General features: G+C 40.3%; 2 protein-coding genes, 1 long non-coding RNA gene and 1 pseudogene across 5 annotated transcripts; 2 read left to right on the top strand and 2 right to left on the bottom strand.

Annotated features, from left to right (window-relative positions):
• Nucleotides 1–20,912: 20,912 nt before the first annotated feature.
• Nucleotides 20,913–484,561, top strand: FRAS1 (Fraser extracellular matrix complex subunit 1). Of its 3 annotated transcripts, none has more exons than XM_061192399.1 (74): nucleotides 20,914–21,741; nucleotides 29,986–30,017; nucleotides 194,093–194,200; nucleotides 200,710–200,802; nucleotides 219,914–220,073; nucleotides 221,817–221,950; nucleotides 229,708–229,791; nucleotides 231,482–231,583; nucleotides 231,883–232,074; nucleotides 236,875–236,964; nucleotides 238,776–238,811; nucleotides 240,247–240,394; nucleotides 241,838–241,981; nucleotides 243,491–243,625; nucleotides 265,715–265,858; nucleotides 273,695–273,835; nucleotides 275,269–275,409; nucleotides 276,703–276,879; nucleotides 289,430–289,570; nucleotides 291,878–292,021; nucleotides 312,163–312,315; nucleotides 312,546–312,692; nucleotides 318,236–318,382; nucleotides 321,008–321,148; nucleotides 322,072–322,212; nucleotides 323,719–323,859; nucleotides 326,622–326,892; nucleotides 330,425–330,509; nucleotides 333,373–333,699; nucleotides 345,251–345,404; nucleotides 350,654–350,832; nucleotides 355,198–355,314; nucleotides 362,813–362,927; nucleotides 364,728–364,865; nucleotides 366,830–366,862; nucleotides 375,017–375,148; nucleotides 376,251–376,376; nucleotides 379,648–379,895; nucleotides 385,352–385,500; nucleotides 385,687–385,849; nucleotides 388,064–388,199; nucleotides 391,608–391,798; nucleotides 393,022–393,175; nucleotides 394,391–394,654; nucleotides 396,511–396,699; nucleotides 398,123–398,242; nucleotides 398,519–398,698; nucleotides 415,338–415,462; nucleotides 415,747–415,887; nucleotides 417,521–417,748; nucleotides 419,193–419,306; nucleotides 421,029–421,179; nucleotides 422,296–422,461; nucleotides 424,570–424,738; nucleotides 427,426–427,672; nucleotides 428,919–429,263; nucleotides 430,801–430,961; nucleotides 431,515–431,662; nucleotides 442,223–442,428; nucleotides 445,880–446,036; nucleotides 448,048–448,248; nucleotides 449,803–449,990; nucleotides 451,444–451,719; nucleotides 455,353–455,585; nucleotides 457,551–457,711; nucleotides 459,753–459,967; nucleotides 463,030–463,180; nucleotides 464,864–464,971; nucleotides 465,995–466,154; nucleotides 469,709–469,825; nucleotides 474,581–474,747; nucleotides 477,622–477,827; nucleotides 479,046–479,192; nucleotides 480,924–484,561. In XM_061192399.1, the coding sequence occupies exons 1-74, from the start codon at nucleotides 21,666–21,668 to the stop codon at nucleotides 481,515–481,517; spliced, it is 12,045 nt and encodes a 4,014-aa protein (XP_061048382.1). In that variant the 5' UTR covers nucleotides 20,914–21,665; the 3' UTR covers nucleotides 481,518–484,561. The 3 variants fall into 3 exon arrangements, with proteins under 3 accessions (XP_061048384.1, XP_061048382.1, XP_061048383.1); XM_061192400.1 differs by having other exon boundaries at nucleotides 422,296–422,455; XM_061192401.1 differs by lacking the exon at nucleotides 398,123–398,242 and having other exon boundaries at nucleotides 20,913–21,741.
• On the top strand, nucleotides 24,933–26,547 carry LOC133092267 (lupus La protein homolog). The gene has a single exon (XM_061191514.1). It carries the CDS (start codon nucleotides 25,040–25,042, stop codon nucleotides 26,255–26,257), a length of 1,218 nt encoding a protein of 405 aa, XP_061047497.1. The 5' UTR covers nucleotides 24,933–25,039; the 3' UTR covers nucleotides 26,258–26,547.
• Nucleotides 66,690–79,302, bottom strand: LOC133092268 (uncharacterized). Its single transcript, XR_009701035.1, has 3 exons — nucleotides 79,222–79,302; nucleotides 70,037–70,115; nucleotides 66,690–66,989 (listed from the first exon to the last, which is right to left on the bottom strand). It is a non-coding gene; the product is annotated as an uncharacterized LOC133092268 (long non-coding RNA).
• Nucleotides 258,673–259,889, bottom strand: LOC133092480 (LIM/homeobox protein Lhx2-like; annotated as a pseudogene).
• Nucleotides 484,562–487,587: the final 3,026 nt, after the last annotated feature.

Genomic DNA, 487,587 nt, shown 5'->3' on the forward strand with positions numbered 1-487,587 from the left:
AGTATAAATCCATCTGAATCTTGATCTTTTAGGACTATTTTTTAAAAATAATTTTATTTCTGGAGCTGAGAAATCTTACCTGAATGATTTTAAGTGTTCCCTTTTTCACTATTACTGCTTGGGACTAAAACTAAAGATTCTGCTGTTCGTTGGCTCAAATAAAATTATTATTTTTATTATGATTTTTATTGTTATTTAAGAAACTGTTTAAAAATAATTTTTAAATAATTCAAGTTATACATGAATACATACTTACTGTGCTCAGTTGTAGTAATACACAGAATAAAAGCTTAGAGTTCCCCCATAGTCCCTTTAATTTCCCCATGGTCATATGGAGCTATAAATCTAGCCAGCATATACCTGTAGGAGCTGCTACTCTGAGACTGTATCTTAGGGTGCTTGATCAAGGGGCAGAGACATAAGATTGAATAGTGGCAAGTTTATTGATTTGAGAGCATGCACCTGAGATATAGGATTTAATGCCCTGGCAAAGTCCCCAGGAGATGGTATGGACTTGCTATTGGGATGGCTTCTAGAAGCATAGAAAAAGTGATGGTTCATAAATTATATGAACTTGAAATGCCAGAATTTCTGTGTGAGACAATGGAGGAAGGGATCGAAAGGCTCAAGAAACTGGGCATGCTGAAGTGGGTATACTACATGAAGCCAGAATACCCACGAGAGCATCATGTTCCAGAGGTGCACCTAGAGGACATACCACCCACCAAGGCCATAGAGAAGGTGCTGGTGTGAGGGTACTACAAACATCACTAAAAATGATCAGCTTGTCCTTTGTATTTCAGAACTAATGGGAGGGGAGACTACTATAGAACTAGGCTAAGAACCCAAAACAATAGAGGGCAGGTGGCAGCACTTAACTGCTCAAAACCAGGTGGATGCAATTATTGTAATGAGCCACAGGGGTGGAATGATGGCCAAGGGGATCTGACCTGAAGAGAGTTTTGTAGATGGATAATCGAACAAGTGACCCTAGGGGCAAAATAGATGAAAGCCAAAATATGTACTACTCAGTGAGTACCATCATAACAAATCAAGGATAAATGATCAGAAGACTGAGAGCAATTGCCTCAATAAAAAGCCATGATACTTCGCTCGAATCCAGATCTGAACCAGTTTTTAGACCTGGAGCACACTGACTGAAGAGGAGGCTGGATCCACAGGAAGAAAGCCCCTGCAACACGATGGCAATTATCACAGTAATAATTCTCCCAGCCCTTCTCCAAAGGGATGTTGCCATTTACTCAAGTAACTGCACTCTTGGAAAAGAAGAGTTGTTGTGGGAATAGTAATAGTCCCTGCAAAGATGTCCAGGTCCTAATCCCTGGAACCTGTGACTGTTATGCTATATGTCAGGGAGAATTAAAGTTGCAGATGGAATTAAGGCTGCTAATCAGTTTACTTTAAATATGGAAGAGAGAGAAGAGAGAGTGTGTCAGGGTTATGCAACATGAGAAAGACTTGACCAGCTATTGCTGGCTTTAAAGATGAATGGGGGGCTTCCCTGGTGACGCAGTGGTTAAGAATCTGCTTGCCAAGGCAGGGGACACAGGTTGGAGCCCTGGTCCGGGAAGATCCCACATGCCGCGGAGCAACTAAGCCCATGCACCACAACTACTGAGCCTGCACTCTAGAGCCCGCATGCCACAACTACTGAGCCTGTGCTCTAGAGCCCACGTGCCACAACTCCTGAAGCCCACGCGCCTAGAGCCCATGTTCCACAGCAAGAGAAGCCACCGCAATGAGAAGCCCGTGCACCACAACGAAGAGTAGCCCCCGCTCATCACAACTAGAGAAAGCCTGCGCGCAGGAACAAAGACCCAACGCAGCCAAAACTAAAATAAGTAAATAAATAAGTTTATTAAAAAAAAAAAAGTGAATGGGGACCACATACCAGGGGAATATGGGCAGACTTTAGAAGCTGGAAAAGGCAAGTCAATGGATTCCAGAAGGAACACTAACCTTGATTTAGCCCAGTGAGACCCATTTTAGACTTTGACCCCCAGAACTATAAGATAGTAAATTTTTGTTATTTAAGTGTGTGGAATTTGCTACAGAAGCAATAAGAAATGTACAAGCAATAGAGTACATACACTAATACTCATCCATTTAATTTACAAGTCTGACCACTAAAGGAGCCAGATGAATCTTAGAGGATCCCATTAGGCTATGCAAACTCCCCCAAGTAGTAGCCCCATTTGTAGCTGCTGTGTAAAATGTAAATTTGGTAGCAGATTAACATGGCCTCAGGCACATGGAATGCGGCCCCTGAGTTGGCAAATGCATTCTTTTCTATTTTAATCAGACAAAAACACTCAACATGGAACAGGCAACAATATATATTTATAGTTTTTCCCAGGGCTATTTAAAATCTACTACCTTCTGTCATAAGATAGTCTATCATAATATAGTCTGAAGAGGTCTGGACCATGTGGATATCCCCCAAAATAACACACTGATCCACTACATCAAATATTATTCCAATAGTGTCAGGGGACCAAAAGTGGCTAGCATACTGGAAGCTTTGGCAAGACACCTATGAACCTAATGGTGGAAGATAAACCCTACAAAGATTCAAAGGTCTATCACACTGGAAAATTTTTCAGCAGTTCAGTAGTCATGAGTGTGCCAGGATTTCCTTTCAAAATGAGAGACAAATGATCCATCTTGCAACTTCTATCATGAAAAAGGAAATACAATGCCTGGTAGGCCTTTTTGGATTTAGAAGGGAGCATATTCTGCATCTGGGAATACCGCTCCAACCCATATACTGAGCAACACAGAAGGCTGCCATCATTGAATGGGGTGCAGAGCAAGAAAGGGTTCTGCAGCAGGTCCCTGCTGCAATGTGCCTGCTGCTTGGCTCAAATGACCCAGCAGATTATATTATATTAGATGTATGAATGAATGATGCTGTGTGGGCAAACTACTGCAGTAGAATCAGGCTTCTGTAGCTAGATTATGCCCTCATGGCAGATAATTATATGCTTTTTGAAAAACAACTCCTGCTGTGCTACTGGACTCTGGTAGAGATGGAGCATCTGACCCAGAGATAACAAGTGACTATGCACTTGGAACTGGGTTCTATCAGATCCACTAAACTGTAAACCAGGGAGGTTCAGTAGCAATCCATTTTAAGAGGAAAGTTAAAATGGGATCAAGCATGAGCAGGGCTAAGGACATAAGCAAGCCGCATGAGCAGGAAGCCCAGATCCTCTGGCCACCTACTACTGTTGCATCCCTCAGCTCATCCCTGTGGACATTGGGGAGATCGCTTATAACCAGACAGCAGAGATTTACAGATGGGGCAGCTCAGTATATGGGTACAAACTGAAAACGGGCTTCAGCTACACTGCAACTTCACTCAGGAGAGGCGTTGAAAGACAGTGAGGACAGAATTTCAGGCAGTGCCTGATTATTCAGTTTGTGTGAGAGGAGAAGTAGCTCAAGGTTAGAATATATATAAATTCATGGGCAGTGGCAACAAAAGGATGTGGATAGATGCATGGGAGTGTCACAAAACTGTGAAGGTCTTTGTGTCACATGTAAACACCCATCAGAGAACATCTATCATGGAAGAGGCATGGAAAAACCACATCGTCAAAATTACCTGGCTGTTTGATATTAGCTAGTCTTGGTCATTGGCCACGCCAGTGCTTGCACATAGAGACATGAATGGAGTAGTCATGGTGGGAGAGATGAAAGCTATGCATGGTTCCAGTGGCTTCCAGTTACCAAGAATGAGTTGGCTACTGCTGCCACTCAATGTCCAAAACTGCCAGCCAGAGAGACCAACACTGAGCCCCCAAAATGGCACTATTCTTCAAGGAGACCAGCCAGCCATTTGGTGGCAGGTTGACTCCATTGAGCTCTTTCTGTTCTAGAATTGCCAGAGATTTGTTCTAACAGGAAAAGCCAAGTGACCTGGGCATGGGCTTGCCTTTCATGCTCATAAGCTTCAACCAGCATGACTAGATGAGGGCTCATGAAGCATTTGATTCATCAGGATAGGGTCCCAATAGGATAACATGACATCAGACCAGGGGACCCACTTGTCAGAAAAGAAGGTTTGGAAGTAGGTCCCAGTCCATGAGATTTATCGATTGCATCAGAGATAGCACCACGCACAAACTCCAGCCCAGTAGTGTTGGCGTGGGGTACTGAAGGTGCAGTTTAAGCATCAGCTTGGAGGTGGTACTCTATGAGGATGGAGCACCGTCCTCTGTGGCCCCAATCAAAAGAAATCATGGGTCTAAAAATAAAAAAGTGGAATCAGGAGTGATCTACTTTACCATCATTCCCTGACCTGCTGGGGGACCAAAAATCCCAGCCATTTCAGCCCAGCCTGGGATACCTCTGAACAGCTGTATACGCTCCAGAGCTTTCCACGGGGTTGGGTGAGACTAGGTTGACACTGCACTGCAGTTCAACTTTGCCTAGTCCTGCTTCTTCCCCCTCTCTTATACAAGTACAGACCCTTAATAAATACGCTACTTGCCAAATCTGTATCAGCTTCTGCTTCCAGAGAACCCAGTCTTTGAGAGCCCCAATCCTACTTCCATCTCCAGCCTCAGGTACTAAGAAAATATAGTGAATATTTTTTTAGGTCTTTCTATATATGTAAACACATCGATATTTAAAATTTTTAAATTTTTCTTCACAGAAATGGGATCATAATGTACATGTGGTTTTCTATGACTAGATATCTTTTAAGCAGTTTTATTGAGGTATAATTTACATTTAGTAAAATTCACACTTTTTTTAAAAATGTATGTCTGTATTATTTTAAATTTTTATTTATTTATTTTTGGCTGTGTTGGGTCTTCGTTTCTGTGCGAGGGCTTTCTCTAGCTGCGGCAAGCGGGGGCCACTTTTCATCGCGGTGCGCGGGCCACTCACTATCGCGGCCTCTCTTGTTGCGGAGCACAGGCTCCAGTCGCGGAGGCTCAGTAGTTGTGGCTCACGGGCCTAGTTGCTCCACGGCATGTGGGATCCTCCCAGACCAGGGCTCGAACCCCTGTCCCCTGCATTGACAGGCAGATTCTCAACCACTGCACCACCAGGGAAGCCCCACACTTTTAAAGTATATCTCAATGAGTTTTGACAGATGATTAAGATATAGGATATTTACATCACCCAAACAAATTCCTTCATGCTCCTTTGCAGTCAGTCCCTTTATCCCAGTCCTAGTTCCCAGTCTGATGTCTGTCCCTATAGATTTGCTTTTCCATAGTATCATTTAAATGGAATCATACAGTACGTAGCATTTTATGTCTGGACTCTTTCTTTTAACAACACAGTGATTTTGAGATTTACTCACATTGTTGGATGTATCAATAATTTATTCTTTTTTATTGTTGAGTAGTATTCCATTTATGAGTCTACCACATTTGTGTACAGGTTTTGTGTAGACATGTTTTTATTCTCTTGGGAAACTAAGGAGTGGGATTGGTGGGTTATTCATTAAGAGTATATTTAATTTTAAAAGAAACTGAAACATTTCCAAAGGGGCAGAAACATTTTACATTCCCACAAGCAATACGTGTGAGGGGTCCAGTGAGCCTACATTCTCTTAAGCATTTGGTATTATCAGGCTTTAATTTTAGTCGTTCTAGTAAGTGTGTAGTGGTATTTCATTATGGTTTGTTTTGTATTTCCCTAATGAAAAATAATGTTGAGCATATTTTAATGTACTTATTTGACATCCTTATATCATTTTCAGTGAAGTGTTTATTCAAATCTTTTGCCCACTTTTTTACTGGAATGTCTATTTTTTACTATTGAGTTGTAAGATTTCTTTATATATTATGGATATCATTTATTAATCGGATATGTGTTTGCAAGCATTTTCTCCCAGTATGCCTTTTTATTTTCTTAAACAGTCTTTCCTAAAGCAGCAGTTTAAATTTGATGGTGTCAAATTTATCAATTAAAAAATGGTTTGTGTTTTTTGTGATCTATCTAAAAAATCCTTACCTAACCCAATGATACAAAAATTTCTCCCTATGGCTTCTCCTAGAAATTTTATAATAATAACTTTTAAGTTTATGTCTATAATTCATTTCAAGTTAATTTCTGCATAAAGTGTGAGATAGGATCTAGGCTCATTATTTTTGCCTATAGATGTCTAATTATTCTAGCATCATTTGCTAGAAAGACTATTCCTTCTCCTTCTTTGTAGAAAAACCCCGCAATGGACCATATATGTAAAAGGTCTATTTCTGAACTCTTTATACTGTTCCAGTGATTTATACACCTATCCTGATATAAATACTGTATTAGAGTTCTCCAGAGAAAAATAATCAACAAGATCTCTCTCTGTCTCTCTCTCTTGTCTCTCTGTCTTGGTCTCTGTCTCTCTGTCTCTCTTTCTCTCTATATATAATTTCCATATATATATATATATGAAAAGAGAGATATATAGATACAGATTTATTATAGGAATTGGCTCACACAGTTATGGGAGCCTACCATCTGCCATCTGTAAGCTGGAGAACCAGGAAATCTGGTGGTGTAATTCAGTCTTAGTCCAAAGGCCTGAGAACCAGGGGAGCCAATGGTATAAGTCCAAGTCCAAAGACCTGAGAACCAGAGCCAATGTCTGAGGGCTAGACAGGATGAAAGTCCTAGATCAAGCAAAGACAGCAAATTTGCTCTCCCTCTGCCTTTTTGTTCTATCCAGGACCTCAAGGGATTAGATTATGCCAACCTACATTAGTTAGGATTGACTCAGTCTACCAATTCATATGCCAATCTCTTCTGGAAACACTCTCACAGAAAAACCCAGAAATGATATCTTACCAGCTTTCTGGGCATCCCTTAGCCCAGTCAAGTTGACATATAAAACTAACCACCACAAATACCGTATTATCTTGATTACTGTAGCTTTATTATATTGAGATTTATTCACATTGTTGGATATATCAATAGTTCATTCTTTTTTAAATTGAAACCAAGTGGTAGTGTGATTCCTTAAAATACGTTCTTTTTCAAAAAATTTTTTTCTCTTCTAGCTCCTTTATATTTTCACATAAATTTTAAGAACTTCTGCTTTTGGCATAGATGGACTAACAAGGACCTGAATTACCCTCATGCCTGAAATAACTAGAAAACTGAATAAAATATATGAAACAACAGTTTTCAGACATTGGACATCAGGCAGTGCAGGATAGTGATAATTGAGATGAGAAGCAAAGGAGATGAGCTCTGTGATTGCCCATTTTACTGCCTAGAGAATGTTTCCAGGACACAGCACAAGGAGGAGGGGACCCAGCAGAGCCTAACAGTCTTCCTGAGTTGAGGAGAAAAAGTTGAGACTCTTAGGAGGACAAAGCAGCTAGAGTTCCTAGGGCAGAGTACAAAGGGGGAGAGAACTGGCAGGAGAGATCTGGAGAACTTCTGATCTGCTGTTTTAGTCCTTCCTCTGCTGGGTACTGATAATCTCATGTATATGAGGAAAGTACCTGAGGCTGGGGATAGAATTCTATCCCTCAGAAGCAGAGGGAACAATCCCTGGTGCTCACACAAGGCCAGAAATATATCATCTTCTCACTAGCCAAAGTGAAAGACCTTGCAATTCACAGGGCATTGGGCAGAGAATTCAGAAAGTTATTGGAACTAAATTAGACATTGGCTAAAGATTGTTTTGATCTCACCTCACAAAGTTTAAAAGCAAGCGTTGAAAGAATCAAATTGTTTCCAGGTAACTAAATTGTATTCAAACACAGGAATATCTAGCAACAAGGTAATAGTCACAATGTTTAGCATCAAATAATAAAAGAAAGTACCAGATGTGCTAAGCTGAATAACGGCCCCCAAAGATATCTACAGCCTAATCCTGGGAACCTGTGAATGTTACCTTATATGGCAGCAGGGCCTTTGCAGATGTGATTAAGTTAAGGATTTAGAGACAGGGTGATTATTTTGGATTATCCAGGTGGGCTTTAAATGTAATCCGAAATTTCCTTAAAGGAGAGAAGGCAGAGGGAGATTTGATTACAGAGACAGAAGGCAATGTGATGGCTGAGGCAAGATGCTACACAGCTGGCTTTGAAGATGGCTGAGGAGCCATGAGCCAAGGAATGCAAGGAATACAGCTCTAGATGCCAAAAAAGAAATGGAAACAGAGTCACCCTTTGAGCCTCCAGAGTGAGTGCGGCCCTGCAGACCTGATTTTGGCCCAGTGAAGTGGATTTCAGACTTCTGACCTCCAGAACTATAAGAGAAAAAGTATGTGTTACTGTAAGCCACCAGGAAGTGGTAACTTGTTACAGCAGCCATAGGAAACCAATACAGATTTTGGTCCCAGAAATGGAGTACTGCTGTAACAGATACCCGGAAATGTGGAAGTTGCCTTGGAGTTTAATGGATAGAGGCTGGAGGAATTTAGATAAGCATGATAGAAAAAGCATAGATTACTTTGAACAAACTATTGGTAGAAATATGGATGTTAAAGACTGCCATTGAGGGTTCAGAAGGAAGTGAGGATCATGGTAGAGAAAGCCTATACTGTCTTAAAGAATACCCACATTTTCATAAACCAACTATTGGTAAAAACATTAAATATTAAAGGCTCTCTTGGTGAAGGCTTAGAAGGGAATGAGGAACACGCTTTTGGGAACTGGAGGAAAGAAGATCTTTGTTTTATAGTGGCAGAAGTTTGGCTGAATTGTGTCCCACAGTTGTGTGGAAAACAATACGTGTAAGTAATGAACTTGGATATTAACTAAAAAGATTTCCAAGCAAAGTGTTGAAGGTGGAGCCTGGTTTCTTCTTGTTGATTATACTAAAATGAGAGAAGAAAGAGATAACTTAAAGGAAGAATTGTTAAGCAAAAAGAAACCAGGACCTGATGATTTAGAAAATTCTTAGCCTAACCAGATTGCAAAATAAAAAATACTAAAATTTGGAGATTCACTGCCAGAAAAGTATGCTCTAAAGAGAAAGCCAAGGGTGTGTCTGGACAGCTTTTGCTGGTACTTTGGAAGAATCAAACGATCAGTACATTCATTCATGAAGAGTGAATTTGCAGAGATTAAGCATATGACTCATGGATCTCCTCGGCCATCTCAGCAGAAGTCAGAAAAAGAGATGTAATTATCTCGGAAATATCTGTGGAGGAGCCTTTTGTTTAATGGCCTACATTCTCATGACATACATAGGAGACTGCCAAGGCTCTGAGAATGTTGTACCTGCAGAAAAACTGACAGCTTAGACGGACAAGAGACAGGATGAAATGAAAGAAGGCTGTTGGTCCCTGAGAACTCTACAGGCAAGAAACATGATAAAACTATGCATCTGCAAATATACCCTTCAAGAAAAAAGAAGGATAACTTTAAGGGTAAGGCCTTAGGTCCAGAGGTCAGAGCCATGAGCTACAGAGGATTATTCCCAAGCTTTTAAACCTAATGAAGTTTGACCAGTTGTACTTTGAAATTGCTTGGGACCAGTGACTCTTTTTCTCCTTCTATTTTCTCCCTTTTACAATGAGAATGTCTATAACTTATCCTATGCGTTTCCCACATCATATTGTGTGAGCATATATCTTAGTCCATTAGGGTTGCTATAGTAAAATTCCATAGATTGGGTGGCTTATAAACAACAGAAATTTATCACTCACAGTCCTGGAGGCTGGGAATTTCAAGATCAAGATGCCAGCAGATTTCATGTCAGGTGAGAGCCTGCTCGCTGGTTAATACACAGCAATTTCTGGCTGTGTTCCCACATGGTAGAAGGGAAGAAGGGAGCTTTCTGGGGCCTCTTTTATAAGGTTATTAATCTCACTCACAAGGGCTCTACCCTCATGACCTAACTACCTCCCCAAAGCCGCATCTCCTAATACCTTCATCTTGGGAGTTAGGATTAACATATGAATTTTGGAGGACACAAACATTCAAACCATAGCAGCATATGAGTAGTCTTCTAGTTTCACAGGTTCACAGATGGAGGGGAATTTTGCCCTAGGATGGATTATATCCAGAATCCTACCCATATTTGACTTAGATGATGAGATTTGGGGCTTTCGAGCTGATGGTATATAGATAAGATTTTGCACCTGCAATGGGTTGAGACTTTTGGAGAAGTTGGGATGTCATGGAGCAACATTTCCCCTGACTGAAGTAGCTAATTTTCCTTTGCCTAAGAATCTGAAATGGCCTCTGAGTTGGTTAGTTTGCAGCAGAATGCTAATCTCCTTTATGACTACCCCTACTACCACTCATTGCTGCTAGACCTATAGCCAGACTCAGAACTCTTCACATCCCAGAAGGTGAGATATAGTGACTCATGAGGAGCTACCATAAGCCCCAAAATAATCACAATATACACCAGAGAAATATTTATGGAAATGGATCCTAAGGTGCTAGATTAGGATGCCCAGAAATCCTCAAATTCTGATTATTTTCCTTCCCCTATGTACAGTCTCCCTGCTAAATGACACCAAGTTTATTTGGAAGTCTAGAAGGAAGATTTACCGTATACATTTTTGGAAGGTTAGCAAGGTCCTTCCTCAAGAGAACACCAGCCTTGCCTTCATTCAGGGGACTTTGAACCTGGGAATTGGTTGAGGAACCACAATTCTCTGTTGTAGTGGTTTAAGTCAGAGTTTTTAGACATTAAATCTAGAGCTCTTTCACTTACATACATCAAGAAAGACTTCAGTTCACTGTCTATCTATTTCAATCCTAAGGACACTGGGATCAATTAGCCAACACGAAGGTTCTAAGCAGGTCTAAATATCCTTACGACTACACTGGCTCTGCTTTCATTACAGGAACCATAGCTGCCTTGTCTTTGAGGATTAAGTGGTGTCACTTGCTCCCTGCCATCCTAGCGTCCCATCCTCCTCATTGAATTCATAGATGACAGCTTTTCTTATACTGGCTTGCAAAGAATAATCACCACAGAGCTCTTCAAGGATACCAGGGCTCACCTGATCAATGAACTTCTCTCTTTTTCTCTAAGTTGCAAGACTTGGCCATTTTATTAATTTTTCCAAAAAACTATATGCTTTTGGTTTCATTGATATGTACTTAGTCTTTGTTTTATATTTAATTAATTTATATTTTTGTGTTTATTAATACATTTCTTGAATTTCTCTGGACTTAATTCATCATTTTTTCTTGATTCTAGAGTTAAAATGTTAGCTTTTATTGTTTTCAATCTTTCTTAGCTTTAATAAATTATTTTAAGCTGTAACTCTTCTTTATTTCTTGCTTTGGATACCATATACCATATTAAACTGGATCACATAAGCTTTGATAAGTAATTTTCTTTGTAATTAATTTGTCTATAGTTTATAACTTTGGTTTTGATATCTTCTTTAAACCAAGAGTTACTTAAAGCAGTACTTCTAAATCTTTGAGTGTACATATTTAAAATAAAAGTTATTCTTTTCTTGTTAATGCCAACTTTTATCATGGTTGTTAGAGAATATATTTAGTTTTTTTTCTTGAATTTATTAAGGTTTTATTTATGGCCGAACTGTTCTCTGTGTTTGAAAAGCAAATACATCCTCTACTTTTTTGGGTCAAGAAGAAGACCTGATTCTGTTCTCCTCTCCCTACATCTACCGTCTTATCCCTCCTGCCTCTTGCTCCCAACAATAATTTCAAAATTCTGCTCTGGATCTCTATTTTAACATTCCAAAATTAAGATAGATCAGTCTTCATCACTGTATTTCCCTACTTTCTTTTCCCCCATCTTCTAATAAACTTTTATTTCAAGACATCTCTTTCTTTAACCCTAATTTCTAGGTATTATTAGCATTTTAGTTCTAAAGTATTATTTACTTTTCCTTGAATTATGGCTTTTCACTTTTTATAATCCTTATTCAACATATATTTTATACTTCAAAAATTGCATTATCATCATTAAATTTTAATACTTTTTTTACAGTTTTTAAAAACTAGGATTTCTTTTTTGCTCACCATTTTTTCTTGTACACTCAATCTTTTACTAACTTGAGATTATTTGTCCTGAATTAACTTTCTCTTTGCTTCTCTGTTGCCTAAGAAGGATATAAAGGGAGTATATTTTGAGATCATATAAAATTTATTCTCTTGCTTTTCCATGGGGATGATGTCTAGGCTGGTAAAGAATTCTTGATCTTCTTTTCTCTGGAAAGCCTAGAAATATTTTTCCATATCTTCCAGAGTTGCAGGTGAGAAATCCATTGTGATGTTCTTCCCTAAATTAATCTGTGTGTGTGTATGTGTGTGTGTATTAATGTCTGAAATTATGAGATTTTCTTTTTATCTTTGGGATTCATAGTTTTATCAGTTTTTGTCAAAATGCATATCATTTGAAAATTAATTTTGCTTGGCACATTTAATCTGAAAGGCAGAATCTTCTGTTCTCTTTTCAAACTTCTCCTGTGTATGTTCTCTTTTTACCTCTTGGAATGTGCATTGTTTTGGATCTGTCTTGCATGTCTTTTTACTCAAGACTTCCAACCTTTATATTTTGGGGCTTTGTTGTGATATAGTTCCTCTATTTGACCTTTCATACTTTTAACTTTGTTTCCAGAAGTATCCACTTTATTTTGGTGTTCCTCTAATGAATTTTATAATTCAAGTACTATGATTTAAAAAAATCTTCCTTCAAATAAAAACTTTTCACTTTCTGATCCTTCATTTACCAATCTTTTTGCATGCTGCTGACTTACATAATATTTTTTTCTTAAATTGTATTTTCTCTCTATATTAGTCTGCCTCATGGGGGATATCTGTCTTAGTTTTTTGTTGTTTGTTTGGTTGGGTTTTTTGGCCATGTTCTTCCTCCTTTAAGAAGCTGAGCCCCTTAAATAATCTGAGATCCTTCTTTGGTTTCCCATAACAGTAAATGTGTAAGTCAGCCTTTTGGGATCTCTCAGTCGGTAGTGGAGGGCAGGAGATGAGAGTTAAGAAAGAAACTTTTCTAGTGAGGCAGCAGTGAGTGGGAACTTACCATATTGTCAGCATTCTTCAGCTTAAGTGTGTGTGTATAGGGCGTGCTGGTGGCCCTTCTTCAGCCACGAAAAAGGGGGCAGTTCAGCCCAGTGGTACAATTCCTCCTAAGAATGGCTTGCAATGGTAGAACTAGAGGGTTTCCTTGATGGAGGCATCCAGTAGGCTCAAACCACTGGACTTAAAATCAATAAACGATTTCAGTTTCCACTAGAGTGATAGGCCTTCTCCTCGGATGCCTGGTCTTTGATCCTTCCAGCTTTGTAAATGATGCTCTACAGAAGCTGCCCTAACCAAGCCAAACAAACTGTCTCTGTAGAACACTAAATCCTACGTAAGCCACACTTTCTTCATTTCTCTCTCCAGTCCCAAGGCCCTGTCCACATTAACCATTTATGTCACTAATCAGTTGGGAAAGAGAGGTTCTGTGCTCAGGCTCTGATTTTCCCAGTAGGAGTAACTATTTTTTCTTTGCTTCTTTCCTTATGTTTTCTCTGTTTCCTCCATTGAGAACTCTTACTAGACAGATACTTGGTCTCCTGGAGATATATCATATTTTATTGCTCTAAATTTTGAAAATGTCCTCAGTTTCATCTTCCAGGCTACTGATTAAAGTCTTCAGCTTTGTATGTTTTATTATTCAGAACTTCTATTAAGTTTTTCTTATTTTGGAAATTATATGTTTATTTTCTAAAAACTCTTTTTTGTTCTTAATTGCTCTTTTTTTTAATAGACACCAGAGCTTGTTTTATAAAAATCCTGTCTTTTTAAATAACTCTGAGGGACTTCCCTGGTGGTCCAGTGGTTAAGAACCTGCCTTCCAATGCAGGGGACACAGGTTTCATCCCTGGTTAGGGAACTAAGATCCCACATGCCACAGGGCAACTAAGCCCGCGTGCCACAACTACTGAACCTGCACGCTCTGGAGCCCGCGAGCCACAACTAGCAAGAAGCCTGCTTGCTGCAACGAAGATCCCACATGCTGCAACTAAGACCCAACACAGCCAAAAATAAATAAATAAATATTTAAAAATAAATAAATAAATAACTCAGGATATAAATTTCATCTTTTCAAAAAATTTTTTGTGTTTCTTGCATGATGCTTTTTACTCTGGGATCAGTTATTTTGCTTGTTCATCTTTACATTTCTGTTTCAAGCTGTGGATCTTTTCTCAGAGACCCAGAACTAAAGAACTCTATTGGTAAATGAGCATAGGTAGGATTCCTTCCGATTACATGGGCACTGGGCAGGAAGGCTAGCTGGGGTCCTCTGGAACTGCTCAAGTTACAAGGGCATTACTCTGGGTGTAGTGCTTTATGCCATGAATAACACTAATAAATGTGACTATTCATCAGAGTGTTATTTTATTTTTAACTGAGATAGGTAGCCACCAACGGAATCCCCACATCTATATTGAAAATGAAAAACACTGAGGTTATTCTTGGTGATGTATGTAAAGTGGCATCATATAAACAACTTTCCAGTTCAATTCAAAGCTTTCAGTGTTTTAATATATTCAGACTATAAGAGGATTTATAAATATAGTTAGTGGATGAAGTATATTTATACATATAGTGAATGAAACAATTGCCCTCTTTCTTTTCAAATAAATTTTAGAAAATCAGAGTAGAAAACTTCTTTTGGTATTTTTTCTATGAGGGGAGAACACAGAAAAATCATGATGTTCTAGCCATGCTAGATCATATGGGTACATATATGTATAAACTTTGTTTTGTCCTTGCATATCTATGAAATTAATTGCATTTTTACAGCAGTTCTTTCCCTTTACTTATTTGAGTGGGCTTTCTTCCTTGTAACAAGTCTCTCTGACTACAACATCATATGTAAATTGACAGTTGCGTATCTTTGCATTATATTAAAAGCCTTGGCTTTGCTTCATTGTAAGTTAAATTTTCTATACCAATGCCATGTTTGAAGCATCATTGGTTCAGATTCATGCCGATATGTTTTGGTGGGAAGAAGCATAATGGTGGATGCTAAAGAAGGATGCTAAGGTTCATAAGAAAGAGCCAACTCAAGGAGATACCAACATTTCTCCCATATTGGAGGCACTTTCAAATTCTGCACACTTTTTGGTTCTAAACAAGATATGAAGGGACACAGGGTCATGGCTCTTCACTGTCTTGCTTTCCCACCTTCTTTTTGTCTTGTGCCCACAGGGGAAATATTTCTCAACTCTATAACCTCCTAAAAATGACAGCAGGTTCAGGACTGCCTGTCTGCCAGGGCACTCCCCTGAGAACCCACGGCCAGTTTCTCCCAGTCTTTTTGAAATCCACAATCATTTTAAGATTGAATCATTCCAGGGGCACTGAAGCCAGACTCGTTGCAGTTCAGCTGTTACTAGGTGCTTATAGAATAAGAGATAAAAGCGACAAAATTAAATGCTAATGGATTAGTATGAGCAAACATATCAGACTCCCAGTGATAGTAAAAGTTGCAGCTCCGATTATATCATCACTGGAAAACTTTAAAAAATAAAGACACTAAAAGGTACTAAGTTTTCCATGGATCAAGTTATGAGATCATTAACTTTGCTCCCTGCTTCTCATTCACTATTAGAGAAATATCATCAGTATCATGATCAACATCATCATCAGTTTTGATTTATCTGAATAGCCTACTGCAATGGACCTCTAGGAACATTTACATATCCAATTACAAGATGATTATTCATAGCCTTTAAACTGACTCCCACATAAAAATGCCTGACCTAGCTGAAAGTTCTTAATAATAATACTTTACACTTGTATAATGCTCTTAAAGTTTCAAAAGATTTCCATATCCATTTTCTTAATTTGAGCCTCCATACAACCAGTTTGATAAGTAGATCCCAGGTATTATTATCTCCCATTTACAGATGAGTACTTAGAAGTTCTATTAATGACTTATCTGACGTCAGTCAACCAGTTGGTCTTAGAACTTAGACTGCATCCTAGGTATTATTCCCTGGGCTCAGTGAGATAACACAGTCTCTCTTTCCTCGGTTTGTGGAGGCCAATATCTTTGGATTGCAGTGAAAATAATCTCAAAGTCATGACTTTACTTCTGAAAATGTGGACTATGTTGTTCTTTGTCATTTATGCTTTGAGGTCATTAGAAAGCCTTGGTGGTGGGGGGGATGGGGGAGTTCCAGACACATCAGGAGGCTTGAGTTTACTAACGTTGATTCCTAGTAGTGTTACCTCGGAAAGAATACCTTGAAAATAAGCCGGCTTCAGGAGCAAGCTTGGCACTCTGCTGACTTGTCCCTCATAGAGAATATATTTGGTCATTACTACCTCGTGGACTCTTTATTTTCTTTGTATGTGCTGTTGACTGAATATTTGTGTTCCATCCCCTACCTCTGCCCCAATTCATGTGTTGAAACCTACTCCCCAATGTAATGATATTTGGAGGTGGGGTCTTTGGGACGAGATTAGGTCATGAGAGTGGAACCATCACAAATGGGATTAGTGCCCTTATAAAGAGGCTCCAGAGAGCTTCCTTCTCTTTCTGCCATGTGAGGTTACAGCCAGAAGACAACCGTCCATGAACCAGGAAGCCCTCACCAGATATCAAATCTGTCTGCACCTTCATCTTGGACTTCCCAGCCTCCAGAACTGTGAAAAATAAATTTCTGTTGTTTATAAGCTCCCCAGTCTATGGCATTTTATTATAGCAACCTGAATGGACTAAGACAGTAGGTATGTGATTAAAAATATTTTTTAGAATAGTCATTGTGGTTATCTCCCCAGTATCCATTCCACTTTCTCTTACTAACAACTTTTCATTCAGGTAGCCAAATCTTCTTAGCATGAAGCCATGTACTTTGGGAGCCCTGGTTTGTGTCTGTTATTCTAGAATAATTATGAATATATTCTTTAGCACTCTCTAAAGTATCTTGGTTTGGGCAACAAATTAGTCATCCTAATTTGGGGAGATGTTAACTCAACTCCTGACTGTAGAGGTGGGGCATGTCTTACGACTCAGGTCTCAGCTAGTTCATGAAATCCTATACTCTGTTAAACATGTTGATTCAGGGATGAGCATGGGAGTGAATGTGAACCAATGAAACACAAGGAAATGTCTGCTGGGGAAAGAAAGTATATTCCTTGCTTCTTTAGATAGTTCTGGATCAAATATCTGTAGATTAAACTAAAAAGCATGTAGCTCGGAGAATTGCTGGCAGTTATTTTGTACCTAAAAGCAGGATCCAAGTGGAAGGTGAAGTTGATACAATGGAAGGCAGCATTCATCAGGACAGGCTAGGTTATGCTGCAGTAACAAACAACCCCCAAATCTTCATTGCTTGACAAAATAAAGTTTATTTCTCACACTAGGCATCCAGTGAGTGTTGTCAGGGCCTTTGTTCCAAAGAGTCATTCAGAGACTTGGGCTTACAGAGGCTCCACCATCTAATGATGCTGCCATCATAGGTTTCAGACTTCACTGAGGCAGGGAAGGGAGCATTGCTATAATTGCTTTAGCCTGAAAGTGACAGAGCTCACTGTCTAAAACAGTGCTGTCCAATAGAAACATAATATGAGCCACATGTATAATTATTTTGACTAAGTTTATTGTTATTGTTGTTGTTATTACCAAATTTGAAAGTAATGTTTGTTTCCTAAGATTTCTTTACTTGCTGTCTGTTTTGTTTTAAATTAGCATATAATTTACATACAGCAAATTTACCCTTTCAGTGTATAGTTCTGTAAGTTTTGACAAACACATACAGTCATGTACTTACCATTGCAAGCAAGTTTTAGAACAGTTTCATCTCTCCCCAGAATTACTCTATACCCTTTGTAGTCAAACTCTCCTTCTACCCTCAGCTCCTGGCAACCATTGCTCTGTTTTCTGACATTATGGTTTTGCTTCTCCAGGATGTCACGTAAATGCAATCAGAGTATATGAGCTTTTTGAGTGTGGATTCTTTCACTTAGCATAATGCAGTTGAGATTCCTCTATGCTGTGGTCTGTATCAGTAGTTTGTTCCTTTTTGTTGTTGAATAGTATTCTATTGTATGGATGTACCTCAGTTTGTTTATCCACTTCTCAGTTGAGGGACATTTGGATTGTTTCCAATTTTTGGTGGCTAATAAAGCCAATAAAAATATTCACGTACAGGTTTTTGTGTGAACACAGGTTTTCATTTCCCTTGGGTAAATACTTAGAGGAGCAGGATGGCTAGGTCATATGGTAACTTCCTGTTTAACTTTATAAGAAACTTCCAAACTGTTTTCCAAAGTGTCTACATAACTTTGCATTTAATACCAGAAATACGTATGAGAGTACCAGTTCTTCGACATCCTTGCCAGTGCTTGATATTATGTGCTTTTCTTTTCTCAACCATCCTCGTAGATTAGATCTCATTCTCATATCTCATCTTATAGATTAGTGGACATATGTAAACCTAATTTTCTAGAAGCTACATTTTAAAAAGTAAAAAGAAACAGGTAAAGTTAGTTTTAATAATATATTTTATTTAAAAGAATATATTCAAGCTATTATCATTTTAACATATAGTTAATATAAAAAATTAATGAGATATTTTACATTCTTTTTTGTGTGTACTAAGTCTTTGAAATCTGATATATATTTTATACTTTCAGCACATCTCAATTTGGACTAGCCACCTTTCAAGAGATCAATAGCCATACGTGGACGGTGGCTGCTGTATTGGACAGTGCAGGTCTAGACCTAGTTCATGGTCCCACCTAACTGTGAGTGGGCTGGGAAAATGTGATATTCCATGTATCCAGGAAATGATGGTGAGCACTAGTAATGTCTATCACAAAGGCAGAGCAGAGAAAAAGAAATAATTCAGGTCCTTTATGACATCATTAAAGTACTAAATTGGACCCAATCTGAAGGTCTTCTAAGGACAGTCTTAGTTTCTAGCTATGACAGACAGTAAATGCCATACATGTAGTTTAATCCAGTTTGAATTAGCTAATTCTGTTATTTGAAAATTTCTCCAATATAATTTTGCATCGTGCACTTAAATATGTGTTCCATATAGAAGAATGAGAAAATACAGGTTAGCTAAAAAGAGAAATTAAAACTCCCTTGAATTCTCAGAGATAGTATTTTGGTATATATTCTTTGAGATACGTGTGTATGAATATGTGTGTATAAATGCATGAATGTACATGTGTACAAGCAAAACCATTGGAACATTATATTATTTTCTTATGAGCTATGTTTTTCACCCAATAATATTTTAAAAACATCTTTCCATGTCAATAAATATACATTTAGGATATTTTTAATCTCTGTGTAGTATTGCAGTTTATGGAGGAATCATAATTCACTCAACACATTCTGTATTATAGGTTGTTCCGAGTATTTCACTGTTTAAATTGAGGCAGGGGCAGAAGTGGTGTATTTTAGAATACCTCCTTATCCGAAGCAAAAAGCAAAGCGTCTTTGGAAATCCTGTTTCCTTTTTCTCTCACATCTTCTTTTTATACCTGGCCTTCTCTCAGGGACTTACTATTTTGCTCAGTCCATTCTTTCAACAAACGTTTAATGAGCACCTACTATGTGCTTCAGCTACAAAGGTGACAATCTTTGTCTCTGAGACCGCCACAGCCCAGGAGAGACTTGCACAATCCCTGGGTCCTGTGAATACTCAAAGATCAGTGCTAGGTTGTCAGACGTTTCCTTTTGCTTGGGCTAATTGTAATAGTTACAGGATCTGCCGGTTACAATTTATCGAGTTATTCTGAAAAGTGAATCGTTCCAACTAGCGCTAGTGCGGAGCAGAACGTCCGCTGGATTATGGTGATGGGACTGGAAATAAATTGGGCCCCTGCTGTTTCACAGCTCGGAGTTCAATGCTTGGACAAACTCCCCTCTGACAGGCTAGCTAGCCCACCTGAGGTCAACTGAGAGACCCAGGACGTCTCTTCTCTGGGCCACTCATAATCCAAAAATAGCTGGTTCTATAAAAAAAAATTTGGTCCTATTTTTATTTGGTCCTATAAAAAATAGCTGCCGGCACTCAGTCCTGACCAGGAATCAAGACCTCCACTCTTCAAGGGCATGCCCCAGTGTGCGCTGCCCTGACATTTACTTCCCAGTCTTTGGCATTTGGGGGCGCAGCTGGAGCCACCACGCAGAGGCTGCGTAGTGTTCCACTGACAGCCTCTCTCAGGGAGAGGGAAAGGTGCATTCGTGGTGGGAGGCCTCGCCTAGGACACACACACCGAGGTCCTCCCAGGCTGCTGGTAAACCCACGATGCGACGACCTGATGGTCTCAGAGCGAGGAAGATGGATCAGATCTGCCTCACTCTCTTAGTGCAGCCAGAGTGGCGGGGTGTGTGTGTGTGTGGGGGGGGGGAGTAGCGCTGGAGTCCTTGAATGTGGGCATACCCCCTCCCAAGTGAGGGCTGTGGATCCGGTTCGCGGGTCCCTAGGCTGTGCAGGAGCCAGGACAACGCCATCTTCCCCTCCAACCCTCCCTGGTGTGACCACTTTTGATGCCGCCCCAGACAAAGGCAATCCGAACTCCAGCAGAAAGAATAAGGGGATCAGGTTGCTCTCTCGGCCTCTCCTCACTCCCCCCTCCTCGCTTCTCCCCTTTCCACGTGACTCTCTGGAATCTTTTGCAAAAGCTCCGAGTCTCTGGGTCCATTTTCACACCGAGCAAAGGAGAGAGGAAGGGTGGGTGGCGGGGGGGGAGGCGGAGGAAGGCGGAGCATGTGTCCTTTAAACGCGGGGTTCCAGAGGGGGGCCTTATTTTGTGCGTTTCCGGGCTCTCTGGTCGAGTGGCTCTAGTTCGGAAGTCCTTTCCAGGCTCTCTAGCATTTTCCTCGCTGCATTTGGAATCATGGCTACTCCTTCGCTCCCATAATCGCACCTCGACCCAGCAGACCGGCTCGGGGCGCACGGGGCGGAGGTGGCCGCTGGCGCCGAGCGAGCCACGCCCCGCAGCGCTCCTCGCCCGGGCCAGCGGCGGGGGCGGGAAAGTAGCGGCGGAGTTCCCTGCGCTGCCGCCCCCGGCTTTCCTCAGAAGCTTTCGCGGAGTCTGCGGCAGGGAGCCCAGCCCGAGGCGGCGGCGTGGGGCTGCAGAGCCGGCGAGTCCCACGAGCCGCCCGCAGCGCAGCACGAAGTTTCCCGCGAGCCGCCCCGGGTGGCTGAGGTCCGCCGAGCCGGGTGGCCCAGCCCAGAAGGAGGAGTGGGTGGGTCTTTTGGGGCTCCTGGCGACCCCCTCGGCCGACGCTGCGAGTGTCAAGCGAACTTTAGAAAGCTGCTGCCGAGGAACCTGCTCCGGGATCTCCACGGTTGGAGACCCGGGAGCGGGCGGGTCCGGCCTGCGGGAAATGCTGGGAGATCCATTCTGCTGGTGACGGGCAACTTTCCGGCGAGCCTTGGCCGCGGGTCACTGAGCCCTGCCTCCTCTTTTATTCTCCCGAGCTCAGCCGACGTTGGCGCCCTGCTCTGCTGGAGAGCTAGGCGCGCTCTCCGCCCGGCAGTGAGTGAATTGAATCCCTCCCCCTCCCCCCCGCCACGAGAGTGTCGCTCTCGCCCGTCCACCGCCTCATTTCCCCGGAGGTGACCGCCCGCCGCCCGCCGCCCGTCGCACCCCGCTCTCGGGGCGCCTAGCCCGGGGCGCCGACGGCTGCGTTTTGGCCGAGAACTGGTTCTTGGATGCTGAAGGCTGGGCTTGTCCAGCGTGGGTGCAGAGGCGGCAATGAGTGTCTTCAAAGTGTGGCTCGGGGTGGCCCTAGCATTGGCGGAATTTGCAGTATTGCCTCATCATTCTGAAGGTGAGAGAGCGGTGCCGTGTGTGTGTGTGTGTGTGTGTGTGTGTGTGTGTGTGAGATCGTGCTTTTTAAAAAGCTCAGCGGGTGTATGGCATTGTGGGTCAGATGGAAGTTTTTTGGGGATGGGTGGGTGGGTGGCCGTGGAACTAGAGGGGGCTTTTTGTGAGAAGATTCCAACTCCTGATTGTTTTGTATGCAGATCACAAGCCCCACTCCCTCCTCCCTCTCTGCCCTGAGTGCATTTGGGTGGGTGGGTGGGTGGCCGACCGAGGTGCCATCTCTGAAATTGGATTCTCTTTCTTCCCACTTCCCCGGTGCCCCCGAATGGAAAGCATCTACATGGAGCGTAGGTGAGGAGTGAACAATTGCAATTACCTGTGTAAAAATACTTATGCTCCTATGAAAAATAAAATCCGGCACCTTAAAACCCTCTTCTCGCCCTCCCTCCTTCCGCCAATGAGTCTACCCGTAAAGTCCAATTAAGATTTTATAAGGTGCTTAGAGCGTGTTCTGGAAGTAGACAATTCAATCGCACTACAAGAAATCTCCCCAGTACAGAGAGACTCGAGCCTGCCTCTTCCCCAGAAAAGAAGTGGTTAATAAGAGTTTAGCTCCGTTCTCTGACTTCGCCCCCTGCCTCCCAGTTTTCCTCCGAGGCTCCAACCTACGTGTAAAACCCTGGAGCTGGGGGTGAGAAAGAAGGAGACTGGGGGAGTTGTCGCCATGATAGCAAGAGCAATGTGAGCTCAGGCAAGTAAATGAATCGATAAGGAAATCAAGAGTTTGGGGGTCCTAGGATGGCGGGCCCGGGGACGCGAGGCGGCGTGAGCTCCCACCTGCTCCGAGTCTCGAGGAAAGTCGCCTAGCGGGTGCTTAGGGAGGGGGAAGGGAGCCGGCGGGCTGAGGAAGACGGCTTAATCTACCGCGCAGGGCTCTCGGCTTCCCCTCCCGGCTCCATTCATTATTCATCCAGCTGCGGGAAGAAGAGTTCACCTGGCCCGCGGCAAATCAGAGCCGCAGCCGCGGCCGTCGCGGGCGCGGGGCGGGGCGCCTTCTCCGCTCGGGTGCGGACCCGGGCGTGGGACTGGGGGCAGCGGCAGCCCCCGAGGAGGACACAGCCCTGCTCGGACCCACCTGCAGCCACCTGAGCAGCGGCCTTTTCCTAGCTAGCTTCCCGGGAGAAAGTGGCGGTGGCTTTGGAAACGCACGGCAGTGGGGACTTTCCCGTGGGTGGAGAGACCGCCAGCCCGCACCCTCCCGGGAATTATGTCAAGTGTGTATCATCCCCGGGAAGAGCAGGTCTGGGGCCTGTGCAGCCTTTTTCAAACAGGGCATAACCTGTAGAACCGTGTCTTTATTTTATGTGTGCGTGTGTATGCAAACTTAAAAGACAATAAAACGTATAGGGCTTAATTGTAGTAAAGCACATGGGAGAGTCAACCTAGGCCACCCAAATGTGAATTTGAGACAGAAAAATTACGTTTGCACTTGGTGGTGGCAGTTTCCTATTTAGGATCGTGTCCCAGCAACGCGGAAAACGTGCTGGCTGTCGCCGATAGCTCACCAGGGGGCAGTTGGAATGATGTAAGAGATTTGCTTTTCAGAAGCAAATCTCTTGAAATTACAAAAGCCATTATTACTAAGGGCCTGCAGGGTTCGCTCTCTGGAAGACTGGTTGACAAAAAGGGCAAAGTTTAAAAACGTCCACAGTCTTCTGATGGGGGAGGAGTGTAGGGCGCGAGGGGCGCTATTCCTCCAAAGATTCTTTGGAAACTTTGCTTCTTACTCTTTCATCCCACCTTCAGAACATTCTAGAATCATCCCACAACTTGGATTCATAGATATCTGAGAGTTTCCATCCAAGTCATAATGATGCTTACCTAATAATGAATGAATGAATGAATGAATGAATGAATATGGACATTTACTGAGCACTGTACTATTTGCCTGGCACTATGCTAAGCACTTCACATAATCTCATTAAATTAATTAAATGATAACAGTCCCACAGCCAAAAAATCAGCTGTCATCTGATGAGTCCTTTGATTTGGTTCTGTCAGGGTTTTCTTTTTCTCTTAAAAATAAGAGCATTGAGGTCAAGAATGGAGAGCTTAAGGATATTAGAGATTTCCTCAAGTTTTTATTATTAGCCTTGGCAATGATTTTTAAAAATGGAAAAGAAGCATTCACATGTGTGGGTCTCTTGACGCGACCTACTGTGTGATACTGTTGCTGTCCAGGCCATGGCAGAATTTGTTGTTTTCTTCTCAATGCTCAGAGAGCATGTCATATATGTTTCTGGTACACCAGTTAATAATTCTATAATTTTAGCTGATAAAGATACAATCTTCCTCACTTAACTGTGTGCTCATGGAGGGCTTAGGATGGCTCCTGGTTGTTATACTTCCAACTCAGCTCCTGGTACACAATAGGTGCTAAAAAAAATTTGGTCAGGTGAATGAGTATTGCCAAATCACATTTCAAATTAAGCTTAGACTGTTGCTGTGTGACCTTGAATGAACCACCTAACTTCTTTGGGCTGTGGTCTGTTATTCACCAAATGCAGAAGCTGGCTAGGTGATAGCTCTAAAATACTTCTGCTAATCATCCAGCATAGAAAAAAAAAAAATGATCAGTATTTGCTGCCTTATTTTTGGTCAGTTGCATCTTTCTAGTTCTGAATTTTATTTTAATTATTAAAAGAAAAATGAAGGTTTACAAGCAGGTTATTGGCAATGTTATTTTACATGTTCTTATATCACTAAGCTGACAAACTACGGTGATTTGAGAACTTAATAAAATCAACAAGTCACAGAGAAACTTCTAGCAAACATGGCTGCTTTCTGAATCAGATGTGTTTCTGGAGAAGTACATCTTGAGTTGTGTCGACCCGTGGAAATCCTGTGAAGTTACACTGGATAGAACATGTCGGCTGTGGATAAAGAGTCTTGAATTGGTTACGAGAACTGAGTTCTAGTCTATGTCCATCACTCCCCATGTGACTTTAGCCAAACTTACAATCTTCCAGTCTTTTTCCTTTAAATGCCGTTAGCAGAATATACTGAAAAGGATCATTTGATAGACAGAGTGTTTTATTTATGGGTGGATCAGCATATTTTGTTCCACTCTTGGTAGAAGAGTTCCTTCTGTGTAGGATTCAGTGCTTAAAACTCAATGTTAACCCCCATCTTCTTTAGGCGCGTTGGGCAAGCTGGCGGCGCTCGGGAGTGGAGACGTTGCTGTCGCTGTTAGTGACCCTGTGGCGCGTCTCTGTGGGACCGAAAACTTAAAGATAGCCAGAATGGCAGAAAATGGTGATAATGAAAAAATGGCTGCTCTGGAGGCCAAAATCTGTCATCAAATCGAGTATTATTTTGGTGACTTCAATTTGCCACGCGACAAATTTTTAAAGGAACAGATCAAACTGGATGAAGGCTGGGTACCTTTGGAGATAATGATAAAATTTAATAGGTTAAACCGTCTAACAACAGACTTTAATGTAATAGTAGAAGCATTGAGCAAATCAAAGGCGGAACTCATGGAAATAAGTGAAGATAAAACTAAAATTAGAAGATCTCCAAGCAAACCCCTCCCTGAAGTGACTGATGAGTATAAAAATGATGTAAAAAACAGATCTGTTTATATTAAAGGCTTCCCAATTGATGCAACCCTTGATGACATAAAAGAATGGTTGGAAGATAAAGGTCAGGTACTAAATATTCAGATGAGAAGAACATTGCACAAAGCATTTAAGGGATCAATATTTGCTGTATTTGATACCATTGAATCTGCTAAGAAGTTTGTCGAGACCCCTGGCCAGAAGTACAAAGACACAGACCTGCTAATACTTTTCAAGGAAGATTACTTTGCAAAAAAAAATGAAGAAAGAAAGCAAAATAAAATCGAAGCTAAATTACGAGCTAAACAAGAGCAAGAAGAAAAACAAAAGTTAGCAGAAAATGCTGAAATGAAATCTCTAGAAGAAAAGATTGGCTGCTTGCTGAAATTCTCGGGGGACTTAGATGATCAGACGTGTAGAGAAGATTTGCATATCCTTTTCTCAAATCATGGTGAAATAAAATGGATAGACTTTGTCAGAGGAGCCAAAGAGGGAATAATTCTGTTTAAAGAAAAAGCTAAGGAAGCACTGGATAAAGCAAAAGACGCAAATAATGGTAACCTACAATTAAGGAACAAAGAGGTCACCTGGGAAGTACTAGAAGGAGATGTGGAAAAAGAAGCATTGAAAAAAATAATAGAAGATCAACAAGAATCCCTAAACAAATGGAAGTCAAAAGGTCGCAGATTTAAAGGAAAAGGAAAGGGAAATAAAGCCGCCCAGATTGGGTCTGCTAAAGGAAAAGTACAGTTTCAGGGCAAGAAAACTAAATTTGATAGAGATGATGAACATGATGAAAATGGTGCATCTAGACCAGTAAAAAGAGCAAGAGAAGAAACAGACAAAGAAGAACCTGCATCAAAACAACAGAAAACAGAAAATGGTGCCGGAGACCAGTAATTTAGTAAACATTTTTTATTCATTTTAATTAGATTTTAAGCTGCTTTTGTCTTTGGAGGCTTTTAAAAAGAAAACCGAATTAGGTCCACTTCAATGTCCACCTGTAAGAAAGGAAAATTTTTTTGTTGTTTAACTTGTCTTTTTTTGTTGTTATTGTTATCAAAATGAGTATTTTTTTATGTATAGTTCTGTTTGTGTTCTTTCAGATTATTCAAATATCAAAAGAAACATTCTTCCACTAAATTGCCTTTGTAATATGAGACTGTATTAGTACAAAGTAATAAAATGTATACTGCATAAAAAAAAAAAACAAAAAAAAAAAACTCAATGTTAAGGAAGGAAGGACATTGGATGGGAAAAAATAGCCTATCTCTACATTCTTTCAGTCCACAAATCTTTATTGATAGCTTATATATCAGGTTATTAGGTTATGTCTGGTAAGGACATATAGACATCAAAAAAATAATAATAATACCTGCCCTCAAGGAGTTTGCATACCTGGAAATCATTAATATAGGTAAGGTAGCAGTAGGGACATGTAAACGTTGGTCCTTGGTGGGTTTCCCAATATTGAATAATTGCAACTCTGCATCTTTTGGCTTTTGCAACTACCAGCTAGTGGAAATAAAGGGTGTTGTATTGTCATAGGCTCTTATTTCCATCATATTGCATTTCTCTTCTCCTCTGGGGATGGGATTCTGGGTGTTACCCTCTGCAAATAAATCCTTTAGTGAGAGCACGGTCATCTGTATTCACTGTTGTGGACTTGAGTGGTAATATTGCTCAATTTTACTCAGATATGAGTAGTCATAAAATACTGTCCACCACTTGGCTCAGGAGAGGGGAGGGGACTACCACATGGCACAGTTGGAGTCGTGTGCCAAATCTTACACTAGTTCAAAAACAGTTGGCCCATTTTTGTTTTAACTACTCGATTGATCTGACTCCTGGTTGACAATAATCAGGACAGGAGCTGTCCTGTCAGTCCAGAAAAGGATTCTCTTTTAACTATTCCACAGTGTACAAGCCATATGCTGAATTATAGCACAAAATAAAGCTTGAACATTTAAATGCCAACTTGTGGCTGCTTGTTCCTAGTGAGTCATGTTTTTGTGAGACCATGCTTTCCAAATTTCTTCATATGTGCCACTATTTCTTTGAACAAATGGGTCTGGCATTTTGTGACTTAGATTTAACTTCTCTAATTTACTCACGTTATCAGGTAGGGTTTCCATAGTGAATAGTTTCAGGATGTGAGTACTGGTGCAAATTATATCTCAAATTTCCTCTGAAAACTTCAGATTTTGTACAGGTGTCTCATCATAGAGTACATTCTAATGTGCCAAAGGGCCTAAAAATGAATATGAGGTGACATTTTGCCTACGTGACCTGCAAGAAAGGCGCCAACCACAGGAGGAAGGTCTCAAGATCTCAGCTTCCTTCTTGGCACTATGTGATCCCTTCACCCTGCACAACTTTATGCACTTTCTCACAGGTGTCAGAACTTAAATTACCTGCCATCTCAGCTGTATTCCATACCCTGAAACTGGCAAAGTTCTTGGTCTCTTATTTTTCCTGTTTTCCCTTGAAGAAGGCCTGTTTCTCCTTCTAGGTCTGCATCATCAGTTAGAATTCCCCTTAAGCTGGAGTTTCAAGTTCAAATAAAGCCCACATCGAAACTTCAGGTAGAGTTGCAATCATTCCAGTGCTCCTTAAGAAAAAAAGTGATGAGTGGAGAGAGTAACTTTGTTTTCCAAAGTATATGAGTTGATCGATTAGTGAAAAGGCAGAACCAGAAGCTGCACCTAGCACCCAATGCCAACAAACCTCCCGACTTAGTCTGCTGGTGGGTGTGAAGCTTGTGCCAGTGTGGGAGAAATATGCTTGCTTTGGAGGATTGCATCTGGCATTGGGTGGTGATGAATGTTTGATGGGACTGGGCATCACAGTGGAATGCTTTCTTTTTTTCTACAGGGAAGCAATGAGGTTTTGGAAGCTGTGTTAATGGGGACTCGTTTCTGCAGCTGCCTTTTGGGTAGAGATGTTGTGTTTTAGGAAAGCCCTCAGAGGCCAAGGCTTATTTCTTTTAGAATTGTACATCCTAGAGCGACCCAAATTGAGTTATTTCCCTTTTCTAATGATAGAATTTATCAGCAGTTACACATAGTTTTGACTCGAGTTTCTAGCAGATGTTTGGCTTAACCAAGTGTTTGTGATGCCACACTCAATGCTGCTTTATTTTTTCATGTTACCGTGATTTTATAACATCTGTCTAAATTTCCAGAAATGGGTTTTGATATGAGTACTTGGATACATCTTAAGGTACTGATTCCTTTTGGAGCTTTGAAAGTTTACTGGCCTTTGGAGGGTAGTGCTATGGAGGAGGGTAATAAAATTACTTGAGGATGGTTTTATCTAAAGGTTAAATTTTGTTTGTTTATTCTAAAGGTTAAATTTTGTTAAATTGTACCTAAGTGATGATCTTTATGTTTAACTTTTAAACGTGAGAAGTAATTAAATAAGTCCATTTACATAATTTAGGAATTGCATTGTGTTGATATATATTTATGTACCTATATACGATTATTTTATATATATCCATATCCACATGTCATATTATTTTATATATATCTATATCCATATATGTGTTTATATATACATATATATCTGTATCTATATATATCTATATCTATATCTCCTTTCTTATGATATACCATAGACTGAAATACTGTCTTTGGAACAGAATTTCTTAAAAATAAGTCAGGAAGAATTTCCCCCCAAGATTTTATCTCAAGTTATTCTTATTTGAATTTCAAGGGCACAAAAAGTCATTTCAATAAATTTGCCCATGGAGATCTTTGATTCAAACCCCAAGTGTAAATAACCATCTCCTTTTCTTTGAATACTGTTCTTAATTCCATTATTAGTAGATAAGGTAGACCAGTCCTTTCCTGAGAAGTTAATAGTACTGAGACTTCACGAATGATCTGTTGGCGTCCAAGCACTGTAGTAAAATGTGTCCTTCCCTCTTTGGACATTAAGTGCGGCACATTGTCAAGGTGTGCTCTGTCTTGGTGTGTGTATGCTATTTCAGTCTGCTTTGCAGCCTGTTTCTGAGCTAGTATTGTTAGCACACTGCCTGCATGTTTATAGGTTAAATCAACACCTGCTGTGCTGTTCAAAAATTGGTTTAGAAAAAGCATAATTTTGTGGGCTGGAAAGCTCCATGAAGGAGATGGGATCAAGTTCAAGGAAATTGATTAGACCAAATGCATCTCCTGCAGGAAACAAAAATGAGTAAAGGCATTGGCATACGAAAGCATTACCGTGGGATCCTAAGTTGGCCTCTTGGGTTGGACTGGAGAATTTGTGTAAGCAAAGAGTGGCAGAGAAGCCTGGATAAGTAAATTGGGAGTGGATTAGGAAGGCTTTGCTGATTTGTCATATAGGAAAATACACCAGTGTATTTATATCATGTCGTTATACATACATTTATTTTAAAATTCAAATAATGAGTTTTAATAATTCTTTCCCTCGTGCATGTCCAAGAAATGTTGTTTTGGTGTACGGGATTATTTCCCCAGGGGCAGAATCCTCAAGCTTTTGGAAAAAGCACAGTTTGCTGATTATGATGCACGTAGATGCAGTTTTAGTGTACTTTGGCCAGGGCAGTGCCTATTGGTCTATTATGCATCCCTTTTAATTCTTGTTTTGTTTTTTCCCCACAGGTGCTTGTGTCTATCAGGGTTCCTTGTTGGCGGTAGGTCATTCTTCATATATTTGGTTCATTTTTTTTGAATGTAAAATGCTTGATTGAGGTTACTGAGTGAGTGAGGTGACCCTGTCATTGTAAAATGTATTTATTTTCCTTCTCAGTTTGAGGATTATCCCTCATCCTGGCACAGTCATGCTCAATTACTTAATACCTTTTCCAGAGTGAATTAGTTCCATTCAGATACTCAGGGGTTGGAAGAGAAGTTCAAACACCCAACACCAATTTGCATTCCATGGCTGTCTTGTGAGTTCTTTCAATCAGAGAGAAAATTAGATCCCATTCTTTTGTCAGATATGAACTAGGGCACAATTTGTTTATCTTCCAAACAATTTGTTTGCTTCTTCCTTTGAACCCCCCCTCCAAAAAAAAATACAATTATTGAGTACAATATGGACGATCCTGACTGTTGCTTTGAATTATACTTTTAAGTTTTGGTAACAAACAATTTAACATTTTATCTCTGATCCTTTGCCACGTAGAGGAGAATTGATTTTGAATTTAATGTCAGGATCACTTGGGGGAAAAGCTGATGCAAGATTCCTGCATTTCTTTTCATTAATAATGTACTATGGTGCATAACAGTGTGTTAAAAGCCTATTGAAAAGACCGTCTACACTCCATCAACTCTAATAAGTGGTGTGACAAGTCATTCTTCACCATTTTTTTATTTTAGGTTAATAAATCCTGTAATAAAAACAAAACTCAGATGGTTGGAACGGGTTTGCTCATTTACATCCCAACCCGCTATTGACATGTGTGATACCAATATGTCATCTTGGATTGTCCTTGTGGTGTTGAAATAGATGAGAAATATTTGAAATATCTGAGAGTCTAGATAATTGTAGATGTTCACAGTAATATTCTTGAATCTGAACTTTATGTAATATAGTTACTGCTCTGGAGATTTATGTGTTTTTTCCTTCCTTATATTTTTCTGTTAAAGAATGAGGTGAAAGCCATTTTCCACTCTCTTTCCCATTCCATGCCCTTAAAAGACTACTCTTCCTTCTGTTTATTCTTTAATACATTTTAGGAATCATTTTAAAATCAAAGTGCTATAAAGTACATCATCAGTTTTGGGGAGCTGTAGTAGATATTATAGACAAGTTAGTTGTCCTTTTTTTTTTTTAAGCAGGTGTTTCTTTTTTTTTTTTTTTTTAATTTATTTTTATGGCTGTGTTGGGTCTTCGTTTCTGTGCGAGGGCTTTCTCCAGTTGCGGCAAGTGGGGGCCACTCTTCATCGCGGTGCGCGGGCCTCTCACTGTCACAGCCTCTCTTGTTGCGGAGCACAGGCTCCAGTCGCGCAGGCTCAGTAGTTGTGGCTCACGGGCCTAGTTGCTCCACGGCATGTGGGATCCTCCCAGACCAGGGCTCGAACCCGTGTCCCCTGCATTGGCAGGCAGATTCTCAACCACTGCGCCACCAGGGAAGCCCTAGTTGTCCATTTTAATACAAAGAAAATTGCTTATTGTGTAGAGTCCTTTGTAGCTTTTCAATATATTTTCATAGCTATCGATCTACCTGATACATACAGCAGATCAGTGAAATAGGCAGGTCATGTATTATTTTATACTCTCCCCCTTTTTAATGAAGAACCAAGGATGAGAGAGAGAGAGGTTTGCTAAAGGTAATTGACCATTAAAGGGGTGGACCAGAACAAAACAACCTGTCTTCTTTCTGTTGTTCTCCTGAATCTGAAGAAAGTGGCTAGACTACCTTCTATGTTTGACATGGCAGCATGGTATTGTACATTTGAATACGAAAGCATCAAGTACTGGGAGAGGTCAGTTTGGTTCGATCAAGTTAAACGAGTGGGCGCTAGCACACTCCTGGCCCCTCTAGTTGCCTTCTTTGCTTACCAAGACTCTGCTATGTTTGTTCCTACACCTCCTCTAGCCTGATGTACTTGTGATTGTGGATATGCGACTCAGGCAGAAAGACAATACATTTACTACAATAATAAAGATTATTATTAAACAAATATTTATTGAGTGACAACTCTGGACCTGCTATTCTAGGCACTGGGAATGCACCCGTGAACAAACAGGCAAAATCCTTGCCTTCATGAAGCTCGAATTCTAATGAATAAAATATTTAGAATGTCAGATTAGTGCTAAGGAGGAAAACAGTATGGGGGTGGGGAGGTAGAAAAGGCTGAATAGGGGACAAGGGTGGCCTCTTGAAATAAGGGGATAGGGAAGGGCTCCCTGAGAAAGTAAGGTGACATTTGAAGAAAGACCTGAAGGGCACTATAAGAGCTTGCCCCTTGGATATCCAGGGGAAGAGAATTCCACAGGGAGGAAGAGCAAGTGTAAAGTCTGAAGTGGGAGCTTGCTTGGCCATTTGAAGAAGTACTTGGAGGTCATTGTGGCTGGAGCACGTGATCCAGGGGGAGGATGGCAGGAGGTGAGGTCAGAGAGGTTGGCAGTGACAGAGCAGCGTGTCCTTCTATGGACTTTAGCTTGTCCTTTCAATCAGGTGGGTGAGCCATTGGAGGAGCTAGAGCAGAAGAATGACAAAACCTGACTTATAGTTTAATTAAACTGCTGAAATGGGAATATGAAAAGAAATAGCATTTGTTTCTAGGGAAACTATGTTGAATACTTTAAAAAAAGACTCCATAGAGGTGAGTCACTGAAAATTTGCTGTCAAATTAAGTATGAGAGAAACAACTATAAAAGACTGGGGGAAAAGCACAAAAGTCCAGAGAGATTCTGCATTCAGATTTATTTGCAACCACTTGAAGTTCTCTTTCCATTTTAAGGAACTTCAGACTGGAAGTGGGGATGATGCATTGTGGCCATAGCTAATTGTATGAATAATTCATCTCTGCTCTCTCGCTACACGGCCTGGTCTTGAAGAAAAGCACTGCACCTGCATCAGTGAAATTAAATGAATGTGCATTTATGTATTTTGAATTAAAATACAAAGTTTAAGAACATTTATATACTGTTCTAGGCTTCTCTGATTAAACAGCTCCTTGGGTGAGAAGATTTCTATGGTAAGAGGCATCACAGCCAGGGGCTGGCTTTGAGGATAGTGGCATGGTGTCCCAGTCCCAAACCCTGTAAATTCTACCCACGTGCATTTTAGAGCTGGGAGTGACTTTGGAGATCATGTAGTCCAAACTCTCCATTTTATAGGTGGGGAGAGTGAGGCAGGGATTGAAGTTCTTGTGCTTCCTTCATCACTCAGGTGAGTAACCAGAAGTGGAAAGTGGGTCTGGTTGAAAATGGCAAAGCACCAGCTTTACCCAGAATTCTATGAAACATACCAAGCAAATGAGAACACAGATCTAGGCTCTGGCTGCTAGTTGCTAACTCTCAACCTGTCTTGTGAGGATTCCTTCCACTGATACCTTTTCCATCTCATCACTTGTTGCCTGGGAAGCTGCCAGATAGAGTGGTTCATTCAGGGCCCCTGTAGTCTGACAGACCTTTAAAAAATTTTCTTTTTAATTGAAGTATAGTTGATTTACGATGTGTTATATAGCACAACTATATAGCTAGGTGTATAGCAAAGTGATTCTGTTATACATATATATATATATTTATATATATATATATATATATTCTTTTTCAGATACTTTTCCATTATAGGTTAATACAAGATATTGAATATAGTTCCCTATGCAATACAGTAGTTTCCTGTTGTTTATCTATTTTATATATAGTAGTGTGTATCTGTTAATCCCAAACTTCTAGTTTATCCCTCCACCTTTGGTAACCATAAGTTTGTTTTATATGTCTGAGTCTATTTCTGCTTTGTAAATAAGTTCATTTGCATCATTTTTTTAGATTCCACATATAAGTGATACCATATGATACTTATCTTTCTCTGTCTGACTTACTTCGCTTAGTATGATAACCTCTAGGTCCATCCATGTTGCTGCAAATAGCATTATTTCATTCTTTTTTATGGCTGAGTAGTAGTCCATTGTGTATATGTACCACATCTTTTTTATCCATTCCTCTGTCGGTGGACATTTAGGTTGCATCCATGTCTCGGCTATTGTAAACAGTGCTGCCATGAACACTGGGGTGCATGTATCTTTTCATATTAGGGTTTTTGCCGACGGACCTTGTTCTGATTCTTCCTCATCTGCTACAAACCAGCTCTGTGACCAAGTTACATAACCTTCCCGAATCTCTATCGCCTCCTATGTGAAATGGGGATAAATAGAGCCTCTCCTGAAGGGTTTTTGTAGAGTAAAGGAGGTAATGTGGGGAAGACACCCAGACGCAGTGCCTGGTATGTGCTTTTCTGCAATAACAAAATTCCTCTTTACCAGCCAAGAAGAAGGACAAGAGGAAGGAACTGTTACTTGGCACCTGCTATGTATTTCATACTCTCAACAATCCCAGGAAGTAGGCGCTGTCTTTACAGATCAGGAACCTGAGGCTAAGAAACTCTAAGTCACTTGTTCAAAAATCACACAGCTAGTCAGTGCTAGAGGAAGAGGGCGTTGCAACCTGGGTCTGACTTTAAAGCCATTCCACCGAGCATGCTGTTTCTCACAGCCAAGCCAGTCTGCTTGTTGTCTCTGAGCACGGCTAGCTTATTTTACCATCAGCCCTATGTGCCCACCCCCTCCCTGCTGCACCTGTCACGCAGTTGTCTCTGCCAGTCTCTGTCCTGACCTCCTGCAAAAGCCAGCTGTCCCTGGCTCACCCCTTCCCGTTTAGCTGAGGCTCTCCCACACTAGCATGCACTAAATTCACCACATGAAGCAAGGAAGGTTTAGGGGTTATTCCATCTTAACGTATAGTACATGCTATATTATATATATGTACCCACACAAATCCCCAGCAATGTGCTGTGTTTCCCAACTTCTGACACCTCTGTGGACTCGTGGAGACACTCTGGGGTCATTGGGTTCTAAGCCCCATGTAGCCGTCTCTCAGTTATGTACTGACTTTGTCTGTCTCTCTTCTTTCTTTAACACTGTCTTCCCTCCTTTCTCTTCTTTCCATTCCTCAGGTCAGAAAATACCCAGGAAGGTCCCCTACCTTTAGAAACACTGCATAGTCTATTTTGGGGTGTGTTTCTTCCTCCACAATATCGCTGCACCCCTGGGCTCTCAGGACTTTCTCCAAAGTCAGCCACAGTGGAAGAGAGAGTGTGACTGGGTTAAATCAGGGATCCCTCAGAGGGAAGCTACCTACTTAATATGTTTAACTGTGACAGGGGCATTGAGTGTGAGGAGGAAAACAGATTTTTTATTTCAAAGTTTTCACCTATCTCGTGTTCTTCTCTATCTATATTGAGTAAAAAGAATTTCACTTTCCTTTGGCCTCGCCACAAGCAAACATCTCCTTTATAGGTTCTTCCTGGGGGTGGATGGTTGGACTCTCCAGTTTTTATATCTGTAAAATGGAGATGAATGATGTACTTCGCAGGGTTGTTGTGAAGGTTAAAGGAGATCAGCAGGAAGCACTTAGCTTGTGACCTTCCATAAAGGTTAGCTGCTATTACTGTCGCTGTAAAGCAGTTACACTTAGCAAAGGTGGACACAGCCTCTCTTCTTCCCCAGATCAAAAGTGTTGAGTGTTGGGATTTTCCTACTTGGAATACTTTTCCTCACAAATGCTGACAAAGTGCATCATGAGGCACTAACTTTTAGCACATGTGAAAGGGAGAAAAAGTTTTCAAGAAGAATTAAAATTGTGGAGTGTTTACTATATACAGTATAACACAGTGGAAAGATCCAGGCCCTGGAGTTTAAATCTGGTTCTGCTACATACCTGCTGTGTGGCCTGAGATATGATACTTTAAACAGCCAAGTCTCAATTTCGTTGTCTGTATAATAATATACCTCATAGGGTTGGTGTGAGGGTTACCTGAGAGCATGCTTGTGAGAGAACCCAGAGCTGTGCTTGGCAAGGAAGACACACTCACATCACCTAGGTGGCAACGACATGTCGGAGTGGAAATGACTGCGTGGTAGAAGCCAGGGTGTCTTGGTTCGGGTTTTGGCTCTGTAATTACTAGCTGTGTAGTACTGAGTAAGTCACTTGAATGAAATGAGGTCTCAGCTTCTAAATTCGTAAAATGAGAGAGTTAGATTAGATCCTCTCCAAGATTCCTTAGCCCAGGGCCATCCAATGGAACGCTCTGTGCTGATGGAAATGTTCCAGAGCTGCATCGTCCTGTATGGTGGCCACAAACCACATGTGGCTGTTGAGCACTTGAAGTGTGGCTAGTGACACTGAGGAACTGGATTTTAAATTGTGCTTAATGTTAATTAAAATTTATAGCCTCACGTGGGTCGAGGCTACTGTATCGGACTGTGCAGCTTTAGAACTTTAAAATTCTTAACTTACTCTAGTACTTAAGCTTGAATTTTAGTCTCATGGATGGTTCTCACCCTGGACAAAGGTTCACTGTTGTGTTGTTAGTAGTTTGAGGAAGGTCACAAAAAGTTTGTTAGAGCACCTGAGTTTGCTATTTGTTTGTTTATATAATATTGTTTTATACATATATGTATATAATTACTACAACACTACTCTTCCCATATTGCTCAATATGTTTTCTTGAATAAAAGAAAAGGGGTGGAGTTACAGCTGAGCCCTCACCTGCAATCGATCCTACATATTCTACTAAATTTTTTCCCAGCTTTATTGAGGTATAATTGATAAATAAAAATTGTATATATTTAAGATGTACAACTTGATGATTTGGTATGTGTATACGTTGTGAAATAATCACCATCAAGCTAATAAACATATCCATCAACTCAGTCACTCCTTTCTCACTTCCTACCTCCCTCCCTCCCTTCTTTCCTTCCATAGTGAGAACACTTAAGGTCTACCCTCTTAGCAACTTTCAAGTATATAATATAGTATTGTTAATTATAGTCGCATTGTTATACATTAGATCTCCAGAAATTGTTCATCTTGCATAAGTGAAACCTTGTACCCCTTGACTAAACTCTTCCCCTTTTCTCTTCCCCACACACCCTGCCAGCCATTCTTCTTTCTGCTCTATGAGGGTAACTATTTTAGATTCCACATGTAAGTGAGATCATGCCGTATTTGTCTTTCTGCATCTGGCTTATTTCACTTAGCATAATGTCCTTCAGGTGCACTTATGTTGCTGCAAATGGCAGGATTTCATTCTTTTTTAAGGCTGAGTAATATTCCATTATCTGTATCACATTTTCTTTATCCATTCTTCTGTTGATGAGTATTTGGGTTGTTTCCACATCTTGGTTATTGGGAACAATGCTGAGAGGAACATGGGAATGCAGATATCTCTTCAAGATCCTGATTTCATTTTTTTTTGGACTTATGCCCAGAAGTGGGATTTCTGGGTCATAAAGTAGTTCTATTTTTAATTTTTCTGAGGCACCTCCATGCTGTTTTCCATAATGGTTACACTAATTTACATTTTCACTAACGGTGTACAAGAGTTCCCTTTCTCCACATCCTTTCCAATACTTGTTACCTTTTGTCTTTTTGTAATAGCCAGCTTAACAGGTTTGAGGTAATATTTCATTATGGTTTTAATTTACTTCTATTAAAGATTTTACAAAATATTTTTGGTGTTTTGTCCAAGTCTGATATATTCGTGGGAGTGTTATCCACTGTATATTGTGGTGGGAAAAATTGAGAACTTCTGGTCTAATCTGTAAGCCTTGTTGATTAGGGTTAAGGAGGATTAAAGAAGGCAAGTAGAGCTCTTCAGTGCTAGCGTCCTTTTAAAAAATTGATGTGCTATAGCATTATTTTATTTGAAACTGTGACACAAAAGATGTAGCCTCAGACTTGTGTCTGTGGTCAAGAAATTTTATGGAGAAGAGAAATGAAGAGAGTTTGGAGGCTTTCCCTATTAAGTGCTCAAAGCCCCTCCAAACACTTAGTAAATCTTGGTCAGCGACTGCTATTAAACACCCTGAACTTCTCAGCAGTGGGGGGAATGCTTGGCATCTTGTGGAGATACTCAGAAGGGAAACAATAAAGTCAGCCATTCCTTAATTTCCCTTAAGAGTACTATTGGGTATTGGAGGATATCACTGTTCTTCATTATAGTTTAACAAGAATTCATCATTTTTTCAGCCTCTTCATTTATTTTTAAATACTGAGTAATATGCCTTTAAGTGGGAGAGACTACTCTTTATTAAAATATAATTATTCTGGGGTAAAAACTTTTTTTTACAGAAAATCAGCACATCATCACTCTGCTAGGTGCTGGAATAAAATTTGAGAAGTAATGAGCTTCCTTTAACTAGAGATATTCAAGTGGAGACTGGAAAGTCTGTATCATAAATGAGATAGTGGTGGCTTGGTCTAGATGACTTCCAAAGCCTTTCTAACTTGGGTTCTGACTCGCGTGAATTGAAGATTAGAGCTGTGTGTTTCTACCTTATGGAAGCCCTTGTGGTAGGGGTGGGGTGGTGGTGAGAAAATCTCCTGACCCCAGAGGTGTACAATGAAGGGTTTCTCCCCTGCGTTCCTTCAAATGGACTGATTTTGTACCCTTGGGTACCAGGCAGTGAGAATTGGGCTCTAGGTGCCTCAGATGATTCTTTTTTTCTTTACTGGGTTTTTATAAATCGTCCACCATAATCAGATGTGGTAGTTTCCTCTTTGGAAATTCATATCTTCTGAGCGTAGTTGTGTGAGAGGAATAGTACAAGAGATTTTGTGCTTCTATTGATGAATAATCCATATGCATTTTCATTCTTGTTCATATTTTTGTGGTAGGAGCAGATGTTTTAACAAACACATTTCTTATGCTTTGTTTTGAATTTAGAAGATGCAGCTGAACTTGGCAGCCATATTACCTTGTTCAAAAGATGGTAGCATGATCATATATTTCAATTTTCTGGTCAGACCATACATTCCCCACACCTTTTTTTTTTTTTTTTTTTTAAAGTTTGTGTCATTTTTGCTCCAATTGCCTTACAACCTAGTACCTCATTTTGGTTTTTTTTTCTTCATTTGTCTGTTTATAACTACAAAAATGTACATATACATGTTTATTTTTTACATTGTACATTTATATATGCATATATATATATATATCTCCTAGAAAAGAACTGTCACTCATTTATAACACCTTATGGTGTTATCTCATTTTAGTTACTTTTTAAAGCCCTCTGCTTACTAAGGGAAAAGATGATATATAAATATCAAATGACAATTGTGTGTTAAGCAAGCTTATGTTTTCTTGGAGTTTGAGTGGCAAATGTCTAAAGAAAATTTGGCTTTGAAAATCTCATATGGATGGCATTCTGCTTGTGTGACAAAAAGGAACACAAATATAAAATCTGCACAAAATAATTTTTAAAAATCTGAGCAGTTTTATGTAAAATTAGTACGTATCCTCTGGTATGCCAGCTAAATTCTTTTTAGCAATGATTTCTTAGTTTCCCTGAGTTTATAAACTAAATGGAAGGAAGAAGGAAAGGGAAAAGCTTTCACAGTAAGAAACAGTTTATTGTTAGTACCCAGGAGATGCTTGAGTTTGGGCCATGACCTGTGAGTTCTTTCCTGACAGCTCCCAAGATTGGTTATTTATTAAATTTATGTCATTCCTTTCTTCCAAAGGCAAATTGAATGGGCGTGGGATGGGCTGGGGAGAGGAGGGTATCGACATGGGAGAGCAGATTTCATAGTTCCTTGTACCTTACATTCTTGAAATGGTTTTGTAATCGTGAGTAGGAGAGAATTATTAACAGAGATACTTATTCTTTGGTGCTCTTACTGTACTTAGTTTCCCTCTAATCCAGAGGGAACTTGGTCTAAGAGTTGAGAGAACAGAAACAAAAGAAACTCTAACCTGAAATTAGTGCCTTAGAAGAACCTTCTCCCTCTCATATTTGCCGTTGGTATATGTAGTAATAGTGGTCCACCTGGATTGTACATATTTATTGATCAACTTCCATGTGCTAAAAGATATGAGTTACAGACCCTGGGGTGCCTACCCAACAGCCTCCTTTCTCCTTTTCTCTGCTGGCAAAGTCCTAATTTTTTCTTCCAATTCCCACCTCTTCCCCACATGACTTGTGTAACTCCTAGCTGCAAGCTAGTTAGGAAGTTTATATTTCCTTGCCAGGATTGGCTTAGGAGTGAGTATATGACCTAGTTGTGGCCAATGAGTTATGCAGGGAAGTTTTGGGTGCTTGAAAGAACCCTATAAAGAGCACTTCTTTCCCTCCAGTTCTGAAACAAAGAATAAATATAGAAGTAAAAATCACCTTTTAAGTTTTTTAATCAGTAAAGCTAACGTGGAGGATATAGCTTTAATTCTCTTAGCCAGATAGGCTTACTGATTCTGAACCCACACCATCCAGCCGACTAGGCATCACAGACAGAGATTTACAGAGGCAGCTTTCCCATGCAGAAGGGCTGCTCAGGTGAGAATTATTGCTTGAAGAAGCAAAGGAAAACTTATGCTCTTGGTTGAAAGGTTTGCTTCCTAGAAGAGGAAGGAAGACAAAACTGAGTTAAGCATGCCCAGTTACCCTTAAATTTGCTAGTTAGAGAAATTGTGCCACCTTCCCAGGGAAAAGAAAGCCCTGGAGGTATATGTAGATATCCCTTCACAAGAAGGAAACCTCAGGAGAAAGAAGAATTCTTTATTAATGAGAGATTTTATTTTATAATTATTATTTTAAATTTCTTTTTTTGGAGGGGGTTTGGGTTTTTAACTTTTATTTATTGATTGATTGATTAAAGTATAGTTGATTTACCATGTATTAGTTTCAAGTGTACAGCATAGTGATTTAATATTTGTATAGCTTATACTCCATTTAAAGTAATTACAAAATGATGGCTATATTTCCTTGTGCTGTACAATATATCCTTGTTGCTTATCTGTTTTATACATAGTAGTTTATATCTCTTAATCTCATATCCCTATCTTGCCCCTACCCCTTCCTCCCCAATGGGATCCACCAGTTTGTTTTCTATATCTATGAGACTGTTTCTGTTTTGTTATATACATTCTTTTGTTATATTTTTAAGATTCCACATATAAGTGATAACATACTGTATTTGTCTTTCTCTGTCTGACATTTCACTAAGCATAATACTCTCTAGGACCATCCATGTTGTTGCAAATGGCAGAATTCCATTCTTTTTATGGCTGAGTAATATTCCATTGTGTGCACATTTACCACATCTTTATCCATTCATCTGTTGATGAACATTTGGGTTGCTTCCATATCTTGGCTGTTGTAAAAATAATGCTGCTATGAACATTGGGGTGCATGTATCTTTTCGAATTAGTGTTTTCATTTTTTTAAAAAATGTATACCCAGGAGTGGAATTGCTGGATCATATGGTAGTTCTATTTTTAGTTTTTTTTAAGAAACTTCATACTGTTTTCCACAGTGGTCACACCAATTTATTGTACATTCCCACCAACAGTGTACAAGGGTTCCCTTTTCTCCACATCCTTGCCAACATTTATTTGTTGACTTTTTGATGATAGCCATCTGACAGGTGTGAGGTGATAGCTCATTGTGGTTTTTTTTTTTTTTTTTGTAGTAAGTTTTGAAATCAGGACATGTAAGTCCTACAACTTTGTTCTTTTCCAAGATTGTTTCAGGTGTTTGGGATCCTTTGCCCTTCCATATGATTTGAGAATCAACTTGTCATTTCTGAAAAAAAGGCAGTTAGAATTTTGACGGGGATTACATTAAATTTGTAGATCAATTTGGGAAACATTGCCCTCTTAACAATATTGTCTTCCAATCCATAGAAATAAGGGATGTTTTTCCATTTATTTATTTATTTATTTATTTATTTTCTCATTGTGGTTTTGATTTGTATTTCTCTAACAATTAGTGATGTTGAGCATCTTTTGTGCCCATTAGCCATCTGCGTATCTTCTTTGGAAAAATGTCTATTCAGGTCTTTAGCCCATTTTTAAATCCAGGTTTTTTTTTGATGTTGTGTTGTGTGAGCTGTGTATATGTTTTGGATATTAGCCCCTTATGGATGGGTCATATCATTTGCAAATATTTTCTCCCATATTAATGAGAGAGTTTAAAACTTAGTCTTTGAACATTGGCATGTGAAGATGTGATCCCTGGAGCTCCTGCAATGGTTTTGCAGCCATTGGACTACCTATCCAGCACACAGATGGAGGAAAATGATGGAAAGAGTTTGGTTTCCTGAGAGTTTGGTTGTTGATCTGATGGATTGAGCAGCACAGGAACTGATCTTCCTGGGGAATTGTTATATGAGTTAAGAAATTCCCTCATTGTTTAAGCCAATATAAGTAGGATTTCATGTTACTGTGGCTAAAAACACTCTAACCAATACCCTACAGTCAAATAATGAACTCAGTTGAAAGCACTTTGGGATAAGTGTCATTATCCCAGTGTAGTGTGCAGCAGCGTAGCTAAGGGTGTGAGCTCTAGATTCAGACTTCCTAAGTTTGAGTCTGAGCTCTTCACTGTTGTTCGACCGACCTTGGGCTACTTACTTCGTCTTTAAAATGGCGATTTTTAAAAAATTAATTTTTATTGGAGTATAGTTGATTTACAATGTTGTGTTAGTTTCAGGTGTACAGCAAAGTGAATCAGTTATACATATACATATATCCACTCCTCCTTAGATTCTTTTCCCATATAGGTCATTACAGGGTATTGAGTAGGGTTTCCTGTGCTATACAGTAGGTTCGTGTTAGTTATCTGTTTTATATATAGCAGTGTGTATATGTCAATCCCAATCTCCCAGTTTATCCCACTTCCCTTCCCCCTTGGTAACCATAAGTTTGTTTTCTACATCTGTGATAATAGTTGTGCATGTATTACAGAACTGTTGTAAAGATAAATGAGATAACACATGAAAGTACGTGGGGTTTCATGTGTAAGTATGCACTAGTAGGTAATAAGTATGTTCTAGCTGTTGAGAATACTGTTATTCATGGAGGAAGTCACTTCTGATCTTGACCTTAAAATATGGGTCAGTTTAGAATAGGAAGAGATGAGGGAAGGGCTCTTTAGATAGAGGATCAGTGTGAGTAAAAGCATAAGTGGCAAAGGCAGTCCAGTTTGATTAAAGTGTGAGAAGTGATGGGATAAAACACTGAGAAGGGATTTTTAAACTCCAGATCACATAGGGCCTGGAATAAGGCATGTGAATTACATTCTGTAGACCATGGGGACCCTTTGAAATGGAAATCATTTGCTCTTGAATTCTAACTCTGTCACTACAAATTGATTAGCGTATTGTTGGAAGTGAGAAATCATGGCACCTTCCTCTGCCATGTTCCTCCCTCTTCTCATTCTTCATCAGAGTCCAGATGTAGTCGCTCTGTAGAGCTTTGAAGAGGGTGTGAGTGGCTCCATGTAACCGATCATCACTGCTGGAAAACAAAAGATCAGTGTGCAGACATACTCCAACAGTGAGTTATTAGTTCAGCAAAAGCAGGTTCATCTTGGATCATGTCAAGTGAAACTCCCTATTAATAGGCATTAATCCACTCCTTTAATATTGATGTTCATAATGATTCCCCCTGAGGTCGTGATGGGATCTTTCTCCTTCCTCTTTAGTCGGCATTTCTTTTTTCTACTTTACAACTTGCAAAGATTAAATTATGTTCTGGGTAGCATTAAGATAAATAAAGTACATTTTATTGTATTAAATTTTTTTGAATGGAAACCTTATTTTATTTATCCTACCCCGGATTTTGAAGAGTATAATTTTTCTCCTGTGCTGGACAACAGAACGTATTGTCTTTTGTTTGCTTTTAGAATTTTATCAGAGTTATCATTCCTACATTTAAAATACGTTTTTAAAAGAAAGATCAACTGTGATAATATACTTTAAGGAATAGTAGGACCTCTGGAAAAATATGAACTGCTAGAAAAGATTCTTAATAGTTTGACTTTTAGGAGGAGAAGAGAGGGAGATTTTATGGCAATAAGATAACTCAAGTGCTTATGAAAAGGAGAGGAACTCATATTTCTTTAGTAGAATGAATTAAGCTGTTGAAGAAAAAACATCTTTTTACATTTCTTCCTCTGTTTCACTGATGATTTGGAGGAAAAACCTCAATGATAACAGGCAGGAGATAAATATAAAGCATAATAAAAGAAATTCTACGAGCGTCAAGGCATGTGTATTCCTGCGAGGTGTTTTTATGCAAACTTATTAAGGTCAAGGATACTTAATAAGCAAGGTTGTATCTTGAGAACTAAGAATTCTATTTTTTGCACTATAAATAAATTATTGAGTTAAGAAGAAAACAATTAAAGAGGATAAATATTAATGTTTTTTTAAAAACCAAACCACAAAACCCAGAATATTATACCAACTTTTGAGAATGATACCTTCCTTTTTTGGTTTTTCTAACTGAGAATGGTCATATTGTTTTATTTATTATATTAAAAGTAATATGTTTGTTCTAAAAGAACAAACATATAATATAAAAAGAAGGGAAAAGTATTAATTTCAGTAATTCTGTGAACAAAAATAATGATAGCTAAATATTAGGTGAATTTATTGCAGAACTCTTTTTTTCTTTTATAAGTGTGTGTGTGTTGTATGTGTGTGTGTGCTTAACAGAAACAGGCATAATATGCATATTTCTTGGTCACTTTTTAAAATTTAATACTGTGTAATGAATATCTTTTTATGTCAATATACATTAATCTATATCATAAATCCATCGTGTGTACAGTGTAAGTTATTGTAGCCATCCCTACTGACTGATATTCATATTCCAGTATATTAGTATTGTAAGCAACACTGTGATGAACATTCTTGTACACTTTTCAGTTATTTCCTGAGGGTAAATTCCTTAGAAATACAAATTTTGAGCCACACGATATACATTTTTTAAAAGCATATTTGTGGGGGCTTCCCTGGTGGCGCAGTGGCTGGGAGTCTGCCTGCTAATGCAGGGGACACGGGTTCGAGCCCTGGTCTGGGAGGACCCCACATGCCGCGGAGCAGCTGGGCCCGTGAGCCACAACTGCTGAGCCTGCGCGCCTGGAGCCTGTGCTCCGCAACAAGAGGGGCCGCGATAGTGAGGGGCCCGCGCACCGCGATGAAGAGTGGCCCCCGCTTGCCGCAACCAGAGAAAGCCCTCACAGAAACGAAGACCCAACACAGCCAAAAATAAATAAATAAATTAATTAATTAAATAAAAAAAAAAGAACGAGGCAAGGATATCGCCTCTTAACACATTTAAATAAAAAAAAAAAAAGCATATTTGTGTACATATATAATGCATATTACCAAATTGCCCTTCAGGGAAGTCATACAGTTTCACTTCTATTGGCTGGTATTAGTAGAGAATTCTGATGTAAGGATGAAACCAACACTTGATTTTTGAATGATTGATCTTTTTAACTGAAGCATAGTTGATTACAATATTGTGTTAGTTTCAGGTATACAGCAAAGTGATTCAGTTATATACATATATATTTATATTGATATATATTTCAGATTATTTTCCATTATAGATTATTACAAGAAATTTAATATTGTTTCCTATGTTACATAGTAAATCCGTGTTGCTTATCTATTTTATATATAGTAGTGTGTATTTGTTAATCCCATACTCCTAATTTATCCCTTTTTCCCCTCCCTTTCCACTTTGGTAACCATAAGTTTGTTTTCTATGTCTGTGAGTCTGTTTCTGTTTTGTAAATAAGTTTTATTTTTTTAGATTCTACATATAAATATATTATACATATTTATCTTTCTCTGACTTACTTCACTTAGTATGATAATCTCTAGGTCCATCCATGTTGCTGCAAATAGCAATATTTCATTCTTTTTTATGTCTGGGTTATATTCCACTTTATATATATATATATATATATATATATATATATATATATAGATTATATATCTATATCTATATCTATACACATCTTTAGCCATTCATCTTTCAATGGACGCTTGGATTGCTTCCATGTCTTGGCTATTGTAAATAGTGCTGCTTTGAACATTGGGGTACATGTATCATTTTGTTGTTGTTTTTTTTTTAAACATCTTTATTGAAGTATAATTGCTTTACAATGGTGTGTTAGTTTCTGCTTTATAACAAAGTGAATCAGTTATACATATACATATGTTCCCATATCTCTTCCCTCTTGCATCTCCCTCCCTCCCACCCTCCCTATCCCACCCCTCTAGGTGGTCACAAAGCACCGAGCTGATCTCCCTGTGCTATGCGGCTGCTTCCCACTAGCTATCTATTGTACATTTGGTAGTGTATATATGTCCATGACACTCTCTCACCCTGTCACATCTCACCCCTCCCCCTCCCCATATCCTCAAGTCCATTCTCTAGTAGGTCTGTGTCTTTATTCCCGTCTTGCCACTAGGTTCTTCATGACTTTTTTTTTTTTTTTTTTTTCCCTTAGATTCCATATATATGTGTTAGCATACTGTATTTGTTTTTCTCTTTCTGACTTACTTCACTCTGTATGGCAGACTCTAACTCCATCCACCTCATTACAAATACCTCCATTTCATTTCTTTTTATGGCTGAGTAATATTCCATTGTATATATGTGCCACATCTTCTTTATCCATTCATCCGATGATGGACACCTAGGTTGCTTCCATGTCCTGGCTATTGTAAACAGAGCTGCAATGAATATTTTGGTACACGACTCTTTCTGAATTATGGTTTTCTCAGGGTATATGCCCAGTAGTGGGATTGCTGGGTCATATGGTAGTTCTATTTTTAGTTTTTTAAGGAACCTCCATACTGTTCTCCATAGTGGCTGTATCAATTTACATTCCCACCAACAGTGCAAGAGTGTTCCCTTTTCTCCACACCCTCTCCAGCATTTATTGTTTCTAGATTTTTTGATGATGGCCATTCTGACCGGTGTGAGATGATACCTCATTGTAGTTTTGATTTGCATTTCTCTAATGATTAATGATGTTGAGCATTCTTTCATGTGTCTGTTGGCAATCTGTATATCTTCTTTGGAGAAATGTCTATTTAGGTCTTCTGCCCATTTTTGGATTGGGTTGTTTGTTTTTTTGTTATTGAGCTGCATGAGCTGCTTGTAAATCTTGCAGATTAATCCTTTGTCAGTTGCTTCATTTGCAAATATTTTCTCCCATTCTGAGGGTTGTCTTTTGGTCTTGTTTATGGTTTCCTTTGCTGTGCAAAAGCTTTTAAGTTTCATTAGGTCCCATTTGTTTATTTGTGTTTTTATTTCCATTTTTCTAGGAGCTGGGTCAAAAAGGATCTTGCTGTGATTTATGTCATAGAGTGTTCTGCCTATGTTTTCCTCTAAGAGTTTGATAGTGTCTGGCCTTACACTTAGGTCTTTAATCCATTTTGAGTTTATTTTTGTGTATGGTGTCAGGGAGTGTTCTAATTTCATACTTTTACATGTACCTGTCCAATTTTCCCAGCACCACTTATTGAAGAGGCTGTCTTTTCTCCACTGTATATGCTTGCCTCCTTTATCAAAGATAAGGTGACCATATGTGCGTGGGCTTATCTCTGGGCTTTCTATCCTGTTCCATTGATCTATATTTCTGTTTTGGTGCCAGTACCAAACTGTCTACATGTATCTTTTTGAATTAGAGTTTTTGTCTTTTCTAGATATATGCCCAGGAGTAGGATTGCTGGATCATATGGTAGCTCTAGTTTTAGTTTTTTTTTTTAAGGAACTATTTTCCATAATGACTGCACCAATTTATATTCCCACCAACAGTGTAGGAGGGTTCCCTTTTCTCCACACCCTCTCCAGCATTTATTATTTGTAGAGTTTTTGATGATAGTCTTGAATGATTGATTTTTAAAGGCTGATGGAAGACAATATTGACAAATTTGATAAAATTCAAAAAATATCTAATAATGTAAAACTAAAAAAACCCCAAATAGAGTACAGATTTTCAAAGAATTAGTGCTTTAAGGAATTACTTAGTACTTATAAAGAATTCATACAAATATTTAAGAATATCATCAAACTTTAGGAATTAAACTGGCTAAGAATAAGAATAGAGAGTTCACATAAGAGAAAATACAAGTAGCAAACAAATATATTAGGAAGAATCATTGTTAATAACCAGGTTAAAAACTAAACCAATAATGGGATATCACCTTACACCTATTAGATAAAAGTTTCTAATAGGTGTAAGGTGATATGATCAAATCCAGTTTTGATGAGACTTCTGGGAATTTGCCCTAAGGAATTAATTTAGAAGAAAGAAAAATTATACATAAAGAAGTGTTCTTTCCAGCTTTATTTATATTATAAACAAAGAAGTTATCTAAATGTCTGTATTAGAGGCATGGTTAAGTAAATCATCACAGATTAAGTTGACATGGGATATTACATGGCCATTAAAATAATAGATGAAGAGCATTTAGCCATGTGGACACATTTATGAGGTAATGTTCAGCGAAAGGCAGAGTGCTCAATTCAAACCCTGTGATTAAAACTATTTTTTAAAATGTGCCTTTCTGTAATTGGAGTCTGATAAAGGGGGGAAACTCATTTTATATCAAAAGTTGAGGGAGAAAGCTTATAGAGTAGAGGGTATGGAATCAGAGGAGGGAGAGGATAGGAGTTATGAGAATGAAGAGACAATGCATGGAGACAGTCAAGACAGGATAGATGGATGGAGTGGGGTCAGACCTTAAGTAGCAGGGACCACCTAGACAAGGTTCTTTTTCAAAGACAGAAGCAAAGTAGGAGGAGGCATGTGAAAATTACGTTATTTAGGACTCAGTGTAAGTGATGGAAACTCAATTCAAACTGGCATAAGCAAAGCCTGTAATTTATTGCTCCCTTAACCCAAGAGTTTAGTTTCAGGTGCATCTGCATTCCTGTGCTCACATGACACCTCTCTCGCCTCTGCATTGCTCTTTGTTAGCACCATCTCAGGCAGTCTCTTTGTGGTGGCAGCATTGGTTTACATAGTTCAAATAGCGCATATTCACAGAAAGCCCCTTTTTGGAGTGACATCGCCAGTCAAAATTCTAGGAAAATCTCTGCTTGGCCCGGCTTGAGTCAAGGATTATACCCCCAGGTATAATCATATTCTCACTGGGGAAGAAGAAACCTCATGATTTACCAACATCACCACGTAGAGGAAGGCAGTTTTAACAATGAAACATGCTGGCCAAAGGACAGAAACAGATGTTCTCTACAAGGATAAATAGACATTTAGAGGCTGTGTGGCTTGTTTACTAAGTCTTAAGTGAGAGCTACCATCTGCTTGATTGGCCTAATCAACAAGGCTAGAGAAAGTATCATTGGAACCAGGTCTCGTATCTTTTGACTCCCCCAGTTATGGTCAGCCCTAGACTAACATCCGTGTTTACTTGCCTTTATCTGAAGTTGGGAAAGAAAGTTGGTTGGACCCATTTCACTCTACAACACACCTTTAGTTGTTTGAGAAGAATACTCAGCAAACACATGGGCGGAGTTGATGAATTAGGGCCATGTTGATGTCCTTTTTCGTCATTTGGAGGGATCTGAAGTAAATGAGTGGTAGGTTAGATGTGAATGCATTTTGAAATGGAATGTTTTATTGTGTTCTTGAAATGCTTGTTTGGAAAATTTCTTGGGTACTTAGTTCTTTTTTCATTTATTTTTCTTTGATAAATGACTAGTACAAAGAGAAAACCATCTGTAAAGGAGATTGAAAATGTACTGACTAGAAAGTTGGGGCTCAATGCATATGGGGCCAAACATTTTTCCAGTCCTCTGGAATGAGTCAATGATTTGATGTACAGCCGCCATGGCAAATTCATTGTCCTACCGTGAGGAATAAGCAGACTGAGGTAAACCGTGGCACTTCAGGTGTTAAGAGCTTTAGACCGTTATCTGAAAGGGTTATCATTTCTAAGGTTTTTGGAGTTGTAATGTCCACAAGGAAAAAATTCCCTTCTTCGACTCCTAAAAGTGTGGAAGAAAGATAGCAGTTTTGTGATATTAGAAGTTAAGAAGTTTGATCATTTCCCTATCCTTAATTTAGCGGCTGTAAATTAAGCTTTCTTTTCCCAGTGTAAGGAAGCTTTATTTGGGATATTTAACTTACTTGCTTCTATTCATTAAGACCCTCAAAGACTGCTTTTAGGGAAAGGAATAAAAACTCAGCCATTTGTATTTAATCAAAGATAGAAGGTTAGTCACTCTATATGTGAGGTAAGTTGCATTTCATGCTGATGCTGATATTTTTCAGCATGAGTTTTGTATAGTTGAGGAAAGTCCTTAAGGCTCAAGGATTCTGGATGCCACTGATTGAAAGCAAAGAGAAATTGGCTGAGTTTTGGTAGTTTAGGCAAAGGAGCATATGTGGGGATTCGGCAGGAAAGAATAGGGTCTTGAGGTTGTCCCAGGTGGAAGGCCCATGTACTTTTCTGTTAGTGTGAGTTGAAAATATTTATGAGTATTTATGTAAGAGGACTGTATGGAAACATTGGAGGGTATGGTGGAGAGAAAGAACAAAGAAACAGTTAAAAGCATCTTTCTGAAAAGAACTTGGGGGGCCACTGGCATTGTATGTTTTTTAATAGCTTGAACCGTCCTTAGAAATCATGGCTTAATGCTTTGTTTCATTTCTTATTGTTGCTGTTGTATCTCCTTGTAAGGATTTTGTGTACAGATGTCAGAAGCAGCTTGAGTGTTAGTGTAGAGGTTGTTTTATGTCTCTGCTTTCTGGCATGGTCTCTAAATTCTGTATTTCTTCTTCCTCTTCTTTTTTTTTTGGTATATGCCCCAGCTTTTCTCATCAACATCCCTCTGTTCTAACATCTCCATTTTTACCCCAAACTGATGATGCAATAAAACTTAGAAATGAATTAGGAGCCAGACCTAAGAGCTTTCATTTTCAATATTTACAATCATCTCCTTATTGTATTTGATGATTTTTTTTTTTTTTTTTGGTGTGTAACCATTAAAACTATTCTGCCATTAGTCCTGTCTTGAAAACTTCCATCTTCTGGATCCCTGATTGGGCCCAAGCATTAACAGGTGTGCTACTGTGTACAACTTAACCACACAAATGGAATGACGTCTCACCAAAGGTTCACATGTTTGAAACACAGCTAAGAAAAAGGAACTAACAACAAAGGTCTGTGAAGAGCCAAAATAGATACCATGATGTGTATGCCTAGAAGGACTTGATTGACTTATTTCCCCAGGGCTGCAGAGACCATTCCTGTCCATACTACTACTGCGGGTTAGAGGAGGAGGCAGAATTGCAGTGTTCAGCAGTGTTGTGTAGAGAAAAGGCTGGTGCGCTCAGGCATCTAAGAGAAAGAGTAGAATGCATAGGTAAGCACTTTGGGCAAAGATTTTGATATTTCCATACGATACATACATATTTAAATCATTTTTATATCATAGACAAGATGTTAATAAAAAAACCAAATCTCTTCTAAGTGGAATAGGTTTTATCTTAATAAGATACATTCTATTGTCCAAAGTTTGTACATGTGAATAGCTGGTGAGGTATCTGCTTTGGGAAACACAGTGTGAAATAATATTTTCTATGCTCAATTCTGCTTTTGCCATGAATACCTGTGTAAACCGTACAAATCTGCTTTACAAGAAGATATATGTAAGCATTCCATGATATGCATCTTGGGATGTGTTCATTTTGGGCTCACTTTACCACCTGAAATTCTTTTATGGTTATGGGATATTTATTTTCAGTTCACTTCTAATCTTCCATTTGTGTGGCAAGACTGTGCTTTTTTTCCTATTAAATTCTTCATAACTACATTACCTTTTATTTATTTTTAAAATTTAAAAAAAATTTTTGTTTTCTTTTCTTTTCTAAATTAATTTTTATTGCAGTATAGATGCTTTACAATGTTGTATTAGTTTCTACTGTACAGCAAAGTGAATCAGCTATATGTATACATACATCCCCTCTTTTTTGGATTTCCTTCCCATTTAGGTCATCACAGAGCATTGAGTAGAGTTCTCTGAGCTATATAGTAGGTTCTCATTAGTTATCTATTTTATACATAGTATCAATAGTGTATATATGTCAATCCCAATCTCCCAGTTCATCCCCGCCCCCTGTAGAGAAAAATTTTTATTTTATATTGGAGTATAGTTGATTAAAAATGTTGTGTTAGTTTCAAGTGTTAGTTACATTACCTTTTAAATCTGTTCTCGGATGTCTTGCCGGATAGATCTGAACTGGGATGTGCAGGCAGGTGGTGTTGGGATATTTCCCCCTAAAATCTGTCCTCCTTCCCTGTACTGGAAAAACAAAACCTCCTTACCTGATGCTGAAAGCTTGTATATATTAAACGGGTGTTTAGCTACATTCCCTGATTTGTCTGGGGCCTGATATCCCCCTGAGAAAGAGCTTCAACCCCGAAAACAATTGGAATTCAGACATCAGATGTCATGTCTTAAAGACTATGAGGCTGGGATGATGTGGTGCCAAGGATAAGGAAGGCTGTAAAGAGGAACAGCAGGTTTCCTGAGAGGAGAGTCCCCCTGCATGAGGATGGCGTTTGCCATGGTGGAACCTTCCAGTAGAACTTTCTGCAGCAGTGAAAATGTTCTGTATTTGTGCTGGTGGCTACTTGCTGCATTGGGCTGTTGAGCATCTGCAAGGTGGCTAGTGTGAAAAAGGAGGAAGTGGATTATGAATCTTCTTTATTTTTAATGAAATCTAAATAGCCGCACGTGGCTAGTAGCAACCATATTGGACAGCACTCGTATAGTCTTTGTAGCAAAACTGATGATCAAAAAAGCAATGATTCTAGGTATAGTTTTGGGCAACACATAAGCTCACCCCACCCAGCCTGTCCGAGCAGTTTTGCACCTGGAAATGAGATTCTGGGGGGTAAAACGGAAAGACTCATAATACTTGGGATTCAGACCCTCTTAGAAACCCGGGAGATAAATTGGCAAGAACCTTATCCCAGCCCCGCTGTCATGGGATCCCCACCTACCTGCTCATGTCAGCTGGAGATATATGGGCGCTGCAGAGTCTGGTGGTAGATGGCAAGGAACTCGCGGCCTCGGCAGCTGCCTTAGGGCGTTGTAGGTCAAGGACAGGTGGACAGAAACTCTACTTACGTAAGAAGACTTCGTTCCTCTTCCCCGTTCCCGCCTTCCTCAGAGAACCCTGAGATTTTCAGGCATTTTCCTTTCTCATGACCATATCCTTTAGAAGAGGTGGGGCCCCTCCTCAGGCTTAGTGATGAATTTTCTTTGGCCCAAGTCAGTGCTCTTCTTCTTTTTCTTCATTTCTACTCATATCTCCTCAAAATAGTTTTGAAAACCATGTACCTCTTTACACATTTACAATTTTATATCTAAATTTTTTAATCATAAGATGCATGAGTCACAGTGGATGTAATTTTTTGCATATGGAAAACATTGACATTTTAGGACTGTTGCAGTTCTATCCTAAAATGTCAATATACCCAACAGAATCAAATGTAGCAATTTGATTCCAACCATCACCCATTAAAAAGTACAGAAACTCCTCTTTGTAAGGAAATGTACTTTGTTTCCTTCTCAGACTTTCATTTCTGATCCAATTTTCCCACAGAATTTATCCTTATGTAATTTATTTTTATGTTTGAAAGTCTTTTATTGATTGCCCTATTATACTTCTCTGCAACAAAATGTGTATATAAGTTTAAATTTAAAACACTTGTAATGTTTCCTGTGAACATAAGGCTTTTAAGTGTTAAATAGTTTCCTTTGGATTGGGTTATCACAGTTGAGCAAAACAACATAAATGCATTACAAGTTTTGATAAATACTTGCTAAATGTTAGGACGTACAGTTTTATTGGGAATGCATCTCTTAATGAGATGGATGGGGCTTTTTCCCCCTTCAGTTAGTTCATGCAGAATGCATATTATTTATTGCTATATGAGACACACAGTTCAGCATCAATTCTATTCCCATTTTTCACTTGTCTGGATGTAAACTCTGTGAAATCCTGTTCACATAATCAGTAAATAGGAAAGGAAGGAATTTGTTATAGCTTCTTTGAACTCCTAACCTTCTAAGTTATAGGCCAAAAATCAGTTGTGATCTATCATTAAAAATTATTTTTGATGATTGGCTGACAACTTGATTAGGTCCCTCTTCAATTTTATTAAAAGAGAAGGATTGCTAACTGTCTGATTTGCAGAAGGATTAGTTGCAAGTTATCAGAGTACTTTACTTTCTTAACACCTACATTGGTATTTCAAAATGCCCCAGCGTTTGGTGACCCTGATATTTTAACATATCAGAGCATTATACTGTATAAAAATAAAGGATAGATGAGAAGTATTCCTCTCTTTTATAGTGTGAAAAGATAGTGAAAGGCTTAACCTATTCTTAGAAAAGAAAGCCTATGGATATGGGGATTTGGACATTGCTTTAAATTATCTGTTCTTACTCTACCCTTGAGGAGACTTCAGGTAGCCACAGCGTTACAGTACTCTAATACCCTCAGTTTGAAGGCTGATAATCTAGGCATTTCCATGGTTCCCTTCCCCTGACTTTTGATCGGTCAAGGGATGGCATAAGATGCACTTCTGGACTCTGAGAGTTAAGGGGAAGTGTGTTGCAAGATTCTGGAAAATGTTTCCTCGTTCTCAAAAAGAGATCCAGGAAAGAGTCAGTCTCTTGTTCCTCTGGATGTGGTTGTCTCTGGTACTATGGAACAGCTGCAAAAATACTTTGGTCATCAGGGGACTAAGCTTAAGGACAGAGTGCCACCTTAGCAGGTCAGAACAGAAACAAAGAACAGAATTGGTGTCCCTAATGTTGCTGTTGACCCACTGAACTAACCAAGCCTAGAAACACCCTACCTTTGAACTTCTTAGTTAAGGAAAAATGATTCCTTATTGTTTAAGCCACTTGGTTTTGGCCACCACTGTATTATTATTATTATTATTTTGACATTTATTATGATATAATTCACATACCATAGGATTAACTCATTTAAAGTATACAATTCAATGGTTTCTATACCGTCACCACAATCAATTTTACAACATTTTCATCACTCCAAAAAAGAGAGCCCATACCCTTTAGCAGTCACCATCTCCCTCCCAATATTTTTCCTCACTTCCCACCCCAGCTCAACCCTAGCCAACTGCTGTTCTGCTTTCTGTCTGTAGAGATTTGCCTATTCTGGACATTTCATATAAATGAAATAATTCACTATGTGGTCTTTTATGACTGGCTTCTTTCACTTAGCATAATCTTTTCAAAGTTCATCCAGATTGTAGCATGTATCAATACTTCATTCCTTTTTATTGTTAAATAATATTCTGTTGTATGGATATACTGCTTTTTATTTATCCATTCATCAGTTGATGCCATTAGAGCTGCTTCCACTTTGGCTATTACGAATAATGCTGCTATAAACATTTGTGTACAAGTTTGTGTGTGAGCGTATGTTTTCAGTTCTCTTGCATATATACCTAGCAGTGGATTGCTGGTCAGATGGTTAGTCTATGTTTAATCATTTGAGGAACTGCCAAACTATTTACCAAAGTGACTGCACCATTTTACAGTCCTACTTGCAGTGTATGAGGGTTCCAATTTTTCCACATCCTTGACAACACTGGATATTTTCTGAGTTTCTGACTGTAGCCGCCCTAAGTGGGTATAATTTGGAATCTCATTGTGGTTTTGATTTGCATTTTCCTTATGGCTAATGATATTGAGCATTGTTTCATGTGTTTAACTGGCCATATGTATATCTTCTTTGGATATTGCATTATCTAAATCTTTTTTTTTTTTTTACTTAAGAAAATTTCAAACATACAAGAAGAAAGACTAGTGTAATAAACCCTCGTGTTCCCATCACTTATTATTAATAATTATCAGTTCATGACCGTCAGCTATCCTGTCAGTGTTCAAATTTCTCTGATTTTCTAGTGGGTTATAGTTTATATTTGGACTGTTTAAACATGATACAAATATAGTCTGCACATCTCTTTTAATCTTTAAGCATATCCACCTTTTTCTCCTTGCAATTTATTTGTTGAAGATACTTGTTTCATTTGTCCTGTAGGATTTCCTACATTACAAATTTTTCTGAATGCATTTCTGTGGTGTCATTTAACATGTTTTTTCTGTCCTTGGTATTTTCTGTAAATTTGTAGTTAGACCCTTTAGTCATTCAGGTTCTTTTTTGAAAAAATTTAACATAAATCACAAAACTACTTTGATCAAGAGGTACATGGTTATCTCTCTTTTTTTGTGATGTTAAGAGTGATAAGTAGGTTCAGGTGTTATCAGTCTGACCGTACATTATAAAGTTACCCATCAGCTTTTCACCTAATAGTGTTAGCAGCTATCAATGACCATAACTTGAATCTCTAATTTTATTAGATTTTAGCAAAATGCTGATATTCCAGTTCTATCATTCCTTCCTTATTTATGAGCTTGAATCCATCTGAAAGGTAAAACTTCCCTATATCATGTATCTGGTTAACCTAAGGCAGAGTTCAGAGAGGAAAAGCACGGTAAGTTCTTGGTTGTTGTTTTTTTTTTTTTTCTCTTTCATTTACTAGTTTTAAGAATAATGATTTGGTTCTTTGGCATTCACCAAAGGGGACCAGTGAGGTTTTCCCCTTTTTACTTTTTAAAACTGTATTATTATGGATTCATGGATATTTAACATGTTTGAGGTGTAGCAATTCATTGCTGTTAATATTCCTTCTGCTGCCCAGTTTGTCTCATCTTTGGGTAGTGAGTCCTTTACTTTTGCTGTTGAGTCCTTCAGACGAGACCCCAGTACACTGTGACAAATTCCTTGATTCTAGGATAAAAGATGTTCCATCCTCATATATTTCCTTCCCCACTCTAGAGTCAGTCAGTTTTCTAATGATCTCATGTTCCTTTTAGTGGGAAGTGGTATTCAAGGTCCAAAATCTAGATGCTGAAAGCTACTTATTATTACTGGATTGATCATTGTTTCCTGGTCCTTTCAGTGGACAGAGCTACAAAATACATATTTCCTTTTAAAGAGAAAATAAAGCATGAGTTTATATTTAATTCTATTTCAAATTTAAGAATATTTTTGTTTTTACTGTCTTTTGTTTTGAAAAGTTTATTTCACAATGACACTAATATAATTACAGATACTACATGTCTGTAATAATTTCATATGAGCAAAACTGATATTGAATTGATCAATATGATTACTGAAAATAGTTTAAGATATTTTTTTTTTTTTGGTCTTTAGAATGTACTCCACTAAGGATAGTCAAACTTCTGTGTTTTAAGGTCACTTGAAATGATTCTTCTCTGTATGATTAAGTGTGCTGTCAAACTTTTGGATTTGATAGGTAAGAAATGGTTACTCAGCATAGCTTTAATTGCATTTCTGTGCTCATATATTTAAAGGCCATTTACATTTCTTTTTTTTTTTTTTTTTTTTACATTTCTTTTATGCACTATGTCCACCCCTCCTGCCCATCAGGGTTGGTGTTTTAATTCTCTATTTTTAGAGAAGTTTCAACCACTTGTACTTGGTCTTTTTGTGACTTACACCTGAAGCCATCCTGAGAAATAAGTCAAAACCTCTAACTTACAGGCCTAAGGAACTAATAGTAGCAGTAAAAGTCAGATGGCCGCAGCCAGGCAGTGAGGACTGAGCTGGAGACGCAACTTTGACTATCTGGGAGACCTTTCCCCTTGATTCCCTGCCCAGCCTCCCCTTCCGGGAACTCTTAGATATGAGAAGGGGGAAGGAGACACACCTGGCCTGAGTCAGGTGAGAATTGTTGATCCAATAGGGCTTAGTAACAGTATGTTAAAACAAATCACAAATTGGTGGGGCCCACCCAAGAGGCCTTGCCTTTGAATCATGCTTCGACTACATGTGGATCCTTTATTTTGACTTCTAATTGCTCTCTTCTTGTGAATTCCAAGTTTTTAATTTGTTTCTTACTCTGAGATACAAACTCCAGGTCATTTGACTTCTCATTTTGTCTGCCTGGAGAACACATATTATGACATTATCCAGGTGTCTGGGCCTCTTATAGAAATGGGTAGGAGGAAATATAAATTGTATCTAGCTCTTCAAACTTCACTTTTTCAAAATCTGTTTGAAATCAGCCACATAGACAATGTGTAACAAATGTCAGTGAAGACCGTGGCATTGCAAACTTGTGACTCAGAACCAACCAACCCTAAAGCTGTGCTTCCTCACCCTTCACGTAATTGTGGGTGCACATAGGGTGGGCAGAGTTTATGTTGTGCAAGAACATAATACCCTAGCTAAACACAAACAGTGCATTTATTACCATGCAGAAGTCAAGAGCCTTAAGGTCCAAATTGGAAGGAAGCTAATTCAATTGGTGTGGAGAATATTTTAAAAGTACTGAACAGTTTCTAATGCTGAACTGTATGCTAATGTAGAAAGTTCTGAACACCTCTGGAATTTGAGAGCCAGTTGATTGTTCAAGACTACAGGAAGGTAAAAAGGTCTCAAAATTATACTAAGTTTGAAGCTATTTTTTCGATTGAAAAAAATTTCCCCTTATTTTCAGAACTTGACTTACAAACTACCATGGTAAATAGAGTACAAAATTGGGCTCTGAGGGCCAAAGAGGCCTTCCTGAACGCTGTTACTTTCTTACTTCATCTTTGAGTGCGGCTAATGCTGTTCCCGTGGCCCTCAAACCATTAACTCATCTAGACTCAGGATCATTGAAGTTATAAATCCATGCTATTCCTAAAGCGCAGCTGTGTGTTGCAAAAAAATGATTTTTCCATTGTCATTGAGAACAAATGCCATGGGAGATTCTTTTCTAGAAGTCGACAACTGAAGAAAGGCATTTTCCTCTAGTTGATATAAAGGCTGTCATTGCATAGAATGGCTTCTCTTATCCTTTTGCACATTAACTGAGTGTAATTTTCAAATGTAAAACTTCCAAAAGGAGCATAATTCTGGAAATGGCAAGATTATAATTATGTGAAGCATAAAGGATAAATTTGTAGTTTATAAATCATGGATATTAATATTCAGCAGGAGCCTAATTCACAGTAAAACTTGAAATAACTATGCTGTTAAAAATAATTGGGGTGTTAGAAGAAATTTTAGCAGTTAAAGATTATTTTTGTGGGGAGGGTTTTTGCCCATCTGGGGTTTAAATTTGCATTTAGGTGGGGCTGTTTACATTGCTCTTCAAAACAGTGGCAAGTATTTAAATTAATTTAGCCTTATTTTTCTCATTTCTACTACCTGTCCCTTACCCCTCTAATCTGTTACAAATGCTTGGTTATTTAACCTTTCATATGTTTCTGAATTTATCTTTCCTGCTTTTTATACTGCCACGATCCTGGTTCATGCTGCCATTAACTTTGAACTTGATTTCTACAGGGGTTCCCATATGTCTCCTACCCTCCAGTCTTGTGCCCCTCAAATCCATATCATACAGCAGGAAGAGGTATCTAGTTGATAGGTGAATCTCACGTCACTCTTCTGCTTAAAACTTCTTGGTGCCACACCAGTATCTATAGAGATGGAGTTTACTGTGCTCTGAAGGGCCCTGGTGGAATGAATGGGTCAAAATATATTTTACTCTTGAGTAATGCTGGACTTTTCCAGTGGGCTTTGATTGTGGCTGATTTTCAAAAGGGCATTGCTTTTTCAAACAGATTTATTTTTAAAAATCATAAAGCTTCAGTTTTGGGATCCGAAGCTTGGATGGCTCAGAGGGAAGCGCTTCCCGGGCTAGTATTTTGGGAGCTTTCGGTTCTTCTCATTGTCTCAGTGGTTGGGTGGTGAGAAGTGTAGAGTGAGAGTGGTAGAAAAAAGGGACTTCACGATGCACCTGAGTCAAATCCTGCTCTGCTTTCTTACAAAGTAATTTTACACATGTTATTTATTTAACCTGTGCGAACCTTTGGGTTCCTGTTCCGTGGGATGGATTATTGTGAGGATGAGCATATAGTGGGTGCTTCATCAATGGCGGTGGTGCTGTTTTTGGGGTCTTCCGTGGACCTGGAGGGAGGTGAGTTTGAAGGACCTTACAATCTTATTCCTTGCACTTTTGTCACACTCAGATGCATTCATAGATCATGGGTTAAAAGGTATATCCGAAGATTCAGAGTAGCTCCTACAGTTCCACACAAAGCTTGCAAAGGCTCTATCTTGTGTATATGACCCAGGTGGTCTGTGTCCACAAAGTGGAAGCTGCAAAGCCCAGAAGAGTTTATTGGGTGACGGTTTGAGAAAGGGAAAAACTCAATCGGCTTTAACCTTTGCTTTTTGTGATCCATGAAAGATCACAATGAGGCACATGTAATTTTCATTCAGTCACCCCTTATTTTGACTACTACACTGGTTCACCCCAAGAAAATTCCAAACCCAAGCCTGTGGTCATATTCCCGTCTTGATTCCCATCTTGATTCAGGAGCAGCCAAAAGGAGGAATCCACTCTCAAAAAAAGAATAATTAGGTATGCACTGAGAAGCATTCAAGATATGATAAAGTTATTCCAAAATGGAAAAATACCACAAGTACCAGCTTAAAACTCAAATGCCTGGGCAGAAGCCATGAAAAAATAAACATTACAGTAATGGAAGGGAGTTAACAGGGTTTCTAGAGGCTAAGATAGAAAGTGCTAAATATAAATCAAAGTGAATCTCTATTTTTTCAGCTGTTATGACTGGGACATGTTGCTTATATTGAAAAAGAAAAAGTGTTCATACCACTATGACAACTGATTATATTTAATATCTATTCCCATAAAAACCTTATTAAGATTTCAGAAGAGGAGATTAAGTTACCAGGATTAAAATTATTTTTACCTGAATAAGTTAAATAAAAAATAACAGGTATTTAAAATGTGAACTACCAGATCTGATATATCTGGTCAGATGCTCTCCAACTTTTTATTTTTATTTTTTAAAAAGAACCATCTGCTGTAAGTGGAGGTGCCTATTAACTTTTCCAGTAGAAAAAGAAATTAGCATCTGAAGACACAAAGCTAGTGAATTGTGAAAGAACACAGTTATGAAGACAAAATTAAAAAATCCTCTGACACCCCAAGGACCAATTTAAAAGTGTTCTATTTAGAGAAATTCTGTATGCAAAGCAGATATTTTCAGTGATTTCTGTTAAGGTTACTACAAGCTGCAGTCTCAGAAGTAGGTTTTAATAGATGCTGTATGATGTTGCAGGTCATGAGGGTGAGCTCTGCATCACAGCTCATCTGTTTATGGAGCCCACTTCCATGTCCTTACCCCATCCCCAGTCCTGACGGCTAGTCTGGGATGTCACAGCAGGCTACCTGGAAATCACCATGCAGTTAGAAACATAACATCAGTGCGAAAGGAATAGGCAAAAATTTATATGAATAACCGAGTGGATTTTTGTGACTGTAAAAGTGAAATTAGGAAAGCATGCAGTGCCACATCTTTAGATTACCCATATATTTGCAAACAACTTTGGGACACACAACATCTCTCATATTAGGGAAAAGACGAAAAGTGAGGCCTTTGGAGAATTCTCTCAAAATGAAAACGATGGCAAGTGCTCCAGTTTACATATTTGGGTTGTTTGAGGTAGCAGAGACTTCGTGAGGCGAACTGAGTTAAAGCCACATGAAACATTCTTTTCTCCCCCTATTTGCATTCAATATATGTTTGAATCTTTAGGTTAAAAAGTTTTAAAATTGGAATTTTTCTGACTTTTATCTATAATAGAATCTTAATAATAATGTGGAGTGTTCTCATATGAACTATGTGATAGGAACTCTCCTTTTTTGGTGGAAATTTTGCTGAGTTGAGATCTGACCTTGCATTAAGAAAAAATGTGTAATTAATTATTGCATAGTCATTGCTTAACCTACTAAAACAGATTGTTTTCAAGCCCATTAACGGAATCTATTTATATACTGTCAGTTGAGTACTTGATTCATATAAAGTACCACTTAGGAGAGTAAACTCTGGAGTCAGATGATCTAAGTTCATATTCTGGTTCTTTTATTTAGCAGCTGTTTGTCCTTGCGCAAGTTACAGAATCCCTATGCTTTGATTTCCTCATCAGTAAAATGGGATGATAATAGTACTTAATGCCTGGGGCAGTTGTGGGGAATCCAACAGGTTAATATATTTAATAAAGTGTTTGATATAGAATAAGCACTCAATAAATTATTATTTTGTAGCCTCCTTGGAGTTAATGTGGACCCCAAAGAAACAAAACTGAATTGAAAATATTCTATAATCCAGAATATTCACCAATTCTTTTTGAAGATATTTATTATTTAAATAAATGTTAATATATGTTTCTTATTCACCAATTAACATTAAATTAAAGGCTTAAGATCAAGCAATAAAAGATAGATGTTATTCTTAATTTTCTTCATATTTTCAAATTAAAAACTTTGTGACCAAATATTGCTTCCTGAAATCGTCCTGAGATATTTTTGGAAGAACACATTGAACAACACCTTTATGTAACATTTACCTTTATTTGAACAATTTGTTTTCCATTTGAAATTGGCAATAATTAATTTTCACAGTGAAAACACAGTTGCTAGTTTCTTTAATGACTATACATATCAAAGAGGTACCTGTATTGATTATTAGTAAATATTGCTTATAGTCTATATAGTTGATACAAGCCATGAATAATTTACTTATATGTCTATGTCAGTTAGCTTTTGGAAGCAAACATGGATGTGAATGGCTAGTGAAAATGAGGGGGGAGGAGCAAAGGCGTAAGTGCCAATTTATCTAAAAACATTTCATCAACACTTGTAATTCATCTTGGTTTAGTGTAAATTCCAGGGTCCGGAGTTAGAGAATGTTACTTATTGGTTGTTTGGGTTTAGGCAAGTGATAGCTTCTCCAAGTCCCAGTTTTTTCATTTTGAAAGTGGACATGATAGTATGTACCTACTTCACAGGGTTTTTATAAAGCCTGTGTACTACTACTAATAATTGTAACTGCAATTTACTATATACTTACATGCTAGACATTGTATTAAGTGCTTTACATGTGTCCATCACGGTTAATCTTCTCCAAAGCCCTACAAGGTAGCTACAGTCACCATTTCCATTTTATGGAAGAACAGGCGTGGGGAAGGTAAGGAACTTTTTCAAGGCTTCACTGAAAGTAGTAGAGCCAAGACTAAGACACCAAGGCCAGTCTGCTTTGCCTCTTATAAACCTTCAAGTGCCTGGGAAAATTTAGCAGCTACAATTCAGCATTTAAAACATTAGCTGCAGATAGATGCAAAACTATTATATATAGGATGGATAAACAACAAGGTCCTACTGGATAGCACAGGGAACTGTATTCAATATCCTGTGATAAACCATAATGGAAAAGAGTACAAAAAAGAATGTGTATATATGTGTGTATATATATATATGTATATATATATATATACATATATATATATATACCTGAATCAGTTTGCTGTACAGCAGAAATTAACACAACACTGTAAATCAACTATACTTCAATTAAAAAAATTAAAAAAAGAATGTATGCATTTCCATAGAGTGATTTAGTAATCTACTTATAATCAAGAGCACGAGGTTTATAAAATAACAGAATTGTAAGGGAACTACAGAGAGGCAGCTTAGATAATAAACTAGAATTACCCAGTTTGATTAAGGATAATACTTGCTGCCCCCTTGATGCCATTGTCCCCTTGAGGGGTAAAGCATCTGTGATGACTTGCCAGAATTTTCCAATTGTCATAAAATTTACTAAAATTAAGTTCTAGAGTTAGGAATTTTGCTTGGTTTAAAGCCACACATGCGCCAACTTAACCTGTGAAGCCAGAAAGAATGAAATTAGCACTCAGCCTGTGTTCAAGCAGGAGCGATGCTCTTCTTGTGAGTGGTCCCTTCATCAGGAGACATATTTAAAAATCACCATCATAAAAGCAATGGAATATGTATAAATAAAGAAATGCTTAAAACCTGTCTAATTGACCAGAAAGATCTTTATTTTGAATGTAAAAGTGTCAAAACTTTTTCAAAGGAGAAATTCTATCCTCAAATGGTTAGATTCTGCTTGGTTAGGTTTCATTCAAACAACGAAAGCCTCATTGTAGGAGGGTAAAAAAAATGACTATTTCCAGATGGTCTACTAAATTGATACTCTAAGAGTTTATTTTTTAATTTGCTTATTTGGAAGTTGGAGCATATTTTTCCCACAAAATAGTTTATAAAATCTGGTTGGATCTATTTAAGGCTTGGTGAAGTCTCACTATAGTATTATCTTGGTTTTGATCTTAAGAGTAGAGAGAGGACTGTTAGGGACTGAATTGTGTCCTCCTAAATTCATATGTTGAAGTTCTAACTCCCAGTACCTCAGAATGTGACTGTATTTGGACATAGGGCCTTTAAAGAGGTAATTAAGGTAAAATAAGGTCATTAGAGTGGACCCTAATCCAGAATGACTGGTGTCCTTATAAGAAGAGGAGATTAGGACACAGACACACACAGTAGGAAGACCGTGTGAGGATACTGGAAGAAGACAATCATCTAAAAGCCAAGGAGAGAGGCCTTAGAAGAAACCAACCCTGCTGACACTTGATCTCTGACTTCTAACCTCCAGAAATCTATTGTTTAAGCCACACAGCCTGTGATACTCTGAAGGCAGCCCTAGCAAACTGAGACAGATATCTTGTGGTATGGGAAGAGGAGACTCGGCTTTAGGCTAAAAGTGCAAAGATAAAAGAACTTAGTCTTTAGTCCTCTTTTACCTTTTGTTCTGTTTCTCTACTTTTCCCATTGTCTTCTTGCCACTCTGAGTTCCACTATAATCCTCTTCTTCAGTGTGCTGGGTCAGGATGCATCTGGATTCTCTCCAAAGCGCTTTTTGCACCTTATGCTCCAGATAAAGTTAGGAATCAAGATATATGTAATGTTGGGGCTTCCCTGGTGGCGCAGTGGTTGAGAATCTGCCTGCCAATGCAGGGGACACGGGTTTGAGCCCTGGTCTGGGAAGATCCCACATGCCGCGGAGCAGCTAGGCCTGTGAGCCACAACTACTGAGCCTGCGCGTCTGGAGCCTGTGCTCCGCAACAAGAGAGGCCGCGATAGTGAGAGGCCCACGCGCTGCGATGAAGAGTGGCCCCCGCTCGCCGCAACTAGAGAAAGCCCTCGCACAGAAACGAAGACCCAACACAGCCATAAATAAATAAATGAATGAATAAATAAATAAATAAATAAATAAATAAATAAATAAATAAATAAAAATTAAAAAAAAAAAAGATACATGTAATGTCAGTGGCTTTAACCACACATACTAAAATGTGAGTGCCCGATGGCCCCTTAATTTCCTAAATATGAGTTCCATGGGGGCATGGACTTTTTAGTGGCCAGCATGTTCCCAGAACCAAGAATAGCTTCTGACACGTGGCAATTACTTCAATTTATATTGTTGAGTGAAGGTCTTATTTTAAAAACTAGAGTTGAACTCAAATGAACTTCTTAATGTAGGAATTGTAGACTGTTTATAAGCAAGTAGAGTCAAACATTTCCAACATTCTGGAACGTGGTTCCCTTTTTGTGCTGGTGGTTTTAGTGGGGGGACAATAACAGTGGCCCCCTAACTGAGCGCTTACTCTTGGGATCAGACTGTTCTTTTTACATTTCCTCTCTTTCTAATTCTGTACCCATGGGTTTTAAAAAAAATCTCCTCATTGCTTTAGTTTATAAGGGCTCCCCTGGCATTGCAAGCCAGGTGTCAGCTTTCGGGACTGAGAAGAGGCATGGGGCAGTGAAGGAGGAGACAGGTGACCTTGGTGCATCGGGGTCATTTGTAAGTTGAGGCTGACCTCAGTAACTTATTTTTACTTCATCACATGTTTATGTGGTACTTGAAAGGGGATGGTGTGAAGCATGGAGTAAGGACAAGTAAATTTGGAATGTTCTATAACTGGCCCTTCCATACAGAAACAATGGCTGTGATGGGAGGTGTGTTCTTAGCGAATGACAGCAGGCTCTGAGCACTCCTCCTGTCCTGGACCCCTGTTCCAGCCCTCCCCTCCGCTTGTGAAATCCTTTGGACCAACCTTTTGAAAGATGGAGGTGAAGGGGCACATGAGGTAGGAAGTAAATAAAATTTGTTTATTAATTTATTTAATAAACACTTAGAAAGCACTTACTATGTTCCAGACACTGTTCCAAGTGGTTTATACATATTCATGCATTTAATCTTTATAATAACCCTATGAGAAAACTCTGGCCGGAGGGATTCTCCATCCAGGTCACAAGTGAGAACGTGGTAGAGTGGAGATTCAGCCCCAGGCTGTGTGGTTCCATAGTGTGAGCTCTTACATGAAAGAACCGATAGCAACCGGGTGCTTTGTGGAGCGGATTGAAGAAAGGGAACTCCAGGTTTGGGAGAAAGATGTTGGATATAAAGGAGGCACAATCTGAGTAGAAATGAGGGACATAGCTTATTATCATATTGAATTGACCTCTAATTCATCCCCTTTGGTAGCCCTCTTCCCTCCTCTACTGAGGTCGCGTTAACGCTATAGTCACCTCAAAGGGAGCTGGGTTTCTTGAGGAGCTAGAAAGGGAATATCCTTAAAAGGAGATAATTTCTGGAAGCTGGAGAGGAGAGAGGCAGCCCAGGAAAGAAACTCTGTACGTTCTTTAACAAATGGAAGTGGTGTTATCTATCCTTCTACTTTTAAGGTTGTTGTGAAGATACAACAATTATAGAGCACAGAACTTAAAATTGGAAAGACTGCAAGCTCAACAAATCCAGTAGTTTTCATTTATTTTCATGTAACTCAATTTTTTCCAATGAAGGTAAGAAAGTCAAACATAGTCACTCTGTTTCAAAAAAAGTGACCCACTTGGCTTGCTCCCTCTTCCCAGCCCTTTGTGTCTTTGAGGGCACTCCAAGGATTCTTCAGAGCATAGCTTCAAAGCATAGTTTGAAAACCGCTTCTCTGAATCAACCTCTGTTCTACATATGAGAAAATTTGTGCCAAGAGACATTCAGTGGCTTTCCAGCAGTTGTTCAATGACATTTCCATTCTCTGAGGGTTGTGTCCCCATTGGGAAAACCATCTCTCTGTGAAACGCTCTGAAAAGTTAAAAGTTCATATCAAAGTAAGCACTTTAATAATACCTATCATTTATTGAATACTTGCAATGCTCTTGGGCAAGGACAGCTTCACAAGTGTGTGACCCATGCAGTACCACAGGTCCCACGCTCAGAAGGGCTCTGCTCTTGGTTTTATGCTCTGCTGTTGCCATCTTGAAAATTTTAGTAGTTTTTGAACAAGGTGCCCTGTGTTTGCATTTTGCACTGGACCCCACAAATTATGTAGCTGATCCTGGCTCCTGGTGTTTATATACAGCCAGTCCCCTACATACGAATGAGTTCTGTTCCGAGAGCATGTTCATAAGTCCAATTTGTTCGTAAGTCCAGCAAAGTTAGCCTAGGTACCCAGCTAACACAATCGGCTATATAGTACTTTATTGTAATAGGTTTATAATACTTTTCACACAAATAATACATAAAAAACAAACTAAAAAAAAAAACATTTTTAACCTTACAGTGTACAGTACCTTGAGAAGTACAGTAGTACAGTACAACAGCTGGCATCCAGGGGCTGGCATTGAGTGAACAGGCAAGAAGAGTTACCGACTGGAGGAGGGAGAGGAGGTGGGAGATGGTAGAGCTGAAGGATCGTCAGCAATAGGAGACGGAGGGCAACCTGCAATTTCACTCATGCCTGACATTGATGGCACAGGTTCTGGTTCCTTGCTGGATTCAATTCTATCTACCCTCTTGAAAAAACCATCCAGTGATGTCTGGGTAGTAGCATGGTCGTATCTTTGACAGTTCACAATTTGAAGGTTTGTATGTAGGGGACTTACTCTATCTCATTTCATCTAATACTCCAGCCATCTTCAACGTGTGGGTATTAGTATCGCTATTGTACAATTAAGGACATTGAAGCTAAGAGAATTTCCTGAACATCACATGCATTGTGAAGGGGCAGAATGGGGAATGTAGTCAAGAATTGTCAGCTTCAAAGCCCACTGTCTTTCCACCTTAGGTTACTGCTAGTCTAAAGCAAGACTGTGCTGGAGAAGGGAAAAGAAGCTGGTGGTAAATCTTTGAGGGAATGTAAGAGCTGCTGTAGTGCTTAGCCTGGCTACCGGGACCATTTAATATGGATAAACATCCTTTAATTTTTAAACATGGTTAACTTGATATTTTTAAAAGCGTAGATTGTTGTAAGACTGATTTATGTAGGACCTTTACTCCATAGAGCTAGTGGCTGACCCAACAAGTGTGATTTTGTTTCATTACAAAAGGAGAAGCTGAGAAACGTTTGTAAAAGAAAATGTTTTAGTTTAGACTGTGAACTGCAGACAAGTTTAGGATTAGAACTCCCTTGTGCTTGTTTTGCTTCAACATTCAGTTCTTGTGTTTATTTTTTCCACCTACAGGCATAAGACAACGTAGTGGTTTTGAATTGTTTTGATGATAAAAGTTGTAGGAGTAAAAAATACATTACTCGGTGTATTCCTGTGCTCATGTCTGTAAGAACCTAAAACTTTATTCTCAGTCTCCTTTTCCCCCATAATTTCAAAGCAAGAGTACAATTTTTAACATTTTTCATCCAAAGTGTTAGTGAATTTCTTTATAGGTACCTGGCCTAGAAAGTTGGAATTTTCTATCTAAAGAAAATTTCTAACTGAGAATTTCTGGTCCTTATATTCTTGGACCACATTATGGCTTAAGTTGTAATAATAACGTATATTTGTATAGTGCTTTTAGTCTGTAATGTGTTTTCATGTTTGTTATAGGAAGAAGGATAAGACAGCTGAATGGAGGACAGAAAGAATGTTGATGTGATATTCTGGCAGAACATGAAGAACTCTAAATGAGGGTTCTAGAACAAGAGCAAAGCAGGCGTACGTAGAGGTAGGGCCCTGAACAAAATTCAGGAGTGCAGTTGTTCGCTCTGCTAGTGTTCATTGGTTTGTTTCACTCATTTAGCAAACAGTCATGGAATCTCTCAAAATACCACATAAAATCTACTCCCCTTTAATACCCAAATGAGATTGCAGTGGCTCTATCAAGACCTAAAATTGCATATTTATATCAGTACCATTTTTTTAATTTGAAAGGCACACTGCCAAAATGTTCTAATCAATTGAACTTCTTTAATCAAGGTTGAATATGGTGATTTTCAAAAGAAAAAAAAAACCCAAATTAGAACAATTTTCTTCTGTTTCCAAACTGTTGAACATACTTTCTTAGATACTTCCCAGAAAGGGAGCCATTTCCACAGGACCTCCAGAAGCACTTTTACAGAAGAAACGGAGCACGGGATGCATCCCCTCACTAATCTTCATCTAAGTCCTTGAAAACTCAATTAGTGAAGTTCATGCCTAGAATCTGTCAGACAGGTTGTAACCAGAGAGTGTTAATGGCTCAATTCTTTAGTTATCAAAATGTCACTTCATATTAAATGAATGAACTCTAAGTACCCATATGCTAATTGGATTTGTTCCGTACACGTTGGCTGTGATCATTATCACACTGAGTATGAACTTTACTGAACGACTCTACAAATTCCCCTTAATTCTCTGAGTTAGGATGGCACTGGGTACCACCTTCACAAAGGTATTTTAACTTCTAGCTAAACGGTATAGTTAAAGTAAAAGCTGAAAATTGGAGAAGAGGCCGAAAAAGTGGCAAAAAGGTAAAAAAAAACCAACTAATTTCTATTAGTAAGCTGTGTAAACCAGATAGATGAAGTAATGAGGACTATTATGAAGACTTTATTACCCTGAGATTGAAGTTACCACATTACTACAGATTTCTCTCAGTCAGACATATCTAAATTTATTGCCACATAATGTGTGCACTCACCCTGTCTAGGATCTGAGGGAAGGGGACGAAAGAGTAAAATAGTTTCATGCAAAGGAAAAACAAGCACAGAAGTTGAACACTGAGAAATTCTCCTGTTCTTTAAACCAAAGTGAAAATGTATCTAGATTTGCATCCCGTTCGTAGAATAACAAAACACTTCTGGAGATAGTGGTGTGTGCTGGGAGTCGGGGGAGGGGTGGCTTTATCTTCTACACCTGGAATATGCCAGTACCCACCTCTGCTTATTCTGGAGCACAAAGAGAGGCAGGGGAAGCCGCTTTCTTCTTCCTAATGAATGGCTTTTTCTGCTTCTCCCTTTAAGACATAGGAAGGCAAATAAGAGTATCTTGGGTTCAGGGACTTTGGACGTGGCTATAGGGGAGCTCTGAGGAAAGCCTGCTGAAACCAGCCTGAAAACCATGAAGGGACCAGTATTTAGACTTTTTGTATTATCTCCAGGAGCCACTAACTCTTGGATACAGAAATAGTATTGACGAAGACATTCACTGAACAATTTAAATTTAAATTGTTAAATAAAACATTTGGAATAGTCAGTTTTTTCAATATTTTAATATACCTGGAGTCTCAAAAACTGCAAGTTTTTCAGTACTCTCTTGCCTTCTGAGAGGCCACGATTGTCAGGTGACCTTCGGGGTCTTTGTGTGTAGATTACAGCCATTTCTCGTAGATCTTTTCCTCCTAGGATATGGGGATGGAGTGCAGATGGGGGTTGGGGACAGAATAGAGAGATGGGCCTGGTGAGGGATGTCCATTTATGAAGAGTGGTGTGTTACAGTTTCTCACCTTAGCTTTGCAGATCAGTTATGCTGATGGGAGGAGCTAAGCTCTGTGCCCGGCAGGCCAGATAGCAGCCCCTGCACCGTCCTGACCCCAGCATTTGATGGGATCAGCTGGAGTGGAACACCCACTTGTGGGAAGTAGCCTCCTCCATGCTCAGAGCTCATTTAGCTCAGTGCCCTCGGCTAGAACCTCCTGTATTGCTAGGGAACCGCGACAGTGTTTTTTTTCAGTATTTTACTCCAGTTGCGTCCAGGAGAGGTTGTGGCAACTTTGACATTAAACACAAGGTGAAAATCAGATGTTGAGGAATAAATTGGAACAGAAGGTGCTTGAGAGGCTGCTGCACTGCACATGAGCCAAGCTTGCACCAGACTCACCACAGTTGTCTTGGCCACTATAATCTTAACATGTTTGCTCTGTAATGTCAAAAATGATTTTAAGAATATTTAGTATAAATCTATCAAGGGCAAGAGATAGTGAGAAGTCTGGAAACAGTCTTAGCAAACATGTAGAGAAAAGGGAGATCTGGTGCCACCCACCAGATTTTTCTTCCTTTGAACAATTAGGGTATGGACACAATTAGTCTTATCTGTATACAGTGCAGACCACTATCTTTTTTTTTTTAATTCTTTTTTTGTTGAGGTATAGTTGATTTATAATATTATGTTAGTTTCAGGTGATTCAAAATTTTTATAGATTATACTCCATTTAAAGTTATTATAAAATATTGACTATATTCCCTGTGCTGTACGATATATACTTGTGCAGACCACTGTCTTTATTCATTTAAATAAGTAGATTTGGTCTTGCTAGCAAGATTAAATTATTCACCATATGCATTTTTTTGCTTGCTTTCATGCTGTTTGTTAATTCATTTCAGAAAAAGAGAAGATGAGATATAACTTTGTTCATTCATTCAGTCAGTTCAGCAGAAATTCATTGCATAGCTGGTATGCCTACTATGCTAGTGTTGGTGGTACAGATATGAAAGGCCAAATGCTTGTTTTTCAGGAACTTACAGTAGGATCAGGGGATCTTTTAACTAAAAATTTAAAAAGAAAGCAAATAATTAATACATACTTAATAATATGTTAAAGAAAATAAACCTCGTCTTGGAATCATACCTTTACCCTGTATTTCATGTCCTGCAACAATTTTCTGCTAAAGTTATAGAATGTTTCATATTGTTATGTTTTGTAATAAATTTGAACTAATCCTGAGGTTCAGACAAAGTGTTCATCCTAACCTTGCTTCATGTTGCCTTCCTCCATTGATTGTTCTTCTGATTTAAATTGATTGGATTTATTTGTTTTCTCAGCAGTGGGTTGATTTCCTTTCCAGTCTTTCTTTACTTTAGATCCAAATTCTTTAGAAAGCCTGCTGTTCCCCAGTCTCTCCTCCTGGCATCACGTAGCTCCGTGTGGATAGCTCTTGCCAGTCTGAAAGTGCATCTTGTTCTGAAGCCAACACTCAGGCTAGGGTTGGCATAATCTTTAGAGAGTAAATGTTTAATGGGAGTCACTGCCTTCCACATCTGCTCTGGACTGTTGGGTTTACCCGACACAGTATGTTTTTATAGGATTGTATAACATTCACTCATAATCCTCGTTTTGGAAGAGGGGAAAGAGAGTGGGGTCGTTGACAGGCATCATTAAGTTCTAGAAATGTGGTTATTCAAAGCACCCTAGATGTGCTTTTCTGTTTCCTCTCTCAATATAACGAAAGACTCGGTGACAGGAGAGATACTGACGTCCTAAACCAGGACCTCTTATTGCTCTTCTCAGAGGGTGTGGGGAGGAAATAAGGAGGGGTAAGGGGACAGGAGACTCCTTGGTGCTTATGAAGACCCATATGAATTCACTTTTTGTTTCATTTGACTAGAGATGGTGGGGGAGAGGATGTATGCTCCCCACTATTGTTTTCAAACATACTGATTTTAACATCCCAGGGAGAAAAAATGCAACTGTTGGAAATAGGCTAAAATATGAAACATGACCGAACTTGAAATCAGTACATAAACTGTGAAATGTAAGATGAGGTTCTGTTTTGTCACAATGCAAAAGTCATCAAGAGTTGATTAGGATAGAAATAGACAAACTGGAAAGCTAAGAGAGTAATGTGAGGGGAAGACAGGCCTACTGCTGCCACATTTACATCCCTAGATGGAGTGCTCTCAAGAGATGGTAAAGGATTCTGAATCAGGGAAAAAATGTATGTTTTAAAAGCACAATATTTGAAAAAATACAATAAAAAGCAATTTTTGGAATGTTTGACATCCCGTTTTTCTTTAACTATATTGAGAATTTCTTTGATAATCTCCTTTACTTTAATGAGTATATTGCCCTGCTTTCTATGTTTTTTCATAATAAATCTAAATTTTAGTTGAATTAAGCATTCTTCAAAGTAAGAAGGGAACACGTCTAATTGCATGTGGTTAGGCATGTTTTTGATGCTTGATTAAAAACTGTAATAACATCACCTTATAATAATGTGTAGAAAAACAATATAGAAAACTAACTGAACAAATGAAATGAATGAATAATCAACAAATACATAATAAGAATCTGGCTTTTACCATTGCTTTAAAGGAATCCTACAGTCATTTCATGTACATATTTATAAATTTAACTTACCCTCTGGGATCCATAAATCTGGAAATCATGAATCTATAATTTATTTTATTATCTTTTATACCTCAGCCATGTGTGAGCTTTTCCATTAGCTGACTCTCCTTCCTGATAGCTATTTTTTGAGGTCTCTGGCTTGTGAATGGGCTTTGAGAATATTAACATGCTATACAGATAATTAAGATTCAAATCATTACTATTTTGGCCTCCAGAAATAGCTTGTGAAGGTACTACAAGAGTCGTGATATGTAATTATCTTTGCCAAACAGATTCTGTACATGGCTGCTTGTTTCTTAGTTAATGCAGTTATGAAATGGCCAAACCAAAACCATCAAATGGCTGTACTGAATCAATATTTCTTTCTTTTAATACTTTTATTATATTTCTAATAGTTCCTCAAAAGTTATGTCAGTAAGTTCAGGTCAGACTTTTTAGAATAGTGGTTCCTAACCCTGACTTCGAGTTATAGTCAGTTAGGGTATTTATTAAAAACTCAGACATCTAACTCAGTTCTGAGGATTGTGATTCAGTGGGACAAAGGTGGAGAGCCAAATCTTTACTTTTAACAAGTTTCCCAGGTGATTTGATGACTGGTCGGTGGACCAAGGTATGGGAAACTCTAATTTTGAGATCATCACCATCAGGTAATGGAAACAAACAAAACGTCTGGACTGACGGCTGGTGTTGTAATTGGGTGGTTGAGATTATGCTCTCCAGAAGCAGCTAATATTACTACACTGAGGAGAGAGGAAGAGCCTCTCTTGTCTGTTTTCCCTGCTTGTCTACTGAAGCAAAACAGTTGTAAAATACATCTTTTTTTCCTGTTTGCTCCTTGTTCTTTTGCTTTAATCAGACTGATGGGGAGAATTTTTTAAAGTTATAAATGGATGTATCTCAGACTTAACTATTTGCTGCCTAGAACGTATTCGAACAGAGTACAAGTATATTGGAATTTCTTATATTCTGCTCGTTTTGGAGTTGACAGCATGTTTGGTTTCTTTAAAATGTACACTCATTTCTTATGACCAATATATATGCCAAATATCTTAAATCCGAACAAATAATTTTCCTTATAAATAATAAAACAACAACAATAACAAACCTTGTTTATGTGACTTCAAATGACAAAATAATTCTCTCCTCTGCAGCAGGGCAAGAATCAACTTTGCCTTCGTTAGCATATGGGACTGTTCCATACATGGATTTATCTCTAGGGTTTAATTAATTAATTAATTATTATTTTTAAAAATAGGTTTATTTATTTACTTATTTATTTATTTTTGCCGTGTTGGGTCTTCATTGCTGCTTGCGGGCTTTCTCTAGTTGTGGCGGGCAGGGGCTACTCTTTGTTGCGGTGCATGGGCCTCTCATTGCCGTGGCTTCTCTTTATTGCAGAGCACGGGCTCTAGGCGCACGGGCTTCAGTAGCTGTGACACGTGGGCTCAGTAGTTGTGGCTCACGGGCTTAGTTGCTCTGCGGCATGTGGGATCTTCCTGCACCAGGGCTCGAACCCGTGTCCCTTGCATTGGCAGGCGGATTCTCAACCACTGCGCCACCAGGGAAGCCCTCTAAGGTTTAATTTAGAGTTATCCAAGAAGTACTACATATTCTCAATACGGCTTATTTCTGAGATTATCAAAACATCTTTCATGTTTCTCTCATTCCCCTCAGTTCTCTGGATAGGAGTCTTGGTCCCATGGCAAGATGGTGTAATGCAGAGAAGCCCCCATTAGCCCTGATTTGTTCTCCATAGGGGTCCAGGTGGCAGGGGGAAAGGGGCGTGTGTGTAGAGCTGCAGCCTCAGCCAGTCGTGCTCTGGAGGAGGCAGTTTGGTACCATGTCTGACCTCAGGGATTATCTCAGTGCAGGATTGAGCATACTCTTGGGGGTTGCTGACTTTTGGGGTCTATTCCGGAATGATTTATGGCCTCTAAGTCTTTGAATCTTAGGACACTTAGACCCAGTTCCTAAGCTTTCTCTGATGTGATCTCAACTGAATTAAAATCTTGCTGCAAGTGGGGTCAGAACCTAGGTTTTGAACCTAGGTCTGGAGCTATGATACAGATGAGATGGATGGATGATGGTGTTCTGGTGTCGGCTTGATAACCTTTGCTATAATACTTTGTGGGAAATTGAAATGTGGCTTCCTAATCCCAAGACAAATCAAGGAAGACATCCAGGAAGATAGCCAGGGAACCTTGTACAGATAGTACAGCCCCTGGATGCTTTGGTACTTTATTCTTCTGGGCCACCAGGTTTCTTTGGGAATGCAATGAAAGTTCAGAAATCTCTTATCCAGTCTTGCCACCAATTTGGCCTTCTCTGGAATATTTATGATCTAGCAGCCTTGTCTGATCTTTCTGCTTAGAACAGTAACGACGTATACAAATTTTCATATAATTACCAGGGTAGGAAGAGGCCTGGTTAAGATCCTGCTCAATAGGGTAGGCTAAAGCAAAACAAATTCCTTTGAACAGTTTCGTCCAGTGCCTCTGATTATAGATGCTTACTCTTTGCTGAGGCTTAAATTTCTTAAAGCAAGCCCTCCACATCTTGGGAGCACTCTGGAGCCTCTGTAATGGAGTGGGAGCCCCAGTTAGAGTGAGAGGCTTCAGTGCAGTGCTGGCCTGCATTCCTTCCTTTGGTGAGTCTGCAGGGCCCTAGTCACCAAGTAATGTAATCAAGCACACTCTGCCTTATGTGCATCCTGGCACACCATGTGAAAGCACTTAGTACAGTGCAGGAATTAGCCAGCCTGGCCTGGGAGATTTATCCCCTTGCTGGATAGTAGGCAAGGGGTGTTTTATCAGACTCTGCCACCCTTCAGTTTCATTGTATAAACAAAGACTTCTTTGGTTATGCTTGAGCTCTGCTTCAGGTTGGACTGTGTATGTTTTGCAGTGAAATAGCTATGATGTGATCTGTCTAAAGCAGCACAGTAGACTTGGCTGGATCTTTTTGTCTCATCACACGTGAGGCAGATTTCATTCAGAATAGCCACCTATGGCAGTTGGAATATGAATAGCTCTTAAATGATGAGCCTCGGGTGCCAGAAGTTAAAGATGTTGATGTGACCTGGACATGTGTTGTCTATCTTAGATTCTAGAGCCTGGAATCTAGATCCCTAAAGGACAAGGACTGTATCTATTTAGGGCATCTGCCTCCGCAGCATAATAGGGAAATCCGAGCTACTCATTGTGTTGAAAATTCTTGGTTTTATTTATCTGTGCAGAGCTGGACCAGTCCACCTTCCCTTCCTCAAATTTCTTTCTATCTTTTGCTTTATTTTTGAACCTAGCACATTGTACGATTCCAGTATTGATTCAGATTTTTAACCATATCACATGTCTAATCATAGATCATGAAACAATGAATAAGTAAGAAGGTAAAGGGGGAAAGCATTGCTGACAGAGTGTACCTTCCACCAACTTCCTGCATGTGCATGGAGTCCTCTAGAATATATTTATTTTGTGTTAGTCAAAGCTTTTGTTCCAATTACAAGCAGATGAATAGAAGCTTGAAATTATTGCCTGAGGATAATTAAAAGCCACTCAGAATGAACCCCAATATTCATTAATTCCTTCATTCATAAAATACTTATTAAGCTCCTAGTGTATGTGCAGCGTTTTACTAGGCACTAGGATATGGTGAATCAGACAGATGCAATCCTGTATTCATGGAACCAAGTCTTGATGGAGATGTGATTAAACAATTATTAAAGAGAATGGGTAAAGGATGGGCTAGTGTCGCAGGCAAGGGGAACAATATACCTGAAAGCTGAGAGAGGGAGAGAGAGAGGGAGGCAGGAAGAGAGAGAGAGAGAGAAAGAGGGGAAGAGAGGGGAGAATAGCATATTGGAGGAACTAAAAGCATTTCAGAATGGCTTGAATGTGGAGTAGGGGGAGGGAAGTGGTGAGAGATAAGGTTAAAGAGAGAATCCTGGGCTTACTAATGAAGGGTTGGAAACCTTTTATGGGGTTTGGACTTTATCTTAAGGCAATAGGAATTATTGTGGGGTTTTGAGCTAGAGAGAGATATGATCAGTGTTGCATTTTTTCATGAAGATGTCTGTGCTCTGGCTGTGGCCTGGAGAACAGATTGGATGGGGCAAGAGCGAATGATGGTGGTGCTGACCACAGTGGTAGCGCTGGGGTGGAGAGGAGTAGGGATTTAAGAGACATTAAGGAAGTAAGGTCAGTAAGACTTGGTAATTAAAGAGGAATCAAGGATGACTTCTAGGTTTCTGGGCTCAGGCCAACTGGATGAATAGAGATACCATTCGCTGAGAGAGGGAACACAGGAGGAGCGGGTTTAGAGGAAGGACAATGAAGCAAATCTTGGGCAAACTCACTCTGAGCTACCCGTGAAAAAGCCAAGGGAAGACAGTGATTAGGCAATTGCATTTTAGGGTCCAGAGTTCAGGAGAGAGGTCATGGATGCAGACACTGAGTTGAGAATATTGTGGTAAACCCATGGAAAATAAAGAACCTGAGAAAGGATCCATGGCCCCCGGTATGTGAAGTTAAATTAGGGAATTAATACTTGCATACTAAAGGGAATTGGCGGTCCAGTGGTTAGGGCTTTGCACTCTCACTGCCGAAGGCCCAGATTCAATTCCTGGTCTGGGAGCTAAAATCACTTAAGCTGTGCAGCGTGGCCAAAAAAAACCCCTCAAAAAAACAGAAAAACCAAAAAATAAAAAAACTGGCATACACAAAATAGAAGTGACAGGGCAAGACGGCTCAGTGGCCACTTGAGGGAAGCAATAAATACTCCCAGAGTCTAGAAACGGAAATTTCGGTAATCAAGGATGTTTATAAGCCAGTGTGATCTTTCTAAAATTGATCTCCTCACTTCCCCTTGCCTAAAACCCTCAGTGGTCCCTCAGTGATTTCAGGATGAGGTCCAGATTTTTTTCCTTGGTTGCCAAGGCTCGTCTTGATCTGGTTTCTCCCCAGCTCTCAGCTCTTTACCTTCCATTCTTTTTTCTCACTCATTTTCCAGTTTGGCACCTACTTATTCACTCCCCCAAACGTGAAGCTGCTTCTCACTTCTGTGTCTGCCCGTGGGGCTCCCTTACTGGATTCCTGGCCTGCTCTTCCATACCTTATCTGCCTGGCAACTCCTATTGCTCTTTCAAACAAAGCTCTGCCCAGATGTTCTCTTTATGCAGCTTTCCCTCGCCCCTAAATATAGTATTAATCCCTCCTTGCTCTACTTCTCTCCCTTGTACCTACTTCTATTATTGCATGTAATGCTTTTTTTTTTTTGGCTTGTTTTTTGTTTTTGTTTATATTTCTGTCACCCATTCCAGACTTTTTAGCTCCTTATTGACAGTGACCAATTTTTTCCAATTATATATACCTCGTTTCTAGCATAGCGTCTGGCACATACAAGATGCTCAATAGGACTTCCCTGGTGACACAATGGTTAAGAATCCGCCTGCTAATGCAGGGGACACGGGTTAGAGCCGTGGTCCGGGAAGATCCCACATGCCGCGAAACAACTAAGCCCGTGCGCCACAACAACTGAGCCTGCGCTCTAGAGCCCACGCGCCACAACTACTGAAGCCTGCATGCCCTAGAGCCTGTGTGCCACAACTACTGAGACTGTGTGCTATAACTACTGAAGCCCACACTCCTAGAGCCCGTGCTCCGCAGCAAGAGAAACCACTGCAATGAGAAGCCCGTGCACCGCAATGAAGAGCAGCCCCTGCTCGCTGCAGCTAGAGAAAGCCCGCGCGCAGCAATGAAGACCCAACGCAGCCAAAAAAAAAAATTAAATTAAAAAATTAAATTAAATTTTTAAAAAAATCTTAAAAAAAAAAGCTCAATAAATTCTGAACTGGAATGATTACATTAAGCTTCAGGTATAATTAGATTACAGGGTAGGTTACAGGAATATAGGAACTATATATAGGAATATATCGACTAGATTTTATGCGTTTAATAGCTGTAGTAGCACTGATTACAAACTCAGTGCTGCATACTTACTGCTAGCAGTGGTGGTATTAATCAAGTCCAGCCAAATCAGAATCATTTTGGTTCACATCTTAGCTTTACTTCCCATCTTCTGTCTCAAAAAGTTGAAACTGTGAGAGTTTCAACCAACTCCAAAAGCCTATTCAACTGAACAGTCATTCATTAACCTCCTTCATTCCTAGACGATTACTGAGTGTCCACCCTGGCTCCAGGCACGGAGGATATGGGGACAGACTCGGCTCTACCCTCAGGCAGCTCATAGCTTCTGGGGAAAGTTTGCTGCAGGCTTTAGTGTTAATAGCCATGATTTCTGCTGCCATTAAGCTATCGTACCAAAGAAACCAAGTTGCTGGTTCTGATATTTTCTGACTTCTTTCAGGTGTTATTAACACTTGAAGTAAAAATTACATTTTTTTCCTTAAGATATGCAAGTTTTTGAAGATTTGCTGCATTCTCGTGTGCTTTCATTGTGCCTTGGGTGAAAGCGTTTTTCAGAGGAATAAATTCGTTCCAGTATTAACATTCTGAGACTGATATATAATCACATAGGATTTGCTATAGAGGTTTAAATTTATAGAAACCTTCTCCACTAGATCTGTTTGATTGAGCCAGGCAGAACCATGGCGGACTTTTCCTTTCAGCCCAGCTTTCCTTGAGGCTCCTCTACCCCATCCAGACTATTTTTCTTTCTTCCTCCCCCACCACTCCCACCCATACCTACAGAATTATTATACTATTTCTTTTGATACGAAGTGAGGAGAGTGTTTGCATCTTTATGATTATAGAGGAATTGTGTAGTCGGGAGAGAGGAATGACTATTGTGTTGAAAATGTCTCTGTGAAGTCTTCATAATAAAAGCAGCTTAGGCAGAAGCCAAACTGCTCACCATTCCTGACACCTCAATTTGTGCCTCTTGGAGAAGAAGATGATATGTTAGCACTAGGAAGGCGTGTTTACCTCTGAGCTGCTTTTCAGGGCTGAAATCTACCGCAGTGCAAAGAACATTGGAGCATTTGAGCATCGTGCCAGGAAACCCAGTGGTATTAAGTGACTAGTAGCATAGATTCAAGTGGGAGGAAAAAAAGTTAACTATTCATGACTTATTCAGGCATGTATCCTACAAGAATGGGAAGATGTGAAATTATTTTGCCAGTATTAACTAGAGTAAATCAAGGACTATGTAAAAACTTGGGTGTGGATTTAAGTAGTTGCTGGTAAGTAGGTACCTGGGACCATCTCCATGGGGATAGTTTGTTTTATTACGTGAACTCACTAACCAGGCCTATTAAAGTACTGTACTATTTCAGCGTGGTCTCAAACTTAGCCTATAAAATTCCTTTGCTCTCTCTTACTGTGTATGGTTCAGGTCTGTAAGGCCAGTGCCCTCGCAGTGCTGGCTTGTGTTTCTTGGTGGTTTCTCATCAGGTCTCCTACCAGTAAGTGTCCTTGTGCAGACCAGAGCCCCCCTGAAGAGGGTGTAGGAAGTCAGGAGAGACAGCCAGTTGCTATTGATTTTTACTTCAGGTTTGGCTGGGAAAACAACCCTATTCCTCTTTCGTTTGAGAATTAGTTCGGTGTTTATATAAGAAATGAGGTCTTTGTTTGGTGGTCCATTATGGGCCGCTTCTTAAAATAAGACAAAACAAAAACAAAAAAGTATCTCTGGCAACATAAGCAGTAGCAACAGCTGCTTTCTGAATTTGCGTGTTCAGAGCTTTCAGTCCAGCCGTGCTCTTAGTGGGCCCATAGCTAATGTTTGTGGAATGAATGCACTAACGACAATCTCAATTTAAGTACTGCAGAGTTGTAAGTACTTTTTTGGACTAAGGTAAGGAGACAACTAGAGGAAGAGTGTCTGGAGATAAGGGAGCGAGGAGCAATGATAGATTCCTTCAGGTAATTCAGGAGATAGAAAGTGATAGAGAGCAGACAAAGAGAGATTTTTGCCTGGGACAGAAGGAGGAATGTTTCTTCCATTGAGAAGCTAAAAAGAAGAAGGGATGGCAGTAGATTCAAATGCATTTGTAGAGGGGGGTGTGAAGAGAGTGGCTTGGTGTAATTGGGGTGGTTTCAGTGTGAGAAGGAAGGGTTTGTCAAGAGTGGTTGAAGTGGGGCACAGCCACTGAGTGGAATGGAAGGGATCCTGGCTTGGTCGGCTCACCCAGGGCAGATACTGGGGGTCTGCACGGAAGGAATGGTCCTGCCAGATGGTCCTGTGTTTACAAGTTTAGATTTGGAGCTGTTTGCTGGCCTTGTATCTCATCTTGTTCTCTCTAGCTCCTTGACTTCTGACTTCTCATCCCTAACTTACATTTATAAGTCAACCTAAACCCATCCAGTTAGATATATAATCAGCTTCTCTGCCTCTTTAACTTTATCTCCACTTCCTAACTATAGCCCTTGTCTTTCCATGGCTCAGCAATTTCACAAATGACTTTCTGGGTAAGAAATCCATGGCAGGACCCAGGCCTCAAAACCTTCTTCTCTTTCCCAACTTTAAGGCAGCCTTCACTGTTCCAGCTTGTGAGTTGGACTCAGACAAAGGGAGCAGACCAAGGACAAATTAAAGGATCAGTGACCTGCTCAAGGGTCCAGATGCGAGGTGAAGTGGAGTCTTTTGTAGGGGTATGTGAGGTTCGTATAATCATGTGCAGCAGCCCTGAGAGATCAGATTTGGGGTTTGATCCATAGTTAGTGGCTTGTGGGGAGTTATGTGAGAAGATACATGGATGAGGAAAATAAGGGGTCCACATTGGGGTTGCTAATAGACTGACAGCAGAGGAGGTGTCAGTTGACCAAGATCTTGGTGAGGCCCAAGATGGTGGGCAGAAGTGGAATTGAAATCTCACACCCATTGTGTGTTTTTGTGGACAACTCTTACATCTCATCTCAACTCTCTCACCTTTCTTAAAACCACAGGTATATATTGAGGATTCACAGTCAGGTTAGAGGGTTGGATTAGATGACCCAAAACGTTCTTTCAAGGCCCATGAGAACATTATGTTCTAAACAGAGAGAGTAAAATTAAGTGATTCATTTTATCAATGATGACAACAGAAACACAGTGTGTCTTTAGACCTTTAGCCCTATGTTGGCCTCTTTTCTTTCTTTCTTTCTTTCTTTCTTTCTTTCTTTCTTTCTTTCTTTCTTTCTTTCTTTCTTTCTTTCTTTCTTTCTTTCTTTCTTTCTTTCTTTCTCTCTCTCTCTCTCTCTCTCTCTCTCCCTCTCTCTCTCTCTCTCTCTCTCTCTCTCTCTCTCTCTCTCCCTCTCTCCCTTTCTTTTCTTTCTTTTCTTTCTTTCTTTCTTTCCTTTTCTTTTTTTAGCCTTGTTCGTCTTGCACATGCATTTTCAATACTTGACCTAGAAGATTCCTGAACTGTGCCTCTGGAGGACATGGAATTCTCTGATGTTCTGATGCCAGTATTTTTCTTTCTTTCTTTTTTAATGATGTATTTTATGATTCCTTTCCTCAAAATAGTTATTTCAAAGTCAAGATTCCATTATAAGTGTTCATGCAGTGAGGGCTGTTGGACAGGTTCCTATAGATCGTAACTAACGAGACTGTTTTTACCATAATGGGAGGCAGGTGTTGTGATACGTATTCTGAGCTCTTAAGATAATGCTGGACACGTTACGAGTAGCAGTCCTTTCTTTGGGTCTCAGAAATCTTTATTTCTCCTTCCTGAGCTGCTCATGGTGGAGACTTTGGCCCTAGAGGTTTTTTTCCTTCATCTGCTACCCATTTTCTCAAGTTTATTTTCCTGTTACTTGTCCCTCCTTTTCATGACAGTGCAATAACACTGTGCTTTCCAAGAGCTGTGCCTGTAACCACATAATTTTCACTTGTAGGATTGGTTTTGGTCTCTGGGAAGTGATTGATCCATTACTTAGCAATGAGAGAAGAAAAGCGGAAAGCCTGAGAAACTCACAAGAAAATTGCTGTTCTCTCTTCTTTTTCCTGTTAGAATCACTCCTTTCATGATAGATAACTCTAAAGGGATTTCTGGGAGATGTGTTCAATGCTGTGGTTTTACCTACTGATTTGAAGCCCCCCATGTGACCTAAATCAGTATGTGAGTTATCAATTATAGTATCATATTAATAAATGACATTTACCCTTTCCTAGATATGGTAATTGGTGCTTTTATATGCATTATTTCATTTATGTGGTAGATGCTGTTATTATCCCCATGTTACAGTGAGGAATCTGAAGTTTAAAAGTTAAACCACTTACTGACAGCCATTTAGCTTAGTGGTATGGGTGGGATTTGAGCCCTAATGTCTGAGTTCAGAGTCTAAGGAGAATGATCTTTTTTTAAAAAAAAAAAAAAATTTTATTTATTTATTTATGGTTGTGTTGGGTCTTCGTTTCTGTGCGAGGGCTTTCTCTAGTTGTGGCAAGTGGGGGCCACTCTTCATCGCGGTGCGCGGGCCTCTCACTATCGTGGCCTCTCTTGTTGCGGAGCACAGGCTCCAGACGCGCAGGCTCAGTAATTGTGGCTCACGGGCCTAGTTGCTCTGCGGCATGTGGGATCTTCCCAGACCAGGGCTCGAACCCGTGTCCCCTGCACCGGCAGGCGGACTCTCACTGCGCCACCAGGGAAGCCCTAATCCTAATTTTGACAGCCTCAAAGGACAGTTGCATGCTGGCTTTAATTGTATGGGTTTAATTGTATGAAATTGTTATGCCATGAGTGGTGTGATTGGGTTGACTGTATATTTGAGACATCCAGTAACAAACCATATTATAAAAGAAAAACAAAGCCAAAAAGCCCCACCCCACACTCACAAATAGAAACAAATTTTGATGCATGTTGCTGATGCCTTTCTCAAGTGGCACTTATTTCTAAAACTCTTGCTATTATACTCAGTCTTTCTCTTTCATTCTGTCTCTTTCCTTCTCTTTCTTCGTGACTTTTCCCTTTTTATTTTTCCTTTTTCCTGCTCTTGTGTTCCCTCTCCTTTCAAAAACTCCCAGTATATCTTCTTAGTAGGAGTTTCAGGTGTATGCATGAATTATTTACTGCTACTGCCCTGTGTTTTTGCAGTGGATTTGTGGAGAACTTTCTCATGGGGGCACCATCTGCAATTACTAATAATAGTTACAAACTGATCTGAGGAAGAAGCTTAGAAACACTTGGGCTGTTTCTTGCAAAATTCAGAATGCCGATGTAAGCATAAGAGGGATGGAGGAAAGGCATTCCAGGAGACACTCAGGTTCCTAGATGGGTATACCCACGTCAGGGAGCCCAGGTCATATGCAATCATGAGCACTGACTAATTCTGGAAGAGTTTTTTTATTTTGGGTATGTTAAGGGTAGGAGTTTTCATTTTGTTTTGTTTTTTCAATAATATCCATTCTAACTAGATCGTATCTCAAGGACAGTGCTGCTGCATATGGTTGGGCAGGTTGTGCACTGAACAACTCTAGGGGATGCTTTTTATATTTCTACAGAACTGTATATGGAAGTCCATTCTGAGGGTATACAGCCAATTCTCATTATTTGCAACAGTTATATTCTATAAAGTCACCACCAACACTGTATTAGCAATGACTGAACCATTGCTTCTAGGAGAAATGCAGGGTAGGGCTTCTGTGAGCCTCTGATCACAACATTTTCATCAACTGATCAATACACAAACTTGTTTTATATGTGTTTTTGTTTAGACACACCTTATTTAATATATATTGTTGATCTATTCACAATGAACTCATGATCAACAGTGCTGTAATTCATGCCTTAACAAAGCTTTTCTAACATGTGTATTTTCTCTGTGAGAATCATCACAACATTCTTGAACTTAGGAACACCAGACAGTACGTCAGCACTACACTTGGAGGCCATTTTAAACAGCAAAATCACCAACAGAAAGTGCAAAAATGTGACAAAGGTGGCACTAGACTGCAAAAAAGGACCCTTGTTTATAGTATGGGAGCTGAAACAAGAAGGCAGAGAGCCCCCTTATCTGACTTCAGCTGGGAATGTGCATGTCAGGTGAGTCAAATTTTTCAGTGCTCTGTTCATGTCCTCGAATGACCATGAGAGCATAGTAAATATAGATTTGGGGGTTACAAATAAATTTTAGCCAGTAGATGAATTTGCAAATATGGAATTGGTGAGTAATGAGGATCAACAACTATACGTTCTTTTAACTAAGAGCTGGAGGAACCTGAGGGGAGAGAGGTGTTGCACTGAGACTGATCTTATGGGAAGTAGATTCTATCATTTGGAGTTGGGAGCCACTCTAGATGGCACCCAACCTAATCTCATTAGCTCTTGGATGAGGAAGAGGCTCAAAGACCTTATGTGACCTGTGGAAGGCAATGCAGCTAATGACTGGGGAGTAAACTCTTAAGCTGGAGTAGTAGTTTATGGGGACAGAGACCTGATGCACCACAGTGATGCCCTGCCCCTCTGTGTGTGCCATGGTGAGATTCCCCACAGGGCTTCCTGGAGCTATTACACTGAAAGCGACGGGCTAGGGGGATGGTGTCACTAAATAGCTCTTCCGTATGTGGACTTCTGTCAGTCTGTTCAGGCCACTCTTACAGAACACCTTAGACTGGGTGACTTATAAACAACAGGAATTTATTTCTCACAGTTCCAGAGGCTGGAAATCCAAGATCAAGGCACCAACAGATTCAGTGTCTGGTAAGACTTGCTTCCTAGTTCAGAGATGAACATCTCACTGTCCTCACAGGGTTCAAGGGGCCAGGGCTGTCTCTTGGACCTTGTTTATGAGGGCACTAGTTCTGTCCCTGAGGGCTGTGTCTTCATGACCTCATCACCTCCCAAAGACCCCACTTCCACATACCGTCACATTGGGGATTAGCTTTCAATGTATGAATTTTGTGAGGAAACGAACATTCAGTCTGTTGCTGCTTCCCACCCCATTTGTTTAATTCTTTGTTCAAGAATTGTTTTTTGCATACATACTGTGTGCCGGCACTATGCTAGGTGCTAGGGTACTGGGGGTGAATGGGACCCCATGAGGAATTAACAGTCCAGCTGAAGGCCTTCCCAGGGGTGGGCACTAGCACATACACGGCTGGAGGCCACTGGCACTGTGCCATCTGGAAGAAACATTCCTTTCCCAGCAAGAAAAACTCTCCACGAGCTAGACATACTGTCACATCTCAAAATCCTGCCCTAAGAAGCCTCTCAGGTCACCTACCTGGCAGTGGTTTTTCTGAATCTAGATAGGGCTGGACTGTACTTAAATGGCTTTTATAGTCCTTTGGTTCATTTTCTTTTCTCAGATAAAGAAAAGATGTGAAGCCTATGATAGAGTCTAATGCCACCCCTTTACGTGGCCACAGTGAAATGTCCAAAGGCTCTCTGTAGGCCCTATTGGTTCCAGGGAATTTGAATCAGTAATTCTTACTTGTTAAATGCTAAGTAAAATAACTTTAATTATATACATATATCTGTATGCATATATATATAATATATATTATATAAATATATCTCTCTCTCCAAGCATAAAGAATAGAAGAGAGAATGTTTGTTTGTGATAACAGTATCCTCTCTTGGAGATGATTGGCAAGGGAAACTTGAAGCCCTGTCTGGGGAAACTGGATTGAGCCTGACTGGAAAGTGCCCCATATCTGGTATGTGTCCTTTTGGCATTGGCAGGTGTCTGCACTCACTCTCTGAAGGAGAGGTGAGCTTCATATCTGGATTTGGGGGCATGTGTGGCAGTGTGAATGGTGGTTAATACTAGCATGTGCTTTGGAGTTAGGTTGAACTGGGTTCTAATCCTGTCTTCATGTCAACTTGGGCACATTACTAAGGCTCTCTTTGCTTCCAGATTCTTATCTGTGAAATATGATAATAACATTATGCACTAGAGTTCATTATGTAGCATGCTTAGTGCAGTGATGCATAGAGAAGGCTGGGTAAATGGTATTTTTGTAGTAATAATTGTCCAGTAGGATCTGGTTGGTATTAGGGGCTGTGTACACTCAGAGTGTGCACTGGTTTAATCTAAGGCGAGACCTTCCGACCCTGGACTCTCCAACCAGGCACTTGCCTTCCTTCTGCAGGTGGTCTCAGGCTGAGGGCTGCATCTGCCTCCGGTCCCTGACCTGCAGAGAGCCTCACTTCCAGTTGTGTTGGTGCCAAACTGCTCGTCACTTAGCTCTCAGCTGCTGTCATTTCGAGTAGCGATCGTGTGCATTGCATCTAATAAACACCACCCTGGTCTATATTTTTTACTTTATACAAATGTGGAGCTTAGCTAAGAAAAGTAAGGATGGCCATAGAGAACACTTTAGCTCCAGGGCCAGGAACTGAATTGTTTTGTTTCTAGAGGGCTCCATGCCAATATCTGGTCAGGATGTGGTCAAGCGGTCGGGGAAAGTAGCTCAGGGATCAGCAGTATTATGGATAAGCCCAGACATTCACCCAAGATGTGTGTAGAGGAGTATATCTGCAGGGGTATGCAATTTCTTTTAACTCTTGCTCTTGCTGCCTGTGTTCATAATCAGATTGGTTTTTCAGCCTTGATAAAAAGATCACAACTATTGTATAATAATTCTCTGTCACTTACCACTGTGTATTCCTGGACAAGTGACTTAATCTCTCTGAGTCTCAGTTTCTCTTGCTAGAAAATGGGGGTATATTTTTAGTACCTATCTCCTGGGGTTGTTATGAGAATTAAATGAGATAAATATGTGCATGAGAAAATGAATGTGCATGAGATAAGGTGGGATCATGAACTTAGCTCAGCAGCTACCTTACAACAGAGTAAGCATTTGATAAATGTCAGCTGATACTAAGTTGCTATTGAACTGCAGTTAATAAATTTAAAAATGTTTGATCTTCCTTAGTCTTAAATAAGTAAACACTGAATACTGAGGATCTCTGTACTTTCTGGTCCCTGGGATTTATGATTTGTAAGCAACTACTGTGTGTCTGTGTGTGTGTGTGTGTGTGTGTGTGTCTATGTGCTTGCACGTGCATGTGCAGGTCTGTACATCTGTGTATTTAAATTAGAATGATCTAGCTCACTGAGAGTTCACAACCTGGGGCTCACAGACTTGCCTAGTTTGGGAAAGTCCTGCAGTGTTCTTTGGAGGTGAGTCGTCCTTCCTGCCAAAGTAACATGCTGCCTTCTGCAGGCAGTCACTGGAGAGGGGCTAGCACAGTGCCAGCCTCATACAGGTGGGGAGGCAGGCAGGTACTGGGCCCATGGGCTGAAGAGTAGGGATGACAGCAGGGATACAGTGGAATAAAGAAAGAATGTAAGGCATAGCCAAAAATGAACACTTAGCAGATGACTGATTGAGCAGGGCATATTTGATGGGATGTATGATAAAATCATTTTCTGAAAAATTTCTCCTATTTTATATTTGAGCTCTGCCCCCACCCCCAAGTTATGACTCTTTAGATATTTTAGGTATAAAAAAGCAGTTTGCAGGAGACCTGGGACAGCATTAATTGTTTTTTTATCTTGGTACTCCTTTTTACCTTCCAACTCCTAGTTCTACCAATTTATCCTTTTTTCTCTAGTAAGTCTTACTTGGATTCTGAAATACCCTCAATATAGTCAATATTGCACAGTGGGAAGAGTATGGGTTATAAAATATTCATAATGCATCAAGCAATGAGTGCTGCATTAGCATAAATAAAATAATTTCTTTTAGATTAAAAAAATATTATAGTTGATAACCCTGTATTGTAAAATAGAAATTTACTGAGAGTGGAACTGAAATGTTCTCACCAAAAAAAAAAAAAAAAAGGATAAACATGTGAGGTTATGGATGTATTAATTAACTAGATGGAAAGAATCCTTTCACAATGTATATGTATATCAAATCACCATGATGTACACTTCAAATATCTTACAATTTTATTTGTCAATTACAACTCTATTAAGCTGAGATTTATAAAAACATTTTAGGAGCAATATTATTAGTATTTATGTGATGAAATATAAAAAAGGAGGTTGAATTATATAAATAATGTATTGTTTTGCCTCTTGCTCTTTTGCTTACCTTATAGCTTACACAAGTTGTTACTTAAACCATATGTTATCTAGAGATATTTGTTATAACTGGTTGGAATTTTAGCCCCCTTTAATTCATTCAACTGGCAACTTTTTGATCAGAAAAAAAGTAACTGAGAAGAAATTTCCACTTCCTTCTTTATTTTATTTTTACTGTTTATTATGGAAAATTCCAAACAAATTCAAATGAATAATGTAATGAATATCTATGTATTATCACCACCCATCAATTCTTGGCCAATTTATTTAATCTGTACAGTCACCTCCTTCTTCCTATCTTGTATTATTTTAAAGTAAATCCAATGGTATCATTTCATCAATAAATATTTAATATGTGTGTGTAAATGATAGTGACTCTTCTAAAAAGATAACCAAAATAATGTTATCACATCTAACGAAATAATTAATTGTTCCTTAATAACTTCAGATATTCAGTCATGTTCAAATTTCTAACTGTCTCTGTTTTGTTGTTGGTTTGTTTATAAGGATCCATATTAGGTCCAGACATGTGATTGGTTACGTTCCATTTTATTTATTTCTTTAATAAAATTTTTTTGAAGTTATGCTTTTTTCATTTTAAATATCTAGTGCGAGATGCCCTCATTGTGAACTGGATTAGTCTCCTAGCTCTTTTAGGAACTCGTATGACCATGAGCAAATTACTTCAACTCTCTGAGCCTCAGTTCCCTAGTTTGTAAAATGTTAGTGTTGAGCTAGAAGACCTTTAAAGTCATCTACAGGTCTCAAATTTTGTAATGACATAAACTACTTGCAAGAAAAAAAAGATATTTGGACTTTCTCTTTTCTTCTGAAAGAGGAAATGGCTTTTAGAAAGGTGGCAAGTCAGAGCCACAGATAAAACATTCAGTGATTGCTGAGAGACTCTTTTTACTTTTTTAAAAAGAAATTCTGTTCTCATGGAAGCTGATAGTTGACTTATTACCTCTAGAGTACATAAACTATCCTTTTCACCTGTATTTAACTGAGCATGGTCCATGGCTGATTTGAAGTTGGTTATGAATAAAGAAAAACAACATTTATTTGGGATTTAATTTAAAAAACTTGTTAGGTGAGTGAGTTCTCTTTCGACAATGGTGGACTGTTATTTTGAACCAGTCTCCCACTGAAAACAACTGGAAAATATGTACAAAATATGAGAAACGTTTTGATTAAAAGCATTAGGAGAGCTATTAAGATAGTAAATTATAGGACCAAGATACAGGTGAGGAAATGTCCAAAAAACAGTGGTTGATAGGTTTAGAAACTGAGCACAGCTTTTAATACAATCATGGGGCTGATGGAGGACCAAAATGGGATTAGGGCCTACCTGGGAGCAAGGCCAGTAAATACCTCAGATTTTCATTGAAGGATTGAATCCTAGAAGCATGAATAAGCAGAAAATAGACCAGTCCCACAAAGACTGAAGCTGAGCTGTGAATCAGGTCAATCTCTGGCTGGATTAATATGGTTTTAGAATTATTGGTACTCTTAGACTGGCTGCCTGCCAAAAGTGAACTTATTCCTGTCTGGAGGAAGATAGCATCATCTAGAGCCTCCAATAATCTCCAGTACTTTTAAAAATACTACTTAAAAAAAAATATATATATATATACACACACACACACACACACATATTGTTCTCTACTCAAGCAGAAATAGCCAGGTACATGAGAAGACAAGATATAACTGAAAATTAAAAAAGGAAAAAAGATGATAGAAACAGGCCTACAAGGGTCTCAGATAATGGAATTATCATAGTCTTTACAACAATGATTCATATGTTCAAGGAATTAAAAGATGAGTGAGAATTGCAGTAGATAACTGGAAGCTAAGGAAAAGAACCAAAAAATATATATAATTAACAAAATAAAACAACTGATATTAAGAACACAGTGAACTAGAGAATGGACTTGAGGATATGGGGAGGGGGAAGGGTAAGCTGGGACAAAGTGAGAGAAAAAAAAAAAGAACACAGTGAATGGCTTTAACAGATTTGACACAGTTGAAGAGTGAAGTAGTAAACTAAAAGATAGAGCAGAAGAAAATATTTGGTCTGAAACACAGAGAGCAAGAGGAAAGTAAAATACAGTAAACAGTGTAAGAGACCAATAAGATCTGGTGAAAGGTACAGCATTTGTGTAATTGGTGTCCCTGAAGGAGAGGAGAGATGGAACGGGAAAGCAACATTTGAAGAGTAACTGAGAGGTATCAAACAAGTACTTTGAACCCTACACAGGATAAAGAGAAAGAGAAAACTTAGTATAAATACTGAGAACCAACACCAAGAGAAAATAATAAATTAGCCAGAGAATAAAGATACATTACTTTGAAAGGAGAAACAAGATACTAAGATGATTTTCCAGCAGAAACCATGAATGCCAGAAAACAATGAAAAGATATTTTCAAAGTCATGAAGAAAAACAACTGCCAATGTAGAATTCTATACCTAGCAAAAATGTCCTTCAAACTCAAAGGTGAAAAAAGACATCTTCAGACAAACAAAAACTGAGAGAATTTATTGTTAGTGGATCTACACTAAACAAAATACTAAAGAATGTTCTTTAAGCAGTAGAAAAATTATACCAGAGGGAAGCTCAGGGATACAGGAAGGAATGAAGAACAAGAAAAATGGTAAATATAGGAGTTAATCTAAATGATTGAAAAAAACATTCTAAGGTCCTTGCATGATCTAGAAAGTAGTAAAAATGCTAATTTAAACTAGATTTTAATAGGTCAGGGATGCATGTTATAATTTCTAGAGTATCAACTAAAAACAAAGTTAAGAAATGCATAACTAACAAGCAAATTAAGGGGGGAAATAGAATAATAAAAAATTCTTGATAAATCCAAAATAAGGCAAGAAGAGAAAAAGGAACAAATATAAAGCAAATAGTAATATGGAAGATTTAAGCATAAATATATATTTAATTCCATTAAATATAAAATATTAAAGCCTCTCATCAAAAGATAAAGATTATCAGATTGGAAAAACAAGTAAACAAAGCCTAAGTATATGGTGCTTACAAGAAACTCATCTTAAATATAAAGATTCAGAAACATTGAAAGTAAAAGTTTGGAAAATGAAATACCATGCAAACACTAAAGAAAAGATAGTCAGTATAGCTATGATATCTTAATGCAAGAAGAATTACTCAGCATTTCACAATGATAAACAGGTCAATCTACCAGGAATCTGTACTACTTTTAAATGTGTATATACCTAATAACATGGCTTCAAAATATGTAAAGGAAAAACTGACAGAATTACAAGGAGACACAGACAAACCCACAATGACAATGGGAGATTTTAATATACCTTTCCCAATAATTGATAGATAAGTGGCCAAAAAAATCAGAGGGTATATAATATTTGAACAAATTAATCAACCTGACCTAATTGATATACAGTATATACAACAGTACACACAACTGCAAAATATACATTTCTTTCGAGTGAACATTGTACATTTGCCAAAAATGAACATGTACCAGGCATAGAGTACATCTTAATTTCAAAAATTTAAAATCTAAAAAGTACGTTTCTGAACACTGAGAAATAAAGCTAGAAATTGCTAACAAAAACTACTTAGAAAATTCCCAAATATTTGGAAAATGTCAATATTTCTCTAATAGGTCAAAGAAGAGATCATAAGAGAAATTAAAAAACATTTTGAACAGGATGATAAAAATACTATAAAGTACAGCTAAAGCATTGAAAAAAGAGAAATTTAAAACCTTAAAAATATATATTAAAAACTTAAAAAGAAAGGCTGAAAAATCTCAAGAAGTTGGAGAAAAGACTAATAAATGAAACCTAAAGAAAGAGGAAGAAAAGAGTGAATATAGGAATAGGTATTAATGAAATAGAAGCAAACATACAATAAAGTGAATGAGCAATGTCAAAACTTGTTTTTCGAAAGATTAGAAAAATTGATAAACCTCTGATGAGACTGTATTCCTTGACTTTGGAGAATTATTATTTGGGCTAACAAATACATTCCAAATTCAACTTTTGGATTGACCATTACCTTTTTTCCCTTTTTCTTCTTATTTTTTAAAATTAACTTACGTATATAACATTAAAAAAGACCAGTACTTTTATAGCCCTCTGTACATTCTTTGCTTAATCAGCTTTAAAAAGAAATAACTTTTAACCTTTTTTTCATTATAAAGTGATATGTTCACTGAACAAAATATACGTATGCGAAAAGGAGATTTATTGGAAAAATTTCAAATCCCAGATAACAGTTGCTTTTGATATATATTCTTTGAAGCTCATTTCTTTGCTTGTAGATTCACATATATTTACAAAAATGTGATAATGTGTATTCTGTTTTATAATCTTTTTTTCCACTTAATACTGTGTGATGACTATTTTTCCATGTCATTAAATATCTTTCTATTGAATTATTTTAATGACCACATGACCTAATTTACTCAGGTGTACAGTTGCCAGTGTTAGGACACAGGTTGTTTGCACTATTTTTACTGTTATAAACAGGGCTATGATAAACATTCTTGTAACTAAATTTTTGTGCAAATCACTGATTATTTCCTTTGGATAAATACCTGAAAGTGAAATTGCTGAGAGGGAAAAAAGTCATTTTTAAGGCTTCCTGTATTTATTGTTCAATTACCTTCCAGAAAGATTGTGCCAAGTTATAATCTCATCAACATCAACAGTGTATAAGAGTATCCATTACCAATACTGCCTCCAAATTAGGCATAATCTTTTGAAATAAATTTCACCTAATTATCTTAACCTATTCTGCAAGTGCTGAGTCAGAGTTTCCGAAAGGATGGCAGTTGTGGACAGTGAAGTGAGAGAACTTTGCAATGGGCCTTACTCTGGGTGGACAGTTCACAGAAGGGACAGTGGTTGGAGTTAAGGGTGTTCAGGGGCCAGGAGCCATAGACAAAACAAAAGAGGTGAAAGCATAGCTGTTTTTTATTCTCTATGTTTATTTCCATTGTTAATATTATTATTATTTTATTTTATTTTATAATTATTTTTTATTATGTTCACACAGATATCTCAAAGTCACTTGCTTGGGGGAACCATCCCGAGGTGGGTGCAATGGGCTGAAGGGAGGATTAGAGAACCTTACTGAGCTGTTAGAAGCCTGGAAGTCACACCGTGGCTATGTGCAGGTCTGTTTTGGAAGTCATCAGCCTCAAGGAGCTCAACAACTTCAATTTATAAAGTACTTTAAAGTTTACAAAGATTTTTATATTTTTCTTGCTGAAAAAGCTATACAAGAACTGCATTAAAAGATATTTTTAAAATGCACTCAGTATCCAAACACTGTAGCACAACTATTTCTAATTGCTATGTTCATTTTTTTTAATCAAAGTAATAATGTGCATAGTCTTAAAATACAAATAGTAAAACAAGACTTGTAGTGAAAAACAGCACTCCCCTACACAAGTTCTCTCACCTTCCAGAAGCAGCTGCTTTTAGTGCTTTCAGCTGTTTCTTCAGGCATGTTCTTTCACATTGAAAAATATCATGGTTATACTGCTATTTCTTGATTTTTTTTAAGGTATAGATAATATCTATTGATTTCCAAAGAAGATTAGAATGTAGTTCTCTTATATACATACATATCCCATGCATCCTTCTTCTTCATATTCTGTAACACTTCATCCTTTCCCTTCCCATGCTCCCATTATTATTTTTGAAAACCTTTTTCATTATGGAAAATTACATTAAAAAAAGTAGTGAGAATAGGAGAGTGAACCCCAGTGTGCCCATCATCTAGCTTCAACAATTACTAAGATGTAGTTAATTTAATTTATCCATATCCGCTACCTTGCTGCCCCTTCACATTCCCTTGTAGTGAATATTTTGAAGCAATTCCTTCCCATCCTCCTCCTCCCCCTCCCCCTCTTCTCACTCCCCCTCTTCTCTTCCCCCTCCCCTCCTGTCCTCCTCTTCCTTCTCCTCCTCCTCCCCTTCCTCTCCCTCCCTCCTCCCTCTCTTCCCCGTCTCCTCCTCACCCTTCTTTCTCCCCCAACCCCTTCCCCTTCTCCCTTTCTCTCTGTCGTTTGATTTCAGATCTTTCTGCAAAAGGAGCCTGGAATTGAGCATGTCTAGCAATGGGGATCTGGTGGTCTCCCCATTGAGTATTCAGGCTCTCACTTATGTCTCCCCTTTCTGTCAGATGTTTCACTCAGCTGTGTTTGGGAGTCCCTGGTTCAGAGCATTTCTGGTTCAGCCTCTTCACAAGTTAAATCTTCATTCTTCCACCAGGGCTGCAGGGGTGGTCAGAGGTAGCTGATAGCTCTCATTTTCAGCCTTTTCAGAGTTCTGCAATGTGGGTTACCCCTTAAAGGCACTTAAAGCTGAGAAATCTGAAATGTCTGTCACTATTCGTCTGTCTGCTTTTTGTTTTTAAAAATTGTGATCTCCATCATCCACTGTTATTGCCTCCTCTTCCCTTTGACATGGATTTGTATACCTTTATCTCTTTTCTTTCATTTTAGTGGGTCTTGAGGAAAAGGTGGGGGTGAACACTTATTCTATCCACTGCATTTCACTGGAAGTCTTAGCACAATGATTTTTATTTCTGCAGGTTACCTTTCTAAAGTACTTGATACACAAGGGGGCAAAACAAGAAAGGAGCAGAAAGGAAGGAAGAGGAGGGAGAAAGGAAGGAAGAGGAGGGAGAAAGGACTGGGTGTGGTTACGCTGAGGGAGTACTCCTGATTCTCGTGCCATAGATTCCCACAGGAAGTAAAACCAGGACTGAGTCAGGGCTTGAGTTTTCTTCCTAGGGCCTCTGGTGATGTGTGGTCTAGGTGGACCTTCATCTGGAGAATAAGAACAGTGATATTTGCCAAGCAAGACATTGCTGATCTTTGGCTCGATACAGCAAACATTTATTACAAACCAATTCCTAAGGTCATTTTTCACCTTTTAACCAGAATTAAATTTCATGATCTGGCTCTGCCTGATCGAACAGGGATTCGATTTCTTTAGAAATGAATGGAGAGGAGAATGAAAGTATTTCCTTTTCCATTATGCTTTATTCTGTCCTTCAAATACGTTTCAGCTAATCACCAACTAAAATTTGGGCCCCACAAAATATTTCATTCATTCCTTCACTCACTCGTTTCTTTCAATTCCCAAAGCAGGGCAACATTTTAGTAAAAGATTGTGATTTAGGGCTTAAAGTGGTGCAGTCCTGTTTTCATTGTTAATCAAGTATTTCAGCACAGATTAATTGGCTACTATTGTGTGGCGTTGTTTTGGGTTCTTTAGACCAAAAGGTGAAGAAGGTATGATTTTTTTTGTCAGCTTGAAGAGTTTACAGCCTTGTAAAAATCTGACCTCCATTTTAAAAAAAGAAATGTATTGAGAGTTGACAAAGTAATTTGGCACATAGAGTGAATCAACAGTCAGGGAACCGAGTTCCTGGTAGGGAGGCCATATTCCACAATGGTAAATCCCAAAGGCTTGGAATCAGTTAGACTTGGCTTTCCTTCCAGCTTTGCTCTTATTTCTAGAGGGAAGTCATGGATCCTCTTTGAACCTCAATTTCCCCATCTGTAAAATGGACAGAACAATACCATTCATTACATGTTGGCTTAAATGTGGTAACACATGTAAAAGGCCTGATTCCTGGCTCTGAGGAAGGAGTCAATTAATGGCAAGTAGACGATTGTAAAGAGAGTGGAGAATGTCAAAGATCGCGAGCTCACACTCCAGTTCTGCCTCTTCCTAGCTATGCGATGTTTAATAAAATGTCGTCTCTTGACTTCATTTCCCTTGTGTTTGAAATTCGGATAAGAGTTGTTCTGAGGATGGTATTAGACAGGGTAGTGTGAGCCACTCTTGGCCATATGTTCGTGTTTTGGGTAAGTTTTATTATTAAGATGTTAGGGATACTAGGCACTAGATTGCACGGTGAGCCTGTGTCTGAGGAAAGCTGAGTATTGTTTGGAGGATTTGCCTGCTATGCTGTTTGGTAACCTGATCTTCGTGGTGCTTTCCTGTGTTGGGGCTTTCTGGAAAATTTAACTTAAATCTAATTGTTCATTGTGAGAATTTTCGTGACACGTTGTGTGGAGATAGTCCAATCTGGAGATGACCTTGGAAATAAAAATTAAAATCAGCTAATTTTTCTGGCATGGTATGTGATGAAGTTGTCATTACCTCACTCTGAATTCCAAGACCTTCTCTTCTATAAAACATGTGAACAGTTTCTAGAAATGAAGAGTTATTTGGGGTTTTTGGTTTGCTAGTTTAGAAGAGTAGAGAAATGACTCCCCCTCGCCGCACTGGTGAGTAAGCCACTAGTGGAGACTCATAGAATCATCAACTTTTAGAGCTGAAAAGCAGCTTAATGACCACCTGATTAAAAGTTTTAATTTTATTGATGAAGAAATTAAGCTCAAGAGGCTGTTACTTGTCTAAGACCACACAGCTATGAACTAGTGAAGCCTAGGAAAATAGCCAGGACTTTGTTTTTTCAGCTAGAACAACATTGTATAATAAAATAACTCAACATAAAATTATAATTGAACGCCTTAAATACTTTCTAGTCAGTCTCAACCTAGAATACAAAAGATGGAAACTCAAAAGCTTTCTAAACAAGTTTGTTGAAATCATGTAAGAATTTAAAAAAATTAATCAATTAATTGAGTCTTGGTAAGCCTTCTTGAGTTTCTAAATTAACACTCCAATTTTCATAGACTACATAGCTACTAATTATGTATTTGTGTTCTTAATTATTTATATCAAAATGTATCTAAGGCATCAAGTTCCCCTGTGTTAAGAATTCTGGTGATCAACACTGCTTATTTGGGGACCGCAGTCACTGATGCTCAATAACTTGACTGATACTCAGCCTCTTTTGATTTCATCTTTAAGGAGATCCATCCTTCTTTTCCTAGTAGCGTTTATTGTTGCAAATTATATTGACTGTGAACACACAGTGTTTCTGGTAGCACCTGTAGGAATACACGCACCGGTAAACTCCACGTGACTTGCGTTTCATCAAGTGAAAATGAGGCATTTTTGTGATTGGCAGCAGAAGGGGTCCAACCCTCCTTTGAGTACTCCTTTTTAGTTTGAAATATGGACTGGAAAAATAGTCTTCTTTTCAACTCTCAAAGAATGTAATTCACACACTTTCTTCGGGGAGAGTCATTTCAATGTTGTTGTTCCTTTCCATGTTGAATAAAGCTCCAAATTTGGAATTCTGTTGGCCTTTTGTATTTTGACTTCCCCCGAAATTCTTTGAGGAGGCAGTGTCTGGGAACAGCATGATCCTGGAAATGGTGGAGCTGGGGCAGTGCCCATGGAGTGAAAGGCCCACAGCGAGTGCCCTGTTTTGGTTAATTGACCTAAGGGCCTGAGCATCCTTGGCAGCAAATAAGGAGTTGGCTTTTGAATATCTAGCTTTGGGTTTTCATTACAGCTTCCTTCTCCTTCTTAAATTCTGTTTCTGAGGAGTTAGCTTTTCTCAGTCTTCTATATTAGATGGTATATTAAGTATTAAAAAATTATTATGAGGTCAATACATACCCATAGTTAAAAATTTAAACAGAACAAGAAGGTTATGTAGTGCACTGCAGACCCCCTCATGTCTCATTCTTTATAGGAATCACCATCTGTTGATTCTTGGGTCTCCTAGACATTTTCCATAGGAACACACCCATGTATGTAGAGATACATATTTTTCTTGAATGGGAGTGTAGTTATATATGTATATATATATATATTTTGTAGTATATATGTATGTACAGTTTTAGACATCTTTTTGCATCACTATGTACGGCGACTTCTTTCTTTTAAATGGCTAAGTAGTTCTGCATGTTAGGGATGTTCCATTTTTTATTGGTTTTCTCATATCCTTTCCTCTCTTCCTCAGACAACATACCTCAAGACCGGCACTTAGTCAATCTCACGCTTAAGGCTTGTGTCCTCTGGAGGAGGCTCAGTTTTCCAACCTCGAGAAAGCAAGCTGGTGGCAGCCTGGGAAGACATTAGCTGTCACCATCTGCACCTCTCTTTCACCGCTTGGTGTTTGAGGTAGTGGTGTGTGTTTTTGTGTTTGCCCAAGTCAGAGCTGCAGTGGTGGCTCCAAGGTTCAGTGGAGCATGGAAAAGTGAGTGGGAAGTTGGGTACATCAGCAGCAAATTCTTAGATTGGACATAATGAAGCAGAAAATCAAGGTACTGTGCTGTCAGAATTTTCAAGGTCAATAATGCAGCTCACTCTCTTTTCAAGTCAAGTTTAGCACAGGGGCCGATTCCAGCAGCTTCACGAGTTTTTCCCAGGCAGGAGGATAGTCTCAGAGCTTGTAAAGCCCATCTCGGGAAGAGCCTGCAGACTCCCAGAGGAACCTGAAATGTCAGTTTTAGCCTGCCTTCAAGCAAGAGTGCTCAGCTTTGGACAAGATAAGTAGTTTTCAAACTTCTTTTAGAAAGGGAACCTATTTTTCAAATGAAATCCCTTTTACAAGTCCCAATATATAAAAGAGGTAAAAGTGGAGCTGCCGGGTTTTTGTTGGGCTGGGGATCTGGTTGGTCTTCCCAACCCCAAGCCCCCCAACACTGCCGTCAATTCCCACAGCCTGGCATCTTCCCAGGACACAGACAGAAAAACAGTGGACTGGATAGCATCTCATTTCATCCAAGATGTTATGAGTTTATCTTTCTTTGCCTTTAAATAGTATTTAGACACCATGAAGGTGTCTACTTTTCGTTTAATTTCAAAGAGGAAACATCTTCTCTTTGTCCCCAAAGAGCCTGCTGGATCTTTGCTGGATCGAAGGGCAGCCTGTTGGTTGAAGATCGGATATATCATTTCAGTTAACTTTTAGCTACTAAAGAAAAAGTTAGAAATATGCAGACTGCAGAAACTAGCTTATAAGGGCAGCAAGTCTTTACACAAATTCCAAAGCCTGTGAGATTGATTGCTTTCAGTGTTTACTGCAGCCAAATGATTAACTCGGACCCTGAAACTGAGCCCGCTGGGGAAGTGATTTATGCTGGGAATGCAGAAAGGATGTTTGCGTATAACTAACAGATTTCTTGGTGAAGCCTTTTAAACACTGTTTATCTTGGGGAACCCCACGGCTTAGAGCATTTTTATTTCCTTTGTATTTTACAGTCCTCTGCCAGAGGCCAAGGCCAGCCTTGTAGTATGTACTGAGTTTGATTGCTTAGGGCTTTCTATGGGTTGCCACTGAGTCCGTGGGGGAAGAGCATGCTCCAAACCACCTGGAGTGTGTAGTGCTTTGAAACTGTCCACCGCTATGAACAAGGTAGTTGGTTTTAGGATTAATCAATTTTTCTAACCAAAGAAACACAATGCTCACAAACATTGAATCATACTATAATTATTTGGGATTTCAAAAATGAAATATATGTTGATCAAAGAGCCAACTTTTATGGAACTTTCTTTTTAACACTTTTCTCACAGCTTTAAGTTTCATTATGGATGAAAAGCTCCCATTTCCCCACACTGAAACAGCATGCTTCATTCAAAAATGTTTGTTGAGCACCTACTATGAGCCAGTCAGATTCTAGGTCTTTGGGATACAGCAGTGAACAGAACAGACAAAATTCCTGCCCTCAGAGGACTCTCACTTTTGTTCTTGTAGCTAATGGTTTAAAAAATATCTGGTGAAAAGTCGTCTGCCCCACCTTCTGCAAAAGGTGTTATTTGAGGAAGGCAATGTGCTTCAGGGTAGTGAAACCTGCTATTTTGGTAGGGGATTTCAATTTCTTTGCACTCAAGGTAGGGCTAATGGAAGATGAAGATCACGGGCTTGTCCTGAGTACAAACGATAAATAACGCACAGTTTCTCAAATAATTGTGTTATTACCTACCTGCATGGGAAGAGTAAGACATTTTCTTTTCTTTTTTTTTTTTTTAAAGAAATATGTGCTGTGCTAGTTTTTTTTTTTTTTTTTTTTAAGTTTTGGGTTTATTTATCTATTTATTTATGGCTGTGTTGGGTCTTCGTTTCTGTGCGAGAGCTTTCTCTAGTTGCGGCAAGCGGGGGCCACTCTTCATCGCGGTGTGTGGGCCGCTCACTGTCGTGGCCTCTCTTGTTGCGGAGCACAGGCTCCAGACGCGCAGGCTCAGTAATTGTGGCTCACGGGCCTAGTTGCTCCGCGGCATGTGGGATCTTCCCAGACCAGGGCTTGAACCCGTGTCCCCTGCATTGGCAGGCAGATTCTCAACCACTGCGCCACCAGGGAAGCCCAAGATATTTTCTTAAAAATACACATTCTTCTAGGTGTAATGCAGGCTTAAAAGTAAAAGCATTCAGCTGCAATTCTTTTCTAATAAGGAGCATCAAGAGATCTGAAGAATAGCTGAGAGAGAGAGGCTTTCCTTAGTTCCCTAGAGCTAGGGATTTCTAAAGCCTTCATGTTTCTTATCTTTCTATCAGAACCACCAGAGTGCTAAAGCCTAACAGCTGATGAGAACTTTCAGGAACTCTTACTCTTCGTTGGGAAGATATATTAATTTTTAAGGTAGTGCCTTTGCTTGCTTTTGCAATAATATCTTAGTCTGTGGATGGAAGGAATCAAGTGCTGTTCTGAAAAGGACTGCTTCGAAGTGACATCCAGAAGCTAAATCAGTATTTGCATTGTTCTATTTATTCTGTGTCACGTCACTCTTCAATTTACTGTACCATTATGCTATATTTTAGAGAAATGAATGTCGATGTCGCCACTAAGAAAGGTTGAAATCTGTTTATAAATTTGAATCGATGTCTTTCCTTGTGAATTGGTGTGTGTTTGGAGTGTGGCTCCTGGAGAGATAGGGTACTGCTCTAGGCTTCTCTCCACCAACCCACCCCCCCAGAAAAGATTGAGGCACAGGAAGGAGACTGAGGGGCTTAAGGTAACAGAACACTTGGGGGTCAGGTTGAGTTTCTCACCCGCATACCTTTGTTTAGGGCTCTGGGTTGCTTATTCCAGGTTCCCAGGGGGAGTAAAGGGTTTGTTATTTTAAATCGAGTACATGCTTTAATTCAGGCCTATTTATTGTTTAAAGTTGTATACAGGTATTTTCTCCCCAGTTAAGGGCAAGCATTCTGAATTCCAGAAAAGACCCTCCTCTTGCACTTTTTTTTGGTGTGTCTCTCATGTCACATAGACTAGTTCTTTGTGTGTAAGCCTTTTTATAAGTATTTGCCGATTGAGAGTGGTTCAGAGCCAACGTCTCACACATAGTGACTGAGAATTCATAGTGACTGAGAATTCACTCAGTTTTGGAGAATTCATTGATTCCTCCCGTGGATATTTGTCAGGGTCTTACTATGTGCTAAGGAAGCAGTGAGAATAAATCATTTGCTCCTTTGGCTGGATCTAAATCTTGTTCTCAGTGGTAATGCATTATATATGACATGACTATAAATTGATGAGACATTTCCCAGGGAAATGGGTCTCATTAGCTGTAGTCATGTTCCATCAGCCTCCTAGTCCTACTCACTTTACTGCGGAAATACAGCACAGAGCTCTCCTTCCAGCATAAGCTTGAACCTTCATTATTGCTCACCTGGATTGTTGCTATTAACAGCTCTCCCTGTTTCATTGGTGTCGTCTCCTCACTCTTACCATCTACTAGGTTCTTGCAGACTGATGCTGATCTTTCTAACCTGAAGACTGCTCATATCCCTAGAGGCTTTTGTCCATGGCATGCAAGACCTTCTGCTAGTCTTCCAGCCTTAATTCCAACTATATTCCCCACCCACCCCCATCCACGCTTTGTGTTCTGGGAATCTCCAGTGTCTATATCCACTAGACTGGAAGTTCTGTGAGGGTAGGGTCCGTGTCTGCTTGCAACTCTTTGAATTTCTGGGATCCAGAATGGTGCCCGGAATATAGTGGGGTTCCATAAGCTTTTGTGGAATTGAACTGAATTACATACACTCTCTGAAACTAACAAGATTTCAGCTTGTTAGCAAACCAAAGTACATTGCCTTCTGTATATTCCCTTAAATTCTTATTTGATGGATTCAGCATTGTTTGTCGAAGCAGTTTGTGAAAATAGATGGCTCTTTCCTCTCACTGCTCAGCAAAACTCAGAAGTAATTTTAGAACAGTTAGCCCTTGATGGGTGCTAATTATGTATATTTATCAGGTTGTCCTCCTCCTCATCTGATAGCAGGAGGTGGTATTAATTTCTAAAATAATAGAAAGGAGGAGTAAAGCAATGCAAGAGATTCTTTCACAGTGTTCTTCAAAGTATCTTTTGCCTTTTGGTTATCTTGAGAACAGAACATGCAATAATTTAATAGATTTCTCATTATTTCTTGAATCTGCTTTACATTTCATAGTTCTTCCCTTTTCATATTCTGTAAAGCAGTTTTCTTTACGACATTGATTCATGCATTTACCCAACAATGTTCAACCAGAGTTTATGGAACCCCTGTTATTTCAAGATCTTTCTTGTTTAACTAGACCAAACTCTTTACTCAAGAACTGTCTGCAAATTCTTTAGTTTTTTTGTTCAGTATAAATTCTTCTATCCTTACAAATTTGGATTGCACATTATTCACTATGATTTGCCTTGTTCACAGCTACTTTTAATTTATGGGATTTTTTTCTTATCCCTCTTTCATGAGGCTAAGAGACTGCTACATATGTGTGTAGCCAATATATGGCATGCCCTTTATATTGAGAGATGAGCCCACTTATCGTCGGGCTTGGTATCTTGAGTTGTGCTTCATGGAAACACATGGACAATAATGTCACCCACAATTTCTTGTGATCTCCTCATTCTCTTGGAACTAATGGTGTACACTTTAGAAGGAATTGTACTGTCTCTGTGTGAAGAAGAGGAAATTAAGCCTTAGTGGAGTTAAGTAACTTGCTCAAGATAACCCTGGTCTGTTTGCCTAAAGTATTTTTTATCATGGGATTTTATCAAAGTTCTTAAGGGGAAAAAGAACACTGTAAGGAAATCTCACGTACCCATCACTCAGCTTGGAAAACTAGCTACATTTGCCCGTTTTAAGAAATTCAGTTGCATGGGGAAGATCAGAAAGTATTAAACTTCTTCTTAGGCCCATTTTAATTACAATTATGTAATTATTTTCATAACCATTTAAAATCATTCTCTTTGTTATTATTTACAAAAGTAAGAAAATCCATTTTTAATCCCTGGAGGGAAAAAAAATGCAAAAATAAGCAAACTGGAAATCTTAGCAGATGGGTAATTAAAAGCAAACAAAGCAGAATTATCTTGAGAGTTGATAACAGTTCCATATGTAAGAATGTGTACTTTATTTGGGGGATTAGGTATACCCAGTCCTTGAATATGTAGCAGAAGATAATTGACTTTCCCTTAGGCCTTCTCCACTCTGGTCTAGTGTGCTTCCTTCTACCATCTTCCTGGTTCAGTGAGGAACAGAGGTAGTGGAGTAGCATGAGTGACCCTGTGTGACACTGTCTTTGATGGTTTCCATTATTTTTGGCTGAGGCCTCGGATTGTTTTTGATTATTTATACCACTTCTCCATTATATTCACACAGATAATAAAACATTGATTCAGGTAGCTGCGTTAAACTATAAAATCCTGAGGCCATGGCTTGTTCATCTTGTATCCCTAGCACCTAGGACAGGGCCTGGCTTCTGGTAAGTTCTGGGTGCGGGTTTGTCGACTGGAGCAGAACCACCTGAAGATGCTATGCCATTGGCTAAGAACCTACAAGTGGACTGCTTTACTTTTAAACTGGATTGATATAATCTGAGCTAAAACTTTTTGGGGTGTGTTTAATGTAAGAAAGAGATCGTTATTGTTATTTTGAAAACAAACTGAAATATGAAAAAATTAAACTGATCTAATTTTTCTTTGAGGATGTTGCCAAGAGTAAAATAAATAGTATGAATTGTGCTGAAATGGGAAGAAAAGAAAACAAAAGGCAAAGGTGGGAGAGATTATATTTAGACAGCAAAGTTATTTTCCAAAACTATTATTTTTGTCATGACCTTTTCCTCAAGTTTACTGGTGATACAGTCACTTGCTTTTTCTAATATAGAAACACTTGACCTTCTTGGAGCTTATTTGTAACCCACTGTGAAGAGCAAGCAGTGAAGAAGAAAGCTCAATTATGCATTTTAAACACCATGCATCGTGTGGTCAGGATGAAATGTTACTCTGCTTGTACGATGGTATCTTTTACATCTGAGCAAACATACCTGGCTTACTTTCTTCGACTTCCTCTTCTCTTTTTTCTCTGTTCAGGAAATCAATTTGGTTGAGTTTCTTGTGTAGGGCGAAACCCATGGACTCATACAGAGCTCGTGAGTGGGCCGTCAATGGGATCTCTGTTAGCTCATTTTTCATCAGGGAGATACATTTCTTTCCCAAAGCTGTGATCTAGGAGAGTTGCCAAGCAGCTAGAGTTAAAAAAAAAAAATACACACAAAACAGCAAACAACGTAATTCTTTCATGTGGTGCTTTCTGCCTCATTATGCCTTATTATGCGGTTGCTAGCTGATCAGTTCTAAAATAGAGTCCATGGTTCCTTCGCCTTCAGCTGTTTCTGGGCTCTTGGAATCTTAGTCAAAGCTTGATTCCAAATAATTGTTGACGACAGCATTCAAAGGGTAGAAGTGGAAGACTCTCTTTTTGTAAGTTGGGGCTAAATTAAAAAATGGTACAAGTTCATGAACAATTTCTCAGGTTTGCTTTTGTGAGCTTAGCAGGTGTAAAGCATTTACAAAGCTTTTATGTCCGTATCAGAACCTCTGTGTTGTTTGAACCCAAAGTCCTTATTTTTTCAATATCACTGTCTATCTCTTTGACAAGATCTACAGTGGTGGCTTAAAACTCACACGTATTTTCTTTTCTTTCTGGATCTTCAGCAGGGCTAGTCATGGAACAAGCCTGTTGACACAGTTTGCTTCCATCTGCTTTGTTTTGTAAATGCCTCTTTGGTAGCCAGAGCCAGCTCTCTTGACCAGAGAAAACAATGATGCCCACCCAGTCAGTGGGGGTTATTATTATTATTTTTATTGTGAACACTTGCATTTAGCCTATGTGTAAGATTTTCTAAAGAAGCAGTTGCTTTTCCATTACTTAAATGAAGCATTGTCCCCAGGTAGCTTCAGCACTCTGAAAAATGACCTCTGTTTTAAGGGTGATTGAATTGAATTGACTGATTCTAAATGTTACACCATTAGTGAAAACTATCTAACAATCACTTTTGGGATCTGGGACAAATGTGGTTTTAGCTCAACTGTTTTCTCATCAGGGTATGACTGTGGCCACTCTCTCCCACTGCATGCCCATGCTCCTCTTTTTCTGACCTCTAGGTCCCCACCACCCCTTCTAGATTGGCCTTTCCAGCTGTTCTCTCTGTTCTGACTGCTCTGTGGAAGTTTCTCCTTTAAACGTTTCTGAGTGAAGAGAATGATCACCAGCTATGGTGCTCAAGCAACATTCGATAAATTAAACTCTCATGCAGACATGGTAATCAATAAGCAAAATATTTCTATTTCGCCTTGAAAATACATCGCTTATTATGTTTTTGGGCTTGCTGCAATAAATAATATGCTCAAGACAAATGGCACTTGGGTTCTTTTAATCTCGGTTCTTTGTAGTGAAGCTAAATTTTTGTTTACGTTCTTGTACCTCACATGACCTCTTTTCCCAAAGTAGGCTCTTGGATTCTCTGGTCCATTTAGCTGTGCCATTACTGTTTGATCCTCTTGCTGGAGAATGGCTATTATGTTGATATGCTGTTAAAGTTATGATCGCTGTGTTTTGGCCGTGGGCATCCGGTAGTGATGAAGAGCAGCTTCAAACAGCGGTTGGAATCACTACACATTGTTTGGGATAGTTTAACTATAGCCCTTAAGCCAGACAGTAAGTAACAGGAGCTCTTTGACATTGAGGGCAGAGCTTCTCAATCACATATCATAGCAATTGTTCAGCAGTCAGTGTGTCACACACATTTGATGCTAGTGTGATGGGGCAAAACTTACCAGTACGTGGGTGTTCACAGACTCTCCAAATTCTTACTTTCTAAGAAAGAAGGACAAAACTCAATGGATGCATTTTTGAGAGAAAAACAATCAAGTTGGAATACAAACTGACTCCTTTTGGGCTCCATTGTAGGGAAGCTTGATGTAATGGGAGTATGAAGGATGGGCACAAAAAGTTCAGAAAGAAGTGACCTAGAAAAGCAGAAAAGGTATGATAGTGCAGATGAATGACAGAGTTTTTCTGCAGTGGGACAGTGAGTCCTGGGTTGTTTGAGAGTAAAGTAAGATAGGGCTTTCCGGTTGGTATGGACTCAATTCTGGAACTCCTTTATTTTTTAAATTTATTTTATTTTATTTTATTTTTTCTTTAAATTTTTTGACCATGTAGCGTGGCATATGGGATTTTAATTCCCTGACCCAGGATCAAACCTGCGCCCCCTGCATTGGAAACATGGAGTCTTAACCACTGGACCACCAGGGAAGTCCCTGGAACTCCTTTAAATGACAGTGAGAAATGCAAGAGGAAATGGAAACTCTTGTTTGGATTACAAGTTTTAATTGTGACATTGTTTCTGAACCGTATGGGTCGTGGTTTTTTAAGTTTGCAGTAATGATTAATATGACACATTTTGGGTACGATTTACCTTTTAAAATAATTTAGAACTAATTCATGATTATTCCTATATTATTGCTCTCATTCATAATCATTTTTTTCTTTTAAATTTTTGAATTTTATTTTATTTATATTTTTATACAGCAGGTTCTTATTAGTCATCAATTTTATACACATCAGTGGATACATGTCAATTCCAATCACCCAATTCATCACACCATCACCACCACCCCCTGCTGCTTTCCCCCCTTGGTGTACATACGTTTGTTCTCTACATCTGTGTCTCAATTTCTGCCCTGCAAACCGGTTCATCTGTACTATTTTTCTAGGTTCCACATATATGCGTTAATATACGATATTTGTTTTTCTCTTTCTGACTTACTTCACTCTGTATGACAGTCTCCAGATCCATACACGTCTCCACAAATGACCCAATTTCATTCCTTTTTATGGCTGAGTAATATTCCATTGTATATATATATACCATGTCTTCTTTATCCATTCACCTGTCGATGGGCATTTAGGTTGCTTCCATGACCTGCCTTGCTATTGTAAATAGTGCTGCAAAGAACATTGGGGTGCATGTGTCTTTTTGAATTATGGTTTTCTCTGGGTATATGCCCAGTAGTGGGATTGCTGGATCACATGGTAATTCTATTTTTAGTTTTCTAAGGAACCTCCATACTTTTCTCCATAGTGGCTGTATCAATTTACATTCCCACCAACAGTGCAAGAGTGTTCCCTTTTCGCCACACCCTCTCCAGCATTTGTTGTTTGTAGATTTTCTGATGATGCCCATTCTAACTGGTGTGAGGTGATACCTCATGGTAGTTTTGATTTGCATTTCTCTAATAATTAGTGATGTTGAGCAGCTTTTCATGTGCTTCTTGGCCATCTGTATGTCTTCTTTGGAGAAATGCCTATTTAGGTCTTCTGCCCATTTTTGGATTGGGTTGTTTGTTTTTTTAATATTGATCTGCATGAGCTGTTTATATATTTTGGAGATTAATCCTTTGTCCATTGATTCGTTTGCAAATACTTTCTCCCATTCTAAGGGTTGTCTTTTCGTCTTGTTTATGGTTTCCTTTGCTGAGCAAAAGCTTTTAAGTTTCATTAGGTCCCATTTGTTTATTTTTGTTTTTATTTCTGTTACTCTAGGAGGTGGATCAAAAAAGATCTTGCTGTGATTTATGACAAAGAGTGTTCTTCCTATCTTTTCCTCTAAGAGTTTTATAGTGTCCAGTCTTACATTTAGGTCTCTAATCCATTTTGAGTTTATTTTTGTGTATGGTGTTAGGGAGTGTTCTAATTTCATTTTTTTACATGTAGCTGTCCAGTTTTCCCAGCACCACTTATTGAAGAGACTGTCTTTTCTCCATTGTATATCCTTGCCTCCTTTGTCATAGATTAGTTGACCATAGGTGCGTGGGTTTATCTCTGGGCTTTCTATCTTGTTCCATTGATCTATGTTTCTGTTTTTGTGCCAGTACCATATTGTCTTGATTACTGTAGCTTTGTAGTATAGTCTGAAGTCAGGGATCTGATTCCTCTAGCTCCGTTTTTTTCCCTCAAGACTGCTTTGGCTATTCGGGGTCTTTTGTGTCTCCATACAAATTTTAAGATTTTTTTGTTCTAGTTCCACAAAAAATGCCATTGGTAATTTGATAGGGATTGCATTGAATCTGTAGATTGCTTTGGATAGTATAGTCATTTTCACAATATTGATTCTTCCAATCCAAGAACATGGTATATCTCTCCATCTGTTGGTATCATCTTTAATTTCTTTCATCAGTTTCTTATAGTTTTCTGCATACAGGTCTTTTGTCTCCCTGGGTAGGTTTATTCCTAGGTATTTTATTCTTTTTGTTGCAGTGGTAAATGGGAGCGTTTCCTTAATTTCTCTTTCAGATTTTTCATCATTAGTGTATAGGAACGCAAGAGATTTCTGTGCATTGATTTTGTATCCTGCAACTTTACCAAATTCATTGATTAGCTCTAGTAGTTTTCTGGTGGCATCTTTAGGACTCTCTATGTATAGTATCATGTCATCTGCAAACAGTGACAGTTTTACTTCTTCTTTTCCAATTTGTATTCCTTTTATTTCTTTTTCTTCTCTGATTGCCGTGGCTAGGGCTTCCAAAACTATGTTGAATAATAGTGGTGAGAGTGCACATCCTTGCCTTGTTCCTGGTCTTAGAGAAAATGCTTTCAGTTTTTCACCATTGAGAATGATGTTTGCTGTGGGTTTGTCATACATGGCCTTTATTATGTTGAGGTAGGTTCCCTCTATGCCCACTTTCTGGAGAGTTTTTATCATAAATGGGTGTTGAATTTTGTCAAAAGCTTTTTCTGCATCTATTGAGATGATCATATGGTTTTTAGTCTTCAGTTTGTTAATATTGTGTATCACATTGATTGATTTGCGTGTATTGAAGAATCCTTGCATCCCTGATATAAATCCCACTTGATCGTGGTGTATGATCCTTTTAATGTATTGTTGGATTCTGTTTGCTAGTATTCTGTTGAGGATTTTTGCATCTATATTCATCAGTGATATTGGTCTGTAATTTTCTTTTTTTGTAGTATCTTTGTCTGGTTTTGGTATCAGGGTGATGGTAGCCTCATAGAATGAGTTTGGGAGTGTTCCTTCCTCTGCCATTTTTTGGAAGAGTTTGAGAAGGATGGGTGTAAGCTCTTCTGTAAATGTTTGATAGAATTCACCTGTGAAGCCATCTGGTCCTGGACTTTTGTTTGTTGGAAGATTTTTAATCACAGTTTCAATTTCATTACTTGTGATTGGTCTGTTCACATTTTCTGTTTCTTCCTGGTTCAGTCTTGGAAGGTTATACCTTTCTAAGAATTTGTCCATTTCTTCCAGGTTGTCCATTTTATTGGCATAGAGTTGCTTGTAGTAGTCTCTTAGGATGTTTTGTATTTCTGCGGTGTCTGTTGTAACTTCTCCTTTTTCATTTCTAATTTTACTGATTTGAGTCCTCTCCCTCTTTTTCTTGATGAGTCTGGCTAATGGTTTATCAATTTTGTTTATCTTCTCAAAGAACCAGCTTTTAGTTTTATTGATCTTTGTTATTGTTTTCTTTGTTTCTATTTCATTTATTTCTGCTCTGATCTTTATGATTTCTTTCCTTCTGCTAACTTTGGGTTTTGTTTGTTCTTCTTTCTCTAGTTCCTTTAGGTGTAAGGTTAGATTGTTTACTTGAGATTTTTCTTGTTCCTTGAGGTAGGCTTGTATAGCTATAAACTTCCCCTTAGAACTGCTTTTGCTGCGTCCCATAGGTTTTGGATCGTCATGTTTTCATTGTCATTTGTCTCTGGGTATTTTTTGATTTCCTCTTTGATTTCTTCAGTGATCTCTTGGTTATTTAGTAACGTATTGTTTAGTCTCCATGTATTTGTGTTTTTTACATTTTTTCCCCTGTAATTCATTTCTAATCTCATAGCACTGTGGTCAGAAAAGATGCTTGATATAATTTCAATTGTCTTCAATTTACTGAGGCTTGATTTTTGACCCAAGATGTGATCTATCCTGGAGAATGTTCCATGTGCACTTGAGAAGAAAGTGTAATCTGCTGTTTTTGGATGGAATGTCCTATAAATATCAATTAAATCTATCTGGTCTATTGTGTCATTTAAAGCTTCTGTTTTCTTATTTATTTTCATTTTGGATAATCTGTCCATTGGTGTAAGTGAGGTGTTAAAGTCCCCCATTATTATTGTGTTACTATTGATTTACTGTTTTATAGCTGTTAGCAGTTGCCTTATGTATTGTGGTGCTCCTATGTTGGGTGCATATATATTTATAATTGTTATATCTTCTTCTTGGATTGATCCCTTGATCATTATGTAGTGTTCTTCCTTGTCTCTTGTAACATTCTTTATTTTAAAGTCTATTTTATCTGATATGAGTATTGCTACTCCAGCTTTCTTTTGATTTCCATTTGCATGGAATATCTTTTTCCATCCCCTCACTTTCAGTCTGTATGTGTCCCTAGGTCTGAAGTGGGTCTCTTGTAGACAGCATATATATAGGTCTTGTTTTTGTTTCCATTCAGTGAGCCTGTGTCTTTTGGTTGGAGCATTTAATCCATTCATGTTTAAGGTAATTATAGATATGTATGTTCCTATGACCATTTTCTTAATTGTTTTGGGTTTTTTTTTTAGGTCCTTTTCTTCTATTGTGTTTTCCACTTAGAGAAGTTCCTTTAGCGTTTGTTGTAGAGCTGGTTTGGTGGTGCTGAATTCTTTTAGCTTTTGCTTGTCTGTAAAGCTTTTGATTTCTCCATCGAATCTGAATGAGATCCTTGCCTGGTAGAGTAATCTTGCTTGTAGGTTCTTCTCTTTCATCACTTTAAGTATATCATGCCACTCCCTTCTGGCTTGTAGTGTTTCTGCTGAGAAAGCAGCTGTTAACCTTATGGGAGTTCCCTTGTATGTTATTTTTCATTTTTCCCTTGCTGCTTTCAATAATTTTTCTTTGTCTTTGATTTTTTCCAGTTTGATTACTATGTGTCTCGGCGTGTTTCTCCTTGGGTTTATCCTGTATGGGACTCTCTGTGCTTCCTGGACTTGGGTGGCTTTTTCCTTTCCCATGTTAGGGAACTTTTCGACTATAATCTCTTCAAATATTTTCTCGGGTCCTTTCTCTCTCTCTTCTCCTTCTGGGACCCCTGTAATGCAAATGTTGTTGCATTTAATGTTGTCCCAGAGGTCTCTTAGGCTGTCTTCATTTCTTTTCATTCTTTTTTCTTTACTCTGTTCCACAGCAGTGAATTCCACCATTCTGTCTTCCAGGTCACTTATCCGTTCTTCTGCCTCAGTTATTCTGCTATTGATTCCTTCTAGTGTAGTTTTCATTTCAGTTATTGTATTGTTCATCTCTGTTTGTTTGTTCTTTAATTCTTCTAGGTCTTTGTTAAACATTTCTTGCATCTTCTCGATCTTTGCCTCCATTCTTTTTCCGAGGTCCTGGATCAACTTCACTATCATTATTCTGAATTCTTTTTCTGGAAGGTTGGCTATCTCCACTTCATTTAGTTGTTTTTCTGGGGTTTATCTTGTTCCTTCATCTGGTATATAGCCCTCTGCCTTTTCATCTTGTCTATCTTTCTGTGAATGTAGTTTTTGTTCCACAGGCTGCAGGATTGTAGCTCTTCTTGCTTCTGCTGTCTGCCCTCTGGTGGATGAGGCTATCTAAGAGGCTTGTGCAAGTTTCCTGATGGGAGGGACTGGTGGTGGGTAGAGCTGGCTGTTGCTCTGGTGAGCAGAGCTCAGTAAAACTTTAATCCATTTGACTGCTGATGGGTGGGGCTGGGTACCCTCCCTTTTGGTTGTTTGGCCTGAGGCAACCCAACACTGGAGCCTACCTGGGCTCCTTGGTGGGGCTAATGGCAGACTCTGGGAGGGCTCACACCAAGGAGTACTTCCCAGAGCTTCTGCTGCCAGTGTCCTTGTCCCCACGGTGAGCCACAGCCACACCCTGCCTTTGCAGGAGACCCTCCAACACTAGCAGGTAGGTCTGGTTCAGTCTCCTATGGGGTCACTGCTCCTTCCCCTGGGTCCCGATGCACACACTACTTTGTGTGTGCCCTCCAAGAGTGGAGTCTCTGTTTCCCCCAGTCCTGTCAAAGTCCTGCGATCAAATCCCACTAGCCTTCAAAGTCTCATTCTCTAGGAACTCCTCCTCCTGTTGCTGGACCCCCAGGTTGGGAAGCCTGATGTGGGGCTCAGAACCTTCACTCCAGTGGGTCGACTTCTGTAGTATAAGTGTTCTCCAGTCTGTGAATCACCCACGCAGCAGTTATGAGGTTTGATTTTACTGTGATTGAGCCCCTCCTACCGTCTCATTGTGGCTTCTCCTTTGTCTTTGGATGTGGGGTATCTTTTTTGGTGAGTTCCAGTGTCTTTCTGTCAATGATTGTCCAGCAGCTAGTTGTGATTCTGGTGTTCTCGCAAGAGGGAATGAGAGCACGTCCTTCTACTCCGCCATCTTGGTTCAGGGCCCTCATTCATAATCATTTAAAGTGTTTTTCTCCCATGGGAGAGAAAGGATGCCCCAGGGATTGTACATAATCTCCAGCCTCTCTTATCTGCTCTACAACTCAGATTAGGTATCTATTACTATTAATCAGTGTGGCAATTAAATTTGTTTATAATGCTTTTGATTTGTGATTTTATAGTTTTTAATTTACTTATGGGTAAATTTTTAATACGGAGGAAGTCAAGGGTAAATGAAGAAAGCCTGAGTAATGTGCCTGTATCTCCACTGACCCATGAAAAAGAAACGTTTTAAGTGTTTCCCTTAGTAAGAATACAACAGTTTTGTGAGTCATAAGCTCAAGAATTGTAGGTCAAATACATCAAATACTCTCTACTGACATGTTTTATTTGTCTCTCATGGTGTTTAAAAAACTTAAGTCTATTGCTAAAATATTAAAATATGGAGATTTCATAAGAAAATCGGAATTTCTAAACTCTCTTAAACAGTTGGAAGGTTTGGGAATGTTGGCCCTGTATTCCCATGGCAACGGATGGATGTGTTTAGAAGTGTTTTTTGTTAGGTGGAGCTTGTGCACATCAGTTTGCTGTCACCTCAATGCTGTTTTCTTAGGCACTTCCTTTGTTTATGCAGACATTGGAGTAAATGCTATTCCTAACTTATCACTGAATCAAAAGTAAACAAAATGATGAAGTTTCAAAAGTTTGTAATAATCTTAGTATTATTAATAATGTTAAACACCTGTACATCCTTTGCACTGTAATGTAAAACATGAAGTAGGGTTTATTTTAATTAGAATATTTTACTTTATTTTTTATACAGCACCATTTCTGATATCGTTCCATGGCTAATTTTGTTACCCAGGTGCAAGCCCAAGCCATTTAAAGATCTAAAAAGATGTTTTATAAGTAAAGGAAAGAAATAGGATTATTTTCATTAAAAGAAATAATCATATTTTTTCTTTTTGATGAGAATTTGTCTTTTCCAGATCTCTAATCCATAGGTTATATTAGTAAATGAGCCTGTATACATAAGTGAAGTCTATTGTTGTATATTATTTTAGGTAGAGTGTAGGATCTGGATTACGATGGCCTGGGTTTGAATTCTGACTCTGCCACATACAAGCTGTGTGATCTAGATGAGCCAGAGCTTCTCTGTGCCTTGATCTTCCCACCTGTGATACAGGAATCATTATAGCACCTACCTTAGGGGATTGTTTTGATGATTAAATTGAGTAATCTAGACAGGGCAGTTGGCTCAGAATAAGAACTCAGTAAATATTACCTATTATTATTACTTCTAGATAAAGCATCTTCAGTGTTATTTTATTTTTCTGGATAAAAATAATCTTGGTGCATTATTAGGAGTATTCTGGGCGTGTCTACCTCATCTGTCTGAAGTGAGGTTGTAGAACTCTGCCCTAGGAGATACTCTTGTACTAAATATCAACTTAAAAAATTTCATCTAATACCATAGATCTTCATCTGTAAAATGAGGAGACTTCTCTTTGCCCTCTATCCTTTAGGATAAAACAAGATAGAAATTTTGTACTGATAATTCAGGCTCTTGGTAGGATGATGCTGAGAAGACTTTGTCTTCCATAAATGAATTTGATGATGAATTTAATCGTCCATTTTTCAATTCCCAATTCCATGCATTTTCCAAGCCTTGGTCAGGAAATATTTCTATGAGCATCAAGTTGTGGCTAAAAGATATGCAAACAACTAATACATCGATATGGAAATATGTTTGTCCTTAATGTGTCTCTTGTAATTTTAACATTTTTCTTGATGTTGACTTTGACGTCTTGCTAGAAGGGAAAGCATGTTTTACTCCTATGCCTAAAAGGAGTCCACAAGAAAAATGTTTTTCAATCAGCACACATGGGATACAGCACTAACATAGGATGATGTTCCGCATCAGCGGGAATTTATGATTATGTCCCTCTATTCTGTTGTTCGTTCCCCGGAAAAATTTGGTTTTAAGTGGGAAGAGATAGAAATGGTACCACAAGAACAGTTTTTTTGGATCCAGAATTGCTGTTGTTTTGCACAGCAGGAATTCTACATCACTGGGCACCCACTGTCCTTTCTGAGGAAACAGAAAGCAGTATCTCACTGTTGTAAATGAAGATTGAGAGTGATGGGTGACATTTGAGGAAAATGTCCTCTTAAATGATTGCAAAACCACAAATCTATCTCAGCTGTAGGGTTTTCAGTGTAGAGGATCTTGTAAGTAAATTTTGTCTGGCTGCCATTGTCGTCGTTACGTTTTTTCCATTTCTGTCACTGCCTGTTAGGTGACTGTTTTGCTCTTATCTGATAACTTTGGAAACCCAAGTTATTTCTCCTGAGGCTATCAGGCAGAAGAGTCTTTCAGGAGCTGGTTGATTCTGAAGTATGAAGCTGCTTTTTCCAAAGAGAAGGGAAGACATGGTTTTAGTTCCTTGCTGTGTCAGTGTAAACCATCCTGTAGTGGGGAAAAGCATAAAATGGAATTATGTAAGAAAAATAAGTTCCGAGAAGTATTTATTCCAGTCGTTTTTATAGCTAATTGCTAGGAAACAATTTGTGGGGTGATTTCTTCTCCTCTCTAACATTTTCTAGGATTGAGCATGTGGGCTAAGAGGCCCTGGTACTTGAAATGGTATTAAACAAGAAGCAACAGGCAGATGACACACAATTTCACTTACTGCTTGTCTCTAGAAAACACGCCCCAAACTCAGATGATAGAAAAGGTAGTAAAGATACCACTCTTAATGGAGACTCTTGGAACATTGCCCCACTCTTATAAAAAATATTTTATTCACATTTTCTCATTCTGTTTTTATTCATCTTTTTATGAGTAAATTTATGTGCATAGACCCTTATTTATATAGATGTGCACCTTCATGTAATTTATGTTTCTCAGTCCTTGATAATTTTATCTTATTCTCTCTATTGTAAGAAAAATTGATATAGTATCTCTCACTATTTAAAAAAATCTATTTTAATTAACTTTCAGGGTCAAAGATTTCATTTATTCCCGGGGTCAGTTAATTGAGTTACCTGATTATTCCAAGAGTGAATAATATTTATAATGGTTTTATTAGCAGAGATTATAACTTAGTGACTGGTTTCTTTCTAAGTTGTGGGCCCTTTCTAAAAGTTGTTTGGTACTCAGAATGCAAACCCTCCTTCCCTGCTACCCTCCACCCCTTGCCAAGGGAACAGTATTTTAAATTATGATGAAATGAGGGTTAGGTTTCCATTCTAACCCACAAATCTTTGTAACCCATACTGGAGCTGATCTATAGTGCTGTGGTTTCTTGTTGCTTCTTTGGAAAAATTAGTCCCAAGTCATAACGTGACATATGATTTCCTCCATAGCTCCAATATTGACAAAAGTAATATTTTGCCTTTCCTTTCGAACTGTTAGAGGACGTTTCGCTTTGTTTTTTCCTTCCCCTCCAACCTGGGCAGTGTGAGGAGTTCTAATTCATTTTCTTCCTTTTGGTGCAGAAACATGAAAAAAGTTGTGCATGGTTACATCTGACAAAGACGGCAGCAGGAAAAGGTTTTCGCTCTGCTTGTGCAACCTCCAGTGTCCCTCAGGTGGGGATTGCATTGGGCACCTGGCTGGAACAGAGCTGGGTTCCAAGAGGCTGGAGACAGGTGGAGGTTCCTGCATTGGGCACAGAAAGCCAGAGGGGCAAGAGGGGTAGTTCATGTCAGAGTTCCTGAGGACAAATATTAAGTCAGTGGCCTGTGATAGGATGTGGCGGAACAAATGGCTAGATTTTCAGCTGAAATGGATTTCAAGGGTGGGCAGGCAGGAACTCCTTTGTATGGGATGCTCAGCATTTTCCATTGGAGAGGGTGGGGTAGTATGTGCTGCTTGAAACACTATAAAAGGGCTATTTTTAAAGTGGTATGTTTATGACTCCAGAGCCACTCATAATGTTTTAGAGTAATAAAAATTCTAAATCAGTACAGATTAAAGAATATAACATAAGGAACAGAAACTGCATTTACGACCAATTAATACAACTAATCCTTCTAAAATTTCATGAAATGTTAAGATGTAGGAAGAGATTTAGAAAGATTTTGATTTTATTAAAATGCTAGTGGGAATTTAGTACTTATGTAAAACACTACAATTGTTCTAAAGGGAAAAAAACCGTACCTGAGATAATGCCTCATATAAATGTAAGTTATTACTATACAACGACTTTCCTACAGAAGGAAACTAAAGGCTATTTAAAAATCTCAGTTTTTATTAGGGAAAGTCGAGCATTTTCATGACCTTGTATTTAAACATGGGTGCAACATAGTTAATACCTTTTTCATTTTAAAAACTTTATAATATTTTCCTCATTCTTTTTTGTCCTCTTTTTTACATGTAGGTCTTTTAAAAAGTAACATCTTATTTTCCTGATTCATCAGCCTGAAACCAGTCTAAAGTTCTTTCTCAAAACTTCTGTCTTCTTGAACCTATTCCTAAAGTTTTCCTGAAGATCAGACTCTGCTTAAGATTCATTCAGTTATTCATTCGCTCAGGTCCAATACCAGGTGATGGGAATATACTAATAAGAAAAGTCAAGGTTTCTGCGCTTCTAACCTTCAGTCCTTTAAGTCAGAATACAAACTAAAAAGACAACTTCTGGAGTAATTCTCTTGATGCTCTAAAAATTGATGAATGTTAATCATGCTGGAATCCCCACCGCCCCCCCACAACTTTGTTTTTTTTTTTGAAGAATGGTTAATGTCCGGGTAAAAATCAGAGCTTTCTGAGTTAAAGGTATGATAAAGCTGACCAGTGACCTTTATTTCGACAAAATAGTTTATAAAATACTTTCATCAATGTCTTTGGCATATAGTAGGGACCCTTGCCTTTCTTTTTATAGTATTTTACAGTGTGTTTCCAACAACTTCATCTTATGAAAAGCTCCAGCAATCCTACGTGGGGCTTTCTTCAGTGTCCAGCTCTTACTGGATCCTAATAGTTATGTTGACTTGAGAAACTCCAAAGATCTTAGAAGTGAAGCAAAATGTTTTCATAGAAAGCACATCAAACTGCTAAATTAGAAGACCTGAGTTGTAATCCTAGCTTTATTGATGTCTACTTTTATTACCTTCCTGCTCGAGACTGTTTACTCATCTACAAAATGATGGCTGTGGTAGATGATCGTTAAGTAAGGGTTTATATTAGGTACTTATTGTTGTGTAACAGACTACCCCCCAAACATCAGTGTCTTAAATTAGCATTTATTATTTCTCAGGAGGCAGATATGGGTCATCTGGGCAGTCCTGCTAACATGGGCCAGGCTCGCTTGATCTTGATTGTGCTTGCTGGTGCATCTGCAGTCAGCTAGCAGGTTGGCCTAGGGGCTGGCTCTTCTGGAACGGCCTCTCCCATGGCTGGCTCTTAGTTGGGCAACAAGATGAGAACGTCATATAATTCTTATCATCCAGCAGGTTAGCCTGGGCTTATTCTCTTGGCCAAAGCATATGTCCCAAGAGTGAATCTTGGGACATACAAGGCCTCTTAAAGCCTGTTAATTCCACCACCTTCTGTTGGTTGAAGCAAATCTCAAGCCCAGCCCAGATTCAAGAGATGTGGAAATAGACTCCAAAGTCTTATTGAAAAGGCATGGAAACAGGGAGGAGTGAAAAATTAGTCTGCTTTGCAATTAATTGACTTACAAGCCCCTTTGTGCTCTAACTTTTTGTTAAACCAATAAGTGATTTAATTCGTTATTTAAATACCTACCACTGTGCTTAAGCACTGAAAGAAATACCGAAGAAGAATAACACTTGACTATATGGAAGGCACTTTGTATTTTACAAAATCATTTTCGCTTTCCAGAGAAACATAAAAGATATCCTTGAGGATCTGGCAATGGGGTTAAGCAAATAAGGCTCATATATTAAAGTAGAAAACATTTCAAGACCATCTATTTTTCTTTTGGATGGAAACTTGTGAGAGCTACAGGACAGAGGCAAATGTGGGCTGGAATTGTCTACTAAGTGTTGAAGGGTTAAGTGGCAGTGGTTACATGCAGACTAATCCGATTTTTTCCACTTTGATCACCCCTTATATTTATACACACAAAGAGAGCAAAAGATATTTTAATTAAGCAAGGGAAACAAAGAGTTTGGGGATGAATAATTAATCTCAAAACTTATTTCCTGCTAGTTTAAGGAAGAAGTTATATCTTGACTACAGAATTTTAGTAAATAAAAACTATTCTCAAAAGAATATTTAATTTTCTCAATACTCACCAAATATTTTTAAGTAGTAGTTTCTTTGAATAAAGTGAGTGGGATTAATTTCAACCACTGCCAGAGGTTGCTAGCTGTTCATTAAAATCCATTTCCCCTTCCTACATCTCCCAGCCTCTCATGCAGTTAGACATATCATTTGATTGAGTTCTAGCTCATGGAATTCGAGTAGAAGAACATGGGCCACTTCCTGGCTTGTTCCATAAAACCTCCAACAAGTGGTTTTCCGCACCTCCCCTCTTTTGGCGCTGAGTCGGCCACACCCAGAGTGACTTCGGAAGTCCTTTATTGATGATATAAGAGCTCTTGTCAATCTGTGTTCCTAAAGGACTGCCTGGAGCAGAATCCCTCTTTCAAACAGGAACGCCTGCCCTGGATTATTAGCTGAGCAAGACATGAAATTGTATTGTGTTTAGCACAATACATAGTGGACCTATTTGTCCACTGCAACTAATACAACAAATCATACATTTACTTGTAAAATCAAGATGGCTAAAGGCATAATTAAAGAGTTTTCTAGACCATCTTCTCTGTCTACAGATACAAAGAAGATCTCAGAAGTCTGAGCTCATTACCGAAGACAGAACTGAATAAGACTATTTCTGCTTCGGGGAGCGCACAGTCTCATAGGATAAACAAATATATAAAAGGATGATTATTATTCAATTTGGTAAACCTATTTTCTGGTATAAGCTAAATTATTTTATCATAGAGATCCCACTATTTAGTGATTCAAACAAGATAAAAAATTCTTTTTTTTTTGGTAATAGTTCAGAGTAAGGTGGACAGTCCAAGAAGGGTAGGTGTAACTCTAGAAAGTTATAATATCAGTACTGATAAGAGTTATTACTATTGATCATTATTAATAATGATCATTATTATTGCAGGTAGCATTAACTGGCACTTACTGTGTGTTAAGCTCTTTTCCAAATCCTTAGGTACAATCACTTCTTTAATGGTTACAAAACCCAAATGCGTTAGGTACTGTTTATTTTCCCATTTTACAGGTAAGAAAACCTAGGCACAAATTGCTTAAGTAATTTACCCAAGTTCACATAGCTAGGATGTGACTTAGATGGGCTTTGAACCATGTAGTCTGAGCCTAGGCTATTAACCACCATGCTATACTTCAATAAGCAAGTTGATGCAGTGGATAGTCATTGTAGATCAAACAGCCATTGATCTTGGTGACATTTGACTGATACCTTTAAACTATTTTCTTTTAGCACTCAAACTCAGCTTGTAATGGTGAACTTGGTGCTGTGGTTATGCTGCATTACGTGTTTCTTATGTGTTTTATGTTCTGAATGTATCATGATTCTTTGAGCCAATTCCAACTGTTGTGAGTTTCTGTTTATGCAGTCAATAAAGGTTGTACCAGTTCAAAAAAGTTAGTGATAACTATTTGCATATAGTCTTCCCAAGCTGACTCTTTATGGGTCTTGAACCTATTTAGAATGTATAATACTAACCTTCATCCACACTAAGTGCTTGATAACTCTCTTCTTGCTGAGCGAATATAGAATAATACTCTAAGTAGAGTTCATCTCGTGAACCCCCATCATAAGCATTCCATACAGGTCTTCTCCTTGTCTTCTGCATTTGCCCTGCAGCTCTCACTCAGATGGATGACAGTGTCTGCCACTCCTTAAACAAGGCTGAAAATGATTTTTCATAGCATCTTTGCTTTTTCCTCCTGTAATATTCACACGAGACGGTTTTGCAAATATAAACCTAATCTGAAACCTCAAATTCTCTTTTCTTTGAGTAGCCACAGTCAAAATGTGCAAAGTGCCATTTTTACTACTGTCGGTTACATTTTTTCATTTTATCAGAGTATTGGATTTTTTTTTCTGAGACTTATACCATATCGACTTTCAAGTGGGGATAATTTTAGTTTTCCTTAACATATTGTGACTGCTGTCCTATGTCCTATTTTCAATCCCCTATGATGATTTTCTCCTGTAGGGATAGGAGTGGATAGAAGTGGATCCTGAACATCCCATCTGTGGCATGCTGAATTTCTCTGGTGACTGAGCCAGCTCTTGATAAAGAGGCTAGACTGGTGCTAAAAGATTCTTGGAGATGCTTTCTCCCTGGAGCCATTGCATCTGGTTAATGCTGAACCTTGTTGGATTTTGTGAGGGTGCTTTGTGTGCAAGATGTCTGGCAAGACAGAATAAAAGAAGGAACCGGGCAGTGTCAATTTACTGAAGTTGGCAGCTCTTCACTGGGAACTTTAGATATAAATTATGATCCAGGTTGGGACTGCTGCATGTACTACAAGAAGGGTTTTGAAAGTCCAGTAGGCCTAACAAGGGGGTTGTAAACTGCAGGCTGCCCTTTTATTCCTTGAGTACAATTGGCTTGAGCCATTTAGGAATGAATTAAGTAATTTTTCGCAATTATCACGCATTCATCATCTTTGCCCAGACAAAGCTACTGAGGTCAGGAAGTGAATGGGGAGCTGGGAATTCCAATTTCCCCGACTGGGTCTACTTTTCACTAGCCACGTTACTTTGGGCAAATTGTTTTGCCTCTGTTCTTTCTCCCTACGGCAACGCTAATTTTGGCTCATGGAACTCACGGGCTGGTGCAGGGGGTGGCATTGTGAGTGTGCCATATTGGAGTTTGAATTTCTACTCTGACACTCACCCAGTGTAACCTTGGTCAAGTTGCTTAATCTCTAAGCTTTAGATGCCATCTCTCAAGTGGGGACAGTCATGTACACTTCGTGGGACTGTTACAAGGACTAAATAAGGCTATGCCCAGATATCACCAAGCACAATATCTAGCACATAGTAGGTGCCTATTAAATTCTAGTTATTATATTTCATTATTATGATTACTGTTATCAAGTTTTCAAACTGGGTGAGACGCCGGCAAAATAGCAATGGAGGTGCAAGGAATGTTCTTTTACAAAAGATCATGCCTATTGCTATGTAAAGGCACTATTTTCCAATGCAAGAGTAATTATTATATTCATATTAGAAAGTTTTTCTTCAGAGACTTATTTTCACAAATAAAAGAGAATAACTTCAGACATCTTCTGAAATGAAAATCAGCGTGTCATAGCGGAAAGCGCACGCGATTCAGGAGCTGCACAGATCTCGCCTTGAATTCTGGCACTACCGTGTCCTAATAGTGACCTTGGAAAAGTTAATCAGCTCCTCTAAGCCTCAGTTAACTTGTTCATAAAATGAAGATGAGATGATTATGTTCATATAAACAAGACTCATTTTGAGGATCAGAGCTATTACATAAAGTTGGTTAAGTCTTATGCATACTGGGTGATTAATTAATAGAACACAACAGGGCACTGCCATGTGCTTTCTTAAGGTGTGTTTAATGCCGTCTTGAGCTTCCAAGATCCCCCAATTGTGTTGTCTGTTATTCTGCTCTTAAAGCATCCCATTGTTTTCCTTAATGGCACTTAGTCACAATGTGCCTTCCGCCATTTATTCATATGTTTGTTTACTATCTATCTTTTCCTCCTGGGCTGAGGGCTAGGTCTGTCTGTTCACAATTGTGTAGCTAGCACACTGCCTGGCATGTAGTTAGTGCTCAATAAATCTTTGTTAAATGAGTGGATGAAAAGATAGCCAACAACCAACAGTGGTATTCCTCGTCTATAAGCACACATCATTTATTTGTCACTTTATTTCATATCGCCTTGTAACATCACTTGTTGTCTTATTAATTAGCTCTTGTAAAATTGCTAATTATTTTCTTTTACTCTCTGATAGGTTGTAAACCCTTTAAATGCTGGAGCCATAGACTAGATCTACATCTCCCATAGACAGTACAGGGCTTTGCACAGTAATTATTTGTTGAATAAATGAACCAGAAAAGGAGAAAAAACTCATTCTGGGGATGTCACCCAAGATTAAACTTTGGGGAAATGTCTTGAGGTTGGTTTGCATTCAGCTCTCTTTCTGTGTTGTTCCTGTCTATTGTATTGTAATAGTGATCATTGATGTCTAGAGAGATGAGAAGAAAAGGCGTGTCAACTCTCTGACACTGTCCTAACCATACTTATGTACTCATCTTGGTGAACTATTTCTTCACTGCCCTGGTGGCCCTGCTCCATGACCACACTGCATCATCGTTAGAAATGGCTCTGGTTTTGACTTCCTCTCTCAGGTCACTTCCCTCCCTCTCTCGTGTTGAACTGCCCTTTGTCTTCCTCTTGGCTTCCAGCATCCGTGTCCACTCTCTTTCTCTCAGTTCTCTTTTTCATTTTTAGCACCTGTCTTTACTTTCCTGTCTACCACCCTTAGTCACATTCAAGTTCAAAGTAAGCCAGCTAGCACTTTAGAACTTTTCCTGTGGGCCTTTACTTGCCTACCATCGGCTTGAACTTACTTGGCCGTCTTTCTGCTCTGATTTGAAAACGATGAAATCTAATCTCAGCTGAACCCTCACTGTTGGCAAACACGATTTTATTAATTAAAAAGAAAAACACCTATACAACTGCCGTTCCACATCTTCTCTGTTTTCCCAAGGCTCTTCTGCCTCACCCCTTCCAGGGAGGAGAAGTGATTTGCCCGAGACTACAGAGCTGGGAATTGCCAGAACCGGGACCTGAACCCCTGCACTCTGGCTCTTCAGAGTCACTTACTATTCCCTACCGCCTCTTTGTGTGTCCTGTATGTGCCTGTACAACCCATACAAAATATATGACGTGATGTTTTAACGATTTTCTCTTACATAAATATAAGATACAATGCTTAGAATTGGGCAACTTACTCTTTTTCACTCAACAACATATTTTGGAGTTGAGGTTATTCTTAACTCCTCCACCTTTATGCCACATTTTTGTTAGATTCCATGGGGACTCCCCTTGTGGTTGCTCTTACCGCCCTATCCACGCCCAGGATTGCCACTGCGCTCAAGCCATTTTGCCTAGCATATTGCTGTCACTCTCTTGACTAGAAAAAAAAAAAAAAAGCATACAGCTGTGAAACTACTGTCTCCTACTGGTATCTCTCTTCAGCACATCACCACAGCCTTTCCAGTTTTCCCAAGGTCTAACTTTGATCTTACTCCTTCCCGCCTCACATACTTCTATGCCTATTTCCTACCAAATTAAATACAGGCTCTTGGCCCTTAAAGACCTCTATAATGCAGCCTCATCCCAACTTTCTAGTTGTAGCTATACTAATCCTACAAAATTCTCTATGCTTTCCCATGGCCATTCCTTTTTCATGTCATTTCCTAAGTCAAGAGTAGCCTCTTTCTGTCTTTACCTGTTAAAACCTTTCTCATCTTACTCATGTTAAATGCTGGGGGAGCAGCATTTGAGATGTGCCTTGACTCATGAACGCCTCATTTAGGTGCTGTCCTGTTCTCTCCCTTCTACTCCCTCTCCCCTCCTCCTCATCCTCCCCTTGCATTTCATACCTCACTGTTTCCCCTATAGTATCTTCATTTGCATCCTTGCCTTTAGGTCTGTTCAAGACTGCACATTCCTTGCCCTTCTGTTTACAATTTTCATCTCCTGACTAAGTGCATTGATAGTAAAAGTCCTTTACTATCTATGTAGTTATTTGTTTTAATTGAGTAGAATCATCCAAGAAAAGTTAAGTTGTATTTAATGCCACCATTTAAAAAATTTTGCTTCCATTAATTTTATTAGCCTAAATAACTATTAGTCTGTTGAGATTCTTTTGTGAAGTTCTTGATTGAAAAGCTCTTTGGGACCCCTTTATATTTTAAAACTGTACTTTTCCTCAGAGTATCATTATTTTGGATTGAATTTAAAGGTGACCATATGATAAAAAATAATGCTTTGTGGCCTCTGTTTGGGTGGCAGTATTTTATCCATGACGTCCAACAAACAGAAGTGCATTGTGAGGTGTTAATTTAGAAGATGGGTGCAAATATCTGTCCACAACTGAGGAGTGCTAGAAATACTGCCTTTATGTTGTATACACTAGTCAATTTCTGATACTGAGTCTCCATGCTGTCAGAGGGACAGAATGATAATACCCTAAGTCCTTCTGATGTGCTCTGTTGTCTTCCTGGGGTTTTGTCACCACTGAGGTTTACACACAGCTAGTTCTTCCCAGGTTTTCCAGGGAGGTGGTTTGTCTCTGTCGTGAGTCAAAACTAGTTGCCAAGAGATATCTCTGACACCCTCCTCACTGCCCCCCAAAGCTCTTTGGGTTTAGGAGTCTTCGGCTGCTCCTGCTGTATCCTAAAAGCATGGGCATCTATCCCTGGGACAGACTGTGGCCCCCTCTGCCTAGGGCACCAGGAACACAAAGTCAGTTCTCTCTAGTGGAGTCTTGTTACCTCCAGGGCTGCTGTGGGGAAGTGGGGTCCAGTCTCTCTTTATTCCCAGGACCCCTCCCTTTCTGTCAGTTTCCTCCCTCTTGATATCTGCCATCCTTTACAATCTCCACAATCCCCACAATCCCATCCCCAAGAGCTATCGTGTCTTTGAACACGGGAAGCAACTTAGAATTGAAACTGAAAAGTGCTGTGGCTCTTGCAATTATGCCTTTAGTGGGGATATTTTGACTCTAGTTGCTTGCTTCATTACTACTCATTCTTACTTAACCCATGTCTTTGTATAAAGTGCAGAAAGTTGAGACTGTGTTTACTGATTAGTGATGAGAACCAGCAAATCCTAATGGAGGAAGCCATTAGATTTTTCAAGAGCGTTTTTATTTCTTATTGGGAAACTATGGGAAAAGTGCTCCTCACTTAAAACATTGCTTTGAAGAGCCATCATGGATAAAAATGACAGGCCGGTTGAAGCAATAAAAAACAGTTCTCTTGGCATTGCACTGTTATTGTCAACATGTTTAATAATTCTTACCACTGCTTATCATCACCTACTGTACATTAAGTACATTAAGCTTCATTGTACAGATGGCATAACTGGGCACTGCGTGACTCACTCTTGATTACCACATCCCTCGGTGTCTGCTGTGTCTCCCATGCTTCAGCTGAACACACAACTGCATCTGTGAGATCAGAATAGCAGCTTCTTTTATTTTTAGGACCAGTCTCTGATGCTTAGCCGCTGAACGAGCCTCCTGTGTCCCAGGAGCTCTCCGTAAATTGAATTTTGCTGCGCTCACTGCTTCCACTTGGAAATGTGTTGGCTCATGTTCTCGACTACAAGAAAGCATGGTCCATTTAGGTCACATAAAATACCTTATTGTTAATTTAGGGCCTGGCAAGCATATCTATGTTAATGCATCTCTTCCATATTTGGTATGTTTATGAGACCTGCTTAACAAAGACTTGAATATCATTTGAATATACAAGAGGATTATGTGTCTGAAGAGAAGATAATGAGGAGACAGCTTGATGGATAATAATGCTTCCTGTCAATGGCTGGCAGCAAAAGCACGGTCCCCAAGCATACCTCACACCCCAACCCCTCCCACCACAAGACCCTTTGCTTTCCTGTAACCAGGAGTGGTTTTCTGTTTGGGGGGTAACCGATACAGAAGGGAGGGAAAAGTTAGAGGAGGTGTGTTCATTCCTCTGTCTCAAAAATGCTGAGCATACCAGTTGTCTAACAATTAAGATAAGCCAAGTATTTGGCTGACTAGTACTGGTCGTCTTCAGGCATGAAAGCAGCCTGGAATATAATTTGTCTTGGGGATAGAATGACAGGATTATGAATCTTTAACCAGGCTCTCTTAAATTCAGTAAGATGGAAAGCTGAATTAGGTCAGAAGTCTCAGGCAAGAGAACGCAGTCTAAATCTTGAGCCATTTGCTTAAAGTGGGAATAACTGTGTAAGAATTGTTGGGATGGATGTTTTCATTTGGAAACAAAATATAAACCCTAAATGTAAATCACTGAATTTTCTCCTAGCCGCATACAAATAATGCATTACACTCATACTCAGGCTGCAGTGTTATTGAAGCAGAAAGGCATTACTGTATTCAATAATGTGCTGTGAAGATTTTCATTATTGAATCTAAGCAGGCTTGGTTCTAGGCAGAAAGATGAAGTAGGTGAAATCAGCCTTTGCTGCTTCCTGCAAAGGCAGCCCACTCTTCTCCGTTGGCCCCAACCCGACACTGCCCAGCAGGTTTTGGCCCCTTATCTCATTGCCTGGGGGCTGTTTTGGTGGAGGGGCAGATCTCCCTTTGGGCTCTTTTAGTACTTGCATTCTTGGCTCCCATCAATTAAGCTCCTACTGTGTGCCTGCCACTGGGTGAGGTGCTCTACACACGTTCTACCTTTAATGTTTGCACCCTGGGTGGTGAGCGCTTTCCTTTACATTGTTCTGCCGTTGGAGTCTGCCTTCCCCTGTTCTGACATCCCTCCCATGGACAAATTAACTACTCAGGTACCACATTTCCATAAATGAAAGCTCTTAGAACTTTCAAGGAGAAAACTAAGCCAACACATTTGTCTGTGATAATATTTAACAGTCATTAAACACTAACTGTGTGCCAGACCCTCTGCTAAACATTGTATCTCATTTAATCTTTACAACACCCTCTCGAGGTAGGAACAATCATCTCTGTTTTACAAATGAAGAAACTGAGGTTGGAGAGGCTAAGTAGTGTCTCCAAGGCCATTGGCTAGGATTTGAGCTTGGGGCTGCCTGCACTCTTACCTGCTCTGCTGTTCTAACAAAGACTTAATGAGAGAAAGAGAAAGAGCGAGGGGGAGCAAGTGAGTGAGTGAGAGAGAGAGAGAGATTTGTTCTCCTCTGTATCCTCTGCCCCAGTACATACCCTTTTCCTTCTTTGGTTCCTTTCAGCATTGTTTTATTGTAACATTGGATTTTTAGAGGCCACACCAGTCTTAGATGCCCATCACAAAGGAATTTTAGGTGAAATAGGGACCAAGAAGAAACGGCAGACTGGATACTGGACAAATCAAATTAGGGAGGCAAGTCCCTGTAGCTTAAACCTTAAGTGGTCCAGACTTGAAGCTTGAAAAGATGGAGGCGTTTCTGATATCAATCAGAAAACAATGCCATCCTTTTCATGCCACATGGCTTCTTGTTCAAATCTTACCAGACGGAATGAAGATTCTTTTCCTCAGAATTTGAGCAAGAAGATTAACTTTCGTCCCTCGGTTCATTTTTGTTAAGAAAAACATATTTTCTAATGGATTGACTTAATCTCCAGCGCTACCGAGACAGGTGCTGCTGCTGTGCCTCCTGTGGTTAGACCAGCGCTGCTAGAGAGACTGCAGGAGACGCTTGGGTCGGGTGGGGTTGCCAGCACCTGCTGCTGTGTGCCCTGCTGAGGAGGGACACCTTGGTCTGCTATGGGACCCACCCTTCGGTGTGTTGGTCTTGACTGGTGTCTGGCTGTGCTAGCCAGGGCTTCCACAGAAAACAAGCTACACATCTCAGTTAGGTAATTTGAGGAGAGATTAAGGGACTCTTTTTCAAAGATGAGAGCAGAGCGTGGTATAAGGAAGCCACAGGGCTGGGGCAGTGCCCCAGGGCTAGTTAGGGCAGAGAATCAATATTCATCCTCTGTCTGAGAGGGCCAGGGGACGGAGCTGTGACCTGTGGAGAGGGCTGCCGTACAGGAACTGTGCTCTTCAGATGAGGGGCTGCCCAGACATTGGTGCCCAGCAGGGAGGGAGGCAGGGGAATAAATAACCTCAGTCTCTACTAGTCCTCTAATCTTCTGCTGCGCCTAACTTCTGGCCAAATCCTACTGGCAGCCGGGGGACACAGGAGCCTGCTGATGTGGTTCAGACAGGCCACCTGCCTCAGCTAAGAGTGGGGCTAAATGGAAGACATCCGGCACACGGCTCTCAAGCCTGCCACATAATGACACCCCTGAGAGATGCTAGCTTAGTGTCTCTTGGTGGGTGTCACTTTGGGAATCAATAAGATTAAGACCTCAGCCACTCAGATATTAGTGAATTGAAAGTCAAATGCTTCATTGGCCCTCAGGGGAATTTTTATGTTGACTCCAACCATGTTAAGGGTAAAAACTCTAGTTTAGTTGTACCCTAGCTCAGAAAACCAAATTTTTCTTTTGCAGGTATCTTCCTATTATGTGTGAGATATCATTACTTTATCTATCAACATTTATGAAAATTGGTAATTTAAGAAAAAAGACTGAAAATAGGGAAATCTAGAGTATCATAAAATCTTGGACTGGGAGGAGTGTACCTGATTTATCTTCTACTCAGAGCAGGAATTCTTTCTAAAATGCCCTCTGTGGGAGGACATGAAACCCAGCCCATTCCCTTTGCCATCAGATGTAATTGTTAGAAAGAGCTTCCTTATACTGGGAAGAAATCAATTCACTGTTCCTTTCACCAGTTGTTCCAACCTTTCCCTTCAGAACTACATAGCTTAAATCTCATCATCCTTTAAATATGTGAAGAAAGCCATCATGTCTCCTGGACACCTTCTCATTTCCAGGCTGTACCAGTTTCTGCAACCTATCCTTGTATGATACGATTTAATTCAACAGACATTTGCTGAACCCCTGGCTATCTACAAGGCACTTGGTCCAGGATCTAGGAGGGTACACCTACTAAGTTCACACCGTAGTGGGGAAGAGGAATATAAACACTTACCAAACACAAGACAGAATGAAATGTGTTGAGTAGAAGTTTAACTCACATACTTCTAAGACCCACAATCCAAGGTGTGGGTTAATATGTTAAACAAGACAGGAACCAGGGAGGACCCCCTTCAGCATGTCAATGAGAAACCTTCTCCAAATTGAGGCCAGTCAGTTTACTCACATCAGGGTACTGTCATTGAACCTACTCTTAGTTCTGGTAACCTTATCTACCCATCAAGACATCACGGGGGACCTTTGTCATGCTTTGCTGAAAAAAAATTTGTTATGTCTGTTCCAACAATTGTCAATCGGGGGCTACACACCTCCATAGTGAGAGAAGATTAGAACCTCAAAGGGGAGGGAGAGACAAAAGAGTGATGTGAAATTTTTTAATATTCATCAAAAGAGGGGACATTGTTTAAAACAAAATTGAGAGACTGAAATAAATGTGCCCAAATGTTAAAAATCGCTTAAGCTAAACAGTGGTACGTGAGTATTTATATTATTCTACATATTTTTCAGTGTATTTAAAATACTTGAAAATTTATAGAAGGAAGAAATAAACATTGTCAGTGGTCCATGGTACAACCTTAAAAGCTGAGTATGGCCATGGCAGATCATGAGCCACTAGAGACAAGAGCCAACATGCGGTTGGGATACTAGTTTATACTTAGCATTCTCTTGCTGTACTTGTTTAGTTTCATTGTTAAAATTGTCCTTTTGTTGAAGCAAAACCAAATAGCCATCCATAGGTGAGGTCAGTTGGGAGCTTCTGGGTCCTGAATCGCCACTGTGAGCTGTGTGCTTGGGGAGTGGTTCCAGGAGATGAGCATCTTCTGACCATGCTTGAGATCATGCTTCAAGCACCTCTTAACTCCTGGTCCATTATCACCAAAGGCTAAGAAATTCAGCCTTCTCTCCATCCCTTACACCTTCTTCCTCTGGGGTGCCTCCCCCACCTTTTAACCTTTTCCCCCATGTAGATGAGTATTGGATTGAACATGGTGTTACTTCCTGTGTAAATGTTACCCAACGTCCTCGATCCTCAGTTTCTGCCTCAGTAAAATGGCAATAATGATACCTACCTTTTAGGATTAGTATTAATTTCCTGGGGTTGCCATAACCCATTTCCACAACTGGGTGGCTTAAAACAGCTGAAATTTATTCTCTCACAGTTCTAGAGATCAAAAGTCTGAAATCGAAGTATTGACAGGGCCAGGCTCCCTCTGAAGGCTCTCAGGGAGCCTTCCTTGCCTCTTCCAGTTTCTGGTGGCCCCAGGCATTCCTTGGCTTGTGGCAGCATAACTTTAATCTCTGCCTCTGTCTTCACATGGCTGTCTTCTCTCTGTGTGTCTGTGTGTCCTCACTTTTTCTATAAGGACACCAGTCATTGGATTTAGGGTCTACCCTAATCCAGTATGACCTCATCTTAATGTAACTGATTGTATCTGCAAAGACCCTATTTCCGAATGAGGTCACATTCTGAGGTCCCAGGTCCACACGAATTTTGGGAGGCCCCTATTCAACCCACTACAGGATTAATTGGCAGCTTAAAAGGATACTCTATGTGAAGCACCGACACAGGATGTGCTACACAATAGGCACTCCCTAAAAGGTGGGTCCCATCCCCTCACCACTGCTGATGCAAAACTGGGTGAGGGGCGTGGAGGTTGCAGCCTAAACCACACATTTCCCAGGGAATTGCCCAGGATTTGATCTTCAGGACATTTCCCAGCACCTCACTTTTCCCATCTACCAAATGGGGCCAATCGTTTATCTGTGAAGTGTATAGAAATGTAGAGAATGGTGACGTGTTTGTTTCTTTTTTTAAATTCTTGTCTGCCTTGCCAGTTCTGAACGTAGCAAAAGAAAACTTGAGAATGTAACTCAGAATGAGGACACGGAGTGGAATTGGGAAAATCCAGTTGTTCTCACTGAAAGTGTGTCATCACTTCAGGCCCCCTTTGGGGTCATTGGCATTCCTCTCATTCTTTCTGCCTGGGGGCCCTTTCTTGACATCTGGCTCTCCACAGAGACAGCACCTGTGGTGGTCTCTTTTTTTTAATATCAAGTGCCAGCAGGTAGTGAGGCGTGTTACACCTAGACGGCGTTCACAGTCTCCTCAGGCTTGGGATGAAAGAAAGTGGAATTTCCCTGAATGAGCGGAAAGTGTTCCATTAAAAATCTTACTTGCATAAAAGTGTTTATAATGTGGAGCTTTGAAAAGCGATTCTCTCCCTGCTCCAGAGGATATATTTAAAATGACATCTCCATAAACTTTGAACATGTTACATGTACAGAAATTCAGAGAAGGTAAATAAAGGAGAGAGTCCAGCTATTCATTTAGTCCAAATAACTTACCTCAGAGAATTTGCTTTCATCTGAAGGTGGAATAAAGCCTGATGCTGTTAAGAGACACCTTTTGTATGTCTCTAGGCATTTAAGGTGCCTAACTAGCAACCACTTGTGAGACAAATGGACGAACCGTCATCTCTGATGGCCCAGTAAATACTAGCTGCCCCAGGGAGGCACGGGGCTGAGGGCTAGGCGGCTGGTGCAAGGATGCTGCGGCAGTTGGGATCCATGTGGCTGAAAAGATTTGATTAACAAACAGTCCTGTATATATGAAGCTTGCCCTTTGACTCCTGGTGATACCACTATATTTATATTAGCTTATTTAGCCAACCAACATTGTGCTTACTAATGCGCTAAAGCACTCGGAATATGGAATAAAAGTCAGTTCCTATTCTTAAGGGGTTCCGAGTCTAGTAGAGGAGATACACAGGCAGACATCCATTCATGTACCAACTAACTGAGCATATACAGTGTCTCGGGCACTGAGTGTGCTGGTGGGTGTGTAGGACAAGATAGATATTTCCTTATGTTACGAAATCTTCAGTCTAGTGGGGAAGATGGACACTTAATAATTAAACAAATAACCACAGAATTGTAGTCATAAGAAATGCTGTAGAGTAAAAGCTCAGGATGCCGTGAGACTACATGACAGGTGCAACCAAATTGTTGGTTTTTTCCAGTTATATTACTATGTGGTAAGTGCTGCCATGGAGGTATATAGAGGGAGCACCCAGGGGTGGAACTGTACCCAGACTGGGGCAAGTTGAGGAAGGGCTCATAAGAGAGGCAGTATCTGGACCTTGCAAGATGAGTAAGAGGTAACCAGGCAGGGAAGAAGCACGGACTGCCACCCGGGTCTCCACCTTTCTTTCCCTGAGTGGATGGTGATGCTAGTCAGCAAAACAGAGGCAGGAGGAAAGTAGGTTTAGAGAGAGTGACCTTAAGTTTGATTTGGGTCCCTTGGAGTCGGAGTTACTTGCGGACATCTAAATTAAGATGCCCAGAAGGCAGAGAACTAGTGGGTCTGGAGCTCAGCGTGGAGGTGACTTGGGACTCACCAGCAGCAGTTGAAAGCTTAGGGACGGATGAGAGAGGGAGAATCAGTGGCTCAGCCTGGGAGGGGTGCACAGAAGGAGAGGAGGAGCTGGAAAAGGAGACTTAAGGCAGCTGGAGACATAGGAGGGAAACCAGGAGAGAGTAATGGCGTGGAAGTCACAGAGGTCAAGACAGGGGTCGACGGTGTTCAGAGTTGTAGAGGGGTCAAGCCAGATATGGACTTACATGGTCCCTGGATTTCCATAAGGAGACCATTGACTTCTTCATTAGGTGTCATTTCATGGGCTGATGAGAGCAGCAGATTGAATGATGAGTGTGGACGTGGACACAAACCTCAATTTCTGAAACTCACGTCTCTATTTTTCCCCAAGGGTAATTTTATTCCCAAGAGAGCAAAGCCTTAAGCCATAAGAACAAAGCTGTTATCATAATAGAATACTAACAGTCACCAGGGAAGGGACAGAGGGAAGTGTTAGTCTCTGCACAGGAGTTGTTTTGGCTTCCCCTGAAATCAAGACCACATTCAGGTAGGTGGTCCCTCTTCCAGCAAGATGGATCACCAATGTGCTCGCTGTGTCCAGAGGACGTACTACATTGTTTCTCTGTTGGTATTTGACTATGTTCTGCTTTTGGACCCTATACATAGTGGCCTTGCCTTACTCTACTGTTCAAATGATCTCTTTAGTTTTGGTGTTCTTCTAGCAATTGGGTTATAACAGTGCAGGCTTCTGTGAGCAGCCTCTAGTTCTGGGCATGAGGTATGGGAGGGCATTATTTAGTATTTGCTATCTTTTTGGTCTGTTTTTACTTTCCTGGTGGCTTTTTATATTATATTTATGCTTATGTTTATATTTATATTTATATATTATGGCCAGCCAGAGCATTATATGGTCAGTGCAGTATATATTTCAAATGCATCAATTAATTAAAAAGTAAAAACGAACCAACAGAAACATGAAAATTGTGAGAGCAAAAAGGTAGTGTGGGGAAAGCAAACTAGCATTTATTTACTGCATATTATGTTCTAGAATGGCTCTTGCTGGTCAAACTGTGTCCATTGATCAGCAATGTTAGCATCTACCGGGAGCTTGTTAAGAATACAGGCCCTTGGGCCCCACCCCAGACCTGCCTACTCAGAATCTGTATCCCAGGTGATTTGTGCTCACAGTAGAGTTTGAGAAGCTCGGCTCTAGGCACTTTTTAAACTATCACATTTAATCCTAATAGTAAACCTGTGAAATACATACAGTTATCCCCTGTGTCAGTCAGGGTTCACTGGAGAAAACAGAACCAATAGGAGATAAAATTAAGAGATAAATTACAATGAATTGACTTACATGAATGTGGGCACTGGCTAAACATGTCTGTATCCACAGCATAGGCAGCTGGGAAGGTAGGATCAAGGGCAGTGTGGAAGCCCTGGGCATCGGCTGAAGCTGTTGTCCACAGGCAGTTGGGAAGAGAAAATCCAGAGGAGGTGAGATCAGTTGTAGACCCAGCTGCTGTTTGGTGTCTTGTTGGCTGGGAAGAGCCCAGTCCCTTAAAAGGGCTCACCTGATTAGGTCAGGCCCACTGAGGATGATGTCCCTAGCTTAAAGTAACCGATTAAGGACTTCAGTTACATCTACAAAATCCCCTTGCAGCAGCACCTAGATTAGTGTTTGGTGAAATAACGGACAAAGTCTATGTGTGCTGCAAATGGCTTTGCCCTCCCTTCCATCCTCATAGTTTAGTCCAGTCGAGTTGACAGCAAAAACTATGACATCTTCATTTTTTAGCAAACACAGGTCAAGTAATTTATCTTGGATCATACAGTTGGTAAATGGTGCCCTGGCATTCAATCCCAGGACTGTCTACCGTGCTGGCTCTAGAGGAATGATCATTTTTCAAAATGTGTTAACCAGACCAGTACTTATAGAGTTAATACTGCCCGCCAATTGATTAACAATTATTTGCAGAGCTCTGGGTGCATCTTGTGTAGGCCTATGGTAGGTGTCTTGTCTGTGAGTGTCATTTAGCAGAGTGCAAGTAAAGTGAAATACAGTCAACTGATAGAAGTGGTTTATAGTACGTAGCTTTTTTATTGGGTTGAGCTTTATTAAAGTAAACTTGATTTATCAAGATTATTGTCTTGCAGAATCTAGACAGAATGTATTTGTGCCAGAGTTTATAGATGACAAGTTGGTTGCTAGCCTTTTTGAATAAACTTGCAGATGGTGTTTGAGTCTCTATGTTCCTGGGTTTTTTGCACTTCAGAGGTCTTTGTTTTTTAACCTCAGGATATTCATTTTAGAGGAGACTTATATATGAGTGTGTGTGTGTGTGTGTGTGTGTGTGTGTGTGTGTGTTTTAGTCCAATAAACCTATTTGCTTTTCTTGATTGTTGGAAAATGTGCTCCAGCAAGTTGAGACCAGGTGCCTTGCATTGCTGACTGGTTGATTGTCATATGGTCCTAATTTTAGAACATGCATTGGTTTGGTTAGCATTTAAAAATATCTACACTTAAAGCAGATCAGGACAAGCAAAATCGCTGAACGGTAGACTGCTAATAAATAAGTGTAATTTGCCCACTTCTTGAAAATCATCAGCCCTTGATTCAGACCCTTACCTGTTTTATGATTTCAATATCTTCATTTCCTTGTTCTATCCTGATGACCCACATTTCAAGTCAAGGCTTAATTTGGCATTTTCTATTCAAAATATTTTTGTGGTTCCCTTTGAGGCTGTCCTCTTTGCTGACCCTGTCCTATTAACCTGGTGATCCTAGTTGCTTTCTTGGGCCTCATGACTCCAAAAGGGCCTTAACCCCAAAGTTAAACGTTCTACATCTGCGCATGGGAAAAGGTGATCTGTATAAGACACATAATAACATACAATAAACTCAAAATGGATTAAAGACCTAAATGTAAGGCCAGACACTATAAAACTCTAGAGGAACCCATAGGCAGAACACTCTGTGATATAAATCACCGCAAGATCCTTTCTGACCCACCTCCTAGAGAAATGGAAATAAAAAGAAAAATAAACAAATGGGACCTAATGAAACTTAAAAGCTTTTGCACAGCAAAGGAAACCATAAACAAGACCAAAAGACAACCCTCAGAATGGGAGAAAATATTTGCAAATGAAGCAACTGACAAAGGATTAATCTCCAGAATTTACAAGCAGCTCATGCAGCTCAATATCAAAAAAACAAACAACCCAATCCAAAAATGGGCAGAAGACCTAAACAGACATTTCTCCAAAGAAGATATACAGATTGCCAACAAACACATGAAAGAATGCTCAACATCACTAATGATTTGAGAAACGCAAATCAAAACTACAATGAGATATCATCTCACACCAGTCAGAATGTCCAGCCTCAAAAAATCTAAAAACAATAAATGCTGCAAAGGGTGTGGAGAAAAGGGAACCCTCTTGCACCATTGGTGGGAATGTAAATTGATACAGCCACTATGGAGAACAGTATGGAGGTTCCTTAAAAAGCTAAAAATATAACTACCATACGACCCAGCAATCCCACTCCTGGGCATATAGCCTGAGAAAACCATAATTCAAAAAGAGTCATGTACCACAATGTTCATTGCAGCTCCATTTACAATAGCCAGGACATGGAAGCAACCTAAGTGTCCATTGACAGATGAATGGAGAAAGAAGATGTGGCACATGTATACAATGGAATATTACTCTGCCATAAAAAGAAACAAAATTGAGTTATTTGTAGTGAGGTGGATGGACCTAGAGTCTGTCACACAGAGTGAAGTAAATCAGAAGGAGAAAAACAAATACCATATGCTAACACATATGTATGGAATCTAAAATATGGTTCTGAAGAACCTAGGGGCAGGAAAGGAATAAAGACACAGATGTAGAGAATGGACTTGAGGACACGGGGAGGGGGAAGTGTAAGCTGGGACGAAGTGAGAGAGTGGCATGGACATATATACACTACCAAATGTAGAATAGATAGCTAGTGGGAAGCAGCCACATGGCACAAGGAGATCAACTCGGTGCTTTGTGACCACCTAGAGGGGTGGGATAGGGAGGGTGGGAGGGAGACGCAAGAGGGAGGAGATATGGGGATATATGTATATGTATAGCTGATTCACTGTTGTAAAGCAGAAAGTAACACACCATTGTAAAGCAATTATACTCCAATAAAGATGTTCAAAAAAAAGTTTTTTTTTTTTTTTTTAAGGGTCAGGGAGTTTTATTTTTATATTTTTAAATTTTTATTTATTTATTTATTTTGGCTGCGTTGGGTCTTCGTTGCTGTGCGCGGGCTTTCTCTAGTTGCGGAGCGGGGGCTCCTCTTCGTTGCGGTGCGCGGGCTTCTCATTGCGGTGGCTTCTCTTGTTGCGGAGCACAGGCTCTAGGCGCGCAGGCTTCAGTAGTTGCGGCTCGTGGGCTCCAGAGCGCAGGCTCAGCAGTTGTGGCGCACGGGCTTAGCTGCTCCGCGGCATGTGGGATCTTCCCGGACCAGGGCTCGAACCTGTGTCCCCTGTGTTCAGTGTGGATGGAAGGCCAACAAGCACCAGCTCAGACAGGCTGTGAGGAAGCTCTATGACTCTGACATGGCCGAGGTCAACGTCCTGATCAGGCATGTCAAGCAGCAGAGGATTCCAACTTGTGGTGGTCTCAGACAGGCTGTTCACATCTCCCAGACCCTGTCTGCTAGGCCTGTAGTCTTGGTGGTCTGCAGCCTGGCTCCCAGCGGCGGCCCAGAAAGTAACATTGGAAATTTGGGGTTTTCAAAATAAATAGGTCAGGAAATTAGTAACCTATTGTTCAACTTGGAGAAGATTCAGATATAAATTTAATTTTACCTTTCTTAAAAAATAGCTTTGATGAATGGCTGATTTTATAGAGTGGTGAGAAACAGCTGTTTGACAGACTGCTTGGGAAATTAAGATCTTGCTCATACTTTTTTTTTCCCTTCTAGAGTCGTGAAACCTTGATATGAGCCTGGGCCAGAGAATACTAAATGGTGATCAGTTATCAGGGATATCTATTATAAATGCCATCTGTTCAAGGCTTCACATATATTTAATAGCATTTTTACTGAGGTACTCTATTTATCTTAAAACCTGTCACTTGTGAACTATGTGGAAGTCTATATTAATTTGGAGCCAGCGTACTAAGTTTGAATCACGTGAGGCTTATTAGCATTTTCCAGGTCAGGACCTACTTGGGCTCTTGCCCTGTCTCTTTACATAGATGTCATTTGTAAAGACAAACAGTATTTTTTTCATCCCAAGCTTGTCAGCCTGACCAGAGCAGCAATATGCAAAGTGACTCATATTACTATACAAATGGTGTTGCAGTCCTATTCTTTGGTGATTTCCCTATAGACCATATCAAAATTGTGTTCCGATTAATTACTTTTCTAGCGCAACTAAATATAAAAATAACAAGAAGATCTTAGTTTGGTGGCCGTCCCCCATGGGTAAAAGCTCTCAGTATATCATGCCATCACTTTTCTGTTCTTCCCTTCTTTTCATCCTGTTACCCCACCATGTCTAACTATGTCTAAACTCCAGAATTTTTATTTGTATATTTTATGCCAACTTGTATTACAATAATACATGTACTTAGCTTCTCTCCAAATCCTTGAGCCTAAAATCTGGTCTGATTTACTTTAGTTTCTTCCAAAGCACTCAATAAATATTTTTGAGTGAATGAATGCACAAATGAAAATGTTGGTGCATATAAAGAGAAACTGTGGTCAACTCTTACATACAAAAGGTAGAAAGGAGAGCTGGAAGCGACACATGAGTCCAGCTTTCCTTTTTGGTGCTGGAGGTCCAAACAGAGGTGCAAAAGTACTTAGATATTCCTCACTGTGTTCCTCTGCTAGAAAAATGAATCCTTTAACCGAGCGTGATGCTTAAGAAGGGACATATGTGGACAGGTGAGAGGGGAGGGTGTCCCTGGTCTTGTAATCCTGGTCACCTGGGCAGCCAGAGGATGATGTCACCCTTACAACTGCCCTTCCCATTGGGAAGGATGATTCATAGACCTCCCTTATAGAGGTAAGGAGGGGTGACAGGCAGAAAACTAAGCTAGCTGATATTTGCTCTTTGGAGAAGAAATTACTCCACCAAACTTTGTCTCCATAGTTTGCAGCCCCAGATGTTCACCCACTGCCCAGGCATTTCTGGTGGAGAGCTCAAGGGACTGAACTCATGGAACTAAAGCTAAGGTTTAAAGACAGCATCAGCGTTCGATTTTATACCTGTTTCTATACATGGGATTCCACAGGGAGGTGCTTTGGGCTGTTCAATTAAACACGACCTTAAGAACCTGGTACTAAATTTTAGATTTGCCAAGTACATGGAGCATATAATTAATGAGAGCTATGCTGTTACCCTTAGCCTCCCAGGTAAGAGGGGAGTACCTTTCCCCTTTCCCTTCTATGGAAATGAATATTCTTTAGATGTAGTTAGTGCGCATTTACATAAGCTTGATTTCTTTCTCTATGGAGAAAAGGCAGGTGTATAAGTCAGAGTTCCACCAGAAAAACAGAACAAGTAGAATACACACTCACACACACACACTTATTTATTTATTTATTTACTTACTTACTTATGCAAGGAATTGTGCAAGGAATTGGCTTGTACGGATTGTGGGCTCTGGGTAGGCCCCTGGACTCTGCAGTCTACCATGGAATCTCTTCTTCCTCAGGGAAACCTTGGTTCTTCTCTTAAGGCCTTTCAACTGCTTGGATCAGGTGCACCCAGAGTATTGAGCATAACCTCCTTCACTTAAAGTCAACTGATTGTAGATGTTAATCATCTCTACAAAATATCTTCACCATGACACCTAGATTAGTGTTTGAATAAATAACTGAGGACTACAGCCCAGACAAGTTGCCACATAAAACTGACCATCACAGAAGGGTTTTACACATTGGACTTCTAGACTACATATCGACTCTGTGATGTGGAATTTTCTGCATTGTTCCAATGAAAGGTCACTGATACTATGGTCATGAGTTCCATCCCTGCGTGGACAGTTGGCATTACTCTGCCCCCTGCCCTCATCTATAAGTGGCCCTAAGAAGGCAGCAGCATGAATTGAAGGTCATAAAAGCACCATCACAGGTGGAAACAGCTCAAAGTGCATGCTCTACAGAAGTGGTTTTATTTCCAGCTGTTAACTAATTAGTTCTGTCCAGGTGAAGAGGCATTGTGGCATTTCCACGGAATTGTGGGTGAGGCACAGAGAGGGGTTAAGGGCTTGTCTAGGCTGAAGAAGACAGGAAGTCATTCGGGGCTTGCCTTGGGATATGCATCAGCTGCTTCCCGTTCTAGGGTATTTACCTGTAAGCTTTTCTACTCCTGATTTATCTGGCCATATGCATGATGCTAACACATCTTAGTAAAATGCACAATTGTGGACAATATCTTCATTTTCATTGATCTTAGGTTTGATCTTTCAAAACTGAGGGATAAGATATATGCTCCTCCCTTAATTATATTGGGAATTGGTGAGCAAGTCAGTGTATCCCACTTGGTTTCCTTCAGTCGGATTGGACAGCCTTCATCATTTCCTTTAGTATTCCTATGACCGGCTTTCACTCTCTTGATCACTTTTCTTGCACTTCTCTGAATCTTCTGCATTGCTCTTGCAGTACAGAGGTTAGAAATGTGCTCTCAGTTTTCCAGGTTCAGAACATGGTGTGAGGAGAAGGTAAGGATGTGGTTTTTTTTGAATAGAATGTTGGAACTTTATTTATTTTTTTAACATCTTTATTGGAGTATACTTGCTTTACAATGCTGTGTTAGTTTCTGCTTTATAACAAAGTGAATCAGCTATACATATACATATATCCCCATATCTCCTCCCCCTTCCTTCTCCCTCCCACCCTCCCTATCCCACCCCTCTATCCCATCCCTCTAGGTGGTCACAAAGCACCGAGCTGATCTCCCTGTGCTATGTGGCTGCTTCCCACTAGCTATCTGTTTTACATTTGGTAGTGTATATATGTCCATGCCACTCTCTCACTTCGTCCCAGCTTATCCTTCCCCCTCCCCGTGTCCTCAAGTCCATTCTCTACGTCTGCGTCTTTATTCCTGTCCTGCCCCTAGGTTCTTCAGAACCAGTTTTTTTTTTTTTTTAGATTCCATATATATGTCTTAGCATACGGTATTTGTTTTTCTCTTTCTGACTTACTTCACTCTGTGTGACAGACTCTAGGTCCATCCACCTCACTACAAATAATTCAATTTTGTTTCTTTTTGTGGCGAGTAATATTCCATTGTATATATGTGCCACATCTTCTTTATCCATTCATCTGTCGATGGACACTTAGGTTGCTTCCATGTCCTGGCTATTGTAAATAGAGCTGCAATGAACATTGTGGTACATGACTCTTTGAATTATGGTTTTCTCAGGCTATATGCCCAGGAGTGGGATTGCTGGGTCGTATGGTAGTTCTATTTTTAGTTTTTTAAGGAACCTCCATACTGTTCTCCATAGTGGTGTATCAGTTTACATTCCTACCAACAGTGCAAGAGGGTTCCCTCTTCTCCACACCCTCTCCAGCATTTTTCGTTTGTAGACTTTTTGATGATGGCCATTCTGACTGGTGTGAGGTGATACCTCATTGTAGTTTTGATTTGCATTTCTCAAATGATTAGTGATGTTGAGCGTTCTTTCATGTGTTTGTTGCCAATCTGTATATCTTCTTTGGAGAAATGTCTGTTTAGGTCTTCTGCCCATTTTTGGATTGGGTTATTTGTTTTTTTGATATTGAGCTGCATGAGCTACTTGTAAATTTTGGAGATTAATCCTTTGTCAGTTGCTTCATTTGCAAATATTTTCTCCCATTCTGAGGGTTGTCTTTTCGTCTTGTTTATGGTTTCCTTTGCTATGCAAAAGCTTTTAAGTTTCATTAGGTCCCATTTGTTTTTGTTTTTATTTCCATTTCTCTAGGAGGTGGGTCAAAAAGGATCTTGCTGTGATTGATGTCATAGAGTGTTCTGCCTATTATCACCCCAAGGCTGTTTTTGCTGGCTCTTTCTCCTCTAAAAGTTGGTGTGCTTCGGGTGCTGTCGCAGACCTGTTTCTTTAGCTTTGGGCTCTGCCTAGGTTCTGATTCAGCTCTGTGGCTTCAGCTATGTCACCTGCCAATGCATTCCTCCATCCCTGATCCCTCCCATGCAGACACAGATGGAACATCTCTGTTTTACTTCTCCATTTGCATGTCTAATGGATCTCCTGACTTCACAAGGTTCAAGAGAGAACCCTTGATTCCATAACCCTTTCCCAACCTATTTTTTCCAGTTTCCCTCCTTGTCATATAATTTTTGGATTAAGGCAAATATTTTAGTTTTTTATAATTCTACCCTCCACATCTAATCCATAATCATGTCCTGTGCTTCTACTCCGTAAAATAGATGCTAAGGCCTCTCTAGTCCATTACCTCAGTCCTACTCCAGAATATCCATCATCTTTTGCTAAACTGATGCACTAGCCTTCTAACCTGGTTTTTATCTCTCTACGGTTGCCCAGCTGCATTCTTTCCTGGCCACAGAAAACCCCACCTGACTGCAGTGTAGTCAGATCAGGCCCCTGTGTAATGCCTTCCAATGCCTCTCTGTTGGAAGTAGTCTAAATGCCAACCCTTTACCATGATCCACATCTCCCTGCCTCCTTCTCAGATCTCATCTCACATTGTTCACCTCTGAACTTATGCAGTTCAGCCACTGTGACTTCTTTTCCTCACATGTGCCAAGCTTGTTACTAACTCAAGTGTTTGCATTATCCATTCTTTCTCCTTGAAACACTCGCCCCAGAAACCTCACGTGACTGACTCCCTCTCCTCCTTCAAGATCTCAGTGTAAAATCACTTCTTCAGAGAGATCTTCCCTGTCCATGCTATTGGTCACCTCTCCCAGCTCCCTTCCCCTTCATCCCCACCCACCGCTGGTTATTCTTTATTTAGTTGTTTGGTTATTTATTGTTTATCATTATCGACTAGAACGTACTGTTGTCAAGGCAGGCTCTTTAACCCCTCCCTCTCTCCCTTCCCTCTTTCCTATTCACAGCACAAGGTGGTATCTGGCACAGAGTATTTACTTAATAAATATTATTTTAATGGTTGAATAAATACAATTTTTTGTGCTTTTGATCTGTAGCACTGTACTAGGTTGACAGCTTTAAGGGGTGCTATGGACGGAATGTCTCCCCAGATTCATATGTTGAAGCCCCAACCCCCAATGTGACCGTATTTTGCGATAGGGCCTTTACAGAAGTAATTAAGGTTAAATGAGGTCATCGTGGAAGTCCTGATCTGATTGGATTGATGCCCTTATAAGAGGAGGAGAGTGCCCTTCTTGCTCTCCGATCCCCCCGCCCGAGGTCCATGCCCATGCACCCAGGAAAGGAAATGTGAACACATTGTGAGAAGGCTGTCATCTTCAGGCCAGAAAGAGAGCTCTCCCCAGAAACCCAGTCAGGGGGAAAACTTGATTTTGGACTTTCCAGACTCCAGAACTGTGAGAAATAAATTTCTGTCATTTAAACCACTCAGTCTGTGGTATTTTGTTATGGCAGCCCTAGCAGACCAAAAATGAGGGCTGATCTGCAGTGACTGCCTGGTCATGTTTGTAGGTCTAAACACATGACATCTTCCACATATAATTTGGGTTGAATTTTCCTAAATGTACTGACAGTCCCCCTCATTATTTCTTATCTACCAATTGTCTGCCTTGTCACCTAGCTTCTGAAATCTTCTGCCAGGCTGGCATTTTATTACTAAGGGGAGTTAGTGTTGTCTGATGAATTAGAAGAATCATAAGAATGTTAAAATATGGTAAAGTAACATTTAAAGATGTTGAAAGGAAATTGTTCCCACTACCAGGTCCTGAGGATCTTTGCATTATTTTCATCTAGAGAAAGGCTCATTTATTCTTCTTATTTTAAAAAAAAATCTCAAGGCCAGTTCCTTATTTATAACAATCACGTCTTATTGATCATAGTATCTCTAGTATCTAGGGCAGTAAAGCATCTAGTCTAGAACATAATATCAACTCAGAAAGTTTATTGAATGAATAATGAAAGTTTTCTGGACCCTTGCTAATTTGTTCTTAGTCTTTGATGTAAAACCTTTTTAGAAGTCCTTAGAAAGATTAAATAATTATATACTTCAGAACAATCAGTACGTACTCTTATTATACCTTTTATTTTATCCTTTATCTTGGTGTTCAGAGTTAAAACCCTGAGCTAAATTTACAGATTTCCTTTTGTTCTTGAATTGATTTCTCAAACTTTATCTTAATGGTGTCTGTGGGCATATATTCTACAGTATTACTAGTGGTGATTGCATATTGTTTTCACTCCAAGATTTCATATATTCTCTGATCCTCAAAAGTGGTAGAGAAGAAGAAGGTAGATGAAGAATTTGGAATAATGATCTCTTTAACATATAAGAGAGTTGGGAGACTCCAACATCATTTTTTAGGGCTTGAAGGAGATTTTTTTCCCTGTAGAGTTTAAATGAAAATCATGGACTTCCATAAGTGTTATTTATAGACCTTTTGAAACCGAAGTCAAAAATGAGCAAAAATTTGTTGCAATGAAGGAGGGTATGAAAAACGAAGAGTGGGGTGGGGGACGATTGAGACAAAGCTGACCAGAAATGTGGGTGAGATTCTGGGGATAATGTGTACTAGGTAATTTAGATGAGGTTTTGCAAAACTTTGCAAAAGTTTCCCTCATCCTTTTGCTTCTACAGGCAACTCATTGTCTTTACCTCAATAACCATGCTTATTGCTTAACTGTGGTTATTTTGTCTCTCTTCCCACCCCACCCGTCCTGCAAAGTTAGTCTGAGCTCTCGAAGTCAAATTGCCTGGGTTCAAATCCTGCCTCTTCCACTTAATATTTGTGTGATCTTGGGCAAGTTACTGAATTTCTCTATATCTCAGTGAAGTGAAGAAGCATCTGTAAAATGGAGCAGATAGTTCAATGAGTCGTCATGGAGGTTTAATGTGCTCATACATGTAAAGGACTGGCAAACAAGAAGATGTCAATAATTAGTAGTTATTATATTATAATCATCATCATCATCATCATTGTCATCACCATCATCTTTGTTTCTCCCAGGGAGCCTAGCACATCAGTATTTTATTAACTGATTTAAGTTTTTAAAATAATACATGGCACTGTGAAAGAATTTTAAAGTGGAAAAGCTCAGAAGTTAGGCAATTTGTTGGACAGAAGATGTATCTTGTTTCAGATACATAGAGAAGATTGGACAAGGAAGAAGGACTGAGACAAAGGAAAAAGTTGAGAGTAGAGAGTGGACTGAATATTCACAGGTGAGCAGAGAATTCACACAACACTTTTAGAGCAGGACTGGGTAGCAGGTGCTTTTGAGGCTTTGCATCGCATCTCCTCCACCCATCTCTGCTTTCAGCTGCTTCTTTTGGGGGTTGGATGTGTCATAGGTCCATGCAAGCTCAGATTCGCACTACCAGTGCCTCACCTTAATTATCAGGCAGCCTCTTTTCACTTTCTATCTCAGGACCTTTTCAGACCACTGGCGTCAGCTTGGCCAGCAGGCAAGTGCAGCATATAAGTATCATGGAGTTTATGCCCCCTGAAAATTCTCAACCAATAGTCCCAGCCTCCTGCCCTGAAGATGAACATTCTGGGAAGCATTTTCTTAGCCTCTTAGAGGTCCCACTATCAGCCCCAATTGACCATGATCTTTGTAACACATCTTCATATTGGCTTTTCCTCTGTCTTTGTGTCACTCTTCCCTCCCACTCACTCATGCTTTGTGGGACATCTTCCAAATGAATTACCTTTTCCCTGAGTCCTTGACCTTGTGTTAGGCCTTGCTTTGGGAAGAAGCCAAACACATAAGAAAATGAAAGGAAGAGTGAAGGAAATTGATAGGCCAGTGTTCATTTGGGATGCTCTTTGCCACTTTTTCTGGTACCTAGCTTGCTGCTAAAATACCTTAAAATTATTTCAATATCTTAACTTCTTTCAACTGTATTGAAATTTTCTTGAGGACAAGGACAGTTTTCTTTAAATGTATTTGATGTACCCCACCTTCTGTCACTCAGTGGTAGGCATATTTGTTGATGGATTGGTTTTCTAGTTGAATCTCACAATTCCTCTTGGGACTGTTATTTCAGAGGAATCTAGTTTTACCAGTGGGGAATCGGTGGCAAATGATAAATGATTTCTGTTAGTTTGGGGATTTTAGGTTTTAAGAGAAGTGGCTCATGTGATCTTTCTAGCTGAAGAACAACTGTGGCTTCTGTGAGTGATTATCTCTCCAGAGATGATCACCTCTGTAGGTCCCCTTAGCTTGATGTCCTTTCATGGAATGGTGACATTTCTTGGCTTTCTGTTTTTGATCTGTTTGTATGAGAAAAAAATGAATTCTTTGGGGAGGATACTACTGTAGGGCTTTTGTCTACAGAGCACGAAAGCAATTTTTACAAATTAAGGACTGAGCAAATCAGTAAAATGGTCAAAATAAAGTAACTAATTAGTATTTTGAAATATCTAGTACTTGTAATATGCCAATTTATCTTTTTTGGCCTTAACTCATATTCCCTTATGAAGAGATCCATGAGGATATCTGTGCACTTGCATGATATGCAGACTTCCACCTCCTTTCTTGATTTGATTAAGAAAAGAAAGAGTCCATTAGGATCAATGATGGTGCCACATGTAATCAGGCCTGTGAAGCTGGAAAGACAGAAACTATTTCGATGATTTAATATTTGAAAAGTGCTTATAATTGTGCCTGGCACACGGTAAATACTCAGTAAATGTCACTTCTGATGATGATGTGCGAATAACAACCACAAAAACAGTCAGGGAAGGCCCCTAATGCCATCAAATCGCATTTTTCCCTTGAGATTTGGGATCATAGGGTAGAGGATACCTAAAGGATAGGCAAAGAGAGCTCTCTGTATGTCTTATTCTGTTGGGGCTGCTCTAATAGAATACCATAGACTGAGTGGCTTATAAACAACAGACATTTATTTATCAGAGTTCTAGAGGCTGGGAAGTCCAATATCAAGGTGCCAGCAGATTCAGTGTCTGGTGAGAGCCTGCTTCCTGGTTCATAGACAGCTGTGCTCTTGCTGTGTCCTCACATGGAAGAAGGAATGAGGGAGCTCTCTGGGGTCTCTTTTATAAAAGTTATAACTCCATTTAACCTCATGACCTAATCATCTCCCAGAGGCCCACCCCACATTTGGGGTTAGGTGTCAACGTGAATTTTGAGGAGATACAGACATTCAGTCTATAGCACTGCATTTGTTAAATATAATTTTTTAATAGAAATACAGGGAGCAAGAACCACTCCCCTCCCTCCCCCCCCCCCCCACCCCCAGCTCTCTGCCCGTTCAATGTGAAGAAATTGAAAGCTGGTCTTATCTTATGGCTGATGTAATGTGCATTTCACTTGGAATGATGAAGCAGTATTGTCGACAGTAGGTTTCTAGCCCTTTGTAGAACCTTATTTTTGCTGTGGTTGTTCCCACTCTAAATAGGTGTCAAGTTAACCAATAAGGAACAGAGCTCTTTTCTTGGACACAACATGTGCTCAACCACAAATAATTCACTAAAACCTTCTGGGAGACGTGAATCTGTGCCTCATATTAAATATACATATAATATGGAGCTAGTGACAAGGCCACACCCCTGTCATTTGTTATTGCTGACATATTTCTCCCAAAGCAGCACTGCTGATTATTATGAAAGCAAGGCAGGTTTGAGTGGAGAAAGAATAAGCTGCAGTTGAAAGAAAATAAGAGAATAACTTCTAACACATACTTGGAGGCTATCTTTCAACTTTCTTCCTGTGTTATTTTGAAGTTAAATAAAGGGATGCTGCAATACTGATGTGATCAATCTATTCAAGAAAGTAACACATCCAAGTTTGCTACATAGCCCTGGAATTACATTTTTTTTTTTTCAGACAAGTAGCTGCTAAAGAAGTCAGTGAGGCATCAGTTTGATGAAACCTCTTCTAGCAAATTGCCGTTTCTAATTATCCAGTGTATTTACCTCTATAGTCATTATCTTTCATCACTCAAAGTGTCTGTACTTCAAGGGGAGATGTCTCCTCTTATGAAAAAGTGATGGGGATGTTGTAACTTGCAGTTTTCAGCATGCCTTGAATTGATCTTTGTCTTGTTTATCCCCGAGTCTGGAAGGCCAAGTGAGAATCTTTTCCTTTTTTTCCCCAACTGTTCTGTTTTCAGCCATTTTTCTCTCAAACATAATGAGTTGTCAGTAACTATTTGAACTTTTGTTCATCTTTTTCCCATCTCAGATTTACTCTAATTGTATTTGCACAGAGCACATATTTCATTTTGGTTTTTATCTGGCTTTTGGTCTATGTGTCTGCCTCTCCGTCTTGAGGTCAGAGACCATGTCTTACCTTTTTTTGGTGTTAGTGGGAAGATTGGGCTTTTCACAAAGTACACACTCAAGAACTGTTACTTTGATGAAATGTTTATTGAGTGAATATTAAAATATCATAGTTATTAAGTTTTAATACTAAAAGTATAAAATTATTGACGAATTAGAAGAAAGTATTAGGAGTTAATTGGAATCATAGAATTTTTAGAAGTATATGGAATTTTAGAGGAACTTGAGACTTTGGTCCCACGTCTTTGTTTCACAGATGGAGAATGTTGACTTGCTTTGGATGAGAAGCCCATGGGCCATGCACTCCAGTCTTTTAAGTGCTTTGATTAGAGAGCTGGGGAATTAGCCTATGAAGGACCTGTTGTCAAATTAATTCTAAGAATGATATAAGGGCTCTGAGCTTTCACCCCACATTCACCGTTCTACATATGATGTGCATGAATTGTAGAGTTTAGACGCAACCAGTTGCTTCTGAAAATTTGTAATATTAAGAACAAAATCAAGTTAACTTTATAGCCGAATGCCTGCTCATTTTAACTGACTATAAAGCCAGGTGAGAAACAAAGGAGGTGTCGAAAATACAAAAAACACTGAGGACCTTCGTGAAAATTGTCAGAGCTCTCTTCTCTGGGGATTCATTGCGATTTGAGGGAGAAGAAAGATAATAAACATTTTTTGATAGCCTACCATGTGTCAGACCCTGTCACATTTATTAGATCCAACAATCCTTTAAATGAGTGGGTCTCAACCAGCAGTGACTCTGCTCCCCTCTCCCCAGGGGACATTTGGCAATGTCTGGAAATAATTTTGATTGTCATTACTGAGGTGTTGCTATTGTCATCTAGTAGGTAGAGGTCATGGTTGCTGCCAAACATTCTACCTTGCACAGGAGAGCCCTCACTGAAAACAGTTATCCAGGCCAAAATGTCAGCAGTGTCACAGTAGAGCAACCCTGTAAACTAAATAATATATTATCCTCATACTTACAGAAAATCGAGGGCTCAGTGTTACCCAGCTAGTAAGTGGATTGGGCCTTTGGGCCCAGATTTCTCAGAAGACCCCAAAACTTGTGCCTCCTCACTAACCCACTTTCTAAATGAAACAGCGACTCCCAAACATACATTTGCATGAGAATCCAAAGGGAACTTGTTGGAATTCAGGTCTCTAGATCTACCCCTAGAGATTCAATTGTATTTGGTCTGGTGTAGAACATGGAATTTCCTTTTTTTTTTTTTAACATCTTTATTGGAGTATTATTGCTTTAAAATGGTGTGTTACTTTCTGCTTTATAACAAAGGGAATCAGCGATACATATACATATATCCCCATATCTCCTCCCTCTTGCATCTCCCTCCCTATCCCACCCCTCTAGGTGGTCACAAAGCACTGAGCTGATCTCCCTGTGCTATGTGGCTGCTTCCCAGTAGCTATCTATTTTACATTTGGTAGTGTATATTTGTCCTTGCCACTCTCTCACTTCATCCCAGCTTACCCTTCCCCCTCCCCGTGTCCTCAAGTCCATTCTCTACATCTGCGTCTTTATTCCTGTCCTGCCCCTACGTTCTTCAGAACCAGTTTTTTTTTTTTTTTTTTTTTTTTAGATTCCATATATATGTGTTAGCATACGGTGTTTGTTTTTTCTTTCTAACTTACTTCACTCTGTATGACAGACTCTAGGCCCATCCACCTCACTAAAAATAATTCAATTTCATTTCTTATTATGGCTAATATTCCATTGTATATATGTGCCACATCTTCTTTATCCATTCATCTGTTGATGGACACTTAGGTTGCTTCCATGTCCTGGCTATTGTAAATAGTGTTGCAATGAACATTGTGGTGCATGACTCTTTTTGAATTATGGTTTTCTCAGGGTATATGTGCAGGAGTGGGATTGCTGGGTCGTATGGTAGTTCCATTTTTAGTTTTCTAAGGAACCTCCATACTGTTCTCCATAGTGGCTGTATCAATTTACATTCCCACCACCAGTGCAAGAGGGTTCCCTTTTCTCCACACCCTCTCCAGCATTTATTGTCTGTAGATTTTTTGAGGCTGGACATTCTGACTGGTGTGAGGTGATACCTCATTGTAGTTTTGATTTGCATTTCTCTAATGATTAGTGATGTTGAGCATCCTTTCATGTGTTTGTTGGCAATCTGTATATCTTCTTTGGAGAAATGTCTATTTAGGTCTTCTGCCCATTTTTGGATTGGGTTGTTTGTTTTTTTGATATCGAGCTGAATGAGCTACTTGTAAATTCTGGAGATTAATCCCTTGTCAGTTGCTTCATTTACAAATGTTTTCTCCCATTCTGAGAGTTGTCTTTTCATCTTGTTTATGGTTTCCTTTGCTGTGCAAAAGCTTTTAAGTTTCATTAGGTCCCATTTGTTTATTTTTGCTTTTATTTCCATTTCTCTAGGGGGTGGGTCAAAAAGGATCTTGCTGTGATTTATGTCATACAGTGTTCTGCCTATGTTTTTCTCTAAGAGTTTGATAGTGTCTGGCCTTACATTTAGGTCTTTAATCTATTTTGAGTTTATTTTTGTGTATGGTGTTAGGGAGTGTTCTAATTTCATTCTTTTACATGTAACTGTCCAGTTTTCTCAGCACCACTTATTGAAGAGGCTGTCTTTTCTCCATTGTATATTCTTGCCTCCTTTATCAAAAATAAGGTGACCATATGTGTGTGGGTTTATCTCTGGGCTTTCTCTTCTGTTCCATTGATCTATATTTCTGTTTTTGTGCCAGTACCATACTGTCTTGATTACTGTAGCTTTGTAGTATACTCTGAAGTCCGGGAGCCTGATTCCTCCAGCTCCTTTTTTCTTTCTCAAGGGTGCTTTGACTATTCGGGGTCTTTTGTATTTCCATACAAATTGTGAAATTTTTTGTTCTCGTTCTGTGAAAAATGCCATTGGTAGTTTGATAGGGATTGCATTGAATCTGTAGATTGCTTTGGGTAGTATAGTCATTTTCACAATGTTGATTCTTCCAGTCCAAGAACATGGTATATCTCTCCATCTGTTTGTATCATCTTTAATTTCATTCATCAGTGTCTTATAGATTTCTGCATACAGGTCTTTTGTCTCCTTAGGTAGGTTTATTCCTAGGTATTTTATTCTTTTTGTTGCAGTGGTATATGGGAGTGTTTCCTTAATTTCTCTTTCAGATTTTTCATCATTAGTGTATAGGAATGCAAGAGATTTCTGTGCATTAATTTTGTATCCTGCAACTTTACCAAATTCACTGATTAGCCCTAGTAGTTTTCTCGTAGCGTCTTTAGGATTTTCTATGTATAGTATCATGTCTTCTGCAAACAGTGACAGCTTTACTTCTTTTTTTCTGATTTGGATTCCTTTTATTTCTTTTTCTTCTCTGGTTGCTGTGGCTAAAACTTCCAAAACTATGTTGAATAATAGTGGTGAGAGTGGACAACCTTGTCTTGTTCCTGATCTTAGAGAAAATGGTTTCAGTTTGTCACCATTGAGAACGATGTTGGCTGTGGGTTTGTCATATATAGCCTTTATTATGTTGGGGCATAGTTCCCTCTATGCCTACTTTCTGGAGGGTTTTTATCATAAATGGATGTTGAATTTTGTCGAAAGCTTTTTCTGTATCTATTGAGATGATCATATGGTTTTTCTCCTTCAATTTGTTAATATGGTTAATCACATTGATTGATTTGCGTATATTGAAGAATCCTTGCACTCCTGGGATAAACCGCACTTGATCATGGTGTGTGATCCTTTTAATGTGCTGTTTGAGTCTGTTTGCTAGTATTTTGTTGAGGATATTTGCATCTGTGTTCATCAGTGATATTGGCCTGTAGTTTTCTTTCATTGTGACATCTTTGTCTGGTTTTGGTATCAGGGTGATGGTGGCCTCGTAGAATGAGTTTGGGAGTGTTCCTCCCTCTGCTGTATTTTGGAAGAGTTTGAGAAGGATAGGTGTTAGCTCTTCTCTAAATGTTTGATAGAATTCTCCTGTGAAGCCATCTGGTCCTGGGCTTTTGTTTGTTGGAAGATTTTTAATCACAGTCTCAATTTCAGTGCTTGTGATTGGTCTGTTTACATTTTCTATTTCTTCCTGGTTCAGTCTCAGAAGGTTGTGCTTTTGTAAGAATTTGTCCATTTCTTCCAGGTTGTCCATTTTATTGGCATGTAGTTGCTTGTAGTAATCTCTCATGATCCTTTGTATTTCTGCAATGTCAGTTGTTCCTTCTGCTTTTTCATTTGTAATTCTATTGATTTGAGTCTTCTCCCTTTTTTTTTTGATGAGTCTGGCTAATGGGTTATGAATTTTGTTTATCTTCTCAAAGAACCAGGCTTTAGTTTTATTGATCTTTGCTATTGTTTCCTTCATTTCTTTTTCATTTATTTCTGATCTGATCTTTATGATTTCTTTGCTTCTGCTAACTTTGGGTTTTTTTTGTTGTTCTTCTTCTTCTTTCTCTAATTGCTTTAGGTGTAAGGTTAGGTTGTTTATTTGAGATGTTTCCTGTTTCTTGAGGTAGGATTGTATTGCTATAAACTTCCCTCTTAGAACTGCTTCTAAGGTAATGTTCCTATTACCATTTTCTTAATTGTTTTGGGTTTGTTATTGTAGGTCTTTTCTGTCTCTTGTGTTTCTTGCCTAGAGAAGTTCCTTTAGCATTTGTTGTAAAGCTGGTTTGGTGATGCTGAATTCTCTTAGCTTTGGCTTGTCTGAAAAGGTTTTAATTTCACCGTCGAATCTGAATGAGATCTTTGCTGGGTAGAGTAATCTTGGTTGTAGGTTTTTCCCTTTCATCACTTTAAATATGTCATGCCACTCCCTTCTGGCTTGCAGAGTTTCTGCTGAAAGATCAGCTGTTAACCTTATGGGGATACCCTTGTATGTTATTTGTTGTTTTTCCCTTGCTGCTTTTAATATTTTTTCTTTGTATTTAATTTTTGGTAGTTTGATTAGTATGTGTCTTGGTGTGTTTCTCCTTGGATTTATCCTGTATGGAACTCTCTGTGCTTCCTGGACTTGATTTACTATTTCCTTTCCCATATTAGGGAAGTTTTCAACTATAGTCTCTTCAAATATTTTCTCAGTCCCTTTCTTTTTCTCTTCTTCCGAGACCCCTATAATTTGAATTTTGGTGTGTTTAATGTTGTCCCAGAGGTCTCTGAGACTGTCCTCAGTTCTTTTCATTCTTTTTTCCTTATTCTGCTCTGTGGCAGTTTTTTCCACTATTTTATCTTCCAGGTCACTTATCCATTCTTCTGCCTCAGTTATTCTGCTCTTGATTCCTTCTAGAGAATTTTAAATTTCATTCATTGTGTTGTTCATCATTGTTTATTTGCTCTTTAGTTCTTCTAGGTCCTTGTTAAACGTTTCTTGTATTTTCTCCATTCTATTTCCAAGATTTTGGATCATCTTTACTATCATTACTCTGAATTCTTTTTCAGGTAGACTGCCTATTTCCTCTTCATTTGTTAGGTCTGGTGGGTTTTTCCCTTGCTCCTTCATCTGCTGTTTGTTTCTCTGTCTTCTCATTGTGCTTAACTTACTGTGTTTGGGGTTTCCTTTTTGCAGGCTGTAGGTTCATAGTTCCCGTTGTTTTTGGTGTCTGCCCCCAGTGGCTAAGGTTGGTTCAGTGGGTTGTGTTGGCTTCATGGTGGAGGGGACTGGTGCCTGTGTTTTGGTGGATGAGGCTGAATCTTGTCTTTCTGGTGGGCAGGACCATGTCCAGTGGTGTGTTTTGGTGTGTCTGTGAACTTATTATGATTTTAGGCAGCCTGTCTGCTAATGGGTGGTGTTGTGTTCCTGTCTTGCTAGTTGTTTCGCATGGCATGTCCATCACTGAAGCTTACTGGTTGTTGAGTGGAGGTGGGTCTTAGCGTTGAGATGGAGATCTTTGGGAGAACTTTCACTATTTAATATTACGTGGAGTCGGGAGGTCTCTGGTAGACCAATGTCCTGAACTTGGCTCTCCCACCTCAGAGGCACAGGCCTTACACCTGGCCAGAGCACCAAGACCCTGTCAGCCACATGGCTCAGATTAAAAGGGAGAAAAAAGAAAAAAAGAAGGAAAAAATAAAATAAAATAAAATAAAATAAAACAGAATAGTTATTAAAATAAAAAATTTTTTTAATTATTAAAAATAAAAAAATTTAAAAGTAATTAAAAAAAGAAAGAAAGAAAGAAGAGAGCAACCAAACCAAAAAACAAATCCACCAATGATAACAAGCACTAAAAACTATAGTATAAAAACAAAAACGAAAACAAAAAAATGGAAAGACAGATCCCTAGGACAAATGGTAAATGCAAAGCTATACAGACAAAATCACACAAATACACATACACATACACACTCACAAAAAGAGAAAAGGGAAAATATATATATATCTATATATATATTAAAAGAAAGGAAGAGAGCAACCAAATCAATAAACAAATCTACCAATGATAATAAACTCTAAATACTAAACTAAGATAAACATAAAACCAGAAACAAATTAGATGCAGAAAGGAAACCCCAAGTCTACAGTTGCTCCCAAAGTCCACCGCCTCAATTTGGGGATGATTCGTTGTCTATTCAGGTATTCCACAGATGCAGGTACATCAAGTTGATTGTGGAGATTTACTCTGCTGCTCCTGAGGCTGCTGGGAGAGATTTCCCTTTCTCTTCTTTGTTCCCACAGCTCCTGGGGTTCAGCTTTGGATTTGGCCCTGCCTCTGCATGTAGGTCGCCTGAGGACATCTGTTCTTCGCTCAGACAGGACGGGGTTAAAGGAACAGCTGATTCGGGGGCTCTGGCTCACTCAGGCCGGGGGGAGGGAGGGGTACGGAATGTGGGGCGAGCCTGCGGAGGCAGAGGCCGGCGTGACGTTACAAGAGCCTGAGGCACACCGTGTGTTCTCCTGGGGAAGTTGTCCCTGGATCACGGGACCCTGGCAGTGGCGGGCTGCACAGGCTCCCGGGAGGGGAGGTGTGGCTAGTGACCTGTGCTCGCACACAGGCTTCTTGGTGGTGCAGCAGTGGCCTTAGCATTTCAAACCCATCTCTGGAGTCCGTGCTGATAGCTGCGGCTTGTGCCCTTCTGTGGAGCTCGTTTAGGCGGTGCTCTGAATCCCCTCTCCTTGTGCACCCCAAAACAATGGTCTCTTGCCTCTTCGGCAGGTCCAGTCTTTTTCCTGGACTCCCTCCCGGCTAGCTGTGGTGCACTAGCCCCCTTCAGGCCGTGTTCACGCAGCCAACCCCAGTCCTCTCCCTGGGATCTGACCTCCGAAGCCTGAGCCCCAGCTCCCAGCCCCTGTGTGCCCCGGCGGCTGAGCAGACAAGCCTCTCGGGCTGGTGAGTGCTGGTCGGCACCGCTCCTCTGTGCGGGAATCTCTCCGCTTTGCCCTCCGCACCCCTGTGGCTGCGCTCTCCTCTGTGGCTCCGAAGCTTCCCCCCTCTGCCACCCGCAGTCTCCACCAGGGAAGGGGCTTCCTAGTGTGTGGAATCTTTTCCTTCTTCACAGCTCCCTCCCACTGGTGCAGGTCCCATCCCTATTCTCTTGTCTCTGTTTTTTTCTTTTTTCTTTTGCCCTACCCAGGACGTGGGGAGTTTCTTGCCTTTTGGGAAGTCTGAAGTCTTCTGCCAGCGTCCAGTAGGTGTTCTGTAGGAGTTGTTCCACACACAGATGTATTTCTGATGTATTTGTGGGGAGGAAGGTGGTCTCCACGTCTTACTCCTCCGCCATCTTGAAGGTCTCTCTGGATTTTGCATATTTTAATAGTCAGTCCAGCTCCTCAGATGCACACTTTGAGCAACGCTGCTCCAGGCAAGGGTATCACTGCCTTGGCAATGGTGCTTTTACTGTCTCTGTGTCTGGAACCTAGTGATTTGGCTACTTTGCTTTGCTCTGGTTTTTCACCTCTTTAAGCTCACACCTTCCCCTCCTTTGACTGTGCCTGAGGTAGTGATAGGGGGGCTTTCTTAGCTGTGTGTATGAAAGTTCCCGAGGATACTGGGTGAACTGAGGGGTTGGAGGTAGATGTCATTTTATTTCACTGGGACATGTTATTTCTTCATTCTGGACTGCCATTCTTTTAGATTAATGAGGTTTGGTACTTTGGGTATTGGAAATAATACAGAATTGTTTTGTAACACTGATTTCAGGGAGGAATGACTAAAGCTTCCTTTAGGGTCAGCCAGACTGGTTTGATTAATTTAACAAACATGAGCCGAGTGCTTCCTCTCTGGCAGCTAGGAATTTTGCTGCACAATTGCTGGGCAATAATATGTGGTGAAACAGGGTCAGTGCTTCTGGACCTTAGGAATTGGGAGACCTCACAGTGGACCAGGGAGTGACTTAGAGGTGCCTAAGGGATAAGGGGGTTGGAAGTGTTTCCTACAAGATATAGTACAGTCGGTCCTCATTATTTGTGGATTCCGTATTTGTGAATTCACCTACTCACTAACATTTATTTATAACCCCCAAATCAATACTCATGGCACTTTTGTGGTTATTCAGGGCATGAGCAGAGTGGTGGAAAGTTAGAGCTGCTTGACGTACATGTTCCTGGCTGAAGTCAAAGAAGATGATGATCTCCCTTCTTGTTTCACTTCTCATGCTGTAAACAAGCATCCTTTTGGCAATCTGTTTAGTACCATGTTTTTTCAGATCTTTGTGCTTTTGGTGGTGATTTCACTTTGTTTAAAGTGGCCTCCCAGCATCGTGCTGAAGTGCAGTGTAGTTTCCTAAGCAGGAAGACAGTGATGTGCCCTACGGAGAAAATCCATGTGTTAGATAAGTTTCATTCAGGCATTTATTATATATAGTGCTGTTGACTGTGAGTTCAATGTTAATGAATAAACAATGTATATTAAATAAGGTGTCTTTAAACAGAAACATGTAAGGTAAGGTTATGTATTGATTGGTTGATGAAAATGTTGTGACCAGAGGTTGCAGGAACCCTGCCCTGTATTTACTCTTGGAGCAATGGCTTAGTATTTACTAATTCAGTGTTCTGGAGACTTTATAGAACATAACTACCATGAATAATGAGAATCCATTGCGTATGGGTATATGGATTACCTAAACATCTATACGATGGAGTACTATGCAGCCATGGTGTAGAGCTCTCAGGAAAAGACTTTCATTTTGCCTAAGACAAAATGAGTGACGTTTTTCCGAAGTAAATATGGCTAATCTCCATTCATACAGAAGTCACAGTAGATTAAGATAATTGTTCCCTAAAGAATAAAGTAAGTTAAAATAAAGCGCTCCCCTTTCCAGAGATAATTATCAGAGACATTTAGCACCATTTGATTGATTTTCAAGAACCAAGAGGAAGGGTATATATGTATACATATAGCTGATTCATTTCGTTGTACAGCAGAAACTAACACAGCATTGTAAAGCAAATATACTCCAAAAAAAAAAGAGAAACGAATGTGAGTATCTGAACTGATTTCTGGGATCACTATCATGTAGTTTCAAGGGATCAGGGAAAATTGAGTCTAACTGTTTTACAGAGGAGTTAATTGGGACTAAAGTCCAGGTCTCCTGACTTCCAGTCTAATGGGGGTAGTAGATGAAGCAAGGGATCCGCTGTCCCTCTTTCTGGCCTCCTGAGAATTTCCTGCCTCCTTTGTGAAAATGGCTCAACTCTCAGTCGCTGCCACCTGTGATGGTGACATTGCAGAGAACTAGGAGCCAAGGAACAGCTCTGACTTTGTTAAGGAGAGGAAGGGGGTGTGAAGAAATGGGCGCCAGTTGGAATAAAGTTGTTTTTAAAAATCATTCCAAATACATAGTTATCACTACAGAACTGCAGTATATACTCTGATGTTTTAAGCCTTCATTAAGAAATGAAAGGAGAGCTTCCCTGGTGGCGCAGTGGTTGAGAATCTGCCTGCCAATGCAGGGGACGCGGGTTCGAGCCCTGGTCTGGGAAGATCCCACATGCTGCGGAGCAACTAGGCCCGTGAGCCACAACTACTGAGCCTGCGGGTCTGGAGCCTGTGCTCCGCAACAAGAGAGGCCGCGATAGTGAGAGGCCCGCGCACTGTGATGAAGAGTGGCCCCCACTTGCCGCAACTAGAGAAAGCCCTCGCAAAAAAAAAAAAAAAAAAAGGAAAAAAAAAAGAAATGAAAGGAGTTTTCTCCGAACCCAACCATTAAGCCTTGAAATCCAATCCCTGCTCATCGAATGCAAAGTCTGGAAAGGAAATGGAATGCCATAAATTACCTCAATTAAAACCCTTTTCTTTTTCTTTTGTTCTGTTCTTTTGGAGACTAATCCAGGGAGGACAAGAATGCAGCAGAAATCAAACTTGCTGAAATGATTCTACTACTCCCAAACCTGAGCCAAATTATAACCTCTGTTTACCTTTTTAGACTGCTGTCTCAGATAAAATAAATAAAAGTTCATGAGGAGTTTAGGGCTAGAGATATAGGGAGGCTTTTAAAGTATATTTTTTCCATTTAGGTGGGAGATACATCTACGCATTTAAAAAGGAATGTGGAAATACTAAAGTAAAGATTCCTATGTTTTGAAAGGGGAGGAGGGAGCTGTAGCGATGTTACGCACTTGCTTCTGGAAGCTTCTGTAATCCTGGCAGCAGCCTATGAGGCACATATAGTTATTTTATTTTATTTGTCAAGAAGTTGTAGTTCAGGGAGCTAAAGTGATTAGCAGAGTTACAATGAGCAATTTGAAAAGAATTCAGGTCTCAAGACTCCAGACTGAGAGTCCAGGCAGTTATGATTTCTTCCAGACCGGTGCTCTGTCCACATTCAAGGGCCTGTGCAGGGCATGTGACTGCACGGGGCAAATGCAGCGTCAAACCTTCCCGAGTCAGGCTCTTAGATATATATGCCTTCACTGATGAAAATTTTTATTTGTATAACTGTCTGTTTGAAAAAATGCATTGCAGATTTATTTATATTAAACTTTTCTACATTTATAATTTATGATGAAAGTAACAACACGCTCACTGTAACAAGACTTCAAGGTAAACAAGGCTACAAGAATAGGTATTCTGTAGTTTCTCCCAGGTCCGTACAATGTAGAACCGTCGTTTGAAGGAAAAGCATTGCCTCATTTAGGTCCCATCAGACAGAGAAAAATGAATTGTTTGCATACCTATTATTCACACGCACATCATTGCCCCTAAAGCACTGCATAGACTTCGGTCTCTTCAGGAGTTAGAGCATTTCCCTGCAGTTTTGTTTATCCTCAAACCTAGTCTGGGGTACCTCACATCCGATCAGTGTCGCTCATGAATGAATGAGATTTTGATGTATGACAGTTCTCTCCACTGCACCTCAGGCATGTGTAACTCCACTCACCTGAACATTTCCACCCTCAGAATGGCTAAGGATCTAAGTATCGGAGTCCCTGAGGAAGAAGCTCCTTGGACTCGGGAAGACATCTTGTGGTGATGTTAGGTGTCCACACAGGAGGGAACTGCCGGGCTTGTGGCTGGCAGGCAGGCCCGCAAAACAAGCAGTAATCCATGCACTGGAATTTACCCGAGGCCGTACCCAGCTTCCCAGGTGGTTCATGGCTTGTGTCTCTGGATTTTGGTTTGGCAACCCCTTGGAACTGCCCTCAGCCTTCTATGAGTTCCTGGTTTGTCCCCCCTTCCTCCTATTTACTCTTCCTCTGGAACTGCAGGAGCAAGTCCATTCCTGCTCCAGCATTCCTAACCCTGACCCAGCTTGTTCCCCACCTCATCACGGCATTGATCACCACCACAGAGGGCTGGCAGTGGTCTCCTGGTGGTGCTAATACATCACCCCTGACTATCTTCAAGAATAGAGCCACAGAGACCAAACTGTGTAGCACAAAGTATTTTGGTTGGGTATTTTTTGTTTACCCCTCCAAACCTATGGTTCCCCTCTATTCTGCAACCCTGGAGGCCGCATGCAGTGATTGGCCCTTTCCCTTTCTGGCTTCCAGTTGGGTGTAAGCACCAGTGGACCCTGGCAGGAGATGGGAAGGCTGCAGGAGAGTGAGGTAGGGGTACTCATTCTCCCAGCCCCCCTTCCCCCTAACCCCCGTGAGTTGCTTGTGGTTAATTGGGTTTCTCTGCTTCCAAAGGCCACAGTTCTTCTGGGTTCTCCCCTATGTCCCTTCAGACCTGATGGTAGTAATGCCTCCCTGGCTCCCTGCTGTTGCCTGGGATTCCCTATACTTTGTCTACACCGTTATCCATGGTCTCTGTCTTACCCTTTCCTCCGTGCCCCTGTTGGACTGAGCCATCTGTTTTCTGCCAGGACTAGAGTCTCTGGCCTCCTTTTCTGAAGTCTCCCTTACTCTTGCCCATGAGTGGCTCCTCTTTCCCCCTTTATGTGTTAGTACTTGCATCACCATGCCTCTTTCCCAGGCCCCATGGTTTGAGCAACTATCTGTCATCAGTCGTTTCCACCTTAGTAGGAAATTGTCTCGGAATCAGAAGCCATTGGAGAAACCATGTGGTCTAATGGGTTTCTTATTCAAACATGAAGAAAATAGGGCCAGAGAAGATAGGTGTGTTGCCCAAGGTCCACTGGATACTACCTAGAGGGTGGTCTACTGTTCTTTGCTCTGTACAATATAGAGACTGGGGGTAAATGTCCCAAATAGGAGATGTCTTCAGAAATGAAGGTCAGAAGATGCCACCTTCTGAAATTGAAACAAGTAAGATCCAACATCAAATAGATGAAATCATCCCTCTGCAAGAAAAAAAAAAAAAATGTGTTCTAAGAGGAGATACTGCTTTTGAAAATGTATTGCTGACGAGAATGTTTCACTGTCTTCAGCTAGTAGACTTAGGGAGTTTCCCAAGAAATTAAGATAAGCTTTAATCTAGGGGATTTTATATGCACAAAGGAATGCATCATCAAAGAAAGGGGGTTATCTTCTGGAGAAGAGGGAAACATGTAAGACTTTATCTGTGTGTCTCCTTTACTGATTAATTACTTTAAATGTTATCCTAATTGACTGACCCAAGTGTTCTGATTCAATTCACAGGTATATCCCTCTAATGATAGTCTGTTAAATTCAGCAAGCACTGACCATCTACTATGAGCTTCTCACTGTACCAGGAATTGGACACATAAAGATGATCTAGCTATAGATCCTGCCTTCTAGTAGACTATACTGGGGAGAGAGACACAAAGACAGATCCTTTCAATGTGGACTCTCTCTGTCATGCTCTCTCATAGGCTCTTCTTTTTCTTTTTTCAAAATACTTAGCTGCTAGGCAACTCCTGGAAAACCATCTCTTGTGGTCTTTATTTTCACTCTCTTTTGGAGATATCAGCCGCTCTGTGACAAGCCAGACTGGGGTGGGTTGGGGAGCACCCAACCTCTTGACTAGTTTAAGAGAAAATGTCCAGGGCCAAGTGTGAGATTCAGCTTTGGGGTGAGACTGAGCCATAAGGAAGAAGATAAGTCACCACCCAGGGCTGACACATAGTATGTGCTTAGCAGATTAATTCATTCGGTAGTTATTTAATGCACGTGTACTAAGGGGCAGAGACAGGCACTGGAGTCAGGAGTCAGTAAAACCAACATCTTGAACGAGTGTTTCCCAGAGAGTGTGGTGGGTCTGAGAAGTAAGAGAGGCGGTAAACCAAGAGCTCAAACCTGGAGCAGAAACGAAAGCAGCGGGAGTTGAGGATGTTGAATGTGGTCTGTGGGTGGAGGGTAGAGTTAGGGATAAGGGAGCTGGAGAAGACTTGATAGAGGTACAAATCCAGCCTCTGGGTTTCCTTCCCCTGAGGTCTGTGCATATCTGTGGGCCTGAAGACAGAACCTTAAACTGTCAGCATCCCCCTGGGTGCTTATTTGTTACTATGAGGGTCATAGCAACAGGACTCATTGAAACTGACCTTTGAAAATAACTTCTCTTAATTAAAAGGAGTATCTGATTCTGGGTAAGCAGTCAAGGAGGCTAATTTCATTTATGTTCTTTACTGCTGGCCTGCCTCCCAACCGAGCTGACCAAAGGCCTGCATTTTCCAGAACGGCTCACGACTCTGCACCCTCTAGCTCCCTGTGCCATAGTTCCCGGTGTCTCTGACTGTGTCCTGCTTGGGGTTCACATAACAGAGTCACCTACGCTTTTTACCCTCTTGACTTGGCCTCTGCTGCGCTCACCTCCCTCATCTCCTGCTAGTCCTGGCCTCGCCCTTTATGTGATGGTGGTACACACCACACCCACGCCCCTTCACGCCTCTCTCTCCATGTGCCCCTCCTTCCCCTTCTTGGAACTGCCTCTTCTTCCTCCTTCCCTCCCCCCCCCCTCATCTAACTGCTTCCAAGGCTCAATCCAGGCATCACCGCCTCCCAGAAGGCTCCTCTGCTCCCCTGAAGCTGGGCTGAGGGCCCTGGTCTCTGGTTCTCATTCTAAGCCACACATACCTCTGTTGTAGCACTCATCACCTTTTATGTAAATAATCCACTGTGATAAGTTTTGTGTTTAAATTTACTGTTTATTCTTCCGCTGGGCTCCTTCAGGCCTGAGTCTAGGTCACTTTAGAACCTCAGCAACAAATACAGTGCCTGGCACACAGTAAGTAGACGCTCATCCTAGAAGAAGTTATTATGATTTGTTATCTTTTGGAGCTTTCCTGACTTCCATAGAGTCTGTCAGCTTTTTGCTTTGCCTTCCTCTGCCCCAAGCTCTTTATATCTCAGGGACACTTACATGTCCTGAAAAATTGGGACCATAGGGATGGCTCATGTGCCTCTGTCCTGTCCTTGACTATGAGGAAGATGCTGAAGTTGTGGGAAATAGGTTTGCCTGGTGTGGCAGCATCTGAGAAAGAGAGAGGGGAAGTGGATTGCCTACGTCCACATAATCATTGTAGAGCAAGGGGATTGTAGGTGTCAGAGCTCTTGGCAGAAATCAGCGGTTGTTAGGTTATAAAATCATAGGGTTATAAAATCATAGGATCTGTTAGGTGGCAGTGCCTCAGGAAAAGCAATAAGCAGCTTTCTTCCTGGGCATGCAATGTGGAGAGCCTATGGTCATCCCATGTCCACACGCTCTGAGGACCACGGCTTCCAATGTACACAGCATTTTCCTTTCACTGAGATGGAAGCATTCTTATCCTGATATGCGTATGGTGGTGGGCATTATGGACTCTCTGTAGAGTAAGATGGGACTTGCTGGCAAAGAAGGCAGCTGTGGCCATTGAGATGCTTATGTTCTAGTAAGAAGTTTCATCTTGAAAGTAATTGCCTGACAGAACTAATTAATATTTAGAGAAGCTGGAATTATTTCAGGAGGGAGTGGGTTATAGACTGGAAAGGGGCATGAAGGAAACTTCTGGGGTGCTGGAAAGGTTCTCTCTCTAGACCTGCGTGGTGATTACATGGCTGTCTCCAGATGAAGAAGGATCATGGAGCCATATACTGAAGGTTGGTGCACCTTACTGTGTGAATGCCATCCTTCAATAATTAAAAGAAGAAAAGAAGTCACTTGCAAAGGTGGATATACTATCATTGAAAAACCAGGGAGGCAGGAGGCTGATTCTGACTTAAATAAGGTGGCCTGTGACTGATATGCTGGCTTCAAACTTATATGATCGTTATGGTCACACAGGGGCCATGGAGAAGGTGCAGGGAAATTGCACGGAGGCATGTGTTTACTAAAGCCTTTTTCCCTTCTAGCTTCCCTCCAAGTGCCCTCCACTTAGACACTCAGCACCAGGGCCCAGGGGCTCACACAGTTGTTCCACAGTTGTTTCAAATTGTGTCTTGGACTGTCCAAGTAACAATTTGAAGTAAATTCATGACATTAAGCAATTGTTTTTGAAATTATTTTTTATTGTGGTAAAATACATGTAACATAAAATTTGTCATTTTAACCATTTTTAAGTTGTATAATTCAGTGGCATTAATTATATTCACAATGTGCAATTATCACCATTATTTATTTCCAAAACTTTTCATCACCCCAAACAGAACCTCTATAACCATTAAGCAGTCACTCCCCAGTCTCCCCTCCCCCAGTACCTGGTAACCTCTAATCTGCTGTCTCTATGAATTTTCCTTTTGTAGATATTTTATATAAGTGGAGTCATACACTGTTCGTCTTTTGTGTCTGACTAATTTGACTAAGCATAACGTCTTCAGAGTTCCTCCATGTTGTAGCATGTATCAGAACTTCATTTCTTTTTATGGCTAAATGATATCCCATTGTATGGATATACCATATTTTGTTTATCCATTCATCTGTTGATGGACACTTGGGTTGTTCCACATTTTGGCTGTTGTGAATAATTCTGCAGTGAATATTGGCTAAGTACGTAAAATTTGAAAATTGTCACCTTCTCAAATTCTTATCCATCCTTCAAGTCTTGACTAAATGTTACCTTCTCTGTGAAGAGCCTTCCTCTTGCTATCAGTGCCCTTGTGCTTATGTCCCTTCCTCTAGGCCTGAGGTTGTGCCTCTAACCTGGAGCTGTGGGCTATGCATGTGGGCTCTTTCTCCAAACCAAGAGCGAGCTTTTGTCAAAGGAGCTGGAGAAAGGGTGAGGCTGGTCATTCAAGGAAGGAAGTCTGAACAGGTCGTCTAAAGAAAGGAATTAGATGTCTGTCCTAAGGAAACTAGGGAATGAGAGTGCAAGGATGTTGAGATTGGGAACAAGATTGATTTTTTTCTTCCTTGAAAGTGGTGTGGGGCAAGCTGGTGATATTTATAAGACCAGGGATAGTCAACTCTCTGCAGCCATACTTATTTTCTCCTTATTTGCATGCTGTTCATTGCACCACATTTTACATGCTCCTGAGCTCAAAGGTGTGACGTCTTAACTTAGGATTGCTAGCTCTGAGCTCAGCACATAATAGGTACTTGAGTTAGTTGAAATATAGATCAAATATAGACTTGCACTGACAGAGCAAATAACAGTGGCTTATTGACTAAGGTTGGGTTCCCTGAGAAGTAGATTCTGGGGTGGAAATTGGTGTGCAGGTGTTGTGTTGGGGAGTGCTCTTGGGAAAAACACCTGTGAGTGTGAGGGAAGCCAAAATGAGCACAGGGAGAAGTTGCCCTGTGACACGGTCACCAACAGAGACCTCAGCTGATTGCACGGGGGGCTCTGGAGTTGGGACGGCTCTTCAGACTTGGTCATGCATCTAGGCAAGGAGGCCGGGGTTTGCACCTCCTTATGGACCAGTCACTGAATGCAGGCTACCCATGGCAAGGGAATATTATTACGGGAGGCAGCTCCCTTCAGCCAAAGGCAATTTTCAGTCTGCACTTCTGGCAGCTGAGAAATGAGTGCTTCCATCCTGAAAGGGGATATCTGAGTAGCCTACGGCGACTAGCATGTGGCTTCACAGTTTGGGGGACCCAGGCTTTTTCTAGTGTGTTGACCTATTGTCCCCCAAGTGTTGCATGGTCACGAAGACTTACCCACACATCTGTATCCCCAGGGAAAGGGCAGAAGGGGGACATGCTTCTCTTCCTTCCATCTTCTCTCCAAGTTCTTTCCACTTGGACATGACCCTTAGGTTATACATATTATTCCATTGACTTGTCATCGGCTTAGACATAGTTGCATGAACACACCCAGCTGCAAAAGAGCATGGGACAGTCTTTTTTCCTCCCAACTTTATTGAGGTTCAGTTGACAGATAAAATTGTACATATTTAAAGTGTAAAATGTGATGATTTGATGTACATATACATTGTGAAGTGATTACCACAGTCAACTTAATTAACATATTCATCACGTCACATAGTTACCAATTTCTTGTGTGTATGTGGTGGGAATGCTTAGGATGTCCTCTTTTAGCAAATTTCAAGTATACAGTACGGTACTGATAGCTACAGTCACCATGCTGTACATTAGATCCCGAGAACTTACTCATCTTATAACTGAAAGTTTGTACCCTTTGACCAGCATCTCCCCTTGAGACATTATTTCTTTTGTCTTACAGAGGTAAGGCACCATGAGGGAAACCAAAATGATGAAAGAGGTTATTTTGAATCTCTTTTTTTTCGTGTCTTATTTCCCAAGTTTTCTGGAGTAAGCACATAGAGCTTTTATAATCAGGATACATATTATCAAAGCATATAACAGATGTATGTATAATTGCTGGAAGAACATGAACTTTTAAAGGGTAAATTTTTAACTGTTTTCTTTATCAAATAAGAGAACCATAGAGAGGAAGAAGCCAGTACACAGTTGCCCCAAATGGCTTTAAATAACATTTTATTTAATTTATTAACTCAAGAAACACTTATTGAGCATTGTTCTTGGCCAGGGGAAAATTTCCTTTTACCACTTTTGTTCAGTTTTCATTAGTTATCACCTCTGTGACCTCCCAAGGTCGAAAGTGAATCATCCACAAAGTGGGGTGCTTTTTCAAGTTAGAAACACTCATGCCTGTAATTCTGGGAATCAAATCTGCACAGATAGCCTTCATAGGTGTTGGGTTCATTATTTATGGTTGTCACTGGATTTAGAATGGAGCTGGAACACTAGACAAAAAGTCTCTGCATCTTCAGGCAAGTAGCTGGCTATCTACTTTGGTGGGGGCAGCTGACTTCACTGCCGTGGCTCCCCCAATAGAATGGGTTAATGTAGCTGCAGAAGGTGGAAGCTAAAAAAGCAAAGGCTCTTTTCTTATTTATTGCTCCCTTTCCCAGCTTATGCACTGTGTTCTATGACTCGTGCGGGCAAAGGCACCTAACATTCTATTAGGAATAAATTTTACAGCTTAATTTTACAGCATCTTGATGGGTGAGGAATAATCTAAATTCTGTGTCTGTCTTGAAGTGATCCACAAGCCTGTCATAAATTGTTCTGCCACATGCACATTTAAAAAATAAATTTTTATTACAGAAATTTTCAAGTAAACACAAAAGTAGCGAGAATAATATAACAAACCCTATGTTACATTCATCTAGCTTCAAGAATTATGAATATTTTGCCAATCTTGTTTCATCTGCCTTCCTCATTTTTTATTTTTTGCTGGAGAATTTGAAAGCAAATCATTCATTGTGTCTGAATATCCCACAGACATCTTGATAAAAGCAGTACCCTACATGGATACCTCTCAGACTTCCTTGAGGGCCGCCTGTGAAAAGTGTTTTTGATTTTACAGCAGAAATTTTCCTCAAGCCAGTAAGTCGCTTGTGCTAAGACCAATTACTGCACTCCTTTATAACCATGAGAAGCAGCATGTGCTGTGTGCAAGTGGCTCGGGGAGCCCTTACCTGGCTTTTGCTTGCCACTTATTTTAATTTGTTTGCCCTCACACCACATTCCTAGCCAGTCACGTCTTAACAGCCTTGAATGAACTAGCTGAGGGACCATCGTCACAGAATTAGGGGACAAAGAGACAGCCTATTTTGCTGTCCTCTCAGCTGTTATGATCTAGGAACAAAGTCTGTGTTCCCTGAGATTAACAACCATGCCAGAGGTGTCCTTTTTTGCCCCTTTCTCTAAAGCACCCAATCACTAACCAGTTTGTAAACCTGCCTTTCTGGATATTGGGCATCAAGGTAGGTGGAAAAAGAACTGAGGTTGGAGTACACCTGATGGCTATCTCAGCCATGCTGTTTATTTATTTTATTAATAAATAGTCTTAGTTGTGACATGCTAACTCTTAGTTGTGGCATGTGGGATCTAATCCCCCGACCAGGGATCGAACCCGAGCCCCCTGCATTGGGAGGGGAGAGTCTTACCCACTGGACCACCAGGGAAGTCCCCTCAGTCATGCTGTTTAACGTCACCCTGGTCTATACATTTTTTTTTTTTTTAGTTGTGGTAAAATGCACATAATATTAAATTTTCCATCTTAACTATTTTTAAGTGTACAGCTGAGTAGTATTGAGTATATTCATCTTGTGCAACCAATCCACAAAACTCTTTTCATCTGAAACTCTGTACCAATTAAACAGTAATTCCCCATTCGTCATTCCCCCAGTTCTGGCAGCCACCATTCTACCTCTATGAAATCTGACTACTCTAGGTATTTCATATAAGTGGAATCACATACTATTTGTCTTTTGTGACTGACTTATTTCACTTGGCACAGTGTCTTCAGGTTCATACTTGTTGTTGCATGTGTCAGAATTGCCTTCCTTTTTTAAGGCTGAATAATACTCCATTGTATGTATACAACCACATTTTGTTTATCCGTTCATCTATTGATGGACACTTAGGTTGCTTCTACATTGGGGCTATTGTGAATAGTGCTGCTATAAACGTGAGTGTGTGTAAAATGTTCTTTTAAGGTGAAAAGTTCTTTTCCTATTCTGGAACTTGTTGTTTCCTTGTATCTTTGGTGTCCCCCATTGGTTGAGTATTCTCCTTCCCTGCAGTTATGGCAGGACCTATGATCCACAACACCATTTCTTTCAAATCCTGGGCAGTTTCTCTCCTTGACCTGGTATGCCCACCACTTGGCACAGTGCTTGGGACATAGTGTAGATATTTGTTAAAAGAATGAGTGAATGAATGAATGAATATAGTAAAATTAAATTGAGGAGAAAACACAAGGTTATTTTCCATATAAAATGTTTGGGACCGCAGGCCTGTCTAGATACGTCCCAGAATACTTCCCTTTCAAACATCTGGCCCATGTTCCATTTTAAATTAAGTCAATATGGATTAATATAGCTATTCTTATCTATTTTTAGTCATAACACAACCAATACCTCTTTTCCTGCCTTTCTTCCCCATGATTTTAACATAGTAGGGACTCTCTCTCTCTCTCTCTCTCTCTCTCTATATATATATATATATATACACACATATATATTCACTCTAAAGAGACAATCCATCAATGAATGAGGGAATGATTTAATGAATGAGCCAACTAAGAATATATTCTGTGGTGGGTGGTATATTTCTTGGAGACCTTCACTGTGATAGGAGAGAGAGAGGGAGGGAAGGAGGATTGGGACATCATTTATTCTCTCACTCCATAAATATCGACAGTTCTCAGTACTGGGGGTTCATCAGTAAACAAAGCAGGCATGGTCTAGCTGTCAGGGTTTTACCTTCTAGGGAGTGAAACAGATGTAAACAGAGTGATTTCCAGTTGTTTTTTGTGCCATGAAGAGAAACAGGAAGCCATGGTAGAGAATAATAGGGGCCTGCATTGGAGAGGGCAGTCAGGGAGGACACAGGCGAGGAGGTGAAACCTTAGGAGAGTGTGCAGGGAAAGGAAACACAGGCCACAGGAGAGCATTTTTAAGGAGCCCATGGAAGGCTGAGAGGACTAGGCTGGAGAGGGGAGCAGAGAGGGGTGAGGCCCGAGCAACTTTAGCGGCCTGGAAGCCATGGTAAGGAATTTGGATGTTTGTTTAAAGCAGTGAGAATCCATTGACATATTTAAACTTGAGAATGGTATGAGCTAATCTGCATTTTTTAATTTGCTGAGCAGTTTGTCTGGAAGAAGAGTAAGCTGCCTTGGGCTGCTAGAGCCACAGCCCAGTGAGAGATGTGGGTGGCCTTGACCAGAGGTGGCGGTGGAGCCAGGGGGATGTGGACAGACTGAAGATTCAGTTTGGAGATAAGAGATTGCCTTCCTCATCTCTCGAGTTTAGTCTGCTTCTCCCTACGTTTATTTTGTTGCCTGTGAAGGCAATTCCTCAAGGTCTACCTAATCTATCGCTGCTGCTGTCACTGCTGTTTTTATGAGTAATTTTACCTGGTACTGGGTAAGATTCTCAGCATTAGCTCACTGGACAGTAGCTATTGCAAGCTCCTATCCTCTCACGAACCTAAAATATCTCTTTCTCTCTCTCCCTTAAACACATATATCAAAACAAACATTGTTGTAAGTCTTTACGTTAATATTTCACTGAATGAAATATGATAATTCTGTCCATCAAGGTCACTTCCATTTGACTCTTAGGAAACTTTATTTTGGAGAATACACACAAGGAGAAGGGAACAGTCCTAGAAAGATCTATATTTAAAATACAGCACACTACACTGCCCTAAAACTTACTTTCTGTTCATAGAGGGTGGTAAGTTTTGAGTATATCTGGAAATATGCTTCCACGTGCTAGGATTTGTTGAACCTGTTCTGATTAGAGAAGCGTAGACTATCATTTTCCCTAATGTAGCACAGTTCATTACCTGAACAGAGCAGCACCAAACCAGGGCTGGGCAGTTTCAGGACGGATATGAAGGAGATAATGCGGGGAATGGCAGCCAAGAGCACGTTGTTTGCCCTATGATACCTGGTTGAAACCTGGGTTCTGACTTAACTCTCGGATCTTGTCCAAGGACAGATCGAAGAGAATTACTCCATAGAAATTTTGGACCCACCATTATTTTAACCCTGCTCTTGAAATTATGGAAAGTTAGCCTCAGAATCAATCAAACCAGTCTTCCTAGAGATCTTGAAACAAATGATGGTCCCGAACCGTGTCAAGCCCAGAGCAACCCACTTGCTACCCTCTTCCTGTGGGAAGGGCTGGGAAGCCAGGTGGCTCTTGGGATTGAAGAGAAGGTGATACATGTAGGTTGGTTGCCTCAACATATTCTGAACTCTGCTTTCTCTCTGTGTGATTTTCCAAATATAAAATGTGAAATTTCTTAGGAAATAGTCATTAAAATGAATTCTTTATCCTTTCAGTTCACAAAATAGAACTTGTGAATTACAAAAGACACATTCCTTTCTATCCCAGTGGAGGAAACATTGTCAATTTCAGGATTCATTATTCCCAGATATGGGATTTCAGCTCCAGATATAATTCAGGAGGTACTTGTCTGGTAATTGCATTCTTTTGCTGATTTTTCTCTTCCTCATCTTGAAGATGATTTCGGTTTTTTTCATGCTATAAACCAAATGCTATTTAATGTTCTTATTAAGGAAGAACAATTAACATATCTGTGAATTGTGGCCCTATTTATACATCTATTATCAGAGTGAATTATTTGTTTGTTTAAGAACGAAGTTCTACCTCATTTAAGACCATTTTTGTCTATTAGCAAATGAATTCTTTTTGAAATTTCATGAGTGTGTTTTACTTCACACCAAAGAGCCATTGTTTTAGAAAATCAGAACACTGAAACTTTTTTAAACAAGCAAAAAATGTGTTATCTGCTTATAAATAGTGGAAGTAGAACAACAAATAATATATTTCCTAATTGCTTTTTCTTTTAGACCTAGCAACAATTGATCATGGGTAATGTTGATATCAGCCAATTTCCAGGATGAATAATAGAAAGTACTAAACAAAAATGTACTTTTAACTGAACCAACCTTAGCCACTGGGGACAGATACCAAAAACAACGGGAACTACGAACCTGCAGCCTGTGAAAAGGAGACCCCAAACACAGTAAGATAAGCAAAATGAGAAGACAGAAAAACACACAGCAGATGAAGGAGCAGGGTCAAAACACACCAGACCTAACAAATGAAGAGGAAATAGGTAGTCTACCTGAAAAAGAATTCAGAATAATGATAGTAAGGATGATCCAAAGTCTTGGAAATAGAATAGACAAAATGCAAGAAACATTTAACAAGGACGTAGAAGAACTAAAGAGGAACCAAGAAACGATGACAAGCACAATAAATGAAATTAAAAATACTCTAGATGGGATCAATAGCAGAATAACTGAGGCAGAAGAACGGATAAGTGACCTGGAAGATAAAATGGTGGAAATAACTACTGCAGACCAGAATAAAGAAAAAAGAATGAAAAGAACTGAGGACAGTCTCAGAGACCTCTGGGACAACATTAAACGCACCAACATTCGAATTATAGGGGTCCCAGAAGAAGAAGAGAAAAAGAAAGGGACTGAGAAAATATTTGAAGAGATTATAGTTGAAAACTTCCCTAATATGGGAAAGGAAATAGTTAATCAAGTCCTGGAAGCACAGAGAGTCCCATACAGGATAAATCCAAGGAGAAACACACCAAGACACATATTAATCAAACTATCAAAAATTAAATATAAAGAAAACATATTAAAAGCAGCAAGGGAAAAACAACAGATAACACACAAGGGCATCCCCATAAGGTTAACAGCTGATCTTTCAGCAGAAACGCTGCAAGCCAGAAGGGAGTGGCAGGATATACTTAAAGTGATGAAGGAGAAAAACCTACAACCAAGATTACTCTACCCAGCAAGGATCTCATTCAGATTTGATGGAGAAATTAAAACCTTTACAGACAAGCAAAAGCTGAGAGAGTTCAGCACCACCAAACCAGCTTTACAACAAATGCTAAAGGAACTTCTCTAGGCAAGAAACACAAGAGAAGGAAAACACCTACAATAACAAACCCAAAACATTTAAGAAAATGGGAATAGGAACATACATATCGATAATTACCTTAAATGTAAATGGATTAAATGCTCCCACCAAAAGACACAGACTGGCTGAATGGATACAAAAACAAGACCCATATATATGCTGTCTACAAGAGACCCACTTCAGACCTAGAGACACATACAGACTGAAAGTGAGGGGATGGAAAAAGATATTCCATGCAAATGGAAATCAAAAGAAAGCTGGAGTAGCAATTCTCATATCAGACAAAATAGACTTTAAAATAAAGACAATTACAAGAGACAAAGACGGACACTATATAATGATCAAGGGATCGATCCAAGAGGAAGGTATAACAATTGTAAATATTTATGCACCCAACATAGGAGCACCTCAATACATAAGGCAAATACTAACAGCCATAAAAGGGGAAATCGACAGTAACACAATCATAGTAGGGGACTTTAACACCCCACTTTCACCAATGGACAGATCATCCAAAATGAAAATAAATAAGGAAACACAAGCTTTAAATGATACATTAAACAAGATGGACTTAATTGATATTTATAGGACATTCCACCCAAAAACAACAGAATACACATTTTTCTCAAGTGCTCATGGAACATTCTCCAGGATAGATCATATCTTGGGTCACAAATCAAGCCTTGGTAAATTTTAAAAAATTGAAATCGTATCAAGTATCTTTTCCGACCACAACGCTATGAGACTAGATATCAATTACAGGAAAAGATCTGTAAAAAATACAAACACATGGAGGCTACACAATACACTACTTAATAACGAAGTGATCACTGAAGAAATCAAAGGGGAAATCAAAAAATACCTAGAAACAAATGACAATGGAGACACGACGATCCAAAACCTATGGGATGCAGCAAAAGCAGTTCTAAGAGGGAAGTTTATAGCAATACAAGCCTACATCAAGAAACAGGAAACATCTCGAATAAACAACCTAACCTTGCACCTAAAGCAATTAGAGAAAGAAGAACAAAAAAACCCCAAAGCTAGCAGAAGGAAAGAAATCATAAAGATCAGATCAGAAATAAATGAAAAAGAAATGAAGGAAACAATAGCAAAAATCAATGAAACTAAAAGCTGGTTCTTTGAGAAGATAAACAAAATTGATAAACCATTAGCCAGACTCATCAAGAGAAAAAAGGGAGAAGACTCAAATTAATAGAATTAGAAATGAAAAAGGAGAAGTAACCACTGACACTGCAGAAATACAAACGATCATAAGAGATTACTACAAGCAACTCTATGCTAATAAAATGGACAACCTGGAAGAAATGGACAGATTCTTAGAAATGCACAACCTGCCGAGACTGAACCAGGAAGAAATTGAAAATATGAACAGACCAATCACAAGCACTGAAATTGAAACTGTGATTAAAAATCTTCCAACACACAAAAGCCCAGGACCAGATGGCTTCACAGGCGAATTCTATCAAACATTTAGAGAAGAGCTAACACCTATCCTTCTCAAACTCTTCCAAAATATTGCAGAGGGAGGAACACTCCCCAACTCATTCTACGAGGCCACCATCACCCTGATACCAAAACCAGGCAAAGATGTCACAAAGAAAGAAAACTACAGGCCAATATCACTGATGAACATAGATGCAAAAATCCTCAACAAAATACTAGCAAACAGAATCCAACAGCACATTAAAAGGATCATACACCATGATCAAGTGGGGTTTATTCCAGGAATGCAAGGATTCTTCAATATACGCAAATCAATCAACGTGATACATCATATTAACAAATTGAAGGAGAAAAACCATATGATCATCTCAATAGATGCAGAGAAAGCTTTCGACAAAATTCAACACCCATTTATGATAAAAGTCCTGCAGAAAGTAGGCATAGAGGGAACTTTCCTCAACATAATAAAGGCCGTATATGACAAACCCACAGCCAACATTGTCCTCAATGGTGAAAAACTGAAACCATTTCCACTAAGATCAGGAACAAGACAGGGTTGCCCACTCTCACCACTATTATTCAACATAGTTTTGGAAGTGTTAGCCACAGCAATCAGAGATGAAAAAGAAATAAAAGGAATCCAAATCGGAAAAGAAGAAGTAAAGCTGTCACTGTTTGCAGATGACATGATACTATACATAGAGAATCCAAAAGATGCTACCAGAAAACTACTAGAGCTAATCAATGAATTTGGTAAAGTAGCAGGATACAAAATTAATGCACAGAAATCTCTTGCATTCCTGTATACTAATGATGAAAAATCTGAAAGTGAAATTAAGAAAACACTCCCGTTTACCATTGCAACAAAAAGAATAAAATACCTAGGAATAAACCTACCTAAGGAGACAAAAGACCTGTATGCAGAAAATTATAGGACACTGATGAAAGAAATTAAAGATGATACAAATAGATGGAGAGATATACCATGTTCTTGGATTGGAAGAATCAACATTGTGAAAATGACTCTGCTACCCAAAGCAATCTACAGATTCAATGCAATCCCTATCAAACTACCACTGGCATTTTTCACAGAACTAGAACAAAAAATTTCACAATTTGTATGGAAACACAAAAGACCCCGAATAGCCAAAGCAATCTTGAGAACGAAAAATGGAGCCGGAGGAATCAGGCTCCCTGACTTCAGACTATATTACAAAGCTACAGTAATCAAAACAGTTTGGTACTGGCACAAAAACAGAAATATAGATCAATGGAACAGGATAGAAAGCCCAGAGATAAGCCCACGCACATATGGTCACCTTATCTTTGATAAAGGAGGCAAGCATATACAGTGGAGAAAAGACAGCCTCTTCAATAAGTGGTGCTGGGAAAATTGGACAGGTACATGTAAAAGTATGAAATTAGAACACTCCCTAACACCATACACAAAAATAAACTCAAAATGGATTAAAGACCTAAGTGTAAGGCCAGACACTATCAAACTCTTAGAGGAAAACATAGGCAGAACACTGTATGACATAAGTCACAGCAAGATCCTTTTTGACCCAGGTCCTAGAGAAATGGAAATAAAAACACAAATAAACAAATGGGACCTAATGAAACTTAAAAGCTTTTGCACAGCAAAGGAAACCATAAACAAGACCAAAAGACAACCCTCAGAATGGGAGAAAATATTTGCATATGAAGCAACGGACAAAGGATTAATCTCCAAGATTTACAAGCAGCTCATGCAGCTCAATAACAAAAAAACAAACAACCCAATCCAAAAATGGGCAGAAGACCTAAATAGACATTTCTCCAAAGAAGAGATACAGATTGCCAACAGACACATGAAAGAATGCTCAACATCTTTAATCATTAGAGAAATGCAAATCAAAACTACAATGAGGTATCATCTCACACCGGTCAGAATGGCCATCATCAAAAAATCTAGAAACAATAAATGCTGGAGAGGGTGTGGAGAAAAGGGAACACTCTTGCACTGTTGGTGGGAATGTAAATTGATACAGCCACTATGGAGAACAGTATGGAGGTTCCTTAAAAAACTAAAAACAGAACTACCATATGACCCAGCAATCCCACTACTGGGCATATACCCTGAGAAAACCATAATTCAGAAAGAGTCATGTACCAAAATATTCATTGCAGCTCTGTTTACAATAGCCAGGACATGGAAGCAACCTAGGTGTCCATCATCGGATGAATGGATAAAGAAGATGTGGCACATATATACAATGGAATATTACTCAGCCATAAAAAGAAATGAAATGGAGGTGTTTGTAATGAGGTGGATGGAGTTAGAGTCTGTCATACAGAGTGAAGTAAGTCAGAAAGAGAAAAACAAATACAGTATGCTAACACATATATATGGAATCTAAGGGAAAAAAAAAAAAAAGAGGTCATGAAGAACCTAGTGGCAAGATGGGAATAAAGACACAGACCTACTAGAGAATGGACTTGAGGATATGGGGAGGGGGAGGGGTGAGATGTGACAGGGTGAGAGAGTGTCATGGACATATATACACTACCAAATGTAAAATAGATAACTAGTGGGAAGCAGCCGCATAGCACAGGGAGATCAGCTCGGTGCTTTGTGACCACCTAGAGGGGTGGGATAGGGAGGGTGGGAGGGAGGGAGATGCAAGAGGGAAGAGATATGGCAACATATGTATATGTGTAACTGATTCACTTTGTTGTAAAGCAGAAGCTAGCACACCATTGTAAAGCAATTATACTTCAATAAAGATGTTTAAAAAAAAAAATGTACTTTTAAAAAACTTTTAAAAGAGCCACCTGCCAGGTCAAATTAATTAAGCATCTAAATAATGTGTTGAATTTAAAATATTTTTGTATGAAATATCTGTTTCATCCTTGAGGAACAATAAGAAACTTTGTAGAGAGGTTGAGCTTTCTCCAGAGTTTACGTGAGATGTCAGGATAAGTAATTGCCTTACTGCTACACATTTGTAACTTTAACATTTTGTTGGGCTTATTTTTGCTGCTGCTCCATAGATAATAAATTTCATAATGGGATCTTTCCATTGACAGAAGTTAGTTCCTTTTGTTTTCTCTGCAGAAAATGAGTTGCTTTGCTTTGTGATAGGCAGGTATCCAAGCACTGATACTTTCCTTTTCAGTCTGGAATCAGGTAATGATGGCCCATCATTCTCCCTGACGGCAGGGATGACAATCTTGCTTGTCCCATATCTTCTAGTACAGCTCAAGGACAGGAACAGTGGCTAGAATTTTATCAACAGGCTCGAGAGTCGAGGGACAGGAGTGATGTGAGTTGGAGTAGATGATTAACTCTTTGAAGATTCTTCTCATGTTATCAACTCCAAATTGACCAGAAGGTGCTATTTTACTATAGAACCCTGAACATCTTTCCTCACTTATACCTCTGGAATCATACAAACAGCCCATTTCGTTGATCCAGTCTTTCCTTCTCTCTCTCTCTCAAATTTTATGCAGTAGATCAAGTGTTGGCAAGCTATAACTTGCAGGACAAATCCAGTCTATGTCTGGGTTTTACATTTTTAAATGGTCGAAAAATCAGAAGAAAAGTATTTCACCAAAATGATATGTCAGTCCTCATAAGTAAAGTTTTATTGGAACACAGCCTGCTGATTCACTTACGTATGCTATTTCTCTGCTCTGTTGACAAAGTTGAATTGAGGAGTTAGGAGAGATACCAAATGGCCCACTAAGGTCTAAGTTGAGGTAAGTTCTCAAAAAATATGCTATTTACTGTATATATAGCTATGATCCTATTCTTAAGTGTAGTGGTGATTTTTCTGTGTTGTGGAAAAGGTATTTTTTCAGGAGCCAAATGGAGAACCTTTTTAAGCACATTTCTCATGTTTGGTGGAGTCTAATTGTACTAAGCAAAGTACAATTAGTACTAATTGTACTAAGCAATAAGATATCAGAGCCAGTTCCGACAGTAAATCATCTTAACCTGAAGGTATGAGATTAGTGCATCCATGGATTTTGCCTGCTCCCTCTTTTCCATCCATTTTATGTAGGAGCTCACCTCAACTTGTCAGTGTGCAAACTATTCAGAAATTTCAAGAATACTAGTGTTACCGAACCAAACTTGGATCTACTCACCCATCTTGCAGCAAAGCCAGTCTACTGGCACTGGTTGTGGTAAAGGAAAATACAGTGTTTATTTGCCGGGTGCCAAGCAAGAACAGGCAGCTTATGCTCAAAGGACCTGAACTCACCAATGGCTTTCAGGGAAGAGTTTTTAAAGGCAACATTTAGGGTGAGGGTTGCTGGGGGCATGACTTTCTTCTGATTGGTTGGTGGTGAGCTAACAGGGTGATGTTTGGGGAATCTTAATCATCAGCCTTCTGGTTCCAGCTAGTCTGGGGTCAGTGTGCTCGTTTCAGCATGTAGTCACCATCCTCCACGTGGATGGGGGTCTTAGTTCTTGCAGAACAACTCAAATATGTGTGTCAGATTGTTATGTATATCCCTTGAGGAGAAACTAGGACCCTGTTTTATCACTGAACTATTGTTTCTTGACTGCTTTTCTTCTGTTTCTGCATTCCCTCACTTTCCTAATTAGTAACTGTTAAGTCTGCTCTTTGGAGCTCAGGGAAGGATTAGGAGACCAAAGTCTGTTTTCTACAAACAAGAAACAGAGGACATGGAGGGGCTTTTATACTCGGGAGCATCCTGTTCAGTTTCAATCTCCACTTTTCTTTGATACTTCTCAATTCTGAGGGCAACACAGGCGGGACAAGAAAGAGAATAAAGTTTGGATAGAGAGGTTAATCACAAACTCAGCAGGGGAACTTGGTTTTAGGGGGACTCAGTTTCTTTAGTAGCATTTTTTTTTCTTTTAAAAGAAAATAACACATGTTTATTATAAAAAAGTTATATGTGACCAACTATCTTTTTTTTTCTAACTAAAAAAGTGGGACTATAGAATTTATTATAAAGATTAAAAATACCAAATTCCTTTGGTGGTCTCTGGTAGCATTTTAAGATATTTTTCCCCCTTCTCTGTAACAAATCCCTGTATGTACACAGAGTTAACGTGATAGTATGCAACTTCTGGGCTGATTAACTGATAGTTTAAGTGAAATTACCTGAGAGTATTTTTGCATAGGTATTAGAAACTTTAAAAAAATTTGCCTATGTTCTGTCTTTCTTATTCAGAGTAGCTCCACAGAATGCTATTTATTGCATTTGTAAGAGTTGTCTGTTAGCTCTCGCTAAATATTTTGCTGTGCCTTGGAAAGTACTCTCATTCCCCAAATGCTGTTTCTACAGAGATTCCATCCTTCCCAATTCATTCTTTGAAATGCATGGCTGACCATCTTCCCATGTTTAGAATGGGGTCCATGTTGAACCACCCGGTGTGCATTGAGCAACATGGTTCATGGACATGAGGTTCTACAGAGTCATGAGGTCCTGAGCCACCAAGAAGAAGGTGGCAACCCCTGATCTGCAGAATGGACACTTCCTCTTTCACACATTTGACATTCAGCTTTGGAACAAGATCACAGAACCCCTCCACTCTATATTAAATGTCAATCCCAGGGCCAAAAATGGATAAAGGCTGAAATTGTATATTTTGGATGAAACCCAGGAAACAAATTGTAATGTATGCTCTGTCTTTAATGGAATCATTCCCCCAGGGGTGCTGGAAATCTCAGGCTCATCCACAGTGCAACCAGACAGAATTTCCCAGGCTGTCTACAGGGCTGTCACTAGCCTCCCGTAAGCTCTGGAAGAATCTAGGAGAGCAGGGCAGCACCATGGAACCTTGCCCAGGTTCAATCTGGACCGTTACTGGGCCTAAGGCTCTGGTTGATTCTGCTCAGCTCTGGAAGAGTTCTTGGAGTTACCCAGCCAGAACCTGTGAGGACTCCAGTGGAATCTATTAGAACCCCTCTGTGGGATTCACCTAGGATTCTGGCGCTGGTCTGCAGATTCTAATGGCTTAGTTATTCAACGTTACTGCAACCATACCTCCTCCCCACTGTCCACTGTATGGTCTCCTTGTTTCCTGTGTGCATTTCATCTTACTGACAAGACTGGGTGCCCCCCGGAAACTCATTGTCTATTGCTTTAACAGCTCCTAGCACTAGCGGGACTTTGCACTCAGTTCAGTAACTTCTCTGTAAACGTTGACTGTGTGGCAGGACGAGGGAGGCTAGAAGTTGCATGTCTGTGCTGTATGATGTTAATAAGTCCCAGCCAGACCTTACAGGGGCGGCAATTTAATTCTCTTGCCATTAGTCAAACAAACAGTAGTCGGGACAGGTGTTAAGCTTAAATATCTCTGGTGCACCATTTAAACCGTACATCCCACCTGTGGGTTGCCTGCAGCCTGCCCTTTTGTTGCGGTGGTCCCCTAATTCTCTTTTCAGTCCCTTTCGTCTCGTCATTGTTCTTGAAGGCACAGCTCTGTAAATCACATAGAGGCCTTTCAACTTCCCTTGCATTTTGTTTTCTTCAGCCAATCGACTAGTACTGTCAGCTAATTGGAGTGGAAATGTAAAATGAAAGCTATATTCTTCAGCTGCCAAGTCTCCTCACTTGGCAGGGAGTGGGTGATGCTGGTAATTGTACCAGAAGTGTGATTGCTCTGGGTTCTGCCTCTGGATTTAACAGTGAGCCCTGGGAGGGTCTTCCTCGGGGACACCTGATACCTGCTTCTTTTCAGTGGCTTCCTGGCAAACAGTGAGGCTTGCAGAAAATCTAATCAAGCATTCTTGTGTTGTTAGAGAATACAACCACTGTGTATTTTGCTGACTGCGGGAGTGGATTGCTTGGTCTAAGTACTTAGTCAATATGTCACTCCCATCAGAACTGGCAGTTAATTTCCTCTTGGTTTGGAATGGGAGTAGGATCCATGTTCCCAGAGGTGAAGATGTTAAGCTCATGTGCCAGCTGTGACCTGTGCCAGGGTGTTCTTGCGAACAGTAGCTGAGGCAGAACAGAAGCCTATTTTGTAAACTAGTTATGAATAAGGAAAGGTTTACATGTCGGGAAAAAGTTGAATAGCTTAATGGAAAAATAAGAAAAGTATAGTGTAGTTGATTAGTTCATCATTAAAGTTGATCATCTCAGTGGTTTTCACCCAGCCAGTTTTCTTTTTTTTTCCTTTGCTTTTCTTTCCCACTTTAATTCATGGATCAAGTAACAGTGGTGAACAATATTTTAGGGTAGATTATGTTGGCTTTAGCATCTGGGAACATATGGCACAGGTAGCTTCTATTCCTTCCCATAACTTAACCCTGAGCATGTGGCAGACAATAGTAATCTTCCTCATTTAACCTACCTGGACAGAGCTTCAGGATCCTTCTCAACACAGCGTTTCAGATCACTCTTTCCAGAGCTGGTGTAAGTGATAACACCTGTTTACTGTCTCTGACTTAGAAATTTAGAAGAACGTTTCCACTATGAACCTGGGAAATGGAAATAGCAGCAGCTAAGTAATTATTAAACTCTTCTCATTTGCCAAGATTCAGAAAGTTGATTTGAGCAGTGTTATCTAGTACAGTTTTATAGCTATATCATTATTATTTTATTATGCCACGTGGCTTTATAGAAAGCTTCCTCAAACATTTCCAGAGGGGAAACTGGTTTTGTGTCCTTAGAAGCTTACGGTCTTCAGTAAGATGTTGAGAGTCAGATTGCCGAGGGAGGGCTAGCTGCCCTTGTTGGTCCCTGATTCCCTCCCTCCCCGAAATCCTTGCCAGCTGCAGTGTGATGGGGTGGAGGTGGCAACAGCAGCCAAAGTCAGTTAGGTCTCTTGATCGGTTATGCTTAAACCTATTGAGAGCTGTTCTCATCAGAACTATCATTTTTCAGTTGAAAGAGCATGGTTCTTGACACCAAGCAGTCTGGGCTTCAAATCCTGGTTTCACCAGTTGTACAATAACTGACCAAATAATTTCTTTAAGTTTCTGGGTTTTTAAAACAATTTTTTATTTGTAGAACAGGAGCAATAATAACTAATTTATAGGATTTTTTTGGTGGGGATTAAATGTTACATATAAATACATATATATACACACATATATGTAATACATATGTAACATGTATTTTATAGGTGTACATATACACACATGCACCTATAAGATACACATATATGTATATATACATACACATATGTTATATATATGTGTTAATAGTTGCTTAGTAAATAGTAGCTATCAGTATTGTATGGACCTATAACTTGTATACTGGACATTTTAAAAGGGTTTTGGGAAGTCGTATGTTTGATTTTTTTGAAAAAGCAATTACCCCTATGGTATCGTATTTTGAAACGTTATGAAGAGTAGTTGGTATATTGATGAACATGGTCATGAAATGCACACATGAGGAAAAAATCCAGCAGCTGATGGACTGCTTTATAAATTCTGCACAGGGATGTAGTGATGATCCTTCCAAGGAACAGAGGTCATGGAGAGATTTGTCTGGATAGAGGAAAGGTCTGAGGTTGGAGAAGTGGAAGCCTCTGCTCTACCCTGTAAGTTTGGGGCACTGTGCCAATAAATGCAAATGTCTTACTTAATTTATCCTCCCGGGTAGGTTTTATCATCTTAATTCTTTTTACATAAAAGGAAACTGAGGCTGAGTCAGGATAATTATCTTGTTTAAGGTTCTGTAATTATTAAGGCAGGGAGCTAGATTCCAACCCAGATTTGTTTGACTCCAAAATCCATCTCTAGATTATGGATGATGTAGTCTGCTCTCTGAATTTTATGGAAGAGGATCTGAGACCCACGCAAGTGACTTGTCTCGTGTGCCCAGCTTGATAAAAGCAGGTTCTGACTCTCAGTCCAGTGCTCTTATTCTATACTAGGTTGTTTCTCCAGTTCTTGTCTTTTGCTTTGTTCTCTAATTGTTTCAAAAGTCTTGCTTCTTTAACTGTATTTCAAGTTCAAGGGCAAATATAAGGGACTGAGTTGTATTCTTCTGTCTCTGGTTTGGGCTGTATTTTTTGATATCTTCCATATTGTATAGCACAATGATAAATCCTCAATAAATTCTTGGTGAATTGAATTCTTAAAGCAGTTGGTCTCTGAAATCCTATTTTGACTGAGGCAGAGGTATAAATACATACAAATATACATATATACATATTGGGGTTTTACTTTGAGAAATTCAGTTGATATTTTATGATAAAGGCTCTCAATGCTATTGTATCCACTGCTCTGTTTTTATACAGTCTGACAATCTTTATCTTTTAACATTTTTGTTCAATGCAATCACTGATATTTTAAGGTTTATATATCCCATCTTACTATTTGTTTTCTATTTGTCACTTCTGTTCTATTTTTCTTTGTTTTTTCTTTTTGTCTTTTGGATCAGTCTAATCATTTTTGTATTTAATTTCCCATTAGCTTGTTAGTTATACATGCTTTTACTAATTCTTTAATGGTTATCCTAGAGGCTACAATATGTAGTAATCCTTTTATTTATCTCTTCCCAACTAACACTAGAACCTTGAAACACTTCAGCTTTATTTATCCCTCTACTATCTTTTTTTTTTTAACATCTTTATTAGAGTATAATTGCTTTACAATGGTGTGTCAGTTTCTGCTTTATAACAAAGTGAATCAGTTATACATATACATATGTCCCCATATCTCTTCCCTCTTGCATCTCCCTCCCTCCCACCCTCCCTATCCCACCCCTCTAGGTGGTCACAAAGCACCGAGCTGATCTCCCTGTGCTATGCGGCTGCTTCCCACTAGCTATCTATTTTACATTTAGTAGCGTATATATGTCCATGCCACTCTCTCACTTTGTCCCAGCTTACCCTTCCCCCTCCCCGTATCCTCAAGTCCATTCTCTAGTAGGTCTGCATCTTTATTCCCGTGTTGCCCCTAGGTTCTTCTGACCATTTTCTTTCTTTTTTTTTTTTAGATTCCATATATATGTGTTAGCATATGGTATTTGTTTTTCTCTTTCTGACTTACTTCACTCTGTATGACAGTCTCTATCCCTCTACTAGCTTATGTATTATTGTTGTTAGGCATTTTAAACTTGCATATATTTTAAATCCCACAAGATGTTAGCATTTTTGTTTTGTACAGTTATTTATTTAGATTACTCACATATTTGACATTTTGATTACTCAAAATTCCTTCTTACATTACTGTGTTTCCATCTAGAATCATTTTTTCTTTGCCTAAAGAACTTCCTTTAGTTTTTTTTTTTTTTAGTTTGAATTTGTAGATGACAAATTCTCACAGGTTTTATTAATTTAAAACATCTTTATTTTACTTTCATTGTTGAAGGATATGTTTGCTAGGTATAGAATTCTAAGTTGATGGTTGTTTTTGTTTTTGTTTCTCACTTTAAATATTTGTCTTCTAACTTTCACCATTTTTTTTTTGTGGAGAAGTTAGCTGTCCATAATTAAATTTCAAATGAATTATGTCTGTAGATATTGTATCTGATGAAATATTCATAGTTTTTAAAAAATCTCCAATACATGTTTTTATTGTCTTCTCTTATCTTCATAAAGTTCTAAACAAAATAAAGTACCATCTTTCTTTGAGTTACGTGGTAGTTAATTCCTGGACAATTCAGTGTATGTTATTACCACTCAATAAATTCTTTATGTTTATATGTAAAACAGTTAGGAACAGTTAAGATATATAATCAGATAACTATAAACAGATTTTTCATTGACATGAATGTTTTGTGGGACATTTGAAAGTCATGTGGAAGTGGAAGTTTTTCTTGGTGCAGGAATGTCTTGCTCATTACATGACATCTGGAATTTATGATCTTTGTCTATTAAATGCCAGTAGCATCCTAACCTTCATTCTTCAGAGCAAATTTTTAAATGCCTCTTGGAGTGGCATAGTCCCTGTTTAGGAGCCTGCTTTACATTAAATAGTGAGGACTGGTCACCAGTGATGCTGCCTTTGACTCAGGGCCTCTGCTGAGCCTGACAACAGACATAGTAGGATGTGGCTTTATATAGTTGAATGTGAGCATCAGTACAACTCCCAACCATTTACTGGGTGGTCAGTTTAACTAGATCAGCTGCCAAGAGGCTGGCTAGAGGAAAAAGTTAAGGATGAAGGTTTTGCTGCGTAGCTTCAAATGCTATGATACAGCTTTGACATGCTGGAAACAAGAGCATCAGGCAGACAAACCTAGCATTCAGGCAGAAATAGACGGGCCCTTTTAGAGCAAAGGTCTTGACTGAGACATAGGTCTAGAAGGCTGGATCTCAAACAGCGTGTGTTGAAAATGGCTACTGCAGCTGCAAGGGCAGCATGGAGAGTGAAGTGTTGTTGTCTGTGTGTTTGACTTTCAGCAATTACATCACAAAATTGCCAGCAATTATTTAAATTTGGGAATATCTATCCATCCACCCATCCATCCATTCATTAACTCAGTCAAAATCATTATAAGTGCCTGCCATGTTTCAGTCACTATGGGAATACAAAACTACCTCTATGTAAAGAAATTGTCCTTACTCTTGGGGAGGTAGATAGATGTAAACAACTAATTGTAGAACAAATGATAATGATCTATTGGGGGAGGAAGACAAGAAAATAAATAATTTTAATATGAGAAATAATGGTATAGCTATAATTTAATTTCATGTCCAAACATTTTGAATGTTTAATTTTTTTTTCTTCATTTGCCTTAGGAATAGGAAATGAAGTCTTTGAGAGCTGAATTGTTAGAGGAAAAAAAAAGCAATTTCAAGCTTAAGCTGTACTAGAGTCTCCCTAGTATCTGGACTACTTAAAGTGGAAATATGAGGCAGACTTTTTATTCATTTTAGAACTTTTTCTGTGGTTAACATCTCCTGGAATTTATGAGGGTTATTTTGTCACTGGAGTCCTCTTCGTTTGGGCTTTCACTGTAACAGGATTGTGTTAGAACAAATGGAAAGCTGGGTGTAAAAATAGAAGAGCTAAGCCTGTGTTTCCATTGCTTCAGAATTTGGAATGTGAGCACATTCACTGGGTATTTAATCTTATTCTATATTTTGCAGTGTTCCTTTTTTTGCGTGTGTGTGTGTACTACTCCAGGAGTATAGTTTCCACAGCACTCTATAGTGGAATATTTTATAAACATTTAAGCAGTGGGAAAGTTAACTTCCCCTTATCTTGGAAGCTGGAGGGATTTTCTAAAGCTCTAAATGCTACAACTATTCCCTCTGTCACTGAAAATACCATGGTCAATTGGTTAAGATTGTGGCAAGTGACCAAAGTCATAGCTAACATTTATTAAGTGCTTTCTATGCACCAGTCACTGTGCTAAGTAAGTACATTAGTTTATTTCACCTTCACTGTCACCCCATTGGGTCCTATCTTACCCTTAGTTTATATATTAGGAAATGGAGACTCAGAAAAGCTAGGATTTGTCTAAGTTCCCAAAGCTAGGAAGTAATTGAATCAGTATTTGAACCCAAGTTTATCCACTCTACCATATTGGCATTTGGCATTGCTACTTGAGCTAGTGTGCTGTATAACTTTGTGTCCATAGGCCAATGCTGTGGGTACAGAGGTGGGTGTGGTGGGAAAAACGTAAGTTTCAAAATCAAATGGCCATCGGTTCAAATATAGGTACAATCACTTACAAGCTTTGGGAATATCACCTAACCTGTCAGAACCTTGGTTTCCTTGTCTGTAAAATGGGGATATGATAATATGTATCTCAAAATATTTTAGGAAGAAATATGAAAGATGTGAATGTGCCAAAGTATCTGGAACCCAGAAGGTGCTCTCTTTCTCCTTTGTCTTTTCTGTGCCAAATAGAACTTGGAGGAATAGACTGGCTTTTTGGAAGTAGGGGGAGCTTTGGGAACATGAGCAGGGAAATATTGACTTAGTCACGGAGGCAGAGAAGGCCTCCCCGAGGAAGTGATATTTCAACTGAGACTTGGAGGATGTGTGGAAGTTAGATTAAGAGGGGTGGGAGTGTGCTGTTGGAGGCTTGGGGAGCCTGTTAGGCAGGTAAGTCACTTAACCTCACAGTCCTTTCCTCTGTAAATTTAGCATCACTGCCCTAGGGTGCCTCACCTCGTCGGCCTATTAAAGTGAGAAAGTGGAAGTAAGAGTGACTTGAAATGGTAAGACTGCTCTACAGTATCTATCTGTCTGTCTATCTATCTATCTATCTATCTATACACACACACATACACACACACTACATATATAAAATAAGGCACATATATATAATAAAGCATTCATTCTTTTTTAAATTTAATTTAATTAATTTTTTTATACAGCAGGTTCTTATTAGTTATCCATTTTATACATATTAGTGTGTAGAGAACAAACATATGGACACCAAGGGGGGAAAGTGGCAGGGGGTGGTGGTGGTGTGATGAATTGGGAGATTGGGATTGACATGTATACACTAAAGCATTCATTCTTACTGATGCTATATGATAACAGTGTAGCAAAGAAGAAAAAGGATGGGTTTGAATCCCAGATCCACCCGTTACTGGATGTGCTCTGGACAATTCACTCAGCCTTTTCGCACCCTATTCCCTCATTGATAAGATAGGGTAGTGATGCCTTGTCCGCAGGATGCTGGGAGGGGCCGTGAGACACTGAATGTGTGGCAGATCTGGAGAAGTATTGGCCCTTGGCGGTAGCTTGTTCCCTTTCCTTTCCTTGCCCTGCCTCCACCTATGTTAGTGCACTACTATAAGAAGACATGTACAAGAACATGATGTTAACTTGCCATGCTGTTCAGGGTCTCTTGTCAGCCAACTGAACAAAGACATTTTCAGTTATGTATAGCAGCTATCTTTTCATCTGTGATTCATGCTGTTGCTTCTGTATCTAAGTTATCTTCTTATGGCTGATGCCTTCAGGTTTATCATTTTAAGACCACAGCAGGAGGAGATCAGGTACAAGCTAATCACTCCAGGAGGCCAAAATGCGAAACTACTTAGGGCCTTGGTGTGCAAAACAAACTCCATAAGGGGGTATTGTATGGAGCAAGCCTTTGAAATAGGTCTCAAACAGGAAGTGGATCACCATTTTCTCTTTTATTTGGCATTGGCTTGTATTAGTTCCTCCTGAAAGGGGAGAATTTGATGTAAATACAAGGACTCATCTTTTCTTAACAGTGTGTCCTCTGCTCCTTTTTATTTGGGGCTGGATGAGGAGCTTCACATGAACTTTAAAATGAGACCAAATGAAAAAGGTATTGTTTATCTAAGCTGTCTGAGGAAGGGCACTTGGGGAAAGAATTGAACTCTGAAATAACCTTATGAAAGTTATTGATTCATTCCTTTATGGTTCCTTGACAAACAAGAACCATTATTTCTGTGTCCAAGCTGGAGCTGGGTCAAAGAACCCTTTTATATGGATTATCTTTCCTGAAAACCAGACTTGTCAGGAAAATGAACCTCCAGAAATGAAGACACAAGCCCCAGTGGAGTATTGTGGTCCTTTCATTGCTTTGAAGGACAAGTAGAGAACACAGTTAATTTTTTAAAATCTTACTGACTGCAAGAAGGTTTGGGGATAACTCAGGAAGTTTAGCTGAATGGCTCACTGTTAGGTATTTGGTGGGTGGTTTTATTTAACTCCCCTCCCCCCATGCCAGTTCAACTCCAAAGCCCAGATGCTATGTACCTATGGTTGACAGGAAAAAGGGCACCACATTTTTGGTTTTTCTGTCTTATATTTTGAAAGTAACTTTACAAGATCACATAAGTTACATATTCTGTCATTGAAAAAATAGAAAATATGGATAAGGAAAAAGGAAAAAACAAAAAAATCAAGAATCCTCACCCAGGAATGACCACCCTTGGCTTACTGGTTTGTATTATTCCATACTTTGTTTCCATGCACAAAAATATATTTTAATTATAAAAAGGCATTATATACTATTTTGTAATTTAAAAACACAACTTTGGGGTTGCTTTATTCCTCCTTTCTCATTTTTGGCCTAAGAAGCTAAGGGGATTTAAAATGAGATGAATTAATCAACACTTAAAATAGGGTTATTATAACATTCAGGTGAAAGAAAATTTATGTCGATAGTTGATATACTGCTATTGTAGAATACCATAAATAATATACCCCCAGAAATTTGAATACTCATGAGGGATATATTCACTGTTTATTTTTAGCATTAAACAAATGTTTAATAAATATTTAACCAAGTGAAATAGTTTTTGTTGTTTTTTATGAAGCACCTTGCTATTACTGTAAGGTATTTAGGGATGAAGGCACTATACTATCTACAAGAACACTTTATTCACTTATTATTAAAAATATTAAAAGCCGTTTAGATTGCTTTTTAGGTTTGTCATAATTTAATCCTTTAATCTATATTCTAGTGAAAAACTATTATAAGACTCTCTTTTGCAGAGTGTGTTAGATTGGAAGAGAGGATTATAAAGTGACAGAATTGCAATGGTGACATGGAAAATCTGTAAAATTTACTTCACAGTGTTATTTCTTTGGTCTTTATGGCTTTATCCAGAGTTTTAGCGATTGAGGCACTCTAGCATCCCTACCTTCATGAAACAATTTTATGGTACCATAGAAATTGATTCGTTAAATATATGGCCATCTATCTAGGCCTTGGTAAAGGGCTCATTTTATTTAAAATTAACCATAAATTATTGACTCTATGAGGACATTAATATAAGGAAGTTTTTTGACAATGCCTAGATGAAGAAAATTTTTCTTTGTAGTTTGATTCCAGTGACCTAATAACCTTCCACATTATGGGGATTTTGTAGTGATGTCACTTAAACATTGTTTTCTCAAGACCTCTTGTCCTAACTGGGGTATCTCAAGTCATGGGGATAGATATTTTCTTGAGGATAAGCAAGTACTCAGGGTTATTCACTAATGAATTCAGCCAACACTCAAGAATCGTGCTAGGTGAAGGGGCGGTACAAAAAGGAATAAAGCGAGCTCTCCTTCCTTGGAGAGTCATAGACTAGTGGGAAGACAGATATGTGAACAAATTAAATGCTTCCTGGGCCCAGATAAATTTAACTTTGAATTAACATAATGAATGTTATGAATGAAAGTGAAAAATTATTTCATGTTTTTAGAACATCCTGTTTAGAGTTCAGTAAGCTGAGTTCAGTGATTGAGAGCTGCTAAAAGGTATAATGGACTATTCTGGAGGCTAGAGTCACTGAGGAAATAGTTGAGGTATAGGGAAGAACTTGATGCCTGGCGGAAGAATGCCACATCTGGAGAGAGTAGCGATGACAGGCATCTTAGAGCCACATTGAGCTGAAGCGAGTTCATGGAACTCGCATGGTCATCTGAGGTCTGAGTGAAAAGGAAGATGGGTTCATGGTTACAGAGGTTTTTCCAATTACCTAAGTAGTCTTGAAAATGCAACCTGTGGATTCATTCCTTTCTTCTAATGCAACATCCTGGGTCTTTTCAGTGCTAGGGGTCCTAATTAAGCAATAATTTCACTCCATTGTGCCTGTGTAGGCTGGAGTGGGAAGATGGGAAAGTCAAGGTACTTAGGGGAATGTTTTCACTCTGAGAAAAGGACGTGTTTAGAAGATATTTTCTAAATGCCTGTGACACCCACCGTAGGAAGCATTTGGATTAAAAATAAATAACATTAAAAATAAATTAATGGGCCTTTAGTAAGTTCCAAGCACTGTTCAGATCTCTTTAAGCAAATCATCTCATTTGATCCTTTCAATAACCCTCTGAGTTTAGTACTTTATCATCCCTACTTTACAGGTGAGGAACCTGGGACACAGACACCTTGATAATGGACTCACTGGTGTCACCATTAATGAATGGTGACACCAGGAGTCAAGTCCAGCAGCCTGGCTCCAGAGCCTGAGTTCTTAGGTCTCCTACAGCTTCGTGAACTCGAGCAAATTGCTGTCTCTCACGTCTTGTTTCCTCATGTGTTCAGTGGGAATAGTCATGATAATAACAGTGCCAGCTTCATAGCGTTGCCGTTCCTGTAAGAGATTTGCATAGCGTTGATGCGCAGTTGCCTACCTCTCTGCTGGGCCCACTCTCTAGGGTGATGGCAGAGGTCAGGAAAGCAAACGAGGCCACCCTCCTCCAGCACCACAAGTGTCTTCTCCTACCAGCACTTCCTGTCAGCGTAAGTGATCAATAAACAGTAGTCGCCGACTTTGTGAAGTTGTCATTTTCATTTAATCTGTATCCTGAAGCTGATATCATTTTCTTAAATCAGCAGGGAACATTATTACATCGTGCTTGAGATTGAAATTTTTTTTTTCCCTCCCCTATTTGTCATTGCTTTTTGGGTTAAGAGTAGACTGTAGTTGGCACACTATTGCCAATTTCAGAAGAATGTGCTGTAACAATAAAGAGAAAGAAATTCAGAGGTATTCCAAGTCAGGTTTTATTTTTTTTTATTTTTTATAAAAACATCTTTATTGGAGTATAATTGCTATACAATGGTGTGTTAGTTTCTGCTTTATAACAAAGTGAATCAGTTATACATATACATATGTTCCCATATCTCTTCCCTCTTGCGTCTCCCTCCCTCCCACCCTCCCTATCCCACCCCTCTAGGTGGTCACAAAGCACCGAGCTGATCTCCCTGTGCTATGCGGTTGCTTCCCACTAGCTATCTATTTTACGTTTTTGACTCAAATTTTTTATGAATTAGCCACTGGGAATGTAGTCTACCTCAGATATGTTTTATATTTCTTAAATGACTTTGGGTTTGAAGCACATTCTCTAAAAGCTTATACATTTAACATTTCTCAACACAAAATGATGACTTCATTTTTCCTTGAGAATGTTGTACACAATCCATGTAAATCTGAACCAAACAGCTGGGTACCATAGCCTAGCCAAGTTGACACAGAAATTAACCGTCACATTTGTTGTCTGCCTTTGTGTGAAAGCATCCTTCGCTAGCATCCATCATTTTCCCAGCTCATCCCAGTTCAGGTCGAGTGCTAATATTCTGATGACTCTATCAAGAGTTTAGAAACTTCCCTTACTCCTCCCCAAAGTATTCGAGTAGCACTTCAATTGTTTGAGGATCAAAGGATGAAGAAGTATAGAAAGGAGGACAAAGCCTTCACTAAGCGACTTGTGCACTGTGAGCTCTTGGTCTAGAGGACCTGCAGTGCGCTGGGCCTAGGACGGTGCCTGCTTTGGGTGCTCACAGTCTGGTCCAGCCAGGATAACAGGAATGCAGATGAGTGCAGTGAAGCGTGGCAGCGTATGCAGCACACAGCGGGGTCGCAGAGAAGCCATGAGGAGCCGCACCCGAGCGGAGGGTGCAGTGTGCAGGATTAAGGGTTAGGAAATGATTTGTTCTTGAGGTTGAGGCTTGAAAGAAGTGTATTGCTTTGCAAGCTCTCTTTGGAGGAGTCAGGGAGAAGCGGGGATCCAGGTAGAGGGTAAGCTGTGAGGCCAGATAAGGGAGGCTGGGGCTGTCCAATGGCTTGACCAACTAGAGTGGATGAAAGTCTCAGAACTGTCAGATTTGCCGAGGCCAGGGAGAGAGGCGAGTGCCAGGTGATGGGGTCTGTACCTTATCCCATCAGAGGTAAAGGTGAGCCATGGAATAGATGAGCATTGGTGGATGTAGTAGCAAAGAACTGGGAAGTGAAGTGTGAGGTGCTGATAGTATCTAGTGGCACAAGCTGCTCTTAGGATGCTGGTTAGTGCTAGTCTAAGTGTCATTTTCCTTTGAACATGCTCCGATGGTGTCTGCTAGTTAACAGCAAAGAGAAACCTCAAGTCTGAGAGCAGCTTGTCCTCCTGAGGTTTCAGTCCAATCGATTGTTTTTACTCTGGGTATCGACAGCTCCCTGCTGCATGCCCTTGTCTTTGGCTACGTGGGTTGACTGTGGTGAAATGGATTAGACTGCTTTTATTGCCTCTCCGGGTTTAATCAGTGCCCAGCAAGCACCGTGTGTGTCTGTGACTTTCCTTTGCCTTTTAATTGTTTAGGCTGTGGGGCTGTTGATGGTACCACGTTTTTGTGCTCATACCTTGACTGATCAGTTTTTAACTCAGAGCTTATGCTTCTTTGCAGGATGCCACCGTTTGGAAGCCTGATTCATGCCAGAACTGCCGTTGCCATGGTGATATCATTATCTGCAAACCTGCTGTTTGCAGAAACCCTCAGTGTGCCTTTGAGAAGGTATGGTATCCTAACTGTTTTCTAAATGTAAAGTCAGGGAATGGTAGGGTGTTTGCATTTTTTTCAGTCATCTGGTTTTGACATTTATCCCAATCTCTAATTGCAAGGTTTAGGAAATATAGGAGAGAATTTTAACATATTGTATCTAAGAATATCTTAATTCCTGTTTATTGGGTATTTACTCTGGACCAGGCATTCAAGGTTAAAACTTAAAGGTTTTATAGTGTTATCCCATTTAATATTATGTGGGGTAGGTATCTTTATCCCCACTTTACAGATGAGGAAAGTGAAGCCTGGAGATTTTAGGCAACTTAATAGGGTTATGCAGTTAATAAACTGTTGCCCAGAGATCTTCCCTGGGTCTGACAGATGCCACAGCTACTGATAGTAACCACAACATTTTACAAGCCATTGAACGCACTGAAAGTCAGAATTGACTTCTCAAAGATGATTTTCTAAAGACGTTATTTGTTGTGCAACTGATTGTATCATCATGCTGCCGTTGGGCTACCTAGGATCATAGGATAGGCTTTGACTCAAGAAATCTCCTGGTATTTAACCAAACGTGTGAGGGATAGTTCCTCCTTTTCCTTTGTTAAACTTTTTCATTTTTTTGACTACACATCTATTCTGTTAGAATTTTTTTTTCCAAGTGCCAACTCTTTTCTTTTTAAAGTGAATCTACTTACAAAAAAAAGCTTAAGCTTCAAATTTGAACATTTGAAACTACCTGGAGAAGACCAATTATTTTCTTTAAAAAGCTTTCTGTCAATTTCACAAGCACAGTTTATTTTTCTAGTTTTATCTCTCCCCACCCCATGATAATTAATCTTGAGTCTTTATGCCATCTAATGCTAAGAAGTTTCTGTTTGTTTCTAACACTGGAGTGAAGGTTCTGTATACCGTTAAGGGTATTTCTCAATTTCTGCATGGTTATATTTCTGAGAAGCTGCGTGTACGTCAAATGTTGGTAAATTTGATAATATTTCGCTGTATGTTGTGAGGCTATTTTCTGGAGTAACCACTCCTAAAAGATCTCTGTTTTGCTTGCTGAGTAAATCTGAGCTGGTTTTGTAAGGACCATGAAGACATGCCCTCCTCCACTCCATGTGAATAATTATGGTATCATGGAAGAAGCACTGAATTAAATGTTAGAAGACATAGGCGGTATTGCTGAAAACTAAATGTGTTCTAAACCAGGGGTCAGCAGACTAAATCTGGCCTCTACCTGTTTTTGCATGACTTGTGAACAAAGAATGTTTTTTACATTTTTCAGTAGTTGGAAAAAACCAACAGAGAACAGTATTTCGTGATGTGAAAATTGTATGAAATCAAGTTTCAGTATCCATAAATAAAGTTTTATTGAAACACAGGCACACTCATTTATTTAAGTATTGTCTACAGCTACTTTTGTGCTACAATGACAGAGTTGTGTAGTTGTGATGTAGACCATATGTGGCCCCCAAAGGCTAAAATATTTACCATCTGGCCCTTTATAGAAAAAGTTTCTGACCCTTGTTCTATACCAAGTGTGATTTTGTCCCTTCCTAATTTGTTCTTCTCCTGATTTTTCTCAGTAAATGAAAACTCCCTTCTCCCAGTCGCTCAGGCCAGAAAACTTAGTATCATCCTCCCCACTTTCTCCCACATCCCACATCCAGTACATTAGCAAATCCCCCAGCTTTTCCTTCATGAAACAATACACTGCAGATGCAACTTCTCTGCTTTTACTCTGGTTCAGCCTATTATCTTTTTTTTTTTTTTTTTTTTTGCCTGCATTCTCCCTGTAGCCTCTTAACTTGTTTCACTGTTTCTGTCCTTGCCTTTTTCACTGTAATCTTGATATAGCAGCCAGGATGATCCTATTAAAAATTAAGTCATCATGCTGCTTCTCTCCTTAAACCCCTCCAATAGCTTTTGATGGCTTCTCTTCTCACTTTGAGTAACTCCTCGCAATGTCCTATAAAGTACTGCTGTACCCTCTGACTAACTGACTACTCTCCCTGCTCCCTCTGCTTCAGACACCAAGCCTGCTTGCTATTCCCTCGATTTGTGCCAGGCATGCCTCTGCCATTAGGGCCTTTGCACCCTGCTGTTCCCATTGAAATTATCTATCTATCTATCTATCTATCTAATCTATCTATTTTGACCCTTTACTTCCTTTAAGTCTTTCTCAAATGCCATTCTTTTGAAATTGCAATTCTCCACCCCTTACCACACATTTCCTATTCATTTTCCATGCTTTATTTTTCTTCTTGGCACTAACTACTGTCTGACATACTCTATGTTTTACTGATAGTTCTTGTTTACTATCTCTTTTATTTATCGTGTATCCTCAGCACCTACAATTGCACCTGATACATGGTAGGCACTCAATAAGTATCTTTTGACTGACTGAGTGAATATATGAGAGACGAAGCTAGAGAATTGGTAAGTTCAAGGTTATGGAGAGCCTTGTATGCGGTACTGTGGAGCTTGGAATTTCATTTTTAAGGTGATAGAATACTAATTAAAGCATGTGGGTAGAATGGCCAGCTTTTCTTTTTGAAAGATCTTTCTGGTTTTTCAAAGATAATGTGTAATATTGGAGATGAGGAGATCAGTTCAGGGGCTGTGAGAATAGTCCAGATGAGAGGATGAGTACCTGAATCAGAGCACTGGTCATGTAGGGGTCAAGAGGAAAGGGCAGCCTCAATAAGTATTTAGGGGATAAATCAGCAGAACTGAATGAAGGTAGGAGGGTGAGAGAAAGGAAAAGGAAAGATGACTCACATATTTATGGCTTGATGACTAATTGGCTAGCTGAGCCACGAACTGATATTGAGAATATAGGAGAATGAGGAAAAGCATCTTATCTGGGAGGAGAACAATGGTTTCAGTTTGGGGCACATTGAGTTTGAAGTGTTCGTGGAAGAGCCAGGTGGATATGTCCAAAAGGCAGCTGGATGTCTGAGTCTAAAGCTCAGAGGAGAAGACAGAGTTGGAGATATAACGTGGGTATCATTAGCAGGGAGACAGTAGTGTAAACCTTTTGAATTAATGAGCTCATCCAAAGAGATTGTGTGAAAAAAGAACATAAGACCAAGGGTGGAATTTGGGGAGCACCGTCATTTAAGGGGAGGTGAACATAAAAAAAGGGAGCTTAGGAAGATTAAGAAGACACGGTCAGAGAGATAAGGCGTAAGAAATGATCAGAGAAGAGAGAAGTGTTGTGGTAGCCAGGAGAGGAGGGAGTTTCCAGAAGGAGATTGTATGAACAGTGTTGATCCCCGGTAAGGAAGTAAGTGGGAGAAGAATTTAATATGATCCATTGAATTTGGCAACATGTAGGCCACTGGTGGCCACACTGAAGTTGGTGTCAGTGAGGTGGCGGGAGTGTATGCAGAGGCTCGAGGAGTGAATGGGAAGTGGGCAAAGGAAGGCCAAGTATAGGCTACTCCTTCAGGGAGCTTCACTGAGAATGGAAGAAAGAAATGGGATGTTAGGCAGACACCACCACATCTGTGAAGTTTCTTTGAACCTCCCATCCCCAACCATCGAGCCTCTTGGGTCTTGTTGTGTGCTTTGTGCTTGCCCTTTTTACAGCCCTTGACCAGACTGCAAATGCTTGTTTATTTGTCTGCTGAAGATGCTTAGTCAATATTTGTAGAATGACCAAACAAGGGAAGGAAGAAGGTTTTGTTTTGGCTTTTGATATTACTATGAAAGAGACATGATCACCTTGAGAGGGAAAGGGGGCTGACCTAGAAGAGGGAGAGAAGTTGAAGATATGGGGGATGGGGGAGACAGAGCGACAGAACGATAGAACTGGAAGAGGCCTTTAAAATGGATTTAGTCAGGCTTTCTCATTTTATAGACAAAGAAACAGGCTTTTAGTTGTTTAGTCACTTGCTCAAAGATACAGAGCTAGACAGTGGCACAACCGTAACAAGAATCTTAGTCTCTGGCTCATGAGCCAGTGTAATTTCTACTCCACCACGTCTTTCCTTGTGTATCTCAGGAACATGTGTTGTTATTCGCATCTGCTGGGTACACTTACATTAGCTCATGGCATAAGTTAATGAATCACCATTGTACCCTAAACTAAATTATTACTGTTATTAATAGTAACTTGGGTTCCTATCATTTAAAAAAAATTTTAAAAAGCCCTTTTACAATGTATGTTTTGCTCATGGATTGACTGGAAATAACCAAGTGTCAATGGTAGTTCTGCTAGATATTTGTATCTATCTATCATCTATCTATTCATCCTATTAACCATATATAATAGATTCTGTATTCATATCCTATATCCATATAGAATAACTAGCTATAGAGTTAGATAAATAAGGTCAGAGACAGAGACAGAGACAGAGAAAGATTGAGAGAAAGAGAACCAGAGTTATTTAGAACATTGACTATCTAACCCGGTCCTGTCAGAACCAATCTTCAGGATCTCTGAATAACATATATACAAAGAGGACAATGCCATGTAAAGGGGCACTGTATTACATTGTGGGGTTTTGGCTGCAAACTTCAATGCAGATAGGAATAGTGTTTCCTTAATCAAGCTGTAGTGAGAAATTATATATATATACACAACATACATCTATGTATATGTATACACACACACACACACATATGCTTAGAAGAGTACGTGGCTATTCTAAGTACTCAGTTTTAGCTGTAATTATCACATGATCATCATCGTTATTGTTAGTTGGTTCCTCTAGATCCTAGGCAAGCAATCTTCATTGATGTCTCTTGCCCAAGTGGCCACTTCCTAACACTCCCAGTGCAAAGCCTACAGGGCAATAGGCTTATGTGTTCCCTGCAGCCCACAGCTCACAAGGCTATGCAAGGTTACATGGTTAGGTAGCAAGAACTCCCTGTCTTTCTTTCTCCAAGTGCCACATGCAGAATTCTTTGCTCCTCCTTTAGGCCCAAATCACCTCTTTCGTGTTCCAACAGAAGTACAATAGGTAGATGCAAGATAGGGAACATCCACTCACAAGTAAAGAATATCATATCTATAAAATGAGTTTTGAGAGCCAAATCTGAAGACCAGCTTTTATATAAATCAAAGACAACTAATTTGGGGGCACAAAATATCTCTTGAAGTCCTCAATTTTGCCTGCCTTTCTCCCTCGCTCCCTGCTTCCATATTAGAATACAAACAGCACTTGGATTATCTCATTTTCTATCTGGATGCTTAGTGGAAATTAGGTTAATGTATTTTCTATATTTACTATCTTAGTGGAAGTTAGACAAGTGTAGGTTCTACTTGGGCTTCAGAGGGCACTTTTGTGAATAGTCATTAATGTTGTGCCATATGTACAATTTTATAAAATCCCATATCATATAAGTTTTATCCTTTATTAAGCAAATAAGAATTTGGTGATCACTGTTACTGATGTATTTATCTGTTTAGTGGATTAACAGTTGTGAAATAGTAGTCCCATTTCCCACCCACTCTTGAGGATGTAGTTATGTACAATTAACATTCTCTTGTAGGTACAATTCTTTTTCATGGAAACAGCCCCAAATAACAAAGAAACATTAAGACATACATAATTTTTTCAATCTACCAGCTGAATTCTTTGTAGACTTTTATTCTGTGGACAAGTCATAATTTCCTGGTTAATTCAGGATCTCCTACCATTTTTGATCAAAATCACTAATTACCCGTTCTGCCACATCTCTGGACTTGAGGAAATGCTAAGTGGAAGAGCAGGTTGAGTCAGAGGGTCTAATAGAAGGATTGGGCCCCAAAGACACATGTATGTGCCATAGTTTTAATAATCTTGGATAAACAGATCCTTCACAGTGGCAAATAGATGGTTAGTTAACATGTGACAACTTCCCAGTAAATCCTAAGGTATCACGGGGAGGCCCATTCCCTTGATAGTGTCATGTATTGATAGGAAACACAATTGCAATTATAGAAACCCTGATAAACAATGCAGATCTTTATTGGAGCCCAGGAATTCTATCCAACTCCCCACGGTACATGTGATACCTCCACAGCCATGCTGTTTCCTCTCCCAGCTCTGTTCTTCAGTCACCTGCCCCTTGTGCTTTGCCACTCTGTGTCCCAGGTAAAAGTGAACATTGGAACTTTAGCTCCCCCCCCTGCTGGCTCCATCAGGCATCTGTAGGATGTTAGAAGACCTGCCAGCTCTGTGGCCACCCCCGCCCAAGTCTTCTCTTCTCTGTTTTAGGGAAATAGAGCTCTTATCTCACCCCTACTGCTTTTCTGCTGTGACGCTCAGATGGGGCATTTCTAGTGAATAAAATTCTTCACTTCATTACATGTGAAAAGATGTAGACAGTTTTCAAGGAAATTACTTTCACAAGGGGGTTCATTTTATCTTTGAGAGAAGCTCATCTTGACAGAGAGAATCCTTTTTGTTAGTGTATTCTGTTTATCCTGTTTATTGTTGTCACCCATGGAAACTCATGAGAGTTAGTGAATCTGAAGTGACTGTTCGTTGCTGCTATTTTACACTGAGCTGTTTTTAAATGCTCAGGGGGAAGTGCTTCAAATACCCGCCAACCAATGCTGCCCTGAGTGTGTGCTGAGGACTCCTGGATCTTGCCATCACGAAAAGAAAATTCACACGGTAAGTATTTTCTGACCCATGGTTGATTCAGTGTCTGTAGATCATTGACAAGGTAAAGCTGAGTGCTAAATTTGTGCTGACAAGAGAGGACTTTTTTCCCCTTTGTTTGGACTGTGGAGGACCTCAAGCTTGTTTGACTTTCCGTGGGCATTTAGGTTTCTTGAATAAGATTAAAATTGTCCTATTTATTCCATAGGCCCACGTAAATATTTGTCAATTGAATTCATGTCTGTATAAAGAGTAGTTTGAGAATGTTGATGATGAAGAAGTTGTAATGCTGAATAATAAAAGGGCCACCTTGCCTTTGTGTACCACATACATTTTTTTCACTTGATTTTATAAACAATCCTGAGAAGGTGAGTAGAGCAGATGTTATTACTCCTGTGTTAAAGATGGAAAAGTGGAATTGCAAAGACTATAAGTTACTTGCCCCATATATTACCAATAAGTGGTATAACCTGGCCTAGAGCCCTGGTCTTTTGCTCCTCATTCAGGGTGGAGTTTCTAAACTTCAGCACTATTAACACTTTAGGCTTTGTCGTGGGGACCATCCTCTGCATTATAGAATGGTTAGCAGCATCTCTAGCCTCTACCCACCAGTTAGTATTCTCTGAATTCCTGACAACCAGAAATGTCTGTAGGCATGGCCACATTTCCCCTAGGGGGCAAAATGAAAAGGCTCACCTCCCCCCATTTAGAACCACAGTACTAGAAATCAACCCTAAAGTTCTTTTATTATACTTTCTCATTCCAGATCCTGTAGGATTAATTTAGAGATATTAAATACTGATTTAAAAGGACTATTGCAAGGTTTATAGTAGAAAGTATGAAAATGGGATGGCTACAATTCATCTCCACTCATGCCTACATGCTCCCCCGAGGCAGCAGGTGAAGTTGAATGTGTTAGAAAGAGGCTCTTTGCTTTAATCTTCATCTTCCACCTGATACAAAACTTTCCCCAAGTTAGTGTCTCTACCCATTCAGGAGAGAGTATAGGTTAGCCGGATTTGATATACCTACTCTAGGCTGCTATTCAGTGTGTGTACCTAAAACTCAGTGAGTACAGTGCACTTTCCCCGTGGGACAGGATCACCTCACTTAAGCCACTGTCTCCACATTACCTGAGGAAGCCACTCTTTCACTTCTGCACAATGTATTGCTGAATGATACCCAAGCAGGATCTGTGCCTTCACACCATGTATCACCTTGTGCTGCTTGATTCAGTCTGCATTATGTAAGGCGATGGAAACTTCACACGCCACACGAGAGGATCCCTTGTGAAATGTAAAGTGCTGAAGGGCAGATTGGTGATGGAATTAACGCCAGTTCATAATGGTTGGAACAGGTGTGCGGTTCAAGGTCAAAAACCTCAAGCTGAATCTTTCAAGTGAAAGAGCCCTAGGATCCAAAATAAGGCTAGGATCTCGGGGAACAACAGACATCTCAAATAAGAGGTGGTTCCAGGGACATGAGACATCAGAGTTCAATGACTCTTTGCATGGCCACTCTAATGACACTTGTCATTTGCTTGCTCGTGTTATGTTCATGCGCACGTGCAATCTTCTTATCTTGAATTAAGATTTCTGAGAACATTGACAATATTTTGTCTACCTTCATAGTGAGCCTCCTTGCCTCCCACCTAACCTGGTGAACTTTTCCCAGAGTAGGTGCTCAATAAACATCAGAACTCAAACAATGAGTAAATCCCTTCTCCAGCTTATCCATGTCCTTGTCCCAAGGGCATGTTGGTCTTGGACCAACTAACCTGTGTGGCGGGGCTGTTCAGGGACCACAGATCTGCTGATGGGTTAATTACAAATCCGCTTGGTCTCCTACTTTTTCTGGAAGAGTTTAGAAAGCCCTTCTTCTCCCTGCCTCCCTTGCAATTCACCCCTTCGGCTCTGACACAGTACATGGGAAGCTCTAAACTGGGTAAGATCATGTCCATGCCTTGTTTTCCCATATGCAACTTTCAGAATGTACTCCCCTGAAAGTGTTATAATTATATTTCTGGTACTTGATGTAACTGAGAAAAAGGCTGAATTTCAGGAATTGTAGTTTGAAGGGAAAAAAATCTCTAGTGGTCTACTTCTTCAAATAGAAACAGAAGAATGATTTTTCTTTTTTTAAGTTGAGACAAAATCCTCAAATTTTAGTCTTAATAAAGTGAAAACGATCATGTTTCTTGTCTTCCTGTTCTTCTTTCCTCTCTTTCTTCACCTTTTTAGATTCTTGCCAAATTTTTCTTAATATTATTCATTTCCTTGAGTGGGTTAAATGCTTGTCTGGGTTGGGTCTGAATCTCCCCTTGTCACTTGCATCACTAGGTTTTTTCCTGAATCTTGGAGCCTTTTCTGTTTTGCCCCCTTGGCTTGCTTGGGAAGCAGTTTCCAGAGCACCTTCCTCTCCCGCTGAACAGCGGTAATCCTCTCTCTTTAGCCTCTGGCTTGCATCCCGTAGGACGAGTTATGGAGACTCTCTCCCAGTAGTTATAAAATAGCCTGGCGCTTTAAGAGCTTTGGAATGGTGAAGTGGAAGCTTTCCCCTAAAAGAGAGATTTAGAAGAGGCTTTAGGATAGAGCAAGTGTGGTGGGAGGGGCGTCTGTTAAAGTGATGCCGTCCCCAGAGAATAAAATTGAAGAGAAGGAAAGTCAAAGGTGGGTTGAGCTCAGGGCGGCATGAAGAGGCCACCTTTAATAAACAGCCTCGCCTCATGAGGGGACCTCTTTTGCTGGCATTGTGGGCAGCACCTTGTACAGCTGACGTTCCAGCAAGTCAAGACAAGTCCCCACATCTTCTCTGGAGTGAGGAAAACACTTGAGCCTTTTGGCTGACCAGGTTATTTAAGTTTTGCATGGGCTTATTACAGCCAGCATTTGGGTGACTATTTCATCCATGACCTCCCAAAGCTATCCTTTCAAATTAGCTGTCCTTTCAAATTAGCCCAACCTTGCCAACCAGTAGGGAGACAAGCCTGAAATATGTTTTCCTAAAGAGTATTGGAATGCGTTTTCCCTGTTCTTTTCCCCACAAATTAGCCTGTGAAAGGGAGGCAAAAGGACCTTTAACCCCTTTCTTTTCCTCTTTACTAATTTAATCTCAGCACCAGATAATGTCATGTCTTAGAATATGGTGCTTGGAGATTCACTGAAAAAGAAAGTGGTAGGTGGTAATGCCCTAGTGGCCGCATCCGATTGAATACAGGAGTGTGGAGGGAGAGGTCTGCTTGCTTTGCCTGCCTGTGAGGCTGAAAGGAGAACTAATTTATGTGTGTGAGGCAAGAAATGAATACTGAGTTCTGCAGCCTTGTTCTCTTCAAAGTAGAGGATGTAATTACAATATGCATGGAACATCCCCAGGTATTTAGTATTCTGGATGTATAACATCATAACAGGAACAAATTATAGGAAGAAAAATTATTTTTTTGTTCTGTCAGTAAGCCAGGCAAGTACTTTATGACCTTATCTTTCCTTTGGACTTATGTCAACAGCCAAGCCGACGTTATTTGGCTATGCAGAAGAATATATATAAGATATTGTCTGCAGAATGTGCTTTTGGCCAGTGTCAAAATCACATGTTTTCAAAAGGTATTAATGGTATTAAGATGGCACAGCTACAACACAGGTCTTGTGGGAGCATTGTTTTGTGTATGTATTATTTCTTGATTTTACAGAGCTTTCTTTGCTTGTTACAATGCTCATAAAAAATACAGCTTTTGTAAATGAGTATAGAAAACACTGTGAAATTTAAAAATATCTACCTGTCATCTATCTATCTATCTATCTATCTATCTATCTATCTATCTATCTATCTATCTATCTATCTATCAGCATGTACCAAACCCCTTGATCTCTGCTCTCCCTCTGCTGAGAGAGGTGTCACTGATTTAGGGATAAGAGTAGGAGATGAAAATGGAGGGGACTCATGTGACTTTTCTCAAAGAGAGAGGTGAGAATACTTCCTTTCCATCATTCTGTGCACTTTGGATCACTGTCTGGGCCTCTGTGGCTTTGACATCAAGAGTGGAGTCTCCCTGACGAATGTTCTTTGTTATTCGCATAATTCTCAAGCTTATTGTGAAGGGAGAATCCCTTGCTTAATTTTATGTCTCTTGAGTCAGATAATAGATTCACATCATTAGAGAGCTTGAAGGTACCGAAGAGATTAGTTAATACAGCCCTTTCATTTTACGGTTGAGAAAACTTTGGTGATTGACAAGTTATTATAATTAAGTTTTGTGGCCTCGTCTGAGAGGTGGTATGATTGCAAATGTTTAAGAAATGACAGTTAGTGTTTCTCAGTAGTGACAAAAACAAGCTCTTGTTTTAATGAAATGTCTAGATGTTTAGAAGCAATCTCCTAACTTTTAATAGAATAAAAACATTCACTTCAAGTTGTTTTATAAGCAGCTTTCAAATTTTACTTTATTTAAGATATGTAAATGATTCATTAGATATTTTAAACAGTACTTTGCTCTCTGATGACTAAAATGAATATTCGTTTATTGGTGAAAATTTGGAAAATAGAAAAGTATGCAAGCAGAAAAAAATCCACTAGTAATCTCCAAGCTATGAAAACCACTATTGCTTCCTCAGGTTTTTTTTTGTTGGGGGCGGAGGGGGGTGCTGGCAGTGAATATGGATGGATGGATAGATAGATAGAGAATCATGTTTTTACATAATTGTAATTATACTATGTATACAGTTTATATCTTGCTTTTTTATATAACATTATGTTGTAAATAGTTCCCCAGCATACTCTTGGAGAACATGATTTCCTATTATTAGGCATTTGGGTAGCTTCCAATATTCACTAAAATATTTCCAATTTCGCTATGAGGAACAATGAGGTGGAATTCCTTGTATTTAAACTTTTTGGTGTGTCATTGATCACTTTCTCCAGATAACTTCTTAAAAGTGAAATTAGTAGGTCAAAGCATCTAAAGATTTTGAGTATTGAAGCTGTGACATCTGTGGTCATTAAAATTCAATTTTAAGTTGTCTGTGTCTAATGATAAACCCAGTGGGACTATCACGGATAGTATAGCTTCTTTTCAGGTCTGATTACCTAGGGTAGGCCCTGCCTGGCTGAGTTGTTCCAGGTGCTATCATGAGAGAAGGCTCTGTGTAGGAGAATTCCACTCTATTGCAGCTTCAATGACAATAGCTACTATGAATTTTAAACACTTTCCATATCTGATATTAAAGATATTATCTAATTTTATTTTAAATAATATTTCTTTACAGTTAATAAAGTTGAATATTCCATAAGCTTGTTGCTATTTTTTTCCATTGGGATTTTTTTTCTTTTTCTTTAAATTGAGGTATAGTTGACTTACAATATAATATTAGTTTCAGGTGCACAACATAGTGATTCAATATTTTTATACATCATGAAATGATCACCACTATGAGTCTAGCTACCGTCTGTTATCATACAAAGTTATTACAATATTATTGACTATAGTCTCCATGCTGTACATTACATCCCCATGAGTTATTTATTTTATAACTGGAAGTTTGTACCTCTTAGTCCCCTTCACCTATTTCACCCCCACATATCCCCTCCGCTCTGATAACCACCTGCTTGTTCTCTGTATCTGAGCCTGTTTTCGTTTGGTTTTGTTTATTCTTTTGTTTTGTTTTTTAGATTCCATATATAAGTGAAGTCATACAATATTTGTCTTTCTCTGTCAGACTTATTTCACTGAGCATAATATCCTCTAGGTCCATCCATATTTTTGCAAACGACAAAATTTCATTTTTTATGGCTGAGTAATATTCCTTTGTGTGTGTGTGTGTGTGTGACTTTTTTTTTTTTTAAACATCTTTATTGAAGTATAATTGCTTTACAATGGTATGTTACTTTCTGCTTTATACCAAAGTGAATCAGTTATACATATACATATGTTCCCATATCTCTTCCCTCTTGCATCTCCCTCCCTCCCACCCTCCCTATCCCACCCCTCTAGGTGGTCACAAAGCACCGAGCTGATCTCCCTGTGCTATGCGGCTGCTTCCCACTAGCTATCTATTGTACATTTGGTAGTGTATATATGTCCATGACACTCTCTCACCCTGTCACATCTCACCGCTCCTCCTCCCCATATCCTCAAGTCCATTCTCTAGTAGGTCTGTGTCTTTATTCCCGTTTTGCCACTACGTTCTTCATGACCTTTTTTTTTTCCCTTAGATTCCATATATATGTGTTAGCATACTGTATTTGTTTTTCCCTTTCTGACTTACTTCACTCTGTATGACAGACTCTAACTCCATCCACCTCATTACAAATACCTCCATTTCATTTGTTTTTATGGCTGAGTAATATTCCATTGTATATATGTGCCACATCTTCTTTATCCATTCATCCGATGATGGACACCTAGGTTGCTTCCATGTCCTGGCTATTGTAAACAGAGCTGCAATGAATATTTTGGTACACGACTCTTTCTGAATTATGGTTTTCTCAGGGTATATGCCCAGTAGTGGGATTGCTGGGTCGTATGGTAGTTCTATTTTTAGTTTTTTAAGGAACCTCCATACTGTTCTCCACAGTGGCTGTATCAATTTACATTCCCACCAACAGTGCAAGAGTGTTCCCTTTTCTCCACACCCTCTCCAGCATTTATTGTTTCTAGATTTTTTGATGATGGCCATTCTGACCGGTGTGAGATGATACCTCATTGTAGTTTTGATTTGCATTTCTCTAATGATTAATGATGTTGAGCATTCTTTCATGTGTCTGTTGGCAATCTGTATCTCTTCTTTGGAGAAATGTCTATTTAGGTCTTCTGCCCATTTTTGTATTGGGTTGTTTGTTTTTTTGTTATTGAGCTGCATGAGCTGCTTGTAAATCTTGGAGATTAATCCTTTGTCCGTTGCTTCATTTGCAAATATTTTCTCCCATTCTGAGGGTTGTCTTTTGGTCTTGTTTATGGTTTCCTTTGCTGTGCAAAAGCTTTTAAGTTTCATTAGGTCCCATTTGTTTATTTGTGTTTTTATTTCCATTTCTCTAGGACCTGGGTCAAAAAGGATCTTGCTGTGACTTATGTCATACAGTGTTCTGCCTATGTTTTCCTCTAAGAGTTTGATAGTGTCTGGCCTTACACTTAGGTCTTTAATCCATTTTGAGTTTATTTTTGTGTATGGTGTTAGGGAGTGTTCTAATTTCATACTTTTACATGTACCTGTCCAATTTTCCCAGCACCACTTATTGAAGAGGCTGTCTTTTCTCCACTGTATATGCTTGCCTCCTTTATCAAAGATAAGGTGACCATATGTGCATGGGCTTATCTCTGGGCTTTCTATCCTGTTCCATTGATCTATATTTCTGTTTTTGTGCCAGTACCAAACTGTCTTGATTACTGTAGCTTTGTAATATAGTCTGAAGTCAGGGAGCCTGATTCCTCCAGCTCCATTTTTCGTTCTCAAGATTGCTTTGGCTATTCGGGGTCTTTTGTGTTTCCATACAAATTGTGAAATTTTTTGTTCTAGTTCTGTGAAAAATGCCAGTGGTAGTTTGATAGGGATTGCATTGAATCTGTAGATTGCTTTGGGTAGCAGAGTCATTTTCACAATGTTTATTCTTCCAATCCAAGAACATGGTATTTCTCTCCATCTATTTGTATCATCTTTAATTTCTTTCATCAGTGTCCTATAATTTTCTGCATACAGGTCTTTTGTCTCCTTAGGTAGGTTTATTCCTAGGTATTTTATTCTTTTTGTTGCAATGGTAAACGGGAGTGTTTTCTTAATTTCACTTTCAGATTTTTCATCATTAGTGTACAGGAATGCAAGAGATTTCTGTGCATTAATTTTGTATCCTGCTACTTTACCAAATTCATTGATTAGCTCTAGTAGTTTTCTGGTAGCATCTTTTGGATTCTCTATGTATAGTATCATGTCATCTGCAAACAGTGACAGCTTTACTTCTTCTTTTCCGATTTGGATTCCTTTTATTTCTTTTTCTTCTCTGATTGCTGTGGCTAACACTTCCAAAACTATGTTGAATAATAGTGGTGAGAGTGGGCAACCCTGTCTTGTTCCTGATCTTAGTGGAAATGGTTTCAGTTTTTCACCATTGAGGACAATGTTGGCTGTGGGTTTGTCATATACGGCCTTTATTATGTTGAGGAAAGTTCCCTCTATGCCTACTTTCTGCAGGACTTTTATCATAAATGGGTGTTGAATTTTGTCGAAAGCTTTCTCTGCATCTATTGAGATGATCATATGGTTTTTCTCCTTCAATTTGTTAATATGATGTATCACGTTGATTGATTTGCGTATATTGAAGAATCCTTGCATTCCTGGAATAAACCCCACTTGATCATGGTGTATGATCCTTTTAATGTGCTGTTGGATTCTGTTTACTAGTATTTTGTTGAGGATTTTTGCATCTATGTTCATCAGTGATATTGGCCTGTAGTTTTCTTTCTTTGTGACATCTTTGCCTGGTTTTGGTATCAGGGTGATGGTGGCCTCGTAGAATGAGTTGGGGAGTGTTCCTCCCTCTGCAATATTTTGGAAGAGTTTGAGAAGGATAGGTGTTAGCTCTTCTCTAAATGTTTGATAGAATTCGCCTGTGAAGCCATCTGGTCCTGGGCTTTTGTGTGTTGGAAGATTTTTAATCACAGTTTCAATTTCAGTGCTTGTGATTGGTCTGTTCATATTTTCTATTTCTTCCTGGTTCAGTCTCGGCAGGTTGTGCATTTCTAAGAATCTGTCCATTTCTTCCACGTTGTCCATTTTATTGGCATAGAGTTGCTTGTAGTAATCTCTCATGATCGTTTGTATTTCTGCAGTGTCAGTGGTTACTTCTCCTTTTTCATTTCTAATTCTATTGATTTGAGTCTTCTCCCTTTTTCTTTTGATGAGTCTGGCTAATGGTTTATCAATTTTGTTTATCTTCTCAAAGAACCAGCTTTTAGTTTTACTGATCTTTGCTATTGTTTCCTTCATTTCTTTTTCATTTATTTCTGATCTGATCTTTATGATTTCTTTCCTTCTGCTAGCTTTGGGGTTTTTTTGTTCTTCTTTCTCTAATTGCTTTAGGTGCAAGGTTAGGTTGTTTATTCGAGATGTTTCCTGTTTCTTGATGTAGGCTTGTATTGCTATAAACTTCCCTCTTAGAACTGCTTTTGCTGCATCCCATAGGTTTTGGATCGTCGTGTCTCCATTGTCATTTGTTTCTAGGTATTTTTTGATTTCCCCTTTGATTTCTTCAGTGATCACTTCGTTATTAAGTAGTGTATTGTGTAGCCTCCATGTGTTTGTATTTTTTACAGATCTTTTCCTGTAATTGATATCTAGTCTCATAGCGTTGTGGTCGGAAAAGATACTTGATACGATTTCAATTTTTTAAAATTTACCAAGGCTTGATTTGTGACCCAAGATATGATCTATCCTGGAGAATGTTCCATGAGCACTTGAGAAAAATGTGTATTCTGTTGTTTTTGGGTGGAATGTCCTATAAATATCAATTAAGTCCATCTTGTTTAATGTATCATTTAAAGCTTGTGTTTCCTTATTTATTTTCATTTTGGATGATCTGTCCATTGGTGAAAGTGGGGTGTTAAAGTCCCCTACTATGATTGTGTTACTGTCGATTTCCCCTTTTATGGCTGTTAGTATTTGCCTTATGTATTGAGGTGCTCCTATGTTGGGTGCATAAATATTTACAATTGTTATACCTTCCTCTTGGATTGATCCCTTGATCATTATATAGTGTCCTTCTTTATCTCTTGTAATAGTCTTTATTTTAAAGTCTATTTTGTCTGATATGAGAATTGCTACTCCAGCTTTCTTTTGATTTCCATTTGCATGGAATATCTTTTTCCATCCCCTCACTTTCAGTCTGTATGTGTCTCTAGGTCTGAAGTGGGTCTCTTGTAGACAGCATATACATGGGTCTTGTTTTTGTATCCATCAGCCAGTCTGTGTCTTTTGGTGGGAGCATTTAATCCATTTACATTTAAGGTAATTATCGATATGTATTTTCCTATTCCCATTTTCTTAAATGTTTTGGGTTTGTTATTGTAGGTGTTTTCCTTCTCTTGTGTTTCTTGCCTAGAGAAGTTCCTTTAGCATTTGTTGTAAAGCTGGTTTGGTGGTGCTGAACTCTCTCAGCTTTTGCTTGTCTGTAAAGGTTTTAATTTCTCCATCAAATCTGAATGAGATCCTTGCTGGGTAGAGTAATCTTGGTTGTAGGTTTTTCTCCTTCATCACTTTAAGTATATCCTGCCACTCCCTTCTGGCTTGCAGAGTTTCTGCTGAAAGATCAGCTGTTAACCTTATGGGGATGCCCTTGTGTGTTATTTGTTGTTTTTCCCTTGCTGCTTTTAATATGTTTTCTTTATATTTAATTTTTGATAGTTTGATTAATATGTGTCTTGGTGTGTTTCTCCTTGGATTTATCCTGTATGGGACTTTCTGTGCTTCCAGGACTTGATTAACTATTTCCTTTCCCATATTAGGGAAGTTTTCAACTATAATCTCTTCAAATATTTTCTCAGTCCCTTTCTTTTTCTCTTCTTCTTCTGGGACCCCTATAATTCGAATGTTGGTGCGTTTAATGTTGTCCCAGAGGTCTCTGAGACTGTCCTCAGTTCTTTTCATTCTTTTTTCTTTATTCTGCTCTGCAGTAGTTCCTTCCACCATTTTATCTTCCAGGTCACTTATCCATTCTTCTGCCTCAGTTATTCTGCTATTGATCCCATCTAGAGTATTTTTAATTTCATTTATTGTACTTTTCATCGTTGCTTGGTTCCTCTTTAGTTCTTCTACGTCCTTGTTAAATGTTTCTTGCATTTTGTCTATTCTATTTCCAAGATTTTGGATCATCCTTACTATCATTATTCTGAATTCTTTTTCAGGTAGACTACCTATTTCCTCTTCATTTGTTAGGTCTTTTGTGTTTTGACCCTGCTCCTTCATCTGCTGTGTGTTTTTCTGTCATCTCATTTTGCTTATCTTACTGTGTTTGGGGTCTCCTTTTCACAGGCTGCAGGTTCGTAGTTCCCGTTGTTTTTGGTATCTGTCCCCGGTGGCTAAGGTTGGTTCAGTGGGTTGTGTAGGTTTCCTGGTGGAGGGACTAGTGCCTGTGTTCTGGTGGATGAGGCTGGATCTTGTCTTTCTGGTGGGCACGTCCACGTCTGGTGGTGTGTTTTGGGGTGTCTGTGGCCTTATTATGATTTTAGGCAGCCTCTCTGTTAATGGATGGGGCTGTGTTCCTGTCTTGCTAGTTGTTTGGCATAGGGTGTCCAGCAATGTAGCTTGCTGGTCATTGAGTGAAGCTGGGTCTTGATGTTGAGATGGAGATCTCTGAGAGATTTCTGCCGTTTGGTATTACGTGGAGCTGGGAGGTCTCTTGTGGACCAGTGTCCTGAAGTTGGCTCTCCCACCTCAGAGGCACAGCCCTGATGCCTGGCTGGAGCACCAAGAGCCTTTCATCCACACGGCTCAGAATAAAAGGGAGAAAAAAATAGAAAGAAAGAAAGAAAGAGGATAAAATAAAATAAAATAAAGGTATTATAATAAAAAATAAGAAAAAAAATTATTAAGAATAAATTTATTAAGAAAAAAATTTTTTAATTTTTTAAAATAGATTTATTAATTTTTTATAATAAAAAATAAGAAAAAAATCATTAAGAAAAAAATTTATTAAGAAAAAAATTTTTTTTAATTTTTTAAAATAAAAAATATGAAAAATCTTATTAAAAATTTTTTCTTAATTTTTTAAAAATAGAAAATAAGGAAAAAATTATTAAGAAAACATTTATTAGGGAAAAAAAATTTTTAAGTAAAAAAAAAAAACAAAAACGGACGGACCTAACCCTAGGACTAACGGTGAGAGCAAAGCTATACAGACAAAATCTCACCCAGAAGCATACACATATACACTCACAAAAAAAGGAAAAGGGGAAAAATTAATATATCCTGCTCCCAAAGTCCACCTCCTAAATTTGGGATGATTCGTTGTCTATTCAGGTATTCAACAGATGCAGGCACATCAAGTTGTTTGTGGAGCTTTAATCCGCTGCTTCTGAGGCTGCTGGGAGAGATTTCCCTTTCTCTTCTTTGTTCGTACAGCTCCCGGGGTTCAGCTTTGGATTTGGCCCCGCCTCTGCAAGTAGGTCGCCTGAGGGCGTCTGTTCCCTGCCCAGACAGAACGGGGTTAAAGGAGCAGCTGATTCGGGGGCTCTGGCTCAGCCAGGCCGGGGGGAGGGAGCGGTACGGAGGAGGCGGGGCGAGCCTGCGGCGGCAGAAGCCGGCGTGACGTTGCAGCAGCCTGAGGCGCGCCGTGCGCTCTCCCGGGGAAGTTGTCCCCGGATCACGGGAGCCTGGCTGTGGCGGGCTGCACTGGCTCCCGGAAGGGGCGGTGTGGAGAGTGACCTGTGCTCACACACAGGCTTTTTGGTGGCAGCAGCAGCAGCCTTAGTGTCTCATGCCCGTCTCTGGGGTCTGCGCTGATAACCGCGGCTCGCCCCCACCTCTGGGGTCCGCGCTGATAGCCGCGGCTCGCACCCGTCTCTGGAGTTCATTTAAGCGGCGCTCTGGATCCCCTCTCCTTGCGCGCCGCGAAACAAAGAGGCAAGAAAAAGTCTCTTGCGTCTTCGGCAGCTGCAGACTTTTTCTCGGGCTCCCTCCCAGCTAGCTGTGGTGCGCTAGCCCCTTCAGGCTGTGTTCACGCCGCCAACCCCAGTCCTCTCCCTGCGATCCGACCGAAGCCCGAGCCTCAGCTCCCAGCCCCCGCCCGCCCCGGTGGGTGAGCAGACAATCCTCTCGGGCTGGTGAGCACTGCTCGACGCCGATCCTCTGTGCGGGAATCTCTCCGCTTTGCCCTCCGCACCCCTGTGGCTGCGCTCTCCTCCGTGGCTCTGAAGCTTCCCCCCTCTGCCACCCGCAGTCTCTTCCCGCGAAGGGGCTTCCTAGTGTGTGGAAACCTTTCCTCCTTCACGGCTCCCTCCCACAGGTGCAGGTCCCGTCCCTATTCTTTTGTCTCTGTTATATATATTTCTTTTTTCTTTTGCCCTACCCAAGTACGTGGGGATTTTCTTGCCTTTTGGGAGGTCTGACGTCTTCTGCCAGCGTTCAGTGGGTGTTCTGTAGGAGCAGTTCCACGTGTAGATGTATTTCTACTGTATCTGTGGGAAGGAAGGTGATCTCCGCGTCTTACTCTTCCGCCATCTTCGTGACATCTTCTTTATCCATTCATCTCTTGATGGACACTAGGTTGCTTCCATATCTTGGCTATTACAAATAATGTTCCAGTGAACATTGGGGTGCATATATCTTTTTGAATTAGTGTTTTTGTTTTCTTCAGATAAATACTCAGAAGTGGAATTACTGGATCATATGGTAGTTCTATTTTTAATTTTTCCTCAAAAATTAAATCTCCATACTGTTTTCCAAGTGACTATATCAATTTACATTCCCACCAACATTGCATGTGGGTTCCCTTTTCTTTACATCCTTGCCAACACTTGTTATTTCTTGTCTTTTTGATATTAGCCATTCTGACAGGTATGAGGTGATATCTCACTGTGGTTTTGATTTGTATTTCCCTGATAACTAGTGGTGACTAGTGATGTTGAGCATCTTTTCGTGGTCCTGTTGGCCATCTTTATGTCATCTTTGGAAAAATGAATATTCAGGTCCTCTGCCCATTTTTTAATTGGACTTTTTTTTTAATTGAGTTGTATGTGTTCTTTTTATATTTTGGATATTAACCCCTTACAGATGTATCATTTGCAAATATTTTCTCCCATTCAGTGGGCTGCCTTTTCGTTTTGTGGAGGTTTCCTTCACTGTGCAAACGCTTTTTAGTTTGATGTAGCCCCATTTGTTTATTTTTGCTTTTGTTTCCCTTGCCTGAGGAGACAGAACAAAAAAATATTGCTAAGACCCATGCCAAAGAGCGTACAACCTATGTTTTCTTCTAGGAGTTTTATGATTTCAGGTCTTATATTTAAGTCTCTAATCCATTTTGAGTTTATTTTTGTATATGGTATAAGAAAATGGTATAGTTTCATTCTTTTACATGTAGCTGTCCAGTTTTTCCAGCATCACTTATTGAAGAGGTCATCCTTTCTCTATTGTATATTCTTGCCTTCTTTGTTGTAGATTAATTGACCACAAGTGGTGACCTTATTTCTGGGCTCTCTATTCTGTTCCACTGACCTATGTGTCTGTTTTTATGCCAGCCCCATACTGTTTTGCTTACTATAGCTTTGTAGTATAGTTTGAAATCAGGGAGTGTGATACTGCCAGCTTTGTTCTTCTTACTCAAGATGGCTTCAGCTATTTGGAGTCTTATGTGGTTCCATACAAATTTTAGAACTATTTGTTACAGTTCTGTGAACAATACCCTGAGTATTTTGATAGAGATTGAGTTGAATCTGTAGATTACTTTGGGTAATATGAACATTCTAACAATATTAATTCTTCCATAGCATGAGCACAGCATACCTTTCCATTTCTCTTTCAATTTTTTTCATTGATGTCTTTTAGTTTTTAGAGTACAGGACATTCACTTCCTTAGTTAAATTTATTCCTAGGTATTTTATTCTTTTTGATGCAATTGTAAATTGGATTGTTTTCTTTATTATTATGTAATGACCACATTTATTTTTTTATTGTAGTCTTTGTTTTAAAGTCTGTTTTGTCTGATCAGAGTAGTGCTACTCCAGCTTTCTTTTCATTTCCATTTGCATGGAATATCTTTTTCTATCCTTTCCCTTTCAGGCTATGTGTGTTTTTAGATCTGAAGTGAGTTTCTTGAATGCAGCATATAAATGGGTCTTTTTTTTTAATCTATTCACTCTATGTCTTTTGATTGAAGCATTTATTCCATTTACATTTAAAGTGATTATTGGTAAGTATGTACTTGTTGCTATTTAGTTAATTGTTTTCTGGTTATTTTGGGTACTTCTTTGTTCCTTTCTTCTTCTTTTAGTCTCCTCCCTTGTAGTTTGATGAGTTTCTTTCTATTTTTTGTGTATCTATTGTAGATTTTTGGTTTGTGGTTACATTAAGGTTCATATATATTGATTGACATATATATATATATGGCTGTTGGTTTTAAGCTGATAGTTACTTAAGTTTGAACACATTCTAAAGGCACTACGTTTTTACTCCCCCCCACATGTTTTATGTTTTTAATGTCATGTTTTACATCTTTTTACTTTGTATATTCCTTAACTACTAATTGTATTTTTAGTTGATTTTACAATTTTTGCTTTTCAAATTTTACTTGCTTTTTCAATAGTTGATACATTACCTTTACTATATATTTGCCTTTACCAGTGAGATTTTTTTTTGTTCATATATTTTCATATTTCTAGTTATGACCTTTTCTTCTCTGCTTAAAGAAGACCCTTTAACACTTCTTGTAAGGTCAGTTTAGTGGTGATGAAATCTTAGTTTTTGCTTGTCTGGGAAGCTCTTTATCTTGCCTTCAATTCCGAATGATAGCCTTGCTGGGCAGAGTATTCTTGGTTATAAGTTTTTTTTCCTTTCAGCACTTTAAATATATCATTCTACTCCCTTATGGCCTGCAAAGTTTCTGCTGAAAAATCAGTTGATAGCCTTATGGAATTTCCCTTGAATATTATGCATAGTATTCCTCTTGCTGCCTTTGAAATTCTCTCTCTGTCTTTTGCCTTATTAATCATGATGTGTCTTGGTGTGGGTCTCTTTGGGTTCATCTTCTTTGGGACTATTTCCTTCCCCATGTTAGGGAAGTTTACAGCCATTATTTCTTCAAATAAGTTTTCTGCCCCTTTCTTTCTCTCTCCTCCTTCTGAGATCCTGATAATGCAAATGTTAGTATGCTTGATATTGTCTCAGAGGTTCCTTAAACTATCCTCATTTTTTAAAATTCTTTTTTTTTTCTTTGTGCTGTAATGATTGAGTGATTTCCATTAGTCTGTCTTCCATGTTGCTTATATATTCTTTTGTAACATCTAATCTGCTCTTGATTCCCTCTAGCATATTTTTCCTTTTAATTATTGTATTCTTCAGTTCTGATTGTTTCTTTTTTTATATTTTCTATCTCTTTGTTGAAGTTTTCACTGTGTTCTACCATTCTTCTCCTAATTTCTATAAGCATCTTTATAACCATTGCTTTGAATTCTTTATTAGGTAAATTACTTATCTTTATTTCATTGGAGTTGTTTTTCCTGGGGTTTTATCTCGTTCTTTCTTTTGGAACAAATTCTTCTCTTTTCTCATTTGTTTGATTTTCTGGGTTTGCTTCTGTGAATTAGGTGAAACAGTTATCTCTCCTGGTCTTAAAGGTGTGGCCTTGTGTAGAATTGTTCCTATGTAGATTTTGTGTGCCAGGTGACCTTGGCAGTTGGGACTGGAGCAGGATGGCAGGGGTGGGTTTTAGGGCATGTCAGGCAGGGCTGGGGCCTCCCTGGCAAGATGCCTGGAACTGAAGTGGACACTGGCCAAGGCTTTCCTGGGCTGGATTGGGGTTGCTACCTTGGTGGCATGGCTAGAGGTGGAGTGGGCACAGGCTGGATGGTGCGCTGGGGCCACCTTGGCAGGCCGGCTAGAGGGCCAGGTTCTTTTCAAACCACTGCCTCTGTGCTGGGACTCAGAGAGAATGAGTTTGTGCATAAGCCCTTTAAGAGGGGAGTCTTGGTTTCCCATAGCTCTCTGGCTTTCCCCAATGTAAGTCCCACAGGTTTTCAAATCCAGTTATGGGGTCTCATCTTCCTGGTGCAGGTCTCAGGGCTGTGGTGCCCAATGTGGGGCTGGAACTCCTCACTTCTTAGGGAGGTCCTCCAAGTTTGTGATATTCATTTGGCTTTTGAGTTTCCTGCCAGGGGTATGGGGTTACCTCCTACCCATCTCAATGAGGTTTCTTTCTTTATATCCTTAATTGTAGAAGAGCTGTTCTGCTACTCTGCAGGTTGTTCTTAGAGAGAGTTGTTGTTCTATATGTAGTTGTAATTTTGGTGCCTCCATGGGAGGAAGTGAGCTCAGAATCTTCCTGCTCTACCATCTTGATCTTGCCTCCAGTCTTTTCTTATTGCTTGTAAATGATTTTATATAGTGGAGTATAATTCTAATTAATATAATTTGCTGTTTTTAAAAATCAGTTTGTCATTTTCCTTTTAAATTTTTTTTATAATGTATATTTGACAGACTTTTAAAATTTTAACTCATCAGAACCTATTAAGTTTTCTCTTACAATTTCTTCCTTTGCTTTTATGCTTAGACATTTCAAAGCGTAAAGGTCAATTGCCTGCTATCTTTTATTAGCCAATAGTTTATTAGCAAATTGTGGACTTGCCCATTTATATGCTACACTAAATTTGAAATTTTATATTTAATTATAGAAGAAGTAAAAATTGATAGGAGAGGACTTGGCCTTGGCATCCAAATCTGTTGCCGTGATCACAGTCAGCCCATAGGTGTGAAAAGGAGTAGGAAGACCATGGACTCATGCAGTGGAGAGAAGGGAGAGGATTGAGCACCTCCTACTTGCCACTCCCCTTGCTGGCTCTTTAACAACTGCCTCGTTTAACCTTTACAATAACCAAGTGCACGAGATATCGTCATACCATTTAAGTTTTCTAGACCAGGAAGCTGAGATCTAGAAAGATTACATCACTCTCATAGTCCCCAAGGCAGGGAGGGCTGAGCCTGGATCTGAGAACATGCATGCATCCAAGGAAATCCTTGGTTCATCCAACTCAGTGCATTCCTTGCATTTCTGCCCTCTTGTACTCCCAGTAAGTCCACCTAAAGAAAGTAATTTTCATGATGGTAAGGTGAGGACTTGGTTCCCAAATAATTGGATGACCGTGACTACCTATTACTATTATTGTTACAATAATAGCACAGGTTATTAGTAATTCCAAAATATCAGACTTGGCATGCTTGCAACCTGGCAGCAATTTGCAGAATAAAGGGGCAGTGACTTGTTTAAGTAAGACAGAGTCCTTTTGTGTTTGAGAGAGGTGAATAATTATTCTGGATGCTGGCTTGAGGAGAAGCAAGAGGATGTTTATTTTCTATGCTTCTCAGTGATACAGTTGAAATCCCCAGATTATATTTAGATGACTGAGCACTGGGTGTGTGTGATGTTTTTAATAGAAGTCTATATATGATTTGTGCTGAATCAGATATCATCATATGCTACATTAAATAGAGGCAAAGGAATACGATACTTAAGAAAATGTTATAAGAGGAAAACTTTATGGATTAAACTCATTTTTTTTCATACATTTTTAAAAAGGCCACCATCATTCCACTCTGCCATTGAGAACATAATGTATTTTGACAGCTACTTCCCCAAGCAATCAACATACTTGTAGCTTTTTACATTCAGGGTTTACCCCTGCCCTCACTCTGCATCACATCTGAAGAGTGGCTCATTTAGATACTTTTGGTGCTTAGTAAATCATATAACTCAAAACATAGATCTGTTAGATCACCGATACAGTGCCAGCTTTGGGAATGTTGTATCCCAGCCTAAAGTGGGCTAGGGACATTCTGTGTGTGTAGATGCACACCCTCGCCAAGAATTAGTTTGCTCTACAATTTGGACCAGGTGCCTCCTGCTGGCTATGACAGGTTCCCTGGGACCATAAGATCACTGGAACGGGAGAGAGAGAAAGAGGGGTGGGGGGAGGGAGAGAGAGAGAGAGAACACAAATATGGGAACTCATCAGGGTAAAAAGTAAAGGCCAAAAAAAAAGCGTAATACAGAGTGAGAGCTATATTGAAAATAATATAACTATTATAAAGAATTCAGTAGATATACGTGTATGTGTGCATATTTTACTTTGGTCTTCATAGAATTTTTTAAATGATGGGATTGGGGTCATTTTTATTTTATTTTTGTGCTTTTCTGAAATTTTCAAATGTAAAATTTTAGGGGTAAAAAAGGAAAAATACAACTCAATTTTAAAATTGGTCTCTGACTTGGAATATTGCAAACCCTGGTCTCAGCCTTGCAAGCCTAGAGCCTTCTTCCATCTCTCCTGAGCTCCATCCTTCATTTGTTTAAGAGAAGGCTTGTTTCTGTTTGGTCAAATGAAAGCCTATATTCTGACAATAATTTTCTTTTCTTTTTTTTTTTTTTCCCTAACGCACAGCATGGGACAGAGTGGGCCTCCTCCCCATGCAGTGTGTGCTCTTGCACTCATGGGGAAGTCCGATGCACCTCCCGACCATGCCCACCACTGTTGTGTGGACACCAGGAGCTGGAATTCATCCCTGAAGGAAGCTGCTGCCCAGTCTGTGTGGGCCCTGGGAGTGAGTATGAGCTTGTAGAGAGAGACCTTCTTTGCCTTTGAGGTTTACCTGGTGACATCCCAACTCTTCTCTTTCTTGCTCAGTGTGGTACAAAGATCCCTAACCCCATTCCTTATTGGAACCGAGATGTAGCCTTGCACATGGCAGAAGCGATGTTGCAGAGACTGAGCTCCATTCCAAACTTGAGATTCTGAGACTCTCTGATTTATTATTTTGCCTTGGCCAGATGCAATCCCTCTGTGTTCATAGCTCCTAAGAAGGAAAGGGAGGAAGGACAAGACCCTTTGCTGTGATTGCATAAGGCCAAGGTATTAATAGTTCCTCCTGCCTCTCGGTGGAGAGAAGAAAGAACAAATCAGTTCTCCATGTAGTAACACTACCACTAATTCTGCTGGCTGGTCTTTCAGTTGACATAACATCTTTCTCCAAAACACACCAAGTAGGAAGCAGGTATTTCATTTGTCTTTATGGCCTCTTTGCTGTGGAGATTATCCTGCCTGCAAACCAAGGCATGGCTCAGCAAGCCAAGGGCGTGCTTCCAGGCCCTCTCCTTAGAATCCATGCTTGGACCACGTACCCTTTTATTACATTTTAGGGATATATGTCCCTTTCCATTTTTATAATTAAGTAGTGTTTGCTTCACGATAAATATGAATTATTGTCATTCCTGTATTATATTCTCTCCTGGTGTATAATAGCTAAAATTACTCTTTTTAAATAGCACCTGGAAGCTACACTCTATCCTTGCCTTTTCCCTTTAAAAAGACCTCTGGTTTCTTTCTGATTCCCAGTTATTCCATTCCTGGCAACTGTTTACCCTGGAGAACCCTTCTGGGGATTAAAAAGTAGGGTTAGGGAAGGATGAAAGTAGAATGCATTCCTCATGCATTTCAGATGTCATCCACCAGAAAAGGACGGGCAGCTGCTTTGGGCCAAATAACCCTACAAGTAAAAATACTCCAACAACAGAGTTTAGGGATGGGGTAGAGAGTGGGCTGTCTGGGTTTGTGGGCTCCTTTCTTACATTTTAGGGTGCTTTCTTGTTGGCTGTCCATGAGAAAGATCTATTGGGAACATTTTGCCTGGAGAGATTAGAAGATCAGCCAGCACCAACTCCGTAATTTACTGGGTGCATAATAAAAATGCAGGGCCCCTTGTTCAAAAAGCAGGGGGAAAAAGCTTTTATTTTCTTCCGTGGTTTTTGCAACCTGTCCTGTTTTTAATTTATTATTCATGTCACACTCCCTAAGGCACGGGGATATTTGCTGGGTGGGTAAGATCCCCCCAACAGGTAGCCTGGGTCCCCCCACTACTTGGTGCTTAGGGTACATGCACTCCCCAGGTACCCACACCCAGGTCCCTGCTATGGTTGGAGGGTGGCAGCTTTCACTGGGCATGGATTTGGGGTCAGGCTCCTGAGAACCCAGAAGGCAAGGAGGCAGCGGGGAAGTAGGGCCACGCATGAGTGAGACCCCAAACCCCTAGCACATGCTACCTGTCACACATGCTACCTGTCGCACATGCTACCTGTCGCACCAGACTTCACTTATGAAACTCAGAGAGAAAGTTAAGAACTCCATACAGTAACTGCAGAGCAATACCCCAAGAACGGGGCCCCGTTGTTCGCACCACGCCCCTGAGCACAGGGCCCTGTGTGACTGCACTGGCCGCACACGCATGCAGGCAGCCCTGGGATCAGCAAGTGCAATCCCCCCGGTAATCCTTATTGCTCTGACCTTCCAGAACCCTGTTCCTACGAAGGCCGTGTGTTTCAGGATGGCGAGGACTGGCCATTGAGTCGGTGCGCCAAGTGTGTGTGTAGAAACGGGGTCGCCCAGTGCTTCGCAGCTCAGTGTCATCCTCTGTTTTGTAACCAGGTAAGGAAGACAGCCTCAGAATGGATCCCTCACAGACTGTTAACTTCACTCTTCAGGAACTTGGGAGTCTCTTCTGAGATTTTGTCAGGCAGACCTCGGAAGTACTGAGAACAAGAAGCAAAGGCTGTTTTATTTTCCTTATACTTTTGGAGACCACCCCTGAGAGATTTCTTTTACCCTTAGATGCTACAGATAGGTCTAATTACCAGCCATTTAGGCTAATTGTTACATAATGAAACTGAACCTTCATGGTACACATAAAGAAGCTGCCAAACTCTAGTTGCAGATGTTCCAAAAATGTGAAGCTAAACATCTGGAAAATTCAGTAAGATGACCAGGATTGTTATTGTTTTTCAATGCATAGGTATAGTCCGCTTTTTAAAGACGTATACATGTCTTTGAACCTGATTATCCAGATGTACCTTATTTAATTTTTATTAGATAATGATTCAAATTATCAAAGGATTTTCTCCAGGGAGGTTTAAAATAAGGGGACCTTGTTCTTCATTTAAAGCTGATCTGATTTTCAAAACATTAGGCTCTTCACACAGATTTACAATAGAAAATCAATTGCAAATAAATTTGGTGTACATGGTATTTTATAGTGTTTTCTTCTTCCAGTAGCTCCTATGGATGTTTCTTAGCAGTTGACAGATAACCATGGAAGGAGTTTGCCTCCAGTTGAAAAATAGCTCATTTTTTGATCTAAGAAAAAGCTGGAAGCCAACATTCAGTTGATACAGAGCAGTACTTTGTGTCAAATAAAACAAAATCAATAACATGGCACACTGTGACAATTGGGCAATATTTTTAAAGGCAGATAAAAGGCAATTAGGCAAGAAATGCTAAATGCCAAATAAAGGGAAAATGTATCAATTGAAAGACTAGATTGTATTACCCACACTACAGAAACTACTGCACACATGTCACACCTCTCAATTCATCACAAAGTCTTGTCCTAGCTTTCAGATTACAAATGAGCTTTTTGGTAGAGTTGCATAATATCTTACATTCAGAAGATATTGTAGTGTTGGGGCATTTTGATTTACACATTCCAGGCTTTAGTCCCCTTGTGTAAGAAGGTTAATTAAGCAGTTTGCCACCATTACAGTAAGGGAGGTGGGAGGATGGATAGAGGAAACACTCCATTGTGAACCTTCTGCTTTAAGTCTTTAAAAACTTAACCCTGACTGCATATCAGGGGTTAGCTTGGAATAATTGAAAGTAGTGGTTCCCATTCTAAAAAAACGTTAAAGATAAATTATAGCTTCAAACAGTACTCACTTACAGTTTGCATTGTTTAACTTAAAAAGATGAAATTTGTTGCCATACTTTAGAGCTAATTGCTATGCAAGCATTCTGAAGGCTTGGAAATAGATTGATCTTAATCACTCTTGCATCAAGTCTGTAGTTTTGCCTTGACATTAAAAAATACCCAACTGTCAGACTATTTAAACCATTTTTCTTGATTTAATATCACTATTAACCATTGGGTGTTCTGATGATATAAAGAGGTGCTGTAGAATTAGCGCCTTTGTTAGAAACATTCTCAGCGCCACCATCTGCCCATCACCATCCCCACACTGGGGGCATATATTATGTGCTAATCATTAATTTTAAGAGCTTTTAATTTGCGTAACAACCCTCTGAAGTAGGAGCTATTATTATCATCCCATGTTATAGTAGATAAAACTGAGATACGGAGTTTAAATAATTTGCTCAAGGTACCACAGTTATGAACTGTCATTGCTTCTAACCTAGGCAGTTATACATCACAACCTCAACAGACCACACCTGACATATTTTTAACCATTACACTATATTGCCTCCCAAAATGATGAGTTACATATCATTTATGTATAATAATAATCACAAAACGATAGTTGCTAACATCATTGAGCATGACTGCAAGCCTTTTATATGTGTTAACCCATTCATTTTTTAAAACTCATTCATTTAAAAAAGAACACAAGTTCATCAGAAGAAATGCATTTCCAGGTCTTGAGCTTTAGAAAAATTTGATTTTTAATATAAAGTGTTTTTTAAATTGTAAAAGGAATCTGTATTCATTAAGGAAAGTTTGCAAAAACCGGAAAAGCAGAAAAGAAAATAATCTTCCATATTTCCACCATTCCAAAAGATCACAATAGAATTTTTTTTGGAATTCATTCCAATTTTTTTGTAGGCAAATGTGGATATATTTGTTTGCCTAGTTATAATTAGATGTTAGGAGTTAGTGATTATCTCTGACAAAAGGAGAAATTCCTGTGTTCAAATAAGGGGTTGTTCCCTTAGTGGGTGATGTAAATTCATACTGAAATTGCTTGCCTTCAGCTTCTGTCCAGACGCCTTGTGAACAGAGCCCTAGCCCATCCACATTTTTGTAGGCTCATTAAAATGTTCAGTCTGATGAGAGTTCTTCCCGATACTATAATCACCAATATTTTTTTAAATAGATCTTTATTGGAGTATAATTGCTTCACAGTAAGTACCTTGTTAGTTTCTGTTGCACAACAAAGCGAATCAGCCATATGCATACACATGTCCCCATATCCCCTCCCTCTTGAGCCTCCCTCCCATCCTCCCTATCCCACCCCTCTAGGTCATCACAAAGCACCGAGCCAATCTCCCTGTGCTATGCTGCTGCTTCCCACCAGCCAACTATTTTACATTCGGTAGTGTATATACGTCGATGCTACTCTCACTTAGCCCCAGCTTCGCCCTCCCACCCCATGTCATCAAGTCCATTCTCTATGTCTACCTCTTTATTCCTGCCCTGCAACTAGGTTCATCAGTACCATTTTTTTTTTTTTTTTTAAGCCATGTATATGCGTTAGCGTACGGTATTTGTTTTTCTCTTTCTGACTTACTTCACTCTGTATGACAGACTCTAGGTCCATCCACCTCACTACAGATAACTCAATTTCGTTTCTTTTTATGGCTGAGTAATATTCCATTGTATATATGTGCCACATCTTCATCCATTCATCTGTTGATGGACAGTTAGGTTGGTTCCATGTCCTGGTTATTGTAAATAGTGCTGCAATGAACATTGTGGTGCATTTCTCTTTTTGAATTATGGTTTTCTCAGGGTATATTGCCCAGTAGTGGGATTGCTGGGTCATATGGTAGTTCTATTTTTAGTTTTTTAAGGAGCCTCCATACTGTTTTCCATAGTGGTTGTATCAATTTACATTCCCACCAACAGTGTAGGAGGGTTCCCTTTTCACCACACCCTTTCCAGCATTTATTGTTTCTAGCTTTTTTGATGATGGCCATTCTGACTGGTGGGAGGTGATACCTCATTGTAGTTTTGATTTGTATTTCTCTAATAATTAGTGATGTTGAGCAACTTTTCATGTGCCTCTTGGCCATCTGTATGTCTTCCTTGGTGAAATGTCTATTTAGGCCTTCTGCCCATTTTTTAACTGGATTGTTTGTTTTTTTGATATTGAGCTCCATGAGCTATTTGTATATTTTAGAGATTAATCCTTTGTCTGTTGTTTCATTTGCAAATATTTTCTCCTATCAATTTTTTTAATACTACAATTTTCCCATTCCCAATATTGATTAATCTAAGTGAATTGAACTTCATCTTCAGATTTTTTTTAAAAAGATAAAAATTGGTATGTCTTCTGAGCCACTAAGTGTTTGAGAATTATTTTCTATTTGCCTACATTCATGAAAGATAATTTGTAGGGGTCTAAAATTTAAGGAGATTATAATCTTTTCTCATATCAACCCTATAAACTCTGTTCCATTGAATTCTGGAGTTTAGTGCCATGGAGGAGTCTGAGGTTTTTCTGCTTTCTATTCTGTTATATTCAGCTAGTTTACTCTGTTGAATTCTTGCAGGATGTTTCTTCATCTTTATAATTAAAACATTTTCCCAGGATATTTCCAAGTGAGATGTCTTTTCACATAGTTTGCCTAGAATACTGTGAAGCCCTTTCAGTCTATATTCCAGGTGTGAAATGTTTTCTTTAGTTACGGCTTTGATTAGTCATGTCTGTTCCAATTATTCTCATTTCTTCAGAAACACCTATGATTCTTAGATTGCTCCCCTGCCTTCCCCCTCATTATTGGTCACTTTCTCTCTCATCATTTTCACTTTTCTGTCTTTCCTCTGCGTTATGGAGAGAGCTTCTTGAGTTTGTGTTTACTACCTCCAGTATTGATTTTAATTTGATGATTTTCCTTTAATTTTCTTTAATTCTTCCTTATTTCTCCTATCACTGGTTCATCTTTTTTTTTTAACCCCAATGCTTTTTCTTTCTTTATTGCTTCTTCCTTCTATTTAATAAAGACTGCATTTTCTTCTATCTTACTGAAGTTGCAAATGGCTTTTAAATCTTTTATTTTAGATCCTGCAGTACTTAGTTTCCAGAAATCTGTTCTTTCTGTGCATCTTCAGAATGTTATTACTTTCACTTGCTCTTTAGGGTTTTTCCCCCAAGTTCTTTTCTTTCTGTTTACTCAGCCTTGATCAAGAGAAATCTGTCCATACCCAGTGCTTGAATGCTGCAAGGGTAAGCAGCCTGCCCTTGGCTAATTCCCTTTCTTGGATCCATAGCCAGGTGCTAAGAAAGGTGCGTGTTTCCTCGACCAAGGGTCTGGCAGGTTTTCATTTAGTGTAGCTCTATTGTACTGAGGTCAGATCTTTTTCTCTCTCCACTGCCCAACCCTCTTACCTTTTGAATTCATGAAATGTAAAACTGTAATCCCCGATTTGCAAGGGTTCTCGCCATGTTTCTCGGTGACTGTGTGCTTTACATTTGGGTGTCTTCTTCCCCACTTTTCATCACTTCCTCCACCTCCCCCAACACACATACTTCCCACTCTTTTTGTTTTGTTTTCCTTTTTTTTACATTATGGGCTCTGATTAGACAGAAAGACGTCGAGGGAGTTGAAAGGCTAGGATGGCACTCTAATGGCTTCAAACTTCAGTGGCCGCACACTGAGGGAACAAACCCATGTTGTGTTTGATATTGGAAGGCAGAGAGTTGGGAAGAAATGATGGTTCTTATTTCTGTTTTGGTTTATAAAGCAAAGAAAGGCCACAGAAAGTCTTATGGTCAGTGGGACTTCCTCGGCAATGGTAGGAGGTTGGCTGTTCTATTTTTTGGTGGTAGAATTTTCATCTCATTTTTATATCTTCAGAGGTGTTATAGGAGAAGATATTTTGTCAAGAGCTGTGAGCCATAACATACTATAAACTTTGTCATAAGTATTTTTATTTAAGGAATATGGAAAACCATAATTAAATACAGTTGACCCTTGAGCAATGTGGTTCGAAATATGTGGGTCCACTTATATATGGATTTTTTTCAATAGTAAATAGTACAATACTACACGATCCATGGTTGGTTGAATCCACGGATGCGGAACCACAGATGTGGAGGAACCGTGGATACCTAGGGCTGACTATACATTATATTCGGATTTCCAACTGTGTGGAGGTCAGCTCCCCTAACCTCTGCATTGTTCAAGGGTCAACTTAATGGTGGTCCTACCCAAAATTGTAATGACGTTAATCATATATTATTTTGGTATTGAACTCCTGTGATCACTGAGGGTACCATATTAGACATGGGGTTGGCAAACTTTTTCTGGAAAGAGCCAGATAGTGAACATTTTCAGCTTTGTGTGACATATAGTTGGAACAACTACTCAACTCTGCCATTATAGCACAAAAACATCCATAGATAATACGTACATGAATGGATGCGGCTGCATTCCAATAAAAGTTTATGGAAATTGGTGGGGGCTGGATTTGGTCATCAGTCCCTAGCATACTAGCCCCTGGGTAGTCTATAGGTTTGGAAGGGCAAATCTACGAAGACCAGAATAGTAGGATCCAAGTGTATGATAGCAACAAAAATGTACAGCTAAAATGCCTTTCCCATTTCTCTAACCCACTTTGCTGCTCACCTTCTTCTTACTTGCCTCTCCCGTCCTGCTTATAAAACACCAGCCCAGATGGGATCTCAATTCTCAGTCAAGAAGTTCTCTCACGTAATGGGATATTTTCTCTTTAAATGCTTTTCCTCCCTGCCCTTTTTGGTCTCTATTTGTGAAGAAAGGTTTTGTTTCTGTCAATGAAATATATAATTAAGTATTGCCAGTAAGAATCGGAAACTTGATTTTCCTGTACCAGCCTCTACACGGGTAATTATCCGCCACCCATACCTCCCACTCTCCAGTTGACTCTGCCACTGTCCTTGGGTTTAGTCCATGCTGGTTAAGATAGATTCATACTACCTCTATATTTCTGTTCAAGATTTGTGATCATGACATTTGTCCCCTGTTTACTTAACGTTGTAAAAGTTCATTGTTTACTTCCATAAACTGACTGAATAGTGAGTATGACATCAGATATACCTTTATTTTTACTTCCTCACTGAAATTTCATTAAACTCAAGAGTTCTGAGGTCAAGAAATGCTCAATGACTTCAATGCATGTCCAATTTTCACACTCTATTGAACATCAGTGATCATAATATTTTTACAGAATTATAAATAAATAAGGTAACCTAAAGCAGAGAAAACAGTTGTCATGTGAATTCCAGTGATTCAGGTGTTTGAAATAAATTTCTATTAGATAGTAATGCATTAATCTAGCTGATCATATATAATTGGGTTAAAAAAGCCACGAAAGCATGACTGGAACTTTCCATGAAAAATTAAGGTTACTTGACACCCCCCTACACACATGCCCCAAAGTACACCAGCCTTCTTTTCTTGCCGAGTGAATTCCATAGCAACCATGATAATAAGGTCTCATTCTCTGCTTTTTGTAAGAGAAAGTGCAGCTAACTGTTCAGGAGGTATCTTCTGTATAAGATTTACCACTTCTTAGTCACTGAAACTTGGTTTATTCTAATCCTCCTTCTCTTAGCTTTAATTTGCCTACCTTCCTTCCATTCAAAAGGCTGTGGTGATGTTAAAGTGAGAAGCTGATTCTTTGGCATTAATGAGGAGATTGTTGCTGTGAAAATTCTTAGGGCAATGGTGACAAAGGGTCTAATATTCTGGGGGTGCAGGTGGTAGAGCTGAAACTGTAGGAATAAGGCAGTAGGGGGTTCTTTGGGCATCTAGTGTTTGTCACCCACATTTCTCTGCACTGGCTTATTCCTAGATATCTAGGGGCATGACTGATTTTTTTTTCATGTTAAGGACCTCATAATGCATATATATAAATGTGTGGATTCCCATAAAGATGCAAAAGAATAGTGAGGTAGTTTGTCAAGGGAGGGATACCTTCACTTTGAGATTAGCAGTGACTCAGCAGGAGGGTAAATGTTCTTAAGTGTTGAATGGTTGGTGCTCTGAAGTCCCTCTGCCAACCATTTACTATTACCAGCTCAGCTCTGTTACCTTGGACAAGTCACACAACCTCTCTGATCTTTACTTTTCTTGTTTGTGAAGGCAGGATAAGAGCATCTACTTTACAGAGTTGCGTAAAACACTTAAAACAGTACCTGGCAAACACGAAGTACTATTATTATTGTTATTAGTTGTGCTTTTGTTTGTTCTTAGAAGTGGATGGGACTTGAGGAATGTGCAAACTTCTTAAGAGTCACACTGCCCTGAAAAGTGCTAATTCTTATCAAAGCACCAGGTGACTAATAAACGAGAGGCAATTGCTGTTTCTGGATGCTTGAGGCACATGATTGAGCTGGCTGTGAGTGAAATTTTCCTACTGTTGTGGATTTTATTAACACCGCCTTTTGATGGCCTGTTTTTGGGGCATTAAGGATGAAACCGTAGTCCGAGTCCCTGGAAAATGTTGCCCACAGTGCTCTTCGCGATCCTGCTCTGCAGCTGGCCGAGTTTACGAGGTAAGCTCTGATGTGCCCCATGTAGGTGCTTTGACATCCATTCTTACACATCTGCCCTCTGCCCTTCTAACCACCATACCTCCCCCACCCACGTCTGACTCTTTGCCAGGATTAGTAACTCAGTTCATAAACAGCTTTTTTCTTCTCTTCATGGGAAGCCTTTGTGAAAATATTAAATCGGAGGGGATTAGAAATACAGAAGAATGCGCTGGCAGGCAGCACCTGGCTCATGAACCTTGGTGAACTTACTGTTCACACATCTTGAAGGGAAAAAAGACTGTCATTGGTTACTGTCAGCTTACACTTATGTTGGACGCTCTGGGAATGTCTGCCTGCTTTGGTTGGATTTTATGCACTGATATCCAGAGACAGTGTCCCCCTGCCTTACAGTGGGGTCGGGAGCATGGGGATGGAAGGTGAGAGAGGGAAAAGGGCAAGAAGCTGGGGGTGGTGGAGCCTGAAAACTTGAAAGTACTATTGGGGCAGTCTAGCTAACTACCCAACACATAGTAGGTACTAAATAAAAGTAAGTGCAACAAATTGAATGAATGAATGAATGAATGTTCTGACTTGGGAGTGCCCAGCTGAGCCAAAAGAAGGTTACATTATTTGAAAGCAAAGAATATATAAAAAAGTAACCCATCTGCTTCCCTTGTTTGCCCGTCATTCTAAGGAAAACCAAATAGAAATTGGGATTTTTGACTCTCAGTAGAGAATCTGGAACTGAGTATTAGGGGATGGATGACACAAATTCTAGATGGGTCCCTTGAAGTGTAAATGAAAATAACTAATGGGGAAAGGATTTTTGTATATACTAGATCTGTGCTGTCCAATACAGTAGCCACGTATGTGCTAGATTAATTTCTTCTGGAAGAGAGAGCCTCTATACCTGTTATGGTGTCCTTGGCTGCAAGCAACAGAAATGCTCCTCTAAAAGTAGCTAAAATGAAACATTTATTATCTCATATAACAAGAAGCCCAGAGGTGGGACAGTTGCAGGGTTGATCAATCCAGGTCTCAGTGATGTTGTCAAGGATTTTCACTCTTTTGATCTTTCCACCCTGCCATCCTCAGCATGTTGGCCTTTGCTTTCTGTCTTGTCACCTCATGTCCCAGTGTGGCTTCCACAGCTTCAGGCAGCGCGTCCTCAACCAATCATGACTAAAGCCTGGTGGAAGAAAGGGGTGGGCTTTTCTTCTTTTATGGGGGAGAAGAGTCTTTTCCTCAACCTCTGCTGCTCTAGCACACTTCCCATGAGGTCCCCTCGGTTGGGACTGGGACAAAGTCTGTGCACTGGCTGCAAGGGAAGCTGGGAATGTGAGTGCGTAGCAGTGAGAACTGGGTCTCCCAGCAAAGAAGAGCTAAAGAATGACCATCGAGTAGCCAGCAAACAGGGTCTTCCTATTAATCTTGTTGTTCCAGGCCCTCTGTGTGCCTGGCAGAGAGCAGGCCCTCAAGGCATCTGTGGAATGAATATAGTTGGATGAAAACGAATCCAAAGTTCTCTTTGGACATTTACTGACTTTTTTTCTTGGAGCTTCTTGCTGCCTAAATGATATTATTTCTCAGGAGTACATTCGATATGGCTCAGTTAAAAACTATGATAAAAAATTGTGTCATGTGCCTTGTGTTTCTACTTGATATATGTGACATTTGATTTTCCACTTTTTTGTTTCTTTTCTTCACTCAGCATGGTGAGCAGTGGAGTGAAAACGCCTGCACCACGTGTATATGTGACCGGGGTGAGGTCAGGTGCCACAAACAGGCCTGCCCTCCATTAAGATGCGAAAAGGTATTTGAGAGTGTGTAGCTTGATTTTCGAACCTTTATTTGGGGTCATTTAGGAAATGCATTTCTTAGTCCAGTGTGTCCTTTGAGGAAATCAAAAGTTTTTATGATGCTCAGAAGCAGGAAGGACCTGCTTCCCAGGAAGGAGGGGGAGGGGGAGGGGAACGTGCCTCAGCTGGGTTAGGTGGGGGAAGAAAACAGCACAGAAAGTTGGTGTTTTATATCCTTCTGCCCCATCAGGTGGGATGTTTTCGCGCCCTCCTGACCACTGCCCTTTCCCCGCCGTTCTCTCTGTTTCCTCAGGGTCAGAGAAGGGCTCAGCGTCATGGGCAATGCTGCGAGGACTGTGTGTCTCCTGCTGGAAGCTGCTCGCATGGGGGGCTTGTGCGGTACCAGGATGAAATATGGAAGGGCTTGGCCTGTGAGTTCTGCACATGTGACCGGGGCCAAGTGACCTGCCGGACTGGGGAGTGTGCCAAAGTGGAGTGTGCCCGGGTAAGGAACGAAGGCATCTCCGTTTGGACTGTAATGCTGTCTCCAGCGGGATGGGTGGTCCCTCACCTGTCCCTTCCCTCTCGGCAGCAGAGGGGACGACCAGGTTGAATGCTCAATTTCAAGGAGGCTTTTAGCCTGAGGATTCTGTGGTGTAAAGTAAATGCCACTCTCTGTTTAGACTGATTTGGAGCAGCCTCCTGGAGCTTTTAGCTCTCAGTGCGTCTGGTCAGATAGGAAGCCCTGAGCCAGAGCCATGGACTGGAAGGGATGACATGGGACATTAGCCTATCAGTCAGCGCAGCTGGGCCTCATCGCTCGTGGCTGCCCAGCTCGCTCTGGTCGTGAAACAGAGTCCGCAGGTGCTCCGGTGGCCCGGCTTCTGTTGCAGGCCCCACTGGCAGCGTTTAGCACAGAGGAGAGCCAACACCTAGAGGCTGCTCCTGTGAATCGGGAAAGAAAATGAAATGTGGTTTTTTTTTATTTTTTATTTTTTATTTATTTTTGGCTGTGTTGGGTCTTCGTTGCTGCATGTGGGCTTTCTCTAGTTGCGGCGAGCGAGGGCTACTCTTTGTTCCGGAGCGCGGGCTTCTCATTGCAGTGGCTTCTCTTGTTGGGGAGCATGGGCTCTAGGTGCACAGGCTTCAGTAGTTGTAGCACGTGGGCTCAGTAGTTGTGGCTCGTGGGCTCTAGAGCACAGGCTCAGTAGCTGTGGCCCACGGGCTTAGTTGCTCTGCGGCATGTGGGATCTTCCCGGACCAGGGATCGAACCTGTGTCCCCTGCATTGGCAGGCAGATTCTTAACCACTGAGCCACCAGGGAAGTCCCTGAAAAGTGTTTTTGTCTTTGTTTTTGTTTTAAAGAGACAGGGATGGAGACCTCATAAATAATTAACTCTGTTGACCTCTGTTGACTTCTGCTGTCTGCAGAATTTCTAGAATCTTCTAACAAGGTAGCCTCTGTTTGGACTATAGATGTATACTTTGGGGAGATGGCTTTTTTTCCCCTTTGCACCTGATTTTGATCTGCTGCACAACAACCTGCTTTTAAAGCTGTCTCCTTCTCCCTCGCCACTCCCATCTGCCCCACCAGTTTCCCGCGGGGTTGTGAACTTGAGTCGATGAGGGAAACTTGGAAGATCTGAAGCGCTGGGTGTCCGTGAAGGCATTTTTCTTTCTACTTCTCCCCCCACGTCTCAGCTCCTCTTAACACGGTTCCCGAAGAGGAACAGCCATTCAAACAGGGCTGTCAGCGACAGAGTTCTTTTTCATGTTGCCTTCTACTTCTATGTCTTGGTAGAGCTGAGACACATTTAGGTAAAGAGGGTCTTGCTTTTTGCAGATTTATTTCCCTCCACATGCCTTTTCTTTCTTTATGTCAGGGGAATCAGAATGGTTGGATGGAGATGAGAAAAACCCTAGTCAGGGCCCTTTTCTGTCTCCCTCGCTCTCGGGCTGAGGCTGAGCTTCCTGGCCTCGGCAGTCTGCCCAGAGGATGCTGGGTTATTTCCAAGGTTTTAATTTGTCTAATATCCCAGGGTTTATGGAAAATCTGGGAGAGGGATCTTGGTAGGGTGGGTCCTTTAGCCACCTATTTTCAGTCAGGTCTAAACAAAGAGTCTCAGGCACAGAAAATAATTTGACCCGCTATCCCCAGTGTAATACATTTCCAAGGACCTGCCAATCTTCCATGGCTCCTGCCTTTGGTAGCATAAGCCAGTTCCTGTCCTCTGTTCTTAGGAAAATGGGGAGCAGCTGCTTAAGTAAGTGGAAAGGGCCTCAGTATTCGCCAAGTCACCCCGTAGCACGATCTCGTCCCAACTCATCCTCCTCCCAGGCCTACCCATCTTCTCTTTTATGAATTGAGGACTTCTAATGCCTTTAGTCTATTTCTCCAGATCTTGAATCAACTAGCACATACCCATATTTTGTTTTAAGGCACTGGATTCTAAACTGGATACACTACCAGAGGTGAAATTTTAAGCAAAATTGAATCTTACACAAATATCCCTTAGCCTTCCTTCTGTGCCATACTTCTGTAAATAGCTCTGGCTAATGACCTTATGAAAGCCTGGGATACTAACTTCCTAACTTCTGCTTAGCTTGGAGATAAAAAGATGAATAAGGCACATTTTAATCTCAAGAGTTCCCAGGCTTTGGTGGAAGTCAGATAGCTAAACAAATTATAATCTGCAGTGGTATAAATGATTATGAATTAATATGAATTAAATGCATTAGGAGCACCTGGAGAAAATGACTAAATCTGCCAAGGGGAACAGTGAAAGTATGCTACTAGTATTTTTATTCAATTCTACCCTACTTTCTGCCTTTTCTAAAATATATCAAGATCATTTGATTTCTAATCTTGCATACCGAAGGTGGATTAAGTCTGAGTATGTCTACATCCACAAAGGTGCAGAAAAGTAAACCTCTAGAAAAAGAGGCAAAATTGTGCATCTGCACCATTGTAATAATTATTGCATTGTTATCAGCAGCAGTGTTCCGAATTGCACTGAAATCAGCAAACAGTTTTTCTTTGTTAAAAAAAGGAGAAAATGGCATGACCCTTGTCTTTGATATATAAAACCAAATTCCTGGACTTTGAAACATAAATAAATCAACAGTAGAATAGTGCAATATGGCGATTTCCATGTGTTTCTATATTTAGTATTATCTTTGAGCATGAATTCAGATGAAGAAGTCAATTTACTTTTTTTTTTTTAAAAAAGGACCTAGAATTCATGTATGAGGGATAAAGTGATGGGGGGATCAAAGCTTGTAGCAAAGTGCACGGAAGAGGGTAGGCATGCCGTAAATGTGAGGTGCCTTTCCTTTCTCCAGCAGCGGGAAATTCCCTCAAAAGAGTGTTTTCTTTTCCAGTGGGCAGGTTAGTGGAATAACAGTCTTTCGTCTGATGGATGAATGTTGGTGTGATTCAGTGGAGAGGGGTTAGCAAATTCCATCTGGCCTAAGCAGCAGAATCCTCTTAGAAAGAAAACGTTAGCTTTGTTTCACAAAGCAATTTTTCTCAAAGCCGAAGTCAGATGCTAATTAGAGCAAACTCCCCGCCACAGTGAACTGGATGCAGTTTGGGGCATCCAGATGTCTATAAATAGCAAATCTATTTAGAAATTCCTACCTCACCAAAACTGCATCCTTGTTCCCCAGGAGCAGGGCTTGCTGTTATTTACAGCAGCATTTGAAGACTCAGAAAAGCTACCTTTTTTGCCTTATCCGGGTGATGCAGGCTCCATTTTCAGTTTTGTCTGTAGGTATTGTAGCGGGCCCTCAAGAATCTCTCATGCATTTCGTCTTTAATAGAAGTACACATACTCTGTCTTGTTTCAAAACATTGTTTTAAGTGACTTAGATTACATGTTTATAAACCCCTTTATATGCTTTGAAAGCAAATTTCACTGTGTTTGTGGGCTAGGCCTTCACTACCAGCTGGTTTGTCACGTTTCTGCAAAACAGTTTATATGTAAATACGTCTGCTCCTTACAGCACACTATGCTCTCTGTTGGCCTCTGACTGGCATGAAATTTTGAGGGACAGTGATCTATCTAACTCCCTCCTTTTTGAAATAACTTTTCAGATACTATAAAAAGTTACAGTCATTCATATATTTTTGTGTTTCTTTTAAAAGTGATATTTTCCTTCATTAAAATAATACATATTCATTTTAGAAAATTGAAGACTCAAGAGAAATAGAAAAGAGACTTAAAATCCATTCATGATGCTACAATTCAAAGACAACTAATGCTTTTATTTTATATTTTTCTTTAGTGCACAGCGTTTTTAAACATAAAATATTGTGATTATTCTGTTTATGCAATTTTACATTATTCCATTTTTACCTATGATGGCTTTTGCACTTCAAATATAATGTAAATCACAAATTAAATAATGTCTTCATGTAAAGAAACATCACCATCTTTTAGAAAGTAGATATATCTTTAGGAAGTGGAAAGTGCTTTAAAGAATACTCTTTAGCCTATAGATATTAGATGTTAGTATATGCATATGAAAAATTGTAAATAGAGGTTGTATTTTTAATAGCAGATTCCCTGGGAGGTAGGACTACAGTGAAATTATGTTTTCTAAGTTATAGAATTCAGAATTATTTAATTTTTTATAGTAAGCATTTATTATTTTGTGATAAAAATAAAAAATTTGAAATGATTGATGTTGGGAAGTTAAAATGATAACTTTGAAATTTTAACATCTACCTTCCTAGTGTGGCATGTCTTTCCTTCCCCTTATAATTTTTTAAATAGTGATTATGTGAACTGGATAACAGTTTCAGAATATTGAATAGAAATTAGTTTTCTGCTGTTTAATTTATGCCCGAGACTTCGTCTGTGCATATAGGGATGTGTCTGATTTTGTATTCAGGGGAAAATGTTGGTTTGATTTGAGCACTGTTAATGAAACCAACTCACAAGTTCAAGCCTTGTGTATTTAAGGTAACCTGATCCTTTCCTGAAACTCATAACTTTCCAAGACTATAACATTACTCTTGGCCTTTCTTCTTCTTCATGTGAATTCCTGGTCATGGGTAGGAAATCATGCACAAGTATCACCAGAACTGGAAAGCAAAAGCACTTGGAGGAAGGGGTGAGCTGTACTGACCAGGCTTTTCATAGGAAGATAGCACAGGGGAGATGGAATAAGTCATGGGCCAAAGGAGAGGGGTGGGTTAAGGTTTTTCATTCCAGTCAGGGAATTCAGCCGCTTCTCAATTCAAAGCTGCTACCTGGAGATGTTAATTTGATATGTGCCTGTGCAACCCTTACTTCTACAGGGTGAAGAATTAATTCACTTAGATGGAAAATGCTGTCCTGAATGCGTTTCAAGGAATGGTTATTGTGTATATGAAGAAAATGCAGAATTTGTGAGTATCGGGCTAATAACCGAAGACTAACAAAAATTAATCATTCAAAACTAATTTAATGAGGGGGCATTTCCTTCTCATTTCTTTTACCCATTCATTTGTTTAACGAACGTGATTGCACACCTACTATGTGCCAGGTATTGGAGATACAGAAGCCGACACAGCATGCAGAGTCCCTGCTCTCAGGGAGTTTCCGTTCTAGTGTGGGGACACACGCAACAAACACACGTGTCAGGTGGTGATGGGTGCTGCCTGGAAAACAAAGCAGCTGGGGAGTAACTGAGGCGGGGAGGTGCTCTTTTACATCAGATGATGGGGGAAGTCTTCTCATGAGGAGAAATTTGAGCAAAACCTGAAGGAAGTGAGGGAGCGAGCCAGGGATATCTTGGGGAAGAAACATACCAGGAAGAGGGATCAGCAAATAAAAAAACCAGTGAAGCAGAAGTGTGCTTGGCATGTCCAAGAAAGTGAGTTTGGCTGGAGGCAAGGAATGAGCGGGAAAGGAGTTGAGATGAGGTCCAGCAGGTAGCCTGGACCCTGGTTTTACCCTGATGCAGATGGGAGCTTCTGGGCAGTTTTGATCAGAGCAGTGCTGTGATGGGGCTTACTTGCAAAAGGGTCACTTTTACTGCCAAGTGGGCCAGTGACGGAGGGGGGCGAGAGTGGAAGTAGGTGGGCCATTTAGAAGGTTTTTACAATAGTCCAACTCTAAAACTCTATTAGCTAAAGCTTTATTTCTCCCTAAGTCTGTACTTTTTAAATTATATACCCCAAGGGAAAAATATTTATCTTAATCTCTTCAAATTTGCTCTATTTACATAGCCCTTATTTTCCACATGGGGTTCTTGGAATGTTGATAAATTCAATGTGTTCTTAAAAGTATGCCAGTTGATCATAAGTACAGTTGCATCACTGACCAATCAAAAAGGGATTATAAGAATTAGGATAAGGTACTTTGATTTGTGAAGTGATTCCTACAACCTTTTTCCTTACGATCTGGGTAAACTGCATCTGTCAACCTGCCAGTTTTTTGTATAAGCTGGGCATGTAGTATTGCATAGGGTTAACATTCAGGCTCTAAGTTCAAATCCCTACTTTGCCACATACTGACTGTGACCTTGGGCAAGTTACTTAATCCTCAGTTATAGAGATAAAAATAGTACTTACTTCATTGGTCTATTGAGATGATATGTATAAACTTAGAACAATATCTGGCATATAAGAAAGCTTAAAAATGTGATCATTATTATGCTTATTACCATGCTGTTGGCATTGTTTGTTTCATACTGATATTTCATCATTTAGTCATCCTTGTTTCCTAAGAATTTAGGAGATTAAATTCTGTAAATATTGAATTCAAGTTTTCTCTCTCAATCACAGTATTAATTTCCCTGTCCATTTTTGGAGGTAAATTAAGCCAAATGGAATTAAACAAAAGCAAGTTGTTTTAAGTAAGCACAAATCCCCATGATGCTCCAGTACCATATAAGTTTCAAGAATTTGCTCTTATAAGCTTAGATCTCTTGACTGCAAAGTCCTTCGTATTGAGGGGAATTGAAGCCAAATACCCCAGCACAACGTGAGAATAAGAATTCAAAAATACTCCCTAGGCATGTTGTCTTCACCTCATATTGGTATGCTTTTCTTGTTTTTGATATAGATAGATTTTATTTCTACTCATAACCAGTGAATGAAGTTGCTTGTTACTTGGGGAAGAATGGATATTTCCTAATGAAAAAATGAAAAGATCAGCCTAATGGTGTTTTTAGTGGTATAATAATAAATATGTTTCTGTTTCTTTCTGTTCCTAGATGTCCTCAAATGCGAGTAAAGTTAAACATATTCCAGTAAGTATAGATTTTTAGCTTGTACATAGATATGTATAGAATCATTTTAAGCAATTATCTGCATAAACTGTCCTGGGGAAACTTAGTGCCTTAGTATTTTTAACAGGCATATTTGATGACAATGTGGTCTGGGATTAAGAATTGTAATGATAACCAATATTTGGATTTATTGAACTTATCCTCCTTTCTTTAGCTTATTTTTTTGCCCCACAAATGGTAATTAACACTTCTCCAACTACAAGCTCCTACACAGGTCCTTTCCCTTTCTTGTGATGATTTTCTCCTCATTTTTTCTGGCCTGGAAAACTCAGTTTACCCATCAGCACAATTTCATGTACTGCGAAGCATTGAAGAGAGAGCTTTTTGGGTCTGGGATGTGTTTGTTCCCCAGGCACTACTGAGTGTTCATTCTCTCTAAGTTGTTTGCAGGACAACGTTGTATGATTTCTTTTTAAGGGAAAGTGCAAGCGTGTTTGTTCACATGAGCAAGCTTACAGTTTTTGAGGTTATAGAATAAGGGGGCCAGGAACCCAGTCTGCCTTGAAATGGAAGAAAAGCAATTCTACCTTCTCAAGATAATATTCCTCATTTTTCTAACACTGTCATTCACTGTTGCTAAATACTGTCACATTAATTGTTTGGAATGCTTAACATCAGCTGGCTTAATAAACATTTTATCAGAGCTTTATTTTCAAGTATGCTCTTTTATTCTCTTTTGTTTTACCTCTTTCATCTCCCTAAACATTCTTGTAGGAACCTTTTCTCCTTTCTATCTCCAGGGTGAATAGGACAGCGAGCAAAAAGGAATTGCTCTTTATAATTCACTTTGGACTCTCTGTCAAAGTACTAATGTTTATTACCATTGTTTGCTTGGCTGAAAAGAATATCCAGTGTGAGAAAGCCTATGGCACATCCACAGCCCACTAAAAGTGGGCATGCAAGAGCTGTCATTTTAAAAATACAGTGACCCTGCTGTTACTCTTACTGTCATAACGATAAGGAAATTCAGGGTTTTAAACAGATTCCTACTGTTATTATAAAGACTGTATTTAATGTACCTGCTAATCACTAGGTACATAGTAATCCCCTTTTGTGTGTGTTTTTTGTTGTTGTTGTTGTTTTTTGCTGAGATAGGTTGAGAAACAAGTGTTATATGCTTCTTGCTTATTCTGGAAGCTCCAGAATGCTTTCGCACTTTATCTTTCTGCCTGGGTTCTACATTAAAATAAACGAATTATAAACAAAGAAGGAGAGATACTATCCTTTTAAATTTAGAACTCTTCTACCACTGTCCTATTTCAGAGTTAGCTTTGAGTTAGGTTTGACAAGGAGCCTTCACCTTGTCTCTTATGGAAATTATATGTTCTCCACCAGCAAACTGTCTTCTGAATCTCTGCACTGTAGTAACAACGTCATTCTTTACCGTTTCCTGCAGGAGGGGGAGAAGTGGCAGGATGGCCCTTGCAAGCTGTGTGAGTGCCGGGGGGCTCAGGTAACGTGCTACGAGCCCTCTTGTCCTCCGTGTCCGGTAGCCACACTAGCTCAGGTGGTGAAGGGACAGTGCTGTCCAGATTGCACATCAGGTGGGTCCATGTCCAGTTTATTTCTGCTGAGATGTTTTTACTGCCAAAAAATTCAGAGAGATCTCCTCTCCTCCCACCCCTTGCTTCATTTTCTTTAGTCACCCACTGGGTTGGTTTGTTTGTTTATTCTTAATTTTTCTAACAAATGATGCTTTGTCCATGTATTTGCCAAACTCTACTGATTATGAGTATGTGACCTGGCACAAGTCATTGGTCCTCTCTGAATCTTAATTTTCTTGTTGATAAAACAGCCTTATCTACCTTGCAAAATTATTGTGAACATCAAATAACATAATATTTGACAACTTGTAAAAGCAAATATATGCATTAGGACTGTTCCATTGTTGAAGATAGAAGAAAAATTGCTGAAAGTTTGTTATGGACGTTCATTTCTTTAAGGTGAACTGTTAAACAGATGGCTTTTGGAGTTCTCGGATGGGTTTTTGAAGTTTAAAGACTCATTAATTTCTTCCAAAAGAAAATTTTATCTACTTGTTCTGCACCTCTGCCTTCAAATCACCTGGGGTTGAATTAGTTCCAGTTAATAATTGTTGGCAAGCACTAAAGTTGCTCTGGCTGAGCAGTAATTTGCCTATAAGCTCAGTCTCTTATGGAGAAGTGGCATTTCCTTCTATTCATATTTCATAATTAATTGTTTTCATCCGTGGGTTGCAGTTTTTCATATAGGCAGTTGCACTTGTTGTACTCAATGTATTCTGGCTAATCAGTGTTTCTGTGAAGAGTTTACCATGGGAAAAGAATAGCAACTTTAGAGTTTAATTACGTTACCTTCACTAAAGTGGCTCTCTGGGCTTTCCAAAACAAATATTTAGCATATTATAGTGTCCCATACCTTGAAAATTAGGTCCTTGACAGCTTCGAAAACTGAAAACGTCCTTTGCTGACAATTACCACTAAGTTCAGTGATGATCCCAATTACTGGGAATGAGATTTGAAATCCTGGAGAAAAAGAAGAAACCTGACTGTATTTTCTTAAGAAAAGAATATCTATTTTTAAGCAGTGTAGGTTTTACGTCCTAACCTTTTATGCACATCGAAGGTTAAGAAGAACATTTAAGAAATTATAAATTATTGCATCTGCTTAAATCATCTATTCAATATTATGGCGCTAGTCATTCCTATTTCTAGAGGTATTCTAGGAGGTAGAAGCATTCAATAGGGCTAGTTTGGTAAAGTTTTTAACGTCTTCACTTTAAGGATACAGGATACAGGAGACAGTGATGGTATTTCAGACAAGGAGCAATTCCTTGAAATCTTGCACTGAAATCAGTTTTGCTATTTGGGGTCCTTTTTCATAGGGACCAGAGTTTTCTGTTCTCCGTGTTCTATACAGGTCCATATACCCCATAGATCCTTTGTTAGAAGGATGTAAGAGAAATCACATGGTCTTTACTGAGTTCTCCTCTTTGTCCTTGATTGTAGTTCATTGCCACCCAGACTGCTTGACCTGCTCTCAGTCGCCAGACCACTGTGACCTCTGTCAGGACCCCACAAAGATGCTGCGGAACGGACGGTGTGTGCACAGCTGTGGTCTGGGATTTTACCAAGCCGGTGTTCTCTGTTTAGGTACGGCTCGAGGCAGACAGCCCAGAGGGGGACTGAGGCTCACTGGTGTCCAGGATGGGGTCATGGCGCAGGAAATGAACAATTTCCAAAAACCATTAGAAGGGAGTAATGTCATCCGTAGGCTATTTGACCTCTCTACTTGCAAGTCTCTTTCTTCTAACATTTGATGGGTGTTTCCAGGCTTACCGGGGAGGTAGATGATGGGGTGGTCAGATGCTTACTAGGTAGTCATGGCTGGATTTTTCACTTTTGAAAACTTTCAAGGATAGTCATTGGGATGCTCGGTGTCAGTTATTAAAACCCTCATATAGGGACTTCCCTGGTGGTCCAGTGGTTAAGACTTCACCTTCCAATGCAGGGGGTGCGGGTTCGATCCCTGGTCGGGGAGCTAGGATCCCACATGCCTCGCAGCCAAAAAACCAAATCCTAAAACAGAAGCAATATTGTAACAAATTCAATAAAGACTTTAAAAATGGTCCACATCAAAAAAGTCTTAAAAAAAAAACCCTCCTATAATCCAAGATAGAACTTTAGAGTTGACGTGAACCTTCGAGATCACTTATGAGAACTTTCTCATTTTGCAAATGGAAAATCTGTGGGCCAGAAAATTAGCTGGCTTGCTTAATATCACACAGATAGTTGGTAACAGAGTTTATCTCTTGTGGGTTACCAGAGTATCCAGAATGGGTTCATGTGCAATCAGAATTCTTATGGTACATCTGGGAGGGAACTCTTACCTGGGAGAATTTGGCTTGGTTGAGGCCAAATCATAGTTACTTTTTCTCCTATCTCTGACTCGTGGGGTTAATTATCCATTTAAGAGTGTGTAGGTTCATATCCTGGCTGTGAGTATAACCTCTCTGTGCCTCAGTATTCTTACCTGTAAAGTGGGGTAATACCAGTACCTTCCTCAGGAGGGTCTTGTGAGGATTACGTGTGTCAATACTTGTAAAGTGCCTAGAACATTGTCTAGGATGTAGTCAGACTTCAATAAAAATCAACCACTTTTACTATTTTTGTAATTATTCACTTCTCCCTACTCTTTCTCCTGATTCATAATCTTCAGCCTTTTTGGAAGTTATTTATATCTCTGTCATAAGGGATATTCTTGTAAAATGGTTGAGTGAGAAAGATACTGGGGGCAACTGGATAAGAAGAAAAGAGCATAGACCCCTGAGCCTAACTGCCTGGCTTCCAATGCCAGCTTCATGTGACCTTGACCCCGAGCAGGTTACTTAACCTCTATGAGTATTAACATTGGGATTAATACTCTACCTCGTAGAGTTGTTGTGAAGATTAAATGTTTTCATATATGTAAAGCACTTTGCACAGTGCCTGGCATGAAATATGTGCTACATAAATGAAGGCTCTAGAGTTATTTTCCTGCCTGTTTTGTTCTCTGTGTCTCCAGAGCCTCAGAATTGGACTGTGTAGGAATTGGCACTGGGGTGGTGCCCTTGAACTAATCAGAGATTCCCTTTCTCTTTCTCCCAACCTTGTCCGAGTCAGCCTGCCAGCCTCAGTGTTCCGTGTGCACCAGTGGGCTAGAGTGCTCGTCCTGCCGGCCTCCCCTGCTGATGCAGCATGGCCAGTGCGTGTCCGCCTGTGGGAACGGCTTCTACCAAGACCGCCACTCCTGTGCAGGTAATCACTGACTGGGCCACGGTCGGCCGGGCCACTGAGAAAGCCATCCCCTGCCCCCAAGCCATCTGGGGCCACCCAGAGCTGTAAGCGACTGTAGGCTCCTTTCTTGCATGTCCTTGGTTAGATTTTTAGAAAAATCATTTGGAGGGAAAGTGGTGAAAGGGAACAAGTGCATGGTATTCATCAGGTGTGCAGGCCGAATGAGCTCCAAGGTCAGGTGAAGGTCCTCTGTGGAGGAGGCTGCTGGCCGTCTCCACTCCGGGTCGTGGTCATAGGCAGAGTTCATGGGACTGTGGAAACCATCCTGAGAGGAAACACTGGTACTGTGCGTGCCATGCGGATGTGAAGAGAGCGGGGCCTGGGGCCAGTCACATTATAGATCTCTTTGAGATCTGTAAGAATTCTTCTGTATTTCTGTATCCCCAACATCAAGGGCTGCACAAAGAGTTCAGATTTGTGCAGCGTTTGTTGAACAACTGTTTGAGGAATGAAAGAATGTCCTACCCCTTGGTGATCCTGAAGGACCAGTGTTTCAACAGAAGTCTCAGCCATAAAAGAGAAAAGAACCCTTAATGTTTATTACAGTCATGTTCTGTTTACCTGTTATTTTAGAAGAGGCTCAAAGTGGGTGCATACAAACACTTTTATAAGTGTCTAATGGTTTGGCAATTTAGGTAAACTGCTGAAATTTCAATTTGATGAAATTATTGAATGTATTCTTTACTCCTTTTTTTTTAAAATTAATTAATTAATTTATTTATTTATTTTTTGGCTGTGTAGGGTCTTCGTTTCTGTGCAAGGGCTTTCTCTAGTTGGGGCAACTTGGGGCCACTCTTCATCGCGGTGCGCGGGCCTCTCACTGTTGCGGCATCTCTTGTTGTGGAGCACAGGCTCCAGACGCGCAGGCTCAGTAGTTGTGGCTTACAGGCCTAGTTGCTCCGCAGCATGTGGGATCTTCCCAGACCAGGGCTCGAACCCGCGTCCTCTGCATTGGCAGGCAGATTCTCAACCACTGCGCCACCAGGGAAGCCCTACTCCTTTCTTCTATCCCATCAAAGAGACCTCCTGCTAGCACTCCTGTGACAGATTTGCTTTTGAAAGGGAATTAATTCCCTGTGGATTTTATTCTTCCCTCCGTACCACCTCCACCCCTACCACATGTCCCACCTACATGTTTCCTTTTTTCTTTTCTTTTTTGGCCACTTTTCTTTCTCCCAAGCCCAGTGTTTTAACTGGTGATGTTAATGCTGTTTCAGGGCACTTTGAAACGGGTAATGTTTCATTTGATTACTTTTTTATGTATGTTTATGTAGCTGACTGCTTCCACATTCCATCCACATTCCCATACACAAATGCCGTAGTAGAAAGTTGCTGGGAAAATTTGTTCATGCTCCCTCCAGGGAATTAAACCAATTTGCTTTAGTTCAGCCTGGTTGCATTTTTATACATAAAATGAGAAGAAAAAAGAGAGCAAGGGGAGAGAGAGAAGAGGAGAAGGAGAATGATCTTAAAAATTAAAGATAAACTTGTGATCAATTTCCATATACTGTTCCGACGCTGAGACTGCACAAATAATCTTTCCTTAAAAATAAGCTTTCTCGTTGTCGGAACTATTTGAAATATTTGTGCTTGCACCATTTTTGGTGACTTTTCACCATTGACCTTAGAAGTCGGTCAGTCAACCAGTGCTCTTCCAGAAAGTGCTAAACTTTTCAAAATGAGCCTGCCATTTTATGGTAACAACAGTTTTTCTGGACTGATTCCTCCTGGCAGGGTCATTTATGTTCTGGCTGGCATCAATTGGCACTTTATTGACCCATCAAAACCAAAAGAAAGTGAACACTATGCTGAGGAAACTCAATACCAGAAATTACCTGATTAATATTCATGTTCGCCATGTTGAATATAAGGCGGAGTGAGAAATTTAGGGCAGAGCCAATTGGCACGCAGACACAATGACTCTTCAATGAAAGAGTAGGAACAGGTAAACCAGGGAGGGGTGAAAGAAGGTCCTGAGTCCTGCCAGAGAACTGCATCCTTAGGAGCCTTTATCACTGCCACGCTTCCCTTGAGTTTTGTGGTGTATACACACATATATACATATGCTTACAAACGTGTACACATGTGTGCATATATTAATATTATTGTTATAATCTTGTGCTTGATTCAACTGAATAACATTGTAAATATAGATCACATTTGTGTCCCATACCAGTCACTGCTTCATTTCCTCTGCCTTCCCCAACTTGAGAGTTTGACGCTTTGATCACTTTACCTGAAGGATCAGCACCACCCAGTTTTTATACCAGTCTAAATCGGAGACAGGCAATGTGTAAGTTGCCTCTTCCCTACAGCAGGGAAGGCCAAGGAGCAGTCACCCTCTTAATGCCTAGAACTCACTTTTAAGCCTGGCTCTCAGGCTTCTGCCTTAACTCCTAGGCTTCTTTTGCCACCACCTGGATCTGGTCCAACATTCCTTCTTGACCCTATGGACGCTAGGTCCTAAGACTGGGGTTCTCCTTTGGTTCCTGCCACCTGTCCTGTGGTGACCCTTTTCAAGGAATTAACAGCCCATCTCTTAACCCCAACCTGATGGCCAAGCTTGACCCATGTATGGATGTTCTTTGTCCCACCCCCCCAACACCACGTGACCTTGCACCCTTCCCCCATGGCTCTTAGGTACCACTTGTCCTGGGCTTACTGTATGCTCTCTACCAGAGTGGTGGTTTCATTACCTCTTCTTAGAAACCTTGGTATTAAATCTAAATCTAGATCCAGACTGAGCTCGCCCATCCTGAGAACATTCTTCCTTGCCTGTCTTGCCCCTCTTTTCAATCAACCTCTGTTTCACTCTGGTGGGACTACTGAACTGTACACACAAATCATAGATATAAAAGCCCATAAGAAGAAAAGTTAAAACGACCAAACTAACACACACCGTGCAAGATTAGTTTAAAATGAGTAGCTCAAGACTGTAGACCTTGAGTTGAGAAAGAGCAGAATTTAGCCAATTTTTATATGTGTATCAGTGTTTGCTTTGTCTACTTAAAACTTCCAGTATTCGCAAAAGTTTGAGGATGGAGCTGTGTGTACCCATGGCAGGTGCTGCCTTCATACTGCAGACCCAGAGATGGGCGGGAGGGTGATACAGTGCTCGAGACCGGGAGCCAAACCACCTGGATGCCAGTCTTGGCTCTGTCACTTCAAACAGCCTATTCTTTAACTTTGTGCTTCAATTGCCTACGGCTGAAGCAGGGACAGTGATATCTGCCATACAGCATTGTTGTGCAGATTGAATGAGTGAATTCACACATGTTGTTTAGGATGGCGCCTGGCAGCTGTAAGCCCTCCATGTATGTTAGGAGACTTGGATTTTTGCTTCCCATCGTCCTTTCCTGTTCCCTGTCCCCCACTCCTCCATTCATTCTCTATTGACCATTGCTCGAGGTCCTGAGAATATGAAGAGAAGAGTCCATGTTTGCCTGTAGTGAGCTGGTAATCAAGGCAGGGTTAGCTGCTGCTTACAGAGATGTGAAAAAATAAAAATACAAACACAGAAACCTCTGCAGCTTATTCTATATCTGATTGCTGTGTGGTCTTAGATATTGAAACTTAAAGAATCAAGCAACTGAACATTTTTTAGGTTCGTGTGAGTTGAATCTCAACTCTACCACTTACTGCTGTATGGCTTTGGGCAAGTCATTTAACCACTTTGAGCCTCAGTTTCCTCTACTGTAAAATGGGGATAATATTATCTACTTTAAGCCATTAATATGAAGGTTAGAAAAGATGTTCGAAAATGTAAATATATTATGACTGACACATAGTATGTGGACAATAAAAGGCAGCTGTTGTCATTATCAAATCTGTACCTTTATTTTTCAATTTATGCAAATGAAAATCAAATAGCTTGCATTAGTAAACAAAGGGTTTTGTGCCATTTGTGTCTGATTTTAAACAACTTTTATACATTATGGAGAAGTAAATATAATATAGAGAACGGTTTACTGTATTCATCACAAGTTGAGATCATTTTATTTTCTTTAAATGCTTCGATTAAATGTTGAGAATCTGGAATGATTTGTTTCTTAGCCAACATTAAGGTACATTTAGAAGGAAAACTTATGATAAGAAAACCTGTAAAATTTACATATAGGATGCTGACCTGGCTGAGATTTAAAAGTTGTAGTTTGAACAGAAGAATTTCTAAAGTTAATTATTTGTTGGAATTTTGTTTGACTGGAGCAGCCCAACCATTTGTGGACGTGAAGCGCTGACCCCTTGCAGCCGGGCCCAAAGCAGTACTTGCTGGGTCTCAGCATTATATTCTGCTTGTGGCTGAGCCCAGCCTGGCCGTGCCCAGGAAGAACCTCTTGGCAAAGGCATTTATGAAACTGATGTTCTGCAATCCTCAAGAAGACAGGAGCCCTCCTTGTTCTGTTGGGATAGACACTGTCAAGCTGGTTTCTTCCATGGCCCCTCCAACATCCCCCAGAGCTGGAGGGTCAGTCCCAATTTCACTGCCAGATCACATATTCAGTCTGGGGGCCCAGCACAGCCTACCAGTCTGTCTTCGCTCATTTTGTTCTGCCCTTTAAATTATACGCGTGTTCAAACCTCTGGTATTCGACAGCAATTATGGTGTCTCACTTAATTGCTGAGTGTCTTGTAAAGGGGACTTACTGCTTCAAGTGATATTCCCATCTGCTTCATTCTGTTCATGCGATGAATATTTGTTGAGGCTCTTCCACGTCCCAGGCACTGGGATACTGCAGTGAACTGACAGAAAACTGCCCTGTGGTTCAGGAACTTAACGTTCTCAATGGGAGAAGAGTGTCAGTAAATAAGCAAATAAATAACATCATTTCAAATAGTTACCATTATATGAATTCATTACCTTCAGTGCTATAAAGACAGTTTAAAAGGTCTATTATAGAAAGTGACTGATGACTGAGGCAGGGACAGGTCTTATCCTTCTGAATTCCTCACGGTGCTGAGCACATATAAGGCCCTCTGGAACAACTTTTGATTGAAAAAAGTGTGACTTAAACCACTGCACAGAGGAGAAAGCATAGGATTGTGCAGGCATGCCTAGACTCTGGCTTCCTGGTGACCCGGCTTCCATTTAGCTTCTATTATTTACTCCCTGTCAGCAATTCCCAGCTACCTGTGGCCTCAGGAAAATTACAGAATCTTATTTTTCCCACCCTTCTTTTTCTTGTCTTTACTTACCTCCTCTCTAAGATAACTGGGTGCCTTATGAGTGCTGAAACAGTGATTCTTCTTAAAAAAAACCTGTCACCGGAACTTGGGAAGTATCCACGGGGTGTTTTAAGCCATTCAGAAGGGAGGACAACAGGAGTGCCCTCCTAGAATGTTCGTTCCCTGAGTAAACTAGGCCCAGTGAAGCAGGTGACAATCGTATTCCAAATCCCCTCCCTCTCTGGACATTCTCGAAAAGGATAAATGGAGAGAGGAAGGAAAAAGCAGCTGGTGGTGTTTTGCCTGGCGGCCTCTGCTCTAGCAGGCGACTGGCTGTGTTTGGCATCCGTGCTGCTCATTGGACCCTTGCCACGTGTGCCAAAGGCAGATGACAGAACAGAAGTATCGCATACCAGCCGAGAAAGCCCGCCGCAAGTGCAAGGGAGTTGATCTTCCAGACAGATCCCATTCTTCCTGACAAATCTGAACCCCCAAATATTTCAGCTATGGATTACAAAGTAGTGACAAGTCTTCTGGCTTTCTGCCCAGTTCTTAGCGTTCTCAGTTATTTTAGCTAGACTGTGTGGCGTACATTTGTACATTCTTTCTCTCTTTTCCCCATTCCCCACCCAGCACCCTCCCTGCTCTGCCCTCCCCTCCCTTTTTATGCTGCCCGCAGAGTACCCAGCACCTCCATGCTAATCACTGCCCAGATCTGAGCAGGCTGCGCCAGTGCGGCCAGGAAGTCTGGGAACTCGCCCATCAAAAGCCTGGTTTGGGCTGGTGGTCCCTCCTTTGGGTCTTTAGTTTCTATAGACAAGTAGACTCAAGGTATCACTGGAAAAATCGATAGCCATTTAATTAACACGAGCTGAGGAAAACCCCAAGGAGTCCAAGCAGCTGAGAGTTGCCAATGGTCACAGTGGATGAATGGAATCTGAGAATTCTGTTTGGCTGTCAGGCTCAGCCTAGGTGGTTACCGCATTTGAAAACCCTCAGGGTGTGCTGTGTTGTAGATTTAGGAGTATAGGTAGAGGGGCAGCAGACAGAAAGGATAACCTGAGGAGTGTTCCTGGTGAGCTGAATGTCTGCCTTTATCCTCTCACTTATGCACCTTTGAAAAGCTAGCCTGCTTGTAAATCTCTCCATGTGGACCTGCCAAAGCCTCCGTCAGCTGGGAAGTCGTTCCTTCGGCTCAAGCTCTCTGTCTACAGAAGACCCTGCTAAAAATTCAAATATGTTACCAAGACAAGCAAATCATTCAGCTGTATCACAAATGTGGTTAATAGATTAACTAGCTATTTACCCAGCCTCTGCCTTAGGGAAAAGGACTATATGCTTTTTATTTTTTCTCCTTTTGAAATTTTTTCCCCTAAGTACCAAATGAATTCATCTAAGTCTAAAGTCAGTAAAATTCAAAGCACATAAAATCAGTGAAAATCCCTGACTCGAGCTCTCCCAAGTCATGGCTGTTGGTATTTTGGTGAATGTCTTCCTAATTTATGTAGTGTGTGTGTGTGTGTGTGTGTGTGTGTGTGTGTGTTGTGCACACAGACACATATAGATGCATTTATTTTTCAAAAGTAAAATCACACTCCATATATAGTTTTATTGCCTGTTTTCCCCATGTTATTTATTATCCTTCTACAACATCTTTTTAAAGCTGTTGTATAATTTTCCATCTGTGGCTGTGCAAGAATTCATTTAGCCAATCTTCTGTTTGACATTTCTTCCTCATTTTTCCATGATCATAAATAACCACGATGTAAACATTTTTAATAGAAATTGTGGTAAATATGTTTGATTAGGGTAAATTCTTAGACATGTAATTGCTGGCCCTAAGTGTATATAGGCACATATTTAAGCTTTTGACACATATTAACATATTACTCTCCTTTAAAGAAGCTGTAATTTGTACTCCTGCTAGAAACACATGAGGGTGCCTACCTCCTACTACCCTTGTCAGCACTAGGTATTACCATACTCATTGCATTTGTCAATTTGATTGATGTAAAATGTAATCTTGTTTATTTATTTATTTATTTATTTATTAATACTTACTTTGGGGATTTATATGAAGGAAGTTGAATTAATCATACTTACCCGTTCATGGCCCCCTTTCATCATTGGCCTGGACCAGGCTATTCTCCTCCTTATTTATTTGTCTATCTCCCTGTCTGTCTACTCCTTTTGTCCCATAGCCTGTTCCCACTTCCTTTCTCCCCAGCTCCCCACTTAAGTAACTATTCTAATGCAATTTAATGTGGATTTGTTGTATGTGTGTGCTCTTACTGTTTTGTATGCATGTATTTTAAATATTCATACATATTACTAGGTGGATATTTCATTCTTTTCCCTTTTTTTTTTTTTTTTTAGTTTCAATAAGTGGTTTTATTACTGGCTAGATTTTACAACTTCTGATATTTGAACAGACTTCCCCCCTAAAATTCTAAAACAACAAAGTGACCATTGGAAGGGGTTGATTTTTTTCTTTTTCTTTTTTTCTTTTTAGGACTAATCAAAGTAACAAACTTTTTTTTTTACATTTTTGCTCTGGTCATAAATATACAGAGAGAAAAAGAGGGAGAGAAAAATGAACAAGTCATCCAAAGTATGGAGATAAAACAGTATTCCTAAGGCACGTGGCAGTCTTAGAAAATACAGAAGCTCTAGCCAACTTAAATTATGTGTTGTTTTTCCTCGCTCAGTCCACAAAACTGTACAGTGACACAAATGCTGTGTTGCAGATAGATCTTCCAAGTAATTCCAGTCCACACCGCTGTGTCAGCCGAGGGTGCAATTATTTTCTTCCTCAGTTTCCAGGCGAGATCCTAAAATGTGGTTAGCTAGTTGCTCAAAGCCTCTATTTTAAAATACACTTGGGCAGATTGGTTCAAGATGGCTGAGTAGAAGGACGTGCGCTCACTCCCTCTTGCGGGAGCACTGGAATCACAACTAACTGCTGAACAATCAATGATGGGAAGACACTGGAACTCACCAAAAAAGATAGCCCACATCCAAAGACGAAGGAGAAGCCACAATGAGGCAGTAGGAGGGGCACAATCACAATAAAATCAAATCCCATAACTGCAGGGTGGGTGACTCACAAACTGGAGAACACTTATACCACAGAAGTCCACCCACTGGAGTGAAGGTTCTGAGCCCCACGTCAGGCTTCCCAACCTGGGGGTCCGGAAACGGGAGGAGGAATTCCTAGACAATCAGATTTTGAAGGCTAGTGGGATTTGATTGCAAGACTTTGACAGGACTGGGGGAGACAGAGACTCCACTCTTGGAGGGCACACACAAAGTAGTGTGCACATTGGGACCCAGGGGAAGGAGCAGTGACCCCATAGGAGACTGAACCAGACCTACCTGCTAGTGTTGGAGGGTCTCCTGCAGAAGCGGGGGTGGCTCTGTCTCACCGTGAGGACAAGAACACTGGCAGCAGAAGTTCTGGGAAGTACTCCTTGGCGTGAGCCCTCCCAGAGTCAGCCATTAGCCCCACCAAAGAGCGCAGGTATGCTCCAGTGTTGGGTTGCCTCAGGCCAAACAACCAACAGGGAAGGAACCCAGCCCCACCCATCAGCAGTCAAGTGGATTACAGTTTTACTGAGCTCTGCCCACCAGAGCAACAGCCAGCTCTACCCACCACCAGTCCCTCCCATCAGGAAACTTGCACAAGCCTCTTAGATAGCCTCATCCACCAGAGGGCAGATAGCAGAAGCAAGAAGAACTACAATCCTGCAGCCTGTGGGACAAAAGCCACATTCACAGAAAGATAGACAAGATGAAAAGGCAGAGGGCTATGTACCAGATGAAGGAACAAGATAAAACCCCAGAAAAACAACTAAATGAAGTGGAGATAGGCAACCTTCCAGAAAAAGAATTCAGAATAATGACAGTGAAAATGATCCAGGACCTCGGAAAAAGAATGGAGGCCAAGATCGAGATGATGCAAGAAATGTTTAACAAAGACCTAGAAGAATTAAACAACGAACACCTAGAAGAATTAAAGAACAAACAGAGATGAATATTACAATAACTGAAATGAAAAATACACTGGAAGGAATCAATAGCAGAATAACTGAGGCAGAAGAACGGATAAATGACCTGGAAGATACAATAGTGGAAATAGCTACCACAGAGCAGAATAAAGAAAAAAGAATGAAAAGAAATGAAGACAGCCTAAGAGGCCTCTGGGACAACATTAAACACAACAACGTTTGCATTATAGGGGTCCCAGAAGGAGAAGAGAGAGAGAAAGGACCTGAGAAAAATATTTGAAGAGATTATAGTTGAAAACTTCCCTTACATGGGAAAGGAAATAGCCAGCCAAATCCAGGAAGCGGAGAGCGTCCCAGGCAGGATAAACCCAAGGAGAAACATGCCGAGACACATAGTAATCAAACAGACAAAAATCAAACACAAAGAAAAATTATTGAAAGCAGCAAGGGAAAAATGACAAATAACATACAAGGGAACTCCCATAAGGTTAAAAGCTGATTTCTCAGCAGAAACTCTACAAGCCAGAAGGGAGTGGCACGATACATTTAAAGTGATGAAAGGGAAGAATCTACAACCAAGATTACCTGGCAAGGATCTCATTCAGATTCGATGGAGAAATCAAAAGCTTTACAGACAAGCAAAAGCTAAGAGAATTCAGCACGACCAAACCAGCTCTACAACAAAGGCTAAAGGAACTTCTCTAAGTGGGAAACACAAGAGAAGAAAAGGACCTACAAAAACAAACCCATAACAATTAAGAAAATGGTAACATTTTCTTAATTGGAACATACATATGTTCCATATGGAACATACATATCGAAACACAAGAGAAGAAAAGGACCTACAAAAACAAACCCATAACAATTAAGAAAATGGTAACATTTTCTTAATTGGAACATACATATGTTCCATATGGAACATACATATCGATAATTACCTTAAACGTGAATGGATTAAATGCTCCAACCAAAAGACACAGGCTCACTGAATGGATACAAAAACAAGACCCATATATATGCTGTCTACAAGAGATCCACTTCAGACCTAGGGACACATACAGACTGAAAGTGAGGAGATGGAAAAAGATATTCCATGCAAATGGAAATCAAAGGAAAGCTGGAGTAGCCATACTCATATCAGATAAAATAGACTTTAAAATAAAGAATGTTACAAGAGACAAGGAAGGACACTACATAATGATCAAGGGATCAATCCAAGAAGAAGATATAGCAATTATAAATATATATGCACCCAACATAGGAGCACCTCAATACATAAGGCAATTGCTAACAGCTATAAAAAAGGAAATCGACAGTAACACAGTAATAGTGGGGAACTTTAACACCTCACTTACACCAATGGACAGATCATCCAAAATGAAAATTAATAAGGAAACACAAGCTTTAAATGACACAGTAGACCAGATAGATTTAATTGATATATATAGGACATTCCATCCAAAAACAGCAGATTACACTTTCTTCTCAAGTGCGCATGGAACATTCTCCAGGATAGATCACGTCTTGGGTCACAAATCAAGCCTCAGTAAATTTAAGACAATTGAAATTATATCAAGCATCTTTTTTGACCATAGCGCTATGAGATTAGAAATCAATTACAGGGAAAAAAACAGAAAAAACACATACACATGGAGGCTAAACAATATGTTACTAAATAACCAAGAGATCACTGAAGAAATCAAAGAGGAAATCAAAAAATACCTAGAGACAAATTACAGTGAAAACACAACAATCCAAAACCTATGGGATGCAGCAAAAGCAGTTCTAAGAGGGAAGTTTATAGCAATACAAGCCTACCTCAAGGAACAAGAAAAATCTCAAAAAAACAATCTAACGTTACACCAAAATGAACTAGAGAAGGAAGAACAAACAAAACCTGAAGTTAATAGAAGGAAAGAAATCATAAAGATCAGAGCAGAAATAAATGAAATAGAAACAAAGAAAATAATAGCAAAGATCAATAAAACTAAAAGCTGGTTCTTTGAGAAGGTAAACAAAATTGACAGACCATTAGCCAGACTCATCAAGAAAAAGAGAGAGAGGACTCAAATCAATAAAATCAGAAATGAAAAAGGAGAAGTTACAACAGACACCACAGATATACAAAGCATCCTAAGAGACTACTATAAGCAACTCTATGCCAATAAAATGTACCACCTGCAAGAAATGGACAAATTCTTAGAAAGGTATAACCTTCCAAGACTGAACCAGGGAGAAAGAGAAAATATGAACAGACCAATCACAAGTAATGAAATTGAAACTGTGATTAAAAATCGTCCAACAAACAAAAGTCCAGGACCAGATGGCTTCACAGGTGAATTCTATCAAACATTTAGAGAAGAGCTAACACCCATCCTTCTCAAACTCTTCCAAAAAATTGCAGAGGAAGGAACACTCCCAAACTCATTCTATGAGGCCACCATCACCCTGATACCAAAACCAGACAAAGATACTACAAAAAAAGAAAATTACAGACGAATATCACTGATGAATATAAATGCAAAAATCCTCAATAAAATACTAGCAAACAGAATCCAACAACACATTAAAAGGGTATACACCATGATCAAGAGGGATTTATCTCAGGGATGCAAGTATTCTTCATTATACGCAAATCAATCAATGTGATACATCATATTAACAAATTGAAGAATAAAAACCATATGATCATCTCAATAGATGCAGAAAAAGCTTTTGACAAAATTCAAGACCCATTTATGATAAAAACTCTCCAGAAAGTGGGCATAGAGGGAACCTACCTCAACATAATAAAGGCCATATACGACAAACCCACAGCAAATATTGTTCTCAATCGTGAAAAACTGAAAGCACTTCCTCCAAGATCAGGAACAAGACAAGGATGTCCACTCTTGCCACTATTATTCAACATAGTTTTGGAAGTCCTAGCCATGGCAATCAGAGAAGAAAAAGAAATAAAAGGAATACAAATTGGAAAAGAAGAAATAAAACTGTCAGTGTTTGCAGATGGCATGATACTATACATAGAGAATCCTAAAGATGCCACCAGAAAACTACTAGAGCTAATCAATGAATTTGGTAAAGTTGCAGGATGCAAAATTAAGGCACAGAAATCTCTTGCATTCCTATACACTAATGATGAAAAATCTGAAAGAGAAATTAAGGAAACACTCCCATTTACCATTGCAACAAAAAGAATAAAATACCTAGGAATAAACCTACCTAGGGAGACAAAAGACCTGTATGCAGAAAACTATAAGACACTGATGAAAGAAATTAAAGATGATACCAACAGATGGAGAGATATACCATGTTCTTGGACTGGAAGAATCAATATTGTGAAAATGACTATACTACCCAAAGCAATCTACAGATTCAATGCCATCCCTATCAAATTACCAATGGCATATTTTTACAGAACTAGAACAAAAAATCTTAAAATTTGTATGGAGACACAAAAGACCCCAAATAGCCAAAGCAGTCTTGAGGGAAAAAAATGGAGCTGGAGGAATCAGACTCCCTGACTTCAGACTATACTACAAAGCTACAGTAATCAAGACAGTATGGTACTGGCACAAAAACAGAAATATAGATCCATGGAACAGGATAGAAAGCCTAGAGATAAACCCATGCACCTATGGTCAACTAATCTATCACAGAGGAGGCAAGGATATACAATGGAGAAAAGACAGTGTCTTCAATAAGTGGTGCTGGGAAAACTGGACAGCTACATGTAAAAGAATGAGATTAGAAAACTCCCTAACACCATACACAAAAATAAACTCAAAATGGATTAAAGACCTAAATGTAAGACCAGACACTATAAAACTCTTAGAGGAAAACATAGGAAGAACGCTCTTTGACATAAATCACAGCAAGATCTTTTTTGATCCACCTCCTAGAGTAACAGAAATAAAAACAAAAATAAACAAATGGGACCTAATGAAACTTAAAAGCTTTTGCAAAGCAAAGGAAACTACAAACAAGACGAAAAGACAACCCTCAGAGTGGGAGAAAATATTTGCAAATGAATAGACGGACAAAGGATTAATCTCCAAAATATATAAACAGCTCATTCAGCTCAATATTAAAAAAACAAACAACCAATCCAATAATGGGCAGAAGACCTAAATAGACATTTCTCCAAAGAAGACATACAGACGGCCACGAAGCACATGAAAAGATGCTCAACATCACTAATTATTACAGAAATGCAAATCAAAACTACAATGAGGTATCACCTCACACCAGTTAGAATGGGCATCATCAGAAAATCTACAAACAATAAATGCTGGAGAGGGTTTGGAGAAAAGGGAACCCTCTTGCACTGTTGGTGGGAATGTAAATTGATACACCACTATGGAGAACAGTATGGAGGTTCCTTTAAAAACTAAAAATAGAATTACCATATGACCCAGCAATCCCACTACTGGGCTATACCCAGAGAAAACCATAATTCAAAAAGACACATGCACCCCAATGTTCATTGCAGCACTATTTACAATAGCCAGGTCATGGAAGCAGCCTAACTGCCTATTGACAGACGAATGGATAAAGAAGTTGTGGTACATATATACAATGGAATATTACTCAACCATGAAAAGGAACGAATTTGAGTCATTTGTAGAGACGTGGATGGATCTAGAGACTGTCATACAGAGTGAAATAAGTCAGAAAGAGAAAAACAAATATTGTATATTAATGCATATATGTGGAACCTAGAAAAATGGTACAGATGAACCGGTTTGCAGGGCAGAACTAGAGACACAGATGTAGAGAACAAACGTATGGACACCAAGGGGGGAAAGTGGTGGGGGGGGGTGATGGTGGGGGTGGGGGTGGGGGTGGGATGAATTGGGAGATTGGGATTGACATGTATACACTAATATGTATAAAATGGATAACTGATAAGAACCTGCTGTATAAAAAAAATAAATAAGTAAAATTCAATAATAAATGAATAAATAAATAAATGGCACCATCATCCAGTTGCTTGGGCCAAACAATAATAAAAAGAAAAAAAGTTTTAAAAAAAGACAAAAATAAAAAAAATTCATAATGCTTATCAGGCTTATAGGTAAATACCTTTTTTTGATAACAAGACTCTGGTTCTAAGGTTGAAAGGTGCTTAAAACTCAGTAAAGAAATAATAGCAAATTGGGTTTGGTATTATCTCTTCCATAATGATTGAATTGGAGTAAGAACCAGCTTGTTTTATTAAATGCTACTTTTAGAAGGATGGGAAAATATAAATCCTGAAAGCAATTTATAGTTTTCCCAGCACTGACTCTTTTCCTGGTTCTTCTTCGTTCACTTCAGAGTGACAGTGAAAAAATTTTGCAGGATCAACACTGTTACTCGATTTGCAGTTGACGGGTTGGATGTTTTTAAGTGTATCTACTGGTTTGGAGGAATTCCTGACCTACTTCAAAATTAGTTTTTCCAGTAAAGTCAACCGTTAGTGATTATCTTTGCCACAAATCTTTCTTTAGACGATTCCTGAAAGATAACATGTATATTAACTGGGCTTACGTTATCTATTTTTTCTTTTTGGAATTATATCAACTAAAGCAAACAAAAATGTAACGATTTAAAAAATTTGGTGGAATTTTTTATTTCTGTTTGTATTTTTAAGTAAGTAGGTTACGTTATATTAGTTCTCCAAAGCTCTGTTGTTTTTATTTTTTTCAGTTTGGATTTTTTTTTTTTTTTTTTTTTTGTAATTGACTCCGAACCTTGGAAAGCTGTAATCCATAATCAAATAAATGCTTTATTTTATGCATGTAAAAAAAAATAAAATACACTTGGAATTCAACTAAAGATAGTTTCTTTTTTAAATCAATTGTGGGGCGGGGGCGAGGGGCGGAGACTCATTAGAAAAGGTTGGTTAAGAGTCGTTTGCGAGGGGCTGTGAGGTTCGTGGTCCTCCAGGTTGCCAGGCCCAGAAGTTAAGACGGACGTCACGGTCTGTGGGGCTGGTCAGGTCTGTGAGGGTGGTGGGCGTCCTGGGGTGGCTGAGCGAGGCCTTGGACAGCTCCGAGTCCGGCCCCTATGGCGTCCCCGTCTGCAGCGCCGCCTCTGTCGACTTGTCCACGCCCGTGTTTTCCCGCTGTACGAGGTTGCGCCTGAACTTGGCCTGGGCATTCTGAGATGAGACCTGGAGGACCCGCTTGGTGAGGCCTGTCTTTTGCGCGAGCTGCTTCAAGTCCTTGGCGTCGGGGTTGTGGTTAATGGCAAAGACTTCACGGTCCGAAGCTGGTGGTGCTTGAAGGAGTTGCGCATGCACTTCGTCTTCCGGCTGCTCGGGTACCGCTCGTCGCGGTCCAGGTGCTCCACATCTTTCTTGTTGCAGCTCAGTGCAGCGTTGTAGGTCGCCAGGGCTGCCCCGGGCCCGAGACTCTTGCGCTTCCTCGGCCGCCCCTTCTGCACCGTGCCTACGCTATTGTAGTAGGGAAGACCCAGAGGGTTGGCCCCTGCTGCACCCAACCCTGCGCTCTTGGCCACGTCGGCGTGGTTGAAGTGCGCAGGGCACTCGCCCTGCAGCAGCGCCTCGAAGTGCAAGCGGCGGTAGACCAGTCTGTCCTTCATGCGGAAGTGGTCCCCCGTGGTCAGCATCTTGTTACACGTAGTGCATGTGAAGCAGTTGAGGTGATAAACCAAGTCCCGAGCTCGCATCACCATCTCCGAGGCCGAGATGCCTAGGTGGCAGCGGGCGCAGCGCTGCACGGAGAACCGCCTGTAGTAGTCTTCCTTGCAGTAGATGCTTCCATCCTTGCTGAAACAGGTGAGCTCCGACTCCAGGTTGAGCTTGCACTCGCAGCGCTTGAGGCAGCGCACGTGCCACTGCGTGTCCACCGCCAGCAGGTAGTAGCGGTCGGAGATCTTCACCCCACAGCCGGTGCAGGGCGCAGCGCGGTCACTGCTGATGGTCACTGCATGGTCGTCTCCGTGTCGCCGTGGTCGATGGCGGAGCTGATGGCGGGAGCCTCGCTCTTGGCCCTGCAGTGCATCTCTTCGATGACCCCGTGCACCTCGGGGCCCGACCGACTGTGGAACAGTATCGCGGGGGGACCGGCAGGGCGGGGGGCACGGCTCCTCTGCCTCCTTTTTTTAAATTTTAAAGACTTAAAAAAATTTTAGAGCCATTTTAGGTTCACAGCAAAATTAAAAGGAAAGTGCAGAGATTTCCCATATACTCCCTGCCCCAACACATGCTCAGCCTCCCCCATTATCAACATCCTACACCAGAGTGGTACATTTGTTACAAAGGATGAACTATTCTTTTCCTTTGTTTCCCTCACTAAGCACTGTTATTAAGATGCATACCTGTTGCTATATGTACATCCAATCCATTGCATCTAGTTGCTGTTCTCCTGTGTAATTTGCATATCTCCGCCTATTCATGAGGCTGAAGATGTTTTTCATTTGTTGTTGTTGTTTTTTATAAGTTTATTTTTATTTTTGGCTGCGTTGGGTCTTTGTTGCACGCGGGCTTTCTCTAGTTGCAGCGAACGGGGGCTACTCTTTGTTGCGGTGCGCGGGCTTCTCATTGCGGTGGCTTCTCTTGTTGCGGAGCACGGGCTCTAGGCGCCTGGGCTTCAGTAGTTGTGGCACAGGGGCTCAGTAGTTGTGGCTTGTGGGCTTTAGAGCGCAGGCTCAGTAGTTGTGGCACATGGGCTTAGTTGCTCCGTGGGTTTTTCATGTGTTTTTATTTTTCTATTATGAACTCCCTCAAGTACATACCGGTTTTCAGAACATGTAGAGACCAGGCATTCCAATATCAGGTGTAAAAGCTTCTGTTGGCACAGGGAGGAAGGTTGACGGCAGAGACCAGCCTGGTAGGGGACAGAAACAGATGGGAGTAAAAGGATCAAAAATGATGATGACTGAGATGCACTTCACTTGTAGATTTGTCTGGCATCTGTGCTTCTTAGGCTAGTAGCCTTGGTCTCAGGTGCGGCTGTTATGAGGGGAGGGGAACATAGTCTGCCCAGCATCTCAGCTTGGCCTTGTGCTTCACAGAGCTATTCTCAGTCACTTTCCAAAGGGCTTTTGTTGATGTTTTGTAGCAATTACAAGGAAAGAGCTCTAGGGTGTGAGGCCTCTGGGAAAGGCTGGAGCCCCTTTATGTAACTGCTGGAAGAATCCCTGCTGATTCTGTTACTTCCCTTCACTCCCTTTCTAAGTGAACCTTCCTTTCCCACAGTCTTTTTCATCCTTACCCCTTCTGTCTTGCGTTACATTTTAATTTGCTCCCTAAATAATTGCTTTGCTTTTGATGCCACCTGAAACAAGATTTGTTAGGTCTCATAGGCTGTGCCACTCATATGATCACATACAACATTCTCTGCTTTCTCAAATATGTCATCTCGCCATATCCCCATGAGTTAAGTGCAACAAATATTATTATTCCCACTTTACAGATTAGGAAAGCAAGGAACAGTGAAGTTGAGTTTAAATAGATATTTTTTTCATCCAACAAGAGCTTCTTGTTAGAAGTTTACTCACTGTCTCCTGATAATACTTTAAAACTTGGCAAGTCCTTCCTAGTCATTTGTGAGATATGAATGATAGCAGTTGCCACGACATGGATAATGAAGGAATTTGCCTTGTGTATGATGTGCTTGCTTGTGTCTGGAGTTTGGGCTGCTTTGTGTAGTTGAGAGTGAAAACTTGGCAGTTTGGAAATCTGAACTACAGCCTCACTGATGACTAAAAGGGCCTGCTGATCAAGTGTGCTAATTCCCTGGTAATGGAAGGGAAACTTATTCCAAAAGACCATGGAAAAGGCAAGGATCCGAGGCTCCTTCAGTTTGAACTGAAGGCTAAGCCCATGGGAATCTGTGTCTATTGCCTGGGATCTGGGAAGGCTTCCTGGAAAATAAGAAGTGGTTCATAGGAAATGCTTTTAACACTTCCTTGGAAAAGGGCTGCATTTTATTCTTCGAGTAGCACAGGTTAAATTTTTTTTATAGCAATCTTCTATTTCAAAATTATCAAGTATGGAAAGAAGTTTGTTATTTTTAGAGTAGGATTTCAATATAGAGTTGCCAAAAGAAGAGTAATTCATTCCTTTTCATTTTGAAGTAAATTGCTCAGCAAGCCAACGCATGTCTTGTCATGCTCCAGAAAATTCAGGGGCTTTCCTAAATAAATTATCTACTGTATGTGAGATAAGACAATGGCTTTATCTTATTTGTCCTCTGTTTTAACTTATTGCCGCAATTTTCACAATATACACTTCGAACCCTGGGTGAGCTGAAAGGTATCACTAAGAGAAATTATGGTGAAAAGTCAGGGACTGACCTTTTATTTTTCGTAATAACCCAAATGTAATAAAAGCCCCATGTAAAATAAGCCTGCAAGAAGAGATTATCTGCGGTAGCATATGTTCAGTGTTAGAAATTAGAAATCAATTGCAAAACACAGTGGGAGTATGTCATTATAAGAAATGACAGCTCAAAAAAAAAAAAAAAAGGAAAGAAAAGAAGTGACAGCTCAGCATAGTCCTGTGTTGAAATAAAAATCCCTTCTGCTGTCCTGCCCGGCCATGGAACATGCCTTTTGTTCGAGATGGAAAAAAGAGAAGGCCCAGCATCACATTTGGTACTCAATGTAGATGCAGCATAAATAGTTGTCATCATAAGCAGATCTGGACTCCAGTATTTATTAGGTAAATTTTACAGCTCTGAATGTATCTATCTTATCATAACTTTAGACTCTGACCTCATGCTTAGTTGTTTCCATACAGAAGGTAAAAACTGATAGGATGAATCCCCCATAACCAATGAAAAAATTCTGCTGTGCGTTCACTTAACATGCATTTAATGAATACTGACTTTATACCAGGCATCAATCTGAATACTGGGGGTTTAAGATGACTAAAACATAGCCCCTGTTTTGGAGGATATTACATTCCATTGAATGGGATTGATTTGTAACTGAATCATTAGTACAGTAGGATAAATAGCATGAGAGGCACATACAAAGTGCTGCAGGAACATAGAGGAAGGAGTGCCTGACTTTGTCTGGACAAGTTCAGCAAAGCTTCACAGAAGTAGTGACAACTTAGGAGGCCTCTCAGGTGTAAACAGGATTACAGAGGCTGTGGAAGGAGCCAGAGGCATTGCTGGCTGGGTCAGTCCTGGGCGGGGCATCCAGAACCCTTGATCAGTCACATGGCATGCTTAGAGCACCCTGCTCCTTAGAACTGGTGTAGATGAGGGGGAGGTAGCAGAAGGTAGGACTGGAATGCTAAGTAGGGCTCAGTTTGTGATGGGTCTGAGTGCCGTCCCTAAGTCTGTAGCGTCTATCCTGCTCATCCTTTGACCCCCATTCTGATTGGCAGCACCAGGGGTAATATTAAAAATATTTAACAAGCAGTATGGCACAGATCAGATCGGTTGGAAGGAGGGGAGACCCGAGACCCTCTCCTGTGTCAGACCTTTTGTTGTTGGAGCATGGTGTCTGCCAGCGATCCCAGGGCTGCGGTCAGAATATCAGGGAGGGGGCCAGGATGACAGCCATTTACCAACCAGCTTGGAAGTATTTTTACTATGTTAACCGCCAGTGCAGCTGAGTATCTGTTAAATGCTCTAAAAAGCAAAACGGATCAATTCCACTGCCCTGATTAAAACTTTTACAGGATGAAATCCCCTGCCTGCCTGATACTCGTGATCTGACCCCTGTTGTCTTTTTTGCCTCACCCCCCATCATCCCCTCGGGCACTTACTCCCCGGGGCCCTGGCTCACCTGTGGCAGCTGGGAAAGCCCCACAGGCTAGGCCTGCACCTCGCATGTGGTAGGTGCTTCTGTTGAACATTGATAGACAGATTAGCCTGGCATGTCTTCTTAGAAATGCAGTTGGGTTTTTGTTTGTTTGTTTGCTTGTTTGTTTAGGTAATGGCTTTGAATCAACTCCATTTCCTCAGTAAGGCAGAGGCACTTAACACTGATAGACACTTCAGACAGTGACTGTAATGAGTATTGGAAGAGTAGTTGACTAAATGAATGACAGACACATTTCATGTGCATTCAGGGTGGAATTTGTTAATGGGATCTTTGCATCCACATATTTAGTTTTAATGTAGTGTTGGTGGCTTGTCTCAACACAAACACTATTCTCATGTACCACTTGTAAATTAGGTGTTAAATAGAAGTGGAGTTTGTAGAGCACCCAACAGTGCGCTCAGCAGAGTTAACAGAAGAGATATGGACTCTGCCCTCATGAACGTTATGGTCTAGCAAGGGAACCAGATAATAAATAAGTAAACTTTGTCCATCTCTGCTTTCCACCTGCCATTGTCATCTCTTACCTGGACCAGAGCAGTCAACTCCACACTCATCTCCCTGCCGGCATGCAAGTCCTTAAACCCTCTCTACATGGCAACCAGAGAGGGCTTTTAAAAAATCTAAATTGGGGCTTGTGTCTATCCTATTTAAGCCCATTCACGACTCACGTTGCAGTTAGGATAAAAATCCTAATTTCTTTCCATGGTCTCCAAGGTCAAGTTTCATAGGGCCCCTGCCCACCCCTCCAGCCATGAATCAGGCCACTGTGCCCTCTGTTTCCCACGGTGCCCCGCTATGTCCACCTGGTCCAGTCACAAGAGGAGCCTCCAGTTCCTTGAGCCCCCAGGTGCCTTCCCTTCTCAAGAACTTTGTTCGTGCTGCTCTCTGGTTCTTCCTTTGGCTGGCCACATCTCATCCTTTAGGTCTTCCTAAAGTGAGTCCCTTCCACTTCTGCTACTGTTATTCTTTATTGAAGAGCTCTTCCTAGCACTTGACACAATTTGCGATCATCTCTGAATTTGTTGAGGAGAAAAGTTGTCTGAAAGGAAGGCCTTCCTGTGCAGTTTAGAACTGAGAGGAGAGGATTGGATCTTGAGATGTGCCATGCAGGCATCCTTTCTTCTGATTCCAAATGGATCCCTAATCAAGTTACTTAGGTATAGTTCCCAAGTCACTTGTGACCAGCAAAAGCATTCTCCCTGCCAATTCTGGTCAGAATGAATACCTCTGAAAAATAGGTTATGTTCCATTGTGAAGCAAACATTTTGAAAATCAGAAGCATGGGTGGGGTTAGCCATACAGACAGTTTACCAGATCTGAATATATTCAATCATTCAGAATAGGTCTCTCTTTATAGACCTGCTAAGGTGAAGAGCAAGCATGAATAGTAATAAAAAAAATAAAAAATAAAATGCCGGAAGAGGGGGAAATGCTCAAGTCTTAAAGGAACAACTTTGGTCTGGAAACAACATATAGTTAGAAACCTAAGGTAGAAGAGAAAATCAGGCTTTGCGAGTCCTCAAGATATATGTTTAGAGCAGATCCTACTTGGGGGGGACCCAGAGGCTGAGTTCTAAGAGTTGTGAGGGAGGACAGAAGGATGGGGTGGGGGCAGGGGGAGAGATGGAAAGGGAGGGAAAGAGCAATAGAAATCAAGCAACACCAGGTCTTTCAAGGTCTAATCAAGGACTAGAGTACGTGGCATCCCTCCTTAACTGATTCTCCATGTGTTGGAGGTTAAGAGCAATTATCTAGTTGACACTTTGTTGTGTGGTTACAAAAGGCAAGGTGATGGAGGGCCATCTGATTTCATTAGACAGACCATATTTGTCTAGAAATTATGATTCCCTGCCCTGTGATTCCCATTACTCAACAGCCTTTGATTTCCTGTTCCAATTCTCTTAGCAGTAATTTATGGAAGTTGTACTTCTGGCCAACAGAAATAGGGTTTTTTTTGGGGGGGTGTGGTTTTTTTTCTCCTGTGGTGCAGGTATGTGCATAGTGAAGGAGTGAAATTCCTCCATATAAATTCTAAAGCCTTTGAAGAAAAATGGCAACTAGTCCTTTCTGCCATCTTTTGTTCCTGCAGCCTGCCACCAGTCCTGTGCGGCCTGCTGGGGTCCCACAGAGAAGCACTGCTTGGCCTGCAGAGACCCCTTCCAAGTGCTGAGAGAGGGCGGCTGTGAGAGCAGCTGTGGCGACGGGTTTTACAACAAGCAGGGGACCTGCAGTGGTAAGTGTCCGGCTTTGCAGGCCAAAGCATTTTTTCCTCTTCCAGCCTCCCTTGTTTCATTCAAATCATAGCACTGAAAATCAGTGTTTCTTTTATGCAAATGCTGGTAGGATTGACAGTGTTCTAGCAGCTTATGAAACATGTTTCTTTTCCACTGGCAGAATCCCCATTAATACCTTTGCCTGCAACTACTTGTTAGGTTGGGAGCTCTCTGTAGCCTCGTCCTGTATCTGAAGACCACGAGGCTCAGGCTGCTTGCTCCAGGCCCGCAGCTGGAGGGAGAGGAGTGGGGCTTCCTTGCTCCAAATGCCAAACTCTTCATCAACACCAGACTGCCTTCCAAATATGCATGGGGACAAGACACTCTTAGGCCAGCCAAGGGCCAACCTACCTTCGGTGTTGGTGCCACTGAATTAAAGCTGAAGCAGTTATTGTCTATTCTACCTTTAACACCATTACAGACAATAAGAGTTAACCCAGCATAGTGCTTCCTGTGCTAAGCACTGTCCCAGGTGCTTTCTAAACATTAACCAATTGAGAGGCAGGAACGTATTGGGGGGTGGGGTGTGGAGCATGACCTTGGGCAAGTTACTTAATCTCTTCCTGTGTCAGTTTCCCATTTGTAAAATGGGAACAATAGTAGTACCCGTGGTAGACAGAATAATGGTTCCTCAGAGATACCCACATCCTAGTCACAGGCATCTGTGAATACACTGCCTCAGATGACAAAAGAGACTTTGTAGGTGTGATTAAGGTAAGGATCTTGAGATGGGGGAGATTATCCTGGATTATCTGAGTGGGCCAGCGTAATCACAGGCGTCCTTATATGAGGGAGGCAGGAGGATCAGAGTCAGAAAAGGAGATCTGAAACAGGAGCAGAGGTCAGAGTGATACCTGAGAGGGGCCATGAGCATGCAGGCAGCCTATAGAACCTGGAAAAAGACAAGGAAATGGATCCCGCCCCCCTCCCCCACCGCCAGAGCTTCCAGAAGGAATGCAGTCCTGCCAATGCTTTGATTTTAGGACTTCTGACCTCTTAAGCTGTATGATAATAAATTTGTGTTGTTTTAAGCCACTGAGTTTGTGGTCATTTGTTACAGCAGCAATGGGAAACTAACACACACCCAGCTCAGAAGGCTGTTTCAAGGACTGAGTTAACGTATGCAAGGCATTGAGCACAGTGCCTGGCACGGAGTAAGTGCTGTGTGAGTATTTAGTGTTTAATCCTCACAATTTCATGAGGTAGTTATTATCATCCTCATTTTTCAGATGAAGAAACAGAGAGGTTAAGAAACCTGCCTAAGGTCACGTAGCTAATAAGGGGCAGAGTTGGAATGCATGCTAGGTCTTCTGGGTTTAGATCTTAACTGCCTCGTCGCTGCTCTACTGCTCCCTGTAATGTGATACCTCCTTATGCACCTCTGCCCATTTTCCCCTCTCTTCTCCTTCTCCTTCTCCTCTCCCTTGATCCTCTTCTCCCCCTTCCTCCTTGTCTTCCTATCAGTCTTTAGATCAGCCGGCTACCCCTGTGGACATTGCCAGGTCCACAGGTAGGCACCTGACGGTGAATGAAAGGTTTGAATCCAGTTTATCGTGATGGCCATACCTGTTGAAAGGCCTGATGACTTTTTTTTAATAACTGAGTCCACTAAATCAATAAAAAATGTGTAGCCCGTAAAACTTCCTTGAGTTATTGCCCTCATTTTGTTTGCTGAGCAGGGCAACAGCACAAATGAGATGATCTTTGGGACCTGACAAATCCATTGTCCTAGGGAAGAGAGATACCCCCTGGCAGCTGCTTGCTTAAAGCCGTGCAGGGATCCATCAGCATCGCTGGTGTGAGAAGTCTCACTCAATATGGACAAGTCACAGGTGGCTTTTGTGTGGATTCAGGAGAGAACAAGGAAAGAAAGGCAGGCTGCCATTACCCTGAGCATTTTAATCTTTTTCTGCCAACATCACTTTCCTGCTCAATTAAGCCAGATGTATTCTCTATAGGTCAGCAGATGTCAAATTTGCACTAACTTAAAGGCCTGAAGGCATTTACCCTTTAACTCCCCAAGGAGGCTGGCTACTGTCACTGACAAGGAGTGGTGACACGGACCTGCTACCGAGATGATATTATCTGGAATGAGAAAGCAACTTTTGCTAGGGATGCGTGTATGTAAAAGGAGGGATGGTTAGTGTGAGCCTGAGGCGGTGAGGGGTGGGAGTCTACTTGGGCAGAGAGGTTGAGTGAAGAAAGCCAGGTCTCCTTGCAGACTGGAAGAATTTTATAAAAAGACTACTGAACAGGTGGCTTAGGGAGAGAGTATACATCTGAAATGCCATCTGTATACATTTTGAAACAAAGCAGAAAGAGAACTTTCAAACAGCAGGATGGACCATTGTTGACATTAGTCAGCCAACCAGTCAATGGATCAATAGGTAATTACGGAATGCCTGCCATATGCTTAGCAGATACAAGACTTTGTGATGCCATTGGCATTGACCAGTGGCCCTTTTGATAGACAAGGCTGGAGTTTAAACTTTTCATAAAATTGTTCGAGTTCTCTAAGTTTGTATCAAATGCCTTCAGAAAGGTTCATGTAAATATTTTCTAAAGCAACAGTGAACCAAGTCGCTGATTGGTATCGGAATGTTAATTAAGACGCTGATAATGCCGACTTACTTTCAATTCAGATTAGTACTATTCGAGATAAAGACCAGCTGGTGTTGGTTTAATAATTTATAACCAAGCAACCCATATCTGTAGAAATCTCAAAGTTGAGTGCTGAGAAAAATCCAGCACAACCTGTTATAAATGGTGCTATGCCCTGGCTGAAAGAATTTACAACCACCAAGTTTGTCTGTGGTATATGCTTTGAGTTTTACAAATATTAGATATAAGGCATGGGGAAATTCAAAGGACAAAACCTCCCCATTCTTTAGTCATGTAAGTACTTAAGCTATTATGAAGGGCTTTTCGGACTCTAGCTAACACAATAAATCAAAGCAAGTTCAGAGGTTTCTGTTAGCCATTCTCACTCTCTTCCTTCCCTCTCTCCTTTTTTTCTCTTTCCTTCCTTTTATACCGATTTCCCTGCCTCACCTAGGCAACTATTTCAATTTTTTTTATCTTCTTGTTTTTATAGGCGCATGTAAAATGGGTATTGTTTTCAGTGAGTATACGTATATGTATGTTTTTCTTAAATGATACCACGTTATAGAGTTCATGTTGTCCTTTTTTCACTCAGCAGTATGTTTTTCAGATTCACCCAGTTGCTATATCATCTAGCCCTTTGTTTCTCACTGCTGCATAGTCCTTCCTGGTCTGCATCCCCTACAGCTCTCCCATCTGCTCTCCCAGGGACGGGATTCCCTCACTTCCTTCCATCTGCACACCGTCACTAGGGAGCACCGGTGAACAACCTCCGACATGTCCTTTGATGAACTGGGTGGGAGGTTCCCTGGGATGGATGGATAACCTGAGAGCAGAACTGTTGGTTTCTTTTTTTTTTTTTAATTTTAATTTAAATTTATTCTTTAATTGTTGACTCTGCGTTTTCTTTATGTGATAAGTAGTGCCAGGTAGCTCACCAGCATCTACACTCCCAAGCATAAGGGCTCTTTCATCTCTACATCCTTGCCACCATTTGACATTATCAAACTTCAGGTTTTTTCCTGGTCAATAGGTATACAGGGACATCCTATTTTAATTTGCATTTTTCTGATTATTAATGAGTTTGAGAATATCTTCAACTCCTGTTGGACTTTTGTGTTTCCTCTTTGATAAATTGCTTTTTGATATGTTTTTCCCATTGTTTCATAGGCCTTGCTACCTTTTTATTGTTGATTTTATGGAATTCCTTGCACCTTATAGATATTAACTCTGTCAGTCATAAATATGCAAACATTTTCCCATTTCGTTACCTTTTAACCTTTAATGTGGTGCCCTTTGTTGAACAGAAATCTCTAATTCATCATTTTTCACTTTAACATTTTGCTTTTGAATTTTTGTTTAAGAAGACCCACCCTGCTCAAGTTCACAAAGAAATTATACTACAATTAATAGAAGAAATTCTATTAATTTCACAGTTTTTTCTTTATGTAGGTTGTTGATCCATCTGGAGTCCACTTCTGTATATGAGTTTAAGTAGTGATCCAGTTTGATTTTTTCTCCATTTCATGATCCAGTTTTCCCAGCATCATTTAGTGATTCAATCTAACCTTCTCCATTGATCCTTATTGGATATTAAATTTCCATATGGACATAGGTCTGTCTCTGAGCTGTTTGAGTAGTCCAAATTTCTGTTCTTGTACCACTATCACATTGTTTTGCTTTGTTTTGTTTTGTCCCTTAATTTCTGTTGCTTTGCAGTATGTCTCAATGTCTGATTGGGCAAATTCTCCCTTTATTTCATCTTCATTTTTAAAGTTAACTATTCATGAACTTTAGAGTGTTTATTGAATTACGAATAAAATTCAACTGGAAGTTTTATTAATATTGTATTGAAGTTATAGACTAGTTTGGGGAGAAATGACATCTTCCTAATAATTGTATTTAAATTTACAAATTATACGCCAAGTATTACTTTAGGTGTATCCTAAAACATTCGATCTGTAATGTTTTTATTGTTGGGCAATTCCAATTTTTAAAAAATTTCTGCAATTCTTTATTTCTGGGAAAATCCACTTAGCTTGTAGATTATTCAGTTCTGTGGATATGTCAGTTCTAGAATAGAAGCTTCAGAAGGTTTTGGAGGGTCGGAGAGAAGAACGCTTTTTAGATTCATTTTTGCTTCTTTGCTCCAGCTATGCGTTGAGGGGATGATTTTCTTTTTCTCTGATATGAAGGCCACTGCCTTTGTCCATTTACTGAAGATTATCTTGCCTTACATGTGTGCTTCTAGAGAGATGCTGAATCCTCTAGGATGCAGGGTGGAACATTTGGCCCCATCAATTGCCATCCTTTTTCTCAAGTTCTTGAAATCTTTTTCAGGAGGTTAGTATGGTGTAGGTGGATTAAGAGAACAGAATAAATCTCAGTAGTTCTCTATTCCTGAAACACTGATTCTCTGATGGCGAGAAGAAGTTTGTTTTGCTTGTTTTTAAAGAATTTAGCCAGTGAGTATGGAATAGATTGAGTCATAGACTTAACTGCAGCTGCATTCACCCTCACCTCCCTTTTCTACTCAGAAAAGGAGGACTTTCTCTGTTCTGTTCAAGACTAATCTCTCCATCTGTACTTTTGCATGTAACTCCCCTTTTTTCTCCTAGATATGCTTTCAACAATTATTCTACCTCTTCTCTTTTTAAAAACCTTTCCCGAGGTCTGTATTTGCTTTGGGCTTTTACAGTATTGGAGAGACAATACATCCCCTTAACCCCCCCGCCCCCTTTTTTTTAATTGGAGTATAATTGCTTTACAACGTTGTGCTAGTTTCTGGTGTACAATGAAGTGAATCAGCTATATGTAAACATATATCCCCTCCCTCTCAGACCTCTCTCCGCCCTCGCCATCCCACCCATTTAGGTCATCACAGAGCACAGAGCTGAGCTCCCTGAGCTATACAGCTATCTATTTTACACATAGTAGTGTATTTATGTCAAACCTAATCTCCCAATTCATCCCACCCTCCCTTTCCCATTCTGTGTCCACACGTCCATTCTCTACATCTCTATTCCTGCCCTGGAAATAGGTTCATCTGTACTATTTTTCTAGTTATTTCCCCTCTATACCCTTCCACTCACAGCCAGGAGCCTTTAAAGGAACAGTTTATAATCATGGCCTTCACTTTCATTCTGTCTGATGACTCCACTGAAATGGTTATGGCACAGGTCACTCGTGTCCCAATTTCTAAGTGAAGTGAACCCTCTTCAGTCTTTATTTGTCCTCTCTGTACTGTTAATGTCTTCCTTCTCGAAACTTCTTCCTTTCTTGGATTCTCAGCCACCACACTCCTGTTTTCTCTCCTACCTTTGGATCATTTCTTCTTAGTTACCTTTGCTAGTTTTTTTCCTTTTTCAGTAAATTTTGGCGCTCTCCAGATCCTTGACTACTTCTTTCTTATCCTTCATGCTTTTACTGAATAAATCAACTAATTTCTGATTTCAGCAACCCCTATGTGATGACCCCCAAGCCTCTCCCCTGAGTCCCAGAACTCTAAATCAGGCCGTTTATTGGACTGCGCATATCCCAAACTGAGTCTGTCGTAATCCCCTGCTCTCCTTTCTGTGTTCCTTGAGTGGCATCACTCATCTCCATGCCAGACCCCAGGCAGCCATCTGAGACACTTTCACCTACACAGCTCTCAAATCTATCACCTCATTCACAGCCTTGATTCAGCTCCCAATCATCTTGTTCCATGAGCATTGCCACGATGTTCCAGCGAGGCCCCCAACTCTCCTTCCTCACCCCTCCAAACTGTCTCTGAACTAAAGCCAAAGTGATCTTTCTTATACACAAACATAGCCATATTTTTGCCTTGTTTAAATCTGTGTAGGGGCTACGGACGTCTTTCGTAGGATGAGAATCTAGACTATAGAGTTTGGCATCCAGGTTACCATAATCTGGCCCTTCCCACTTTTCCAGCCGAATGAACTGCTGTTTCCCAGGATTTCCCAAGCTCTGGGCCTGTACTTGCCTCGCAGCTTCAGCCGGGAGTACGTTCCCATCAGCTTGGCATGCTCTGACTCGCTTTCCAAGACAATGCTCAAGGGTCATTTCTTCTATGAATCCTTTCTTAACCTTTCATACCTCCTACCCCACACACATTCTGTTGAAATTTTTATTGTGTCTATACAGACCAATCTGAGTGATATGTTTAATATTGCTAATATTACATATGTTTATCACCCTCTGGCAGGCTTAACAAGCCCCTTAAAGCAGAGACCAAGTTGATTTGGGTTTTGTGTCTCTACCCCCTGGCAGAGTACTTGACACAGAGCTTAAGAAATGTTTTGGGGGCTAAATGAATGGATAAGTGAACGAGTAGATCCTGGAAGGCTGTGTGAAGTTCAGTGATTTCAACCAAATTTTGTAGCATGACCTTACTTTGTAGAACTCTGAATTCCTGAATTCTCTCTCCAACCAGGGTTGTCAGATAAAACATAGGATGAAATATTTGGGACAAACTTAAACTAGACAAGTATTCATTATTTATCTGGAAATTCAAATTTAACTGAGCATTTTTATTTGCTAAATCTGGCAACCCTACCGCCAAGGCTGTTTTGACTTTTTTTTTTTTTTTAATAAAGTTATTTATTTATTTATATTTTAAATTTTTGGCTGCATTGGGTCTTTGTTGCTGCTTGCGGGCTTTCTCTAGTTGCGGCGAGCGGGGGCTACTCTTTGTTGCGGTGCGCAGGCTTTTCATTGCGGTGGCTTCTCTTGTTGAGGAGCACAGGCTCTAGGTGCACGGGCTTCAGCAGTTGTGGTTCGTGAGCTCTCGAGTGCAGGTTTAGTAGTTGTGGCGCACGGGCTTAGTTGCTCCGCCGCATGTAGGATCTTCCCAGGCCAGGGCTCGAACCCATGTCCTCTGCATTGGCAGGCAGACTCTTAACCACTGTGCCACCAGGAAAGTCCAGCCGTGTTGACTTTAAATCCCATATTAAATTGGATACACTGGTAGGTGGGCCTCAGAGTATTTGTTATGCTTAGTTTAATGAATAATTATTTGTTTCTCCTTCAACTGCAAAAACAGAAATGTTGGAATCAAGGAAATAGAACTTAGCTGAGCAGCCAAAAAATGTGATCACTATGTTGATACCAACTATGGACGTTGTAAAGAATAGACTTTCAATGCTCCCTTTGCTCGCTATTGATTTTCTTTGATGGGTTTTCCTCTCCCTTAGCTTGTGATCAGTCCTGTAAGAGTTGTGGCCCCAATAGTCCCAGATGTCTTACCTGTGCTGAGAAGACCGTGTTGCATGATGGGAAATGCATTTCTGAATGTCCTGGTGGGTACTATGCTGATGCCACTGGCAGATGCAAAGGTAAGACATGGGCAATTGTTATCATCGTCATCATCATCATAATCATCATCAAAAAAGTATTTAATACATGTTAAGATCTCATCATTAGAGATCACTGGATCTTTTTGAAATGCCAAGAACATCTTTAAGATCTTTACACCATCCTTGTGTACTTGTAAACCATCACTAACTCAGGTTGTAGGTGTGACAGAATCATTCCATAGGTGGCATTTATAAACACATATTTTTGGCAACTACAGCACACCACAAAAATAAATTAAAAAAGTAAATCAAGTTTGGTAGATTATAAAGCTAAAGTGTGTACCTATTAAAAATTTGGTTTTATGTGCTATTTATATAGTGTTTCTTTCAGATTTATACAACTTAAACTATGAAACATTCCCATTTGAGATGGGAACTTATTGCTGCCTAGGACACCTTGATTGCCCTTCTTCTCCACAACAAACACACGTATTCTTACTTCCACCTGTTGGCAGGATATTTAGACCTGTCCCACAACCTTGTCTTATTAACCTCCTGTTCGTTTGCCAACCTCTTTACTTATACAGTGTTCATCCCTTTTCCTCAATATCCTGCCCTCAATGGTCTGATCCTGTCCCCGCACTCCCCTCTCCCAGCTCCTGACCATGGTCCTCCAGAGCCTTCTTGCAGTATCTCACTCCTATCCCTTAGGACAGCATGGTACCATCTGCCTCTTGGAGCCAGAGATGTCCCACTGTTACCAACCAGGACAAAAGCAGCAGAGACGCATACCTGACATTGCCATACATAGTGGTCAGATTCTTTAATATAATTCTTACTTAGAATCCTAAAATGTCCAGTTGTAAGTGTCTTAAATTACCATTTAGTCCAACCTCTTGCCATACATATGCCAAGGAAACTAGACCTGGGGAGACCCAGACTTGGCTAAGGGCATAAGTTAGGGGATAGGCCTGTCAAAATCCCAGTGTTCCCAACATCCAGGTCCATGAACTTTCCCCTCTTCCCTATTCACATGGGAGTTTTAGGTTCAGACAGACCTAGGGCTAAATCCGAGCTCTGCTACTAATTAACTCTGTGATCTTGGGTAAATTTTTTAACTCCCCAAGACCTCGGTTTTCTCATCTGTAAAATGGGGTTAATAATATCTACCTCATAACATTGCTATGAAGGTTAAAAGTGGCAATATGTATAAAACACTTAATACAAACATAAATAAAGGGTAGCTAATAAATAATTGATAGAACATGGTGAAAGATGGATAAAGGGGCAATGTGGGCAGTTCTGGTGCTATAACCACCTTCGAACACATATATCTCTTGATTTTGTGCAACAGCTGAAGGGGGATTGAGTGATAGATGAGAGGGCTTCCTAGCACATAAGGAGCCTGGCCAAGAAGTAGGCGCCCTAGTCACCTCGGTCTCACTGTGTTCCCCTCTTCCTCTCTTCCTCAGTTTGTCACAACTCGTGTGCCAGCTGCTCAGGACCCTCGGCCTCTCACTGTACGGCCTGCATCTACCCCCAGGCCCTGCGCCAAGGCCACTGTCTGCCCAACTGTGGAGAGGGCTTCTACCCTGACCACGGGGTCTGCAAAGGTATCACTGGCGTCATCATCATTCTTGAGAGACTTTCCCATCACAAGGACATAGATATAAGTTACTTTTTGGGGCAACTTTTCCTCTAGTGTATCCTATGGTTATGTATGCATTATATGCTTTTTTTCATTACCAAGGGATAATCTGAAAAATCACATTTGAATATTTGTGAAGACACTCAAAAGGGTATGATTTTTCTGGCCATTCTTGAGAGGAATGTCATTCCCTTTACCGTGGTACATTAAAACAACCCAACTCTTATTTCCTTCTTTTTCTGTTCTCTGACCATTGCTAATGTTTTTCTTAGTCTTCATTTTGTTTTTCCCTGAAGAACTTCTTTTTGTTAATGATACTGTTGAGCAAACTGAGAGTTACTAGCAATGCCTCTGGGTTGAGTAAAATGGAAAATCTTCAATAGCTGTTTGCCAAAAAGACTTTGGGTTCATTGGGAGGACAGTCTCATTTGAGCCTTTTGAAACTAGAACATTGGGAGCAAACACTTTAATTAAGTAAGGTTAATTTCTGTTTATTTATATGTAAGGCACCTTGGAAAAGAATGTGAGAATAGTTACAAGAAAAATATATTTAAAACAGGGATGCTGCAATAAATATTCTGAAAAAGAAAATTTAGAGAATCTTTTAAAGGACAGTACAGTTCATTATATCAGAATGTGGGCAGGAGAGATTTTGAGTACTCTCTTTGGCTCTGATTTTCACCAGTAGCCAAGGAAAACCAGAAACTGTGATGGATTGTCAAATGCTTGTTGCTGCTCTAAAGGGGCCTCTTCCTTGTCTAGAAAAGCAGCCTTTCCTCACATAAATTCTAAGATAAATTTGTTGCCTGGACCCCTCTATAGTGGGTGATGGATGCCATAATGGACAGTAACACAACTACCATTTTTGCACAAAATACAGTAACGGGCCTTATAGGAATGCTTCTTAAAATCTCCCATGAAAACTGAGGCCGTAATGTTAAATCGTCATCCACTGTATGTGAATCTCTGGAGAACCAAGCCAATATTGTCCAGTTTGCTTTTTTTTTCCCCCCATGATATAGCCTGGCAGCCCTTCCAGGACCTGAGAAATGTTACTAGTTAACATCACCCGCATTTGGCCTCTCACAGATATTGTTATTATCACCTTGGGCTTTGTATAGAACATTAGAAAAACAGTTTCCTGAAAAGATGTATCTGGCGCACTTTTCTGAGTGATTTTGACTTAATCAGGGACTCCCCTTGGTTGTAACATCTATCTGATCCTTGGATTTTTCCTGCATTTTATTCCTCTTGGCAGGCTGTCATTCCTCTTGCCTGACTTGTGTGGGTCCAGAGCGCTCTCACTGCACCCAGTGTAAGAAGCCAGAGGAAGGACTGCACATTGAGCAGCTCTCTGGGGCAAACGTCACCTCTGGCGAGTGTCTGTCCCAGTGCAGAGCCCAGTTTTACTTGGAGAACACTGGGCTGTGTGAAGGTGAGTAAGCCTGATTTGAGGAAATGTTAGGTAGCTTCTGGGCTTACCTCTTGAGGGATCCCGTGAGGTGGGACCAAAGCCAGAAGATCTTGGCTTTCCCATTACAGTGGTTCCTGGATGCTTGTGGATGGAACAGAAGACCGACGTGCAAAAGAGTGGCCCCCACTGATGTCCTCCTTCCCTTTGTGAATAATAGGTGATCTTAAAGAGCTAGTTGCTTTTACCCCACTGTCCCCAGAGTTACACTCTCAGAAATTCCTGGTGGGAATTCTTTCAGAGACAATATGAGTAACCGAGACAGACCCGGAGCTCATTGTAGAATCACGTTTATTATTTGTTCTAATTTGCTACTCTGAATATGAATTGGTCTCTTCAGGGCAAAATCTGGACTTAGGTCAAAATTTAGAAGTGATTCCTGCCATCGTTTTGGCATATCATCTACAGAGAATTGATGCCATCCTGAATAATTTGACTCAGAGCTGGGTCATCTATAAGTGGTTGAAGATGAGATGAAGGGGAGATACATATAATTTCTCGGGAGGTAGGGGAGGCCCCCCTCTGCTCCTACAAGAACCTTCTTTGCCGTTGGATGAATTTTTTAACTCTCAAGCTACTTGGAAAAAAATTCTACTTATATTTTTCATTGTAAACATATGTTCATTAAGGGAAATTTTGAATGTAGAAAAAAGTAAAAAAGTAATCTGCCCACCATCTACCAGCTAAACCCAGTTGCCTTTACCTTTTTGCTATAATATATCTGAGTCTTTTTTCCTGTATGCTTTGAGTTTCTATTTTTGCAACATAACTGTAAGCATACTGCAGGCTTAATTTTGTATTACAAGCTTAAAATTTAAAGTGGCTTCAATTTTACATTGGAATGTACTCCCACGTGGAAAGGCTGGATTTCAAGGTTAGGTTAAAAGATTTTGGACACGGTGAGTTATACTGCATAGTAGAAATATGCAGAATTGGAATACAGAGACCCCAGGCCAGACACTTAAGCTGTCTGAGCCTTTGTATCCACAGCATTAGAGTAGGGATAATTATCTTTCACACAAGCTTTTTGCCAGGATCAAGGGAGGTGCAGAGTGTGAAAGTGCTTGGTAAATTGTAAAGCCCCCATGATCACTTGGTATAAATTTCGGTCCGTATACTCAGGTATTCACGAACGTTATAAGGGTAGCCCGCTGCTCCCTGGGATGCACCAGGCTCCAGGGGTTTTACATGGTGTCTAAGATTCGGGGAGGGTCTCTAGTCCCCAGACATGCTGGTTTCCACCCATATATGCATTGCCCAAACTTTCCATGGTCCCTTAAACTCTCGTGCCCTGTTTCCACAACCACTTACAAAATATGGGAATCTTTGTCACTAAGAGTCCCAATGCCTTCCCAAAGCACACACCACACAGCCTTCCCTTCTGATCCTAGGAGAAATAAAGAAGAAATCTTCCCAGGCTACTCAGAGAGGTTAACCTCCTCCTATGATTTTGATCACTTTCTTAAAAATGAAAAATAGGGAATTTAGAGAGGGATCAGAAAAGAGAAAGAAAAATAATGAACACTTTAAAAGTTAAAATGTTAATATAAATTAGAGTAACCAGGGTTATTCAGCCAGAAAATAATATTCCTGTAGATTTGGTGCACACCATGATGCAGACACTGTGAGAAGTACCTTATTTGTTTTTTCTTCACTAGGTCCTGATACCAGCCTTATGGGGTCAGTGAAGAAACTTAGGTTAGAAGAAGTTAAGGCTGTAACTTGCTCAGTGTCATGTAGCCAGTACAGAGTAGAGTCCAGTGGGGACCTGAGTCAGCCAGGCTCCAGTACCCATGCACTACACCAGCATGCTACTATAATATGGTCGCTGAAGGGGCAAAAGCACAACATTACAATGCTGTAGGATTGAGACGTCTTAAATTTCAGAAAGCATCCTTGACCAAGGGGAATGTTCTGGGAATCCCTTTTACAGACACCTTTTTAAAAAGATTAGAATCAAATCCCTCTGGAATGATTTAATTATGGTGCCCTGTGAAAGGGCTAGATTGACCTCTTGAGGACCTTGTAGCCCCGAGATTTTATGCTAATTCACACAATATTGTTAGATATCACACATATAGCTCTCTACTCACATTTACTACCAAATCCCATGCAATCTCTGCTAGGGAGATTGTTGTACTCAATTTATTAGTGATGAGAATGTGGTAGAAAGAGGTTAATTGAGTTGCCCAAGATTCCACTGGGAAACTGAGTGCAACCACCAATTGTTACCAACCTTACCTGAGTGTTAAGTGTGTTGATTGATGTATTTCCTGTCACTCATCCCGTATCTCTGGCAACCTTTCTGCCTTCCCACAATCTGTTCCATTTTCAGTTCTGCCGAAGCCTTGTCTCAGAACTCAGGCCTGGGAGCCCTGTGAGAATGCATTGGGCCCTCCTTCTCACACACACGAGAAATACCCTCTCCTCTTTAAGGAACGTTTTAAAAGGTTGGAGTTTTTGTGTGTGCCACTGAGAGTTGATTTTTACAGACCTTTTCATCTCAAGTGCTTTTCTATAAAGAAGAAAAAAAAACAACTGTTTTCTGGAACTCTCCCTCTTCCTTTCTCTGAGACTGCAGCACAGAGTGATTAGAATATTACCGCGGCTAATGAATGTGAGAGGCAGGTGCATTATAGGAAGAAGCAATTTACTTTAGAATCTGAAAATTTTCAGAAGTTATTATAAAAGTTTCTACTCTGAGATACATGACAAACCTAGGAATTATCTAGTGGAAGATGTAGCAAATTTACTCAAGATATTTGACTAAGATCCAAGTCTGTGATTGAAGAGTGAAAAAATGTAAAATTAACGAACAGTGACCAAAGAGAATATTATTTATTATTAGCTGGAGAACAGTCTGTCTTTATTCATTCCTTCTACAAATGTTTCCTGAGTATCCCCTGGGTGCCAGGCATTTTCTAGGGACTTGGGGTGCCCTCGTGAATGAGTCAGATGAAATCCCTGCTCTCATGGAATTTATATTCTAGTGAGAGAAACAGAAAATAATAAATGAATAACAACAGCAGCGACGAAACCCACGACATACACTTGGCCAGTGGTCTGTACTATGAAACCCACATCAGGGTGATGGGGAAGACAGAGGGGTGGGCTGAGGTGGGCTCCAAAGCGGAAGCACTTTGGTGAGATGGGGACAGAAAACCGCATGTGTTTTTCCTGCGTTTTGGGCTCACTCTCAGAAATGAACTTGGGTACTTCAGAAGACGGAGCTTTGACTTTATGCTTCTTTTATACACAGCCTCTGTGTTTTCAAAGTGTAGCTAGAATTGCTGGTACGAAATAAAATCTGTTACTAATTGTAGAAGATAATTTGGAGGTGTTTTCAGTAGTCTGCCAAAATTGTACATGTTTAAATATTAATCTTGAGTGTTAGCTAAAAGAAGGACTTCAGTAATTTTATCCAGAGTTCATCTCACCTGTTTAACTGATTACTCACTAGCACTGACAGATTCTAGCTTCTAAAACAAACAAAAACCCCAAGAAACACCTGTCAGTACCCTTGCACAAATAAAACAAAACAAATTAATAAAAAACCAAGCCCTCCAAAACAAGATCAAGGACCATCCCTTACTTTTTCGTTCATCTTCTCCACTAAGTTTCCATGCCTCTGAGAGCTGGTGTGAGTCTAAATAAGGTCTCCAGGGTAGAGCTGGGTAGGGACCCCTATGTTGCCCAACTCAGGGGCACTATTCTCACGGTAATTTATGTGACTGGTGCCTTCTGGAGTCATTTAGTGACTGGGCAGCCCAGGGTGGATGGACAGGAGGAAGGACCTGGGGCTCCTGTCACTGGGAGGCCTCTCCTCTCTCCTACGGGTATCCTTAAGATCAGGGCAGATTGCTCAACTCAGTCTCAGTTTCTCCTTCCACTCTTGCTGAGGATTTTTTTTTTCATTTAAGGGATTCAACTCTTTGAAGACTCAGTTTTTGGTTGAGGTCTCTCTGTAGAGCAAAACTTCTCATAGGAAACTCCTGAGAACCTTGTTAAAATGTGGATTCAGATTTCGTAGGTCTGGGGTGGGGTCTGAGCTTCCGCGTTTATAACATGTTCCAGGTGAGGCTATGCTCCTGGTCCACAGACGATAGTTTGAGTAAGCAAAGCCTCTAATTAAAGAAGGATAACTACACCACTTTATCATATCACTGGTGTAACTTCTTTCTAACCATAGCAGTTTTTAAAAAATCCTAATTTTTACTTCTTCTCATTGCATGCATTTTACATATTACAGAAACTTAAAAGCTATAGACAAAAAAAACAAAAACATCTATTACTAGGTTACCCAGATTTAGCAACTAAAAATACAGGAATTTTAAAAAATCTGATGTAAAATTCAATGCTAAAAATTTTGAAAGCCTCCATCAAATTACTTTAAAGGAAAAGATTGATTGCCAAAATCAGCCCAAGAAGACATAGAAAGCCTGAGTAAATCAAAAGTCATACATAAAATGGAAAAGGTTAACAAAGAACTTCCTCAGAAAGAGGACTAAGCTTAGACAGTTTAATGTGTGAGTTATTAAAACCATCTAAAACCCAAATAAATAAATCTTATAAGATTATAAAATCCCAGAGCATAGAAAAAGATAGTATATTTTAGAATACACTTGTTTTTTGGTCCAGCATAACACTAATGCCAAAATTAGAGCATTAGAAAGAAAAAACTACAGATTCTAGATAAAATTCCTTTAAAAAGATCAAATTGAATTCAGAACTATGTTAAAAGTTTTAATGTTTATGTAAGGTTATTTTAATACTGTATAGATCAGCTTATATTGAGATACCTATTAGATAATTTATCATGTCAAAATGTCAAAGGAGAAAAAATATGATCATGGTTATTCGCTGAAAATCTGTCTAACTAGATCCACAATTGATTCTTTTTTTTAAAAATCATGATCTATTCTTCATATAAGGAAAAGCCTCTTAGTAAATCAGGAAGATGATTATATAAAAAATATAGGATTAGGAAATAAAAATATTTAGCACATAAAAAATGAAATGTTTAGTATGCCCAAATATTACCTGAGATATTCTAATATTCTAAAATATTTTTCACTCTTTATCTGAAATTCAAATTTAACTAGGTGTCCTTTATTTTATCTGTAAATCCTACCTATAACCCTTCTATCTTCTATCTCTCTTAAACTTTTGATATAGATTCTTACAGTTATTTACACACACACACATATATATATATCACTTTATTGTTTATAGAATTCCATACAACCAAGAATTTGATTGGAAATCCTCTGCGTTTATATTTACTCCCATTTTATAGATGAAGAAAGTGAGGCTTAGAATGAACCAACTAAAGAATAGTTTAGCACTGGGGGATCCTGGGCTCTAATAGAGGACATGGTTCCTTAGGAAATATTTCCTTCTTTCCAAGCCTAGATCCTTTGTTCTTCATTTTGCCCTAGAGCTTTACAATTTAATTTCAGGCCAGGCCATCTCAATTAATGGTCCAGCTCAATCACCATGTCAACGACTTGGCAGTGATGGAGCAGCATGGGATATGAACATAGTTGGGATGATTGGACTACCCACATAATTGCCCCGATTCTGTGGCAAATTAATGATGGATTTTTTCAATTCCCACACAGTTCAGCAAGAGGGTTCAAGATAATATAATTTTGAGGAAATTACAAGTTTTATTTTAAAAATGAACTCTGGGGACTTCCCTGGTGGTCCAGTGGTTAAGTCTCCAAACTCCCAATACAGGGGGCCCGGGTTTGATCCCTGGTCAGGAAACGAGATCCCGCATGCCGCAACTAAAAAGAAAGATCCTGCATGCCACTACTAAGACCCAGCACCGCCAAATAAATAAGTATTTAATTAAAAAATTAAAATGAACTCTGTAGTACAATAATGAATTTTACCTACATATCTTCTAATGTATTATGTCAGTAGAAACATTGTGCTTCAAAAAAGAATGCAGAGATAATAAACATCCCAGTGGCCCCCATCCCTGCATCGCTGGCTTTTCATTAAACTTAGAATGATCACAGAGCTTTGGTCAGGGAAACATGAGGGAAATTTTAGCAACGAAATTTTTCCAAGCCTTCTTTTTCAGTCTTGAAGATAGTATTGCCTCCTTAGACGGATCTTACTGCATGGGGCAAAATTGCACAAAATCAATACAGGTTTGGTATCCATTTTTTTTCTAGTTTTATTGAGGTATAATTGACATATAACATTGTATTAGTTTAAGGTGTACAACATAATGATTTGATATATGTTTCTGCTGCAAAATGATCACCACAATAGGTTTAGTTGACATCCATCACCTTACATAGTTGCAATTTTTTTTCTTGTGATGAGAACTTTTAAGATTTACTCTCAGCAACTTTCAAAAACACAATACAGTATTGTTAACTATAGTTACCATGCTGTACATTAGATTCCCCAGAACTTATTTACCTTATAACTGGAAGTTTGTACCTTTTGACCACCTTCACTCACTTCCCCTCCCCTCGGCCTTCCCTACCCCCCAACAATCACCAGTCTGTTGTCTGAACCTTATCATTCAGCCTAGCTCTAGCTCTTGGTTGTCTCTTAAACTTTTGTGATTGTCCAAGTCACTTTCTTTGTTCTCAGTGGCACCCAGTAGTTGAGGGTGTGCAAAACCCTGTCCCTGTCTCAAAAGGGAGGATCTCAGTCAGCACCTAGATGCTGGCTGATTGGATCTGGACCCTTCTGCAATGGCTTCTAAAGTGTGCAAATGAACCTCTTTCAGAGGAAGTCTGGGAGGTGGGTCTTCTGTCCACTCCCTGTGCACTGAGCCCCGAGGACATGGGTAGCCAGTTAAGAACTGTTCCTCTGTTTGCTACAGTCCTACTGAATCCACATACTCAAGCCCTGCTGATCACCAGAGTCAGGCCATCAAGGGGTGTGTCCTCTGGGCAGCAGCCACAAAAGCCAGGGCACTAGAAGTGCACACAGGCTCTTTCCAGGGAGAAAGAGTGACCTGGAGCCGGGCAGAGGGAGGGCCTGACCTCGTGCCCAGGTCTCAGAAGAGGATTGCAGGCACTCAGCCTCTACGTGTGTGTTAAAGTAGAAGCCTGACCCTCAGGCTGCAGCTTTTAATGTATGCAAATACGTCTCTTTCAGGAAAAGACTGGGAGATGGGCATTTCTGACTGATGCCTCTGCCCTGAGCCCTGGGGGAACAAGCACCACAAATCCTAGTGAGCTTGTGAAGAACTGTTTCTTTATATGCTCTAGTCTTAGAGGTTTTCTGGATTCAAGCCCTTTTGGCTTTCAGAGTTAGAGTTTTGGGGTCCCATTTCTCAGGTGGAAGTCTTAAAGTTGGGGTGCTAGATGTTAGTTCTAAACCCTTAACTCCTCAGGGAGAAGCTGGGCGTTGTGAGTTCCCTCCTGATTGTATGTCTCTGCCTTCCTACCCATTTTGATGTGGGTTGTTTTTTTTTTTTCCCCTCATTCATCTAATGTGTAGGAGTTGCTCAGCTAGTTTCTGGATTTCTTTTAGAGGGAATTATTCTGTGTGTAGCTGTAGATTTGGTATGACCATGGGAGGAAGTGAATTCAGGAGCCTCCTATGTTGCCATCTTGGACCAGAATGCCCATTTCTTTTTTTTTAAATAAGAAAATTCATTGATTACTTTGATTAATTAATTAACTTGCTTTGGGTGAAAGGGAAGAAATAAAGTGCACTGTGGTATTTTGATCTATTTAGTTCTTAAGATTCATTCTGTGCCTTAAGGCACAGACCTTTAATTAAAGCAATAAATGGGGAGGGGTTGGTGTGCTCTGTTTAAGAGTATATTACTATTTATGAAGTTGGGATTCCCTTGCATTAATTGAATAAAATACGTAGCATCTATATTAAGCAACGGTCTTTAATGTACTCCCTGGAGTGCCGACATAAGCTGTACAAATGCATGCCTTCCAGAAATGTTCCAACTGCTTCACTTTCCCCTTCTTGCTTTTATAGCATGGGTGTGCTAGGCTTTGGGGATAGAAAGACGAAAAAGATATAGACCATACCTGAAGGAAAGCGTGACCAAGTTGAGGAGACTGACACTGGACAAGAAATTAAAAGAACATGATACAGGTTGTAATGGCTGTAGGCACAAAATACAGGAAGAACACAAACAAGGAGACTGTCGCGGGGAGAGGGTGTGAGGAAAGATTTGCAAAGGAAAACCACATCATCAGGCTGTGGAGGATTAATGGGAATTCACCAGGGGAGAAGGTGGGAAAGGGCATTCTAGGCCAGGGAAACAGCAAGTGCAAAGGCATGGCGTATCTGGAGAAGCATCATGCATTTGGTACTCCTGCAGTATAAAGTCCAAAGGGTGGGTTGTAGGGAGTGTTACTGGAGACATGGGGGTGAGTCCTGTCATGAAGGGCTCTATGTGCTGTGCTGAGGAGTTTAGACACTACAGCTTTTAGAGAACCAGTAAAAGATTTTAAGTAGGGGAATAATTTGGTCAGTTTGCATTTTATAGTGATCTCTCTGGCCGTGGTGTGGCAGGTAAGTTGGGAGAAACAGTGGGGCTGGTTAGAAAGCTGCTGCACTAATCCACATCAGGAGTGATGTTGAAGGTCTACACTAAGGGGCCATGGGGGTGGTTAAATTGGGATATTAGGCAGAGATTTATGAAGTGGAAGTCAACCTACCTTGGCTGTGTTGTGCTGATGGAAAAGTAGAAGTCTTAAGGATCTCAGCATGAGTGTCTTGGTGAATGGTGGGGTAAAGGTGAGCCAGGGAATACAAAAGAAAGACCAGGTAGGGGGTAGGATGTGGGGTTGGAGGTGGATAATGAGTACAGTTTGGACAGAGGGAACGTGGTGCCATAATTTATAATAAGTAGATAGTGATTGAGCTTGGAAATGGATACTGGTAGTATTGGGGGAAGGAGGAATATGAGATACCAGTGAAACACCAAGCAGAGATATCCCTTAGGCAGTTAGATTTATGTGATTAGAGTTCAGGGTAAAAGAGCTGTATGCATAAATCTGGGACTCACCAGCATGGAGGTCATCATTAAAGCTATGGATTTTGCCCAAGAGTGAGAATAAAAGGGCAGAGGGTACAATTTTGGGAAGCTCCAGTATTCATGACGTAAACAGAGAAGGGCTGAAAAGAAAAGATCAAAGAGAAAGGAGACCTAGAAGTGTCTGCCAGTGTTTCCATCCACCTACCCTGCCCCCCCACCTTCCTACTTGCCCACCCTTTCAGTCAGCAGAAACTCATTTACTGAGAACTTGTGACATGCCCGGGACAGGTATTGCGGGAGTCACAGAGATGGAGATGTGATTTTTACTCTTTAAGGGTTCCCAATCTAGTGCGATGTTGGGGGGGTAGGTTAGATCATGTTCATTAAAAAAAGAAAGAAGAAGGAAAAGAAGGGTGAGGGAAAGAGGGAGAGCGATTTTATTTGACTTCACTCCTTTTAACGTTCATCCCTCATCACAGTATTCCTACTGCATATCCTAGAGGATTTTGATATTTACATCATAATTTGAAAGACGTCTACCTCCAAAAATTGCTTTGACATGAAAAGCCAGGAAATTTTATATATGAAAATTGGGATGCTGGCCCACTTTTTGTATTATTAAAAAGAAAAAAAAAAAGTAGTAGTGTTCATTGTCTGAAATTTAAATAGAAAATAAAGTGAACAAAAAATTGATATGTTTTAATTGTTTGAGGTAAAATTTGTACTGGAGTCAGGTTGACTGGAATTTACAACCATCTGAGGACACTTTTAGTACTGACACTATTAGTGCTTAAGCAGCTCAGTTATGCTTTTTCAGAAATATACTCAGCCATCAACCGGAAAGCCACTCTCTAAAAATGTAGTGTTACATGGAGAAATTATTCATAGAACTTTTTTCAGAGTCTTACATATATGCCCTGTAATGGAGTTAGTCTTCCTCGAATGATCTTAGACTTCAAACCAGAACTGCTGCTATGAAATCATTCCATAGCATGATAGACCCTCATAAAAGTCACTGAAATAATGTAGACATTTCCAAAACCAGCACAAAATTGGAGTTTCATGAGCTTTTTTTTAAAGATGCAAATACCTGTAATTACAGAAAGAGAGTATCATAAAGAAAAAAATACATTGAGAGGAAGATCACCCAGCATATCTTTTTCCCTCTGTGCCACACAGCAACTAACTAGCTCATTATCTATTTGGTTCTTAAACATTTCTAACGAAGGCAATTCTGAAGTCTGCCGTGGGGATGTCCAGTGAGGCTTATTTCTAAAATCTAGTGGGAGGCAAAGGGCCTTTCTCCTGGAATTCTTGGCCCATCAACCTTTCAACTCATTTGTCCTCATTGCTTTCTTGTTTTATATAATTCAATAACAGTCTTTATTCACATTGAACCAGGTTATCACATTGATTTTGTGACCGAATGGAATGAGATGAAATCAGTTATGTGCTCATAATGCGTTAATTCACCTTCTCCCAGTTTTCAATTCCACAATGATATGCTTTGCTTTCCTATTTATTAAGGAGGTATAACAGGAAGAGCTAGATATTTTAGCAATCTTGTAAAGTCTAATATGAACATATTAGTATTATCATAAATATATTTAAGTATGTAGAAGTATGTTGCTTCCCCACATCATCCTGGAAGGCTTTGTGTTGACAATATAATTTAGCTGTTTTTTGACATATTGCCACCTGACTTTCTATTACATGCTGTTTCACTTTGCGTTAAACGTCTTAAATAATGAGCTAATGTGTACCCCTCTTTTATAATATTTGCTTACCTATTCTGTTTTTTTTAAAGAGGAAATATTTTCCCAGTGATTCTGAAAATACTTGGAAAAAAATTACTGTGACTTGTGCTATTAGAGCTGTTAACAAGGCAATGTAAAAAAAAAAAGAAATTATTTTAAAACGTGGAACTCTGGCTCTGTTTTTCATAGAGTAATAAATACTGTTGAATAGATAGAAAGTTCTGCAATGTATCCAGGGAGGATAATCAAAATTTTATCAACCAGTAAGGTGGGGTGCCCAATCCAAATGGGTCCTGGCCTTAACTCAGGAGCAGGGTCCTGGAGGCCTCCTGGTACAGGTATTAAACCTTTAGGTTCTGGGTTACGGATGAGGCAGGGTACTAGGGTGGAGCACCAGAAGGCTTAGGACAGCATCATATACCAGCCATATACCGGGAGTTTCGTACTTTAACAACCAGTTCAACTGCTGGACCAGGACATCCTAGCTTGTAACAGCCCCACATAAATCAAAGATTGAAATTTGCATTTTTATTGGGGGTTGGTGGAAATGGAGACCTCAGTGGGGTAAAATCCCATCTGGTTCTTCCAAGCTGCTGGTCTCGAAACCTCTAAATCTTCCAGGTGTTTGATAGAGGCAGCAGAGGAAGCAAAGAGGAGACTGAAGGTAGTGTCCCTGCAGGCAGTGAATCTTGTCCATTGGAGAGAAGGTGGCCTGAAATGCATGGGGTCATCCCATGCATTGTCTTACAATTGTTTCCCCAGCACCTAGACCTACTTGAGGCTTAGTAACAAATGAATGAATGAATGATTGGAGGTGAATTACTGGCTGTTTCAAATTGTAGATTTTGTTATTATTCAGATACGGTGAGGCCAAAAGATCAAGAGACGATTGCTATAGGAGAGATAGCTTGTTACTCACAGTTCCCAAGAGGAAGGGCATGTCACATCATGCAGGGGCCATACAGGGAAGCACTAGAGTTGGTCAGGAGGCAGAAGGAGCGAGGGGAAAACGTGGGCAAGAGGCTTTATTGTGGTTTCTGTGGGAAGAAACGAGTGAGGCAGGGTAAACAACCCATGTAGTGTCCACAACAGTATGTATAGTTTATGTCCTCATTTTATACATGACGAAGAGGGAGCCTTGAGAAATTATATACCTTAGTCAAGGTCACAGAGAGTTGTGATGTGATGCTCTTCTTCTCTGTTATACTCCATCCCCCATTTATTATATTGCAGTTACTTGCTTGTGTGTCTGTTGATGCCGCTAGTTTGGGCCGCTCAAAATGTTGGACAGTTCTTCTCACCTGTGTATGTTCACTCTCCATCAGAGAGCAGGCATCACATTAAACCTTTGTGGAGTCAGTAAGTAAGGCTTCCATCACCTTTCTCTTTAATTTGAGCAGCCTGGTCAGCAGCCCGTTGATGTGTGATGGTGGAGGCGCTATCCTGAGGGAAGGAGACCCGTTTGTGGCTTGCTGTTCTTTATCTGACATTCTCTGAGAACGGGAACATGGGAAGAAAGAAATGGATGACTCTGAAAGTGGTTATTTCTGTTTTGTGTCATTTATGCCTTTCTCATTCTGGGTTCCGCAGATGCTTGCTTCGTGGGATACATCCTTGAGAAAGAAGTGTGTGGGATGTGCGCCCTGTCCTTGGAAAAAAACTCAGTGAATGTGCAGAACTTATATTGATGCAGGAATGTTAACAGGAGGGACAGAGCTACTGTCCTTGTCGAATGGTGGCTTTCCTGATTGTCTCCTCTGCTTTATCTTCCTTCCAGCTTGCCACCAATCCTGTTTTGGGTGTGCAGGGAAGAGCCCGCATAACTGCACAGCCTGCTGGCCTTCCCACGTGCTGTTGGATGGGCAGTGCCTCTCCCAGTGCCCAGATGGATACTTTAACCTGGAAGGCAGTTGTACAGGTGAGTATGTAACATGCTGGGGCATATTCCCTGTGCCCGTGTTTTATCTTCATAATGCAACCCAACTCGGTAATTAGAAACCTTGTCATACCAGGGGACTAGGAATGGGCTATGAATCCTTGTCTTGAACTTGTAGGAGTCAAGGGATAGAGTGAAGGGAACAAGTGAAATTCTGTTCATCCAATAGGGAAGTGTGGATGAAATGAAAAGTTAGAATCAGCTTTACCCTCTTCATACAGAGAGGGGTGGATTTAATGGTGATCATCATGGAAATGAGCTACCACTGGTTCTCATGCATTTGTGTGGGATCAGGCATTTGGCATTGCCTCTGCAGTTCTCAGCGCCCCTTCCCCTGGCTGCAGCCTAATAGAGCAAAAGGAGAGAGAGGTATTTATTTTCTTCCTTGACATGTCAGTCCAATATGTTTTTAAGAGCACCTTTATATTTCAGTGACAGAGATTCTAGAAATTGCCAGTTCAGATTAGTGCAGGGTTTCACTGGACTCGACAAAATACTAAAATTTAAGCACCTTACTGTAGCACTGTGTTTTCTTGTATCTACAGAAAAAAAAGACAAGGCAAAACACATTCTATCATGATTATAGTTTTATTTCTAAAAATAGAGTGTTGAGGCCAACTTACAGAAAAAAGCCCATCGTTATGAAATTGTTTGGTATGTGTTTCCGGAATCGGAAGACAGGTAGTAAATGTATAAAATATTTTTGAAATAAATTAACACTTGTAAGATTCATCTGGCCTCCAACACCAAAGAGGAAATTTAATGTGAACCCAGATTTAGACCATTGAAGATCAATATTATATTTCTTCTGGAATTGTCTTCTTCCACTAGCTTTTTAGTCTCTGTAGGCCCCTGATGGGTTGCTTTACTTGAAACACTCTATCAAGCTCAGTGGCGGGGGGGTGTTCCTGGTTTCTTTGTCACTGGGGTTGTCTTTGAAAACTGTGGTCTGTCCTTATGTGCTCTCACCCTCGCCCAGTTGGATTTTGTGTGTGGAAAATTGTTTGGGGAGGAAAGTCTGAGTAGCTCTAACTCTTCTCTGCCTGTGCCTCTGCCTGCTTGAAGCCCGCAGATGGAGGGCACCGCAGGCGGCAGGGCACCAGGGTCACTGGAAATATTCTGGCAGGGAGGAAGCCCTGGGCGGTGGGAGATCGTCCTGAGAGCGCTAGTATCTTTTGGACGTGTGTTTGCAAAGTTAAGAGCCTCAGGAATGTAGAAGGGGTGATAGTTCATGCTAGCCTTCTAATCAGCAGTTCATTTTCTTGCTTGCTTGCTTTTTTTTTTTTTTTCCCCTATAACTCCTTATCTTCCCTTGGCCTCCTGCCAGAAGACATGAGAGGCAGTTGACTTTACTGGAACTCTGTGCCTTTTCTTCCCACCAGCTCTGTGCCAGAAGGGAATTCTTTGTCATCAGTTCCAGCAAGCTCTACCCAGCTCCAGCCCTTCACCTCCCCTCCTCTCGGAATCAGACAGGCTTAGACCTTCTCGTCCTTGGAACAGAAATCCTTCCATCTCCTTCCATGCGCTTGTTCCTGCTGCCCACCTTGGCAGCACAAATGCAGCCACAGCTGCAACCTTCTTTGATTCTTTGCCATCCTTATCTTTATTGCCTACACATACTGGGACTCACTGCTCTTTTTCAGTGTAGTGCCTCTCAGTCATTAGGTGGTTTTTCTGGGGAAAACAGCTTTGACAGTTTTGTCTAAGGGACTGAACTTCAAACATGGCTCAGGATAACCTCCAGAAAGAGGCCTTTTTCAGTTCTTTGTATTTTACTTAAGTGTTGCTGCTAAAACAGGCATCCAGGCTGTGGCCTGGAGGGAGAGCACGGCTGGCATCCGACTCCAGTGAGAAGTTTTAGTTTCCCCTGCTGTGGATGGTTCCCCCTTTGCCTGCCCGGGATTTCTAAGAAGCAAAATGTCTCCCTCTTCTCCCCGTCTCGCTCTTTGAATTTTAGAGAGGAACAGTCTTAGCACTTGCTTTTCTACTTTGTAACTTTGACCGAACTTCCTTACTTATATAGATGGGGATGGTCATGCTGAGCAGCCAATTCCTCTCATTTAATGGTTCTAGATTCCACGTTCTGTTCATGGCCAGTGTTTTCACTGACACTAGAAATGCCGTCTTTCGGTCAATGCCTAAGGGTGTGCCAGGCTTGCTCAGGAATCTTCAAAAGATGATGAGTATTTGAAGTCTGCTCTTAGTGTAATTTGTGGAGTACATCAAGGACTTCATGTGTTTACATGCTGAGCTGCTAATTCCAATCCTGGTCCTTGTTTTTCCTTCTAGAGTGCCACCCCACCTGCAGGCAGTGCCACGGCCCATCGGAATCTGACTGCATCTCCTGTCACCCTCGTGTTACTCTGGCTGGTGGGAGCTGCAGGACCAGCTGTAAAGAGACGCAGTTCCTCAACCTCGTGGGCTCCTGTGCCGGTGAGTGAGACCCCCTTCACAGTCTCAGAAGTCACTAGCCAAAGGCTCGGGTTCTTCCTGCCAGGCTCCAGAAGGCTCTCGTATTTGTCCTTTGTCATCAGAATAAGAGCTCTCTTTGGAAGATATTTGTCTCATGTCTGAAGACTCACTTCACTGCTTCCTATCAGACAGTTAGTAAGTATCTGTGGATTCAAGTGGAATCTTCTAATGATACTCTTGCAATTCCTGAGAAAACTTAGACCCTCACATTAATGAAGACCGAAGTCATGATAATGGCTCCTTCCGTGCATGTGGTGCACTTCAGCTTAAGAGAGCAAGAAGTATATTCAGAACCGTCACTCAGAAGACTGTCGCCCTCTTGTCTGCGTTATCTCCTGCTGTGGGGAAACTTTGTCATCAGCCCCAGGCACAAAAATATAGGGAGATTAACCTAGAAGTAAATCAGTTGCTTCAGGAGATGGGATTTTTCCTCCTCAATTTAGTACTCAGATCTCAAAAAGAAAGAAATCAGGAAAGCAGCCCGGAATTTGGATAGTGATGAAGGAGCCATGCAGTTTGTGTTCATCCATCCATTCCTACGACAAATACCTTTGTCTCCTAATGGTCAGATGCTCAGAATACAAAAAAAAAAAAAAAAGATGAATAAGACAATTATTCTGCCCTCAAAGAGCTTACATTCTGGAGAGGGCAACTTACAGACTAGTAGGTTACTTTGTATTTCTTGACTCACTTCTAGGAGCAACTTGAAGAGATTTACCTGCAGCAGCTGTTGTCACACTCTGAAGGGCTTGACTGGGAGGCATTCTGGGATCCACAGGGCAAGTGGGAAAGCTGAGAAATCCGGTTGGATGCATGCTGGAGGGGTTGACCCGGCTGTAGGGCTTGTTCCTGGGCAGGGAGGAGGTGTGGCCAGTTGTCTAGATCAGAGTATCAAGCAGGCCCCTTCGATACAGCAAGTCAATGAGAGCGCTTCAAGTGTGGCTGTGGTGCCGTGGTCCTGGGTGATCCATTTCTTTTTGCACATGACCTTGGCTAAAGACTAGACATTCGAGGGAATTCCCTGGCGGTCCAGTGGTTAGGACTCCGAGCTTTCACTGCTGAGGGCCCAGGTTCAATCCCTAGTCAGGGAACTAAGATCCCACAAGCCGTGCGGTGCAGCCAAAAAAAAAAAAAAAAAAGACTAGACATTAGGGTCCAAGATCTATACCCTAGGAAGACTGAACTGTCGAGAGCGGGGCTACAGCCGAAACAGGCTGGGATTCAGGGCAAAACCTGATTATAGAGACTGCAGACATTTTAGAGGCAATGGAAAGTGGAAGCTCAGAGATTCCAGACTTTAGACAAATGTGCTACCCCACCACCGTAGGGTGTGAACTGTTTGCCAGTCCTGCCAGCGTAGTCAGGGTTGACTCGAGAAGCAGGCAAATAGGAGGCATTAGTGCCTCCCCTGGAAGAGGAATCTGGCAAGGGTGGATCTAACTGGTATTATAGTTTGTAAGCTTGAGTTCAGCTACTGATTCTTACTTTAGGATACAAAGGAGCAGCTAGTAAGAGGTTCCTAACGTGGTTAAAGCACATTAGTGGATATTTTTTGAGAATCGACTGAGTCCAGGGTGCTGAGTTGCTGTTTGAGGGGTCACAGAGATCTTCCAGGCTACTTAAGGAGGTGAACCAAAGACACAAGTACAGTTAACACATAGTACAAAGCAATTTATGGATAATAACATCAATAGGCAGAATGGGTTGTAGGAGTTCAGAGGAGGGAGAAATAAAAGATATGGAAAGCATTGTGGAGGAGATGGGACCTAAAATTCTTCCTGAAGAATAGCTAGGATTCTGTTAGACAGAGGGAAATTAGGCGGGCTTTCCAGATGTGGTTCTACCAGGAGATGGGCGCAGGGGGTAGAACATGTGGGCCGTTCATGGCCAGTGAGAGTGGTCCAACCTGGCTGAAGGACAATGGTTTGAATTAAGCCATATTAGATGAAATGGTTGGAAAATTTAAGTTGGAACCAGGGTATAGAGAACCCAAAGTTCTAAGCTGAAAAATTTGGACTGACTCTTGTGGGCAATAGGGCTATGAGAGTTTTAGGGGTGACTGTGATAACTAAGACTATGTTATAGGCAGGAAATCTGCAAGCTTTTTGGAAGATGGATTATAGTGAGGAGAGATTATAGTCAGAGAGAGATGTTAGAAGGTTGAACCTTCATAATGGCATTTCTATTTCCAACCTATTCTGCATGTGGACCCTAAAAATTTAATGCTGGGACATATTTTATAAATAAATGTTTATATAAGGAGATTGGAAAAATTTAACTTATAATTAGCTCTGTTCTCTCCAATGTCCAGAGCCCTCTGATGGTAAGTTAGGTGATTAGGAATTGCATTAATTTTTTAAGGCTTATAAGGGACCACTAGAATAAAGGATCATGGGACTAGGCTAAATGGCTCTGAAAGTCCCCAGCCCTAGATGAGCAGGTTCCACTAAAATAAGCTGGAAGGGACACACCTTGGCTGTCCTGAGATTAGGTATATTAAGTGAAGGTTTTAAATAAGGTAACCCATTGTCTAGTGCTTGGAAATCCTTTGTTGAGTTGAGAATGGCATAACAATATTTGTTGCAGAAAAATTTGACGGGTAATTTCAGTTGTTGATCTTTCAGAGATGTGCACTGGCCCCAAAGTTTACTTTTTCAATATATATATGCCCTTTCCAAACACCTCCCAATTCTCTCTGTAACACTGTAATGCATTCATTCGTTTGTGGCTTCATCAAGCATTTTTTAAGCACACGCTCCATACCAGGCACTGTGCTAGGCTCTGGGGAGGCCCAGATGAATAAGATAAAGTGCTTGCATTCAAGAAATGTAGTGTATAGTGAAGGAAGGAGATATGTGTTGAATATGTTATTACTGTGGCTATGAGATGAGGCTGTGGGACAGCACCCTAACCCAGACTGGAGTGTGTGTGTGTGTGTGCGTGTAGTGCTAGCGGGTACTGAAGGCTTTCTGGAACATGTCATAACTGAGATGATTTGGAAACATGAGTAAGAATTAGAGGGGTTTGGAGATTTGGAGGGGAGAGCATTCCAGAAAACGAGCCAAAGAATATTTTCTATTCAGGCACCAACAAAGGGTTAAGTAGAATGCCAGCCCCGAGTACGGGGGTGCTGTGACCTGAAGCAGAAGGAAGCAAGGCAGGTCACGAGGGCCTTTGTATGTTCTGTTTAAGGAGAACATGCTTTGTTATCAAGGCTGTGGGGATCTCTTGAAGGTTTTTAAAGAGGGAAATGTTATGATTACATTGCTGCAAAGAGAAAGATCTGCGGAAGATTGCGTAGAAGAAGGCCTGAGGGCAAAAAGACCTTTAGGAGGGAGTTGTGAGAATCCAGATGAGAGATGAAGCCCTTTGATGAGAAAATTGCTGAGGGGATGAAAAGCAAGAGGCATGGCTTCAATAAGCATTAATTATATATTAGGTTGACCTATGGGGGATTGCTGTTTTGTGGGCAAAACCTGGTCAAATACTGGCAATTTTATATGGTTCAACCTAATAGAAGCAGCAGAAGTTGGTGATCTCTTAGCCCTCAGGCTAAGGGAGAGGGGATTTTGGGGATGATTTCTGGTCAAGTAAATTCGACGAATGGGAGCATTATTTGCCAAGGGCCAAAATAGGAAGATAATGTGTTTGAGCCTGGGCAGGTTGGACCTTTGGACATCTGGGGTAGCTGTCCAGGAGGACGGTGAAAGTCTAAGTGAACACAGCTTTCTGAACATAGCCACCAAGAGCTTATCTGCTATCTTCATTTTACCCTAAACCTAAGGTCCTGGAACTCTTTTTTTAGCTGAGATGTTGCTTCAGTCAGTCATAAGTTAACCTCCTGGAACATTTCAATGACTTTTATCTAAACTCAGGAAGGGGTTAGGAGGAGCCCTAGTGATAGACAAAGCAGAAGGTAATTCACCCCGTGCAGTGCCGTCAGTAGAGTGTATTTCCATCATCCTGGGGAAGGTCTAGCAGTGGAAGCCCTGGAGAAGCATCCTCTCTGCTCCCTCTATCATGTGTGAGCTTTGCAGGGTGGTAGCATTTACTCACAGGATTTATTCTCTATCTGAGCTGTACCTAAGATCATCATCAGAGACCTCTTAATTGCACTTAGCTGTTTAAGAAAGAAAATTACATCTAATCTATCGCACAGACAAGAATAAACACATCCTGGGAACAGGTCCAATAACCTCAATGTGTTATCACATATGGAGATGTTATATGTGTGGGTTTTTTTCCCTTCAAGTCTATCAAAGCTAATATACAGTTTGTGAGAATAGGCCGGAGGTGAAGGCTTTCAGCAAAGGTGAATGAACTGGGGTGAAAAAAACCAGGTTTTTTCTTCATAGATTTTTGTTCTTTATATTTTGTCCGCATCTCAACAAAGTTTTCCCCAAATTTCAAAGCCTGGGGTGTTCCCTCCATTTGTCTTTCTCAGCTAAAACCTTTCTCCTGTTCATAGAAGAGGGTGAGAATTAAAAAGAAAACATGAAGGAGAAATATCCAAATGAAGATGCATTAAAAAAAATGCCTCGGGCTTTCTGGAATGTCTAATGGGAAGGTTGTACTTTTTAGTTCTTACGTAGAAAAGGAGATAATACTGAGAGTAATAATTGTAGAGGGGAAGACTGCAAAATTTTATGTATATGTTTTACTTTTAATTGAAGTATAGTTGATTTACAATATTGTGTTAGTTTCAGGTATACAGCAAAGCGATTCAGCTAAACATACATATATGTATATATCTATATTTTTTTATTCTTTTCCATTAGAGTTTATTACAAGATATTGAATATAGTTCCCTGTGCTACACAGTAAATCCTTGTTGTTTATCCATTTTGTACATGGTGGTGTGCATCTGTTAATCCCATACTCCCAGTTTATGCCACCTAGCCTTCCCCTTTGGTAACCGTAGGTTTGTTTTCTATGAAGACTGCAAAATTTTAAATAGCTGATTTGTTAGGATGGTAGAATTCTAGGGGATTAAACATTTTTTTATGCAGTACTTTTTAAAATGCTGGTTTGTTTTCTTCATAAATCTGTGCCAGAATGTAAGCAAAAGAAGACAAGTGTCAGTAAAGAAATATTGCTCTGAGAATTTTCATATTGTATTCCATGGTAGTTGAGTTCTAAGCAATGATTAATAGGTGTTACATGCAAAAATGTCTCGTGGCTGAATAAATTTAGGAAACTCTCGGTTAAATAAAGTTAAGCAGCTTTCTTTATTTCAGGATTTCTCAAAACCTTAAATAAGCAGATGTGCATTGTGAATCTCTGAGATGAAGGAGGCTGCCCTTTTGCCAAACATTTCATTGCAGACCCCTTCCTTCGATTTATTGTAGACTCTCACAGAGCTAATCAGTGCTTTGCAGAACAGTCTTTGAGAAGCCCTGCACTAGCTGATGTTAATATGTTGGACAATTTGTTGGCACTCCCTAAAGGTAAAATGAAATACTCAACCTATACTCAGACTGTGGACTTCCTTCCTTCCATCCCTCAGTGCGTCCCTCCCTCCCGTCCTTTCTCCCTTCCTTCTCTTCTCTGTGGGCAAGCAGAGGGGGCCCCAAGAATTCTCAGGGTTGCCACTCTCTTGACTGCTGAGAGCGTCAAAGAGCAATCAGTAATTATCCTCTAGCACTGAGTCTGAGAAGTGTTTGCTCTCTGAACCTGAGCTGACTGATTAGAAAACCTGTTAACATTTTTCTTCCAAATCATTAAAAAGAAAACAAAACCTTTTGAGTCCCTTCTACAATTTTCCCCATTTATTGTCACTCATTTCTGAAAGAAGAGCCTGAAAAACATGGTGAAAAAGTTGAAATGCACAGATTGAAAGAGCAACAAATCCTTGTTTTGGAATAAGCTGATAGAACTGCAACACTGAGTAATGAAAAAAACAAAACAAAACAGTTCAAATTGAACATCATTAAGGACTGGGAAAGAGCCCTGCATGAGCCAGTGTACAGCTCTCTGCCTCCAGATACTCTGACTTGAAGCCAGAGAGGTGGGAGCCAGTTCTGTTTTACAGCAGTTTCTGCATGTGGGGAAAGTGGGTTGGCGCTGCTCTACATCTTGCTGTAGCTGCTCCTGGGGCTGTAAGCTGAGAGAAGGAAAGAGGCACACACTAAAACGTGTAGCAGTTACTACCTTATTTTCATCGTCAAAATCCTACCCATCCGTCCCTCGTGGCCTCGCTCAGATTCCGTCCCTTCTAGGGCCAGCTTCCTTTTGGCATCTCCCACGTTGTAATTCCTAGGTACGCTGACTGTTTCTACCAATTACCTAGAACTTGGCATTGACTAGCTCATGTTCTCTGTGAGTTTCTAATAATAGGTGACAGTTCTGAGGGCTTATTATGTGACAAGCACTGTGCTAGTTGCTTTGAATGCATTTTGCCATTTAATACTACCAATGATCCTCCGAGGTAGGTACTAATGTTATCTCCATTTTACATATGAAGAAACTGAACCTAAGTAAGGTTTAAGTCATTTACTCAAAATGAGAAAAGTTGGAAGATAGAGTCAAGATTTGAACCTAGGAACCTAGGATGAGGACAAACACAGTTGGTTACAACAATAGGGATTCAAGAAGAGTTTTCTGATTGTAGATTAAGAGGTGGATCATCGGGCAAATGGGGCAAATGTCGGGCAAAGGGGACTGGTATGACAAGATGGTCTGGAGAGGCACTACTGGGGAAAGTTGCAAGAACTTGCCGGTCTGTTTTAAATGCCGGAAACTGTTTTAGATTGCCATGTATTTTTATTTTATATACCCTTAGTAAATAAATAAATAAACTTTTAATGAAAACATTAATGCATACTAAATTTTAATAATTTATATTACTCCACATGTACTTTAATCATTTTCAGTGGTTACATACATGCATTTTTTAAAATAATATTTAAACTTTTTATTTTATATTGGAGTATAGCCGATTAACAATGTTGTGGTAGTTTCAGGTGCACAGCAAAGCAACTCAGCCCTACACGTACATGTATCCATTCTCTCCGAGACTCCCCTCCCATCCAGGCTGCCATGTAACATTGAGCAGAGTTCCCTGTGCTATACAGTAGGTCCTTGTTGTTTATCTGTTTTAATATACATGCATTTTTCACAGTTGTAATCAGCAGCTACGTACAGGCATATCTCGGAAATGTTGTGGGTTCAGTTTCAGACCACTGCAATAAAGTGACTATTGCAATAAAGCAAGTCACATGAGTTTTTTGGTTTCCCAGTGCACATAAAAATTATGTTTGCACTATATTGTAGTCTCTTAAGTGTGCAATAGCTTTATGTCTTAAAAAACAACGTATGTACCTTAGTTAAAAATACTTTATTGGGAATTCCCTGGCGGTCCAGTGGTTAGGGCTCCGCGCTGTCACTGCCAAGGGCCTGAGTTCGATCCCTGGTCAGGGAACTAAGATCCCACAAGCTGCGAGGTGCGGGCAAAAAAAAAAAAGAAACTTCATTGCTAAAAAATGCCAACCATCATTTGACAGCATAGGGTTGCCACAAACCTTAAGTTTGTTTAAAAAAAAAAAAAAAAAGAAAAAGCAATCATCTGCAAAGCACAATTAAGCAAAGTGCAATAAAATGAGTTATGCCTGTATTTCTTTGTTATTTCTCATATCACTTTGTGTATTTCCATGTGTTGGCAAATAATTGGAAGAATCCACATAATTGTCATTTTTAATGGCTAAATAGCATTCCATTATGTTTGTGTAACTTAATTTTTACTGAAGTATAGTTGCTTTACAATGTTGTGGTGGTTTCTGCTGTACAGCAAAATGAATCAGTTTTACATATGCATATATCCCCTTTTTTTGGATTTCCTTCCCATTTAGGTCACCACAGAGCACTGAGTAGAGTTCCCTGTGCTATACAGTAGGTTCTCATTAGTTATCTATTTTATACATAGCATATATGTCAATTCCAATCTCCCAGTTCATCCCCCACCCTTCTCTGACTCCCCAGCCCATATCCATACGTCCGTTGTGTAACTTAATTTGATTGGCTGTTTTCCTGTTGTGGATATGTGCAATAACCAGCAGGAGGTAGAGTTACTGCTTGGTAAACTAAGTATGACTTCCAAGGCTTTGGCTGGGACGAGGTCTGTTTTTCATGTTACTGTTAATAGCAATAATGTTGTGTTCTTGACATTTTATAATTTTTAAAGCATTTTCTCACTTATTTTTTCATTTGATCATCCCAAGAAACCTTCCTGTGGAAGTGGAATTAAGAGCTCAGTGCAGTGCCTAACCAGCACATAGGTGGTGATCAAGAAATGTCGGGCAAAGGAATGACTTGATTCTGGTGCCCTAATGTCTACTTTAATCCCCTTCCAGTGCATCCTATGCTAATTGCATCAAGGATCTTCTTAGTGTGACTCATTTTTTTTACTTCTTATCTCTTCTTTTTCACCTTCTATTTCATTCCATCTGGCCCTATTCTTCTATCTCTATATTTTTTCAATTTTCTTGTGTCTTCTTTTTTTTTTTTTTTTTTAACACCTCCTTCTTTATTTTCCTTATCTTCTTTTTCGGCAATGCACATTCTTTTCTTATTTCCCATCTGTCACCCTATCTCCTATTGCTTGAACTATGAGTTGCATATCCAATCTCTCTCTGGAACTTTCAATGATTGTCTCTCCCTTGTTCTCTGAATTTGTGTTTTATTTAAGGGACCACGCTGTCTGCTGAAGAATGATTGAATATTTCAAGGCATTTCTTTTCTTTGAACTTTCACTTTCAGAAAAAAGAAGAACATGACCTATGCTTAAATTGAGACCTTCCTAAATTAAAAACAAGAACTTGTATTTTCTCCTTCATGTGACTTTTCCTAAACAATATCTTATATAGCTTTAGAAATGACCTTACTTATAAGTTTTCAACTTGGCAGGGCTCCCAGTGAATTTACAATTGCTGTTGTCTTCATAAGAACTACAGTCCAGGAGCTGAATTGCAGAGAAGACTTTGAGTGTTTATGCTTAAAGAGCACAACTGAATTTAGGCTCATAGGCTATCCTCTTAAGTACTAGAGACAGCAAAATTGCTATGGCTACACTTATCTACTTTTCTTACACACATGTAAATCTCTGTGTTTACATGTAATGGGGCAAAAATAGTGACTTAGATGTAAGTATGACCATCGGCATCAATGTCAATCCTGATTGGGCCTGCCACAGATAAAGAATAATCACTAATGTTTATTGAGCACTTCCTATGTACTAGCTCCTCACATACATTACTTAATTTAATCCTGACTGCAACCCTGTGAGGTCAGTCCTATGATTAGTAGCATTTCCATTTTACAGCCCAAGAGGCTGCGATGAGAGACATTAACCAATTTACTCAATGTTTCACAGCTAAAATGCAGTAGACCTGGGCTTTGAAGCAGTGCCACTTCAGAGGGCACGCGTGTGAATACCGTCATCAACGTTCATCATCCGATCTAGCTCCAATAGGACCTTCTCTGCTTCTCAGCAATTGTATTACTTACAACTCTTTGTCACCTTGCTCACCATGGCCTTTCCATGTGTACTCACTATACTTTCCCTCAACTCAACCCTCACTCTGATCAGTTGACATCTTTGCTTTCTTTTGTGTTTAGAAGATTAACATAATCTCCTAAAAACAACAACAGCAAAAAATCTCCCTCACTTTTTCTCCACAAATGTCTCTGTATCTTCTTCTAAATACCGTTTTCCTCATTGCTTCCTTTGAGAAAGGATCTCCCTCACCCTGGCCCGGGGGAACTCCTCCATCTGTGATCCAGAGCTGGTTTGTCCCATCACCCTCAAGAGGTGGTCTAGCCCAATAGTTATTTCCACTTCTGGTTACTCATTTCACCTCCTTCCTTCCCTCTTTATCTTTCCTTCTCTTCTTCCTCCCTGACCCCCTTTCCTTTAGGACCTTGGTGTCTTGATCCAGTGCTCATTTCTGTTTTCTCCTTAGAGTCTATCTCAAGTCCACACATGATCATCATCTCCAGACTCTCATTTCTATCTGTCTACCTTCTGGGCATTTGATCCACAGGAACAACATACTCAAAAAGCTCCAAAGAAACCTCCCCCACCAGGTCCTTCCTTCCTTCTCCTGACTCTCTTGTCCATCCACTACTGATTTTTTCAATCAGCGTAATTCAGAACTGAGTACAGTTGACCCTTGAACAACCTGGGTATGAACTACACAGGTCCACTTATATGCAGATATTTTCCACTAGTATATATTACATTACTACATGGTCCATGGTTGGTTGAATCCGAGGATGCAGAGGAGGGGGGGATACAGAGGGCCGACTATAAGTTATACTCAGATTAACCCCTGCATTGTTCAACGATCAACCGTAATTCAAAACTGAGTTACACCTGCCCTTCCCACCCCTATTCCATATTTTAATCATTGCCACATCTTGCAAAGTTAAAGTCCCTCTTATTCCCTTTGGATAAAATATTCTCTGGTCCTCCTTAGACATTAATTGCATTTTAAGTGTGGCTTTCTTCTGACATTGGACCTTGTCATGAGCATATTGAGGGAAGGGTCTGACTCTGACTCAGTGCTCTATCTCCTGCAGCAACTTCCATAGTGCCTCACACCCAATTCACATTCCATAAATGTTGATCGAAGTGAACTTTTTTCTATTTTGGAGGTAAGGCAAGAGTAAAACATAAACTGATGGGAGGTCAGGTACAAGGCAGGAGTGGTGCTTATGTCCCCTTGTTGGCAGCAAGAACTTGCACCAGAACTGAGGAGAGAGCCTTGCTCTTACATCTGACACTGCCTCTCACCCACTCCTTCTTCCAGCTGTCTGTCTCCGAGGGTCCTACTGCAGTCTTCTCACCACATTTGTACGTTTGTCAACACTGGCCAGAAATCACTGTCCTATAACGCTAAGGCCAGTCTGTCGTAGTAGGTTTTGTTGTTGTTGTTGATTGGTTTTTTCAGGATAAAGCAATAGCCACAGACACTGAAAAAATGGGAAGTTTTGTTTGTTTGTTTTGTTTTCTTTTGTTTTTGTACTAACTCAGAGCTAACCCTAAACCCTAACCCTAAAAAGAACACGTGATTTCTAAAGAACTCATAGGTGGGCTAGGACCAAAGTGATGATCAAAAGGGGAAGAGAGGAGGCTTCTTTTTCTTCTACCATTCATATGTTATTTTCTGGATTCCTGCTGTACTTGTCTCACAAGTAGAACCCCGTCAATTTTAAAAGTAGCATCAGAATTCAGTCTATACACACTTCAAGGACCCTGAGCTTCAGCATGGAATCATTCCTTTTTCACCTGATGAGGAACAGCTACAAGTGCTGATTATTTTAACAGCTTCCAAACACATTTAATGTGGTTTCATTAAGAACCTAATCGACTGATAGGACATTATTAAAAATCTCACTATGTGTCTAAAATTGTCTTTATAGGTCCATTATTTATCAGCTAAGGAGTCACTGCCCCATAAAACCAACATCCAAAGCCATTGCTTCAACAGTACACATTTACTTTAATATCTTCAAGCTTTTTTGACTTTGCTCCAAAGATGTGAAATAATTCATTTCACTGCCGTGTGCTTCCATCCATCATGATTGTGCGTAATCCTCACTGATCCCTGAAGCAGAGCCTTTGTGATTTGAAGATAACATCACACGGTGATGACCACATATAATTTCCTCACAGCTGCAGGGTGACATATTAGAGGATATTGCTGCTGCTGAGTCAAAATATTAATTTTTTATGTATTTACATTTTTAGTATGTATGCATGCTGTGCATATTTAGAAAACAAATGGAATCTTCTGCTTGCTTAAAAACAAGAAGTGCATTTATTTCAGCTCAAGTCGATACTCCATTTCCAGGCTCCCTTATAATGTGTTCATTACTTTGTTTAAAGTGCTAATTCACCAGGTTTGTTAGCAAGCAGGCACATATACAAACAACTGGAAGCCCATCTGCCCTTCCCCCTCCACATGTTTATTATATACCAGTAATCTGAGACAGGCTACACCTAAATGTATCCTGGGTCTCTCTCCTCTCCTTGTCATCCTTAATGAGTCTTTTATTTAAAGACTCTTTACTATAACTGAAATAGTGCCAAATAAGGATTTACTTACTGAGTAGCTATGGGAGGACTCTGAGAGACGGGCTTCAGAATAGGCTCTGTTTTTAAGCAATTAATGGATACACGCTCACCATTTAGACATATTTGAGGTTAGCCTCCTTTTTTGATTACAGACAGGAAGGTCAGATGCAAATGCCTTCCTGCACAGATGGGGCTTTTATGATGGGCCGTTAATCCTTGCAGAGGCTGCCAGATTGGTGGGTTGGAAACTCAATTCCCCAATTTTAGTAACTGCGGTCCTGGTACAAATTAAGCAGTGACAGTATAAACTTCCTCTAGTGTATCCTGTGAACTCGTTCCAGACATCACCTGTGGGGAGGAATGGGCGTGGAAGGTGGGGTGAGGAGGATTACAGGAGAACTCACTCTGGTTTGTTGGCCTCTCTGAGAATACTGGCATTTTAGGGGCACCATTTCTGACAGTTGTGCTTCTACCAGTGTGGGTCCAGCAAGGATCTGAATCAGGATTTGTCAGAGGGTCACCACCTACCAAGAAGAATTCAAGACTTGCTTCCCAACCAGCTTAATTCTTCGAAACTATGCCCCTAGATTTTACTGTGCGTGAAGTGACCAGTGTCGTAGCAGTTCCCCAGGACACGTAGTCAGTCACCTCCTGCAGCGCCTGGAGATGGGCTCCTAACACCTCTTAATTATGTTTAGATTGTATAATTAATACATCTGGCTGGCCATGGGGAGATTTCTCTCTTCATTCTCTCAAACTGTACTGACAAGGCAGTTGTAAATTGCCACACACACAGCCAAGTAGTGCCCTGTTCCTCTTGGCCTGGAGTGGATCTTGAGAACCAAATGGAACAGTCCAGGTGAAGCTTCTCATGGGCCTCCAAATTCCCCACAATTTCCTAGTATTTTGACTCCAATATTTTTTTTCTTTCATTTAACAAATAGATAAGGGCTCCCTACTAGGTACTACTGATTTTGCCAAATTCTACTTTGTTCTGAATCTTAAAGGCGTTTTGGAAGCTGACAGTTTGTGGAAAGGTCTTCCCTGGTCGTGCCTGAAAGACAAACCACTGGTGTGTTGGTTTTCTTGCTCAGGGGACACCTGAGATCTCCATTCCTGGTCACAGAAGCCTTCGTATACTTACACTGTAGTATTCTTAGTTTTCCTAATATGCCTACTCTAGCATAAGCCTTTTGAAAACTGTTCAGCAGTGGATGTTATTAACAGAGAAAGGTCTTCTGTGGACATAATGGAAGGGGGAAGGGGACAGAAACATAGGGACTCCTCTCCTCTCCCCAGAAAAGTTCACATTGAAAGCTGCTGTGTGTCAGAGTTTTCTTGGATTGTTGGTTCTTTGCTGTGGTTTTAATGTCTTCTGCCATCACTAATTACCTTTCATACAACAATTTCTCTTTTAAACCTGTAATAATAACACAGAGACTTCAGTAGATAGACTGGTAAATGACACATAGACAAACCCATTTCCAATCGCCATGAGGCTAAATCCATACACTTTTTCATGACTTACAAGGTATTTCAAAATTAGCACAGCCAGGTCCTGAGTGGCTCTTTCGAATGTTCTTCAAGATCCAGCCATACTGAACTTTTTTCAGTTCCTTGAAGGCATCCTGTTCTGTTGCGCTTCTGGGTTTTTGCATGTTTTCCCTCTTCTTGGGACCTCTTCCAAGCTCTCTCACCCTGCCCATCTCCTCCAGCAGCTAACTCCCACTCAGTGTCTCTGTCTCAGCCTCCTCCAGGCAGCTTTACCTGCTTCCTGGACCGAGTTGGTACCCCGTCAGAGACTTCCATGGTCCCTGGGCTTACCTGGTTTGCATTTTACGAAAGTTTGCAATAGTCTCAAGGCAGTCCCGTGTCTAAGCGTCTGCCTTACACTCTCTTGTTGCTCATCCCACTGTGCCACCGTCTCTGTTGCCTCATGACAAAGGACTCAGTTTGGAGACAACTTTCTTTAAGTCAAGAAGCCCAGCCCAAGTCCACTTCACTGTTGGATTCTTGAATATTCCACTCAGCTACCTGCAACCTGTTCCACAGGAGGGGAGGGAAGAGGCAAATTGAATGGTCTCTCTGCTCCTTCTTCCTCTCCAGCTCGAAGGGTTTTTCTAGGCTGGGGTACAGAGGTGGAGAGTGTAGGGGTCGTATTGGTGGGGGAGGGCCTGGGTCTCCTAGCTCCAATTTCCACATTCAAGTTTGTTTTTTCTTCTATCTTTCACCTGTGCCCTGGGCTCTGTGAATTTGGTATCTGTGCTGGTCTGATTCTGCTAACTTTCTCTGGGAGCACATGGTAGCCCACACTCCCCGGTCCAATGCGGGATGATTGCGGTGGATGAGGAAAGAACTCACTGGTTGATATCTCAAATTATTATGAGATTACACAGATTTCATTCTTAAGTGTAATTATGTATCCAGGGTCCTTGTCCCCACCATACTGAAAGTTCTGTGAGTACAGTAGATATTTGAACAGTTTTGTTGTTTGAAAGAAAGATTTTTTAAATGGTCAGCCTCGCTTACAATAAAAGAAATCCAAATCAAAGCAACTATGTAACACCAATTTTCACCAACCAAATTAACCAAGATCGTTTTATTATTTTAAAATTTCCTTAAACAACAAGGTCTTACTGTATAGCACAGGAAACTATATTCAATATCCTGTGATAAACCACAGTGGAAAAGAATATGAAAAAGAATGTATATATATGTATAACTGAGTCATTTGCTCTGCAGCAGTAATTAACACAACATTGTAATTCAACTATACCGCAATAAAAAATAAATTTAAAAAAATTTCCTAGTGCAGGCAAAGTTACAATGAAACCGTCTCAAGAATGTATCTTGGATGTAACTGTTTTTAAAAATAAATTTATTTACTTATTTATTTACTTATTTATTTATTTATTTTTGGCTGCGTTGGGTCTTCGTTGCTGCGCGCGGGCTTTCTCTAGTTGCTGCAAGCGGCGGCTACTCTTCCTTGTGGTGTGTGGGCTTCTTATGGCGGTGGCTTCTCTTGTCGCAGAGCACGGGCTCTAGGTGCACAGGCTTCAGTAGTTGTGGCTTGCGAGCTCTAGAGCGCAGGCTCAGTAGTTGTGGTGCATGGGCTTAGTTGCTTCGTGGCATGTGAGATCTTCCCAGACCAGGGCTCGAACCCATGTCCCCTGCATTGGCAGGCAGATTGTTAACCACTGCACCACCAGGGAAGCCCGACATTGTCTTTTAGCAAATAATCTAAAATGCACAAGGGTCTTATCATGGCCTTCGTTATGAAAGTGGGCAAATTGGAAGTAAATGATCAAGTATAAGAAAAATGGTAAATTTTTATTTGTTTATTCAATGCTGGAACCCCTAAAATGATGTTTACGAAGAGTCCCTAATGACATGTGGAAATGCTGATGGTACTGAGTGAAAAAAACGTTATTATATGACAATATTTAATATAATCTCATCTATGTAAAAATCTACATATGGAAAATTGTATAGAAAAAGAACTAAGAGAAAAATATCCATGTTAGTAGTTATTTATTCTAAAAGGCCTACATGGGGGGATTTTTATGTTCATTTGTACTATGTAAAATTGTTTTTCATATTTTCTTCCATGGCTCACTTTGTAGTCAGAAAAATAAAACCATAAGCTCTGTGTTTTGAGCCCCCTCTCTGCGTAGAAGATCACAGTGGCCTCTGGGGCTTGAGCCTGAAGCTTGCCTACAGTTGGTGCCCAGGGAGACTGGCCACTTGTAGCCTGTCACAGCTGAGCAGCCTGCCCTCGGGAACGATGCTTTTCTGATTGTAAATCAGAACACTGAGATTAATCCTCAATCCCCATTGCTCTGATTTCTGGCTTCTTTCCCTGTACATCATAACTCATTTTGAGCTCTCCCAAGGAATTCTCTCCTGCAAAGAGATTTTGACTTCAAGCCTCTTAAGACAAAGGTGTTTCCTAGGTTTTAGGAATTTATTTTTCTTTTCTGGTTGGTTTAATAAAAATCAGTCAACCTTCAGATTGACTCCAGAGCAAGGTTTGAGAGCATATTGGTTTTGTGTGGTCTTCTGTTGGGGGCTTGTATAAGACAGAGTTGGGAAGAGAGGTTTGCAGGAATGTATTAACACAGGACCCACTCAGACTGTTGTTTTGGGGTCTATTCACAGGATTGGGTGTTCAGTATGAGTTTTTAAGCCATGGATAAATGAATAAGGAATAAATACAGGTAGCGAACAAAAAGAGTTGAACTTTGCAGACTCAAATAGTTACAGTCTTGTGTGTAATGTGAAACTAAACTAACTCGGATTAATGTGATGCTTTGGGCAACCTGCGGTTGATTGTTTTATATTTTCAGGTGTCATTTATTGATTTCTCCTTGCCTCTGGGTACTCGCTCCATCATGCAATGTGGTATGTCTGGTGATTGATCTGATGCCTCTTTTAAGGCTTAATATAGAGCCATGGAGAGAGACAGAGGCCTTGAGTGATTATGGAGCCTCCACAACTCCCTCTTTTGTTTTTTTATTGAAGTATAATTGACCTACAACACTATGTTAGTTTCTGGTACACGACATGGTGATTTGATATTTCTATACATGACAAAATGATCACCACGATAAGTCTAGTTACCATCTGTCACCATACAAAGTTGTTATACTATTATTGTCTGTATACCCATGCTGTAGATTTCATCCCCATGACTTATTTATTTTGTCACTGGAAGTTTGTACCTCTTATTCTCCCTCACTTATTTCACTCATCCCGCCCACCCTCTCCCTTCTGGCAACTGTCTGTTTGTTCTTTCCATCTATGACTCTGTTTCTGTTTTATGTTTGTTCATTTGTTTTGCTTTTTAGATTCCACATCTAAGTGAAATCATATGGTATTTGTCTTTCTCTATCTAACTTATTTCACTTAGCCTAATACCCTCAAGGTCCATCCCTGTTGTTGCAAATGGCAACATTTCATTCTTTCTATGGCTGAGTAATATTCCATTGGATATTTATACCACATCTTCTTTATCCATTCATCTACTGACGGACATTTAGGTTGCTTTCATATCTCAGCTTTTGTAAATAATGCTGCAGTGAAGATAAGGGTGTATATGTCTTTTCAATTTAGTGTTTTTGTTATCTTCAGAAAAATACCCAGAAGTGGAACTGCTGGATCATGTGGTATTTCTGTTTTTAATTTTTTGAGAAACTTCCATAATGTTTTCCACAGTGGCTGTACCAGTTCCCATTCTCTCTCTCTGTAACTCTTGAGCCCTTTCCACTGGCTTTTGGTAGCTGTATACCAAAAGGAGGCAAACAGCCATGTCTGGTTTAAGACCTCCAGAGAATGAGACTTAAGTTAGGAGGATAGAAGAAGTTAAGGGTTGTAAGGAATTTCTACACTTATCAGGCAGTCAGACGCAGAGGATGACCGAGAGGCGCACCAGGATAAAGCATGGTAAAAGGGGAAAGAATGTCAAAGAAGGCGGTGATCCGAAGTGTCATGTGTTGCACACCTTTCAGGTGGGTTAGGAATTAGAGGAGGCCATTACATTTGGTCATTAGAAGGTGGTCAGAGACCTTTTCAAGAGCAATACAACAGTTGAATTGTGGAGGTTGAAGGAAGATTAATGTGAAGTGAGAAGTTAGGGAGGCAAGGAAGTTGGGTGGTGAAGGAAAGAAAAGAGATGGGGTGGTTGTTGAGAAAAACTTTGGGGGGAGTAGGTAATGTGGAGCATGTTTGGAGGTTGAGGTCAAGGAGAATGAAGAGAGATGGGGGTAAAAGATGCACTAATGTTGCAGTAATGTTCAAATAATGTTGAAAATCGGATTAAAAAATGTGGGTGGAGGAATTAGCCATTTCATCCTGTGAGGGGAGATGAAATGAAATAAAGAGTTTGGCAGGAAAGAATCAAAGGTGTTCATGCTTGATGGGCTGAATCAAGTAGAAGGTGAAATAACTGGGGAGGATGTGGAAGGGTGGGCAGAGTGGGCTGGTGACCAGGGAAGAGTAGCAAGGGTTTCAAAGCTGCTGCCATGAGAGTGGGAAGGAGCATCCATAAACCAGCTCTAGGTGCCTTTAGAAGTAATTAATATACATCACACTCTTCATTTAAACAGCTTCTAGAGATCCCCATGATCAGACAAATCCATAAATATTTATTTATTGTACCCACAAAATATTCCAGAGATCTGCTTACTTTCTCTTCAAAGCATCCCCTTGGGGATTATTCTTTTTCATTCCTCTAATTGTACACTAGAGAAAGCCTCAGTTAGATGCAACTAGTTTTTAGACCACTGCACACCTGCGGATCTTGTTGACGCATGCCAGAGCCCCGCACTCTCTGTAAGCACTGGCTTTAAAGAGGAAGAGGCCAAGACTTTTCAAATAATGGAGCCTTGAATCAGTCCTGTTTCCTGGGTTTTCAATTCTAACCTGTACCCACTCATTAAGGTAATCATAAAACGGAGTTACCTCCATGTACTCCAGCAATTTCCAAAGTGCTCCTGGCACTGTGAGGAAAGCACAGGAAAAAGAAAACAAAAAGGTTGGCATTGTGTGGAAACCGTACACTAAATCAGGGGGAAATAGCCTCCTTATCAGATTTCTCTCAATACAGCCATCATTTCCTTTATAATTTACTGAAGGGCTATAATGGGGATTAATTTGCCTCTTAGGATATCAAGAATTGTTTCTAATATTGGCAAAAGGCTGCCTGTAATTTGAAACTCCTGAAGTTCAGAGAAAGGTCAGGGCCTGTTCACTTGTGTGCTGCTAAAAGAGGATTTTTGTGGAGGACACTCTGAGTTCAACTTCTGGAATGGCTACAGAGGTCTCAAAGGCTTCTCATGCGGATGAGTGGGTGCTGGGTATGGGACTGAGATCTCTTCTTTGGCAAAGAACACGTCTCAGATGATCAGCAATTAAGAAAGTGTATCACTGAGGGTATGGAGAGAAAGACCTGTTTTAACAGATTTCGGGGACAGGCGATCTGTTTTATTGACAAGGATTTTTTAGTCTAAATATCGCTAGAAATCACAAGCACTATCTACAAGACTTTGGGATGAAACAAGACCTATGTGGCCGCTGAATGGTGTTTTAGCAACTGCAAACAGTGCTTTGAATCCTACAGGGGAAGATGGACAGGACCTATAACCAGAAGTCTCTTCGCTTTTCCTAGGTCTTTACTCCTTTTTCATTTGGGGGGGTAATTCAGGATTTGTGGCTTTTCTTCCATCTTTGGGATGGAGGATGGTAAATGGGATTTGAAGCGTTATTACCACTTAAGGTAGGACAGAGGGCATTTTCACCTATATGGGGAGCTGAACACAACCAAGTTCTTTAATTAAAGGATGACTCTTACACAGGTGAGAACAAGAGACAGTGCTGGCCATCCCAGATAATTAGCCCTATAGATTTCATCACAACTGATACAACAGCTTCTGTGAACTATGTATCAGGTCATGAAAATGACTTTCCAACTGAGCTCTTTGTAACTTTACCTCTAGTTAAAGACTAAAATTTCCCCCCAATTCTATTATCAACCAACCTTAATCCCCGCCCCCCTCCCACCAATGCCTGAGACTGGTTTGCTGACTCTGGAAGGCCACGTTTGGGAGATGAGCCTCGTGGGGCCTCTGAGCACAGCTTAGGAGCTCTGTGAACGAGGGGCACACGGTACCCGAGTTCTGGGAGCTCTCGGGGGATATGCTGATATGATGAACTGTTTCTTTTATCTGATGGTTCTTTCTATACCCCTGGCAAGTATCTATCACATGCTGCCCTAGGACTTGAAGGTTGTTCAATCGGAAAGGGATGAAAACTCAGTTGCTGTGCTGGGCCTGGCCATTTGCTAAAAACCTCAAACACGCAATTTGTACGGGTCCCAAGCTTCTACTTTACTGATGTATACTGCCTTTGCACTACTCTCCAGCCATCTGTGCTGCAACAGTGGTAATTGCAATCCCTTTTACCCTTTGGTGTAGAAATGAGACGCTGTGTTCATAGCATCCGTGCCTTCTCTGTGCTCCCGTGTCCTCTCCAGACTGCCATCCTCTGTGCCAGCACTGTGCAGCTGACCTCTACAACACCGGGAGCACCTGCCTGAGGTGCCAGAATGCCCGGTACCTGCTGCTAGAAGATCTCTGTGTTCCCGATTGCCCTTCTGGATACTTCGCAGAGAGAGGAGCTTGTAAAAGTGAGTAAGTGCTGGACACAGGAGCTGGTGTGCCCCATGAGCTTCTCTTGGGCAATAGCTGAGAAGGCTTGAACTTCCCGAGAGAGAGAGAGGCAGGAAGCACGCTGTGGGGCAATAAACCAGACCAGCTAATTCTCTCTGCGCTGGGGCTTTTATTAACGGCTCTTGGGATGCTGCTTTGGAAGGGAATTTGGCTTCATAGGTTCTCTTTATGTCTCTTCCATCTGCAGAATGTCACTGCTCCTGCAGAACCTGCCAGGGCAGAGGACCCTTCTCCTGCTCCTCATGTGACACCGACCTTGTTCTGTCCCATCTTGGCACCTGCAGCGCTGCCTGCTTCCCAGGGCACTATCTCGATGACAACCACACTTGTCAGCGTAAGTTTTAAAAAATGAACTTTCTCCCCCTTCCTGCTCTTCTGGAGTCATTGAAGGAAACGGGGATTTTTTGCTTCCATATTATCACCTGTTAGCCTTTATTTTTAGAAGAGAAAGAAAATGAATCTATAAAGCATATGGATGCCATTAGCAGATTATAACTCAGATATGGGCCTAATTGGAAGTGCTGGACTAGGGATCTCCTCTGCAAGTGCCAGCTGTGTGATCTTGGGTCAGTCATTTAACCTCTCTGTTCTCTAGTTATCTCATTAAAATCATAAAATTGTTAGTCTAGTTTATTCCTGTGGTTTCTCTGAGTGATCCAATTCCAAGATCCTAAGCAGAGAGTGGAGCTTATTCTAGTATAAAGGCCTGAACCTCAGTGCTTCTCTGGGTTTAATTTGTTTTTGACATGTACTTGTTGAATACTGACAGTATGCAAGGCTTGATATGCTACAAAGTATTCAGTTTCTGCCCAAACAGTAGTTATTTTGTCTTGCATGAAAGTTACTTGTATAGATGTCTTAGTTCTCAAATAAGTTAAAATATGATTAATTACCTGAGTCATGCACAAACAGTTAGGATAAATTAGGGCAAGGGCAAATCTGGGTGGAAAAAAAATTAAGAAGTGATTCACAGATGAAAGAACAGTTTTGAAATAGGCTGAGGCAGCTTACTTTATTTCAATCAGTAAAGTGTCAGTTGCCAAAAAACTGTTATACTTTTCTCATTTTGAAAATGACAGTTAACAAACACAGTACTGATATTTCAATTTTCTGTCCTAGGAAGTACCATGTTGAAGAAACTATAGAGTAATGGTTAGGAGAGTGGGCTCTAGAATCAGGTAACTAAAGTTCAAATCCTAACTGCCACTTAACTAGCTTTGTGACCTTGAGCAGGTGAATTAATCACTAGGCCTCAGTTTCTTTTTTCTATAAAAGGGAGATTATAATAGTGCCTACCTCTAATGTTATTGCACTTAGCACAGACCCTAGCAGAGAATAAGCTCTCAGTATAGCTACGGTTGTTATCATCATCATCATCATCATCATGTGAAATGAGAGGCAAATCAAGCAGTAAAAGATATTTATATTTTATAGATCGAAAGATAGGTATTACTGTTAGTTTATGGAGATTCTTGCAAGAATTTGCATTTGAAATGAAGTTATATGGAACCCACCATTTTGCATCATCTATTGAGATACCAGAGATAAAAATCCCTTTTGGATCAATGAAAAGAGTTTTTTGGGTTTTTTTTTTACTTTTGTAACAAAAACTTTGCTTGGTATATATCAACTGTCTGCCGGAATCTGTAGATTCTGTAACACAAGAGACACTAATGAAACACTTGCATATTCTATTCAAGAGCAAAAGAGTGTTGGTGTAGAAGTAGTGACTTAGATTTATGAGGCTCTTCACTGCAGTGGAATCACAGAAATAAAAGTTCAAAAGAAAAACCAGAATCCCTTATATGGCTTATAGGTGGCAAAAATACGTTGCATTGAAATATTTCTCTTCTGGGAAGCTTCTGCTCTGCACAAATGCATTTGCTAGGCTACCATGTAAATAAATAAGATTTTATAGACTATTTCAGTTAAATTAAGCATCTTCTAACTTTAGTCCTTTGCTAAAGCTTAGGTTTCCTTCATCCAAAGACTGAGTAAGGTATGCCCCTAAGTTGGGCTATTTGAGTTTCTAATACATAAAAAAAATCCACAATGTCCCTTTTTTTTTTTTTTAATAAATTTTATTTATTTATTTATTTATTTATTTATTTATTTATGGCTGTGTTGGGTCTTCGTTTCTGTGCAAGGGCTTTCTCTTGTTGCGGCAAGCGGGGGCCACTCTTCATCGCGGTGCGCGGGCCTCTCACTATCGCGGCCTCTCTTGTTGCAGAGCACAGGCTCCAGACGCGCAGGCTCAGTAGTTGTGGCTCACGGGCCTAGTTGCTCCGCGGCATGTGGGATCTTCCCAGAGCAGGGCTCGAACCCGTGTCCCCTGCATTGGCAGGCAGATTCTCAACCACTGCGCCACCAGGGAAGCCCCATAATGTCCCTTTCTAATGCTCATCGTTATAGACAGTTATAGGCCTGACAATTTTAGGAATTGTGCAGTAAAGGGCTTTTAAGGAAATATAATCAATATTAAGGGAGGCATTAATAACCATATTATAAAAGAAAGTAAGAGCTTCAGAGCTGTCTAAATTCTGATTACAGAAACCTTTAGAAATTGCGTACTGAGCTCTAACATTTCAGGATAACCAGTTGAGAAGGAACTTTAAAGAAGAGATGATAAATGAGGTTCTCCAGCGCACCTGAGCCAACCTCGCACCCAGGGCAGAGATTCCCTCTCACCCCCTCACAGGCTGCTACAGATGAGGAAGGAAGCCAGGTGCATCGGTGGGGATGAGGGCTGTTTCTCATCAGCCCTAGAGCTTCCTTCTGGAGCAGTGTAGAATGGCTCCTCCCTCATTCACAGGATTCCCTTCCAAAGTCTGCCATGAGCTTGGACTTCTCTGCTCTGAGCAGGGCTGGGGTCAGGGGAGTATTGAGCAGAAAGGGAGGACCGTCTCCGAGGTACAGTAGGAAACAGGGAGGGAGAATGGGCTTCATAGGCTGTGCGGTTCCTTCCTCCTCAGTGAACGACAGTTAAAGTATCACTACATCTCTGCTTCCCTCACTGCTTTCTGGTCCCCTCGGCCCCTTCTTCACTGTCCTCTTAGCACTTTCCATGGGGTCACTGACCTCAGAGAGCTGCACCTGCTACTCCAGACGTTGTCACACCAACGTGACTGCAGGAAGACTGATACCCTCTGATCTGAATATCGTAAGAGGGAGAAAAGGCTCTTCACCCACACTCGTCTGAACGGGGAAGCTAGAACCCAAGGGGTTTGGTTATATGCAGAACTACTTTGAGTGAGACAGGGTCACTTGGGGATTTTGCCTTGGAGACGGCTGAGGGGTTCGATTAAAGAGGAAGAAGCGTTTGAAGAGAAATGATGGAAGCCCCCTGCTTCTTAGTGTGACGCCACTGCATCCCTCCAAATCCTCCATATAGTCTTTTAACATTTCCAGATGCTCGGCGGGACCCCATTTCTTTTGGGAGTCAGTGAAGGAGCTGAGTTACGCTTTGGGAATGAGAGACTTCATAGAAGGATTCAAGAACACGGAGGCAGACAGAAGCTTGAGGAAGTAAACTGCAAGAAACTCTCAGCTGTCAGTACAGGGGCCTTGTTTTGCAGCTCCATGTCCAGCAGGGCGTCCAGCTGACATTGAGGTTACATGAAGGCTCTTCAGTTTAAGATTGTGTTTGTTTCTTTAGTAACCATATCAACTTTTAGTAAGCTTTTAATCCACTAAGATTCTTAGATCATTTTTTATAATAATGCTTTCTAAACAGGCCTTCTGTCCCCTCTGTTTGTACAATTGATTGTAGAACATAAATGCAGGACTTTACTTACAGTTTAGCTTATTTCGTCCGATTACTTTTAGTTTATTGATACAATGGGTCAAAATAAGTTTGAGTTTTTCTTTCAGCTGGTAGAACTTAACTATGTGTGTATCCTATGTAAGTGTATGTGGCATATTTAAATATCATTAGCATAATTTCTTTGTTTTCATTAAAGTAATTAATAAAAATATTGGCCAACTAGGAAATTAAGACTTCATCATAATACTCTACTAAAGACATTCATTTCCAATTACAAAGATTTACTGACAACTTTCTGAGTATGTACTTCAACCATCTTCAAATCCACTTGCAGCTGGTAGACCCCACTTCATTTTTGTATTCACAAGTTTATATTTAGGGTTTTTGTCAAACCCTTTGGCAAAATTAAGATACAACGTGTGTAGAAATCCTACCTCCCAAAAGGATAAAAGTTTAGTCTCATATAAGTTTCTAACAATAAAAATATTTTTTTCTAATATTTTCAAACTGTTTGAAAATCCTGTCTAGAATTTTCCTAGGACCTTTAATTACAAGTCTACATATTCTAACAAATATTTTATACCAGTGGCTTTTCTTGTAGGTGAAACAAAAGGGGTTTCTTTTTATTTTAGAGGGAGGTCATTTTTCTGCACTGTGCCACACACTTTGATATCCTTTAGCACTAAAACTCACATGATCACTCTCTAGACTTTTCCTCTGACACATGCTGAGAGAAGATTTTAGAGTGAGGCAGAGATGCTAGTGCTTGAGTATATATTATTACAATATCTGGCTTCTTTCACTTATGTTGCAAATATTTATTGAACACCAACAAAATTACAGGTAACCAGCTAGGTGCTGGGGACTATTGCAAGGAACAACAGAAACCTAGTCTTTGCTTTCATGAAGCTTACAGCTGTAAAGGATACAGATGGTAAATAATCGCTGAAATTCAACATTTTTATGTATGGCATGAATGAAAGGTATAAGAACAGTACCTGGGAGACCTGTTCTAGACTGGAGAGTCAGGGAAGGCCTTCTTGAAGAAGAGACTGAAGAATGAGTAAGAGTTAAAGACAAGAGACTTGGAGATTATATTGAGAGGATTCAAATATGTGTATTATGATTTCTAGGTAGAAAGAATGGAGGGAATGATGGAGAAGCAACATTTACAGAAATGATGGCTGGAATTTTTCCAGGACTGAAGAAGGATATGAGTTCATAGATGAAAGTGTCCTCTGACACCTGAGAAGTATGAATTAAAAAATCACTCTTACAGATACATGGAAAATAGAATGCAAGGGAGTCAAACCAATTAGGAGGCTATGATAGTGGTCTAGGAGGAGATGATGATGGCTTGGACGTATTGGCATTTGTAGATATGGAGAAAAACAAAAAGTTCTGGGAATTATATAGGAGAGTTCAAACAAATAAGATCCAGTAAGTAATTGAATTAGGAGTGAGAGAAAGGGAGGTGCCAGGAGAGACTCTAAGGTTTCTAGCATGAACAACTGAGTTGATGGAGAAATGCTAGCTGTTGAATCAGGCAGAGGTGGAAGCATGACCAGACTTGGAGATCATCCCTGAATGCCTAAATTAAGTGACTGCTAAGAATTACAACTGAGCAAGTCAGTAAGCCGGGTGACCTTAAAGTCCTTCGTATCTTAAAATATGGGATTTCCTGAGCTCCAGAATAAGTTGATGCCTAATTTTAATCTTGGTATCACACAAAAATCTGAATCTACATCATAAACTATAGGGGGCTTGATTTCTTAAGAAGCAAGGGTCCAATGACACTCTGGACTATTATTCCAGAGATCTTGGAATAAGTATAAATTAATCCTGTTGCTGAGTCACAGGGCAGTTTGGATGTGGGATTTCTGTTCTTGGGTTTATAATTTATCTTCTCTGGAAAATAAAATTACCCTTTTTGATTTTGGAAAATAAGATTAACATTTTCTGTTTCTGTTGATCGCAAGGTAGAGTTCTGAGCCGTGATTAAAAAACAGGTTGGAGCGAGGCTCTGTTCCTTTGCAGCATCTGTCTAGGTTTGATCAGTGCTTCAGTATTTGCAGTTGTAATCATCTGGTCATTTTCTTTCCCTATCTGCTTAGCATGCGACGCACATTGCGGAAGCTGTGATTCACAGGCCAGCTGTACCTCCTGCCGAGATCCAAACAAGGTCCTCCTCTTTGGAGACTGTCAGCATGAGAGCTGTGCCCCACAGTACTATCTTGACTTCTCCACCAAGACATGCAAAGGTAAAGCTTTTCCAGAATTGCACGAGTCTTCTACTTGGCGATGCCCCTTTGCTAGAGAAGTCCGCTCCCACATTGGGAAAATGCTGTCATCAGATGTTTAGACTTTCTCTGATGGAAAGTCATTATGTATGTATGTATGTATGTATGTATTAAGCAAATATTTTTGACTATCTACCATGTACTAGATGTTATTCCAGGTCTTATTAACTAGACCAGAGGTGGCAAACTGGCAACCCTCAGGTTGTATTTAATCCAAGACAGGGGTTTGTGGTTTTCTTTTTTGTTTTTTTTTTGATCCACTGAATTTAACAGCATTTTAAAATTTTTAATTCTTTGCCTTTTAAAAATCAGAAGACTTCACATACAAAAATTGAGATTTTCAGTTTCTTTTGAAAAAGAAGGTTTGGCAGTACTGGATTTGCATTCCCACAGTGCAGCGGTAGGTTGATGAGTGGCTGTCATCTCTGTTGGGTGGAACATGATCTCCTAAGGGTGCCACGGTGCCCACCATTCCCTGTCCTATCACACCAGGCCTATTTCAAAGATTTCCGTTGCCTTCCTGGGCCCTGTAGGCATTTGCATTTACAACTCTAGACTGCCAGACTCTAAGCTTAATGAGGACAGGAGTTGTGTCTGATTTGTTCATCTCTTGCTTAACATACTTTAATGAGTGAAGACACAGCCCCCGTCCTCCAGGAGTTTATAAGCAAGCATTGTCAAAAACCGAGTACTACCTTTTACCTTGTTTTCCAGTGTTTAACATTATTGGAGCTTATGCTCTTCAAATGGTAGCACTCAGCAAGAGAGAAGACAGACTTAAAGGATGGATTTCCCTTGCTCCTGTTCCATTTCCCTTCTCCGTTCCTCCATTCCACATTCCCACCCACCCACCCACCCCTCCAACCTTTCCAATTCTGCCAGAGAAGCTAGGGCTCAGATATGGAGGTCAAACATCTGTCAAGTAAACTTGGGATGCTTTAAGGTTTTGCAAAACTGCATACTTTCCATTCCAAGAAATTCTACTTGGTTGTTAACTGAGGCGGTCTGCTGTGCACAAGACCACAGAACCTTTTCTAGTTTTTCCCTTCTAACCAGTGGTTGTCAGTCTGTGGTGAAAAATAAGATTATCACAAATCCTCCCTGTTGTAAGTGATTTCATAACGATGCTGGCAGTTTTCAAGGCTCTGTTTTAGTCATTTTCCCTCAGGACTGATTCAGTCAAATAAATGAGTGAGATTAACTTTATAAATCTTCTTGGAAGCACGTGTACCATCGTGCACATTTACCTGCTTCTTTGGGACTTAGAAATACTGCATCAAAGAAGAGAGAAAGGTGACTAATGAGAGGTTTCCCCAGCTTCTTAGAGAAGAGGGACGGTGGGGTGAGGCAGCGCCGAGTGGAGATACGTTCTCCAAGGAAACCAGTTCAGCAGCAAACATTTATTAAACTGCTGTGTGCCAGGCACTGTGCTGAGTTCCTTAAATTCATTATTCCATTTAATCTTCACAGCAGCCTTATGAAATAGGTGCTATTCTCATCCCTGTTTTACAGATAAGGAAACTGAGGCTCAAAAAGCTTAAGGAAAGTGTGCAAGACATGCAGATAAAAAGTGCCAAAGCCATGACTTGAATACAGATTTACCTGACTTCAAAAACAAGTACTTAATCCTGCTATTTTGTCCCGTCTTCCATGCACGAAGGACTTACCTTACCAGCTAGAACTCTGCATTTTATGACTGCATCCAAATTGCCTGGGCCATCAAAAACAACAGCCACAAGAACTAGCATAATCACAGTGACAAAAACAATAGCCGCACAGCACCCTGTCTTCCTGGGCCTGACTCCGTAGTTCTGATGTTGAACCTGATGATCTGTATTTCTAACCACCCCCCTGAATTACTTGGGTGCACATCTAAGGCTGGGAGCCCCTAGAACATAAGCTTCTTGAGGGCAGGGTCTACACCCGCCACACGAGGTTCAGGGCTATACATCCTGTCAGTGAATGAACATGTAAAGGAGTCAGCTCTGCTCTAAATGCGATCTGTTATTTCAGGAACACCTTTCTTTCTGGACAGTTCTTTTACACCCCTTGTAAGTCTGATGTCATTGGTTCTTTCTCTTGTGCTGGTCAACGCCTGATTTTTGAGAGGAAGAGAGTCACGTGGCTCGTGTCAGTGGAGAGAGCAGATGCATTCTTCGTTCAGTCTCTGACATCCTTTACCTATTGGCATTTGGAGGAGGTCAGATTAGGTTTGTGGGAGCAAATAGGCCACTCCCTGGAGGAGGCTTTGCATGGAGATGCTGTGGCTCCGGGGATAAAGAACTCTGGGACCCGTATGGAATAAGATCCAGTTGATCTGGCTTCTCAGCAGCCCCGCTGACAAGCAGCCTCTGCACCAGCGTGGAGCGGTCCTTGTACGCGCCATGTCTAACGTAATTAGGAAACACTCAACCTCAGAGAGGCGTTCAGGCTACTACAAGCAGAGCCTCGTTAGAGCTCACCTATCTGACATCTCTCATGCTGTCCTCACTCACCCCATGCAGCTGCAGCCAGTGTCCTCATAAATTAGTCACTGGGACTGAGGGTGGACAGAAAGGAAGCTGATCGAAGGAACTTTCTTTCTAGAGTGTGATTGGAGTTGCAATGCGTGTCGCGGGCCTCTGAGGACAGACTGCCTGCAGTGCATGGATGGCTATGTTCTCCAGGACGGGGCCTGTGTGGAGCAGTGCTCACCGTCATTTTACCGGGACCTGGGCCTCTGCAAGAGTAAGTGTCTGGAGCCCTTGCTCTGTGCTCATCCAAGCTTCCGCCCCCTCTGTATTTTACTGTTCTGAGAAGGAGCCTGTGGCCAGTTTCCTCTCTGGCTTTTTATCCAGTTTCTTGTTTCTTTCCTAAGAGCTTTTCTTTGTTCTAATGCAAATGTCCGCTCTTTCCTTCTCCCATGCCCCAGTACAACATTTGCTAAATTTGAAATCCACATGGGAATCTTGGAGGTATATGGCCACACAAACAGATATGGTTTGACCATTAGTTCTGGATTTCCTTAAAACTTGAACGGTCCTGTGCTCCAGATGGAGAGGTCTGCACGCTCTGGTCATTTGAGCACATGGAAAAAGTGTCTTATCCCACCATCTGCCCTCCCACGACCCTCCCAATACCATATGTCTAACCGTCGCCTTTCTCTGCCTCAGTACCCCCTTCAGCCTCAATTTAACGCCGCAAAATCTTCACAGCCTGGAATGCCCACCCAAAGTGCACAGGCAGCATTCCTGGGAGCATCCTTGGGTGATACCCTGAGAACCGACCAGGTTAGCCAGGAAAGACTGACACTTCAGTGAAGCAGTGCGGGGAGCCGAGGACTAGTTAATAATAATGATAATGGCTGATATCTGTCAATTTATCGTTTGCATAGTATTTTTCATTATGTAATTTGATCTTTATCCAAGGAGCTGGGTGGGGCAGTGTGTTCTCTGCATTTTATAGGAGAGAATGCTGAGGCTCAGAGATGTGGAGTGACTAGTGCCAAGTCACCCAGCTGGTAAGCGCGGCGGTCACAATTGGCAGGCTGGCTCCTTGACTCCCAGTCTGCTGCTTTGCTCAGCACACCAGGTTGTACTGCCTCATCACGAGGGCCCGGAGCCCCTTGGAAAGCCATGCACATTCCTGTTGACTTGACTTGTGTCTTCCAGGCTGTGACAGCCACTGTCTCCAGTGCCAAGGTCCCCATGAGTGCACCCGCTGTGAAGGCCCATTTCTCCTCTTGGAAGCCCAGTGTGTCCAGGAATGTGGGAAGGGGAACTTTGCAGATCATTCAAACCGCAAATGCACAGGTAACTTGGAGACTGTGCTGTGTTCTCTGGAAAGAAGTGAGGGCAGCAAGGAAGTCAGGTGTGCTGATTCTCAGGTAACCAAGGAGAATCTGAATTAGGAACAGAATGAAAACCCAGGGAGTTTGGCCTAAGTAATCGATGGCTTCTCGTGCACATCTGTCAATGGCTGGCTAAATAGAATATGGAAGTGCAGGCCAATAATTCTCTTGCACAAATCAATATTGTCCCTAAAGGTCTGTATGGAAACAAAGCCAATATTTCATGGAATGTAAAGCTTATATTGAACTGAGGTGTGGTGTCCATTAAGAGTGTGTCAGCCCTATTGGCACGGGCCCAGGGTTTTCAGTGCGTAGACTAAATTACCAGTGACCCTGATATTGCCATAATATCCTTGAGGAGTAGGATTTCTGGGGACAATTTAGTGAGACACATTGATCTTTTGTTATTAAACTGAAGTTAAACCCGAAGTCTTAATCTCCTTGTCCATTGAGTTATTCACAAGAGCTTCCTCAGTTTGTTCTCATCATTTCCATCAAAACTTGGTACTGTGTGCCCCACTTTAAAGAATACCTGATATTTAATAATAATGCCATTACCTAGGCATGGCATTTTATATTTCCCCAAATTTCCTTCATCTGCATTATCTCATTTAACATTCACAATGACTTGGTAAAATATGGCAGACACTATGAATCCTGTTTTACAAATGAAAAAAAAGAAAGAGCATTAAGAGTGTTAACCAGGGTAACATAAAGTCAGATATTAAACTCAGATTTTCTGATTCTAATTCAGGACCCTTTAAACTATCCTGTGCCACCTCTCTATAACAGCATCTCAACTGAGGAAGCAGAATAATTAGGCAGTAAACACTTGATTTATAGAAGCTTATTAACTTGATTCAAAGAAATAATCTATGGTCTTTTAAATAGCTTGCTCTCCACATGCATTTAAAATAATAATAATAAAAATAAGAATAGCAGTGATAGTAGTACATTTGAGTCCTTTCGTGTGCCCGATACTGTGCTAGTCACTTCGCGTTATATATAGCCCGTGTAATCCAACCAACGGTCATTGCATTAGGCGCTATTACTATCCCCATTTTTAAGATGAGAAAATTGCACCACAGACTGTTAAACAAGTTGCCCGAATTCAGCAGCCGTTAAGTGGTAGAAGAGGAACAGTACCCGACAGGGCTTATGCTCTTAATCCCTATAAACTGCCTCCCTTGCAAGTCAGTATTGTTAACTTCTTAAACAATCCATTTATGTGCAACATGTTCAGGTCATAGTGTGGAAAGCAAGGGTGCTCCTTCCTGTTCACTTTCCTTTGCAGGGTAGGAAATGTCATTTCTGTGAAATTCTGCAGGAAACTGTGGGAATTCTCTCTTGCTACAGCTGGGGGTCCTATGTTGCTGTGCTCCCACTCTTCATTTCTTTATCACTGGTGGCCCCCTCTGGGTGCCTGTGCCGTTGTCCTGCCTCATTCAGTGTGTCCTCTCTCCGATAGCCTGCCCCCGGGGGTGCTTGCAGTGCAGCCAGAGAGACCGGTGTCACCTCTGTGACCATGGGTTCCTTCTGAAGAGTGGCCTTTGTGTCTCCAACTGTGTTCCCGGCTTCCCTGCCCACTCCTCTAATGAAACATGTGCTGGTAAGTGCTTCCCCTCCGATGCTCTGGTGAAGTCACCTGTAATTTCTCCACGCGGAGGCTGAGTTTGCAGATACCGTTGGCTCGTGTGGTATAAAATGCAGGCTTTCCATTCTCGGAAAACCCCTGGTGCTGCTATGGAATAAGGGACTGTTTATAGAACATGGAAAATTGGGAAAATTCAACTTCCAAGATCTTTGGAAGGGAAAAAGGAGCCATCTGTGCTTTAAAAGTCACAGCTATCAGATCAGAAATTCGGCATAAAACTTAGCTGTGTTCCTGAACTACCGCCACGTTATAGAAAATTATACTTACAGATATAATTTATTATATTTATATAAACATGTAGAGCTGTTATGCCAGGGTGCAATGATGCATCCTTTGTGCACACACTGGAGATAAATGATAAGTAATTAATGAATGGTGTGAGGAGCTTGCCCCATTAGGTTCACATGTTGGAAGTGGATGGATTTCAAGCCACTCTGCTTGCCACTAAGAATTAGGTAACACGTTAAGGAATGGAGCTCGTCTTGTCCAACACATCCATGGACACTTTAGCTTAAACAACAAAGAGAAACAAATTTAAATTCAGGCTTAATTTTGAACCCCAGAACTTTTACAGGTGAATGAGGATTGGGAGTTATATTATAGCTGAGCATTTCTTGGCTTCTGAGTGTCCTTCATCAATAACATGAATCATGTTTTATCACCTGCAGTCAATCATATTTTTCATGTCTATATTTCTGACCTCTAATGATATTAAGACTTCCCATGGGAGAAAATATCTTTGGCTTATTTCATTAGGATCCTTCTGGAAACCCCAAGTACAATACTTGAGAGTCAGCTTACCCCACTTGGGATGTAATACAAGTCAACTTGTGAAAATGAATCCAACTTTCATTGGAGTAATTCTACGTTAGAAGTAGTCCCCCTGAAACTTGGCATTCCTAAACTGCCCTGTCTGACCTACTTGTAAAAGGAAGACGTGCTACCGGTTAAAGTCCAAGCAAAACGACTTGCAGGAGACAGGATGAATTCCATATCAAGGTCGGGAATCCTAATTCATCCATCAGATGTTTCCTATGGACAGAGATCGTAAATTTTTAAAACAACGTATATATTTCACATGAATTCTGAGTAAGCCACTGATAATCCTACTTCATGGTAGATTAACTGGTGCTGTTCTTACAAATGGTATCAGACACTTGACTCTTTTCTTGCCCTTGGTGGGTCTGATGGTCAGATATGACAGATGTATTAGGATAGGACTGTGGTTCTCAAATGTGGCAGCCTATTAGGATAACCTGGGGAGCTTGTAAAATCACTAAGGTCCCACCCCAGAACATCTAAGTCAGAATCTCTAGTGGTGAGCCTAAGTGTCAGGATTGTTTTAAAAGATCCCTATGTGATTCTTTATTGTTATTATTACTGAGATATAATTCACATACCACAGAATTCACCCTTGAAAGTATACAATGAGTCTTTAGCATATCCACAATGTTACGAAACCATCATCACTGTCTAATTCCAGGTCATTTTAATCACCCTAAAAAGAAATCCAATAACCATTAGTAGTCTCTCTCCACTGCCCTGTTGCCTTAGCCTTTGGCAACCACTGATCTACTTTCTGTCTGTATAGATTTGTCTACTCTAGATATTTCACGTAAATGGAATCTTACAATATGTGGCCTTTTACATCTGGCTTCTTTCACTTGGCATGATATTTTCAAGGTTCCTCCATGTTAGAACGTATATCAGTATGTCTTTTTATGGTTGAATAATAACTGCATCGTATGCATATACCACATTTTGTTTATTCATTCATCAATTGATGTTTGATTGTTTTGATTATTTCCACTTTGGGCTATTATGAATAACACTGCTGTGAACATTCGTGTACCAGTTTTTGTATGGACATATGCCTTTCAATACTCTTTGGTATATGCCTAGGAGCGGAATTGCTGGATCATATGGTAGCTCTATGTCTAATTGCTTGAGGAATGGCCAGACTGTCTTCCCAAGCAGCTGCACCATTTTACATTCCCACCAGCAATATATGAGATTTCTAGTTTCTCCACACTCTCAGGAATACTTTTTATTGTCCTTCCTAGTAGGTATGAAGTGATATCATCTTGTGATTTTGATTCAAATTTCCCTGATGACTGATGATGTTGAGCACCTTTTCATGTGCTTATTGGCCTTTTGTGTATCTTCTTTGGAGAAATGCCCGTTCAAATTCTTTGCCTATTTTTAAATTGGGTTATTTGTCATTTATTGAGTTGTGAGAATTCTTTATGTATTCTGGATGTAAAAGGGATACAAGTCCCTTTTCAGATATGTAATTCGCAAATATTTTCTCCTATTCTGTGGATTGTCTTTTCACTTTCTTGACGATGTCCTTTGTTATTAAAAGCACAAAAGCTTTTAATATTAATGATGTCCAATACATCTGATTTTTACTTTTGTCACTTGTGCTCTTTGTGTCATATCTAAGAAAGCATTGCCTAATTTAAGATCACCAAGATTTTCTCCTATATTTTCTTCTAGGAGTTTTGTCATTTAATATTGAGACCCTGTGTTATTCTCATGTGCATCCAGGATGAGAACCACTGTATTAGAAGGAGTCTTATGGAATACGATAGCCTAGAGTTTCATCTTTGTAGCTCTGAATGAACATTACAAGTCTATTTCTTTAAATAATAATAATAATAAAACCTAATTAGTGACTGTACCAAGCCTGACCTTTGGATTCATATGTTTTCCAGGCAAAATACACACCCCTAGTCTTCATGTGAATGGTTCCCTCACGCTTGCAATTGGTTCAATGAAGCCACTGGATTTTCTCCTCCTGAATGTTCAAGACCAGGATGGCAGGGTCGAAGACCTCCTGTTCCATGTGGTGAGCACTCCCACCAATGGTCACCTTGTGCTCTCAAGGAATGGAAAAGAGGTTCAGCTCGACAAGGCTGGCCACTTTAGCTGGAAAGATGTGAAGGAGAAAAGAGTGCGTTTTGTGCACAGCAAAGAAAAGCCCAGGTGACCCAGCATTCTGTTGTTTTCCTCCTGCCACCTTTCCATCAGTGCTCTGCACCCAACCCCCACTTCTCAATAGCTCTCCCTTTTCTTCTGGGGAAGATCGATACTCTACAAAGGCCAATGCTTTCAGCTGCCTGTCATCATATCACTGTAATTGTTCAGAGAGAGTGCTTCGGTTAGAGGCATTTTTATTTTATTGCATGATTATGGGTAATTCTCTGATGTGATGGGAAAGTTCCTAGTACAATTACCCAGTTTTTTGGCCCAGGATAAACAAAATTGCTTATGTACCCAGATGCTGCAGCTGCTTCTTCAGCATTAGGGTACTATACCGGGAGGAGGGAGTGGCTAGAGGATGGAGTGCGTACTTCTCAAGGTGTTGTGTGGTTCCTAGAATTTCAGAGTTGGAAGGAAACTAAGAGTCACGGTTAACTTGTTATTATCCACTTTATGGGACTAAATGTGGTTCATTTTTAAGCCTGATCCAGTTTCCTTCTGATGCCTAGCACACTTCTGGCTGTCTTCCCCACCCCAGCTGACATATGTTTCAGGAATGCAGTTGAATGTTAACGCTAACCCAAGCAAATAGAGCCATATAATTAGCAGAGTAAATCTACTAAACAGAAATCAGGGAATGCACCCCAAAGACTAGCCTCTTGGATTATCCTTCACCCTGCTCTGCTTCATTAGTGCAGATCATTCAGAGTGGACTACATGTGTAAACAGGGAGTTGAAACCCATGGAACAGTGATAAAGGATGCAGTGAATATCTTCTACTGTCACCGCTAAATTTGAGATTTTTAAAAAAATGTTTAAGGTCTGAGCTAGGAGATAAGTGGGGAGAAAAGTAGATCACATGTTCCCTATTGCAGTTCAGAGCCAGTGATGCCAGTAACCTCAAAAGACCCATCTTACAGGAATAGGAACAACTAATATTTACTGAGTGCTAACTGTGACCCAGCCATTGTGTTATGCACTTTATGTGAATTATGTATATTTATGATCCTAGGCTATAGGTGGGGAAACTGAGGCCTTGAACGTGTAAGTAATCTTGCTCAAGCCTCACAGCCTATGAGTGCAGAGCTGAGACTCCAACCCAAGGCTCTCTGATTCCACACCCCATGCCTTCAGCCACTATGATTTCTGCCTCCTTAATAGTACTAGGAATAAAGGGCATGCTTCCATCCTCCAGGGGCAAAAGATCATTGCATAGGAAAATATTGCTCCAGAGATGGAGCTTAAAACTCTGGTGTCTGATGCCATAGAATCACTCTTCAAATTTGTGCTCTATCTTCTTCATTCATTTTCTTTCAAGTATAGTTCTTAGGTGTTTGCATCACACACACACAGACACATATATACACAGCTCTGTACCTGTAGTCATATGTCTCGGAATCACTTGTGAAAAGTGTGTAAAGTACATAAAAGCTCCACAGAAAACCAAAGTTAAGCCTCTTGTCTGTTTAACCTCTTTAATCTCTCACCACCTGTTTCTTTCCAGAGTCAGCTTTGCACCCCTAAACGGGACCAAGAGTGGCAACTATTTTGCAGGGATTTCTTTCAGTACTCTTTTTATTTTTTAGTACCCATTTTAACATTGGATCTTCTTTTTTATCTAAAATTTTTTAAAAAGAAAGAATGAGAGGAATAGTAAAACAAGGTTGGTAGAAACTCATGGAAAAGGGAAATTATATAAGTCTCTAAATGATACAAAAACAAAAGGGGCAACCTGCCATGTTGGCTTGTGGTTTTTTATCCCCATGAAAATGCCCACCATGATTCTTTAGGATTGGCTTTCTTTGGGTTGGAATGCCCCTGTGGAGTGCAAGATGACTCGGAAATACAGTCCTAGTGGCCTTTATAAGCTGGCGTGGCTGAGAGGCTGAACACAGTTATTGCAACCTCAGTGCAACCAAGATCGTTTTTCCCCAGTAGGTTGGGAGTAACCATCCTTTCTTTCTGCATTCTGCTTCTTCCATCACCTGCATTCTCTTGAAGTCTGGACGTGGGAGTGGAGAGGGACAGGATTTAAATGGGACAGAAAATGAAAGGGAAGATGGAATGAGAGGGAAGACAAGCATTCTTTCTTTTAAAAAAAAATCAGATTTATTGAGGTATAATTGGCACCCAATAAAATTCCCCATTTTAAACTGTACTGTTCTATGTGTGTTAACAAATATATATAGTCTTGCAGTCTTGAGACCACAAGCGAGATGTGAAACAGTTTCGTCACTCCCCCCATCTCATTTTTACGGGCACTCCCTTCTCCCCGCCCCATCCCTGGCAAATACCGATCTGTTTTTCACTCTTATTGTTTTGCCCTTTCTGAAATGTCATGTGAATGGACACATACAGTATATAATCTTTTGTTTCTGGCTTTTGCCATAATGCATTTGAGATCCATCCACATTCTTTATGTCTCAGTAGTTAGTTCCATGAAAGAACCTTTAAAACAATGGTCCCTATAGTATAGAACAGAATTCTACACCTTCCATAACGTATTAGTCACACATCTTACAAGCCCGAAGTGAGTTCTGAGCTTGCTTTGGCTTTGAAGGTGGGCAGCTCCTACCTTCCCTCCTAGTAGTCTCTGAAGCTGCTGAAACAGGAAGTAAAAACCACAGCAAAGAGTGAGTCTTATTTTGTTCTATTAATTAGGACTCTTTGGTTGCAAGTAATGGAAGTCAGCTTGAACTAGATTAAGCAAAATTGTAAGGCTTGTTATAACACTGCAGGTATGGCTCAGATCTCAAACATATCAAGGGCAACTGGGCTTCCAGGGCAAGCCCAGGAGTTAGACCCAGAAATGGGAAGCAGGACTCAGTTCTTCCTCTCATCTCTGTCTCTTTGCTCGAAGGCTACACTCACCTCCCTCCTGCAGACGGGCTTGCTCCACATTCTCATCAGCATGATAGACTGTGGTTCCCCCAGAGTCAAATGGCACTGTCAGGCCAGTTCCAAATTTCCAGGGAATAATCAGTCATCCTTCTGTAGTCCAGTCCACATTGAAGGTGTATGTGCGTGACTGGAGGGAAGATTGGGCCGTAGAGTCATGTAACACAAACATTGCAACCACTGTTAATGGTGTTATTGGGGTCCACTCACATGAACTGGGCAGGGGTTGGGAAGAGGATTCACAGGGAAGAGGAAATCATTGAGAACTAGTCAGAGACAGTGAAAGATTCCTTTCCATTCTCCAACTTAACCATTAGCCTTCAATATGTTACTAACCTGTCTTGGCCCGACAACTGATTTTTCGACCTTTCATATATTCTATTTAGAAAAATAGAAAACAAAAAAAATAGAAACATTGTTATACTGAGATCGAAGAATATACAGTAGTTTTACCTGCATCTTGCTATGTTCATCTTTATGTGGTCATTTCTATTTACCGTATGAATAGTATATTACTGTAGTGGTTTGATCCAAATTCTTATATGCATATAATCTGAAAATATTTTTAATCCTTGTCTTTCTAAAGACCAATTTAATGATTGTACTTTCTCATTGCTTTCTTGGGGACTTCTTTCAGGAAAGGTTACTTTTCCCTGAAAATTAGTGACCAGCAGTTCTTCTCTGAGCCACAGCTGATCAACATACAAGCATTTTCAACACAGGTAAGAAAATGCCACACAATTAATAATTTCACATGCCTACTGATTCTGAAGCACAAATCACGATTTTCTGTAGTTTTAGCAAAAATGATTGAGCTGAATTAATCGTGTCTCAGTTTCCTCATGAGATGTCACTGGAGTAGTTTTTAGTACTGTGGGTCATAACAGCAACAAACAATGACTGATACATCCATAGTACTCTTATGTTTCTCATGTAATCCTCATGCCAGCCCTGTGAGGTATTATTATCCCCAATTCACAGATGAGGAAACTAAGTCTCAGGGAGGTTCAGTAACTTGTCTATGGTGATATAGCTGACAGAGAGCTGAGATTTGTGCCCAGTGAATTTGGTTACACACTCTGTGTTCTTGACTATTACGTTGTGCCTGACTTTACTATACTGACTCTCATACTAGCCCTTCAGAATAATTTGAAGCTGTACCAGTTGTTAAGACTTCCCTATTCATAGGTGAATAGGTTTGTTTTGTCTAAGTGTTTCTCTCTCAGGGATATGGAATTATGTTTGCCTATTTTGCCTATCTATCACGTAGCTGAACTGCATTTAACTCAGTTTGCGGTAGTTAGAGGATCTTATCAAGGATCTATTTAAATGAAGTGCCAGTGTGGTCATCAGCCAAACATAAGTCTGAGGAAATCATGGTAGTTGCTATAAAATTCAGTGTGATGGCTCTTCTGTTCTCATCACTCATCTCTGTCAAGCTGTACTTATGTGTCCTGAATACAAATCGTGGTAGATGCTCTGAGTACCTGGGCTTGAAGGATTGAACAGCTGAAATGTGCAAAGGGAAGAGGAAGATCAATGTATTCTTAAATTGTGAACAGCAGGAGACTGGGATATCAGCATGGGGGAACCCAGATTACCTAAACATTAGATCTTGGTAGTGTGTTAGTCTTGGTTCAAGGAAGGATATGAGATCATTGTTTTTAAAACTGTGATTATTTTGGGATTTCCCTGGTGGTCTGGCAGTTAAGACTCTGCACTTCCAATGCTGGGGACGTGGGTTTGATCCCTGGTTGGGAAACTGAGATCACATATGCCACGCAGTGCAGCCAAAAAAAAAAAAAAAACTGTTATTTTTATATTTTTGGTCCAAAAGCGAAAAGACCATGGACTATGGGATAACATAGATTTGAACCAGAAGTGGCTGCCAAATGGGACTCACAGCCCAGCTCAGCGATTCTTGATGGCATTCTCACTTCAGCGATGACTGAAATTGAGGAATGATTAGAAATTGATCCTAAATTAATTTGACCTCAGGGTTGGGCTAAGAGTATGAATTTTGTTTAAATCAAAGCAAAAACATATAATCTCTGTAAATATGGGTCAGAGGGCTACCAAGTCTCAGGACTTACTGGCTTAGTTGTTTCTCAGTATTTAAGCTCAGATGTTTTGTTTTGTTCTTTTTGTTTGTGCTAATATAGTTACTCTAATTAGGTGCATAAAAGACTTGGGTAGCTTTTGGCAAGTGACTTCCTAATCTGAGATGATGACTTGCCATGGTTCCCTGATTTTTGTTTGCTTTCCCCAAATCAGTTGAGTAGATGGTGAAGGCACATTTTAATTTTATTTATTATATGAGAAACTTTTGTCATTTTAACTTTTTAAAAATGGATTTTTAGAAATGAATTTTAACTTATTTTTGTTTCTTTACATTTCTGTGATATTTCAATATGATTTTGAGCGTCTGTGAGATTTTCTCATGTAAGTTAATTTGATCTTTTCCATTTATGGATTTTGACATCACCTTTGACCTCTCCTCTTACAGAATCTGAGGGGCCATTCATTCCCATGTATAGAATCACAGCTTTTGAATTCTCACTCAGGAATCCCGAGGAGTAGCTATCTTCTATAGCTATTATTTGATTATTATAGAGATGCGCTAGTTAGACATTACTTTAATAGATATTGAAATTTCCAGGAGGCCAGGAGGGTATTGTTAAAAGAAAACCATTTGGAGTAAAGAAAGGCAGTGTACTGAAAAAGCCCTAGATGGTTCAACTTCAAATGATATTAAAAACTAAGATAATGTTTTCTTTGGCTTCTTGCCTTGATTTTTTTATGGGTTTTTTTTGTGTGTGTGTGTGTGTTTTTATGTGTGGTTCATTAACTTTTATCTCAATGAAAGAACATTTTATTTGCTTACTGAAGTTGGTGGGGAGAAACCTGATAATCCTAAGGAAAACATTTTAAAATTTGCCACATGAATTAACCAGGTGGTTGCCTTACGCAGACCATGATCTTATCAGGCTTTATAACCTGAGTTGGGGTGGGCCTGTTGAAGATATGGATGAGACAGCTTGAAGAAAATTACTGGGAGGGACCAGAAATAGCAGGAATTCAGAATGCTGAAGTATCTTACTCCAAGTCAGCTTGCTGCAGCGTAGCCTGGAGCGAAGTGCTCAACTCCCAACACAAATGCCCAAATTCCATATCTCTTGTTAGTCCCTCTTGAATGCAGACAACTAATTGAGTTCCCTGACTCACCTCTCAGTTGCAATTCAGGGGATGTAGTGTAAAACAAGACAGCAGAGACTTCAGAGATTTAGAAGCAAGCAGCTCACTTTGATTGCCCCTGATGAATATTATGGTCTGGAAGTGTCTTGAGAAATCTCCAGAACCTCCAGGTGTGAAGTAACCTCCTTTGCAGTGATTACTATGTTTGACTACACCTCTGACAAATGCTGTGACTATGCAAGAGTTTGGCACTTGGCTGGAGCATCTAGAGTTCCTTAAAAAGCATAGAAATGGCAATCAGGTTGCACACAGCTGGTATCTGGTCCACTGGATTGTCCTTTCTTTTCCTGCGAATGGCTTCTCTTCTCCTCCTTCCCTTCAACTCCACAGGCCCCCTATGTGCTGAGGAATGAGGCTCTCCATATTAGCAGAGGAGAGAGGGGAACCATCACCACTCAGCTGCTTGACATCCGAGATGACGACAACCCACAGGATGTGGTGGTCCAAGTGCTCGATCCTCCACTTCATGGCCAGTTGCTCCAAACACTTCAGTCGCCTGCAGCCCCTAGCTATCAATTCCGGCTGGATGAGCTCTCCAGGGGCCTTCTCCAGTATGCTCACGACGGCTCGGATAGCACTTCTGATGTCACAGTCTTGCAGGCCAATGATGGACACTCCTTCCAAAATATACTGTTCCGTGTGAGGACTGTGCCCAAGGTAAGTGTCATTCCTAGAGCTACATTTTCCTCGCACCTAGATGTGAAGTTTTGTTGATGATGTTATATGGCAATATTCATAAATTTAAGATACCGCTAGTTATTTATTTATTCAAACATTTATTAAGCATCTATTATGGAGCTATTTAGGACATTCAAAGATTAATAGAACACATTACCCAATCTCAGAGGGCAGTGTGTATTTTGTTAGGAGCACCCTTGAGCCAAAAGACCTGTCCCCATGTTCTCTGCCAAAGGAACACTTTTGAAATTTTGTGTTGACTTGCTGCCATAAAAATGCCTCATTGTCCTCTGACTTTTTGGTCTGCTGCCTGAGCATGATTGTAAGAATCAAGTGCACCCCTGTTCTTGTCTGCTCTTCTAGAGTAGCTCATGTGATGTGAAGCTCATAGTCAGCTTACTGTAATGAATCAAAAAGGATGAGTTCAACCATTCTCAACGGAAGTAGGATGAGAAAACTTTTTTAGTAATCACAGGAATCCTTGGCCTAGGGGGTAGGAACCCAGTGAAGAGCAGTGCTTCTCAGCCTGAGTCACCCCCATGCCACCTCCCTGTGTTTTTGCCGTATCCATGAGTGCCTGTCCTACTATTCACTTAATACTTTTCTTTGAATCAACTTACTTTTTTATCATGGCTTCTTCCTAATAAATACTTGTGAAATCCTGGGCTTAATGTAGAATTATACTTTTTTCCAAAATATTAAAATTAATACATAACTATTTTATAAAATTTCATCCATGTACAACATAAAATGTTTTTGGATACTATTAATAGGATGGCTATCACATTTTGGGAAATAGTGGGCTAGCACATGCTAGTTCTAAGAGACATGTTGAAAAATATTTTCAAAGCCATTTATTACTTGATGATATTTCACTCCAAGCTCTTTTCTCTGTAATAGCAAGAATGACTCTTTCCCATGATGGCAGATTGGGAGACATAATTTTTTTTGAACTTTTCATTCCAAATACCGGCACCTACTGAAGTGTCATTGATGATTAGCTAGAGAGATTGATTTGCTGAGGACAGTTTAGAAATCACTTGTCACTTTCTCACCAATGATCACTTCTTACAATTTGCAGTTGATCCTCATGAAGGTGAAGAGCTGAATCTAATCTGGTCGGCTAGCTGGTTTCTCAGGCTCTGGTCTCATTATTTTCAGCTGCTGAAAACAGTAATGGTGGCATGAGACAGGTGGGAGGAAGCGAGGGCTGATGATGGGATGGAGCTGGCAGACAGCGACCTTGAAGCTAATCCTAATTATCACCCTCTTGCTATCACCCTGGGAGATGAGGTTTACTTCTGAAGAGATGAAGTCTAGACAGACACAGAAAGTTTTCTTTTCTTCCTTCTTGGTTTCTTTCCAAAGATTGTTATGGGATTTCAGTGCAACCCTAGCAGCCACCTTTCCTATCGAGGTTTCAATCTCCATGTTTGGAGCTCAGTGCATTGTATTGTACAACCAGTGTGTGTGGTATGGCCCAAGATTGAAGGGGTTTTCTAGGATTTTAGCCACTTCGACTACCAAAACGCAACAAAGAAAAATAGAATTTTAATTTATAAATAAGGCATAAGCGCAGAACTTGAGAATTCTTATAGGGCTTACAACTTGGGAGGCCTGTGAGTGTTCTTCCTCCTTCCCCCTTCCTTCCCTCCATCTCCTGTAGTGCTGTGCTTACCTGTCTGTCGGGTGAGCTAATGGCTTCTAAACAGTGAATTAGGATCATTAAACCGGTTACCAGAGCCCCAGCAGCCATTAGAATGTACTAATAATACACTTGACGCTCTCATCCTGATAATATTTTACAAATATAGACTATATCTTCTTTTAGGAATTCAGAGTACTTTTTCTCGTATCTAGTCTACTCGTCTTTACAATGTCTTAGTGAAGAAGGTTAGAATAGAGGCTGTATAACCTTATTACTTCTAAAGGATATTCTACTATTGGTGAAAGTAATTTTTGTTTGCTTTGTTTTTAACCTTTATTGGGCACTAATGCTTGAGGTGAATTATTCCTTTTGATCTTCATGATCATTCTAGGATATTTGTACAATTATTATCTTTAATTTTCCAAAAGAGGAAACTGAAATAAAGGAGGTTTAAAAACATTTAAAGAGGTTTTAAAATGTTTATTTCTCATAAAGGTATTTAGTGATGGATCTGTGATTTCAAATCAAGTGTGTTCTGGCTCCTCACACTTAACCAGATGGCTGTTTTTCATTCTAGCTCATTTTTTTTTTCAGCATTTTGGTCATATATATTCTTTTTTTTTTTTTTTTTTTTTTAAAGTGGAGGTTTTCTTTTTTCAATTTTTATTATTTATTTATTTATTTATTTTTGGCTGTGTTGGGTCTTCGTTTCTGTGCGAGGGCTTTCTCCAGCTGTGGTGAGCAGGGGGCCACTCTTCATCGCGGTTCGCGGGCCTCTCACTGTCGTGGCCTCTCTTGTTGCGGAGCACAGGCTCCACACGCGCAGGCTCAGTAGTTGTGGCGCACGGGCCTAGTTGCTCCGCGGCATGTGGGATCTTCCCAGACCAGGGCTTGAACCCATGTCCCCTGCATTGGGAGGCAGATTCCCAACCACTGCTCCACCAGGGAAGCCGGTCATATATATTCTTATCCCCTTAATGGACAGAATGGAGACAGTAATTTAGTCATTTTCTCAATGTCGTATCCAAGCAGTCTGGGCCCCAAGCCTCTCCGAATCTTCCCTGTGGGCTCACCACATCTTGTTACAAATGAAGCTATTTATAATCATAAGTCTACTGGAGCCCAAGAAGAAAAAAATTGCCTTAACTATTAATGGCTTCCAGTAATTGTATAGTCAGCCATGATTGATTTTGTTCTGCTAGCCATTTCTGAAGATGGCATGTAAGCCCTTACCCTGAGGCTACCTGTGTATTAAATTTGGAGTAACGACAGTTACTGGCTGATGTCTAGCTGGTGATTTAAATGGAATGACAAAGGGTTTTAGGTCTAATTCCTAGTGAATGGATGTAAAAATTAATCCTAGTGTTGTTCAACACAAAACTTAACCTGGTAAGATAGATGGAAAGGGACTGAGGGATAGAAAAAGGAAGCTTTGTGAGAGCAGGAACTGTTTCAGTATTGCTGCCTTGAGCCAGGTGCTTTGCAGAAGTTTAGTACATTTTTGTTGGATGGATAGATGGATGCGTGGATGCAACAGCTTGAGTTAGGCTGGTGCCCATGTTCCTGCCTTTGAATGGATCCCTTGCATCAGATTCATCAGCCTACTGGGCACTTCAGCTAATGCTGCGGTGGCCCATCTGAGACTGAGGGTAAGAGCTGTCGGTTCCACTTTTATTTACCAAGTTCTACATCACTTCCCCCAAATTTATGTTTTTATCCTTGGCCTGGCAGTGAGTAAACTTGACTGCCACCCTCCAGGCTTATACTGAGTTGCTGAGGAGAAAATAGACCCAAGACAGATGTTGAAACATGTTCTGTTGGGGAAGGAGGCAAAAGAATTCAAAAAGATTAAAAGGTAATAAAGAATGCTCTGCTGAACAGGCTTTCATTAACTGGGTGGATTACCAAACCCAAGCCTGCTAGAGATATGATTCTAAAGCAATTCAGGGTCTAATACGGGCTAAAATGTGGGCAGGGAGAAGCCTTGCACGTTGGTGGGTCTCTCTCCACTGCCGGGCTTTCAAGGAATTACCTTCTTTTTCATTAATTAAAGCATCTCTGAAAATCATGCCCCTTTTTCTACTTTGGCAGTAAATCTGATGATCTTTCTGACCTCATTAGTTGTTGTTTGAGCAGTTATTTTCTGCAACTGGGTAATGCTTTGATGTTAAAAGCCCCCAAGTGTCATGCCATGAACTGGATGGAAAATTCTATTGCTGAGAGCCTTCTCTGGCTGTTTGACCTTGGTAAGGCCTGAGTGCAGCTAAAAGCTCTGTTGGGCTTTCCCTCAATTTTCTGAAAACCTGTCCTCCCATGCGTTGTCTTATAGGGACACAGTTTGATTAAAAGGATGTTTGTGAGAGTTATAAATATCAGTGGCATCAAAATGTTTATTTCCCTGAATAAGAATCTGCCTGTCTCATAAATAAATAAATCCTCACCACATATCACGGTTTCACTTTTTTGGACCTGCTGAATTGGTTCAATTTAGTGTCTTGTAAGGTACATTGTCCAGAGTATACACTCAAAAAGTGTTTGCTGATTACAAAATATGTGTTTGTTTGTTTGCTTATAAAGCAGTTGAAACCTCCATGGAGAGAAGGTTCTGTATCCTTGACCTGAAGCTGCAGTTTCTGAGGCACATACACACACTGGCAAACACAAAAACAGTGCAATTATCTCTCCATTGTTCTTCATTCTGGTAAATAGCATCTATGTTTCACCTTATATGTGCCACCCCCCATAATCCTTCCCTAAAATCCACAATGCCCTCCAAGATTAAATTTTAAAAGCTATGGTATAAATGAGCCGTAACAAATTAAAGTATTTTTTACAGAATAAATAAAATGTGAGTGTTGCTGTTATATCTAATTACAGTCATATTCTATTTAATAAAGTTAAAAAAATTTTGTCTTGAATATTTTGGCTTGGGGTTGGGGTACACCATCGTATTTGAGCTCATCATTTATGTTCCAATCTTTAATTGGGGAGGGGGGGAGTTTTCATTTTGTTTGTGGGATTTTTCCTCCAAATGATAAGGTCATGGGCCTTTACTTCTGGTTTACAACATTAATATCTTTATTTGTAATCCAGTGTATGATGGCTAAACTTTATTACCAGCATTTCTGTATGCCTATTGTTCTATGAAATTAATTAGTAGAACTATTTAATTTAAAGCACTGTTTTAATTATGCCCCCATAATCCCTTGTTGAGATTTCATTTTCTTCTAATGTGGTACCCTGAAGGATATATAAAACATCACTAGGCAGAAGATTCTTCAACTGAAATTATGGCTAATTTCTTGAATTTACAGGGATATATGCAGGGATATATTATGCAGAAAAAAAACTACAGGCATACTTCGTTTTATTGCACTTTGCGGATACTGTGTTTTTTAGAAATTGAAGGTCTGTAGCAAACCTGCATTGAGCAAGTCTATCAAGGCCATTTTTCCAACAGCATTTGTTCCCTTCATGTCTCTGTGTCACATTTTGGTAATTTTTGCAATATTGCATACTTTTTAATTATTATTATTATATTTGTTATGGTGATCAGTGATCTTTGATGTTACTATTGAAGAAAGATTATGACTTGCTGAAGGCTCAGATGATGGTTAGCATTTTTTGCAATGAATTTTAACTAAGGTATGTACATTGGTTTTTTTAGACATAATGCTATTACACACTTAGTAGACTACAGTATAATGTAAAGATAATTTTTATATGCACTGGGAAACCAAAAAATTTGTGTGACTTATTTTATTGCGATGTTTGCTTTATTACAGTGGTCTGGAACCAAACCCACAATATCTCCAAGGTGTGCCTGTATAAGGAGATAAAAAAATTGCAAAATGTCAGAACCACAGGGGAAATTAGGTTAAAATTTATTTTGGACATGTTAGCTGTAGAAATGATGGTGTATAGACTTCTAGTCATCTTTTCTTGAATCTTCCCTGACACTCTCCCAAAAGAAAGCAACTGATAAAACCATCTTCTTCCTAAGAAGTGGGAAGAATTATACTTCTTTTCCTTAGATAGTTGTCTGTTTTCTTTTTATGTACTGTAAACAATTCAGAAACAGAGGCATATGTATTATTCTGTTATAAATATAAATATTCTTAAAGGCTTGTCTGTGGAGTTTGGGAGAACCATTCTAGGCCCATCGTAATCTCTGTTCTGGGCCATACTTCTCACACTTCAGCATGACTTCACATCTCCTGGGATCTTATTAAAACATAAGTGGAAATGCATCAAACTAAAATGCTGTGCCCAAAGGAAACCATCAACAAAATGAAAAGGCAACCTACAGAATGGGAGAAAATATTTGAAACCATCTATCTGAAAAGGGGTTAATATCTAAAATATATAAGGAACTCAATAGCCCACCCACCCCCCAAAAAAAGATTACAGAAGGAGCTAAGGGCCCGCATAGACATTTTTCAGAAGAAGACAAATGGCCAACAGGTACATGAAAACGTGCTCAACATCACTAATCATCAGTAAAAAGGCAAATCAAAACCACAATGAGATATCACCTCACATCTGTTAGAATGGCTGCTCTCAAAAAGACAAAAGGTAACAAGTGTTGATGAGGGTGTGGAGAAAAGGGAACCTTTATACACTATTGGCGGGAATGTACATTGGTGCGGCCACTATGGAAAACAAGTATGGAGGTTCCTCAAAAAATTAAAAATAGAATTACTGTTTGATCCAGCAATCCCATTTCTGGGTATATGTCCAAAGGAAATGAAGTCAGTTTCTTGAAGAGACATCTGCACTCCCATGTTTATTGCAGGACTATTTACAATAGCCAAGCTATAAAAACAACCTAAGTGACCTAATGAAACTTAAAAGCTTTTTCACAGCAAAGGAAACCATAAAAAAGGTGAAAAGACAACCCTCAGAATGGGAGAAAATATTTGCAAATGAAGCAACTGACAAAGGATTAATCTCCAAAATATACAAGCAGCTCAATATCAAAAAAACAAACAACCCAAGCCAAAAATGGGAAGAAGACCTAAATAGACATTTCTCCAAAGAAGATATACAGATTGCCAACAAACACATGAAAGAATGCTCAACATCATTAATCATTAGAGAAATGCAAATCAAAACTACAATGAGGTATCACCTCACACCAGTCAGAATGGCCATCATAAAAAATCTACAAACAATAAATGCTGGAGAGGGTGTGGAGAAAAGGGAACCCTCTTGCACTGTTGGTGGGAATGTAAATTGATACAGCCACTATGGAGAGCAGTATGGAGGTTCCTTAAAAAACTAAAAATACAATTACTATATGACCCAGGAAACCCACTACTGGGCATATACCCTGAGAAAAACATAATTCAAAAAGAGTCATGTACCACAATGTTCATTGCAGCTCTATTTACAATAGCCAGGACATGGAAGCAACCTAAGTGTCCATCAACAGATGAATGGATAAAGAAGATGTGGCAATATATACAATGGAATATTACTCAGCCATAAAAAGAAACAAAATTGAGTTATTTGTAGTGAGGTGGATGGACCTAGAGTCTGTCATACAGAGTGAAGTAAGTCAGAAAAACAAATACCATATGCTAACACACATATATGGAATCTAAAAAAAAAGGTTCTGATGAACCTAGGGGCAGGACAGGAATAAAGACACAGACGTAGAGAATGGACTTGAGGATACAGGGAGGGGGAAGGGTAAGCTGGGACGAAGTGAGAGAGTAGCATTGACATATATACACTATCAAATGTAAAATAGATAGCTAGTGGGAAGCAGCTGCATAGCACAGGGAGATCAGCTCGGTGCTTTGTGACCACCTAGAGGGGTGGGATAAGGAGGGTGGGAGGGAGACGCAAGAGGGAGGAGATATGGGGATATATGTTTACATACAGCTGATTCACTTTGTTATACAGCAGAAACTAACACAACATTGTAAAGCAATTATACTCCAATAAAGATGTTAAAAAAAACCCAAAAAACCTAAGTGTCCATCAATGGATGAATGGATAAAGAAAATGTGGTTGTATATACAATGGAATATTATTCAGCCTTAAAAAGAAGGAAATCCTGTCATTTGTGACTGCATAGATGAGCCTATAAAATAAGCTAAGCACAAAGACAAATACTGCACACTCTCACTTATATTTGTAACCTTAAAGAAGTCAAACTCATAAAAGCAGGGTAGAATGGTGGTTGCTGGGTGGTGCGGGGGAAACTGGTAGATATTGTTCAAAGGTACAAAGATCCAGTTATAAGAGATGAATAATTCTATAGATCTAACGTATAGCATGGTGATTATACTTAATAATACTGTATTGCATACTTGCTAAGAGAGTTGATCTTAAGTGTTTTCACCACACACAAATATTTATAACTATGTGAGGTGGTGGATGGCTTAATTAGTTTGATTGTGGTGATCATTTCACAATCTATACATATATCAAAACATCATGTTGTACACCTGAAATATACAATTTTTATTGGTCAAGTATACTTCAGTAAAGCTGGTGAAAAAATTAAAATGCAGATTCTAATGCAGAAGGTCTGATTCAGAAGGTCTGGGATGGGCCTGAGAGTCTAAAGTTCTAAGAAGCTTCCATATGTTGCTGGTCTCTGAACACTGACTTGCAAGGAGAACTGTCTCCTAAAAATTGACACTTACACAGGAGTTACAGAGAATTGTACTGATAAAGTATAGTCAATATAGAAATGTAGTAGGAGAGACATCTGGGACATGCATTCAGGGCACGCTGCTTATTTACTTGCTTGGAATTTGAAAAAGCACACTGCCTCATCGGTCCAAGAATGTGGTTGCTGTGTGTGACTGATCTCCATCACATAATCAAACGTGATGGACTGCTGCTATTAGAAAAATTTCTAGCAGTTAATATTCCTGGGTCCAAATGTATTATGTTATATAAAACTGCTGGAGTGAATAGGGCCCTTTCCCCCAGAATTCTGGTAGGTAACATGCAAAGTTCTTGGCACACTTTGATGTTTTCATAAATAATATGGTAAATCAATTGTGAAAGAAAAAAATTCTGTGGGCTTTTGCCCCTGAGCACCAATCACATAGGCGGTATGTTGGCTGCTGTTCTCCTGGGCACTGACACTTTCTTGGTGATTGTGGTGAAAATAGCTGTGATCACCTCCTGAGAGGCGCAAATGCTCTCAAGTGACAGCAAATGAATATTTGTTTTCTTCTGTTCTGAATATTCCCCTCCTGGGAATGCTGTTTGCTCTGTTCTGTTTACTGGCATATTTGAAAGTAATAGCAATAATTTAGAATAACATCCCTTCTGAAATGCCCTATTTGAAAACATCATATTTACCGATTTTGAAAGTATGAAAACTGAACACAGGCAGCCCCACTGATCCCATTCTGTGGAAAATGTCAATTAGGAGGCTTTGGAAGAGGTGTGCACCTTGCAAATCAGCACTTTTTAATGACATTAGCTTTAGCAATTAGAATGGTTGCCTTCTCAGGAGCGCTAAGTAGGTGATTTCTTCCAGTCAGCTATTCCCAACTGTTGTTTCTAAGGGCTTCACTTTCAATCAGTCATCGAGGCCTGTCAGTTTGGCCTCTGTAGTGTTTCTGGGATCTGTTTCTAACTGTTCATTCCCACTGCAATCACCTTTTCATCTTCTCTCACCTGAGCCATTACGAGAACTTGTTAAATGGCTTCTGCAGCTCCAGATTCACGCCAGCTCTAGTGGCTCCCATCTCCCGCTGCTGGAGGTTCTCCAAAACCCAAACCTGCTCATCCCATTTCCGTCCCTGAAGACTCATGTTGACTTTACAGTGCCTACAAGCTAAATGGAGACTTAGAGCACAGCTTCTACCTTCTACTAGCCAACCTTAGGGGTCACTTTTGATTCACCCCCTCCCCTAGCTCCCTAGACTCTGCTTGCCCAGACACTTGGATATTTTATTAAGCACAGAGTGCATTGTCTCATGTCTTTGCTTAGGCTGGGCCCTCTTCCTGGAGTCTGTTTCACTTATCCACTTAGAAAGCCCATTCTTTTTTTTTTTTTTTTTTTTTAACATCTTTACTGGAGTATAATTGCTTTACAATGGTGTGTCAGTTTCTGCTTTATAACAAAGTGAATCAGTTATACATATACATGTGTTCCCATATCTCTTCCCTCTTGCGTCTCCCCCCTCCTACCCTCCCTATCCCACCCCTCTAGGTGGTCACAAATCACTGAGCTGATCTCCCTGTGCTATGCGGCTGCTTCCCACTAGCTATCTATTTTACATTTGGTAATGTATATATGTCCATGCCACTCTCTCACTTCGTCCCAGCTTACACTTCCCCCTTCCCATGTCCTCAAGTCCATTCTCTACGTCTGTGTCTTTATTCCTGTCCTGCTCCTAGGTTCATCAGAACCTTTTTTTTTTTTTTTTTTAGATTCCATATATATGTGTTAGCATACTGTATTTGTTTTTCTCTTTCTGACTTACTTCACTCTGTATGACAGACTCTAGGTCCATCCACCTCATACAAATAACTCAATTTCATTTCTTTTTATGGCTGAGTAGTATTCCATTGTATATATGTGCCACATCTTCTTTATCCATTCATCTGTTGATGGACACTTAGGTTGCTTCCATGTCCTGGCTATTGTAAATAGAGCTGCAATGAACATTGTGGTACATGACTCTTTTTGAATTATGGTTTTCTTGGGGTATATGCCCAGTAGTGGGATTGCTGGGTCATATGGTAGTTCTATTTTTAGTTTTTTAAGGAACCTCCATACTGTTCTCCATAGTGGCTGTATCAATTTACATTCCCACCAACAGTGCAAGAGGGTTCCCTTTTCTCCACACCCTCTCCAGCATTTATTGTTTCTAGATTTTTTGATGATGGCCATTCTGACCGGTGTGAGATGATATCTCATTGTAGTTTTGATTTGCATTTCTCTAATGATTAATGATGTTGAGCATTCAGAAAGCCCATTCTTTGTCATTCAAGAATTAAATGGTATTTCCATAGGAAAGCTTTCCTGAGCATTCCTTCCCCAAAGAGGAAATCTCCTTTTTCCTTTATTCTCCCACAGTACCCTGCTCAAGCTTCTTATAGATCATCACTTGTGATGCAGCCTAACTACTTTATATGTCTGTCTGCCCCACTAGACTGTAGGTTCTGAAACTGAGGTCTTATTTCAGCCTACCTTATATACCTCAGGCCTCTAGCAAAAGATCTGGCATATAATAGGTGCTTAATGAATAGTTCTTGATAGGTGGATGGGGAGGATGGAAAGACAGGTAGATGGACAAATGAAAGAAAGAAATGGAGAGACTTAGTCTTCCTGAATGATACAAGTTATGTGCTTATGATAAATTAGGAGAAAAAGTAGGATATATGTATGTACATATATACATACACATGCATACATCTACACATAATTACACATATACTGTTCACAGTATGACTCTAAAGCTATGAATCTCTCTTATTAAGCAATCTTTAGCAGCAATAGGACCTAATAACTTTGTTTTGTTTTGAAATTTTATTTATTTATTTATTTATTTATTTATTTATTTTTGGCTGCGTTGGGTCCCCGTTTCTGTGCGAGGGCTTTCCCTAGTTGCGGCAAGTGGGGGCCACTCCTCATCGCGGTGCGCGAGCCTCTCACTGTCGCGGCCTCTCTTGTTGCGGAGCACAGGCTCCAGACGCGCAGGCTCAGTAATTGTGGCTCATGGACCCAGTTACTCCACGGCATGTGGGATCTTCCCAGACCAGGGCTCGAACCCGCGTCCCCCGCACTAGCAGGCAGACTCTCAACCACTGCGCCACCAGGGAAGCCCAACTTATGTTTTTAAGGACCGGTATTTTCTTTTTTTGGCTTGGACCTAATTCTGTACTCTCTCTTTATTCTAGAATGATAGAGGTCTTCGACTTGTGGCTAATTCAATGGTGTGGGTTCCAGAAGGCGGGATGCTGCAGATTACCAACAGAATCTTACAGGCTGAAGCTCCAGGTGCCAGAGCCTCAGAAATCATCTACAAAATTACACAGGACCACCCCCAATTTGGTAACTCTTTTTTCCCTTGTCATGATTTCATCATTGCGTTCAACAGTCTTGGACTTGCTTTTGTACAAAGCCACACAGCCAGGGTGTGTTTCCAATGAACTCAGCTTTCTAATACCCCACGCATCCCCTTTAAAGACAGAACAATCACAATAGCTATCATTGCTATATACAGATTATTGGTATGCTAAGTAATGTAAACATAGTATATAAACCTAAAATTTAAGTTTTAAAACAACTTCATTTTACAGAGAAAGTAACTTGTTAAAAGTCACCTGGCTAATAATATGTCAATACAATGTCAAAGCTCAGGCTTTCAAACTCCACCTTGTGTCCCGCCCAGAACATCGCTGCACTTCTTCTTGAGACTTTCTTTTTAAGAAAAGACTTTACATAAAAACATTTCTCAAGATATCCATTGTTACTTCCACTTCTAGCAAGATAGTAGAGTATGATAACCCATCATCATCACCTAGAAATGATGGATAAAAGAGATTCAGAACTATAAGGCACTCATAGCTGACCTCCTAAGAGTACAGAGAAATCTCCAAGTGCCAGACACAGAGAAGGAACTGAAAGCCAATCTGGGCAGGAGCTGATGGCAGAGCTTGCCTGAGGGGTTGTGTGTGTCTCAGTAACCTGGGGGCTTGGGATTTAATGCCCGTGCAGAGACAGAAAGTTGGAATTAAGACAAGAAGCTCACTAGCACAGAGAGATGGCAAAGAAATTTACCTGTGTTTCCCAGGGCTCAGAGGGAGCAAAAAAAGTCTGCTGAGAATTCAGAAATTCAGGCCTGTTTCTCCTGAAGAGCCAAGGTTAAATTATACTGTGTGCATAGTCTGAGAAACCCAAAGCTGAGGCATTAATATGAAAATTGACCTCAGGCCAATGATACTTCCTGGGTCCCTTGCAGAAACTAGTAGAAACTGCTGTGGAATGTCCACCCTCAACTCCAGACCACACAAGATTCTCACAGATAAAACCACTGAAGATTAACTCAGAATTCAGAATTACAGAACATATGAAGAAACAATGTATAGTACCATAACTAACACAAACAAGAAGATTAAAATCCCAAGGTTTCAAATGAAGGAACAAGCTTACAAAAACTATGAAATAAGCATATTTAAAAAGATTTAAAGACACAAAAGAAGGGATCAAAACTGTAAGGAGATGACAAAATGCTATAAAAATAAAAACAACAGGCAGGTAGATTTTTTAAAAGAAATAATCACCTGAAAATGAAAAATATATTCATTAAAATTGCTTGGCGTGATAAATAGCAGAGAAATAACAATCTGTTTTTCCTCAGGTTTATCAGATTTTTTAAATTATATATTTTCTGTGGTGAGGAAAAAATTAACTTTTGTACTATTTAAAAATAAGTATAGAGTCCACAAAGGCATTGAAAAGCATAATCTAATCAAGAATTGATAAAATTATAAAACAGTCAGTCTAGCTGGGCTGTCATTTATTATAGTTGCATAACCTTGAGGAAAGCAGGTGGACCCCCTTGAGCCATAAGTTTCTTTGAAAGATGAAGCTAGATAATTTTTTAACTTTTTATTTTAAAATAATTTTAGACTTACTGAAAAGTTGCAAAAATAGTACAAAGAGCTCTTGAATATCCTTTATCCAGCTTCCCCCAGTGTTAACATCTTACATAATCATAAGGCAATAATCAAAACCAGGAAATTAGCATTGATACAATGCTATTAATTAGTTCACAGACCTTATTCAACTTTGCCGTATTTCACCCACTGATTTTAAGCTAGACAATGTTTAAGTCCTTTTCAGCTCGAAAAATCTTTGACTGGTTTGATGTATTAAATTCTTTACCTTTGTCTTGAGCATTAAAAGTCAAAAAATTAAATTTCTTAAAGATAGCCCAATATCCCAATATTCCGTTTAAGTATTAAATAGAACAATGCGGAATTAAGTGATTTTTTTAAAGCCATTTCAGCTTGCTAAATGCCATGTAAGCCTGATTGTGACCTTTCCTACTATAACTCTCTTAATTAACTTCTTCCTATGAACATAATCCTATTTCTGTGTGTTCAGAGCTCCCTACTGGTAATAATCAAATCGCATTACCCTTAGGAGCCATTCAAGAGTGAAAAAGGAGGTGGGAATGAGAAGCCCACTTAACGCAAATCTTTTTTTTTAATTTATTTTTCATTTTTTTGGCTGTGTTGGGTCTTCGTTGCTGCGTGCAGGCTTTCTTTAGTTGCCGAGAGCGGGGGCTACTCTTCTTTGCGGTGCAGGGGCTTCTCATTGTGGTGGCTTCTCTTGTTGCGGAGCTCGGGCTCTAGGCGCACAGGCTTCAGTAGTTGCAGTGCACAGCCTCAGTAGTTGTGGCACGCGGGCTCTAGAGCGCAGGCTCAGTAGTTGTGGCATGTGGGTTCTAGAGTGCAGGCTCAGCAGTTGTGGCACACAGACTTAGTTGCTCCACGGCATGTGGGATCTTCCCAGACCAGGGCTCGAACCCATGTCCCCTGCATTAACAGGTGGATTCCTAACTACTGTGCCACCAGGGAAATCCTGAGATTCTAATTCTTAATACCTATTACATTTTCCCATTAAGTTTCTTGGTTAAAATATTGAGTTCAGTATAAAGGAAATCACTAGTAGATGTTATTTTCTGTTTTTTAAGCCTGGATTTTCACATATTTAAAGAGTCATCTCCTTGATTTTGTCATACTATGATAAAAGCAGAGGTGAGGTATTACGCAGAAGCTCTCACCTCTATGGAGTGAACCCCACAAAATATCGGTATTTCTCCCTGTCTACTTATGGGCTTGGCACAAAGGTACCTTGTATTCATCATACCCAGTGCTGAACTCTAACTCTTCATCTTTTCTTCTACCAGCTCATCCCATTAGTGGCATCGCTTCCCTACACATCACCCAACCTAATAGGTAATCATCTGATTCTTCCCTCTTTCGTACCCTTTACAGCCACATTTGTCAAGTTCTGTTGCTTCCACTTCCTCAAAGATTCTTGTATCTGTTTATGTGTTTCCAATCTTACCTCTGTTGCTTTAGTTCAGGTTCCCATCTCTCATCTGGATTTTACAGCAGACTTAGAGTTGACCAAACTGTCCACATAATTGTTAGCCACTATTGTTATCATTTTTATAAAATAAAGTCCAGCCCCTTTAACAGAACTTTAGTGTATATTCTGTGTTCTAAATCAGTTCATGCCATTAACCTACTGAAAATCTCACAGAGGCTCCCAGTTGCTTATGGGGCTGATCGCAAGGGGGAAGGAACTGCATCTTACTGATCTTTGAGTCCCCCACTCCAAAGGGCTAACCACAGTAGCTAGCCCTTAACAGGTGCTCACTGACTGTTTACTGAGTTGAAATTAATGGGATTAACCAGCATCCTATGATTCCTGTTAATTTGCATAGTATCGCAATGGTTTTTTTTTTTAATCTGAAAAATAGGTTTATTTCATTAGGACTTGTTAGGAAAATTCTGCTTTGCCTTCCTATTGTAAAGCAGAATAGCCAGGAAATTGGCATTTGAATGTTTTCTATTTTTCTACTCTCCACATTTTCACTGTGGAAATCTCCTTTCAGACTATTTTGCAACTACTCACATTCATAAACAGTCCACATCCTGGGAAAGCATGTTTATTAGCAGGATCTTATGAACAGAAGTTGAACCAGGGAGAGATGGGTAATGGAATTGGTGACTTAGGTGCAAATGAGAAACAGTACAAGAAAGAAACTAGAGTGAGTTGATTCTACACATGATTATTTTAAGAAGAATATTGATGTTTTTCTATTACTTCAGTATTTCATCACTATCCAGGATATTATGTACATTTTTAGCTTGAATTTAGTGCGTATAAATATTAGAATGAGTATTTCCTTTGAATAATAAAACAAATTTCTCTGGGGTAATCAAAGTGCACTATCAATTGCCTGATATGCCTAGGGCACTAAGATCTGGGTATCCTCCTACAGAACATTTAAAAGATGTATGCAGTTTCTCTCTCTCTCTTTCTTTCTCTCTCTCTCACACACACACACACACACACACACACACATTCTTCTCTCCCTCTTACTATCTGAGCGGTGGAGAGACTTCTTTCAGATTTATTGTTAGATGCATTTTCACGAGAACGTGGCTTCTGTTTTTAGCAGTTCATCCATTCTTCTCCTTGGTCTTCACTTGAAGGCATATTCTCCTTGGGAAATTTTGATTGTTTCTATAACACCTTTGTATTTTCAATCTCACTTTAAGAAAATAGTAGCTTCAGGTGAAGAATAAGCAATAGAAACAGATTGGTGGTGTTGGTGGTGGTGTTTAGATTTAGATTTCATTGCTTCAATTCTAATAAAGCTTAGAAAATGAAGGAGGAGAAAACATGATCAGTTATTTATCAAGGTAATTGTTGGTCTGTGAACATAAAATAACCATGATGGGTAACAGAGTTTCATGACCAGGAAAATGAGCTTCAGATTCAAATCCCAGCTCCTCCACTTTGGACTTGCATGACCTCAAACAAGTTATTGAACTTCTCTGAGCATAAAGAACTTTGTCTTTAAAATGGAGATGACAATAGCATCTTCAGAAGGATTAAATAACATAATAAGGATAACCAACATTCTTTTTAGGCACCTATGAAGTAGGTACTATTATTCTCATTTTACCAATGAGGAACAGAGACTTATAATACCTAAGTAACCTCACCCAGCTCTATGTGGTGGAACTGGGTTTGAACCACTATGTAAAGTGCTTCATGCAGCGCCTGTCATATGCATTCAAGTGTTAGCTATTATTATTTTCATTGTATAGAACTCTTCCAAGGATGATTTTTTCTGAATTTTTTCTAATTTCCCCTTGTGTTTACAACAAAAAATTTCCTGGTTGGAAAACATTTTCTGTTCATAGACAGCTGTGGGTAGAAATGAATCCATTCGATGCCCAGTATTTGCAGTGTTCACGACGATTTGGGTCTCCTTATATAATTTTAATAGATAAAAGTCAGTAACTTCATACATGAATTGCCCTCGAATGGCGTTTAGCTCTTTTAATTGAAAGACTGGGAATTTTATGTCTAAAGGTGGATTTTATGATATCTATTGAATTCTGTGTTAATATCTTTTCCTTCACCTTGGATAAAAATAAAGAAGCACATCATATCTTTTCTGTTAAAGAAAAGTGGTAGAAAAGGAGACGAGAGCTCTGATTTACTTTTACTTTTCCCAGGGGTCCTCACTAACTGTGTGGCTTTCCTAGGGGAGGTGGTCCTTGTGTTTAATATGCCTGCAGACGGCCCCGCAGACGAAGGGCAGCACCTTCCTGATGGGAGGACAGCAACTCCCACCAGCACGTTCACCCAGCAAGACATCAACGAAGGCATCGTGTGGTACAGGCACTCAGGGGTCCCAGCCCAGAGTGACTCCTTCCGCTTTCAGGTACCCTCTGCTTCCTGAATCTTCTGATGTCTGGATGGTCTGATGAAAACCATCACCCTTATTTATAAACAACTCAGGTCATTTTCTGTGATTGCCTGAAAGTCACATTTGGGAGAAGAAAAAAATGTAACTAGTAGCATTGAGAAATTTTTTTTTTAATTTGTCAATTCAGCCTTCTGGGTGTCTCTACAAGCAGAGTCATTCTACAACAAAGAGGTATATAATAGATAATGGCTAAAGAGTTTGGAAAAAAAGTGTTTTCAAAATGTTAAAATACCTCATGGAGAAAAAAAATCTTATTTTCTTTTTTCAAATGTTTTTGGAACATTTACCATCTTATGATAAGGTCATGGACTGAGCAGCCAAACCCACTGGGTTCACGTTTCACTTCTGCCATGTGCTAGCTTTGGGAAAATTACTTGGGCAGAATCCTTGTGCTTCAGTTTCCTCATCTGTAAAATAGCATTACTGTAAGGATTTAATGAGTTAATACATATAAAGCATTTAGAATACTGCCTGTTACCGTGTAAGGGTGTGTGACTACCATTTATGGAGATTGGTCAAATACCAGTGCGGTAGACTGGATGTTTGTGTCCCCGCCAAAGTTCAGATGTTGAAATCCTACCCCTCCATGTGATGGTATATGGGGGTGAGGCCTTTGATTAGAATTAGATGAGGTCGTGAGGGTTGTGCCCTCATGAATGGGATTAGCATACTTACAAGAGTCATAAGCGTGATTGCTCCCCCTCTCTGCTGCCCGCCACGGGGATACAGTGAAAAATCAGCAGTCCACAACCCAGAAGAGGGCCCTCACTAGAACCCAACCATACTGGCACCTTGATCTCAGACTTCGAGCCTCCAGAGCTGTGAGAAATAAATTTCTATTGTTTATAAGCCGCCCAGTCTATAGTATTTTTGTTAGAGTAGCCTGAGCCAACTGAGGCAACCAGACTATAAGGTTGGTTTAATTTATTCTGTCAATAAATTAAAGAGCAAGAAATTATTCTGGGCATATTCCCTGACTACTATGAAGTACAATTAGAAATTAATAATAAAAGGGCAAAAAAAATCAAACCATTTGGAATTCCTTAATAATTACTAGTTCTAAAAGGAAATCAAAATGGCAAACTATTAAGAAATTTTGATCAGGAGGAAACAACTTATCAAAACTTAAATGATGTGGACAAAGTAATACTAGGAAGAAAATCGATGGCCTTAAGCTCTTATTACTGAACAGAAAAGCATGAAAATTAATGGACTAAATATTCAACTCAAGAAGCTGGAGAACCACAGAGAAGCCAAAGGAAAGCAAAAGGAAGGCATTTATAGAGGTAAAAGAGGAATTGACTAATTATAAGATGCTAGAATTGGTAAATGAGTACAAAACCTGAATCTTTGGAAAGACCCATAAAATTAGACAAACCTCTGTCAAGGATAATTTGGAAATAGATAATGGAACAGAAACACAAAGGAATGAGGAAGTATGAATGAGAAAGAGCATTTAAGCATAGATACAGAAAAGATTTGGGGAAAGTGTCAGGGAAAATATAAAGAAGCCCTCATGGTGATCCGCCAAAGCAACATTACAATCCCTCTAAGTCTGAGCCATTTCCTTTGTCTAGGAATCCAGTAGGGGATAAACTACCATGATAGCTCACCTTGTTAAAATTATCATCCATTCTGCTCCTGATGCCTGGTGTGTACATCTTCATTGTCTGACTAATTTATATTGTGTAAAAAGTGTGCTTTCCCAGAGAGCTAGTTGAAATAAACCTGGAAACAGTTAAAATGAGATTATACTGAGGACACTGAATGTCCAATGAGTGAGCAAACATTATGTGCCCTTTGCCCAAGTTAATTTTTCAATTTTAGCACCTGGGGACTCAACAGTCCTCAAAGAATGAGTCAGAATGGAAGCAAAGACCTGAATCAAAAGAAGTCACCTCAACAAACTAGAATCCTCAGATTTGCCTTTGCCTTCATCACTATGAAGAACATTATCAGTTTGGAGCATTTCCCTGGAAAGTGATTCTCAGCACCTGCTAAAATGATATTTGATTGCTTTTGCAAGTTGGTTACTAAGTGGGTTATTATAAAATAGCAAAAGTTACTGATTTTTGTAAACAAAGTCGCTAGAGTTTAAGACTCTAAACACATCATTACTTAGAAAGTGGTTCCCTTTGGAGGGTCTTCACACATTCTGCTCAAAATGTGTTTAGAACTCCTACCTGAAATCTCCTTCAAAATCTGTGGGATAGTCTTTAGAATATCCTCAGTAGTGACAGTATATCATCCTTTGGAAGTGGATTTTAAAACAAAACCCTATAGCCCAAAGTCATTCAGAATCGTGTCTGGTAAAAAAGAAGAGTAGCAATTATTTTTGGTTAAAACAAGGAGTAATTATGAAGTAACAAGCTCAGTTTTCTTACATGATTTGTGAACCCCCTCTGAAGCATTTCAAAAAGTACATTTTGAATACTGACAGCATCTTTATTGCAAGTATGAAACAACTCTCTGGGATCATTTTCTCTTGGATGTGAAGGTTTTGGTGTGTTTGTTTTTAAAATCTCATGGTTTGATAGGCTTATCTCATATTTCGATGTGAAACGACACAGACACTGTAGCTACATGCTAAAATAAATGGTTAGCAACTTTCCCCGTTCATCATTTTTGTGTCCCTTAGGATTTTAGACTATTTTAAAAAGATGCCGTTCTAATGATTCTTCTCTCTTGTCCCTTTTTTTTATTTTCTTTAAAGCAGAAAATGCAATACAATGAGTTGTATGGATTTAATTTCGTTTTAATGTTGATGTGCTGTCATGAGCCATCAATGCAGCCCTTCTGTTACTTTGCATCTAAGACTTGGGATTTGTGTAATGCAAGTGGTATTAAAAAATTAGAGCATGGCATAGTGAGAAGAAAGCAGGCACATTTTTGGCAGGGGAAGGAGCCCTGGTTTTGGCATATTCAGATCACGTTGACATAGCCTCAGGGGATGCAATTTGAAAAAGACCAACATATTTTACACCCGTGTCTTTGCTAGGGAAGCTAGAACTGAGTCCGTTGCTTGGTAATCTGCTCACCTCTCACTTCCTGCAGAGTTCCATTCCTTTTCTTCAAGAGATAGGAGAACATATCTTCCCCTTTCCTGATTTCCTAAAGCTTCCAACTTGAGTCATTGTGGTCAGTAGGAAGGTCACAAACCCGCTGACCTGGTTTTAAATACTGACCCTTGTTGGCTATGTGACCTTGACATCTTAACTTTTTGACCTTCAGTTTCCTCATCTGTAAAAAAGGAGATAATAATATCTACTTGATGGGTATTCGGTAAGAAAACTTTTGAAAAGTAGCTAGCACAGTGCCGAGCCCATGACAAATGTTCAGTGAATGATAGCTGTGGTTGTTAATATTATTTATGGTGACACTATAAGATGCCTCCATGGAAACAAGTTGATATTCTGAGGCTTGAGCTCCAGGCGCCTGATGTGATCAAGGTACAGAGAAGACAGTTTTCCTGGAGGGTGTAACTTTAGAAGACACAGAGAAAGGGCTGCTATTCCTGCCTTTTTCTCAGGATTTACAGAACCCTGCCCCCTCTCACATGGAATTAACGCAACTCCACATGGCCACACGGGCCTTAGCAATTCTTCTAACAAGCCTAAGGAGCAGACACGGAAGGAAGGCGAGGTTAAGGGAACAGCAAGGTAGCACCGAGGAAAGGGAGAGGTTGCATGAGAAAAGCATCATTTTTCAGCATTTTTGAAGCAGGAAAAAGTTGATTTTGTGACCACTACCCTAGTTGTAAACGTTCTTAATCTTGCCTTGCAGTGATGAGGCTGGGATTTGTCATTTATAATCTAGGTGTAGATATCTGTGCTGGGTAAAGACTAAAGTGAAATAAACATCACGTATATTGATATAATGTGTTGTGTATGCTCATAATGAGACACTATGTAGCTATCAAAATTATGTTTTCAAGAATGTTTAATGGTATAGCAAAATATCATAGTATTGTGTTAAGTAAACATTTAGAATATACAGTTGTATATAGTTTCACATATGCATAGAAAAAAGATTAAACTGAAATGCAGCGATATATTAGTAACAACTATTTCTAGGTAGTGAAATTCTAGATGATTCTTTTTCCTTATTTATACCTTCCTGCAACTTCACAATTGCCTAAAATGCTTATGTATCTTTTTTATAATCAGTAAAAAAATGAATCTTAAAATATGAAGAGCAGAATGAAAATTGTAATACAGGAGCATACAGAATTCAAAGACAGATGGTTCAAAAGGGAAAAAATAAACACAGGGAAGCATACTCTGCCCACCAGAGGCTCACCAGTGTGCCGTGTCTTTGCAGGTGTCCAGTGCCACGGAGGCTCACGCCCATCTGGAGAGCCGCATGTTCAACGTTGCCATCTTACCCCAGACTCCGGAAGCACCCAAACGCTCTCCAGGAGCATCTCTCCACATGACCGTGAGTTGGGTGGCAGGGCTCATGGTTTCTGCTTGGAGGAGGCGGGTTGATGGGATTTGACAGAATGCTTGGCTCAGAACACGGGCTCTGGGGTCAAAAATACCAGCCCTGTGAACTCGTTTCTCATTGACTTGAAAGAAGAAACTTAAAATTCCCAGAGTGAAAGGAAGGTCAGAGGGAATCCACCCCAGCCTCCCATCCATTGCTGCTGAGCCCTTTTACAGCATTCCAGACAGTCACAGAACCATTCCTTGAGTACCTGGAAGGGATTTCAGGCTTATATCCATTTAATGATGACTATTTGGGTATAATTATTCAGCCAGTTAGAGTTCCATCTAGCTGGAGAAACTGTTATTCTGTTTTAGAAGTCCTGTTAGTAGTTTCCTTTCTATTATAAAAGTTTCCTGGGGAAAGTGACGTCTGTGCTGACTCCAGAAGGATAAGTAGCAAATATCCAAGTGAAGGTTTGGGAGGCAGGTTGGAAAGAGTAGTGGGGTGATGGCAAAAGGCATCACCAGGCGTAAAAACAACACATGCAAAGACCCAGAGGGGAGAGACAATATGATTGTTGGGAAAATTGCAAACAGTTCAGTGAGACTGGAAGATGAGAGAGGCTGAAAGGGAGCGGTGAGCCTGTGGGGTTCTGCGAGCTAGACCACAGAGGAGCTTGTATGCTGTGTGGGAAGGAGTGTGGACACGTGGAAAGGTTTGGAGCAAGGTGAGAGCTAAATTAGTACATGGCGTTTAGTTCAGACAATTAGCAGTTCCACTGTAATCCTATATCTATGGGGCATGTGATGCCAGAACCCCTCTTGTAGACAGAGCCACAAGCACGTTAAGTCCTTGTAAATTAATCATCATGGATCCACATTTTAGTTAGCGCCCGTGTAATTATACTCCAAAGTGGTGTAGCACTCCTGAGCCGCAACAAAGACAGCAGGTAGAGTTTTAGAAATTATGGGTCTGGGGCTTGACAGAGACATAAAAGGGGAAACAAAGTTTTTAATGGATACAAGCTATCAGCATTTCCACCGTAAACTGTAATTTAAAGAAATCATAATTCAGGGACGCTATAAAGTCTATAATTCATCATTCTGACTGGAGGAGCTTGGATCAGAATTTTCTCTAAAGTGTAAAGAAAAATGTGCATACACATTTCTTGCCGAATGCTAATGTGGTGTTATTTTGACTTTAGAGGAAAAAAGAAATGGGCCATGAAGATGGCATCACTCCCGCTCTTTTGCTGAGAACCTCTAGAAACTTTTCAACATACTTAACCTTGAGGGTCTCAGGTTGCATGTTTGTAAATTAGGTCTGTCCTGTGTAATTTAGGGTATCACAAAGGTTAGTCTACTGTAAAATGTGATCAGGTTACTCTTTCATTCCTTAAAATATACACAGTTTATATTTCTTTTGACATTAATTAGGGCCATTACTGTAAGACAGACATACTGTAATCTGTGACAAAAGCACATTCTCAATTCAGTGATTTGGACTCATCTAAGCACATAACTTTTGTACATATTTGGTAAACACATTGTGAATACATATGCTAAATTCATACATAGTATATTCATATAGATATTTAAGGGTAGGAGTCTACCTCTCCAATCATTCAGTTATTCAGTCTTGCACACTTTCGGGCCCCTAATTTATGCCAAGTTCTGTGGAAGACAGTGGAGATTCAGTGATCATATAATACAGTCTCTATTAGTCTATTTTAGACTTAGAGTCTAAAAAGGGAGACAAGAAAATAAATAAACAGTGACAATACAGTAATAAATGTCATGACAGAGACATGGCATGGAAGCAGATAGCAGGGCACCTAGTCCAGCAAGGCATAGGCGAGGTCAGGGAAGGCGTCCTCTAGAAGGTGAACCAAGCTGGTTGAAGTGAATATTATCTCTAAATCAGGGTCTCAAACTTCAGCCTGCGTTAGGATCGCCTATAGGGCTTGTTAATTCACAGATTGCTGGAGCCCACCCCAGAGTTTTCCAATTCAGTAGGTCTGGTATAGGGCTGAGAATTTGAGTTCCTAACAGGTTCCCAGGTGATACTGTTGCTAGTGCTCTGCTCACTACACTTGCAGACCCTCTTATCTAGACTAGAAATAGGGGGAAATTCATTCCAGGCAGAGGAGCAGCATTTGAAAAGAAGATGGAGACACAGGAGAACATAACATGTTTGGGGAATGACAGAGAGTTCAGTTGGCTGGAGCATAAATCTTTAGGTGAAGAAGAAAGAAGAAATGAGAGATCACGGAGGACCTTAAGATGAGATGAAGGAGATTCCAGTTTGTCCAGAAAGGCTGTTAGGGCAAGTAGGATACAGCAGAGAGGTGGCATGCTCAGATTCTCAATCTGAGAAGGTCATTTTAGCTGCAGGGTAGAGAACACCCCAGATGGGGCCAGACAGGGAGCAAGGAGGCCAAGAAATAGGCTACTGAAGTCACCTAGAACAAGAAAGGTTGGTGGCGTGAAGGTCATGCAGTGGCAATAAGGATTAAGAGTTGGTGAGATCTTGAAGAGATACTCGTACACTCATGTTCATTGCAGCATTATTCACAATAGCCAAGAGATGGAAGCAACCTAAATGTCCTTCAACAGATAAGTGGATAAAGAAAATGTGGTATATACAACCACTGAATATTATCCAACCTTTAAAAAAAGGAAATCCTGTCATATGCTAGAGTATGAATGAACCTTAAGGATACTGTCCTAAATGAAATAAGCCAGTCACAAAAAGACAGATAATGCAGGATTCCACTTATATGAGCTAGTCAAACTCTTACAAACAGAAAGTAGAACGGTGTTTGCCCCTGTGGGGAATGGGTGGGGTATGGAGAGAGAAAAGAGGAATTGTTATTCAATAGCGTTTCAGTTTTGCAAGAGGAAAAAAATCTGGAAATCTGTTGTACAACAATGTGCATCTAGTTAACGCTACTGTACCGTACACTTAAAAGTGGTTAAGGTGGTAAAAAAAAAAGTTAGGAGGAGATTAGAGATATTTAGAGACAGTGCTCAATTAGCTATGGAAGAGGGCGAAGCACCCCAGTTTCTGAGCATACAGAGATGCCATTCATTGAGATGGGGAATGTATGGGGACTTGAGGGGGAGGGGGAGGGGTGGAAGGCATGATGCATTCAGTCTGGGCTGTGCTTGTAAAGGGCGTGCCTATTAAGGGCAGGTAGAAGAAGATCGGTAGCTATTCAAGGTGAGTGATAAACCTTTGAGAATCATTAATGGCAGGTAGTGGTTAAATCCTCAGAAATCACTGAGATTCCCCAGGAAGGCTGCACAGAATGAGAAGAAATATAATCAAATACCTGCCTGAATGAAAGTTTGTTCTGCGGCATTTCTGTAATTCTGTTATTCATCAAATCTAAGATCCTTTAAATGGGATCTTATGGTTTGGTATGTAGTGTTCATCAGAATTATATGCATGCCTATATATAAGATGTATACACATATATCATATATATATAAACGTGTGTGATGTGTACATTTAGAATATATATCAAATTTGGGCAAGGGGATCTGAAGACATACATATCACAGCATAGATAGTGTCAGATTCTTCAAGTAAGTTAATAGATTCACATCAACTCCCAGTTCTCCAAGTAATCATCCACTATTTGACTTAGAAGATCCTTAGGGGCAAAATCTTTGATTTATTAATCTTGGTATCTTCCTCAGCATCTAGCACAATGCCTTATATAAAATAGTTGCTTAGTAAATATTTGTTGACTAAGTGAATATTTTCAGGCCTACTTTCACATGGCTAATAATATCTTCTTGTATGACCTTCGAATTCAAACAAATTAATTATATGGGTACACACACACACACACACACACACTTTGCATATCATATTTCCAAGTCCTCTCTTAAAGGGGAAATAAATTCTATTATCTCTTAATGTGAAAGAAGATTGATTATTTCCTTTTTTAAGTGATTGCAGTACTCAGGGTTGGGTCGCCCAGGGTCACCACTTGAGGAAAAGGCCTTTCTTTCCTGGTTTCATTTGCTTCCAGAGTGATTGCTGTAGCAAGAGTTCTCTTAAAACCATTCTTATTGAGGCTAGCAGGGATCCAGTTAGAACAGCTGATCTTTTTGTGATATGGACTCAAGCCTGGGCCTGCTGTATTTGTTTTATGGCTATGGATGTCTGTGTCTCTGTTTTCTCTTGAGACATTTCAGATACTAGTAGAATTATTATCTGCAGTCTCTGGAAATGTCTTGTTATCCTTGGAATTACTGTTGTGCTTTATCTGAGTCTTTCACACTACTTAGCATTTTCTACCTTAGAGCTATTTATGAGTTTCCCCCACTGAAAAGTGAAATTCCTTGAGGAAAAGGTCTATATCTGATTCATCTTGTATCTTCTACAGCTTTTTGCCTGGTACCTTGCACATAGTAGGTTCTTACTAAAAATTTAGTACATGAATATATGAATTAATTAAATGTGTTGAATACATGAATATATGAATTAATTTTGTTGTCCTAACTGAACCATGTGAGAAGACGGTAGGACCTTCATTTTACTTATCTCATCTCATCATTCATGGGTGTGTGATTTCTCAGGCCCGCCATGGGCTTTGCTGCTTTGGTAGAATGACAGTCAACATGGGAAATTCTTTTTTTTTTTAATGGAGGGTGAAATGATAATGTCGTTTATAAATTCTGACCTGGAAGTTTAAAGATGTTAGTCATGCACACTTTGCTATATCTTAAGTGTTCAAATGTTTGCCTCTCTAATTCTTTAGATGACATTGAAATACAATGAAAAAAATTCTTAAAAAATTATCAATGAAGTTGTTTTTTAAAGTATTTTTATTACTAGCTTAATTATTTTCATAATAATATTTTTTCATTCATTCAACAAATTTTTGTCAAGCACTTCCATGTGCGTGTGCTTGGTGCTTGGGGTCCATGAACAAACAAAAATTCATGTTCTCATGGAGTTTACATTCTCCTGGGGGAGGGGAATAGACAATAAGTTATAAACAAAACAAATAAGCAACTCACATATAGCATGTTAGTGAGAAGTATTATGATAAAACAAAAAGTAAATCAGGGCCAAGAAGATTGGAAATGTAGCAGGGGAGACCTAGGTTGTAATTTTAAATAAGGTGGTCAGGGTAGGTTACCTTAAGACAATGACATTTAAAGAAAGACTTGCAGAAGGTAAGAGAGATAGCTGTTCAGATACCTGAGGAAAGAGCATTCCAGGCCCAGGGAACCATTCATTTAGAGGTATCAAGGTAGGAGCATGCCTAGATATTCAAGGAACAGCAAGGAAGGCTGTATGGCTGGATCAAAGTAAGTGGAAGCCAGAGGAATCTGCATGAATTCACAGATGTGCTAAGTGGGCGGATGGGGGTGGAGCAGATTCGGGATCATGTCTGCCTCACGGGCCATTGTAGGGACTTTTGATTCTGGGTAACATGGAGAGCTATTGCAGGATGTTGAGTAGAGTCTAACGTCCTTTTTAAAGGCATCATGCTGGCTGCTGTGCTGAAATAGACTGTTGGGGGAGGGCAAGAGAGCAGCTGGGAGGCCATCGTGGTAATCCAAGTGAGAGAATGTGGCTCCCAGCAGGATGGTAGTAATGTCATGGGGAGAAGTGGTTGGATTCTGGATGTATTCAGAGGTAATATGGGTATTATGGAAACCATTATTCTATAATCTTCCTTTGTTGACAGATAGTTTAATAAAAAAATAAGTGTCTTCTATAATGATTTCTATTAATTTTAGTCTCTCATTTCTTACTGTTTAATTGATAAATATTGAACATTTCAAATGGCCAATATTAAAACTGACTATACTTTGATATAGCTCAACCTCAATATTGCTTTCTTCAGAGGATCAAGTCCTCGCCTTTTCTGCTTAGTGTCTATTTCTATTAGTAAAGAAATAGTATCAACAAATTCTGTAAAAAAAGTCTGTTTTCTTGGCTAGAACACATTTCCCTTTTCTGTCGTCCTAGGTCCATGATAATTCTTTTTTCTTACCACTTTATTGTTTTAGGGACATCTAAATTTTTGAAAATATCCCATAATACTTTGAGAATTTTCAGATATCCTGATGGTTTTGAGATTAAAAGGTGGCAAACGGTACTGAACAATGTACTCACCCTGCACTTTTTGTCCGTGTATCTGTGCCCACACGTGTACACATTTATAGATGTATGCACGCATGCATGGGCTGTAAACACCTTACATAGGGCATATATTTTTCTTTTGTTGTCCTAACCTGTTTTATTTTAGGGTGAGAGACCAGCTGCTATTTGCAATTCTGATTTTCCTTGCTCATTACATTCCAGACCTGAGCAATGACCTGAAATAGGGGGTTGTCCTAACCTGCAAATGCTGCCTCTCCCAGGAGGAGTATGCCTTGGGGACAATTACAAAGCAACTGCAATGTTCAATCTTTTCATTGGTAAAAGGAAGAACACCACGCCCTCCTCCATGAGAATTACTGAGCCCTACTCAATCCTTTCCTAAATGGGAAATTCCTTCTGAAAGTAGCAGAGCTTGAAAGAGCAGGAGAGCATGTCAAACTCTAACTCTTCAAGGGTCAGTTCGGAAGAGTCTGCAATGAGCGGATATTTTTGTTCTGTTTTATTATTGGCATGTGTGACCCAGGCAAGGGGCCCGTGCTCACACTCCTTTTCCATTTTCTCCTCCCCACTTTGTGTTTTTGCTGCTGTCCCCAAATCTCTGTTAGGTCTGGTCACGGAATTCTGAATCTCTCCTTTTTTTTTAATGTTGTCAACTGTTAATGGGTTGTGAAGACACACAGGTGAATGGATTGTGAAAGCTGCACACACATTGGCCTTCAGATTAATTTCACTTGACTAGTTCATTGGGTCCTGAAAGCTAGAAGCAAAAAGCAGTATCTAGTTCTTTTGAAGAGTACAATGGAGATGAAGAGAAATATTGACTATTGTTATGAGCTGTAATAAACACATAATTCTTAAATCTCTGAATTCAAATGGTGAGCCTCTTTGGCCTTTGAGGTGAGTTCATCTTTAGCCATTTGAAACCATCAAAGTTAAAAAAGAAAAGAATGCATCACAGTTCCCACTAGTAAGCTGGGGGGTTGGGAGAAATTCTCACCAGATATAATCTTAGCCTGTTAAATTAGAGGAGCAGAGCTGTAGTGATCCAGCTGTGAATAGTAGAATAGCCAGCTGTGATGGCTCACTTCCACACATGTACCACTGTGAATTCCAACTAGGGAGAAGTGATCATATTGGGACACCCACAGCATGCACCAGCATAAACCCAGGGGGCCAAGGGCAGGGGAGAGAAGGGTCAGCTGGGACGAATCTGCAAGGAGACCAGATCCTTCTGTTGAACTCTCAGAGAAAATTTTGCTTTATGTGACTAACAGAGTAAGTTGATTTTTTTTTTTTTTTAATGAGGTTTGTTTTTGCCTCTGGCTTTTGTTTTCGTCACACTATTTTTTCTTCTTCTCTCTTAAACTTTGTGTAGGCTCGGGAGGACGGCCTGACTGTGATTCAGCCTCATTCTCTCTCCTTTGTAAACTCTGAGAGACCAAGTGGAAAGATAATATATAATATCACTCTACCTTTGCATCCAAGTCAAGGTAAGGCGTGCAGTAAATGATCTTTTGAGTGGTGCTATTGTCTTCTACTTGTTGACCAGCCTTAAAAGCTCTGAATTCTGTCTGCTTCTACTTGTTGAGGATTTAAGGAGTAACAGTTATTCATCACCTCTGTTCCTGTCCTCTGAGTTGAGAACCAATTGAGAGGGAGACACTGTGGCTGGACAGATGGAGATGAATGTGTCAGCTTTGGTACTGACAGAGCTGTCCTGGAGAACATAGTGTGCACATAACTTCATCACTGGATGAGTTCCCCTCCCACTCACAGGCAGAACTGGACAGACCCACGCACTGCCTGTAGGGACAGGGCCTGCCCTGGTGAGGTTCTGATAGGCGAGTGGACCAGACTGAGCATGCGCTAAGGACAAGGCGCTCCGCCAGAGAGCCCAGTGGGGGCTGAGCCACACGTACTCAGTTTCTCCCCCGCGTGGATAAGTCTCTCCTCCTCTTTTTTTTTAACCCAGGTAATAAATGCTGTTTATGACTTCTGTAAGTTTATATAGTGCTCCTACATATGAATACCCTGTGAGCTTCAAAAAACCAAATACGTTTACAGTAGTATTATCGGTCACCCAAATGAAGGGGAAGGAAACTTCGTAGTTGTGAGAATGTGCAAATGTTCTCATTAAGGAGATATTGACCCAGAAGACCATTTAGTATCTGTCACGTCAAATGCTTCACAACTCTGGAATTCCCATCGTGACAAACATGTGTCAACACATGGTTCCGTGCTCTCGTACAGGAGCATGGAAATGTGGAACTACAATTAGAGGAGAGGTGGGCCCTGGCCATCAGTCCCCAGCCTTCAGATCCCTTAACTTTGGGCTCAGCTACCAAGCCTGTGCCCAAAGAGATGTGTGTGTGCCTCACAGCGAGGAGATCAGCTTCTACGAAGACACTTCTGCTCCTGTCTCTGAGGCTGCTCTCCCAAGACCAACCACTGCCTTAGCTATGAGCCTTTCACATTATCAGTTTCTCCCAAGGAGAAATTAAATTTCATTTCCGTTTTGATAAAGTCCAAAGAAATTAAAAGACTAAAAGTCATCCGTCTTCTTTTTTAATCTGCTAAGCCATAGCTAGAGTCGTCCTCCCTGCGTTGCTAGGGTGGAGATGTTCTTTCAGACCAGCAGCCTGAATGGCTGTAGGTCTGTCAGTCCCTCAGAAGCTGAATTAGTGTCCTCCTTTTAAAGAGTAAGTAGGACATGAAAGATGATCATAGCATCAGTTCTGTACCTGCAAAATTTAGAAATGACAGGCAAATCTGCAGCCCCTAAAGCATTTATAACTTAGTGAGAATTGCAAATCCAGATCTTAGAGCAATCAAGATCCATGTTACTATTGCCAAAGGTCGTCATAGAGACTAAGGAGTTTCTGAAGGAAAGAGGGTAGATTGAAAAAAATCTTTACAGCCTCACCAGGAGACCAGCCTGTGCCATTTTTGTAGCGATCTTGACCTTTGAACTTAAACTCAATTGAGAGAATCTCATAATTATGGTACCATGTCTATGACTTCAGAATTCCCAGGTCTAAGCTACATTAGTGGGCAGTAGTTTGCATCTTACTATTGTTTATGGTCAATGGGGCCTAGTCAAGAGTATCTGGGTTTCAGATTTGCCCTTTTCTTGAATAACTGAAGAATAGTGTACCAAGAACAACCTGAGAGCAATTGTTCCTGAAGGATAAAAGACTTCCACCAGTGGGAAAGGCAGCTTTATGGCTCTGATCATTCAGTCAGCCGTCAGAATTACTGTTGATTGCTCATGCCGTCTCTCTTCCTCTTAGGCATCATCGAACACAGGGACCAGCCTCACTCTCCCATCCGGTATTTCACCCAAGAAGACATTAACCAGGGTAAAATCATGTACCGTCCCCCCACTGCAGCCCCCCACCTCCAGGAGATCATGGCCTTCTCCTTTGCTGGTAATGCTTTTTTTCTCTATTTTGAGGCACCCAAGCTACTCCTTGTGGTTCTTCAGGGTATACTTTTAATAACGCCTTATTTTGTGCCTCCTGTATGGCAAGGCCCGAATGGGCCTTGGAGATCTAGTGGTGAGCAAAAAAGAGGCAGGAATCCTGTTCTTGGCGAGTTTGGGGATCCTAGGTATAGAGACAGAATTTGTTCAATAATCCCAGTAATGAACGTTTAATTGCAGGCTGAGATAAGAGCTCTAAAAAGAAGGAAGAATGTTCAGTGGTGGAATTGGATGTAGCAAGACTGACCTAGATTGAGGGTCCACTGGAGGCTGCCCCAGGGAGATATTGACAGAAGAGGGGTGGGTAGAAGCTAACTAGGCTAAGTGTGTGTGTTGGGATCATTGGGAGAACATTCCTGAAGGAAGGGCACATGTCCCTGTGCAGAGACCCTGGGAGGGAGAGAATGTGACATTCTAGGCACTGAAAAAAGTCATTGTGTCTGGAATGTGGAAGGTTGAACAGAGCGGGGATGGGTCTGGAGGGAGAGATAGAGGGCAGACCTTAAGGCCACTGTGAGACTGCAGGGATTTGGAGCCTTATCCCAAGAACAATAAGAACCTGGTGGAGGTTTTAAGATATAGGAGGATGCCTTTTCATAAGGATCTCATTGACTGCAGTGATGGGAGTGATTTGAGGATGAAGCCAGGACAGATGGGCATGTGGATGAGGGGAATCTAGTGAGAAGGATCCTGCCATACTTCATGGAAGGTCCCATGTAGGCGACCTTTGGGATTAAAACCAGGATTTGACGAAGGCACCTTTTTTAAAGAAGAGAAGATTGAGCAAAAGAATAACGACATTTCTAATTCAAGCAAGTGTGTACCCTTCCACTAAGCCAAGATAGCCTTAATCCTTTGCCACCCATTATGTCTCCCCTTGACCCAGTATTCAAAGCTGCTGAGTTTTAAGTCCCTACTCCTAAATATTTCTGTGCTTTGGAATGATTCTAAAAATCTTGAAGCCTGTTTCTTTATGATCTTTAAGATGTATGTGTCACATAACATGATTAATATAGAGTATTATTTTTATATAGTAGCTTTAATCATACAGAACAGTTGGTGATTTCTTATGGTGAGTTGAACACGGGTTGAATAATTTTAGAGTTATGTTTTCAAGTATGGCAAACATTTAAAGTAATATTTGCCATTATTTACTATGCTATTATAGATGCAATTGTCTAGAAAATAATTAACTCCTCAATTAGATTGAAAATCCCTACGCTCTGGGATAGACCTCTTCTCTAAGAGTATCCCCAGTGTTTACTAACTGGATAACTCATAGCCAGTGAAAATGTTCATGGTCCTCTAACCCCAACTTTACAAGACCTACTTTACAAGAAACTCAGGTTATCCTAGGCTTAGAGGGAAAGAAAACATGTCAGCCCTGGTTGAGGTTATTTCCGAATCCACTATGATCGCCTGTGTTCCTAGAGCTTTTTAGAGAGAGCAGACTCCTATCCTGTATAATCTACGGGATAAATGCCACAAGATAAATCTCTTACACTGTTATATTGTGTAAATCAATGTCCCAGGCATCACTATATTCTACAATGGAATTGACCCACCAGAAAGCCTTGTCAGTGATATACGACATCACCCACATTCACCGATTTGTAGGATTTTATGTACTGGTAAAATGGAATCTGAATGAATGTATTGTAAATCACTCTAACTGATGTGATATAAAATTATTCCACTCTGTGGTTCTTTTTGTTACTTAAAATTAGTGTTGGCATCATTAAAGTCAACATAACATTAGCAGACAACCTGGTGATCTTTCCTTAAGTCATAATAATTTAGGATAAAATGTCCTTTACTTTTCTAACCTCTGCCCTATATTTTGTACCTTTCCCATCTATTTCTGACCCCAAAATGTTTAGTATACTGATTTTCTCTCTTCTGTTCTTTCAGGTCTCCCAGACTCAGTGAAATTCCACTTCACAGGTAAAAATTTTAATCTCAATTTTATTAGAAAATGGAATTTTTCCTTCTTTTTGCTCTCTTCATCATTACTTTTAGCTATTTTCTAAGAACAACTTAAAAGTTACATAAGTTTCTTCTAAAATAATCACATGGCTCGTTAAAATAGTAATAGCTTAACTTTGTATTCATAGAAAAAAATAATTATAATCCACCAAGGATACCAAAGATTAGTGTTCTTTAAGCCCAGTTTCAACTTGTCCTAATATCTATTAAAAAGAGGTAATAATGATTAAGATCTTAGACTTTGGATCCAGTCTGCCTGGGGTTCAGCCTACTTTGGAATAGTTTCTTAACATCTCTGTACCTGAATGCCTTATCCATCAATGAGGATAATAAATAATAATTACATATGTGTAAAGCTCCCAAAACAGTGATTGGCACATACAGGCTTACCTCGTTTTATTGCACTTTACTTTATTGTGCTTCGTAGATACTGCATTTTTTACAAGTTGAAGGTTTGTGGCAACGCTGTGTAAAGAAGTCTATCGGTGCCATTTTTCCAGAAGCATTTGCTTACTTCCTGTCTCTGTGTCACATTTTGGTAATTTTTGCAACATTTCAAACTTTTTCATTATTAATATATTTGTTGTAGTGATCTGTGAGCAGTGATCTTTGATGTTAATATTGTAATTGTTTTGGGGCACCAGGAACCACACCCGTATAAGACAGTAAGCTTAATAAAAGTTGTGTGTGTTCTGACTGTTCCACCAACTGGCCATTCCTCTCTTTCTTTCCCTCTCCTCAGGCCTCCATATTCCCTGAGACACAACAATATTGAAATTAAACCAGTTAATAACCCTACAATGACCTCTAAGTTTTCAAGTGAAGGAAAAGTCACACATCTCTCACTTTAAATCAAAAACTAGGAATGATTAAGCTTAGTGAGGAAGGCATGTCAAAAGCCAAAATGGGCCAAAAGCTAGGTCTCTTGTGCCAAACAGCCAAGCTGTGAATGCAAAGGAAAAGTTCTTGAAGGAAATTAAAAGTGCTACTCCAGTGTACACACAAATGATAAGGAAGCAAAACAGCCTTATTGCTGATAGGAAGAAAGTTTTAGTGGTCTGGATAGAAGATCAAACCAGCCACAATATTCCCTTAAGCCAAAGCCTAATCCAAAGCAAAGCCCTAACTCTCTGCAATTCTATGAAAGCTGAGAGAAATGAGGAAGCTGCAGAAGAAAAGTTTGAAGCTAGCACAGGTTGGTTCATGCGGTTTAAGGAAAGAAGCCGTCTTCTTAACATAAAAGTGCAAGGTGAAGCAGTAAGTGCTGGTGCAGCAAGTTATCCAGATGATTTAGCTAAGATCATTAATGATGGTGGCTACACTAAACAACAGATTTTCAGTGTAGATAAAACAGCCTTCTATTGGAAGTGTGATGACCCAGACAGTGAGCTGTGATAGCTGTGTATAGACCTCAGCATCCTAGTTTTAGTTCAAGTACAATAGAAGCTGAGTGCCAATAAGCAAAAGCAGAAACAGACCTGGCATCTATGCTGATGCAAAATAGAGACAAGCTTTCTTACTTAGGTCTAGAGTGAGGATGGATGACCATAACTCCTTAAATAGCTGTTTAGTTGGGATTGACTATTCCATTAGAATCAACCATCCATATGTCCTATTATATTTCATGTAGGGATAAATCTTAGTAGGGATAAAGTCATCTCCCTCAAACTCTCAGATATTCTTTTCTTCTTTGAGGGTTAAAAAGTCACACTTGAATTAATAGTACATTTTAGGGTTGTGTCATTGGTTTTTTATTTTTTTTGTGTGTGGTATAATTGACACATAACATTGCATTATTTTCAGTTGTACAACATAATAAGTTGATATTTGTATATATTGCAAAATGATCACCACAATAAGTCTAGTTAACATCTGTCACCATGTATAGTTACAAATTTTTTTTCTTGTGATCAGAACTTTAAAAATGTACTCTCTTAGCAACTTTCCAATATGCAATACAGTATTATTAACTATAGTCACTATGCTGTACATTATATTCCCATGTTTTATTTATCCATTCATCCACCAGTGGACACTTAGGTTGTTTCCACATCTTGATCGTTGTGAATAGTGCTGCAATAAACATGGGAGTGCATATATCTCTTCGAGATACTGATTTCATTTCCTTTGGATACCCACCCAGAAGTGGGATTACCACATCATGTGGCAGTTCTAGTTTTAATTTTTTTAGGAGCCTTAATACTATTTTCTGTAGTGGCCGCACCGATTTGCATTCCCACCAACAGTATAAAAAGGTTCCCTTTTCCCCATGCCCTCATAACACTTGTTATCTTTTGTCTTTTTGATGATAGCCATTCTAAGAGGTGTGAGGTGATAACTCATTGTGGTTTTGATTTGCGTTTCCCTGATGATTAGTGAGTGAGAAACTTTTCATGAACATGTTGGCCATCTGTGTATCTTTTTTGAAAAATGTTTCAGATTTTCTGCCCATTTTTAAAATCAGATTGTGGGTTTTTTTGCTATTAAGTTGTATGAGTTCTTTATATATATATATATATATTTTTTTTTTTTTTGGATATTAACCCCTCATCAGATACATGATTTACAAATATTTTCTCCCATTCTGTAGGTTGCCTTTTCATTTTGTTGATGGTTTCCTTTGCTCTACAGAAGCTTCTTCCTTTGCTGTGCAAATGGGATGTAGTCCCACTTGTTTATTTTTGCTTTTGTTGTCAAATTCAAAAAGCCAAGGCTGATGTCAAGGAGCTTACCGCCTATGTTTTCTTCTAGGAGTTTTATAGTTTCAGGTCTTATGTTCAAGTCTTTAATCCATTTTGAGTTAATTTTTGTGTATGGTATAAGCTAGTGGTTCAGTTTCCTTCTATTGCATATGGCTGTTCAGTTTTCTTAACACCATGTCTTGAAGAGACTGTCCTTTCCCCATTTTATAGTCTTTGTTCTTTTTCATAAATTAATTGACCTTATATCTGTGGGCTCTCTATTCTGTTCCTTTGATCTATATATCTGTTTTTATGCCAATACCATACTGTTTTGATTACTATAACTTTGGAATACAGTTTGAAATCAGGGCTCATGATGCCTCCAGCTTTGTTCTTCTTTCTCAAGACTGCTTGGCTATTTGGGGTTTTTTTTGTAGTTCCTTACAAATTTTAGGATTGTTTGTCTCATTTTTGTGGAAAATGCCATTGGAATTTTGATAGAGATTGCATTGAATTTGGAGATTGCTTTGGGTACTATGGTCGTTTTGACAATATTAATTCTTCTAATCCATGAGTGTGGAATATCTTTCCATTTATTTGTGTCTTCAGTTTCTTTCATCAATGTCATATAGTTTTCATTGTACAGGTCTTTCACCTCCTTGGTTAAATTTATTCCTAGGTATTTTATTCTTTTTGATGCAGTTGTAACTGGGATTATTTTCTTAATTTCTCTTTCTACTAGTTTGTTATTAGTGTATAGAAATGCAGCGGATTTTTATGTATTGATTTCGCATCCTGCAACTGTACTGAATTCATTTGTTCTCTTGGTTTTTGGTGGACTCTTTAGGGTTTTCTATATATAATATCATGTTATCTGCAAATAGTGACAGTTTTATTTCTTTCTTTCTGATTTAGATGCCTTTTATTTCTTTTTCTAGTGTTCTGTCATTGTTGAAAAGAACCTAGTATCAGCTCATTTCTAGTGACAGACTTCTAGATAATTCATACATCGGTAATAAGATACAACAGATTATAGCAATTTACATTTTACAAAACAATTTACAATATAAGCTGTCTTATTTAATCCTAATAACAATATTGTAAGGACAGGTTTTATTTTAGCATTTGAAAGCTGAGGAAACTAAGGGTCATTAGAGTAGTAATCTGCTCATGTTTTCATACCTGGTAAGCAGTAGAACCAGGATTTTAATACAAGTTTCTGACTCTGAGTATGAGATATTTAATTTAGTCTGTCTGTATGTGTTATGGTCATGCAAAACAAGTATCATGGTAGTGTGCCAGTTTGGTTTCCAAGCCTCAATACTTACCTGAAAGCTTGACTAGGTGAAGGGGTTAGCTATTAACCTTCTCCAGGACTTTAAGTTAAATGATCCATGAACCTATTATACAGAGTAAAGGAAATGGAGCTTGGGCCGACCTTAAATTAATTTATCTTGTTTCTGCCTAAGGTTCTTTTTTTTACTGTTGAGTGATTTAAAAAAAAAAAAAATTACTTTGGACTTAATTTTTTAGAGCAGTTTTAGGTTTACAACAAAATTGAGAGGAAGGGGACTTCCCTGGTGGTCCAGCAGGTGGGACTCCGTGCTCCCAATGCAGGGGGCATGGGTTCGATCCCTGGTCGGGGAACTAGATCCCGTATGCATGCCACAGCTAAGAAGTCCACATGCTGCAACTAAAAGATTCCTGCATGCCACAACTAAAGGTCCCACATGCCACAACTATGACCCCGTGCAGCCAAAATAAATAAATAAATATGTTTGTTTTAAATTGAGAGGAAGGTACAGACATTTTCCCCATACCCCCTGCCCCAACACATGCATAGCATAGCCTCTCCAATTATCAACATCACTCACTAGAATGGTACACTTTTTACCAAGGATAAACCTACATTTGCACATCATAATCACCCAAAGTCCAGTTTGCTCTAGAGTTCACTCTTGGTGTTGTGCATACTATGGGTTTAGACCAAGGTATGGCATTTTTGCCATAGGGGCATTTCCATCATTATAATATCATACAGAGTACTTTCACTGCCCTAAAAATTTTCTGTGCTCTGCCTATTCACCTCCCCCCACCTTTGGCAACCACTATTTTTATTGTCTTCCATAGTTTTACCCTTTTCAGAATATCATATAGTTGTACTCATACAATATGTAGCCTTTTCACATTGGCTTCTTTCACTTAGTAATATGCATTTAAGATTCCTCCTTCTTTTCATAGCTTGGTAGCTCATTTATTTTTAGTGTTGAATAATATTCCATGGTCCAGCTGTACCATAGTTTATCCATTCACCTACTAAAGGACATCTTGGGCTGCTTCCAGGTTTTGACAATTATGAATAAAGCTGCTATAAACATCTGTGTGCAGGTTTTTTGTGTAGACCTAAGTTTTCAACTCCTCTGGGTAAATACCAAGGAGTGCAATTGCTGAATTGTATGTATAGTGAGAGTATGTCTAGTTTTATAAGAACCAGCCAAACTGTCTTCCAAAGTGGCTGAACCATTTTGCATTCCCACTAGCAATATATGAGAGCTCCTTTTTTTTTTTTTTTTAAAGGCGGGGTGGGGGGGGGGAAGCCTTTTTTATTTATTTATTTATTTATTTATTTATTTTTGGCTGTGTTGGGTCTTCGTTTCTGTGAGAGGGCTTTCTCTAGTTGCCGTGAGTGGGGGCCACTCTTTATCGTGGTGCGCGGGCCTCTCACTATCGTGGCCTCTCTTGTTGCGGAGCACAGGCTCCAGACGCACAGGCTCAGTAGTTGTGGCTCACGGGCCCAGTTGCTCCGCGGCATGTGGGATCTTCCCAGACCAGGGCTCGAACCCGTGTGCCCTGCATTGGCAGGCAGATTCTCAACCACTGCGCCACCAGGGAAGCCCGAAAGCTGCTTTTGCTCTACATCCTTACAAGCATTTGGTGTTGTCAGTGTTCCAAATTTTGCCCATTATAATTGGTGCACAGTAGGATCTTATTGTTGTTTTAATTTGCAATTATCTGCTGACATATGGTGATGGGCATATTTTCATATGCTTATTTGCCATTTGTTCCTTCTTTGGTGAGGTATTTGTTGAGGTTTTAAGTCTATTTTCTAATTGGGTTGTTTCTTATTGTTGAGTTTTAAGAGTTCCTTGTACATTTTGGATACGAGTCCTTTATCAGATCTGTCTTTTGCAAATATTTTTTCCCAGACTGTGGCTTGTCCTCTCATTCTCTTGACATTTTCTTTCACAAAGCAGAAGTTTTTAAATTTAACGAAATCCAGCTTATCAATTATTTTTTTCATGACTCGTGTCTTTGGTGTCATATCTAAAAAGGTATCACCATACCCAAGGTCATCTAGGTTTTTTACTATGTTATCATCTAAGAGTTTGTAGTTTTGTGGCTTACATTTAGTTCCATGATCCATTTTGAGTTGACTGTTGTGAAAGGTATAAGAGGTTCCTTTTTTTTTAAAAGAGAAAAACTTTTGGAATCTGGTAGGAAAGAAGCCATCTCTTTTAGCAGAGTTTTGTGAGAGAAAAATTTAACTTGGACACATAATGAACTAAGGCAGCAAGAAGCCAAAGCCCTGACATTAACCCATGGAATGAGGGAGAATCGCTCATTTGGTTAATCAGCTAAGCTGAGACAGCAAACTGATATTCCTGACCCAAGTGCTCAAGACAAGCACAGATGCTCTACAGAACCATCCAGAGTGAGGAAAACACACAGGGTGAATGGTGCCTGCAGGAGACATCTGACCAAAGAGGCAGTTTGAATATTTCTCAGAGAAATCAAAAACGTTGCTTAAAGAGAGGGCTAGACATGTAATTACTAAATTTTGATTATAAGTTCTTATGTTTGCTTGCAAAGCGCTTCACCCTCATGGTATAGTTTGTTGTTATGTTACCTGTACCAGAAAACAGCTTTCCTCACTTTACTTATAGAGACAAGGATATACCTTGGTCACACCGACAGCTGTGCGATATGACCAAAGCTGTTTAAGTTTTAGGGCCTTTCCTTTCCTCTTCTGTAAGGTAAGGATGGTGAAGACTCCCTGAGGTGCCCCCCCCAACTTAAAAATAAAATCAATGTAAAACATTAAAAAGATAGAATTGTATTTTGCAATCATTTATTTTTATTTAATAAAGGGACTTCTTAACTTAGATTCCAGGGACTTCAGAGAATCCTGAATCCACTGAAATTTATGGAAAAGTTTATACTTTTGTCCTCAAACTCCCAAAAGTTAAGAATCATTGGTCCCTACCTCTGACCATCCAGAGAGCACAAAAGATTGAGCACAAAGAAGCAGATGCAATAACTTTGACATTTGACCGAATGACCAGAGCCATAAAACCTTCATTCTCCCAGGGATAATATCTTCTCTCCTTCAGTAGGGCTATTTCTGGACTTCTCTAGGACATGGAATGTACCTTATAAAATTCAACCATATCTTTTAGATGTGTTCTCAAGGAAAAGACAAATCTAAAACCTGTTGGAATCATTACCAGGAGTCACTAAGTGATGGTTCACTTGGCTGAAGTACAGGTCAGATTCCTACTGACTTGTTAACTAAGTCCACGAGAAAGTAGTGAAGGAAACCTGTTTCTTGTAACCAACCCATGTATAAGCATACCACACATTTAAAATATCAACAGTGCTGTTTTCTCAGCAGGCACTGCAGATAAATACAACAATGAGTGGGTGGTGCAGGTGTTCCTCCAAACCTGGCTGTTAGAGAAGGGAAGGCGTGTTAAGATATAGGAAAGTGGAAATAAGAATCAAGGGTCTGGCAAATCTGCTTTCATTTCTCTCCAGTGATCAATGCTCACTCGGATGTCAGGTAATCCAGGGGAATAAAATCTTAAGGTCAATGTTTTATTCACAAAGGTGTCTTCCATTTATTGCATCGTGCATAATGACCAGGTGAAAATGGGTCTGCTTACTTCCAAACAAATGACATTAGAATTATCTGTGTAGACATTGTCTATCCTTTTAAATAATTATTTTCTAATGAGACAGACATCATTTTAACAGAGATATCCTGAAAAAAATATTTCTCTGGAACATTGGAAGAATGAATTGAATCTAAAATATTCCATAAATAAAAGCTTCTACCAGCATCACCTAAGAGTGCATATTTTGTATTACTTTCCCTTCCACTAATATTTGTCAATATCACCTTGTTGTGAAAGTTGCTTCTTAGAATGACTTTGTTGTTATGGTTTTAGCTTTTTTGTTATTCAGTAGAAAGAGCTTTGTAGAATAGCTCACAGTATCTTGCTTGCTTACTTTTTCCATTTATAAGCATCTCTTCAAAGTGTTAAGGTAATCTAAAAAAGCTTCTGGCTACATATTTATAGAACTAGCCTACAGGTGACCAGACTACAAACTGATGTGTGTGTGTGTGTGTGTGTGTGTGTACTCTTTCTAGTTTCAGATGGAGGGCACACAAGTCCAGAGATGGCCCTCACCATTCACTTACTTCGCATTGATCGGCACCCGCCAGTGTTCCAGGTTACAGCTCCACTGCTTAAAGTCAGCCCAGGAGGCAGCACTTCTATAGGTAAGAACTGGGAACCTGAAAGAAACATGGCTTTGGAAATGGAACCATATTTCAGTAACAGTCCCTGTATAAATCTCTTCATGGTTACCAAAAAGTAGTGACCTTCTCTTCCAGAAGTTGCAGGCATCTCATCCATAGCCATCCCTCTGCCCATTTCCATGCATATGGAAGCAGCATGGCGAGAAGGAAATAAACCCTTCAGAAGCCAATGCTCAGTGATGGAATACAACACAGAATTTATTTTCCAGTCTCTAGGAGCTTAATTTGTTGCCATCGCTAAAATATAAAGTAACACAGAGCAGAGAAGAGAAGAGAGGGAAGTGGTTTCAATGACTGCTCTAGTTTTCTCTTTAGAAAGTAAAGAGTAACAGTAGGAGTGACAAGTCACCATAACCTTCAGAAGCTGTGAAGAGTTAGAGTTGGCCCAACTGTTTTATATGTGATTTTATTTACCTATTAGTATACTTACTTTTTAGAAGTTTATTCTTTTACCAAGAACATCTTAAGAGCGAATAGTGGGTATTGTGATTTTTGTAAGCTGTACTGTACACATCCTTATCCAGTTCCTACATATGGGTATTGGCCTAAAATTACTTATCATCCAACTTATAAACAAGCCACAGATACAAAGATGACTGTCCCTTTTGCCCCACTCCTTCTCATGTCAGTGATGGCCAGAGCAGCCATTGTTAAAATAACTTGGCTCTTCTGTAGATTCAGAGAAAGGAGAAGGGAAGAAATGATGAAAAGCAAACACAATTTCTTGGAGTATTTTCTGGAAGAAAACCTACCCGGTCAGTCAGGACTGACCTTTTCATGGGCTACCATTCCCTCATTTGTATGGAAGAAAAAAGGTTTTCTGAATTCAGAACTACCTACTCGTAAGTTAACTTTTGGAAGAACCTACTTGTAATTTGGGAACTGACTGTATTATCAAGTTTTCACTCTTTTTTGTGGATGATTCAAATTAGACAGCACTTTCTTCTAACCATCAGATTACCCACACCATGGCTTCCAGCCTGGCCTGGGGCTCTACTGTACCCAGAGTATACAGTTGTTAATGTACACATCTTCTCACCATGCTCTATTCTCCTGACTGCAGGACTTCAGTTGGTAGTAAGAGACATGGAGACAGTGCCTGAAGAACTCCTCTTTGAGCTCCGGAAACCTCCCCAGCATGGCATGCTCCTTAAGTACACAGCTGGGTTCCCAGGGCCCATGGCCTCAGGTAGCTGCTCACCTGTCATTGGCCTGCTTGGATTTCTTTTTTTTTTTTTAATATTTTAATTTTATTGTAGTATAGCTGATTTACAATGTTGTGTTAGTTTCAGGTGTACAGCAAAGTGATTCAGTTATACGTATGCATATGTTCGTTCTTTTTTAGACTCTTTTCTCATATATGTTATCATAGAATATTGTTCTCGCATTGCAGTCGGTTTTATGTCTCAGACAAGAAGTAAAGCAACATTGTGGGATAAACTATAAAGAGATACGTAGAAAGGAAAAACCGTTAGTGTTTAGTCCATTGGCTGAAGTATCTGGGACTTCTTTCTCTGTACCACTACCCACAACCCCAAAACTATGAAGCTATTTCCTCAAGTTGTAGGTAAAATTTGTTGATTTCTGAAACCTGGAGTAAATGCATTTAGAACGACCTTACGTGAGTTGTCAGCTGCCACTTTCCCATGGTCTGTTCAAGGAGATAAATTTGTCTTCCTTATTTTGGTCTGTGAAGCTTCACAATATTTTAAGCACTGTGACTCTGAGAGTGTAAACTACATGTTTCTTCACCCACTAAAAAAGGGTGGTAATGTGCCCAGCTTTCCAAAATAATACCTATTGAGCTTTCCCTGATTATAAAGAATAATACATGCTGATTGTTTAGGGAGTACAGAATAGTGCAAAGAACACAACTAAATCTAATTTTTAATAGTCGGCTCTCATATATTGAAGTGAATATTATCTCTTTCAAAGTTGTCACCTTGGGATGCTGTATACTTATTCTGACAATCTGTATTTTCTCAAAACCTTTATATAATTCCTAATAGGCATGTAATAATGCATTTTTCTGAATATCTCTGCAGAGAGAGGGTGTCAAATCTTTGACCTTGAAGGTACATTGAATTTGTAAGAGCAACAAATAGGCACTTAGGAGTCACAAAGGCAGATTTTTAAAAAACTTACTGAACGAAAGAAGTACCGTTAAGATAGATTTCTGACTTAAAAGCTTTTGCACAGCAAAGGAAACCATAAACAAGGTGAAAAGACAACCCTCAGAATGGGAGAAAATATTGGCAAATGAAGCAAGTGACAAAGGATTAATCTCCAAAATTTACAAGCAGCTCATGCAGCTCAATATCAAAAAACAAACAACCCAATCCAAAAATGGGCAGAAGACCTAAATAGACATTTCTCCAAAGAAGATATACAGATTGCCAACAAACACATGAAAGAATGCTCAACATCATTAATCATTAGAGAAATGCAAATCAAAACTACAATGAGGTATCACCTCACACCAGTCAGAATGGCCATCCTGAAAAAATCTACAAACAGTAAATGCTGGAGAAGGTGTGGAGAAAAGGGAACCCTCTTGCACTGTTGGTGGGAATGTAAATTGATACAGCCACTATGGAGAACAGTATGGAGGTTCCTTAAAAAGCTAAAAATAGAACTACCATACGACCCAGCAATCCCACTACTGGGCATATACCCTGAGAAAACCATAATTCAAAAAGAGTCATGTACCACAATGTTCATTGCAGCTCTGTTTACAATAAATAGCCAGGACATGGAAGCAACCTAAGTGTCCATCAACAGATGAATGGGTAAAGAAGATGTGGCACATGTATGCAATGGAATATTACTCAACCATAAAAAGAAATGAAATTGAGTTATTTGTAGTGAGGTGGATGGACCTAGAGTCTGTCATACAGAGTGAATTAAGTCAGAAAGAGAAAAACAAATACCGTATGCCAACACATATATATGGAATCTAAAAAAAAAAAGAAAATGGTTATGAAGAACCTAGGGGCAGGACAGAAATAAAGACGCAGATGTAGAGAATGAACTTGAGGACACAGGGAGGGGGAAGGGTAAGCTGGGACGAAGTGAGAAAGTGGCATGGACATATATACACTACCAAATATAAAATAGATAGCTGTTGGGAAGCAGCCGCATAACACAGGGAGATCAGCTCAGTGCTTTGTGACCACCTAGAAGGGTGGGATAGGGAGGGTGGGAGAGAGACGCAAGAGGGAGGAGATATGGGGATATATGTATATGTATAGCTGATTCACTTTGTTATAAAGGAGAAACTAACACACCATTGTAAAGCAATTATACTCCAATAAAGATGTTAAATAAAAAAAAAGATAAGTTTCTGGCATCCTAAGGGAACTATGTTAGGAGCATAACAGTCATAGCCCAGTTTTTTACCATTATATTTAACCTATATTTGTGTAATTAATATACGAGTTCTAAAGATGTTTGTAAAGTATTAGTTTTATTACTTTTTTTAGGCACATTACCACTAGCACCAGTAAATCACATTAACACAATGTTGAAAGAGAAGGCTTAGAAGATGAATACAAAGAATAAATAAATTATTTTGTTTCATTATATAACATCAAATATGGCAGTCAATAATCTATGAAGAAATAGAATTGAATAAAACATCCAAGAAGACCAGTTCCTCATTTGTGCTCGTGGAATCATTGGGACCCATGGCACTAAGTAGAATGTCTCATAAAAAGGGTTCTATGACCAAACAATTTTGATAAACTTTAATTTTGAGTATTGGAGATTCTAGAATTCTAATGAATCCTGCTGTTTAAAAATTTTTTATTTTAAATTTTGTTTAAACCTATTTTTCTTAGACATTTATGACCTTGACATTTTTTTTCACACCACACCTATCAGATCTATCACAAGTTAGTACTCTAGACTTACACAGTTTAGGTTTCTAACTTTAAATATAATTTTCAATTTCTAAGTGTTTTTTAATTTTAAAAAGCCTTATGTTCTCAATTAGAACAAAGATCTTTTACAGGTTTGTCTAGCATAATTTACCTTCTTAACTTTTTCAGTAAATCTTCAGTATCAAGATTAGATTCTAGAAGGGCTATCATAAAGAACAGAAGCATGTTCTTTATTCTCTAGAACGAAGAGTGATGAGTGAAGCTTAGAGGCAGATTTTGGCTCAACATGATTAAAAACTTAAAGAATTTTACAGCTATCGTCAGTGGAAGTAGCTCCCTTGTAAAACAGCGAGGCTCCCACCTTGAGCCGTGTTGAAGGACAGGCTAAATAACCCTTTTGCAAGGGTAGTATAAAGGGAATCTTATATTGGGTGGGTGGTTGGACTAATTAGCTTACAACTCCCAGAGTTTATGATCCTATATGTACTTTGAAATCCTGAGAACAAAGGTGTTATGGAAATGAAAAGCGTTATTCCCAGAAGTAATTGGTTTTTTTGCAATTTGTTTTATTCTTGAAAGGTGACACTTTCACATATGAGGATGTAGAGGAAAATGTTCTGCAGTATCTACACGATGGATCCTCTGCCCGGGAGGACAGCATGGAGATCTCAGTTACAGACGGCATCTCAGCAGCAACGGTGGATGTGAGGGTGGAGGTGTCACTGTCCGAGGCCCGGGGGCCTCGGCTGGCTGCTGGCGCCTCTCTGAGCATCACCGTTGCCAGTAAAAGCACAGCTATAATCACTAGATCACATCTTGCTTACGTTGTAAGTTCTTCTGTTTGTCTTTTTGTCCACTGCACCCTCTGACTAGGAGGACTAGAAAGGGATGCCAGGGCTGAATATTTGGGCCATCAGGCATATGGCCACAAAAGAACTTTTTTCTCCCCTTCCCTATCATTCTACTCTTAGGAATGGTTACACTCTTTATTCCAGCTGCTCCCACTGTCTCCCAAGCAGACGAGTGAATGAGCAGAACGTTGATGAAATCCCTATTTGTAGGGATGGGTGATTGTCACCTGGAAATAGTGCCAGTGTCAAAAAGCCCAAGTCCCCATATTTTAAGCTCCATCGATAATATTTCAAATGGGAATTTTAGGAGAAGACCATTTTAGAAGAACTCACCTGGCCAGTGACTAATAAGTAATGGTATTTCAGGGCCCACTTTTCATCAGCGTCTGTCTCAGGTCCAGCTCTGGACAGAATGCTGGCATGCTCCTGTGGCAGGATTACTGACTCACCCTCCATCCAGTGCCCCAAGAGAAGCAGTGTGGTTCGGGGACTAAGGGTAGATTCAGGAACTCTGTTGTTGTTTTTTCCACCAATCTGACCTTAATTTGATAAGTGATCCTGGCTAAACTAAACTCATCCTCTTTCCTTGACTTTACCTCTGGAGCTAAGGATAATGAGGATAATTAATTTTATTTTTCATTTAAGTATGTTGTAAACAGATGTGAACTCTCCATGTAAAAATAATAATGGGTAGTTTTGACAAATACGCTGAAAATAAGAATAATTGTCTGAATGGTAATCATTCTTAGTATTGAATTTTTCCTTTGCTAACCTTAAAATTTCCACCAATAACCTGGCCTTTTTAAAAAAAACACTATATAGTTTTAAGTAATCCTTTTCTGAGCTGAATAGTCTGGCTATAAAATCTAGTCCTGAATAGTAGCATTAAGATAAAGCATTGGCCTGGGAACAATTGCTTCAGTTGCTTTTGCACAGATTTTCCCCTAAAATTGTCTTTTCTTAAATTATGGGAAACTGCGTTCCACCCTGATCCTTCTCATGGGTCTAGTATAGTTTCAGAACACCTTCGATTTTGTTTTTTAATTGATGGGTGATTCTTACCATAGATTATGGTCTTTTGAATCTTATGAAACACGAATTCATAAAAATGTATGTATACAGATTTAATCAGTAGATCACCAAGGCTTGAAAAATGTTTGACAGACCAGAATAGGATTCCAGGAGCAGTTCCTTCCCATCAACTGCATATTATAAGCTGCAGATGAAAATGCAAGCCCATTGGCAACTGAACATGTATTTTCAGAAACTGATTGAATGTGAATTTACCCACTAGAGTGGAAAGACTCCAAAAGAATTATCCTAGCTCACTGAAAGCATAGCATATTTTAAAGACTTAGCTAAGTTATACACTAACTTTCTCTGACGGTTGTAGAAGAGTTTTGTACTTAATGTCATGGGGAAGTTTTTTCTAGACATGCATAGTTAGTGAGTTTGCTGTGAACATCCAGAAAAGTTGGAAAAGCCATCTGAAACCCTGGTCATAAATGGAGCAGAATATAAAAGGATAGGAACAGGTCAGCCTGTTCTTAATTAGAGTATCATGAACTGCAAGAGGGTGAAGTGATGTCGGGAGAAGCAAAAAGCAAAAGTGGGATTCTGTGTGATTTGCTTCTTAATGGTGGTTTCCTGTACACAATTTGCTATGTACTGCAAGAAAACAAGTAAGGAAAGGGTGGTATGGGTTTTATAGTTAGAATGAATGGGTTCTAATCTAAGCTCACCACTTTTACTAGCGTAATAACCCTTGACAAGTCACTAAACTCCCTAGGGCTCAGTTTTCTCATTTGTAATATGGAGAGGATGATATAAGATTAATCTTAAATAGCTAATAGATTTCTATGCACCAGCCAAAAATACACTAATTCAAAATAAGATACCATCTATAATAATATTACTTAACGCATATTAGGTATAAATGTAACAAAATTGATGCTATGACTGACTATAAAGAAAATTTAAAGGAGTCTCTTGACAAAGTTTTAGAAATAAAAGGAGAATTTACCAGGGGGCCAGATAGAAGGCCAACAGAGCGATAGCATTTCTATTCATAAGCAAAAATAGCCAGTAAATGTAACTAAAGAGATGATACCACTTATAATAGTATCACAAAAATTATATTCTTTGGACTAAATCTAACAAAAAACAGACAGTACTTCTATAGGGAAAATTGTAATACTTAATTGGCAGACATTTAAAAAGCACTAAATAAATGACAAGATACGCCATATTCATGAATAGGAAGATTTAGTATCAAAGAGATAGCAATTCTCCCACAAGTGATCTTTCCATTCAATTGAGTTCCAATCAAAAGCCCGGTGGACTTTTTATGATCTTGATAAGCTGATTCTACAACATATAAGGAACAACAAAGGGCCAAAATTCTGAAAACGAAAGACAGGAGGGCAGGGGCTTGCCCTGGCAGGTATCAGGATTCATTATAAACCTGTACTATTTAAAGCAGTATACACTGGTATATACTAGAGAGTCCAGAAACAGACCCACACTTGGGACTGTAATATAAAACAGCTATAGCAAGCCAGATCAGTGGAAACAGGAGAAACTATTTAAAACATGAATCTGCACAAAATTACTATTCATATGTAAAAAAAGACCAAGAACTTGTACTGCTACCTCATACCCTACACAGATATTAACTGTAGCAAATCAAGTACTTAGGTGTCATAAGTAAAAGTGTACAATTCTTTATAGGATATAGGCGAATATTTTCATGATATTGGGAAAAGGAAGAATTTCTTAAACTAGAAACAAAAAGTGCTGACTATAAAGAAAAAATTGATAAATTTGACTATATTAAAATTAAATTTATGTTCTCCCGAACACACCATAAATACAAAAAAACAAACAAGTTACAAATTGGAAAAAGATATTTACAACAAATATAACCAAAAATAACAAAGAAAATATAAAGAACGTCTGCAAATCAAGAAGAAAAAGATAATCCATTTGAAAAATGAACAGAAGACATCAGCAGGAATTTTAGAAGAGGAACCCATAGGGCCAATAAACATAAGGAGAGACATTCACCTTTTTAGACATCAGGGAAAGCAAATTAAGACTATATACCATTTAATACCAATTCAATTGGCAAAAATTTTAAAGTATGAAAATACCAAATGTTGGAGAGGAAATAGATCTACAGGAGGTTCTTTGCTAATGGAACTGTAAATTGGAACAACCACTCTAGGAAAGAATTTGGCCTTGTCTTGTGAGGATGAATGTTCATATGCCCTAATTGTTCCTCTCCTAGATTCCTATTCAAGAGGCACTTTCACAGGTACTCAAGATATGCACAAGAGTATATACAAGAATGTGTATAGCAATACTATTTGTAACAGTAGTCTATTTGTAATAGCAAAAATATTGAAATAAGCCAAATGTCCATCAGCATCAACAGGATATCTTGTGGTGTACTTACTCTATGGAATATTAGAGAACACTCAAAACACATGAACTCTAGCTGCACAGAACAACATTAGTGGACCTTAGCAGTCTGCTACTGAGTAAAAAGAAAAATAAATTCCACAAGAGGAGTGTCTAACTCCCTTTTCTTAAGTTAAAAAAAAACTGAAGCTACTTTATAATACTATATCAAACTATATCAAGAAATTCAAAGAAATAAGAAACAAGATCCAGGGTGATGGTAGGCCCAGGGACAGGATAAAAGAGGAGCTCATACATAAATGTTAATCATCAAAGTTCTAGTCCTTTGTTGAATGTTGGGTCAATAGATGTATAAATAATAAAAAGAAAATTAAAAAGGGAATGAATACAAAATGGGTGAGAAGGGCTTTGAGTAGAAAAATTACATAAGAACAAAGTCTATATTCTTATGAATTTTTCACCCATGGTATCTTGGACATCCCAAAATAGTAATTTTCTTTAAATTATGACAGCATTTTCAGGAAAAAAAAAAAAAATCCAACTGATTTCACACTGTTTCAAACCCAACAGTCATTTGAGATTTGAAAAATTATAAGTTGTGCCTGACATGAAATTTGCGTTTTTTTGCCAAATTTAGCAATGTGGAATTAGAAGCTGTTCATTCTAATCAAGAGCCAGGAGCTCTGTGCTTGTAGTTTATCACCATCTCAGAAGATAACACCTTAGAATTCTTGGCTGTCTTCTAAAAATTCCCTCTCAGAGGATACTCACAGTAATATTAGGAAGTAGTCTTTTGGAAGCCTGCATATTGTATTTGATAACTCATGTAGAAAAATAGAGAAACTTTTAAAGTATAAATTTAGGGGAAATTTTCTGAAGTTTTGCAGCTTCGATGAATTTGAGATTCCTTCCATGCTGTTATCAAGTGATGTGAAGAAATATGGAAAATTCTATGATCTTGCACTGAAGCTCTGAACTGTCAACTTACAAAGGTCTCTGGGGATAGAAATGAGAGCTGACTAAAACCTGCTGCCCCAGATCACCAGGCAGCCGTGCTCATATTCCTGATCTCGTACCTCAACTAACTGTACAACATAGCCATGCAAATTTGCATGTGAAAATGCACTTGGCTATGCAATATTTATTTTCATTGTTGCTGTGGTAAAGTATAAAGTGCCCTCATGTTCACAGCCAGCTGCTCTAAAAGATGAATGACTCAGGGAATCTTTCCAAGAAGTTGTTGCCTCCCTCCTAGATATTTCCAAAAATATCCTTGTAGAAAGAAGAAATTGTTCATTAAGACATTCAATTATTGTCCATGTAGAAACACAGAAAGCCAATTTTATTTCTCAATAAACAGTGCAGAGGAAAGGGAAATAAATGATCTTTGTTAATATTGGGCATCTTGGGGGTTGAACATCCATAGGTTCGGTCCAGGTAGAATGAAATCCATAATTTCCTAAATTCTTTTGTTAAACTAAAATTTTTATCACATTAAATATTACTTAAAGTGAGTCCTTGGCTAAGCTAAATACCTTCCATTCTTTGTTTCACAGAATTTTAAAATTGTTGTTATATGTTATAGTGGAATTTTACCTGTTTCTAAAAAGCAAACTATTCTTAGAAACTCTAGAAGAATCCTACAACGGTGTTTCTAGAAGAATGACATATTTCTGACTGTGTTTTGCTCTTCACTAGATGCTTGTAATAAAAACAAAAACCTTGTGTGGCTCTTATAGTAACCATAGGACATCTCTTTGTCTTATGCCCCATACCTAAAGTGCATTTCCCACTATTATCTTGAGCTACTCTTCAAAGAAGACATTATCAAAAAGACATTTTAGGAGGAATAAATACTGGGATTTTCATGCAGTTTAAATGGTGTTGCTTTATCACAAAGGGAAAGAGATTTTTCCATTTAGTAGAGAAGGGAGCACCCGAGATCTTTACTGGAAATATTTATTCCTGCAAACGTGCATTCATGTCTTGCCTCATATTTGCCTAATTAGGATGATTCTTCCCCCGACCCAGAGATCTGGATTCAGTTAAGTTCTCTGCCTGTGTATGGTGCTCTCTTAAGAACCTCAGGACCTGAGGTGGAAGAACTCTCAGAGGTTTCCAATTTCACAATGGAAGACATCAACAACAAGAAAATTAGGTATATAACCACCTGGTGTTACGTGACAGAAGTTTTTTAAATTGTAATAAAATATGTAAGCAACTAACCAGTAGCTCCCTTGAAAGATTATGTTACCTCTGGCCCCATTGCTAAACAAAGATTCAGTCATCTTACTTGACCTGTCAGTGTAGTTCATTCATTCTGTTCTTCTCTTGGCCTTTGTAGGTACTCAGCTGCATTTGAGACCGGTGGTCATGTGGTTACTGACAGCTTCCACTTCTCTGTCTCTGATTTGGACCACAACCGCCTGGACAATCAGAGGTTTACCATCATGATCACTCCCGTCAAGGATCCACCCCAAGTCATTGCTTTTGCTGACCTTATCACCGTAAGCAGTTCAGATCAATGAACTGTGGGTGCTGTAGAGAGCGGGAGTCTGTGGCAGTGTGAATGAAGCATTTCTACCTAAATTGGCTGTCAAGTCCTTCCCCTCAAATATCTAGGCAATAGTATCAAGATACATATGGCTTTCAAGCATGAGTTTTTCAAAAAGTATGAAAATAATTACATGCAGAAGATCAAATCATTATATCCACATTATTTAATTAGTCAACAAGTATTTCTGTGCCAGACATAAATCTAGATGTGTACAGTATTTTGTATACTATGCTAGATGTATATAGCAGTAGGAGTAGGACTGTATCTTTTAAGAATTTATAGTCTAATGTTTGCAGCAACTAAAACATAGGGATATGGACAGTGTCCCCAGGTCACTTTTTTTTTTTTTAATTTATTTTATTTATTTATTTTTGGCTGCATTGGGTCTTCCTTGCTGCGTGCGGGCTTTCTCTAGTTGTGGCAAGTAGGGGCTACTCTTCGTTGCGGTGTGCAGGCTTCTCATTGCAGTGGCTTCTCTTGTTGCGGAGCATGAGCTCTAGGTGAGCGGGCTCAGTAGTTGTGGCGCATGGGCTTAGTTGCTCTGTGGCATGTGGGATCTTCCTGGATCAGGGCTCGAACCTGTGTCCCCTGCATTGGCAGGCGGATTCTTAACCACTGCACCACCAGGGAAGCCTCCCAGGTCCCATCTTAAATGGAGTTGATACTTATCACTGTAAACAATATTGACAACTCCTTGGGGTTGGGAGGTGAAATATAATGTACCTTGATCATGAAGTTACCTAGACCTGAATTCAAGTGCCAGTTCTGTTACTAGCTGACTGACCTTGGACCAATTATATAATCTTTCTTAGCCTCAGTTTCCTCATTTTTTAATAAATTTATTTATTTTGTTTACATTTATTTTTGGTTGCATTGGGTCTTCGTTGCTGCACGCGGGCTTTCTCTAGTTGCAGCGAGTGGGGCTACTCTTTGTTGTGGTGCGCGGGCTTCTCATTGCGGTGGCTTCTCTTGTTGCGGAGCTCGGGCTCTAGGCGCACGGGCTTCAGTAGTTGTGGTACGTGGGCTTAGTTGCTGCGCAGCATGTGGGAGCTTCCCAGACCAGGGATCGAACTCGCGTCCCCTGCATTGGCAGGCGGATTCTTAACCACTGCGCCACCAGGGAAGTCCCAATTTCCTCATTTTTAAAGTGTTACTATTCCTGTTACATAAAGGATTACTCTGATGATTAATAAAGTAGCACTAAAAAGCCCCAGTAGAGTACTGGCTCATGGTAGGGATTCCATAAATGTTAATTCACTTTCCTTCTTCTGCTCTATGTACATACCATAATGCCAAAAACTCAGGATTCCTGGTTTTGTTGAACAACTGAAAATTCATAAAACTGAGTTGTTTCTAAATGGTTCTGATATTCCACCCATTTTTTTTTTCATGTCCACACTTCGGGGCAATCATTTGGACCTTCCCCATTCCCAGAGTCAGGGTGACCTTCCACTTTGTAACTTGTAGATCTTCCTATATTTAGCCAATAGTCATTCAGAAGTAAACGGCTTCATATCCAGCAGGCTAGCAAAAAACACTAGGGTCAGGTTGCAAAGTTAGCATGCAAAACAGGGCCCTAAAGGAAAAAGGTAGCTGGAGCAACTGCTTTTACTCATAACCGATTTATTTTCCTCCTTGACAGTAAGATAAGCAGTAGCTTTCAGGTATGGTGAGCCCTTTCTTCCTGCACACCTATAAACATACACTATCATGGGATAAATGGGACTTCCTGCTGGGAACTCCTATAGGACAGAGCTACCCTCATAGTATCCAAGGGAGTACTGGATGAATCATTCTGTAGCTGCGGGCTTTTGAACGTTGATACGGAAGGAAGGCAGCCATCCTGTCATGCAGCTGTTCCAAGGTAGGTGATTAGAGTGGACCAGAGCTGCTTTACGACCAGATCCATCATGGAAGGAAGCACAAGTTTGAAGGGAAACACGGAAGTCACCGTGTCTGAGCGTAGCTTCGAGAGGCGCTGAAGCATTGCCCGGTCCCAGCAGCTCGAACATTCCTCATCTCGTGCGTGCGTAGAGGATCTGCCTCCTCAAAGAAGTGGAATTGGTACTGGAAGGTCGCCCCAGGCAACTCTTTTCAATTCAGTTCCTTTTACTGCAGTTACGTGCAACTGCCCAAGGACTCTCTACAATCTTTTCTTTCTTAGGTTGACGAGGGAGGGAGAGCCCCGCTCTCATTTCACCATTTCTTTGCTGCTGATGATCAGGACAGCCTCCAGGGTGACACCATCATTAAACTAAGTGCCCTGCCCAAGTACGGCTGCATCGAGAACACGGGAACAGGTAACAGCAGTAGATTGGCTCTAGAGTTGTTGCAGGCCTGGAGAGAAGGGAGCGTGGAGGTGGGTAACAGTCTGCAATTAACCTGGATCTGGAGAACTAAAGCGGGAATGGAACCATTTCAAAGAAATGGAAGGAAGGAAGGTTTCATTGACTCAACAAAAACTGAGTGTTTCCTGTATGCCAAGCACTCTTTTAAGCACTGGGGATATATCAGTAAACAAAACAGAGAGAAACCCCTACTTTCATGGTGCCTTAGATCCTGGTGGGAGGAGACAGATAAGAAACCTAATAAATGAAAACACTGTATAAGACGTCAGGAGGTCAATCAGTGTTATGGGAAAAACTAGAGCAGGGTGAGGGGATTTGGAGTGCCAGCAATGGGGACGCAGGGGCTTGGGGATTGCACTCGGAATTGAGTGTCAAGGAAATAAAATTTTCTGTCCTTTTATTGTGAGGCAGCTGCAGTTTAGCTGAACCATAGCTTACGTCTCAGCTTTTTCTAAGGATCTGACATGAATTGAAATGCATGCTTGTCTCTCTGTGACCTTCTCCTCAACATCCTTCCCCCCGCACCATCTACCCTGGACCCACTGCCCTTGGTGATCATCACAGAGAAGGGGAGGGGAGAGGGTGGATACCATCCACAGGTCCACTGAGACCACAGTGACTGGTAGTTGAGACAGCTCCTGGCAGGTGACCGTGCTGCTGCCTCTGCAGTGAGATTCCTGAGTGCCAGCGCTTGGCTCTAATTGGTGTGCAACTAGCAGCTCCCACAGAGAGGCCAGTGACTGAAGGCGTCTGTGACCAGCATGGTGCCTGGGATTTGAGCCTGGTTACCGGAAACTCATTTAGCAGGGGTCATGTTTTCCTGTAGAAAATCTTGAGTCTTTTCCCCATCTTGCCTTTCAGTGTGTGCTCTTAGATTTGTTTATTGCTGAGTTAGATTTATCTCAACAAATGTTTATACAGTGGATGTAAAGGTGAATAAGACGCAGCCCCTGCCTCGAGTGGGAGACAGATATGAAGACTGATAAATTACAATCATGAAACGCCAGGACAGGGAAAGGAGGAAAGCACTGAGAAAGGACATAGGACAAAACAGTTACTTTTGCCTGGAAAGGCAAGAAAGTCGGAGGAAGCAACATTTGAGTTGGAACTTGAAGTGTCAGTGGGAGTTGCTGTGGGCAGAGGGAAAATGGCATTTCTCACAGAGGGAAGAGCACAAGCAAAGGTGGGGAATCATGAAAGGATGGTTGCCCCCGGCCTTCTCTTCTCTCCAGGTGATTTCTTATTAAGCTTTTTTTAACACCGTTTTATGCTAACCTGGAGTACATGCAGAAGTGAAATTTCTGGCAAGCCTCAGCCTCTCTTAAAGTGGTTCGCAGACCTTAATGTGCATAAGACTCACCTGGAGGGCCTGTGCAAACACAGTTTCCTGGGCAGCAGCCCCAGAGTTCCTGTTTGAGGAGGCTGGTGAGACCCATGCGTTTGCATTTCTCACCAGCTCACAGGCGATGCCATTACTGCTGGTCCGCACTTGGAAAACCATTGCTCTACATTAGTATGAACCTGGAAGTAAGGAAAAGACGTTCGGGGGGCAAATAATTGTTCCAAGGCACATCGTATAAGGACCCACCCTTTGCTCCATGGGAGTTCAGAACCAAGTCCGTTTTATACATATGAAACTAGCTACCTAGATTCAGAATTCAGCTGATCAGAAGAACATCTTTTTAAAAACATTAGAAGAAGTAGCTTTCAGTTCATACCGGCAAGATGGAAGAAACAGAATAATCATATTGTCTGGTATGAAATCTAACAGCATGGATAATCTACATTCCTTTAGTACCAGCACAACCAGGGCAGGGCCCACCTTGATTACCTGTCGGGCATCACTGTGTTCCAGTGCAATGCAGTAATAGATGTTCATGATGATAGCCTGCACACATCAAGAACTATTTAATTTGCACATAGTATATTCTGTTTAAGAAGGCAAGGAAGAACCTTAATGAGAGTGATTTATGTGAAAAAATAGAAGGTGAAGTTTTAAAAATTGAAAGGACTGGTGCTTAAAGCTTCAGTGGCAGATTCACTTGTTGAATAGCTTGTTTTCTAAGACAGAAAGTAAGTCATTATTCTATTCAAGTATATTTTTAGGCACTGTTTACTTAGGCTATTTTTGACCCAAATAAAGATACTATATTTCTTATATTTACAGTGATCAAAGGAAAGAGAAAATAAAATTTGAAGGAATTATAGCAATTCCTTTTGGAAACCCTGAACTGTATGCCCTAGGGATTATCAGGTCACTGGTCACTTAGAGTCCTCTATTCTTCTGGTGTCAAGAGGAATCATATCTGAGGGGTAAAATTTAAGAAAATTCATGTCATTGAAAAAAATAGTATTTGTCTTGAATTCTTATTTCAAACAAATTATAAGTAAAACATTTTCATTCCTAGTCTTTACATTGGGAGGTAAACGAAAAATGACCCTGTCAGCAATCTAGGAAGTCAATGGCCTTTTAATATATGACCTAATCTTTGCAAAGGACCATGAAAGAGGGAAAGAGAAAGCCTTATCGCTTTCAGATCTTCTATCTACACTTTTCTTTGTTGATGTATATCCAAGGAGTGTTTGAAGACACAGGGGTTTCTTTTTTCTCCTCTCTTTAGAAGAAAATGTAACAATTTAAAATCAATCAATTACAGAGACTTAGACCAAGTAAGAGACAAGTCATCCATCATTTAGACAGTGCTTACTCTTCCCCTTGGCCTTTGGGGTTGGGATGAAAAGAAGAGGTAACCAGAGCCAGCACTTTCTATGGAGCTCTGAATGGTACTTGAGCATCTCAGTACCTGAACTGCACCCGAGCTCTGGATGGTCCCTGAGCATCACAGTAGCCCTGGTGTACCATCCCAGGGGCTGAGCACTAGCCCATGCAGAGGTTTCCTTAAGGAACTGAATAGTCAAATGAAAACATGCTTAAGGAGATGTTTCTTAGATAAAAAGGTATGCAGTTAACCTTTTCTTGTGCAAAGAAAGAAGGTTCCTCTTGCAGAGTGGTTTTGAAATTGACTAAAGCTTAAGGTAAAACCTTTACTATTGTATCAATACTTGTCCCATGACTTATTTTATCAAATATTTCTAACAAAACAACCACTGATTCTAGGCTCTATGAAATAATAACATTCAGAGTGCTTTCATACATGTTATCTCATTTGATTCCCATTTGTAGATGAAAAATAGTGGGGAAACTGGGATCCCATCCCAAGTCTTCCAATTCCACTCTCCCACCTTTACTCTCAAACATATTTTCCTCTTCTGTTGATAGTGCTGTCAAGCTTTCTGGTCCAGCCCAGGAAGCAGGAATTGATGGATCAAGGTAAAAGTTCCCTCTCGCTGTTGATGCAGGTGATCGATTTGGCCCTGGAACTACCAGTGACCTAGAAGCATCATTCCCTATTCAAGATGTCCTGGAAAACTACATTTACTACTTTCAGAGTGTTCATGAAAGCATTGAGCCAACCCATGATATTTTCAGTTTTTATGTAAGTGATGGAAACAGTCGATCAGAAATCCACAGCATCAACATCACCATCGAGGTAAAGACTTTGGAAGTTGGATAAGTCGGGCCTTTGACCACAATATCCCACCATTAGATAGCTTTATGTGAACTCAAAAAGCAAAGAAGATTGGGTTTGACCTTGAATTTTAGTGGTCAGTTTTTAAAATATAACCCTGACCTTTAGGAAACTTGTAGAATTAAGGCTGGCATTTGGGGATGGTCTGACTTGGAAATCTGAATTTCCATTTCAGAGTAAAATCTATCTGTTCTGTGTGAAAACAGTTTATGAGGGTCAGACAGAGAAACCTTGCCAGTGTCATATTAGGTGAAAAATAGCATATGCTTATTTTTCCCTGAAATTATTGTATGTGGTTCTATGTGCATACTTGCCTTTTCTTATATTTTTTAGTGCATTTATTCATTACACTGTAACATGAAAGAAATGTGTTCCTCGATGCTGTATTTATTCTCATTTGAGCAACTACATAGGCTTGCTCTGTCACCCCAGGGAGAGAGATAAAAGATAAAAATCAGAATGGAATGCCCTCTGCCTTGAGAAAATAAAACATGGCACTCTCGGCACCCTTCAGGGACAGTGGTTGAGGGGTGCTGGCACGAGGATGGGGGGTCAAGGAAATATCTTTAGACACCCACAGTTTCAAATACGTGTCCTCCTACAGGTACTGTGCCATGCTTAGTCTTCTAAGACTGTTCTGATTTCAAATAATGTGCCTTTTTATCCCCCAAATATACTTGTCTAACCACATGTCCATATTTTTGGTCTGGAAAATGTTATCCTTGTACCTATGGAAAATACCTGAGAAGATTTCTATAGCATGTCCATCAGTGTCTTTTCAAGGGGATATTTGGTTTGTGTGACCTGCTCACCTTTCAACCTAACCATTTTGAGTGGGAATTAAAGATGGTGACATATTAGATACAAACTACTATGCATAAAATAAACACCAAGGACCTACTGTATAGCACAGGGAACTACATTCAATATCTCATAATGATCTATAATGGAAAATAATCTGAAAAAATATATCTATATAACTGAATCTCTTTGCTGTATACCTGAAACTAACACAACTATATTTCAATAATAATAATAATAACAATAAAAGACAATGACACGTTACATGCTATTTCGGTAGTGAAAGTTAATGTGGTGGTGTTACTTTCGCTGAATAACGCATGTTATTTTTTTCTTCTTAAACCAGTATCTGTGTGAGACCTAATATTTTATGCTTTAATCAGAGGAAGAATGACGAGCCTCCCAGGATGACCTTGCGGCCCCTTGGCGTGCGGCTGAGCTCGGGAGTGGTGATAAGCAATTCTTCTTTGAGCCTGCAGGACCTGGACACTCCAGATAATGAGCTGATTTTTGTATTGACAAAAAAGCCTGGCCATGGTAGGACACAACTGCTATGGGAAGCTTCTTAATTGAGGTGCCCAATGGGTTATTAGAATAAACACATAGATTCCAGCTGATCATTCCTCTGCCTTGCTGGTGTGTAGTCCACTCTTTGCATCAAAGTATAATCAAATTCACAGGTAGCTAATATTCTTTGGGGTCACAGTAGACTCTGGTTGCTCTGAAAGCCTGAATCCTGGGTAATTGGTGTCTCTGAAATTCAATTTCAGCTGTTTTCTTGCTTTCTTATGTAACCTCAGGCAAAGCAAGTTTTCAGAATCTGCACGTCCTCTTCTCAGAGTAGGCATCATTGCTTGATCATCCTGGGCCATTGCATGCAAGCAACAGCATAGCAGCCTTGAAATTAATCACAAAAGGTGTTCACTTCAGGTTAGAGGCGTGGTAGACATCTTTATGAGCTTGTTCCTTTTGCAAAGAAAGCACTTTTCCTGATTAAACCAGAAGTTTAGAAAACCACCATGGGACTCTTCTACGTACTTCTTTTCTAAGTGCCATCCCCCTAGTATTAGCTAAAGCTCTGCAACTTTCATCTCCCAAGTGGTATCTTAGCCCATCCTAATGGCTATTGGCCTTTTGAAGATGAAACTGTTGTTGATGGAGAGCTAGCAGGTGAGGTTGTTGGTCATTGCATTTAGCTTGCCTTCATCCACTTTCACTTCCTTTAATGAAGCACTTTAACTGTCCCTTTGTGGTACACATGACCTTGAAAACAGAAAAATATGCCTCAGCCCAAAGATGCTTAGTGTCTTTCTGAATTTAAAAGGAATTTAAAATATATTCCTCTCTCCCACCCCAGATGCCCCAGGCGGAAGGCAGCAAGTGGAGAGTGCTATCTTCACCTTGCAGAAGGTGAAAATAAGGTTTAGATAATGAAGTGAGTTTGAATTCATGGAGAGAGATTTGATTCCTAAGCCACCATATTACTGTATCCATCTGTGTCTCCTTAAGAGATTTTTAACCAGGAAAAGCAGGACTTTGTCTTCTTTATTTGGAGATGAGGCCATAGAGCAGCACCCTGTACTTCTATGTAAAATGCTGATTTGTTGGTCATTTATTTATGTGCCACAATGAGCCTCTGAGGGGCTTGGCATTCTACCCAGGCTCAAGCAGTTGACAAAACCAGATAATGTTTTGGTGCCATATATACTCTACCATTGTTTCTTTCTTTCTTTTTTTCGCTTCCTTCCTCAGGTCATCTGCTCCGGAGGCAAACTGCTTCTGAGCCTCTGGAGAATGGGAGGGTTTTGGTCCAGGGCTCCTCCTTCACCTACCAGGATATCCTGGCCGGGCTGGTTGGGTACATGCCTGGTGGTCCTGGTGTGGCAGTGGATGAGTTCCGGCTCTCCCTCACTGATGGACTCCACACAGACACAGGGAGGATGGAGATATACATAGAGCTGCCTACAGGTGACACCCCCCACTTGACTGTAAACCAAGGCCTCCAGCTCTCAGCAGGTACCACAGGGATGGAAGAGAGTGGCCGTGGTTTCTTCTTTGTTGGTGTGCAGTACTTCCTTCCATGTCAGCTCAGCTCTGTGGGAGGATCTTGAACTGGGTGTGCAGAATCTGGGGAGACTAGTGTTGGGGAGAACTGTTGTTTTGGGGACACTAAGAGTTGTGAATGACAAATGTGAAACCTCTGAAGTTCTTTAGACCTCTGTCTGTGAATTTGAGAAAAGATTGAGAAGAGCTTATAGTATTCCCAAGGTCCACAAAAATCTTCATTTATCCAACTACTCGTAGGCCCAGGTCTCTTAGAACATTGCTACTGCCCAACCAACCCCATGGAAACAAACAACACAATCTAGCAGGATTTTCAAGATGCTTATTTTAAAAAAAAAGGCATGGAGGAGCAATTGGGAAGTCATCATGCACTAAGAGAGATTATGTAAATAATTGAGAACCATTAGATATGGTGTTCTAGGGTCTAATGTTCACAGTTTTACTTATGGATAAGCAACACTGAAGGACCTGTGGCACATGTCAGTCTTGGAGTCAGTTTGCAGTAGAGAGTTACTTAATTAGAGAGTGGGCTTTTTTTCCACAGAGCATCTGTGTCCCACTGGAGTTCCATTTGCTTGTTTATTCTTAGTTTCACATGTATTTTGTAGTGAAAAATATATGGTATAATGGTATTTGAAAATTTGGAGATTCCCAAAGGTCTCAAGTATTAGGTATGGGACTTAACTTTGCCCTATTTACAAGCTAATAAGTTATCTTCTTACTGTTTCATGGATGCTGGTAGAAGACACGAGATTCCTTGGTCAGAGACACAGTACTTTGTGACAACACAGCAGGCAGCATTGCCAAGAGCAATTTTGCATCTATTCGCAATGCCCTCCAAGTCCCATGGGGGTGACGTGTAGGGCCCAGATGAATACCTCCGTGTGCAGTGTAATGCATTACAGAAGAGAAACACGGAGCTTGGGGAACTCCCCATGTTATAGTAGCGATAAGCAAGCCTGATCTTTGTCCCAGAGGAAGATGTCACCTCATCCCTCAGGGTTACTCGCTGAGAATGGCCTGGGTAATGAGTGGTCAGGCCTTGCATTCTTGGCATTACCCAGCAAGAACATGCAGGGACACTCAGGGCCCATGGTGGATTGCCACTCCAAACACTAGTATGTATTACACATGAGTGACTAGGACCTACTTTATCAGAATTTACTATTTTTAATGTGAGAAAATGGCTGGAGAGGAAAGCAAGGGGGAAGACCCTGAGAAGACGTGTTTTCCAGGAGACAGTGCCTTGTCTCCATCCCCAACACCTGTGCAAGCCTTCCAGGGCCCAGCGCTCAGGTCTCCCTGCTCTGTGACCCTCACCATATATTCTGTCTTGAGGAACAATGATTCTGACTCTTCAGTCTGAGAGGGCAACAGATATGTTTGTGAGTTTATGTAAAGCTGTTTTTTTATGATTTGGTGATCCTTAAGTAAATAAATTAGGTCCAAGCAGGTTTCACCATAGGTCTGGGAGTCATTTATATCACAGAACTAGGAGTTATTACATAGATCTAGATACTAACTGAAAGGTCACGGGCGTAGGGCGAGCACAGGTAGAGAGTGAAAGTGTATCAGAAGAGAAAAGGGGCTCAGATCTAAACTCAAGGGGTGATTAGCAAATTGGGAAGTTGGGACTATTCACTTACGGAAATTAAACTTTATTCATCTGGAAACAGAAGGGCAGGCAGCTGATACTTCCTTAGACCAGGGAATGTGTGTTAATTTAGTCTCCAGTCTCCTAAAATCATTTGACGTCCTGTTCAAAAGCAATGATGGGGAATGACCTAATCTATCCCATTCTCTTCCAGGATCCATAGCGCCCATCACAGAACAGCACTTGCAAGTGACAGATACTGACTCAGATGACCATCAGGTGATGTACATCTTGAAGGAAGATCCTGGTGCAGGGCGCCTGCAGTTGGTAAAGCATGACAGCCTGGAACAAATCTCCGTTGAAGGCCGCATCCGAAGTTTCACCCAGGCTGACATCAGCCAAGGTCAGCTGCTTCTCTTCTGCCGACCCAGACTTCCAGAAACTCCACCCCCAAGTAGTCAAATGAGAGTTAAGTGCCTGGTAGCCTATGGCAGCAAACTGAGCACTTTTGTTTTGAACTAAGAGCTGAGTTATAGCTTCATTTATTCTTTCTTGTCCCCTCAATTTTTTTGGATTTGCAAAAAACTCTCCTTCTTGGCTAAAATGTGTTCATGCTTTGACATAGCACTGATGAAATTGGGGGCTATTATAGACGAAAAAAATCATTTTGACTTGCTATGATGCTAAAAATGTGTGTGAGAGAGAGAGGAAAAAGAAGTGAATTGGGATGGATTAAGGTGAAAATTATGCCTGCCTTAGGTGAACAATTTATATCTCTTTCCAGCTCCCCAAAGATCACAAGTTAATGAACTAAGCAAAATGGAAGGGCATAAATTGGAGCTGCCTGAGGGAGATTACATAGCTCATCCCTCCTCCAGGAAATGCTGATGGAATGTAAAAGCATAAATGTTAAATGCTACATAGTTACTGTACAGTACTTTCTGGGGTAAAAAAGGAAAGAAAGTTACATATTTGGGAGGAAAGTAATCCAACGTCACGTAATGATGTGCAGGTCCATTTAGAGGTGGAAATGTGTCCCCTTAGGAGCAGAAGGTCCCGTCTGCACTAACGCCCAAAATTGATAGCAGCCAAAATCTCATTAGACATGTTTAGTGAAGGGAGTGGAATAAGTCCTTAATTATTCCATGCCTCAGTGTCCCTTTTGAGAATATGAGAGCAGGCACCTCTTCCTAGATGTTTGGCTATCTTTTCATTGCTAGGTACTTATAAGTGATGCTGTGGGTTAACAAAAACGTAATATATTGCATTTTTCCCTTTGGATCCATTTGACTTCTAGGTAGAGTTCATTTATTTTGTTCATCCATTTCTTTGTTGGTTGGTTATATATCCGGTGTCTTTCCTAAAATGAATTAAGGCTGTACTGGGAAATGGGAGTGACAGCTTCTGGGAGAATGTGGGCTGCAGCTCTCTGTCCTCGTGCCCTGTGACATGGATATTTAACAGGGTCACACCAATGACGTGGGTCCGGTGAGTGCACATTTTCCACGTGAGCAGTTTTGCTGATCTAGTTATTCATGAGACTTCTTTAGAGTCTTCCACAGACGGCAAGCCTCAACTGTAAGCAATGCTACTTGCTACTTAGGATGATTTTATCATGATGGAGTCATTGATGATGAGGAAGTTGCTAGTGGGAGATGAAAGGGAGGAAATGAAAATATTAGATTAAAATGTCAAAAGCAATGTCTAAGTGAGAAGGGGTTAATTGATTCACTGGTGTGAATACCAACTGAATTCTCACCTGACATTTCAGAAATAAGGGCAGAAAACACTAATAGCAAATTTTGATTTTCTTGTCCTTGTTACAGGCCACGTAGAATACAGTCATGGAAAAGGAGAATCTGGCGGGAGCTTTGCTTTTAAATTTGATGTGGTTGATGGAGAAGGCAACAAATTGATTGGCCAGTCATTTTCCATCAGTGTTTTGGGTAAGGGGGCACTGGGTCTCTAAAAGTCCTCCAGCAGTTCTGAGGTCGAATGGTGCATACTGTGCTCACCTTGAGGCTTGAGCCTTTCCTTTAGGTGCTCATGTGGAAATCTGGAATCATATCCTGTCTGTTGTGCGAAGCCGTGGCTCCTTGATACGCTCTCTGAGGGACAGGCCTGGAGACTATTCTGATCTTACCCCTGGACGCCAGGCCCAGAATTGAAGAAAGGAGGCTAAAAATGATCCCACTTCAAATCACTCTTTCTGATATTTTCAGAAGACAAATCCCCACCAGTCATCACCACCAATAAAGGGCTGGTCTTGGATGAAAACTCCATGAAGAAAATCACCACTCTGCAGCTCTCTGCCACTGACCAGGAGACGGAGCCTGCAGAACTGATCTACAGAATCACCAGAGAGCCCCAGCTGGGCCACCTGGAACACACAGCATCACCAGGTAAGCCCATCATCTCTGACTTCATCAAACCAAAAGCTGGGATTTAGGAAGTGCTGGGGGCAGCCACACTATGTGTACACATTCACCTTGAATCTGCCTTTGTTAGTATTTATTTTTGGCATCACTAGTTCTGACCATTATATACTGCCTTGCATTATACTTAGAACAAAGTATGCTCAATAATTACTTACTGGAAGTTGAATTAAAAATTACAATTTGATATAAACAGTCTTGCCTCCATAACTAGAATTCAACAAATAGCAAGTGAGCATACATGTTGAGTAAGACCTTGGTTTAGCTGCTACAGAGGAAAAAAAAAGATAAATAAGGTATAACCACAACCTTTAGAGTCCTCTATTGGATAAGATAAGGAACCTCTGCATATAATCATACATAAGGGAAGAAGATAGCAGGTATTTTAAGAACTGTATAAACCTGCTATCATAGGAGTTCAAAAGTGAAAGAAGCTACATCGGGTGTGAAGGTGCAAAGAGGTGGCATTTAACAGTGCACTTGAAAGATAGAATTTGGGCTGACAGAAACTGTGTTATTCCCAGAGATAGGAACAGCATGTGGGCACATTCCAAAAATTATGAGTGGGCCAGTTTTGCTAAAGCATATATTCTGAAAATAGTAGTTGATTGGGCTCATGGGTAGATTGAGATTTTTATGGAGGGTCTTCAGAGTGGCAATCAGTAATCTCTATTTAATTCAATAGGCAATAGGGAGTCACTGCAGAATTATGAACAGGGAGGGGAAGTGAAATTCATCTAGTGTCCAACAGGATGAACTGAAAGAAAAAGGAGGCAGTGCCATTGGGTAGGAAGTTTCTCATTTGGCCAGGTGCAAGCTAGTGAGGCTTCACGTGGAGGGGCAGCAGTGGGAAGAGTAAGATGAGAATAATGTAAGAGATTATTCCTGGTACCTCGTAAGTATCCAGTAAACAGTAGATGGTGGAAGGAAGGAAGGAAGCAGTTAATTTCAGGAGGAGAACCTATAGAACTTGGCAGCTTGAATGGATGTGAGGAATACGAGATATTTGCTGCATAAACAATCTAAAGGTAGAATTGTCTTTATTTGGTCCATCACAGAAGCAGTGTCAGCTTGCAGGAAATTTAGATCATTGTTTTCTTTGGATTTCAGGTTACAGATTCTTCATTCATTCAACCACGGAAATAGCAAAACAGAGAAAGTACTTGCCCTGATGCTGGGAATCAGATAGTAAGCAAACAAGCAAGCAAATATATCATATGTCAACGGTGATAAGTTAGGGGGTGAAATGGGGGCGTTCTTGGGGTGCAGGGAGCAAGGAGGCGAGGGAAGTCCTCCCTAATAATAAGATGACATATGAGCAGAGATCTGAAGAAAGTGAGGGAGCCAGCCATGCTGACATGTAAAGGAAAGAGCATTCCAGACAGGGGATTGGCGAGTGTCAACATCCTGAGGTGGGATCAGCCAGGCCTATCACGTTCCAGATGCAGCAAGGAGACCAGTATGGCTGGGGCGGAGTGAATTGGGGAGAGAGTGGGGATGCATGGAGGACCGCACTGGAGGGGGAGCCGGTGGAGGTGAACATGTCTGGGTCCAGCGTGATGGTGGAGGAGGGAGTTATGTGTATGGTGGGAGGGCATGGGGAAGGATGGACAGATTGGCCAAAATCCCTAATGCAAATTAAAGCCAGTGCGCTCCCCTTTTGTCCCAGAGTTCATGGGGGCAGTATGCAGATCAGCACTCCCAAGACCTTGGCTGCATGAGATACCTGATAAATCATTCATGAGCTAATTGCTTCTGCCAGAATTCTGTCAGGTTGCTGATTATATCTCTCCAAAGATGAAAGGGCTGACTCTCGGCTGTTGTGTTAGGCAACTGCATTTACACTGCACAGAGCTCCAAAAGGCTTGGGGCTTCGCGCAAGGCACTGCCAGCTGCTGGTAAGTCCCAGCTCTGGCTCTTCTCTGACCCCCAGGCTGTGTTGAGTCCTGTGTGAGGCTGCCCCAAATTCGCTTTTTCTGTTTTTACAGTCTCAGCCTTCACTGGGCTTAAATCCTGAATGCCAAGACTAGGCCAGCACTGCTCAGGGTACCACCCATAGGGGATCACACTTCTCCCTCCTCTTGGGAAAGCAGCCTCCCGAAACAGAGGGAGGGGCGCTTCCTTCACCTGCCCTTTCCCACCAGGCTTGACTTCCTAATCCACGTTCTCTCCCACCCCCACCATTTCTTCTCAATCCTCCTGTTTCTAGAGATTCTAAGTAGACCAGAGAGGAAGATCTTGACTCTTGGGGGCCCCTCTCCATCTCTAATGGAGCAGGGCTTCCCTGCCCCTCCCACACCATCAGCCCCACAGTCCTTTCTATAGCATTTAGTCAGCATTCTCTCCTTCCCTGTCTCCCCTAAGTGGAACTGTATTCATGAATTCAATCCTTTTTAAATGTCAAAGCTCTCCCTTCAGAGGAAGTCCATGTTGATTATGGATCACCCTTTCTGAAGGCGGCTGACTACACCTTGGAGAAAAGCACCTCACCCCATTAGTCTCCGTGGGTGAGGATGGGTCTACCAGGAGCTGAGGCTGGGCTGGAGCCTGTTTCCAAGAAGAGCAGAGCAGAGCACTGGTCTAGAGACCAGTGTCTCTAGTGCAGGCACTGAGATATTTGGGGACTGGATGCCTCTGGGAATTATCATTTGCCACCAAGTGCTTGCAGACATCATCTTGATCGTTAACTATGAAGTGCTCTTAGCTTTATGCCATCTCTCTTAGTCAGCTGATTGTGATTGTTCTCTTTAGATGCAAAAGGTGTAAAGGTTCTCTTTTCTCCCCGCAAGGAGTCACAGGGAGCCATGTGTCCATGGGAACCGTGCGGAAGACAGCCGCGAACCTCCTCCCCCAGAGGAGAGCCACGTGAGGCTCTAGTCCCTGTGTGGGCTCTTTGCAAGGTTGAGGGCCCACACCCTCATGTCAGTGACCCTGAGGACCCTCTTCTTCTTGGGAAATTAGAGTAAGAAGTTATATTATCAGGATAGAAGCTAAGCTGCTGGAACAAAGAGACTGCAAAATACAGTACCTTCCACAAGAAGTTCATTTTTGCTCACAGCAAAATCCAGAGGCATGTGGCCCAGAGTGTACTGTCATCATCCCCCAACCAGCAGCCAGGGAGGAAAGACCAGTGGCGCCCACATGCATTTCTTTTCCGGGAGTATTACTGGAAGAACCCATATCCCTTTTTTTTTTTTAAGTCATCATTTTTTTAACATCTGTATTGAAGTATAATTGCTTTACAATAGTGTGTTAGTTTCTGCTGCATAACAACGCGAGTCAGCTATATATATACATATATCCCCATATCCCCTCCCTCTTGTGTCTCCCTCCCACCCTCCCTAGCACACCCCTCTAGGTATTCACAAAGCACAGAGCTGATCTCCCCGTGCGATGCAACTGCTTCCCACTATCTATTTTACATTTGATAGTGTATATATGTCAATGACACTCTCTTACTTCATCCCAGGTTACCCTTCCCCCTCCCCATGTCCTCAAGTACATTCTCTACATCTGTGTCTTTACTCCTCTCCTGCCCCTAGGTTCTTCAGAACCTTTTTTTTTTTTTTAGATTCTATATATATGTGCTAGCATACGGTATTTGTTTTTCTCTTTCTGACTTACTTCACTCTGTATGACAGACTCTAGGTCCATCCACCTCACTACAAATAACTCAATTTCATTTCTTTTTATGGCTGGGTAATATTCCATTGTATATATGTGCCACATCTTCTTTATTTGTTCATCTGTTGATGGACACTTAGGTTGCTTCCATATCCTGGCTATTGTAAATAGTGCTGCAGTGAACATTGTGGTGCATGACTCTTTTTGAATTATGGTTTTTTCAGGGTATATGCCCAGTAGTGGGATTGCTGAGTCATATGGTAGTTCTATTTTTAGACTTTTAAGGAACCTCCATACTGTTCTCCATAGTGGCGGTATCAATTTACCTTCCCACCAACAGTGCAAGAGGGTTCCCTTTTCTCCACACCCTCTCCAGCATTTATTATTCGTAGACTTTTTGATGATGGCCATTCTGACTGGTATGAGGTGATACCTCATTGTAGTTTTGATTTGCATTTCTCTAATGATTAGTGATGCTGAGCATCGTTTCATGTGTTTGTTAGCAATCTGTATAGCTTCTTTGGAGAAATGTCTATTTAGGTCTTCTGCCAATTTTTGGATTGGGTTGCTTGTTTTTTGGATATTGAGCTACATGAGATGCTTGTATATTTTGAAGATTAATCTTTTGTCAGTTGCTTCATTTGCAAATATTTTCTCCCATTCTGAGGGTTGTCTTTCGTCTTCTTTATGGTTTCCTTTGCTGTGCCAAAGCTTTTAAGTTTCATTAGGTCCCATTTATTTTTTGTTTGTTTTTATTTTCATTTCTCTAGGAGGTGGCTCAAAAGGGATCTTGCTGTGATTTATGTCATATAGTGTTCTGCCTATGTTTTCCTCTAAGAGTTTTATGGTGTCTGGCCTTACATTTAGGTCTGTAATCCTTTTGTATACAGTGTTAAGGAGTGTTCTAATTTCATTCTTTTCCATGTAGCTGTCCAGTTTTGCCAGCACCACTTACTGAAGAAGCTTTCTTTTCTCTTTTGTGTATTCTTGCCTCCATTATCAAAGATAAGGTGACCATATGTGCAGGGGTTTCTCTCTGGGCTTTCTATCCTGTTCCGTTGATCTATATTCGGTTTTTGTGCCATACCATACTGTCTTGATTACTGTAGCTTTGTAGTATAGTCTGCAGTCCAGGAGCCTGATTCCTCCAGGTTCGTTTTTCTTTCTCAAGATTGCTTTGGCTATTTGGGGTTTTTTGTGTTTCCATACAAATTGTGAATTTTTTTGTGCTAGTTCTGTGAAAAATGCCATTGGTAGTTTGGCAGGGATTGCATTGAATCTGTACATTGCTTTGGGTAGTATACTCATTTTCACAATTGATTCTTCCAATCCAAGAACATGGTATATCTCTCCATCTGTTTGTATCATCTTTAATTTCTTTCATCAGTGTCGTATAGTTTTCTGCATACAGGTCTTTTGTCTCCTTAGGTAGGTTTATTCCTAGGTATTTTATTCTTTTTGTTTCAGTGGTAAATGGGAGTGTTTCCTTAATTTCTCTTTCAGATTTTTCATCATTAGTGTATGGGAATGCAATAGATTTCTGTGCATTAATTTTGTATCCTGCTACTTTACCAAATTCATTGATTAGCTCTAGTAGTTTTCTGGTGGCATCTTTAGGATTCTCTATGTATAGTATCATGTCATCTGCAAACACTGACAGTTTTACTTCTTCTTTTCCGATTTAGATTCCTTTTATTTCTTTTTCTTCTCTGACTGCTGTGGCTAAAACTTCCAAAACTGTATTGAATAATAGTGGTGAGAGTGGGCAACCTTGTCTTGTTCCTGATCTTAGTGGAAATGGTTTCAGTTTTTCACCATTGAGAACGATGTTGGCTGTGGGTTTGTCATATATGGCCTTTATTATGTTGAGGTAAGTTCCCTCTATGCCTACTTTTGGGAGGGTTTTTATCATAAATGGGTGTTGAATTTTGTCAAAAGACTTTCCTGCATCTATTGAGATAATCATATGGTTTTTCTCCTTCAGTTTGTTAATATGGTGTATCACATTGATTGATTTGTGTATATTGAAGAATCTTTGCATTCCTGGGATAAATCCCACTTGATCATGGTGTATGATCCTTTTAATGTGCTGTTGGATTCTGTTTGCTAGTATTTTGTTGAGGATTTTTGCATCTATGTTCATCAGTGTTATTGGCCTGTAGTTTTCTTTTTTTGTGACATCTTTGTCTGATTTTGGTATCAGCGTGATGTTGGCCTCATAGAATGAATTTGGGAGTGTTCCTCCCTCTGCTGTATTTTGGAAGAGTTTGAGAAGGATAGGTGTTAGCTCTTCTCTAAATGTTTGATAGAATTTGCCTGTGAAGCCATCTGGTCCTGGGCTTTTTTTTGTTGGAAGATTTTTAATTACAGTCTTAATTTCAGTGCTTGTGATTGGTGTGTTTATATTTTCTATTTCTTCCTGGTTCAGTCTCAAAAGGTTGTGCTTTTCTAAGAATTTGTCCATTTCTTCCAGGTTGTCCATTTTATTGGCATAAAGTTGCTTGTAGTAATCTCTCATGATCCTTTGTATTTCTGCAGTGTCAGTTGTTACTTTACCTTTTTCATTTCTAATTCTGTTGATTTGAGTCTTCTCCCTTTTTTCTTTTTTCTTGTTTTTTTTTAAATTAATTAATTAATTTATTTATTTTTGGCTGTGTTGGGTCTTCATTTCTGTGCGAGGGCTTTCTCTAGTTGCGGCAAGCGGGGGCCACTCTTCATCGCGGTGCATGGGCCTCTCACTATCGTGGCCTCTCTTGTTGCGGAGCACAGGCTCCAGATGCGCAGGCTCAGTAGTTGTGGCTCACGGGCCTAGTTGCTCCGCGGCATGTGGGATCTTCCCAGACCAGGGCTCGAACCTGTGTCCCCTGCATTGGCAAGCAGATTCTCAACCACTGCACCACCAGGGAAGCCCCCTTTTTTTCTTGATGAGTCTGGCTAATGGTTTATCAATTTCGTTTATCTTCTCAAAGGACCAGCTTTTAGTTTTATTGATCTTTGCTATCATTTCCTTCATTTCTTTTTCATTTATTTCTGATCTGATCTTTATGATTTCTTTCCTTCTGCTAAATTTGGGGATTTTTTGTTCTTCTTTCTCTAATTGCTTTAGGTGTAAGGTTACATTGTTTATTTGAGATTTTTCTTGTTTCTTGAGGTAGGATGGTATTGCTATAAACTTCCCTCTTAGAACTGCTTTTGCTGCATCCCATAGGTTTTGGGTCATCGTGTTTTCATTGTCATTTGTTTCTAGGTAGTTTTTGATTTCCTCTTTGTTTTCTTCAGTGATCTCTTAGTTATTTAGTAGCATATTGTTTAGCCTCCATGTGTTTGTATTTTTTACAGTTTCTTTTCTGTAATTGATATCTAGTCTTATAGCATTGTGGTTGGAAAAGATACTTGATATGATTTCAATTTTCTTAAATTTACCGAGGTTTGATTTGTGACCCAAGATATGATCTATCCTGGAGAATGTTCCATGAGCACTTGAGAAGAAAGTGTATTCTGTTGTTTTGGGATGGAATGTCCTATAAATATCAATTAAGTCCATCTTGTCTAATGTGTCATTTAAACCTTGTGTTTCCTTATTTATTTTCATTTTGGATGATCTGTCCATTGGTGAAGTGGGGTGTTAAAGTCTCCCACTATTACTGTGTTACTGTCAATTTTCCCTTTTATGGCTGTTAACATTTGCCTTATGTATTGAGGTGCTCCTATGTTGAGTGCATAAATATTTACAATTGTTTATCTTCTTCTTGGATTGATCACTTGATCATTATGTAGTGTCCTTCTTTGTGGCTTGTCATAGTCCTTAGTTTAAAGTCTATTTTGTCTGATATGAGAATTGCTACTCCAGCTTTCTTTTGATTTCCATTGGCATGGAATATCTTTTTCCATCCCCTCACTTTCAGTCTGTATGTGTCCCTAGGTCTGAAATGGGTCTCTTGTAGACAGCGTATATATGGGTCTTGTTTTTGTATCCATTCAGCCAGTCTATGTCTTTTGGTTGGAGCATTTAATCCATTTACATTTAAAGTAATTATCAGTATGTATGTTCCTATTACCAGTTTCTTAATTGTTTAGGTTTGTTATTGTAGGTCCTTCCTTCTCCTGTGTTTCCTGCCTAGAGAAGTTCCTTTAGCATTTGTTGTAAAGCTGGTTTGGTGGTGCTGAATTCTCTTAGCTTTTGCTTGTCTGTAAAGGTTTTAATTTCTCCATCGAATCTGAATGAGATCCTTGCTGGGTAGAGTAATCTTGGTTGTAGGTCTTTCCCTTTTATCACTTTAAATATGTCCTGCCACACCATTCTGGTTTGCAGCGTTTCTGCTGAAAGATCAGCTGTTAACCTGATGGGGATTCCCTTATATGTTATTTGTTGCTTTTCCCTTGCTGTTTGTAATATTTTTTCTTTGTATTTAATTTTTGATAGTTTGATTAATATGTGTCTTGGATTTCTCCAAAGAAGATATACAGTTTACCAACAAATACATGAAAGAATGCTCAGCATCACTAATCATTAGAGAAATGCAAATGAAAACTACAATGAGGTATTACCTCACACCAGGCAGAATGGCCATGATGAAAAAATCTACAAACAATAAATGCTGGAGAGGGTGTGGAGAAAAGGGAACCCTCTTACACTGTTGGTTGGATTGTAAATTGATACAGCCACTATGGAGAACAGTATGGGAGTTCCTTAAAAAACTAAAAATAGAACTACCATACGACCCAGCAATCCCACTACTGGGCATATACCCTGAGAAAACCATAATTCAAAAAGAGTCGTGTACCACAATGTTCATTGCAGCTCTATTTACAGTAACCAGGACATGGAAGTAGCCTAAGTGTCCATTGACAGATGAATGGATAAAGAAGATGTGACACATATATACAATGGAATATTACCCAGCCATAAAACGAAACAAAATTGAGTTATTTGTAGTGAGGTGGATGGACCTAGAGTCTGTCATACAGAGTGAAGTAAGTCAGAAAGAGAAAAACAAATACCGTATGCTGACACATATATATGGAATCTAAAAAAAAAAAAAAAAAGGTTCTGAAGAACCTAGGAGCAGGACTGGAATAAAGACGCAGACGAAGAGAATGAACTTGAGGACTTGGGGAGGTGGAAGGGTAAGCTGGCACAAAGTGAGAGAGTGGCATGGACTTATATATACTACCAAATGTAAAATAGATAGCTAGTGGGAAGCAGCCGGATAGCACAGGGAGATCAGCTGGGTGCTTTATGACCACCTAGAGGGGTGTGCTAGGGAGGGTGGGAGGGAGACGCAAGAGGGTGGACATATGGAGATATATGTATATGTATAGCTGATTCACTTTGTTATAAAGCAGAAACTAACACACCAGTGTAAAGCAATTATACTCCAATAAAGATGTTAAAAAATATATATATGTGTTTCTTGGCATGTTTCTCCTTGGATTTATCCTGTATGGTACTCTCTGCGCTTCCTGGACTTGATTGACTATTTCCTTTCCCATATTAGGGAAGTTTTCATCTATAATCCTTCAAATATTTTCTCAGTCCCTTTTGTTTTCTCTTCTTCTTCTGAGACCCCTATATTTCAAATTTTGGTGCTTTTAATGTCATCCCAGAGGTCTCTGAGACTGTCCTCAATTCTTTTCATTCTTTTTTCTTTTTTCTTCTCTGCGGTAGTTATTTCCACTATTTTATCTTCCAGGTCACTTATCCGTTCTTCTGCCTCAGTTATTCTGCTATTGATTCCTTGTAGAGAATTTTTAATTTCATTTATTGTGTTGTTCGTCATTGTTTCTTTGCTCTTTAGTTCTTCTAAGTCCTTGTGAAATGTTTCTTATATTTTCTCCATTCTATTTCCACGATTTTGGATCATCTTTACTATCACTGCTCTGAATTCTTTTTCAGGTAGACTGTCTATTTCCTCTTCATTTGTTTAGTCTGTTGGGTTTTTATATTGCTCCTTCATCTGCTGTGTATTTCTCTGTCTTCTCATTTCGCTTACTGTGTTTGGGGTCTCCTTTTCACAGGCTGCAGGTTCGTAGTTCCCGTTGTTTTTGGTGTCTGCCCCCAGTTGCTAAGGTTGGTTCAGTGGGTTGTGTAGGCTTCCTGGTGGAGGGGACTAGTGCCTGTGTTCTGGTGGATGAGGCTGGATCTTGTCTTTCTGGTGGGCAGGACCACGTCCAGTGGTGTGTTTTGGTGTGCCTGTGAACTTATTATGATTTTAGGCAGCCTCTCTGCTAATGGGTGGGGTTGTGTTCCTGTCTTGCTAGTTGTTTGTCATGGGATGTCCAGCACTGAAGCTTGCTGGTCGTTGAGTGGAGCTGGGTCTTAGCGTTGAGATGGAGTTCTCTGGGAGAGCTCTCTCTGATTGATATTACGAGGGGCCAGAAGGTCTCTGGTGGACCAATGTCCTGAACTCAGCTCTCCCATTTCAGAGGCTCACGCCTGACGCCTGGCCAGAGCACCAAGACCCTGTCAGCCACATGCCTCAGATGAAAAGGGAGAAAAGAAAAAGAAAGAAAGAAAGAAAAAATAAATTAAATAAAGTTATTAAAATTAAAAATTAAAAAATATATTGTTAAAATAAAAAAGTAATAAAAAGAAAAGAGGAGAGCAACCAAACCAATAAACAAATCCACTAATGATAACAAGCGCTAAAAACTATACTAAAAAAAAAATGGACAGACAGAACCCTAGGACAAATGGTAAAAGCAAACCTATACAGACAAAATCACACAAAGAAGTATACACATACACACTCACAAAAGGAGAAAAAGGAAAATATATACATATATATTTTAAAAAAAGGGAAGCAAGCAACCAAATCAATAAACAAATCTACCAATGATAATAAGTTCTAAATACTAAACTAAGGTAAACATAAAACTAGAAACAAATTAGGCGCAGAAAGCAAACCCCAAGTCTACAGTTGCTCCCAAAGTCCACCTCCTCAATTTTGGGATGATTCGTTGTCTATTCAGGTATTCCAGAGATGCAGGGTACAGGAAGTTGATTGTGGAGTTTCAATCCTCTACTCCGAGATTGCTGGGAGAAATTTCCCTTTCTCTTCTTTGTTCACACAGCTCCAGGGGTTCAGCTTTGGATTTGGACCCGCCTCTGCGTGTAGGTCGCCTAAGGGCATCTGTTCTTTGCTCAGACAGGACGGGGTTAAAGGAGCAGCTGATTAGGGGGCTCTGGCTCACTCAGGCCGGGGAGAGGGAGGGGTACGGAATGCAGGGCGAGCCTGTGGCAGCAGAGGCCTGCGTGACATTGCAACAGCCTGAGGTGCACCGTGTATTCTCCCGGGGAAGTTGTCCCTGGATCACGGGACCCTGGTAGTGGCGGGCTGCACAGGCTCCCGGGAGGGGAAGTGTGACTAGTGACCTGTGCTTGCACACAGGCTTCTTTGTGGCTGCAGCAGCAGCCGTAGTGTTTCATGCCCATCTCTGGTGTCCACTCTGATAGCTGCGGCTCATGCCCTTCTCTGGAGCTCGTTCATGTGGTGCTCTGAATCCCCTCTCCTTGCGCACCCCGAAACAATTGTCTCTTGCCTCTTAGGCAGGTCCAGACTTTTTCCTGGACTCCCTCCTGGCTAGCTGTGGCACACTAGCCCCCTTCAGTCTGTGTTCACGCAGCCAACCCCAGTCTTCTCCCTGGGATCTGTCCTCTGAAGCCCGAGCCTGAGCTCCCAGCCCCGACTTGCCCTGGCGGGTGAGCAGACAAGCCTCTCAGGCTGGTGAGTGCTGGTAGGCAGCGATCCTCTGTGCGGGAATCTCTCCACTTTGCCCTCTGCACCCCTGTTGCTGCGCTCTCCTCCATGGCTCCAAAGCTTCCCCCCCTGCCCACCCCTCATCTCCACCAGTGAAGGGGCGTCCTAGTGTGTGGAAACTTTTCCTCCTTCACAGCTCCCTCCCAGAGGTGCAGGTCCCATCCCTATTCTTTTGTCTCTATTTTTCCTTTTTCTTTTGCCCTACCCAGGTACCTGGGAAGTTTCTTGCCTTTTGGGAAGTCTGAGGTCTTCTGCCAACGTTCAGTAGGTGTTCTGTAGGAGTTGTTCCACATGTAGATGTAATTTTGATGTATTTGTGAGGAGGAAGTTGATCTCCATGTCTTACTCCTCCACCATCTTGAAGGTCCTCCCTCCCATATCCCTTTAGATCACATCCCAGTGACAAGGATTTAGCTACACAAAGCTGTGAGGTTGCTGGGAAATCTAGACCCTAACTGGGCCTCTAGTCACTTAACTAATAGTCAGCAGTTGTATTTTTAAGTAGGGGAGCAGTAATATTGGATTTAGCAATCTCCAGCACACACTCGTTCTCACCTTCAGGAAACATTTATTGAGTAGCTGCTGCAGGAGAAAGCTTAGATTTTGGAAGTGGGAGACATGTAATATGTGCGAGTGTGTTCCAGTAGTTGTGACAGCAACATGTGAGAGGATATTAGGAGCCAAGATGCTGTGAGTCCCACCTAAGAGTGGGCTGGGGGTGAGTTAGGAAGGACTTCCCAGAGGTGATGCTTTAGCAAAGGTATTCTTTGGCTTCCTCTTTTATCTCAGCCTCTCAATATTGTGACACCAACCAGAATAAGCTGCAGTCAGTGTCTTAGTTTGGGTTCTCCCAAGAGCAGGGGTGTATTAGTCTGCTAGGGCCACCATCGTAAAGCACCGGAGACTGAGCAGCTTAAACAGCAGAAATCTATTGTGTCGCAGATCTAGGGGCTGGAAGTCTGAGATCATGGTGTTGGCAGGGTTGGTTCCTCCTGAGGGAAGGCTCTGTTCCAGACCTCTCTCCTGGGCTTGTAGATACCTGTCTTCATGTTCACATGGCATTCTCCCTCTACGTGTATGTCTGTGTCGAAATTTCCCCTTTTGTAAGGACATTAGTCGAATTGGATTAGGACCCATCGTAATGACCTCATCTTAACTAATTACATCTGCAATGATCCTATTTCCAAATAAGGTCACATTGTGAGGTACTGAGGGTTAGGATGTCAATGTATGAATATGGGGGGACATAACTCATTCCACAACAGGAGGCTTGGAAGAAAATCTGAAGCAGAGAAGCTGAGACTCTCCCACAGCCTGAGCTTGAGGTGGGAGCAGACAACAGGCATAGAGCCATCCACAGCTGTGCTGAAAGCCAGGAGGGCCAGGGCGATCTCCTAACATCCCATTAGGAAGGCAGTTTCTTCAAAGATGCTTTTTTCTCAGACCACTTCCCTGACATGGACTGAACTTTCTCTAATGTGCTAGCCCTCCAGGGGAACTGGAAAAACTGACAGGGTTAATGTGGGTCTCCGTAACACTGCCAGATACATAGTTTAGTCAGCAGGTTGGTGACTGAAAACACTTTGGATGGGATTAAAAGCCTTCAAGATATTTCAAACGGTAACTACCTGCTGTGACAGCCAGTAGGGACAATATGTTATTAGAAGCACCATCTTGCAGGTGAGTGAACAACTAAAGTCTTCCAATACCCAATTAGCAACAGCTAAAAAAAATTGTTTTAAGTGTACAGAGATTGAAAATCTGTGCTTAATAGGACCTCTTAGATATTAACTGTAGTGGATGAACTAAATTCATTCACCAAATATGTTTTGAGAACCTACTGTGTGCCAGGCACTATTCTAGGTGCACATTGGTGAAGAAACAACAAAATCTTGTCCGCTTGAAGCTTACCTTATAATGCAACTTGTTACCCTCCTGCACTTAATTATGGATATCACTTAAATGATAATATTAAATACCCCATCAAAATCAATATTTCAGACAAGAAAAAGGTTATAGTCAAAAAATTATTCTATGATTCAATTCAAAAAAATTATAATGGTGATATTTCAGTGGTAGAACTATGATTGGTTTTGTGATTCTTTACTACTTTTCTGTGTTTTTCACATTTTCTTTAATGGACATGTATCCCTTTTATATTGAAAAAAAAATTAAAGGATAAGGGTGAAATCCAAGAGGCTCCTTGTCTAGCCCAGAAAAGCTAGATAAGTTTTACAAAAAGTACTCCTAACAGAATAAAATATATATATATGTATGTATATATATACATACATATATATATGTGTGTGTGTATATATGTGTGTGTGTCATTTCAACATGTAATCACGTAAGAAAAAAAAAAAGTACTCCCAGCAGGCCTAAACTTTCAAAGTGGACAACCTTGAGTTCCAGTCTCAGCAGTGCTCTCTTATTAGCTGTGTGACCTCAGATAGGTCACATTTCTTTCCTAATTTTATTAGCATCATAATCTAGAAAAATAATGCCAACCTTGACCTCCCAGAGCTGTTGAGATAAAACAGTCTATATAAGCAAATCTGAAACAGTGTTCTGCACATGGTAGGTACTCAATGTTTGCTAGACTGAATTGGGAAAGACCCATTAAGATCAAGCCCAGAGCTCTCATGCACTGCTAGCGGGAATGTAAAATAGTACTACCACTTTGGAAAACAGTTTGGCAGTTTCCTAAAAAGTTAAGCATACACCTTACATATATTCCCACCCTCCCACTCTTAGAGATTTACCCAGGAAGAATGAAAACTTGTGTCCAGATAAAGACTTGTGCATAAGTGATCATAGCAGCCTTATTTGTAATAGCCCCAAACTGGAAATAACCTAAATGTCCATGAACAGGAAAATGGATAAACAATCTATGCTATAACCATCCAATGGAATACTACTCGGCAATGAAAAGGAATGAACTATTAATACATGCTACAATATGGATAACTCAAAAACAATTATGCTAAGTGTAAGAAATGCATAAAATAGTATATACTGTATGATTCTATTTATAAAAAATTAGAGAAAATACCAACTAACCTATAATGACAGATGACAATTCATTTGCTTCTTTGGGATGGGGTAGGGCACAAGAAAGGGAAGGATGGAAGGATTACAGAGTGTCAGTTAAAAACTTTTGGGGTAATGGATACATTCCTATTTTGACTGAGGTGATGGTTTCATGGATGTACCAAAGATAATGAAATTATACACTTTAAATATGTATAATTTATTATATGTCAACTTCCCCTCAATAAAAAATGTTAAAAAGTAAAAAGATCAATCCCAGCACTTCCTTCCCAAGAGGAAGGAAGATCTACCACCTTTCTTTTTTTGTTTGTTTTTTTCAGTGCTCAAGGTTTTTATTGGGGGACTGGTTACATGGGCACCCTCTACCTAGTACAAACCAAAATTGTAGAATCCCAGAAGGAAGGCAAGTATTCAGCATAAACCAAATTGTACAAATAATCGAGGCGCAGAGAGTCCCTCTTATCAGTTAGAGTGTAGGCATCCTTCGTCTAGAACATACCAAAATTCCATGTTCCTAGACAGAAGCTGAGAGCCCATCTTGCAAGCTGGCATTTCTGATGGCAGCTATAGGCCTCCTATGTATGTTAACTTTTTTCTGCCCACTTAACTAATGAGTTCTACCACCTTTCTTAATCAGTCTTAGACTCTCATAAGGGGAACAGTGAGTTAGGTGACCAGTTGATTGTGAGAATCCACACACGTATTTCCCTATGAGCTGTGAGAGTGGATTCACAGCAGGGGAATAGGTTTAAATTTCTCAGTGCAGCCAGTCTGAAGTTACTAAATTTTTAAAGAATGGTATGGATTTCTGTCCAGAACCACAAAACAAAACTGTAAGGTAGGGGTCGGGGGAGCTACATTTTTTGCCTGTCGAGAGCTGATGTAACAAGCACGAACATAAATATAAAATGCCTCATCAAAAAATTAACGCCCTAATATTCAGGAGGCTATTTTATCTGGGTGACAAATTTCAGGTGATAAAGAGAGCTGCAAATGTAAACCACGCTGGTTGATGTGTTTTATTTTTAAGATAAAGCAATGATATTGATGTCACAGTTAAAAGTAAAATAGTCAAAGAAGAATCTCTTTGTTTTTTTACAGAAAAGACTAAATGGTTTTGCCAGGATTAACAATGACAAATAATAAATCCGAGGAAGCAGCAAATGAATTTCAGGACCAAAGCAATGGACTAGATTAAATAGAGGACTACTCTAACACCCAGAATCAGAAAGAGAGAATTTGTGCTGAGGGACTAAAGGATATGATTTTGTTTCAGTCTTGGCTGGCACCAGAGGATGAACCCCAGAAGCCCTAAGATAGAAGCAAGAATTCTGGGTTGTTTTGCAAATATTGTTGGACATTTGAAAACATAGAGATATTATTCATTAGTGGGATACCTTGGCATTATTTAAAAATCACATGACTTCAGATTTTTTTTTTTTTTAACTTTTAGAATGACTCTGAAAAAAATTAACAAGTTTTCTCTGTTATCATGTTATTAAAAGACACTGGTTTTCTAGGTCATTTTAGAGTTGAGAAAGAATGATTGCTCAAACCTCAAAGTCATGCAATAAGCTTTGTTACTTCCACCCTGGCCAAAGTGGTATATGAGAAGCTAGAATCATAGATCCAAGAGTGAAAGGGACCTTGAAGAATATCCAAGGAAATTATGGGTGCCGGGGATGGCTCACTAATCACAAAAACAAGGCTATGTTTAGCCAAGCCCTATGACTCCAGAGTTTAAATGCTAAGCCATCACACAATATTAAAAATTAGGGCAGGTTTTCAGAAAGGACTATGAGGCTATGGGGAAATATAAAACTTAAGAGCGAGGAGTTTGGAGAATAAGGCAATGGCTCTACCTTTCACAGATTTGACCTGCATACATAAACCCCAAGAGAAAGGAGAATAACATTTATTGAGCACCTGCTTTACCTTGGCACATAGTAGAAGGCTAGATAATTAAGTTAGCATGTGCTCCCACAGAACATATGCTGTTGTAGGGAAAAAACACACAAGCAACTCTAACCCAAGGTCTCAGAGGGCAGCACATCAATGCTATAAGAAAACTACAAAGGACTCTCTCTGGTGAGTGTGCCATTTCCCTCACCCAAGGGAGATGGCTAGCCTCTTGACACCCTTTCTCTGGTTCTGTCGTCTTCTTTTGCTAGGTATCCAGATTAGTTCCTTTACTCAAGCTGACCTCACTTCAGGACGCATTCAGTATATCCACTCCAGTGAGACCGAGAAGCATTCAGATGCCTTCAGCTTTACGCTCTCCAATGGAGTCAACGAGGTGGGTGAGGAACTTGCTTCCCTCCTTGATGGGTATTGATGCAGCGCCATCTTCTTTGATTGGAGGGTGCTGAGCCACCGGTGCTATGAGAACTTCATTCCCCTCTGCTCTCAGCCCAGGACAGAGGCAAAGAGAACTCTATCTTGCCAGAGAGAGCTCACTTCTGGGTTCCTGGTTGGTCAATCATGCCAGGAATGGTGTGAAAGGGAACGCAGAGAGCGCCTACCTTCTTCTCGGGTGGGTGCTGGGGACAGGTGACCCACCTGCACTTTTCTGCCATGTAGGTGACTCAGACTTTCCACATTACTCTTCGCCCTGTGGATGACTCGCTGCCCGTTGTACAGAACTTGGGGATGCGGGTACAGGAAGGTGTGAGGAAGACCATCACAGAGTTTGAGCTGAAGGCGGTAGATGCAGACACAGAGGTAAGAGTCCTCCCCTGGGTTCTCCGGCCGAATGAGAGGCTGATCTAGTGGCATCTATTGCTTTGCGACAGTGCATCCTGAGGGTGGGGTGGGATGGTGAGTGTAGTGCAAGCATCCTTGAAGGATTAGAAACCAGAACATACCATGGCCTGCTGGAAAAGAGAAACTAAATACATTTGAAATCAAGTTGTTTTTCAACCCTTTCTGAAACCCTAAATACGTTTATTCTTTCCTATGATTATGTGCAACAATCATTTTAACATGATGATTTTTATTATGATCCACAGAAAATTAGGTAGATGACATTTTATATAGTGTTTTTATTACTCCCTATTAGTGAACAAGGAATTTCTTCACCTATACACTTTTACCTCCTTTACTGAGACTTCAGTGGGTGACAACTAATTATTGCAATTTGAGCATTCTCAAAGAACCCGGCTTTACACAGTAAAATAGGGCATGTAGAGACTAAACTCTTCCTCTCCTAATGCTTTCTAATTAAAGTATCTAACACGCTGACATGATTTAGCTTCCATTAAGAGTACCATGCACTTATTAATTAGTTCTATGTATGCCCTTCCCCGTGCCAGCATGCATTCATTTATTTATTCATTCTTTCAGCAAATATTTACTACCTGCTAAGTTCCAAGGTCTGCTCTAGATGCTAAAGACAGCGCTGTGAACAAAGCAGATCAAAGTTCCAGCCTTAGGGCGTTTACAACCTTTGGTTAGGGGGACAGACAATAAAGAATGAAAGAACATAGAATATCATGTCAGATATGATAAGTGCTAGGAATAAAAATAAAGAGACAGAGCGATAGAGATTGATGGGTGTGCTGTTTCAAGCAGAGTGGTCAGGGAACGCTTCTCTGAGGAGCTGATATTTGAGCAGAGATAGGAAGAGAAAGAGCAGGCTATGCCGTTTCCTGGGAGAATCCCTTTCCAGGCAGACGAATCAGGAGGGCAAAGGCCCTGTAGTCAAGCGTGCTTGGAACATTTGCGTTGCGACACAGCAGCCAAGAGTCTGGACCCCAGTGAACAAACAGGACAGGAGAAGGATGAGGCCAGAGAAGAACCATGGGACCAGGTCACAGAGGGCCTTCTTGGCCCAGGTCAGGCCTCTGTATTTTATTCCAAGTTGGTGGGAAATCACTGGAGAGTCCTGAGCAGGGTTTTCTACCTCTCTATTTTTCCTTCTGCATGTCACCCTGGAAGCAGCCGTTGGACATGGGAAATTTGCTTCTATTCTGATGCATATGAGATTCTATATATAAGAGTTTTGGAAAAGTGTATGTGGGTTGAGGGGAGGGTGAATGGAAAGGAAATGAGTAATTTTAAAAGGTCTAGTTCTTAATCATCCTAAAGGTTAAAAATTCAGGTTTTCCGCTATAACCCTTAGTGGGCAAATTTACATGTCATCTTAAAACAGAAGGCACCAGAATATAAGTTTGATTATAGAAACCAATATAATTTCTCTCCTTAGCTTGATTTTTGGTATCTATAAAGAAAATGCAATCTTTATTTTATAAATGTCTTTAGGTTTGGCTGCCCTTGACCGCCTGTGGCCATCACTCACACCTCTGGCTTCTGTTACAGAATTCCCTTCTCCCCTTGCCTTTTGCCTCCTTGACAGGCCGAGTCTGTCACATTCATGATCATGCAGCCCCCACGCCATGGCACCATTGAGCGAACCACCAACGGGCAGCCCTTCCAGCACACCTCCACCTTCACCATGGAGGACATCTATCAGAACCGGGTCCGCTACAGCCACGACGGCAGCAACTCCCTCAAAGACTGGTTCACCTTCACCGTTGCTGACGGGACGAATCCCTTCTTTATTATTGAGAAAGGAGGAAAAGAGGTGAGGGGCGAAGACAACAGAGAGGGAGGCACAGCAAAGCATGCCAGAGGCTGTCTGGAGGCAGAACATGGCCCTTTCAGACCAAGGATAACATTGTTTGAGTTTTGGTTCTGTCACATACTAATTGGGCCTTGGGCAAATTACTTACCTTCTCTAAGCCTCAGCTTTTCATCTGTAAAATGGGCACAGGAATGATCACCAGCTTCAATTAGCCTAAGGATCAACGGAGGTAATCCATATAAAGTGCTTAACACTGTCGGCAAAGAGTGAGTGCTCAAATAGATGATAGTTATTGTTATTATCACTGCTATTATTTCTCCTTTTCACTCACCCTTTATTCCTTTCATTTTTCTTTCATCTGGTTTTTCAATAATATCACATGGTTCCAAATTGTCTCCTAAGCCAGCCAGAGTTTCTCAATCTCATGAAGAATTAGTCAAGAGTACGGCTTTTGCGTCCAAAAGACACTGATTTAAATTCTACCTCTGTCACTTATTAATTGAGTGTCTTTGTAAGTCATTTAACCTTTCTAAGCCTCAGCTTCCCTTTCTGTAAAATGGGGATGATATCTACCCTCCTGATACACATGGAGCATGTAGCCCAGTACCTTACACAGGAAACGTAGGAAACATCTGATAAACTGTGGCTGTAATCATCATCATTGTCATCATTTTAGGCCCAGCTTGTGAGACAGGTGAAGATGATTTTCTTTTGAGGTCATGAAGCTGTGTGACCTCAGATAGAAGGAGGGTTGTAGAAGATTGAAACACCAGCATCTTGCTGTCTTGTATGCCAGCTTGCTGTATCTGCTCAGAAACGGGGAGGTGCTGGATCAGACTCCCCATGTATGTTGTGAATGTATATGTGTGTATCTGTGTGAGAATGAAGTTATAAACTGAAATTTCTTTGCATTATTCCCACAAACACTTTTATTCTTGATTTCTTCTGCCCCCTTTCCCCATGTAGACAGTTCTCTCTCAAAAAAAAGGAAAGAAAAAAAAAAAGGAAATCTCTTCCCATGAAACATCTTTTCACATCTGGCAGAATCCTACCTGGAGACTTTGACATTAACATTTTAATTATGAAAATCATGAAAATTTTAACAAGTTATTGAAAGGGAAATATTTTGTTTATTGTTTCACCTCAGGGCAGTATTAAACTCAACTAGAGAAGGCATAGGTGTGTGAAAACCAACTTCCATAGCAGGTGAAATTCCAGCAAGAGTGCCACTTGTGTCTTGCTTTTCTTCTTGTATTGTTTCTACTTTATCCATCACCATTCTCCCTGAAGCCTCATGCCAAGTGGTGATAAGCAATGGAAACTTGCTCAGTTGCCCATTTTCAAGTGTCAACAGATTTCAGGGGTCCCAGCCTCTGTAGGTCCTAGACCAGACGTATTTCAGATATGTGTGAATGATGAGTTTCCTTTGTTGCTTTCACCACAGATCATGACAGCAGCTCCCCAGCAGTTCTGGGTAGACATCCTCCCAGTAGATGATGGCACCCCTAGAATTGTTACCAACCTGGGGCTCCAGTGGCTGGAGTACATGGATGGCAAGGTAAGGCCTTTCCATCTGCTGCAGACACACTAACTGACTTGGGCTCGATCCTATTCATGACAACATGAACAGAACTCCTGTTCAACTCATGTTTAGCCCTCCCTAAGTGAGCTGATTTCTTAAGATTACTGAGCTCCATGAGTTTGGTTAGAATTGTATTACAGTTTAAGATATTCTTACAAAATGACCCCAAAATATAGTAGCTCAAACAAGATAGAAGTCTTTTTTCTCTCATAAAGTACAGAAGTAAGTGGGGAGGCTAAGGCTCCACATGACCATTCAGAGACGCATATTCCTTCTATCTTATTCTTCTGCCATCACTGGGTTGTTGCTGCTGAGAGCATAGCCAAACCTCTTCAGCTATTCATCAGTATTCCAGCCCATGGGAAGAGGAAAACAGAAAAGTAGAGGGCAAGGAACTTCATTTTAAGCAAGTGGTGCAGAAATTAAACACATCATTGCACTCATATTCTTTTGACAAGAAATTGGCCCTATGGCCGTATCTGTTGCATGGGAGTGTCTAGCTGGGCGGCTAGGTGCTCAGTTAAAAGTTTGTTAACTAGAAGAAGGGGAGGATGGATTTTGAGAAACATCTGGAATATGCCACAGATGAGAAGGAAGTGAGTTTTTTTGTAGGTAAGTATCCTCAGAGGAATTCTAGAAATTTAAATTTTTTTCTCCTTTTCCTAACTCTCAGTTTGGTCATTTTAAGACATGTCATAATTCTCACCTGGTAACCTGTCAAGCATTAAATCCCCATCCCCACCCAAACACACACAGTTCTTCAGTTCAGATTGGAAAGACTTTTGTGTGTGGTATTCCCTCTAGGATGTGGATTTTCTCATCTCCATGTTGCTGATTTGTTGGTTGTATATGTAGCAGTGAGGCTATAGCTTTCCACTGAACTCATTGGGAATTTTTAAATATATGAAACAAAATTAGTACAGATTTCACTTATGCCCTATTTGATATTTTTCTCAATACTCAGAACCATCCTATTCTCTTCTTGGCACTCTCCAATTGGTCTTCTACCTTCAACTCTTACCCTACTGCAGTGACTCTTATCAAAGTTAACAATGACCAAAGTCACCAATTTCACAAAATCCAAAGGTCATTCACATGCCCTTAGTTTACTAGGTCTAGTAACATTTAATACTGTTGACCACCCCTTTTTTTCTCTCAAACCTTTGCTCTCACTAAATATTTGTTGGGTGAATAAATGAGTGAATCAAAATTTAGCCAGTATATTTGGGCAATATTGGGATATCATATATTTATCTTACTCAATTTCAAGCATTGTAATCAACTTCCATAAGGTATAAAGTGGCCATCTTCCCTGTATTGTATCATTCTTTCAAAGTTCCAACCTTCGTTCAAGGCCAAATTCAAATCCCACCACCTCAAACCCCCTTTCCGTAATCCAGATGGATTTCCGTAATCGCTCCTGCTCCCCAAAAGTGTGTAGCACTCTTCGTATATCCCATTACAGCTCTTGCCACAGTTACCTTGCTCATAAGCCTTTCTTTCTCAATAAAGTGTGAACATCAAGGGCAGAGGCTGGGATGGTTTCTATCCTCATAACCTCTTCAATCCCGACAAAGTTTACCAGGCAATAAATGCACTTAGTAAATCATTGTTGAGCTGAATTAAATCTGAGTCAGAGGGTCTTGTTCCTGCTTTATTCCCATCTCAGGAATTAAATGTAATGGGTTTCTATTCCAGGCAACCAACTTGATCACCAAGAAGGAACTGCTGACCGTGGACCCAGACACAGAAGACCTGCAGCTTGTCTACGAGATAACCACAGGCCCTGAGCATGGCCACATGGAGAATAAGCTGCAGCCTGGAAGAGCTGCTGCTACTTTCACACAGGGTGGGCACTCGGAGAGCTGAGAAGTGGGAGAGGTCTATGCTGACACCACTCTCCTTACTTCCCTGATCTTTCTCACAACTACTGCCAGCTACTTACCCCCAAGTAACCTATTTACAAACAAATAGATCTCTTAGTGTCTAACCATCCAACTTTGGAATTTTACTTCTCCTGATTTTTTTTTTTTCCTGTTACTCTGAATTATGGCAAAAAAAAAAAAAAAGGAAGAAAGAAAAATTTTATCTTTACCAGGCTTCCTCAGCTCCCAAATTGCTTTAGGTTTGGCCAAGTTTTCTGGAAAGGATCACGTGATACTCCTGGGTTTTCTTTCAAAACAAAAATAACCACTAGACTTTATGAAAGATCTGTGACCCTTTGTGGTTTACTTTTTATCTCTAAGGGTTATAGATTTTTTTTTAAGTCTTCAGCAAAGAAAAAAAATCAGCACGGGTAGATTGCTCAACAGAAATAGTTTCCTGTTTGGAATCACATCAAGCAGACCATTTTGTACTTTAGTTGCTTATAAGCTTTTCACAGTCTTCTAGACTTCTTCTGAGGATGCACCTGATTGGGATCAGTCATTGTACAACTGCATCTTACAATTTATGTGCCATATTTCCTTTTTCTCCCTGTCCTCAATCTTTTGTTCTCTCCTAGCCACATTTTATCTGTGCCTTGTGCATGGGTTGTTTTAATCCGACCCCAGCTTTTCTTGGTAGCACATACCTTCCAAAGAACCTTTATTTTGAAGGAAGTAGGGGTGGGTATGAGCATATATGCACAGCAGACGAGCTCAAAGACTTCTCTGTTGGCTCTAAGATTTGCCTTTCACATTCCATAGACATTTATTAAAGTGCTTTTTTGCCAAGACCCTGGGATTCTCATTTCACAACAGCATAAAGGTACTTCTATACATAAAGATGGGTCTTTTCTTACACAGGATCTTATTTTAAAATCTGGCAGAAACATTTATTTTTAACACTACTTACTATCCCTTTTTGTTCTTGGGACAATAAATTTTGTCTTTAACCCATTAGAAGAATAAACTGGGTGTGTCAGTAGGAGTCTATGAGGCTGTCTTTACATCCCCGGGTTAATTCAGTGTCTTTTTTCTCACAGAGGACGTGAACCTGGGGTTGATTCGTTATGTGTTGCATGAGGAGAAGATCCATGAGATGATGGATAGTTTTCAGTTTCTGGTGAGAGACAGTAAACCCAATGTGGTCAGCGACAATATCTTCCATATCCAGTGGTCCCTCATCAGCTTTAAATATACCAGGTACAAGTGTGATTGGTGTTCATTCTTGAGAAATGAATCAGGAAAGCAGAGAAAGTCAGGATGAAGCACCCTGTGGGTCAGCTCTAATCATCCAATGATGATGGTGGGGTGATAACAAGAATAAAAATCATAGTTACACCAAATATTTCTTGAATACTGTATGTACCAGGCACTGTAACAGGTACTTGACGTATGTCATCTTGTTTAATACTTGCAGTTATGAGATGAGTACTATTGTTGCCTCCACAACAACAAAGCAACAGAGACAGAAATAGGTTAAGTAACTTATCCGAAATCACATAACTAATAAGCAGTAAAACCAGGATTTAAGTCCAGTGATCTTAACCCTTGTGCTTTACTTCTTCTCCTGAAAGTATTTGTCCTTCTGTCTTCAAGTTTAAAAGATAATCCAGCAGAACTGATAGGGAAAACAATAAGCATTCAGAAAAATAATCACTGGCCCACAGTAACAAAGTCTTTGCCTTCTGTCTACATTCTCCCTGTTCTCAAGCTCCCATTCTCCCCCTAGTTCTTTTGGTGTTCACAGAATCATATATCTTTAGGGAAGAATTCATAGCTTAACATAGGCAGCTCTTCAAGATGCTTTTGTAGTCTGCTGGGGAGTTAAGAGGCAAACAGAGAGTCAGTCACCGATTGATAAATCACGGTGCTGATTTTATAGATTAGATTATAACAAAGATTATAATTTTTGTGGGGGAAATAATTCTTTAAATCTACATTTGAGACTCACTATTTTAAGAAACCAACCTCATGATAATTTAAATGAAAATTGGAACTTGGGAGGAAAACATGCAAACTTGATTTTAAGTGCCCCAGATGTAGGCTATTCTACTATTACACACACTTGGAGAATTAGTGGAAAATTAGAATATATATATATATATATATATACACACACATATACACATACACATATATATATACACATACACATATATATATACACACACGTACATGTATGTATGTGTGTGTGTATATATATATATCTAAAACACTTTGCTGTTATTTATCTCTTACTTGTAACTCCTTCAAAATTTAATACACCGAATAAAACTGATGACGTTTTCTGGACAACCCTCTAATGTTTAATGGACTAAATAATACGGAGGGTCCCCAAGCTGGCAATGAAGACTAACCTCTCAGAGGCACTTTGCCTGCAAGCCTCACAGCAATAAGACCCAAGCCAAAGTCTAATGGCCATACTCAGTGATGAAAAACAAATCCCAGCTCAGGCCTCACTTGCTTGTGGCTTTTTTCAATAATTATAATAATAGTTTATTTCTCACAGCTCTAGAGGCTAAGAAGTCCAAGATTGGGATGCTGGCAGATTCAGTGTCCAGTGAGGGCCTGCTTCCTGATCCATAGAGAGTTGAGTTCTTGCTGTAACCTCACATGGCAGAAGGAAGATGGAGCTCTCTTTTATAAGGGCACTAATCTCATTCATGAGGGCTCCACCCTAATGATGTAATCACACCCGAAAGGCCCCACCTCTAGTATTGTCACAGATGGGATTAGGGTTTCAACATATGAATTTGGAGGGGGACACTTTCAGTCTATAGCACCTTGTCATTCCCCTGTTGTCATAAAGCTCCATTTGCCTAGACACCTTTGTTACTTTGGCCCAGTTCTCATTTTCTTACCTCTGGCACTGCCCTGGCTCCTTTAAACACTTCCTGGAGATCTGGCCCAGTCAGTCCCCACCTGAACCAAGTCATTAATTGGCTTCCAAGCAGCTTTCTTCCACAGGAACTCACTGACCTATTCTAATTACTCTACCACACTTGGGAGAAATTATTTCTTTGTGTTCTGAAATATGGAGTGCATAGCTCTTATGTGCTGACCATCTTTCAACTCTCTCTGAAAATGGGGCAGATATCATTCTGCATCCAGAGCTTCCTTGGTCGCCTGGTTCTGTGCCTGTCCCACGTGAACGCATTCCCTCAACTTACAACCTGACTTCTTAAAGGAACCAACCTGCCTCTTCTCAGAACTGTCTGACACCAGTAACCAACCAGAAGAGACAGGCATTAAGCATGTAGATCCTTCACAGCCCTTTCAGAATTTCAGAGACTGCCTTTTTTCTGTGCTTCCAGCTACAATGTCAGTGAGAAAGCGGGGTCAGTCAGCATCATGGTGCAGAGGACTGGGAACCTAAACCAGTACGCCATTGTCCTGTGTCACACCGAGCAAGGCACCGCCAGCTCCAGCTCCAGGGTCAGCTCCCAGCCTGGACAGCAGGACTATGTGGAGTATGCCGGCCAGGTAGGTGGATGTGGGGGGCCTCTGACTTCTGAATTGCCAGTGGGCTGCAGCCAGGGCTGAGACGTGGCTGTCGGCAACTGTGGCACGTCCCCACTTCTTTATGCCAACTCGCTGCCCATCAGCACCCTTCCTCAAGTCACTGTTCTACATTGCCTTCCCACAGTGCTTTCTTCTTCACAGTCTGTCTAATCTCCACTGCGGTTTTAACTGCTGTCCAGCTTCTCAGTCTTTACATTTTGCTTCACGATCAAGAAAAGTCTCCAAGGCACCATGTTGTACACTCAGCCTTTGGTATCCTAACCCTTCCTCTCTACCCCCTTACCTGAAGGGTAGGGAGACTAGTTGGGGAGCTCTTGGAATAGGCTCAGTGAGAGATGATGGGAACCTATACGCATTATATATAAATTAGATAATCAACAAGGACCTACTGTATAGCACAAGGAGCTATAATCAATATTTTGTAATAACCTATAAGGGAAAGGAATCTGAAAAAATAGATATATATGTATGTATAACTGAATCACTTTGCTGTACACCTGAAACTAACACAATGTTGTAAATCAACTATCCTTCAGTAAAAAAATAAATAAATAAAGTGAAGGTGGAGACAAGTGGGTGGATTCAACAGACCAGTAAGAATTGACAAGATTCAGCAGTGGATTAGATAGTGAGACAGAAGGGAGAGATGAATGATGATGTCCCTCGCTGGGAGGGGACACCAAAGAGGAACAGGTCTGGTGAGGAGGTGATCTTGGCTCTGCTTTGGACATGTTGAGTGTGAGTTGCCTTAGAGACAATAAGTTGACAGCTTTATGGGTTGGTAGGAGAGTGCAGAGAGGAGTTCTGGGGTAGACACACACACACACACACACACACACACACGTTTGCACATCTCTATGTTACAGCAGTGGTAATTAACACCAGGGTGTGAATAAAAGAGAAAAAAGAGAGTGAAAGCAAAAGAGAAAGGACCTACTGTATAAATAGTAAACTCCTTTACGGCAGGATGCCCTGTATGTGTCAGATTTAAGTATTGCACAATACCTGGTACTTATTAGGTATTTATTAAATGTTTTTTCAAAGTAGTTTCATTATTCTTATGGCATCATAAATCTCTGTAAAAAGGAGTGGGCTCTCTCTTTGAGGCATTTCAGCTGGACTAAGCTAAGGCCTCATGTCAAATGTATTTTTTTAAACTTTTATTGAAATGTAGTTGATCTACAATGTTGTGTTAGTTTCAGGTGTACAGCAAAGTGATATATATATATATATACACATATATATTCTTTTTCACATTGAGTATTGAGTAGAGTTTATATAAGATATATATATAACAAGATATTGAGTATAGTTCCCTGTGCTATACAGTAGGTCCTTGTTGGTTATCTATTTTATATATAGTAGTGTGTATATTTTAATCCCAAACTCCTAATTTATGTCAAATTTAAATGAGGAATTGGAATAGAGCAGATAAGCTAAGGAGTCTTTTAGCAAAATAATAAAAAAGAGCACATACTTGTGGTTTTTAGGGAAAGACAAAAGGCATTGTGTTCTAGACCTAAATAGAGACCTATGAGTGTTTCGTTTAGTTGGGAGCATTTTAAAATGTGGAGCGTAATAAAACTTAATTTGATTAGTTGATTAGATGTGGAGTAGTAATTTTCTATTGATGAAAATTACATGTTTTTCAGATTTGTGTGCCCTAGAGCTTTAGGACTAATTTTTACACGTTTTAGCTATCTCAGTTACACAAAGTGCAGTCCAGGTCCATTGCCTGTCTACTCAGTTTTAGACTGATCCATAGCCCTGTTTCCATTTGAAGGTTTTATCCTCATCTTTTTTTGAAGACAAAGTAAAACCAGAATAAATCCATATAAGTTCACAATTGTATGCATATAAATTAATTCCTCTATTTTATACCAGGCTAAATTAATTCACATTATAGATCTAGCACATCTTAATGGCAAAAGATTTAATGGTAAAGTTAAAATTCAGTCTGGCTTGTTCACAATGTAACTTTCTCTGAATTCAAACTCCGTTATTCAGTACACTGAGATTCTATGTCAATTTTGACTATACAAGTAATATGGTGATGATAATAAATAATATCTTGTATTTGTTCCATGCTTTAAAATATACTGAGTGCCTTCATTGTACGTTGTCTCATCTAATCCCGCCAGTAAGTATGTGAAATAGGTATATTATTGTTATTTAGCCGATGAGGAATCTGATGTTTGTAAAGTTTCATAGCCTAACCTAGCTTGGAAGTAACAGAACCAGGACTTGAGGCCAGGACTTGAGGCCAGAACTGCGCACTCCAGGTTCAAAGATCTTTCCAGTTAAACTTGCCACAAATAGAAGGGGAACTGAGTAATCAAATGACTCTTGCTATCCCAAGTGAGTTAATAAAACAGAATACGAAGAGTTATCTATATGTTTTTCTACAGTCACCACGTGGTGGGAGACATGTTTACCCTCCATGTCCCTATACAGTAAATCAGCCCCAGCGTACGGAGGAAGAATGGGAAGAGGTGATACAGCAGGAAGTAGGGGCTAGAAGAACCAGCTATTTCATTCAGTGCTTTGCCCACTGGACTTGTGTCCTCTCTTCCCGTGATGCTCTTGGGGAGTGTGGAGCTGGGAAATCTGAGGCACAGCTTAACTCCTTGTCGTTTCCTTTGTGACAGGTGCAATTTGATGAGCGAGAGGACACCAAGTCCTGCACCATCGTCATCAACGATGACGACGTGTTTGAGAACATCGAGAGTTTCACTGTGGAGCTCAGCATGCCAGCATATGCCCTACTGGGGGAGTTCACCCAGGCGAAGGTCATTATCAATGACACTGAGGACGAGCCCACATTAGAGTTTGATAAGAAGACCTACCGGGTCAACGAGAGCGCTGGCTTTCTATTTGCACCTATTGAAAGAAAAGGTCTGTTGGTGCCAAAGGTGACAAGGAGCTATAATAATAGCTAACATTTATTGAGTCTCTTTTATGTGCCACGTGCTCAGGTTCCATATTAACTCGTACGTGGACGTACTTCATGTGTATTAACTCATTTAAATCTCCAGAAATCCTAATAACTATCCTACCTACAGTGAGTGCTGTCGGAAGGCTTCTCATCTCAGTTCAAGTGGTTAGTGCTCCCATTTATTCTTAAATGGGACCAAAAGACTAGTTATATTTGGCTTTGCAAATGACTCATGAACCTGGGATTTTTAATCAATCACCCAATCCATAAATGTTTAGTAGCCTTGGTCAAGGAGGGTAGTTACAATTTGTAAGAACTGGCTTCCTGTCTTAGTTCTTGGAAGACAGAAAATGTGTTTAAAGATTTTCCTACCTGAGTGTCCCACGTAGAGCTCAGATGAGAAATAAACTGTGTGTGAGAAATAAAGGGCAATTCTGCAGGGGTGGAAAGTCAAAACAAAGATTGTATGGATTTATGATTGTGCAATATTGAGACTTTAAAACACATGGAAATTAAATCCCCATTCAAAGCCACAACATGACTGTAAGTGATGACGTCGGGTACTTTGTTGCATCTGCTGACTGCGTGTTAGTGTGACAGACACTGCAGAGAGCACCAGCCCTTGGCAATGCCCCTCGGATTACACGCAAGCCCTGTTGATTGCTCTGGGCCAGCCAACCAAGCCCAAACAGGCTGTCACCCAGGGAAGTGGCAGCACTAATAAGTAAAGTCGTTTGTTCAGGGAGGTGGGGTTTATTTTGTTTTGTCTTCCTTTTTTTAAACAAACTTATTTCTCCCTGGGAATTAAAGTGCAGAAGTTTATTCAGAAAGGCAGTGAACTGTGCTCATAGCCCTACCTTCAGGACACAATTACTTTGCTGGTTAAAGTACCAAATATGTCTCTTATCTCTCCACCCGCTGTGTTCTTAGATGGTGGGCAGTGAGTCTTGTGAATTAACAGAGCACAAAATTCACAGAATAGGAAATCCATTTCATGTTGTTTGGTGAAGTATCTGGGGTATATTAGGTCCTCACGTGGTTTATACCACAGGCTTAAGAAACTGCAAAGCAGGAAGGTTTCATGTCAGAGTTTGAACAGAATATGGAATATATCAGAGAGGATCAAGCCTGTCAAATTACCAGAGATTTCAAAATCTGAGAAGTGCTCATTCAAATGCTTTGGTTTTCTTGCCATTTGTATTTCAGGGGATTCAAGCAGCATTGTATCTGCAATTTGCTACACGGTCCCTAAGTCAGCTATGGGAAGTAGCCTGTATGCTCTAGAATCGGGCTCTGATTTTAAATCTAGAGGGATGTCTGCTGAGAGTCGTGTGATATTCGGGCGTGGTGTCACCATGTCCACCTGCGATGTCATGCTCATTGATGACAGCGAGTATGAAGAGGAAGAAGAGTTTGAGATTGCCCTGGCAGATGCTTCCAATAACGCCCGCATCGGAAGTGTGGCGTCAGCCAAGGTGCTCATTACTGGTCCCAATGATGCCTCTACTGTGTCCCTGGGCAACACGGCTTTTACTGTCAGCGAGGATGCAGGTAATGGAGAGTGTCTCTGCGGTTCCCTCATCCATCTCCTGATCCCTTCCTTGAACAATTTCCTCTTAGTTTTGAGAATGCCCTTAGGACATGAGAATGCCATTCCTCAGTGACACCGTTGTCAGTCTGAGGCAGGTAATACTAGGCATCAAGACCAAGGATGGAAGGTAGTGAAGAATAGGGAGTTCCATCCACTTGTCTTGCTCTGGTTACTGACGGCAAGGAGGGATCTGGCTTAGAGTTCACTGGCTGACCGCTGTGGTCCAGAGGGAGGGCGTGGTGCTAAGCATTTTGGCTTGTGAAGGAGGGGAATGTGACTTGTTGAGGATGGAGGTAAATTATCTAGTGTACTGCTAGCTGCCAAAACAAATAATGCAAAGTTTCAGTGTCTTAACAAATGGAACTTTCTCATTCATATAACAGCCCAAGGCAGTCAGTGGGCAGATTTCTTCCACCCAGGCCTCTTCCCTCTTTGGGCTCCACAAGGATCTCAAAGTCTTCTGCATGCTGCTGGCAGACATCCTGCAAAAGAGGCAGCAGATGTGCTGAGTATCTGCTGATCCGAGCCCCCTGATCAAGACCTTGCATCTCTTTGAAAGTGATATTCTGAGGGATAGTAAAAACTAATATTTTGGAGCACTTACTGAATGCCAGCCATCATGCCATGTGCATTCCATTCATTCTCATTTATGTAGAAGAGCAAATGCAGTCCCAGAGAGGTTAAATAAATCATCAAAGACCAGCTAATATGGCAGAGCTGGATTAGAACCCAGACCTTTCTATTATACCATGTTTCCTTTCCCGTACACCAAATGCCCAGCCATGACTGCTTGTCACCTCTCAGCTTATTGGCTGGAAAAATATGATTGATGGGCTTGTCATGTAGCTTTTCTCTGACCTCGATTGTGAAAACAGCTAAAAATTTACACATGTATCATTAGGACCCTACAAAGTATGTTGTCACAGCGACCAGAAGATGAGCTTCTTCCACAGATAAGCAATAAGCACATATGGTTTAAGTAATGATGTGTGCAGCACTCAGATAAAATAAGGAAATCACCCAGTTAGGAACATTTAATTAGGAACATTCAGCTCCAGGCTCCATAGCGTCCCCTAGCTGGTTTTCCCATAACTGGCTATTTTCTAGCTCGTCCCTGAGGCCCTAGTCTCTGAGTTTCTTCTCCCTAAATAGACTTGAGATGTTTTCCAGTGGACCCACCTCTCCTCGGTCCATTGTTCTTCTCCTGTGAACAGTCTCCTTGTGAAGCCACAAAACCACTTTCCCCTAAGGGCTGTCTCTCCAACACCACCTCCCTGAGGCCCCCCTTCAGGTCTGCTCCTGATCTTAATGTCAGTACAAAGAGGGATGGTGACGCCTCTCAGCCTCCCTCGGCGCGAGCACAGGAGCATCACTGAAGGAGGACTAGGCAAGCTAGCAGGCTGAAGCCGCTGCTGCTGTGAGGGCGGGCATCGCTCCGAAAACCACACCCATTTCTGGTTCAGGGTTGACCACTGAAACGTATGACTCTCAATTCAGGCACGGTGAAGATCCCAGTTATCCGCCACGGGACTGACCTTTCCACCCTCACGTCTGTCTGGTGTGCAACGCGGCCCTCGGACCCAGCTTCCGCCACTCCAGGAGTTGACTACGTTCCCAGCTCTAGGAAGGTGGACTTTGGGCCAGGTGTCACTGAGCAGGTGCGCATACAGAGGTCAAAGGCCAGATGGGTCTGATCATGTTGTCTTTAGTCTGTTCTCCAAACTCTCTGGAGGATTATAAAATATCGAAATATTATGATCTTCCCATTCTTCAAAAACACAAAGAACAAACTGAGAGAGATCTTCGACAGACTCTCCAAGTGACATTTTCAGCATCTAATATCCAGCACCATGGATTTAGGATAGAAACTGCACTAGATCAATGCAAATATCTAGAAACAAAACACCTACAGTATGTGATACAGAGATGACCATTTTATGGATTTAAAAAATTTACTTTAAGACCACCGAAGAAAGGCAAATTGTCACCTTTGCCCTAATCTCCCAAAGGCAAATGAGTGTTGGTTGGTGAGCATTCTATAAGATTTGCTTTGATTTTTCCTCTCTTTTTTAATTAGAAAAAATTTTTATGGAGGTATAATTGACATATAACATATTAGATTCAGGTGTACAACATAATGATTCAATATTTGTATATATCGTGAAATGAACACCACAGTAGGTCTAGTTAACATCCTGATTTTTCTTCTAGTATTGCACCTTGACCATCTTGGATGACACTCAATATCCTGTGATTGAAGGGCTGGAGACATTTGTGGTTTTCCTCAGCTCAGCACAAGGGGCCGAACTGACCAAACCCTTCCAGGCTGTCATTGCAATTAATGACACATTCCAGGACGGTAAGAGATTGGGGATGCCAGCTGGTGGTTCAGACCAGATTTCTATTTTTTCCTTAACATCCATGTATATGACATTGGAACTCATTCACATTTTCATTCAAGAAATGTGTGTGTGTGTGTGTGTGTGTACATGAGTACATGCACACGCACACTTTTACATAGAAATATGGGACAGAAATAATCATTCATGTTTCTGGCATCTGCTAGGCACAAAAAGATGTACGGGCGTACTTTGGAGATATTCCGGGTTCAGTTCCAGGCCACCACATTAAAGTGAACATCGCAGTAAAGCAAGTCAGATGAATTTGTTAGTTTCCCAGTGTATATAAAAGTTTACACTATACTGTAGTCTGTTAAGTGTGCAATAGCATTATGTCTAAAAAACAATGTACATACCTTAATTTTAAAACATTTTGTTGCTAAAAAATGCTCATCATCATCTGAGCCTTCATCAAATCATAATCTTTTTGCAGTAGTAACATCAAAGATCACTGATCACAATCACCATAACAGATATAATAATAAAGAAAAAGTTTGATATATTGGGAGAATTACCAACCTGTAACACAGAGACACAAAGTGAGCAAATGCGGTTGGGAAAATGGCCCTGATAGACTTGTTCAAGGCAGGGTTGCCACAAATGTTCAATTTGTAAAAAACATAGTATCTGCAAAGTGCAGTAAAGTGAAGTGCAACCAGGTATGCCTGGTTGAGTTGTGTCTTCAAGAAGCTCAAGGTCTAGTTGGGGGATCAGATCCTTAGACAGAAAAAAAAATAATATATTATGATAAATGACTTAATAGTGTGATAAATCCAGTAGTGTAGGGGCAGAGGGGACTGAACGGTAACTATGCGTGCAAGAATCAGAGAAGATTTCACAAAGGAGGTGATATTAAAACAGAGTCTTCAGGTGTGGTAGGAGTTAGTTTATCTAATGGATAATTTTATCTAATGGATAATAAAATAAAGCTTTGTTAAATGGAGAGCTATAGTATACATAAGGTATAAAATTTTGAAAGACACATATTTGGAGAACAGTGAGATGCTTACTTTTGCTTTGAGCCTGGCAGGAGGTGAATGGAAGAAAATGAAATGGAAAGATAGGTTGGAGACAAGTTCTAAGACGTCTTATGTTCTAACATCAGGAATTTGCTTCTGAGCAGAGGAGTGGTGTGATTTTTGTTTGAGGAAACTAATACTGGCCATCTTATGGGTGATGTGCAGGAATGAATAGACACAGGTACCTGTACAAAAATATGAGTCCCCACTGAAGAGCTGACCTAAGTAACAAGAGGATGAACAGCAAAGGACTTCCCCAGTTCTTCTGGGGAAGAACTGATGAAATTTGGAATTGTCAGATTCTAGAGTTGGGTGGAGAAGATCAAGTTAAACTTTCACCTCAAGCAGGAGGACCCTCGTCAGCATCCCCGGTGATGAATATAGAATCCATGATTAAACTCTTCAGTGACTACAGAGTCACCAGAGAAGGAACTGGCAGCCCAGCAGGGTGATCTTTAATTTTTGGTTTTTAAATAACCTATTCATTTATGTAGTAAAAAGAGCAAACAGCAAAAAAGGTATACTATGAAAATTGTCTTCCTTCTACCCCTGGCTCCCAACCCTCCAGCTCCCCTCCCTGAACACAACTATTTTAACCAGTTTTTTTGTTATATATTTGCATATATCCAAAATAGTATGTTATTTTAGACTTAGGTTTATTGAGGTCTAACTTACATAAGTTAAAATTCACCCACCACCACAATCAAGATGTTGAACAGTTCCAGCATCCTACAAAACTCTCTCTTGTCCCTTTGTAGTCAACCTCTCCCCATCCCAAGCTCTTGCAACTATTGAGCTGTTTCCTGTCCCTGAAGTTTTGCTATTTCCAGAATGTCGTAGAAATGGAATCATGTAATAGGTAGCACCTTGAATCTCGCTTCTTTCACTTAGAACACTGCATTTGAGAGTCTTCCATGTTATTGCAAATATGAGTGGTTCATTCCCTTTATTGCTGAGTAGTTTCTGGTGTGAATATAGGTTTTCATTTCTCTGGAGTCAATACTTAGGAGTGGGGTTGCTGGGTCATATGGGTAAGTGTTCGTTTAACATTATTAGAAAGAGTCGGCCTGTTTTCCAAAATGGTTGTAACTACTTTGCATCACCACCAGCGGTGTATGAGAATTCCAGTTGCTCCACATCAGGTTTTTGTGGGGCTTTTTAGTTATTCCAGTAGGTGTGTAGTGAAAGACTAATGACATTGCTCTCTTTTCAGGTGCTTACTTGCCATCCATATATCTTTTTTGACAGAGTATTGTTCAAATATTTTCCCTATTTTTTAAGTTGGGTTTTCTCCTCTATTACTGCATTGCTGTAGATTCTGGACAAAGATTTGGTTTTTTGCAAATATTTTATCCCAATCTGTTGCTTGTTTTTTGTTCTCTTAACAATGTCTTTTGAAGAGCAAGCGTTTTTTACTTTTAAGTGTTCCCATTTATTGATATTTCTATTACAGATTGTGCTTTTAGTGTTGTATGTAAGAAATCTTTGCCTAAGCCAAGGTTACAAAGATTTTCTCCTATGTTCACTTCTGGAAGTTTCGTAGTTCTAAGTTGTATATTTAGGTTTATGATTCACAAAATGGTAACTTTTTAACCATGAACAAGATAATAACAATTATACTGTTTTATGTTGCATGTTACCTCAGAGTTTACAGGTCATCTATTAAACATTATCTCATTTTCTCATAATCCCATTGTTTTACTCTTATTTCTATTTTGTGGATAAGGAGACTGAGAATCAGGGAAGTAAGCATACACCCAAAGTCTAGTAAATGGAGGAACCAGTGTGCATTCTAGGACTTTTGGCTCCAAGCTCATACTCTTTGCACTACACCAAATGGTTCTATTTGGTGCAGTTGGAGAATATGTGGGATTTTTTTTTCCTTAAAGAAGTTAAAAAAGAAGAAAAAAGGAAATTCATTTATTCTTTTTATTCTTGAAAAGTCTTCTTATTCTTTTACATGAAAGGATAGTTAGTTTCCCTCTGATGAAGTGGAAAGTAAATGGAAAGTCAGAAATCCTGAAATATAATTCCCGCCCACCACATCCTTGCTCGCTGGCCTTTCTTGCTCAGTGGCTAAAGTTACTGAGCCTCATTTTGTTCATCTATAAATAATGATATACCTATAAGGTTGTTGTAAGGATTAAATTAGTTAAAATATGTGAAAATACCTACCATAGTACCTGGCACGTAGTAGATTTTATTACATGTTAATTTCTTTTCTTCCTGATGCACCTGTAATTTGTCACACTTGCCAGTGGGACTCCAGTAACACACACAAACTTCATTGCACTCTGATCAACAAACAAGATTCCATTTAGATTATCCTTGTATTCTACTGACGGGCATTAGGGTTGCAAACTTAGAAAATGAATATGTTAAATAAAATATCACCTTTCAGGAAGACTACAACAATATATATTCATTCAAGATATTTATCCCAGAGAAAGAAATCTGCAAATCTATTTCAGTAACCCATTGCAGTGTTCACCAATTACTTCTGTTGGTTATCCTTCCCAGTAACTGCTGGCTTTCGTTGAGTCCCTTCAATGTGCACATTCTAGGGTAGAAAGATCTCTAATTACATTACCTCTAATCCTCTCCAACTTGTGAAACTGAGGTTAAATAACTTAAGATCACACGGAGAGGAGGTGAGGGAGTGACAGTTAAAACCCAGGTCTATTCTATGCGAGTCCAGCCTTCTGGTTTATACTCTACCATGCTGACTTTTCATTTTGCAGTTTTAGCTGGCCATTGCCGCTCTATGTAACAATACTTAATGTCACTCAAGAGCCTTATAGAGTCAGCTTCCAGCCTTTCAGAGTGATCTTAGCTCCTTTTATCTTTCTCCACCAGGCTGATTTCAGGCCCTTAAATCATCTAAGTAGCTCATCTCAGAACGCTTTCTGTTTTCACCTTTCTCTTCTGCTCTGATACCGGGAATTAGACTTTGGTGTTGCCCTGAAGACTGCTGAGCAAGGGAAGAAAGGCCTTGTAGCCGCTGCTGCACTGCACCCCTGTGTATGTAGCTGTGTCCCACCTACTCATTAACTCAAAGAACCAGAGCCAGGATTTTTCCTAAATCTCGGACTTAACCATCACCCATAAAGAGGCCACCGCATTCCAGGCAGTTGGGGTTTGCACTCACTTTGTGAGTTACTAAGATTAGCGGGGAACAGCGTTGGCTGACGTTTTCCATGCCTAAGCCTGGTACTCAACAGTGGGGCTACCGAGGAGTAGAGAGCAGAGTCCTGAAATCTACTTCAAGACACAAGACTTACACAAACAAGAAGATAACTACAAATTGATTTCCTCAGAGAGGTGTTGACAGTAGTGCATGATACCCACTGCGAGCCCATAAGCCTTCACAGAGTGGTTTCCATTTCCCATTCATATACCCCATCCATGTGGAAAGCAAAGGGGTTCTGCAGTCAGGCAGAAATGACACCCCACGGCCGGCGCCCCTACTTCCTGTAGAGACTGCAGTGCCTTGCAGGGTTGTCAAGAGGATGAGAAATGATGTGTATGAAAGCCCTTAACACAATGCCTGACCCGGGCTGGGCCCTTTGTATGCCATAACCCCCGCAGATAAATGTCTCCAAACCCACCCATTGCCTGTCCATTGGCTCTGCCTCAGTCTCCTACTGAACTGGGGGCTCCTTAAAAGCAAGGATTTTTCCCAGAAGGCAATCGTGAGGAGTGTTCACCCACTGCTTTCTTTCCTTTGATTTTCCTTTTTTTTTTTTTTTTTAAGCAGATAGGCATAGGAGTAAAGGTTAATACATGTTAAATAGAGGGAAAGGAGTCTTTTACAACTCAAGAGGAATCTGGGGTTGATTAATACATGACAAAACCCAAACATTACCACTTAGCTTTTTTTTTTTTTTTTTTTTTAATTATTATTTATTTATTTATTTTGGCTGTGTTGGGTCTTCGTTTCTGTGCGAGGGCTTCCTCTAGTTGCGGCAAGCGGGGACCACTCTTCATCGCGGTGCGCAGGCCTCTCACTATCGTGGCCTCTCTTGTTGCGGAGCACAGGCTCCAGACGCGCAGGCTCAGTAGTTGTGGCTCATGGGCCCAGTTGCTCCGCGGCATGTGGGATCTTCCCAGACCAGGGCTCGAACCTGTGTCCCCTGCATTTGCAGGCAGATTCTCAACCACTGCGCCACCAGGGAAGCCCGTACCACTTAGCTTTTAACTCACCTCCAACTTGATGCCTGTCAGACCAGCAAGAAAAATCAATCCAAAGCATTAGATAAAATCTGCCATGAGCAGAAAAGCTTTCTTGCCTGTGTTGCTTTTCATCTGGCAACAAGTTTCCTTCTTGTCCTCATGCAAGGTCATGTCATTCCCACCCACCTCTTAATAGCACAGACGGTTGTCCTGGATGGAAAGAGCCCCAAATGAGTAATGTGCAGGACCTGATGCCAAAGTCACTCATCTTCTTTTTAGAGGTATCTTCTGGGTTTTTCTTTAGTGATAAATGGTAACTGTTAGGCTTAGCTCAGATAATGGATTTGTTTTATATTTGCTAATGCCAACAGTTCTGAGCATTGGACAGGCTGGAGGCAAAGAGAGCTTTCTACATATTGACTTGCAGAGAGCTTGGTGCTCACCCCGTCTGTTCCTTCCTTTCAGGTTGGGCAGGGCACATCCAGGAGGTAGCCAGGAAATAGGTGGCTATAGCTTTAAGGTCAGCTTCCTGCAGCCCCAAAGACTAATTTGACATATGACTGGATGGACTACCTCTTTGTATTGTCCATTCAGAAAATAATAACCAGCACTCAACAAAATGTTGGTCTCGAAAGGGGACATGTCTTAATGCAGAATATTACTTAAGGCCTTGTAGAAAGTAAGGAAGAAACACTGATCCATTATATTGAGAAGCCTGGAGATAGGGGGCAATACAAACCATAATATAATAATTTCTACCCAAATTTGAGTGGCTGCTGTTTGCCAGATTCTGTACTGAGCACCGTGCATACCTAATCTCATTAAATTCAATCCTCCCAATAATTTTACAAGTTAAATATTAACATTTCCAATTTACGTATTTAAAAAAACCCAAGGCTCAGAAAATCTCAGTAACTTGCCCTATGTCATTCCGCTAATAAGTAGCAGGGCTAGGATGGAAATTCAGACCCGCTTATTCCAGAGCCCTTGTTTTTTTATTTTGTTTTTTGTTTTGTTTTTTTTTATGACCTAATATATGATACTTAAATGCATGCATATTACCTTGATAAAAATATTGTACAATATTTTAATACTTTTTTTTTTAAACATCTTTATTGAAGTATAGTTGCTTTACAATGGTGTGTTAGCTTCTGCTTTATAACAAAGTGAATCAGTTATACATATACATATGTTCCCATATCTCTTCCCTCTTGCATCTCCCTCCCTCCCACCCTCCCTATCCCACCCCTCTAGGTGGTCACAAAGCACCGAGCTGATCTCCCTGTGCTATGCGGCTGCTTCCCACTAGCTATCTATTTTACATTTGGTAGTGTATATATGTCCATGACACTCTCTCACCCTGTCACATCTCACCCCTCCCCCTCCCCATATCCTCAAGTCCATTCTCTATTAGGTCTGTGTCTTTATTCCCATCTTGCCACTAGGTTCTTCATGACCTTTTTTTTTTTTTTTCCCTTAGATTCCATATATATGTGTTAGCATACTGTATTTCTTTTTCTCTTTCTGACTTACTTCACTCTGTATGACAGACTCTAACTCCATCCACCTCATTACAAACACCTCCATTTCATTTCTTTTTATGGCTGAGTAATATTCCATTGTATATATGTGCCACATCTTCTTTATCCATTCATCCGATGATGGACACCTAGGTTGCTTCCATGTCCTGGCTATTGTAAACAGAGCTGCAATGAATATTTTGGTACATGACTCTTTCTGAATTATGGTTTTCTCAGGGTATATGCCCAGTAGTGGGATTGCTGGGTCATATGGTAGTTCTATTTTTAGTTTTTTAAGGAACCTCCATACTGTTCTCCATAGTGGTTGTATCAATTTACATTCCCACCAACAGTGCAAGAGGGTTCCCTTTTCTCCACACCCTCTCCAGCATTTATTGTTTCTAGATTTTTTGATGATGGCCATTCTGACTGGTGTGAGATGATACCTCATTGTAGTTTTGATTTGCATTTCTCTAATGATTAATGATGTTGAGCATTCTTTCATGTGTCTGTTGGCAATCTTTATATCTTCTTTGGAGAAATGTCTATTTAGGTCTTCTGCCCATTTTTGGATTGGGTTATTTGTTTTTTTGTTATTGAGCTGCATGAGCTGCTTGTAAATCTTGGAGATTAATCCTTTATCAGTTGCTTCATTTGCAAATATTTTCTCCCATTCTGAGGGTTGTCTTTTGGTCTTGTTTATGGTTTCCTTTGCTGTGCAAAAGCTTTTAAGTTTCATTAGGTCCCATTTGTTTATTTGTGTTTTTATTTCCATTTCTCTAGGAGCTGGGTCAAAAAGGATCTTGCTGTGATTTATGTCATAGAGTGTTCTGCCTATGTTTTCCTCTAAGAGTTTGATAGTGTCTGGCCTTACACTTGGGTCTTTAATCCATTTTGAGTTTATTTCTGTGTATGGCGTCAGGGAGTGTTCTAATTTCATACTTTTACATGTACCTGTCCAATTTTCCCAGCACCACTTATTGAAGAGGCTGTCTTTTCTCCACTGTATATGCTTGCCTCCTTTATCAAAGATAAGGTGACCATATGTGCGTGGGCTTATCTCTGGGCTTTCTATCCTGTTCCATTGATCTATATTTCTGTTTTTGTGCCACTACCAAACTGTCTTGATTACTGTAGCTTTGTAATATAGTCTGAAGTCAGGGAGCCTGATTCCTCCAGCTCCATTTTTCGTTCTCAAGATTGCTTTGGCTATTCGGGGTCTTTTGTGTTTCCATACAAATTGTGAAATTTTTTGTTCTAGTTCTGTGAAAAATGCCAGTGGTAGTTTGATAGGGATTGCATTGAATCTGTAGATTGCTTTGGGTAGCAGAGTCATTTTCACAATGTTGATTCTTCCAATCCAAGAACATGGTATATCTCTCCATCTATTTGTATCATCTTTAATTTCTTTCATCAGTGTCCTATAATTTTCTGCATACAGGTCTTTTGTCTCCTTAGGTAGGTTTATTCCTAGATATTTTATTCTTTTTGTTGCAATGGTAAACGGGAGTGTTTTCTTAATTTCACTTTCAGATTTTTCATCATTAGTATACAGGAATGCCAGAGATTTCTGTGCATTAATTTTGTATCCTGCTACTTTACCAAATTCATTGATTAGCTCTAGTAGTTTTCTGGTAGCATCTTTTGGATTCTCTATGTATAGTATCATGTCATCTGCAAACAGTGACAGCTTTACTTCTTCTTTTCCGATTTGGATTCCTTTTATTTCTTTTTCTTCTCTAATTGCTGTGGCTAACACTTCCAAAACTATGTTGAATAATAGTGGTGAGAGTGGGCAACCTTGTCTTGTTCCTGATCTTAGTGGAAATGGTTTCAGCTTTTCACCATTGAGGACAATGTTGGCTGTGGGTTTGTCATATACAGCCTTTATTATGTTGAGGAAAGTTCCCTCTACGCCTACTTTCTGCAGGACTTTTATCATAAATGGGTGTTGAATTTTGTCGAAAGCTTTCTCTGCATCTATTGAGATGATCATATGGTTTTTCTCCTTCAGTTTGTTAATATGATGTATCACGTTGATTGATTTGCGTATATTGAAGAATCCTTGCATTCCTGGAATAAACCCCACTTGATCATGGTGTATAATCCTTTTAATGTGCTGTTGGATTCTGTTTGCTAGTATTTTGTTGAGGATTTTTGCATCTATGTTCATCAGTGATATTGGCCTGTAGTTTTCTTTCTTTGTGACATCTTTGTCTGGTTTTAGTATCAGGGTGATGGTGGCCTCGTAGAATGAGTTGGGGAGTGTTCCTCCCTCTGCAATATTTTGGAAGAGTTTGAGAAGGATAGGTGTTAGCTCTTCTCTAAATGTTTGATAGAATTCGCCTGTGAAGCCATCTGGTCCTGGGCTTTTGTGTGTTGGAAGATTTTTAATCACAGTTTCAATTTCAGTGCTTGTGATTGGTCTGTTCATATTTTCTATTTCTTCCTGGTTCAGTCTCGGCAGGTTGTGCATTTCTAAGAATCTGTCCATTTCTTCCAGGTTGTCCATTTTATTGGCATAGAGTTGCTTGTAGTAATCTCTCATGATCGTTTGTATTTCTGCAGTGTCAGTGGTTACTTCTCCTTTTTCATTTCTAATTCTATTAATTTGAGTCTTCTCCCTTTTTCTCTTGATGAGTCTGGCTAATGGTTTATCAATTTTGTTTATCTTCTCAAAGAACCAGCTTTTAGTTTCATTGATTTTTGCTATTGTTTCCTTCATTTCTTTTTCATTTATTTCTGATCTGATCTTTATGATTTCTTTCCTTCTGCTAGCTTTGGGGTTTTTTTGTTCTTCTTTCTCTAATTGCTTTAGGTGCAAGGTTAGGTTGTTTATTCGAGATGTTTCCTGTTTCTTGATGTAGGCTTGTATTGCTATAAACTTCCCTCTTAGAACTGCTTTTGCTGCATCCCATAGGTTTTGGATCGTCGTGTCTCCATTGTCATTTGTTTCTAGGTATTTTTTGATTTCCCCTTTGATTTCTTCAGTGATCACTTCGTTATTAAGTACAGAGCCCTTGTTTTTAACCACCATTTGGCTACGGTCCTTCCCTAAAGTCAGATGAGGCCATGGGAGTTGTTAAAGAAGAGGTAACCCCACAGCAGTAGTCACAGACTGGGGCCCACTGGCCAAATTCAGCTTATGGATGTGTTTTCTTTGGCTCCAATAGTTTGGGCCTGTATGGAATTTCTTTTTACTATTTTAATTGCTTGCTATTTTAAAATTTAGGAGCTATGACATAAAAATGCAGATCTCTGATTTTGTTTGCAAATAGGAAGACCTGCCAACAAAAGAAGGAAGCTGAGGGGCAACTCCCTTTAAACATGACCTGCTCTTTCCTCTTTACCGATGTCCCTGCTCTCCCCTATTGTCTTCCTGGCCCAGGACCAATGTGAGTGGCCATTTCTCATCAGGCTTGCACTGCTATTTTCCTTTTGGTAGCCTTAGAAGGAACATGAACTTTTCTGGGTCCTCAGGTCTCTATCAGAATTTTCCACATGGCCCATTTCTTTATTTGCATCACCTGTCTGTACTTGAGATGGTGACTGTACCCTGAAGCTGAGCAAAAACTGGTGCAAACTTGATTTGTTCTATTTTGCTGGAACTACACTCACAGTGGAAGCAGTTCCCTTGTCCTGCGAGTAGCAGCCAGGCCTTGAAATCTGCTGACTGCCTGTAGTTTATCAGTCTCTGGTGGCCCTTAGTGGAGCCGTCCTGCCAACTGGCCGCCAGTCCTGCCAAGTGGCAGCCGGCTCCCTCAGCATCCCACTAACGATGCCTCCATCTTTCCTTCTGCCCACCCAGTGCCCAGCATGCAGTTTGCCAAGGATTTGCTCCTAGCGAAGGAGAAGGAGGGCGTCCTACACGTACCCATCATTCGGAGTGGGGACCTGAGCTACGAGTCGTCAGTGAGGTGCTATACTCAGGGCCATTCAGCTCAGGTCATGGAGGACTTTGAGGAGAGAAGAAACACAGACTCTTCACGGATTACTTTTCTCAAAGGGGAGAAAGTAAGTGGATTCATGGTGCCTGAAGGATGGGATTCTCTCCTTCCCTGATGCTTTTATTTGTCCATAGTGAAGTAATTTAGACAAATTCTGAACATCCTAGGAAGTTTCTAATGAACCATTCATTCTTTTAATAATATCATCTCTTCTATGTGGTTGTCTTCTTTGTCTCCCACTTATGACCAAATACCTATGTCATTGGCTGAGCTGGGATGTTTAGATGATGTAGAACATTTTCGGAATTTAGCAGAATCAAGTGACTGGGGGCTCCTCTTAATTTGAACCTACATGGGAGATGAATACACTCCACTAATGTTATCTAGAGAAGGAGGAGACAGCTCTCTAATACCTGGGCCCCGGTTCCAGGGCAACACACATTCTGGCATAGGACCAATGGTATAGGACTGAACACCTGTTCAGCTGAGCACATTCAAGACAGTGGAGTATTCTCTTGGCAATATAATGAAAAATGATGCATACGGACACAAGACCTCCTGAGAAACTCCAGTCACTAAGTGTGGCTGCATCACACTCAAAGCTTGCAACCTCAGTGTATATCCAAAGCATATATTGAATGAGAATCATATTTCTCCATTTTTGGATCTCAGTTTAAGATGACTGAGTCAGTTGTACCCCTTGTTTCAAGGCATGCAGTCCCCATTGGTCAGTTCAAGGCCCTTCTCTTTATTTTATTTATTTATTTTTTTAAACGTCATGATCCATTTATTTATTTATTTATTTGTTTATTTATGGCTGTGTTGGGTCTTCGTTTCTGTGCGAGGGCTTTCTCTAGTTGCGGCAAGTGGGGGCCACTCTTCATCGCGGTACGCGGGCCTCTCACTATCGCGGCCTCTCTTGTTGAGGAGCACAAGCTCCAGACGCACAGGCTCAGTAGTTGTGTCTCACGGGCCCAGCTGCTCCGCGGCATGTGGGATCTTCCCAGACCAGGGCTCGAACCCGTGTCCCCTGCATTGGCAGGCAGGCTCTCAACCACTGCGCCACCAGGGAAGCCCCCTTCTCTTTATTTGGTTGATTTATTCATTTCATTTTACCCCTATTCTGCAGCCACATTCCCTTCCCCACCTCAGAGGTAATCAATCGATTGTACTTAATGTGTATCTCTCTTATTTTGTATTTGTTCTTAAAAAATGTCTGGTTCTTTATGTATATGATTTTTATTTCTAAAGCTGCTACTGTTATATCTTTTTCAAATGTTTTCTGCGTTTACTCAGCAATATGTTTTAGTATCTGTGCATGTCATTTATGTGTCTATCTAATCTGTTGCTTCAAACTGTTGCCTAGCATTTCATGATGTGCATTTACTACCTTTTACCCATTCACTCTCAGCAATAGACAGTGAAGACCCTCAGTTTTAGTGCCCAGTCACCTCCTCCTATCATGCTGCCACCACTAACAGTGCTGCAGTGCAAATCCTCTTACATGTCCACTTACACACCCGAGTGGGGATTTCTTTGGATAAAAACTCAGCAGCAAAATTTCTGGACCACAGGGCATGAAAGTACTTAATTTGAAAAAATAATATCAGAATACTTTCCAAAATGTCACTAGCAGTACATGAGTGTTGCTAAAACCCTACATACTCTTCAACACTTTTTCAATTACTCATCTTTTAATGTTTACTAATCTGGTATGTATAAAGTGATATCTCATTTTAATTTGCATTTCTCTAATTAATACTATTTTATATGCTTGTTAGTTCATTGAGTTTCTCTTATGAAAATCTATTATTTTTATCCTTTGTTCCTTATTTTATTTTATTGCTGTCATTTTCTTACAGATTTGCAGTACTTTCTTGTATATTCTAAATATTGATCTTAATATTAATAATCCTAAATAGTAACATTAATCCTTGCCAGTTTTAGATGTTTTAGATGTTGTAAACATAGTGTCTTTCTCTGTCACTCATCTATTACCTTTGCCCTTGGTGTTCTTAGTTGAACAGAAATCTCTGTTTTGATATAAGCAAACGTGTGAAATTTTTGCCTTATGATTAGTTCTTTTGAAGTTTAGCATAAAAAGACTTTACACATTCCAGGTCACCCGAGATTCTTCCTCCATTCTTTACCACCAAAAAAAAAAAAAAAATCGATAGCATCCTTATTTGAGACTCTCAAGTCTTTCACACCTTCATGACTCGTAAAAACCCTGTCTTAGTTATGTATTTTATGGGAATTTTACTGGTGGCAGGTTGAAATACGTGTTTAAAACACATATAAATACTATAAATACAATCTTCAGCTTTGAGTCTGCATGTCTGTATTTGTTTTAAGTTCAGAAGAGGATTCTCTGCCTATCCAAGAGGCAGTTTGTAATTAAATAAGATTATAAAGAAAATACAGCTTAATAGTCTAGATGTTACCCACATGGCAATCTCTCATTCATAAGCACATTTTGGAATCTTCATCTTCTTTGTCATGCTAAGCAATATGTCTTTGGAACTTGTCATTCACTAGAATGTCTTATTTTTTAAGATATACCGAAGAGTCAATGCTTTCCATAAAGAAATTCTTATTGTAAGAAAGATGTGGTAGGGATAAAAAAAGGAACAGTCTTCAGGGACTTAGAACCAGGTCAGCAAGCCACAGGTAAATGTTCACAGAGATGTTCTCCCTCTGTTTAGTATGACTTAGGAAGTATGACAGTGAAACCTCTATATCCACATTTCCTTTGCAATATGGTAGTATAATGAATTTAAAATGGTCCAACTAAAAATAATCACACTTCATATCACATGACACTACAATCGAGGCTGCTCTGTTATCTAAAATGTTGTGACCTTATTTTACGTTTTGCCAAGAAGACAAGTCCTCAGTAGAGAATATTCGGTTTGGGAAGTGCTTGATTTCTTTCCATCCAACAGGGATTTAGATTGTGTTCTCAGACATTCAGTTCTCAGCAGTTTTCAGATGAGCCACCATTCGGCAACACATTTGAGAGTTCTGTAGCTTTTAAAGGTGTCTTTAGCCTAACAGGAAGGCTTTCTGAGTTCCTTATAAGATTCTTCAATTTTCACAAAGGAAAAGGAATATCATTCAACTCTCCAGGAAGTCTAATCCATATGTTAAACCCTCACCATCAGAAATCTACCTATCATAACATGTACAAAGGTACAGATGAGCCCAGGCAAAATGCAGGAAAGCACACAAATGTTCTACAGATGCTTTTTAGTGATTCATTTTTATTGTTTTTCATAACTCATGACCAATAATTCAAAATCATTTGGAATGTTTAATACAAGTCTCCACATATAGGTAGGTCCACTCAGGCATGAACTGTTAAACATTCTATTTTATAAATGAAATGGTTGGGATATTTTTGAATCTGTGTTGACTTTTTGATGCTACAAAGAAGAAAAATCATTTTCTAGGGAAAGCCAAGCAAATTTTTGATATCTCACTGCAAATTTTAATCTTTCTTGTGCCCTTGGCTCTAGATGAAGAACTGTACTGTCTATATCCACGATGACTCCATGTTTGAGCCTGAGGAACAGTTCAGGGTCTACCTTGGCCATCCTCTTGGGAACCACTGGAGTGGAGCCAGAGTTGGAAAGAATAACATGGCCACCATCACCATATCCAATGATGAAGATGGTAATGGAAGAAAATTGCCTTTAGTTACTCTTAGGTTGATGGGACATGAACTGATGTTTTACCAATAACATAATTATAGGTGTTTTGAAAAATAAAAGCACTATAAAAGTGTCTACTGATAACAGTCTTAGAGTATTTATATAAAATGTTGGCAGCAAATGATCACCGTCTACAGAGCTCCAGTATTTTAAATCACACTGTTCTCTACCACATCACCAAGAGATAGGGAACGAGTATGGTTAAACGCTAGGACAGAGATGCTAAGACAGACAGAGAATAAAAACTGTTTAAGTCACTGCAATTCAAGAGCAGGATTGGAAATACAATCAGAATCAGTTGAATCCAATGAACTGATTTAAAACGCTGCCACCTTTCTAGAAAAGTCTAATTTCTCAGTTTTCTTCTCTCTAATTGATTTAGCCTACTAACCTAAAAAAACTTAAATTTTTTAGTCAGGTGTCAGCAAAGAGTGACCCAGGCACCAAAGAAAGCAAAATCTGTTTCAAATAGGGACATAATTGTTTTATTAAAATAGGTATTTTAATAAATGGACAATAAAACTACAAATAGTAACAGCTGTTTTTATTGAATATTGACTGTATACTAAGAACCATTCTAAGCATATTATACTATTTCATTTCATTTCATTCTGACAGTAGCCCCTTGAGGTAGGTGTTATTATCCCTATATTATAGGTAAAGAAATTGAACCTCAGCAAAGTTATATAATTTATGTTCTTAGTTACACAGCTGTAAGCAACAAAAGTGCATGTAGAACCTTATTTTATCAGATTCTAGAATCTACGCAAGAGTCAGTGAGACTCTTAGGGTTTCTAATATTAAAATAGGGACTAACTTGGACATTGGGAAAAAAGCAAAAAAGCCAGCCTTGAAGTTGAATTAGCCCTTTAGCCAAGGAGACTCAGGTTCAAATCCTGAACCTCTCCTGTTCACACAGAAAAAGTGAACCTCTCCTGTTCACACAGAAAACCCAATGACTGAAGCTCAGAGAAGTAACAAGTTCACACTGTGTTACAGTGACACACCTCAATTTCAAAGAGCGTACACAGTAACAACTATGAAGTCTAAAATGAAGCGTATCTTCTACAATTAGGAAGAACTGATTTTCTGAGAGAGAAAGAGGGAAGTGAACATAGAGACATCAGAAATTTCTGAAAGAGTCTATATTTTAAATGGTATAAGATTTGTAATTGCTCCCAATTTTTCCATCTTCTTATCCCACTCTCTCCACCACTACCACGTTGCCCTTCCTCATGAGAATATAATACAAAAGAAGGCATAGTTTGAATTTTAAAAAAAAATCAACAATTAATCGTTTCATAGCAATGAGGATAGTACCTCAAATCAGATTGTGTTAGGAAATCCTGTGTTCCTGAATTATTGTTGTAGCCGGTCACTATTACTAGTCATCCTTAACTAAATAACCTGTGAGAAGTTAGGAAAAGCTAAGCGTTGGGGAGTTGAGAGCACTGGGAGGGAGGGTCCAAAAGATCAGAGATGAGAGAGAGATTTGGTACATTTAAGCAGTATATAAATGAAATTCATATCTCATAAATGAAAAGGAGTTGGTTCATACAATCAGTCAATAGATATTTATCAAGGGCTTAACTGTGTCTCTGTCCCTTGATAAATTGTGCAGTTTTTTTTTTTTAATTGTGCAGATTTAAAAACATGCTGTGAGCTATAATGCCTAGATGGAAACTTGGACATCATGCATTTCAAAGTGCCTAAAAATGTTTCTTCCACTCTATTGTTTTTAATAAGAAATATGTGAGAAACAACTCCTGCAGAATCACAGATAAATTCCTTTTTCCAAAGTATTGCTTAGGGGTAAATACTGATTGATTTTTATTGACTGCAAGCTATTTTGCCTTTGTATTGTTAACTAATGTGAAAAAGTCCCTCTTGTCATTAGAAGGTGTTTTCATGGGAGGTGGAGTCTTTGTCACTTTTCCAACTTGCTCTCGTTTTCCTAACCTTGTTTCCTTAAGCCCCCACCATTGAGTTTGAAGAAGCTGCATACCAAGTCCGGGAACCCTCAGGGCCAGATGCCACGGCCACTCTGAACATCAAGGTGATCCGCAGAGGGGATCAGAACAGGACGTCCAAGATTCGCTGTAGCACGCGGGACGGGTCGGCCCAGTCCGGTGTGGATTACTACCCAAAGAGCCGAATCTTAAAGTTCAGTCCCGGTAATTGAATGCCAATCCCAATCTGTAGGTTTTACTTAAGAGAGAGGCAAATATCTTAGACTTGAAGAAAGGAATGAGCAGAAAAATGAAAGAGAGAAACAGTAATTCCAATAGCGTGAAGTACTTATTAAGCACACGTTTGAGATTGTGGGAGTCTTTAAATTTTCTAATGAGTAAAAATGGCATGGAAAAAGAAAATAAAAGGGCAAAGAAATGCTTTACTTCGAACATCCTAGGCATTTTGGCTCATTCAAAAGGACTTTTTGTTGCTGCTGTTGTTAGCCTATGATTCGGTTGAGCAATGGGAACACTTGATTTTTTAAAAATATACATGATTTTTTGTATATTTTTGAATGTTTGTCATTCAGCAAACATCGGTACAAACCACTGTGCTGGGCCCCTCGGGGATTACTAAACCCAGAAGGCACAATCTCCATGCTCAAGTGGTTTGACATCTACTAGGAGGTGCTATGAAGATGAGTCAGGGAAGAAGGATGGGATTCAGGTCACAACCAGCTGTTTAACTGTCTGATGTATTTATTTAATGGAAGGAGTGAGACAGAGGAGGAGTTGAATTGTATGCTTGGCTTTTTCCCAGAACTTTCTGGAGCAGTATAAGGTGAAAAGGCTGTTATAGAGCCTGGCACCATTTGTGATGTGGCCAGAAGTGGGCAAAAGTGATAGAAGGCCTTTTCAGAGATGTCTTGGCAAGTGGAGGGAGAAAATGACTCCCTTGGAAATGGAGGGGGGGGGGTGTCTCTGTATGTCCCCGTCACCCACTGGAGCTTCAGAGGGCTTTCGGCTCCATCCCATGTGCGTCTGGTTCGTGTTTACAGGGAAAGTAGGTGCCCTTCCTCCACATCCTCACAAGGACCTCTCTTCCAAGTGTCTTAGCTTTTTCCTTTTCTGCATAAGCTTCTGGGGGAAAGGCAGGTCTTAGAAGTAACCTAGCCCAGATGTCTATAGGAGAGGAAGAAGGGCACCTTGACTACTGCCCGAGATATCTTCACCTTCAGAGAATCACTTTACAGAAAAGGAAGGGGGTTTCTGAGCTCTAACCCTCCCCATCCCAGGCTGCCAAACCTTCACATTATTGTCTTTGCAGAAATGGCCTGGTAGGTAGCCCTTGAGCTATCGGTCCCCAGGAGACAGCTTTGAAGGATGGTGTGCAAACACTCAGCCACACAGGGGCTCATGCCTAAATGTAAAGGGGAAAGAAAAGTTAGGCAAAAAACCTCATAGCCAGGGTGGAGTGTATTTTGGATCATAGATTTTTATTACCACCAGCTAGTGTCAGTCAGGGGCCATTAATCCTCATATGGTGTTGCATAGTAAATCTGCAGTACTGAGCCTCCACCACAGGTGGAATTTGGCCAAGAAAACAGATTTCTCACTTGAGATGGGGCTAAGGTGATAAGCAGCCACTACATTGATAGGACACCTCTGAAAGGAAAGGGCATATTTCAACATAAAGCCTCAACAGTGCCAACCTGCACTGTCTTAAGTGGGTCACTAATGAAGACCTTTGCCCTCTTTGTTCTGTCCTTGGTGAAGGTGTGGATCATATCTTCTTTAAAGTTGAGATCCTGTCCAATGAAGACCGGGAGTGGCATGAATCATTCTCCCTAGTCCTTGGCCCGGATGACCCAGTGGAAGCTGTGCTTGGTGATGTGACCACTGCCACAGTGACGATTCTAGACCAGGAGGTGTCAGGGAGCCTCATCCTGCCAGCGCCGCCCATTGTGAGTCTCTCGACCCAAAGGATCGTTGCTTATGTCCTAGTAATTAGATAAGAACTTGAGAGAAGCAGGACTTCCAATGCTGCACGTCTTCATTTTTCTAACACAGTGATTTTCTTTTCTTTTTTTTTTTGTTTAACATCTTTATTAGAGTATAATTGCTTTACAGTGGTGTGTTAGTTTCTGTTGTATAACAAAGTGAATCAGCTGCACCTATACATATATCCCCATATCTCCTCCCTCTTGCGTCTCCTTCCCATCCTCCCTATCCCACCCCTCTAGGTGGTCACAAAGCACCGAGCTGATCTCCCTGTGCTATGCGGCTGCTTCCCACCGGCTATCTATCTTACATTTGGTAGTGTATATATGTCCATGCCACTCTCTCACTTCATTCCAACTTACCCTTCCCCCTCCCCATAACACAGTGATTTTCAACCAAGAGCGAGGGCTCTTGTCCTTTCCCCCAAATCCCTCACTCTCATCACCTCTGGGGAACACTTGGCAATGTCTGGTGACATCTGTGGTTGTCATGACTGTCACACTAGGTGCTATTAGCATCTAGTGGCTGGAAGTCAGGGAAGCTGCTAAACATCCTACAATACACAGGGCAACGCCAACAGCAAGGAATTATCTGGCTCAAATGTCAGTAGTGCCAAGGATGAGAAACCTTGTTTTGACATAAGAGTGAGACCAAACCATACTGAGACCTTAGTCTGATAAAGACAGAAGTTGCAATACAATTGATCTTCTCATTTCTTTGGTGGGACCTAGAAGAGTAAAAAAGGAATATTATCCCATATCTATCATCCTACATACTCGCCACACGCATAGAATTAAGTATCTGCAGAAATGTACCACCATGTTTCCCAGTTTGGTGATGAACAGAATGAATGCACCGATTTCACAGTTAGGAGGAAAATGTGTGGAGGTTGCCAAGGAGAATTTAACCCATGATAATGAGCTAGTCTTAATAAGTCTTATAACCTCCCCCGACTAGTCTCATAGAGTAAAAGGATCATTTCAAAATGTGTCTCTTCTTTGACCATGGAAGAAATATACTACCTTTATTTACTCCTGTTATGCCAAATGTACTACTGCATACCATTAACAATTTAATGCAACTTTAAACTAGTAACTGCCGTTTATGATATAGTTTTGGTTACTGTGTATGGGGGGGAGGGGAGAGTATTTTTCACATGAGTGATAGGGCTCTGAATTAGGAATGAGACCAATAAGATAATAAAGCTTTTAGCTCACGGGGGAGGAAGATGTCCTCCACCATTAAAGATCTGCAGTATCTTTTAGGGATGCCTGGCCAAGCACTGTTAAAACTGCTGCTATATTTTAAAGAATCCCTAGGAGTTAAGTGATCTCCTGAATCTCTGGGGAAGGGAGCCTTAGTTCTCTGACCTTCCCGATACCCACCCCGGGCTGAAACTTTGTTGCTCCTTTGCAGGTTGTCACACTTGCTGACTATGACCATGTGGAAGAGGTTACCAAGGAGGGAGTCAAGAAATCCCCCTCCCCGGGCTACCCGCTGGTCTGTGTCACCCCCTGCGACCCCCATTTCCCCAAGTATGCCATCATGAAGGAGCGCTGCAGTGAGGCTGGCATCAACCAGACGTCCGTGCAGTTCAGCTGGGAAGTGGCCACCCCCACTGATGGCAACGGGGCCCGGTCTCCCTTTGAGACCATCACTGACAACACGCCATTCACCAGTGTCAACCACATGGTAAGTCTGTTTGCGGAGGGAGAGACCTGGCGTTTCTCTCTGTTACTCCAACTCTATCACATTTCTTAAGGTCCCTGCATGGCATTTGGTATAAAATAAACAAATAAGCAGGTACACAGAGTACACACATAATCTTTTTATTCTTACATATAAGGAAAGGTAATATGGTGTAGTAGAAAGAGAACTAGGCTGATACTCAGACAACCTGTTTACAAACCTTGATTCTGTCTGTTCTTAACTACATGATGTTACGAGTTCACTTAACCTGCTGAGTCTCAGTTTCCTATCTACAAAATAGCAAGTCCACTTAATCCACTTGACAAGGTCATTGACACATCAGATATACAAAAGTGATCTGTATTGGAGAGGGTTTGGAGAAAAGGGAACCCTCTTGCGCTGTTGGTGGGAATGTAAATTGATACAGCCACTATGGAGAACAGTATGGAGGTTCCTTAAAAAACTAAAAATAGAATTACCATATGACCCAGCAATCCCACTACTGGGCATACACCCAGAGAAAACCATAATTCAAAAAGACACATGCACCCCAATGTTCATTGCAGCACTATTTACAATAGCCAGGTCATGGAAGCAACCTAAATGCCCATCAACAGACGAATGGATAAAGAAGATGTGGTACATATATACAATGGAATATTACTCAGCCATAAAAAGGAACGAAATTGGGTCATTTGTTGAGACGTGGATGGATCTAGAGACTGTCATACAGAGTGAAGTAAGTCAGAAAGAGAAAAACAAATATCGTATATTAACGCATATATGTGGAACCTAGAAAGATGGTACAGATGAACCAGCTTGCAGGGCAGAAATTGAGACACAGATGTAGAACAAACGTATGGACACCAAGGGGGGAAAGCCGCGGGGGGGTGGTGGTGGTGGTGGGATGAATTGGGAGATTGGGATTGACATGTATACACTGATGTGTATAAAATGGATGACTAATAAGAACCTGCTGTATAAAAAGAAATAAAATAAAATTCAAAAATTAAAAATAAAAGTGATCTATAAATGAAGTAAGTCAAAGATCCCAGGTAGGTACAATTAAGGATTACTGTTCTTTTCATATCTCTTAAACCATTCAGTAAGGAGTAGGGTATAAACTCCTTAAGGACACGGACCGAGGGTTCTCCCACACTTGTATATCCATCCCAAAATAGCCGCCACATTGATGGCACATAGTAGGGACCAGTTATTAAACAAAATGAGAGGATGCTTGCTAAGTGATCAGCATTTTTCAGAGCCCTGTGAGAGGACATGAAAAGAGGTTCCAAATGCAGTTGGTGTCCTCAGCGAGTTAGGAGGCCAGACCCACACGTCTGCCACCATCAGAGAGCAGTGAACAGTGGTGGTTCTCCCGACCTCAGGAAACAGTCCAGTACTCTGACTGCTCCTCACACCAATGAAGTTCTTCAGAGGAAGAGCTGTAAGCAGTGGAGAGTCAGGCTCCGCAGACTATCTGGCACATAGTAAGCGTTCAATAATTTTTGGCTGAAATGAGTGCCGTTAATAAGTTTGGAAATCAGAAATTTCTTTCACACCGAATTTCTCTAGATTTTTCCCTACAAACCCACAGTTTGTTCTCACTTTAAGAAGTGCCTCGTGTGGATGGGGCCCTAGTGGAGGAGAGCTGTTAGATGTACACGGGAGGCTTTGGATAAAGCAGGTCCTTCATGTCCATTGTCTTTGGCACAGCTTAATCAGGAAGGCCAGAATATTCATTCTTTTGCAATATAACCTAGTTTGAATTTAAACTATCTTCTTTATTATTATTAAAAATGTAAATGGCAAGACAGCGTATTGTTTCATAAGTATCTAATTCTCTGTTCAACAAAACCATGAAGGGGTTTCGTCTGATTTGAGCCAAATATACATTTGTAACAGGTACCAAGTTTATGATTTTACTTCATGTTTCAGTTTTCCTTCTTGCAATGAATTGGTGACTAATACTTTTACCCCTGTTTCCTTTGCTCTATCTTCATTTCTTCAATTATTTATTTAATACCATTGTACTGTATGCATTTTTGTAAGATGCCTCAAACCCCCTTCTGAACGAAGTCCATGTATAAATAAATAAATAAAGTGTTGGCAGCTAATTAAAACATTTTAATGGAAAAATCTTCCATTTTTAATTTTTAATGGATTTCAGTGAAAATTGTTTCCATGAGTAGAATTTATAAGTTTGTATGATTGCTTTGTGGGAGGTCTATGGCACACAGAACTACTAATTTGTTTTTCTTGTTATGTATTTCCCTATGTCTATGCACTCATAACCTATAGAGTTTTGGTGACCTATGTTGCCTCTGCATACATTGGGTTAAGCACTCTTATGGATTCTGTATGTCTGGGAGCATGAGAGAATCTGTAGAAAGACTTTCAAAGGCCAGTAGGTGCACAATATTATGTAACAACCTACATGGGAAAAGAATTTGAAAAAGAATAGATATACGTATATGTACAACTGAATCACTTTGCTGTACACCTGAAACTATCACAACATCGTTAATCAACTATACTCCAATATAAAATAAAAAGTTAAAAAAATAATAAAGTTATTATTTTTTTAAAAAGGCCAGTAGGTGTCAGAGGCCAAGTTCTCAACTTCAAGTCTGCATGTTATTGTAACCCTTGCAACGTCTGTAGTAATTAAGTGGGAGGTGAGGGAGGGAATAGAATTAGGGAGGAAAGAAAACTAAGAACGCCTAGAAAAGAAGTATCTTTCCTCTGTATCCTGATACCATGCCCTCAGTGAAAGTGACTTGGAGGCAACCAGTCTTGCTGGAAGTGCTGAAAACCAGTTAAGTGGTTCTTACGCTGAACCTAATATATAAAGACAACTGTCACAGGGAACTAGTCATCTCTGGGCTCTTGCTCCACATCTGTCAACTTGCTAGTTACCTAACTTAACACCTTAGGCTCTACGTACTCACTGCTCTGTCCCTGGTGCCTGGCTCCTGGTAGAAAGTCAATACTTACGTGGTAAATGAACGGATGGATGGCTAGATCAATGGATAGACAGATAGATAAATGGACAGATGGAGGGATGGATGGTGGATGGTGTGGACTAAGAATGCTGCCTGCCATGTCAGTAAACAAAGGATGTTGCAGCCATCAGCCACTATAGCTGATGGTGCACCCTGAGGAGACTCGGGATGAGAAAACACAGGATAATGGCCCCAGACAGCTGAGGTGCATATCAAAGAAATGATTTCAGTGAGCCTAAACTTGCATCTTCCCATACATAGGAAAGTGCTCAATTCCTTAACCTGAGGTATCTGGTTTTCTTTACTTAAGAGTAATCTTTTGATGTTTGGACTACTGGTCTTTTGTTGCAAAAACTCCTCTATATCCTGGCTCCCCCCACCCCCCTTGCCCCTTAGGAGCAGGTCTCTCAGAATTATCTGAGATGCTGTGTCTCCGGCTTAAGTCCTCAGTTTTGCCCGCCAAATAAAACATAACTCTCAACTTTTAGGCTGTGCATGTTTTTTTCAGTTGACAGTAGTCTTCACAGATTACCTTGTACCAAGAATTGGTGTGGCATGTCATCCAGAAGGTACAGCGTGAGAAGCTTGTGAAGTAGTGTACACGTCTGAGGTGCTTTATTCTTCCTGGTAGGTCCTGGACAGCATTTACTTCAGCCGGAGGTTCCACTTACGTTGTGTGGCCAAGGCTGTGGACAAGGTGGGCCACGTGGGGACCCCCTTAAGGAGCAACATTGTTACCATCGGAACAGACAGTGCGATCTGCCACACCCCAGTGGTGGCTGGGACAGCCCGAGGTTTCCAGGCTCAGTCCTTCATCGCGAACTTGAAATACCTGGACGTCAAACACAAGGAGCATCCCAACAGGTCAGGCAGGTGGTGCCTCCCGCGAGGAGATGGCAGAGAGAGTCTCCAGCTATGCTTTCTGTGTTTTCTGGGTGGGACAGATCAATGAGTGATGCTTCTGCAAAATAATAGTGGTGATGAGTGCTTCAGAAAACGTTTATATTCTTTGAAGGCTCCCTAAGATCTGGCCCCTTGTTATCTTCCTAGCCTCATTTCCCTCACCTTGTCATTTTCACCTGCCAGGCCACTCACAGGGAATCATGTGTAACTCCCCAGGGCTTCAGACTCTCTTAGGTGGCATGCCTCCACCATGTGGCTACTCCTGGCTCCAACTCTCCCCCGCTCCCTTCCACTCAGCGTCGTTAAATCCAATTGTCCCACTATATCTAACCCATGGCATCTCTTCTAGGAACTTTTCCATCATTTCCCCCAATTTAATTTGGAAGCTCTTCCTTCCAGCTTTTCTGGTACCCATGTCTGCCTCTCTCAGAGCATTATCATTATTCATTCTCTCCTTGTCGCCCCAGGAGATGATGATGGCAGGGAACATGACTGTTTATTTTGCATCCCCTCTGCCTAGAACAGTGCTTCTTGGCAGCTAAGAGGCACTAAGTATCCAGTGAGCAAATGCGTAATAACACTGTGTAAATTGTAAGTCAATGGACAGATGTGCTTTTATTTTTTTCCTGTGCCACTATGATTTTGTTGGAAAATGGATGCTTTCATTTTTGCATGCAAAAAAAGAATTTGTGTATGTTATACATATTCATTAAACCTCATAGTATTTATGCGTGTGCCTTTATGAGCAACTGAGTTCAGAGAAAGGGGTTCATTTGCATGAAAAAAAGATTTGAACATGGAGCCAAGAATATGCAAATCCTTCTTTTTTTCTAACAGAATGAAATTTATTTTTGTTAAAAAGCAATAACAGAAGTGCCCAGGGTTACTACTGACCCCTTCCTAGCAAAAGAGCCATCCTGTTCATGTTCTGAGGTTCTGATTCCTCTTTAAAACGTGAGTCTTTTTTCTGGAAGGCAAGCTGTAAAAACTCAAAACGCACCCTCAATAAACATGCTGAAAATTTAAACTTGTGCAGTGAAAAAAATGGCAGCCCCTAAGTACAGTTCTGTTGTGTTGCAGTCTTAACCAATATTTATTAAGCTCATATTTTATTTAGAATTGTGTAGTACAGGCTCTGGGGAAACGAAAGAAGGGAAGGAAATGGTCCTTTGCCCTCACAGTGGAGAGGCAATATAAACAAGAGTCTGAAAGCACACAAGAAATAGCAGCCAATATAAATAAGTTACAGATTTCCTGGTACAGAGGCACCTAAATGCGGAAGGATGTAGATCAAGGCAGAGCTTACTGCAGATTGATGCCAGTGACGCCTGGTGGCCTTGTTGGACTGCAGGGAGAGAGGGGCGGGGAAGGCTCTTTAAGTTGGGGAGAGACCGTATGAATAGTGGTTTATTACTATTTGTAGGCTTTTTTCCTGGGTATGGATGCTGGCCTTAGTGTTTAAGAGCTCAGTGATGTCTTTTTGGCACAAATACTTTAAAAAAACTATGCGGCGACCGCAACCTCCACAGACACTGGCAGTGACAGAGAAGGGCAGCAGTACCTGTGTCAGTCACTAGGCTTTAGCTCATGAGGAAACAAAGCTTCCACTTAAAGCAGAAGAAAGCTATAAAGTCACTTGTGATTGTGATGTTATCTTTTGTTGCACACACACACACAAAATCTATGATTCTTGATTGGTATCAGTCCTGAGTCTGGAGGATCTCCTGGGGGCTGGAGAGAGGAGAATAACCCTCATGCACATCATACCCTCATGTGCAGAGAGAAATCCTACATGGAAAGCTTCAGAAAAGAAAAGTTGGTAAATTCATTGATGAAGACAAATTGAGTTATGAGAAAGAAATGTACCATATTAACTGCTTATAGCGGGCACCTAAACACTGATTTCTACCCTATTTTTTCCCTTAGAATCCACATTTCAGTGCAGATCCCACACCAGGATGGAATGCTGCCCCTTGTCTCCACCATGCCGTTGCACAACTTGCATTTTCTACTATCTGAGTCCATCTACAGACACCAGCACGTCTGCTCCAATCTCGTCACCACCCGTGACCTGAGAGGCATCTCAGGTAAGGGAAGAGTCCCCTGCTGGTTTGCCCAGCCCAGCCCAGTGCAGTGACCTTTAGGGATATGGCTAAGTGCACTCTGCTTTTCATGTTTTCTGGTTCTCAAAATCTGCATGGTTAGTGGATTTCCTCCTCAGCAAGCAACCAAACACAGGCAGCTCGGACAGTGAAGTGAACAGGAAAAAACAAGGAGCGTGGAATGAAACTGACAGGTTGACCGTCCCTATTCCACTCCTTATACAACTGAACAAAAATAGCTGGACAGCTGTGAGCCAACTGCTTTCTTATCTATAACATGAGGATAACAACTGCTACCAATCAAGGTGGGGATTAAGTGCGGCTACATTTTTAAAGCGCCTGTCTTGGTCAATTTTAGCTCCTTCCTTCTCCCGTGTTTGGATCTGTGCTCTAAAATCCCATCATCTCAGCATTTTAGAAAGGTCACATGCAGATGTTAGATGTTATAGGATGGTTCTCCGGGAGCAGGGGCTGAGGTGGAGCTTGGGGTGTGAGATGTTTATTTAGGGACCCACATCTCCTAAAGGGAAGGAGAGGAAGCAGGATTGGGCAGAGGGAGAAGTCAGCCTGAAGTGCAGCCGATGAACCGTCTCTTCAGGGAGCTCTGGAGAGAGCCCATCCGTCAAGCTTGTCCTTGGACAGCCCCAATGGACAGACCTCTCTACCCCACCTCTCTCAGTCCTTGAACGCAGACTGCTCAAGCAAGAGTGTGACCTCGGGCTCTGCAGCTGACGCAGACCTGAGGGAGCTGACAGCTGCGGTAGCGCATCTCCGTGTTCAGCAGGGCAGACATTTTACTTTACAAAGAATCCTGTCCACTTCCATTCACCTTAGCAAGTGCACACTAAATGTGCATTTCCTCCCTTCGCACCTGATGAATCATTTAACAGTGTTTCGGAAGACAGAAAAGCATTCATGTGCTCTTCCATATTCATTAAGCATCAATTTGGGTAGTGATGGTCTTTATATGGTAGAAATTAGTGGAGTGTAAATGATTTGTAAATCACTGAGCTACAGATGAAAGTTTAATTGGTCCACCTATGCAAGCTAGTGAAAGAAACATACCATGTTTCTAGGCTGAAAGTTTGCACCTCTTCCTACTTAAACACAATTAAATTCAACACATGTTAATCGAGACCTTAGTCCTTGTGGGGCGGAGGGCCGGGTGCTGGTGTCAAACATTCTAAGAAATGCATCAGCTCTTTCAGAATACTATAGTTGCTTTGAGTACTATACAAATTTTAACCCTAATACTCTAAAATTGTATCTGTATTCAGCTCTCCGCTGCATAAAGGTCTTCGTTAATTTAGAACAGTTCAGTTGCTTGGCAGCCTTTGATCCAATGATTTTTGCCTGTAGCAGGGGAGGTTTAGTCAAGCATAATTAGCGAGCTATTTACTCATTAACACAAAATTAAGACTTTTTTCTCCAAGAGTTCAGAAACCATAAGAGGCAGGGGAGGTAGTCAGATGTTTGTTTGCTGGCTCTCCATAAAAGCTATTTTTTTTAAATTGGTCTTAAAAAATAACAATTCATCATTAAATAAATTGATCTTAAATACCGTGCTTTCAAAAATAAATAATGATAATAATTCATCAACAAATTCTCCATATAGTAAATCCATTTCTTCAAGAACTGATTGTGAAGCATCGAACCAGACTGGCCAGGTGTGAGAGGCAGAGCTTCAGGGTATTTTCTTTTCCTAGACATACTGGGGCCACCAAGCTATGGTTTCTTCATTTTTGGTCTCACCTGTTCACCTTTTGTTCCCTGGTTCCTGCAGCCTCTTCCAGGAGTCTGTGAACCCAATCACTCTGTTTAGCACATGACAACAGGCAGATTACAAACTCCCCTCGCATTCCCACCAACCTTGTGTTGGGAGCCCTGAGCTGCTCTACTAATCGTCTCAGATGGAGGGAAAGCTCTCTCATGTCCCAAGGATGTTTCTGCTCTCCCTACCCAGCTCCTGGGCAAAGCGCAAGTCCACAGACTGAGTTACTGTTCCTTGCTCCTCCCTCCCCTGCAGAGGCAGGGTTCCTGGACGACAGGGTCCACGACAGCACGGCCCTGGGGCCTGGCTACGACCGCCCCTTCCAGTTTGATGCCAGCGTGCGGGAGCCCAAGACCATCCAACTCTACAAACACCTGAACCTGAAGAGCTGTGTCTGGACGTTTGATGCCTATTACGACATGACGGAGCTAATTGACGTCTGTGGGGGGTCTGTAACTGCCGACTTCCAGGTGGGTGCCCCGGGGGTCTGTCTGAAGGCTGAGTGCATCTGGGTGTCATGAGAAACTTTGTTCATTCCTGAAGCACTTCAGCTGGCACGTTGCATCCTGTCGCCCCCAGAACTGCACCGACCAAGGGAGTCTTCTTTATAAGTCCCTCAAGAGAGCCCTTAGCAGCATCGTGGCCAGAGTGAGCCCCCCAAAGTCCTCTAAATCAATGAATTGGAAAATTAATGTGGAAAATGCTTAAATTAAGATGATGAAAATTAACTATCTGGCACAGTCATTTATATAAAAATCGAATAGTTTTACTTCTCTAGGTATATATGTTTTTTCCTCTGGGTATATTTTGGAAAGCCAAGAAGATTTACCTTTGATGGGAAAGTTATTACTAAGTCGTTGTGTTCTCCCCACATGGGGAAATGAGTCCAAATGACAGGTGCAGCTCTCTGTCTTTCCGCAGACAAGTAGAGCACTGTTGTCTCAAGCATGGAGAGGTAAACTGTTGAAAACACCTTGCTTTCATACCTATTCCAAACCTATGCCTAACTGACAACCCTTGTGAAAATAGACACTTTTAAAATGTTTAATAGTCGTTAAACATCAGTAACCAAAAAAAAAAAAATGTTATAGCAAGAATTCATAGTCATAGGAAGGCTGTTATATCAAAGGGACGAGGCTAATGCGTCCTCACGGGAAAAGTGGTTCTACCCAATTTTGAGTAGTTATCTCAATGAACTAAAAATCAGATGTTTGTTCTTCACTTCAAATCAGGTTTAACCACACTGTAAGAAGGGAACCCGTAGAGGGACTTAGAGTAATCATTTTACAGAAGTTTCTTTGGTTAAAATTCATTTTGATTCCTTGAGATGCCTCTCATTTTGGTTAACTTTCATTTTGTTTATACTAGCACCCTCTACTGAACAGAATTTTAAGGCATCCTTAGGTTCTCTTTCTGTTTCTGCAATTGCATAACCTATATTCACTTTCAAAAATGCAAAGCTAAATGATTGTTTCCTCCTCTGGCCCCTCAAAAATTAGTGTTCTCTGTTCTCCATGACTTTAACTACAGTTCTGGATATTTTTATTCAGCATATGCTTAAAAATCACAAAGACAAGGAATTTTTATCATATATGTCCTACTTCTTAAACCAATACAGAAAGAATATATACACAGAAGTACTTCACTGTTGTCTGTTTCTTTAAAAATAGTTGAAACAGGTGGTATATGGTAGAAAGAATATAGAACTTAGAACCAAGCCCTAGTTCATATTTCTTTATCAAATATCAGCAGAGTTGGATGAGACATAACCTCTCTGAACTCATGTGAAATTGTCTCAATCTCAAATGAGAAGGCATTTAGCAGTGTCTGGCACAAAATAGTTGTGCAGTAAATATAATGGCTGTTTTTTTCTTTTTAAGGATTAGTAAGTAATATGAATTTAAAGGAGAATAAACTGAAACAGAGGAAAAATTAATTTTGCCAGTCAGCTAGAAAATTTATGGAGGTTATAATATCAACAATGGTGAGATTGGGGCAAGCATATTTAGTAACACCTGTATATTAAGGGGACAGGACATGGTGTGAAACCCAGATAAAATCTGGAAATTTTTTAAAGAAGACAGAGTAAGGCATTTCACAAAAGATTTTTAAGTGAATATGGAATTAGTGGAGTCTTTAGAGAAATTTGGAATACAACTGACAACTTTGAATACAAAAGAATACTTTGGAAAAATAAAATTTTGATGTTCTAAATATTGATAAAGCATTTGGCTCTTTCCATTAACTACCCATGGAAACACTTTACATGGGTAAAGTATTTTCAAACAAAAAATGTGTGTAAGTTCCATAGCGTATTATAGCATTTGGCCAATGACAAAATAAAATTGTTTTAAACTAAGCTTTTTGGTTATAAAGGAAATATATATTTATGGAGGAAAATACAGAACCCATTTGCTGCATAGCACAGGGAGATCAGCTCGGTGCTTTGTGACCACCTAGAGGGGTGGGATAGGGAGGGTGGGAGGGAGGGAGATGCAAGAGGGAAGAGATATGGGAACATATGTATATGTATAACTGATTCACTTTGTTATAAAGCAGAAGCTAACACACCATTGTAAAGCAATTATACTTCAATAAAGATGTTAAAAAAAAAAAAAGCGAATAAACCAACTCCCCTACTCATATACACATATACACCGTTATCTTCTTCATGAAAGCTTCTGCTCATATTGTGTTATCTTTCAATTGAGTTTTTGTTAATTGCATAGTAAAATGAAAATAACAGAGCTGAATTAATAGCAGTAACAGGAACCCCTTTAGAAAAAGGTTCCCTTGTAAGTGTGTTGTGCTGCCTTTTCAAAATTATTTCAACAAAGCATTGAATGGGATGGGAAATTATCCAAGTAGGCGAAGCCCTGAGCTGTCTGTTGGTAAGTTTCATAGGTATGATATCCAAATCCCACGACCTTCTTTCCTTTTGGAGGAGACCTAAGTACTCACTAAAACATCCAAGTCAGCCTCACGTTCATCCAAAGATCCAGGCTTGGGCATCTTCCCAGTTACGGTTGCTTCATGCTCTCCCACAGCTCACTGGAAACTACGGTCAGCCAGGGACTGTGTGCTGACAGTAGATCCCAGATCTGCCCAGATCCTTTGTGAATAACTGTGATGCCTTAAAAATCTCAGCCAAGGCTTCCAGCAAATGAACAGTGGAGGCAAAGCTTCTCACACTTCAAAAGTGTTTTTGTTTAAGTGTCACCTCCTCAGAAAAGCCTTCCCAGATTATCTTATCTAAAGAAGCACTGGCCACTTCCCATCCCTTTATTTACTTTATCTTTTAATTTATGTATCTCGCTTACTAGGCTGTAGCTTCCATTAGGGCAGTGATTTTGGTTTTTTTCCACTGCTGAGGACCCAGTTCCTAGCCTGGTGCCTGGCACAATCATGGGCACTTGATTAATACTGAATAAGTGACTGAGAGAATGAAGATTGAACCAAGATGTGATGTTCATATGCCTTTTCATCCCGGAGAGAAATAACCCTCTCTGTGTGCACACTGCTTGCTTGGCAGGTGAGAGACTCTGCTCAATCGTTCCTGACAGTGCACGTGCCTCTGTACGTGTCCTACATCTATGTGACAGCCCCCAGGGGCTGGGCCTCCTTGGAGCACCACACCGAGATGGAGTTTTCCTTCTTCTATGACACTGTTCTCTGGAGAACAGGTATACCCACTGACATCTTAACGAGTCTTACCTTATGCTCAAGCAAGATTAAAAGAAAAAAAAAAAAAAAGTAGTGACTTTTAACAGTGGCTGCATTCCTCATCCTGTTATCCTATATGCAGTCAAAGGAGAGCCAGGTAAAGTCTAAAAAGTATATAGATCTGTGGTACCTGAAAAAGAATGATGTTGATATATGTTGATGCTGGAAGGCCTCCAGCATCATGATACATTCAGTCCAGAGAGCCAGGGGCCCAGAGTAGAGGGCGGCAAGTGACAGATAGGTCCTATACTGCCCGTTAGGGGGTTCGCACGAGTGTGTGTTCTTTGGAATATAGCCATGTTCATTTTCTCCTAGGTAAATATGGTGTCATTCATGTTGTTTAAGGAGCAAAGGGTCTTGAAATCAGATGCACGGAAATGGAAAAATATATCAAGAATAACCTGGGTCATTTTATTCATTTGGCATCGAGTTTGCTCTTTTGTTGCATTCTTAAAAGTAGGGATTTTAACCCTACTTTTACTTCAAAGACTGCAATGCTGAATATTTAAAATGACCTTCCCCTCAGGCTTGTCTCTGTTATGGCTCTCTTCGAGAGGAGCCCTCACCCCGCCAGGGCCTGGCTTGGTGACAACCCTTCAGCTAGGAACTCACACCTCTCTTGTGAGACCCACCTTCTCCCACTGCTGCCCCATGAATGTCCCCTAAAACTCCATGAGTCTCTCCTCCACTCACTCCAATCACTGAGTTGATTTTTGCTTTTTCCCCATTTTCAGTGTCCTATACTTCAAACACAACCCCAAGCTCATTTCCTTTTATTTTATTGTTCCCATTCTTCCTCTCTCCCTCCCTGGTGGTGATTTACTTGATCTGAGGCAGAGTTACTTGATCTGAGGGGATTTCTTTAGATAGGGTTTCACTTCTAGTAATGGAAAATACAGTCCTTCTTTCTGTTAATGGTTTAAGCTCAAATCATTTATTTGCTTTATATTTCTCATAGGGAAAAAACTTCAGGGAGTTTTCACACTCTGGGTCAGATAATTCCTTGAGCTTGGGGTTTTTTAAATTTTATTTTTTCCCCTCCTTTTGTTACCCTTTAGTTTTTGGCCATACTGAACTCAATGGGTATCGTGATTGCAATTGCCCATATTAAAGCCACAGTTGACTCATGTTATGCCATGTATAGCTGGCCTTCTACAAGCTAACCTTTAATTTTCCATTGCTTTCAATATGAAATGTAGCCACCAGGACATTGGCTATGGTTCTGTTAAGTACTGAAAGGTGTCCTGGTGAGGGAAAGAAAATACAGTATGAAGCAGTTGTGCTGTAACCACATCCTGGTGCAAAGTTAATAGTAAGAAGTTTTAGGGACCATTTTTTTCTGAGCTCTGGGCTGGGACCCTGCATCTGGGCTAAGTGGCATCTTCAGGTATAAAGAGACTATGTCAAGAGAATAGAATTGTAAGAAAAGAACCAAGTAGAATGAACTGTCTTACAATGTTAACTGGCACATGTCTCTAAATACTCCATGTTCACACAAATATGTAAATTTGTCCTAAGTTACATTCAAGTAAGCATGCAGCTCTACTTAGAAGTGTCACTGGGATAAGTCGCATGTAGGCTACTGCCTGGGGGACCTTCTCCAAGCCCTCACTTGGATGTCTTGTGTACGGTTGCCTTCCCAGGAATCCAGACGGACAGTGTGCTCTCTGCCAGACTTCAGATAATAAGAATCTACATTCGAGAGGATGGCCGTCTGGTCATTGAATTCAAGACCCACGCCAAATTCAGAGGTAATATCAGTGCCGTTTTTTTCCTCAAGTTTTTTATTACTAAGAAACATTCAAACACCGAGAAAAGTTGAAAGAATAGGACAATGAAGAACAAAGTCAACAATTATTAACATTTTGCTCTGTGTGTGTTGTACACACACATGCGTGCGTTCCCATTGTTTTGGTCACACCATGTGAAGACAGGTTGCAGGCTTCATGCCAAGTTACCCTAAATACTTCAGTAGACATCTCCTTAAACAAGGACCTTCTCTTACACGTCGCAACAGCATTACCATAGCCAAGATATTTCACACTGATCCAGTGATATCTAGTCCCTATTCGTATTCCCTCTATTGTCTCACAAATGTCTTTTCTACTTGTTTTTATGTTTGTTTATATTTACTTTGCATCTGTTTATATAAAAGGAAGGTGAATCTAATCAAGATTCATATGTTACAATTTGGCAGTTATACCTCTTTAGTCTCTTTCAGTATAGAATAGTCTCCTTACTTTTAATTATTCACGACACTGCATTACTGTAGTTCTAAAGAGTGGAAGTGTCTTGCTGAATAACCCTGATCTTTTTAATGATGTTCACAATAGCCTCCTTCCACCAAGGACTTGAGCGGCCCTAAATGAGAGGTTTTTTAATCTGAAATTGATATTTCTATTTATAAACTACTGAGATCTTTCTACCTCCAAGAGACACGTTGGTTGGAATTCAAAGCTAAGTGTGTTCAAGGTTCATTGTCACATAAGGACTCGTATTATTGTGAATAGACTCATTAGCATCATTTCTACAAAGCATATTCATATTGTTTATAAATGTATATGACCATAATGGCCATCATGAGCAAGGTGATGGGCTGGAATAAGAGGCCATGCTGTCCCAACCCGTGTGGAATATATTCTCAGAGGCAAGTGGGTAGGTATAACCTTGTTTTATAGCAGAATATTAATTCAGTTCTAAGGCTTTTATAGGGGATTCACCACAAGCACAATAAAACTTACAAATAAGTGTGTGTGTGTTTCCCCTTGAAATAGGACAGTTCGTGATCGAGCACCACACCCTCCCTGATGTGAAATCATTCATATTGACTCCAGACCATCTCGGAGGAATTGAATTTGACCTGCAGCTCCTATGGAGTGCTCAGACTTTTGATTCTCCTTACCAACTCTGGAGAGCCACAAGCTCTTATAACAGGTGAATACAAGATGGAGTTCAGGAGTAAATCTGAAATGTTCTCAGTTTCTTTAAGGGCTTTTCTTCAAAAGCTGGGTTTCTATTTTAAAATGGAGATAGAAACAACCCTCTGGCATAGAGAGAAAGAAACAGATGTAGCTCAGATCAGCTTCTGATGTGTAAAGCGGGAAGTGCTCACCCTTATTCCAAGGGTAAGAACAGGCAGGGTGCACATCACTTTCATTCACCTCCCACTGGCCAGAACTTAGTCACATGGCACATCTACCTGCAAAGGAAGCTGGGAAATGTGTCCAACTAAAAGCTTAGTATAATAAAGACATTTCATTCCAGTTACCACAACCAGTGCAAAATCCAGGATCTCTGGTTATCAAGTCCAGATGTCACACCTTATGGTCCAGTGTCCTATAAAATAAATAGCAAGATTTAGTCCTCTCCCACACCCAATATAGAGGTAGAATGAGAATTGGATAAATACAGTAAAACATCCCATTTGTAAAACGGGAGAATAGGGCAAACAAAATGAAAACTTTTGCCATGAAAAGGATAATGGAGTCTATTGTAAATATTGTTAACCCCATTTTATAGATCACGAAATTAGAACCATATTTAGCATGAAAACCTTATTCTTTACAGTTAAGAAGCGGCAAATTGTCTTAAGAATCATTTTCAAAGAGATTTTTTTAGTTACAAATGTTTGGTCTTATATCAAGTATTTTTTGTGTATACTGATTCCTTTGAAATCAATATATAATAAAATAATCATTAAGGGCTGTGTTTCCTAGAACCTCATGAGATTGTGCATGTACTTGTCCCAATTTATAGGCAGAGAAATGGTCCTCTTTGAATCCTCTGCTGACTCCCCACCTCTGACCAATTGAAGTCCAGCTCTTTGAGCGAGACACATATCCTCCCCTCTAGCCTCACCTCAAACCCAGTCTTCTAACCACATTAAATATCGCCCCAGCGCCTGAATCCACCAACTCATCCATACCTCTGTACCTTTGCAATTCCCCTGTCCTTCCTGCTCTTTTCCTCTGGCAAATCTCAAAGTCCTCTGAGCTCCAGCTAAAACGCTGACCCCTCTGTGACACCTTCCCTGACTTCCCATACAGTGCTAGAAGCTCCTCCTCCTCGTTCACACATCGTTCCAGCTTTTACTGTAACACAGCTCAATATATTCATAATGCTCTAAGTAGAGTCCCATTTCCACTAGATTGTGAGCTTCCCAAGGGTAAAAGGCATGCCTGCTTGATCTAGAAGCCCCAGAACTGCAGGTTTTAGCACATGGTCAGTCCTGAATAAACATCCTTTAGTAGCTAACATTTGAGCTAAGGAGGTAAAATCCATAGATAAACGGCAAAGTGACAGACAACACCAAGTGTTCTGTGCTGTGTGCGCTGGGAGCCGTGCAGAGCCCTGACCACAGCTGCTCAGCGAGGGGAGCTCAGGCCCGGCACGGGCTGGAGAGCTGTCCAAGGCTTCTGGGGGAGGCAGGGCAACTGGTGGGAAATGTCTAGTTTTCAGAAAGGAGGGGAGAAGAACTACAGGATTAAAAACCTGCATCCAGGACTGTGTTTGGCGTATTTGCAAGGATCGTCAGGAAGTCGACCTAACTCATATTTAGGGATGGGAAAACATAGGACTGCTGCCAGGGGAGACCATGCCATTTGTCCTGCATTCATGTGTTCAACAAATATTTATTGAGCTTTTACTATGTGTCAGGGAAGGTTCTGGGCACTTGGAGTACATCAGTGGACCAAATAAAGATCTCTGCCCGCAGCAGTGGACATGATGAATGAGTATAGTATCACATGTTAGAAGGTGATGAGTGCTATGGAAAAATAAAAGGTCACGAGCAGGGTAAGGGGAATCAGGAGTGAAGGGACATTGTAATGTTGGTTAGGATGTTCAGAGCAGACCTCATTAAGAAGGAACATTCGAGCAAGACTTGAAGGTGGTGCTAGAGTTAACTATGCTGAGTACCGGGGAAGGGGTTCCTGGCGAATTTCCTGGGGTGTCAGAATCCTGGCATGCTCAGGGAACAGCAAGGAGGCTGGCGTGGCTGGAGTGGAGTGAATGAGGAGGAGGGTAATAGGCAGGAAGGAGTTGGGTGTCGGGCCACCGGGGAACCTTCTAGGCCAGTGTGCGGACTTTGTCTTTCACTCTGGTGCAACAGGAGCCACTGCAGGGTTTGAGGGGAGGAACAACAGGATCTGGCCTGACTTTTGGAAAGCAAGGCTCAGGCATGGACACTTCTGCCTAATTAACTATTTCTATTAATTAAGAGTTAGTATTCACGTTATACAGGTCAATTTTTGTGTAATTCAAAGATAGTATACAAGATCTCATTTCCTGCTGGTCCAAGCTTTGGAGAAAGATAAGGATCATGTGAGAAAACTGCAGACATACAGACACACAAGCTTTTGGGGCATGAAGGGGTTTAGAAACTAAGCCCTGAAAGTTCGCCAGGTTTGTCTAAAATCATACAACCGTTGCAGAGGCAAAGCAAGAGTAGGGTTAGACTATCTTCCCGTTTCCAGCCTGTGCCATTCCACTAAACTGAACACGGGCTGTGTCCTAAAAATGTTATGTACTTGTTTATTTATGTTTACCAAATCTTTGCTGTCACTTTACTGATAAACAGAAACAAATAATACAAAAGAAATGGTCAAAGGATGAACACAGAGGATGTGAGAACTGTTGACGATCACAATAGTTAGAATTAGGATTCACGGCCCTGAGCACCTCATTCAATGGATGGCAGCCTCCCAGGGCCCTTGAAGAATCTTCCTGAAGCTTCTGGCTGTCTGGCTGCCTTCCAGGCAAACTGCCAGGGCTGGGCTGCTACCGATGACAAGTGTGGGAAGTGAAGTAGGTGAGGCTACAAAGGCTCCACGCTTTCAGGTTCATGACCTACAGAGTCCCACCATAAACATGGAAATTCCCAGCAAGTCATCTCCGAGGAGGAGTGATTTTGTTCTTCAACTTCGTTTAAAGGGATGAAGCTGTAGAGTTTAGGAGCGAAGCCTTGAAACTGAATGCTAATGAATGGGGGTGGGGCGTTCCGTGGAGTGGGATCCTTTAACCGTGAGGCCTTTGCCACCTATTCAATCAGAGCAGCAGCAGACAACACGGTCACATCTCAATAAATAAAAGCTTTTGTAGAGGAGAATGTGTAACAGGGTGTCAGTCAACAAGAAACACTAAACAGAAATTGTCAAGTAAGTTTCATGGGAATCTAAAGGAAATCTAGTTCTGTTTTGCCTTCACCAGAGCCTTTCAGATTTTTATCAACAGTGTGCCTTTCTCGGCATTTCTCATGAAAAGGACTTGACTGAGTGAAAGGAGCTCTACTTAACACCTCTGGATAGTACTCTAAAGGTTAAAACAATCAGTGATGAATTCCTGAAACTTGTGTTTGCAGACTCATAAAGTTCTTGGTCGGATGCTGAACACAAATATCATCCGAAAACCGTTTAATGAAGTGTGTTTCTGGGTAAGTAAATAATCTATAAATTGGTGCCTCTAACCACAGTCTGCCTGCATGTTTCCAGGAAGGACTACTCCGGGGAGTACACCATCTACCTGATCCCTTGCACTGTGCAGCCCACTCAGCCTTGGGTGGACCCAGGAGAAAAGCCTTTGGCCTGCACTGCACACGCCCCAGAAAGGTAGGGAAAGACAGTTGAGCCTCACTATTGCGAACTTACCTACTCGCTAACATTTATTTGTATTTAACCTCAAAACCAGTTTTCGTGGTGCCATTCCGATCATTCCTTGCCATGCAGAGTGGCGAAATAGCGAGTCGTCTGACCCACATTCCCAGCTGAGATCGAGCAAGACAACACTCTGCCTTTGCATACTGTAAACAAGTGTTCTTTTTACGGTCTGTTTAGTGCCATGTTTTTCGAATTTTTGTGCTTTGTGTTGGTGGTTTTGCTGTTTAAAATAGCTCCCCGGCATAGTGCCAAAGTGCTGTCTAGTTTTCTAAGTACAAGAAGGTGGTGATGAGCTTGATGGATAGTTAGATAAGCTTCATTCAAGCATGAATTTCAGTGCTGTTGCCATGAGTTCTATGTGAATGAATCAACAATGTATATCAAATAAGGTGTCTTTAAACAGAAACATGCATAAAACAGGGTTAGGTATTGATCACTGGTGGAAAATGTTGTGACCAGAGGCTGCAGGAACTTGACCCTGTATTTCCCTCAGGAGCAAATGGTTCACTGTTCGCTCATTCAGTGTTCATTGCAACAGTATAGAATGTAACTACTGCGGATAATAAGAATCAGCTGTCCATCAGCCCATCCCCACCTCTGACCTGAGACTGTCCATGTTGTGCCAATGTTCACTCATTCAGCCAGTAATTATTCAGCTCTTATCGTGCACTTGGCTCTGGCCTCGGCATGGAGACTAGAGGAGAGGATTAAAAGTCACCTCTGCTCTCAGGCAGTGTATAGTCTAGTGCACCTTTCTAGGAGCTGAGCAAAGTGAATAGAAAACATTTCAGAGGAAAGACGCTGAAGACAGAATCTGACATTATCATTAAGAGAAGATAATTTGGAATGCGACTTTCAAATTAATAGTCTGAGAGGTGGCCATTGGATTTGGCAATGGGGAAGTGGTTGATGATCTTGACCAAGGGCAGGTTCAGTGGACTGAGGGGGATGAAGCCTGATTGGAGTGGGTTCAAGAGAGGGAGGCAAGAATGTGGAGACAAGAGGGAACAACAATGCTTAAGGAATTTTGTTATAACGGATGTCAGATAGAGGGGCATTAGCGGGAAACAGATGAAGGGTCAAAGGAGGTGTAATTTGTTTGTGTTCTAGGGTGCAAAATATTTCAGGATGTTTGTATGCTGGTGGGAATAACCCTATTGGTCTGTTAGGGGAAATGTGACAATGCAGGGGGAAGAGGGAAGATCTGCAGAGCCAAGTCCTTGAGTAGGGCAGGGGATAGACCTGGGGCATGAGGGGAAGGGCCGGCCTTAGCCAGAAGCACAGAGAGCTCATCCACTGAAAGAGGAAGGCAAAAGCACTAGCTGGAAGTGAGCAACAATGAGGTTTGAGAAGAGAGGAGGAAGCGAAACAGAGCCGCCTCAGAAAGTGGGAAAGTAAGCACGGTAGAGTTATAGTTGGCAGCAGATCGGCAGTGCTGAGGGCCCCATTGAATTGCTTTTAATATTGTTGATGTAAGATGAATAGCACACATTTAAAGTATATACAATTTGATCAATTTTGACATACGTGTACACTCGTGAAACCACCACAATTAAGATAGGGAATATATCTGTTTCCTTCAAAGGTTTCCTCATGGCCCTTTGTTATCCCTCCCTCCCATCTCACCCCAGCCCACCCCTCCCCTCCAGGTGTCCACTGATCTTTGTGTCACTACAGATTACTTTGCATTTTCTGCTAATTTATATACATGGCATCACACAGCATTCTTTCTCTCTAACTGCTTTTGTTCAACACGATTATTTTGACTCATTCGTATTGTGTATATCAGTAGTTTGTTCCTGTTATTGATGAGTTGTATTCCATGGTATGGACACACTAAATTTGTTTATCAAATCGGTCAGTTGATGGACATTTGGGTTGTTTCCAGTTTGGGCTATTATAAATAAAGCTGCTATGAACATACATAGACAAGCCTTTATGTGGACACATGGTTTCTGTTTTCTTGTGTAAATACCTAGGAATGGAGTGGCCGGATCCTATGGCAGATGTATGTTTAACTTCTTGAAAAAGTGTCACACCATTTCCCAGTGTTTATAGATGTGTAACTGTGTGTGTACATTCCCACCATGAGCATATTAGTGTTCCAGGTCCTCTGCATTCTGGTAAACATGGTCACTGAGGGTCTGGTGTGGTTGGAGAATTAATGAATGAGATTAAAAGAAGAGGTGAGCTGGGAAGATAGGAGGTGGTAGTTAGAGAGTGAAGTGTTTGAAAATGAGTTTTTTTGGAGGAGGTGCCTAGTGTGATGGTGGAGGGTAGGTGGCTGCAGTGGGGAGGAGAACTCGCTCTTTGGAAGTGAAGACATCAAGGAACTGAGAGGCTAGGGGAGTAGAAGGTTCATCCGTGCAGATGTTGAAATCACGGAGACTGAGGGCAGGAGCAATGCTGGAGAGCCCGTAGTCAGCCAAATGTGGGAAGGATGGTGACCAGGAAAATGGCGGTTGGTTGCAGAAAGGAAGAACGGAGGGCAAATCGTCTGGAGAGAATTGGTGGGGAATTTTTATTCATGTAATAAATTTTTTAAATTATGAAATATTTTAGATACCCAGAAGACCATATATCGTGGATATATAAAACCTCAAGAACATTACCTAGCTGCAATGAATTGGGTATCCCTTGGGCTGTGATACTGATGATAAGTGAATATAATAACTACCACTGTTATTAGTGACCGTGTATGGAGTGCAGACTATGTGCTTACTCTGTACTAAGCTCTTAGCATTCAATCTGCATTACAATGACCCCCCACAAATTGGTACTGTTATCTCCATTTTATAACTAATGAAACTGGGAGTCAAAGAAAAAAAAAGAAATAGAACATTACTGCTACCATTTAAACACCCTCAGTGCCCCTTTCAGCTGTACTCTCCCCAACTCTCCACTAAGGTAACCACTAGCCTGATATTTGTACTTATCATCCCTTGTTTTGGTTTATGGTTCACCTCATATTTACTTCTACATGGTTTTGCATGTTTTTGAACTTTATATAAAAATTTCAGACTGCATGAATTCTCTCTGCAGCTTTTTTTTTCCCTCAGTGAATCACTTGTTGATTCATAAGTGAAATCAACATTTATGTTGATCCATGTAGCTGCAGTTTGTTTTTCACTGCATTAAAGTAGTCTTCATAGGAAGAGTCCACAATTTATTTGACCACTCTATTTGGCTTATAATCCCAGATCCTCTCTATTACAAACAATACTCTATGTGTCTCTTAGTTACATGTGTGAGAAGAGTTTCTCCAGGGTAGGTGCTGGATTTTTTTTTGTTGTTGTTAAGAGGAGAGAGGAACAAAGGTTTGAAATGGCAAAAAGGAGCAAAAAAGGCATTAACCCCTTCTCCAGTCCCAGTGCTGTGTGGGTGTGGAAGTCTGCAGGGTGAAGAGTATTGTTGGAGTGTACTGAGGCCTCAGGGTTCATATTCTCGCCTTGCATCAGGGAGATCCTTACCTGTGGGTTCCCTGTTATTCCCAGGGTGACTTTCCCCCTTGGGCCTAATTTTGCTTTTGATCATCTCCATATCTTTCAATATGGCTTCATATGGATGCAGTAGAACTGCAACACAACAAATAATCAAGCCTGACTGGAAATTCAGACTTAATTCAAAAGAATTGTGTCTCCTATTATGCCTATTTTTGTGAGTCTGTCATACATATAACCTTATAAATCATCATTATCATCATCTCAAGCCCTTTATTCATTCTCTTTAATCAATAAGTATTTATCAAGCGTCTTATGTCCTGGAACTGTGTGGATTCCGGTAACAAATACCAACATCAACAAGAAAAACCTATTTCCCTGAGTCAGATAAATGAGCTCTTGGTACAATTAATGGTTATATCAAAGCTGTTGAAGCATGGTCAGCCTTGTTTTGTGTGGGTTTCTCCTACACCCCAAGTTCCTCCTACACCTCAGCCCTCTCAAATCTACCCCTGGAGCAGCTTCAGTTAAAAGTAGGGAATGGTCAGATGGACTTGATTGGAAGAATAAAGCATTCAAGTCATCACTTGTGCATTATTCTTTAACAAACATATGTGTTAGGAGCTTGGCCAGCATGGCAGGTACAATGGTGAGCAGATAGGTGTGGATTATGACGCTATGGAACCCATAATGGGTGAAGCAGACTTTGATCACACATTTAAATAGAATAGCAAACCACAGTAAGTACTATGAAAGAAAAGTGCACAATGTGATGAGAACAAATGATAAGGGATCTGACCCAGCCTGGGAGGGAAGAAAAAGAGGGTAAGCTTCCTAGAGAAAGTGGTGCTTGAGTTGAGATCTGAAGAATAAGAGTTCACTAGGCAAAGGACGGTGGCAGAGGAAGAAGGAGTGTTCCAGCAGAAGGGTCAGCAAGGCCAAAGTCAGGAAACTTTAAATTCATCACCGATAATCTCAGATCGGCCCTCAGGGCTTTCCAGAATGAGAGGGCCAGGAAAAGCAAAGAGTGTTGTAGAGTCTAAAGACCAATTAGATTATTCCTGCTCCAAAGAGCGGATGAACCTCATAAGGACCTGAACTAAATAAAGACTCTCGCCTGCAGACATCTCTTTATTCAGTAAATATGTAGCGCCTACAACAAAGTACTGTTCACAATCCTGAGAAGGGTGGGAAAGGGAGGGCAGCTCAAATGGCAAATGCAAAGTCGACCCTGCTCTCAAGAAACTCTTGTTTTCCCCACATTTAGATTCCTGATACCCATTGCATTCCAGCAGACCAACCGCCCCGTCCCTGTTGTGTACTCGCTCAATACTGAATTTCAGCTCTGCAACAATGAGAAGGTGTTCCTGATGGACCCCAACACATCTGATATGTCACTGGCGGAAATGGATTACAAAGGGGCCTTCTCCAAAGGTAAGTCATTCCCTTCACCCGCAGACAGAGACTCTGCTGGACTTGAGAAGCTTTCGGATAGGTCGTTGGACTAGCATCTCTGCTCATTGGCTTTCAGTCAACTCTCCAGGGAAGATTCCCCCAGCGTTGGTTCCAGGGCAGCCAAGGTTTAGTCAAGGAACAGACCCATATTCTTCCTTCAAGCTATTTCAAAAATAAGATCACATTCTTGGTGCGACAATGATCAGCAGTGCGATACTGTGGAAAAGCACTGGTCTGAGTAGTAAGAACACTGGGGTTTCCAACCAGATTCTAACCCATTGTCTGACTTTGGGTAAACTGCTTTATCTCTCAGTTCCTCAGAGAGATTGCAGTATGACCCCACTGCCTGGCAGCCTCAAAGCTATGACAAACATACATGTCCTCTCCAGCAGGCTTTCTCTACTTGAAATGGTTCCTCTGTCCCCTCCCTCTCCCAAACATGGTTCCCTTGACTTTCTTCTCCTTTGGGTCTCTATCTAAATGTTAACCTCCCCATAGAGACTTGCCTTGATTGCACCAGTCAATCTAATATAAGCCTTCATATTTGTCACTTTCACAGAATGCTGTTCATTTTTTAATAGTACTTATCACAATTTTTAATACTATAATATATACATTTCTTTCCTTATTTATTGCCTATCTCTACCACTAGACTGTAAGTTCCATTAGAACAGAGATTGTGATCAAATACCAAATTTGCACACCATACCACCAATGCCAAGGTGCTCAATAAATATTTGTTGAATGAATTAATAATAAATGAATCAATCATCTGCCTTTTCTCTCAGTTATCTCTTCTGCCTTTCTCTTACTTTTAATCTTCTGCTCACATCTGTGTTTTTTTCTCTCATCCTAAAAACACATCCTGTAACAGAAAAAGAAAATCTCTCATCCCTACCTCTCCCTCAAACTTCAGCCCATGTTCTCCTTTTCTTTTCTCTGAGAAGCTTCCTGAAGAAGTGGTGAGCACACACTGTCCTCATGGGCGTTCTTCCCAGTCACTCGTCCGTCCGTCTGCTGCAGGCTGGGTTTGTCCCACCACGGCTCAGAATCCTCTCCTGTCCATGACACCAAACCTATGGATTTTGACACCTTTTTCCTGTTTGGTTTCCTTTGCACCAGCCTCACCTGACACCATCTTACCTCTCTGACCACTTCTCACTCTCCGGCCTTGGGTCTCCATCCTCTGCCCCGTCCGTGTTGCTGTCTCCATGTTCCATGCTTGACTCTCACTTCTGTTCTCACTTCAGTGCTACTCCGGTCATCCCCATGGCTTGCCTCATCCCTTTACCCTGAACTCTTCCTAAGCTCCTACTACTCCACAACCATCCCACAAAAATTAACCTTGTCCCTGGTCCCTCCTGAGCTTCATTTCCACACTTCCACATGCGGACCTGAACTGCCAAACCTCTCCAAGCGGATGTCGTTCAGACACCTAGAGACATCTAGAACTGGACTTATCTCCCCCCAGACATGTTCCTCTCACATCCACTGCCCCACTGACTGCATCACCATACTCCAGGTGGCCCAGCCAAAGACCTCAGGGCTATCCTCTGCTTCTGCCTTGCCTCCTGTATCCCATCTATCGTAAGATGAATGGTTCCAACTCCTAGACATTTCTTGAATGCATCCCCTTGCCTCACTGCTATATTTTGGATACCTATTTCTTGCTAGAGCGTTAAAATAACTCCCTACCTGTGATTCTGGTCTCTTTGTCTTCATTCTCCATGTTTCTAAAGCCCAGGTGCGTTGACCTTAAGCCCCCGTTTAAAACCTTCCGGCGTTGCCTATTACTCCTATACTCAAGTCCAGAATCCTCACACCATTAATCAACCGTCCTGGGAGTCTCTCCTGCCAGAGCCCTCCCAGCACCCTCCACCCCAATCACTGGCCTACCCAGTGCCATAGTAAATGCTCGGGATGGACATCTGGAGCCAGACGAATTTGTGCTCAAATCCTCCTCCCTACGTGTCACAGATATGAAACGCTGGACAAGTTATTTAAAATAGGGATAATAATTGAACCTATCTCTTAGGCTCTTGGGAGGATTAAATAAGATACTGTAGATAAAGAACTTGATGCCCTAGCAGGAACTAAGGAAAAGTACCTACACCGGGGCTGATACCTTTCCAGCATTCCGTATTTTGTACATGGACTTGCTTTTAAAGCCTAGATTGCTCTCCCCAGCCTCTCCCACCCGCCTCAAATGCTCTATCTGACAAATGCCTACTCATCGTTCAGGATACTGCCCAATGTCATCTCTTCTTTAAATCCTTCCATACCTTTCCTCAGGCAGATTTTTTTGCTCAGCTATATGCTCATTTGATGTTACGTGCCTTCCTCTGTTGTACGCAACAGTATCGTGTGGAAGTTAATGGTGTGGGTTTTTCGAGACAAAGCACTTTGACCCTCACCACTTACTAACTTTGTGACCTTGAACAAGTCACTTAACCACTCAATTTCCTCATCTGTAAAATCGTGAGCACTACATGAGTTCTTCCATGGGAAGGACTTAGTACAGTACCTAGCAAATGCTATGAGTTCGATAAATGTCAGCTATTATTAGCAATTGCTTTGCTTTTATTTCTGCCCTCTCATCTGTGTCTCACTCACCTTCGTATCCCCTGCACGTAACAGAGTGCTTGCCCTACCCTAAATACTTAAGTAACGTTTACTGATTAAAAGAAGCTATACATGAATGAATGTGTATTTTAAGGGCACATGGACCCCACAGCTCTTCATAGAAAGGTACTTTTGACTCTATAGGAGCATGTTAAATCCCTTCTATCCTTGACACTTTTTTTCTCTTTAATCTTAAAGTCTGACCTAATTAATGCCTTGCAATCTTTTCAGGTCAAATCCTTTATGGCCGAGTACTTTGGAATCCAGAACAAAACCTTAATTCTGCTTACAAACTCCAGCTGGAGAAGGTCTATCTTTGTACTGGCAAGGATGGCTACGTGCCTTTCTTTGATCCCACGGGGACAATCTACAATGAAGGGCCACAGTATGGATGCATTCAGCCAAACAAACACCTAAAACACAGATTCCTGCTGCTGGTATGCTAACTGTTAGTGTTAAAGGGCTGACACACGAGTAGATTTCCTCAGCCATTGGTTTTGCCTGAAGCAGATAGAACCCCACTCTTGATGGTTTTCTACAGATATTGTTGTTGTTACTTCTACCCGCTTAATGTTAGTATTGGGTTGGCCAAAAAGTTCGTTCGATCTTATGAAAGAACCCGAACGATGTTTTGGCTAACTCGATACATATTACCAAATGTGAAGGTTTGGTGGGTAACAAGACAAGCTGTTACTGATGTTCTAGGAAGAGGAAAGTCTAAGCCAGTGTTTCTCAAAGTGTGTCCCAGACACCCCTGAACATCCCCAATATTCTTTCAGGTCGTCCACGAGGTCAAAACTACTTTCATAATGATATGATGATGCTTGCCTTTTTCCTACTCAGTCCCTCATGAGTGCCGAGAGTACGAAGGTTTTATTGATATGGAGTCAGATTCCACATTGTGACTAATCTTTAGAAAAAATACCACTTGTTGAGTTTTGATTTAGTATCAAAAAAGAATATCCATAATTATCTGAAAAAGTTATTCAAACATTTCTCTGTCTTCCAACTACATAGCTTATGTGAGGCCAGATTCTTCATATACTTCAGCCAAAACAACATGTCACAACAGATTGAATACAGAAGCAATTGTGAGAATCTAGTTCTTTAACAGAGATTTGCAAAAATGTAAAACAGTGCCAGCTCCCTTTTTGGGAGGTGGGTGTGAATACAGACATTTTCACTAAAAAATATGTTACTTATGTTAACATGTAGTGAGTTTCTCATTTCTATTTTAAAATGTATTAGTAAATACATTTTTTCATTTTTTAAAAAATTGTTAATTGTAACATAATTACGGTGTTAATTTTAATACAGTAAATATTGATAGATATCAATCACATAAGATGAAAGCTTTGGGGGGGGGGTCCTTAATTTTTATGTTCTGAGACCAAATAGCTTGAGAGTTGTTGGTCTAGGCTCTCTCACCCATTGGGTTTTGAGATCACAGAGGCCACCAAGTGTCCTCCCTTGAAGAGGGCAGTCGGTGCCCAGAGGCAGCGGTCAGCTTAAGGAGAGGGCTCCTGCAGCATGTACCCTCCTGACCCGACCCAAAGGAGGAGTGGAGAGTACCTTTCTCCTCCCAGTGACTGCCACCTGCCAGTTCAGTGGTTCCGTCTTTCTAAATCTTGCGTTTCTTTTTTCTGAAATCCTAGGACCGCAGTCAGCCAGAGGTAACGGACAAGTACTTCCACGACGTGCCCTTTGAAGCCCACTTTGCTTCTGAGTTGCCTGATTTCCACGTGGTCAGTAGCATGCCAGGCGTGGATGGATTTACTCTGAAGGTGGACGCACTCTATAAGGTGAGTGTGGTGAGAAGAATAGAAGCACAGGATCAAGGTCACTTTAAAGGTTACAAAAAGGAGGATGACATCATCTCTTTGATGTCAGTTTCTTTTTATAGCATTCTTACTGGCAGGTCTTTTTTTATTGTTGTTAAGCTCATCATTCATCCAAAACTTTACTGTCTATCCAATAGACTAATAAAATTCTTTAATTTGCATATAGTCACTTGTCATGGCTCTTTGCTGCACCAGCTGATTTTCACAGGCATGTGGAAATATTTAACAAACTCATAAATACAATTCAGTAATTTAGAATGGCAAGAATTACTAGTATTTGATAAGCAAAAATACTCTAAGTCCCAGTAATAAACATAAACTTCCAAGATCAAATTCCACTCTTCTCTGTCTCCAAATAGTAAGCCATGACCTTGGATTTCAGAACTATTATCACTCTTCAGAAGTTATTTCAAAATCATGGAGGGTTTCCATGGGGGCAGATGAGAGGGAAATAAAATACTTGATGACATAACTCAGGGGAGGATCCAAGAAGTGTTAAGATTTAACAGATTTTTTGTCAAGTATCTGTGTATTATGCGCAGAGTAGGTGTTTAGTGAATATTTGTTGAATGACTCTATTTTAGCTAAAGTTCATCAATAAATAGTAAATTGGCATAGAAAACAATAAAAGGTACTGGGAATAAATGTGATTATGAATACTAAACAGAACCCCAAAATATTCGGTTCAGTTCTCTATTCACAGACACCAACCATGGCTAATGCTTTTCTTTTCTTTTTTCCTTTTTCTTTTTTTTTTTTTTTTTTACTTCATCAAAAATTTATTTATTCTGCTACAGTTACAGTGGCATATTTACTAATCCTTACATGCACCATGCATAGTCTTACCTCAACATTTTTCTTAAAGGGTGCCAGTTATGGTCTGATTTATTCCATGACTTTAAAAGCAAGAGATTCTTTAGTGGATCAGTTTCCTTTCTTTGTTTTAATTGAAACACATTTGATGTACCATATTATGTTCGTTTCAGGTGGACTCCAGTGGCAAGAATTACTTGCAGTAATTTGACATTTGCATACGTTATGAAATGATTGATGTGATAAGTCTAGTAACCATCTGTCCCCATACAAAGCTGTTACAGTATTATTGGCCATATTCCGTATGCTGTGTATTACATCCCCTGGCTTATTTATTTGATAACTGGAGGTTTGTACCTCTTAAGGCCCTTCACATACCACAGTGCTCCCCACACCCTCCTCCCTCTGGCGACTACCCATTTGTTCTCTGCATCTATGAGACTGTTTTCATTTTGTTTTGTTTGCTTGTTTTGTTTTTCAGATTCCACAAATAAGTGAAATCATATGGTATTAGTCTTTCTCTGTCTAACTTATTTAACTTAGCGTAATGCTTTCTAGGTCCATCCATGTTGTCACAAATGGCAAGATTCTTTTTTATGGCTGCATGGTATACACACACACACACACACACACACACACACACACACACCCCACATCTTCTTTTTCCATTCATCTATTGATGGACACTTAGGTTGTTTCCATATCTTGGCTACTGTAAGTAATGCTGCTTTGAACACTGGTGTGGCTAATGCTTTTCTTGAAACCATTTATCTATTGGGGCTTGTGGTGGGCAGTTGTCTTTGCATTGCCTTTCCTCAGAGGTGGTCTGTGGGCAGCAATGACATGTTCGCTTTGTCTCGCCATCTCCTCCTCCTGCAGGTGGAAGCCGGACACCAGTGGTATCTCCAGGTGATCTACATCATTGGACCTGACACCATCTCAGGTCCCAGGGTCCAGCGCTCTCTCACGGCCCCTCTGAGGCGCAACCGAAGGGACCTGGTGGACCCCAGTGGCTGGCTGACCCTTGACGAATCCCTCATCTATGACAATGAAGGGGACCAAGTCAAGAATGGCACCAATATGAAGTCGCTGAATCTGGAGATGGAAGAGCCAGCTGTAGCTGCTTCTCTATCCCAAACCGGGGCGTCTATCAGCAGCGCCCTTGCTGCCATCATGCTCCTACTTCTGGTGTTTTTGGTGGCTTGTTTCATCACCAGGAAATGCCAGAAACAGAGGAAGAAGCCGCCCACAGGGGGCATTTTGGAGGATTACCCTCTGAATACCAAGGTGGATGTGCCCAAGAGGGGCGCAGACAGGGTGGAGAAGAACGTGGACAGACAGTACTGCACCGTGCGGAATGTCAACGTACTCGGCGAAACCGAGGGCGCTTATGTGTTCAAAGGTGCTAAAGTAAAAAAATTGAATCTGGAAGTCAGAGTTCACAACAATTTGCAAGACGGAACAGAAGTTTAATGGAGGAGATCCATGAGTACTTTTTTTCTAAAATCATTTCTATAAAACGGGGGAAAATACTGGTATTTTTATAATCTTGCCGATTGAAAAGGGAAAACTATAGCTTTGAATGGCGGAGGCACACATCACATGCATCAACTCACAGCTGAGCTACCTCATTAAACAAAGAACCACTGAGACCCCAGAGGATGGAAGTAGTTCTTTCCGTGGATCCCGTTAACCGTGTCAGCAGCGACAAATTGTTCCTTCTGTAGGGCTGATCTTAGAAAGCCAGTGTCTGGTGTTAGGACAGGAGTGAGCTCCACAGCTGGTGGAGCTCAGAGGGCTGGGGGTGTACCAGGCAGGTCTCAGAGGGAGAGGGACAGGGATGCAGGGCCTCCGGTCTCCTCCCCCCACTCCAGCTCCCTGCTGCTTGAGATTTTCCTGGGCCTCTGCACAGCGGAGTTCACGCTGCTGGCGCCCAGGTTCTGCTCAGAATTCTGCTAATCGGCACCTGTGTGTCTGCTCATGTGTCCACTTGACAACCTGCCCTCCATGGCTTCTGATTGTACCTTGCATCACCAGCCCTTTTCACCTGGGAGTTCAAAGTGCTCTGGACTAGAGCATTTCTCCACAACTCAAGGGAGAAACCTCGGCCTCGCCTGTCAGTCATCAGGCACAGCGGAACCCTCCTTATTGGGGGGGGGGGGACTGAAACCTGGGGAAAGGAGGGACCTGGCAGGCGCCTCAGAGAACATCAGTGATGCCCTGCACCCTAGGCCCAGGGGGATGTCCTTGTGCCCGGCTGGTTTACACTGCAGCCAGGACACATCCAGACATCCTCCCTGACAAAGGATGCCACCAGGCAAGATTGCTGCACTGTGGCCTTTTTATTCAGCACTGCTGTGGATGCTTGAAACACCTACCACAGTTCCTGCTACCCCAGGCTTTTCCCAGTCCAATAACAGACAAGCTGTGTGCTTTGCTAGCTGTGGGGTTTTTATTTGGTTAGGGTTGCAGAAAAGTCAGAGATTCATTTGAATAAAGCAAATTAGGAGAAAGCTCAGGCCAGAGCGAAATCAGAGTTAATGGATGCCAACTAGTAGTCATAGCAGAAAAGTACTAGTACTCACAGTAGAAAAGTACTAGTACTCCCAGCAGATAAAGTACTGGTACAGCAGATAAAGTACTAGTACAGCAGATAAAGGCACCGTTCCTGGTACAGTGTTTCAGGGATTTCTCTTTTGGGGGTTCTTGTTTCGGTAGCTCAGGCACTTATTTTATCATATCAGCACATGACAAGGCCATGAACACATGGCTTTAAAATGATTTAGTGTTCAAATAGCAGCTTGATGATGTTGTACGTAGTGTGCGCACCGCTTGCTTTTGTGTTTCAGTTTTGTTTCTGCTGTATCGGCAAAAACATAAGCATGCATGTCATGTTATTTTGAACTGGAGGCACCATTGCATTGTTCAGGAGTAAAAGACACGTCCCCTTCCTGACGCACGGCACACTGTAATCACAGAGCAAATCACAGAGCATTCACATTGTGTAGTATTTGTATTAGGATGACCCTAGCTCTTTGAGAACATTCCACACTGGAAACACTCTGGTCCTAAAAGCTAGAAAGAATGAACCGTGAAAGATTTTAGGCATCTCAGCCGGAATCCAAGCTCCTTGAGAGAAGGGCGGGTGTGAGCCGTGCCTTGGGTTCTCCAGCAGTGCCTTGTACACAACAAGCGCTCCAGGAATATTTGTTCAGTAAACAAATGAATGGTGTCATGGGTGAATGATAGAGGAATCAATTTAGGGAGGGGAGGAGAGAGAGTATGGTGGCAACATCACAAGGGTAAGTAGAGGGAAAAAAAAACTATCTCTTCTACTTGGATTATAAAATAATCTTCTCATTGGAGCAAAGAAGCACCACTTGACGTAGGCATGAATCTGGCAGTGGGCTTGAGGAGGACTGAACAGAAAAGCTGTAATAATGTATTAGCAGGAGGTGAGACTGTGAATCATTCTCCAGAGCAGGACATTTAGAGGAAAGTGTGACTTAGCAACTCCAAGCTGAGCACAAAGTTTGCAGGAGAAGATGAGTTGGAGTGAGTGATCAGATCTTTTGATCTGGCCTGTTGTTTATCACTGCTTCTCGGTCCCTGAATGCTTGCACGTTGAAGCAGCAACTTTCCACTTGCTCGAATAGTCTTCTTGCACTGCCCTTCTCTTCCTGCTAAATAGGGCACATGGGTGGGCAGAATGTAGACAGATGGCAGAACGGAGCCAGTGCGGGAAGGAGTGGAGACTGATCTCAGAGCGCTCCTAGCAGCCTCCGTGGAATTGTTCTCGAATGACAAGAGCAGTGTCGCTGAGGACCGTGAGATAGTTATCCGCGTGAAAGGAAAGCCCTTGGGGTATCCCCGCCTCCCTTCCTTTCTATCCCCCACTACATACACTTTATTGAGCGCTGATCCTTCCCTAGTGGACACACACTTGTGAAATAGAAATGGCTCCGAGATGTAAAACTGAGATTTACTTCTTTGATACAGAATTTTTCATTTCTTTTATGTTTTATACTTCATACTAGGAAGCAGAGAACTTGGTGACTGATGTGCAGTTATACTTCAGTCAAAGCTCTCCTTTCGGTTTTTCTAACTTGCTCACTAAGGCCTTGTGTGTGTTTTACTAACCTTTTATACCATGTCTTTAGGTGAGAAGGAACAAAAGACCCTCAGGGGTTGCTATTTGCTATCACATGCTGGCTGTGAAGGTTAAAAGATAGAAGAGTCTGCACCTTTGCCCTTAGATTGTACCCCAGGCCTCCTGGCGGACTCACACAGATTCTTACAGGTAGATGCAGAAAGAGTGTTGGGATGTGTTTTGCACAGTTTTACAATAGTCAGTCTCGGTGTCCCACAGGTATTCATTCTTCTTGGATACTACACACCTGCTCAGACTTGAGTAAAACATCCGTGGTGCTGTCAACCTGATTTCTTGACTCTGAAATGATCTTTGTATTTCCAATACCAATTTGTGTGTTATGAATTTCTGATTTCTCCAATAGCATATGCCACTATATAAATTTGTATTCATAAATGACAGTCTGGTTGTGGTTTTTTTGCTATATTCATCTCATTAGATTCTTCATCTCATTAATGTAAGACAATGCCATTGAGATGGCAAAATCATTCTAAAATTTGAGACAAAGGTTTTTGGAGAAAATCCCTTTGAAGGGGTTGCATCCGAGACACTCGCTACTTGTGCTAAGATCAAGAATAAATTTCCTATCCCCACATTATCATAGTTCTTCTTTTGCAATCTGTTGAAACCCCAGAACAAAGAGGAATAACTAAAACCTCCATGTGCAATACAATACAATAAGATGATTATTTACACTATATTTATAATCATCAAACCTTCTCAGGACACTTGATATAGTGTGAAAATAGCTATGTCCTTTTATACAGACACAAAGATTTGTTAAGTGTCCGTGACTCACCCTGCAGATGACCAAAACTCCAAATAAGAATTTATTGGCTCGTGCAGGAAAAATGGCAGAGTCAGAATGAAACTTAGCCCAGGCATTCTGCAAGCCTGTGCATTTGTCCCCTCTGGGAAACCAGTGACAGTGACCAGCAGGGCTCTGTTGGCATCTTTTGATGGCACATTTGCAAACCCAGCAAGACTTGAAAAAGCATTTTTTCATGAAATCTGGGGAAAAGATGCCACAACCAAACCTGGGATTTCCTTAGATGCTGTCATGGGCTTGGTGTAAACTTTACTTCCTCACAATTTCCTATGATTGTCCCTTGCCTGACAGCAGGCTCTAAGCCCTGGGATGCATTTCTCTCAGGCCCTTGCAGAAGCTGTATCAGGAGCCAATCTATGAATTGTTAGGACTGGCTGTGAAAATGCTTCCTGAGACCTGAAATTTCATGGCCATACAATGTAGGAAACTTGGGGGTAAATGGCAGAAAATGAGTTCTCATTTTGATGTTGCAATATCTCACAGAATAGGGTTTTGAAGAAACATAATGAGAACAGAAGAGGGAGACTATTGAGAATATCCTACTAGATTCAACCCCATGAAATTCCTAATTTTGTAAGTTAAAAATAGTCCAGTATCAGTCGTTTACACCGCTCAACTTAAGATGCCAGAGTGAGTAATAAAGAGTCTATCCCCAAATGAGCCTGAGATAGCTCTAAGCAGGAGCCCTTTCGATGGCATACTGAGTAGCTAGTGGCCCAGGTAAAGTCCTAGGGACACTATCAATGACACGTCGGGCACATCTGCCAATCAAGAGCAATGACTTCTTCACCTTCTCTACCTCATTCAGTCCTGGTGAAATAGTTGTAGGTCATTGTCCTGGATAATTTTCTTTGAAAGTTCCATATGAATCCCAGAATTTCAAGTCTTTGCACAAACTGATGTTGCTTGAAAATGGTCCAAAGCTCCTATAACTCTAATTTAATGCTTGTCCCGAAAAATTCAGTCACTTGATTGATACAACAAAATAGACACACGGTGCAACTCTCTCTACAAAAATGAGCAGAATTTTATCCCCATGCTCATTTTGGTTTAAGGCTACCAAGCTCCAAGACCAGCAAATTATAAAAGTTTATTAGAATCCCAGACTAGGAGAGTTTCTGTAAATTGTAAAAAAAAAAAAAGGTTTCAAGATGCCTCCCTTAAACATTCTCACTAAAGGAATGTTTCCAAAATGAACCAATCCTCTATACTAGTGACACACAAAAGTTGCTGTGCTGCTTATTCTGTTTGCCTTCACACCAATTCTCTGCCCTGTTCACGCTCCAGGAAACTGACTTCCCGAAATCGCTTCTCCGAGGCTTTCTTGCACCCTTGGCTTTTGGTCGAGATTGGCCAAACGGAGACATTGATGGGAAAGAAGTTAAGGTGTCTATCCCTCCCCGCTGCCTTGCTGTGATTCTGGCAGTGCCTGCATCCCTCCTGGGCCACAGGTCCTGTCGGGCAGCCCCCTCCCACTGTCCCTGTCCTTGAGGCTCTGACAACACCGTCCCTCACTTGCCCATGCAGACCTAGAGGTAGCCATGCTTTCATCCTGTCTCTAGTCCTCTGGCTTCATCACCCCTGTGGATTCCTTTAACTTAACCCTGCCCATGCTTCCATAGACTCCCTTTTTTAAACTATTTATTCAAACCCTTTTAGTTTGCTATTTCTCTTCTGCCAGAACTATTATAGAGTCCTTAAATTCAGTGTCATTTGATTATAATTTTCTAACATAAATCAGAAATAATTAATCACTTGAACTCAAATCCTGTCTTAATTTTAAATTTGCCCATTATTATAATCAGTGGCACGCTGACAAATATTTCACGCCCAGCTTTTGGCATCAGGGAAGGCCTGATTGGAAGCATTTGCTGGCTTTTGTGTTGTATATGCCCTCACCATGGCAGAATTTAACCTAATTTCACCGAACATGGAGATGGGAAGAGGTACACAGGAACACAAGTTTATATAGCATTTCTACCACACAGATAAAGTAAACATAAATAACCTCAAGATCATCAATAACAGTAAAATGTCAAGGAATTAGAAAGTTTGAGTACCTTTGCTTTTAACATAATTTATTCAATTGTGTTTATTTAATATAATTTTTAATAATGGCTCTGTTGGGCTTCTCTGGTGGCGCAGTGGTTGAGAATCTGCCTGCCAATGCAGGGCACACAGGTTCGAGCCCTGGTCTGGGAAGATCCCACATGCCGCGGAGCAACTGAGCCCGTGAGCCACAACTACTGAGCCTGCGCGTCTGGAGCCTGTGCTCCGCAACAAGAGAGGCCGCGAGAGTGAGAGGCCCGCGCACCGCGATGAAGAGTGGCCCCCGCTTGCCACAACTAGAGAAAGCCCTCGCACAGAAACGAAGACCCAACACAGCCATAAATAAATTAATTAATTTAAAAAAAATTATTAAAAGAAAAAAATACTGACTTTAAAAAAAATAAAAATAAAAAATAATGGCTCTGTTTACTTGCAAAACTCCTGAAAATTTAGCAATTGGCTCTCTCATGCTGGGCCGGCTCAGCTCACAACTGTGAGAGAAAACATAATATCCA

This window comes from Eubalaena glacialis, chromosome 5 (genome assembly GCF_028564815.1).
Source record: "Eubalaena glacialis isolate mEubGla1 chromosome 5, mEubGla1.1.hap2.+ XY, whole genome shotgun sequence".
In the NCBI taxonomy this organism is placed as follows: Eukaryota; Metazoa; Chordata; class Mammalia; order Artiodactyla; family Balaenidae; genus Eubalaena; species Eubalaena glacialis.

Excerpts from the sequence above, each read along its gene's own strand:
- FRAS1 (XM_061192399.1), top strand. The coding sequence starts at position 21,666 with ATGAGTGTCTTCAAAGTGTGGCTCGGGGTGGCCCTAGCATTGGCGGAA. Across the intron at positions 243,626-265,714 it reads AGACCGCCACTCCTGTGCAG|CCTGCCACCAGTCCTGTGCG; the intron begins GTAATCACTGAC and ends TTGTTCCTGCAG. Across the intron at positions 388,200-391,607 it reads CATCGAGAACACGGGAACAG|GTGATCGATTTGGCCCTGGA; the intron begins GTAACAGCAGTA and ends CTGTTGATGCAG.
- LOC133092267 (XM_061191514.1), top strand. The coding sequence starts at position 25,040 with ATGGCAGAAAATGGTGATAATGAAAAAATGGCTGCTCTGGAGGCCAAA.